The 447,138-nt window shown below is 40.6% G+C and overlaps 5 protein-coding genes, 5 long non-coding RNA genes, 1 other non-coding gene and 7 pseudogenes across 89 annotated transcripts, besides 19 other annotated features; 8 read left to right on the forward strand and 10 right to left on the reverse strand.

The window, feature by feature from the left end:
* Positions 1,698-2,353: an enhancer, noted in NCBI's record as "NANOG-H3K27ac-H3K4me1 hESC enhancer chr12:9060851-9061506 (GRCh37/hg19 assembly coordinates)". NCBI's record gives its function as "activates a minimal SCP1, AML or CMV promoter by ChIP-STARR-seq in naive H9 embryonic stem cells {active_cell/tissue: H9 hESC(naive)}" and the evidence as "EXISTENCE:reporter gene assay evidence [ECO:0000049][PMID:30033119]".
* Positions 5,085-5,637: an enhancer, noted in NCBI's record as "OCT4-NANOG-H3K27ac hESC enhancer chr12:9064238-9064790 (GRCh37/hg19 assembly coordinates)". NCBI's record gives its function as "activates a minimal SCP1, AML or CMV promoter by ChIP-STARR-seq in naive and primed H9 embryonic stem cells {active_cell/tissue: H9 hESC(naive and primed)}" and the evidence as "EXISTENCE:reporter gene assay evidence [ECO:0000049][PMID:30033119]".
* On the forward strand, positions 7,286-34,910 carry PHC1 (polyhomeotic homolog 1). Of its 25 annotated transcripts, none has more exons than NR_182209.1 (16): positions 7,286-7,393; positions 11,073-11,234; positions 13,199-13,309; positions 14,428-14,508; positions 15,044-15,193; positions 16,076-16,231; positions 23,878-24,370; positions 26,006-26,793; positions 27,308-27,455; positions 27,710-27,921; positions 28,567-28,681; positions 30,299-30,407; positions 30,619-30,769; positions 31,272-31,503; positions 32,748-34,460; positions 34,687-34,910. NR_182209.1 is itself a non-coding variant. In NM_001413744.1 (16 exons), exons 2-16 carry the CDS (start codon positions 11,121-11,123, stop codon positions 32,900-32,902), a joined length of 2,640 nt encoding a protein of 879 aa, NP_001400673.1. In that variant the 5' UTR covers positions 7,952-8,270; positions 11,073-11,120; the 3' UTR covers positions 32,903-34,910. The 25 variants fall into 25 exon arrangements, 24 of the variants coding, with proteins under 24 accessions (NP_001400667.1, NP_001400677.1, NP_001400680.1 ...); NM_001413744.1 differs by lacking the exon at positions 7,286-7,393 and adding an exon at positions 7,952-8,270 and having other exon boundaries at positions 26,006-26,274; positions 26,650-26,793; positions 32,748-34,910; NM_001413745.1 differs by lacking the exon at positions 7,286-7,393 and adding an exon at positions 7,952-8,270 and having other exon boundaries at positions 26,006-26,274; positions 26,698-26,793; positions 32,748-34,910.
* Positions 7,834-7,943: a silencer, noted in NCBI's record as "silent region_4218". NCBI's record gives its function as "represses an Ori minimal core promoter by ATAC-STARR-seq in GM12878 lymphoblastoid cells {active_cell/tissue: GM12878}" and the evidence as "EXISTENCE:reporter gene assay evidence [ECO:0000049][PMID:35858748]".
* Positions 7,994-8,043: a silencer, noted in NCBI's record as "silent region_4219". NCBI's record gives its function as "represses an Ori minimal core promoter by ATAC-STARR-seq in GM12878 lymphoblastoid cells {active_cell/tissue: GM12878}" and the evidence as "EXISTENCE:reporter gene assay evidence [ECO:0000049][PMID:35858748]".
* Positions 8,114-8,403: a silencer, noted in NCBI's record as "silent region_4220". NCBI's record gives its function as "represses an Ori minimal core promoter by ATAC-STARR-seq in GM12878 lymphoblastoid cells {active_cell/tissue: GM12878}" and the evidence as "EXISTENCE:reporter gene assay evidence [ECO:0000049][PMID:35858748]".
* Positions 33,804-43,088, reverse strand: M6PR (mannose-6-phosphate receptor, cation dependent). Of its 17 annotated transcripts, none has more exons than NM_001414323.1 (8): positions 42,931-43,088; positions 40,159-40,267; positions 39,672-39,830; positions 38,861-39,027; positions 37,244-37,353; positions 36,848-36,978; positions 35,859-35,985; positions 33,804-35,383 (listed from the first exon to the last, which is right to left on the reverse strand). In NM_001414323.1, exons 5-8 carry the CDS (start codon positions 37,340-37,342, stop codon positions 35,261-35,263), a joined length of 480 nt encoding a protein of 159 aa, NP_001401252.1. In that variant the 5' UTR covers positions 37,343-37,353; positions 38,861-39,027; positions 39,672-39,830; positions 40,159-40,267; positions 42,931-43,088; the 3' UTR covers positions 33,804-35,260. The 17 variants fall into 17 exon arrangements, 15 of the variants coding, with proteins under 15 accessions (NP_001401252.1, NP_001401249.1, NP_001401251.1 ...); NM_001414320.1 differs by having other exon boundaries at positions 39,672-39,848; NM_001414322.1 differs by lacking the exon at positions 40,159-40,267.
* Positions 42,352-43,257: an enhancer, noted in NCBI's record as "H3K27ac hESC enhancer chr12:9101505-9102410 (GRCh37/hg19 assembly coordinates)". NCBI's record gives its function as "activates a minimal SCP1, AML or CMV promoter by ChIP-STARR-seq in naive H9 embryonic stem cells {active_cell/tissue: H9 hESC(naive)}" and the evidence as "EXISTENCE:reporter gene assay evidence [ECO:0000049][PMID:30033119]".
* Positions 43,258-44,162: an enhancer, noted in NCBI's record as "H3K27ac hESC enhancer chr12:9102411-9103315 (GRCh37/hg19 assembly coordinates)". NCBI's record gives its function as "activates a minimal SCP1, AML or CMV promoter by ChIP-STARR-seq in naive H9 embryonic stem cells {active_cell/tissue: H9 hESC(naive)}" and the evidence as "EXISTENCE:reporter gene assay evidence [ECO:0000049][PMID:30033119]".
* Positions 43,468-43,682: a silencer, noted in NCBI's record as "fragment chr12:9102621-9102835 (GRCh37/hg19 assembly coordinates)". NCBI's record gives its function as "represses an EF-1alpha promoter that drives an FKBP-Casp9 reporter gene in an ReSE screen in K562 erythroleukemia cells {active_cell/tissue: K562}" and the evidence as "EXISTENCE:reporter gene assay evidence [ECO:0000049][PMID:32094911]".
* KLRG1 (killer cell lectin like receptor G1) lies at positions 43,487-309,013 on the forward strand. 13 transcript variants are annotated; one of them, XM_017018685.2, is made up of 7 exons: positions 82,989-83,160; positions 85,649-85,753; positions 88,562-88,731; positions 102,418-102,518; positions 102,869-102,968; positions 151,535-151,609; positions 308,719-309,013. In XM_017018685.2, the coding sequence occupies exons 1-6, from the start codon at positions 83,079-83,081 to the stop codon at positions 151,574-151,576; spliced, it is 600 nt and encodes a 199-aa protein (XP_016874174.1). In that variant the 5' UTR covers positions 82,989-83,078; the 3' UTR covers positions 151,577-151,609; positions 308,719-309,013. The 13 variants fall into 13 exon arrangements, 10 of the variants coding, with proteins under 10 accessions (XP_047284031.1, NP_001316031.1, NP_001316030.1 ...); XM_047428074.1 differs by lacking the exon at positions 308,719-309,013 and adding an exon at positions 287,498-288,711; XM_017018684.2 differs by lacking the exon at positions 308,719-309,013 and adding an exon at positions 228,529-229,942.
* Positions 43,661-43,790: an enhancer, noted in NCBI's record as "active region_5938". NCBI's record gives its function as "activates an Ori minimal core promoter by ATAC-STARR-seq in GM12878 lymphoblastoid cells {active_cell/tissue: GM12878}" and the evidence as "EXISTENCE:reporter gene assay evidence [ECO:0000049][PMID:35858748]".
* Positions 49,272-50,471: an enhancer, noted in NCBI's record as "MED14-independent group 3 enhancer chr12:9108425-9109624 (GRCh37/hg19 assembly coordinates)". NCBI's record gives its function as "activates an origin of replication core promoter dependent on BRD2, BRD4, P300/CBP and CDK7 cofactors, and independent of MED14, by STARR-seq in HCT116 cells {active_cell/tissue: HCT116}" and the evidence as "EXISTENCE:reporter gene assay evidence [ECO:0000049][PMID:35650434]".
* HNRNPA1P34 (heterogeneous nuclear ribonucleoprotein A1 pseudogene 34) lies at positions 120,975-122,532 on the reverse strand (annotated as a pseudogene).
* VDAC2P2 (VDAC2 pseudogene 2) lies at positions 129,767-130,966 on the forward strand (annotated as a pseudogene).
* LINC00612 (long intergenic non-protein coding RNA 612) lies at positions 149,032-158,513 on the reverse strand. The gene is made up of 3 exons (NR_034140.1): positions 157,711-158,513; positions 151,063-152,319; positions 149,032-149,181 (listed from the first exon to the last, which is right to left on the reverse strand). It is a non-coding gene; the product is annotated as a long intergenic non-protein coding RNA 612 (long non-coding RNA).
* Positions 157,849-157,898: a silencer, noted in NCBI's record as "silent region_4221". NCBI's record gives its function as "represses an Ori minimal core promoter by ATAC-STARR-seq in GM12878 lymphoblastoid cells {active_cell/tissue: GM12878}" and the evidence as "EXISTENCE:reporter gene assay evidence [ECO:0000049][PMID:35858748]".
* Positions 157,959-158,008: a silencer, noted in NCBI's record as "silent region_4222". NCBI's record gives its function as "represses an Ori minimal core promoter by ATAC-STARR-seq in GM12878 lymphoblastoid cells {active_cell/tissue: GM12878}" and the evidence as "EXISTENCE:reporter gene assay evidence [ECO:0000049][PMID:35858748]".
* Positions 158,620-161,498, forward strand: A2M-AS1 (A2M antisense RNA 1). 3 transcript variants are annotated; one of them, NR_026971.1, is made up of 3 exons: positions 158,620-158,671; positions 159,269-159,503; positions 159,599-161,498. It is a non-coding gene; the product is annotated as an A2M antisense RNA 1 (long non-coding RNA). The 3 variants fall into 3 exon arrangements; NR_137424.1 differs by having other exon boundaries at positions 159,251-161,498; NR_137425.1 differs by having other exon boundaries at positions 159,269-161,498.
* On the reverse strand, positions 161,151-209,672 carry A2M (alpha-2-macroglobulin). Of its 5 annotated transcripts, NM_001347423.2 has the most exons (37): positions 209,571-209,672; positions 209,207-209,309; positions 206,803-206,986; positions 205,820-205,979; positions 205,602-205,654; positions 203,757-203,777; positions 203,310-203,478; positions 202,764-202,848; positions 200,967-201,087; positions 199,934-200,048; positions 199,679-199,788; positions 197,682-197,843; positions 194,890-195,117; positions 194,587-194,650; positions 192,824-192,966; positions 192,050-192,199; positions 188,982-189,143; positions 188,416-188,527; positions 186,908-187,022; positions 184,644-184,872; positions 183,799-183,925; positions 183,345-183,466; positions 182,643-182,694; positions 173,537-173,620; positions 173,082-173,258; positions 172,687-172,774; positions 171,144-171,300; positions 170,789-170,863; positions 170,199-170,379; positions 168,003-168,226; positions 166,096-166,314; positions 165,802-165,929; positions 163,931-164,021; positions 163,188-163,256; positions 162,183-162,285; positions 161,626-161,667; positions 161,151-161,282 (listed from the first exon to the last, which is right to left on the reverse strand). In NM_001347423.2, exons 2-37 carry the CDS (start codon positions 209,290-209,292, stop codon positions 161,266-161,268), a joined length of 4,425 nt encoding a protein of 1,474 aa, NP_001334352.2. In that variant the 5' UTR covers positions 209,293-209,309; positions 209,571-209,672; the 3' UTR covers positions 161,151-161,265. The 5 variants fall into 5 exon arrangements, with proteins under 5 accessions (NP_001334352.2, NP_000005.3, NP_001334353.2 ...); NM_000014.6 differs by lacking the exon at positions 209,571-209,672 and having other exon boundaries at positions 209,207-209,362; NM_001347424.2 differs by lacking the exon at positions 209,571-209,672 and having other exon boundaries at positions 205,820-206,132; positions 209,207-209,362.
* Positions 211,573-211,652: an enhancer, noted in NCBI's record as "active region_5939". NCBI's record gives its function as "activates an Ori minimal core promoter by ATAC-STARR-seq in GM12878 lymphoblastoid cells {active_cell/tissue: GM12878}" and the evidence as "EXISTENCE:reporter gene assay evidence [ECO:0000049][PMID:35858748]".
* On the forward strand, positions 221,173-221,952 carry KRT17P8 (keratin 17 pseudogene 8; annotated as a pseudogene).
* Positions 228,205-229,340, forward strand: BTG1P1 (BTG anti-proliferation factor 1 pseudogene 1; annotated as a pseudogene).
* PZP (PZP alpha-2-macroglobulin like) lies at positions 229,915-301,838 on the reverse strand. 10 transcript variants are annotated; one of them, XM_017019763.2, is made up of 36 exons: positions 301,702-301,838; positions 297,211-297,394; positions 295,968-296,127; positions 295,762-295,814; positions 294,770-294,790; positions 294,335-294,503; positions 293,807-293,891; positions 290,455-290,566; positions 290,014-290,128; positions 289,773-289,882; positions 287,520-287,681; positions 285,955-286,182; positions 285,636-285,699; positions 275,418-275,560; positions 274,426-274,575; positions 262,873-263,034; positions 262,312-262,417; positions 259,495-259,645; positions 258,582-258,810; positions 257,576-257,702; positions 257,111-257,232; positions 256,040-256,091; positions 254,476-254,559; positions 253,757-253,933; positions 253,381-253,468; positions 251,863-252,019; positions 251,210-251,284; positions 250,618-250,798; positions 248,059-248,282; positions 246,568-246,786; positions 246,267-246,394; positions 245,663-245,753; positions 245,047-245,115; positions 244,087-244,189; positions 236,262-236,382; positions 229,915-234,375 (listed from the first exon to the last, which is right to left on the reverse strand). In XM_017019763.2, the coding sequence occupies exons 1-35, from the start codon at positions 301,782-301,784 to the stop codon at positions 236,264-236,266; spliced, it is 4,503 nt and encodes a 1,500-aa protein (XP_016875252.1). In that variant the 5' UTR covers positions 301,785-301,838; the 3' UTR covers positions 229,915-234,375; positions 236,262-236,263. The 10 variants fall into 10 exon arrangements, 9 of the variants coding, with proteins under 9 accessions (XP_016875252.1, XP_047285230.1, XP_047285232.1 ...); NM_002864.3 differs by lacking the exons at positions 229,915-234,375; positions 236,262-236,382 and adding exons at positions 242,283-242,437; positions 243,004-243,045; XM_017019764.2 differs by lacking the exons at positions 229,915-234,375; positions 236,262-236,382 and adding an exon at positions 242,283-243,045.
* TPT1P12 (TPT1 pseudogene 12) lies at positions 248,954-249,981 on the reverse strand (annotated as a pseudogene).
* Positions 263,544-264,055: an enhancer, noted in NCBI's record as "H3K27ac-H3K4me1 hESC enhancer chr12:9322697-9323208 (GRCh37/hg19 assembly coordinates)". NCBI's record gives its function as "activates a minimal SCP1, AML or CMV promoter by ChIP-STARR-seq in naive H9 embryonic stem cells {active_cell/tissue: H9 hESC(naive)}" and the evidence as "EXISTENCE:reporter gene assay evidence [ECO:0000049][PMID:30033119]".
* Positions 309,014-321,970: 12,957 nt separating the features above from the next.
* A2MP1 (alpha-2-macroglobulin pseudogene 1) lies at positions 321,971-367,791 on the reverse strand (annotated as a pseudogene). 2 transcript variants are annotated; one of them, NR_199634.1, is made up of 30 exons: positions 367,682-367,791; positions 367,114-367,134; positions 366,492-366,660; positions 365,012-365,096; positions 363,813-363,936; positions 361,442-361,556; positions 359,084-359,193; positions 357,149-357,307; positions 355,973-356,200; positions 354,689-354,752; positions 350,087-350,229; positions 347,048-347,197; positions 340,991-341,155; positions 338,838-338,927; positions 338,627-338,728; positions 336,066-336,207; positions 335,327-335,554; positions 334,697-334,823; positions 334,375-334,496; positions 334,106-334,157; positions 329,708-329,884; positions 327,578-327,755; positions 326,829-327,135; positions 325,805-326,023; positions 325,498-325,628; positions 325,049-325,139; positions 324,453-324,521; positions 323,696-323,798; positions 322,815-322,856; positions 321,971-322,141 (listed from the first exon to the last, which is right to left on the reverse strand). The product of NR_199634.1 is annotated as an alpha-2-macroglobulin pseudogene 1, transcript variant 2 (transcript). The 2 variants fall into 2 exon arrangements; NR_040112.1 differs by lacking the exons at positions 329,708-329,884; positions 334,106-334,157; positions 334,375-334,496; ... (16 more) ...; positions 367,114-367,134; positions 367,682-367,791 and having other exon boundaries at positions 321,976-322,141; positions 327,578-327,650.
* Positions 332,769-333,939, reverse strand: PTMAP4 (prothymosin alpha pseudogene 4; annotated as a pseudogene).
* MIR1244-3 (microRNA 1244-3) lies at positions 332,910-332,994 on the reverse strand. Its single transcript, NR_036263.1, has one exon. It is a non-coding gene; the product is annotated as a microRNA 1244-3 (primary transcript).
* LINC00987 (long intergenic non-protein coding RNA 987) lies at positions 333,516-356,344 on the forward strand. Of its 9 annotated transcripts, none has more exons than NR_137429.2 (7): positions 333,516-333,982; positions 334,561-334,902; positions 339,912-339,991; positions 341,024-341,120; positions 349,002-349,168; positions 351,366-351,434; positions 354,057-356,344. It is a non-coding gene; the product is annotated as a long intergenic non-protein coding RNA 987 (long non-coding RNA). The 9 variants fall into 9 exon arrangements; NR_137434.2 differs by having other exon boundaries at positions 349,002-349,135; NR_137430.2 differs by having other exon boundaries at positions 349,002-349,135; positions 351,369-351,434.
* Positions 333,850-335,049: an enhancer, noted in NCBI's record as "BRD4-independent group 4 enhancer chr12:9393003-9394202 (GRCh37/hg19 assembly coordinates)". NCBI's record gives its function as "activates an origin of replication core promoter dependent on BRD2, P300/CBP, MED14 and CDK7 cofactors, and independent of BRD4, by STARR-seq in HCT116 cells {active_cell/tissue: HCT116}" and the evidence as "EXISTENCE:reporter gene assay evidence [ECO:0000049][PMID:35650434]".
* Positions 338,468-338,517: a silencer, noted in NCBI's record as "silent region_4223". NCBI's record gives its function as "represses an Ori minimal core promoter by ATAC-STARR-seq in GM12878 lymphoblastoid cells {active_cell/tissue: GM12878}" and the evidence as "EXISTENCE:reporter gene assay evidence [ECO:0000049][PMID:35858748]".
* Positions 338,528-338,577: a silencer, noted in NCBI's record as "silent region_4224". NCBI's record gives its function as "represses an Ori minimal core promoter by ATAC-STARR-seq in GM12878 lymphoblastoid cells {active_cell/tissue: GM12878}" and the evidence as "EXISTENCE:reporter gene assay evidence [ECO:0000049][PMID:35858748]".
* Positions 376,698-377,546: an enhancer, noted in NCBI's record as "H3K27ac hESC enhancer chr12:9435851-9436699 (GRCh37/hg19 assembly coordinates)". NCBI's record gives its function as "activates a minimal SCP1, AML or CMV promoter by ChIP-STARR-seq in primed H9 embryonic stem cells {active_cell/tissue: H9 hESC(primed)}" and the evidence as "EXISTENCE:reporter gene assay evidence [ECO:0000049][PMID:30033119]".
* Positions 377,100-407,531, forward strand: LOC642846 (DEAD/H (Asp-Glu-Ala-Asp/His) box polypeptide 11-like). Its single transcript, NR_024374.1, has 22 exons — positions 377,100-377,339; positions 381,645-381,792; positions 387,105-387,353; positions 387,875-387,961; positions 388,260-388,417; positions 391,224-391,269; positions 391,864-391,971; positions 392,223-392,305; positions 392,703-392,911; positions 394,537-394,689; positions 395,671-395,717; positions 396,066-396,145; positions 397,418-397,462; positions 397,583-397,650; positions 399,162-399,200; positions 399,458-399,566; positions 399,680-399,811; positions 400,645-400,757; positions 403,316-403,463; positions 403,782-403,884; positions 404,584-404,733; positions 406,548-407,531. It is a non-coding gene; the product is annotated as a DEAD/H (Asp-Glu-Ala-Asp/His) box polypeptide 11-like (long non-coding RNA).
* Positions 382,924-383,775: an enhancer, noted in NCBI's record as "H3K27ac-H3K4me1 hESC enhancer chr12:9442077-9442928 (GRCh37/hg19 assembly coordinates)". NCBI's record gives its function as "activates a minimal SCP1, AML or CMV promoter by ChIP-STARR-seq in primed H9 embryonic stem cells {active_cell/tissue: H9 hESC(primed)}" and the evidence as "EXISTENCE:reporter gene assay evidence [ECO:0000049][PMID:30033119]".
* A 20,763-nt stretch (positions 407,532-428,294) lies between the features above and the next one.
* On the reverse strand, positions 428,295-440,251 carry LOC105369649 (uncharacterized). Of its 2 annotated transcripts, none has more exons than XR_007063205.1 (3): positions 440,167-440,251; positions 436,122-436,245; positions 428,295-428,379 (listed from the first exon to the last, which is right to left on the reverse strand). It is a non-coding gene; the product is annotated as an uncharacterized LOC105369649 (long non-coding RNA). The 2 variants fall into 2 exon arrangements; XR_002957400.2 differs by having other exon boundaries at positions 440,122-440,199.
* Positions 440,252-447,138: the final 6,887 nt, after the last annotated feature.

A 447,138-nucleotide genomic window follows, 5' to 3' on the forward strand; every position in this document is an offset into this window, starting at 1 on the left:
TTCACTATGTTGGTCAGTCTGGTCTCAAACTCCTGACCTCAAATGATCCGCCTGCCTTGGGCTCTTAAAGTGCTGGGATTACAGGCATGAGCCACTGTGCCCGGTCTGCAAGAGAAAATTCTAAGGAGGGTTTAATACTAGACCTCAGAACCTCTGCCAACAGCTTCCTCTTTGGAGAGTTTGAGGTCCGCAGAACCCACAGAGCATCCTCCTGTGGAATCCAATCTTAGAGTTCCAGACATCACTGGCCTTAGGTGGGTGCATCAAATGCAGGTTTTCCTTCCAAAGCATACTATGAGATTTATAAGAATAGCCAAGAACTGTAATGAGAACTGGATGCCGGGTGAGACTTTTGTTCCTTAGCCAGTAGAGTACGACCTGGGAAGAATTTAGCATATGAAAAGGAGGTTTAAGTTGCCTGAAATATGTGCAAGTTTGCTCTGAGCCGCACAGCAGGTAGAGATCATGGACCATGCGTGGAAAATATTTTTTTTAAAAAGTCCTTCCCACTTTGGGGCAGGGGTAATTATTCCCATTCGCTCCTCGGCCTTCAGGCAGTACCAGGGAGTGACCCCAGACAATTGCCCTCAATTTCAAGGAGCTACTAAGAAACAGCCACTGTAAGACTGAAAGAGAAGAAAAAAACATAAATAAAGACCCAGATTCCTTAAGTGATCTGGGCAGTGGCGGTTAGGCTTCTCCACATGGAAACCCCTTAGTTTCACTGGCCACGGCCAGAAACCTGCAGTTGCTTCCATGTTTAGGCACGGTCCACCAAGCATCCCAAGTTGGAAAGTCCCAAGGTCTGCTCCATGGATGGAGCAGGAAGGAAAGGGAAAATGAATCCCAAACTTTGGGCTTACTTCTCCCTCCTGGCTGGCTTGCCAAAATATGTTAATGGTGGAGGATATCTAAGTTCTTGGCATCTTGAACAAAGAATTGGACAAAATGCACAAACAAAGCAAGGAAGGAATGAAAGATTTTATTGAAAATGAAAGTACACTCCACAGTATGGGAAAGGGCCTGAGCAGAGGGACTCAGGCACTGTTACAGAGTTTTTCTGAGTTTAAATACCCTCTACTCAGGGTATGTCCTATGTAAATGAAGAGGATAAAGTTACAAAGTCATTTATGGCAAACGCCAGATGGAGAGGCTATTTCCTGTTTTAGCTTAAGTGTGAATTGGCCTTATGCTCCCTGCCTCCAGACCCTATTTTCCTGCCTCAGCACAATCTCAGCTCACTGTAACCATCTCCCAGGTTCAGGTGATTCTCCTGCCTCAGCCTCCCGAGTAACTGGGATCACAGGCATGAACAACCACGCCCAGCTAATTTTTGTATTTTTAGTAGAGATGGGGTTTCACCATGTTGGCCAGGTTGGTCTCGAACTCTTGACCTCAGGTGATCCACCCACCTTGGCCTCCCAAAATGCCAGGATTATAGGTGTGAGCCACTGCTCTGGCCTCTTTGGGTCTTACATTTTCCTTCTGAAGTCTCCCACGTACATGTAAATATATTAAATGCATTTATATCCTTTTTTCTTCTTAATCTGTTATTTTGTTTAGTATTATTATTATTTTGAGACGGGGTCTTGCTCTGTGCCCAGGCTGGAGTACAATGGCGCGATCTCAGCTCACTGCAACCTCCACCTCCGGGGCTAAAGTGATTCTCCTGCCTCAGCCTCCCAAGCAGCTGGGATTAGAGGTGCCTGCAACCATGCCCGGCTAATTTTTGTATTTTTACTAGAGATGGGGTTTCACCATGTTGGCCAGGCTGGTCTCGAACTCCTGATCTCGTGATCCACCCACCTCAGCCTCCCAAAGTGTTGTGACTACAGGCGTGAGCCACCGTGCCCGGCCTGTTTTTTTCTTTTCTGTGTGTGTGACGGAGTCTCACTGCCCAGGCTGGAGTGCAGTGACACAATCTAGGCTCGCTGCAACCTCTGCCTCCCTGGTTCAAGAGATTCTCCTGCTTCAGCCTCCCGAGTAGCTGGAACTACAGGCACGCGCCACCGCGCCCAGCTAATTTTTGTATTTTTAGTGGAGACAGGGTTTCACCATGTTGCCCAGGCTGGTCTTGAACTCCTGACCTCAGGTGATCCACCCGCCTCGGCTTCCCAATGTGCTGGGATTACAGACATGACCCACTGTGCCCGGCCTTAATCTATTTTATCATGATTCTGGTTCACTGCAACCGCCGCACCTCTTGGGTTCTCAGCCTCCCTAGTAGCTGGGATTAGCTAATTTGTCAGTTTAATTCTTAAACCAGCTGCAGAACCTAAGAGAGTAGAAGGAAGTTTTCCTCGCCTACACTAGGTTGTATGTTAGTTTTCTGTTGCCACTGGTAATGATTTGGGACACAACAATAAGCCACAAATTTAGTGGCTTAAAACAACACAAATGTATTATTTCACAGTTCTGTAGGTCAGAAGTCTGACATGTGGCGGTGGCTAACGCCTCCCAAATCCCAACACTTTGGGAGGCAGAGGAGGGCAGATCACCTGAGGTCAGGATTTTGAGACCAGTCTGACCAACATGGAGAAACCCCGTTTCTACTAAAAATACAAAATTAGCTGGGCCTGGTGGTGCATGCCTGTAATCCCAGCTACTCGGGCGACTGAGGCAGGAGAATCGCTTGAACCCGGGAGGCGGAGGTTGCGGTGAGCCGAGATCGTGCCATTGCACTCCAGCCTGGGCAACAAGAGGGAAACTCTGTCTCAAAAAAAAAAAAAAAAGAAAAGAAAGAAAAAGAAAAAGAAAAAAGGCCAGGCGTGGTGGCTCAGGCCTGCAATTGTAACACTTTGGGAGGCCAAGGCGGGCGGATTGTCTGAGCTCTGGAGGCTGAGGCAGGAGAATCTCTTGAACCTGGGAGGTGGAGGTTGCAGTGAGCCGAGATCGTGCCACTGCACTCCAGCCTGGGCAACAGAGTGAGACTCCGTCTCAAAAAAAAAAACAAAAAAACAAAAAAACAAAAACCCTGTCTCTACTAAAAATACAAAAATAGGCTGGGCGGGGCATGGTGGCAGGCGCCTGTAATCCCAGCTACTTGGGAAACTGAGGCATGAGAATTGCTTGAACCTGGGAGGTCAAGGCTGCAGTGAGCTAAGGTCACGCCACTGCACTCCAGCCTGGGTGACAGAGTGAGACTCAAAAAGAGTCTCAAAAAGAACATAATAAAAATTAAAATAAATAAATAAATAACATAAGAAAAAAAGAAAGAAGTCTGACATGCGTCTCACTGGGTGAAAATCAAGGTGTCAGCAGGGCTGTCTGTGTTCTTTTCTGGAAGCTCTGGGGAGGATCCATTTCCTTGCTTTTTCTGGCTTCTGAAGGCTTCCCACCTTACGTGGCTTGTGGCCCCCTTCCAGTGTCAAAGACAGAAATGACAGGTTAAATACTTCTCATGTCACATCACTGAACCTGTCTTTCCTGCCTCCCTCGTCCACTTTTAAGGACGCTTGTGATTACACTGGGTTGCCAAGGTAATCCATGATAATCTCCCTATTTTAAGGTCAACTGATTAACAACCTTAATTCCAATTGCAACTTTAATTTCTTTTTGCCATGGAGCATAACGTATTCACAGATTTCACAGATGGGGACATCCTTGGTGGGGGGGCATTGTTCTGCTTACCACAGTTTATCAGTAGACAAGAGAGAAAACAGCCAATTTAGGGAAATAATATATATATCTCTATTTTCTGCTGAGACATCTCCACAGTGTCTTTACAGACTGATAACTAGAGCTATTTCTCTAGTTAACAAAGGCAGAGTGGCCTTCCATTGCAGGTATTTACCATGGCAAATGCCAAGCTTCTTTGTGCAAATGTTTATGTGTGTGCTAAGCATTTTAAATAGATCTTTTGCATCACTCTATTTTCACACTGTGAAGGATATAATGTAGTTATGAGCTTTGAAGATGGACAGACCTGAATTTAAATTCTGACTCCATTACTTATTACACCTATGAACCTTGAGCAATTTACCTAATCTTCCAGAGCTTTAATTTCCTCATCTATAAATTAAGGATTAAAAACAGCTAGCAGAAAAGGTTATTGAGTTGAATGCAATAATGCATGTGAGGCCATGAGCAGAGGCTCTAAGTATATTTTGAATTGTTTTTCCCTTTAGATGTTTTCCCAGGTACCTGGTTCTCTGGGCCTAGGACACATAATCCCAGAGGGTATAAATCTAGTGCTTGGTCCCAACATGGTTTTGCTCCCTAAATACTGAAATAGTAGACAAGACGACACACCTGAAGCCCGAAAGAGGTAAATTTAGTATACAAGGAAGGGAATACTCTTTGTTATATAAAATAATAGTAAGTTCACTAAACTAATTAATGCATAAACTCAACTAAATTGTGAGTTAATAAGGTTGTGATGTAAACTGAATAAAACATAAAGAATGGTTTAGTTCTATTTGGTGATCACAAAAATATATTAGTTACTAAGGAAAATTAATAATAGCCTGTGCTATGTGTCAGGTCCCAATGTGAAGTGCTTTACAAACATCTCACTTATTTCCACCAACTACCAGGTGTTACCCCTGTTTTACTGAAAGCAAACCAAAGTTAAGGAAAGGTGCATAACTTGCCATCATTATAACTGTCAATACTGATGAAGAGTATGTTATCGTCAGTCTTATGCTCCTTAAGGATGTAGGGGTACTTCTATATCTTTTGCGGGCAATGATGGATGGAATATTGGGCTGAACCAATTAGTATGTTAATTTTAAACTTCTGCTTGAAGAAAGGATCTATGGTAGGTATTAGTAGCGAGAGATGAGAGGTATCCTTTATATCTTTTAATTTCATATTCTTTTCCTATGAGAGAAGGGCAAGAATCTAGGAAATTAATTCAGTTAACTAATATTTATTGGACATTTTCTATTTTCCAGGGATTACGAAATATCCCTCTTCTACATTTATCATTTAGACTTCAATTGTCTTCACTGAAAACTGAGGGGCTTAGTTTTAAAGTTCTTTTTTTTTCCTTTAAATATCTAAGAGCCTATAAATCCACTCAATCTTCATTTTCTCCCAACTAGACCTTAAAGTGGCATGCAGAATTATAGTGAGACACAGGTGGGCTGTGTATGGTGGTTCACAGCCACAGTTGGTGGTGGGGAGAGTAAAGGTTATGATTTCCTTTTTTCTCTACTTCTTCCTATCCATATTTGCATAAAAACATGGTCACACATTCTTACTTGATTACTTGTAGAAAGACACATTCCAAAGATACTAACACCTTTAGGGTAAAGGACATCTCTTCCTTCACAATTTATTGCAGAATGCTAGGTTTACAGGAGAAGCTTGAGGAATGCTTAAGCAATGTTCAGTTGATATGAAAAGTTCTATTAGCTTAACTTCTAGTCTATTTGCTTCAGTTGCTGCCAAACATCGACAGCCTTTCAAACCAGGATCCTTCCTTATTTAGAGAAGTTTGCAGGAGGGCTTCCATTTCCATACACCGGATTAAATGCTTTTCCTTCTCACCTGTTTAGGCTAATGGCCTTCAGTGTTATGCAGAGTAAAGACATTCTGTAGCCTCCATTCAGAAGAACCATTTTGTTTGAAAAAGAAAAGTCTAATTCAAGCAGAGTCATTAAATGAAAATGAGAAACTTTAGAAAAATTAAGAAAAAAAAGTTGAGTATTCTCTAGGGAACACAGATTGTTTTGCTGTTTAGACCGAGATAAGTTCTTCAATGCCTGCTCTCAAGCTGATTTAGTCTATGAAAATGATTTTCTTATGGATGGAGGCTTTCCTATAACTTTACTTTGCTGTTGATATATTTCTTTTTTATACTAAATCTTTTTTGGTGGGAACTGTTTAGACCTATGACCTTAGAACACTGGCCTGACTTGGAGAAAAATGAACTTGAAAAGAATCCTGTGATATATGGAGCACACACCTTTACATATAAAAATTAAACTACTGGCCCATAATCAGTATAGCTCGCCTCATGATAGATTATTCTCAGGCTAAATTTATAACAGGCACTCAACAAAAGTATTCATCGCTTATCCCCTAACATTATCTAGTAGCTATAGGAGCCGGTGACCTAGTAAATAAAAAAAAAAAATCTTTAGGGGTGGAATGTAACTATATGCAGTAGCGGTAATTCTGCTCCATTTGTAAGGAGGGTGAAATGCGATATGGTCATGTACCCTCTTGGTACACAAGTTCCATAGGCTATAGAAAAACAAGTCCATACCCTCTGATATCTGCATTCCTTATTCTTGTTATAGCTTACAAATCTTCTTTAGACACTTAACAGTGATAATTCTCCCAGGGAAACTAAGGAAGCACATGAGTCATGTTTCTTAACTTTAATGTTGTATAATCTGAAAATTATCTATAGATGCTTTTTTTTTCCATTGGTGCTAGAAAATTCCGCCTAGGCTCAATCGATATCCATTTCTAAACTTCTGCAAGAAAGCTTTAACTGCTTTGACATGCCAAAAATCCAGGTGTGAATTAAACAACGAATGCTTTACCTCGTTTTCACCACTAGTTCTACCAGTCAGAATCTTTTCAAATCATCCTCAGCCAGTGCCTGTCATCCACGGCCTGGTAACACACCCTTTCACCTCCTCATACCCCGTGTCTTCGCTTTTCCAGTCCTTTGGCTGCCCTCCGGTTTCTTCCCTCACATACCTGTCTGACTAGTTCCTAGAAGCCTGGCAGAAATTGTTCTCCGATTTTAATCTGGCTGCCACAAATGAAAGACCTTGGAGTCCAAATACTCCTCTCTCAAAGCAAAATCTAAATGGATATAATTTATAAGCAAAGATAACACTTCTGTTTTTTTCTCTATAAACAAACCATGCATGGGCTTTTAAAGGAGAAAAGGAAGAGTGGATTGACAGAGAAAATAACTGTTTAGGATAGAGGTTAGGAAAAGACTGAGAGCAAGAGAAAAGGCATCAATCCCAGTTGTTAATCCACGAGGCATCCCCCAGACCCTTCTGTAAAGGTTAATGAAGGCAGTAAGGCAGTTATCTTTGTTTCGTGCACTGATGCAATCCAAGCTTCCACGGTTTAGCACATAGTAGACGCTCTATAAATATTTATTGAATGTTGAACGATGAGAGAGTAATTAAAAACCGGTAAGTTGATATCATAAATACAACGACAACGGCTCCCCTATCAAATGTTTAGTGTTCCCAGAGACAGCCCCATTGTTCTACATCTCGTTATACTCTGGCCTTTTCCCGTTTTTGTCATTCGAACTCATATACATATTGAAATCGAAGCACACACAAATCCCTGAAATGACAAACTTAAATGCTATCCAAAGGAAGTTACATTAGGTTGCTGCTTTGAAAATGAAGTCAACTCCTAATGGGTTAGCTGTTTCTGCAGCATTCTTTCCCGCCTTCTTGGAGTTGAGGTGAGGGATTAAACAATCAACCTTCTCTCTCCTTTCTCTCATTCTCAAAGTTTTTCTCGCCTTTTCCTTCCTTTCCTTTGCTTCATTTCTTTTCCCAGTCTATCGTTTCTCTAGGGGTCGTTGCTTTGCTCTTTCTCCCTCTCTGTCTGTTGGTCCCTTTGATCCTTTCTTTCTACCCCTTATTCCCAGCAGCTCCAGAAAATACCTTCTTTCTCCCCGTCTCACGTCACTTCCCTCCCTTCTCCCATCTCCCTCTCCTCTCCGAGAGGTGCGTTCCCCACTAGAGGCCAGCACTTTCTTAGTTTCGTCCTTCCAACCGGCGAGCAGAACTCGGAGAGAAAGAAGGGGGTAAAAAAGAGGAGAAAGAGAGCAAGAGAGGAAAAAACCCCTGGGCCTGGAGCGCAGAGGCCCGGGAGCTGCGTCGCCATGGCAACGGGCGCCGGCAGGAAACGAGGGACGCGCGGGAGGGAGGGGGCGGAGGGCGCCGAGGGGAGGCGGAGGGACGGCGGGGGGGGGGTCCGGCTGCCCCGGAAGCACCTCCCCGCAGCCCCCTCCTCCAGCCCGGCCCGCAGCCCCTGGCCTGCGGCCCCCACCTTCTCGGCCGGGCAGGAAGTGACAGGCCCGGAGCGAGCCCCGGAGGCCTGGCTGAGCCGCGGCCGGGCCCGCACCCGGAGCGGCGGGAGGGGCGGGGAGCCGCGGTCGCGCCGGGCGCCTCCCACCCCGCCCTCGGCGCCCCCGCCCCTCCAGGAAGGGGAGGAGGCGAGGGGAGCCCGCCGCGGAGGCCGAGCGAGCCCCCAGCCCAGCCTGGCGACTGGGGACCCCGGCACATGAGGTGGACGCCCCCGGGGAAGACTTGGGTGCACAGCCAGGCGAGAAGGTAACCGGGCGACCGAGGGCCGGGGAGGGGCAGGACCTCTGGGGGCTTGGCTGCGCGGGGATGTATCCTCAGCCACCTCCATCTGTGTAACGCCCCAGGTACCTCCCCCAGTTGCTTTCCCTGCCTACCTCCGGCGCTGAGCTCTGCGGTCCTTCGGCTCTGCCTGTCCGAGTCTTCTGGCTATTCATTCTGCTGCGCTTCATGCTGTCTGTCCGTCACCCTAGCTGCCTCTGACTGCTCATTTTCTTATTCATTTTTCCTTCTCTGACTTTGGTCCTTCCAGCCGAGCATGCTGTCTAGTTATCTCCCTGCTTTCGTGGTCCGCTGGGTTCCTCAGCCTCCAGTTCCTTGACTTCTGCCTCTGCTCTCTGTATGCACATGTCCCAGCTCACTTGGGTCAGTTCATTCCCGGCGCACCACTGGATCCACCCCCTTCCCCCAGTGTATTTGATTTCTCTTTGAAACATCATTTTCATCAAGGTTCTATATAGAACGAGGACCCTTGGGCGTCTACTCCCTGTTCTCTTGATTATTACCGTGTCTTTGGCACAGTCTTCCCTGAACCACCCCCTTCTCCCGTCCCCCTTCCTATGTCCCATCCTTTCTGCATGATAAGAGTTTCGTGCTTAGGGATATTGACTTTCTCCAACTCTCGGCCCAATGCTAAGTCCACCTCAATGTCCCATTCTAACTCCCTTCGGTAGGTCTGTGCGCCTACCCAACCCCATGTATGCCCACATGCTACCTTTTAAGATGACCATGGCTTAGCTACTCTGGGGGCATCTGTGGATCAGCTTCTCACTGTCTTCCAGTTTAATTTGGAAAATTTTGATACCTGGTGCTGCCCAAACTGTTTGTTGTCTCCATTTTTTATATTTAATCTTGTAGTCATAATGTTGATCACAAATGAATACATTTATGTGCCCGGGATCCAGGAATCCTGGTTTTGGTGGCAGTTTCCCTTGATTTTATTGAGACTTTTAAGTTGGTCCCTTTACATTTTTATTTCTAGTTCACAATCCAAAAAAAATTATTAATCAGAATTCAGGTTTGGGAAGACGAGGGGTCATACGGTTTGTATTTTCACATGTGAATGTAGGAATTATGTTCTCTATACCTAGCAAAGGGGTCTCGTGTCTCTGAGTCCAGTGAACTAAATCCAGTAATCTATAAAACTGTGCCGTGCTGCCTCTAATCCTTACCCACTTTTTTTCTTCACATGCTGATAATGAGGATTCATGGGTCTGTATCTGTTTAGTGCTTTGATATTTTGGCAAAAGATGTGGGGAGAAGGTAGACTAGTTGAAGCTGATATGATTTTTCCTATGTACTTTTTGGGTAATATACATGTTTGCAGTGACATTTGCTAGTCCTAAATGAAACTAAAGACTGGGGGGGGATAATAGTGTGATTGGATGATACTGGGAATGAGATAATAAGAAATATCCTCAGCTTTATTGCCAAGGCCAAGCAGTTTGATACTTTGCTTGTTTGTTTGTTTTGGATGCAATCCCTAAGACCAGTCCATTCACCCTAATGAAACTGTTGACAACACTTAGCAGAAATTCTGGTTTGATGTTTATATTCTTAAGCCAGATAATATTTTGGTGACCTGATATTTCTAGTGGCCCAGTGCCTCAGAAGTAGAGAAAATAGTGTGTAGCTTAACAAAAGAGAAAAACAAAAAAAAAGAATGAGTAAAAACCTTATTGTCATTTAGTGCTGCTTTGGAAGAATATTTCTTCTTCTCATCTCCTGCCTCTTTGCTTGGTTCTTAGCAGTGTTTTCATATGTGTCTTTTTGCAAATGTAAGTGTAGTCCCCAGTGGGTAAATTCTGACATGTTAGTAGATTATAAAGTTGCATCTTACTTTCTTGAAGATTTTCATTGTGTGTATTTCTATGTTTCATACTCCGGAGTCATTTCTTAAAATGATATATTACATTCAGTATGAAGCCTCCTTTGCAGTGAGGAAACAGGTATAAGGAAGGAAAGCAACATGCCTGAGGTGTTATTAGTAGCCTGAGCTGGAACCAGGCAGCTATTTGGGCTATGTGGGCTGTAGGTGAGCTCTTCTGCTTCCTAGTTTTATGACCTTCCATGACCCACTGAATGTGTCTGTATCTTAAGGTCCTCCTCCATAAAATGAGGATAACTACTCACTATCATAGTGAATGACACTGCCTTAATTACAGTTTGGTTTGAAGAAGCATGTGTTAGTCCAAAGACTTGATACTTACTAGGGCAACTTCTTTAACCTCAGAAAACCTTATGTCTCAAATTGTAGAATGAGGATAACAGTGTTGACTTTACAGCACTACTATGAGAGAGATACAGCATAGGTGAAGTGCCTAGCCCAGTGAAAGGAGGCAACTAGTGGCTCTCCAGTATATGGTGACTCATTTGGATGATAACGATGCAGATGGAGACAAAAATGAGATAACCAAAACTTTTAAGTGGAAAGATTTTAAACTGTTAAAAAATGCTATGGGAATGTAAGGTAACTTTGGTATTGTAAGGTGCCATCTCACATTCTGGCCGTTTTATTTAATGACAGCCATGAGGGAATACGTAAAGGTTGTTTCTTTTGAGACTGCATAGCTTCAAAAGATGGTAGTATTGGGAAGACATGGTTGCAAGAGTGTATTGAAGATTTGGGAGTTTTAAGATGAGAAATCATGGCTTATGGAAGAGGAGGAAGATTCTTAGATACTTATGGATTTCCTGTGTTTTTGAATAATAACATGAGATAACAGCTTGGGATCAAGATATAAATTTTAACCTTTTACTGCTTCCCTCTAGGTCTTGAGTCAGACAGAGCACCAGCCTTGGGGACCCTGGACCACTATCATGGAGACTGAGAGCGAGCAGAACTCCAATTCCACCAATGGGAGTTCTAGCTCAGGGGGCAGCTCTCGGCCCCAGATAGCTCAAATGTCACTTTATGAACGACAAGCAGTGCAGGTGAGACTCAGCTCTGAGGGGCCATGGTCTGTGAGTCTTGGCTTGTGGTAGGCAGTGATGCTGGAAAATAATTGTACTCAGTTCTTTTTCAACAAACTGGGGAGAGTTGGGTTAGATGATGACTAAGCTGTCTTCCAGCTCTGAGAATCTTAGGAGTTTACAAATGTTTAGGCAAGCAAACAGTGAAATCTGGTCTTTCAAATAAGGATTTAAAAAACACATTCAGTCCATCTAGCTAGATTCTAACTAACCCTTTCTCATACTGGATTGCCAGGTTTTTAATCTTTGGCCATTCTTGTAAATCCCCTTGAGTAATAGAAGTATCATGGAACTCTTTAGAGATTTATTTTTAAACAAACAGCAAATTCCATGTTTTTATTAATTCTGTTAGGAAATGAGGTCTTTTAGCAAATATTTTGGTTACTAGAATAACTATACATATCATAAAAATAGTTCTAATTATTAAAGAATAAGAATACAGTAAAGTCCAGTTAGCACTAAAACCAAACTACTATTTTCATTTCATAAATCTGTATTAGCATACTGATATGTAAAAATGCCAATTAGTTGAATTCGTTGAAAATTTTACGTGAAGGAATCTTTAGAAGCCACTATTTATTTTTTCATTATTTCCAACCCATTAGGGCTGTATTACCTTTACTGTATACCTAAAATATACTTTTACATTTTCTTCTTTTTTTTTTGAGACAAGGTCTAGCTCTGTTGCCCTGGCTGGAGTGCAGTGGTGCGATCAGTGCTCACTGCAGCCTCAGACTCCCAGTTCTCCTATCTTATCCTCCTGACTAGCTGGGACTATAGGCACACTCCACCATGCCCAGCTTTTTTTCTTATTTTCTTTACATTAATCGGCATTTTGTTTATTTTCACCCGATCTAGTCTTTGCTATGGCATGTATTTCCAGCTCCCAATTGGAGAAACAAGTTTGTATAAATTGCACTGCTTTACTTTTCTTAACATCCTATGGAGAATAAACCATAGAATTACATTCACGCGTCACTTAATGACAGGAACGCGTTTTGAGAAATGTATTGTTGGACGATTTTGTAATTGCGTGACTGTCATAGAGCGCACTTACACACACCCAGATTATGTAGCCTACTCCGTACCTAGGTTATACAGTATAGGCTGTTACTCTGACCACTCCTGTGTATGTAGTCTGCCATTGACCAAACAGTGGATATGTGGTGCATGGCTGTAATTGTTTCTTCCGGTTTTTAAAGGACTATATAGACTTACTGAGGCAGAAGGATCTCTCTGTTTTTTTGAGATGGAGTTTCGCTCCTGTTGCCCAGGCTGCAGTGCAATGGCGCAATCTCATCTCACTGCAACCTCTGCCTCCCAGGTTCAAGCAATTCTCCTACCTCAGCCTCCCTAGTAGTTGGGATTACAGGCGCCCACCACCACGCCCAGCTAATTTTTTGTATTTTTAGTAGAGGCGGAGTTTCACCATGTTGGCCAGGCTGGTCTTGAACTCCCGACCTCAGGTGATCTGCCCTCCTAGGCCTCCCAAAGTGCTGGGATTACAGGCAGGAGCCACCACGCCTGGCTCAGAAAGATCTCTTGAGGCCAGGAGTTCAAGACCAGCCTGGGTAACATAGCAAGACCCCATCTCTAAAAATAAAAAAAATTAGCTGGACATGGTGGTGCATACCTATAGTCCTAGCTACTTGGGAGGTTGAGGCAGTCAGGAGGATTATTTGAGCCTAGGAGTTTGAGGTTACAGTAAACTATGATCACGCCACTGTGCTCCAGCCTGGTGATAGAGCAGGTTGACTTTGCTCTAAAAAAATGAAGGAAAATCAGCCGTTGACGATTTAGCCCAAACTCCCATCTCCTCTGGTTTCTGTCCTTCCCATGGCCCCCTTTCACACAAATACAGTGATTTACATAGAATAGGAGCTAGGAGTGGTCCATTCTAAATGTTTTATCCTCTCTTTTCCTAGGCTCTGCAAGCACTGCAGCGGCAGCCCAATGCAGCTCAGTATTTCCACCAGTTCATGCTCCAGCAGCAGCTCAGTAATGCCCAGCTGCATAGCCTGGCTGCCGTCCAGCAGGTGAGAGGTCAGCAGCCAGCTGGCCCGAGAGGGAGGGGACAGGCACTACAGGTGGGTAGGGGAGATTTTTTGGGCATATAGCATCCTATACTAAGCCAGGCTGCAGACAGCCTCCTCCGCCTCCTGTCCTTCTGTGGGAGGATGGATGCATCTTAGCTTCTGGGGTTGCAGTAAGAACCGTAAAATCACTTTTTAGGTATAGAGTGGCTGTGTTATAGACCTGCATTGTCTAATAACGTAGTCACTAGCCACATATCGCTATTGAGTGCTTGAAATGTGGCTAGTCTAAATGGAGACGTCCTATAAGATTTTAGAGTTAGACTACTTAGTACAAAAAAAGGTAAAATATCAGTAATTTAAAAATATTAATTACATGTGAAGTGATATTTTATATTGGGCTAAATAAAATAAATTATGAAAGTTAACTTTTCCTGTTTTACTTTTTAAAACTTTGCATAGTAGAAAATTATAAATGTGGTTCATATTATATTTATATTGGATACCTCTGGACTAGACTTTTACTGACTCATGATATGACCTGACCAAAAGATCTTTTTCTAGCTGGGCGTGGTGGCTTACGCCTGTAATGCCAGCACTTTGGGAGGCTGAGGCAGGTGGATCACTTGAGGTCAGGAGTTCAAGACCAGCCTGGCCTATATGGTGAAACTCATTCTTTACTAAAAATACAAAAATTAGCTGGGCGTGGTGGTGTGCACCTGTGATCCTAGCTACTCTGGAGGCTGAGGCAGGAGAATCGCTCAAACCTGGGAGGCGGAGGTTGCAGTGAGCGGAGATCATGCCACTGCACTCCAGCCTGGGTGAAAGAGCGAGACTCCTTCTCAAAAAAAATACCATCTTTTTCCACCTAAAAGAGAGTGGGAGCTGGAGGACAAGTTGCCTCTCTGCCCCAGGAGGGTTATGTGGGGCTAATTGGTTAGCATATGTGGTAATGTGAGGATCACTGGACTAGTGAATATACTTTTCTTTACCCTAAAGTGGAATCTCCCTGTTTATAATGTGAAATCTCTATGTTTTGTGCTTGTGATTTATTACTAGAAGACTGAGAGCTTTTTCCTTCACTGTCTTTGCTATTTCTTGTTTCCCTTCCCCTTTAATAGGCCACAATTGCTGCCAGTCGGCAGGCCAGCTCCCCAAACACCAGCACTACACAGCAGCAGACTACCACCACCCAGGCCTCGGTGAGTACGCCCTCTCCCACTGAGAGGCTTCTCTACCTGGGTCTTTGTCTCTGGGTTAAATTACTTTGTGCCGCTGATCTGAGAGTGTTTATTGAGCCGTCAGTGGATAGTTACTGCTTTTAAGTAGAGAATAGTAGTACAAGGGGAAAGTAACCAACATTAATCTATATTGGAGTCTCTAAAGAGGAAGTCTAAGGAAGAGAGGAAAGAAAATCCTGGGGAAGAAGAGGAGATAACAAAGAAGGGGACTAATCCCTGGACTCTTCAATGAGAAGTAAAATCTGTTCTGTTTCAATCTTTTGTCTTCTCAACTGTTAACACTAGTGGTTAGAGACTGTTGGTTTTTTTTCACTTTGGTAATACCCTAAAGTAGCCAGGATGACAGTTTTGGATATGAAGACATTATTTATTTCCCCCGGCTCCATGAAAGTGAAATACTCTGTTCTTGACTGTGTGACTCTGAATTTGTCAGTCACGTACCTTTCCTTTTACTTCTCCCAAATCCTTAGTCCTGGTTCCTTTCTGTACCACACAGATCAATCTGGCCACCACATCGGCCGCCCAGCTCATCAGCCGATCCCAGAGTGTGAGCTCTCCCAGTGCTACCACCTTGACCCAATCTGTGCTACTGGGGAACACCACCTCCCCACCCCTCAACCAGTCTCAGGCCCAGATGTATCTACGGGTAAGCCACAGATGCAGTCACCATTGCCCCAGAGGCATAATTGTCTGGCCCTGGCAAAGACTTGAGTGAAAGCTTTTTTTTGAGACAGAATCTCGCTATGTCACCCAGGCTGGAGTGCAGTGGCACAATAATGGCTCACTGCAGCCTCTGCCTCCCAGGTTCCAGCGATTCTCCTGCCTCAGCCTCCCAGGTAGCTGGGATTACAGGCATGCACCACTATACCTGGCTAATTTTTGTATTTTTAGTAGAGACGGGGTTTCACCATGTTGGCCAGGCTGGTCTGGAACTCCTGACCTCAGGTGATCCACCCGCCTCGGCCTCCCAAAGTGCTAGGATTACAGGCGTGAACCACCGCGCCCGGCCAAAAGCCATTTTTTTAAACCATGGTAACCCTGATGTTTTGAGAGAAGCTGGGACCTACTTCCCATACTTTACTTAACCTGGAAGTGATGTTCTGTGTTCACAGGTAGCCTATAGATTAAATTGAGATATTATGCTAGAAAATACTGGCTTAACATTTGACTAAATTAGTGTTAGATATAGTCGACCTTTAAACCTGTGGCTCAAGTATACAAATTCTGTGTTATCGCTCAGCCTACCTACTTTCTATATATAAGTACTTGTTCTAAAATCCTAATTTTCTCTATTTCTTTGACGTGTGACTCTTGGACATCAATCTGTAGTTTTCTATGCATTCTAGGTTTTCTTCTGGATGGTTCATTACATGTGGAGAATATGAGGCTCCTGGGTTGGTGTGGAAGAGGCAGGGCTCAGCTGTTTAATATCTTCTGTTTATTTTGTCTTGTGGTCCTTCCTTTCCATCTCTTCTGTCTCTTCTTTCCCTCTTGTCCTCTTTGCTCTTCCTCTTCCTCTCCTTGCCAGCCACAGCTGGGAAACCTATTGCAGGTAAACCGAACCCTGGGTCGGAATGTGCCTCTAGCCTCCCAACTCATCCTGATGCCTAATGGGGCGGTGGCTGCAGTCCAGCAGGAGGTGCCATCTGCTCAGTCTCCTGGAGTTCATGCAGATGCAGATCAGGTTAGTGGCGATGACTTTACCTGTGGGTGGGCACTGGGCAGGATGAAGGGAATGACCACGGACCTGGGTCCACCCTTCTGCCCCATTACACTTTTCAGAATTCTTACTTTTTGTGTTTTGTTTTTCCTTCCCTTAATCACCATAGAACTTGAATCCCATATAACCTTTGAGTTAATCTGAGTTAGAAAGACAAGGAGATTTGCCTGAAAATAGTCTTGTGGATCTGGGAAGTCTTATTTTCAAGATAGGGTAAATTTCCTCACCATCCTTCTAGTCCTCTGTGGGTTTGTTTTATTCGGAGAGTCTTAATTCTCTCATAGTACTGTCAGAAGAGAAGAGATTGTTGAGAGAATTCTTCTGTTAGTTAGATGTAAAGCTGACCTGGCTGAGTTACTGGAGGAATGTTTGGTTGCTTCTGTTTGTGAGTTACTCTAGTTCTCAACTTTCAGTCTTCTCTTCCTGTTCACTGTTTTTTCCCAGTAAAGGTCTTCCTCACCATTACTTCTCATGACTTATTCCCAAAATACATGTATTTTTGAGCCTGGAATTTTAGCTTCTTATAGATGGGACACAACCTAGGATCTTACGATAATTATTTCATCCTTTTAGTTTATTTATCAGTAAGCTGGTAAATGTTGAGTTCTTCCTTCATGTACTTTTGGCCCTCCCTGTTTATGGGTTTCATACCTGTAGGTTCTGCATCTCTGGCTTCCACATCTGCAGATACAACCAACTGCAGATTGAAAATATTTGGGAAAGGCCGGGCGCGGTGGCTCACGCCTGTAATCCCAGCACTTTGGGAGGCCGAGGCGGGTGGATCACGAGGTCAGGAGATCGAGACCATCCTGGCTAACATGGTGAAACCCCGTCTCTACTAAAAAAATACAAAAAATTAGCCAGGCGTGGTGGTGGGTGCTTGTAGTCCCAACTACCTGGGAGGCTGAGGCCCGAGAATGGCATGAACCCGGGAGGCGGAGCTTGCAGTAAGCCGAGATCATGCCACTGTGCCCCAGCCTGGGCGACAGAGCGAGACTCCGTCTCAAAAAAAAAAAAAAAAAGAAAATATTTGGGCAAAAAAACAATTAAAAATAACAATACAAGAACAAAAAATAATACAAAAATACAGCATCGTGTAACCATTTACATAGTACTTACATTGTATTAGATATTATAAGTAATAGAGGTGATTTAAAGTGTATGGGAAGATGTGCTATGTGCACAGATGATGTGCAAACACTGCTCTGTTTTATAAAAGGGACTTGAGTGTCTGCAGACTTTGATGTCCATGAGCCTGGAACTAATCCCCTGTGGATACCAAGGAACAATTGTATTAGAAATTTTGCAGGATTAAAAAATAAATGTGAGTCAGGTCTTCAAAGAGCTTAGACAATGAAAGTGCTAAATTAGGCTGGGCATGGTGGCTCACTCTTGTAATCTCAGCACTTTGGGAGGCTGAGGAGGGTGGATCACCTGAGGTCAGGAGTTCAAGACCAGCCTGACCAATATGGTGAAACCCTGTCTCTACTAAAAATACAAAAATTAGCCGGGCATGGTGGTGTGTGCCTGTAGTTCCACCTACAGGGAGGTTGAGACAGAAGAATTGCTTGAATCTGGGAGGTGGAGGTTGCAGTGAGCTGAGATCGTGCCACTACACTCCAGCCTGGGCGACAGAGTGAGACTCCGTCTCCAAAACAAAAAGAAAGTGCTAAACTAAATGGTGCTAACTTTGAGTGACACATGAGTTTGGAAAAGAATTGGTTACATTACTTTGCAATGCCTTATTGGGATACTTGAGCAGAGTCTTGGACGAGTGGATTTGATTTGGAGTGAGAAGAAAACTAGAGAGAGAACAGCAAGCGTAAGAGTATAGTCATATATTTAAATACGAGTATGTGTGGTAGGCGTTGGAGATGAGGGGATAAATAAAATAGAATCAACAGGCATGATGATAGAAGAGGTCATTGCTGGGGTAGAGCATATAAAGGAGGTTGTAGTTAACTTCATAGGTCACAGGGATCATTGCTAGCTATTGAACAGCAGATTAACAAGATGAGGAAAGTACTTAGGAAGAACTATAGGGAGAATAACTGTTCTAACAGTTCCTGGAGAAGAGAAGTTAGGGAACTTGCTAAGAAACTCTTGTGGTCATCTAGCTGTAAGGCAAGTCTTTGTTTTAGACTCTGGTGATAGCAATGGGAGCCACGAGTGAGGTTGGTTCCATTTCCATATCCAGTTCTTTGATTTATCCGCTCATTCATTCATCAGATATTTGAGTGTCAATATGTGGAGGAACAGAGGGCAGTAGTTAAAAATACGCATCTGATGGGTCAGATTCCAGCTCCACTACTTACTGTGTGACCCTGTGCAAATGATCTGACATCTTTCTGTTATCGTTTTTTTCATCTGTAAAATAGGTATTGTAATATACCTACCTCAGGATGTGTTGTGAGGACTAAGTGAGTTGCTGCGTTTGACTGCTTGAAGAATGCCTGGACGTAGTGAGTGTTTAGGAGAAACTACTGCTATTAATATATCAAACATTCCTTAGCGTTGGATGCCCAAGAAAGTCACGATCACTGCATTTGTGGAGCTCACAGACCATTGAAACACCAGACATTAAACTGATAGTCACCTGAATGGGGAAATAATTGAGAAAGTACCGAGTGTTCTGAGAATTTAGAAAGGGACCTAACTTAGCTTTGGCATGGGGTGTAAAAGTCAAGGAGGTGACATTTAACTTGGGGTGTGTAGAAGTTAGCCAGATAAGAATGTGGAAGGAGAGTGTTGGAGGCAGGAGAACAGTGTGTCCAAAGGTCCTGAGGAGGGCAGGAACTTGATTTGTTAGAGGAATTAAAAGTCTTGTATTCTTGGAGTTTGGCATAGTGGGGCTAGACGGGTAGGAGGAACCTTATCTTTCAGGGCTTTGGGGGCTGTGTTTAGGATTTTGGGCTTTTTATAAAAAGCAATTGGAAGCTATAGAAGGATTTTAAATATGGAAGTGTCATAGAGAGATTTGGATGTATTTTTGTTTTGTTTTGCTTTTTAAATACCATGTTGATTTCCTCTTTGGAGACTAAACGGATATGGTGTGAGTGTGACTGTAGGGAGAATAACTGTTCTAACAGTTTAAGGGACAGACGATGTTCATACTGGGGGTAGCAATGGAGATGGACAGAAATGCATAGATTTGAGGATAACTTAGAAGAATCATTGAAGAGGGTGAACTAATTTAGTAGATGGGGGAATTAAAGGAGATGCCAGATAGGAAATCTGTGGGGTGGCTGGTGGTGCTGTTTATGAGACGAAGAATGTAGGAGTGTATTTAGAGTGACGTTCAGTTTTGGACATGCAGACCTAATTAGAAGTGTTTGTGAGCCATCCATGAGGAGATACTGAGACTGCAGTTTTATTATGTGGTTCTTGAGCTCAGAGGAGAGGTCTGGGTTGGAGATAAACATTTGAGAGTAGTAGGCATATAGATGATAATTGAAGTCCCCCATCTACTAAATTAGTTTACTCTCCTCAGTCTTTAAAATTGCCTGGAGAGGCCGGGCACAGTGGCTCATGCCTATAATCCCAGCACTTTGGGAGGCCGAGGCGGGCGGATCACCTGAGATCAGGAGTTTGAGACCAACCTGGGCAGCGTAGTCAAACTCTGTCTCTACTAAACATACAAAAAAAATTAGCCGGGTGTGGTGGTGCATGCCCATAGCCCCAGTTAACTTGGGAGGCTGAGGAAGGAGAATCACTTGAACCTGGGAGGTGGAGGTTGCAGTGAGCCAAGATCGTGCCACTGCACTCCAGCCTGGTCAACAGAGGAGACTCCATCTTAAAAAAAAAGGCCAGCGCTGTGGCTCATGCCTGTAATCCCAGCACTTTGGGAGGCTGAGGCGGGTGGATCACCCGAGGTCAGGAGTTCGAGACCATCCAGCCTGATCAACATGGTGAAACCCCGTCTCTACTAAAAATAACAAACATTAGCTGGGCGTGGTGGCACATCCCTGTAATCCCAGTTACTTGGGAGGCTGAGGCAGGAGAATCACTTGAACCTGGGAGGCGGAGGTTGCAGTGAGCCGAGATCGCGCCGTTGTACTCCAGCCTGGGCAACGAGGGCGAAACTCCATCTTAAAAAAAAAAATGTTTGGGGAGATAGTACAGGTTGAGGAGAGGAACGTTTAATATGGGGCCCTGAGGTAGGATGAACCCCCACTTTGGAAAAGCAGTTCAAGGTCGACAGAGGGTCGTGGGCTGACAGAGGCGAATGGGAAAGAGCAGCAGATAGGAAAATCTGGACTGTAGTGTCACGAAGGCAAGGGAACCAAATGTTACAAGATGTGCATGTGTGCATGCGCGCATGCGTGGGCAGGGGGCATCTCTTTCTAATGTAGAGAGAGAAAGAAAGATGGTTTTATTAACAGGGAGGGAGAGTTGTTTCAGTTGTTTGGGGGGTGGTGAATCCAAAGTAGTATGAGTTTGAGGGGTGTGAATGGCTGGTGGGAATGAATACAGTGACTGTAAACAGCTATTAAGAGTTTAGCAGCACCAGGAAAGGAAGGTGGAACTGGGGAGGGGAATGTGCAGTTCCTACATGGTGATGAGGGAGCCAGTGGAGAAGAAGTGGAAGAGGAGGCAGTGGATATTATATGCTGCTTGAGATGGCAGGAGGAGGTGGAATATAGAGTGCAGAGAAGGACTGATTGCCTTTTGATAGGAAGAGGAGAGAAGGGGGAAATGATGGGTGTGTATGCAGATAAATGTATAGATTCGGTGGTGGAACTGATGAAGCAATGCTCATATAATGGTTTTTGTTTTCTCTGAAGAGGTGAAGAGTAGGAGGAGAAAGAGAAGGTAGTCTGAGGTATAGGGAGAGAGTGGGAAAGTTTGAAATAGCCATTATGGAAATGAAGCTGATTGGAAAAACTGTATATTAATAATTGCCAGATAATATTATGTGCTCTAGCACCCAATCCTGATGATTCTTGTCAATATCTCTCAAAAGCCATCAACTCTTTACTGCTCCTGCCTGAATTCAGGTTTTTATTATTTTAACCTGTACTGTACTAGTTTTCTTTCTTTCTTTCTTTCTTTCTTTCTTTCTTTCTTTCTTTCTTTCTTTCTTTCTTTCTTTTTTTTTTTTTTTGAGACAGAGTCTCTGTTGCTCAGGCTGGAGTGCTGTGGTGTGATCTCGGCTCACTGCAACTTCTGCCTTCTGGGTTCAAGCGATTCTTGTACCTCAGCCTCCTGAGTAGCTTGATTACAGGCGCGTGCCACTATGCCCAGCTAATGTTTTGTATTTTTAGTAGAAGACGGGGTTTCTCCATGTTGCTCCTGCTGGTCTGGAACTCCTGAGCTCAGGCAGTCTGCCCACCTTGGTCTCCCAAAGTGCTAGGATTATAGGCGTGAGCCACTGCACCGGCCTATTGTACTAGATTTCTACATGGTCTTCTTCACTTCAGTCTTAACCTACTTGTAGTTCTTTTCCACATTACTATCAGGAAACTTTTACTATGTTTTTTTAAATAAGAAAATATATGTTGTTACTACTAATTTTTTAATCGTACTTCTGGTACACAGAATTTGATAAAATTGTAATCCTTGGATCATGACACTCTCTCACTGTTGGTCTCGTCATAACCTGTTAAAATTTATTTACTCTGTAATTTTTAATAATGTAATAAGCAGTGTGCAGTTCCGTCTACTGCCTTCCATTACCCACAGTAACGAGCCTTCTGATTTCTAAGTCCATTCTTCCCTCGGGTCCTTTTTTATATGGTTTTATTGCATCTCTCTATGTTTCTAAAATGCCCTTTTTATTATAGAAAATTTTAAAGGTACACAAAAACAGAAAAAGTATGAATTCCTGTGTACTTACCATCCAGCTTCAACAATTATCGACACATGACCAATGCATTCAGGCCCTTCTCTGCCTGTGGAATATTTTGAAGCAAACCCCAGACACCATGTATATATTTTAATTGTATTGAAATGTGTAAGGTACTCGTGCTGTATGTACACTTTTGGAGAGTGCTTTCTTAATAACATTGTCACGATCCATTTGTTTTGTTGCAGTCATTGGAGTTTATTAATTGTAGTTTCTATATACTATTCCATTGTATGAATATACTATAGTTTATTCATCTTCTCTTCTGTAGATGGCCCTTTGAGTTGATTCCAGGTCGTGGTTGCTAATGAATAATGCCACCATGAACATTCCTACACATGCCTCCTGTGGTACATGGCAAGAGTTTGTCTTGTGGAATTCCTGGGTTAGAGGGTGTGTGAATGTTCAACTTTAGGATATGATAACAAATATTTTCTAAAATAGGAAGTGTATTGATTTATACTTCAATCAGAAATGTATAAATGTATAAGTGAATGTTTATTTTGATTAATAAGCTTTATTGGCTTCCTATAATCAGTTAAGCAGACATCATTCTTTCCCTTTATCCATATTTTGGAGTACTGACTATGTGCCGGAACTGTGAAGGTGCTAGCAATATAACAATGAATAAGACAGATAAACTTGCTGTTCCCAAACTAAAGTTCAGATTCCTTGTTTCAATACACCAGGCCCTTACTGGCCCAGCACCTTCCTACCTCCTTATCCACAGCCTGCCTTCCTTGCTTTATTTCTTTCCATTCCTTGTAACTCTCCCCAAACATAATGAAATATTTATAATTTCTAAAAATACAGTCTTTTTAGAAATTATACATTTTTTTTAATAATATTTTAAAATAATGTCTTTTTTTTTTTTTCTGGACAGGGTCTCACTCTGTTACCCAGGCTGGAGTGCAGTGGCGTGATCTCAGCTCACTGCAGTCTCTGCCTCCCAGGCTCAAGTGATCCTTTCACCTTGGCCTCCTGAGTAGCTGGGACTACAGGTGTTTGCCACCATACCTGGCTAATTTTCTGTATTTTTTTGTAGAGGCAGTGTTGCCCAGGCTGTTCTCGAACTCCTGAACTCAAGCAGTCTGTCCGTCTTGGCCTCCCAAAGTGTTGGGATTACAGGCATGAGTCATAGCGCCCAGCCTAAATAATAATCCTTTTTTGGTTCTGGCCTTGCAAATGCTGTTATCAATATCTTTAAACCCCCACCTTCACCATTACCTACTGAGTGTCACATCAGTATCACTTGTTTTAGGAAGCCCTTCCTTGATCTCCCTAGTCTTAGTTGATATTCCTTCTCTGTACTCCTATGGTACTGGGTGCATATCTATACATCTTATTATGTCATAAGTGATAATTTTCTTGTCTTCTGTAGTAGAAAGTAATCATTAAGAGCAGAGACTGTGTCTTTCCTCTGCATTTCCAGTATCCAGTGTAGTACCTGAAGCATAGTAGGTTTTTGGGAGGTGCTGAATGATTGAATGGCGAGGAAAGGGATAATTGAAGAGATATTTTGAAGGAATAAAAGACCACACTTGATGATAAACTTGCTAGTGAGTGAAGATGGCTGAAGAATCAGATACAGAGCCAGAGTTCCTCCTTAGGAGGTAGGAAGGCCTTAAAGTATATGGTAAAGGCAGAGATACGAGCTGAGGTATTCTGTGGAATACGACACAATAGCAGTCCTGGCTGCTTTTGAATCTTTAACCTTAATGCCTCCAGTCCTCCTTTTCTCAATCTGTTTTTTCGTATCTTTCAGGTTCAGAACTTGGCAGTAAGGAATCAACAGGCCTCAGCTCAAGGACCTCAGATGCAAGGCTCCACTCAGAAGGCCATTCCTCCAGGAGCCTCCCCTGTCTCTAGCCTCTCCCAGGCCTCTAGCCAGGCCCTAGCGGTGGCACAGGCTTCCTCTGGGGCCACAAACCAGTCCCTCAACCTTAGTCAAGCTGGTGGAGGCAGTGGGAATAGCATCCCAGGGTCCATGGGTCCAGGTGGAGGTGGGCAGGCACATGGTGGTTTGGGTCAGTTGCCTTCCTCAGGAATGGGTGGTGGGAGCTGTCCCAGAAAGGGTACAGGAGTGGTGCAGCCCTTGCCTGCAGCCCAAACAGTGACTGTGAGCCAGGGCAGCCAGACAGAGGCAGAAAGTGCAGCAGCCAAGAAGGCAGAAGCAGATGGGAGTGGCCAGCAGAATGTGGGCATGAACCTGACACGGACAGCCACACCTGCGCCCAGCCAGACACTTATTAGCTCAGGTAAATTGTCATTCCTCATGTCATTATTCTCTCAGAATTCATGTGAAATTTTCCTTTTTTTCTTTTTTTGCCTTTTTTTCTTTGCCTTTTTGTTTTTTCCCCGCTTCTGTTGGTCCTTGAATAGTGGAAGGAATGGGAATAATATCAGCCTTGAACATATTAGTTCAGGGTCAGGAGGACAAGTGACAGATACAGATTTTATCTGTTTCTACCAGGCAGTAGTCAGCTTACAAGTTCCCCTGTCCGCTTTCTTAGGCTGTGAGTTCTTCAGTTTTATCACTCTGTCTATTCATTCATCACATCTTACTGAATTGCTTACTGTTTTCTAGGAATTACTGGGGATACATTTTTGAAAAGTAGATTCCCTGTCTTCATGTAACTTAGCATTTACTATAAGGGATGAATTCTCACCTCACTGTTTAATGTGGTTACTTGATCCAGTGTATAGCAGATACAGTACAATGCCTTAGAGCACTTAAGACTAATGGAGAGGCGGGGTGCGGTGGCTCAGTCCTGTAATCCCAGCACTTTGGAAGGCCAAGGCAGGTGGATCACTTGAGGTCAGAGTTTGAGACTAGCCTGGCCATCATGGTGAAACCCCGTCTCTACTAAAAATACAAAAATTAGCCGGGCGTAGTGGTTTACACCTGTAGTCCCAGCTGCTCGGGAGGCTGAAGCAGGAGAGTAGCTTGAACCCGGTTGGCAGAGGTTGCAGTGAGCTGGGATCACACCACTGCACTCCAGCCTGGGTGACAGGGCAAGACTCTGATAGTTTATACTTGCTTTCAGACTGCGGGTAAGATGTAGTTAGATGTGTGTATCTTATTTGGTCATGTTGATTTTTGCCTTTTTTTGTTTCTAGTACCTTAGTTGTTGATGTATTTAGATAATTTACTCACAAAAAAATTAAGAGTTAGTTATTACTATACTTGGTATTTATATACTCTAGCAGTTCTATTTCTAAATTGCTTTATCATCACATGCTTTGATCTCTGGACAATCTGGTACAATATGGAGAAGTAGAGTTTGTCACTCCCAGTTTACAGTGGAGGAAACTGAGTTAGGTCAGAGCTGACAGGTGCTGACTCTCAAGACTCAGATGGTGGTCTAAGCTGATGATTTGTAAAATCCAAGTCATTTGTGGGAAGACGTTGACATCTTTAACTCTGTGGGTATCTCTTCTTTCAGTGAATATTAAGTGCTTCTGCAGTGTCAGGCCCTGGGCTGTGTTTTAGGGATGTGAAAATGAATAAAACATGGATTCAGCCTTTGAGAAACTCCAAGTCTAATGGAGGAGGGGCTAACCATTCTTCTTTGCTGAGTACAGAGTAAAAGAATACAATATTTAAGTATGGCAAAGATAAGAGACACAAGAAATTACTCAGGATCTGAAATGACTGAGCAAGGGAGTTCTTTCTCTGAGATCTTTAAGACTAGTAGTAGTTGGTAATGTCTGATTGAGTGGGAAGAGTATGGACGAAGTGATGTCCAAGTTTCATACTGACTAGATTTCTTTTCACCGCATAATTCCAAAACTAGGTTATACCTTGGAAAAATGAATTTACTTTTAATTTAGAATGATTATTATTCTCTGCTCTTTTTTCTCTCTGTTGTATTCTGGGATTGTTCCTATAGCCACCTACACACAGATCCAGCCCCATTCACTGATTCAGCAACAGCAACAGATCCACCTCCAGCAGAAACAGGTGGTGATCCAGCAGCAGATTGCCATCCACCACCAGCAGCAGTTCCAGCACCGGCAGTCCCAGCTCCTTCACACAGCTACACACCTCCAGTTGGCGCAGCAGCAGCAGCAGCAACAACAGCAACAGCAGCAACAGCAGCAGCCGCAAGCCACCACCCTCACTGCCCCTCAGCCACCACAGGTCCCACCTACTCAGCAGGTCCCACCTTCCCAGTCCCAGCAGCAAGCCCAAACCCTGGTCGTTCAGCCCATGCTTCAGTCTTCACCCTTGTCTCTTCCACCTGATGCAGCCCCTAAGCCACCAATTCCCATCCAATCCAAACCACCTGTAGCACCTATCAAGCCGCCTCAGTTAGGGGCCGCTAAGATGTCAGCTGCCCAGCAACCACCACCCCATATCCCTGTGCAAGTTGTAGGCACTCGACAGCCAGGTACAGCCCAGGCACAGGCTTTGGGGTTGGCACAGCTGGCAGCTGCTGTACCTACTTCCCGGGGGATGCCAGGTACAGTGCAGTCTGGTCAGGCCCATTTGGCCTCCTCGCCACCTTCATCCCAGGCTCCTGGTGCACTGCAGGAGTGCCCTCCCACATTGGCCCCTGGGATGACCCTTGCTCCTGTGCAGGGGACAGCACATGTGGTAAAGGGTGGGGCTACCACCTCCTCACCTGTTGTAGCCCAGGTCCCTGCTGCCTTCTATATGCAGTCTGTGCACTTGCCGGTGAGTGATGTCTGATGGTTTTGAGGGCACTATTATGCATGAGAGTGGACCTGGGCTAAGTGGAAATAGAGCTTAATTGAATAGGGGAATAAAGAGTTAAGAGGGTTAATATTGGTATTTATCTGCTTCTTCTGTAAGAGAGTGACACATTATATAATATCTGAACTTTATACTCCTAAATTTGTTGCTGATACTATTCTGGGTTTTTGGGTATGTAATAAGTTAGATCAAGATAGCCTTAACCAAATCAGTCTTTGAAAAAACAACAGTTCTTGGTTGGTCTACGTGAATACAGGGTCTCAAGACCTAGGTCAGGACTAAATCATGTTACATTTTCTTTTGTCCTGATGGAAAGTTACTAGGAATGACCAGGAATTTTAGTGTACCATGGGAAGTAGATAAATTGGGAAATCTGGAACTAAGAAAATTTTCTTTGAACATATGGTAATAATTGTGGTTCCTTATTATCCTTCATTTGTACATCTTTGTTTCTTTCCTATTCTTTACGGTATAGGGTAAACCCCAGACATTGGCTGTCAAACGCAAGGCTGACTCTGAGGAGGAGAGAGATGATGTCTCCACATTGGGTTCAATGCTTCCTGCCAAGGCATCTCCAGTAGCAGAAAGCCCAAAAGTCATGGACGAGAAGAGCAGTCTTGGAGGTGAGTAACTGACTTCTAATGCTGTTGGAGAGCACACAGAGTAGAGGAATGTTCTGAGTGAGCTAAAAGATAAAACTGGTTGAGTAGAAAATGGGCCAGAAGTTGGTGGACAAATGAATAGATCCAAAAACAGGGAATCCAGGTGAATTGTCAAGGGTGGACATAGATTATTATGGAAGATCATGCTGGCTCAACTAATAGATGGATCAATATGTCATCTCATGTCTGTTGCTTAATCTGTGTTTGTTTTCCAGAAAAAGCTGAATCAGTGGCTAATGTGAATGCTAATACTCCAAGCAGTGAACTAGTAGCCTTGACCCCCGCCCCTTCAGTACCGCCTCCTACACTAGCCATGGTGTCTAGACAAATGGGTGACTCAAAACCCCCACAGGCCATCGTGAAGCCCCAGATTCTCACCCACATCATTGAAGGCTTTGTTATCCAGGAAGGAGCAGAACCTTTCCCGGTGAGGGCAGGGCCATAAGGTGGGACTTTGAAGTGGGGACTTGGTCTGATTGTTGTCTTTTCAAACTCCAGTAAAAGTAAAAGGCACAGAACTATTTAATGAAAGAATGGTTCAATTACGCTATTTATTTAATTATAAAGAAGGAAAGGGAAAAGAGTGTGTGGACCATAAAATGAAAATGTTAGGAAGAGGAGAAAAAAAGGAAGAAAGTAACCTTTAAAACTGTAATGTTTAGTTAGATAAACTAGTTTGTTTTATAATGAATAAAATTATAGTAATGAAGTTAAGGAGCTTTCCTAGGGTTTGCAGAACCAGGACTAGAACTGAGGTGTCTTGACTCCTAGTGCATTCTCAGCACCATAGGAAGGAAGAGGACAAAATAGGGAGCCAGCGTAGGAACCTGTTCTCCAATGGCTTATCTGGAAAAAAAGCCAGTTACTATTTTTTTTTTCTCATTTCCAAACATTGTATAGAGACCAGTTACTACTCTTGATTACCGTATTGAAAGTGATTCTCTCTGAACCAGACTTGGTCATTAACTCAGAGATCCAAGCAGAGACATAATTGATGGGGAAATGTTGGGGAAAGCTATAGAGAAGCAGAAGGGGATCAGGCTAACTTAACTCTCAATGTTTTCTGGGACAGGTGGGTTGTTCTCAGTTACTGAAGGAGTCTGAGAAGCCACTACAGACTGGCCTTCCGACAGGGCTGACTGAGAATCAGTCAGGTGGCCCTTTGGGAGTGGACAGCCCATCTGCTGGTGAGCATTTATTTAGAGACTCATTTGGGGGAAGGAGACTCGTGGAGATGTGTTTGAGGACTCGGTGTAAAATAGTAGTTACCTATTTATTTAAAGTAGAAATGAGGCCTGGCACAGTGGCTCATGCCTGTAATCCCAGCACTTTGGGAGGCCAAGGCAGGCATATCACCTGAGGTCAGGAGTTTGAGACCAGTCTGGCCAACATAGTGAAACCCTGTCTCTACTACAAATACAAAAATTAGCCTGGTGTGGCAGCATGCGTCTATAGTCCCAGCTACTCGGGAGGCTGAGGCGGGAGAACCACTTGAACCTGGGAGGCGGAGGTTGCAGTGAAGTGAGCTGCACGCCACCGCACTCCAGCCTGGGCGACAGAGCGAGACTCTGTCTCAAAAAAAAGTAGGAATAAAATGAAGTCTGTCTACATATAGAAACCATATTATATATCAGAGTATGTAGAATCACGGAAAAGGAATTACATAAGGTGAGGGGAATTTATCCAGCTAAAGTAATCTTTTGAATTATTATTATTATTTTTTTTTGAGACGGAGTTTCGCTCTTGTTGCCCAGGCTGGAGTGCAATGGTGGGATCTTGGCTCACCGCAACCAGTGCCTCCTGGGTTCAAGCGATTCTCCTGCCTCAGCCTCCCGAGTAACTGGGATTACAGGCATGCGCCACCACGCCTGGCTAATTTTTGTATTTTTAGTAGAGACGGGGTTTCTGCATGTTGGTCAGGCTAGTAGTCGCCAACTCCCGACCTCAGGTGATCCGCCCGCCTTGGCCTCCCAAAGTGCTGGGATTACAGGCGTGAGCCACCACGCCTGGCCCTTGAATTATTCTTTACTCTATAGATGTATTTTTTGGCCGAGTGTGATGACTCTCACCTATAATTCCAGTACTTTGGGAGGCCAAGGCCGGTGGATTTCTTGAGCTCAGGAGTTTGAGACCAGCCTGAGCAACATAGTGAAACCTTGTCTCTACAAAAAAATATAAAAATTAACTGGGCATTGTGGCACATGCTTGTAGTCCCAGCTACTTGGGAGGCCAAAGTGGGAGGATCGCTTGAGCCCGGGAGGTGGAGGTTGCAGCGATCCAAGATAGCACCACGGCACTCCAGCCCGGGTGACAGAGTGAGACTGTCTCAAAAAAATTTTTTTTTCCAAAAGATGATCTAAAATAGGACATTTATATCTTTAATTTCCAGTTCTCCTTATTCTAGATTTTATAATCTATCTTAAGGACTCTTACTGATTTTCCCACTGCTTTTGGAAATCTTTGTGGTAGAAGGATCTTATATCTTTCTAGGCATTAGTAGTTCCTCTCTCCTCAGAAATTGAATCATATCTGAAATCTAAGAGTATGAATTAGGATAAAATTAGTAAGACATCTAAAATGGAGAGAGTTCGGCTTAAGGTTAGGAAGACGTCATAAAGTTCTCAAGGGACAAGTCTTCGTGATTTTAGGTTTTGAACTTTGCGTTTTAGGGATTCTCAACTAGGTTGTGTAGGTTTTTGGGGGTGAACCCTGAGAATAATTTTAGAATCCAGCTCTGAGCCTAATGATTGCCTGAGGGGCAGCAGAAACCCATGGTGACTGTCCAGCAATACCTTGTTTTTTAGAGTTAGATAAGAAGGCGAATCTCCTGAAGTGCGAGTACTGTGGGAAGTACGCCCCCGCAGAGCAGTTTCGTGGCTCTAAGAGGTTCTGCTCCATGACTTGCGCTAAGAGGTACTCTGGGCACCCTCCTCCTTGCCCTCAGCACTGGTATCTCCATCTAATGTTACACCCCTTCCCCAGGATCGTCTCATAGCTGATATTTTATGTCTCCCTCCTTGCTTTTATTCCCTTCCCCAAATCAGCTCATAAGCAGAAATTCACATTTAGAGCAGGGTGGTCTTCTGTGGCACTATTGACATCCTATATATGCCCTGTCCTGTAGGTACAATGTGAGCTGTAGCCATCAGTTCCGGCTGAAGAGGAAAAAAATGAAAGAGTTTCAAGAAGCCAACTATGCTCGCGTTCGCAGGCGTGGACCCCGCCGCAGCTCCTCTGACATTGCCCGTGCCAAGATTCAGGGCAAGTGCCACCGGGTGAGCTGCTTGTTGTAGAGCCAGATGCCTTTAAACTGGGTCTTTTTTTCTTTCCCTGCAGGGCAATTCATTTGCCCAGGTAAGAGGGTGTGAGATGAGAACTCTGGTTTCACATTGATTGCATTACTACAAATTCCAAGAGATCCTGACCCCCTTTGTCTCCGGACCTCTTACCCAACTACTGGTTCATGTTTCCATTAATCCTTACACTGTACTTGAGTACAATTGTTAATTGTACTCAATTGTACTCAATTTCTCTCAATTGTACTTGAGAGAAAATCTAGATCAATTGTTAGGTCATGGGGAGAATCAAGGAAGTGATACAGTTTCTATTTGAAAGACTTTGAGAGTAGATTTTGGGAATTTGCAAATAAAGTGCTGCTTATTTCACATATGATAAGATGAGTTTTTCTTCTACGCCCAACCCAGGGTGGTTTGGGAAGAAAGAGAGAGGAATAAACCTTTGACACTGACCTCATTGGTTTGCTCTTTTCCCCTATAGGGTCAAGAAGACTCTAGCCGGGGTTCAGATAATTCCAGTTATGATGAAGCACTCTCTCCAACATCTCCTGGGCCTTTATCAGTAAGAGCTGGGCATGGAGAACGTGACCTGGGGAATCCCAATACAGCTCCACCTACACCGGAATTACATGGCATCAACCCTGTGTTCCTGTCCAGTAATCCCAGCCGTTGGAGTGTAGAGGAGGTGTACGAGTTTATTGCTTCTCTCCAAGGTACTGACCCTCTCTTCAACAGAACCCAGGTTGTTTTCCTTAACATCATCCCACAGGGGCCTTGATAAGAGGGAAAGTAATTGACTTTTAAGCAGTAGGAGCTTGAATGCTAATATAGAGGCTCTACTCCTAATATTCAAGTTGACTTCCTAATTTTTTTCTGGGTTGACATTATCTTCTGTAATGTCAGCAATTTTACAGTGTTTGATTCTCATCTTATGATGTAGCTGCATTTCTCACTAAATTTTTGGATAAAATGTTTTTGTGTAATTAACTATGATACCTCCCATGGGGAAAAAATTTTTTTTTTCAGTGGAGCAGGGTATTAGAAACTAAGTGGCCATTGTTGCCCCACTCTTCAAAGAGGGCTTGTTTGCTAGTCTTCTTTTTTTTTTTTTTTAAACAGAGACAGGGATTCCCTATGTTGCCCAGGCTGGTCTTGGAGTCCTGGGCTCAAGAGATCCTTCTGCCTTGGCTTCCCAAAGTGCTGGGATTATAGGTGTGAGCCACTGCACTCAGCCTATATGCAATTTTGACAAAGAGTTTTTTTCGGAAATGAAAATCACCCTACCCTTCTTGCTATTTGTCTGAATTCTGGGCCCTTAAACAAAAATATCACAAAGAATCTTTTTGCCAGTATAAAAGAAAACATGCTTTTATTTCTGTTCTCTCCCTTTCCCCTGTCTCTAAGCTATTTGAATGAAGTTATTTCTGTGGTTGAACAATTTAGTTGCTTTTCCTTTCTTGGTCTTGGACTTTGGTTTTGTTGTTGTTGTTGTTTTGAGACAGAGTCTTACTCTGTTGCCCAGGCTGGAGTGCTGTGGCATGAATTTTGGCACACTGCAACCTCCGCATCCTGGGCTCAAATGATCCTCCTGCCTCAGCTTCCCGAGTAGCTGGGACTATAGGCATGCATCACCATGCCCAGCTGATTTTTGTATGTTTTGTAGAGTCAAGGTTTTGCCATGTTGCCCAGGATGGTCTTGAACTCCTGAGCTCAAGTGATCTGCCTGCCCTGGTCTCCTAAAATGCTGGGATTATAGGCGTGAGCCTCTGCACCTGGCCATTTTTTAAATACCAGTTGCTTTCTAATTTCATTTTGCTTTTAAAGCTTGCCATCTGACTTCATATTACTGAATTTAGGACAGGTACTTTGGAATTAATCATTGCTAGACCTCAGTTTCATTTAGCTTCCCTTCTCCTATCATCTGGCATTACCTACATGTTCTCACCATTTCTTCTAGGCTGCCAAGAGATTGCAGAGGAATTTCGCTCACAGGAGATTGATGGACAGGCCCTTTTATTACTTAAAGAAGAACATCTTATGAGTGCCATGAACATCAAGCTGGGCCCTGCCCTCAAGATCTGCGCCAAGATAAATGTCCTCAAGGAGACCTAAGGTGGCCCTCTTGCACAAACCAGCCTAAGGCAGACACTCTCCACTGTCCAGGTTATAACCTGGTACCAGCAGACTTTGCAGGGAAGAAAGAGTTGTTCCAATCATGTAACCTTCTGTAGGGGATTACTGAGACAGGGAAGAGAAGTGCAAGAATTGGTTGCTGGTGCTACATGGCGGCAGCTTTGACATTTTCTCTGGGTTCTACTTTATTTTTTAAAATCTTTACAGTTCTCACCATTTCACGTACCTTAATCCAATCTTTATAAAAGAGGCAGTCTAGAGAACTAGGACTGCTCAGCCTTATCCTGGAGTGGAGCATTTAGCCCAGGTCTTAATTCTCCAAGAGGAGGAATACATAGTATGGTAAGGCAAGGAACTGGGTGGAATGTCAGGTTGCCTGCCCAATGGGAGAGGTAGGGTTTTTCTAGCTTGTGTGACAGAAGTAGCAAAATCTGGTCCTCCCCCCTCCCAGTGTAGCTGTGGCTCAGAGTTTTTTCTTTTTGTTGTCACTTACTCCCTTGTGATTGAATTTTTTCTCCTGCATCCATGGCAGGATCCCCAGCCAGTATAGAGACTTGGTTGGCATCTTCTGCTGCAGGGACTAAAAGTATTTGACTGGGGCACATGTGGCTGTTGTCATTCTTTCTGCATCCCACTGTTCCCCTCCAATTTATGTTATTTTCTACCCTGTTTTTCAGTTCCATCTCTGCTCTGTCCTATAGCTTTATAAAACCAGAGTGTGTGGGGCTGAGGTCAGGAGTATAAGTACCTGCCTTAGGCACTATTCCTTATATAACAAAAATATTAAATATTTTTTTCCTCAGTAAAAGGATGAAAATTGGTTTCAGTTGTCTTACTCTATTCCAGTCTTTGCCCACTTTCACACAAATGACAAGGCCAATATGTTTTGTTTGTTTTTTAATCATTAAGAGTTTTTGTACAAAAGGTGATGGTTTTTTTTCTTCATTTTAAAACACCAGGGTGTGGGGGAGGGATGCAAACAAATAACAAAAAAGATGCTTTTGTAACATTATTTTCCCTGTTTAGAAAGAAAAAAATCACTCCAATAGTATTGAAAAGTCCAAAGATGAAATAGTTTCATTTTCTTTTCCTAAGGCTTATAAAAGGCCCCCTGCCTGTTGATTCCATCCCTCTTTTGTGTCCAGTGGAGCCATGTTACTCTTCAGTGGCCCAGGGGTTCACTATTAAAGAAAGATCAGTCCAGGTTTCTGGGCACATGGCCTAAACAGGAAGATGGAAGCATCAGAGGATTAAAAACCTTTCCCCACAGAAATGTGGGCAAGAAGACACTTCCCTGAGCCAGCAGAAGGGACAGGTGCAGCAGCATTCCACACCCAGCGCAGAGGACAGCAGAGCCCTCGATGTCCCACTTCTGCTTCCGTTCCCTTTCTAGAAGATTGAAAAAAAGGTCAAAACCACATGCCTGTGGAGAAAGTGCGACATGTTTAGAAATACTGGTAGGGAACCAGGAGTAAGAAAAGCTTTACCAGCTTTTACTACAAATGGATGAAAGACATCAGGATCCCACCACCGCAAGGTAAAGTGACTTCCCTTTTCTGGAACCCCTGTGGCACAGGAGTACCAATTTTCCTTTCCAACGAACTGGATTTCTGGATAGGCATTTTGGCTGTATGTGGACAGATAAGACCACAGTCCTTAGCCCAATCCCAGCTATACAGTCACCCCAATTTCCACAAATGATGTGATGGTACCGTATAATCCTGTAATTGGGAAATTTCACATTTTTCCTGTCCTAATCTCAGAGGTGGGAGAAGCAAGTCTAGAACATCTCCAGGCTCAGACTAAACGAGAGTACTTGGACTGCAACCAAGTAATCACTGCAAAGTAGTTCCAAGCAGCAAGAAATACCAGATTCTCATGGAGGCTACTATAGGGTACAGAATAACAACATGAAAGCAATCAACCCTGTATAAATAATGTTTCTTGGCATTTTTTTTTTAATTAAAGAAATCCAGTGTCTCAAAAACTTGTGAAAATGTGTTTAAAAAACAAACGGCCAGTGAGCCTGCTACACCATTTTGCCCATATGCCTATTGTAACTTCTGATGTCAAGAGACAATGCAAAAGCCTCTGTTTTCACAGGCCCTATTATATTAACTCTGACTTACAACTGTACCTCTCTAGAGAAAAAACAGAAAATAAGGAACAAAGGGAAGGCAGTTTTACTAGTGAGAAGATGCAAATCAAAAGCAAACTGGAAAGCAAGAGCAATAGTAAGGGTGAGATGAGGGACTGGAGTTGAGACTGCTTGAGAAATCTGGCTGTGTAGCTTTGGTTTGGGGGACTGAGGAAGAGGCTGGACATATAAAGTGCAATCTACATTGGTAATAAATGGTCATCCCTTTCTTCTGACTCCTCCCCCAGCTGGTCATCCCCCACACCACGATATGCTGCAGGCACATTTCGAGGTTTAGAACGGCAGACAAAGTCACAGCCATCCTGTAGGGGGAAAAAAAAGAAGGAAATAATTCGCAGCATCTAACTTTAGGATATGAGAAAGTGTACTTATGGTCTAGGAATGTGGCAAGAATTGGTTTTCTATAGGGATAATGAGAAAACCTAAAAGATCTGACAATCAGCCTAAATTCAATTTGGGGCAACAGGAGAAAAAGTTTCTTCTTATTAGGCCTCACCTTCTTCCCACCCAGGCCCTCTTAAAAGCTAAATCAGATTTAGAAGAGCCCATCTGGTCAACAGTGTTGCTCTTTCAGCAATGTCTTACCAAGGCCAGAAATGGATGCTGTGCCACTTACTACTCTGTACTAGGGCAACTGTCTTGTTTGCTGGGACTTTTGTGGTTTTAGCACTCAATGTCCTGTGTCCCAGGAACCCCCTCAGTGTGAACAAACGAGGATGGTTGGTCACCCAACCTTGTTTGCAGGCTACAAATTCAACCAGCTGCCCTGTTACTTACTGCTACCAGGTTGCCAAGATCCTGCCAGAAGGCTAAGTGGGGAAACTGCTCCATTCCTTTGGCTCCCACTACCAGTCGCTGGTATAGGAACCCCCCAACAACATAAACAGCAACCAGTGATGCAAACCTGTAGAGAGAGAAAGACATCTATACTTAAGAACTGGGAAATAGTAAAAACTCAGATAGGATAACCTCTGCATTTATTGTCAGCTGTTTCCTAAGATACATTCCCTGAAAAGGAAAAATGAGTAGTGATACTAAATGAAAAAGGGGGCTGGTAACTCTTAGAAAACCAGTTAGAGTGCTGTCAGTCCAAGAGAAGCAAAGGCCCAGACAAAATGTGACAGCGTGTGATTCTATGGCCAAGAATAATCACCATTAAGTATATGATTCCATTTCTCTAGAAGTTCTCATAATCTAATGAAATAATATAAAAATTGCCTAGTCCTGCAGTAGGGGAAAAAAGCACCTCCAAATGCAAATCTATACCGGCAACTAAACATTAAATCTCATTTTTCAAAAACTTGCAGTCAGAATTTTTTTTTTTTTTTTTTTTAGACGGAGTTTTGCCCTTGTTGCCCAGGCTGGAGTGCAGTGGTGCGACCTCAGCTCACTGCAACCTCCACCTCCCAGGTTCAAGTGATTCTACTGCCTCAGCCTCCCAAGTAGCTGGGATTACAGGCATGTGCCACTGTGCTGGCTAATTTTGTATTTTTAGTAGAGACGGAGTTTCATCATGTTGGTCAGGTTGGTCTCAAACTCCTGACCTTAGGTGATCCATCTGCCTTGGCTTCCCAAAGTGCTGGGATTACAGGCGTGAGCCCTGTGTCCTGGCAGAATTATTTTATAGCCAGAGGATTTAAAAAGTTATCCCCATCAATTACAGCATAATGTACACATACAATTTGTGCTTATGTACCACCATATAGTTACTGACCTTAAAAACAAAAGGAAGGAAGGTCTGTTCTGATAAAGGAAGGCATACTCACGTGACAAGTAAGATGGAACCCACACTGAGGTGGGAGATCTCTGGTGAACAGGCCAGGCTGCTATCCATCTCAAAGAGGTAGAAACAATCTTGGACTTTGCCACGCTCCTCAGACACAGGGTTAAAATTGTCCTGATGATGAGATGGCATAACACATTCAGGTGGTTAAGTGTTTTGACTCCTGTCCAACAAAATAAAAAACCCAAAAAACATCTGCTCCTTCCTGGTTCAGCAGCCTATTTTCCATGGAAGATGCGTGTCTGACACAGAGAGAAACTGAGCTCCTAGTTTTCTAATGTCCATCCCAACGTATCGTGTCCCCTCTGGATATTCTCCCCAACCTCAGGTCAGTCCTTTCAGTCTCCTCCCTCGGCTTATACAACACAGGGTGCCTCACCGCTAGGGTGTGTCGATTGCAGGAGATCATCACCACTGCACGACGCTGCTCCTTGCCACAGTGGTTGTCATATTCATCACCCCCTTTATAGATCAGCATGATCCAATTACCTGAGGAGGGACAAGGAAAATGGAGCTATGGGGTGGGGGAAAAGCAGAGGCAGATCTGGGTGGTATGGCAGAGTGGAATTGCGTAATTCATTGCAATTGGTTATAACTAAACAACCCTCATCAGTACGAACTTGGTATACCAGAAATGCCAAGCTAAACTTGTTTGCTTACAAAGACTTGTGTTCCCTTAAGACAAGAATCAGATATTCATTTAAGAATAATCTTAATTTTTAACATTAAAGGTAGGCAACTGACAATGCAAAACCAATTATGATCCATACCTTAACACTGATTCATTTTCTGAATACCTTCTAAAAGCAAAAAAAGAGGTTCCATACAATTGCTGAGCAGCAGGGGTAAGCCCATCTAAGATTTCAACTTAGCCCCAGATAAATTCAGAGTGGATATCTAAGATTGGAATGCATATCTCTTCTTTAGTATTTACTGTGTTCAGTTCTTTTGCAAAATATCATTTGATTCAGTAATTGTGAGGTGAATAAGGTAAAGATTCTGCTCCTAGTTTTGCATATGAGAAAACAAGGTCAAAAGGTGATACGACTTTCCAGTCACAGGATTAGGAAACAGGAGGAGAACCTGGTCACATGATCCCCAGCCCCAAACCCTTTTGTTACTTTTTTATTGTATTATTTACCAGGAGTAAATAGCTACCTTGTATAACTTATTTATCTGTATGGGAGGGAATTGGACCATAGGTGCTTACATGGTCCTCTCCAGCAATATGACTTTTAAGAAATATCACCACCATAGCACAAAAATCAGTGGGTAAAGTTTTGCAGACTGAGTAGTTTGCAAAAAAAAGTTTGAGCTCTTAAAATTTAACTGGTAAACTTTGATTAATTTGATGAAAAGTGGTGGTGGTGGTTGGTATTTGTAAGTCTAGTGTGAAACTCATTAAAAGTATTTGGGTGAATAAAAGGACTCTAGGCTACAGAATTCTGGCTAGAGTTGGCTGGGCGCGGTGGTTCATGCCTGTAATCCCAGCACCTTGGGAGGCCAAGGTGGGCAGATCACGAGGTCAAAGATCAAGACCATCATGGCCAACATTGTGAAACCCTGTCTCTGCTAAAAATACAAAAATTAGCTGGGCATGATGGCACACACCTGTAGTCCCAGCTACTCAGGAGGCTGAGGCTGGAGAATCGCTTGAACCCAAGAGGCTGAGGTTGCAGTGAGCCGAGATTGTGCCACTGCACTCCAGGCTGGGTGACAGAGAGAGACTCCGTCTCAAAACAAAACAAAACAATTCTGGCTAGAGTCTTCATTTTGCATAAGTTTTTCACTGATTTTAATGCACAACTGTCCTGAGCTGTGGCTTACAGAGGAGCTGTGGAATTAGGCATCCTGTGGTATATTACAGTCTCAGGTGTGCCGAACCACACGTATGATATGCTGAAGACACTAGAAACGGCCAAGACATACAGGATTGTCAGAGGGATTGACTTGGGATCAGTTAGTCAATCGATGGTAGGAAGGGGAGTTTTCTTACTTCCGTTGAAGATGTGAGTCTCGTTGAGTCTCCCTACCACTGTCTCCTTCCCATTACTTTTGTTGATTTGCACCAGGCCTGCCCCAGAAGTGTGGTTGCCAGCTTCCCGGCACACCCTGAAGATGTAGATGTATGTGTCTGAACCCTGGCCCACAGTGCTCTCAAAGCTGTAAAGAGAAGTGGGAAGAAAGAAGAGGAGAGTTACTAGCTATCAGCCTCAGGAATAACAGCATCCCTTTCCTTAATTAAAACAAAACAAACAACATGCTCGATTTATTTATTTGAGGTCATGGCTGAGTGAATATTTGTTTAATTTTAAGATATTCATAACCTTGACAGACCATCCTTATTGCTGATGATGAATTATTAAAACACACTTGAGCTATCTTGATAGCTCAATATTCTAGTTATTTTTAGAATGCCTGTTAGTAACCATGTTCCAATGAATAAGGGCCCATGTTCATCGGATAGTCTCGTTTCTTAGGGACCAACTTCAGATTTATATATCTGAAGGTTCCTGACACTTATAATGACATGTGTCGGCCTAAATATGTTTATCTGATATTTCTAAAGTCCTATTATATGTAGGTGTCAAATAATCCTTAAATTTCTACAAGCTGGTCTCTTGGATCCAGTCTTGGAAATAGCTACACTTCTGTGAAAGATGAGAAAACTGCACACAGCAACTAAAAACTGGGCTGAGAATTTGCTCTATGTCATAAAAGAGAGCACATTATGAAATAAAATCAGTAAGAAGAAAAGACTTTAACATAAATATTTTCTCAAGCTCTTTAAGGTTCTTCTCATTTACCTTTTATTAAACAGTGGTTTCAGCCTCTTCACTAGAGCCAACTCTTTCTCTGACTCTTTACCCTTTTCTCCTACCAAGTCGCAAGTTTTTTCTTCTGTCTGCCAGGATTCTCTCACTGCCACAGCCAGGAGTAGTAGTAGCAGTCCAGTCCTCCAGCAGCTGTAGAAAGGGAACATCCTTTGGGAGAGAGTGTGTGTTGGGGAGGGCAGGTAGGATCAGGAGAGAGAGGAAAGAGATAAAGCGTATGAATGTGTAATAAATCGATGGTATTTTAATTATCCAGAAAGTACAAGATTCTCTGGCATATGCAACACATAGTACATTTTAATATCTCTGTAACAAGAGCATCTGCAGCAGAAAATTCATTTATATGTAACTTGTAGTCTAATGTATAGGTGAGTCTTTCAGAACAAACTACAAAGTTGGGAAGAGGGAAATGAAAGAACTTAAAAAAGAATGATGACAGCTTGGGTGGAGCCATCCTTGCCTCTTTACTGTTTGATGGCTTGATGTAGTCTTCTGAAACCTCTTTGGCCTCTACAGGTCACAAATCTCAAGGGTTTCTAGACTTCCCATAAGTACAGTTGTCTTTTACACTACAAATCAATGACAACAAATTGGGGATCACCAAGCCACTTTACAATTGAGTAAATTCAATGCACCTGCTGCTTGTACTGCTCTAGGAATGAAAACACACAGACAGCTCTCTTTCCCAAACTTACTAGACTGGTGCAAAGGTCATTGTGGTTTTGGCAAAAAAACCCCACCAAAACCTAACATTTTCTTTTCTCTTATCCATCTTCATACCCAGGACAGACTGACTTACCCTTGCAAAACACTTTACTCTGGTATCTGTTAATGATCCCTCAGGCCATTGCTACTTGTTTATTCCAAGAGTATCACGGACAATTTCCTGATTTAACTCTTCTAAACTTTTCTCACTTACAAAAAACGCTGCAAGTCTGGACTTTGGTTTGAATATTCTTTAAAGTTCTCTAGTTCTTTTTCATGCGGGTCCACTTACTCCACCTCATTTTTAAAATATAAAACTTGAAACAGGCAGAATTTTCATGGGTACTAATGAGTTTGAAGATGGGAAAATGGAAGCTCCAACCTTGGCCGTGAATGCACTTTCCCCATTCCCCTAAACAACCTAACATCTGACCTTCCACTTCCCACACCCCACTAAAGCAAAAAATCCCGGGAAATTGTCTACCTGACTTCCTGTACCCCAAACATCAATTCTCTACTGTAATATTATGGTAGTTTCCATAGAATAATCATAGCTAACCAAGAGGTCCAAGGCCCTCATAACACATTTAATGCACTGAAACCACACAACAGCAGGAAACAACAGACTACTGCCTTGGGCCAGGTGCTGTTCAAAGCACTTAACATATATTAATTAACTAATTAATCCTCACAACCTTATGAGTAAATACAATTATTGTTGCTATTTTACCAGTAAGAAAACTGAGACACAGCTAGTGGAGTGAGCCAGAGAGTCTAGCTCCAGAGCTCATGGTCTGTGTTGAACAACTACATGTATATTTCCACTATGTGCATAACAATTTTTTGGAGATGAGAGTAGACAGCCAAAACTGTGGGTTTTTTTTTTTTTCTACTAAGAAGTGAAGGGGAAGTGATTCCTCACACAGTTGACTGAATAGGAGGTGAAATAAAGAACTCAGACCTCCAACTCCCACCTTCCCTAAGTTAACCCACTGCTCAACACACAACTTGACCAGCTGACTCACTAAAAAGAAATAGGAGACTCCTTCTTCTAGACTGACTTAGCCTGCCATTTTCCTTTCCAGTCTCTCAGGACCTAATTAAAAACTGACAGTTGATTTCTTTTCCTAAATTAGAACAAGGAATCTCACAAAATTAGGAAGGGATGAAAGGTTAAACACCTCAGCCATTAGCTGAGTTGAACTATCTTTCATTTGCTTATTATTCAAAAAGTTAGGATAATAAATTTATACTGTATTCTTCTTTCCTGCTTAAGGCTTGTCTTTAAATTTAAGCTGCTTCTCTTTAATTCAGTGGCATATGCGCTAAATGTTTTCCCTAGATTATGTTCATTCATCTTCACAACCCAGAAAATAGGTATAATTTTTCATACTTCACAGATGAGAAAACTGATGCTTTACAGAATTACTTGTTAAATTACTTGCTGTACATTACACAGATATTAAATGTGTGTGAAGTTACTGGGGCAATTTAGACGATTCGTGGCATAAAGATAACTGCTGGAAAACTTATAAACATAGGGGTGCAACAATCAGGAAGAGAATGAAATGGAAGGGCCCAGTAGCCCCCTTTTAATATGCTACAATTAGATTCTCAAGGTACAAGAGTTTGTCTATATACTTTGGAAATAAGGAGCAGGATTTTATGATCTTGAAAAATCTTTCAGTTTTCTTATTCTCTAACGACAGATCTATTTTATTTGGCAATGCTAAAAATTATCCTTTATTAGGGTGGCCAATGACTAAGCCAGCAACTGGGAAGCAGCTTACACCACTGGGCCTCTGTAGCACTCACTTCCCCATCTGTTAAGACAGCCATGGCCATTTACCAGTGGAATTTCTACTGTCTTCCCGCTGGCTCCTTTCTGATGTAGCAGTCCTTATCCCTTTTTCTCCAGCAGCCTACATGTTTAGAAAAGCAGCCTCAATTGGCTAAAAGGCCTAATGCTGAAAGAACTCAAGAGAGAAGGAGCCTCAGACAAGTAGCGGCTATGTCCCAAGAGCGGAAGCTCCCCACAACGAGGAACACAAGATAATCCGTCCATCAGCCATTCTTATCCACACCACAGTCGCATCCCCCTCAAAGCTCTCCCAGGGTGCCAGAAATTCTCGCTCTGTCTAGTGTCCCGACTTTCCAAGCGCTTGTAGCCATACCCTCTCCAAATGATGCCACTTGACCTCCCACCGTGATGCAGGCCAAAATTCCTCCTACAAATAAATCCACCAACACCTCCAACGGACTCCATACTTGGGGTATTTTCCTTTCCCTGCTTTCTAAATATCGTAAATCCCCTCTCTGGTCTTGGAAGTCCTTTCTCCCTCACACCTTTCGGAACTCCGTGACTCTCCGCTCTCATGCCTCCGCCTCCATTCTACCCTTAGGGCTCCTCAGCCAGATCTTTGGCTAGAACCATGGTCAAGGGAGAATGCGATTCCGGCTCCTGTCACAGACGCTTAAGTGTGAGCGCAACCCAGCCCGCCTCCTCCTCCACGCCCCTCACACTCACGTGTCGTGGGAAACTGGAGTAGCCAAAGCTCAGAATCCCCAGTGAATACCCTTCTGGGGATGGGAGACGGGGCCAGCTAGGGGCCGGCCGCAGACCCCGGTCCCAGAGCTAGTTTCAGAGGCCAGCGTTCCCCCTAGCGCCTCGCTGTGCCCCACTCTGGGAACCGGAAACAGGAAGCGCCAAGAGGCCGCTGGGCAACCGCTCCTCCCACCAGACCCCGCGGCATGTGACCATAGAACCATTTCGCCCCTTTCCCCTTCCCGGGCTCCCTGATAATCTTAAACTCTGATTGGCCAGTATTCTGGGACTTTAGCTCCGCCCTCGTTCCATCAGCTCCAATCACTATCGAGGTTGTCGTTTCGCCTTTTCTGGTTGCCTTTCTTTCAATGGGGTCCCAGAGTCCCGCTTCCAGGGCCTCTCGGCTCGCGCACCCCGGTCACGCGGGGTCACGCGCCTGACCGCTCCCGGGTAGGGTTCGAGTGAAGAGGGTGAGAGGGGCAGGTGGCGGAAGCGGAAGTTACGCAGGCAGCTCGCCCTCGGGCTCCGCGGGAGTTGTAGTTCTCACGCTAGGTCTCCTCCGGGCGCTTCCCTAGCCCGTTCGCCGCCTGAGAGGGACGCTGTTCCGCCGCGTGGAAGCTTCGAGTCTCGACTCCACTGTTGACCCCTAGACGAGAGTAGTGCAGCGACGGGGCCGTGATGTGCGTCCTGGCTTTCTTAACGACACCTCTCCTCTGTATTTCCTTTTTCCAGTTGAGTACCTTGGGGTGAATTATTATTGTTACTGTTATCTCTGTCGTTCCTTACTGCTTCGTGGTATTTTGCTTGATAAGCATGCTCTGCAACCACCTCTGTTCGCCAGAGGTTACTTCTGCAAAGTAGGAAGAAACGAGCAATACGATGGTAATCTTTGCGCCTTTGCTAAGATCTTTTGTAGGTTCCTTATGTCTTACTAGCCACTTGTTGAAGTCCTGCTCATTCTTAAACTCTGTTCAGATGTTATTTTTCCTGTAACTTCGTGCATTCACTCTCTTCAGAATTAACAATTTCTTCCTGTGGACCCTCGCTTGTGGCTTGTACCTGGCTTTAGCATGTTTTCATTCCGCTTCCACTCTTACGTTGCTTCTATGTGTGCCTCTCTGGCTCTATGCAGGTGCCTGGATTTTTGATTCTTACCCCTCTCATTAGAACTACTACAGTGTTTTGAGTCTAATAATAATAAAAGCTAACGGATGCATATCTCGGTGGTGCCCGGCACTTTTGTAAGTGCTTTAAACGATAGTTAATTCACTTGGTCTTCACACCAACCTTATGAGGAAGTATCTTATCCCAAGTTTACAGATGAGTAAATTAAAGCAGATAGAAGCTAAGTAACACCGTGGGTCCCAAGCTATTAAGTTATGGAGCCAGTATTTAAATAGTCTCCATAATCCATGCTCTCAAGCACTACGCTTTACCGACTGTATGCCATTCTGCATTTCTTTGTTTATTAGTAATACATTCAGTTCAGGCTAGGTAGTAATCATATCTGGGTTGGATGTTGCCCCAATAAAAAAAAAAATTAAATTTTTTTCTTCCTGAAAATGAAAGTAATTTGTGATCAGATAACACAGAAAACAACAAAACAAAAATCATACATAAACTCACCAGGAGGGTGTGTATTTCCTTCATGAATATATGTTGTTTCCTTTTTTCAAAAATGTATCAGTCCCACACTGTGGCTCATGCCCGTAATCCCAGCACTTTGGGATTCCGGGGCAGAAGGATCACTTGAGGTCAGGAATTCAAGACTAGCCTGGGCAACATAGTGAGACCCCTTCTTTCAAAAAAAAAAATCAGCTGGGCTTGGTGGTGCACACCTGTAGTCCCAGCTGCTTGGGAGCCTGAGGCTGGAAGATTGCTTGAGCCTGGGAGTTGGAGGCTGCAGTGAGCTATGGTCTTGCCACTACCCTCCAGCCTTGGTGATAGAGTGAGAACCTATCTCAAAAAGATATGTATGTATCAAATATTTTTCCATATCCTTGACTTTACAAATAAACTTTTTAATAGCATAATATTTAGTTCTATGCATTGCTACTTAACCAATGACATTAATGTTGAGCATTTAAGTTATTTCTACTGACTTATTTTTTATCAAGTAACTCAACACAGCTTTACTGAGCAATTACTATGTGCCAAAACCACAGAATATATAATATAGATCTTGGGGATACAGCAGAGAAAAAAGACAAAAATCCCTGTTACAATCCGTTCTAGAATTGATGTTCCTTTGTTGGTTAATTCAAGTTTTGATTTCAGAAATCTTACCTCTTGGTGACTGCCTAGAGTGGCATTGGGCTGGAGGGGAGGAACTGTTCATGTTGGAAATGGGGAATGGGCCAAAAATGCAATTGAGTAGGTTGATTAACTTGTCTGCTGTCAGAGTGGAAGCAGGGGTAGTTTCCCTTTCCGACCAGAGGCAAACAACCTGGGTCACTTCCTTGCTTCTCAGACCTCAGTGCCCTTTCTGGGTGCTTTCTGTGTTAGAATTCTCACCTCTGAGAACTGAGCTCAAGGTTCTTGCTGGGGCAAAAATTGAAATGAGCAGAATTTTTTTTTGTTTGTTTGTTTGCATTTCTGGCCTGCCTCCTTTCTTAGCCTCATTATTAACAAGCACACTCCCCACAATAAACCTACACCCACACTGCCTTCTCTCACACAAGGTAAATTGTTCACCTTGTTTAGAAAGCAGTTCTAGGATTGTTGGTCTGAAATCAAATGGGAAGGATGCCTCCTGTTCTGTATAATCATAAGAGAGGAAGGTAATTAACAGTCCTAGAACCTCAGCTTCCCAAGTAGCTGGGACCACAGGCGCAAGCCACCATGCCCAGCTAATCTTTGTATTTTTTGTAGAGACAGGGTCTCACATTTTTGCCCAGGCTTGTCTTGAACTCCTAAACTCAAATAATCTGCCTGCCTCAGCCTCCCAAAATGCTGGGATTACAGGTGTGAGCCACTGAGCCCGGCTCAGATGCTTTTCAAAATGATCATGTTTTCCATATTTCAAGGACTAAATATAGTTTTTGGTAACTTTCAATTTTAATATATTTATCATTTATAGAGAAGATGCAAGGATAATACAAAGAACTCTGGTACACATTTTACCTAAATTCATCTTTTTCCCCTCCATATACATTAGTTTATTTTGAACAGGTTGAGAGTAAACTTCCATTACCATTAAATATATCAGTGTGTATTTCCTAGAAACAAGGACATCCTCTCATCAAAATCAGGAACTACAGTATTAATACAATATTACCAAATCCATAGTCTGTATTCAAAATTTTATCACGTTTCAATAGATGCTATGTATAGTTACTTCCGATTTCCCAACAATCACAGGAGCCAAGCCAGAGTCACACATTGTAATTAGTTGTCATTGATCTTACTTGACTTTGAAATTTTGATAGGTACTGGCCACTTGTTTTGTAGAATGTCTTTCATTTTGGTTTTGTTTGATATATCTGATGTAGGATTTTTCTCGGTCACTTTGCCAACCAGGGACCCGTCCATAGCTAGTGACACCCCCCCCCCGCAAAACCCCCAGGCCTCACTTGACCTGCTGCCTGTGTTATAGTTTGTATCTGCATTCGGTGGTTCCTGAACTCTTGTCCCACATCCAAGAAGAATGAGGATATGCTGACAATTTGAAGGATGAGAAGGATGGAGAAGAATTTTATTGAGCGATGGAACAGCTCTCAGCGGAGAGGGGATGTGGTAGGTGGAGGTGGTCCCCCACCCCTGCAGTCAGGTGGTTTCTCACCCAATGTGGCTAGGTCTGGGCATTTATGGATTCAGAATGGAAAGTGTGTGCTGATTGGTTTGTGAGTATGCAAAAACAGTTAAAGTGAAGACACCACTCAAAGGTGGGCACGACAGTGTAGAAAACCAATTAGGAAAGGGTAGGTGTATATAAAATGGGTGAAAGGTGGGGATCAATCAAAGAAAAATGTGCCAAATGGGAAGACAGGTTTTTAATCCGGTCCATGGATTTGACTTGTAGCTTGGCTTTCAGGCTTTAAACTGTCTTCAGCTTGGAGATGGGGTTTCACTGGGGATCTGCCTAGGCATTTGTCTGCCTCCTGCGGCTATCATTTCCTCATGATTATATTTAAGTTTGCATTTTTTTTGGATAGAAATGCAAGGGAAGTGATACGTTTTTATATCAATCAGGGTCCATTCAGAAACAGATATCATATTGGCGATTTTAACAGGAAAAATTTAAAGAATTATTTTCTAGTAAAAGATGATCAGTTACTAAAAGAGGACTCTATGATACAGAAGAAGCAGCTACGAAAAGGAGCTGTTACTTCTAGGGCTGAAGAAGAGTTAATAAAGGAGTTACTTAAGTTAAAGGAAATGCTCCCTTCCCCACCTGCAAGATTAGAGATTCAGATCTCTGAGGGGAGGGTGTGTTTCCTACCACAGGAACATGCAGTCCACCCACTGATGAGGCCGAGAAGTTGCGGGAGGGTGTGGGCCTCTGTTGAGCAGCCAGTGGGAGCCTTTTAGTGGTGCCTCCTTTATCCTTTTGACATGTCCATATGATTTTTTGAGGAATTCTTTACTTTCAGGCACATAAGATGTTCCGATTTTATCTTGTAGCATTCAGCATGAATGGACCTGGAGGACATCATGCTGAGTGAAATAAGACACACACAGAAAGAAAAATATGATATGATATCGGTTGTATGTGGAGTCTTGAAAAAAATCACCATAGAAACAGTGTAGGAAGATGGTTACCAGGGGCGGGGTAGGGGAAATGGGAAGATGTAGGTCAAAAGGTACGAAGTTGCGGTTAGATTCTAATGTTCTAGTGTGTAACATAAGGACTATAGTTAATATTGTATTGTATACTGGTACTTTGCCAGGAGAGTAGATTTTAGGTACTCTTACCACCAAAAAAAAAATAACTACATGAGATGATGAATATGTTAATTTGCTTGACTGAAGTAATCACTTCACTATGTATATGTGTATCAATCAAAATATCTTGTATGCCTCAAATGTATATTTTTAAAAAGTTTTGTGGTTCTCTTACCCTTATCCTAGAATCAGTCATTTCACCAAGGGGTCTTGGTTCTTTTAGTGGAAAATGGTATTGAAAAACCAAGATGTGATTACGAGTTGTGTTTGTTGCTACTTGTGTGTCACTGCTTCAGTGTCAGCAGACAGAGCTAGGAAATTGTTTATTTCCAAGAGTGAACCAAGTTCCCATTATATTCATTGTATGTATACATTTATTCACATATAAGAAAACACAGGAAGTGATTTTTTAACTGATAAGCCATACGATGTGTGAAGCAAGCCTACTAGTAAGAGTTCCATATTTGTTTAAAGTTCTGGTTTCTCTTGTTAAGGCAAAATATATAAGTCATGAAATGTACAACTCTTTTTTTTCTTTTTTTTTTGAGGCGGAGTCTCGATCTCTTGCCCAGGCTGGAGTGCAATGGTGCGATCTTGGCTCACTGCAACCTCTGCCTTCTGGGTTCAAGCTATTCTTCTGCCTCAGCCTCCCGAGTAGCTGGAACTACAGGCGCCTGCCATCATGTCTGGCTAATTTTTATATTTTTAGTAGAGATGGGGTTTCACCATGTTGGCCAGGCTGGTCTCGAACTCCTGACCTTGTGCCGCCCACCTCGGCCTCCCAAAGTGCTGGGATTACAGGCGTGAGCCACTGCACCTGGCCGAAATATACAACTCTTAAGGATACAATTCAATTTATTTTGACAAATGCATCATAACTGTTATCTGTAATCAAAAAATTTAGAAGATTTTCATCATCCAAGAAAATTTCCTCATGCTCCTATCCAGTCATCTTCTCCTAGTCCTAGAGGCAACTATTGCTCTGATTTTTTTTTTTTTTTTTTTTTTTTTTTTTTTTTTTTTGAGATAGAGTCTCTATCACTCAGGCTGGAGTGCGATGGTGCAAACATGGCTCACTGCAGCTTCGACCTCCCAGGCTCAAATGATCCTCCCAGCTAGCCTGTGGAGTAGGTGGGACCACAGGAGTGTGCTACCATGCTAGGATAATTTTTTTTTATTTTTTGTAGAGATGAGGTTTCCTTATTTTCCCCGAGCTGGTCTTGAATTCCTGGGTTTGAGTAATCTTTCCACCTCAGCCTCCCGAAGTGCTGAGATTACAGGCATGAGCCATCAAGCCTGGTCTTTTGAATTTTTCTTTTTTTTAAATTATAGATTAATTTTGCCTATTTTAGAACTTAGTATAAATGGACAGATACTGATAGTGGTGGGAAGCAGACAAATTCCTAGGTAGATACGGGCGGGTCCCTGGTGAAAACCAACCTTCGAGTCAAAGACCGCCGGAAGCCTGAAAACTCACCTGCCAGTTCTGGGTAGAATCTAAGACCCAAGTGAGAACTCCCGCAATGCCTTTTAGCCAATCAAATGGTGCTTTTTCCAGGCTGCCTATGGACCAATCAGCACACACTCCCCCATTCTGAGCCCATAAAAACTCCCGGACTCAGCTACACAGTGGGACTACCACCTTTGGGTCCCCTCTCTGCTGGGAGCTGTTCTGTTGCTGAATAAACGTCCTCTCTGCCTTGGTTACTCTGCAATTGTCAGTGTAACCTCATTCTTCTTGGACGCAGGACAAGAACTCGGGACCTGCCGAACAGCGGGTGCAAAAGAACAGCAGGTGAAAGGCTGTAGCCCTCCTGCCCTCTCCTGGCACCAGGCGGCCACCCCACGTTATGGGAAGTGGTGGTGGCGCCAGGCCAGCCCAGGAGCCGTGGGCTGGTGGGACTGAACAAGTTGGGACATGCCCCCGTTCGGCAAAGCTTGTGGACAGCAGGAATGAATGAACTGTAACACAAACGAGCTGAGACTCTTCGGGGTGCAGACCTCGGGATTCCCCAAGCCAGAGCTGTAACATGCTGTAACACCCCCCACCGCATTTTTTTTTCTTTTTCTTTTGAGACAGAGTCTCACTCTATCACCCAGACTGGAGTGCAGTGGTGTGATCTTGGCTCACTGCAACTTACTGCCTCCCAGGTTCAAGTGATTCTCCTGCCTCAGCCTCCTGAGTAACTGAGATTACAGGTGCCTGCCACGACTTCCGGCTAATTTGTTGTATTTTTAGTAGAGATGGGGTTTCGCCACGTTGGCCCGGCTGGTCTCGAACTCCTGACCTCACGTAATTCTCCCACCTCAGGCTCCCAAAGTGTGGGGATTACCGGCATGAGCCACTGCACCTGACCTTTGAAGTTCCGCAGTTGCTGGTGTCTTTTGAGTTTTTTGGACGCCACTGCGTTCCCTTCGTTCATATGCCAGTGCCCAAGGCAGAAGCTGCTTGCAGTATACCTGATCCAGCCACAGCTTCACATGAAGCTGGTGCCTGGAGGTGATGCCCTGCTGTAGCAGCTAGCATACCTGGCTTGCCCTTGGTGGGTGTGAGATCTGGGCCAGTACCGCTAGCCAAGAGCCAAGCACAGCCTGCCAAGCCCAGTGGGTGGAGCCAGCCCAGTGGTCACGAGTGAATCTTGATCTTGAGCAGGGCCCCCCCGGCCGTGGAGGTCTCTGGCTGTGGAACACCACCAAAAAATCCTGTGTCAATAGCATGTTCCTTTTGCATTTGTTTGATTTCTTTCACTGTAATATCTGTGAACTTGTATGTATCAGTAGTAGGTTTTGTTTTGTGTTTTGGTGGGGTAGTATTACATTTTATGAATACAGTAGCCCTCCCTTCTCCTCAGGGGACATGTTCCAAGGCCCCTGCTGTAGACAGCATCTAACCCAGTTGCCTTCAATGAGAATATGTTTCTGTTCATATCTTCCACCCACAAATTTAATGCCTTTTCTGTCTTAACGAAGCACTTACCGTGGCCCATGGCAGTAACTTCTGCAGTTTGAGTTGCAACAGCAAAACTAGCACACATTCTTTTCCCTTCTTCACAATTTAACAGATAGAGGATTTATTCTTACCATAGATGTTAGCAACCTCGGAATACTTGTTTTGTTTTTTGTTTGTTTGTTTGTTTTGTTTTGTTTTTTTGTTTTTTGTTTTTTTTTAGTAAGTCAAGAACCTTCACCTTTTTATTTAAAGGAAGCACTTTACACTTCTCTTTGGCATGTCTGCATAGCCAGCATTACTACTCTTGCGCTTTGTGGCCATTATTAAGTAAAATAAGAGTTACTTGCACTGCAGTACTGTGGCAGTCAATCTGATAACTGAGAGGGACACTAACGGGCAGGGAGTGTCCCCAGCGTGTTTCCACTGGATGAAGGGGTGATTTATGTCCCAGGTGGGATGGAGCAGGACAGTGCAAGATTTTATCACAGTACTCAGAACAGCATGCAATGTAAAACTTATGAGTAGTTTATTTCTGGAATTTTTCATCTGATATTTTCAGACCTCGGTTGACTACTGGTAACTGAAATTGTAGAAAGCACACCTGCAGATAAGGGTGGGGAACTATCGTATTTCTCATCTTATTCATTCCCTTTTGATGGGCGTTTGGGTTCTATCTGTATTTTCTTCTAAGAAGCCTTATAGTTTTATGTTTATGTCTGTAATTTATTTTTAAATTTTTTTAGAGACAGGCTCTTGCTATAGTACCCAGGCTGGTCTCAAACTCCTGGCCTCAAGCTCTTCTCCCAACATGGCCTCCCAAAGTGTTGGGATTACAAGCATGAACCAGTGTGCCCGGTCTGTGATCTATTTTGAGTTAATTTTTGTGTATAGTTGAGGTAGCACTGAGGTTCCTTTTTTTCCCCATATGGATATATAATGACTTCCTATAACATTGTTTGACTATTTTTCCTCTCTTAATTGCGTCAGAGCTTTGTTGAGAATCAGTTGATTGTATAAATGTAGTTCTGTTTCTGGACTTAATTCTGTTTAGTTGATATCTTTATTATTAAGCTAATAACACACTCCTGATTCTTCTAGTTTTATATTAAGTCTTGAAGAAAGGTATTATAAGTCTTTCTTCTCTTTTCAAGATTGTTTTGGCTATTCTAGGTCCTTTGCATTTCCATATACACTTTAAAAGCAACCTGTCAATTTCTGTTAAAAAATCCTGCTGGGGCAAGGCATAGTGGCTCACGTGTGTAATCTCAGCACTTTGGGAGGCTGAGATGGGAGGATCACTTGGGCTCAGGATTTCAAACCAGCTTGGGCAACATGGTGAGACTCTGTCTCTACAAAAAAACCTAAGAATTAGCTGAGCGTGGTGGCTTGTGCCTATGGTCCCAGCTACTTGGGAGGCTAAAGTGGGAGGATCGCTTGAGCCCAGGAGGTCAAGGCTTCAGAGAGCCGTGGTTGCACCACTGCACTCCAGCCTGGACAACAGAGTGATACCCTGTATCAAAAAAAAAAAAAAATCCTGCTGGGGTTACAATTGGGGTTGATATGAATCTGTAGATAAATTTGGGGAAAATTGACATCTTAATGTTGAGTCTTATAATTCATGAATATGAAACCACCTTTGCAGAACTATAAGTAATGAGAGAAGTCTAATATGGTTGACTCCATCTTGCTTCCAACCTCTCAAGTTAAATTGTTTTTTTGTCCATTCTAATGTGGGGGCCAAGATAACTATAAGAGGAATTTAGTTTACAGTTAAAACCACATTCATAAAACAAAGTTAAAATTATGGTAGGGGCTTGAACTTTGCTGAAGAATAGACATAGTTGAACAATGACCCGCCATTACTTAGCTTGTTTTTGTTATATAAGTTGCTTACTGCCCCAGAGTCTTGTATCTGGGGTCGCAAGATTTAGAGCTTCTCCAACTTCTCCTGTAGGTAATATTACTATTGTAAAACCTGAAGAACTGGTCTTTGAGACATTTTTCAGATTTAGCATTTCAGGAGACCAAGAGATGCCACTTCGTCCTGAGACCGCTTCCCAGGAAATGACCTGGCTGTGTGAAAATGGTTTTAGACACCCCTGCAATTTCATCCCCAGCCAATCCGTTGTTTCAGTTCTCCAGCCCCCTGCCTGCCAAAGTAGTAGTTAAAAAACTCTAGCCTCTGAACTCTTGGGGGGATGAGTTTGAAAAGTGTCTGTCGTTCTCCTCACTTGGCTGGCCCTGCAATTATTAAACTCTTTGCTGCAACACCTGCTGTTCTCATTGTTTTTTTCAGGGCAGCAGGCAAGAAGAACCCCTCGGGCTATGACAAATAGGGTACAACTCTATTTATGTAGGCCTTAATTTTTTTCAGCAATGTTTTACAGTTTTCAGTGTAGAGGACTTACGTGTCTTTCGTTACATTTGTCCTGAAGTGCTTTATTTTTTGATGCTTTTATAACTGAAGTTATTGTGAAAAATTTATTTTGTGAATGTTTACTGGTAGTATGTAGAAACACAATTGGTTTTTGTATTTGTAACTGTATTCTGTTAGTTTGCCACTTATTTTGGCAGTTGCTTTTTAGATTTGTTAGGATTTTATATTTAGACAATGAATTTGTCTGCTAGTTTAATATCTATTTTCAGACTTCTGGATTCTGTTCATGATGGTATAACTGGGACTGGATTTATTCTTCTATCTTAAACAACTGGCAAACTGGGAAAATATATGGAACAATGGCTTCCTGATATTGGACAACAGGTAACACAAGACAGTGATTCCTGAGAGGAGGGGAATAAGTTAGGCGAGCCCCACAATTCCCCCTACTTAATGCATGGAGAGACTATCCAAGGTGCAGTGCAGGAAGGGGGAACCCAGACAGAGCCTGCCAGTTTCACTGAGCTTCAGAGGGAGAGAGTGTGGAGTTTGAGAAGACTAAGGCAAAGACTAAGATTTGTGGGTCAGAGTACCAGAGAAAAGAGAGATGCGCAAAGAGTGAGCTCTAGATAACTACAGAGGAATCCTCTCAAGCCTTTGGTTGAGTTCTGAGCTGAACCACTTCAAAGGAGTAGGCAGAACAACTCTTAGATCTCACACAGTGCTAGGAATAGTGTTTTCACCTGCCAGAGTGGAAAGATGTTCTTAATATATGGGATTTTCAGTAAAGTTCTGAGAAGACTTTTGACTCACTAGCGCATTCAAATTAGTTCTAGACTTACATAAAGCCCTGATAAAGCTTTAATATGGTGGGAAGCATGGATCCATGGATTGTTCACATTTTTGCATGTCTTTCAAGCAGAGGCCCTAACTGACCTTTTGTTCCAGACTATCTTTTCAAGAATATCTGAATAGTGAACAGCCTTAGAATACAGAAATAGTGTCTCCTTCTGGGGCCAAGGGCAGATTTGTTTATTGTCCAGTATAATAAAGGTCATGTATCCTTTTGGGACAAAATATAGTACTGCTTGTAGCACATTATAAAAATTCAGATTCCTTAAGCTCAAGGGAGATTCCCTAAGGTCTCCTCTCATTTGACCCACTCAATGTTTTCTGGTAGTTAGGTTATTTGAGGGGACGAGGTGTAGGAGATGGCAAAGAAGAGGAGAAAAAGAAAATTTCTACCCTGATTATCAAAGATACCAAGAATGTCATCTCCTTTAATCCCTGTACCAACTCAGCAAGTTAGGTTTCATTATTATTTCCATTTTACATAAGGAAACTGAGGTTCACAGACATTAAACTGCTCAAGCTGTGATGTAGACCCACTGGTTGCACAGCATCCATCTGGCCTTTTCCATATTGCTGCTTTGAGACTTGGGAGGCAAGAAAAACCAATGCAAACAGGAATCTCATGTTGCTTGCTACACTGTAAATAGTAATGTCCTTTGCCTTTGAGCCAGGAGTTTTGTGTCTTTAGCTAATATTTGTGAAACTTGGCAGGTTAATGTGTTTGCTCAGAAGTAGCATAAAATCTCTGATTCTTCACAGTTCTAGATAAAAAACAGGCCTCAAAAGGATCAAACTGATAACAGGTAACTGTGTTCCATAAAAAGAGATGGCAATTTTTATTTATTTATTTATTTATTTTTAGAGACACAGTTTTACTCTTGTTGCCCAGACTGGAGTGCAATGGTGCGATCTCAGCTCACTGCAACCTCCATCTCCCAGGTTCAAGTGATTCTCCTGCCTCAGCCTCCTGAGTAGCTGGGGTTACAGGCACCCACCACCATGCTCAGCTAATTTTTGTATTTTTTTTTTTTTAGTAGAGACAGAGTTTCACCATGTTGGCCAGCCTGGTCTTGAACTCTTGACCTCAGGTGATCTGTCTGCCTCGGCCTCCCAAACTGGGATTACAGGTGTGAGCTACTGCCCATGGCAGCGATTTTTAAAAGAACACAACAATATCTGGCACTCTGTAGCATACAATTCACAATGTCTGGCATCCAGGTAAAAATTGCCACACAAGCCAGGTGTGGTGGCTGTCGTCTGTAATCCCAGCGCATTGAGTGTCCAAAGTGGGAGGATCACATGAGGCCAAGAGTTTGAGACCAACCTGGATAACATAGGAAGACCTCATCTCTACAAAAAATTTAAAAATTAGCCAGGCATGGTGGTACGCACCTGTAGTCCCAGCTACACAGGAGGCTGAGGTGGGAGAATTGTTTAAGGCCAGGAGGTGGAGGTTATAGTGAGCTGTGATCCTGCCACTGCACTCCAGCCTATGCAACAGAGTGAGACCCCGTCTCTTGCCAGGCTTGCTAAGAAGGAGGTAAATGTGATCTATAACAAGGAGAAAAAAAATTAATAGAAAGAGACCCAGAAATCACAAAGCTGATAGAATTATCAGCAAGGATGATAAATCAGGTTTTATAAATACACTCCATATGTTCAGAGAATAGAGGAAAATTGAACATGGTGAAGAGAAAAATGGAAGATATTCAAATAATATCTTCTAGAAATGAGAAGTGTAATATCTGAAATGATAAGATGAATATATGATGGATGGGATCAACAATGATTAGAAACTGCTGAAGGAAAGATTAGCTGACTTGAAAACGTATTATCAGAAAATATCCAAAATAAATACATGGAGGCTAGGAGTGGTGGCTCACACCTGTAATCCCAGAACTTTGGGAGGCTGAGGTGAATGGATCATTTGAGCCCAGGAGTTCAAGATCAGCCTGGGCAACATGGCAAAACCCCATCTCTACCAAAAAAATACAAAAATTAGCTGGGCTTGGTGGTGAACACCTATAGTCCCAGCTACTCAGGGTGCTGAGGTGGGAGGATAGCTTGAGCCCAGGAGGTGGAGGTTGCAGTGAGCTGAGATCACACCACTGCACTCCAGCCTGGGTGACAGAGCCAGACCCTGTTTCCCAAAAAAAAAAAAAAAGAAAGAAAGAAAAAAAGTAAAGGAAACAAACAAAATAAACACAAAGGGAAAACAGAAGATACCTCCCCCAACCCTGAAAAGATCAGAGCTTCAGTGACCTGTGGTACTACGTCAGTCAATCTAACATGTATAATTAGGGTTTCAGAAAGAGGACAAATTTGGCCCAAATTTTTCCAAATGAGATAAAAACTAAAAACTCATAGATCAAAGATGCTCAGTAGATTTTAGGCAGAAGAAACATGAAAAATTATATATACTGAGCTACATTATTAAGCTGCTGAAAGTCAATGATAAAGAGAACATGTTAAAAGCAGCCAGAGAAAAAATATATAATGGCATAGTTTCTTTGCATCAGAAACTATGCAAGCTGGAAAAAGTTAAATATATTTAAAACACTGGGGTGAGTATGGAAAACCCTGTCAACCTAGAGTTCTATGCATTCAAAAATACCTTTCAGAAATGAAGGCAAACTCAATTTTTTTAACATGAACACATGCTGAGAGAATTCATTGCAAACAGGCCACTAAAAGATATATTAAAGGAATTTTTTCTGCATGAAGGAAAATAACACCAAGGGAAAAGTTAGTTTTATACAAGGTAATGTAGAACATTTAGAAATGTTGAACCAGCCTTGCATCCCAGAGATGAAGCCCACTTGATCATGGTGGATAAGCTTTTTGATGTGCTGCTGGATTCGGTTTGCCAGCATTTTATTGAGGATTTTCGCATCAATGTTCATCAAGGATATTGGTCTAAGATTCTCTTTTTTGGTTGTGTCTCTGCCAGGCTTTGGTATCAGGATGATGCTGGCCTCATAAAATGAGTTAGGGAGGATTCCCTCTTTTTCTGTTGATTGGAATAGTTTCAGAAGGAATGGTACCCAGCTCCTCTTTGTACCTCTGGTAGAATTCGGCTGTGAATCCATCTGGTCCTGGACTTTTTTTGGTTGGTAAGCTATTGATTATTGCCTCAATTTCAGAGCCTGTTATTGGTCTATTCAGAGATTCAACTTCTTCCTGGTTTAGTCTTGGGAGGATGTATGTGTTAAGGAATTTATCCATTTCTTCTAGATTTTCTAGTTTATTTGCATAGAGGTGTTTATAGTATTCTCTGATGGTAGTTTGTATTTCTGTGGGGTCAGTGGTGATATCCCCTTTATCATTTTTTATTGTGTCTATTTGATTCTTCTCTCATTTCTTCTTTATTAGTCTTGCTAGTGGTCTATCAATTTTGTTTATCTCTTCAAAAAACCAGCTCCTGGATTCATTAATTTTTTGAAGGGTTTTTTGTGTCTCTATCTCCTTCAGTTCTGCTCTGATCTTAGTTATTTCTTGCCTTCTGCTAGCTTTTGAATGTGTTTGCTCTTGCTCTTCTAGTTCTTTTAGTTGTGATGTTAGGGTGTCAATTTTAGATCTTTCCTGCTTTCTCTTGTGGGCATTTAGTGCTATAAATTTCCCTCTACACACTGCTTTGAATGTGTCCCAGAGATTCTGGTATGTCGTGTCTTTGTTCCTGTTGGTTTCAAAGAACATCTTTATTTCTGCCTTCATTTCATTATTTACCCAGTAGCCATTCAGGAGCAGATTGCTCAGCTTCTATGTAGTTGAGTGGTTTTGAGTGAGTTTCTTAATCCTGAGTTCTAGTTTGATTGCACTGTGGTCTGAGAGACAGTTTGTTATAATTTCTGTTCTTTTACATTTGCTGAGGAGTGCTTTACTTCCAACTATGTGGTCAGTTTTGGAGTAGGTGTGGTGTGGTGCTGAATAGAATGTTTATTCTGTTGATTTGGAGTGGAGAGTTCTGTAGATGTCTATTAGGTCCGCTTGGTGCAGAGCTGAGTTCAATTCCTGGGTATCCTTGTTAACTTTCTGTCTCGTTGATCTGTCTAATGTTGACAGTGGGGTGTTAAAGTCTCCCATTATTATTGTGTGGGAGTCTAAGTCTCTTTGTAGGTCACTAAGGACTTGCTTTATGAATCTGGGTGCTCCTGTATTGGGTGCATATATATTTAGGATAGTTAGCTCTTCTTGTTGAATTGATCCCTTTACCATTATGTAATGGCCTTCTTTGTCTCTTTTGATCTTTGTTGGTTTAAAGTCTGTTTTATCAGAGACTAGGATTGCAACCCCTGCCTTTTTTTGTTTTCCATTTGCTTGGTAGATCTTCCTCCATCCCTTTATTTTGAGCCTATGTGTGTCTCTGCACATGAGATGGGTTTCCGGAATACAGCACACTGATGGGTCTTGACTCTTTATCCACTTTGCCAGTCTGTGTCCCTGGGATGCAAGGCTGGTTCAACATACGCAAATCAATAAATGTAATCCAATATATAAACAGAACCAAAGACAAAAACCACATGATTATCTCAATAGATGCAGAAAAGGCCTTTGACAAAATTCAACAACACTTCATGCTAAAAACTCTCAATAAATTAGGTATTGATGGGATGTATCTCAAAATAATAAGAGCTATCTATGACAAACCCACAGCTGATATCATACTGAATGGGCAAAAACTGGAAGCATTCCCTTTGAAAATGGGCACAAGACAGGGATGCCCTCTCTCACCACTCCTATTCAACATAGTGTTGGAAGTTCTGGCCAGGGCAATCAGGCAAGAGAAGGAAATAAAGGGTATTCAATTAGGAAAAGAGGAAGTCAAATTGTCCCTGTTTGCAGATGACATGATTGTATACCTAGAAAACCCCATTGTCTCTGCCCAAAATCTCCTCAAGCTGATAAGCAACTTCAGCAAAGTCTCAGGATACAAAATCAATGTACAAAAATCACAAGCATTCTTATACACCAATAACAGACAAACAGAGAGCCAAATCATGAGTGAACTCCCATTCACAATTGCTTCAAAGAGAATAAAATACCTAGGAATCCAACTTACAAGGGATGTGAAGGACCTCTTCAAGGAGAACTACAAACCACTGCTCAATGAAATAAAAGAGGACACAAAGAAATGGAAGAACATTCCATGCTCATGGGTAGGAAGAATCAATATCGTGAAAATGGCCATACTGCCCAAGGTAATTTATAGATTCAATGCCATCCCCATCAAGCTAGCAATGACTTTCTTCACAGAATTGGAAAAAACTACTTTGAAATTCATATGGAACCAAAAAAGAGTCCACATTGCCAAGTCAATCCTAAGCCAAAAGAACAAAGCTGGAGGCATCACGCTACCTGAATTCAAACTGTACTACAAGGCTACAGTAACCAAAACAGCATGGTACTGGTACCAAAACAGAGATATAGACCAATGGAACAGAACAGAGCCCTCAGAGATAATGCCGCATATCTACAACTATCTGATCTTTGACAAACCTGAGAAAAACAAGCAATGGGGAAAGGATTCCCTATTTAATAAATGGTGCTGGGAAAACTGGCTAGCCATACATAGAAAGCTGAAACTGGATCACTTCCTTACACCTTATACAAAAATTAATTCAAGATGGATTAAAGACTTCAATGTTAGACCTAAAACCATAAAAACCCTAGGAGACAACCTAGGCAATACCATTCAGGACATAGGCATGGGCAAGGACTTCATGTCTAAAACACCAAAAGCAATGGCAACAAAAGCCAAAATTGACAAATGGGATCTAATTAAACTAAAGAGCTTCTGCACAGCAAAAGAAACTATCATCAGAGTGAACAGGCAACCTACAGAATGGGAGAAAATTTTCACAACCTACTCATCTGACAAAGGGCTAATATCCAGAATCTACAATGAACTCAAACAAATTTACAAGAAAAAAACAACCCCATCAAAAAGTGGGCAAAGGATATGAACAGACACTTCTCAAAAGAAGGCATTTATGCAGCCAAAAAACACATGAAAAAATGCTCATCGTCACTGGCCACCAGAGAAATGCAAATCAAAACCACAATGAGATACCATCTCACACCAGTTAGAATGGCAATCATTAAAAAGTCAGGAAACAACAGGTGCTGGAGAGGATGTGGAGAAATAGGAACACTTTTACACTGTTGGTGGGACTGTAAACTAGTTCAACCATTGTGGAAGTCAGTGTGGCCATTCCTCAGGGATCTAGAACTAGAAATACCATTTGACCCAGCCATCCCATTACTGGGTATATACCCAAAGGACTATAAATCATGCTGCTATAAAGACACATGCACACTTATGTTTATTGCGGCATTATTCACAATAGCAAAGACTTGGAACCAACCCAAATGTCCAACAATGATAGACTGGATTAAGAAAATGTGGCACATATACACCATGGAATACTATGCAGCCATAAAAAATGATGAGTTCATGTCCTTTGTAGGGACATGGATGAAGCTGGAAACCATCATTCTCAGCAAACTATTGCAAGGACAAAAAACCAAACACCGCATGTTCTCACTCATAGGTGGGACTTGAACTATGAGAACACATGGACACAGGAAGGGGAACATCACACACCGGGGACTGTTGTGGGGTGGGGGGAGGGGGGAGGGATAGCATTAGGAGATATACCTAATGCTAAATGACGATTTAATGGGTGCAGCACACCAACATGGCACATGTATACATATGTAACAAACCTGTAAGTTGTGCATATGTACCCTAAAACTTTATACTTTAAGTTTTATAATAATAAAATAAAATAAAATAAATGTTAAATATGTGTATAAGTGTAAAAGACACCTGTTTTAATTTTTAAAGATATCTCTAAAAAATTAATAACCAGGCTGGGCCAGGTGGCTGACACCTGTAATCCCAGCACTTTGGGAAGCTGAGGCAGGAGGATCCTTTGAGCCCAGGAGTTTGAGACCAGCTGTGGCAACATAGCGAGACTCCGTCTCTACAAAAAATTAAAAAATTAGCCAGGCGTGGTGGTGCATGCTTGCAGTCTCAGCTACTTGAAGGCTGAAATGGGAGATTTCTTGAGCCTAGGAGTTCAAGGCTCAATATATGAAACAATGGTTCCATGTATTTTCTGCACTGCAGCCTGGCCAACAGAGCTGGACCTTGTCTCAAAAAAAGAAATGAGGAAAAATAATAATTTATTTTGGAATTTATAACAATAGAAGTAAAATGTATGAAAACGGCCAGGGAAAGGGAGATGGGTATACTATTGTAAAGTTCACTTCATATACATGAAGTAGTATAGTATTATTTGAAAGCAGAATGTGACTAAAGATGTGCAATGGAGAACCTAGAGCAATCATAACAGAAAGAAAAGAAGGAAGGAAGGGAGAAAAGAAAGAAAGAAAAATTAAGGAAAGGGAAGGAAGGAGGAGGGAGGGAATAAATCAAGAAAGGGAAAGATAAATAATAAGCAATAATAAAGTAGAATCATGAAAGACATTCGGTTTAAAAAAGAAAATGAACAGAAAATAAATAGAACATACAGAAGATAAATGCAAAGTAGTAGATATAAACTCAAGTAAAATGATAATCACATTATCTAAATGGCCAAAATTCTCCAATTAAAACGGGTCGTCAGATTAGATTTTTAAAAAAGGTCCAAGTGTATGCTATCTAAAACAAAAAAAAAACCACACTGAAATAATAGAAAAATCTATACCATACAAAGAGAGTTGGAGTGCCTATCTTAATCAGACAAAGTAGATTTCAGAACAAGAAATATTACTAAGCCTTGCTCTAAAATAGAGTGACAATTTTATAAGGGATAAGGGGTGATAATTTTATAAGGATAAAAGGGTCAGATAATCAGGAGAACATGTGTTTGCACCTAATAACATAGCTTCAAAATACATAAAGCAAAATCTAAGAGAACTTGAGAGGAAAAGACAGGTCCATAATTATAGTTGGAGGTTTTAACACCCCCACCCCACGTAATTAACAGAAAATCTGTGGTGGTATAGGAGCCTTGAACAGCATATCAGTTAAACTGTTTAATTGACATTAATATAACATTTAGTCCAACAAATGAATAATGTACATTCTTTTCCAGTGCACACAGACTTTTACCAAGATAGCACATATTCTGGCCATAAAACAAGTTTTAATACATTTACAAGGACTGAAATCATGCAAAGTATATTTGACCAAAACAGAATTAAACTAGACATCATTAATAAAACAATACCTGGAAAATCCCCAAATATTTGAAAATTAACAGTTTTTCTATAACCCATGGGTCAAAGAAGAAATAATGAATTAAATTACCAATATTTTGAATTGAACAAAAATGAAAACATTATCATCATCAAGGGATGCAGCTAAAGCAGTGCTTACAGGGAAATTCATAGCATTAAAATTTTAGCATTATGCTAAAATTTATAGCATTATTATTTTTTATTTCCACAGAGTGAAGTTTATCCTCAACAAAGCTCTCCTCTCCCATCTCCAGCCTTGGACAGGGTAGGACAGGTAGGGGCTAAGATGTGGCTCCAGTGGTTGAGGGGCCTCTGAGAAACAAGTAAGGGCCCTGGGCTTCCAGGCAAAACCGTGTCTGGCTCCTCCAGCCAGGCTGAGTCTGCTGTGCCTCCCTGCCCAGGCCTTGGGAAAGAGGAGGGTGCAGTGGCTCCTGGCTAGTTCCAAAGTGGAGTGTGAAAATGGTGAGTTGTTTACATGCAGTGGCCAGTACAGCGTGGTACTCACACCTCTTTCTGGAAGTTGCCATTGGGTGGCTCTGTGGGCTCCCAGGCTGTTGCTCAGTGCAGTCAGCCGTTCTTGGGAGTTCTGGGGGAAGAGCCCAGTGTCATGGATTTGAGGGCATTCCAGCTCTGAGGTTGCAGGCTTCTCCTTGGCAGTGGGCTGGCTACCGTAGCAGGTGAAAGTGTGGAACTTCTGGTTGAGCTCTTTTATTTTAGTTAAAAAAAAAAGTCTCAAATCAATGATCTAAGCTTTCACATTGAGGAATGAGAGGAAGAGGAGGAAATTACACTTAAAGTAAGCAAAAGGAAGAATCTAATAAAGAGGCACAAGACATCAATGGAATAGAAAATAGAAAAACAACAGAGAAAATGAAGCCAAAATCTAGTTTTTTAAAGTGATCAATAAAATTGATAAAATGTTGACAAAATGACTAGAGGAAAGGCACACATTTCCAATATCAGGAATCAGGGAGGTAAAATCACTATAGATTCTAAGCCATGAAAAGCATACTAAGGGCTGGGCATGGTGGGGCTCATGCCTGTAATCTCAACACTTTGGGAGGCCAAGACAGGTGGATTGCTTGAGCCCAGGAGTTTGAGACCAGACTGGGCAACATGGTGAAACCCCATCTCTACAAAAAATACCAAAGTTAGCCAGGTATGGTGGTGCATGCCTGTGGTCTCAGCTACTCTGGAGGCTGAGGTGGGAGGATTGCCTAAGCCTGGGAGGTTGAGGCTGCAGTGAGCTGTGATTGTGCCATTCTCCACCAGTCTGGGCTACAGAGGGAGACCTTGTCTCAAAAAACAAAACAAAACAAAGCAAAACAACCACGATAATAAGTGGTCAGTAAAATCTGGCCTGTGTGCCTAATCTGGCTTGCCATTTCTTTTGTGAGTAAAGTTTTATTGGAACACACACACAACTATTTACATTGTATCTATGGCTGCTTTTGTACTATAGTGGCAGAAGTGAGTAGTTGTGGGAGACCACATTGCCAGAAAAGCCTGAAATATTTACTGTGTGGCTTCTTACAGAAAACGTTTGCTGATCCCTGACTTAGATGAAAAGAACAAATAAATTGACAGACACTAACTACCAAAGTCACTCAAGGAAACAGATAGCCTGTATATTCCCCTATCCACTGAAAAAATTGAATTTATGGTTAAAGTTTTCCCACAATGAAAGCTTTGGGCCCAGATGGCTTCACTGGTAAATTCCACTTCTTCCTTTTCATCTTTTATTTATTTACTTTTCGGCTTCACTGGTAAATTCCACTTCTTCCTTTTCATCTTTTATTTATTTACTTTTCTCTAGGATTTCAGTACAGTGTTTCATAGAGTTGCTGAAATAAGACATCCTTGCCTTGTTCTTAATCTTACTGAGATAACATTCAATATTTCACCTTAAGTGTGTTAGGTTAGTTGTAGGTTTTATGTAGAAGCCATTATCAAATTGAGAAAGTTTCCTTCTGTTCTTTTGCAGACCTTATTTATTCTGAATGGGTGTTGAATTTTTTTTCATGCTTCTTTCTGCTTCAGTTCACGTGATCTATATCTTTTTTCTTTTTCATTATGTTAATATGGCAAAGTACATTGATTGCTTTTAGAATGTTAAACCAACATTGTACATTTCTGGGATAAACTGTACTTTGTCATGATGATTTATTTTATATTTTTATAGATATTTTGTTAAAGATTTTCATGTCTATAATCTTGAAGGCGGAGCGTCTGTAATTTTCTTTTCTTGCAATTTTTTGTCAGGTTTGGTATCAGAGTCATAATGGCCTCCTAAACCAAATTGGGAGAGTGTACTTACATTTTCTACTTTTTGAAGGAGCATTGTTATTTATTTCTTAAAGTTTAATATAGTATGCTATTGAAGTCACCTGAGCACGAAGTTTTCTTTGTGGGTAAGTGTGTATTAACCAATTCTTTTTTTTTTAGTGGTAAAGAGCTATTCAAAAATTTATTTCTTTTTGTGTCAGTTTGTTAAATTCTGTTTTTTTTCCATAAATAATTTGTCTACTTAATCTAACTTGTTAAATTTATTGACATAAAGATATAACATTACCTTATTATACTTTTAATGTCTTTAAAATCTTTAGCAATATAGCCTCTCCATTCTTGATATTGGTAATTTGTGTTTTTTCTCTTTGTTATTTTAGTTTTTATTTATTTATTTTTTTTGAGACAGATTCTTGCTCTGTTGCCCAGGCTGGAGTGCAGCAGCTCACTGCAACCCCCCCACCACCCCGCCCACAACCCCCAGGTTCAAGCGATTCTCCTGCCTCAGCCTCCCAAGTAGCTGGGATTACAGGCGTGTGCTACCACACCTGGCTAATTTTTGTATTTTCAGTAGAGACGGGGTTTCACCATGTTGGCCAGGCTGGTCTTGAACTCCTGACCTCAAGTGATCCGCCTGCCTCGGCCTCCCAAAGTGCTGGGATTACAGGCCTGAGCCACCTGGGAGGCTGAAGTTGGAGGATTGCTTGAGGCCAGTAGTTTGAGACCAGCCTGGTTAACATAGTGAGACCTCTGTTTAAAAAGAAAAAAGTTTTGTATCAGCTATTTATATATTTTGGATATTAACCCCTTATCAGATATATGGTTTACAAATATTTTCTCCCATTCTATAGAATGTCTTTTCACTCTGTCGATTGTTTCCTTTGCAGTGCAGAAGCTTTTTAGTTTAATGAAATACCATTTGTCTATTTTTACTTTTGTTGTCTGTGCTTTTGGTGTTACATCCAAAAACTCATTGCCCAGGCCAATGTCAAGAAGATTTCCCCTCTGTTTTCCTAGAGTAGTTTTACAGTTTCAGGCCTTATGTTTAAGTCTTTAATCCATTTTTTCTTTTTTGAGACGGAGTCTCGCTCTGTCGCCCAGGCTAGAGTGCAGTGGCGCAATCTCAGCTCACTGCAAGCTCCACCTCCTGGGTTCACACCATTCTCCTGCCTCAGCCTCCCGAGTAGCTGGGACCACAGGCACCCGCCACCACTCCTGGCTAATTTTTTGTATTTTTAGTAGAGACGGGGTTGCACCGTGTTAGCCAGGATGGTCTCGATCTCCTAACCTCGTGATCCGCCCCTGCCTCGGCATCCCAAAGTGCTGGGATTACAGGCGTGAGCCACTGCACCCAGCCAGTCTTTAATCCATTTTAAGTTGAATTTTTATATGGTGTGAGTTAAGTCCAGTTTCATTCTTCTGCATGTAGATATCTGGTTTTCCCAACACCATTTATTGAAGAAACTATTCTTTGCCTTTTGTATGCTTTTAGCAACCTTGTCAAAGATCATTTAACTGTAAATACGTGGATTTGTTGTTGTGCTCCCTATTCTCATCCATTGGTTTATATGTCTGTTTTCATGGCAGTATTATACTATTTTGATTGCTGTAGCTTTCTGATATATCTTGAAATCAGGAAGTGTGATACTTCCAGCTTTTCTCTTCTTGCTCAAGATTACTTTGGCTATTTGGGGTCTTTTGTGATTCCATATAAATTTAAGGATTATTATTACTATTCTATAAAGAATGCCACTTGGGGCTGGGCACAGTGGCTCACACCTGTAATCCTAGCACTTTGGGAGGCCCAGGTGGGTGGATCACCTGAGGTCAGGAGTTCGAGACCAGCCTGGGCAACATGGTGAAATCCTATCTCTACTAAAAATAAAAAAGTTAGCCGGGCATGGTGGCGCACACCTGTAATCCCAGCTGGGCTGAGGGAGGCTGGGATTTGGGAGGCGGAGGCAGGAGAATTGCTAGAACCCAGGAGGCAGAGGTTTCAGTGAGCTGAGATCGTGCCATTGCACTCCAGCCTGGGTGACAGAGCGAGACTCCATCTCAAAAGAAAAAAAAAAAAAAAAAAAAAAAAAAGAATGCCATTGGGACTTTGATAAAGATTGCATTTAATCTGTAGATCACTTTGGGTGGGCTGTGGTTTGTATGTGTCCCCTCAAATTAATATGTTGAAACTTAATTGCCAATATGATAGTATTAAGATGTGGGACCTTTAGGAGGTGAATGTGGGAACTTTAGGAGGTGATTGGGTCATGAGGGCTTTGCCCTCATGAATGGAATTCATGACCTTATAAAAAGGCTGGAGGAAACCAGGTAGTCGCCTTTTGCCCTTCTGCCTTCTGCCCATATGAGAACAAGTGTTCATTCGCTCTGGTGGGCATAGCAACAAGGTGCCATCTTGGAACAGAGACTGGGCCTTCATCAGACATTGAACCTGTGCCTTGATCTTGGACTTCCAGAGAATATGACAAATAAAATTACCCAGTCTTAGGTATTTTGTTATAGAAGCACAAATGGACTAAGACATAGTATGGATATTTTAACAGTAATAATTCTTCCTATCCATGAACATGGGATATCTTTCCATTTATCTGTGTCTTATTTAATTTCCTTCATTAATGTTTTATAATTCTCAGTGTGTAAGTCTTTCAATTCAACTCTTTGGCTAAATAGAAATAAATTCTAAGTATTTTATTCTTTTTCTTGCTATTATAAATGGTATTAATTTAAAATTTTCCTTTTCAGATAGTTCATTGTGTATAGAAACATGAATGATTTTTGTATGTTGATTTTGTATTCTGCAACTTTACTAGTTCTAATACTTTTTTTGTTGAGTCTTTTAGTTTTCTATATATATAATCATGTCTACTGCAAATAGCTATAGTTTTACTTCTTTCTTTTTAATTTGGATGCCTTTATTTCATTTTCTTCTCTAATTGCTCTGGCTAGGATATCCAGCACTATGTTGAATGGAAATAGTGAGAATGACATCTTTTCCTTTAACCAGATCTTACAGGCAAAACTCTCAGTTTTTTGTTTTTTTGTTTGTTTGTTTGTTTTGTTTTTTTTTTTGAGATGGAGTCTCACTCTGTTGCCCAGGCTGGAGTGCAGTGGCGCGATCTCGGCTCACTGCAAGCTCCGCCTCCCGGGTTCATGCCATTCTTCTGCCTCAGCCTCCCGAGTAGCTGGGACTACAAGCGTCCACCACCACACCCGGCTAATTTTTTGTATTTTTAGTAGAGACGGGGTTTCACCGTGTTAGCCAGGATGGTCTCGATCTCCTGACCTTGTGATCCACCCACCTCGGCCTCCCAAAGTGCTGGGATTACAGGCGTGAGCCACTGCGCCCGGCTGTCTCAGTTTTTTCTGTATTGATTGGGATGTTAGCTGTGGGCTTCTTTATATGGTTTTTATTATATTGAGGTACATTCTCTCTATACCCATTTTTTGAGAATGTACATTATGAATGAATGTCAAATTTTGCTACATGCTTTTTCTGCATCTATTGAGATAATCAAAAGAGTTTTTTCATTATGTTAATGTGGTGTATTACATTCATTGATTTGCTAGTGTTGAATCATTCTTACAATCCAGGGATAAATTCCACTTGGTCATGGTGCATGAGCCTTTTAATGTGCTGTTGTTATTTGGTTTACGGGTATTTTATTGAGGATTTTACATCTGTTTTTATCAGGGACATTTGTCTGTAGTTTCCTTTTCTTGTGGTATCTTTGATATTGCTTGCCTCATAATAATTATGAGGAGGCATTACCTCTTCTTCTTCTTCTTCTTCTTTTTTTGAGACAGAGTCTTGCTCTGTCAGCCAGGCTGGGGTGCAGTGGTGTGATCTAGGCTCACTGCAACCTCTGCCTCCCAGATTCAAGCAATTCTCCTACCTCAGCCTCCAGAGTAGCTGCGATTACAGGCACCTGTCACCATGCCTGGCTAATTTTTTTTTGTATTTTTAGTAGAGATGGAGTTTCACCATGTTGGCCAGGCTGGCCTCAAACTCCTGACCTCAAGTGATCTGCCTGCCTCGGCCTCCCAAAGTGCTGGGATTACAGGTATGAGCCACCACACCCAGCCACATTTTCTATTTTTTGGAAGAGTTTAAGAAGATTACTATTAATTTTTCTTTAAATGTTTTGTAAAATTCATCCATGGAACCATCTAGTCCTGGGTTTTAATTTGTTGGGAGGTTTTTGAATACTGATTTATTCTCCTCATTTATTATTGATATTTTCAGGTTTTCTAGTTATTCTCAATTCAGTTTCAGTTGGCTTTATGTTTTTAGAAATGTATCCATTTCTTGTAGGTTATCCAATTTGTTGGCATATAATTATTCTTAAGTGCTCCTTATGACCCTTTCTATTTCTGAAGCATTCATTGTAATGCCTCTTCATTCATTTTTTATTTTATTTGTGTTTTCACTCTTTTTTTCTTCTTTCTTTTCTTTTCTTTTTCTTTTGAGACAGGGTCTTGTTCTGTTGCCTAGGCTGGAGTGCAGTGGTGCGGCCATGGCTCACTGCAGCCTTGACTTCCCAGGCTCAAGTAATTCTCCCATGCCAGCCTCCTGAGTAGCTGAGACTACAGGCATATACCATCACACTGGCTAATTTTTGTATTTCAGTAGAGACGAGGTTTTGCCATGTTGGCCACACTGGTCTTGAACTCCTGACCTCAGGTGATCCGCCCACCTTGGCCTCCTGAAGTGCTGGGATTACACGTGTGAGCCACTGGGCCCAGCTTTTTTTTTCTTAGACTAGCTAAGTGTTTGTTGATTTTTATCTTTTCAAAAAATAAACTCTTGGTTTTGTCAATTTTCTTCTATTGTTTTCTTTTCTTTATTTGATTTATTTTTGCTCTAATCTTTATTATTTCCTTCCTTTTGCTACCATTTGGCTTAATTTGTTTTTCTTTTTCTAGTTTTTTGAGGTGTGAAGTTAGATTGTTTATTCGAGATTTTCTTTTTGAATGTAGATGTTTATTGCTCTAAAGGTTCCTCTTAGTATTGCTTTTACTGCATCCCATAAGTTTTGGTATTTTGTGTTATCATTTTTGTTTGCAGATAGTTTTAAAATTTCCATGTGATTTCTTCTTTTACCCAGTGGTTGTTCAAGAATATATTTTTTAGTTTCTATGTAAATGTGGATCTTCTCATTTTATTAGTTATTGATTTTTATTTCATTCCATTGTAATTGAAAGAGATAGATATTTGGAATGATTTGTATCTTCTTATGTTTGTTACAACTTGTTTTGTGACCTGACATGTGATCTATCCTGGAGAATGTTCTCTGTGCTCTTGAAAAGAATATTTTTCTGTTGTTGGGTGAAAATTTCTGTATATATCTGTTGGGTCTATTTGGTCTATCATGTTGTTCCAATCAGCTGCTTTTTTAATTGATTTTTTGTCCATATGTTCTATTCATTACTGAAAGTGGGGGTAGTGAGGTCTACTAATTTATTGTATTGCTGTCAATTTCTCCCTTCAAATCTGTCAATATTTGTTTTATATATTAGATTCTCTGACACTGAGTGCATATGTATTTGTAATTGTTATGTATTCCTATTGAATTGACCTTTTTATCAATATAAAATTACCTTTTTTCTTTAGAGGATGTTTTTGACTCAAAGTTTACTTTTTTTTTTGAGACAGAGTTTTGCTCTTGTTGCCCAGGCTGGAGTGCAATGGCGTGCATTTTGGCTCGCTGCAACCTCCACCTTATGGGTTCAAGTGATTTTCCTGCCTCAGCCTCCTAAGTAGCTGGGATTGTAGACATGTACTACCACGCCTGGCTAATTTTTTGTATTTTTTTTAGTAGAAACGGGGTTTCACCATGTTGGTCAGGCTGGTCTTGAACGCCTGACCTCAGATGATCTACCCGCCTGGGCCTCCCAAAGTGCTGGGATTACAGGCAAGAGCCACTGCACCCATCCTCAAAGTTTACTTTTTTTCTCATGTAAGTATAGCCATTTCTGCTCTCTTTTGGTTACTTTTTGCATGGAATATCTTTTTCTATCCCTTCACTTCAGTCTATGTCTGTTCTTAAGTCTAAAGTGAGTTTCTTGTAGACATTGCATCACTAGCTACTGATTTTTTTTTTTTTTGAGACGGAGTCTGGCTCTGCCGCCCAGGCTGGAGTGCAGTGGCGTGATCTCGGCTCACTGCAAGCTCCGCCTCCTGGGTTCTGGCCATATTCCTGCCTCAGCCTCCTGATTAGCTGGGACTACAGGTGCCCACCACCATGCCTGGCTAATTTTTTTTTTTTTTTTTTTATTTGTAGTAGAGACAGGGTTTCACCATGTTAGCCAGGATGGTCTCGATCTCCTGACCTTGTGATCTGCCCGCCTTGGCCTCCCAAAGTGCTGGGATTACAGGCATGAGCCACCACACCTGGCCTAGATCTTGAGTTTTAAAATCTAATCAGCCTGTATGCCTTTTGATTGGGGATTTTATTTACATTTAAAGTAACTCTTGGTAAGTGAGGACTTACTATTGCCATTTTGTTGTTTTTTGTTTTATAGTTCTTTTGTTCTTCTCTTCCTCTCTTGCTGTCTTCCTTTTTTTTATTTGATGATTTTTATAGTGAATTGCTTTGATTCTTTTCTGTAACACTTAGTGGTTACTTTGAGTCTTGAATAAAATAACTTGTTGTTAAAATAATCTATTTTGAGTTGATAATTTAATTGCATACAAATCTGTACAGTGTTGCTTCCTCTGCCTGAATTTTGTGTTTCTGTATTGTTTCAATCTCATTCTTTTGAGACAGGGTCTCACTTTGTTGCCCAGGCTGGAGTGCAGTAGCCCCATCTCAGCTCACTGCAGCCTCTGCCTCCTGGGTTCAAGCGATTCTCCTGCCTCAGCCACCTGAGTAGCTGGGATTACAGGTGTGCACCACCATGCCTGGCTAATTTTTGCATTAAGAGTTTCATTCTTTTCATAGTGTGCATTGGTTAACAAATCTTTATTTTTTTTAACTTTTATGTTAGGATTAAAACTATATGTACCACTATTACAGTGTCATATGATTCTGTGTTTGTCTATATACCTTCACCAGGAGATTTAGGCTTTCACATTGCTAGTTAGCATACTTCACATTGCTGTTTAGCATGTTTCAACTTGAAGGACTTCCTTGAGCATCTCTTGTAAGGCAGGTCTAGTGGTGATAAACTCCCTCAAGTTTTGTTTATCCAGAAAAAAGTAATTTGTCCTTCATTAAAAATTTTTGAAAATGTTATAATTTTTACATTTTTAGTATAGATGAATTCTCACTATGTTGCCCAGATGTGGGATTCAAATAATCCTACTGCCTTGGTCTCCCAAAGTCCTGGAATTACAGACATGAACCACTGCACCTAGCCTGTCCTTCATTTTTAAACAATAATTTTTCTAGGTATATCTTGGTTGGCTGTTTTCTCTTTCAGTACTTTGAATATTTTATCCCTTTCTCTTGGTCTGTGAGGTTTAGGCTGAGAAACCTACTGATAGTCTTACATGTGACAGTCTTTCTTTTTCTTTTTCTTTCTTTTCTTTCTTTCTTTCTTTCTTTCTTTCTTTCTTTCTTTCTTTCTTTCTTTTTCTTTCTTTTCTCTCTCTCTCTTCTTTCTTTCTTTCTTTTTTTTTGGAGTCTCACTCTGTCACCCAGGCTGGAGTGCAGTGGCACATTCCTGCCTCACTGCAACCTCTGCCTCCTGGGCTCAAATGATCCTCCCACCTCAGCCTCCTGAGTACCTGGGGCTACAGGTATGTGCCACTGCACCAGGCTAATTTTTGTAGTTTTAGGAAAGACAGGGTTTCACCATGTTGACCAGGCTGGTCTTGAACTCCTGACCTCAAGTGATCCACCTGCTTCAGCCTCCCAAAGTGCTGGAATTACAGGTGTGAGCCACTTCACCTGGCCTGTCTTTTTTTTTTTTTTTTAGACATATCTTGCTCTGTCACCCAGACTGGAGTGCAATGGTGCAATGTCAGCTCACTGCAGCCTGTGCCTCCTGGATTCAAGCAATTCTCCTGCCTCAGCCTCCTGAGTAGCTGGGATTACAGATGCCCATCACCATGCCTGGTTAATTTTCTTTGTATTTTTAGTAGAGACAGTGTTTCACCATGTTGGCCAGGCTGGCCTTGAACTCCTGACCTCAGGTGATCCATCTGCCTCAGTCTCCCAAAATGCTGGGATTACAGGTGTGAGACACTGCACCTGGCCTGTCCTTCATTTTTAAAAGATAATTTTTCCAAGTATAGTATTCTTGGTTTAGCTGTTTTCTCTTTCAGTGCTTTGAATATATCATCCCATCCTCCTGGCATATAAGGTTTCTGCTGAGAAATCTACTGATAGTCTTATATGTGATGAGTCATTTTTATTGTGCTACTTTAAAAATTCTCTTTGTCTTACCTTTAACAATTTAATTATAATGTGTCTAGGTGTAGACTTCTTTATGTTTAACCTACTTGGAATCTTTTAGGATTCCTGAATCTGGATGTCTATGTTCTTCCCTCAATTTGGATAGTTTTCAATTATTACTTTGTTACATATGTTTTCTGCTTCTTTCTCTATTCTCCTTGTGGGACTTCTATAATGTGTATATTGGCTTGCACATTCATGTCTCCCAAATCCTGGAGGTTTTCTTTTTCATTCTTTTTTTTTCTCCTCTGACTGGATAATTTCAAATAACCTGTGTTTGAGGTTGCTGAATCTTTCTTCTTTTGATCAAGTCTGCTGTTGAAGCTCTGTATTGTATTTTTTATTTTACTCATGTATTCTTCAGCTCTATAATTTCTGCTTTTTTTGTTTTTGTTTTTTGTTTGAGTTGGAGTTTTGCTCTGTTGCCCAGGCTGGAGTGCAGTAGTGCGATCATGGCTCACTGCAACCTCTGCCTCCCAGGTTTAAGTGATTGTCCTGCCTCAGCCTCCCAAGTGGCTGGGATTACAGGGGCCTGCCACCATGCCTGGCTAATTTTTGTATTTTTAGTAGAGACAGGGTTTCACCATGTTAGCCAGGCTGGTCTCAAATTCCTTACCTCAGGTGATCTGCCCACCTCAGCCTCTCAAAGTGCTGGGATTACTGGGATTACTGGGATTACAGGTGTGAGTCACCATGCCTGGCCCTGTTTTTTTTGTTTTTTTGTTTTTTAATGATTTCTATCTCTCTGTTGAACTTCTAGTTTTGTTAATATATTGTTTCTGATATCACTGAGTTGTCAATCTATGTTATCTTTAGCTTACTGAGCCTCTTTAAAACACTTTAACTTTGAATTCTTTGTCGGGCAATTCATAGATCTCCATTTCTTTGGGTTTGGTTACTGGAAATCTATTGCGTTTTTTGGTGATGTCATATTTTCTTAATTTTTTATGTTCCTTATAGGCTTGCAGTGGTGTCAATGCGTTTGAAACAGCAGTCACCTCTTACTGCCTGCAAGGGTAGTGGCTGGGTGAGGTGCATGGTGCACTGGGTCAGCATGGGACTGGAGACTTGTGGGGCACATATGGGCACTAGTTCTAAAGGGTGTGTCATGGCATTGGGTCTGATAGGTGAGTGCACACATGCAATGCTGGGCTTGGGGTAAATAAGCAGCATTCATCCTGGTTCCAGAGGGTGTGGCTGAGGCTCTAGCTTTGGAGGGGGTGCAGCAGTGTGAGTTCTGGGCAGCTCCATCGGCTGGTGTCAGCATTCTTGAAGACTGTGGGGGTCCTTGGCAGTTAAGGCTGTGGGTATTTGTGGCAGTGGGGATGGCTGCTAGAGTCCTGAGTGGCACAGGTTGCATGGGTTTTCCTGCTCTCCTTTTCACCTTGTGAGGAAGTCACAGCTGATGGTATTCCTCTTGTCTTTGAGCTTTGCCAGCCTGGGGAATGGGGTTACACAGGTAAAATGCTTTCTACACTTTTCTGCATGACCATCCTCAGTTTTTCTGTTTCACTGAGTTGCAGCAGCTTTTTAATTGCACTCCAGAACTCTCCCAGAGCTATTTTCATCTGTGGATAATTGCTAAATTGTTGTTTTTGTGGATATATAAGGACTGGTACATCCTAGTCTGCTCTCTTGCTGTGTTAGTCCTCTTGCTCAATCTTATTAGAAGTTTATCAGTCTTAATCTTGTCAAAGAACCAAATTTTGGCTTTGTTAATTTTTCTAGTCTTTGTTTCATGATTTTATTAATTTTCCATTTTAAAATTCTGTCTTTTCTTCTACTTACATTGGTTTTAATTTACTCTTCTTTTTTTAACCCTCATAAATTATAAACTTGGATTATTTATTAATTTTTTTCTTTTCCATTCATTTAAAACTACAGTATTTGCTGTAAGACTGTTTTAGCTGTGTTCTATATATTTTTGTATTCTATTTTCATAATCATTTAATTTAAAATATTTTAACGTTTAAAATTATTTTTTTCTTTTACCCATGGGTTATTCTTCAAAGTGGGTATTTTAATTTCCGAATATTTAGGAATTATGTCGATTTTTTCTTGTTATTGATTTCACTGTGGTTATAAAATATATCTGTAAGATTTTAATATTTTGTAATGTATTATATTATGGCTGAGTATGTAATATATCTTTGCGAACATTTTATTTACACCTAAAAACGTGTATTCTTTAATTGGTGAATGTCATTTTGTTGGGTTAATTTAATTTGGTCAAGGTGGTTGATGGTGGTGTTGAGGTTTTTTATATTATTACTGAATTTTGTTTAATAGTTTTATCAGTTACTGAGAAAAGGTTTTTAAAATATCCAACTATGATTATTGATGTTTATTTTTCTTTAACTCAGCTTTTGCTTCTGTTCATATGTTTTGAAGCTCAAAATTAGGTGCATACTTATTTATAGTTGTTATATATGCTTGATGCAATCAGTAACTCATGTAATTATGAAATGTACCTCTTTATACTCACCTATTTTTGTCTTATATTAGTATGACCACTTGTGGAAGGCTGAATAATGTCTCTCCCCACCTCAAATATGTTAACACCCTAATCCCTTCAGCCTATAATTATGTTACCTTATATGACAGATACTTTGTAGATAGGATTAAGCTAATAATCTTGAGATGGAGAGATCATGCTGGTTTGTTCACGTGGGTTCAAGGTAATTATGAGAGTCCTTATAAGAGGGAAGCAGTAGAGTCAAAGTCAGAAAACAGAGTTGTAACAATAAAAGCAGAGGTTGGAATTATATACTTCAAAGGTGGCAGAAGAATCCACAAGCCAAGAAATTTGAAATTTGGCAAAACTGATTTCCTTCTGGAGGCTTTAGAGGAGAACATTTCCTTGACTTTCCCAGAAGGAAATCAGTTCTGCCAAAACCTTGATTTTGGACTTCTGACCTACAAAACTTTAAGAAAATAAATATATGTTATGTTAAGTCACTAAGTTTGTGTTAGGTTATGTGTTACAGCAGTGATAAGAAACTAACACACCACTCCAGGTGCTTACTGTAATGTGTATATTGGTTTGCACATTGTATATATTTGTATACCTTTCTTTTAATCTGTCATTATATTTAAAGTGCATATCTTACAGCCAGAACAGACAATATCTTTTTTTTTTTTTTTTTTGAGATGGAGTTTCATTCTTGTTGTCCAGGCTGGAGTGCAATGGTGCGATCTTGGCTCACTGCAACCTCCACCTTTTGGGTTCAAGCAATTCTCCTGCCTCAGCCTCCCAAACAGCTGGGATTACAGGCACCTGCCACCACGCCTGGCTATTTTTTGTATTTTTAGTAGAGATAGCGTTTCACCATGTTGGCCAGGCTGGCCTTGAACTCATGACCTCAGGTGATTTGCCCGCCTCAGCCTCCCAAAGTTCTGGGATTACAGGTGTGAGCCACCATGCCTAGCCAGAACAGACAATATCTTTTTGGTTCTTGCTTTTTCTTCTAGTCTTACAATTTGTGCCATTTATTTGGTGCAGCAGTCCATTTATGATGAATTCAATTATTGATAAGACTGGCTTTATCATTTTGCTGTTTTTTAAAATGATTTGCCTTATCTGTTTTACTTTCTGTTTTTTTTAAAGAAATTAAGATGGGAAAAGAAAATAAATATAATTCTTTATATGTACTTATATATTTACCATTTCTGTTGCTCTTCAATGTTTTCTGTATATCTATGTTTTTATCTAGTGATACTTATTTTCTAAGAACTTCTTTTAGCATTTCTTGTAGTGCTGGACTGCTCATGACAAATTTGCTATTTTCTCTGCTCTGAAAATATTTTTACTTCCTCTTCATTTCTATTGGATACTTTTTCTGGATATAGAATTCTGTATTGGCAGTCTTACCATTTTACCTTTTTTTTTTTTTTTTTTTTTTGAGACAGAGTTTCGCTCTTGTTGCCCAGGCTGGAGTGTAATGGTGCAATCTCAGCTCACTGCAACCTCGGCCTCCTGGGTTCAAGCGATTCTCCTGCTTCAGCCTCCAGAGTACCTGAGATTACAGGCGCCTGCCACCACACCTAGCTAATTTTTGTATTTTTAGTAGAGACGGGGTTTCACCATGTTGGCCAGGCTGGTCTCGAACTGGTGAGCTCAGGTGATCCATGTGCCTTGGTCTCCTAAAGTGGTGGGATTACAGCCGTGAACCGCCGTGCCTGGCCCATTTTACCATTTTAAAGATGACATCTCATTGCTTTTCTCCTTTTTTGTTTCTGTTGAGAATTTAGCTATCATTCATGTGTTGTTTCCCATTATTAATGTGTTATTTATTTTCCTCTGGCTGTTTTCAGTATTTTCTTTTTATCTTTGGTTTTTATTAGTTTTAGATTATGTTCTTAGGAGTGATTTTCCTTCTGTTTATCTTGATGCGGATTCAGTGAGTTTCTTATACCTGTAGGTTGTATCCCAAATTTGGGGAATATTTGATCATTACTTTTTCAAATTCCTTTCCGATTTCATTATATGTCCCCTTTATTTTGGGGGACTACAGTTTCACTTTTGTTATACTATTTGGCATTGTTCATAGGTCACTGAGGTTCTGTTCATTTTTTTCTCCCATTTTTTCCCTCTATTCTTCATATTGGATTATTTTTAGCAATCTGTCTTCATGTTTACTGACCTTTTTATCTGCCCTCTTCTATTTGCTATTAATCTCATTCAGCTATTATTATTATTATTATTGAGATGGAGTCTCGCTCTGTCACCTAGGCTGGAGTGCCGTAGTGCAATCTCAGTTCACTGCAACCTCTGCCTCCTGGGTTCAAGTGATTCTCCTGCCTCAGCCTCCTGAGCAGCTGGGACTATAGGCATGTGCCGCCAGGCCAGGCTAATGTTTTATATTTTTAGTAGAGACAGGGTTTCACCATGTTGGCCAGGCTAATATTTTATGTTTTTAGTAGAGACAGGGTTTCACCATGTTGGCCAGGCTGGTCTTGAACTCCTGACCTCAAATTATCCACCTGCCCCCGCCTCCCAAAATGCTGGATTACAGCTGTGAGCCACCGTGCCTGGCCCTCATTCAGTTATTTTTAAAAATTATGAATGCTGTTCTGTTCTGGAATAGTCACTTGATTCTTTTTGGTAGTTTCTACTTCTCTGAGATTCTTCAAATTTTTATTCATTATGACTATATTTTCTTCTAAGTCTTTGAACGTATTTATGCAGATATTAAAGTCCTTGTTTGCTAGTTCCAGCATCTATGTTACATAAGTTTCTTTTCTACTTACTGACTTTTCTTTGATCCATGGCCCATATATTCTTATTTCTTTGGATTCTAATAATATTTTATTGTATGCTAGATATTAAATGTGATGCATTATGGCTAATCTGTGTTATGTATCCTCTTTTTTGAAGAAAAGTTTTATTGGGGAATAATTTCAGATTTACAGAAATGTTTTTAAGATAGCACAGAACATTTCTTTATACCTTTCACCCCATTTCCCCTAATGTTAGCATCTTAAAAAATCATGGCACATTTCTCAAATGTAAGAAATGAATATTGCTACATTGTTTGAATTTTACCAGTTTTCCACTAATGCTCTTTTTGCTGTTCCAAGATCCAATCCAGGATACCACATTACATCTAGTTGTTATATTTATTGTTTTCCTCTGGTCTATGACAGTTTCTCAGTGTTTTTTTTTTTTCGTGAACTTGATATATTTTAAGAGTATTGGTCAGATATTTAGTAGAGTACCACTCAATTTAGAATTATCTGATTTTTTTTTTGCATGTTTACATTGGATGTGTAGGGGAAAACTTTCTTCAGCTGTGTTTTTCTTCTGCTTTCACACCAGCACTACCACAATTATCAACACAGAAGAAGACTTGTGTGACCAAATGTGGTAGGGGTGTTCCCCACATACCAATTAGCAGACACCAACTGGGTATCCTCTAATTCAATTCCGACATTATCTACCTGGAGATAGTGTTAGATCTTACATTTCAGGGATTCAATATGCAAGATCACCCCCTACACCCACAGACACCAGTCACAAGTCTGGGCCTCTGGAACATCTGACCAATAAGCTTCAAGTTGGGATTTCCACAACTTCCCCTTTGAGTTCAGTTAATTTGCTGGAGCAGCTCACAGAACTCAGGGAAACCCTTATGTTTATCAGTTTATTATAAAGTATATTACAAAAGATACAGATGAAGAGAACTGTAGGGCAGGGTATGGGGAAAGGGGTGTGGAGCTTCCATGCCCTCTCTGGGAAGGCTGCTCTCCAGGAATCTCCACAGGTTCAGTCATCTGGAAGCATTCTGACACAGTTCTCTTGGGTTTTTATGGAAGCTTCAGGACATCAGCATTCTTGCTGCTGACCCCCTCCCCTTGTCACCCCAGTAAAGGGCAGGACCCTCTCTGGGGAAGGTTTTAAGACCCACAATCAGAAAGGCAGGGGAAAATTAGAGTCCTGCCTTGAGGCAGATGAAAGGAGGGCAGAAGAAGGCCAGAGGCCTTCCCCTTGGGGCCTGACACACTCAACATTATAAGAAAGGACTGTAACAGGGACCATAGGAGTTAGGAGCCAGAAACTGTGGATGAAAACCAATATATACATATGTATAATACCACCCTGGGGTTATGGATTTTGGGGAACAAACCTTACTGGTTAGGTGCTTTTATCATTGCATCATATTAGGGGGTACATGATATCAACAAGACTCATCACTGGTGGTTCACGCAGTGAACCCTGTTCATGTGGTTGAGGTGGTATTTGCCAAGATTCTTTAATGAATAGTTACTATTTCCTTTTATCCATAGTGTACTCTTTGGAAGTGAGTCTCTTATCCCTGACTACCCTCAAAGGGAGGAGAGTTAAATTCCACATCCTGAATGGGGAGTATCTACATATATTATTTGGTATTTTCTGTAAGCAAGATTTGTCACTTCTCACCTATTTATTTATTTAAATCAGTATGGATTTATATAGTTTTTCCCCTTGTGTTATAATTCAACACTGTCATTTATTTTGTTGTTCATATTGTTCCATTGGGAGCTTTTCCAGGTTGGTTTCTGTGTCCTGATATGCTCCCATCTTTTTTTTTTTAACTTGCTTATTTTTTAACATTAAAAGACTGGAAGATCCTCCAAGCTTATTTTGTACTTTCCCTGTCCTGGCCCTAGAATTAGCCATTTCTTCAAAGAGCCCCTGATTCCTATGTTGCCTTCTGATGTGGTTTGGATCTGCATCCCCACCCAAATCTGACGTTGAATTGTAATCTCCAGTGTTGGAGATGGGGCCTGGTGGGAGGTGATTGGATCACGCGGATGGTTTTTCATGAATGGTTTAGTACCATACCCCTAGAGCTGTTCTCCTGATAGAGTTCCTCACAAGACCTGGTTGTTTAAAAGTGTGTAACACCTCCCCGCGTCTCTCTTGCTCCTGCTCTGGCCATGTAAGACATTTCCCTTTGCCTTCCACCATGACTAAGTTTCCTGAGGCCTGCCCAGAAGCAGATGCCACTATGCTTCCTGTACATCTTGCAGAACTGTGAGCCAATTAAACCTCTTTTCTTTATCAATTATTTGGCCTCAGGTATTTCTTTATAGCAGTGCAAGAATGGACTAATACACCTTCCTTTTTTTAAAAAATGATCTTAATTATTTTAAAGCATACAATTCAGTAGTGTTAAGTATTATTATGGACTGAATGTTTGTCTCCCCCAGATTCACATATTGAAGCCCTAATCCTCAGTGTGACTGTATTTGGAGATGGAGTGTTTAAGGAAGTAATTAAGGTTAAATCAGGTTACAAGGGTGGGGCCCTGATCTGATAGGATTAATGTTCTTGTAAGAAGAGAGACCAGAGCCCTCTCTCTTTCTTCCCTTGTGCACACACTGAGGAAAAGCCACTTGAGGATATAGTGAGAAGTCTGCAACCCACAGGGGAAGCACTCTCCAAACACCAACTCTGCTGGCATCTTGATCTTAGACTTTCAGTCTGTGGAATGATGAAAATATAAATAAATTTCTGTTGTTTAAGTCACCTAGTCTATGGTATTTTGTTGTGATAGTCCAAGCAAGTGAATACAAGAATATTCACATTGTTGTGTACCGTATCTCCAGAACTTAATCACACTGCAAAACTGAAACCCTGTACCCATTAAGCAACTTCCTTTTCTTTTTCCCTCCAAACTTCTTTCAGTAACCATTCTTCTTTCTTTGTCTATGGGTTTGACTACTTTAGATTCCTCATATAAGTGGAATCACACAGTATTTGTCATTTTGTGATCAGTTCATTTCACTTAGTATAATGTTTTCAAGGTTCATCAGTGTTATAAAGTATGACAGGATTTCCTTTCTAAGACTAATATTCCATTGTATGTGTAGACCACATTTTGTTTGTTTTGCCTTCATATTAAGGGCGTGAAAATTTGTTCTCAGAGGCAGCTAAACTATTGATGACTCTTTTTGGCAATGTTAAGTTTTGCTCTGTTTTTGGTTGGTGCTACTAAGCAATGCATCACCTCTGTCCTTTCTGTTCAGCTCTTGGCCCTGCAGGAACTATCTCAGCTTGGACTTGCAGAGTTTTGTCCTATGTCTGCGCAGCCTAGAACTTGGCCACAGACATACAGTGAATTCCTACAGTCTTAAGGGTGCCTCTCTCTTGTGAATTATCCTGCCCTGCAAATTCCAGCCATTTAAGCAGCTCAAAACTCCAATATCTGCCTCCTCATTTTAGTAAGACTGCTGTTCTGTTTAGGATTCATTTTTGTGCTCTGTACTAGAAAGTGGTCCTAGATAGAAAGCTAGGGTGATCATTGCACTCACCTTTGTATTCTCTCAAGGATCACAATGCTGCCTGTGTGTTCCTGAAAATAGCTGCCTTGTGTGTCTTGCCATGTGTTGTATTTTGATTGGAGAGTAAGTCTAATGCCATTCTGTCATGGCTGGAAGCAGAAATATATTTGTTTTTATTAATATAAAACAAATTAATATAAAGCACTCCCTGTTTCTCTTCTTTTATCCTTATGCAGTCTATCTTGATGATCTTATCCACTCTTAAGAGTTTCAATACTCTTTCTGTTTCCTTACTTTAACTTTTGTTTTTTTTAGACGGAGTTTCACTCTTGTTGCCCAGGCTAGATAGAGTACAATGGTGCAGTCTCGGCTCGCTGCAACCTCCGCCTCCCGGTTTCAAGCCATTCTCCTGCCTCAGCCTCCTGAGCAGCTGAGATTACAGCCCCCACCACCACACCCAGCTAATTTTTTTGTATTTTTAGTAGAGACGGGGTTTCACCATGTTGGCCAGGCTGGTCTTGAATTCCTGACCTCAGGTGATCCACCCTCCTTGGCCTCCCAAAGTGCTGGGATTACAGGCGTGAGCCACCACACCTGGCCTACTCTAACTTTTTATTAACTTTTCACCTACTAAAAACAAATTACTAAGATGTTAGAATGTATTTGTTTACTTTGCTCTTCTTTTTAGTTATCTTTGCATGAAGTATAATAATAAAAAAAATAAGACAACAAAGAGAAAAAATATAATGGAATTTCTGATACTGTGAAGGGTAAAGACCATCACACAATTTGGACAAGGTTTTGGGGAAGATGTGGTCATGTCATATTCACAAAATATATCTGGGTAATAGTCTATTTCTCCCGTGATTCCAGGCATATGCACCCAACAGTCCATTTCGTTATTGCTTATCACTGCCCAAAAGTTCCAAGAAATGATGAAGTCAGTCTCATTTGGCATACATCTACTTTTTCAGAAGGAAACAAAGCAGAGAAAAAATTCCGAGAGAAATTCATAGCTAGTAACCACTCTCACTTTTATTTTAGTTTCCATAACTGAAATTGCTGGACTTGAGAGCAATTTTTCCTTGCTCAACAGAATTAGGTGAGATGGGGAATCAATTTAATATATATTTAGTGAGCATCTACAGTGTCATGGGGCAAAAAAATAGCAACTTACAATATTAATTTCTATAGGCAGCCCCCAAATTTGAATCATTTCCTGAAAAATTACTTCTGCTTTTGTGAAGTTTCCTGCTAGCAGTTTAGAGATTGGGCTGTTTCCTCACTGATACATATCCCTTCACACTTCTATAATTTAACTCTCTCAACTGCATGTGAAAGATCTTAGCTGAAGATGACTGACAGTGTTATTTATTCCATGTTAGAGTTGCCTACGGCAACCCAAGCCCAGAATGACTATGGACCACAGCAAAAATGTGAGTTAACCAAGGTAGCATGGAAGACGATGCATAGCAACAGTAGGCTATGGATGAATGGGGAGTAGAATAAGTTTAAAGCAGAGGGTGCAGAAGAATTGAGGATAATTTGAGGAAATACTTTTGGTTCAGTTTAAAGTCCAGAGTTGGAATATGAAAAGTTGGTGTATGGTACAGGATCTGATCTTAGGTCTCAGGTAAACTCTTTTCTAACTGTTCACTTCTTTGATCGCATCTTAGAAACCCAACTTAGGGCATTGCCGTTATTCCTTCTTGCTCTTAGCTAAAGCGGGAACTTTGTTGGGAGAATTTTATCTCTTTAGTTATATTCGGAGTAACCTTGGACCAGCTGTTTAAATTCTAGGTATGGCTGTTTTTCTGACTATGGAATGAGGAGGACACCAATAGTTTTGCTGGTGGATACGAGTAAGATTTTTGTCAGGAAAGAAACTGATTTACATATCTAGTTTTGTTTTTTTTTTTTAACTTCACAGTGTTGCACTAGAATGGTGACAGGGAAGAAAAAGTATCAAGAAACTACAGATAATAGTCTCTGTGACTGAGGATTTGAAGGCAAAAGAGCCATTTTTACATAGAGCCCTGAGAGAATATTATCTGAGACAGACAGGTAATAGTGTAAATGCCAAAATTAATCCTTGATTTTGTATCGTAGGCAGTGAACTCCCACAAGGTGTATTCTTTAGGGTAGTTCCCTAAGCTTTCTCTCTTTTTACTACATAGTTTTACTATTATAATTTTTAATGTCTTTTGAGAGTGTTGCCTTAATTTGCTAAATCATTCTAGTATACTTGGGATATTTAGACCTATTTCTATTACCATAAATTATATAGCATTGGATATCTTTATTTGTGTAACCTTTTCCTATTTTTGAATTGTATCTATGTTAATTTCTAAGGAATAGAAATATTACGTTAGAAGTAATGCATATCTCAAAGTATATGTTCAAGGTCACACACACAACTGGTGATAAATTGGAACCTAGTTGGAACTATTTAGAGGCTTTCAATATATACTTAAAGTAAATTTTAAAAATTTACTTTACTTCTTGAATTGGCTTGTGGTTACACAAATTCAATTATGGTTTGATACCTTTTTAAAATTTAGCATAACATAAAAATGAACATTTGTGTATTTCATTAAATGTTCTCCTGTGATGCAAATGTATTTTTAAAAGTTTTTCTAGAAATCTTAATGCTTTTGGATTCATCAGTCCAAATATTTATTATGCAGAATTCTCTATTTATGAAGGCATCTCTCATTATGAATTTTTTTCTTTAAGAAGTTCAGAATACTCCATAGATACACACATATATAGAATAATTTATCTAAAATTTAATCAGAAAATTGAAGCCCAAATAGGCAAGTTTAATTTCCTAATTAAATGTTATTAAGCAAAGGAATCAAAATTAGAAGTTAAATATCATCTTACTTCACAGAGTTTTGCTCGTTACACGTAATTTCTACACTATTGCACTATGAGATACCTTTGATTTTAAAATAAAGATTTGCTGAAAATACTTCCATTTTTCAAATTTAAAATTTAGATTTCGGTTGTATGCAACACAGCTAACATGAAGTAGTGTCCTATTCTTAAACTTGGCATCAACTTAAACTTACTGCTCTTTTAATAACGACAGTTTACAAAGCACTTCTGAAATGTAGATTATTTTTATTTAAATTTTATGTATTTCAATTTCGAGTAGATAATATGTTTACATGGTTCAAAATTCAAAAGGTACAAAAGAAAATAGGGTAAAAAGTCTTTTTCCTATTTTGTCTCCAGTGACTGTTTTTTCCATTCCAGAGGCAAACAATGTTATCAGATTCTTGAGTGTGCTTGCAGAGATATTTGTATATCCTGTTCTGCAGAATGTTTCTTTGTCTTGACTATATATCTTACAAAATATTCCATATCAGTTAAAAAAAAAGCCAGTTTTTATTAGAAGCTATATATTCACTTTATGGATATATCAAAAATGTATTTGACTGGCCTTTTACTGATAGAATGTAGATTGTATTCAGTCTTCTCCTCCTACAAATATTGCTGCCACGAATAAATATGACATTTTGCACCCGCGAGTATCTGTAGGAAAAATTTCTTAAGGAGAAATTTCTAGGTCAAAGGGTACATGCCTTTGCCGTTTTGGTAGATATTGCCCAATTGTCCTCCAAAGAGGTACCAATTTGTATTCTCACCACCTAAGTATGAGACAGTGTAAGTCACAGTTTCAAAGGAAAAAAGCATTCTTTATCTTGATAAATATAGTAAGTTCTTTGATACAGGTGTTGGTGGTTACCTTAGACTTTAGAGCAAGTTCCTGACACATCTAGAAAAGGAATCTTTATGGCCTGGATCTCAGTTCCCACTAGGCCAAATTGCTTTAAGATGCGATATCCTTCCCTGACTTTCTCTTTTCTTTCAACCTGTCATCTGACTCAGGATTGTGCTTTGACTCTGTTGTTGCAGCTTCCTCTTCCAGGCCTTCTTGTTCTTGCCTTGTGGCAATAGCTTTGGGGCTTCTGACTGCAGTTCTTCTGAGTGTGCTGCTATACCAGTGGATCCTGTGCCAGGGTAAGTGCAAACTTAAACCAAAATTAATCTTTCATTTTATATTATAAAAGCAATATAACATAGCAGAAGCTTTGAAAAATCAAAAAATAATTCAAACAAAATAACTCTCCATCTGTATACAGCTATTTCCTGGGTATAGCCTTTGACCATGTGCACTTGTGTAAGCTTGTATTTTCTTTTTTCTTTTTGTTTTTTGAGACAGGGTCTCCCTCAATCAGCCAGGCTGTAGGTGATAGATTTGTGTGCTGCTATACCAGCGGATCCTGTGCCACTGTACAGTCACAGCTCACTGCAGCCTTGACCTCCTTAGGCTCAAGTGATCCACCTCAGCCTCTCGAGTAGCTGGGACCACAGGCACATACCACCATGCCTGGCTAATTTTTGTATTATTATTATTATTTTTTTTTTTTTGTAAAGACATTTCACCATGTTGCCCAGGCTGATCTCAAACTCCTGGGCTCAAGCCATTTGCCCTTCTTGGCCTCCCAAAGTGCTGGGATTATAGGTGTGAGCCACTGCACCTGACCATATTTTCTTAATAGAACTGCAGTCAAGTCCTCTTAAAATTTCTCCCACCTTTCTTTCTTTTAATGCAAGGCTGAGAATAGTTCTTATCGTAGTATGCTCATAATTTTGTATATTGCTTTTTAATTTTATGTTGCCAGAAACATTTCCTTACTGCCATATTTATTGGGATGATTGAATTATAATATTAATGATGTTTAACTTTTCACATAATAGATATATCATAATGTAATGAAACATTCTGAATTTTTTTTTTTTTTTTTTTTGCCATTCAGGTGCTTTCACATTTTCTAAAACTAATTTTTAAGTTTAGTTCTTCTAGGACCTTAAATCTGGTGATCTAGAGGACTCTCAGTTTGTTGTTTTACAGTCTAGAGTCCTAGCTTAGGTTTATATTTTTAGGGGATGATAGTGACCGATTACACAGAAGTGATTTATTAGGGTTCTTTTTTAAATTTTTTTAAAAATTTTGAGACAGAATCTCGCAATGTTGTTTGGGCTGGAGTGCAATGGCGTGATCTCGGCTCACTGCAACCTCTGCCTCCCAGGTTCAAGCGATTCTCATGCCTCAGCCTCCCGAGTAGCTGGGATTACAGGCACCTGCCACCACGCCCAGCTAATTTTTTGTATTTTTATTAGAGACGGGGTTTCACTATGTTGGCCAGGCTGGTCTCGAACTCCTGACCTTGTGATCTGCCCGCCTTGGCCTCCCCAAGTGCTGGGATTACAGGTGTGAGCCATTGCGCTCTGCCGATTTATTAGGATTCTAAGAGTTCAGCTCCAGGGCTTCTACCTCAGAGCCAAGTCCGACCTTTGACAAAAAGGAACTCCTAGGGAAGTTGGGAATTTCTAATCCAGGCTGAGTAATGTCACAGTTGTATGGAAAAAGCAAAATCTATAAGGTGCCAATTTAACAGCTTGATCTCCAGAACTTATATTGGTTGTATGCCAGTACTTCCTAGAGAACAATTATCTAATATTTATATGAAAAATACTACTTTCCCCACTTTGTAACTCCCAAATCTAGAGTAGATATATACTCTATTCTGCAATTATATATCTACACATGTGCTCATGGAGTATAATGGCTCATACTTGCTCACTGTAGAATTGTGCTTATGGCGAGTTTATGCACATATGTTTAAGTATTGAAACTGAAGTAGAAAAATCAATAGAATTTTGGAATCTTGGTTGGAATTACCTTGAAAGCATATTCAGTTCCCTTTCATCTTTGATTGTTTGTTTTTGAGACAGTGTCTTGCTCTGTCGCCCAGGCAGGAGTGCAGTGGTGTGATCTTGGCTCACTGCAACCTCTGCCTCCTGGGTTCAAGTGATTCTCATGCCTCAGCTCCTAAGTAGCTGGGATTACAGGCGGGTGCCACCATGCCCAGCTGATTTTTTTGTATTTTTAGTAGAGATGAGGTTTCACCATGTTGGCTAGACTGATCTTGAACTCCTGGCCTCATGTGAGCCACCTGCCTCGGCCTCCCAAAGTGCTGGGATTACAAGAGTGAGCCACCATGCCTGGTCAGTTCCCTTTCATCTTGACAGAACTATGAACCAACCATTTTAAAGGAATGTGGATCTTCCGTATTTAAAAGAGCTCGGTTAGGGCATTCTATCACTTTTCACTTTAGCACCTGTTATGCTTCTCTGCCAGAAAACCCTTTTGAAAAATATCAAAGTAAGTTCTTTTTGCTGAGGTATAAGGGTTTTTTTCCAGTTTTCAATGGTGAGGGACAGTTACATCTGTGATAATAAAAAAGCAAAACCTTTCATTCTAGTTAAGTTTGCTTTTCCTAATTTCTTTTTGGCATTTTCAGTTGGGCATTCTGAATGATTCTGCCTGATTTAAGCAATATACATTATGCAATTATGCAATATATACACAGAGCAAAGACAGTACACAGATGCATATCATATGAATTCACAGTTATCTGGTGTGTGTATATTACATGTGCACAGAGATCTCTAGCACAAGTCAAGTACTTGCTCCAGAGTTTTCAGGCAGATTGTTGTATGCTTTCTTCTTTGTTCCTTCAGTTATAGTCATATTCTTGTGTAGTGGAATATATACTTAGTAGATGATGGAGTTGGACATTATGAGGACATTATGAGGTATTCAAATTGACACCACGCATTGTTACACATTTCTCTAACCCTTAATCTGAAAAGTGGTGGAGCAGGGAAGACCCAGGGCTGCCATATTCCATTTTATCTCCCATTTCATTTCCAAGACTGAGTGGTCCATAAAGATGTGAACCAGGTCCTCTTCTCTCCTAGGCTCCAACTACTCCACTTGTGCCAGCTGTCCTAGCTGCCCAGACCGCTGGATGAAATATGGTAACCATTGTTATTATTTCTCAGTGGAGGAAAAGGACTGGAATTCTAGTCTGGAATTCTGCCTAGCCAGAGACTCACACCTCCTTGTGATAACGGACAATCAGGAAATGGTAAATGCAAACATTTAGAAAATGTAGGGTTTTTGTTTTGTTTTTGTTTTTGTTTTTAAACTGCTATTTAAATGTATCATGTATCCTCTTTTAAGGAACAGAAGGAATCTGTGATTTGGGGGGGATACTATATTCTTCCCCTTCCCTCTTCTTCTCTTTCCTCTTCTACTTCTGCCTTCTTCCCTCTCCCTCCCCACTCTTTACCCTTATGCTGTCTGACCCAACAAACCTCAGTTACAGCAACCCAGATGCTTGTATAGCATGTAAGTGTGTATGTGGGGCAAGGAGGCAGAAGGATGGTGAGTGTTTTGGAGAGGAATGAGACCTGAAATACAGGTCTAGTTAAAAGAAGTCTTAGGTCCGGAAACCTACAGGTCCAACAACAAGGCAGCAGATTCTTTTTTTTTTTTTTTTGACAGAGTCTCCCTCTGTCATCCAGGCTGGAGCACAGTGGTGTGATCTTGGCTCACTCCAACCTCCGCCTCCCAGGTTCAAGCGCTTCTCCTGCCTCAGCCTCCCAAGTAGCTGGAACTACAGGCGTGTGCCACCATGCCTGGCTAATTTTTTGTATTTTTAGTAGAGATGGGATTTCACCATGTTAGCCAGGATGGCCTTGATCTCCTGACCTTGTGATCTGCCCGCCTCGGCCTCCCAAAGTGCTGGGATTACAGGCATGAGCCACCGTGCCAGTCCTTATATAGTGGAACTTGGGAGGGAGGGAAAGATAGAGATCACGGGGACAGAGTGATTGTGGCAAGGGCTTAAATGCCTTCTTTTAAAAAGTTTTCCCTTAATTCACTGGAATCCAATAAGTTCCAGACTGCAATGTTGAGAAAGTTGGGATATAAGGAAGAAAACACGCGTGCACGTGCATGTGTGTGTGTGTGTGGTGGCCTCCACTTCCTTCAGGCCCCTCAGATCCTTCCTATCCACCCAGCAATCTCTTGGAAAAGAGCTTGCTATTGGTCCTAGACCATCTCAAGGCAATACAAGGAACTGACATCCTGAGGTTGCCTAGTATAAAAATCAATCAAATTCTAATTTGTCAACATAAATAACATCTATAAGGAAAACAAGAAATCTTAGTTTTGTGTTAGTGCTAATTTGATACTGATTTTTGTGTTTTGCTATTGTTTTCTGTTTTCTTTTATTGGGTAGGATCTAGTCACAGAGAACAATTTATTGAGAATTAAACTATATTAACTTACCTTGGGAAAAATCCAGAGGTTACTCTAAAGCAGTGGGGGAGAACATATAGTTCCTAAATTTTATAGCTACCTATATAACTACCTATATAAAGCATACAGATTCTTGTTTTCTGCCAAAGGAACACTTACTCCTTTGGAATTCCACATAGAATCTAAACTCTAAATCATTCCACATTTGTGACTAACTTTTTTTTTTAAAGCCTTCTCTAAGTGAGGTGGCAGAATGCATTGAGTTGTATTAATTAAACATGAGTTCTTAGTTTTATGGCCTCCAGCAATATAGCCTTGCTTTCTGGACCTTGTTGTAGCAACTCCTATTCTCATTCTGATATAGTGACTCTCAGGATTTGAGCTGACTAAAGTCAGTAGCAGAAGTGAGCCATGAACTTGAAACATTGAGGGCAAAACTGATAAACAGGAGTCGTGAGTCATAGCACAAGACACTGCCACAGAAAATTGTGGTGTAGCAGCTGCTATAAATTTCACAGTGTGATCATGAGAGGTGAGGAGGGAAAGGATGAAGGGCACAGAATATCTGGGAAAATGGCAATATTTCTGTTTCTCTGAGGAACCCAGAGGAAGGGCAGGATCATTAGAGGGATTTTGTCCTTCCTCTGCTTCCTGACATGCCCCCATTCCTTAGACTATTGTTGAGTAAAACCAGCAGAGTTACATTCACTGCATTTCCAAATTGAGTTTATTTTCTCCTAAGGCTCCTTGGGGCCAAGTCAGTGCTGGAGAGGGCGGAATGTCCCTGCTAGATGTCATAAGTTTTACTTTTAACATTCCTGTGGAATCTTACTTGATTCTCTGGTTTAATTCTTTTTCTTGCTCCGGCTTTTGTCAGATTCTGTAGAACCAAATTGATTTTACGTGCCCTGCTGCGTCTGTTGTTCTAGTGTTATTATTCTTTTGTTCTCAGGGCAAGATTTACATACTATTTTGAGGTATGTACAATGTTTCTAGTATCATACTGGGGTCTGAGCCACTACCAAAAAAGCAAGAAGTAAAAATAAAAAAGAGAGCTCTATGGATCTATTAAAACTGAAGTTTTTCAAACTGACATTCCATTGGTGGAGAGTGCTGCTAGAGAATTTTGTTGCTATATGTAGAATCTACAGGCCTATGGAAAATATCCCTCTTATGCTGTTAAACGGTCATCTTTCAGTGAGATGCTTACGTAGAGTTCACCTCCTATCTTAGATCACTTACGGCAAAGTGTACAATAATAACAGAGGCTACCATGGATTGAGCACTTGCTTTTTGCCAGATGTTTTATGTATAGTATTCTTTTTTTTTTTCTTTTTGAGATGGAGTTTTGCTCTTGTTGCCCAGGCTGAAGTGCAGTGGCACAATCTCGGCTCACTGCAACCTCTGCCTCCAGGGTTCCAGCAATTCTCCTGCCTTAGCCTCCCAAGTAACTGGGGTTACAGGCGCCTGCCTCCACGCCCGACCTTTATGTATAGTATTCTTAATCGTCACAGCAATTCTAAAAAGTAGAGTTCAACATCCCCATTTTGTTGGTGAATGAATAAAATTCAGAGGAATTGGCTGGGCATAGTGGCTCCTGCCTGTAATCCCAGCACTTTTGAGAGGCTGAGGTGGGTGGATCACTTGAGGTCAGGCGTTCGAGACCAGCCTGGCTAACATGGTGAAACCCCATCTCTGCTAAAAATACAAAAATTAGCTAGGCGTGCTGTTATGCACCTGTAATCCCAGCTTCTTGGGAGGCTAAGGCACCTGAATCGTTTGAACCCAGGAGGTGGAGGCTGCAGTGAGCTGAGACTGCACCACTGCACTCTAGCTTAGGCAGCAGAGTGAGACACTGTCTCAAAAAAAAAAATTCGGAGAATTAATGAGTGTAAGTCTAAGGCTACAAATCTGGCAGAGCCAAATTTTAAATTCTACTCCAGTGGGCATGGTGGCTCACACCTGTAATCCTAGCACTTTGCGAGGCCATGGCAGGTGGATTGCTTGAACCCAGAATTCAAGACCAGCCTGGGCAACATGGCAAGACCCTGCCTCTACAAAAAAATACAGAAATTAGCTGGGTGTGGTGGCGCACACCTGTGGTCCCAGCTACTCGGGAGGCTGAGGTGAGAGAATCCCCTGAACCCAGGAAGTAGAGGCTGCAGTTAGCCGTGATCACACCACTGCACTCCAGCCTGGGCAACAGAGCGAGACTCTGTCTCAAAAAAAAAAAAAAAAATCCACATCAACTCACCTTCAAAGTCACTTATAGAAATATCGTATTTGACAGCTTCCAGAATCCATTTTGCATATGTTCAACAAGACAACTTTTTCTACTAATTGTCTTCTGGTTTCTTTTCTATACATATTTAAAAATTTTTTTGAATTGACATACAGAATGTACATTGTATGACCGTGGATATTTAAATTTATTTATTGTGATGAGGTCTCACTATGTTGCCCAGGCTGGTCTTGAACTCCTGGGCTCAAGTGATCCTCTCGCCTTGGTCTCCCAAAGTGCTGGGATTATAGGCTTAAATATATTTAAAATAGTGAGATGCTTTCTTATTATCTCTTTTTTTTTTCTATCTGGGACTTCAAGATTATTCTTGATAGAGAAAATAAAATGGAAATTAAATTTCTCTGTTATTTTCTCATTTTTGTGTTAACATTATGGCATCAGCCCTTGCTTCTTCTTGCCCTATGAGTATATCTTTAGATGTTTGGATATATTCAAATTCTTGATTTTTCTTGCCATTTTTCCCCCACCAAGCTCAGTTCATCCTGGATGTTGTTAGCCTGGTTCCTTATAGTTATTGGTATGTTATTTTAAAGTATGCATTCGTTAGTGAGTTCCCAGTGAAACTGCTTTGATTTCTTTAAATCTATTCTGATGCTCCTTGCCCTATAATATCTCTCTTCCTCATTATCATAATTTGGAATTATATGATCCAACTTTACTCTTGCAACAACCTCTCATTCAACTTTACCTATCTTCCTGACCTTGGGATTCCCCGAGCTTTTGATGTCGGCTTCTCACATATTTAGGATTTACATCTAATAATATCCAAAGTTTCCTTCTTTGGGTGCAGCAATGCAAACACTATGGTAACATGGTCACTTTTCTGTATATTTTTAATCAGGTAATGAAAACAGCTTGGTTTCTTTCAGACAGTCATGAGTGTGCTTTTACTATATTTCTTACTAGCTATGCGAACTTCAACAACTTTCTTAACCTTTTTGACTCTCAGTTTCCTCATGTACAAAGTGAAGATAAAACTTTCTAGACTGTCCGGGCGTGGTGGCTCACGCCTGTAATCCCAGCACTTTGGGAGGCCGAGATGGGTGAATGATTTGAGGTCAGAAGTTCAAGACCTGGCCAACATAGTGAAACCCCATCTATACTAAAAATACAAAAATTAGCTGGGTGTGGTGGCACGTTTCTGTAATCCCAGCTACTCAGGAGGCTGAGGCAGGAGAATCACTTGAGCCCCGGAGGCAGAGGTCTCAGTGAGCCGAGATCAGGCCACTGCACTCCAGCCTGAGAGACAGAGTGATACTCTGTCTCAAAAACACAAAAAACTCAAAAAACAATATAAAGCCCAGAGCCAAAAATAACTTTTACTTTGCTCTTCTGTGTCCCAAGACATACAATTTCAGTAAAATATGCATCACAGAGTAAATTATGACTTGTTGAATTGAGTATATTGTTTATGAGGAAATCTGAGATGACATGTCAGAAGATTCAAAGAAATGGCTGGAAACACAGCATAGATGGTAGGGGAATTGCTTTACTCTGGAGGTCTTCACAGTCTGGTAATGTGCATCTTTTGTCACGCTTCTTTATAATCAGATTAAGCAGCTAGTGTCAACTGCATAACAAGGGATGGGCATGATAAGCTAGGATATTTCCACTATTTTTTAACTTAAAAAATTGTGGGAAAATATGCATAGCATAAAATGTACTATTTTAACCATTTTCAAGTGTACAATTGAGTGGCATTAAGTACATTCACATTGTTGTACAACCATCACTACCATCATCTCCAGAACTTTTTCATCATCCCCAGTTGAAGCTCTGTACCTCTTAAACAATAACTCCCCTCCCTCTAGCCCCTGGTAATCACTATTCTACTTACCATATCTATGTATTTGCCTATTCTGTCCTTTAGTGTCTCACTTATTCACTTAGAACACTGTTTTCAAGGTTCTTCCGTGTTGTAGCATGTATCAAAGTTATGGCTGAATAACATTCTATTATATGGATATACTACATTTTGTTTGTCCATTTATTCATCAGTGGATACCTGGGATGCTTCAACCTTTTGACTGTTGAGAGTAAGGCTGCTGTGAATTTGGATATCCATCTATTGACAGACACTGTTTCCACAAGCTTTTAAAAAGTGGAGCAAATGATGGTTTACGGAGCAGGGCTTACTGACTTTTAGCATTGTGTACTTACACAAAATTATAGGGAAAATTCTTATTGATATTAAGCTCTAGTAATTTGTAACCTGTCAGATTTTCCTTTGAAATTTCTTAACGTTATTTGCATGTTTTTAGATGATGGTAATTAATGTGTTCATATTATAGGATATCTGAAAAGTCTGGAAACAGGCTAAACTTATTTTTAAACAGTATGTTGGTTACATTTTCAAGTAATATGCTCTATATTTTTACTCAATCTTGAGACATGTTTTCAAGTGAAACATCTCTAAATTTAAAGCAATAGATATAATTATTTTTAGACCTTATGAGTACTCTGTATTGTAAATTTTTTTCAAATTAGTAATTACATCCTTTGCTTTAAATACTTCACCTGAAAAAGTGTCTGAAGAAAAACATATTAATGATATTATTTTAAAATATGAGACTGTAGGGTTCCCCAGTGCCTGGCTTTCTTTCTGTGTATTGGCTGAAAATCGCAGAGGGCCTTGACCGCTCTGTGACCCGCCCAGCTACAGGTTTTTCCCCTGCAGGCTCTACCCAAACCCCAGCCTTGAACATTTCCAGTCACTGATAAAGGTATCTAGGTTGCTGCTCAAAACACTGAAATAAACTAGCCCCAGCCCTAAGTCAGATTCCTTAAACCCTCATAAAATCTCCATCTCTGACCCCCTGGCCGTGGACATATGTAGGTCAAATGCTCCTTTTCTCTGGCTGTCCATCGTGAGTGTTGCTGCAGCCCTCTGTAACTTCCCCTAATAGATGCTTTGCACAGATCACCTTGACATTTAGTGCTTTATTCTATGGTATCCCAACCAACCCCATCTCATGATGATTTGGGGTCCTCCCTTGTGGGAATTCCCCTGTCGCTGCTTTTGGGATGATTTCAGCCATGGGTTTGGTGGGACAAAACAGAGATATACTGCCTAAAAATACATTTATCCTATGTTTTTAGGTGTTTTGGAACCCATTATTTTGTATTCTGCTTTTATCAAATAGCATTATTTCATTCTTGGTTTTTGCTAAGCATTAAATTATTCCAGGTAATAAAAAGTTGCAACCAGATTTTATTTTATTTTTTATTTAGTTTTAAATATTATTTTTATACGTCTTGCATCATTCCACTATTGCTTAAATCTTTTCATATTCTTAGATAAAATTCTCCTTGTTTTCAATTGTCATGAGCTGTGAGCATATTTATAGAAATCATTTTGCTTGCAGTTATTTATTTACATTATATTCCCTAAAATTAAGTTGGCTAATCAAAAGATAAGATTTTATAGTTTTGATGTATTATTAGTTTTTCTTAATATGGGTTGAAATAACTTACATACATTCTGTAAACCATTTTAATTTGGAAGTTTAAGGGGTATGCTTTGTGCCTTAATGATATTTTAATTTCAATTAAAAATACTACATACAGAAGTGTATGTGGAAGGTATAAATGTTGAACTAAAAAAGCAAAAAAGGAAAAGAAAAGAAAAAGTGCCCTTGATTTTATTTGTTTGGGTTTTATCTTCACTTTGCTTTTAGGGTTTGCATTTTTTCTAAAATATAAGCAAACATTACAAACTCTAAGTGACATAACACCTAAGTGTTCTAGCTCACACCCTCTCTGGGTGACAAGAGTTCTCAGTTACCACCTTTACCTATACTTTTGTTGTTGTTGTTGTTGTTGTTGTTTGAGACTCTCACCCAGGCTGGAGTGCAATGGCACAATCTCATCTCACTGCAACCTCCACCTCCTAGGCTCAAATGACCCTCCTGTCTCAGCCTCCTAAGTAGCTGGGACTACAGGCATGTGCCACCATGCCCAGCTAATTTTCATATTTTTTGTATTAATGGAGTTTTGCCATGTTGCCCAGGCTGGTCTCGAACTCCTGGGCTCAAGAGATTTTCCTGCCTTGGCCTCTCAAAGTGCTGGAAGTACAGATGTGAGCCACTGCACCAGACCGATTTGTACTTTCATGCTGCTTCTATATTCTCTCTCTTTCTAATACACACACACACACACACACACACACACACACACATTATCCATGAGTACATAGAATATAAGGTTATTGTACTATGGTTTTGAAGGCCTCTTCCAAGTGGGAAGATTTTCGAGTGAAAGTGCCATAATAAACATTTTCAATATCCAGCCTCACCAATGAGAAGTTGTAAGAGGACTGACTGATCAAGTGATTTAGAATTATATGGGTCTTGAGGGTAGTAAATGAGCACAGGATTGGGGTTTGTACGTGGGCATTACCTAATCCTAGCTCTGCAGATTCTAACTGAAATTTCTGAGCAAATCTTTATCAATTTCTGTGCTTCATTAGCTGCCGTTCCTCCTCTTGAAATGAAAGAAAAAGAAATGGACTGTTTTTCTCATTATCAGTGGAGAAATGGGGAATCACTCTTTTTTTCCTTTTGTTAATTTTATTTATTTTTTCAAATATTTAGCTTACAATTTTTGATTTGAATATACTCAAATTTTATATACTTTGAATGCAGTAACATTTATTTTTGAATCTTTTAGATCATGGCTATCATTCACACCAATTTTGTGAAAATATTAAAAAAAATCCATTCTTTTTTTCCTAATTTAAATAATTCTTTAAACAAGTTGGTTAAGAAATGCAAAAATTTTAAGCTATCTTGAAAATTACAGTGTCATTTCATCTGTCGTATACTTCATTCACTCTCCGGTCTACCTTCTTACCCCCAGCATGCACAGTTAAGTGCTCCACAGAGAGAAAGTAAAAAATACAGAGTTTGTGTTCAGAGGGTTTTTTTTTTCTTTTTCTTTTTTATTATTATTATACTTTAAGTTTTAGGGTACATGTTCACAATGTGCAGGTTAGTTACATATGTATACATGTGCCATGCTGGCGTGCTGCACCCATTAACTCGTTATTTAGCATTAGGTATATCTCCTAATGCTATCCCTCCCCCCTTCCCCCACCCCACAACTGTCCCCAGAGTGTGATGTTCCCCTTCCTGTGTCCATGTGTTCTCATTGTTCAATTCCCATCTATGAGTGAGAACATGCGGTGTTTGGTTTTTTGTCCTTGCGATAGTTTACTGAGAATGATGATTTCCAATTTCATCCATGTCCCTACAAAGGACATGAACTCATCATTTTTTATGGCTGCATAGTATTCCATGGTGTATATGTGCCACATTTTCTTAATCCAGTCTATCATTGTTGGACATTTGGGTTGGTTCCAAGTCTTTGCTATTGTGAATAGTGCCACAATAAACACACGTGTGCATGTGTCTTTATAGCAGCATGATTTATAGTCCTTTGGGAATATACCCAGTAATGGGATGGCAGGGTCAAATGGTATTTCTAGTTCTAGATCCCTGAGGAATGGCCACACTGACTTCCACAATGGTTGAACTAGTTTACAGTCCCACCAACAGTGTAAAAGTGTTCCTATTTCTCCACATCCTCTCCAGCACCTGTTGTTTCCTGACTTTTTAATGATTGCCATGTGTTCAGAGAGTTTTAACTTCTTGCAGCATAATACCTAATTGTGTGTTCTTTATTTCTATAGATACTTATTAAACATAATTTTTTAAAAAAGAGATGGGATCTTGCTCTGTTACCCAGGCTGGAGAGCAATGGCATGATCACAGCTCACTTTAGCCTCAAACTCCTGGGCTCAAGTGATCCTCCTCCCTGCCTCTGCCTCCCAAGTACATGTCACCAAGTACAAGCACATGCCACCATGCCTGGTTGGCTACATTTTTTACTTTTCGTAAAGATAGAGTGTTACTATGTTGTCCAGGCTGGTCCTGAACTCCTGGCCTCAAGTAATCCTCTCACCTTGGCCTCCCAAATTGCTGGTATTACAGGCAGGAGCCACTGTGCCTGGTCTGCATTTATTGAGTATAATTTTATATATTTTTCTAGGTGCTAGGGATATGGTAGTCAAGAGTTGTTGCTATTATAATGTTTACATTTTATTTATTATTTTTAAGGAAAATGATATTTTAAATTTAGTTTTGTTATTAACATTTTTTTAAATTGGCACATAATAATTATATATATAGGGTATTTATCCGAAGGAAATAAAATCAGTATGTTGAAGAGATATGTTCACTCTCATATGTATTGTAGCAATATTGACAATAGCCAAGATATGAAATCAACCAAAATGTTCAACAACAAATAAATGGATAAATGAAACTAACACAAGAACAGAAAACCAAACACCGCATGTTCTCACTTATAAGTAGGAGTTGAACAATGAGAACACATGGACACAGGGAGGGGAACATCACACACCGGGCCTGTCGGGGGGTGGGGGGCAAGGGGAGGGATAGCACTAAGAGAAATACCTAATGTAGGTGACTAGTTGATGGGTGCAGTAATCCACCATGGCACGTGTATACCTATGTAACAAAACTGCACATTCTGCACATGTGCCCCAGAACTTAAAGTATAATAATAAAAAATGAAATAAAGAAAATGTGTATGTATACACCATAGAATACTAATCAGCCATGGAAAATAAAGAAATCCTGTCATTCATAGCAGAATGGATGGAACTAGAGGACACTGTGTTAAGTGAAATAAACCAGGAACAGAAAGTTAAACACTGCATGTTCTCGCTTATGTGAAAACTAAAAAAAATGTTGACCTCAGAACAGACGATACAAGAAGCTGAGAATGGCTGGGGATGGGGAGGTTAGGGAGAGTTATGTTAAAGGATACAAAATTACAGCTAGATAGGCAGAATAAGTTCTAATGTTCTATAGCAATGGTCTCCAAGATGTTTAGCACCAGGCACCAGTTTCGTGGAAGACAATTTTTCCATGGACCGTTGCTGGGGGCTGGTTTCAGGATGAAACTGTTCCACCTCAGATCATCAGGCATTAGTTAGATTTTCTTAAGGAGCAGGCAACCTAGATCCCTCACATGTGCAGTTCACGATAGTGTTTGTACTCCTATGAGAATCCAATGCCACCGCTGATCTGCTGATCTGACAGGGGGCAGAACTCAGGCGGTAATGCTGGCCCGCCTAGCCGCTCACCTCCTGCTGTGCAGCCCAGTTCCTAATAGGCCACAGACCAGCACCTTGCATGGCCTGAGGGTTGGGGACCCTTGTTCTATAGCACTGCAGGGTAATCTATAGTTAACAACCATTTATTGTATATTTTCAAATAGCTAGAAGAGAGGATTTTGAATGTTCCCAACACAAAGAAATAGTAAATGTTTGAAGTGATAGGCTAATTATCCTGCTCTGATCATTACACATTGCATACATGTTACGTGTGCTTTCATTTTCTTCGGAAGAGACAGACTAAATAAATGAATATGGTGATATGTGCTTTAAAGAAAATGAAACAGTATGATATAATAGTAAATGTGAATACTATTTTAGATTGGTTAGTTAAGGAAGGCCTCTTTGGGGAGGGAACATTTGAGTTGATATCTAGACCTGATTGACAGCCATGTAGAAATCTCGGGTAAGATATTCCAGGCAGAGGGAAAAGCTATGCAAAGACCTTAAAGCAAGAATGACCTTGGCATGTTAAAGGAAAAGAAAGAAGGCTCATGTGGCTGGAACCTAGGAAGTGAGTAAATGGTTAGTAGGGGCTAGATTGTGTAGGACTGTGCGTACATAGTAAGGATTTTAGATTTTATTCTATGTGAAAAGTGAGACTACTGGAGAACATTAATCAGGGGCACAGAGTGATTAAAAGTTTAGCACTGGGAGAGAAAAGTTGGATGATTATTTGAAAAGGAGACTTGGATGAATTCTTTCACCCACATGACCTTGTCTTCTCATCTCTAAAGGTGAGGATAATAATAGTTGCCTACCTTCCAAGATTGTCAAGAATTTCATAACTGGAAAGAATCCTAGAAAATATCTAACCTAAATCCTCATAAAGAAGTTGACGCTCAGCCAGATTAAACCACCTGCTTATCTTCAGATAGGAGGACAGAGCTAGGAGGCTCCAGAATTTTGTTTCTGCTTTGTTTTCCTAAATGCCATACTGTATATTCAGTATTTCAAATGATACTGGGAATGAACGCAAAGGGATTTTGCAAACCTTAGAGTACAATACAAATGTAAGAGATAATTGTTTTCAGGATACTGGGCTCTGAGAGAACAAAGTTATCATAAGGAATAGATTATTTGGGAAGAAAAGCACTGATAAACAAGTTGTACTGATTTTTCAAATGCTTTGTCTAGGAGCCACCACAGTCATGTCCTGAATGGAAACAGGACTGAAACCCAGTGAAGAGAAAATAGAGGTTATTCTGACCATGAGAAATAGCACAAAAGACTCCTTTTCTCTCCTGTAGTGTCTCCACTAGAAGTGCAAAGAGGCTTTTTGCCTCTCTTTATTTTATTTTGTTTTTTTGAGACAGAGCCTCACTCCGTCACCCAGGCTGGAGTGCAGTGATGCCATCTCGGCTCACTGCAATCTCTGCCTCCTGGGTTCAAGCGATTCTCATGCCTCAGTCTCCCAAGTAGCTGGGATTACAGGTGCCCGCCACCATGCCTAATTTTTTATTTTTATTTTTGTTTTTAGTAGAGACAGGCTTTTTGTACCACATTCACCAGGCTGGTCTCAAACTTCTGACCTCAAGTGATCCACTAGCCTCGGCCTCCCTAAGTGCTGGGATCACAGGTGTGAGCCACTGTGCCTGGCCCTCCCTTAACTTTAGAAGAGCAACTCTTTATTTGTGCTGATGCAGGGTCCAAGTAGGCAAAGAGACAGTTAAGAGCAGAGCCCATAAATGTTTACTCTTCAGCAACCATCTTTCAGGAGTGGAATAAAAACAACATCAAAATGGGACATCTGGTGGTATCATAATCACCATAGGCAGTTGAAATTGTATTGCTTTCTTAGTAGTTTCTAGATAAAAAAGAATATTTTATTCCAAAGGTATTTAACCAATTAAGCTGTCATTAGAAAATATTGAAAGTGTAATTGTTAATTACACCAACACTAAATCCTACAACAAAATTACCTTGGATTATCTTTCTAACCTTTTATTTTAATCTATTTTAATCTTTAACATTTTATTTTATTTCATTTATAGAGGCAATTCTCTTTGGATATAAACTTCTTCATTTGAATGTCAGACTTTGCAGATCAAAGTCTTTTATCTCTGTTCTGTTGGGTAACGTGGCACACATAAGTGGTGTAGCCAATTTACCTTTACCTTAAACTTGTTCCCTTAAGAACTGTTTTTTTCTTGCCACATACAAGATTGATGAGGATGCGGAAAATGAGACCTCAGTGGGGAAAAAAACAAGAATATTGCTATAGGCTTAATCGTAATTTATATATTTAAGGATGATGGGAAAGATGACCACTTCTGCAGCAAATGTTTAGCTTCTTTCTTTTGAAATAATCTGAATACCTATCAGGTGCTCCCTTTAATTAAGGAGAAAATTGCAATGGAAGGTAGAGATGTAATATTATCTTATTTGCTACATTATAAGAATCCAGTTATTGACAGAAAGGTCAATTCTAGGATGCTGCTCCTCTCTACAGCTAACACATCTTTAGAATTAGATGTTAAATGAGAAATTAGTTATTTAGAGTGAATAATTGTCTTAGCTTGGGCTGCTCTAACAAAATACCATAGACTGGATCGCTTGAACAACAGATGTTTCTCTCTCTCAGTTCTGAAGGCTGGAAAATCCAACATCAAGGTTCTCTGGCTCCTGGTGAGGACCTACTTCTGGCTTGCACATGGCTGCCTTTTTGTTGTATCCTCACTTGGCAAAGAGAGTGCTTTGATCTCTTCCTCCTCTTATAAGGACACTAATTGCATCATGGAGGCCCCACCCTCATGGCCTCATCTACACCTAATTACTTGCTAAAGGCTTCACCAGCAGATTTCATCACATTAGGGGTTAGGGGTTCAACATATTGATTTTAGGACGCATTCAGTCCTTAAGAGTGGTGATGATGGAGGCTGTAAGGAATGCTAGTTTGTCTTTTAATTAATTACTTAACTTAGTATTAGGAATCCAATGTGGAAAGGAATAATTGTTTGACTGTGACACTAGGTCCCTTTTTTGGTTTTCAACCTCTCCCTTAGAGCCTGCTCCAAGTTTTCCTCAGTGAGGCCTTTTGCTGGATTGGTCTGAGGAACAATTCTGGCTGGAGGTGGGAAGATGGATCACCTCTAAACTTCTCAAGGTAAGGGGCTTCAAAGGAATGCAAAAAAAGAGAGAGAGGAAAAAGGAAAGCCAAATTATGATACTTGGGGAATAGATAAAGAAGAGCAGATGGAGAGGAGAGGAAAGAATGAAAAGGAGAGGAAATAGGGAACAAGGAAGGGAATGAACAATGGGTAAGGGCAAAAAAAAAAAAAAAAAGGATAACATTTTAAAGAGAGGCTGATGAACAATTTTAATTCTTCTGCTGTTTGGGGGAATTAGGGGCCTGAATAGGGAGACAGAATTTGCTTCATTTTTATCCCTTCATGCCTTTCAACTCCTTTTCTGTGCATGCGGCCTTAAGTGATTGACTTTTCTGATTTCTTACAGGATTTCTTCTAATAGCTTTGTGCAGACATGCGGTGCCATCAACAAAAATGGTCTTCAAGCCTCAAGCTGTGAAGTTCCTTTACACTGGGTGTGTAAGAAGGTCAGACTTTGATAGATGACCACTCTGTCCTGACCCTCAGATCTGTCATGTATCCCTAAAAGGAGGGAGCTGGCCACTGGCTGTTGGGAAAGCCATGAGTATATAGTTAGCAAATACTGAACTTTCTCAGATATGGCATTAGATGCAAGACAACCTCCTAGGGATTGATGCCTAACTGATGGATTCTCTTTGAGACTATTTAGATATTATGTGAGCAATTTAAAGACCAGATCTAAGCAAATTTTGAAATAGATGTTTGTTTTTTGTATTTCTCAGTATGGAAACTAATGCTGCCACTCTCATCCCCGTCCCAACCATCTCTGTCAAAAATATACCTTTTTCATATGATATTCTGAGCTAATCTGATAAAATCTATGCCAATATATACTATTGCTTGTGTACTAGAGAAGTACATTATTGCTGTACTCCTCTGTACATTACTGATCCCTGATGGTATATTTCTATCCTAACAGTGTCCCTTTGCAGATCAAGCTTTATTCTGAAGAATAAACCTAGCTGGCATGCTGGTGTGTACCTGTAGTCCTAGCTATTTGGGAAGCTGAGGTGGGAGGGTCGCTTGAGCCCAGGAGTTTGAGGCTGCAGTGAGCTATGATTGTGCCACTGTACTCCAGCCTGGGAGATAGAGCAAGACTCCATCTCTAAAAAAAAAAAAAAATGCTAATGTGAGAATATAAATTGTGGGAAATGAGTGAGGGCAAGGTGGTACTTCCTCCTTCTGAGCTCTTCACACGTAATGCAAAAACCCGGTCTTAACTGATTTTGTTTTTTTTCTGAGTATGCATATATGTGGTTGAATGAACCAATGTGTGATTGTATCTTTTCCATTATGTGACTGTTTGACCTGCATATTAATTTCAAGATAGCAGTCAATTCGATAAGGCATTTTCATAGAGGAAAGTTTACAGAAACAGTTTATGTGGTTGGATCACCAAATTATCTTAGGTACTAAGGCCTCAAAAATAAGAAAAACTTTATTATTTCTCCTCAGTAGAGTTTGGACATACATAAGGAGAGAAGGTACAGTGATGAAGGAGACCATAATTCTGTAGTGTTGATGATCCTGGATTATAATCTTTTTCTCTTTATCTTTCATAGTTTTTTTAAAAACATGGACTGTATCTTATCTACCACTATATCCCAAATACCTAAGATAGTGCTTACGTTCAGTGACTATTAAATAAATAAATGGATGAATTAAAAAGTAAGAATGAAAACTGTTCATTCTAGTTATTTCTGTTAGCCCATAAATTAGAGGAATTGAAGATGAGAAAAACAGTATATCCTAATCCTCCCTAACTCACCAATATGAGTCTTCAGTAGCTAACTCTACAAAGGCAAAGGGCCAGTTAATCTGGATACAATGCTCATAGAAGGAAGTCGTGGAAACAAGCTCCCATCCCCTAGTGATCTCTTCCCTTTGGTTCTGGTGCAGGAAGTATCCCTTAGTTATGAATATTTTGGTAGTGACTCTCAATTAAGGATGTAATGATAGCGATTCCATGTGGGCCATGGCTTGGCTACTACAGGGTGCACAATTTCATTTACTTATTGAAAGATAAGAAAAGGAGAACTACAGTCGGGTCTTAAATTCTCATCTGAGCAGGCAGGATGTGTGCAGACCTCCTCTGTGACTAGGGTTCAGGCCTTTTATAAGGATTCATCCACCTATTGTCAGAATTGGGTGTAGTTCTTCACTGCTTTGTCTCCCTTAAGGTTGTTACAAGAGAAGTAACAGTTTACTTCCTGGTTGCTTATTTATTCCTTAGACTTATTTATGAAGGGCTGGGGTCAGTTAGTAACTCAATTCTTGCACCTTACCTAGTGAAATAAAGTTTGGTAAAACTAGAAACTAACATTTTTTGATTAGCACTTACATTGCACAGTGGACTTCTTTGATGAACATTATACATTAAACATATCTGGGACATTCAGTGTTTGGAATAGGACATTTATTAAAGATAATAACAGAGCAGTCACAAAATTAAAATGAAGAAAATCCAGGAACACACAGGAGGAGGTGGAGCAAGAACAAGAAGCCTCCACTGATTTTTCCCCCGCAGGAATACAAATGGAACAATTATCCGCAAAAGAAAGCACCTTCATAAGAACCAAAAATCAGATGAGCAGTCACAGTACCTGGTTTTAACATCATATCAACAAAAGAGGCACTGACGAGGACAGGAGAGACAGTCTTGATTTGCCAATGCCACCCCTTCCCCATCTCCCAGCAGCACAGTGTGGTGTGGAGAGAGAGTCTGTGCTTTGGGGAGGAAGAGTGCTGTGATTATGGGACTTTGCAGTGGAACTCGGTGCAGCTCTGTCAAAGCAGATAGCGACATGGGACAGAAATCAGCCAGTGCCCACAGAGGGAGCATTTAGACCAGCCCTAGCCACAGGGGAATGGCCCATCCCAGTGGTCGGAACCTGAGTTTCTGCTAGTCCCACCACTGCGGCTAAAACACTCTGGGATCCTAAATAAACTTGAAAGGCAATCTAGGCTACAAGGACCACAGTTCCTGGGCAAGTCCTGGTGCTATGCTAGGCTCAGAGCCAGTGGACTTGGAGGGAATGTGACCTAGTGAAACACCAGCTGGGTGGCCAAGGGAGTGCTTGTGTAACCCCTCCTCCGACCCCAGGCAGTGGAGCTTGCAGCTCTGGGAGAGACTCCTTCCTTCCACCTGAGGAGAGGAGATGGAAGAGTAAAGAGGACTTTGTCCTGCAATTTGGATACAGCTCAGCTACAGAAGGATAGGGCACCACCACGCAGAGTCCTAAGGTCCCTATTCTGGGACCTAGTTTCTGGATGATATTTTAAGACCCACTCTGGACCAGAAAGGAATGTGCTGCCTTGAAAGGAAGGACCCAGTCCAGGCAGGATTCATCACCTGCTGACTAAAGAGCCCTTTGGCCCTGAATAATCAGCAGCAGTACCCAGGCAGTGTTTGCCATAGGTATTGGGTGAGATCCAGTGCCATGCGGCTTCCAGTGTGACCCAGCACATTGTTAGCTATGGTAGCCATGGGGAGAGACTTCTTCTGCTTGAGGAAATTAGAGGGAGTTTGGACATAGATAAGGAGAGATTTAACCCAAGACTAATGGGGACTCTGTCTTGCAGCTTAGGTATTAGCTTGGCTACAGTGGGGTAGAGCACCAAGTAAGCACCTGGGGTCCTTGATTCCAGGCTCCTGGACAGCATTTCTGGACCTGCCCTGAGTCAGAGGGGAGGGAGCCCATTGCCCTGAAGGTAGAGACCCAGGCCTGGCAGCATTCACCATAAGCTTACTGAAGAGTCCTTGGGCCTTGAGGGAACATTAGTGATAGCCAGGTAGTGGTTACCACAAGCCTTGGGCGAGACCCAGTGCTATGCTGGCTTCAGGTCTGACCTAGTGCACTCCAAGTTGTGGTGGCCACTAGGGTACTTGTGTCACTATTCCCCAAGCTCCAGATAGCTCAGTATGGAGAGAGAGACTCCATTTCTTTGGGGAAAAGTAACAGAAGATAACAAGAGGCTCTGCCTGGTAATCTAGTAAATTCTCCTGTATCATACCCAAGACCACCAAGGTGGTACTTCTATAAGTCTGCAAGAGTCACAGTGTTACTGGGTTTGTGGTGCTTCCTAATGCAGATATAGCTGCAGTGGCCAAAGACTTAGATCATAACACTCAATTCCCTTTGAATGCTTGGAGAGTTTTCCCAAGAAGGATGGGTACAAACAAACCCAGACTGCAAAGACTATAATAAAAACCTAACTCTTTAATGACCAGACACAAATAAACATCCACAAGCATCAAGACCATCGAGGAAAACATGACCTCACCAAATGAACTAAATAAGGCACCAATGACCAATGCCAGAATGCAGAGATATGACCATTCAGACAGAGAATGTGAAATAGCTGTTTAGAGGAAGCTCAATGAAATTCAAGGTAACTGTGTTAGTCCGTTTTCATCCTTCTGATAAAGACATACCTGAGACTGGGCAATTTACTAAAAAAAAAGAGGTTTAGTGGACTCACAGTTCCATGTGGCCGGAGAGGCCTCACAATTATGGTAGAAGGTGAAAGGCACATCTCACGTGGCAGCAGACAAGAGAAGAGAACTTGTGCAGGGAAACTCCCCTTCATAAGACCATCAGATCTCATGAGACTTATTCACTATAATGAGAATAGCATGGGAAAGACCCACCCCCATGATTCAATTACCTCCCACCAGGTACCTCCCACCAGGTCCCTCCCACAACATGTGGGAATTGTGGGAGCTATAATTCAAGATGAGATTTGGGTGGGGCATAGCCAAACCACATCAATAACATAGAGAAGGAATTCAGAATCCTATCAGAAAAACTTAACAAAGAGAACAAAAATTTAACAAAAATAAGTTTGAAAAATCAAGCAGAAATTCTAAAGCTGAAAAATTCAGTTGACTTACTGAAGAATGCATCAGAGTCTCTCAACAGCAGAACTGATCAGTTAGAAGAAGGAAGCTCAAAGACAGGTTGTTTGAAAATATACAGGCAGAGGAGACAACAGAAAAAAGAATAGAAAAGAATGAAGCATGCCTACAAGATGGAGAAAATAGCCTCAAAAGGCCAAATCTAATTGTTTTGACCTTAAAGAGGAGGTAGAGACAGAGACTGGGGTAGAAAGTTTATTCAAAGGGATAACAACAGGGAACTCTCCAAACCTAGAGAAGAATATCACTATTCAAGCACAAGAAGGTTATAGAACACCAAGTAGACTTAACTCAAATAAGACTACATTTAATAATTGAACTTCCAAAGGTCAAGGATAAAGAAAGGATCCTAAAAGCAGCAAGAAAAAAGAAACAAATAACATACAAAGGAGCTCCAATATGTCTGACAGCAGACTTCTCAGTGGAAACCTTACAGGTCAGGAGAGAGTGGCATGATATATTTAAAGTGCTGAAGGAAAAAAACTTTTACCCTAGAGTAATGTATCCAGTGAAAATATCCTTCAAACATGAGGGAGAAATAATGACTTTCCCAAACAAACAAAAGCAGAAGGATTTAGTCAACACTAGATCTGTTGTATAAGAAATGCTAAAGGGGGTTCTTCAATCTGAAAGAAAAGAACATAAGATGCAATAAGAAATCATCTGAAGGTACAAAACTCACTGGTAATAGTAAGTACACAGACAAACAGAATATTATAACACTGTAATTGTGGTGCATAAACTACTCATATCTTGAGTAGAAAGACTAAAAGATTAACCAAAAAAAAAAAACTACCACAACTTTTTAAGACATGGACAGTACAATAACATAAATAGAAACAACAAAAAGTTAAAAAGTGGTGGCATGAAGTTAAAGTGTAGAGTTTTTATTTGTTTTCTCTTTGCTTCTTTGTTTATTCAATCAGTGTTAAGTTGTCATCAGTTTAAAATAATGGGTTATAAGATATTATTTGCAAGCCTTATGGTAACCTCAAATAAAAAAACATACAACAGATACACAAAAAATAAAAAGCAAGAAATTAAAACATACCGCCAGAGGAAATCACCTTCACTAAGAGGAAAACAGGAAGGAAGGAAAGAAGGAAGAGAAGACCGCAAAACAGCAAGAAGACATATAACAAAATGGCAGGAGTATGTTTTATCAATAACAATATTGAATGTAAGTGAACTAAATTCTCCAATCAAAAGACAGAGTGGCTGAATGGATAAAAACACAAGACCCAACAATCTGTCACCTACAAGAAACACATTTCACTTATAAAAACACAAGTAGACTGAAAATAAAGGGAGGGAAAAAGATGTTCCATGCCAATGGAGACCAAAAAGAGCAGGACTGGCTCTATTTACATCAGACAAAATAGATTTCAAGACAAAAATTATAAAAAGAGACAAGGTCTCTTTGACCTTATGATAAAGATGTCAATTCAGCAAGAGGATATAATAATTAATTGTAAATAAATATGCACCTGACACTGGAGCACCCAGATATATAAAGCAAATATCAGAGCTAAAGAAAGAGATAGACCCCAATGCAATAATAGCTGAAGATTTCAACACCCCACTCTCAGCATTAGACATATCATCCAGACAGAACATCAACAAAGAAACATCAGACTTAATCTGTCCTATAGACCAAGTGGACCTAATAGATATTTACAGAACATTTTATCTAATGGCTGCAGAATATGCGTTCTTCTCCTCAGCATATGGATCATTCTCAAGGATAGATCATATGTTTGGTCACAAAACAAGTCTTTAAAAGTTCAAAAAAATTGAAATCATGTCAGTTATCTTCTCTGACTATAATGGAAAAAAACTAGAAGTCAGTAACAAGAGGAACTTTGAAAACTATATAAACACATGGAAATTAAACAGTATGTTACTGAATGACAGGTGAGCCAATGAAGAAATTAAGAAGGAAGTTAAAAAACTTCTGAAAATAAATGATAATGGAAACATAATACCAAAATCTATGGGATACAATGAAAGCAGTACTAACAGCAAAGTTTATACCTAAAACCACCTACATAAAAAAGTAAAAATGCCTCAAATATACAACTTAACAATGCGTCTTAAAGAACTAGAAAAGCAAGAGCAAATCAAACCCAAAATTAGTAGAAGAAAAGAAATAATAAAGATCAGAGGAGAAGTAAATGAAATTGACATGAAAAAAGATACAAAAGGTCAATGAAACCACAAGTTGGTTTTTTTGAAAAGATAAAATCAGCAAACCTTTAGCCATACTACGTAAGAAAAAAAAGAGAGACGATCCAAATGAGTAAAATCAGAGATAAAAAAAGGAGACATTACAACAAATACAGCAGAAATTCAAAGGATGATTAGAGGCTACTGCAAGCAACTATATGCCAATAAATTGAAAAACCTAGAAGAAATGGATAAATTCCTAGACAGATAAAACCTACCAAGATTGAACCGTGAAGAAATTCAAAACTTGAGCAGACCAATAACAGGTAATGAGGTTGAAGCTGTAACAAAATGTCTCCCAGGAAAATAAAGCCCAGGACCCAGTGGCTTCACTGCTGAAATTTCCCAAACATTTAGAGAATAACTAATACCAATCCTACTCAAATTATTATATTTTATTTTATTTTGAGACAGTGTCTTGCTTTGTTGCCCAGGCTGGAGTGCAGTGGCACGATCTCGGCCCACTACAACCTCTGCCTCCTGGGTTCAAGTGATTCCTCATGCCTCAGCCTCCTGTGTAGCTCAGATTACAGGTGTGCGTCACCACACCTGGCTAATTTTTTCATTTTTAGTAGAGATGGGGTTTCACTATGTTGGCCAGACTGGTCTTGAACTCTAGACTGCAAGTGATCCACCTGCCTCAGCCTCCCAAAGTGCTGGTATTACAGGCGTGAAACACTGTGCCCAGCCCTCAAACTATTTTAAAAAATAGAAAAGGAGGGAATGCTTCCACACTCATTCTATGAGGCCAGTATTACCCTGATACAAAACCAAAGACACACTTTAAAAAATTTCAAACAGGGAGGCCAAGGCGGGCAGATCGCAAGGTCAGGAGTTCAAGACCAGCCTGACCAACATGGCGAAACCTTGTCTCTACTAAAAATACAAAAATTAGCCAGGCGTGGTGGTGGGCATCTGTAATCCTAGCTACTCGGGAAGCTGAGACAGGAGAATCACTTGAACCTGGGAGGTGGAGGTTGCAGTGAGCCGAGATCATGCCATTGCACTCCAGCCAGGGCAACAAGAGTGAAACTCCATCTCAAAAAAAAAAAAAAAAAAAAAAAAAAGAAAAGAAAAAAAATCCCAAACAAACAAACCCAAATGTAAATATCCCTGATAGACATTGATGCAAAAATTTCCTACAAAATATTGGCAAACTGGGTTCAACAACACATTAAAAAGATCATTCATTATGACAAAATGGGATTTATCCCAGGGATGCAAGGATGGTTCAACATGCACATATCAATCAATGTGATACATCATATCAACAGAATGAAGAACAAAAACCATGTGATTATTTCAATTGATGCTGAAAATGCATTTGATAAAATTCAACATCCTTTCATGATAAAAACAGTAAAAAATTGGGTATACAAAGACATACCTCAACACAATAAAAGCCGTATATGAGACAGACCCACAGGTAGTATTATACGTAATGGGGAAAACCTGAAATTGTCTCCTCTAAGATCTGGAACATGACAAGGATGCCCATTTTCACCACCGTTATTCAATATAGTACTGGATGTCCTAGCTAGAGCAATCAGACAAGAGAAAGGAATGAAGGGCATTCACATTGGAAAGGAAGAAGTCAAATCATTCTTGTTTGTAGATGATGTGATATTGTATTTGCAAAAACCTAAAGAGTTCACAAAAAACTATTAAAACTGATTAACAAATTCAGTGAAGTTGCAGGATACAAAATCAGCCTACAAAAAATCAGTAGCATTTCTATATGCCAACAGTGAACAATCTGAAAAAGAAATCAAGAAAGTAATCCTATTTACAATAGCTACAAATAAAATAAAATTACTAAGAATTAACAAAAGAAGTGAAAACCATACAGTGAAAACTGTAAGACATTGATGCAAGAAATTGAAGCGAACACAAAAACAGTAGAAGGATATTCCATGTTTATGGATTGGAAAAATCAACACTATTAAAATGCCCATAGTACCTAAAGCATCAGATCAGATTTAATACAATTCCTATCAAAATACCAATGACATTCTTCACAGAAATAGAAAAAGTAATCCTAAAATTTATATGGAACCACAAACCCAGAATAGCCAAAGCCATCCTGAGCAAAAAAAACAAAAACAAAAACAAAAACAAAACTAGAGGAATCATATTACCTGATTTCAAATTATATTACAGAGCTATAGTAACTAGAACAGCATGGCACTGGCATTAAAAACAGATACATAGACCAATGGAACAGAATAGAGAACTCATAAGTAAATCCATACATTTACAGTGAACTCATTTTCAACAAAGGTGTGAAGAATAAACACTGGGGAAAGGACAGTTTCTTCAATAAATAGTGCTGAGAAAACTGGATATTCATATGCAGAAGAATGAAACTAGACCTTTCTGAGGCTGAGGTGGGAGATCATTTGAGCTCAGGAGTTTGAGACCAGCCTGGGCAACATAGCGAGACCTCATCTCTATTTAAAAAAAAAAAAAAGAAAGAAAGAAAGAAGGAAGGAAGGAAGGAAGGAAAGAAGGAAAGAAACTAGACCCTCCTCTCTCTTGATATACAAAAATTAAATAAAATTGGATTAACAACTTAAATAAAAGACTTCAAATTATGAAACTACTAAAAGAAAACATTGAGGAAACTCTCTAGGACATTGGTCTGAGCAAAGATTTCTTGAGTAATACCCCACAAGCACAGGCAACCAAAGCAAAAATGAATAAATAGGATAGCATCCAGTTAAAAACTTCTACCCAGCAAAGGAAACAAAGTGAAGAGATAACCTATGGAATGGGAGGAAACATTTGCAAACTATCCATCTGACAAGGGATTAATAACCAGAATATATAAGGAGCTCAAACAACTCAATAGGAAAAAAATCTAATAATACAATTTAAAAATGGGCAAAAGATCTGAATAGACATTTTTCAAAAGAAGACATTGAAATGGCAAACAGGTATATGAAAAGGTACTCAACATCACTGATCATCAGAGAAATCCAAGTCAAAACTACAATATTGTCTCATCCCAGTTAAAATGGATTTTATCCAAAAGATAGGCAATGACAAATGATGGTAAGGATGTGGAGAAAAGGGAACCCTCATACACTGTTGGTTGGAGTGTAAATTAATACAACCACTGTGGACAACAATATGTAGTTTCCTCAAAAAACTGAAAATAGAACTATCATATGATCCAGCAATACCACTGCTAAGTATATACACAAAAGAAATGAAATCAGTATATTAAAGAGATATCTGCACTCCCATGTTTATTGCAGCACTATTCACAATAGCCAAGATTTGTCAGCAATCTAAGTGTCAATGAATAGAAGAATGGATAAAGAAAAATGTGGTACATATACATGAGGGAGTACTACTCAGTCATAAAAAGAATGAGATCCTGGCTGGGCACGGTGGCCAGGATGATAGGATGAATATGTTCTCTTATATATCCGTACTCCCATCTTCCCCACCTCAGGAAATGGCTCTACCATCTACTCAGTTGTTTAAATATCAAACTGAAGAAATTTCTGATTTCTTCCTTTAAAAAGAAAATACAAATAGAGATGGGGGTCTCACTGTGTTGCCCAGGCTGGTCTGGAACTCCTGGGCTTACACAGTCCTCTTGCCTTCGTGTCCCAAAGTGCTGGGATTATAGGTGAAAGCCACCATGCCCGGCTCTTCCTTTTTTACTCACTGCATCAGAAAACTTTCTTGTCTCTGTTAACAAAGTGTATTCTAAATCTCACTCTTTTCCTCCATTCCCACTTTTCAACTCTTTCCAAGCTACTGTTGTTTTTCACCTAGGTTACTGTGACAGATTCTTAATCATTCTTTGTATACATATATATATATATACACACACACACACATACATACATATATAAAATTTTAGGGATGGGGTCTTGCTGTGTTGCCCAGGTCTTGAACTCCTGGGCTCAAGTGATCCTCCTGCCTTGGCCTCCTGAGTCTCTGGGATTATAGGCACGAACCACAATGCCTGGCACTTCTTCCTTTAAAAAATAACTTGATTAAGGTACAATTGACATACAATAAGTGGGATATATTTAAAGAGTAAAATTTGATAAGTTTTGATAGGTGTATATATCCATGAAATCACCACCACAATCAGCAGAGTGAATATATCAATTTCTCACAAAAGTTTCCACATGACTTTTCATAATTCCTCTCCCTTTCCTCCCTGTCCCCTCAACACTCATTACCCCCGGAATTCCCAATCTACTTTCTGTCACTATATATCAGACAGCATCTTCTAGAGTTTTACAGTACATAGAGTTTTATAGAATCATATAGTATGTACTTTTTTTTCTGGCTTCTTTCACTCAGCATAATTATTCTGAGATTCATCCATGTTGTTGTTTGCATCAATATTTTACTCTTTTTTATTGCTAATATTCTACTGTGTGGATTTACCGCAATTAATTTATCCATTTACTCTTTGATGGACGTTTAAGTTGTTTCCAGCTTTTGGCTATTAAAAATAAAGCTGTTATGAACATTTGGATACGAATCTTTGAATGGACATAGTCTTTCTTTTTTCTTGGCTAAATGCCTAGGAAGTGGCATGGCTGGATCATATGGTAGATGTATAGTTATGTATTAGTTGAAAACAAGGATGCCTTCTGAGAAATGCATCGTTAGGCAAATTCATCATCGTGGCAACATCATAGAATGTACTTACACAAACCTAGATGGAAGAGCCTACTACATACCTGGGCTATATGGGACAGCCTATTGCTCTTAGGCTGCAAACCTGCACAGCAAGTTACTGTACTAAATACTGTGGACAATTGTAACACAATGGCAAGTATTTATGTATTTAAACACATCCAAGCATAGAAAAAATACAGTAAAATACAGTATAAAAGATAAAAAATGGTACACCTGCATATGACACTTACCATGAATGGAGCTTGCAGATTACAGTATAAAAGATAAAAAACGGTACACCGGTATATGACACTTACCATGAATGGAACTTGCAGACTGGAAGTTGCCCTGAATGACCAATCGGTAAGTTAATGTAAAGGCCTAGGGCATTACTCCACATTACTATAGACTTTATAAATATTGTACGTTTAAGCTACAGTAAATGAAATAATGAAATAACCTTAGCTTACTGTAACTTGTTTACTTTATAAACTTTTACATTTACATTTTTAAAAACTTTTTTACTCTTTTTTTTTTTTTTTGAGACACAGTTTTGCTTTGTCACCTAGACTGGAGTGCAGTGGCATGATCTCAGCTCACTGTGACCTCCGCCTCCTGGGTTCAAGCGATTCTCACGCCTCAGCCTCCCGAGTAGCTGGGCCTACAGGCGCACGCCACCATACCCAGCTAATTTTTTTTTTTTACTCTTTTTGTGATACACTTAGCTTAAAATACAAACACATTGTGCAGTTGTACAAAATATTTTTCTTTATATCCTTATTCTATAAGCTTTTTTCTATTTTAAAACTATTTTTAATTTTTAAACTTTTTTTTAAAAAACAAGACATAAGCATGCACATTAGCCTCGGGCTACACAGGGTCAGGATCATCAGTATCACTGTCTTCCACCTCCACATCTTGTCCCACTGGAAGGCCTTCTTCGGAAGTAAGGCATGGAGCTGACACCTGCTATTATAACAATGCCTTCTTCTGCAACACCTCCTAAAGGACCTGCCTGAGGCTGTTTTACAGATAACTATTTTTTTTTCTTAATAAGTAGAAGGAATAGACTCTAAGATAATGATTAAAAATATAAGAAATAGCTGGGTGCCATGGCATGTGCCTGTAATCCTGGCTACTTGGGAGGCTGAGATGGAAGGATCCCTTGGGCCCAGGAGGTTGAGGCTGGCTGTTGAGTGATATGATTGTGCCTGTGAATAGCCACCACATTCCAGTCTGGGCAACATAGCCAGACCCCATCTCTAAAAAACCAAAAGTATACTAAATACATAAACAATAACAGTTGTTTATTATCATTATGAAGTATCATGTACTGTACATAATTGTATGTGCTATACTTTTACGTGACTGGCAGCACAGTGAGTTTGTTTGCACCTGCCTCACCACAAATACCTGAGTGTTTGTGCAGTGTCTTGAGCTACGACTTCATGGAATCACGAGGCAATAGAAATTTTTCAACTCCATTACAGTCTTATGGGAACACAGTGTATACATGGTTCTTTGTTGACAGAAACATTGTTATGTATATATGGTTCATTGTTATGTGTGCATGACTGTATATATTTGGTCTTCCTCCCATTTCCTGACATATAGCTTCTAAAATCCTTGGGATCTCCGGAGTGGTAAGAGTGTCTTATGTATGCTCATGAATGACTGGTGGCTGGAGGCTCCTAGATAGTTTTAGGATCGGGGGTGGTCACCAATAAGACCAAGGCATGATCAGAGGGCTGGGATTTTTAGCCCCACCCCTCAACTCCAGGGATGTTGAAGGTTGAGTTGATCAATGGCCATTAATGATGGCCAATGATGTAATCAATTATGCCTCTGTAATATATGCCTACGTGTGCCACTCCTCAACTCCAGGGATGTTGAAGGTTGAGTTGATCAATGGCCATCAATGATGGCCAATGATGTAATCAATTATGCCTATGTAATGAAGCTTCCATAAAAACCCAAAAGAACTTGTTCCAAGAGCTTCTGGACAGCTGAACAGGTGGTGGTTTCTTGCAGGTGGTGCACCTGTGTGGGGCCTGGAAAATCTGTGCCCCTTCTCACATGCCTTACCCCATGCATCTCTTCCATTTGGCCGTTCATCTGTATCTTTTGTAATATTCTTTAAAACAAATGAGTAAATGTTAAGTGTTTTCCTGAGTTCTGTGAGCCATCCAGCAAATTGGACCTGAGGAGGGTGTCAAGGATACCTAGATTTAGAGCCAGTCAGTCAGAAACTCAGGCCACATCCTGTGCTTGTGACTGGCATTGGAAGTGGGAGACAGTCTTGTCAGGCTGAGCCCTGACCTTTTGGGATCTGATGGTATCTCCAGGTAGATAGTATCGGAATTGAATTGAGTTAGAGGACACTTAGCTGCTGACCTCTGGAGAATTCACTGCAGAATCGATTGCTTGCTTGGCATGTGGGGAAAAATCCCTACACATTTGGTCACAAAAGCATTTTGTTGTGAGAGTATAGTATGGGAGAAACAGATTTTGGTGTTTTTTTTCCTATTCAATCTTTTGCATTATAGCTTATTCTTTTTGTATGTTGTTAAGGAAATCTTTGCCTAGTCCAAGGCCACAAAGGTTGCCTTAATGAATTCTTCTAGAAATTTTATAATTTTAGGTTTTACATTTAGGTCGGTAATGTATTTCTATTTAACTTTTTTTTCCTTTTTTTTTTTAAGAGATGGTCTTGCTCTATCACCCAGGCTGGAGTGCAGTGGCACCATCATAGTTCACTGTAGTCTTAAACTCCTGGGCTCAAAATCCTCTTGCCTCAGCCTCACAGCTAGCTGGAACCACAGGTGAATGCCACCATGCCTGGCCAATTAAAAAAAATTTTGTAGAGATGGGGTTTCACCCTGTTGCTCAGACTTGTCTTGATCTCCTGGCCTTAAGTGATCCTCTAGTCTTGGCCTCCTGGGCTGCTGGGATTACAGGCATGAGCCACAGTATCCAGCCTGTTTTTATATAACTTTTATACATGGTGTGAGATATAGGTTGAGGTTTTTTTTTTCTTATAAATGCCCAATTATTTTAGAACCATTTATTTAAATAAGTATCCTTTTTCCATTGAATTCTTTTGGCACCTATGTTGAAAATCAATTGATCGTGAACACATGGATTTTTTTTTTTTTTTTTTTTTTTTTTTTGAGCCAGAGTCTCTCTCTATTGCCCAGGCTGGAGTGCAGTGGGTGATCTCAGCTTACTGCAACCTCCTCCTCCCAGGTTCAAGTGATTCTCCTGCCTTATCCTCCTGAGTAGCTGGGATCACAGGTGTGCACCACCATGCCTGGCTAATTTTTGTATTTTTAATAGAGACAGGGGTCACTATGTTGGCCGGGCTAGTCTCAAACTCCTGACCTCAGGTGATCCGCCCACCTCAGCCTTCCAAGGTGCTGGGATTACAGGTGTGAGCCACCGTGCCTGGCCAACACATGGGTTTATTTCTGCATTCTCTTCTGTTCCTTTTTAAAATATATCTATCCTGTCACTTCTACCCCACTGTAATTTTATAGTAAGTCTATAAGTAAGAATATAGCGTAGTATAGTTCTCCAACTTTGTTTTTCTTTTTAAAAATTGTTTTATCTGTTCTTGGTCCTGAGGGTTTTACTACAGATTTTAGATAAATGTTCTTTTCATACATTTTGCGTATGTGTGAATATAATGGGGGAAATCACTGAGTTAATGGCAATATGCATTTTAAATTTTATAAGATAGCTTTAAATGGCCCCACCAATGTAAACTCTCCAGCGATGTATAAATTTGGGTGCCTATTTCTTTATACCCTCACAAGGCAGAGATAAGGTGAACCCCAGGCTCTTCATGATTATGATGACTTCACCCCTGGTTCCATTTTTGAAGGATAATGAGGGGTTTTTACCTAGAAGGAGGTCTTTCATATTCTTCACACTGGAACATCTACAATACACATCTTTCCCTTGCTAGTAATGCTCTCACAGGGCAAAGTTTTGGTGATAGTAAAGTCTTTATTTCTATATTAGCACTGAGAAGGGAAAGGAAGTAAAGAAGAGGGAAGAAAACTGGTGGCACAGAGGAAAGAGCATAAAAATGATGTGGTAAAAGCTAAAGAAGAAGTGGTTTTCAAGGGGGAGGGAGCACTTACTAGAACAAAATGCCAAAGAGTTGTAAAGTAACATAATGAGAGGAGAGTATTCAATGGAAATGGCAATATGAAGGTCATGTTTATCATTCTTCACTGGTGTGGTGGTGACAGGTGAAATTTCAGCAGGCTGATCATACAAGGTAAGGAAATGGAAACAATGAGTTTAGATGGTTTGAAGTCTGGTTAAGACAGGAAGGAAAGAGATAATATCTAAGTAGAGTCATATGTCGGGTCAATAGATCTTAAAATACAGATAGAAGACAGTAACACATTTTGTAACTTGAGGTAACAAAATTATGTTGAAAGGGAGAGATTAAAAATGCATGTGGGTGTGGCTGGGTACAGTGGTTCATGCCTGTAATCTCAGCACTTTGGGAGGCCGAGGCAGGCAGATCACTTGAGGCCAGGAGTTTGAGATCAGTCTGGCCAACATGGTGAAACCCCGTCTCTACTAAAAATACAAAAATTAGCTGAGCACGTTAGCACATGCCTGTAGTCCCAGCTACTCAGGAGAGTGAGGCACGAGAATCACTTGAACCCAGGAGGTGGAGTTTGCAGTGAGCCGAGATCGTGCGACTGCACTCCAGCCTGGATGACAGAGTGAGACTTCATCTCAAAAAAAACCCAAAAAATATGCATGTGAGAGAGGATGCTTTATAGACCAAGATTCTTGAGTCAGTGGATGAATATGAAGCTGACTGGACAACTGGAAGAAGTAACCTTGGGTAGAAAGAGTGCCCCTTCCCCATGGAAGAAGGAAAGATGGGTGAGGATTCTGATGGGTTTATTACAAGTGATAGGGAAGTAAACTGTTATTACCTGGTGAACTTCATTTTCTCAGTGAAATCAAAGACAAGGTCATATACTAAGAAGGAGAGAGGAAATAATAGGTTTGGGGGTCTATGGACAGCAGAATTTTTGAATAATCACAAAGGGGAAAGAGAGGCATCTGCCTAGAGACACGACATTGCTGGGCAGCCCTGCGAGCTTGGGTGAGGCAGGGGGCCGAACATTTTCAGTGATTTCAATCTGTACTATTGCACGGTTTTTGGCAGCAGCCTACATGGGATTTGTCATAATAACAGAGAAATCAAATAGCAAGAAGGATGGAGGGAGAGGATGTTACAGAATGGTTTCAGGGGAAGAGAAAAGGTGTCAGAAAAGAGAAGTAGCCAGAAGTAGGCAAGAAACCCAAATAATAGGGTCCCTGAAGTGAGGGACATGTATAGGAAAAGATTTGGGAATAATAGTGTAGGAGATGAAATAAAACACCACAGTGAACATTTTTGTACATGTATTCTGTTTTCTCATGTTTTGAAAGCATGAGCCAAAAACGTATGCCAAAACAAAAATGTTAATAGATACCACTGGATTACTTTCCAAAAAGACTGAAGCAGTTTTACTGCCACTGGCAACAGATGAGGGTACTAGTCCTAGGTCCTTCTCAGCTCCATGTGTTCTCAATGTTTTAAATTCTGGCTAATTATTATTATTACTATTTTTGTGGGGGAAGAAGGATGTTATAGCTTTGTCATCATTTGTGCTTTCCACACTATTAGTGGCTTTGAGCATCTTCTCAAGTAAGTTAGTTATTTGTATTTCCTCTGAGTTACATGTTTATATCCTTTGGCTATTCACTCTATCAGGGTTTTTTTCTTTTTTTCTTTTTTTGTCTTTTTTCTTATCAATATGTAGGCACTCTTTGAGGCACATGCCACCTGCTTATTTGTCAGTCATATGTGTTGCAAATATTTTATATTATTTGTTTTCTTAAAACATTATGGAGTGTTTTTTTCCTTCTATTCATACATTTTAAGTTTTAAAAAAATCGTGTGTGTGTCTGTGTATTTTAGAGACAGGTGCTCACTTTTTTGCCCAGGCTGGAGTACCGTGGTGTAATCATGGCTCACTGTAGCCTCGACCTCTTGTGCTCAAGTGATGCTCCTGCCTCAACCTCCTGAGTAGCTGGGACCACAGGTGTGCATCACTGTGGCTGGCTTTTTTTTTTTAATTGACAAATAAAAATTGTATATATTACAATGTACAACATGTTGTTTTGAAATATATATATACATTGTGGAATGGGTAAATAAGCTAATTAACATATGCATTACTTCACATATTTGTGTGTGTGAGGTGAGAACACTTAAAATCTATTTTCTTTTTCTTTTTTAAAAGAGACGTTTATTCAGCCTCACGATCAGACTATTCCATTTAGCAATCAACAGCATGGGTGCAAAAAAAAAAAAAGTCTACATTAAAACCCTTTGTTGGAATGCTTTATACTTTCCACAGAACAGAAACCAAAATAACCTGTTATACAATTAGTCACAAACACAGTCCTCAAGTTTTTTGCCCATGCACATGAGTATTTGCGTAAAACATGTCTTCTTTGTAGCAGCTAGGCCTTGCCACCACTGTGCTTGGCTGAGTTCACAAATCTGTTGCCTGTAGCTTCCCTGCCACTTCTCTGGCTCTCTTCTCCTGCTAAGCTTTGTTTCCTAATTAAAATCTTCTGCCACTGCCATAGCTGCTGCTGCTACTAGAACCACCATAGGCACCTTGGTTTCGTGGTTTGGCAAAGCATTGGCCTCCACCACCACAGGGGCCAGAGCTTCTGACTCCAAAGATTCTTCCCTTCATGGGTCCAAAATTTGAAAACTGATTGTTGTAATTGCCAAAATTCATTGTAGCTTCCACCACCTCCAAAATTGCTTCCATCATTACCAAATCCATTATAGCCATCCCCATTGCCACCATATCCACCACAACCACAGCTGCCACCAAAGCCACCATGACCATGAAGTTTTCTCCACTACCAAAGTTGTCACTCCCACCAAAACCACCTCCATGACCACTACCAAAGTTTCCAGAACCATTTCGACCTCTTTGGCTAGATGAAGCGCTAGCTCTCTCTTGCTTTGACAGTGCTTTCCTAACTTCACAGTTGTGGTCATTCACAGTATGGTATTTCTGAATGACAGTCTTATCCACGGAGTCATGGTTGTCAAAGGTTACAAAGGCAAAGTCCCTTTTCTTGCCACTGCCTTGGTCAGTCATGATTTCAATCACTTCAATTTTTCCAAACTGTTCAAAATTATCTGTTCTTCAGTGTCGTCGTCTTCTTCTTTTTTTTTTTTTTTTTCTGAGACAGAGTCTGGCTCTTGTCACCTAGGCTGGAATGCAATGGTGTGATCTCGGCTCACTGCAACCTCTGCTTCCCAGATTCAAGCGATTCTTCTGCTTCAGCCTCCCAAGTAGCTGGGATTACAGGCGTGTGCCACCAGGCCTGGCTAATTTTTGTGTTTTTATAGAGACAGGTTTCACCATGTTGGCCAGGCTGGTCTCAAACTTCTGACCTCAGGTGATCCACCTGCCTAGGCCTCCCAAAGTGCTGGGATTACAGGTGTGAGCCACCACGCCAGGCCTTTTTTTTTTTTGAGACTTAGTCTCACTCTGTCACCCAGACTGGAGTGCAGTGGCACGATCTCTGCTCACTGCAACCTCCGCCTCCCAGGTTCAAGTGATTCTGCTGCCTCAGCCTCCCAAGTAGCTGGGACTACAGGCACGCACCACCACGCCCTGCTAATTTTTGTATTTTTAGTAGAGACGGGATTTCACCATTTTGTCCAGGATGGTTTCGATCTCTTGACCTCGTGATCCACCCGCCTTGGCCCCCCAAAGTGCTGGGATTACAGGCCTGAGCCACCGCACCCGGCCTCAGTGTCTTCTTTAATGCCATCAACAAACATATTTTTCACAGTTAAGTGGGCACCTGGTCTTTGAGAATCTTCTCTTGAGAAAGCTCTCTTTGGTTCCACAAATCTTCCATCCACTTGTGTGGCCTTGCATTCGTGGCCGCATCCACCTCCTCCATAGTGGCATATGTGACAAACCCAAAGCCCCTGCAACCTTGGTGTTTGGGTCTCTCATTACGGCACAGTCCGTGAGCGTTCCCCATTGCTCACAATGGCTCTTCAGGCTCTCATTGGTTGTTTCAAAGCTCAACCATCCAATGAAGAGCTTCCTCCGCTGGTCAGGCTCTTTAGGAGACTCAGACTTAGACATGACGGCAGAAAGAAGAGAGATTTTAATGATGCTTCCTCGGTGGTGTCCAAGGGCAGAAAGGCAAAATCTATTTTCTTAGCAATTTTCAAGAATACAATACATTGTGTGTGTTTTTTAAAATTTTTTATTTATTTATTTATTTTTAGTTGGAGTTTCACTCTTGTTGCCCAGACTGGAGTGCAATGGTGCAAGCTCAGCTCACTGCAACCTCTGCCTCCTGGATTCAAGTGATTCTCCTGCTTCAGCCTCCCAAGTAGCTGGGATTACAGGCATGTGCCACCAGGCCTGGCTAATTTTTGTATTTTTAGTAGAGACAGGGTTTCACCATGTTGGCCAGGCTGGTCTCGAACTCCTAACCTCAAATGATCCATCTGCCTTGGCCTCCCAAAGTGCTGGGATCCACGGCCCCTGGCCTGAATACACTGTTATTAACTACAGTCACCTTGTTGCACACTAGACCTCTTGAACTTACTCCTCCTCTCCAACTGAAATTTTGTATATTTTGACAAGTATCTCCCCAATCCCCCCTCCTCATTTTAAGTTTAATAAAGTCAAAACTGTCATTTTTTCCCCCTTATTGTGGATTTTGGTATTCCACCTAGAATTGCCTGCTTGGGATTTTACTTGTATTTTCCCAAAATTTTTTTCTAATAAGTCTGTATTTTTAATTAATTAATTTATTTATTTGAGACAGTCTCACTCTGTTGCCCAGGCTGGAGCGCAATGGCATGATCTCGGCTCACTGCAACCTCTGCCTCCTGGGTACGAGCGATTCTCATGCCTCGGCCTCCCGAGTAGCTGGGATTACAGGCACAGGCCACCACACCCTAATTTTTGTATTTTTAGCAGAGACAGGGTTTCGCCATATTGGCCAGGCTGATCTTGAACTCCTGACCTAAGGTGATCCACCTGCCTTGGCCTCCCAAAGTGCTGAGATTACAGGTGTGAGCCACTGTGCCCGGCCCTCTCTTAAGCTGGCTTTAATTATTATTTGGTTTCACATTTTGATCTTTAATTAATTTTTGCAGTTGTGATAACTAACTTGGAAGAGAGAAGACAGACTGAGTTCTGGGCAAAGTCTTGGATCATTGAGAGGGAAGGAAAAGGTTTGAAGATGAAAGTGATGAGAACGGGTAGTGGATGGGGTGGGCAGGTGGCACGTGCCTCAAAGAAGCTATTTTTTGGGTATTGTTTTTATTGTGATAAAGTGTACATAATATAAAGTTTATCACTTTAACCATTTTCAAGTGTATAATTCAGTGACATTAATTATATTCACCATGTTGTGCAGCCATTATCACTATCCATTAAAGGAACCATTTTTTTTTTCTTTTTGACATGGAGTCTCGCACTGTTGCCCGGGCTTGAGTGCAATGGCAAGGTCTTGGCTCACTGCAATCTCTACCTCCCGGATTCACATGATTCTCCTGCCTCAGCCTCCCAAGTAGCTGAGATTACAGCAGCCCACCACCACACCTGGCTAATTTTTTGTATTTTTAGTAGAGACGGGGTTTCACTATGCTGGCCAGACTGGTCTCGAACTCCTAACCTTGTGATCTGCCCGCCTCGGCCTCCCAAAGTGCTGGGATTACAGGCGTGAGCCACTGTGCCCAGCCTAAAGGAACTATTTTTACATGATAAAAAACAATGGTATGGAGTCAGCAAGGAAAACCACAATAACACAAATGCTGACTTTCCTCTCTTCCACTACTTCTACTCTCCTTGCAACTTAGTAGCCTCATTTTGAGAGGACATAATTTTAAGAAACAGTTGGCTTGTAGTTAAGGCAAAGAGGAGTGGGGATGTTCTATGTAAAGGTTGATAAGATAGGGTAACCTGTTTTCAATGTAACAGGGATTGCAGTGAGCACACCAGATAGCATCTCCCGGCAGGGGGTAGTGAGAGAATGGTCAAATTGTGGAGGCCTAGCTTGCAATGGCATGAGACTGTGGGCAGAAATTAATTTTAACATTTTAGAATTAATTTTTGTTGGGGATTTCCCTGCAGGGCTGCTGCACGTGGTGAGGGCTCAACCCCTCAGGCACTCCTGTGAGGCCCCTGGTCACCCAGGGGCACCTTTAGGCTGGGAGGGGCAAAAGCCCTTTGTCTTCAGAGCTGAAAAACTCAGTCTCTCATTTAGCTTTGAAAACAACAGTTCAGTTCCTCAGAATCAAGATAAATTTTAGGAGAAAAAGCAATAGAGAATTCCCTTTAGAATGCATCTCTGAATTAGAATTAGGATCCTTAAACAACAATTTCCTAGGAGAAAACCAGCTCAGAATAAATCAAGGACTGTCAAACAAAGGGAGGTCTGGGGCTCAGGAGGACTTACCCGTTCCACCGGGGGAGAAGCTTGAACTCAGTGGGACTTCAACGGGCCGCTGCTGGTACCTTAGCTCTGGTTTCGGGCAACTCTTTCAGGGTCCTGAGTCTTCTCTGAGGCCTCATGTATTTGGGCACCAAAATATTGTCAACAAAAAGAGTCAAACTCTATAAAATATTTGAAGATTTATTCTGAGCTAAATATGAGTGACCATGGCCCACGACGCAGCCCTCAGGAGGTCCTGGGAACATGTGCCCAAGGTGGTCGGGGCACAGCTTAGTTTTATATATTTCAGGGAGTCATGACACATCAATCAAACACACTTAAGAAATGCATTGGTTTCGCTCAGAAAGGTGGGACAACTCAAAGCAAGGGCTTCCAGGCTAAAGGTAAATTTAAATCTTTTCTGGCTGACAATTGGTTGAGTTTGTCTGACCCGTATTAATTTCCTAGTGCTGCCCTGACAAAGTACCATAAACTTGGTGGCTAAAGCCAGCGGAAATGTATGGTCTGACAGTTCTGGAGGCCCAAAGTCAAAGTGTTGGCAGGGATGGTTCCTTCTGGGGGAGAATCTACTCAGTCCACTAATTTAAATACTAATCTCTAGTGGAAACACCTGAACAGACACACGCAGAAGTAATACTTAACCAGATATATGGATATTTCATGGCCCTGTTAAGCTGACACATAAAATTAATCATCACAGAAGCTCACCTATGATTAATTGATTTTTTTGAGGGTGCAAAAAGCTACTCAGTGATGAGTATAATAAAATATTAGAAAGAGTGTTTTTGGTTGACTCAGAATTTTGGCTAAAATCTAAAGCTGAGAACAATAGGTGTTAAGAAATCCTATATTCCAAAGAGAGTTCTTAGCTTACCCTACAGGACTTTCCAAACTGGTCTAAGGACAATTACCAACAGCCCATATCAGGAAAAGATAGAGACTGATTGAAACCACCTTTGCGAAATTATGACAGTAAGAGAAAACTGACATAGTTGACTCCATTTTGCTTCTAAGCTACAAGATGTCTTCGGTGATTCCTCAGTGTAGGCCAAACTAACTTCAGGAGGCACTTAATTTATACTTTAACCTTAGAGCAAAGATGATAATAGCCCTCTCCTAAAACTAAACCACCTCTGTAAAACTAATGAAAGGCCACAGGTTAGGATTAGGAATTATGAGAGGGGCCTGAATTCTGCTAAAATGTAGGCAAAGTGAAACGATAACCAGCCATTGTTCTGGAGGTCACAAGATTTGTAACTTCCCCAATTACTCCTGTAGATGACATCAACTGTTATAGAACCCAAGATTGGCCTTTTGAGATTTTTTTCAGACTGTTAACGTTTCTCATGACCAGCTGACTCGGGCCAGACCTGCAACTCATGAGTCAATCAGTCCTGTAGCCCTACCCAGAGGCCAATTCAGTGCATGAAGACTATTTTCCACACTCCTATGATTTTACCCCAATCAATCAATATTCCCCATTCTCTAGCCCTCTGACCACCAACTATCCTTTAAAACCCCCAAAACTTTGAGCCTTCAGGGAGACTGATTTGAGTGATATTTCTGGTTCTACTACATGAGTTAGCCTCCTGTCAATCAAACTCTTTCTTTACTGCTATGCCGTAGTCTCAGTGAATTGATTTTGCCTGTGCAGAGGGCAGGAAGAAACTGCCGGTGATTACATGATTGCAGAGACAAATTCCTTGAAAGAATTTGTGAATCAAAAGATTGCTGGGGTCTGGGTGTAGTGGCTTACATTTGTAACCACAGCACTTTGGGAGGCCAAGGAGGGAAGATCGCTTGAGCTTAGGAGTTCAAGACTGGCCTGGGGAACGTAGAAAGTCATCATCTCTAACAAAAATAAAAAAATAAAAGAATTAGCTGGGCAAGGTGGTTTATATCTGTAGTCCCAGCTACTAGGGAGGCTGAGGTGAGAGGATCACTTGAGCCTGGGTGATAGAGGCTACAATGGGCTACAATCATACCACTGCACTCCAGCTAGGGTGACAGAATGAGACTCTTTAAAAAAAAAAAAGGGGATTACTGGGGTATTTCCCCTCCCACCCTGATTCCAAGTGAGAGGGGAAACAAGAGGGCACTTTGGGGAAATTGGGCACTGCTTGCTGAAGGCAGACAGAGTCTTACTCCTTGGCTCTATGCTTGCTCAGCTATGGGAGCTTGTAAATTTGAGACAGCATGGAGAATAAAAAAGTGTTTGGAAGAACCTGACCTATGTCCCTTACTGAAGAGGACAAAGACACTTTTGTGTGACTATTGTTTAGAGAGGCCCAGTGGTGAGAAGTTAGCAGAAGTTGCTCCTGATGACAGGGTAAGGTGGGGTGGCTTCAAGGCTCAGCTTCACTATTTGGTGAGTGGGTATATGAGCTCCCCTCATCCCAGAAGTAGCAGATGTGGGTTTGCGTCCTCTACAAAGGGCTTTATCCAAGAGGACTCCCTATCGGTGGGAGATCCTACAAGAAAGAAGCCATGTTGGATGCTTCACTAGAAGTTGAGAGCTAAGGTAAAGTCACAGGAGGCCTCCCAGAGAGCATCTCACCTGTATCAGGGAATGATGCAGTGCAGAAATTCCTCAGGGATGTATCTCTGTGTAGGATCTCCTAAAAATCCATTGAAGAACCCCATGAGAGACAATTGGTATTTGTGTATTGTATCAGTCAGGTTTCAACCACAGAAGCAGAACCAGTAGAAGAGATACATACAGTCATGCACAGCATAATGATGTTTCGGTTAACAATAGATCACACATATGCCGTAATTATATCCATAAGATTATAGCGAAGCTGAAAAATTCCTAGTGACATCCTATCTCTAGGGACATCATAGCTGTCATAACATCACAGCACAACACATTACTCATTACTCACGTGTTCGTGGTGATGCTGGTGTAAATGAACCTACTTCACTGCCAGTCATGTAAAAACCATAGCACATACGGTTATGTATGATACATAATACCTGATGATAATATGTGCCTCTGTTATTGATTTATGTACTTAATATACCATACTTTTTTTTTTTCTTTTGAGATGGAGTTTCACTCTTGTCACCCAGGCTGGAGTGCAATGGTGTGATCTCGGCTCGCTGCAACCTCCGCCTCCCCGGTTCCAGCGATTCTTCCGCCACAGCCTCCCGAGTAGCTGGGATTTACAGGCATGCGCCACCATGCCCGGCTAATTTTTTGTATTTTTAGTAGAGACGGGTTTCATCATGTTGGCCAGGCTGGTCTCAAACTCCTGACCACAGATGATCCGCCCGCCTCGGCCTCCCAAAGTGTTGGGATTACAGGCGTGAGGCACCGTGCCTGGCCATTATACTTTTTACTGTTATTTTAGAGTACATTCTTTATACTTATCCATTAAAAAATTTGTTAATTGTAAAACGGTCTTGGGCAGGCCCTTCAGGAGGTTTTCCAGAACAAGGCATTGTTATCACAGGAGAGGACAGCTTCATGCGTGTTACTGCCCCTGAAGAACTCCCAGTGGGACAAGATAAGGAAGTAGAACAGTGATATTGATGATCCTGACCCTGTGTAGGCCTTGGCTAATGTATGTTTTTGTGTCTTAGTTTTTAACAAAGCTATTTAAAAAGTAAAAAAAAAATTAAATAGAAAAAAACTTATATAATAAGGATATAAAGAAAGAAAATATTTTTGTATAGCTGTACAATACATTTGTGTGGTAAGCTGTGCGTTCATACAAAAAAGTGTAGTTTGGAGATTTCTCGAAGAACTTAAGACAGAACTACCTTGGAACCAACCCAAATGTCCATCGATGATAGACTGGATAAAGAAAATGTGGCACATATACACCATGGAATACTATACAGCCATAAAAAAGGATGAGTTCATGTCCTTTGCAGGGACATGGATGAAGCTGGAAACCATCATTCTCAGCAAACCATCACAATAACAGAAAACCAAACACCACATGTTCTCACTCATAAGTGGGAGTCGAACAATGAGAACACATGGACACAGGGAGGGGAACATCACACACCAGGGCCTGTCAGGGGGTAGGGAGCTAGGGGGAGGGATAGCATTAGGAGAAATACCTAATGCAGGTGACGGGTTGATGGGTGCAGCAAACAACCATGGCACATGTATACCTATGTAACAAAACTGCACGTTCTGCACGTGTACTCCAGAACTTAAAGTAAAAAAAAAAAAAAAAGACAGAACTACCATTCAACTCAGCAATCTCATCACTGAGTATATACCCAAAGGAATATAAATTGTTCTACCAAAAAGGCACATGCACGTGCATGTTCCTTGCAGCACTATTCACAATGGCAGAGACATGGAATCAACCTAGATGCCCATCAACAGTGGACTGGATAAAGAAAATGTGGTACATCTACACCATGAAATACTACACAGCCATAAAAAATAAAATCATATTCTTTGCAGCAACATGGATGGAGCTGGAGGCCATTATCCTAAGTGAACCAATGTAGGAACAGACAACCAAATACCACATGTTCTCACTTATAAGTAGGAGGTAAACATTTAGTATGCAGGGAGGCAGAGTGGAACAAAAGACACTGAGGGCTACTTGAGAGTGGAGATTGGGAGAGAGTGAGGATGGAAAAACTGTCTATTGGGTACTGTGCTCATACCTGGGTAACGAAATCATTTGTACACCCAACCCAGTGACATGCAATTTACCCATGTAACAAACCTGCACATGTACCCACTGAACCTAAAATAAAAGTTAACACAAAAAGGAAAAAGTTTATTAAGTAAAAAAATTAGAAGAAGCTAAGGTTAATTTATTATTGAAGAAAGAGATTTCACTTCACGGCAGCTGTGGCCTGACTGTGAGGCGGCTGACCAGCCTCAGCTGAGAGTGGAGTGGTGGCCGTGGCCCTCCTTAGGAGATCACCATATCACCTCTTACTGTGGCCTTACCATGGCGACCTATGGGCAGACCTGCATGTGGCCAGTGTGGATTTCTTCATCATATGTTAACCTTGGCAAAGCTGCCAGAGATATTTTTAACAAAGGATTTGGTTTGGGGTTGGTAAAACTGGATGTGAGAACAAAGTCACGCAGTGCTGTGGGATTTTCAACATCTGGTTCATTTAATGCAGACACTGGAAAAGCTTTTGAAGTCTTGGAGACCAAATATAAACGGTGTGAGTATGGTGTGACTTTCCCAGAAAAATGAGACACTGTTAATACTCTGGGAACAGAAATCACAATTGGACCACCTTTGTCAAGGTTTGAAACTAATATTTGATACTACCTTCTTAGCAATCACAGGAAACAAAAGTGGTAAAATCAAGTCCTCTTGCAAGAGGGACTGCATAAACCTTGCTTGTGATGTTAATTTTGATTTTGCTGGACCTGCAATCTATGCTTCAGCTGTCTTTGGTTACGAGGGCTGGCTTGCTGGGTACCAGATGACCACTGACAGTGCCAAGTCAAAGCTGACAAGGAATAACTGTAGTGGGCTACCGGATGGGGGACTTCGAGCTTCACACTAATAACAATAATGGGGCAGAATTTGGAGGCTCAGTTTATCAGAGGGTATGTGACAATCTTGATACTTCAGTAAACCTTGCTCGGACATCAAGTGCCAACTGCACTCATTTTGTCTTGCCACTAAATATCAGTTGCATTTCACTGCTTCTATGTTTGCAAAAGTCAACAACTCTAGTTTAATTGGAGTGGAAGGAAAGAGACTTCATTTACACTCAGACTCTGAGCCTGCTGTGAAGCTTGCACTTTCTGCTCTGCTAGATAAAAAGTGCATTAATGGAGGAGGCCAAAGACTTGGGTTTGTCCTGGAGTTGGAGACTTAATCCAGCTGAAAGAAATGGCAATGGATATCAGAAGATTTGGCTTTAATATACTTTCATTGTGATCAGCAGGCTCTTCCCACAAAGAAGGTGATCAAAACAAAGGCTCTAAACAAGAGCTATATTTTAAATATTTAAACAGCTACTCGTTAGCTGGTTTCTAGTTGAATTGGTTATGTATCTAGTTACCAATATGCTGCAACCGTGCAGTCACCTACACATTATTTAAGTATATTTAACTGTTAAATGCACTACCCACCAATCATGAAATAAACTTTATGAAAAAAATTTTTTAAAATGAATTTACTATAGCTTGAGTATACAGTGTGTATAAAGTCTACAGTAATGTACAATAATGTCCTAGGCTTTCACATTCACTCACCACTCACTGACTCACCCAGAGCAACTTCCAGTCCTGCAAACCCCATTCGTGGTAAGAGCCCTATCGAGGTGTACCATTTTTAATGTTTTATACTGTTTTTTGATGGTACCTTTTCTATGTTTAGATACATTTAGATACACAAATATGTGCCATTTTGTTATAATTGCCTACAGTAACATGCAGTCCAGGTTTGTAGCCTAGGAGCAATTGGCTACACCATATAGGCCAGGTGTGTGGTAGGCTCTTCCATCTAGGTTTGTGTAAATACAATCTATGACCTTTGCACAAAAACAAAGTTGCTTAGGGTTACGTTTATCAGAACATATCCCTGTAATTCAGTGATACCTGTGTTAAAAGATGTACTGCAGTGGCTCATGCTTGTAATCCCAGTGCTTTGGGAGGCCAAGACAGGAGGATTGCTTGAGGCCAGGAGTTTGAGACCAGCCTGGGCAGCACAGTGGGAACCCCCAATCCTTACAAAAAATAAAAAATTGGCTGGGTGTGGTGGTGCTTGCCTATAGTCCTACCTATTCAGGAGGCTGAGGCTGGAGACTCGCTTGAGCTCAGGAGTTCAAGATGGCAATAAGCTGTGATTGTGCCACAGCACTCCAGCCTGGGCAACTGAGCAAGACCCTGCAAGGAATTGGCTCATGGCTAGGCAATTCCAAAATCCATAAGGCAGGCTGCCAGGAAGGGCAGGCTGGGACTCTCTAGCAGAAGCCAAAGCTGCTGAAGCTGCTGTCTATAGGTAGAAATTCATGTTTATCAGGGAAGCCTTAATTCCACTCTTAAGACCTTTCAACTGATATTGAATCAATTTCACCTAGATTATCTAGGATACTTTCCCTTACTTAAAATCAACTGGTTACGGACTTTAACGAAATCTACAAAATACCTTCAATAAATATCTAGATTAGTGTTGGATTGAGTAACAGGGGACTATTGCCTAGCAAAGTTGACACATGAAAAAACCATCCCAGGTAACTTCCACACAAAATCATGGCCAGAGAACAATAGTACCAGAGCAAGACTTTTCCCTCTTCTTTGAATTCCCCATCTTTGAGGCTGGAGGGCTGCATCACTCCCCCACTGCTGGTTTGTGAGAGCTGTATGTAGAGGAAAACAAAAATTAGCCGGGCGTGGTGGCAGGCACGTGTAATCCCAGCTACTCGGGAGGCTGAGACAGGAAAATCGCTTGATTCTCCACCCAGGAGGTGGAGGCTGCAGTGAGCAGAGATCGTGGGCTGCACTCCAGCCTGGGCAACAAAGTGAGACTCTGTCTCAAAAAAAAAAAAAAAATTGAAACAAAAAATGAATTGGTTATAAGAATAACATTTTGATTTAGATTGGATTAAACTTTCTCAGTCAAATGAGACTGTTAGAGTAGCTTAAATTTATTAGAAGAGCTAAATGATTTGTCTGATAAGTTGTCCAAGGGTATGGAGGCTCTGGTTGGAGAATAAAGCTCTTTCCTGATTGCAATATATGAATTCTGTTCATTCAATAAGTTGGTCATATGTATAAAGTAGACGATTGCTAAATATAACATTAGTTATCACCTTCAAAGCTTATCTCTTCGCCTCCGCGTCTATTCTCTTTGTCCTCTCTCATTTGTTGTTTTTGATGGCTACTCTATGCTTTTACTGAGAATAGAAGAATGAGAAAACCAGCTTAGATTGCGTATGTGAAATACTAGAAAGTGAGATTGTATTTTCCTTCTCTGATGACTTTACAAATAGAATGATTAAAAAGTATTTTTCTCTAATAATTTGTGTACACAGAAACTTAGGATTGACAAAACGATCTTATTTGTTCTTGACATATGTATAATTTTATGCTTTTTTAAAAAACTTTTTTTTCTGTTCATGGCCTTTTCCTCTGTTTCTTCTTCCTCATGACACCACTTTAACAACTGATGTCTTACTACACATTATTCTCATTATCTCATTATAGGATTTAACTGCCCTCTTTCGGTCAATGCCAGTAATTGCACCATTAATGACAGTTGCTAAAGCAGTCAGTCCAGTGACTTTTCAGAGGGTGCTGAGATTACAGATTCTCTTCCAGGATTCTTTGTTTGTTTAGTAGCCAATCAAGGGTAAAGTCTCTTCTATTCAATCACTAGAGGAAAAACCATTTTCTCACTACCTTGATTCTAGAAAAATTTGTGCATTCTTTTGATAATACTCAGACACAAATAGTTCTTTAGTGGCCATTCAATTATTCCCTTTGTTACTGTACATTTCCAAGATAGATTATTTGATTAGCAAAAATGCCTGCGCAATGCATTCAGGTTATTGCCAGGTATGGACACTACTAGAATGACAGTGAGTAAGAGAGAAAAAAGAAATGATACCTTTCAGTAAGAAGGAAAATGGAACTATCAATAATAGAAGGCTAATTAGTAAAGAAAAAGTCAAGAGAAGATAAGACTGAGAAAAACTTCAGATTCTTAATAAAAAGAAGGCACTCAATTATAGGAAAGTAAACTTTCTGAAAAGTAGGAGAGAAGTAGGATAGTGGTAAATTTGCTACCATTTTGAAATGGTCCATAATCATGAATATATAATTTCAGTATATGGCACAGACTCATTACAGAATCACACAGTGCTAAGTTCCTAGGCCTTGTCTGTCCTCGAACAATAGTATATAATTTAACTTCTCTCGCCTCATCTTGACAGATAAATACCATGCTATCCATTTTTCTGTTTAAGCGCCTTCTGTGTTGGGCTATCCAAGTCAGGAAATCTTTCCTTAGTATTCTGTAGGACCCATTAGGTTGAAATCAGGAGGTTTTTCACCATTTGATGGTTTGGATCTATAAGAAGGACACTTTCATATTGTTCAACCCAAATATTTATTGTCCTGTCATGAAATAGCAATGATATATTTGGAATGTCAGCTAGCTTTTCTGTCCAGTGCCTCCCTCCCATCTTCATCTCAGATATTAAATTTTACTAAAACTTACTTTTATTTAGAATGTAATTCTTCTGAATCACTTTCAGACTTTCTGTTTTTATATGTGGTTGTGTGGTCTGTGACATCACAGGACATTTTCTGAAAGGGTGCCTCACTATTGTCTCTGGGGTTGTTTTCCAAACTATTGAAAACTATTCTGCAGATCTTCATGCTCAAAATGTTTTGATCTTACAAGAACTTATCACTGAAAGATTTCAAACAACAACTAGAATTCAGATTCCTTTTTCAACTGCTTATTAAACGGTTCATTGATTGAAACATTGAGAGATTGTAGTTGTTCAATGGGAATGTCAATGGGAAGACAACTAAGTTTATGCATGAAGAGGGAAAGGCAAGTGAATCACGACCACTGCCCACCTGACAGCAGCTGTGCAAAATGCTGTGACAGACTGTTTCCAAAGATGCACATCACTGCGTATCTTCCAACAGACATGCCCTTTAAAAACAACTTTATTGCCAGGCGTGGTGGATCATACCTGTAATCTTAGCACTTTGGGAGGCTGAGGCGGGTGGATCACCTGAGGCCAGGAGTTCAAGACCAGCCTGGCCAACATGGTGAAACCCTGTCTCTACTAAAAATACACAATTAGCCAGGTGAGATGGCTCATGCCTGTAATCCCAGCTACTTGGGAGGCTGAGGCAGGAGAATCACTCGAACCTGGGAGGCAGAGGTTGCAGTAAGCTGAGATCGCGCCTCTGCAGTCCAGCCTGGCGAAAGCGTGAAACTCCATCTCAAAAACAAACAAACAAAAAAACAAAACAAAAAACTTGGTTGATATGTAATTGATGCACTATAAACTGCACCTGTTTGACATGCGTATTTTGATGAGCCACAGGATTTTTTGCCATGTGTCCTTGATACTGCTTCTCCAAGAATTTGAGTCTATTTTTACTATTCTTGAATCCAGTCCAGCCCTGTGACTCACTTGACCAGCAGAGTGCTGTGGAGCTGGTGTTGTGTGTCTTGGAGAGCTAGGTTATAGAAGCCTGGCAACTTCTACTGTCTCTTGGCACATTTGCACTTGGGACCCCTGACCTGCCTTGTAACAAGTGTATCTACTTGCTGGAGAGACCAGGTAGAGAGGACCTAAGTCTATTTGGAGAGTGAGAGGTCAAGTTATCCCAGCATCCTAATCAAATCTTCAGGTAATTCCAGCTCTAGCTATCATCTAACTGCTTGAGGTACCCCATGCGAGACCACTCACCTTACCCCAGTCAACCATAGAACCATGAGAAATAAGAAAATGATAATTACTTTAAACTGCTAAGTTTTGGAGTGGTTTGCGTGCAGCAATTTATCACCAAAACAGAGACTGGTACTATGAAAGGCTGATGATTTTACAAAAATCTAAAATATGTGGCATTGGTTTGGGGACCAGGTGATGAGAAGAATCTGGAAGGGACTCTAAGAAATTCTTTGTAAAGGCTGGAAGGACAAGGAACACATTTTTTATTGGGAGCTAGAAAAAAGGTCGCTTGTGTAATGTAGTGGCAAAAAGTTTAGCAATGCTTCAGCTTGTGATAAGGTGGCTAAGGAAGTATCTACCTAGGATGTTGAATATACCAGCTCGTTTCTTTTAGCTGCATGTGATAAGGTAAAGATGGAGATGAACTAAAGAAGTAACTGCTCAGTTTTCAACTAGAATCTAGAGGCAACACATTTCTTTGCCAGATTTTTTAGGATTGAAAACAAAACTGTTTCTCATCTCCATTCTCTTCCAGTAAAAGATTATTAAAGTAATAAATTACAACAGAGCAAAAGATCAAATTCAGGGCACTGCCACTAAAAGTATGGCCTCAGGGTCAAGATTTCAAGATTACAGCTGTAGACCTTTGTGTAGACCTCAGAAAGATTTAAAATAATGCCTCCTGAACCCTCTCAGCTAGGCAAAAAGTCTACTAAAAATCCCAAGGACGTGTTTCTTAGACCTTTTCTGTTAAAGGCTTCTTAGAAACTTAAGAGCATTGTTACCCAGCACTTTTCTTCTCAGTCAAAGGTAGAGAGGGACCTGTCTTATGATTTATCAGTGTGGCTTTTGTTTACTGGAATGGTTATAGATTGATAGAAAAGAAGTCCATACAGCTTTTAAAAGAATTCTGCTGCCTTGTACTGAAAGGGAGAGACAGTTGAAAATAAAAAAATAAAAAGAGGCCTCTGAGTCTTCAAACTTTTATAGTCAGGAAGCAGTTTGATATTGACCAGCAAATATGGGCAATGTCTTATAGAAAAGGAAAGATAACTTAAAAGGAAGATCTTAGAACCCAGAAAGCAGAGGGAAGAGGAATGGAGAAGCACTTTGATGATTGCAGGACTGGGCCCTCATGGAGGAATGGCGATGTGTTCCCAGCCAGAATTGCTATGATGAGTGATTGCTATGTGCTTCCTGTTCTCTCAATTTTTTTGAATAGGAATATTTATGCCCTTATCCTTTCTTTGTCTCACCATCTTTTTTGGGTTTGTGTGCATGGCAGATATCTTTTTTTTTTTTTTTTTGAGATGGAGTCTTGCTCTGTTGCCCAGGCTGGAGTGCAGTGGTGCACTCTTGGCTCACTGCAACTTCTGCCTCCCAGATTCAAGCAATTCTCCCTGCCTCAGCCTCCCAAGTAACTGGGATTACAGGTGCCCACCACCACGCCGGTTAATTTTTGTATTTTTTTAGTAGAGATGGGGTTTCACCATGTTGGCCAGGCTAGTCTTGAACTCCTGACCTCAGGTGATCCACTTGCCTTGGGCTCCCAAAGTGTTGGGATTACAGGCATAAGCCACCACATCCGGCTGATATCTTGTTTCTTAAGTTCAAATGTCTTCGGGTTGAGATATCTTGTCTCCTGTGCTCAAGGAGTAGTACCTAAGGAAGTTCACCCAAAGGACTCCATTCACATCTGATTTAGGTGATGAAATCTTAGACTTATGCTTAAGAAGATGAGGCTTTTGAGGAAGAGGCTAAGTGCATTTTGTATGTGGGAGAGAGATGAAATTTGTGGCCAAATGGCAGCTCATAACAATGTGTGTTTCCAAAGGTGGCCACAATAATATCTCCAACCACATGCTCTTTTGTAATGTGATCTTGCTACTCCTCCCTCAAGAGGTGAAATCTGTTTCACTCTTCTTGAATCCTAGCTGACCTTATGATGTACTTGACTAATCAAATGTAATGGAAGTAATACATGACTTCTGCGGCCAATTCAAAGAAATCTTGCAGCTTCTTCCTATAGTTTTTGAAGCTCTTGTTCTTGGGAGCTCTGAAATGCCATGTAACAAGCCAAGCTACTCTGTTGGAGAGACCATAAAATGAAGTCCTGAGACTACATGCAGGGAGAGAGAGAACAAGCAGTCTCTCAGAATCCCAGTGGAGTCTCCACGTGACTCCAATCCCAGCTGCCATCTGGCTGCAATTTCATGAGAGACTCTTGGCAAGACCATGAGAAAAATCATCCAGGTAAGCCATGTCAACCCATGAAACTGTGAAATATATGAAATTGTTGTTTTAAGCAAATTAGATTTTGGGGTGGTTTTTTATACAGTAACAGATAAATGAAGCAGATATTAATTTATTGTAATATGTGTCCCAATTTCAAGGATCTTAAAATGTAAACAAAGTACAACTTAGAATTGATGAAATAGAAAAAAAGAAACGCATGCAAATTATATGAATAGGTAATTTGTAGAAAAAGAAATCCCAATGGCTAGTATGAAGAGACGCTTTACTCCTCTAGTAATCAAAGAAGGAAAAGTTTAAACAATCAAAAAATAAGAATTTTTACTCAAAAAAAGTACAAACAGGCTTGGCGTGGTGGCTCACACCTGTAATTCCAACACTTTGGGAGGCCGAGACAGGTGGATCACTTGAGGTCAGGAGTTTGCCACCAGCCTGACCAACATGGTGAGAAACCCTGTCTCTACTAAAAATACAAAAATGAGCCAGGCGTGGTGGCGTGCACCTATAGTCCCAGCTACCTGGGAGGCTGAGGCAGGAGAACTGCTTGAACCCAGGAGGCAGAGGTTGCAGTGAGCCGAGATCACCCTATTGCACTCCAGCCTGGGCAACAGAGTGAGATTCCATTTCAAAAAACAAAAAAAAAACCCCAAACAATTAGAAACCTAGATAGTGGTAAATATTGGCAAGAACACAGGGGAAATGAGACCTCCTTGTATACTACTAGAGGGAGTATAGATTTGTGTAGCATTCTGGTTGAATAGTAAATTTAAGTTAGTATATATCATTTTATTCAACAATTCTTATCCTGGCTTTATAACCCAGAGTAATTATCACATAGGCTGATAAATTGACATGTATTAGGATATTCAGAGCATTGCTGTATACAGTAGAAGTATCATAAATATCTGTCACTAAAGGAGTGAATAAAATTTTGGTGGCTGCAAATTATTTTAGTGGAATACTATACAGAAGTTAGAAGCATGACACAAAACATGCAAATAGCAACACAGAAAGAGGCTGAAAAGTATTGAAGGACTTCTGGTTTCTGGCATGACTTATAAAGAGCTTGGAAGTCACCACTGCCACCCTCACAACAAGGAAAAAAAACTGAAATACTGAAAATCAACAACTTTTCTTAGATCCATCAAAGAATTGAGGTAACGGGCAAACCATCACTCAGAAAACTGAGAGAGAGAACCACAGTTTTGCGAGAGAAGATACCACAGCTGTCATCGGACCTGTGAGGCTTAGATCCTATTTAAGAAGTCTTTAGAGAAGCCCAAAGACAAAAATGACGACAGAGGAAATTTTAGCCTCTAATAAAGACACAGAGAGAGTAAACACAGCCGAACTCCTAGATAGATAAACATAAAACCTCATGATAACTTACTTCAGTTTCTTTTACCCAATATATAATAATCTAGATTTCTACAAAAAATTACACAGCACTTTAAAAGGCAAAAAACACATTTTGAAGAGGCCAAGCAAGTACAACAAGATGAAGATATGACAGTGATTTTGGAATTAACAGGCTGGAAATTTAAAATAATGATTATTATGCTAAGGGATCTAATAGAAAAAGTGGACAACATGCAAGAAGAGATGGGAAATATCAGCAGAGAGACTGAAACTCTAAGAAAGAGAAAGAAAGAAATGCTAGGAATAAAAGTACAGTATTCTATTATAAAGATACATGCACACATATGTTCATTACAGCACTATTCACAATAGCAAAGACATGGAATCAACCCAAATGTCCATCAGTGATAGACCAGATAAAGAAAATGTGGTACATATACACCATGGAATACTATGCAGCCATAAAAAGGGATGAGATCTTTGCAGGGACATGGATGGAGCTGAAAGCCATTATCCTCAGCAAACTAACACAGGAACACAAAATCAAACACCGCATATTCTCACTTATAAGTGGGAGCTGAAGAATGAGAACACGTGGACACGGAGGGGAACGACAGACACTGGGGCCTGTGGGGGGCAGGTGGGAGAGCATCAGGAAAAATAGCTAATGCATGCTGGGCTTAATACCTAGGTGATGGGTTGATAGGTGCAGCAAACCACCATGGCACACATTTACCTATGTAACATGGTCTGGACATGGCTGAGGAAAGAATCAGTGAGCTTGAAACTGAAAATTTCCCAAACTGAAAGCCAAAGAGAAGAAAGGCTGAGAATAAAGGAACAGAATATCCAAGAACTATGGGACAATTATGAAAAGTATAATATACACATAATGGGAATAGCAGAAGGAGAAGAAGATAAGGGAACAAAAGGAATACTTGAAGTAATAATGACTGAGAATTTTCCAAAATTACCAACAGACACCAAACTACAGATCCAGGAAGTTCAGAGAACACCACACAGGATACATACCAAGACATCTGCACCTAAGCATGTTATGATCAAACTGCAGAAAGTCAAAGACAAATAGAAAATCTAGAAAGAAGCTAGAGTGAGGGAAAGCCTTGCTTACAGAGAGCAAAGGATGAGAATTATAGCAGATGTCTCTTCAAAAACCATGCAAGCAAGAAGAGAGTGGAGTGAAATATTTAAAGCATTGAAAGAAAAAAGTCACCAACCTAGAATTGTATATTTAGGTAAATTATTCTTTAAAAATGAAAGAAATTAAAAACTCAGAAAAACAAAAATTGAGAGAAATTGTTGCCTTCCAAGAAATGTTAAAAGAAGCTCTTCATAGAAAAGGAAGATGATATAGGTCAGAAACTTGGATCTATGTAAAGAAAGGGAGAGCATTTAAAGTCTTTCATTTTCCTCATTCTTGTTCTTCATTTTTAAATTATTTTTATTTTTTTATGAGACGGAGTCTTACCTTGTCACCCAGGTTGGAGTGCAGTGGTACAATCACAGGTCATTGCAGCCTCAATTTCCTGGACTCAAGTGATCTTCCCACCTCAGCTTCCTGAGTAGCTGAAACTACAGGCACGTGCCACCATACTCAGCTAAATTTAAAATTCTTTATAGAGATAAACTCTTGCTATGTTGCCCAGACTGTCTCAAATCCCTAGCCTCAAGTGCTTTTCCTGCCTAGGCCTCCCAAAGCATTGGGATTACAGGCATGAGACACCACACCTGGCTTTATTTTTTATTCTTAATTGACCTAACAGATAACAGTTTGTTCAAAAGATTTGTAGCAACAAAATATTATTAGTAGCAATAAAACTTATAGACATGTGAAAGGTGTGACAGGAATGTTATAAGGGACGGGAGTGAGGTATTGGCTGTTCTCTCTTATAAGGTATGTGCACCACCTGTGACTCAGTGTAGTGTTATTTGAAAACAGACTTAGATTAGTTGTAAATGTATATTGCAAACTCTAGGCAAGCACTGAAAATGTTTTTTTGAAATAAGTATAATTGATATGCTAAGAGATGAGACAAAATGAAATAATATAAATTTCTCAGTTAAAATCTGAGAAGGCAAAGAACAAGGGAAATGAATAAAAAACAATTAAAATAAGGTAGAGATTAAATCTAAATATATGAATGATTAATTAGAATGTGAATAGTCTAAATACATCAATTTAAAAGACAGACTATTAGAGTGGATAAGAAAACAAGACTCAATTATATGTAGTCTACAAAAAACTCACTGTAAATATAAAGGATAGATTGAAAATAAAGGATGGAGAAAAATATGCCAAGTTAACACTAATAATAATAATAAGGCTGAAGTAGCTATATTAATTTCAGACAAATCACATCTTAGAGCAAGGAAAAAGGGGCCAATTCTCCAAGAAGTCATAACAATCCTGAGTTTTTGTATACTTAACAACAGCGGTCAAAATATGTGGAGGCAAAAACCGATAGAACTGCAAGGGAAAATATACAAGTCCACTATTATAGTTGGAGACTTCAATACCCATTTATCAGTAACTGACAGATCCAGCAGAAGGAAAACCAGTAAGCATATAGTTGAATTGAATAGCACAATCAATCAGTTGGTGCTAATTGATATTCACAGGATATTTCATCCAACAACAGTAGAATACACATTTTTCTCAAGCTCACATGGAACATTCTTAAAGATGGGTCATATCCTAGTTCCAAAACACAACTTAATAAACTTAAAAGAATAGAAATCAAACAAAGTATGTGCTCAGAAAACAATGGAAATAAATTAGAAGTCAATAACAGAAAGATAGCTAGAAAATTCCAGAATATGTGGAGATTAAATAACATACTTCTAAATGACATATAGGCCCAAGAAGTCTTACGAGAAATTTAAAAAATATGTTGAACTAAATAAAAATGAAAACAAGTAACTAAGAAACGCTTCCTAACCCATTCTATGAGAACAACATTACCCTAATACCAAAACTAGAGAAATACAAGATAAGAAAAGTACAGATTAATATCTCTACTGAACAAAAATCCAAAAATCCTCAACAAAATATTAGAAAACCAAACCCAACAATGTGTAAGAATAGTTATGTGCAATGAAGAGTGGGATTTATTCTAGATATGCATGGCTAGTTCAGCATTCAAAAATCATTTAATGTAATCCATCACATATAACAGGCTAAAGAAAAAAACTTTTGGTCATATGAGTAAATACAGAAAAAGCATTTGACAAATTCAACACTCATTCTGGATAAAAACTCTCCAAACTCAACTGTATATAGAACATCTACAAAAAATCTACAGCTAACGTTATAATTAATGGTGAGAGACTAGATACTTTCCCCTCAAATCCTGAACAAGACGGGGATGTCTACTCTTACTACTCCTAGTCATCATTGTCCTGGAATTCCTAGCTAATGAAATAAGAGAAGAAAATAAAATGAAAGGTATACAGACTGGTAAGGAAGAAATGAAACTGTTTTTGTTCACAGATTACATGATTGGCTAGGTAAAAAATCTTGAAGGAGTTGAACCTTTGGGGCAGGGTTACCTGGCTTTTGATTTTAAAAGAACAAACAAGAGAAAAACAGAATTTGAGAAGGAAGAAAGCCAATTAAGAGACAGAAGTTTATGCTGAGAGGGACTTTCCCCAGGCTAAAATGATTCTTTTAGTCTGGACAGAGAAAGGTCAGTGAGTCCCTTCAGAGCAGGGACCTACTCTAGTTTCTGGTACTCTCTGAGTAAGTATCAGGGCTTCAGAAGGAAGGTCTGCATGGAGCACTTGGAAGGTTGGGTTCCAGGCCCAGCTGCTTGTTCTTGGTCAAAGATTCCTATCCTCTGGGCCCACAATGTGGCCACAGAGTGGTGGATCTAGAATGGTCATGTGGACTACAGACAGATGCCGGTGGCGGAGTGGGTGCCATATCTTGATCCTGTATTTGGTCACCAGGTAGGAAGGACCCAAAATGTCTGAGATAAATTTCCTGTCAGTCCAATGGAGCTGGGGTTTAGAGTCATATTTTATTTACAAAAAATAAAGGGATGTGGTATTTCTTGTAGAATACATTGTTTCTAAGAAAATAAAACTTAAAGCAAAAATCAGCTATTTCCAGGGTTGTGAATGCAATTCTGCCCATAGATAAGGATGATTTGTGCTAGTACCTTATTTTATCTTCTCATTTCAGGTTTCTATGGTTATTTTACTCCTCTCTTCTCTGTTCCCATTGCCTAAGTTTATTTTTATTTTTATTTTTTACGAGATTTTTAATGAAGTAGCAGCACTCAACTTTTTTAACCTTTGCTGCCACCCTGTGGCTATCTTTTATTACTGTATATGAAAGGGGCATCTTGGAGCTTCTGCTAAGCCATCCAAACAGGAACAAGTAAGTGTAGGGGAAGCATATAAAAAACGTATTTGAAAATAATACTGCTCGGTATCTGGGGCATGAATCTGATATATGCTATACGTGTCTTATGTATCAGTATATGTCTTTCAGAATGCTATTAGTCTGTGTCTAACCTTATCATAGTACTCCCCCATTCCTCACTTCAAATCAAGATGCATAACTACGCTGGGAACACAGTAATTGTTGATCCTGACTTGCCACCTAGTGTCAATTATTGATTTTAATAAACTTCAGAAAAAAAATCTTCGTAGGAAGCTGAACCTGAAATCTACAGTAGACTTAATTATTAAAATAGAGCTCTTTGTAGACTTTCAGTTGGTCTAAAACGTGTCACATTGGTGCAAAGCATTTTGGCTCTCCCTAAGCGGTAAGAAATACAGTTTTAAGAAGTGGAATATCCTTATAGCCCATTTTTCAGGAAAATTTTCCATGAGAAATAAGGATGACTGTAATAATCTCCTTGCCACCTGTCTCTCTCACACTAGCTCTGCCACTTGTTATCATCCTAAACAAAATCTGATCTTGCCGCTGTGTTGTCTCTAAAAGATTTCATTAGCTTCCTATTAATGGCAGTGGCTGCTTGCTATCATGCCCCATGCAGCCAGTGGGAGCTTCGCCTCTTCTGAGTTGGGGTGGGGGCTCCCCAAGGTGCTGCTGCAGCCCTGCAAACCTCAGTCCTCCAAACCTCAGCTGCAGACCCAGGCTTCCTGCTCTATGAAGCAGGCAGGAGCCCCGTCCTCCTGGGTGGGGCTACAGCCGCCCAAATGCGCTTGTGGATATGAGCCTCCCTGTGCTCCCGGAGGGGGCCGGGAGTAGGCAGGATCTGCTCTTTTGGGTGCAGCTGCAGCTGCCCAATCCTCAGCTGCAGACCTGGGCCTCGCGCTCCACGGAGCAGGCAGGAGCCAGGGACACGTGGGAACCTCCCCCCTTTCAAGTTGGCGAGGTGGGAGCTCCCCTGGCGCAGGACCTGGGCATCTCTGCAGTGTGCACCCTCATGGGCCCAGGAAGGTCCCTCCCACACTCCTGTTCGCAAGCTCAGGGGTGTCTGCTTCCACTGCCTGGCCTCTCTCTGCTCCTGGCACTGGCTTGGATCTTGGAATGAGGACTTGGGAGCCATGAATGGTGGCAGGAGGCAGAGTCCTGGGAGGAAGGGGGCGGGCCCCCAGTAAGGCCCCACCTTCAGATCAGGAAGGGCCTGAAGGCTGGGGGCCAGGCTGCCAGTCCCACCAACTGGAGTGGGGACTTGTAGTGCCTCTTCCTGCCCACCCATGGTGCCCATGGACCAATCGGCACACACTTCCTCCCCTCCGAGGTCCATAAAAGCCCTGGGCTCAGCCAGAACAAGATAGGATGGAGAGAACGGAGAGAGGACTCAATGGGAAGACCAGCTGCAGAAAGGAACCACCCTCTCTGCTCAGAGCTTCAGAGACTTCCAGAGACGGGATTACCAGCTGCAGAGAGGAGTAACTCTTTCCAAGAGGCCAGCTGCAGAGAGGAGCAGCCCCCTCCAGGGCTTCCTCTCTGCTGACAGCAGATGTCAGGATGACCTGTCTACAGAGATGACACAATGGGAAGACCAGCTGCAGAGAGGAACTACCCTCTCTGCTGAGAGATTCAGAGACCTGCAGAGGCGAGCAACCCTTTCCAGGAGGCCAGCTGCGGAGAGGAGCAATCCTCTCCACGCTTCCTGTCTGTTGATGGCAGACGTCAGGACAACCTGTCTACAGAGAGCTAGCCACTGCAGGTCTCCTCTGAGCTGTTCTAACGCTTAGTATAGCTCATCTTTGTCTTGTTCACCCTTCACTTGTCTGCATACGGGAAAATCAACACCCCCAAAAATCCCCTAAGACCATTACTTATAAAATAACATGAAAACTTCTGTTAACACGCTTGATAAATGAGTCTCAACTGATTTCTCTAGCCTCACTTTTTATCACTGCCATCAACACTGTCCTGACTTTTCAACATTAAACCATGTCTAACTCTTTTAGCATAGGCCCCAATTGAGAACTGCTCTGTTTTCTGTCCTAAGCCTTACTTAGATCTTTTCATTGCAATTAGACAAAAATATCAGAGTATTAAGAGTCAGAGACCAATCAACAGGATGTTCTCTGTTCCTTCGTTTCCCACCAAATACAGCACTATGCACGAAGGTGGCATTCTCTATTGTGTCCATTTGTTGGGGAGCCCTGCAAATCTGGGCCCCAGCTGATGCAGCTCTCTTGTGATTGAGATTTACAACAGGAATCTCATGTGCCTTATATAAGAGCGTCTGCAGGCATGGCTGGATCCAATTCTGAGGATGGAGATTCTCTGACCCTTTTATTAAATACAGGATAGTGGATTATTCATAATCTTGGACTCCATTGTATTATCCAATTATAAGTCTATTGGCTCTTTCGAGGACACTGAGAGGCTCTTTTCTTTCTCTACTCTGGGAAGAAAGAAGGTAGGGCCACATAATCTTTAAATAAAGAGACTCTAAGCAAGAAGTTTTGTAGGTGTTACCTTTTCTCCTCCCTCAGCATAGTCTGACTTTGGGAAGGGCAAATTCAAATCGTGAGCAGCACTGGTCACAGTCTACCAGTGCCACATGCCTCACACAAGAAGCGGACAATCACGCCATGCTGATGCCAACAGGTCTCAGACATGAACTCACCCAAGGGTCTCACAGATGCCTTTCCTGTTTTCTTTGCCCCATTTTTCTTTTTTCTGCTTTGCTTTTACATACTTTCTCTTCTTTTGAACACATCTGTCCTTCTGCATTCAGCCTCCCACCATCATCTGATATCTCAAAAGAAGAGACAGCCGTCTCCTTCCTCACAGCTGAGTAGCACTGAGAAGTAGTTAAGGGTATGGACTCTGGAGCTGGAATGCTTAGGTTAAAATCTTGCCTCATTTTTCACTTGGAGCTTGGGAAAGTTTCTGAACTTCTCCAAACTTCTGTTTTTCATTTAAAAATGGGATTAATAATAGTATCTACATCATAATGTGATTGTGAGGATAAAATTACCTAATACCAGAAAAATGCTTAAAGCAGTGCCAGGCAGATGGTAGATACTCAGTATTGCCTTTTAAAAAATTAACCCTTCTATCTCTTTTGTGCTTCTACATTTTTTTAATCTCCTTAGAAAACTTGTTCCTGTACAGCAGGTCCTCCAATAAGATTGTTCCTGTTCAACCTCGTTTTGTTATAATGTTGATGAGACAATGGCCAGGGCCACCTGTCTGTGTGGAGTTTGCGTATTCTCCCCATGTCTGTGTGGGTTTCCTCTGGGCACTTCGGGTTCCTTGCAAATCCCAGAGATATGCACATTAGGTTCGTTGGCACATCTAAATGGTCCTAGTCTGAGTGTGAGTGTGGGTGTGAGTGTGCCTGCGACGGGGTGTCCTGTGCAGGGTTGTTCCCACCTTGGCCCTGAGCTACCAGGAAAGGCTGTGACCACCTGTGACCCTGAACTAGAATACACAGCTTGGAAAAAGAAACAAAGAATGAATACATAATTTCACAATAATTTGTGAAATTAATGGCTAAGAATGGGATCCATCAGATGTCTACCCTGTGAAGTAGATGATAATCATACAGATACATGGCAATAAATGATGCAGGATGAAAATGCTCGCGACCCCACCACATTTGTTCTCATTTGTTGTTGAACTGCATGCTGGTAGGAGGTGCTACTTCCTACCAAAACTTTGGTTTGTAAACATTTCTTCCTTGATTTAACCCATCACCACTAAGGAAACCATCCCTATAAACTTTATAAAATTAATCAGGGAAGAAGGGAGGGGGAGAAATGAAAATAAACCCAGCTTGCAGCACACTCAGCATTAAGCACTAGGTCAGCCTGTGCTCGGACCTGCTTCCTCCTAGTTGTTTGCTGCCTGTTGCCCTAGAATCACACAGACCCTAGATCGTAGTTCCCCTTAACTGCTCTACAGATAACAACTTGAACATTATAAAATGCAAAGTTTTCCATTTGAGATATCCTTTCAGGTGCTGCATACTAATGAAACTACTGACATCAACTGGTCTGAAGGACCCCATAGGAGCTGACTCACCAAAGAATGCAGTTTCCATGTCCTGATGAATTCATTCTCCTTACCCCAGCCAATCAATGGTCCCAATTCTCCAGCTCCTCACCCTCCATGATCCCCTTAAAAGCCCCAGCCCAGAACTCTTCAGGGAGGTGAATTTGAGGGTCCCCTCACATCTCCTCACTTGGTGCTCTGTGAACGTTAAACCCTTTCTCTGCTACAAACCCTGCTGTCTCAGTGTAACTGGTCTGTTATTGTGCACTGGTCATACGAATCTGTTGGTCATGTAACACTATGAATGCTGTCACTCAGTGATTCACCATAAATTGGGGAGTCGCCTTGTTTTTATTTATTTATCATGTTTATTTCAATGTTCAATATTAGAAATGTTTTGGGTCTTCATTTAGAAGTTTGGTGATGTTTCTGTGATCAGATATATGCTGTAGAAACAGCTCATTTTATTTTTAAAATTTAAATATAATTTTTATTACCAAGGTTATGTGCAAAATTTTAAAAAGGCAAATTTTCCTATGACTCTTTATGAAAAATAATAGTTCATGGACTTCTTTAATCTTTAATTTTTATGGATACATAATAGTTGCATGTATTTATAGGGTACATGTATTTTTATACAAGCATACAACGTGTAATGATCACTTATAATTGGGATATTCATCACATTAAACGTTTATTATTTATTTGTGTTAGGAGCTTTCCTAACACAATTCTACTATTCTAGTTATTTTTAAATGGAGAGTAAATTACTGTTTACTATAGTTGCTCTATTTTGCTACTGAACACTAGATCTTATTCCTTGGTTATATTGATTAGCCTAGGGTAAAATTGGTTTTGTTCTATGTCATGTCATTTAAAGTTGCAGTTTCTAAGAACCTATCAATGGTGTTAAGAGAGGATCTACTATACAGGTTGAGCATCTCTAATCCAAAAATCTGACATCCAAAGTGTTCCAAAATCTGAAACTTTTCAAGTGCTGAAGTGATGCTAGGAGGAAATACTCACTGGAACATTCTGGGTTTCCAGTTTTTGGATTAGGGATACTCAACTGGTAAGCATACTTCAAATATTTCAAATCTAAAAAATTCAAAATTCAAAACACTTCTGGTCCCAAGTATTTTGGATAAGGGATACGCCACCTGTACTTATTTATACTTCTCCAATAACACGTGATTCTGTCACACACATAAAACTGATATCCAGATGTTTTTCAACCCAAAGTCATACAAATGGTCAGTGGCAGATTTTGGACCAGAAGTTAAGCATTTCTAATTCCATGAAATTGTCGTAATATTATGACTCCCACCTAAACATAACTTATTAATTAATTGATTGATTGATAAATTTTCACCTTTCTGCAATACGGAGCTTCTATCTAGACAGGCCAGTCATTTTACCTGGTGCTAAAATAAACCATTTCTTCTGCTTTTGCAAAAAATGTTTCCACTCAGATATACTCTACACTCTTGTCACTAATCTTCAGTTTAGAAGTTTTTTCTTGGAGTGAAACTTTCCCAGATTGCCATTACATTGCTTTGCATATTCTGAGGTTCTGCAGTAGTGAGGCTGTTGTGAATTGTTCCTAAATTTATGCTAGGTGCTCTTACCTCAATTTGGATGCCATTATTTGTTTATTGCAAATACAGGGTACAATGAAAAGCAGTAAGTGCGCATGGAGTAAATTTGCATTAAATGAAGAAGGAATCAATTATAGAGTCTCTAGAAATACATATTTATTTGCCAACCTCATTCAGTATCTGTATTGCAGGGACAAAATATCCTTTTAAAAAGTCGTGGGTCTGGGGATTCCAGCCAAGTCTTGTTTATAGACACAAGCCTCAAACATTTTCTTGCTCTGTGCCTGTGGAGAGAAGAGGAAAGCGAACAGGATGACTTCGGGCTTGCCAAGGAGTGAATTTAATTCTAATTGGATATGGACAGCAGCAGGGCTTTGCTAAAGGAGACCAAACTGGTTATGGCTGAGAATGGAATCCATCAGATATCTACCCTAATCACAGGGTAATTTCATTTACACTCTTCTGATAAGAAAATCAGGAAACCTTCCAGGAAGTTAGTGTTCCTCTCCAAAGCTGTATAGTTCTGCGTTACCTTGCAGTATGATAAATCTGATATCAACTAATAAAAGATGTAGATGATTTTGTATTTAGGAGGACTGCTTTTGAGAGCAAAATGAAGGCTTGGGATATGTAGAGCAAACTGCCTATCGGCTGCAGGGGACACTGTATTCAGCAAATTTGCTTCATCTGAAACACACAATGGGAGAAAAGCTTGAGAATGGGAGCTTCAACGGGACAGGGCTATGTGGAGAGGCTTTGACCTATTTAAGGACTGCAAACCATACTGAATCAGGGCCTGCGTGATCACAAAAATGTCAGCTCACTGGGGAAATATATAGACATGGTCAAGGAATTTCCACTCTTGATACCATTAGTATAATCCGTTACTCTGGTGGAAAATCAAAGCCTGCTCATGCTACAGTGTTCAAGCAAAGTACTAGGGGGGATCACGCGGGTATGTGTTCTTTCAGTTCTTGTTCCATATTTGCTTCTTTTTTCTTGCATGATATTTCTTATATGTTTTCCTCATCTGAAAGACTTAGCATAATTCTCTCCATAAATCAGTATAATACCCACGATTTATATTCCAGCTGAAATTTTACTTGGGGGGTGTGTGTGTGTGTGTGTGTGTGTATTTTAGGGATGGGGTCTCACTCTTTCACTCACTGCAGCCTCAAACTCCTGGGTTCCAATGATCGTCCTGCCTCAGCCTCCTGAGTAGCTGGGACTACTACAGGTGTGTACCAGCATGCTGGCTGATTTTATTTTTCAATTTTTTGTAGAGATGGGCTCTCACTTAGTTGCCCAGGCTGGTCTCAAACTTCTAGCTTTAAGAGATCATTCTGCCATGGCCTCCCAAACTGCTGGGATTATAGGCATAAGCCACTGTGCCCAGCCTCTTCATTTGCTGTTTAAAGACCACTCAACGCTATAGTTCTCACCCCTCTCTTAGTTCCTACTATAATTATTTGTATAGTTCTTAGGCTCTTCTTTATTTCTTTGCATTGCTATATTATCTTTTTAAGATTTATGTATGCCTTTATTTATAAGCACTTCTACGTAAAACTCTTGGTACTTTGGATTATTTTGCACGACTGATAGGCTTACATATCAATATACATGTATATTACAGGTAGTTTTGGCAGTAGTTTTGTAGGCCAAGGAAGAAAAAATAAGTTATGGAGACAGATTAAACTGAAAACAAGATGTACAAGGGTTTACCACACTTTTATTGCTTTAAGAATTGAGGTTTGGCCTCCACTTCCACCCTTGTTGCTACTATCTCAAGTGAAATAACTCAGAAACAGGAGGTCAAATACTTCACATTCTCACTTATAAGTGGGAGCTAAATAATTTGTACACATGGACATAGAGAGTGGGATAACAGATACTGGAGACTCAGAAGGGTGGGAGGGTGACAGGGCAAGAGGGATGGGAAATCACTTAATGGGTACAATGTACTCTAATTGGGTGATGGCTACACTCAAAGCCCAGACTTCACCACTGTGCAATGTAGCCATGTAACAAAACCATACTTGTACCCCCTAAATCTATATAAAGTAAAAAAGAAAAAAACCCCAAACACATTGGCTTTTATTTTATTTTTCCATCAAAGACACCACACTGGAAAGAACTGAGTTTATCTAGGATTCTGTTTTGCTCACCTGTCTTATAGTAATCATAGGCTTTCACAAAAGCAGGTTTCAGCTTTCTTATGGGGTTGTCTTGCAGAAGAGTGAAAGAAAAGGTCAGTGTTCAATCCGTAACCCAAGAAAGGAAGGAGTAATAATGCGGAACCAGGGAGGCCTCATCTCTTTTTCCTTAGCATCAGTCTTCATCCTTTGAAAGATAATTTTTTAGTGGGCTAATAGGATTCATTCTCTAATTCATTGTGCTCCCTAATGGCTCACATAGGGAGCAGTTGGAGGGTGATGTGGATTTTAGAGTAGGAACCTCAGGAACTTGAGCAGAGGCTCCCAAAAGTAGATTAGAAGTTTATTAGTCTTTTAAACGATTAAAATAATACATATTCCTCCATAATATCCAACACATGGCTCTGCCTATAGTGAGAGATAGATTCTTTATACTGGCAAGCTGACTCTATCTATATTAATATTAATATTTCCAAATATTCAGGAAACAGGCGTACATCAGGGGCTGTTCTTTTGCTGCAAATGAAGTTGATGGAATTACACTGTGATACGACTGACTGTGAGTAATAGATCTAGACTGATAGCATATCTGTTTATCATCTGTATCTAATCTGTCATCTACCTTATTTATCTATTATCTATCTAGCTATCTCTCTATGTATAATTTATCTAACTTCTCTCATACATGTATGCTAAGGTAAGGTTGATTTAATCACTGACAACCCTTGGAAACACTTCCTATCCTTGATTACCAACTTTCAACATGGCTTCTGGATGATGAAGCTTATTTATGGAAAAGAATGTTTATCTGAAGTATACAGAAATATTCATATGCTCATTTTAATATAAACAAACATATATGTTTTAATATAAACATATAAATATTCATATGCTCATTGTAATATAAACAAACATATATGTTTTAATATAAACATATAAATATTCATATGCTCATTTTAATATAAACAAATCCATACCTACTGGCCTCCCCCAACCCTCTTGTCTGTGACACTCCAAATCCCAGGAAGCTTGCGATGAGGAATGAGGATGTAAAATATCTCACGTGAACAGAGAGGATGTGCTTTTCCAAATGGCCTTCCTAATGACTGCTCTTCTCGTACCACGTGCTTGCCTGGTGATGAGATCCCCTAGAAGGACTGTTCACCTGGGTCTGTCTAGCAAGGCTGGCAGGGGCCCCACCTGGTCCACAGAAATCAAGATATGGTTGTTGTGCACTTCTGTCCTGCTCACGTGGCTAGATCTTTCAAGCTAAGGAAAATAAGAGAAATCACCAGTGTTACTGAATAAAGAAAGCCTGTGGGGTACAAAGAGACAAATAGACTATGAGATTGAAGAAGTCTATACATAAACAAAGCTGGGGTTAAATTCATTTAAATGAGTTCGAAGACACTTGTCCAGTAAGATGAAAACATATACAGAGTATTATGAATACCACCACATTAGATACAAGATTGAATATTCATATGATTAAGTAACAGGCGTCTTTAGCATTTGTTTGAAGGTGAGGGAGAAGTGTCCTCACATTGGATAGCTAGTCATCTGAGATGATTTGCAAAGCCATCTGTCTCTACACTGCCATTCATCTCAGCTTTCTCTACATTTCACAGTACTTAAAGACTATGCCAATGATTTTGGTACTTAATTATATCTTGCCCTGAAATGTCATTTGACAGTTTTGGTTACCCATGTGTAATATTTTTATCTAGAATGTATCAGCACCTAGCACAATGCTAAATATATATTTGGTACTATATGAATTCAATTTCCTTAGATTATGACCAATGTTGCTTTGACATTATTAGGATACCATTGTTTTATTCTTACATTGGATTAAAAAAATCCAAACACCTAGCACCTATTTACCATTTTCACTGTGGGTTTCAATGGATAAAACCAGATATCAACTTGGATACATCCAAGATTAGACAGCTCCCTGTGTAACTATAGATATAAGAAAGAAAAATAAGCCTCAGTGTCTTTTGAATCTTGCTCTCAGTTAAGGTTCAACATAAGCCCTGACATCTTTATTTATTTTTGTTTTTATGTTTAATTTTATATATGCATGTATGTATGTTGAGACAGGTTCTTGCTCTGTCACCGAGGCTGGAGTGTGGTGACATGATCACTGATCACTGCAGCTTCCCAGGCTCCAGCTATCCTCCCACCTCAGCCTCCTGAGTAGCTGGGACCACAGGTGCATGCCACTATGCCCGGCTAATTTTTGTGTTTTTGGTAGAGATGAGGTTTTGCCATGTTTCCTGGGCTGGTCTTGAACCCCTGAACTCAAGCAATCCATCCGCCTTGGCCTCCCAAACCAAAGTGTTGGGGTTACAGGTGTGAGCCACTGTGCCCAGCCAGCCCTGGCATCTTTTTTTTTTTTTTTTTTTTTTTTTTGAGATGGAGTTTCGCTCTGTCGCCCAGGCTGGAGTGCAGTGGCGTGATCTCGGCTCACTGCAAGCTCCGCCTCCTGGGTTCAAGCCATTCTGCTGCCTCAGCCTCCCGAGTAGTTGGGACTACAGGTGCCCGCCACCACATCCGGCTAATTTTTTGTATTTTGTTTGTTTGTTTGTTTGTTTGTAGAGACGGGGCTTCATTGTGTTAGCCAGGATGGTCTCGATCTCCTGACCTCATGATCTGCCCACCTTGGCCTCCCAAAGTGCTGGGATTACAGGCGTGAGCCATCGCACCCGGCCCCAGCCCTGGCATCTTTAAGTAGCTTTGCTAACTATTCCTGTGTCCTTAGTGGTCTTTCAACTGCTGGGAATAAATAGCCTTTACTGTCAGTGTGAATGGTTCTGAAAACTAACTGCATGATAGAACCACCTACAGAGTTCATTAAAAACATAGATGCCTGTTAGCCCAACGTGGTGGTGGGCGCCTATAGTTCCAGCTCCTAGGGAGGCTGAGGCAGAAGAATTGCTTGAACCTGGGAGCAGAGGTTGCAGTGAGCTGAGATTGCGCCATTGCACTCCAGCCTGGGCAACAGAGTGAGACTCCATCTCAAAAAACAAAAAAACGAAAACAAAAAACAAAAAACGCAGATGTCTGAGCACATCCCCAAAAATAATTAATTAAATCTTTATTGATGAGACCTGGATATCTGCATTTTAAAATAAATTCTACAAAGGATGCTAACCAGATTTTAGAATTGCTGGTATATGTCGCTTCTTTATAACTTATATGTTTTGGATTAATGATGATCTTTTTCGTCACGTGAAGACTATCTTCACAATTAGACTATAAGATTTCTCTAGGTAAGAGACAGTATATTTATATTTCCTGTGGTTACTCGAATATGATTTTGCTTAATTAATATGTCTTGCTTTTGTGAAACACATTTAACTTGTCTACTGATGATGGATCAAATTGTGAATATTATTTCCTTTTTTCATCCGAGAAGCTAGGATTAAATTCCTTTAAATGAATTTGAAGAATTTTGTATTTATAACCAGAGTCATGGGTTGTATTCCAAGTAAAGCTTTTTTTATTTTTTATTTTTTTATGAGATAGGATCTCACTATGTTGCCCACACTGGTTTTGAATTCCTGGGCTTCATATGATCCTCCCATCTCAATCTCCTGAGTAGCTGCCAGATAAAGTTTTTGAAAAGTGTTGTTGAATTGGGAATCTTTTTTCTCTTAGAAAAATAGAATTAATTTTTTTTTAATAGAGATGGGGCCTTGCTATGTTTTCCAGATGTTTGCCAGGTTGGTCTTGCACTCCTGGCCTCAAGCAATCTTCCTACCTTGGCCTCCCAAAGTGCTAGGATTACAGGTGTCAGCCACCGCACCTGGCCATTGTGCCTGGCCAAAAAATATAATTTTAAAAAGACCAGAAAGACTTTTCTTTAGAGGTAAAGATGAATGAGCCTATGTTAAAGTGTCATTGAAAGAAATTATTAATGGTCAGTCGTGGTGACTCACCCCTGTAATTCCAGCACTTTGAGAGGCTTAAGTAGAAGGATCTCTTGAGCCCAGGAGTTTGAGACCAGCCTGGGCAGCATAGCGAGACCCTATCTCTACAAAAAATAAATAAATAAGATGAAAAAGAAGTTATTTATTCTTCGATCATGATGGCAGGCAATCAAAGAATCTTGGAGGCATACTAGTTAGAGCTTTTAACCCCACAGGTCTTCATTGTCCACATCGGTGATGACCATTTTTTTAGTAGACAAGGCAAGAACTTAATGAAGAGAATTACTTTACGTTTCTTGAATTTACTACTGAAGAGTTATAGGTAGCTAATAGCTAATATTTTCGTAGCTAGTGTTGGGACACGGAAACCAACCCCCCAAAATATGGTGCTTTGATGGGCTGAACTGTATAGTATATCTGATATATTTATATAGTGTATAAAAAATCACCTGACACAATAGATGGATAATATATCTGATATATTTATATATCGTATAAGAAATCACCTGACACAATAGATATGTAATATATCTGATATATTTATATATTGTATAAAAAATCACCTGACACAATAGATGGATAATATATCTGATATATTTATATATTGTATAAAAAATCACCTGACACAATAGATGGATAATATATCTGATATATTTATATATTGTATAAAAAATCACCTGACACAATAGATGGATAATGTATCTGATATATTTATATATTGTATAAAAAATCACCTGACACAATAGATGGATAATATATCTGATATATTTGTATATTGTATAAAAAATCACCTGACACAATAGATGGATAATATATCTGATATATTTATATATTGTATAAAAAATCACCTGACACAATAGATGGATAATGTATCTGATATATTTATATATTGTATAAAAAATCACCTGACACAATAGATGGATAATATATCTGATATATTTATATATTGTATAAAGAATCACCTGACACAATAGATGGATAATATATCTGATATGTTTATATCAGATATATTATACATTTATATATTATACATATACATTTATATATATACATAATAAATACATTGTATTATACATATATGTATATATTATACATATACATTTATATGTATAATATAGTTGACATATTTATATATTTATATCGGATATATTGTACATTTATAATATATTTATTATATTTTATATTATAGTATATTATCATTTATAATATATTGTTATATGTTATATGATATATATTTATAGCAGACATAGTAAATATCTATTGTGTTAGGTGATTTTTTATACAATATATAAATATATCAGATATATTATACATTTAAACAGTTAAACACCTAAACAGCCCAATTTTATGTGGATCAGTACTACTAACGGCTTAGGGTAAAATGACAGCTACAGCATAACTAGAATGTTAAAGTGGCATGTCTCAGACAACGTGGATGGACATAAAGTATTTGAGAGAATATTGCATAATAGAAAAAAACATTGTAAAGACTAAAATACTAAATAAGACCTTTTTTTCCCGAGCAATAATTTGCCCAGGCTGGTCTCAAACTCTTGGCCTCAAATGATCCTCCTGCCTTGGCCTCCTAAAGCATTGGGATTATAGGCATGAACCACTGCTCCTGGCCAGAATTCTTGATTAAACAATAGGGTCTAAATAAATTTAAACCCCTTTTATTCTTTTTATTCTTACAGGGTAGACTCAAATATTCTATTTCTTTCCAACTTTATATTCTTGTCATAACAACCCAGTATTCTCTGAGGCAAATGGATGCTTATGACCAACTGGCCTGAAATGGGGGAATATAGGGTTAGTGGTGAGTCACATATAAGAAAATGCAAGAGAATAGCAGTGTATCATATTTCAAAATAAAATACAAACTATACATAAAACTGACCCCAACAAGTATCCATTTCATTTCCTGTCGTGTATCTATATGCTTTCCTGGAAAGAATAAACTTCAGTTCACAAAATCAGATGTAGAAGATACATCACTTTTAAAAATTCTACGTAATTTTAATTCCAAGATTCCCATGCCACCAGGCTGGTGGGAAATCCAGTTTAAGTTGTAATTAGGCCTTTTCTCCAGTATTACATATGAATTTGAGTGTAATACCCCAAAACTTGAGAAGGCCATTGTATCTCCAGTCCACTGGGGCAATGAATAGCTTGAGCACCTGATCATTATAATGACCCAGATGTGTATCTTTTTCTTTTACTCTGCGGTGAGTTTTTCTAAGGGAGGAATCCTATTTTGTTTAATTTTGTATTATAGCATGGGATATTGTGCCTGGCAGATAGTAGGCAATCAGTTAGTATTTCAGGAATAAACACTCTTGGTCAGTGATACAGCTAATGATTTGCAACAAGCATATCCTTAAAGTACCTTTTCAGTAACGATTTCCATATGAACAAAGAAAAAAACTAGAACCAAGAGGTAAAATTATAATCCTGTTGTCTTGTTCCCATAGCCATACTCTGATTTCTTTTATGTTCTGTGCCCTGGCTTGATACTTAATTTGACAGCTAATTATAATGTTTATTAAGCTCTGAAATATACTTTCTCCTGGCCTTTTTGTCTGAAGTTGTTTGAGGTGTCACCATGGTTGGAAGTTAAGAGCATGGAAGCTAGACTTCTTGGTCTTGAATTCTAGCTTTGTCACTAACTTAGTAACTTTGGGCAAATTACATGTCTCTGCTTCAATTTCATTTGTTAAGGTAGTACCTATTTCACAAGGCTGATGGTGGCAGCAGTGGGGCGTCCAGAGCTGCCGCTGCCATCACGCCAGCTGCAGCAGGGAGGGGCGGGCAGCGGCGGCGGAGCAGCTGCGGGAGCCGCAGTGGCTGCTGTGGGACATCTGTGCCTCGCGTCCCCTGTGCCTTGAGACCCCAAAGCAGCCGACTGCGCCGCCACCATCCTCGCGTTGCCGGGTGGGGCGACGTGCTCCCCGGCCAGGAGCCTCCACCGCTCCGGACCCTGGCCCTATGTCGCCGCTCTCGCCCGCCGCCGCCGCGGAGTGGGAGTGGGGAGGAGGGGAACAGTCCTTGGAGCCGGCCCCGGGAGTACTCCCGGAGCCTGCCGCCCTGGAAGCCGCCACGATGGACCGGGCTGAGTCGCCCGCCGGAGGGGAAGCAGTGTAGTCGGGCACGGAGGGGCAGGCAGAGAGGGGCCCCAAGGCGGAGCTGGGTCCGGGGCGGAGCGGTGTTCGCACACAAAGCGCTGGGGCTGGACCCAGGGTTCGGGGCCAAGGCGAGAAGTGGGAGCGGGGCCCGCTTTGGGGACCCGGACAGCGGTGTGGCCACCGCGCACACCTCCGACAGCGCCGCATTCCTGGGCCTTGGGAGGAGGCTCTGAGTAGGGCCGCCTGGGGCGCGTCTTCAGGGTCCTCCCGGCACTGGGGTGACCGCCGAGCTAGACGCGCCTGAGGGCTGAGCCCCAGGGCTCGTGATCTGCTCCCGGAGGCGCCCCCCAGGCAGGGCCGTGAGCCGGGCGAGGGAGAGTCCTGGGCTGCCCCTGAGCCCCGGGGCCACGGGAAGAACTTGCAGCGACGTCATCCCTGCCCCGGACACAGTCCCGGGCCCAGGGAGGACCTGGAACATTCCCTTCCTCCCCCCCCCCCCCCCCGCCCCCGCCCATCAGCCCAGCCTGCAAGGAGGCGCCACCGGACCTGCACACTCAGGAGCAGGTGAGCCAGGGACAAGCAGGAGCCCCGCCCCTTCCGAACTGGTGGAGCAGGAGCTCCCAGGGTGCAGCTGCAGCCACCTTGCCGCGGCTGTGGACATTTTCTGTGCTCTCAGAGGCCCAGCAAAGTCCCCTGCCCACTGCAGGCTCCAGGGTGCCTACTCCGGCTGCCTGGCTTCTCTCCACTGTTAGCACCCACTCTGAACTCAGAGCAAGGTCGGGCCGAGCCTGGGTACTGTCACAGCCTGGCCGAGCGTGCACACGCTCAGGACAGTGCTGATACGCCAGCCCCCTGCCGTCTCGGCCCCCTTTGGAACTTGGGCACCAACAAGCGTGGGAGGGAGGCTGAGAGGGGTCTGAAGACAGCTGGACACTGACTTGCAGGCGCTCCTTGGCATGAACAGCCTGGGAGCAGGAGGCAGACAGGTTCCTGGGTGGAAGGGGATGGGTCCCCAGTGAAGTCCCACCCTCAAGCTGGTGAGGGCTTGAAGCCTGCAGACCAGAGAGGTAACTTGTGGTGCTGCTCCCTGGGCCCACTCATGGCTGCCCATGGACCAATCAGCATGCATTTCCTCCCTCTGAGGCTCATAAAATCCCCCAGACTCAGCTAGATTGGAAGAGAGGATGGGAAGACAATGGATGACCTACCTGTGGAGAGAAACTACCCATTCCAGAACCTCCTCTCTGCTGAAAGCTGAACACTCAATGGGAAGACCTGTTTGCAGAGAGGAGCCAGCCACTCCAGGGTCTCCGTTCTGCTAGAAGCTGAACACTCGTTGGGACACCCTTGCTGTGGAAAGGACATCCTTACTGTGGAAATGAGCTACTAACTGCAGGTCTCCTTCCTCTTCATCTTCCTTATCCTTCTGTTCCATTGCTCAGTAATGCTCCTCTTCATCTGTCTCATTCTCCACTTGTCTGCTTGATGCAGGAGCTGAGGAGCTGCACAGCAAGGTTAAAAGAGCTGTAACACAAACAGGGCTGCAACATGCCCCTTGCTCCCCACAGGGAGAGAAGAGCTCTGGCCCTCGGAGAAGCCCAGACCTGGGAGCTCCTTGAGCCCGGGCTGTGACTCCCTCTTTGGGGCCCTGGTTGGCGTCACTGCATTCGCCAGTGCCACTGTTGGAAGCTGCTTGTGATGCGCCTGGTCCAGGGGGAAGCTGTTTGTTGTGTGCCTGGTCCAGCCACCTCATGGAGAGCCTGTGCTGGCACCTGGAGCTGCCCAACCTGGGCAGCAGCTTGTGTGTGTGACTGCACAGTGGCCACGCTTGCTCACACACCCCTAGCACACCCCTCTGCTCCACCCGTCTCAATCTCCCTTGGATCCGGGATCCAGGTTGGTAGCAAGTGCGAGTGGGCAGAAGCAGCCCAGTGGGCCCAGAGCAAAACTCAGGCAAAGGTGCCACTAGACTGGCCAGGAAAGCGACACCCTAAAGATCCCATAATGCTGATATGTTAATTCTATTCTATAAGCACCACACAGAAGTGATAGCTTTTATTTCTTATTTTGTCTAGCCTGGAGACAGAGCTAAGGATTCCTTGAACTGCAAAGTCTTTTCCAGTTCTTAGTTTATACAATCCATACTCACCTTCTGCCTAACTAAGCATTGTCATTTTTGTGCCAAATGAAGAGTAGGACTCCTACGATTGTCCTCAGACTCTCTTGGCTCAATCCTCCTGCTTTAACCTTTCCTACTTCAAAAACTCCTGAAGTTTTGCTTCCCCTTCTATAGAATGGAAATATATGTCGCAATACTTACTGCAAAGAAAATTATATATTTTAAAAATAGACTAAAGAGATGTTGTGAGACATCAGACATCAATCAGATGTTGTGAGAACTGATTTCTGCATCAGAATATCTCCTTGACTTTACAGCTATCCTTTAATCCTGGCTCAAAGTTCCAGAAGAAAGATGATCCAATATAATACTCCTATTTGGACTTTGAGTCATACACATTCCTTCTTCTGAGAAAACGTGCTTCTGCATGAATCCTCCCTTCATTATTTTCAGCTCATCTATTATTGAATCTGAAACCCCAGGTTAACTGACTGATCACTCTCATCAGTGGCAGATTTTGGTGTAACATAGGACACATCACTCCCAATTCAGGTCAAGTCCCAATTATCTTGCCTCTCAATATGACATGTTCAATGTTGTATTTCATTCTACTTCATTTTAATGTAAAAAGTCTTTTCTGGTGAAGTCAGTCTTTTATTTTCTCATAAAAATTCACCCTTTGGGTTTTTCATAGGGTATTCCCATAACCAAACACACTTTACACTTTCCTAGTACATAACCCAATACTTTCTTCTTTCCCCACAGTCCTTACATGAAGCCTACTCAGACCGACATCACTGTATCATTTTTTTGTATTCTGAAGTCCTTCAGCACTTGATTCCTTTAAGTTTAATCTTGGTATTCTATTGGGAATCATATGGAAATGTACAATGATATTTATTGAATGAACAGGAAACAGGGAAAGACATTGACCAGAAAAAGTGTTTATTCATCAAGTCTTTAAAGATACAAAAACACGTGTCTTCTGTGGAGCTCTGAGAACAGGACTCCAGCAAAGCACTTTTCAGCCTTGTGGTCTTCAAGCATTTCCAAGATCTGTGACATTGGAAAGAAAAAAAATTAAGACAGATTTGGGTCTCCATGAGCAGAGAGTATTCTTTCCCTTAGTTCTGGGTAGCATAGTGCCCAAGGAAACCTAATCAGTACAGTGGGAAACCAAATCTATTCCAAATCATTACCCATAAGCAATCCTATGGACTCTCTGAGGTTTGACAGAGTCAGCGGCCCTCTCCAATAAATGTGTTTTTCTATAATAATGTGCAGTGTGAGTAATTTGATGTTTTTGACAAATATTTACCCAGCGTTTTATGAAGGAGAAGGTTTGGGGGGCAAGCTGAAGGAGCTCTGACTGCCTTTTGGAGGAGTGTGAGTGGCTTACCTTTGCTGCAAGGAGCATTGTACTCAGCAATTGCAAACTCATCTGAAAAAAAAAAAACCAACAAAAAACCAGAAATCATTACATGAAGTGAGAAAGAAAGCAAACATCTGTGGGATACAGGCCAAGGAAGGAGTTTGTTGTGGGAAGAACAGTATTGTACCAGAAACATAAGCATCATTCATCTGATGTGTTGCTTGCTACCTTATATTCTCCTTTCAAATATAGTGTTTTATATATTCTTTTATCCCAAACTCCTGAAGGACTCTTCAGATGTTCTACTTACTTAAATCTCATATTGTCATACAGTCCATTTATCTGATGAAAAGGGAACTAAATATCCCACAGGTGTTTTGTATTAGTAGTTGATAAATTTATAATGTAGGTTGTTTCTATAATGTATGTATAAGAGACAAAAAGAGGGGCATCAGACTTGATGGAGACAAAATGAAGTGATAATGTAATTACTTAATGTAATAAATAACCCCAACACATCTCCTAAACCTGAATTTCTGTGATCAGGAATTAAATATTTCTACGTGAAAATCACTCTCACTCACCCGTCTCGTAGTAATCATAGACTTTCACTATGGCTGGTTTCAGATCTCTTACTGGGACATCTTGCAGAACCGTGAAGAACAAGCTCAGTGTCTGATTTGACACCTGGAAAGCAAAAGTCAATTAAATGACCTTTCAGGAAGCTTTCTTCTCTCTTTGAATTAGTTTAAGTATTCACCTGTTTTTTGGGGGAAAAGCTTTATTATCCTACAGCACACTATAGGGTCCTTAATTAAATTGTGCAGAAATCTCTCAGAGGGGATGATAAATTCTCCAGATTATTTCTTAAATAACTAACATAACGCATATACCTCTGTCAATGCCAATACATAGCTCTGTTCATGGGGGTAAATGATATATACTTTTTATTGGATGACTAACTGTGTTCATTTTTTAATATCCAGAGATTTGGTATAGTTTGACTTCTCTGTCTTGCAGGAATACTTGCGTAGACTCAAAGAGGCATCTAAAAGGTTGATCTTCCCAGGCTTAAGTTTCATAAAATTTGTAAACTATAATTCCCATCAACTTATGCATGAACAAACTCTCCTACCACACATATCTATAAAATCAGATTGGTTTACTGGTGAACTGGTCTTATTATTTTATGGTTCAAGTCCTTGTGGAGACTGACAGTTTTTTTTCCCTTTCATATTGTTGTTGAGTATGTTGATAATTAACTAATAATTGACTAATCACAAGGGCTACTTCCTTATATTACTGGGTATCCAAAAAACTTGTCAACATAATAAACACATTTTGTGAAGATTTCTTGCTTATGGGATTTTAGGAATATTCATATCCCAAGATCATAATAAGCCATTTCTACCTGTAATCCCTGGTGAAATATAAATAAAGGAGAGAAGAACATTCTTTTAGAGTTAACATTAGAATTCTCAAATTTCTAGCATGGAAGTGATGTTTCTAAAATGCATTTACCTTCCCAGATGTTCCCTTAGAGGATTATTATCTACGTTTTTTTGCAAATAGACTGGAAGTTCTCTTACCTTATCAAGGTAAATCAAGACATGGTTGCTGCTGACTTCTGTCCGGCTCACATGGTTAGATCTTTCAAGCTGAAGAAAATTGAAATACCACAAATGTTAATAAATAGATGAAACCCCTGGGGGATCCAGAGAAAAAATCTTTGTATTGCCAAAATAACCCTGAGGGTAGAATTCTTCAAATGCTTTTTGTAAGGAAATATATAATGTAATACAATTAAAAATGAAAGGCATAAAGGGTTTACTATTAGTATAACACACGACTAATGTGTAAAGTTATTTATCTGAAGAAAAGACAGCTAAGTATCCTAAACTTGGTAGTTACTCATATTTCAAAGTTCAATTCAGTTTCTATTTCTTCATAAGGAGTTTTTTTCCTGTTTTGCTTGCTCTATTTTTCTTTTAACTTCTGTAATACTTATAGTTTATGCCAATCAGTCATTTTCATATTTTTCACTGGTTCGTGTTCATATCTTTTATCTTCTTAGCAAAATTCTAAGCTAAGAAGAAATTGAAAAGCAGGAACCTGCTGACAATCTTTTTCTTGTAGTCATGGGTCCTAGCACAGTGCTCTGCACATGGTCAGCATTCATACAAACACATGTGATTATATTTCTGAGCTGGAAAAAGGATAAGGCTTTGATAGAGATTGACTTTAATAGTATTTTGATATTAGTATTGTCTTATGCTGGGGATACATACATCATTAAATAAAATAGGGCAGTCTGGGGTTATGATAAACCTACCATTTTCACTGTTGGCTTCAGGGGAATGAAGCCAGAGACCATCTTCACATCAACGATCGCCATGTTGGAGGCAGAGCGGCTCCCTGTGTAACTGAGGATCCAGGGGAGGAAAGGATTAGGGTTTTCTGTGTTTTTAAATATTTTCTTCTTCTATGTCCATGTTAAGCATTCCACAGCTCTAAAAGGTACACGTAAGTCTTCCCAAATATCTTATCCCAGTGGTTTGTAAAAGTGGTGTGCGTAGAATTTTTAGGAAGCCTGTTAAAGCCACAGAGACCAGGCCCTACTCTAGACCTGATGAATCAGAATGTCTAGTGTATGGGGGCTGAGGATCTGCATTTTTTTTTTTTGATGGAGTTTTTCACTCTTCTTGCCCAGGCTGGAGTGCAATGGCATGATTTCGGCTCACCGCAACCTCCGCCTCCTGGGTTCAAGTGATTCTCCTGCCTCAGCCTCCCGAGTAGCTGGGATTACAGGCATGCACCACCACGTCCGACTAATTTTGTATTTTTAGTACAGACGGGGTTTCTCCATGTTGGTCAGGCTGGTCTTGAACTCCCGACCTAAGGTAATCTGCCCGCCTTGGCCTCCCAAAGTGCTGAGATTACAGGCGTGAGCCACCACGCCCGGCTGAGGATCTGCATTTTAAGAAAGCTCTACAAGTGATGCACAGGCTGTTTGTGACCTCTAATCTATGCCAGTTATTTTATTTATTTGTTTACTTTTATTTTCTTTCAGCTGACAAAATGATGTATATTATGAATAATAAATTTCAGTCTACATTATTTACAAAAACAACAATAATTTATAATGTTTACTTAAACACTGGCTTTCAACAAAACACTTAGAAACACCTAGCGTCTTGTCCCCGAGAGTTTGCATCCGAAATTTGGACTGCTTAATTTATTTTTTGGCATATATATACACCAAATTAAATGAAAAAAATATATATATATATACTTAACTTTTAGGTTCAGGCGTACACATGCAGGTTTGTTATATAGGTAAACTCGTGTCATGGGGGTTTGGTGTACAGATTACTTTATCACTTGGGTACTAAATTTTGCACTGAATTGTTGTTTTTTTCTGATCTTCTCCCTCCTCCCATCCTTAACCCTCAAGTAGGCTCTGGTGTCTGTTGTTCTCCTTTTTGTGTCCATATGTTCTCATCATTTAGCTCCCACTTACAAATGAGAACATGCAGTGTTTGGTTTTCCATTCCTGTGCTAGTTTGCCAAGGATAATGACCTCCATCTCCATCCATGTTCCTGCAAAGGTCATGATCTCATTCTTTTTGATGTGTGCCAGTTATTTGTTACATGTATTTTGTCCTAACTTTTTTCCTGAATAGTATCTCCAACCAAGTAATAATATGTTTGTGGAGAGAGAGTTTTTTATCAGATCTGCAGCTATTTAAATATTGATGCATATAAGTGTATCTTCCCCCCAAATTAATTATATCATATATAACCTGAGATTTATTATTGCCAGTAGGAATTCTAACTAAGGAGTCACTACTTCCTTCTATTCAAACTTTTCAATAATTCTTCATCTCTATCTTCAATAAAGCAAGAATAATATAGGATTTCATTACATAACAAGGAATTCAGGTCAGAGGCAATGGGTAATATTTACTTAGTTGTTATTGAGGGAAATTATTACCCTTTAAACAATGAGGTTGCACAATAGTAGATCCTGGATGGACAATGTAAACCCCATCATTGAGAAATTATATCAACTTAAGAGAATACATTGCATTTTTTGTGAATAGTGCAAATATCTACTGTTGCACTGCTTTACTTAAAGAGGAGTTCCCGAAAGAAGACTGGTGGTTATTCTTAGGATTAGGTGATAGAGTCAGAAGGTCTTACCTGACACTTAGGGAGATTTGGAAGCTGGTGTGGGCTTTGGGTTCATCACAAGTTTGAGGCAGAGTCTGCACTCCTAAAGCAAAGGGGAACTCTTCCTTTTCTGGGAGAATATTGTATTTCAAGGATGTCTATAGAACATCAAAGACAAAATCAGTTTTTTGCCCTTTCCCAGAATTCCTGTCCACGTCCCTAACCCTTTCTCTGATCTGTCCCATTGTTTTCTGAGTTAGGACTTCTCAGAGAGAACAGCTGCTGTCCTCATCTGTCCTGTCCTCACCTGCCCAAGAGTCTCACCTGGAGGTAGACACATCCTTCTCCTGTCACTTTCATGCTGTATTCCCCAGGCAGCTCTGGCAATGAGACCTGCTGCAGTAACAGGCGGTTGTTGTTGTCCACTTGGAATTTGCTGGAAAATGTCCCTGAAGACTGGATAGTCACCTGTGCAGCCTTCCCAGTCCTGGTAAATGTGGCTGCTCCATATTTGGACAGAGCATGGAGAGCCACCACTGTGTCCTGTTAGAGACAGATGAGTGAGAGAACCCATTGGGCATTATAAGGCTTTGAGGGCTGAGATATTTTTCAAAGACCCATGTGAGGGACTTTGATTTCCTACTTCCCTCACTACTTAAATATAGGAGCTGTAATTTCAAGATTGATTATAATCTTTAGATAGTTGAAGAACCATAACATTCACATATCTACCTTGGACTGTATGCCCTACATGTTTATTTTATTTATCAGAAAATTGATCCTTTTCTCTCTGTAAGTATATGTGGGACATGGAATGTGGAAAACATGTGAATGGCAATCAGTTATTGGCATCAGCTATTTGCTAACATGTCTTTCTTGACAACTATGCTCATATCTGCCACCACTCAAGCAAAGTTCAGTCTGGCTCTCTCCCATATTAAACTTTGCTCAGTTGCTGAGGTCAGTGTCCTGGAGAGAACCCAAGGTTCTTTGCAGCCATGAGCAGAGTCATGCTTCAGTTTCTCCAAAAGAAATAAAAGATGAGTATTATAATTATCTTCTGGATTTAATGACATTTTTATTTGGCTTTCCCTTTTTATTGGATGATTTCCTGTTCCCAGTGAATGTCTGCTGGTATGTATCCTCAACAACATTAAACCTGCTTGGCCTCCTTCAAATAATATGTTTCTAATAAATGAATGATAACCTTTAACAAAATTACTTAGTTTTTTTCATTCATATGATAAAAGATTAATACAATGGAAATAGGATGGAATGCCATTTTGTCACATTTTTTCCGTTTTAGGGTATATAAGCAAACATCCGAATTCTCTGAAGATAAAACTTTCTGCTGTGTACATATCAATGAATTGTTCAGATACATGGTTATATAGCTAGATTTAGGAGGTTGGATGAATAAAGACAGTTCTTTATGCTCCTGATGAATAAATGTTTGTGTATTAAGAGGTGAATAGGGGGCTGGACGCAGTGGCTCACACCTATAATCCTAGCACTTTGTGAGGCCAAGGCGGATGGATTGCCTGAGCTCAGGACTTCGAGATCAGCCTGGGCAACATGGCAAAACCTCGTCTCTACTAAAAATACAAAAATTAGCCAGGCATGATTGCACATGACTGTAATCCTAGATACTTGGGAGGCTGAGGCACTAGAATCGCTTGAACCTGGGAGATGGAGGTTGCAGTGAGCCGAGATTGCACCACTGCATTCCAGCCTAGGTGACAGAGCAAGACTCTGTCTTAAAAAAAAAAAAAAAAAAAAGGTGAATAGGGGAAGCACAAAATGTGTAGTTTTGAGAAAAGCCTATTAAAGGGGACCTAAGAATGGAGAGATTTGCGAGGAGAGGTTGTTGGATTTTGAGTAGAGTTCCTTTGAACAGTTTGAAAGAGACCCTAGAGCTTTCAGGAGAATGGCAGGAGACATCTCCTTCATTCTGCTGGTGCTCCACTGCTGCTTGAGGAAGGCAGTGTTGTTATGGGAAATAGGAGATGGATAATAACACAGCGATGGGGTGCCGGGATTCTGAGCATTTCCTTTTGGCCCTCTTTGACTTTGATTTGCTTTTATTTCCATTATCCTTGGATACTGAAAACTTTTCCTCATTTCAAGTTACTGTCATCTGTATTTTTTTCTTCTTGGATGTGTTTGTTTCTTTTTCATTCAAATCTTTTGCTACCTGAAGGTGAAATAAAAGGTTTTGGCAAATCACCAACCTGGGTGGAGGAGAAACCGCCCTGGGCATTCTGCTGCTTCGTGATCCACTTCACGATGTTGGTTGCAGAGGTCAGGTCCTCCGAGGTTGGGGCTGGCTGGGCCGTGAGATAAGCGAGGAGCACATAGGATGTCATCTCCACCTCAGCAGAGGGAGCCTGGGGTTCGTAAAAATGCCCCACTGGTGCCTTGGGTTTCTGAGGGCGCTCCCAATGGACAGAGTTGTCTTAAAGATGAGAAAAAGATATTTATAAGTGCCTACATATTTATATTTAATTCAAGGTGAAAGTACCCAAGCCAGTGCTGAAATGAGAATTGCATGCCCATTATAATCCCCTGTACTGTATGTAGATGCTTTTCCCTTCATGTAAATCTGAATTTGGTGTGTTTTAGCCCAGCTAAGGCAGATATTGATGCTGGAGTCAGAAGCCTATGCCTATCTATGTTTTCAAATCGTTGCTATAGTCGGGTTGGTGGGAGAAAGAAATGGCACAGCAGTTGTCTCATTGAGTCTGGCTATTTCCTATTTATGATGTTATATTAGACTATAGCTGGAGTTTGTTACATTTCCTATAAAGTGTGTCTTTATCAGTTTCTTGTGAGGATCACAGATCACATGAAATAGTAGAGTTTCTACTCATTAAATTGAAAAAAAAAATACAGTAATCCTTGAAATACCAAAGGCTGACATGGATGTGAAACAATGGGAACCAATATACACTGCTGTGGGAAGCCAACTGCTCTTTGGCAATATTCAGCAATGGGGAAGATGTGCTTAGCCCACTAATCAGTCATTATGCTTCTCAAAGCATAATTTGGAGAAACACAGATGCACAAGAAAACAGGCACATGAGTATTCATTGCAGCATTTTTTTTAATAGCAAAACATAAAAAAAATCCATGAGGAGAAACTCGATGTGTAAATTATGACTAATTTATAGACTGTAATATATTATGCAGCAGTGAAAATTAATGAGCTGACTCTGCACATACTTGTATAGGGGTCTTCATCAACATAGTGTTGAACTTAGAAAATAAAAAGCAGACAAACAAAAAACTAAGCTGCTGAAATATTCAAAAATGTTTCTCTTGTTTCTTGAATAAGAGAGAAATAAAAATCTTGTTTCTCTCAAGATGAAACACATGTGAAGATTCTAAATATTAGTTAGGGATACATATGCAGCAAAAATATAAGGAAATCCATGGAATTGTAACGACAAATTCAGGATAATGATTGCCTCTGGAGGTGGTAGTGATACACAAGGGATTTATTTTTCCCATGTCGGTAATTTTCTATTTCTTAATCTATGAGAGAGTTGTACAGTGTTTTCTAGTTATAGCTTATGCCCTTTTGTATATCTATTATAAAATATTTCTCAATACATTTTAAGAAGAATTAATGGCTGTCAAAGGAAAAAGGTAGACTGTTTTAATGGACATCTTGTGATTTGCATTTTATTTTCTATTTCTTCAACCGCTCATATAGACCATGGTATATGTAGAAGTACTGTGTGAATATGAGTAGATTGGTCAACATTATTGGTCTTATGAAATGGGCTTAAAATACCAGAATTCATTCAAGGAGTTACTTCCATGATTATTTTCTTATGTTTAAGGTTATATAATGTACCAGGTAAGGGTTGGGCATATATTGAGAACTGATATGTTAATTGTAATAACTAGTACTTTTATAGGATTTGCTATGTGACATGTACTCTACTAAGTGTTTTACGTGTACCAATTCATTTATTACAACAGCTCTGTGAGGTAAATACTATTATTATCCCCATTTTACTGATGAAGGAACTGAAACACAAGGAAGTTAATGACTTTCCCAAGCTCACATAGGTAGCACATTTTGGAGCTAGTCTCCAGAGAATGCTCTTCTTACCAGCATACTATAGAGATGGTCCCTGACTTACAATGGTCCCACTTAAGATTTTTTAGACTTTACAATGAGTTTGTCAGGATATAACCCCATCGTAATTGAGAAGCATCTGCACGGCCTCTTGTCTTCTGATTTCTGATTTGATTAAGAAATCCTAGATTTTATAAGATGCAATATGGACAAAATATATATGATATATAGAAAAGAAGAGAGGAGACAGGGATCACAGGAGGTAGGAGTGAGGGATTTTTGCCATGCAGTTCTTGATACAGAGGATGGGCCAGGAGAAGGATCTCAGGTGTGCTCTCACCTTTCTTCACAGCTTCCTCATTAAGTGACTTGAGTACTTCCTTCCTCTTGTCCTGGTTACCTGCCAGGGCAAAAGCATAGGCCAGCAGTGCTTTGGTATATACATGGCTGCCATGGTCCCCTTCTTGTGCTGTCTTCCAGGCTGACTCCAGGCAAAACAGGGCATTGCGGACAACAGGGTGCTGTGAAGGCAGAACAAGAAGGGAACTAAGCTATGTAAACAGGCATATTAGCATTCCCAGGCAAATACACGGATCACAGCACAGAAGTTTTTCAAACGCATTTTTCCAACGATTCCTCATTCTTATCAATAGATATAATATTATTTTTATCTGTTATTCTCACATTCAAAAGATACATCTTTAAGATTCTTTTTTGAGTGGTGGTGGTAAATAGCCTAGGGGAATTACTGGGAAAATTTAAACCTTTCTTAATGGGCTGACCAAATTCTCTGTAGATCTGGGAAGCACTGGCATTGCATAGAAAGAAAGCTGATGCTTTGCTTTTAATAGGATAGTATTTCAGACAGCAGGTCAGCAGTTTCATTGCATCCAGAACTCTCCTTCAGCAGAGGAATGGGGTGGTACCTACAGTGACTGTGAGAGGAATCTCCAGAAGGGCGATGGTGATATAGGCGGAGAGGGTCACTTCATCTTCTACTCCTCCCTGTGAATACGAGAGAGAGATCTGAATAATTCAACTTCTGAGAATGCTATTGATTAGTTCTTTCTATTCTGCTGTGTCATGGAATTCATCCTTACCCATATCCATCCCTATAGGGCAAAGTATCACAATCAACTTTTGTTCTATCCCCTCTTTTTTGGTGCCATCCAGGTTTTATTTTCCTCTGAGGCTTTCCCTTAGAATTTTTCACATTATCACTTCCTATCCTCATCCTTGCAGATATCATAATGGACAAATCAAAACTAGCTCCAGAATGATTCACCTTTATGGCATTGTTGAGCAGTGACCCAGAGCTCCTGAAACAGCCATTGTCCTTCTGCCTCTGGGAGAGCCATATGAGGGCTTGGGTAATGTGTGCTTCATCGATGAAGATGTAGGCTCGAGCTTGGGCAAAAGTCTTCAGAACAAAGGCTGTGAGCCTGACCAGGGAGGAAGCAATCATGATGTTTATGTTGTCAAAATGGTTTTATAACCACTTCACAGCAACAGGCTTCATATGATGTGAGTTAGCTAACAAAATTCTTGTGTACTTAGAGAGCTTATCTCCTTGATTAATCTTTAGTCTGCCTGATTAATCTGCTAGATGTAGTATTTCCTTGCTAACTCTCTCTTTGCCACAGGGAGTCTTAGTATATTTAATTTTATTTTAGTTCCGAGATACATGTGCAGAACGTGCAGGTTTGTTACATAAGTATACGTGTGCCATGGTGGTTTCTTGCACCTATTGACCCATCCGCTTAGTTCCCTCCCGTCACCCCACACCTCCCAACAGGCCCTGGTGTGTGTTGTTCCTGTCCCTGTGTCCGTGTGTTCTCATTGCTTAACTCCCACTTATGAGTGAGAAATGTGGTGTTTGGTTTTCTGTTCCTGTGTTAGTTTGCTGAGGCTGATGGCTTCCAGCTTCATCCATGTCCCTGCAAAGGACATGATTTCATTTCTTTTTATTGCTGCATAGTATTCCATGATGTATATGTACCACATTTTCTTTATCCAGTCTGTCATTGATGAGCATTTGGGTTAGTTCCATGACTTTGTTATTGTAAATAGTGCCGCGATAAACATACATGTGCATGTGTCATTATAGTAGAATGATTTATATTCCTTTGGGTATATACCCAGTAATGGGATTACTAGGTCAAATGGTATTTCTGGTTCTAGATCCTTGAAGAATCGCCATACTGTCTTCCACAATGGTTGAACAAATTTACATTCAAGTAATTTGAATGTACTTATTTTTGTTAGTTACTTGAGTAAGGCTTTAAATCTCTCTTATCTTTAGAGATTTCCTTCTGCAGATGACAGAATCTTCTCACATGCAGCTCTTACATGCAGTAAATTTTAATATTGCTTTACTTTAGGGATTTAAAAAAATGTTTTATATTACTGTTTCCTTCTCAATTGTTTCCTCTTATTAATGAATTCATTCCAAGTCAAGCTGAATGACTTAGAATGTGACAATATAAGCTGAAGTTAACATGGTTTATCTGGAAGTTATATATGTTCACTGGCAATATCATTTTAAAACTCATGGTTATGGTAGCTACTTTAGAAAGAATAGCCATTTCAGAAAGAAAACCTTGGTACATTATTAATAGGATCCATTTTGGAAACAAGCCTAACATAACATGTATTTGGATATCAGGTTTTCTTCTGATTACCTTGCTAATCTTGGTGGATTTATCTAGTATAACAAACCATCGGTCTGATAATACATATCTGATAGTGTTGCTGTGAATATAATTGAGGTAATACATGTAAAAGAGCTGGCACACAAAAAGAAGCTCAAAAAATTGTTCTTTCCTTACCAGGTGTTGCCCTGGTTCCTGCCATATCGCTCCCCAAAGGTGCTGTAGGAGCCATCATAGTGTTTGTAGTTCAACTGTCTCTGGTAACCTGGAAAGGAAGATTAACGAAACAGCACAATGGATTAATGTGCATGCTGAGGGTGGAGAAATTACTAAAAGTACCTTGGCTTCTCTTGTGACATTTCTTAAATTTTGTTGTCATAGATTAGGAGTTTCTGAGCCTTAAATATTTTATTGGAGGTTGGAGAGTGGATAGTTTCCTTGAAATTAACTATCATAGCAGCTATCATAGTGAGCTAAGCTAATGTATCATAATATTCATAAGTAACTGAAACCTACTGGGAAATCCAGTTGAAATAACATTCAAGTTTTCCCTTACTCAAGTAATCACTCACCAGTGTTGAGATAGCCAATGGCCTTGGACTTGATCTCTGGAGTAAGCTGCTGTGTTTCATTTAGATAATCCAGTACATAGATGTTAGGAGCAAAGAGGACCATATTCTGCTCTCCACAGCCATAGGGCATCTGGAGAAGATTTTGTGTGTTTTGCATGGCAGAGCCTAATATGTCTCCTAGAGAATGGGAGAGATGGGAAGTCATAAAGCTTGGAGATTATCATCTATCAAAGTCATTAAGCAGAAATAATTAGTTGAGCTTAGAAATTGAGAATTTTTAGGAAGGATGATTCTTCCAGGGATAGAAGTATGATTGAAAGCAATAAACAAGCCCAAAGAAGAAGAGAAGAAAGAAGTTAAAATTATAGTATTATTTTTAGTAAATATTTATGGGAAATAAAAATAGTATAATAGAAGCTGTTAATGCCCGGATCCACTAGGGGCTGGAGACTCACCCAAAACTGAGACAGAAGCTCGGGCAGATTCTTCTACCACATTTGGTGGCAGTTTCAGGGATAATTCTTCAGAAACCTCACCACCTAGAGAAATAAGCAAATCAGACATATGAAAATTATTTCTGCATTATATCTTTCTAAACAGCTCTATGACCCAGAAGCTAGGACTATGCCTTATACCTAAACTCCTCCTGAAAAGTTGTCCGCCTTTAATACAACAGTAATATATAAATATCTTAAAAATGGGCTACTGGTTTCCTGTGATTTTCAGAATTTCTTCTTCAATGATCTTTTCAGTAATTTATGTAGAATCGCATGCCAAATAAGACAACAAATTGTAAGAGCCTGGTGATGTTGTGATTCAGTTGCTGTCATCTGATGGCTGACACAAGACGGTTATCACAAGATGATCTATTTAGTTCCCACCACCAACTTCCTTACTCAACAGTTGTATGGAGAAAACACCAACAACAAAGCCCTATAAGTATACATAAGTAAAATTACCCACAAAAGGTCCTGAATTCTATAATAATGCTATGTTCTTTCTTCAAATTTCATATACAAAGATAGTATTTTTATGGAAAACCTAGAAAATTGAGGGTAAGGAAGTGAAGACGAACAGTATTTGATGCATTGAAAATAAAATAATTACTACTCATGAACATACATTTACTTCCATTTTAATCTTGGTAAATTATATGAAATGAAAATGAGAGAAGTATGGTATTTATTTTCATACTGAATCCCTTCCTCATAAAATTCATATTAAAATGTTTCTTAAAAAAAAGCCATAAGCATAGTTAAAGGACAAATGGCTAAGCAAAATAAAATGCTTGACTCACTGAAAATAAAATAACTGCTACTGATGAACATACATTTACTACAATTTTAGTATTGGTGAATTATATACAAATGAAAAATGTAGCAGTTATCTTCCCTTTCTCATAAAATTAATGTTAAAACTTTTGTAAAAAAACAGATGCCATAAACAAAGTTAAAAAAATGACCAAGTGAAAGAAAATATCTGCAACATATTCAACAGATAAAGAATTAGTGTCATACAACTGAGTCAGAAAAAAACTACTCAAAAGACAAATAGCCAAAGATTATAAAGGCAATTAATAAACATGCAAAAATAAGGTCATCCTTGTAATTAAGAAAATATAAATTAAAACAACAGCAAAATTTTTTTTTCTAAATTTTTGGCAAAAATTAAAATTAAAAACTTTGATGGTAACAGATGATGGCAAATATAACACTATGGAAATGTATCCTGGTGGAAGTATAAATGCATTTAGGTAATAAAGAGGAGGATTTTCGTTTTGTAGTTCAATTAAAATTCAGAATAAAGCAAGATGATGGACTAGAAAGTCTCAGGATCTTCCTCCCTCCACAGAAAGTCCAACTAGCTGCTATCCACAGATCAGAAAATCTATTTTGAAAACCCCAATACTTGGAAACAAGTCTAGGACACCTACATTGTTCATAGAACTGAGTGAAGACAAATTAGAAGAGTAGGAAGAATGGTCTCACTTTGACCATGTCATTGTTCCCACTCCTTTAGGTTAGCACAATGCCAGATAGAGAGGAGTTCCCTGGGGTCACAGTTTCTACAGCGGGGAAGAGAACCAGGGGTAGACATCAAGATTCTCAAGTATTCAAAGACACTTCTCAGGAAGCCCACTCTGGTCTCATTTCACCGGGAACACAGGAAGTAATGAGGTCAGGTAGAAACAAAGAAGGACAGAGCTCACAGTGACCAGCATGTGGATTTTGGTAGTGCTTCTGTGTTTCTGCCAGCTATGGCACCCATTCAGAGATACCAGCCAACTGCATAGCCCATCTGCAAAACTGAGCTGGTCACTTTCAGAAGCATGTTGGGAAGTTCAACCTAGCTTGAGTTTCCAGATGGCCAGTCTGTAAGCCCAGCTTCAGAGGTTATGCCAGTGACCCCACCCAGGTAGCAGACACCACCTCTGTGTATTTCATAGAAGTGTAGGGGTTAAATATGCTTGACCTGGGAGTCTAAAGGGTAGCTCAACTCAGCCAAAACCTCACTCCATGGCTCCATTCACAAGGGTGGGGTAGCAATCCTCTATTATGCACATCTAAGAAGTATAGTATTTATTTCTGCCCATCCCAAGCAACAACTCTACCTAACCTCACAGCCCGGATTGTGACCCTGCCTAACTTCAGGTCCCAAATAGCAGAATCATCCAGCCAGGCAACACATCTTGTGACTGGCCTGACCAGAGGCCATTGTAGTACCCAGCCAGCAGCTCCACCAGATAGCAGAGACAAAACAGTGATCTTGCCAGAGAGCAAGGCCCAACCAGTGGCCCTACCAAACATAAGAGCAAAGGCAGTGGCCCAGCCAACTAGGGAACCCATGAAAACTCTGCCTGCTCAAGGTTGTCACCAACTGATCTTTCCAGAATTATAGGCTAGACTAAATAGCAAACCTTTATCCCTGCCAAAGAATACCTATAAAAACCAGAAGAAGTGGCTTTCTCCTCAAATGCACAAATAATGCAAGGACACAGGATTATGAAGAATCAAGGAATGATGACACCTCCAAAAGAAACTGGCCAAGCTCAAAAAATTGACCTCATAGAAATAAAGATCTATGAAATCACTGACAAAGAATTCAGAATAATCCTCTTGAAGAAATTCAGTGGACTACAAGAATATATAAATACAAAATTAAATGAAATTTGCAAAACAATACACCAACAAACTGAGAAGTTTGACATAGAAACGATTGTGAATAGTGCCACAATAAACATATGTGTGCATGTGTCTTTATAGCAGCATGATTTATAATCCTTTGGGTATATACCCAGTAATGGGATGGCTGGGTCAAATGTATTTCTAGTTCTAGATCCCTGAGGAATCGCCACATTGACTTCCACAGTGGTTGAACTAGTTTATAGTCCCACCAACAGTGTAAAAGTGTTCCTATTTCTCCACATCCTCTCCAGCACCTGTTGTTTCCTGGGACATGGATGAAGCTGGAAACCATCATTCTCAGCAAACTATTGCAAGGACAGAAAAACAAACACCGCATGTTCTCACTCATAGGTGGGAATTGAACAATGAGAACACTTGGACACAGGAAGGGGAACATCACACACCGGGGCCTGTTGTGGGGTGAGGGGATGGGGGAGGGATAGCATTAGGAGATATAGCTAATGTAAATGACGAGTTAATGGGTGCAGCACACCAACATGGCACATGTATACATATGTAATAAACCTGCACATTGTGCACATGTACCCTAGAACTTAAAGTATAAAAAAAAAAGAAATAGAAACAATTATCTGCAACTTAGCTAATATTGTAAAATAAAAAATAAATAGAAACAATCAAAAAGAAACCAAATAGAAATCCTGGAAATAAAGAATACAATGACTAAAATTAAAAATTCAAAGTAAGCTCAACAGCAGACTTGATCAAGCAGAAGAATCAGTGAGCTCAAAGATAGAGTATTTGGAATTATCCAGGCAGAAGAGCAGAAAGACAAAAGAATGAAGAAAGCCTATGGAAATTATGGGACATCATCATGAAATCAAACCTTTGCATTAAAGAAAGTCCAGAAGAAGAAGAAAGAGACTATAAAGCACATTTAAAGCAATAATGAAAAAAAAGAGTATAGAATCAGAAAAAAAAAAAAGCAGTAAGGGCTGAAAACTTCCCTAATTAGGGGATAGATGCTAGCATCCAAGTACAGGAGGCACAGAGGTCTCCAGTGAAATTCAAATGAAAGAACTGCTCACTAAGACACAATAATTAAACTATCAAAAATCAAAGACAAAAAAAAATTCTGAAAAGCAGAAGGTGATAAAGAAACATATCACATACAAAGGAATTCCAATACAACTATCCATGGATTTTTAGCAGTAACCCGGCAGGCTGAGGGAGAGTGGAATAATATATTCAAAGTACTGAAGGAAAACAAAAATAAAAACAACATGGAATCAAGAATTCTTCATCCAGCAAAGCTGTCTTTCAGAAATGAGGGAGAAATAAAACATTCCCAGACAAACTAAAAGCTAAGGGAGTCGTCAACATTAGGCCTGCCTTCAGGAATTACTGAAGGGAGTTCTTTAAGCTGAAACAAAAGGCCCCTAATTAATAATACAAAAACACAAAAGCACAAAATTTAATGGTATAAGTAATATAGAGCCATATTCAAAATACTCTATGACTGTAATGATGGTATTTAAAGCAATTTTATCTCTAGTACAAGGGTTAAAAGACAAAATATTAATAACAAGCATAGCTAAAAATAAATTGTCAATAAATACACATTACAAAATATGTAAATTCTGACATCAACGACATAAAATGTGTGTGGGGGAGTGAAAGAATGCAAAGTTAAGTTGTTATCAGCTTGAAATTGACTGTAAACCCCATAGTAACAGCAAGGCAAAAATCTTTAATAGAAGCACAGAACAAAAATTTTAAAAGATTCAAATCATACCACTACAGAACATCAGACCACAAAGGAAGACAGCAAAAGAGGAACAAAGAAGCAAAACAACCAGAAAACAACAAAATGGTAGTACCAAGTCATTTTTAAATTAATAATTACCTTGAATGCAAATGGACTAAATTCCCCATTTAAAAGACATAAAGTGACTGAATGGATTTAAAAAAACAGGACCGAAACATATGCTAATTACAAGAGACTCACCTAATTTTTAAGGACACACATAGACTGAAAGTGAAGAGAAGGAAAAAGATGTTCTAGGTAAATGGGGACTAAAAGAGAGCAGGGGTAGCTATACTTATATTCAACAAAACAGACTTAAAGTCAAAAACTGTACAAAGAGACAAAGGAGAACATTATATAATGATAAAAGGGTCAATTCATCAAAAGGATATAACAATTGTAAATCTATACATATCCAACATTGGAGCACCTAAATATATAAAACAAATATTAAAGGTTGAAGGGAGAGATATGTTGCAATGCAGTAATATCAGGGAATTTCAACATCTCACTTTTAAAAATGGATAGATTATCCAGAAAGAAAATTAATAAGAAAACGTTGAACTTGACCAACACTTTAGATCAAATAGACCTAATGGATACATACAGAACATTTCATCTCAAGCACACAAGAAACATTCTCCAAGATAGATCATATTTTAGCCCACAAAACAAGTCTTAGCAAATTTAAGAAGACTGAAATCGTTTCATCGTATCAAGTATCTTTTCTGACCACAATACTATGAAAACTAGAAATGAGTAACAGGAGGAATTAGAAAAAATTCACAAATATATGAAAATTAAATGACATGCTCCTGAACAGCCAATGGGTCAATAAAGAAATTTAAAAGGAAATTCAAAAATATCTTAAGACAAATGAACATGGAAATGGAGCATAACAAAACATAGCATAAAGTAAAAGCAATTCTAAGAGGAAAGCTTATAACAATAAACACCAAAAAAGAAGAAAAATTTCCAATAAAGATACTAATGATATTCCTCAGAGAAGTAGGAAAAGAAGAACAAAGTAAGCTCAAAATTGGCAGAAGAAAGGAAAATAATAAAGATTAGAGCAGAAATAAATCAAATAGAGACTAGAAAAAGAATACAAAAGATCAATGAAACTGAATTGTTTTTTTAAAAAGACAGACAAAAACTTTTAGCTAGGTTAGCTAAGAAAAAAGAGGGAGGCCTTAAATATATAAAATCAGAAATGAAAGAGAAATTATGGCTGATACCACAGAAATACAAAGGATCATAAGAGACTATTATGCATAAGTATACACCAATAAATTGGATGATCTAGAAGAAATGAATGCATTCCTAGACATATACATACTACCAAGACTGAATCATGAAGAAATAGAAAATCTGAACTGACAAATAATGAGTAAAGAGATTGAATCAGTAATAAAAAGTTTTCCATTAAAGAAAAGCCTAATAACTGTTGGCTTCACTGCTAGGTTCTACTTATCATTTAAAAAGAATGAATACCAATCCTTCTCAAACTCTGCCAAAAGCTGGAAGAGGAAGGAATACTTTCAAGCTCATTTTATGAGGCAAGCATTACCCTGATACCAATGTCATAAAAAGACATTACAAAAAAGAATTACAGACCAATATTCTTGATGAATATAGATGCAAAAATCCTCAATAAAATACTAGCATAGCAGCTAAGCATGGTGGCATACACCTGTGGGTGGCTGAGGTGGTAGGATTGCTTGAACTCAGGAGTTCAAGTCCAGCCTGGGGAACACAGCAAAAGCTCATCACTTAAAAAACTAAACCAACCAACCAACCACACGAAATAAACTAGCAGACTAAATCCAACAATACAGTAAAAGGATCATCTACCTAGTCAAGTGGGATTTATCCCTGAGATGCAAAAATTGTTCAACATATGCATATCAATAAATGTGATACATTACATTTACAGAATGAAGGGTAAAAACCATACCATCATCTTGTTAGATGGAGAAAAAGTATTTGACAGAATTCAATGCTCTTTTATGATAAAACTCTCACCAAATTAGATATACAAGCAATGTTCCTCAACACAATAAAGGGCATGTATGATAAACCTATAGCTTACATATTTAACAGTGGAAAATTGAAAGACTTTCCTTTAAGATCTGGAACAAGACAAGGATACCCACTGCCACCATTTATTTTCAAAGTAGCACTGGAAGTAGCAGCAAGAGCAATCAAACATGAAAAAGAAATGAAAAATATCCAAATTGACAAGGAAGAAGTAAAATTTTCACTGTTGGTGATGACATTATCTTATATATTGGAAGCTCAAAAGACTTCACCAAAGGGCTGCAAGAACTTATAAATGAATGCAATAAAGTTGCAAGATACAAAATTAACACATAAAAATCAGTAGTATTTTCTGTTCACTAACAATGAATGATTGAGAAAGAAATAAAAACAATCCCATTTACAATAGCTATAAACAATATGTAGAAATAAATCTAATCAAGGAGGTGAAATGTACAGTGAAAATTATAAAACACTGATGAAAGAAATCAAAGAGAACACAAATAAATGAAAAAAAATACAATGTTCATGGATTGGAAGAATTAATACTGTTAAAATGTCCACACTACCCAAAGCAATCTACATATTGAATGTAATCCCTAACAAATTACTGATGTCTAGTTATGGAATCATAAGTGTCATCAACAGATGAACAGATAAAGAAAATTTGGTATATACACATAGAATTCCATTCCATTTTAAAAAACAAGAACATTCTGCTATTTATGGCAGCATGATTAAATCTGGAGGAGATTATGTTATGTGAAATAAGCCAGGTATAGGAAAACAAATATTGCATGTTCTCATTTGTATGTGGAAGCTAAAACATTCAAATTCACAGGAGCAGAGAGTAGAATGGTGGTTATGGAGGATGAAGCTGGAGTAAAAGGAAGGTGGTGTTCAAGGGACACAAAGTCTCAGACAGAAGGAATACATTTTTTTCTTTTTGGGATCTATTGCACAGCATGGTGAATATAGTTAATAATAGTGTATTTTATGTTTCAAACTTGCTTAGAGAATTTCAAATGTTCCCACCACAAAACATAAGTATTTCAGGTTAGCTTGATTTAATTATTTCACATTTTATTCATAAATCATAACATCACTTTGTATGCTGTATATATATACAATTATAAATGGTCAGTTTACAATGTAATTAAAGAACAACAACAACAACCAACCAAACAAAACTATGCATATCTATGCATATGCTCTCTGACTCAGGAATTTAACATTTTGGATCTACCCTAGCTGTACTTGCATATGTTCATTAAGAGGCTCTTATTATAATTAACTAACTAATTTTTTAAAGCTAGTGAATAGTTGAAAAAACCAATATAGGAAGACTAAAACACTAAGCAGAATTGTGATGTATTTATATTATAGGCTTAAAAGCAATTCCAAGGAAAGACCTAGATCTACAATTTAACATAGGTAAATCTCCAAGACAGGATGCTGAGTGAAAAACAAACAGTGATTTATAGAATGAAACTTATACAGTTTATTATATGTAAATCACACATCCACAAACATATACATCTACACACATTATTTCTAAAGATAAATGGATGGCAAAGTACTGAAAAATGTTCAGGGGGGTGACATTAACCTTTAATGTGATGTTCTGTTTTTTTTTTTAAAGAAGAATATATTTTTGTAAAATTAGGTAGGCACATTTGATTATGTTGGTAATTAAAATGAAATTTAGTAAAACTATTTGATGATTAGCCCTTACACTTAAGAGATACATCAAAATGAGTAACTCAGAAACGGAGAAGTCATGATAAAAGGATTGAATGATAGGTAATCAGTTCACTTAAATGTAGAAATAAGGCTAAATGACAAGGAAGTTATGTTTTTAGGGTACATTTTATGTGTTACATCTTGGCAACAGATGAATAGATAAAGTATTTAGTACGAAAAACATACTAAATTTGTAGGTAGTCAGAGAAAGGCAATGAACCTATGTATGATGTTGATTCAATGTTGGTTTGGGGTGAGAATGCATTGTGCTGATAAATTTCTTAGTGTATTAAATTTTTCCTGTAAGTTTCTTCAGTTCCTTCTCAAATGTTTGATAGGGCATTAGGTACGGGATAGGCATCAAACAGATATTAATATGACAATAATGGTAAAGGCCATGACAACTTTTCCTTTGGGAAATAGCAATCCCGTTATCAAATACTGTTGGCTATGTAAAACTCAGTGTTAGAATGCCCTAAATTCAGCCGTCCATAGTTTGCATTATTAATTATTTAAGGAAACATCCCTTTTGGTAATATTAATTTTGATTCTACCCACTTTCTACCTATGCCCATACCATACACTGGTCAGAAAGTCATTTGGTGTTTGCACAGGTGCTGCAAAAGATCAAGACTCAGAATGCAGGCCTAGGGATATTCTGATCAAATTACTTGGCCTTCCTAAGAACTATTTTCCACATTTGTCAAATGCATTGATGGTGCTTCAGGTCTTAGATCACAGAGAAAGTGTAGGAATAATATATAAATGTTCTTTGAACTTTAAATGTTAGACTTTAATGTTTTTTAAATTATGATGGTTGACTCTTACCTGATGGACAAAGTAGGGAGTTGAATGTTGTTTCCTTCTCTAGTCCTTCAGGCTTTAGGTAAAAGAAAGAAAAGCTAGTGAGAATGGACTGACCTTCAGAACATGTGTTTTAATGGAGGGACCACAGATATTTGGATAGTGAAGAGAAGGATTTGAACTGTATTATCTAAGAAAATTCTGTACATATAAGCAATATACGTAGGAGGTAGTTCGATGCATGAACAAATGAAGGAAAAATTAAGAAAGTAAATCAAAGGGAGGCTGTGCATGGTGGCTCACACCTATAATCCCAGCACTTTGGGAAGCTGAGGTGGGCAGATCACTTGAGGCCAGGAGTTCGAGACCAGCCTGGCCAACGTGGTGAAATCCTGTCTCTACTAAAAATACAAAAACTAGCTGGGCGTGGTGGTGCACACCTGTAATCCCAGCTACTCAGGAGGCTGAGGCACGAGAATTGCTTGAACCCAGGAGGCGGAGGTTGCAGTGAGCAGAGATCCTGCCACTGCACTCCAGCCTGGATGACAGAGCAAGACTCTGCCTCAAAAACAAAAACAAAAACCCCCAACAAAACAGAAAGTAAATCAAGAGAGAGATAGGACAGAGAGATACATGAGAATAATATTATAAAATATCCATATATTATTATATTACCCACATATATTATATATTATTGTGGACTATATATTATTTAGGTTTACTTACTTCAACCAACAGAGGCTTGATGACTGTGTCTTTCCTTCCGTGTTCAGGAACTGAAGGCACCTCAGTCCCACACAGCTCTTGAGACTCTAGTGCCTCTGCGCTCACAGTGAAATTCACATTTCCTGAAAAAAAAGGCCAGTAGAAATGAATAGCATCTTCCCCTTCCTCCATGCCTCCAAACTCAAGATTTAGAAATGTTCAATGCTCTGTAAACTTTTGTTTTATTAAAACACAGAAGCAGGAACGGAAACATGCAAATGAGAGGTGAATGATACTGAGAATTCAAGGTGGAGATGTTGAGGATATCCTTGTAGGCATCTTAGAATAAAAGGCAAAGGAAAAAAATCGCAGCATCTAGTGGTCTTTTCCTGAAGGAAGTAGCACTCAATATAAGGTTCCCACTGCCATATACAATCTTTGAGTAGAGAATTATCTCTAGCAGTTTTTTGCTCACCTAATGACTTTGGGGTTACTGCCCAGGACACAGTTTGCCGCCCGTTTGCACAGATGCAGTGAGGCGCTTGTTCCTTCTCCACTGGGACAGCTAGGAAGGCGGGAGAGGCTTCCAGCTGCACACTGACCTGAAACCACACATAAGAAAGGGAGTAGAGAGGGAAGGAGAACAGAGGGAGAATGGGTTTGAAGTAAAGCATCTTGAGGAATTGGTTAGATTTCAGGTTGCCTCACATTAAAGATGATATAAATGAAGATCAAGTACCTGAAATATATTTAAGTGGATCTTAATGTATCAGATTTACACAGGTAAATCTGAGTTATTTTGGAAGCAACCTGCTCTTTCACATGATGGGACCAGAGGAAGGGAAAGGTAATGATGGCATGCTGCTCTACCTCTTTGGTCTGGAACTTTGACCATTCCCCCGGATCTCCCGGCAGAGGATACAAGACTTATAAACAGTTATGGTTTCAGCAAAGGTAAGATGCTCACAAACGACTTTTAAAATTAGGTTTAATATAATGAATGAGCTACGAAAAGTTAAATATATGAGATCGTAGAGGTTGAAACCTTGTAGAATCTGTCATGAGAATAGAGTACTGACTTTTGTCACCCCTGTCAGAATTCTTCATACCACACAAATACTAACTTTGAAGGGTTATAAGGGCTAGAAACTTGCTTTATGGTGCAATTTGGTATTTGGAGATCTCAAAACCTGTAACTTTTACAATCATGAATATCTAGTAAGCATATTTTGCATACAAGAGTTTGCAGTATTCCTAGGAATGCAACTTTTAATTTACTTGATGGCTACCTTGTATTTAATTTAGGAAAGAGATCCTTACCCGGATGCATTTGGGAAGGTAGTTTAGGACCGTGGCCTTGAGTGTGAAGGCCTCTCCACGAATCACAGAGTAAGGCATTGTGAGCTCCACAAAGAAGGGCTGGAAGGCTCGGAGAGAGGCAGTGGAAGAGATACCAAGTCCAGCATCTTCAGACAGGCAGAAGGCCCCTGCCTTCCACTCGGTGATGGTGTCAGGGACTGTTACTCCTACCTCAGCCACACCTGCTGAGCTGGAGAGGAGTGTAAGTGAAGAACAGAAAGTAAGCAGTTAAATACATCCTTTCTAGGGAGAGAATCCCTAGGAATGATTCTACTGCCATGACTTAAAAACACTCAATAGAAATACCAATAATGGAGAGTATAATCAAGGATTGAGATGGGAATATAAGTCCTTTTCTTCCAACTGTTTTTAATTGTAGTATATCAGAATTGTAGCATAATCTTTTACAGACAATATAGTTATAAATTTAACATGCAGTTTGAGATTGTTCTTAAGTTCTCTTCTCTAAAATGCTATTTCACTGAGGGCTGCTTTATAATTTTAAATTCTACTACTATTGTGTATAGTGGGCCTGACTGAATCTGTATTTAACTCAGGATTGCTAACCAGTGAGGGATCTCTTACAGGCAATCTGTGCAGTCCTTGGTTGTATTAGGTCCTTATGCCCATTTTCTGGAAATCTTAGAATTAAATTTGCACAAAATTTTTTAGCTCTGATGCAATTAGATTAGTAAGACTTCTTAGCTGATGTATTTATGTTAAACATCTCCTGAAATTAGCAATGCGTTTGAAAGAAGTACTTCAGTACTGAAAAATTAGCTAACAGCTCCCAGTTTCTCCCTGGAAGGGCTTCGTCTACCCACTTTATCAGTTGCTGACTGAGTGTTGGGCTTCTAACTAGCCTGCACTGGGAAGCAGAAGGAGCAGGGAAACGACAGACTTACAGGAAGGCTGAAAAGCAGTAAGGGCACTTCCCATGCCTCCTTCCCCTGGCTCGCCCCACGGATAAAACCAGGTCTGAACATACCCCTGGGAATAATTTGTCTATGCATCAAGCACCCCAATGTTTACAGCTCGTACCTAAGGGTCTGGCTCCTAAATCACCTAGCTCCAGGAGTAGATGGAGCTCTGCAATCAGGAGTCTCCCTAGACCACAGTGAACACAGAGGTGGTTTTAAATAGGCCTTTGAGCAATGCCAGTGGCTACCCGCCCCCACCACCCCTTGGCTCAATACAGAGAGAACAGGCAAAATCTCCCATTTCTGGCTGTCTCCTAAGGGTTGGGCTTCTAAACAGCCTGCATCTGGGAGTGAAAGGGAGAAGTAAACAAGACTCCAGGAGCCTGAAAGGGAGTATATGGCCATTCCGGCTCTTTCTCTCCACCTGCCCCACTGGCTTGTTTCACGGATAAAACTCTGTTTCCAGTGTCTCTCTGGAAGGAATTTGTTCACTCCCCTTGGTGCAAATGTACATTGCCACAGCCATTATGGAAAACAGTATGGAGATACCTCAAAAATTTTAAAATGGAAACTACCATATGTCCCAGAAATCCCTCTTCTGGGTATACTCCCAAAGGAAATGAAATAAGCACCTTGTAGAGATATATGTGTTTTGGTGTTCATTACAGCATTATTCACAGTTGCCAAGATATAAAAACAACCTAAGTGTCTGGGTGAATGGATAAATAAATTGTGGCTATGCGTAATGGAATATTATTCAGCCTTAAGTGGAAGAAGATCCTGCCACTTGTGACAACATGGATGAACCTGGGGGAGATTATGCTAAGTGAAATAAGCCAGACACAGGACAAGTACTGCGTGATCTTACTTGTATGTGGATGCTAAAAGAAGTTGAATACATAGGAACAGAGAGTAGAAAGGTGGTTGGGGTTGCAGGGATGGGAAGAAGCAGGTCAAAGGGTACAAAGTTGAAGTTACGTAGGATGAATAAATTTAGAAATCTAAAGTACAGCATGAGGACTGCAGTTGATAATACTGTATTGGATACTGAAACTTGGCTAAGAGGATAGATTTTAGGTGTGCTTGCTATGCACACAAAAATAGGTAACAATGTGAGCTAATGGATGTGTTAATTTGCTTGACTGTAGTAATCATTTCACTATGTGTATGTGTATATATATATATCAAAACATCATGTTGTACATCATAAACATATAAAACAATAAAAACAGAAAAACTAGCAAAGAGTTGAAAATAGTCAGGGACCTCTATTGTTGCATATTGCATATGCAGGAAGTTACTTACTTTACCACCACCAAATCCCAGATCCATGTCTCAGGGAAGTACTTTCGTACGGTCTCCGTGTGAGGCTCTTCAACATGCACCAGGCGTGCATGGCCTCTTCCCATTACATCTGACTCTATGGTGAGTGAGGAAGAAGACATTACAATAAACATACAGATAAAGCTTATGAGAGAATGTAATAGTTGCCACCAAAAAAAAAAAACAAAAAACAAATCGTCTGATGAAATAGAGAGGAAGGAGGAGAGGGCGCTTGGGTCATCAAGGAAAGCTTCTTTGAGGAGGAAATATGTTGGTTGACTTAACAAGCCAGGAGAGGCCGGGCGCGGTGGCTCATGCCTGTAATCCCAGCACTTTGAGAGGCCGAGGCCGAGACGGCGCCACTGCACTCCAGCCTGGGCGACCTGAGCGACAGAGTGAGACTTCGTCTCAAACAAACAAACAAACAAACAAACAACAAAAAAAAACAAGAATAAGCTAGGAGTGAGCTGGGGGAGGAGGGTCATAAGCAGAGGCTATAGAGACTTTGGCAGACAGAGGCTTGGATTGTCTGTGGGGCACAAGGACTCTGTGGAGTCCTATGTGGCTGCTGCCGCTGTGCTAAGTGGAGAGTGTTATGACACAAGGCCGTGAAGAGGGGCAGGAATCCAAGTTTCCATTGGTGTGCTCCTCTGCAGGAGCAAGGAAAAACTGACACACATGTTATGACAGTGGCTTTGAGAAACAGTTTACAGGAGGGAAAAGTTTAATAATAATAAAGACTTTTTATTCTCTATCGTGTCAGAAGATTACAGTTAGTTTCCTTCACTCTATTCACCTTCTATTAAGGGTGTGCTGGTCAATATTTCACAACCAGCTCTCTGGAAAAAAAAATTGTGCATATATATATATATATATATATATATATATATATACCTATACATGCATAAATTTACTATATATCTTACTGATAAAGGATTATACAATATAATTTATAAATAATAAAATATGCGGTAGGCTTCATAGTGAATTCCATAGAGCCAACTGATTCTCCTTAAATGCTTTCCTTGATTTTTGACCCTCTTTTCTCTGTACTCAACTTATCCTCAATCATGATTTGACAATATGGGACTATAAATAAATGCTTGATTACTATTCAGTTCATCAAAGAAGTAGCTCATGTCATTGATGAATGTGTGTGGTTCCAACATAAATATTGGCTGATGTTTTGGGGAAGTTGAACAGCTTTTTTACCTGACTGATGGAGAATGTAGTGTTGTTGTGTGAACATTTCTATTTCTGTTTACACTAATCCTACGCTTGGAAACTTTCTCTTTCCTTTCAGCCTAACACATGTACCTCCATTTACTAGAATTTGAGTTTATATTACTATATGACCTTGAGCAATAACCTTAATATGTATGACTCACATGTCCTTTTTGTTTGTTAATTTTTGTCACATTGTATCTTTTAAAAAATTTAAAATTTGGTGAATATATTAGGCAATATATATTTATTAATTTTTTGTTTACCATAAAAACCTACACGTAGACCTTCAGGTCCATGCATTTCATACTGTTGAAGCTGTGGACACATTTTGGGTTTACGAATCTTTGAGTTGGTGAATGCCTTTAAGCCCATGTCCTGCAAAGAAAATTATCATCTAATCAGTAAATATATATTATAAAATATACATAGGTAGCTACTTCTTTTTATTGAATTTGACAAGCAATCCAGTTAACTTAAATTAAACTTTTAACATTCACATCTGTAGAAGGGATATTTATATACTTAAGGATGTAATTTTATTCTTTTCATTAAACTCTTTCAACAGTAATTATTTTGTATATGTGATTTTAATAAACATCACAGAGCAATTAATTCCTGTGAAAAAAGAAAACTTGAATAATACTCCAAAAAGTTCCAGCTTAGTTCAGCAGCTTTTCGCAGATCTGCTGCTATTAGTAGAGAAGCCACTTACCTCTTTATATCCCATTACCCTCAACTAGGACATGAAGGCATTCAAATACAGACTCTTTTCCATGTGTAATATTTTAAGAAGCTTAAGATCAGACCATCTGCAACATAAGGAGTTTACCTCTAGGAAGCTGTACATATCCTTTTCATTTGTACTTGATACTGGAGTATATGTGATTCCATTAATATAGACATTATGACGATTGATGCAGTCTTCATTGTCCTGGTCATTCAAAGGCCCAGGGAAGCCAGTGAGGTCCTTTTCTGGTAGCAGGTTGTAAACCTGTACAAATACGAAAGACAAAAAGGCAAACTTATTTGTGACTTTTTTTTTTTTTTTTTTTTTTTTTTTTGAGACGGAGTCTCGCTCTGTCGCCCAGGCCGGACCGCGGACTGCAGTGGCGCAATCTCGGCTCACTGCAAGCTCCGCTTCCCGGGTTCACGCCATTCTCCTGCCTCAGCCTCCCGAGTAGCTGGGACTACAGGCGCCCGCCACCGCGCCCGGCTAATTTTTTGTATTTTTAGTAGAGACGGGGTTTCACCTTGTTAGCCAGGATGGTCTCGATCTCCTGACCTCATGATCCACCCGCCTCGGCCTCCCAAAGTGCTGGGATTACAGGCGTGAGCCACCGCGCCCGGCCTTTGTGACATTTTTTAAGTTCAAGGAGAAAAGAACAGGAATAATGAACATCCGTCTTTCTTTGAGCGCTCTCATTGCTTTGATGATTTATAGAGGGTATGGATCATTTTCTTGACACAGTGTTTTCATTTTGAAGATGTTTAACAATTTTAGGAAAAACCAAACACTCCATCTAAGTACTCATCTAAGTACTAAGTACTACTTCGTTACACAGTTCAGAGGCCACCACTAGACTCAACACTGGAATGAAATAAAACTTTATTAATTGAAAAATCGAGGTCTGCTGTATTTGTGACATTGCACAAAGCTTTGAGATGATAGAAGGAAATGATAGTTTTGTGCTTATCTTGTGGTGAGCAACTGACTCAGTATATAGCAAAGTTAATGGGTGCATGTTCTAAACAGGCACACGAATAGGAATATCCTCTCTCCACAGGACACGATGGCATTTTCTTAGGTATTATTAGTGGAAACAAAATGCTCCAGATCTTCATATAATACATACAACTTTAACCGTAAAATTCTAGGCATGATGCTTTCAAGTCCATTTGAAGGTGAGAAGTAAGACAGACATAAAAATTGTGATAGTTACATTGCATTATATTCGTAGGAGTTTAAAACTGATTGACAAGAACAGATGAGCAAAGTGAGTGGTGTGATGAAATTAGACACTTTCTCAAAGTATCTTAACATTTCTCATTTCCTCTCCCTGCTTTTATTGTGGCATATTGCATAATTATTGTCTGTCTCATCTATGGGACAGACAATGTAAGTTCCATGAGACATACATTTTTATCTTTCCAGTAGCTCACTGCTTGATCTCTACTAGCACTTAGTATAATACCTAGAACACAGTGGGCATTAAATAAATGTGTTGAATGAATGACCTACACTAGTAGCAGCAAAGTGTTTCATTGGTAAGACACTAATCAAAGCTTGAGAAGAGTTGGTGTTTTAACTCAGGTCTACTACTAAATCCCTGAAAGCTTCTGCTTTATTATTAATAAATAGGACTGTCTGCCTTATCTACCCATCAGGGTTGTTATAATTTGAAAAATTCTTTGAGAATTATAAAATTATATTATAAAAGTATAAAACATGTATATTATTTTCCCACATATCCTCTTGAGATCCTACTGTTGAAATGTACTTGATGCTTCCTTTAGAAGTATTCTAATATTTTCAGTTAAAATCCCATTAGAAGGACAAACAAGTAAGAAACATTTTTTTATAAGTTTCTATTTCAGGAAAATAAAAATATAAATTTCTCTTTGTTAAATTATGGTAGTAGAAAAAGCTTCAGTAAGAGGTTATTACAATTGGTCTCATATTAAAAATTTGAAGATGTGAGCAAACTACTATTAGTACATGCTATTAACTAGTTTTTGTTGTTCCAATTCAGCATATCCTTTTGGTATTTCTTCTATTAGCTCCATATTTTCAAAGAGTTCAGTTATCAATGTCAATTATATAGTAGTTCAATTTCCCTAAGTTTTGTTCCTCAGAGATAATACATATGTTCCCTCAGAAATTATGTGTAGCTTGGGACAGCAATTATTTCAACTGATGTAATTCTTTTTTTTTTTTTTTTTTTGACACCAAGTCTTGCTCTATTGCCCAGGCTGGAGTGCAGTGGCACGATCTCGGCTCACTCAACCTCTGCCTCCTGGGTTCAAGTGATTCTCCTGCCTCAGCCTCCTGAGTAGCTGGGATGACAGGCGCCCGCCACCACGTCTGACTAATTTTTGTATTTTTAGTAGATACGGGGTTTCATTATATTGGCCAGACTGGTCTCAAACTCCTGATCTCAAGTTATCTGCCTGCCTTGGCCTCCCAGTGTTGGGATTACAGGCGTGAGCCACCAGGCCCAGCCATAATTCTTATAAAAACGGAAATCTGATATTTCATTTAGCCTGTATAGCCTCAGTGCAGGTATATGTATCACTTTTGTTAGGCTTTTTGAAATGTTGAAACTAGTTTGACAACTCCTATTACTGGTTGCATGGAGCTCTGGGATTTTAAGGACTTTGGGTACTGTATGGTCTTTTTACATTTTAAATATATAATTTTCGAACGGCTTCCCCGGTTGCTCAGTTAATCCTTTCTTTTATTTTGCATAACTGCACTTCTCATATAGCACTTTTCACAATCTGCTCTGTATTCTCTCCAGCCTTGCATATACGGATGTCCTGACACAATCAGAAGATTTGAATTTGTATTGCTATGTGCTCTTGAGCAAGAAGCTTAACGTGTCTGAATAACGAGTCCTTTTTTGGTTGTTAATTTTCATCACATTTTGTCCTTTTAAAAATTCTTTTATTTGATTCAATATATTGTATTTTGTTTATTTTTTTAACTGCAGAAGTGAGTAGTTATATATATATATATATATAATTCCTTACCAATGAAAGCCCACAAGAGAGCTCAAAGCAATTAATTCCTAGATAAATATAATTTTAATTGATCTTATCCTACTTATCCAGTCATTTTTCCTTGCTCTGAGCCCCTGGCACGGCCCTTCTTGATTCCTGAGGCTGCCAGGAACTCACCGAGGACGCCGAGAGCTCAGCATCAGGCTTCATGAGCAGCACGCTTTGGTCCACAGCACGGAGGGCGCAGACGGACTGAGGAGCCGCTGTGACTCGCAGGTGGGCGTGTGAGGCTGGGAGACTTTGTGATGGGCTGAAGCTCAAATCCACCTGTGAAATTGGAACAAAAGGTCAGAAAAGCAAATTTCCAGGTTTACCCATGCATTCACTCGCATTTGCAGAGTGTTCCTCATGTACAATGTATAACCACTCTGCTTGACTTCGTGGAGGGTTGGCATTGTGTCAATCCTGAAGCTTTTTGTTCCCTACACTTCTCTTTCATTCTCAAGAATCACTTGAGCCAGTAGAATTATTTCTAATTATTCTTATAAATTACTAGTCATGAAATGCCATTTTTATCTTTGATACACGGCAAGGTGCTCATTAATTGTGGTGGGACATGCATGGGTCTAGGTGCTCTTGCATTTTTCTTTTGGCTCCTTAGTAGTCTTAAAAACTTGCTTACATATTTCCCAACGTTTCATCATAGAAGAAGGGAATAACATACTCTGAACTGTGTAATTGGTAAGAGGCACTGCTAGGAGAAGTTTGAGAGTTTTGTATAAGGAATCAAGTGATTCTGCTTCTTAGTGTGACTCTGCCACTACCTTGCTGAATGTCTCTGGGGAATTTGTTTAACCCTTTTGGCCCTAATGTTCACATGTGTAAAACAAATGATAACAATAGTAACTTCTAGTTTTACATGTTGAAGATTTTATGATCTAAAACACACACCTTGTTGGCCAGACAATTTTCAACATCATATTTTGCAGAATCCCCAATCACGTCCCCGGTAGGTAAAACAGCATAGATGAGCAACCGAGCGACAGGAGCAATGTCTGACTTCACAGGGATTGAGATGGAAAAATGGCCCTTCACTGGGGCACAAAGAGAATGAGAGGAAGCCATCATAGGTTAATGACTATTTCCATTAGTAGATGTAACAGACATAATAAACAGTAGATGTAACAAATGGATGATTACCTCTAAGGACTCTAGCTTTAGAAAAAAACCCTATCAAAGCCCTCTCTCCTCTCATAAATCATATACTCTGTTGATTTTTCACCAGCTTTAAGCTTCAGCTCACCCACCTAATGTTCTGATGCTAGTTAAGGGTATGAAGACATCCAATTCACTACCATTTGATCTAGGCCTCATACTAGAAGAGGGAAATAGAACCTGAAGTTATGAGATGTAAGAGTAAGAGTTCAACACATTGTATTCATGCTACATGCTCTTTAACCTTCTATGAGCCAATATTTGGTTCTTTCTCCATAAGAGGAACACCATGCTCCTTCAGAAGTTATTTTTTGATGCCTATGTAGATTCTTTAGAGGTTGCATTAAGTTTCCTTCAGTCTGCTATGGTGCTTCTGTGTTGCTACAAGAACTAATGAGAGAGTAGATTACTGATACTTTTCTAGCAAGTTATCTTTTAGAGTCTACTAGACTAGGAGCAACCTTCAAAGGTTTATATTATGACATATTTGCTCATGGCAAGAGTCCGCTTCAGTCGGTAGAAGTACCCAATTTAATGCTTCATAAATCATAACTATCTTGAAAGGGAAAAAAGATATTTATAATAATATAAATGACATAAATGACTCAGCACAAGACCTGGTATATACAACATACCTTGAAATCGTACATTTTCTCCACCCCATTCTCTAACACAATTCTCATTTTGAGAAGAGGTTCAAGAATATTTATGGTTTAAAAATCTGGAATAAGCATAGATTATACACAACAATATTTTATGTATTTTATTTTTCCCCCTTTGTTCTTATTTATTTATTTATTTATTTATTTACTTTTATAGAGATGGGGTCTCACTATGTTGACCAGGCTGGTCTCAAACTCCTGACCTCAAGAGATCCTCCCATCCCGTTCTCCCAAAGTACTGGGATTACAGGCGTAAGCCATCATAGCTGGCCCACACCAATATTTTAAATAACGCAAAGAAAATAGGCTGAAAAAAAAGACAACACATATTTGATAAAGGGTGAGAAAAAAACCATTATTGTTTTCCCTCCCTCAACTTTCTTTTAATTAATATTAGATGGAAATGGTCTCTCGTTACTTGAAAGTATTCCTGATATTCCCAGCTCAGGAATGGAAAACCAAACATCATATCTTCTCACTCAGAAGTAGGAGCTAAGCTATTAGGAAGTGGCAGCTAAGCTATTAGGAAGTGGGAGCTAAGTTATGAGGATGCAAAGGCATAAGAATGATACAATGGACTTTGTGGATTCAGGGGGAAGGGTGGAAGGGGGTGAGGGATAAAAGACTGCAAATTGGGTACAATGTATACTGCTCGGGTGATGGGTGCACCAAAATCTCGGAAATCACTACCAAAGAATTTATTCATTCATGTGACCAAACACCACCTGTTCCCCCAAAAACCTATGGAAAAAAAGGGAAAGTATTCTGATACTTCCGTGGTGTAAGGCTGAATGGGTCAGAATGGGGCAGCAATGCAGAGATGATGGAAATACTCACTGTCTTCCTGCTTCACAAGCAGTCCATGAGTCCCAGTTCGGACAATGCCTCCCTTTGCCATTATCTGCAAAAAAGGAAATAAAAAGAAATTAAATGTGCCAGAGAGAACACGCTTCAGTCTCACTTCAATATACTTGTTTTATTGAGTCCCTGCCGGCAATAATTCACCTCAAGAGAAATCAAACTTTCAAAAGGAACATGGATAAGAAGTTGAAGTAATGACATCTAAAGAGCTTCATGATTACTTGCTCCACAGAGAGCTTTTGTCTACAGTGAAGTCAACGCAGTAACCTCCCTTCTCACCAGATAATAGAAGGAGAGCTTCTTCAGCCCCAGCAGGGTGCCTCCATTCAGAATATAATGTGCCTGGACTGTCTGAGTATGGCCACAGGGTAGTTCATGAGACATGGGCTCAAGGTGGACAAAGCTCTTGCTTGGGGAGAACACAAGATAAGCAGTGTGATGTGCCTCTTCGTGTTCTTCTGACACCCACTGGTAGCCGTAACAGGGACTACGATCCTTGTAATTGACCTAATGAATTAGAAAAATTATATTATTTTTAGATTATACGTCATAAAGATTAATGTTCTCACAAAACTACGTAAGTTTACTGTCCTACCTTAACTAGTAGCTAGAAATCTTTTGTTCCACAATGAAAAGTGGGAGAAGGACCCCTGATTTTGTTTCTCTGCTTCAAATGTAGGCATGCTTTGTGACTTTACACTGCAGAGCCTCCTGGGATTGAGATTTATATTTCTTAAGAGCATAAAAGGAGGCATCCTTTGCTCTGATTAGCTTGCTTGAAATTTCTTTGACTGCTTTACCTGTGCAATTAGAGACACTGGAGCTATGAAACTTCATTGAGGAGAGTAAATAATCTCTAGAAATGGAAGAACTGTGCTTTCAGAAAGCAGCTGCCTCTTTTAGGGTGGATTTTGAATGGGTATTATGAATAAATAAAATATTGTAACCTTAGGGGTCTGAGAAGACATTGGTAGAAAGCATTGGTTTAAGAGCTGAGCTGATGAATTAGCTGAAGTCTACCTCTTCTGGGCTATCTTAGGCTGATTGCTATTATTATTATTTTTTTGAGACAGGGTTTTGCTCTGGCGCCCATGCTGGAGTACAGTGGCACAATCTTGGCTCAGTGCAATCTCTGCCTCTGGGGCTCAAGTGATCCTCCCAGTCAGCCTCCTGAGTTGCTAGGACTACAGGTGCATGCCACCCCACCCAGCTAATTTTTTGTATATTTTGTAGAGACAGGGTTTCACCACGTTGCCTAGGCTCGTCTCGATCTCCTGGCCTCACGCAATCCACCCACCTCAGCCTCCCAAAGTGCTGGGATTACAGGCGTGAGCTACCGTGCCTGGCCTAGGCTGACTATTTTTAATGCTCCCTGCAATCTGGATTCTAATACCTCAGAGGCCCTATTTGGGTTATATTTCCAACTTTTCTTCCTGTAGAAGTTATTCCTTAGCTCCTTTCAGGCTTCCTCTACCTTCATCCCCAGCTCCCAATAGCACTAGTGAATCCTTGAGCAAAACATTTTGTTCATATCTTAATGTATATTTTGGTGACAACACATATATGATCACCCCAAACAGGGAACAGGTAGAAATAATAATTTCATTGTCAAGACTAGCACAGTGCTGGCACGTGGAAAGCATTCAAGACACTTTTTGAAATGAGTAAACATTCAAATTAGAGGGAGGTGCTTTTATGCCATCTATTAAAGCTAAATAAATAAAATGTATTATTTATTTCTCTATAACAAGGTAAAACTCTAAAGAGGCAGGCGTTTTCCATTACCATGATTATGTAATATATATTAAATATGTATTGTATATCCATGTATCTATAGACATGTCTACATCTCTCTTGATGAATAGAGGACTGCATGCTATACCGAATAACTTATATTGGTATGAACAGGTCATCTGGAGAAAATTAGAATAGCAAGACAAAATAAAGTAAGGTAATAATTTTTGGAGTATATATATTTAAAACTAAATGCTAATTATGTTAGAATTGGCTTTTATAGTAAAAGTATCTAACAGTTAAAGGGGGCTTACTAAGTGATTCAACATGTATGATTTCACTTAATCTTCACAACCACCCCAAGAGTCAGGTGTTAGTATTGCAATCATTTTACAGATAAGGAAATGAAGCACAGAGGTTTTAGTTAATTCCTTAAAATAGGGTTGAGCCAGTATTTTTAACCACTTTATCTGATTCAGATTCTGGAATTCACACTTTTCAAAAAAGTTATTATAAACACACACACACACACAACATAAAATTACCATCTTCATTATTCTTTAGTGTACAGTTTGGTAGTATTAAGTATATCTGTTGTGCAACAGATCTCCAGAACTTTTCATCTTGTAAAACTAAACCTGAATACCAATAAGAGGAATTCCCCATTTCTCTCTTTCCCTAGCCCTTGGCAACCACCATCCTGTTTTCTGTTTCTATGACTTTGACTACTTTAGAAACCCCATGTACGTGAATCATACAGTATTGGTCTTTTTGTGACTAGCTTATTTCACTTACCATAACGTCCTCAAGGATCATTCATGCTGTAGCATGTGACAGGATTTTCTTCCCTTCTCAGGCTGCATAATATTCTGTTGTATTTATATACCACATTTTGTTTACCTGTTCATCCCTTGATGGACATTTGGGTAGCCTCGATCTCTCAGCTATTGTGAATAGTGCGGCTATGAACACGGGTGTGCAAATAGCTCTTTGAGACCCCGTTTTCGATTCTTTTGAATATATGTCCAGAAGTAGGATTACTGGATCATTTGGTAATTCTATTTTTTAATTTTTTCAGGAACTACTATACTGTTTTTCATAGTGGCTCCGCCATTTTACGTTCCCAGCAACACTGCTAAAGTCTAACCCGCACTTTTAATCACAATATACTGCCTTCTTTTCATAAACTTTAAAAAAGTTAACCTTCAATCGGTTTCTAATTGCTAGTTTTTTTCTCTCCATAGAACTAGACACAGTTTGGAAATTTTCTCACCCTTAGGTTGCAACCTTGTTTCCAAGGCTACTTCATGTCATTGGTAATTTCTTTCCAAACTTACCCTAACAGTAAGAGAGGTACCCATAACATTGGTGGTGTTGATAGAGAACTGTACAAGGCCATGCTCATCCGTGGTAGCATTGGAGTAATAGTTTGCTTCATTTCCTCTGATGAATATGACTTTATTTGGTATAGGGACGCCTTTCCCATCTACTAGGCGCACCTGAAGATTAAAAGCTGTGGATTAGTTATATTGGTAATAACTAATAGGCACCAAACATATTCATTTATCACATTTTTTAGTGCCTCCTCTATGTTGAACATGGTTCCAGGCACTGAGGACACAGCAGTGAAAAAAAACGAAGTTTCTTCCATCACAGAGCTTACTGTCTAGTGAAAGAGATAGATGCTAAATAAATATATACATAACATACACTAATTTAGTAGTAATCAATCCTAAGAAGAAAAACAGAGCAGTGTGAAGGGATAGAGAGTGATAGGGATAATAACAAGAGTGACCTGAAAAATGTCTTCTAGATATTTTGGAAGTGCTGTGTATTATTATATATAACTCTTAGAGAGTCACAGAGCACTAGAGTAATATGATAATGAAATATTTTAATCTATTAATCTATTAACTAAATTTATTTGTGCCCCAAACACCTATTTTGGAGTGGACCATTAACTTCCTATAGATTAGTGTCTGAAGTCTCATAAGTGCACAAGTAAACAATTGCCAATACATTGTCCTGTGTGTTTCTCCAGTTGCCTTAGACATGGTCTCTGCTTCTCAACCTAGATCTTCAGCCTTTTGGAAGGTAGGCAGATTTTATGACACACTTCCCATGTGAAAAATATAAAATTGAAAAGAGGCACACAGTATTAAATAAGTTGCCAAATCTAATTTACTGCTAATATTGTATTGGCAGTTGAGTAGTCCAGTTCAGATTGTAAAGGTGGCAATTCTTTTTCAGTATAAGCTACAGTTGGTAGCAGGAAGAACAATAGGCTGACCCCCATCAGTACTCATAATTGATTTACAAAATCTAAGTTTGCCAGTGAAATGTTGGCTGCATGTACAAAGACAAGAATAGGCACATAATTCTGATTTTCTTCTAGCTAGAGAGTCTTATGACAAATAGGATATTTAACAGCAATAAAATGTACTTACAAAGTACACTATCTTTCTGAGAAATTTACAAATGAGCTACACTTTCATTTTAGGAAGTTGAATACATTTTGGTGTCATGACATAACCAAGCCTTCTAGAATGTACTCCACTTTGTTGAGTCTATGCCTCTTTTACACCCTTCATAGCTGAAATCCTGTAACATTTACATTAAGAAAATGATACACAGTAAATACACATTGAGGCACATGTAACTGTGATCTCAGACTTCTAGAGTCATAAAGATCCATTTGCACATCTGCTGACAACAGAAAAATTGTAAGAGAAGATTTTTTTGGTAGATAACATGAAAATTCATAATTCAAAAATCTGAGAACCTTAAATAGCAGTGTTTTACCCCATGTTCACTGTTTTAGAAATATACTTGTTATAGAAAAATAGTGTAAATATACTATCCATGAAATAAACATTATTGTAGAATCTTTAATACTTCAAAATAAAAATTAAAACCACCTACCCACCTGTTTCCATACAAAGTTAGTGTTAGCATCGTAATGAAACTGGTCAGCATGAATTTTGAGATTCTTGTGAGAAAATGTCATAAAAACCTGAGACTGCCTGGTAAACCATGAGAAGGAGATTGAGTGACTTGTACAATGCTGTTTCAAAAGAAGGGGGGAAAACTCTACTAATTTTAATAAGGCCTTAGGATAATTACATACATTTCATACACAAATTTACAGAAGAATAAATCTATTTTTATGTAGTTTTATACCTTTGGTTATACTAATCAAGCCTTGGTGATATTTTATACTTTTGGTTATATTAAATGATAACATTAACCAGGCATGGTTTTAGCACAAACCATAACTATTGTGCTAATTAGGTAACAGTACATGGGTTGATGAGTGAACTGGAAAATACTCCACCTGCCCAAAGAAGGGAATTCCCTGTCGAAAGTGTGAGTCCACTTTCACAAATGAGAGTTTGGTTATGGTTCTTGTGATTTCACTGGACTGCCTTCCAGTCAATTCCACCACTGAAAAAAGAGAAAAAAATCTGTTATTTTTGGGAAGAATGATGTCTCTAAAATTCTATCACCTCCCCCCAACTTACAATTCATTATTTGGCTAAGAAAATCAATGCCTGTTGTGTTTTCTCTTATACCCATGTAGTACACAAACCTGTTCCTTCTTCTTGGATCTGGGCCTCAGTGTGAAGTTTCATTTCATACTCCTTCCTCTTCAGCTGGAAGACCTTGGTTTTTACTTGCTGATAGAAGCAGCCATGGCTGTTTAGCTAAGAAGGGAGAAAATAAAATACAAAAATATAATGCATATTATACTAAATAGATCAGTGGTCAGATAACCGGTGTGATTTTTGTGGGGGGACAACATCATGTAGGCATTTTCTATGACGAGGACACAATAAATATTCTCTAGCAACTAAATATTAAATTTCACAACAATATCTCATGTATAATTGACAGATGTATTCCTTGGTATCTGAAATTCCCTAGATATATTGCGATAGAAATGTCTTAAAATTTGAGGAGTAATTTTTTTTGTACAAAGGATGCATAATATTTATACATATTTATGGGGTACACGAGATATTTTGTTACATGCAGAGAATGTGTAATGATCACATCGCGGGATTTAGGGTGCCTACCAACTCAAGTATGTATCATTTCTATGTGTTGGAAATAGTTCAAGTCCTGTCCACTTGCTATTTTGAAATACACAGTACATCTGCTCTTGACCATTAGAACTCCTCATCAAAGTCTGGTTCCTCCTCCATAATATTCAGCTGTGGCTGGGAAGCGGCCTTCTATATGGGGACTGTGTTTGTCAACTCTCTGGCATCTTGGTGGGGCCATGTGATAGGTTCTTGTTCACAGAGAGAGCAGAACTGATGGCCTGGCCAGCTAAGGCAATTAAGAGGTGTATGGTTTTTTCCTTCCTTTGTAGAAGTGAATGCCCATGGAGGCTTTAGATGGCTCAGTGTCTATCGTTCTGAAACACTCACAATGGGCAATTACGAGAAATAAATAATTCCCATTGTGCTAAGTTCATGATTTTTTTTGAAAAATTACAATAGCCAACATGGAATTCTCTTCTAGATTGTTCTCTTCCTGCGTCAGAAAAATGCTGCAACTCACTGCTTTTCAACAATGCCTTTATCGCTATTCTCTAGAAAAAATAGTGTTCAACCTACCTGTCCACTGAATTTCTCACAGAAAGCCTGTGAATCTTCACCGTGGCAGTCGGAAGCGTCACTATACTTTCTGCAAATGCTCACAGTCACATGTCCAGGGACAGGCTTCCCATATGTGTATCTGTCATGAGAACATTCCCAAAGGAATCAGAGCAGACACTGAACCTCCCCATTTTCTAGCTATTTATATCTCCCCTTTAGCTACAGTATATTCCCTGTCTGTACTTCCCTCTGCTCTCTGCTGGGCTCACACAATATTGAAGACAAGAGTCACTAATGGCTCTTATAGAAATCTCCATTGCAACATGCTGAAATTTACATTCTTCTTTTATCATTTCTTTTTTTTCCTCGTTTTTTTTTAGTTTTATCTTAAAAAAGTCTTTCTTATTATAAAACTTAAACCCGTTCTTAAAAGAGAAACAATACCAGCAAGACGAAACAAACAAAACAAAACAGAACAAAAAAAACCCAAACGCCCTCAAGTCTACCTAGGAATACAAACTATTAGTACGATAGTGTCTCTTCTTCCATCATCCTCTCCCCATGTGCAGCCATCTCTATATCGAGTTTCACTTGTTTATTTTATTTTATTTTATTTTATTTTATTTTATTTTATTTTTGAGATGGAGTCTCGCTCTGTCGCCCAGGCTGGAGTGCAGTGGTGCGATCTTGGCTCACTGCAACCTCCACCTCCTGGGTTCATGCCATTCTCCTGCCTCAGCTTCCCAAGTAGCTGGGACTACAGGCGCTGGCCACCATGCCTGGCTAATTTTTTGTATTTTTTAGTAGAGACGGGGTTTCACCATGTTAGCCAGGATGGTCTTGATCTCCTGACCTCGTGATCTGCCCACCTCAGCCTCCCAAAGTGCTGGGATTACAGGCGTGAGCCACCACGCCGGGCCTGTTTACTTTTTTACAAAAGTGGGATTGTGTCGTAAATATGTCATAGACAATTGCTGGGTTTCCAAGTGCATTTGTCTCCTTTCCTATTTGAGAATGTCCTCTGTATGTCTATTTGCAAGATCACACCAGTTATGAGGAACCAGGAACTTGGCCATCACTGTGAGACAGAACTGGAGCAGGGGCCTAGCTGAATAGTAGGTGTATTACATGTGTGATCTTTGGACAGGACTATACCTGCTCTTCCTGCTACTGCTACTGTGTGCCACCATGGATGGGAACATAAGATCCAGGAAACAAGACTTTTCAAGGTTGGAACAGACTGTCTTGAGAAATCACGTTCAGTCTCTTCGTAAAAATGTCAGTGCAGACAGGTATGTAGACCCGCCTTAGGTGGACTAGTGAGTTAGATGAGATTTCAGTTGTATGCCTATCTCTACAAATTCTGAATCTAAGTGATTTTTCCAGTAAGCATGCAAGGTCAGGTAAATGATCTGTTGATGATTGAATTTCCCCTATAGCCATGTGTTAATTATCTCCCTAATATACGTTTGGTTATTTTTGGTTAAGGCAGAACCAATACCCTTCAACACTATCCACCCTTCCCATTTTGTGTGTGTGTGTGTGTGCAGTTTTGTCACTTTCAGAATCAATCCTATTAGCATAACCTCTCTAGAAACAGTTTCTTACCTCATGATAGAATAATACTGATAAGAACGTGAAAGAAAATAAAAATAGAAAAGCAACAGGAGAATAACATTCTACAGATGAGGATGCTGTCAAAGCACTTAAAATTTTTGTGTTGCCACTGCTCCCGGAGAGAGTAGTTAAAATATCCCAAATGGTGAGTCTCTTTTAAATAATCCCCCACAAAAGATTTTTAAAAAATGAACTCACAGGCCACACACTGATACATTCATCTCTTCTTCCAAGATGGTGATTATCTTTGGCACTGTTACTTGTACTTCAAACTTGGGAAGAACTGTTGATTGGTGATAAAGAAGGTTGGTGATTGGTTTTCAACTTTGGGGGAATTCCTATTTTCAGGTTCCCTGTAACAGTTCCCTAATAATATTTTAGGGCTCTGAAAAGGTAGCTCTGCTCTCCAATCTATTCTTATCTATCCTCCTCTCAAATGAAGATTTCAGTTGAGGGACTATGAGAGATCACTGTGTGCTTAATTAATTATGGAAAACTCCATTAAAACAAGAATGTTTTAATTTTGGGGGTTGGTATTAAATATTGCTACAGAAAATAACGAAGCTATGTGAAGTCCTATTCACAGATCACTGATGTCCTCATTGGACTTAGGTGTAATTAATTCTACTCCAAGCCCAATGTCACCCATGGGAAATGGAAAGACTCCAAATGAACTTAAATTCCAGGACCTAAGAGTTTAAATATGAAGAAAAATAATGCTTGATGACTTTTCATGATCCATACCAAATTCCTCCACGGTGAAAGGGTGCTCTGTCCTTCCACCTGATTTCTTCTGTACCACCACCTTGTAGGAGCCCTGGAAGGGCTCTGATGAGAGGGGAAAAGAAAATTGCTTGAGGCCACCCTCTAACTGGAAACTCTGCCATTGTGCGATGCGATTTCCTTTGGGATCCTATATGAGTAAATTAATTATAACTTACAAAAGCACCTGGAGCATTGGAGCTAATAAAAGATATCTATGGAAACCCTAAGTTATCTACAAAAAGGTCAAATGGGGTAGTAGTAAAGGGTGAGTAGAGGAGATGAGTTATAGCCATCTAGCTCTATGGGAGTTTGAAGGCTTCTCCTTTAATGACAAGTTTCTGAGATATTGTAAAAACCTCTGAAATAAGAACATTTTCCCTATATGTATTGCTTTCCTTTTAATATGGAATGTTTCATGTTGCTTACCTGAATGTATACTAGTGGAATCTGAAAGACAAAAGAAAAAAGAAGTTTATAATTATTTTCAAATATTCTTAAATCTCATTTATAAGCAAAGCAGCTAGTATTTGCTAGCATAACAGGGTGAGTATAGTAAAAAATAATTTAATTGTACATTTAAAAATAACTAAAAGTATAATTGGATTTGTTCGTAACACAAAGAATAAATGTTTGAGGGGATGGGTACTCCATTTATTGATACAGGCATGCAATGCATGATAATAATCATTATCCATGATTGGATAATGATATGGATAATGATAATGATTATCATCCATAATCATTATCATGCACTGCATGCCTGTATCAAAATATCTCATGTAACCCATAAATATATATACCTGCTATGTTTCCACAAAAATTAAAAACAATAAAAAGTTTAAAAAATCTAAATTAGTTTCATATAGAATAATTCCCTCTATAGTGAAATACAGAAATATTCCAGATTAAATTTTATAGAACTTTTCATTAATCTATTTTAAGCAATTAATAAATAATGTTAAGAACTTACTAGGCCTTCAGCAACAAATATACATGTAAAGTGCCATTTACTAAAAATGGATTAACATGTCTTAAGTGCTTATAGCATCCTAGTGAAGATCAATCCTTTGCTATGCAATTTTACAGGTTGAGAAATAAACACTTATGTAACTATAAGTAAATATGTTCAGATGTAATCATTAAGATGGGTCATAGAATTCTTACGTAGTTCTAAGAATGAGGAGGAATGGACATATTTCATTAATAAATTTAGTTTAATAAATATTACTTTTAAAAATGAATAAACATTGATAAGAAGCTACTATGAATGTTTATTCATTTTTAAAAACTAATCTTTATTAAGTACCTTCTCATGCGCTGTGTATCATTCTAGGTATTGAGAATATAACCACGCACAAAAGAACAATAAACCATGTTTTAATGGAGCTTATGTTATAATAGAAATAGGCAGATTTTTAAAAATCAATACGTATAGAATGGTGGTAAGTGCAAATAGAAAAACAAAGCCAAGTTAGGCTGACAGAGTGATGGGTGTGGTGCCTCATTTTAGACAGAGGAGTGAAAGTAGAAGCTGGGAGACCACTTTGAAGGTTATTGTAATGATCTTATTTAGAGATGACATTGACTAGGACTAGCTTGCAGCAGTAGTTCAGATGATAAGAAATAGTCTGAATATATTTTAAGCCAACATGATTTTCCAGTGAAGTGGATGTGGGTATGAGAGAAAGAGAAACAAGAACTAGGCCATAATCTTTTGTCTTTGGAGCTAGAAGAGAAGAGTTGCCTCTTTTTGAGATAAGAAAATGTGAAGAAGTTAATTTGGGAGAGAAAAATGAAGACTTTGGGTTGATGTCTGCATTACAATAGAAAGAACTGTTTCTTATCACAGATACCAAGAGTTAGTCTTGAGGAACAAATTAATTACCCTGACTTTCCTTTATAGTGAAGATTTTGGTAGATGTGTATAGAAAAAATCTAAATCTTTAAAATGTTTTTTGAGCTTAGGTTCTTTGAGGATTTTTCTGTGTCTGCTATTGAATGTATCTTTCTAATTGTCCTAATTAAGAACCATCCGAAAAGTAAATTTAATTGTGTGACAACTGACTGAGTACCAGCACCAAGACAGAAAGAATTACCTACTTTCTTTACCTGGAATGATGTTTTAGATTAGGATCTTGTGCTGTTGTAATGCCAGAAGTTACTGTTAATGATACCAGATTCTTCCTCTCCCTGGTCTTCCCTCAGCACAAAAAACAGGTTCCCAGCCTGTTTATACAGACAATCATTTTATGTAGATAATAGAAAACTCACCAACTCATTCAGGGGGTGAAAGTTTTCATCCATGGAGACAACACGAAATTTCACTGAAACAGAAATATTTTTCATGAGCCCCCAAACCCAAAGTAGGCCTGTAGGCTGGTAAGACAAGCTATTAAGGAACCAAGATTATAGGAACTTTGCCTGGGGAACATCCAGGGGAAGAAGATCTTTCCTTTTTGAAGTTGTCCTGTCTGTAGGCTTCTTCATACCTGTCTGCCCTGGTTTGTAGATTGATTTGTCTGTCTGGACAAAGACCAGACTGTCCTCGTTCTTAACCATCACTGTGGTCCGCTTCTTAAATTCTTGGGTTGGTCCTTTCACTTGGACAGTGAGGAACATTACCTCCTCATTGGATGAAGACTTTGGGACCTGAAATACAGGACCGATCCTGAAACCCCATTCAGCACCCGCAGGTCTCCTCCCCTATTTGCTGTTGCACTCTTCCCTGGAGATCTTGCCCTTCTTACTTAACTTCACTCCCTTGTTCTCAGCAGGGAAAGTTGGCATGGACAGGAATCACTTCTGCCATTTTACAAATGGGGAGACAGGACACAAGGTGGAGGAAAATAAATCAGTAAGAGAGGTTGTAAGTGAGATTCACACCTTCATACAGCTCACAGAAACAGTCTTGATTCAATTATACGCTGAGCTTTACCAGGCTGATATTACATGCTAAAAGGGCATGGTCGAAGCATGTTTTACAGGCTATGGAAAAAAACCCCGTATTTTACTGACACTAGGCTGTAAGCATCTCACATGTGGACAACTCTGAAGAGATATTACACCTTTGCTCAGGGTAATTTCTACAATTTTTACTCTTAGAAGTAGTGTGGAGTGATGTGTTCCTGTCAGTCCACCACGGGTGGCTCATGTTGAGCCTTGGTCTAGTTTGCTTTATTAATATTTTTTCCATCTTAATTTTAAGAAGTCACATTTTCTTTTTTTTTTTTTCCTTTCTGGCTAATAGGGTTTCTATGTGATTATTAAGCTGACTTTTAGTTTGCCTGTAAATATTTGTCTCCCATGGCTGGAGAGTCATGCATTGCTCCTTAATTTCTATACTTAGTTTGCTACATTTGGATTCCTTCCTGCAGTTCTTACCAACCTCCCAAAGCCTCATCTGACAGAATACTAGATCCCTATGACCCTGACTAAAAGAACCAAGTATATTAAGTCAAACAGCCACACTCACAGCGAAGGCGACACAGTGGAGTACGTCATTCTCCGCCTCCAGGTCAGTGAAGAGGCTCCTGTTTCCCCTGACAGACTCCAAGGAAGCACTTACAGTCACTGTCTCATTCAGGTAGCTCAGAAGGACACAGCCCTTCTCAGTGGTCTCAGTGTGGAGCAGGGAGGGGACCAGAACCATATACTGCCTGGGAATGAGACGGTTCAGTTAGAGGAAAGTGAAGGAAGAGAGGCATTGCTATCAACAGCACTTTTTTCCATCATCATAATTATCATCATCAGTTCTACACCAAGAGAAGATGTACTGATGAGCATGAAATTTGGCCGTTGAAGGCCATGCATAAGAATTATTTCCCTTTTCCCTCACATGCCATGGCAGTGAACATTTTACTTGAGGTAGGTCTTAAACAGATTAAAACTTGTAGGCATGCTTCACTTTAAGGAACAATTTGTGAACATCTGAATTCAAATAAAAATATGTAGTTACATTTGTTCATGTTGTAAAATCTATTTTTACCTTCAAGTTGCTGTAAAAAGTAAGCAAGCTCTCAGTCATGCGGACATTACAAAAACTAATCAAATTATAGAATTTTCATTAAAATATATATACACACATACATACATACACACATTCAGCAGCCCTGTGAAAATTGTATGGTAAGCACTCGCTTCCACTCCACAGATATGGAATCTGAGCCTCAAAGAAAGTGAGCCATTACTTCACAGTCTCAGTTGTGGTAAGCAGCTAATAAGGTCTTAAGAGTGTTACCTAACCATGGATGTTTGCATTTTAAATATTTGCCTTTCAGCTCATGATTAGACAATGGCTCCATCCAAAAATGGTCCTCTGGTGATTGACTTTAGACCTTGGTAACTCATGTGCAGTACAGAAACTTTCTCAGTACCCTGACATGTAATTTAAGATCAACCCTGTAGTTTTTATACATTTTTGCTCACAGAACTCCTAAAATAATTTTTGGACTCTGTGCACTCCTTACATATTTTCAAGTAAACATATTTTTATCATGATTTTAAGTAATAGCAAAAGATATTATTTTTGATGATATTTTAAATTAATACTTAGATTACTTTTACAATTTTCTCATGAATAATAAACACTGTAGTATAAGATACCTACTATCACTATTTAAAAGTACATTAAAAAATTCTTTTAATGGTCTGATATTTAATATCTTTCTCTTCTTTTTTCCTTTTTGAATTTGAATTTCCATGCCAATTACCATACAGAAATTTATCCTAAATTTTTATATTTCAAAAAATGTTGTGAATTATTCTTACTTCTTTATTGTCAAGCATCTATACATATACGTATGTATACTTATGTTCACATATATACATATATGAATACATATACATAAATACATATATATGTAACATATGTGGGTAGGTAAATTTAACTTTAACTCCTCTTTTAAATAGAATGTAACCATAAATTTATAAATATTAAACATTTCCTTCTGACTGAGCTATGTTCAAAAATACTTGTATATAACTGATCAAAACAAAATAAATACAAAGTATGATTCATACATATTAGATATAAAATTAAAATACTTTTGAAGCACATCTTTAATGAGAATGATGAGCTGTTTTTTCCCCCAGTGAATTTATGCATCCATGGATTGCAAGAATTAAACAACATTAATTCTGTTACTATTTTTGTTTTGTGTAGCTATAAGTGCTAAGAAGAATGGCTCACATAAAAGTAAATAAATGGCAGGTAAAACAATTGCATCATTGTTACCACTTCTTGCAACTTCTGCATTACATGCCAAAAATCACCTAGTACTCTATTATCAAGAATCCCTTCTCATCACTCATCAGCTGGTATTTCCTTCAGTTCCTCCTTCAGTTGTGTTGAAACAAAGAATTCATCACCACCTCATCTGCAAAAGGATTTCTCTTCTGACATTAGAGTCCCTTGCTTTTTCAATATCAACACCAGTATTTCAAATTGTTCCTTTATTTGGCACTCTATAGATTTTTATACTCCAGGGCATTGTTCCATGTTTGGTTGTGGGAGAGAATTGTCTTTATTTTTATAAAATAGAAAATGGACCCTTGAGAAAGAGGAAATAAGAAAAGATAAATAGCATGGTCTCAAGTAGATCAATATGAATGTGAATATCTAAAATTTATTCTTTTAAAAAGCTAAAAATTTCTGACACCCCTTAGGAAGGCTTTGCATATTAGAGCTTCAGAGAGTTGGGGAAGAATGATTAAAAGTAAGCAAGTAATGAGTAAACTAGATTTGTAAAATCTGGAAGGAATCTTAGAGATAAGAAGATGACAGTATCATAGGAAAGAAAAAGGAATGATATAAAGAAAAATCTGCAATAAATGAAGGACTCTAGGTTCATGCTTCACGCTCTCTGTGTGGAACTCACGGTTTTCCAGAGACTGAGGCGTCTGTGGGCAGGAGGACCAAGAGGAGAAGAACCAGACTTGGATGAAGGAGTTTGTTCTTCCCCATGTTGCAGAAAGAAGGAGCTGGAGGAGAACAGACTGTATTGTACCCTACTCCCTACAATCCATCTGGTCCCAAACACTTCCCAAAGCAACTGGGCTTTATGCTGCTCTGTGTGCAAACAGGAAGTTCCACCCACACAAGATCTCTAAACAAAGTTGAGGTCTCTGAACATTCTCTGGAAAGGTCATTGATGGCCTATTTATAGTCAAGGTTAATTCCTGGCGGGCTAAATAGAATCCCTGGAGGGCTAAAACTACATTCCCATTCCCGTAAGAGCTCACTTTTACCGTACAGCAGCTAATAAGCTTTTCAACCTCTTCTCTCCCTCACTCCCCCACAACTCCTCACAACGCCTTTTATGGTGCTTCTCACATCTCTTGTATGAATAGCTGGCAAGGAAAACTACAATTTAAGCAACACTGGGCAGGCTCAAAATAGATATTTCACTACAAGTCAGTGTGGCTGCAAGTTCTCCATTAGATATGCCTAACCTAAATGTTTGAAGCCACATCAGAATTCAGTAGTCCTCTTTGAAAATGGCACGAATTAAACCAGTAGCTTTTTGACATTAGGGATATTACTGGGTTGCAGATGAAGAGCCAGGCCCTGGAAGAATGATCATAGAAAAGAGTTTCCTGTTTTAAGAAAGTGAAACAAAGAAACGTGAAGTAACAGGACTTCAAAAACAAATTTTGACCTATTGTGCCTAACAAACTTCCCAATTGCCTTTACCATCGACTACACAGACTTCCTTACTGCCTTCCAAATATGATACTCCTCTGCAAACTTTAAGTCATATAAATGATTTCATTAATCCATCCATCCACCCATGCATTTATTCATCCATCTATTCATGTAGCTATTCAGTTGCTTTGTAAGTATTTTTTGATCCTACTAGGGCTAGACATCATGCAAGATTCTAGAGATAGGGTGGTCAAATAAGTATGAAAACAGGCACTTAAAGATTTTACATTCTTGTTGGGGCAAAAACAGACAGAAAAACAACTACTGTATAAAATACAATATAACACCTACTGTATAAAATACAGTATAAAATACAATATAAAACTACTGTATAAAATACAGTAGCCAAACATATTATTGCAGAAGTTCAGGATGCTCTGGGAGCACATAAGAGAGCACATAACCCAGACCTGGAACCTTTTAAAAAAATTTTGAGGGAAAGCAAAATGTAAATTAAGCTCTGAAGTATGAGTAGTGGTTGTCTCGAAGAACAAAGAGATGAAAAGAGCTTTCTAAGCATAACGAATGACAGATGCAAAGGAGGGAGAAGAATCACGGCACATGCATGAAATGAAAACTATTTGGTATGGAGGAAATATTCCTTTCTGATACTTCAAATCAGAAAGGAATTTGTCAACAATATTAAGGTATTCAGAGGAGTACTCAGTGGATTGACTTCAGGTTTGTTTCCTGGAAAGCTTGCTCTTATTGAAATTTGAAAGGGCAGCTAGAAAGAGGTGATCCAGGATGCAGGAAGACCAGATGGGAGCTGGTGTAATAATATAGGTGAAAGCTGATGGCATTTTGAACTATGGAATTTGTGGTGGTATTGAAAAGAGCTTGCAGATTTATATCATATTTAAGAGGTAATTATAGTGCTCAGTGAATATATCAATGTGAGGAATAAAGGAAAATGTGTCTTTCCATTTTCCTGGCTCGTCACGGAGTGAATTGTGTTGCCTTTAGCTGGGTGAGTGAAACAGAAGAAACACAGATTGGTGGGAGCAGAAGGAGGACAGAAGGGCTGAGGGTTGGGAAGATGGAGTAAGTGCTTGTGGGATATTCACGTATTAATATTCACAGGAGTTTGACATTTGAATCTTGAGCTTACAGCAGTGTGGTCTACTAGAAATAGAATGTGATCGCCCTGTGTAATTTTAAATTTTAAATTTTCTAGTAACCACATAAAGAGAAACATTAAATTAATTTTAATAGTGTATTTTATTTAATCCAATATATCCAAAATATGATCATTTCAACATTTAGCCAATATAAAATTGTTAATGATATCTTAAAGACTTTTTTTTCATAATTTGTTTTCACAAGCTGGTGTGAATTTTATACTTACAACATAGATCAATTTAGGCTAGCCATACTTCAAGTGGCCAATATTAGACATAATATAGGTAATATTTTTCAGATTATGGTGTTAGCATCTAAGTGGGTTGTAACATCATGCCCTGTGAGTCATGACCAGGATTTTAAAAAATGAAAGAGAATATAATAAAAAATACAGTGTATCAGACAGAATAAGTGAGAATAGTGATTTGGGAAACATCTGTTTCATATACATGCAGCAGAGGCTGGTGGTTGTTTCCTGTTACCACTTCTCCAATTCTGCTTTAATAATAGAACTCCCGATCCTTTGCTGGGTGCAGACTGCCTAGTTGACTTCTATGTTTTTAACCCACTCCCTTGAAGCTGGGTATGGCATATGACTAAGTTCTGGTGACTGGAGGGCAAGTGGAAGTGATACATGCAACTTTCAGTTCATGACTTAAAAAAGGAAGGGTACAGTTCTGCGCTTCCCCTTTCTTCCTTGCCCAGGCTGGAATGTGGACATGCTGACTAGTGATAGGTACTGCTGTAGCTCATCAGATGGAAGCCATGTGTTAAGGAAGGCAGAACCACAAACCAGGCACAGCCTGAGCCCTTGAGTCATCAAAAGTCTACGCCAGTTGGGACCTTTATGTGACAGAGAAATGCATTCTCTTAGTTAAGCCATTGTATTTTGAGGTCTGTTACAGCATTAAAATCTATATCCTAACCTTATTTTTCTTTGTCACTATTTCTGTCTCAATCATCTGTATCCTTTACTCTAAGTGTCCTAGGTCACAATTGTGAAAATGTGATTACAGTGTCACAGTGGGAACTGCTTATTGAACATGTACAAAATCCCTTATTTTTGGTTAAAGTTAAAGCAGTCTGAATGCCACTAGCTTGATGAGATCTGCTGTACTTATAGAGACTATGGATTTATCAGTTTATTGGGCAAGCTGATGCCATGGAAATGGATGATAATACCCACGTAGAAGATGTTGATGAAAAGAGAAAAAGAGCCCAAGACAGAGTTACAGGGAATGCTCTTGTCTAGGCAATGGGCAGGAGCACCCAAGTGGAGCAAGAAGGGCCAATTAGAGAGGAAGAAACACAGGCAGGAGAGTGTGAGGTCTCTGAGTCCCACGGAAGGGACCGCTTTAGTAAGAGAATAGTCAATAGAAGATTGCTACTAGACCAGAATGATCATGACTTTATACCAAGGCATCAATGTTAATAGCACACAACATTTTAAAAAATTATTACAAATGATGGTATAATTTTATAATGTATTGATTCATAATGTAACATAATTTAAATGGTTTCTAAGACGCTAGAAATAAGTGAGCATTTACTTGGATTAATGACTTAAAATAGGAGGGATTAATGTTAATAGCATTCATTTGATGCCTCATGATAAATTACAAAGATGATCTGTAAAGGTTGTCATTGATAAATTCCTGGCTACCCATGTCAAGTGCCGCTGTGAAATCAAATAATTGATTGATTTTTTTTTTCTGCTGGGTTTAAGGACAAGGACATTGGGATTCAGCTGTTTCAGTGCCGGTGTGGGGCAGAAGCTTGCTGAGGGTGATGGGGAATGTGAGGAACTAGAGCCAGTTTGGCAGTTTGTCTGAAGGGGAGAAAAACAACAGAGCAGTACCTGACGGAGATGCCAGGGTGAAAGGAATATTTCTTTAGGTGGAAATAAACTTGAATAAGTTTGAATGAAATATTGCTTCTAAAAATGCTGAGTGGGAGGTACAAATGACAGGGGAGAAGTTGAGCTTTTTGGAGTGAGAAGGGATGATCCCAGAGGGAGGTCTCTGAAGGATGCATGCAGCAGATGTATTAAGAATGTGGGTGGAGGAATGATCCTTAATGGGAGAGATGCCGCATTCATTATAATCACAGATAAAAAGGAAAGTATTACTAAAATCGCCTTTCACCACGACAGAGCCTCCTATTCTTTAGGAGAGGGAAAACGAGCTTGAGAGAAAAAATAACTGGACCAGTTAGTTGCCAGGACACCTGAGCCCTACTTCTAACTTAGCTGTGTGGTCCTGGGTAACTCAGTTAACTGCTCTGAGCCTCAGCTTTCATGCCAATAGTGGGGCAATAATATCTGTGGTCTCACCTTAATGGGGTAGTTTCATACAAGATGCTAGGTGTAACACAGCTTTGACATTCTGATCCTTACTATACCAGTGTAAATTAATTTTTATAGTTTGAATGCTAATGGCTGAGGATGACATCTATTTCATCTCTGTTCTGGGTTTCGCTATAGGAACAGCATCCATCAGTGTTTCCAGGAAAAATCACCAATTGGGTTACCTGAGTAGCAAGTTCTTGACAGAAAAGGGAGCACACAATTTGAACCAGTTCTATACAGTTTTGAAGTATTTAGCAAATACTGCTAGAAAGCTGAGGTAAAGGGGTAGAGCGAAAAAAAGGAAGGGAAAAAGATAGTCCATGGAAAAGAAAGTAGAAGAGCAAAATACAGGAAAACACATAACAGTAAGAACAAACAAGGAATATTTGGGAAATGAGAGAAATTAGGATTAGGAGGTAGGTGGGCCTTAACAAAAATAAATAGAATCAAATTTTCTCCTTGTATTGCTATAGTGCTTCCCAGGAACTGAATATAACTTATTTAATTGTACCAATTGTACAGTTAGCGCACATTGTCCTTGAAAAGAGAACACTTAAGCTTCCCATAGTCCTGACAGTGACGATAATGACAATTTCATCTGGTTACATATTAACTAGTATCAAAAACAAGCTCAGTAGGTGGCATAACCATATTCACCCTATTAGAGGGTGTACTGGCTTTGTCTTTGACGAAGTATCTTGGGCAAAATCTGCAGTGAAGGAAATATATATCTACAGAGATGTACTCAGTGATCAAAGAGCAGAGTTTTTCTCATTTGTGCTATCCCACTAACGTGTGTGTGTGTGTGTGTGTGTGTGTGTGTGTATTTTTTTTTTTCAGAGACAGGGTCTTGCTCTGTTGCCCAGGCTGGAGTACAGTGGTTAGATCATAGCTCAGTGCAGCCTTGAACTCCTAGGCTCAACTGATCCTCCCATCTCAGCCTCCCAAATAGCTAAGACTACAGGTGCACTCCACCACGCCCCGCTAATTTTTTTCTTAAGCTTTTTATGGAGACAGGGTCCTACCATGTTGCTCAGGCTAGCCTCAAAGTCCTGGCCTCACGGGATCTTCCTATCTCGGCCCCGCAAAGTGTTAGGGTTACAGGCATGAACCATCATACCCGGACTTTCTGCTTTTTAATGAGAAAAAATATTTGAATATACAAAGATAAAAGCACATCCTCAGGTTGTTTTCATTCTAATATGCCTCCATCATTTCTCAAAATTATCAAAAAGCACTTTGGGAGACTGAGGCAGGTGGATCATGAGGTCAAGAGATTGAGACCATCCTGGCCAACATGGTGAAACCCCGTCTCTACTTAAACTACAAAAATTAGCTGGGTGTGGTGGCGTGCGCCTGTAGTCCCAGCTGCACGGGAGACTGATGCACGAGAATCGCTTAAACCCGGGAGGCAGAGGTTGCAGTGAGCCGAGATCACGCCACTGCACTCCAGCCTGGCAACAGAGCGAGCCTCTGTCTCGAAACAAACAAACAAAAAAACAAAAACAAAAAGAAAGAAAGAAAGCGTTTTATCTTTTTAATCAGGATACACTTGGTCCTTTAGGTTTCTAAAGAGGACTGATTTCCACACATAATCCATTTTATTAGATCCTATGTTTGCTACAGAGGAATTAGTGTTTGGACTAAAACAATTTACTACAAACAATAGAATTCAATGGCTGTCCTAACATATTTATACTTTGGGGCATGCCGAAGTATTTTTGTATAATGAATCTGTCCCCATTGTGAATTTGCTATGTATATACATTTCAAATTTATAGATACTATCTCATCAACTTTCTAAAATGCCAACTTACCTTCTCACTAGCAATGCTTATGTGTATATATTTTCCCAGCACTCATTTAAAATTTTACCAATCTGATGGGGAGGGGAGCATGATCTATTTTGTCTTTTCTTTTTCAAGTTCATGATTACTGGTGATGTTCAGCATCATTGTCACTTGTAGGAACCCTGTTGCTTATAATTTATCTTTGTTTAACTTTCTTTTTGTTTATACTGTATCTTTATTTTCTGATTAAGAAATCCTTCTGCATATGCATACTGAAATTGTAAAAATATTATCCTGCATTTTTTCCTACATTAAGTATTTGTGTTTAGATTTTAATCTTCATCTGCAGTTTATTTTGGAATAGGAAGCAAGGTGGGGGAAATGTTACAGGATTACTTTTCCTTTGATGAACAGAAAATAAGTGTATGCGTGTTTGTGTGTGGGTTTGCACAAGGTTGGTTCATGACCCTTAACCATAGGAGCCCCTTTGTTCACTGTAGTGCTCATGTTCGCTGTGGAACTTTCCAGTGTCAGAACTTTCATTTTAGAGAGTTCTACTTAGTTTGGGAGCAAACACTGGGGTTAAATTTTAAAAGTAGGAAAGATAAAGTTGTTTGCCAACTTTACTTAATTACTCAGATGATGCTGATGATAATGAGGCTAACAACAATAGCTACAACAGTAACAGGTAATGACAGCTAGCAATTACGTAGTACTTACTATATAAATGGGCTAAGACAAGTTCTAAGAGATTTAGATGTTCCAATTTTTGTTATGCTAAAAGATTATTTTGCTAATAGTTGAACTGTCGGTCCCTAAACCCACAATTTACAGTAATATTATAAAAATTTATTAAAAAGTAATTATGGAATATATTGTATAAGGTATTATTGAAAGTTCTCAAGTTTTAAATAGTGTAGCTTTCATAATTCATTTATTTTCAAAGCAAGTTATACATACGTACTCTCATTATTTAATTTAAAGTAATGCAGTATAATTTGAAGGTTAAATTACAAGTTATTTATAAAGAAAAGGGTATAAAAAGGCATGGTATTTAAGATGTAAGTATCAAACTGGTTTTTGACTTTGGCAGTAATTATAAATAACTATTTATTAATTAGACATCATAATGTAATTTTTTCCATGTAATTAAAGAAGTGGTATAGACTGCTAACATATTTTAACTTTTATTAGAAAATAAAACATGTTAATTTTTATTAGATAAAATAATTTGAATATATCTTGTTACTGGTACAAATATTTTAGGACATAATTTTATAAATGAATTTTAAGTGACCTTATTTAATCTTGTATATAGTAGTTCCCCTTATCCGAGGGGCATATGTTCCAAGATCCCCAGTGGACACCTGAAACCACAGATAGTACCTAACCCTATATATACTATGTTTTTTCCTATACATACATACTTAGGATGAAGTTTAATTTATAAATTAGGCTTAGTAAGAGATTAACAAAACTGATAATAGAAGAACAATTATAACAATATGCCAACATCACTACTCTTGAGCTTTGGGACCATTATTAAGTAAAATAAGGATTATTTGAACATAAGCCCTGCAGTATTGAGATAGCTACTAAGTGACTGGGGTGGGGGTTAGGGGGAATAACAGCAGCATATACAGCATGGATACGCTGGAGAAAGGAATGATTCATATCCCGGGTGTCAAGATTTTATCACACCACTCAGAATGGCACACAATTGAAAATTTATGAATCGTTTATTTCTGGAATTTTCCATTTAATATTTTTGGACCCTGGATGACCAAGGGTAACTGAAACCACAGAAAGTGAAGCTGCAGATAAGAGAGAACAAATATACTATCTTTCTTGCATAAAGCACATCAGCAATACTAATTGACTACATTTCTAGTTTCAGTTTCTTCCTTGTTTGTGAAGCAATTAGAGTATTTTCCTAGATCCTTTACATTATCCCTTAAACTTTATAGTAATTTCCTCTATGCCTAATTCAATGGCTTTTTTTTTTTCGCGGAAAATGCAAGATGAGCCTAGAATATCTTATCCTACCAAACAGAAAGGATGCTGCCAAAGACTATTAGGGTTATGTCGAAAGGACTCAGCTGCCGCCCTTAACCCATTTCCTATTTAGAAAAAAAAAGTGCAGCTCCCTGCCAGCATTCATTTAATTTTAGTAAACACATTCTTTGAGGCTGGAGCAAATCTGACTGATTTTCAATGTGAAAATAAAATATAAAAGCTGTTCTTGGAGTTATTTCTAAACAGAACTTGTCTCTAATCCTAGTGTAACAGACATGTATGTGATGTTACCTTAGGATCAGAGACAAGAGGATTCTCGGGGCAAACGGGAAATTCATTAAGATGTTTCCACTTGCCAAAGATGGGATACCATTGATGGTAGCCGCTGCTGCCATAATGTTGGCTGCAGTGGAGCCGGTGGGAGCTCCGTCCCTTCTGAGTTGGGGCCAGAGCTCCCCGGTGCCGCTGCAGCTGCCCAAACCGAGGCTGCAGACCGCGGCCTCCTGCTCTATGGAGCAGGTAGGAGCCCCGCCCAAACTGCGGCTGTGGATCTGAGCCTCCCTGTGCTCTTGGAAGGGGCTGGGAGCAGGCAAGATCTACACTCCCCGTGCGGCTGCAGCACCCCGACCAGTGGCTGCAGACCTGGGCCTACTGCTCCACTGAGCCAGAGAGAGCCCGGGACAAGCGGGAGACCTGCCCATTCCCAGTTGGCTGCGCGGGAGATTCCCTGGTGCAGCTGCGGCACCCTCACAGGTGCAGGTCCAGGCATCTCTGCAGCCTGCACCCTCGAGAGCCGGGAAGACCCTCCCCTTCTCTCGACCCTGCAGGCTCAGGGGTGTCTGCTCCCATTGCCTGGCCTTTCTCCTCTCCCAGAGCCTGCTCCAATCTTGGGGCTGAGCCCAGGGGCCATGAATGGCAGCGGGAGGCAGGCAGACTCCTGGGCAGAAGGGGGCAGGTCCCCTGTAAGGCCCCACCTTCAGGCCAGGGAGGACCTGAAGGTTGGGATCCCGGCAGTCAGTCCCTAGGACTTGTGGTGCCTCCTTTGGCCTGCCTATGGCTGCCCATGGATCAATCAGCAGGCATTTCCTCCACCCCATAAAAGCCTCGGGCTCAGGCAGAGCAAGAGAGAGGATGGAGGGACAGGAAGACCAGTTGCAGAGAGAAGCTGCCCTCTCTGCTAATAGCAGGAGACGATGGGACAACCAGCTGCACAGAGGAACTACCCTCTCTGCTGAGAGCTTCAGAGACCTGCAGAGACTTCGGGACTACAGTGCAGAGAGGAGCAAGGAGCACCCGCTCCAGGGCCTCCTCTCTGCTGAGAGCAGTAGATGTTGGGAAGACCTGCCTACGGAGAGGAGCTACCCACTGTGGGTCTCCTCTGAGCTGTTCTAAAATTTAGTAAAGCTCATCTTCATCTTGTCCTTCACTTGTCTGGGTACCTCATTCTTATTGTGCACCCTTCACTTGTTCGTGTACCTCATTCTTCCTGTCATTCTTCCTGGATGCAGGACAAGAGCTTGTCGCCAGCCGCAGAAGTTTCTGGCCAGAAAATCGACACCTCAAAGCACTAGGTAATACCTTGAGTTTAAGAAATACAGAAAATACAATCAACTTAAGCTCATTAAATATATTTAAATTCATGAGTTAATGATATATTTTTAATCCAATTGATCACATTATTTTCAATTGACGAAAAATTATGTAGACATTGTGTGCAACATGTCATTCTGAAATATTATACATTGCAGAATGGCTTCAATGGCATTTTTAACGTATTCCTCTCCATGGACTCTTTCCAAAGACTTTTAATCTAGGTTTTAGATAAAAACTGAGTTTTAAAATAGTGCGTGTATGTATATTTTTTGTTTGTTTGTTTGTTTGTTTTTTGAGATGGAATCTTGCTCTAACGCCCAGGCTGGAGTGCAGTGGCACAATCTTGGCTCACTGCAACCTCCACCTCCCGGGTTCAAATGATTCTCCTGCCTCAGCCTCCCAAGTAGCTGGGACAACAGGTGCTCACCACCATGCCTGGCTAATTTTTGTATTTTTAGTAGAGACGGGGTTTCACCATATTGGGCAGGCTGGTCTCAAACTCCTGAGCTTGTGATCCACCCACCTCGGCCTCCCAAAGTGCTGGGATTACAGGCGTGAGCCACTGTGCCTGGCCATGTTTATATTTTATAAGTTCGTGTACTTTATTCCTCAAATTTATAATTACAATAATGCAACTGGCATAACAGAATATACCACAATCATACAGGGTGAGCATATAACTCAACTGTTAGGAGCAAAAGTATGTAGAAATATTAGAGATTATTATTAATCACAGTATTTAATATTGTACTAGTTTCATTTTCTGAAGTGGAGAATGTTATTTCATCCGGTGAATCTCTTAAGACCTAGCATTTTTACTATAACTCATTTGAATGTTATATAAAATATATTCTCTTGAAACTTTATTTCAAAACAGTAACAACTTTAGATTTCATATTTAGGACACAATGTGTATGAAGCAACTTTTCAAGTGACACAGGACTTTTTGAGAGGAAAACTTGAGTTTGCTGTTTCTTCTGTGGCTCATTTTATAAACCAAGCGAGAGTCCTGGTAGAGGCTTAATTTTTTTCAGAAGAATGCCTAACTTACCTGCTGCCCATCTGATTTCTAAATATGGAACTTTCCGACATAGCAATTAAGAATACAGGGACTCCAGGTCTTTCAGTGGGCTGCTATCTAGCCCCCATCCAAAGCTTGACTAACAGAGGTGATGTGTATAAAATACCATACTGCTCCAAGCCTAGAAGTTTCTTTTAAGTATGGGTGCTCCCTCCCTGTTCTTGTCTCCACCATGGAATACAATGGACTGCAATCTGACTTTCAGCTGATCACTGCCTGAAACTTCTGTGCATAGTTCTCTGCCTGGGATTCTGCTCCCACCAGTGAGGACGCCTTAATTTTTTCTTTTACTCACCTGTCCATTTAGTCTGTATATCATCACGAGACAATGCTGAAGTGTATTAGACTTTGCTAAAAGGGTTAGAGTAATTAATTACAGAAAACATTATAACACAAGAGGGAAAATACAGAGCTATATGGTAAATATACCTTGTCCCGCGGTCTATGAGTAAAAGCTCTAGACACTACATTCTTTCTAGGCGGTCTGTCATGGACACACTCAGCTCCTAATCTCAGTTCCTTGTTCTCACCTTCTTCCTATCCCTTTATTAAAGCACCTCATTCTTCTCTTCTCTGCTATCTTTCCAACAAACTTTTGAGAATGTCTGTCCAGTCCTCCTAGGAATTGATTCATCTCTCCACAGCAGTACATTTTTGCCGTCTGGGTTGTTCTGTCTAGAATAATGCCAGGGAACGGCCTTTGGTAGGACACCCAGTGGTGGGCTTGGTTAGCTTTCTGAGGAATATGGACTGTGCTTTAAATTCTGTGGCAGTCCATGGTGAGTTTAGGAGCTTGAAGCCTGGTTCCCTCTTAAGTTCTCCTCACCAGTGGTTTTGGTGTTTTATCAGCCCTTTTTTGGGTCCCCTCATAGCACAAAACCCACTCATAGCACAAAAATTCTTATAATTGGTAATAATGCAATTAAAATTTCCGATTCCTCCTGCCGATTGCAGCTCCTTGAACCGTTCTCTGCCTCACCCTAACTTCCTGCAGCTTTCGCCAGTCATTGGCCACTTAGTCCTTTGGGGGCTGGGCAGCGGCTCCGTGCACTTTGGAGTCGGGGGCGCCTTCCTAGAGCCCAGCATCCACTGGGGCTCCGAAGCCGTAGCCTGTCTGTGTCCTCCACCCACTTTGTGCCCTCATCCTCCTCTGGGGCTATGGCAGCGGCGATGCCAGCGTCCTCTGCAGGTCCGACAGGCTGCTGACGGGCACCAAGATCACCACGCAGAACATCCACGACCACTTGGTTCCTACCTGGACAAGGTGCGGGCTCTGGAGGAGGCCGGGTGAGCTGAAGGTGAAGATCTGCGACTGGGCCCCGGGGCCCCGGCAATTACAGCCACTACTTCAAGACCATTGAAGACCTGCGGGACAAGATTCTTGGTGTCACCATTGAGAACTCCCGGATTGTCTTGCAGATTGACACCCGCCGCCTGGCTGCAGATCACTTCCGAACCAAGTCTGAGATGGAGCAGTCTCTGCGAAGGAGCTTGGAGGCAGACATCAAGGCCTGCGCAGGGCGCCCGATGAGCTGACCCCGGCCAGGGCTGACCTGAAGACGCACATCCAAGGCCTGCAGGAGGAGCTGGATCACCTGGAGAAGAACCACAACGAGGAAATCAGTGCTGCGGGTGGCCAGGTCAGTGTGGAGGTGGATTCTGCTCCAGGCATTGGTCTTGCCAAGATCCCGGGCAACACGTGAAGCCAGTATGCGGTCATAACTGAGCAGATGCCCAAGATGCTGAAGCCTGGTCACCAGCCAGACTGAGGATCTGAGCTGGGAGGTCGCTGGCCACACGGAGCAGCTCCAGATGCACAAGTCCGAGTCGCGGACCGGTGGCGTACCCTCCGGGGTCTTGAGATTGAGCTGCAGTCGCAGCTCAGCATGAAAACCGCATTGGAAGACCGTACTGCAGGAACGGAGGCCTGCGTTGAGGCCCAGCTGGTGCGGATCCAGGCTCTGAGCAGCGGTGCCGAAGTCCAGCTGGGCAATGTGTGTGCTGACTGCCAGAGGAGGCCTGAGCAGGAGATCACTGCCGACCGCATCCTGCTCGAGCGCCAGAAAGATCCTTACAGCAACCTGCCCACCTGCAAGGTCCGCTGAGTGGCAGGCTCCTGGGCTTCTGCTCTCCTTCAGAGGGAGGATCCTGGGTAGGGGATGGGAAGGGAGGGACCCTTACTCCTGGCTCTTCCCCTTACCTGCTAATAAAATTTTATGGCCCAAGGGGGTGGGGGGAAGAATGCAATTAACTTCCAAACCAGTTTTTCTTACACCAGTTTTCTCTGGCAGAAGCTGGAGTGGGGTGACTGGGTCTGCGGGTATTTCATACTCGCTGTTACATGTTTTTGAAATATGTGAAATCTGTTCTCTTTGCTATGTATTTAGGCTCTAACTATGATAAAACCAGACCACCAGAGTACTACACACCTGGACTATACTATCTTGACTTGTAATGGGGTTTCATGAAGTGGCTTGCTTTTGAATGTTACCAGCTAGCCATAACCTCTTTCTTTCTCTCTTTCTCTTTTTCTCTTTCTTCATCAAAAGATAGTTTCAAGAAATAACCATGTTTATTACTCAAAACCTACACAGGCACATCGGGCATATCCTAGGCACTTAATAACAATCGGTATTCATTAAATGAAGAACTATATTAAATTAATTTCTTAATTTGGTGCTAAATATAAATAAATTTTTATTGAAGGCATTCATTATCACTAGTTGATGATACATTTATTATTTCATTCAATACATATAAATTCTGTTGGTGACTACATAAGTACAAATAAATGGTCATTACTATTTGAGGAGAGAGATAGAGAAGAAAGTACCTTGTAATTTTTTAAATTTTTTCTAATCTTTCTCTGACTATAAAAAGTAATGTATACTTATTATAAAATATATAAGTATGAAGAAAATATAAAGTAATGTGTGAGCTACCCACCAAATTCATAAACTGAAAGTATTTTCAGTATTATTGTATATAATAATATATATGAAGATGCAGGTATGGGTTTTCCTTTTTCCCATTTTACCCATTTTTTTTTCCCGAGACGGAGTTTCACTCTGTCGCCCAGGCTAGAGTGCAGTGGCGCGTTCTGCTCACTGCAAACTCCGCCTCCCGGGTTCAGGAGTAGCTGGGACTACAGGCGCCCGCCACCACGCCCGGCTACTTTTTTTGTATTTTTAGTAGAGACGGGATTTCACCGTGTTAGCCAGGATGGTCTAGATCTCCTGACCTTGTGATCCACCCGCGTCGGCCTCCCAAAATGCTGGGATTACAGGCGTGAGCCACCGCGCCTGGTGAACCATTTTTAAATGTACAGTTTAGTAGTGTAAAGTATATACACATTGTTGTGAGACAGATTTTCCGAGCTTTTATATCTTGCAAATCTGAAACTCTATAACTACTAAACAACCTATTAAACACTTCCCCTTTCTCCTCTTCTCTGTCCCTGGTAACCAGCGTTCTTCTTTCTGTTTTTATGAATTGGCTTGGATACTTCATATAGGTGAAATAATACAGTATTTGTCATTTTGTGACTAGCTTATTTTACTTAGCAAAATTTCTTCAAAGTTCATCCATGTTGCAGCATGTATCAGAATTTCATTTCTTTTTAAGGCTGAATAATATTTGATTGTATGTATTCATTCTTCTATTGATGGACATTTGGCTCGCTTTTACTTCTTGGTTATTGGGACTAGTGCTATGACTGTGGTATATAAATATCTCTTCAAGACCATGTTTTCAATTCTTTTGGATATACACCCATAAGTAAAATTCCTGGATCATATGGTAGTTCTATTTGAATTTTTTGAGGAAACTTGACGGTGTTTTCCATAGCAGTTAAACCATTTTACAATCCCACCAACTGCGCACAAGGGTTTCAATTTGTCCCCATCCTTGCCAACACTTGTTACTTTCTGTTTTTTTTTTATAGCAGCCATCCTCACAGATGTGAAGTAGTATGTCATTGTGATTTTGATTTGCATTTCTCTGGTGATTAGTAATGTTGAGCACCTTTTCAATGTTTATTAGCCATTTGTATATATTCTTTAGAGAAATATCTATTCAAATATTTTGCACACTTTAAAATCTAGTTATTTGATTTTTTTTTCATTGTTTAGTTGTGGGAGTTCTTTATATATTGTGGATAATAACTTCTAAATATATTCTTTGTAAATTTTTTTTTCCCATTTTGTATGTTGCCCTTCACTCTTTTGATTGTGTCCTTTGATGCACAAATGTTTTCAAGTTTGATGTAGTCCCATTTATCTTTTTTTGCTTTTGTTACCTGTGCTTTTGGTGTCATATCTAAGAAGTCATTGACAAACCCCATGTCATGAGATTATCCTGTCTGTTTTCTTCTAGAAATTTCATAGTTTTAGGTCTTATGCTTATGTCTTTAATATATTATAAGTTAAATTTTGTAGATAGTGTAAAATAAAGGTTTAACTTTCATTTCCATTGTTCCCAACACCGTTTGTTGAGGAGACTATCATTTTCTCAATGAGTGGTCTTGGCACCCTTGTTGAAGATCATTTGACCATATACACACAGGCTTATTTCTCGGCTCTTTATTCTATTACGATGGTTTATTTGTCTGTCTTTATGCCAGTGCCACACTGCTTTGATCATTGTGTCTTTGTATATGCTTTGAAATCAGGAAGTGTGAGTCTAATACCTTTATTCTTCTTCCAAAGTTGTTTTGGCTATTTCAGATTCCTCGAGATTCCGTATGAATTTGGGGATGGATTTTCTTTTTAAAAGTGAGAGTTTACTATACATTTTGGTCTTCCATTATTTAAATTAAAATATATGTTGGGGACAGCTTTCCATGTTAGTATATCTCTATTAAGAGGTAATTTGAATAATTACATTTTATAATTTTATGTATATTATAATCAATCCCATAGTGATATTTAATCAGATTTTTGTTATTCTAGTTATCACTTCAATGAGCATCCTTGTTTTTGAGGTATAGTCTGTAAGGTAAGTTACTAGAGGTGAAAAAGTTAGATCAAAGGGTAAACACTAGGATGTAAATTCCACAAAGGATAAGATGTTGTTCATTGCTGTATTCCCAGTGCCTAGAACAGTACCTAGCACGCACTGTGTACAGGTGTTTGATAAATATTCAGTTAATGATGAAAGGGTACATACTATATATACGTTTATATATTTGTGTTTTATGTATGCTTATATAAATATCAATATAATTTATATACATATATAGTTTATATACATATATATACACATTTCTAAATTTCTAAGATATAACTCTTGAGTTGAATCTCACAAAAAATGAGAAGATATTTTCCAAGCAGACTGTGGCAGACACTGCTCATTGGCTAAACTACCCACAACATCCCTCTCTCTAGGCATCTTCAAACCAGAGTGACTATGGTGCTGTTTGGGCAATGAGATATAAGTAGAAAACTGCTGGGTAGGGCTTATGGGAAACATTTGCTTTCTTAAAAAGAAGAGTTGTAGTGGGCATACCCCTGAATGTCCTTCCTTGTTCTTACTTAATGGAAAATAGATGTGATATTTAATATTTCAATGACCATCTTGAGACAGCAAAGTAACAAGCAGGGGGATGAAGGTCTGCATGTTAAGGAAGTCTGAAAGATAAAATGGGCCTTGGTCCTCATCAGCATTATTGGGCAATTCTATCAACCTTGGAACACCAACCTATGGACTTTCCTATTTGTTTAAGCAGCTGCTAGTTGCTTTTCTGTTATTTATTGCCAGAGGGATTCCAGCTGATACAAAATATTTTCAAGATAGGTCAGTGTGATAAACGACATGGGTTGTGAAACAACATACAGTGTTAAGTCATCTGCAAGTACAGAAAGGAGGTCAACTTGACTGTGGCTTAGGGATTAGGCTAAAGAGAGAGAGAGTCAGAGCCCTGTGTGCCATGTGAAAGAATCTGGTTTCCATTCTGCAGGCAGTTGTGTAGATAATGAAGTGAGTTAGGCATGAGAGAAACATGATTACTCTGGCATGAATATGACACACACATTGGAGAAGGGCAATATAGTCAGCAGGAAGACCATTCAGGGGGCTAATTCAGTGTTCAGTTGGAAGAAAATGAGGGCCCAAAGTAAGATTACAACAGTGGGAAGAGTGAGAAAAAATATGGATTTCAAATGTACGTGATGTGACCTAATAACTACTTTAATATATATGGGCACATTGGAGAGAGAAGTTGTGTTACTGCAAATTATCACATCTGAAGCACCATTGAGGTAAAGGACACAATTTTCTAATAAAGTATTTAAAGAAAAAATTTCCACCTGATTAATGATTAGATGTATATCCAATTATGAAACACTACTGATCACAAAACACATCTTGATTTCAGAGATGTGAAAAGATGTGCCTCTTTGAATGAATGAAAACTGGTATAGCTAAACTAATATTTATAGATACTGTATGCCAGGCATTGTGATAGGCACCTTGCTTATTTCACTTAGTGAACTCAAAACTTTATGAAAAAGGTGTGGGTTTTTTTTTCATTTTAGAGATAAGTAAAGGATGATTGTAGATTTCCTACTAGGGCAAGTGCTGGGTTTGTTGCTAATAACAGATAGGGAAAGTAGACATATTGAATTTGAGGTTCTTTTGAGATATCCAGTGAAGCTATTCAAGTAGGGAGCTGGGCACAGAGTTCAGAAGTTAAAGAAAAAAGTGATTAATTGGGTTCAGTCAATATTTAAAGGCTGACAATGAGCCAAGCTCTTGAATTAGGTACTGGGGATGTGTGGCAAGTAAAGCAATCAAGTGGAGAGATGGATATTATTTAGTCAGTTCACAAGAATTTTAATGCATATTTTGTATCAGATACTGTTCTGTGGTTAACAAAAACCACATGTTCCTGCCATTGGGGATTATACATTCCTGTGGAAGAATACAGATCAAAGTATATAAACAAATAAATTAAATAAGGTAATTCCATATGATGATAAATGCTGTGAAAGAAAAAAATGTTTCTTTTCTTCCCTGAACATCCAGGGAGATCCAACATAGATTGTGCATTCAGTCAAGACCTCTCTTATGATATGGCATTTAAGCTGGGAATTTATCCTTGCAAAAAGGGAGAGGGCAAGTTATACAGCATTATAGGCAGAGGGAAGCATGTGCTAAACTCCCCAGACAGAAATAAAGTATTCAAGATTAGAGAGAGGGCCAATGTGCTGACACATCATCACCAAAGAGGGGAAAAGTATGAGGCAAGAGAATCACGGTGAAAATAGCAATCTGGGAGCTACCTATACACACTATTAAAAGTTGTAGAAATGAATGAAGAAAATGTAGAGTGCAAAGAACAAGCAGCATAGATCTAAATCTAGAAGAATCTCAACATTTAGAGATCTGATAAAGAAGAAGATATCCAGAAACTGGTCTGTGGAGGAGGGGCCTCAGAAGAAAAACAGAAAAGTGTTATTTTACAGAAATCAAAGGTAGAGATTGTCCTAGGAAGTATAGATTGTTGGGTTTAATGCTGCTGGCAAGAAGCCTGCTCTCAATATCAACCTTGGTAGAATTGGAAGGAAGTCTACAGAACTCTTCTTTCCCTGGTTAGACTTTGCCTGTCTTGGTCTCAATAACTATCATGGCAGAATTGCAGAATTGCACAAGGGACTACAGAACCCATGGTGTTGTGGAGAAGAATGCCACTTCCAATCTCTCCATCATTCCCCACCTCAAGTGCTTGACTCCGGTCTCAAGATGGAGGCTATAATCCAGACCTCTTCGTAAGAGAAAATCAAACTAATGCCTATACACCCATACATCTCTATTTACTTCGGTTGCTACAAGAAAAAGACACCAGGTGTCTTTTTTCTTTTAAAAATTTTATTTTATTGTGGTAAGAACATTTAACATGAGATCTCCCTTTTAACAAATTGTAAGTGTACAATATATTATTGTCGACTATAAGTACAACATTGTAGAGCAAATCTCCAGAGCTTATTTACCTTGCTTCACTGAAATTTTATGTCCATTGATTACAAACTCCCCGTTCCCTCTTCAGTTTAGCCCCTGATAACCACTGTTTTACTCTTTGATTCTATGAATTTGGCTGTTTTAGATAAATCATGTAAGTGGAATCATGCAGTATTTGTCTTTCTGTGACTTATTTCACTGAGCATAATGTCCTCAAGATTCATTAGTTTTGTCGTATACAGAATTTTCTTCTTTTTAAAGAAGTTCGCCCTTCGGTGCTGGAAAGGCAACTGTTGGGATCTTCAGAGGCTCTGCAGCCAGGGGTGGAGGCAGCTGGGGAGGTCCTAGCCATGTAACCAAACCGCCATCGCTCCTCTCTTCCTCTCTTCTGCCTCTTCCTGTCTAGAAAATAACTTTTTTACTCTAATGAAAGAAAAAAGTAGCTGTCTGCCCCTCACACCCTTTCTTCCTGTCAGCCCTCTGCTCTGTGAGGAAGCCCTGGGGGCTGCTCAGCTGCTGAGGCAGCGCAGCCGAGCCCCGGCGTTCCCGGGCCGCCCCACCTCTGCCTCCTTGCATCCCTTCTACCCCAGAGCCACCACCAGGGTAGGCGAGATGGCCGCCTCCATGTCCTTCGTCTCCAAGTTTCTCCACAGCAAAGGGCTCACGAACGGGCAACAGCTGCAGACCTTCAGCCACAGCCTGCAGGAACTGCTGACAGAACATTATAAACATCACTGATTCCCAGAAAAGCCATACAAAAGATCAAGTTATCTTTGTATTCGCATCAACCATGAAATGGATCCCCTGGACAGGCAGCACAGTGGATTGGACCGAGCAGTCAGGAGCTGTTCAAGCTTTTCCCAAGTGAACTCACACTCTGGGTTGGACTCACGCTCACCTCAACCTATGAGATGTCTGTCCTGCAGAATTGGAGAAGATGGCTCCATCTGTGTGCTGTATGAAAGCCCCACCAGCAGGGGGTAGCACTCAAAACAGCACCGACATACAAATGGTAGACAGCTGAATAAACTGTAAGGACGAATTTCTCTTGGGCAGAACCAGCCCTTCCAAAAACTACAGTATGATGACTGTATCAGGTTAAGATGGATCATCTTATAGTGCATGGATAAATTTGATTTTGGCTTTGGGTGGGCTCCTATTGGGGATGGATTATGGAATTTAAACCATGTCACAGCTGTGAAGATCCGGCACAAGATAGAGTGGTAAACATTTTTTTAAAAGTGACAGTGCCATAGTTTGTACAGTATCTTTCAATAATTTAATAGCCTATGAGTCCAAGTAAATGATCACTTTATTTGCTAGGGAGTGAAGTCCTAGAGTGATTTCAGCTTCTCCCAGACATACTTAAATTTTTACATCAATTCCTTTAAAGAAAATCCGTATGTCAAAGAACCTTTCTCTGTAGTAGATCTCGCAGAGGAATTTGAACTATCACACTTGAAAATTATTGTTTACCTTTTTGGCAGCTCAATAGGGGAGCTCAACGTTTTAAACATAGTAGTACTGGAAATTTTACGACAAGACTTTTACCTAGCAAATATTTCTAAATGTACATAAAGACAAGCTAGCAAACATGACCTGGGAAAATGGTCAGACTTTGTATTGTGTTTTTGACCTTGAAAGTAGCAAGTGACCAGAATCTGCCATGGCAACGGGTTTTTAAAAAGACCCTTAGAAAGACTGTTTCAACTGTGGTGTTGGCACCAGCCAGCTCTACGTACATTTGCTAGCTTGTAGTTTTCTAAGACTGAGTAAACTTCTATTTTAGAAATTGGAGGTCTGGTTTGTAACTTTCCTGGGTAAAAGTATTTTCATCTATTTTGTGAACTTTGTTAATCATCTTTTATTTGGTAAATTATGAATGGGTATACATTTGTACAGTTCGTGTATATTGATTGTGGCAAAGTTGTATTGATTTCTATATTTTGGATGAGAAATTTTTCTTCTGTAATAAATTGTTTCTTATCTTGGCATTTAAAAAAGGCAATATTCCATTGTGCATGTGTGTGTGCATATATGTGTGCATATATATATGCATGTATATATAATATGCATATACATATATACAAATATAGATGAATATATACACCATGTTTCCATAGCAGTTGCACCATTTTGCATTAACACCAACAGTATACAAAGATTCCAGTTTTCTCCACATCTTTGCCAACCACTTGTTGTCTTTTATTTGATAATAGGCATCCTGACATGTGTGAAGCGATATCTCATTGTGGTTTTGATTTGCATTTCCCTGATTAGTGGCATTGAGCATTTTTTCATATACCTATTGGCCATTTGTATGTTTTCTTTTGAAAGATGTCTACTCAGATCCTTGCCCATTTTAAAGTCATGTTATTAGTTTTTTTGCTGTTGAGTTGAGTTGTAGGAGTTGCTTATATGTTTTGGATAGCAACCCCTTGTCAGACACATGGTTTGCAAATATTTTCTACCATTCCATATGTTGTCTTTTCACTTTGTTGATTATTCCTTTGCTTTGCAAGAGCTTTCCAGTTTGACATAGTTCAACTTATTTGTTTTTGTTTTCGTTGTCTGTGATTTTGGTGTCATATCCAAGAAATCATTGCCAAGACCAAGATCATAAAGCATGTCTTTTATTTTTTCTTATATCAGTTTTACAGTTTCAGGCCTTACTTTTATGTCTTTAATCCACTTTGAGTTAATTCTTGTGTATGGTGTAAGATAAACATCAAATTTTATTGTTTTGCTTATGGATATACAGTTTTCTCCACACCATTTGTTGAAGGGACTATCCATTCCCCCTAGTGTATTCTTGGTACCCTTGTCAAAGACCAGTTGACCTTTTATGGGTGCATTTATTCCTGAGATCTCTATTCTGTCATTGATGTTTATCTGTCTTTATGCCAGCACCATACTGTTTTGATTACTGTGGTTTTGTACTAAATTTTGAAATTAGGAAGTGTGAGTCCTCCAGCTTTCTTCTTCTTTCTCAAGATTGATTTTGTTATTTGTGGTGTTTTCTCATTCCCTATAAATTTTAGGATTTCCTTTTCTATTTTTTTAAACAATACCAATGTGATTTTGACAGGGGTTGCATTGAATCTATAGATTGCTTTTGATATTATGGTTATTTTGACAATAGTAAATCTTCCAATCAATGAACATGGTATATATTTTTATTTAATTGTGTCTTAATTTCTTTCATCAATGTTTTTGTTTCCAGACACAGGTCTTTCACTTCCTTGGAAAAGTTTTTCCTTAAGTATTTAATTCTTTTTTGTGCTATTGTAAATGGGATTGTTGTCTTAATTTCCTTTTCAGAGTTTATTGCTAGTGTATAGAAATGCAACTGATTTTTGTAAGTTGATTTTGTAGCTTGCAATCTTACTGTATTTGTGTATTAGTTTTAACAGTTTTTTAAAATGGAGCCTTTGGGATTTTTAATACATAATATAATGGCATCAGCAAACAGGAAAAAGTTTATCTCTTCCTTTCTGATTTGGTAGGCTTTAATTTATTTTTCTTACCTAACTGTTCTGGCTAGGGCTTTGGTTCTATATTGAATAAAAGTGGCAAGAGTGGGCATCATTGCCTTGCTCCTGTTCTTAAAGGAAAAGCTTTCAACTTTTCACCGTTGAGTCTGATATTATCTATGGGCCTTTCATATATAGCCTGTATTATGTTGAGATACTCTCCTATTTATAGTTTCTTGAGAGTTTTTAACATGAAAGAATGTTGAATTTTGTCAAATGCTTTCTCTGCTTGTATTTATATAATTATGTGATTTTTTTTCCCTTTATTCTGTGAATGTGGTACAAATTTATACATACTGAACCATCCTTGCATCCTGGGAATAAATACTACTTGGTCATGATGTATGATCCCTTTAATGTGCTGTTGGATTCTATTTCCTAATATTTTTAAAATATTTTTTGCATCTATATTCATCAGAGATATTGGCCTGTCATTTTTTTTTTCTTGTAGTGTCCTTGTCTGGCTTTGGTAGCAGTGTGCTACTGGCCTTATAAAATGAGTTTGGAAGTGTTCTCTCACTTTTTGGAAGCATTTGAGACTGATTGGCACTTTTTTAAAAAAATGTGTATTAGAATCTACCTGTGAAGCTATCTGATCCTGGGTTTTTATTTGTTAGAAGGATTTTTGTTATTCATTAAATCTCCATACTAATGATAGGTCTGTTCAAACTTTCTTGATTTTTACTTTTGACATGTTTTGTGTATTTGGGAATTTACACAATTCTTCTAGGTTATTCGATTAGTTGACATATTTGTTCACTTATGATCATTTTTATTTCTAAAAGAGCAGTTATAATGTATCTTCTTTCATTTCTTTTTTTTTAGTCTAAATAAGGGTGTGTTAATTATTTTTTTCAAAAAACCCACTGAGCCTCTTTGATTTTTTTCTTTTCTTGTTTTATTTATTTCTTCTCTAATTTTTGTTATTTCTTTCTCTGCTAATTTTGAGCTTAGTTTGTTCTTTTTCTAGCCTCTTGAAGTATAAATTTGGGTTGATTATTTTAGATCTTTGTTCTTTGTTAATGTAGGTATTTATCACAGTAAACCTCCTTCTTAATAGTGCTTTTGCTGAATACCATAATTTTAGTGTTTTTTATTTTTGTTTTCATTTGTATTAAGGCACTTTAAATTCCTTCTTGATTCCTTCTTTCACTCAATGACTTTTCAAGAGTCTGTTGTTTAATATCTATGTATTTTTTATTTTTCCAGTCTTCCTTCTGTTATTGATTTATAGTTTAATTTTGTTGTGGCCAGAAAGACACTTGGTGTGATTTCAATCTTTCTAAATTTGTTATAACTTATTTTGTGACTTAATATGTGACTTATCCTGGGGAAGGATCTGAGTGCACATGAGAAGAGTATGTATTCAGCTGCTGTTTGGTGGAATATTCTGCATATGTCTGTTTGGTCCATTTGGTCTATTGTGTTATTCAAGTCTGCTGTTTTCTTATGGATACAGATTTCTGTCTGAATGATGTATCCATTATTGCAAATAGTATTGAAGTTTCCTACTATTATTTTATTGCTCCCTATTTCTCTTTTCTGTTTTTCCAATGTTTGCTTTATATATTTAGGTGTTCTACTGTTGGATGCATATATAATTGTAATTGTTATATATTCCTGTTGAATTGACCCTTTTATCATTATAAAATTTCCCTTTTGGTCTCTTGTAACAGTTTTTAACTCAGTCTATTTTATCTGATATAAGTGTAGCCACTCCTCCTGTAAGAGTTAAAGAAAGAGGAAAGAAACATGAAAAATGGCTCAACAGTGAAAGACAGGTTTATTTTGGAGAATAAACCTGAGAGGGGATTCTGACCAATTTTTGGTCAGGACCACTCTCTCTTACAGACTAAGAGTATTTAAGGGTTTTAGGGTAAGAGAGCTTATCACAGGCTTGGAATGTTTCTGTGTGGAGGAGAAGTTTATTGTGGGGTTGGAATGTCTCTGGTCAGAGGGGAGGTTATCTTGGGGCTGCATCTCTCTGGCCGGAGAGGAGGTTATCTTGGGATGGGCATGTCTCTGGCTGGGGAGGGGTTTATTTTCGTGTTGGAATGTTTCTGGTCAGAGATGTCATTTGTGGTTTATGGTCATGCTGACATTAGCCATTAGGCTGATGCCCTTTGGGGCAGTTTTTGGGTAGTTGTCTGTGAAATGGCCATGATCCTGTCAGTTAAAAATCTCTGGAAAAGATTAATTAGGCAGGGTAAGAACATTAGTCCTAGGCATAGTAGTAGGGGGGGGCCCAGGAATGGGATGACCCATGCTATGGTTTTTTTCCCAAATCAAGAATCCATTTGGTTGTTTTGGAATTCCCTTAGCTCTTTGGCCCTTTCTTTAAGTTATTTAGCAGTGTTTCTTACTCGGCCCAATTGGTTGAGATAGAAGCAACATTCCTTACCTAATGAGAGGCAGAGGCACATGTTTGGAAAGGGCCACGTGTTATTTTCTGCCAGTAACCGTTATTAAAAAATAAATCATGGTAGGAATGGTTTGCATTATTATACTTGGTTTAATTATTTGCATACAGTGCAGCAAGAATAATTATTTGTTACCTAGGCCTTTTAAACTGGCATTGATGGAATTTTGTTCCATAGAAGGAATCTGAGATAAGGCCTTTTAAAGCTGAGCCCAGTCATGGAATTGTACCATTAAATACCTATGAGTTGGGTGAATTCCTCTCCTCCTGAGGTTCCAAGATAACTTGGGGGTACTGGCCTGTCAGAAAGTGACATTCTTTACTTACCACAGGTCAGAAACCCTGTACAGGGACTGTGCACATAAAATATGAGGCCAGTTTCCCGAGAGTTTTATTGGCTCCATAAGTCAAGTTTGATTCCTTAAAGGACAGCACACCTCTCCAGTCAAAGCCTTGGTAAAATAACCAGTTTTTCAAATCATGTTCTGTTACAAAATAAAACAGATTCTTATTGCACTGATGGAAATAACTATATTGCCATAACTTAAATATACTCAAAAAGTAAAAAAGATTACTTCAGTCTCTAGGGGACCAAAAACAAGACAACAATTGTTTATGGATGACAAAAAGTTTTATAGTAGCCATAAAGTTACAATTGACAAGAATATCTGTTACCTTTGTGGCATGCAATATTTTAACATAACAATTATAATTATTACTGATAACGTACACTAAGATATATCAGAAATATAGGAGTCTCTTATAACTTTGGAACACATACCAATAACATATGTATGCAAATATAGCCCAAAGAAAGCCAAACACCATTTTATATTTGACAATGCTTCCTGTATGATTTTATACCAAATAAGCTAAACCTTTATATTAGTGTGCTACTAATGTTAAACTCAATTTTTAATAGAACCTTGTAGATACATTTACCCGATTTTAATGTTTGACCATAAGGTAAGATTTCTATAGACCCTTTTTAACCCTTTATAATTTTTGTTAAAGAGCAGGTTAGTGCTTTAAGAGAAACCAAACCCACTGTGCTTTTATTTTAATGTCAGTTTACAGAAAAACTGGATGATACTTCTTCAACTTTAGCCAATATATTTACACACAGAATTTCCTTTACAATTAACCTTCCAAAACTTGCTTAAACCTTCATTTTTATTTTATTCAACTTAAAACAATTCTTTAACCTTTTAATCTAGGTAAAAATCCACATTCTCATGCCTCCTTATAATCTTTTTACCAAAAGTATATGTAAACTGTTTTTTCAATAGTCTTAAATACATGTTACACTGTTAACTTTTAGCAACCTTTACTTTTGTTGGTAAGTTTGGGATTTTAATTATGTACTAGGTGGAGAGCCTAGGACCCAGACAGAAGTTCAGATAAGGTCCGACTTATTCCAGCATTTAACTCCATGTGTCCTAGGTCTTACCTAGCTGCAAAGCAGGCAAGTTGTACAGCTAAGAGTTATATGGCATTTTATAAAGCATTCAGGAGTCCTAATCACTTTTAAATTGTACAACATTTCTTGCATAAATTCCCTTTTATAAATTTTTTCATGACTTACATGGACAGTCTCTGACATGCCTCGACTTTGTTGTAAACATCCCTCTCTTTAAACAACTAGTTAATTTACTTCAGGACAGGAATTTACCATATATGATTCTTTTTTGTATAAATTCTCTTTTCTTTAATATCAAAGATGATAACAGTCCTTTCCCAAAGCAAACTTCCTTCATGTCTGTGCACTAGACTGCCTAAGGCCACAAAATTAGAAGTTAGGGTATTTCACTAAATAGTTCAAGATGAAGCTATCTTTATTAAACCAATATTAATGTTTCATTTATTAAAAAATTACACAAGCAAAGATTATTCTGTTTGGGCTGAGTTATAGTTTTGTAGTCTCTATGCCAAATTTTGACACCTAATAGTATTTGGCAGAGATAAGTATGAAATTGCTTGATTAATAAATGCAAACAAAAATGTATGCTGGCAACTCTTAAAACATTTCTAATTTTACTGTGCCAGTAAGTTTTAAAGATTAAAGTCACGTGAACTGAAAGGTCCCATAGCTTTTACTTTTCCTCTAAAAATATTTGATTTAAGCACTTATTTTTCTTAGGCCAGTCAATTAGAGCTTTTTAAATAGACATTGCACACCTAACACATATATAGCCACACAGACAACCAGAAGAAAATCCAGTAGTTATAAGATTTTTTTTCTAATTTTCCAATTGGATTATTGGCCTTTGGGTGAGGCCCTTTAAGAACAGGGCTAGGAAAATAATTTCCAGGGCCTAATAAACAAGTAAAGCTGAGAGACAAAGACAGATTTTGAGAGGTACTTATTTACCTCTAATTCCAGGGGTTCCACAACGAAAACAAAGGTTTTTCCCCAAATGGGATTTGTGGCAACTTTTCTGTTTTCCCAAGGAATCCCAGGCCACCAGAAGTCATTTTAGGGTCTTTAATACCTGCACCAAGAGTGGCAAGAAAGAATGGAGAAAAGTAATTCAGTTGACTGGGAAAAAACCTTTTCCAGGAAAACAAGATTTATGAAGAGAAAAACATAAAGGCCTTTGAATATACTCATAGCTTGGACATCGATTTTAGTTAAGCTGAGTGCTCTTTTTCATCAGGGGTGAGGGTTGAGGTTAGAATTATGTAAATAATATACCAAGTTAAATTAAAGGATTGGGTTATGTGCAGGAATTCCCTGTGATAATGAGAGGGATTTTCAGAGAAAGATCCAAGGTGCTGTTTAATCTGTGACAAATCAGACATGGAGAAAGGGACATGAACACAAGCAATACCTTCGACCCTAGCCACTTCCCAGAGTAGGAGAAAGGCAGAGGTGGTTTGACTGGTTGAAGCAGTTTTTGAATGAGTAACAGGTGGAGAAGGAGGAAGAGTGGAGTTTGGGGCTGAGGGTTCGGACAGGCAAGAAGTGGATCCAGGGGGATGAGGATAGAGAGGGCATTCATCTGTAGGGTCAAAAGGGGTTTCAGAGGAAGGGGTTTAGAAGGAAGGAATTTCAGAGGAAGGAGAAACCTGGGGAGGGTTTTATTAAGAAGGATTTCATGAGGGGTGCAAGCTTGACACAGGGAGGGTCAGGATCTTAGGTAGAAGAAAGCCTGAATATTCAGGCAAGAACCTCCTGCCATTTGCTGTTCCTGGTTATAAAGTTGTCAAGGTCCCTGAGAATTTGAAAAATCAAAGGTGCCATTTTCGGGCCATTAGCTGTCATTATCTAATTTGCACTGGGGCCCGGCCACGTTGCAATAAAAAGCCAAACACTTTGGCTTTATGCTTCCCATAAGCCAAGTTTGGCAAGGCTGTGAAGGAGACAGCTCAGTGGAGAGGACATAGGAATTTTGGATTGTTGAGCACCTATGTGGACTGGTAAGAAGAAGCCTAGGGTGTCTGTTTTTGTTGTAGGTGTCCCCAGACAAAAGACAGAGACCCAGAATCCTCTTTCTAAAGAGAACAATTAAGCTGAGAAGAAACTGGGTGTCCCCAAGATTTCTTCTAGCCTAGTCCCACTGGTCCTCTGAGGATCAGGATGGCATACCTGACTTTCCCGGGTACCATGAGAAAGTCAGGGGAAGGCAGATCTTACCAGTTGGCTGGATTAGTGTCCAATATTGGATGTTCCAGTTGGAATTGGCAAAGGGCCTCTTGAACCAGAGCCACATGAGGAAGAGAGAGAGAGAGAGAGAGACAGAGAGAGACAGAGAGAAAGGAAAGTGAGGATGAGGGAGGAGGAGGGGACAAGTGTTAGAGAGCAAAATACCCACTGTGGGTGGTCAGAAGTGGTCAGGTCTCAGGACTCTGAGAGCCCACTGGAGAGTAGCCCCAGCCTGAGCCTCACAGTTCCCTTCAGGTTAGTTGTCCTGCTCATGTAAATCACTTGAAAAGTGAAGTAAGAGGCAAGATGGGGTGGTTGGCCAGAGACTCTCAGGATCCAGTGGGATGAGCTGCCACTGCCCACTGCTTCCTGGGTTGCAAGAGAGCCTCTACCCACAACACCCGTCCTGGGTTTTGGCACCAAATGTAAGAGTTAAAGAAAGAGGAAAGAAACACGATTAGTGGCTCAACAGTCAAAGACAGGTTTATTTTGGAGAATAAACCTGAGAGGGGCTTCTGGCCAATTTTAGTCAGGACCACTCTCTCTTACAGACTAAGAGTATTTAAGGGTTTTAGGGTGAGAGAGCTTATCACAGGCTTGGAATGTTTCTGTGTGGAGGAGAAGTTTATTGTGGGGTTGGAATGTCTCTGGTCAGAGGGAAAGTTATCTTGGGGCTGACATCTCTCTGGCCGGAGGGGAGGTTATCTTGGGGCAGGCATATCTCTGGTCGGGGAGGGTTTATTTTCGTGTTGGAATGTTTCTGGTCAGAGATGTCATTTGTGGTTTATGGTCATGCTGACGTTAGCCATTAGGCCAATGCCCTTTGGGGCAGTTTTTGATTAAGGGGAACTTTAAAATGCCAGTGCTTGTCCAAGATGATGATACTCCTGCCCTGTCACCTACTCTCTTGTGATTACCATTTGCATGGGATATCTTTTTCATCCCTTCACTTTCAGCCTATGTGTGTTCTTAAATCTAAAGTAAGTACCTTGTATATAGAATATATTTGGGTCTGTTTTTTTAACTTTTCAGTCACTATATGTGTTTTCATTGGGAGGTTTACTCAATTTGCATTTAAAGTAATTGTTGATAGGGGAAGATTTATTTTTGCCATGTTAGTTGTTTTATGTTAGCCTTGTAATTATTTTGTCTGTCTTTTCCTCTCTTCCTGTCTTCCTTGTGTTTTATTGTTTTTTTGTGTACCAATATACTTTGATTTTTAAATCTCTGTCTTTTGTGTAACTTTTATAGACTTTTTGGGGTTACCTTGGAGTCTACACAAAATATCTTGTAGTTATAGCAGTCTGTTTTAAGCTGATAACAACTTCAGTTTAATCACATACAAAAACTTTGCCCTTTATCATCTGTCCCTACACACTTTATTTTTGTGAAAATTGATATCTATTTTATGTTTTAAAACATATTTTAGTTTGTTATTTTTAATACTTTTCTCTTTTAACTTTTAACTGGAAGTAAAAGTGACTTACTAGCATTACAGTAATACAGTATCATGTGTTTTTCTTTATATTTGCCTTTGCCAATCAGTTTCATACCTTCTCTTGATATTGTGTTGCTGTTTAGTGTCCTTTTCTTTCAGTTGAAAAACTCTCTTTAGCATTTCTGGTAAGACAAATCTAGAGGTGATGAACTCCCTCAGCTTTCGTTTGTCTGAGAAAGTCTTTATTACTCCTCCATTTTTGATGGACAGGTTTCCCAGGTATAGTATTCTTGGTTAGCAGGTTTGTATTATTTTACCACTGTGAATAATTTCACTGCCTTCTGGACTGCAAATTTCTGCTGAAAAACCAGCTGATCATCTTATCAGGCATCTTGTCTATCTTACAAGTCACTGTTCTCTTATTGCTTTGAAAATTCTCTTTTACTTTTGATAATTTAATGATTATGTATTTTTATGTGGATTTCATTGGGTTCATCTTACTTAGTTATTTTTGAACCTGGATTCCATTTCCTTTTTCAGGTTGAGAAGGTTTTAGTCATTATTTCTATGAATAAGTTTTTTCTTTCTTTCTCTTTCTATTCTCCTTTTCTGACTCTCATAATTTGTATAATGGTCAATTTGATGGTGCTACATAAGTTCCTTAGGTTTTCTACACTTTTTATTTCTTTGTCTTTTTTTCTCTTCTGACTGAACTACTTCCAATGACTGGTGTTCAAATTAACTGATCTTTTCTTCTGCTTTATCTAGTTTGCTATTGAACTCTTATAGTGAATTTTTAAGTTACTGTGTTCTTCAGCTCAATGATTTCTGCTTGGTACCTTTTGATACTTTTTGTGGTTTTGTTGAAATTCTCACTGCTCATACATTGTTCTTTTGACTTCAGTGAGCATCTTTATGAGAATTATTTTGAATTCTCCATAAAGTAAATCACATAATTCCATTTCATTAGTGTTAATTTCTAGAATGTATTTTGTTCCTCTTTAAAGGAATATCTTTGCCTAATTCTTCATTTTCTTTGACTCTCTGTGTTGTTGCCTCTGCATTAGACAAAGGAAGGCACCTCTCCCATTCTTCACAGACTAGTCTTGTATAGGAGAAGGTTCCTATCAATCAGCCTTGTTGGAGGTTGTGGGAGATTCTAACAATCCTTTCTCTTCTCAGGGAGAAGCAGGAAGCTGTGGTTCTTGTCTGCTTGTTTTGTGATGAGCTAGGGGAGTTATAGTGTTCACCACTTCAAATCAATGCTGTCTTTCTCCCCCAGGCAGCCAGTCTGTGCTGGACCCATCAGAACTACCTGACTGGCAAGATAGGTGCCAATTCTTTGGTCAGCCACAGAGAAGTTGGAGTATTGGATGCAAAGATCAACTCTTTTCCCAGGCGGAAGTTGAGAGCTGGGATTTAAAAAAATCCATTTACTGTCTGCTAGCAAGGGGAAGGATTAATGGCATCTAGAATTCCAAGCTGCCACCTCCTTTCTTCCAAGGTGGGGCTAGACTGTGCAGACTCATCTGAGCTCCCCGACTGGCAAGGCAGATGTCAGTTGTTTGGGTATCTACAGAAAAGTTAGGGCATTAGACACATGGATCAACTCTTTCTCTCCCTAAGGGAAAGCTGAGAGCAGGAAATTTTTTGTCCACACACTCTGCTGACCAGGGAGAAGGATCTATAGTGCCTACCAGTCCAACTTGCCATCTTCATTCTCCTTCAAGCAGCTAGACTGTGCTTGTCCTGTCAGAACTCTATCACTGGCAAGATAGAAACCAGTTCTCTGGGGAGAACCCTCAGAAAAGTTAAGATGTGTGAAGTAACCCCTTCTCTCCCCTAAGAGAAGCTGGGAGCTAGGGGGCCTCTTTCTAATTGTATTATGCTATGCTGGGAGTGTTCTGAATCTTCTTTTTTCTGTTTTTTAGCCTCTCATAAGCCGTAGCATGTCCTGAATCTTACTGGCTTCGGTGAGTCTGCTTTTGCATTTGTTTAGGATACAGGAGTCTTTCAATTAGCCTTTGAATTTCTCACAAAGGGAATTTGTCCATGATTGTTACTAAACTGGTGTTCATGTGTGGGACAGGGGGGAAGCCTGGGGGAAGACCAGGGTTTCCTACTCTGTCATCTTGCTGACTTCACTTCTCCACTCATGTATCTTTCATCAGCCAGTTTCTTACTGTGTTATGGCTCCACTCTGGTATATCCACCCACCATTCTTCTATGACTCCTTGAACCCTTCAAGCTAAGTCTTCTGGAACTCAGAACCTATTATTAGCAAAATATCTTATAGCCTTCTCCAAATGTTGCCTTTATGTATGAATTTGAAGCATGTCTTCCTATTGAGACCTTGACTTGTTTTATGTCTCCATTAAGAGGTGACCAGTTTTTTTTTTCTCCCACACTACATTTATCCCTGTTTCTGTAGATAGGATAATGTCATTCTTGCCTCTTCTCAAATACTTGATTTTTTTTCTCTCCATAAAAGGCATTAACTACTCTCATGCCATTTGATTTTACCATCTGCTATACCTTTGTTTATTTTTAAATGATGTTTAAAAATTACTTTAGAAATTATTTTAAGCAGAAAAAATTGTGTATATTTACCATGTACAACGTTTTGAAATATATATTCATTGTAGAATGGTTAAGTCAAGCTAATTAACATGTACATTACTTCATATAGTTGTCATATGGTTAAACTCTACTCCTTAGCATTTTTCAAGAATACAATATGGTTAACTGTAGCCACCATGTCTCTTTCTATTAAAATAATCTATAGGATGCAGGTTACTCCCCTTTTATTCTTTGAAGATTTTAACCCTTGAGTCACTGCATCCTCACCACTGTTACTTTTATCTTTAAACTTATTAATTTTATTATCCATGTTTGTAGATGGTTTATCTAAATCCTTCACTCTCATCTCTTTATTTTTTTAATCCATATAATAATCTTATCCTAAAATGCACTTTAATTATCAATTCTCTAGATATTAGTTTTTCCTATAACAGCACTTCTCCTCATCTCAAACATCTCTTCTGATGTCTCTTCTTCTAATCTTCTGACCCTTCCAGTCCAGTTATATTACCACGTTTATATTATCTATCATCCCCTTATGTTCTCACCTTCCACCTTTCTCAACTGAATTTTCATTCAATTTCTTTACCTGCAACCTCCACTCTGCTTTCCTACTAGAATGCTAACCTATTAGAATCCAACCTTTGCACCAAAATTAAACAGAAAGAATATAACTCATCATGTGAACATGTTATTAATGTCTGATGAATGAATGATGCAACAAGTGATAGTTTGACCAGAAGTACATATTTATTCAGCAAATATTTTTAGTGTCTATTTTATAGAGACAAATAACTCCATTCCTTCTAAGTAAATGTATAGGACAGAGAATCCACCAAAATATACAGCCTGTATGGTCCTCAAACATTTCCATGCTCTGTATCTATGGAGAAAAGAAAAACGTAAGGAGGTTGTATCATTTCCTGAGGAGCATTCAGTTGAGTGTGGGCAGCAGAGTGAGCTTATGCAGGGTCAGGAAACTTTGTGAAAGGCCAGATGGTAATTATTTTAGGTTTATATGCCATGTGGTCTGTCATGACTAATCAGCACACAAAGGCAGCCATAGCCAATGTTAATAATAAGTGTGGCCATGTGCCAATAAAGCTTCATTTACAAAATTAAGTGTAAGGCTAGATTTGGTTTTAGGTGTGTGATTAGTTGACCATTGTGTTGAAGGAAGCCCAATTAGCTGTGAAGTGAAATGTCGCTTTTAGAGATAGCTGTCCTACAAATAAACAAAGCTTATTGACTTTTCTGGGAGTGAATATCTGAAATTGGAGAGTCCGCTACAGAATAGGCATGCTACGCCACAGTTTTGTCTTGGTGTGAGGACATGCCATGTGGATTGTCTCAGATGTAGGAAAAGCCTTGTAGAGAATTTAAATTGCAGGGGCCCTTGGAGAGTGGGTTAATGCCATCTAGTACTGGTCATAAGTGGTGAACTCTTACCTGTGCTGCAGGGGGCGATATACTCAGCAACCACAGACTCATCTGAAAGATAACGTTGGGTGAAGGAAGAAACGAAAGATCTATGAACTAGGGACCATGCTAAATCTGTCTAGTCACTTTACTACTGGAGAAAAGCACGCCCTATCAGAATTGTCAAAACTTCATGTAAATAGACAAGAATTAAACAGGATCATTAACATATTTATATTCTCTTTCCCTGAGACTGGAGATGGGGACTGAAGCCTGTTCAGATGGCAGCTGTTCAAATTTTAAATTCTTGGGAAGATGATCATAATTGCACTAACCTGTAGTTCTCTCTTCCATGACCTCTCTGCTTCTATTCACTTTGTTCAGCTTGCTCCCTTAATTACTTTTCAAAGATTATTGTTCCAGCTTGAAACACTCCTCCTACTTCTATAGACCCCCAAAACTCCACTCATCCTCTAGGATCCAAATCAGATCTTTCTTCCTGTTTGTTCTTCCTGAGCACCAGCCTTCTGTGCTGTTTTTGCCTCTCAAACTTATTGCTTAGCTCACTAACACTCATTTGTCACTAATAGTCTTTCCTGTTATGTAATATTTTTATCTGTATTATGTTATCTATGTCTCTAAACTACTTGAAAGCAGTGACTATATATTATCATTCTTTTTAATTCTTAAGTTTCTGACTCAAGAAACACTAATTGATAAATTTGTTCAGTAAGTTTTTGTTTTGTTTTGTGTTGTTTTTTCTTTTTTTTGAGACGGAGTCTCGCACCGTCACCTGGGCTGGAGTGCAATGGCGTGATCTCAGCTCACTGCAACCTCTGCCTCCCAGGCTTACACGATTCTCCTGCCTCAGCCTCCATAGTAGCTGGGATTACAGGCACACACCACCACACCCAGCTAATTTTTTGTATTTTTAGTAGAGATGGGGTTTTGCTATGTTGGCCAGACTGTAGTAAGTCGTTTTTATAGTGTACATCTTGGAGGAAAGAAACAAAAGATTAATGTTGACTAAGTGGGCTAAGAAGAGGATCAACTGTCACAACAGGATCCATTTCTTGGCTCTGGTTAAGATTGTTTCATTTTTCTTTCACTCACCTGTCTCATAGTAATCATAGACTTTAACAATTGCTGGCTTCAAGTCTCCTACTGGGATGTCTTGCAGAACCATGAAGGAAAAACTTAGCGTCTGATTTGTCACCTGAAAGGAAAAGTGGGAGTAATCAAGAACCTAGAAAACCTCCTTCTTTCTCCCATGAGCAAAACATATTCTTATTGTTCTTTGACTCTTTTTCACCAGTGTCTTTAGGTGACCAGACATTTGTGGATGTCAAGATGGGTTTTAGAATGCATCCTTGGGAACTCTATTTACAGTCAACAAATTTTCACAGATTTTCTTCTAAACAACTGAGCCAACCCTATTCTTTTGTAGTCCCTTGTTATGAGATTAACTCTCTGGGCCCATGTGAATGTGTTCTAAGCTGGAGAAACATGGTTTCATACAATCTGTAATTAAAACAACGAAGTATTCTTTCTGTTTGGATACATAAAACATTTTCTTTGTTTTATGGTCATATTTGATAATATTCATAAAATCCTCATTTTATTTTATGGTGACATTTTAGAATGTTAACATTATCATTAGGCAACCACTGGGGTCATATTTATTCATTTTGTGGAGGTGGTCTTTAAAATAACAGGAATGCATGATAACCTTTAGTCCTATTGATTTATCACTTCAAGTTTAATATTTATTCATATCGTCAGGGAGTGGGGCCTTTAAAACAACAGGAATACATGGTACACCTTTTTTCTATTGATTTTGTACTTTAAATTTCATAGAAATATTCATATTCCAATTTTAACACAATTAAAAATAGAACAGAACACTACATGGAGTTCAAAGGTTTCCCCTCTTATTCTTCTTGGAATAGATAAACCTTTCTGGAAGGGCATTACTAATGATTGTTTTCCTCATGTTACCGACTATTCTAGTAAAGAGACTCACTTAGAAAGACGACCCATATGTAGTCTCAGCCAGGATGTCAGAGCCCTCACCTGTTCCACATAAATGAGGACATGGTTGTTGCTCACTTCTGTCCGGCTCACAGAGCTAGATCTTTCAAGCTGGAGAGAATTAGAAAACTTCAGTTAAAGTTAGAGAACAGATGTGAGAATGGTGTGAGATCTAGAGCAGATTGTAATAAGGGACAAATGGTCATTCTCTGAAGAGAAGAAAGCTAATTGTTTTCAGGTCAGGAGTTCCACAATTCTTCAATATCCAAGTAACACATTAGAGCCTCTGGCATCTTTGATAATTTTAGTTCACGTTGATTTTTTTTCCTTCCCAAATTTTTAGTGCATATCAGTCAGTTTGGGATTTAAACCATATCCTATCTTTCTTGGGTGGTTTTATTGTTTTGTGCCCATGTGCTTTAAATTCCTGACTAAACTATGAGTGGCCTAAGGATAGGTACTCCTTGTGCATTTCTCTGGTATCACATATGTCCCTTAGCTTACGGCCAACTAAATAGTTCATTTACTTCCTGGGTTTGGGAAAAATATTTTTTTGAGGCAGGATGATGTTGACATGGTTTTGATATTGGTATGGTCTTAGTTTGGGGATACAGAACATACTTTTGTATGAAGTCTATTAGGATTAAAATACACCTACCATTTTTACTGTTGGTTTCAGGGGAATAAAACCAGATACCATCTTTACATCAACAATCACCATATTGGAAGCAGGACGGTTTCCTGTGTAACTGTAGTGTCAAAGGAAAAAGAATTTAGGGTTTTATACGTGAAAGAAAGCCAAATTTCTGCTTTCAAGCATCACTTTAAGCCTGTCTGTCTTCAAGAAGTTGTCCCTAATATTCTACAAAGGTCTGTGTTCCCTGGACTTGTGCAACACTGACATTGGACACATGCATATACATCAGATCTACCACTTGCTAAAATTACAGATGTTTAAGCATCACCCCAAAACTATCAAATCAAAATCTTTGGTAGTGAATCTTGCTAATTGGCATTTTTAACATATCTATGGTTTTTGCACACCTCACTATACAGTTCATTTGTTATTTAGTATATATTACTTTTATATTTTTAGTAGAGAAAGGATCACGTCATAATGATAAAAGCCTAAATTCATTTATAGATATATCAATTCTAAATTATATTAATCTAATAACATAGCTTCCAAATGGACTATTAATTTCTGTTAATTCCAAGTTGCTTTTGGGCCAAAGATAGGTGATTAGGTTAGAACGTCTTACCTGATGGTCAGTGAGATCTGAAAGCTGGTGTGGGCTTTGTGTCCATCGCAAGTTTGGGGCACAGTCTGCACTTTTAAAGCAAATGGGGAGTCCTCTTTCTCTGGAAGAATATTGTATTTCATGGATGTCTGTGAAACAGCAAAGACACTATCAGTTTCTCTCTTTTTCTGGACCCCTCACTTCCTCATTACTTAACGTCTCCAGAGGTGCCTTTTACTTTCCCAGGAAGGAAGGAACAGAGTTTCCATTTCAATTGGCAAGTTTAAAGTTGACTCTCACCCATATAAGCTTGGAGCCCTACCTGAAGATACACACATCTTTCCCCAGTTACTGTTATGACATATTCTCCAGGGAGCTCTGGCAATGAGATCTGCTGCAGTAATAGGAGGTTGTTGTTGTCTACTTGGAAATTTGTAGAAAAGGTCTGTGAATCCTGAACGGTGACCTGTGCAGTTTTCTCAGTTCTGGTGAAAGTGGCTGCTCCATACCTGGACAGGGCATGGAGAGCCACCACTGTGTCCTGGAAGAGACGAGTGGACAACCGCCCCAAAGAGTAAATTTTTGGCATCTGGGATTTTCCCCCAAAGTCTGTGTTAGCCTACCATGAGGGAAGCTGGCTTTTTACCCCTAAGGTAGATCTTCACTAATTACCTTTCCTTTTTCTCTGCCTTTCAGACATTATCAAAATCATGCTGCAGTTTCTCCAAATGAAATAAAAGGCTAATAATGTTTATTAATGTCACTGTTTATTTTCATTGACAGTCCTTTTGGATATGTCCTTCAAAGAATAGGTCTAAAACTAAGAAGTTAAGACAAAAATAGTGACCATTTTTAAGTAGATGATTGACCAGTTAGATGGAAGAGTGATAAAAATTTACTGTACATGAAAATGGTATGAGACAAGTTGCACTTTCTTGAGTTTCTTTTTACCTTCATCTAGCTTGTTTTTATTTACCCCACCTAATCTCTCTGAAAAACAAAAGTTTCACTATGGAGATCCTAACTGTTGAAAGAAGACATGTAGGAGGGAAAAGCCAGACACTCTGGGTGTTTAATACAATCATTTATACTCTCGATAAAATACTTTTAGAATTATGCTAGAAAAATACATTTTCAAGAGCTTCAGCTTAAAAAAGATCAACTTAAAGAGAAAGTAAGAAGAGCACTCTCAGGGAAAGTAGAAAGGAATGAAGAAGCTGAGTTCCTTGGAGTAGTTGAAATGGAACTTCTCATTCCAAAAAGATCAAAGTGGATTCTACTTAGTCACTGTACTTTTAATCACACATTTTTTGGGGAATACATCTTAGAGGATTTCTTGTTAGATTCTGAAGATGTCTGGAACATTGGTTCCCAACTGGAGGAAATTTTTTCTTGTTTCAACTGGAAGTGACGTGCTACTGGCATCTAATGGGGAGAGGCCAGGGATACTATTGAATATTTTATAAGGCTGAGGATAGTTCCTTTTACAACGATGATGTGGCTCGAAATGTCAATAGTGTTGATGCTGAAAAACTCTGGTCTAGAATGTGTCCAATGACCATAGCGTGGCTTTAGAGGGTAAAGATGCTCGTTGTACGTCTCCATGTTGCTAATATATTAACATAGGGCTTAGTGAAAAGTGTTATGGGGGATGTCTTAAGTCTTTCCTTTAAATTCTCATGGTCCTCAAATATTCCTAAATACTTCTTCAATGATTTAATAATTGCCTTCTCTTTTCCATTAACTGTTCTACTTTTAAGCCTCCCAATTGCCAAGTGAACCTGGAGCAGAAGACTCTTTGGGAACCACTGACCTGGGTGGAGGAGAAACCACCTTGGGCGTTCTGCTGCTTCATGATCCACTTCACAATGTTAGTTGCAGAGGTCAGGTCCCCTGAGGTGGGGGCTGGCTGGGCCGTGAGATAAGCGAGGAGCACATAGGATGTCATCTCCACCTCAGCAGAGGGAGCCTGGGTTTGGTAAAGATGCCCCACTGGTGCCTTGGGTCTCTGAGGGCGCTCCCAATGGACGAGGTTGTCTTAAGGGTGAGAAAAAGGAGATAATTGTAACTCATCAATAAGTAATTATAACTGGTAGATAAGAGAATGCACATTCATAATACATGGAGCTGAAAATAATACAGGAGAAGCAAGGTCTTCTATGTCATAAACTCCTAAAACTCACTAACTCACACTTCTATGCTGAACTTGATTTAGTCCTGTGGTACGAAGGTAGGGTAGGTTGATGGAGGAAGAAGCATAGAGCATACTCACCAATCTCTCCAATGTTATTTTAGTTGGACTGATGAAAGAGAAAAGTGGTAGAGAGAGTTCTTTTATTGTTCGTGATATTTTCTGAGAATTGCAGTATAGACTAGAATATAAAACTTAACTATTGACCTCATGTGACTTTTGTGATGCTCTCTCTGGCAAATAGAGATAAAAATAGTTTGAAAATGTTATTGCATTTTCTGTTTGTTGTACCTCTTTTCTTTCTTTTTTTTTCTCTCCAACTGAATCAGTCCGTTTTTGTTGTTTTGTAACCTCTTCCAGAGTTAACTACTTCCATTGTAGGTGATGAAATGTATAAGGCACCACTTCAAATGTTGGCACTGCTATAAGCATGTTCTTTCCTGCTAATTCAACTCAGAATTAAAACTTTTGATTCTTGTTTTGTTTTTTGTTGTTGTTATTGTTGTTGTTGTTGTTGTTTTTGTACTCCATACTCAGAAATAGTTTCCACTGTAGAAGTTATCTCATGGCAGTTGTGTTCTTTCTAGTAGTGGTCTACAACCAGACTCTAGTTTCTCCAAGAACACTACAAGATAGATTGAGTTTAAATATGTACTAAACTAAATGACACTCTTTCAAATGAGTTTGAATGCATTTTGTTTTTAGACAACCTCTATGACATTTTTTCCTTAAAAACAATGCCTCTGCTCCAAATAAATCATGGTCAAAATAAATGAAGATCTCAAGATGACATCAGTTCTACTTGTCTAAGTCCTGGTGTTGTATGGATGACAAGCAGAAGCCAGTTATGACAGGTGATACATCCAAAGTAACTGCCAAATTTGTTAACATTTTTCCATTTCTAAACCATGGAAAATCATCTATGGAGTCACACCATCCTCATGGTAGTCCAGCAGAGGCAGCATGCCATATGGGTTCATGTTTTCACCAATAAAGAACTGGTAGTTTTTATTGCTTCTTGACCTTTTGGCTAAGATCAAATGAAGAACTGGTAGTTTCTGAGATTAGAAAGAGTGTGCTTGATTTGTTCTGCAGCTCCTGTTATAAAAGGTTTTACTGTTTCTGGTCTCTGTTCTTTAAGTTTGTCTTTGATTTTATGTCAGCTTTGATGTACTTCTTGTAGGCTTCTTTTGTGAAGTCAGTTCCTGCAAGTGATTGTTCATGACAATATCAACACCAATGATTACTCTGCTTCCAGTACCTTCGCTTTGGGAAACTTCAGTGAAGGCATCTCCACCAATAAGCGAGTCATCAATGTCACCCTTTGTCCTACTGACCATCTTCCCCTCCACCTCCAGGCACAGTCCTTCCTCCATCTCTGGATCTTGTAAATGTCAGAGAACATCTCAGCGTGGCTGATGAGATCCTGGTAGATAATTATGATGGTAGCTGAAAGGAGACTATAGCAGCACTAGCTTAGGAGAAGCCCAGAGCATGAAGTGAGCATGGTGCAGCCAGGACGGCATTGGGTGGGAATTTAGGGGGTATGGAAGAGCTGTTGTACCTCTTTTCATTCAAGTAAGTAGAGAGAAATCATGAGAAAATGAATCTATTTGTCTATTATATTGGTTTTAGCAAGTAGAAATAAAACTGCATTATTTATCTGCAGCATTATGTCTATTATGTTCTGCTCTGTGTAACATATGCAATCCCAGAGAAGACAGTTTTATAAGAGGTGCTCTGATCTCACAATGTATGACTTGGCTAAGGAATTACAGATGAAGCTTGTGGATTTCAGAAGGAATATATTTCTTCTTTTTGTAGAATCAGTGTAAATGGAAATGGAAATTTGGTACCATTTGCTGTTTGCTCTCACCTTTTTTTGCACAGTTTTTAAAAAAACTTTTATTATTTATCTATTTATTTATTTATTTTTTAAATGTTATTTTATTTTAAGTTCTGGGGTACATGTGCAGGATGTGCAGGTTTGTTACATAGGTGTGCCATGGTGGTTTGCTGCATGTATCAGCCCATCACCTGGTTATTAGGTCCCCCATGCATTAGCTATCTATCCTGATGCTCTCCCTCTCCGCACCTCCCAGACAGGCCCCAATGTGTGCTGTTCCCCTCCCTGTGTCTATGTGTTCTCATTGTTCAGCTCCCACTTATAAGTGCTCTCACCTTCTTTCACAGCTTCCTTATCAAGTGAGTTCAGTATTTCTCTATTCTGATTTTGCTTTCCCAGTAGGGAAAAAGCATAGGCCAGCAATGCCTTGGTGTAGACATGGCTCCCATGGGTCCCCTCCTTTGCTACATTCCAGGCTGACTCCAGGCAGAACAGGGCATTGCGAACAATAGGGTTCTGTAAAGGCAAAATGTGGTTGTGTCAAACTAGGGTGAATAGAGGGCAGAGCAAGCTGAGAGCTGGATATTGACAGTCAGATGTTATTAATAGATTTCAGACAGATAGGCAGACAGCTAGATATTCATCATATTTAAATAGAAAAATATTTCGATCTCTTCCCTTTATAGTTCAGTCTTAAAGAATAAGACTAGAGAACCTGTTTTTAGGATTGGTTTTGATACATAGTCTATGGGCATTACTGGGCAAGTGTAAATCTCTCTTAATGCATCAACCAAAGAGCTTATCAGTCTGAGAAATCCCTCATCATTGAACCAAAAGATACTTGAGACTCAACCCTTAGCAGGGTGGCATTCCAGACAGCAAATCTACAGTTTTCATGGTAGGGAATGGGATTGAGCTGGTACCTACAGTGACTGGGAGAGGAATTTCCAGAAGGGCAATAGTAACATAGGCGGAGAGGGTCGCTTCATCTTCTACACCTCCCTGTGAATACAACATTGATTTGATTAATTCCAGTGCCAAGTGTTAGTATATTCTCTTCTGTTGTTTGATGGAAACGCTCCTCAGTATCTGTTTCCATTCAAAGTATACCATTTCCTTCTCTCTCTCTCTCTCGACAGGTTCTTGCTCTGTAGCTCAGGCTGGAGTGCAGTAGCACTATCACACATGACAGCCTCAAGCTCCTAGGCTCAAGCAATTTTGCTGCCTCAGCTTGTCAAGTAGCTGCAACTACAGGCACAGGCCACCATGCCTGGCTAATTTTGTAAAATGTTTTTTGTAGAGACTGGGTCTTGCTATGTTGCCCAGGCTAGTCTTATACTCCTGGGCTCAAGTGATCCACCTGCCTTGGCCTCCCAAAGTGCTGTGATTCTACGTGTGATCCACTGCATCTGGCCCAATTTCTTCCTTCTCTGTAGAAAGTGTAATACTCTTTCCCTGATGCCATCCCACATCATCCAGGACTTCATCTTTGCAATTTCCTTGTGCCTCCTTCCTCCCTTCACCCCTGGGGGATGTTATGTTGATGTGTGTCAGGCTCAGAAGTTTGTGGAACAGTTCACCTTTATGGCATTGTTGAGCAGTGACCCAGAGCTCCTGAAACAGCCATTGTCCTTCTGCATCTGGGAGAGCCACGTGAGAGATTGGGTAATGTGTGCTTCATCAATGAAGATGTAGGATCGAGCCTGGGCGAAAGTCTTCAGTACAAAAGCTGTGAGCCTAGGGGGAGGAAAAATGCAGTGCTGAGGCTCTTTTCATTGAGCACTTTACTGCTCTGTTTTGTACACACAGGCTCCCCCATCACAGTGTGCACCCAAGAAAGTCAATCAGCTGTTACTGAGAGTTTGGAGACTTTTTCTTTTTAGCTTAGACATCTCTTTTTCTTTTTTCTTTTCTTTTCTTTTTTTTTTTTTTTTTGCTGCCACATGTTGTTCAATTCATTACCAGCTTGTCCTTGCTTCCTAAAGCATTTCTATGCCACTTCAGAGGTTCAGGTTCCTTCCAGTTTTCTTGGTTGGTTAACTAAGTCATTTGCTTTTACACTGTGGGCTCTATGAATTTATTTCCTTTCCTAGATTTCTTAGCTTACTTTCTGTAGTTTTAACTCTAATCAGCTAACTTCTAATGTTCTGCTTCAGTAAATATTTCCCTCCATCATCCTGCCCTTCCACTTTTTTCCCCTGTGTTTGCCTGTGTGGTAAAACTACAAAGAGAGAGAGAGAAAGGATATCATCTAGTAGAAGGTAGTAAGGTATGCTCTGCCAGTAATGGTTGTGGTTTTATTCTAGCATTTTTCTAACACCTCTTAGGGCTGAGCAACAATTTAAGGGGGCAAGTTACAAACCTATAATGTTCCCTTAGCAACATGAGAAGGAAGAGGGTCTGGGTATATTGGATTAAAAAAATCAACCTAAAAGTGTTCTCAATTTTGCCACTTATTAGATGTTTGCTCCTGACACATTTATTTATCCACACTGAATATGTTTTCTCCTCTGTAAAATGAAGCTAATAACTCTCACTTCCCAGGGTAGCTATAAGAATTAAATAAGGTAACATTATGGTTTAGAAATTGTTTCTCCACCAAAACTCATGTTAAAACTTAATCCCCAATGTGGTAGTATTGAGAGGTGGAGCCTTTAAGAGGTGATTGGCTCATGAGGGTTCTGCTCTCATGAATGGATGAATCTATTCCTAGATTAAAGGGCTATCATGACAGTTGGACTGGTGGCTTCATAAGAAGAGGAGGAGATGCTAGCCCAGTCTCTACAAAGTAAAACAAAGAAAAGAAAAGAAGAGAAGGAGAGACCCAAGTGAGCCCATTCAATCCTCTAGTCATATGATGCCCTGCATCACCGTGGGACTCCTCAGAGTCCACACCAGCAAGAAGACTCTCAACTAGATGCGGCCCCTAGACTTTTGACTTATCAGCCTTCATAGCTATAAGAAATAAATTTCTTTTCTTTATAAATTACCTAGTTTCAGGTATTCTGTTATAAGCAACAGAAAATGGACTAAGACAGGTAATCTATGTGCACGTTCTGAACTCATAGTTGAAACTCAGAATAGATTTTCTTTCTTACCAAGTGTTGCCCTGGTTCCTGCCATATCGTTCCCCAAAGGTGCTGTAGGAGCCATCTTGGTGTTTGTAGTTCAGCTGTCTCTGGTAACCTGAAATGGAAGGCTTCAGATTGTTCATGAAGCATTAAAGAAAGGCAGGCCATCCATATGTTTAGGCTCATGCATCCAGGCGCCATGGACATTTTATGACCTTCTGTGATCTGCCATAGTTTTGTGAATGTTATGGATAGATCAAACACAACATCCTATTAGAGTGTGGGAAGATTGTTGTTTTCATAAAAATTATCATCATGGGTTAATATTTGATGATATAACTGAAGCTTAATTGGGAAAAGTTTCATTAGAGTAACAAAGTAAATTTTTCTCTGTCTCACTTACCAGTGATGAGATAGCCAACGGCCTTGGCCTTGATCTCCTGCGTCAGCTGCTGGGTTTCATTCAGATAGTTCAAGACATAGATGTTAGGAGCAAATAGGACCATGTTCTGTTCTCCACAGCCATATGGCATCTGGAGGAGATTTTGTATATTTTGCATAGCAGAACCTAATATGTCACCTGGGGAATGTGAAAGATTAGATGTCAGAATAATTTCAGTTCATAAATAGCCAACATTATTAACAAAAATGGCCTTTATATTCAGAGTCTATCATTTAGGTAAGAGAAAAGTTATATACACAGAGTGTGACTTCCAGAATCCTAATAAGAATAGCAGCTATCGCCTGTAATCCCAGCACTTTGGGAGGCCGAGGCGGGCGGATCATGAGGTCAGGATATCGAGACCATCCTGGTGAACACGGTGAAACCCCGTCTCTACTAAAAATACAAAAAAATTAGCCGGGCGTGGTGGCGGGCGCCTGTAGTCCCAGCTACTCGGGAGGCTGAGGCAGGAGAATGGCGTGAACCCAGGAGGCGGAGCTTGCAGTGAGCCGAGATCACGTCACTGTACTCCAGCCTGGGCGACAGAGCGAGACTCCATCTCAAAAAAATAAAAAAGAATAGCAGCTATCAAGAACTTGATAATTCAAATACAAATACGTAGATAAGATGTACAGTGGCAACTCTTTTGGCCCAGGTTTACTAAATGGAAGGTGACTCACCCAGAACTGAGAAAGAAGCTCTGGCAGATTCTTTGACCACATTTGATGGGAGCTTCAAGGACAACTGCTCAGACACATTAGCACCTTTAGAAACAGACAGCCCATGTTAAAGGAGGACATCTATGATTACAATATAATTTAGTGATTATAATGTAGTGAGAGCTTCAGAGCCACACTCCCTGGATATGGTACTGGCCCTGCTTTGTGACCTTGGGTAAATTGTGATGATTTGAGGAAAAAACACATGTAAAACATTCAGAACAGTATCTGCAACATATTCAATTTCAACGAATGTGAGCAATTGTTATTATTGCAGTTATTTTATTATTAGAGTTAGCAGTAATATTATTATATCTCCTTGTGGAACTCTGGGTGCAAGGAATAAGAATTTGACTTAATGATGAGACTACCTTTGATAGTCTAATTGCTTTTGGCACTGTGTGACTTCCAGAGTCCTTCCTCTTCTCATTTAACTATATTTTTGCATGGCTGTGCTCAGTAGCTTTCTAAAAGAAGCCTAAGACTTAGTGGGGGAACTATCGCTCTCCACTTTTGTAGCAATATTAAGACTTATAACCATGATAATACAAGTTATTTTACTGCCTCCCTTACACTATATTTGAATGGATTCCCATGTTTATAAATAGATAACATGAATATACCTTAAATTAGTCCTTCTCAAATGACAAATACAGTGCTGTATACACTGTGGACATAGAACTAATAATGTGGCGGTTCTGTATAAAAGCTACAACTACTTCTTAATGATATGATGAACTTAAATGTAAATTATTTTCTACACGGAAAACACACATTTTTAGTGAGATGGGTAGGAAATGCTATATGTTTTGTCAGCAGCTGTTTTAGAGACTATCTCTTGGGATTCAAACTTATCATGACCCTGCTGTCTTTAGTTTTTGTTGTTGTTGTTGTTTGCTTGTTTGTTTTTTTAAGAGTCTCACTCTGTTGCCCAGGTTGGAGCGCAGTGGTGTGATTTCGGCTCACTGCAACCTCCCCCTGCCCGGCTCAAGCGATTCTCGTGCCCCAGCCCCCCATGTAGCTGGGACTACAGGCGCCCGCCACCAGGCCTGGCTAATTTTTGTTTTTTTCGTAGAGACAGGGTTTCACCATGTTGGCCAGGCTGTTCTCAAACCCCTGACCTCAAGTCATCCTCCCGCCTCAGCCTCCCAAAATGCTGGGATTACAAATGTGAGCCACCACACCCGGCTAACCCTGCTCTCTTTCTACCTCATCCTGGGACACTCTAAGCTTCTGCAGCTGGGCTTGTCAGTGAGCAGCCACTGGGCTATCCAGGTAAAAGGGCTACGTATGAACCAAGAAAGCCCAGGTATTAGTCCTGTCTGTACCACCTGAGTCACATTAACTTGCTCTCTTGGGCTCAATGTCTTCATCTGTAAAACATACATAAAGAAATATTTAGTATTATGCTGACTTTCATGGAACACTCTGAAAACTGGGAGATAAAATGAATGTGCATTGTAACTTGAGGTTTATACCCCTTTGTGGTTTTGATCTCACTATGATTATGAAGATGGACTCTTACCTGAGGCACAGGTCATAGAACTGAAAGTCTTTTCTTGCTCAATACCTTCAGCCTTGGATGAAAGGAAAGAAAAGGAGAAAAGATAGAAACATCCTGGTGACAAGAGAACCACATGGATTCCTTTCTTTGATGGGTAGGGTTTACACGAATGATGTTTACCATCCTACTCTTTTTTTCCCAACTTTTGTTTTAAGTTCAAGGGGACATGTGCAGGAGGTGCAGGTTTGTTACATAGGTAAATGTGTGCCATGGTGGTTTGCTGCACAGATCATCCCATCACCTAGGGATTAAGCCCAGCATCCACTAGCTATTCTTCCTGATGCTCTCCCTTCTGTCACTCCCACTCTCAGACAGGCCCCATATATGTTGCTCGCCTCCATGTGTCTATGTGTTTGCATCATTCAGCTCCCACTTATAAGTGAGAACATAACATCCTACTTGTTATTGAATTATTACAAATCCATAAAACATTGAAGAACCAGGGAGGGTGGTAGAGAGAAAATGGGAAGAGATAATAAGGGCAGTAAATCAAAGCTAATGGGTATGAGAGATATGTGAATCTTAGGAGAGAGGTGGAGATCAAGAAATTGCGCTCAATGTAATCCCAGCACTTTGGGAGGCCGAGAAGGGAGGATCACGAGGTCAGGAGATTGAGACCATCCTGGCTAACATGGTGAAACCCCGTCTCTACTAAAAATACAAAAAAAAAAAAAAAAAAATTAGCCAGGCGCCTGTAGTCCCAGCTACTCGGGAGGCTGAGGCAGGAGAATGGCATGAACCCGGGAGGCAGAGCTTTCAGTGAGCCGAGATCGCAACACTGCACTTCAGCCTGTGCAACAGAGCAAAACTCCGTCTCAAAAAAAAAAAAGGAAATTGCACTCAAATAATTTGTGAAAAAAAATTTACAATAGCTGGCAATGTTGTCTGCTGCAATGCTTTTAGGGCAGGAAATTCCATTAGTCTTACAGGATGTATTGTGTGAGCATGATATTAATGGTTCTTTGTTGTCTCAAGAGTGACCGCCCGGTGTTGCATTCTTACAGTTGTTAGGGACTCCCAAAAATATGTTACCTCCACCAACAGGGTTTTGATGACTGTGTCTTTTCTTTTAATCTCAGGGACCTCAACAACCTCATTTCCACAGAGTTCTAAGGACTGCATTGCCTCTGCACTCACTGAGAAGTTCACATTCCCTAAAACAAGGAATATTGAAAACATGAGTATCCACTTTGATAGTCCAATCACCTTTAAGGGCTGCACCTTAAACTTATAGTTGTCCAGAATAGAAAATAAGGCTAAAAAAAAAGAAACCCACAAGGTTAATGTATACTAAGTAGCCAATGTCCAAGATAGTGATTCTGGGGACTAGCTTGGGTGAGAACAGTGGGAGGAGGTCATAGTGGATAGAAATAGGAAAAAAAACTAACTTTATAGAATTATATCTATGGCAAATAAAAGAGAGAATATGATGAAAAAAGTACTCAGACAGCCACCGTCCTTGTTGATTGATAGGCCCTTTTGGGTACTGTCACTCACCCAGAGTTTTAGGAGTCACTGTCCAAGACAAGGTTTGTCTCTCATTTCCACAGATACAATAGGATTCTTCTCCCTTTGTATTTTGGGAAGCTAGGAAGGCTGGAGAGGCTTTCAGCTGCACACTGACCTATCACCCCATGTGAGGCAGAGACAGAAATGATCAGAATATGGAACGACACGAACACATAGAATTGGGGCCAAGTGTGAGATGCTGCAGTAAATTGGGATTTGTAAGAAAAATGTATGTCACATAGATTCATCCATGCTTTAAGAAGCATGGCAATGGCAATGATACAAATCAAGATTGGTTGTGTATTAGGAGGATTTGGCATTTGCCTTAGGGTAGCTTGTGGACGTGCAGGCTTGGCAGTGGCAGAGGAAAGGGAAAAGCAGTGATTGTATATTGCCCTAGGGAATACTATCTGCTGCTATGTAGATTTTCATAGTTTCTTCCTTCCTTTCTTCTCCTATTTCTTACAACATATATTACATGTCTAATCCATACAAGACATAAAACACTGGGAATGGTAGATGAGAGGCTCCCGATCTTGAGGATATTGTGTCACAAGAAAGATGATCTATATACAACCACTATTACATAATTTACAAAGAGATAAGTGCTATAAGATAAATTAAAATTATATATTTTGGAGATTTCAAGATGACGGGTTGGAGAATGACTCTCGTGGAACTGAGAAAGCTGAGTTGTGTGTCAGCTTCAAGAATGTTCCTGGCATATAACCTAACTTGCAGCAAAGAATTCTGCAAGCGCTAAGAAATAGAAAAGCAAGGTGTGGCTTAGAGAGCCGTGATTTAAGCACCCATAGCACATATATCATTGTATTATCTTTCTGATCATGTCCTGCTTTGCATAGCACTAATTATTCACAGTGCTAACACACAATCCCTTGAATTATCCTTAGTCTCAGGAACAGAATCAGTAGCTGACTGATCAAAGGAATCTTTTGTTCTACCCACCTTTCCTGTTCACCCTCATTTTCCTTACCCGGATGCATTTGGGAAGGTAGTTTAGGACCGTGGCCTTGAGTGTGAAGACCTCTCCACGAATCACAGAGTAAGGCATTGTGAGCTCCACAAAGAAGGGCTGGAAGGCTCGGAGAGAGGCAGTGGAAGAGATACCAAGTCCAGCATCTTCGGACAGGCAGAAGGCCCCTGCCTTCCACTCGGTGATGGTGTCAGGGACTGTTACTCCTACCTCAGCCACACCTGATGAGCTGGGGAGGAGGGCAAGTGAAGAACAGAAATAATGAATGTAAGCCACCTTTTCTCAAGTGAGAATTAATATGCATAAAGCTAACGTCAAGAACTGAATCCACTTAAGGGTATATGCGAGTGTGCATTCGTGTGAACACTAGATTATGTCCTGGGATCTGAGTTGGGAAAATGAAAGCCACTGAATGGTACCTCTCCCCCTTATCAACAAATGATCATATCCCACATGTCTGTACTTTGAATAAAAATATTTGAATTGCGATTCATTTTAGTCCTTAACTTCCCTTGCTATTGTATAATCCCATAAATAAGCATTTTTAAGAATCATGACCAACAATTAGACCACTGGATTAATGTAGCCTGATTTGTTTATGTGCCTGCTCCAGCCCTGATATTTACAGAAGGCTCCCTGAACGACATTAAGCAGTATATATAGAACTGAATATTTATAGTTCTCATGTCTACTATTTGACAGTATCAGAAATAATTATTTTAGAATTGCTCAGCACTGAGACAATTGTATTAATGAGCCTATGCAATTGCGCATTTTACTTAGGTCTATCCTAAAGAGGAAGAGGTTAAGATAATTATTCAGAACTTTTCAGGAAGATTGTCTTAGAATTGAAAATGTTGGAGGAACCACATTCCCTCCCCTCCAGCAAATGGAGGAAAGTAAAGTTACTTACTTCACTGCCACCAACTCCCAGATCCAAGTCTCAGGAAAATAGCTTCGCACCGTTTCAGGGACTGGCCCTGAACTTTGTTCATTATTTAAGGGTATCACATTATATGTGCCTAATTGAGGAACATATGGTCTCTCTACTACTCCTAGACCTGCTAAAGTAAGAGAAAATTGTCTAGTTAGGGAAAAACATTCATTAATTTCATGGTGCACATGTGAGACGTTAGAGAACAAAATTTTCAGTTTTCCTGCTCAGACTGTCCTAAAAGTCTTGTAGAAGTTGTAGAACTTGGGAAATACTTTGTGATCCCTCATTCCCTGAAAAGAGAGGAGTCTTTGTCAAAGGTGGAAATTCTATGTATCCTAGACATAGCATAATTTGATGTGAATGGAAGCTGGAAAAACGAGATCACTTGGAGACAGTTTTATGGGTTTTGTGGCGAAGGACCAATTTTGAAATTGAGACAGTATTGCTTCATTCTTAGAGAAACTGAGCAGGAATTGTAAAATGCTCTTTAGACATTGAGAGTGGTTGCTATACTAAAAATGAAATTACCAGTGGAGTGAACAGAATTTAATGATTTACATTAAATTACTTTTACATAAATTAAATTTACTTTAAATCACTGTATGGAACTTTGCAAAACTGTTGTTCTCTGGGAAATAAGATTAGAGCATTAGATTTTATTCCACTTATTTTTTGACATCTGAAATAAACAATTCAGTTGTCAAAAACAGATATTTCCATTTGGAATGGCTGTGTGGTTCAGACAAAGAAATCATTTACCAACGTGAGAGGGTGGAGAGCTAGACATGAAAGCAATTTTGTCCACGTTGTGCCTGAAATCATGCTTACTAATTGAATTTGATTTAAGATCTCCCTCCATGTATCCCATCTGATATTTCAGAAATACCTTGTGAAAGAATACTTACAAGGAAAAATATATTTCTAGCAATTTCACCCTAACAGTTTTCTCCACTGAAGAAAGCATCAGTAGTAATTTCTTTAGTGAATATCATACACCTTGCCCCATGTCCTTCCAAGTGGTAACAATTTCTATCTCTGACTCTGATTTCTCACTGTTTTGTCTTCTCTGTCTTCACTCTTATCTTAAATATTGAAATATCTAAAAGGATGATGCACCTAAATGAACTATTTTCCATTTTCTACTGGATATGTCAAGGGCCCTCCAACTCCTCCAGTTATTGCAGTTAACAAACCATGGCATTATGTGTTATTTCAACTCCATTTAGTGGACCATGGCTATATCCTTCCTACTCTTACTGTCAACTTGACTTTCCACGTGTCCTTTCATAGTCTCTGCATCAAAGCTTTGTGTATCAGACCCAAGACCCTGGTGGCATGGGCTCACAAGGGTATCTCCTGATCCATGGGTTGCAGAGATCCTTGGGAGAAATGTGATTTCCCAGGCGAGGTCGCACAATCACTCACCGCTTCCCTTGGCTGGGGGTGGGGGTTCCTTCCGTTGCCCTCCCCCACCTCCACCCCTGCTGCTTTTCATTGTTCTCTGTAGTCATGGAAATGGCTTCATGTTGTTGAAGTTCTTATCAAGAAATTTCACAAGATATTTCAGTTTTCTTAGCTCTTTTATTTCCTCATATACCTGATTCATTTATAGCTACTAATTTCAATCCCTGTTATGTATTCATCACACATTTTAGAAGCTCTTTTTTTCCTGAGTGTTATTATATGCCGTCAATTTTCCATCTTGAATTTAATAAATTCAAGAACATTTCCTTCCCCCCAAACCTCAATGGTTTAAACTTGAAGTTTGTTCTATGTAAATCTCATGGCTATTTTCCTTTCCCTTATTCTTTATTCTCGTTATTTATATAACATCTCAGTTACAAGACAAAATCATATTTACCATTTTTGAGAAATTGTTTGAAATTTGTGCTATCATTGAAGGTATACTTAAACAGTCCATGGCCCTTTAAAAGGTGTCATTTTCTTAATAATAAAGCTCATTTAAAGATGGATATTAATCTTAAATGCCAAGGAACATAGAAAATGCTATTTAAACAATCAAAGTTCTTAATTTGTGTTGGTGCATTATATTTAGTTATCTTATTGGGCGTTTTGCAAGGTCTTGAAGAGCCATTAGTCAAATTCCTTCAATTTATTAATGAAGGATTTGAGGCTTAGAGAGGAGATATGACACACCCACTTCACATATAGGATATCTGATTTCCAATCCGAGCATATAAATATTTGTGAGCAGATGGATGTCAGGGATATTTTGGAGAAAAAGGGAGTTGGATTCATGAGAGAGGGATGACAAATGGCTGGGTAGTGTTCAAGTGTAAGTAGACCTGGTGATGGGACAGATGTTTTAATAAGTTCAAGGGTGTTGAAAAAGGCTGCTGTATTTGAATAGTGGTTTTGGCCATGGATTATGAGATATTTCTGTGATGTTCACGTTGTTTCTTGTCACCAGTGAAGCCCTTTGTCCTTCTTTATGTTTTTTAAAATACAGCATCCCTATGAATGTCTTTCCTGTTTCCATAATCAGAATTACTCTTTCTTTCCATTGTCAGCATTTTCCCTCTCTTACAGTACATCAGAATCTTGTATTTTATCTGATTTTGTGCCCTGAAGTATCGGATGTATCTAAAAAAAAATCTCTGATCAGTTCTAGCTATCACCAGCTAAGTCACCTCAGCAAGAAACAATTAATTTGAATCTTGGTTTCTTTGTGTGTATAAAGTGGAAATAGGGCTACATTACCTCATTTTAGCATTTTGGGCATAGTAATATTGTTGGACATGAAATAAAATTAAAAGCAAATTGCTGTTTTACCTCCATAGTATCCTTGACCTACTGCTCCTGCAGACACGGAAGGGATGACTGAACACGACTTTGGTTTTCGGATTTTTGAGTTAGTGAACACCTTCAATCCCATCCCCTGGAAAAAAATAATTGTTCAATCTACTTGTAAGCTTGATTAGAATATATAAAACATATTATCCTTAGAGACTTCTCTATGTAATTCCAGTATCCTTATATTAATTCTATGGCGAAACACTTGACAGTAAATATAGAGTAGTGAAATTACTAAACTTATGGATTATTAAGATTTTATTCTTTATTCATTATTTTTTGGTTTGCAAATAAAAAAACCTAAATATAACTAAAAAGTATCCAGATGAATAGGCAGAGGTTAGATCTAGCCCTGACTCACATACTGAGCTTTTGTGTGATCCTCACAAGAGACTTTAACCTTTTTATTGGCTTCATTTTTGTCTGCTGAAAAATGGAGAGGCAAGGCTACATAATTACTAAGATTATGAATAGATACAGAGTTTTATTAACATTCAAAAACTCACAAGCCAGCATGTTAATAAGTAGTGAGAATTTTACCTTGAGGAAGCTATAAATATCTGCTTCATTACTTGATAAGGGAACATAGATGGCTCCATTATGAATGAAGAAAGGACGGGGACAGTGTCCTTGTTCTTCCTCCTGCTGGTCCACATTGTCAGGAAAATTGGTGAGATCCTTCACAGTTAGCAGATTATATACCTGTAGCAGTGGGGGGATCAAAGGCAGAACTGTTACTTACTTTTCTTTTGAAATAGAATGAACTGAGAGAAATAAAATAATTATCACCAATCTTTTCTTGAGTACGTTCATGTAGTTGGTACCTTAGAGATAGTTGAAGATTTTCCTTATATTTAACAGTGTTGTTTTGTTATAAAGAAATGAAACCTACTTGGGAAAATGCTTCCAAAGATTAACAAAATCTTAAGTTATGAAGGATTAATTAAAACTTCATTGTAGAGTCTAGAGGTAAAAATAGACCAAATATAGAAAGAAGACGTAACTTGCATCTGTGTTTAATTAATACATAATGCCCTGAGGAATTTAGCTACATATTATTATTGCCACCTGTTAAACATCTATGTCTACTCAGGCTTATTCTCAGACAGAAAATCGTATAGATGGCCCATTAGAAGCAGCTGCGGTCTGCAGCACTTACGGAGTGGAATGAAAAAGCTTATTAAATGCAGCACCTTCAACTGAAATACCCAGGTTCTCACATTGAGACTGACTAGGCAAGCAACTTGAGCCACAGAGAACAATGAAAAGCAGCAGGGGCGGAGGTGGGGGAGGGCAACGGAAGGAACCCCCACCCCCAGCCAAGGGAAGCGGTGAGTGATTGTGCGACCTCGCCTGGGAAATCACATTTCTCCCAAGGATCTCTGCAACCCATGGATCAGGAGATACCCTTGTGAGCCCATGCCACCAGGGTCTTGGGTCTGATACACAAAGCTATGTGGAGTCTTGGCAGAGCAGCTGCTCAGGCACACAGAAACCCTGGAGTTTTACATAATCCGGCCCTGGGATCCCTGGAAAGGCAGGAAATCTGTTTGTATATATCCCTAGGAAGGGGGCTAAATTCAGAGAGCCAAAGAGCATCATCCTGTGGACCCCACTTCCACAGCACCTCACAGGTTAAGACTCACTGTCTTGGAATCTCAGCCAGCCGACGGCAGTGGGTTGGAGTCCACCTGAGATGGACCTGAGTTCCTGCAGGGAGAGGTGGGTGCCATCTCTGTGGTTCTGAGGACTCAGCCACTCCAGCCTGAAGGCTTGGGGAATACAGATGGTCTGGATGAGGAACGGTCCCCCACGATGCAGCACAGCTGCCTTGCCAGATTGTGATCAGACTGCTTCTTTAAGTGGGACCCTGATCCATTCCTCCTCATCGAGTGGGACCTTTCTGTGGGGGCTTCAGGTACTCCAGCCAGGGTTCTAAAGACAGAGCTTTGATCTCTCCCTGGGACCGAGCTCCTGGGGGGCAGGGGTGTCTGCCATCTCTGCAGTTTGGTTGACTCTGCCACTCCAACCTGCTGGCTTTGGAGAATACAGGTGATCCAGGTGAGGAAGGATCCCACCCAATGCAGCCCACCTGCTCTACCAAAAAGCAGCCAGGCTGCTTCTTTGAGAAGGTCCCTGATCCCATTCCTCCTGACTGGGCGAGACCTCCCAATGAGGGTCTCCAGCCACCTCCAACAGTTGCATGTGGGCTGGCAACAAGTTAGTACCCCCACAGGATGGAGTTTCTAGAGGAAGGCACAGGCTGCCATCTTTGCTGTTTCATGGCCTTTGCTGGTGATACTTCCACGTACGGGAGAAACCAAAGCAACTGGGGTCTGGAGTGGACCCCCAGCAAACCTCAGCAGCCCTATGATAGAGTGGCTTGACTGCTAAAAGAAAAACAAACAAACAAACAGAAAACAACAGCATCAACAAAAAAGACCTAACACAAATCTAATTCAAAGGGCAGCAGCCTCAAGGATTAAAGGTAGATAAGTTCACAAAGATGAGAAAGAATTAATTCAAAAACAACGAAAACTCAAAATGCCAGAGTGTCTCTTCTCTTCCAGATGACTGTGACACCTCACCAGCAAGGGCACAGAACCGGGCTGAGGCTAAGAATTGACAGAAGTAGACTTCAGAAAGTGGATAACAATAAACTTTGCTGAGCTGTAACCCAATGAAAAGAAGCTGAGAATCATGATAAAACAATACAGGAGCTGGTAGCCAGAATAGCCAGTTTAGAGAGGAACATAACTGACCTGATGGAGCTGAAAACCGCATCTCAAGAACTTCACAATGCAATCACAAGTATCAGTAGCAGGATAGACCAAGAGGAGGAAAGAATCTCAGAGCCTGAAGATTATCTATCTGAAATAAGACAGGCAGACTAGAATAGAGAAGAAAGAATGAAAAGAAATGAACAAAACCTCTGAGAAATATGGGATTATGTAAAAAGACCAAACCTATGACTGATTGGGATCCTTGAAAGAGACAGGGAGAATGGAACCAAGTTGGAAAACATACTTCAGGATATCATCCAGGAGAACTTCCCCAACCTAGCAAGACAGGCCAACATTCAAATTCAGGAAATGCAGAGAAGGCCAGTAAGATACTCCACAAGAACATCAACCCAAAGACACAAAATCATCAGATTCTCCAATGCCAAAATGAAAGAAACCATGTTAAGGACACCTAGAGAGAAAGGCCAAGTCACCTACAAAAGGAAACATATCATACTAACAGTGGACCTCTCTGCCAAAACCATGGAAGCCAGAAGAAATTGGGGGCCAATATTCAACATTCTAAAAGAAAATAATTTCCAACCCAGAATTTTATACCTGGCCAAACTAAGCTTCAAAAGCAAAGGAGAAATAAGATTCTTTTCAAACAAGTGAATGGTTAGGAAATTTATCAACACAAGGCCTGCCTTGCAAGAGCTCCTGAAGAAAGCACTACGTTTGGAAAAGAAAGACCATTACCAGCCACTACAAAAACACACTGAAGTACACAGGCCAGAACACTATGAAGCAATCACATAAACAAGTCTGCAAAAAAGCATCATGATGACAGGATCTAATTCACCCATAAAAATACTAACCTTAAATGTAAATGGGCTAAATGCTCTAGTTAAAAGACACAGAATGGCAAGCTGAATAAAGAGCCAAGACCCATCATCAGTATGCTATCTTCAAGAGACTCATCTCACACGCAAGGACAGACACAGGCTCAAAATAAAGGGATGGAGGAAAATTTACCAAGCAAATGGAAAACAGAAAAAAGCAATCCTAGTTTCTGACAAAACAGACTTTAAACCAACAAAGATCAAACAAACAAAGAAGGGTAGTATATAATAGTAAAGGATTCAATTCAACCAGAAGAGCTAACTATCCTAAATATATATGCATCCAATACAGAAGCACCCAGATTCATAAAGCAAGTTCTTATATACCTACAAAGAGACTTAGACTCCCACACAATAATAGCGAGAGACTTTAACACACCACTGACAATATTAGACAGATGATTAAGACAGAAAATTAACAAAGATATTTAGGACCTGAACTCAACTCTGGATCAAGTGGACCTGATTGATATCTACAGAACTCTCCACCAAAATTCAACAGAATATACATTCTTCTCATTGCCACATGGCATTTACTCTAAAATTGGACACATAATTGGAAGTAAAACACTCCTCAGCAAATGCACAAGAACTGAAATCATAACAGTCTTTCAGACGACAGTGCAATCAACTTAGAACTCAAGATTAAGAAATTCACTCAAAACCACACAACTATATGGAAATTGAATAAACTGCTCCTGAATGACTCTTGGGTAAACAATGAAATTAAGGCAGAAATCAAGAAGTTATTTGAAACTAATGAGAACAAAGAGACAATGTACTGCAATCTCTGGGATGCAGCTAAAACAGTGTTAAGTGGGAAATTTATAGCACTAAGTGCCTGCATCTAAAAGCTAGAAAGATATCAAATCAACAACCTAACATCTCAACTAAAAGGACTGTAGAACCAAGAGCATACAAACCCCAAAGCTAGCAGAAGACAAGAAATAGCAAAGATCAAAGCTGAGCTGAAGGAGATAGAGACATGAAAAACCCTCTTAAAAAAACAATGAATCCAGGAGCTGGTTTTTTTGAAAAAAAGTTAATAAAATAGATAGACTGCTAGCTAGACTAATAAAGAAGAAAAAAAGAAAAGAATCAAGTAGACACAATCAGAAATGATAGGGGAATATCACCACTGACCTCACAGAAACGCAAACAACCATCCGCAAATACTATAAACACCTCTGTCTATATAAGCTAGAAAATCTAGAAGAAATGGATAAACTACTGGACACATACACCCTCCCAAGACTGAACCAGGAAGAAACTGAATATTTGAATAGACCAATAACGAGTTCTGAAATTGAGGCAGTAATAAATAATCTACCAACCAAAAAAAGCCCAGGACCAGATGGATGCACAGCTGAATTCTACCATAGGTACAAAGAAGAGCTGGTACCATTTCTACTAAAACTATTCCAAAAATTGAAAAGGAGGGACTCCTCGCTAACTCATTCTATGAGGCCACCATCATCTTGATACCAAAACCTGGCAGAGTCACAACAAAAAAAGAAAGCTTCAGGCGAATATCCCTGATGAACATCGATGCAAAAATCCTCAACAAAATACTTGCAAACCAAATCCAGCAGCACGTCAAAAAGCTTATCCACCACAACCAAGTAGGCTTCATCCCTGGGATGCAAGCTTGGCTCAACATACACAAATCAATAAGTGCGATTCATTACATAAACAGAACTAAAGACAAAAACCACATGGTTATCTCAATAGGTGCAGAAAAGGCCTTTGATAAAATTCAACATCCCTTTATGTTAAAAACTCTCAATAAACTAGGTATTGAAGGAACATACCTCATAAGAGCCATATATGACAAACACACAGCCAATATCATACTGAATGGGAAAAAGCTGGGAGCATTCCCCTTGAAAACTGGCACAAGACAGGGAAGCCCTCTCTCACCACTCCCATTCAACATAGTATTGGAATTTCTGGCCAGGGCAATCAGGCAAGAGAAATAAATAAAGTGTATTCGAATAGGAAGAGAGAAAGTCAAATTATCTTTATTTGATTTTATATCTAGAAAACCCCATTATCTCAGTCCAAAAGATTCTTAAGCTGATAAGCAACTTCAGCAAAATCTCAGGATACAAAATCAATGTGCAAAAATCACAGGCATTTCTATACACCAACAACAGGCAAGCAGAGATCCAAATCATGAATGAACTCCCATTCACAATTGCTACAGAAAGAATAAAATACCTAGGAATACAGCTAACAAGGGAAGTGAAGGACCTCTTCAAGGAGAACTACAAACCACTGCTCAAGGATATCATAGAGGACACAAACAAATGGAGAAACATTCCATCCTCACGCATAAGAAGAATCAGTGTAATGACAATGGCCATACTGCCCAAAGTATTTTATAGATTCAGTGCTATTCCCATTAAACTACCATTGACATTCTTCACAGAATTAGAAAAATCTATTTTAAAATTCATATGGAACCAAAAAAGAGCCTGAATTGCCAAGACAATTCTAAGCAAGAAGAACAAAGCTGGAGGCATCATGTTACCTGACTTCAAACTTTACTACAAGGTTACAGTAACCAAAACAGCATGGTACTGATAAAGAACAGACACATAGACCAATGGTACAGAATAGAGAACTCAGAGATAAAACCGCAAACCTACAACCATCTGATCTTTGACAAACTTGACAAAAACAAGCAATGGAGGAAAGGCCTCCCTATTTAGTAAATGGTGCTGGGAATGCTGGCTAGCCTTATGCAGAAAATTGAAACTGGACCCCTTCCTTTCACCATATACAAAAATTAACTCAAGATGAATTAAATACTTAAATGTGAAACCCAAAACTATAAAGACCCTTGAAGAAAATCTAGGCAATACCATTCAGGAGATAGGCGCAGGCAAAGATTTCATGATGAAAATGCCAAAAGCAACTGCAACAAAAGCAAAAATTGGCAAATGAGATATAATTAAATTAAAGAACTTCTGCACAGCAAAAGGAACTATCATTAGAGTGAACAGACAACTTTAAGAATGGGAGAAAATTTTCCCAATCTAACCACCTGAGAAAGGCCTAATATCCAGAGTCTACGAGGAACTTAAACAAATTTACAAGAAATAAAAACCCATTAAAAAGTGGGCAAAGGACATGAACAGACAATTCTCAAAAGAAAACATACATACAGCCAACAAACATATGAAGAAAAGCTCAACATCACTAATCATTAGAGAAATGCAAATCAAAACCACAATGAGATACCATCTCACACCAGTCAGAATGGCTGCTGTTAAAAAGTCAAAAAACAACAGATGCTGATGAGGTTGCAGAGAAAAAGGAATGCTTTTTTTACTGTTGTGGGGAGTGTAAATTAGTTCAACCACTGTGGAAGAAAGTGTGGTGATTCCTCAAAGACCCAGAGGCAAAAATACCATTTGACTCAGCAATTCCATTACTGGGTGTATAGCCATAGGAATATAAATTATTCTGTTATAAAGATACATGCTTGCATATATTCACTGCAGCACTATTCACGATAGCAAAGACATGGAATCAATCTAAATGCCCATCAATGATAGACTGGACAAAGAAAATGTGGTACATATACACAATGGAATACTATGCAGCCATAAAAAGGATGAGTTCATGTCCTTTGCAGAGACATGGATAGAGCTGAAAGCCATTATCCTCAGCAAGCTAACACAGGAACAGAAAACTAAACACTACATGTTCTCACTTATGAGTGGGAGCTGAATGATGAGAATACATGGGGGAACAACACTCACTCCGGCCTATTAGAAGGTAGGGTGTGGGGAGGGAGAGCATCAAGAAGAATAACTAATGGATGCTGGGCTTAATACCTAGGTGATGGGTTGATCTGTGCAGCAAATCACCATGGCACATGTTTACCTATGTAACAACCCTTCACATTCTGCACTTGTACCCCTGAAGTTAAAATAAAAGTTGAAGAAAGAAATAAATAAATAAAACGCAGTCCATATTCAAAATAAAAATAAAAGAACCACATAGGCACATAAATGAACTTATGCCATTATATTGGATAGACCAATGTCTATGCAGTGTACTTTTTATGGAAAATGGATGATTCAACAGATTCAAGAACCCACAGGGCAGGGCCAGAGGCCTGAATATTTATCCCTGGACAGATGTAAGATTGAGTCTTAATCAGAGAACTTCCATTTGCCAGGCTTGATCTCAGAGTAATTATGGACGAGTAACTCCTGAGTGCCTCTTGTTTCCCCTTTTTTGAACAGGAGTGTCAATAGTGATTATTCTATGCCAGTTCCACCATTGCATGTTAAGTGTGTGGGGCCAAATAACTTGAGTACACTTTAGTTCAATGTCTTTGTATCTAGAGGTATTGTACCTGAGGAATCACACCTGAGAGGCATTATCTGTACTTGGACCTGATTTAAATGATATTTAGCCTTTGAGCTGTTCCTATTTTACAATGAGAATCTCAGAGAGAGGATCGAGTATATTTTACATGTGAGAGCTCATGAATTGCTGGGGATCAGAGGTCAGGCTGTGGAGACAGCTTCCAGAATTGCCCACAATAATCTCTGCCTCCTGGTATTCATGCCCGAACATTGTTCGTCGCACAATGAATAGGGTTGACCTCTGTAGCCAATGGGATATTGTGGAAATGAGGGGACATGTCTTTCAGGCCTAGGTCATAAAAGATATTGCAAGTTTAGCACTCTTGGAACGCATTAGCTCTCTTGGATCACATGCTCTGGAGAAAATCAGTTGTCACATTGTGGGACACCAGCAGCCCTAGGACCTCTGTGTGGTGAGGAACTGAGGCCTCCTGCCAATAGCTCTCAAGAAACTTGTCTTGGAAGCAGATCTTCCAACCTCTGTCAAGCTGTCAGGTGGCTGCAGCTTTGGCCGCCATGTTAATCGCAACCAGGGCAGGTCACAAGCTAGACCCACCTAGCTAAGCTGCTCTGAATTCCTGACTCACAGAAATTGCATGTGATAATAAATGTTTATTGTTTTAAGCCACTAGGTTTTGAAGAAAATTGTTATGCAGCAGTAGATAGGTAACGCAAACACCCTTTCTACTTCTTTATTTACCTTTGTTTTTGAGTAGAATTAAATAGGTACATAAATGAACATGTATTATTTATATTGGGTGAACTAATGATTTCTATTATTATTCAAAGCGACCACGCTTAAACGTTTCTATAACTTTATCATCTGAAATCTTCAGTTATGTTCATAGTTTCTTCTCACTTCCACAACACTCAAAGTTTACCAAACCTTACTGAAGTGACTGTTAAATTTATGTGACTAAAAGGAATAAGACAGACATAAACTGTTGAAAGGTAGACTAAATTCCTGTACTACATGCTGAAATTAATAGCTTAGACTAGACTTCCATAAACAGAGAGTGTAAAAATATCAGGCATATTACCAAAGAAAGCACTCAGAGAGAAAGTTTTCTTGTTTTGGGTTAACTTCTTGTTGTTTCTTCTAACTAAAATACAGAAATATAGTCATTGTCTCTTGCCTAATAATTATTACGCTATGAGGAGATATTTTGACCTGTTAATAAAATACAAATCAAGATCAAGAAAAATTTTGATTATAGCAATCCCCCAATCTGCGGTTTTGGTTTCCAAGATTTCCATTATCTGTGGTCAACTGTGATCCAAACATATTAAATGGCAAATTCAGAAATAAACAATTCATACGTTTTAAATTGCTGCCATTTTGAGCAGCATGATGAAATCTCACACTTTCCTGCTTCATCTTGCTCGGGATATGAATCCTCTGTTTTTCTGGTGGATCCACACTGTAGCCACTCCCTGCCCCTTAGTCACCCAGAATCCTCAGTTACAAGATTGTCACAGTATCTCAGTGCTTGTGTTCAAGTCACCCTTATTTTACTTCATCATGGCCCCAATGCACCAGAGTATTGATGCTGGCAATTGGGAGGTGAAAGAGAAGCCGTAAAGTGCTTCCTTTAGGTGAAAAGGTGAAAGTTCCCCACTTGATAAGGAAAGAAAAAATAATGTATGCTGAGGTTGCCAAGATCTACGGTAAGAACGAATCTTCTATCTATCAAATGGTGAAGAAGGAAAAAGAAAATCATGCTTGTTTTGCTGTCACATCTCAAACTACAAAAATTATGGCTACAGCACGCGATAAGTGCTTTGTTAAGATGGAAAAGGCATTAAATTTGTGGGTGGAAGACAGGAACAGAAATGTGTTCCAGCTGATGGTCATTGGGTTCAGTGCTATCCACAGTTTCAGACACCCACTGAAGGTCTTGGGACACACCCCTGCAGATCAGGGGGCACTAGTGGATATGCTCCAACCTGAAGAATGTTAATTTTGATAATTAAAAATAGGACAGGGGTCTCAGATATAGTTATCTCACAGTTTAAAATTTTAATAGACATGAAGTAGAAACTAGAATAAACAAAAGAAAATTTCATATTACGAATTTACCAACCAACATTGAAAGGTAATAATACCTCCCAAACAGATAAGTTGATTGACCCTTTTAAATGGTGATTCATGAGGGAGTTAAAGCTATAAAATTTCTCATAACTTTTTATCAAAGATCAAATCATAACATTATTTTTTCTTGCATTATGTTAAAAAGTTCCAAACACGAGTAATCTAGTTTTAAATAGGTTAGACAAGTAGTTTCTGAACTTTTCCCTTCCTTCTGATAATTATTCTTCAAAAACCCCATATTAGATATCATTTTCTCCAAATGGCAATTATTAACCAATGTTCACCTTTTATTTTGCTGATCCACCTATATCCTTTTTTATTGCCTCTCTCTAAGGACAAGGACTGTGATATGTTTCCTTCTGTTTCCCCAGCTTTTACAATAGATCCAGCATGTAGTAAGCTTGAAATAATAATAATAAAATAAATAAATCATCACGACATGCCAAGTGTCACCCCCATGAATTAATATAACTATAGTCAAAAGCAGATAATTAAAATTTTAGTCTGTGAATCAACATTGCTAACAAAGGTGTAGTAGGTCATTTTTTAAAAGTAGAAAATAATTTGTAAATCACTTATTACCACTTTCACAGATCCCAACAACTCTACAGACATAAATAGTTCGATCTGTTAAAAGATACATGACTTCCCTTATGTTTGCAGGTATTAATTTTGTAGCAAGCTTACCTACTCCAGTGACCAAAAGTGATTCTATTTAGACAGGATCCAAACTAATACTTTGGCAACACATTAATTTACTCACTCTTTTAAACATGACTATCACGTAGGTGGGGAATCTTAACAAAATATAGCTTTCATTAAGATCACTGTAAGACATTAATAACTGAGGTTAAGATTTGATTCTTTACAGAAATAGAAGCTGTGTCATAGAAGGAATCAAAGTTGCAGGCAGATTCAGAATTTCAAAATCACATCTCAGCTTGTGCCACTTATCTTGAACAAATCTCTCAACTATTCTGAATCCACTTTTCTAATCTTAAAATGGGACTATTATTCTCCGGAATGTTGGGCAGATTAAGTGAGAAAACCTATATGAGACAGCTTGAGAAACTATCAAGTACTCGGCAAGTGGTACGTATTTTTACTGTTATATTTTACTCTCAATAGAGGCTTATTTATTTATTTATTTATTTTATTATACTTTAAGTTTTAGGGTACATGTGCACATTGTGCAGGTTAGTTACATATGTATACATGTGCCATGCTGGTGCGCAAGGTAATTTACAGATTCAATGCCATCCCCATCAAGCTACCAATGACTTTCTTCACAGAATTGGAAAAAACTACTTTAAAGTTCATATGGAACCAAAAAAGAGCCCGCATCGCCAAGGCAATCCTAAGCCAAAAGAACAAAGCTGGAGGCATCACACTACCTGACTTCAAACTATACTATAAGGCTACAGTAACCAAAAGAGCATGGTACTGGTACCAAAACAGAGATATAGATCAATGGAACAGAACAGAGCCCTCAGAAATAACTCTGCATATCTACAACTATCTGATCTTCGACAAACCTGAGAAAAACAAGCAATGGGGAAAGGATTCCCTATTTAATAAATGGTGCTGGGAAAACTGGCTAGCCATATGTAGAAAGCTGAAACTGGATCCCTTCCTTACACATTATACAAAAATCAATTCAAGATGGATTAAAGACTTAAATGTTAGACCTAAAACCATAAAAACCCTAGAAGAAAACCTAGGCATCACCATTCAGGACATAGGCATGGGTAAGGACTTCATGTCCAAAACACCAAAAGCAATGGCAACAAAAGACAAAATTGACAAATGGGATCTAATTAAACTAAAGAGCTTCTGCACAGCAAAAGAAACTACCATCAGAGTGAACAGGCAACCTACAAAATGGGAGAAAATTTTCGCAACCTACTCATCTGACAAAGGGCTAATAGAGGCTTCTTGATCTGAGCCTCTGGAATGGCCCTTCCTGGTCCCCAAGGCCACTGGAAACTCACTGAGGACACAGAGAGCTCAGCCTCAGGCTTCATGAGCAGCACACTTTGGTCCACAGCACGAAGGGCACAGAGGGACTGCGGAGCAGCTGCTACTTGCAGGTGGGCATGTGAGGCTGGGGGACTTTGTGCTGGGCTGAAGCTCAAATCCACCTGTGGGAAATGAAGGAAACGTCAACCAGTGTTTTCCCTACTTCTGTGATCTTGCAGTCACCTGCATTTCCTAAGCCACCCTTATATTCAGTTCATATGACTATGTTGGTAATGTCAGTCAGAAACCTATTTTTACAACTTTCCTTCACTTTAAAAATAGAAAATAATTTGTAAATCACTTATTACCACTTTCACAGATCCCAACAACTCTAGAGACATAAATAGTTAGATCTGTTAAAAGGTACATGACTTCCCTTATGTTTGCAAGTATTAATTTTATAACAAGCTTACCTACTCCAGTGATCAAAAGTGATTCTATTTAGACAGGATCCAAATTATCTAATGCTTTGGCGACACATTAATTTACTCACTCTTTTAAACATGACTATTACATAAGTGGGGAATCTTAACAAAATATAGCTTCTCGGTAGCTTAGTCTTGTCCTAAGGAGATAACTGAGGCAGAATAAGGATAGATACCTTGTTAGATTTTTAGATGGCCATCTTTATCTCTGACACATGATAAGGTAATTCTAGGTGTTTACACTTATTCTTCAGGTTTTGGGAACTTTTGAGTCTTAGCATTTTACATACTCACACAACTGAATCAGCAGAGAAGAGCATCATGAACACAAAACTGATTGTATTTTATTTGGTAGCAGCTTTGTGTAATTGAAAAAGTGCTGTACTAGATCCCTAGAAATTTGGGTCTGCCATAAACTTGTTGGGAACTGTTGGGCAACTCATTTTACTTTTCTGGACTTAGTTTTCTCTGGGGTAAAATAGATGGCACCTACAGTATCATTTATTTGTGTTCTTTTAATTTTATGTTAAATCGCTCACCTTGTTGGCTAGACAGTTTTCAATCTCAAATTTTTCAGAGTCTCCAACAACTTCTCCATCTGGTAAAATGGCAAAGATGAACATTCGTGCAATGGGGGCAACGTCTGACTCCACAGGGAAGGATAAGGCAAAACTGCCTTTCACTGGAACATGGAGAGAGTGAGACAAAATGGTCATAAGTGAGACAAAAAGGTCATAAAAATAGTGTCATAAGGACACTATTGCTTGGTCTTATCCACTTGAGAACTGCGTCCATTCATTCTAATGGCTTAGTCTCTCTATGTGCCATTAGTTATTTGGTGAAATTAGTAGGCCAATGTCTCCCTTCAGAACTTTAATTATAGCAGAAGTTAACAAAGTTCCTTTCACTCACATCTTTTTTATTTGATATTCCACTTAACTGTTGCCTAAATCAATTAAATATCAGTAGCTCCAAATTTTCTGCATATATATGTGACAACTATTTTATTTACATTTCAGACTAGAGGTGATTCTCAATTTAAATATAGAGCTATAATTTGTAAGATATAATAAGTTTATTTTGTCATATATGACTTTTAAAAAGCTCTGTATGTAAAAAAAAGTTCATACTAATTGAACTTCCTAAAAGAATATTTAATTCTTGGAGTTTTCATTGCAGTGTTAAACTCTTATAAGTACATTGGTATATTTCTACTGGAAGCATTAAATGGTACCAGATAACACTTCAGAAAATACTTTACATTTTAAAGCAGGGTGAAGGGCCACCAGGTAGCTACAAAAGGGCAACAACAAAAGTTCCATTTTCTGAATGGTCCACTGGGGACTTGAGTAGATGGCCCACATTTAGTTGAATAACGGTAATTATAAAACCACGAGAGACTTAATGACTGAAAAGTTTCTGAGATGCCTGTACATAAAGGACAGATACTCTCTGGTATTATTTCCATGTCTTCCTTTTCTCTACATCCCTCCTGTCCCAGATTCCCAGCTATATGGCTTTAAATTCCTGTGCTTCCAAGTTCTTTTCCAGTAACATATTCTTGGTGCAGTTAGACAATACATAGGATAACAGAGTCTCTCGACATTGTTGAAACTCAAAATAATGTAGGACAAGGACAATTAGAATTGTAGAAGAACTATAATTGATTTTATTTTTTTCTTAACCATATGTATTAAAAATTAAGTCTAATACCCTTAGGAATATTTTACAAAGTATAATATCAGGATGAACAAGGCTAGCTATCTAACACACAACATGAAGACTGTAGTTAATAAAATGGTACTATATTTTAGATTTTTGTCAAATGAGTGCATTTTAGCTGTTCTTGCCACACATACACAAATGAGTAAGTAGGTGAGATGATGGCCATGTTACTTTCCATCACTATAGTAGTCATTTTATTATCTATATGTGTCCCATAACGTTATGTTGTACACCTTAAATAAATGTAATTTTTTTTTGAGACAGGGTCTTGCTCTGTTGCCCAGGCTGAAATGCAGTGGTGCAATCATAGCTCACTGCAGCCTCGAATTTCTGGGCTCAAGTGATTGTACTGCCTCAGCCTCCCCAGTAGCTGGGACTATAGGTGCACAACACCACGTTTGGCTAATTTTTTATATATTTTTGTAGAGATAGGATCTTGCTATGTAGCCCAGGCTGGTCCCAAACTCCTCGGTTCAAGCAATCCTCCCAAAATGCTGCAATTACAGGCAGCAGCCAATGTGCCCGGCCAAAATTTACTTTTTTAAAATGATTATATTAAAGCCTGAGATTGGTGGCACTCAATTAAAAATTGTTATAACTCTACGTAGAATGTGGAATTTTTCCAACTTCATGCAAATTTGACTTTAGCTTAACATTACTTATTTTATATCACTATGTGTTTATACTGCAAAGCTCTTAAGTTTGGGAAGAAAGGAAGCTTAAAATATCCTTAAGGCAGTGTTATGCCATTCATATTTGTGTTCAGTTGGACAGATCAAGTTTTAGCTCAGACCTCAAAAAGGAAATAAGCTCCCCTTCTAAAAGGAAGGAAGCCCTTTTATCACTGTCTTGAGTTCAACAAGGAAAGTGGGGTAGATTGAAATGTCATAAAACCAGAAAAAAAATTATGGTGACTTTATGGCAAAGAATAGTGGTAGGAAATTAAAGCTTTTAATAATAAAATTTGCCAACACATGTGTGTGTGTGCACCCTGCCTTGCCACTGCTGGCAGCGTGAGTGTCCTCCATCACCCCTACTCCTACCACACAGCCACTGACATCAGAGCATTGGCAGGCACTAAGCTCGCCAACCCCACCCCTGCCAGCACCCTGCCCCTGCAATGGAGCTGCCAGTGCAAAACTAGGCACAAAACACACAAACCCACCCCTAGCCATGTACAGACACTGCCACCAGTATGAATGCACACAAAAGGTTCATACAGTCCTGCACCCACCAGTGCCCCACCCCCATGCTAACACCACCGTCAGTGCAAATGCATGCACAGTTGCTAGTGGGGATCCCCCAATCCCCTGAGTCATACTGCCATGATCATTGCTATGAATGCCTGCACAAAGGCCAGCAACCTGGCACCTGCTAGCACCCTGCCACAGCTGATGAGCGTGTACCCCACCACGCTGCCACTGCCATGCTGCTGGTACATGTGAATGAGGAGGGATCCCACTGCTACCATCCTGCAAAGTGCTTTGGCTGACATCACCCATGGAAGTGTTGTGACCAGTGGTCTGGGAGCACCTTGGTCCCTTCAGTGCAACATGTTCTTAACCTCAAGGAGCCAGAGAACAAAGCTGGAGCCAGATACCAGTTCCCCAGAGTTACAGCATGCAATCCAGGAGTCCTGAACTGAGCCTTGCTCCTCCCTGCCTCCACTGCCCCCAAATCTTCTGGTAACAAAGTCAGTTGACTGAACTCACCTTATACCACAATCAAACCTCCAAGGTCATCGAATAGGATAAAAGGAAAAAATCAAAACAACAGCAGTTTCTAAGAGTGAAGGAACATCAGCCCGCAAAGATGAGAAAGAACCAGCACAAGAACTCTGACAACTCAAAGAGCCAGAGCATCTTCTTTCCTCCAAACAATCACACCAGTTCTCCAGCAAGGGTTCTTAATAGGGCTGAGATGGCTGAAATGACAGAAATAGAATTCAGACTATGGATAGGAATGAAGGTCATTGAGATTCAGGAGAATGTTGAAACCTAATCTAAGGAAGCTAAGAATCACAATAAAATGATGCAGAAGCTGACAGACAAAATAGCCAGTATAGAAAAGAACATAACCAACCTGACAGAGCTGAACAACAGTCTACAAGAATTTCGTAATGCAATCACAAGTATTAACAGCAGAACAGACCAAGCTGAGGAAAGAATCTCAGAGCCACAAAATTGACTTTCTGCAATACAACAGTCAGACAAGAATAAAGAAAGAAGAATGAAAAGGAATAAACAAAACCTCTGAGAAATCTGGGATTATTTATGTAAAAAGACTGAATCTACAACTCCTTGATATCCTTGAAAGAGATGAGCATAATGAAAGCAACTTGGAAAACATATTTTAGGATATCATCCATGAGAACTTCCCCTCCTAGCTAGAGAGGCCAAATTCATATTCAGGAAATGAAGAGAACCCCAAAATATACTTCACAAGAAAGTCATCCCTAAGACACACAATCATCAGATTCACCAAGGTTGAAATGAATGAAAAAAAAAAAATGTTAAAGGTAGCTAGAGAGAAAGGACAAGTCACCTACAAAGGGAAGCCCATCAGACTAATGGTGGGCCTCTTAGCAGACACCCTACAAGCCATAAGAGATTTGGGGCCTATGTTCAACATTTCTTTTCTTTTCTTTTCTTTTCTTTTTTTTTTTCTTGACAGAGTCTCACTCTGTCACCAGGCTGGAGTGCAGTGGCATGATCTCGGCTCACTGCAACCCCCACCTCCCAGGTTCAAACAGTTCTCCTGCCTCAGCCTCCCGAGTAGCTGGGACTACAGGCGTGCACCATCACACCTGGCTAATTTTTGTATTTTTAGTAGAGATGGGGTTTCACCATGTTGGCCAGGATGGTCTCGATCTCCTGACTTCATGATCTGACCACCTTGACCCCCCAAAGTGCTGGGATTACAGGTATGAGCCACTGCACCTGGCCAACATTCTTAAAGAAAATAAATTCCAACCAAGAATTTCATATCTAGCCAAACTAAACTTCATAAGTGAAGGAGAAATAAGATGCTTCTCAGACAAGGAAATGCTGAGGGAATTTGTTACCACCAGATCCAACTTGCAAGAGCTCCAGAAAGAAGCACTGAATATAAAAAGGAAAGAATATTACGAGCCACTACATAACCACACTGAAGTACACAGACCAGTGACACTATAGAGCAGTTACACAAACAAGTTGACAAACAGCTAACAACATGATGGCAGATTCAAATTCACGCATCTCAATATTAACCTCTAATGTAAACAGACTAAATGCCCCAATTAAGAGGCACAGAGTGGCAAGCCAGATGAAGAAGCAAGACTCAGTGGTATGCCGTCTTTAAGAGACCCATCTCACATGCAATGACACTGATAGGCTCGAGATAAAGGAAAGGAGAAAAATCTGTCAAGCAAATGGAAAATAGAAAAAAGCAGGGGTTGCCACATGCCCATCAATGATAGACTGGATAAAGAAAATGTGGCACATATACACCATGGAATACTATGCAGCCATAAAAAAGGATGAGTTCATGTCCTTTCCAGGGACATGGATGAAGCTGGAAACTGTCATTCTCAGCAAACTAACACAAGAACAGAAAACCAAACACCACATGTTCTCACTCATAAGTGGAAGTTGAAAAATGAGAACACATGGACACAGGGAGGGGAACATCACACACTGGGGCCTGTCGGGGGTGGGGGGCTGGGGGAGGGATAGCATTAGGAGAAATACCTAATATAGATGACAGGCTGATGGGTGCAGCAAACCACCATGGCACATGTACACCTATGTAACAAACCTGCACGTTCTGCCCATGTATCCCAGAACTTAAAGTATAATTTAAAAAAAAAGAAAAAGAGAAAAGCAGGGGTTGCAATACTAATTTCAGACAAAACAGACTTTAAACCAAGAAAGGTCAAAAAAAAAAAAAAAAGACAAGAGAATTGCATAATGGTAAAGGGTTTAATTCAATGAGAAGACCTAACTAAACAAAATCTACATGCACCCAACACAGGAGCACCCAGATTCATAAAACAAGTGCTTAGAGACCTTCAAAGAGACTCAGACTCCCACACAATAATATTGAGAAACTTCAACACTCCACAGACAGTATTAGACAGATCATCAAGGCAGAAATTTAGGATCTGAACTCAGCACAGGACCCAAATGGATCTGATAGACATCTACAAAACTATCCACTACAAAACAACAACACATACATTCTTCTCAACTGCACACGGCACTACTCTAAAACCGATCACACAATCAGACATAAAACTATCCTCAGCAAATTTAGAAAAATGAAATCATACACTCCACACTCTCGGACTACCATGTGATTAAAATAGAATTCAATAAGAAGAAAATCACTCAAAACCATACAATTACATAGAAATTAAACAACCTGCTCCTGCATGACTTTTGGGTAAATAATGAAATTTTGGCAGAAATCAGGAAGTTCTTTGAAACCAGTAAGAACAAAGATACAACACACCAGAATTTCTGGGACACAGCTAAGGCGGTGTTAAGAGGGAAACTTATAGCACTAAACATCCACATCGAAAAGTTAGAAAGATCTCAACTTAACCTCACATCACAACTGAAAGAACTAGTGGGTCAGCTGTGCTGTGCAGGTGATCCATGCTACACCCTAATCACTACTTGCTCTTCGGAACCTGAAAGTTACAGCAACGGAAGCTTCAAGATGGAAAAAATGGCAGCCAGCCTCACCCTCTGTGAGCTCCGTCCCAGGGAAATGTAAAGTTGCTACCAGCCTGAAAACCCTGATGGGGGTGGGGTGGTGGTGGCTGCAGTCCCAGGTTGTGGGGTTGCCCCCATGAGGAGAAGTGGGACTCACATAAAAAATAGTCTGGCCAAACGTCCTTGATGAACATTGATGCAAAAATCCTCAACAAAATATTTGCAAACCAATATTCCTGATGAACATTGATGCGAAAATCCTCAATAAAATACTGGTAAACTGAATCCAGCAGCACATCAAAAAGCTTAGCTACCGCGATCAAGTAGACTTCATCCCTGGGATGCAAGGTTGGTTCAACATAGGCATATCAATAAATGTGATTCATTCATATAAACAGAACCAATGACAAAAATACGATTATCTTATCAGATGTAGAAAAGGATTTTAGTAAAATTCAACACCTCTTCATGTTAAAAACTCCCAATAAACTAGATATTGAAAGAACATACCTCAAAATAATAACAGCCATCTATGACAAACCCATGGCCAACATCATACTGAATGGGCAAAAGCTGGAAGCATTCTCCTTAAAAACTGGCACAAGACAAGGATGTCCTCTCTCACCACTCCTATTGAACACAGTATTGGAAGTCCTCACCAGAACAATCGGGCAAGACAAAGAAATAAAGGGCATCAGCATAGGAAGAGAGGAAGTCAAACTATCCCTGTTTGCAGACGACATGATTTTATATCTAGAAAACCCCATAGTGTTGGCCCCAAAGCTCCTTAAGCTGAAAAATGATGTTAGCAAAATTTCAGGATACAAAATCAATGTACAAAAATTACTAGCATTCCTATACACCAACAACAGTCAAGCCAAAAGCCAAATCAGGAATGCAAGCAATCCCATTCACAATTGTCACAGAAAGAATAAAATACCTAGAAATATAGCTAACCAGGGAGGTGAAAGATCTATACAATGAGAATTATAAAACACCGCTCAAAGAAATCAGAGATGACACAAACAAATGGAAAAATATTCCATGCTCATAGATAGGAAGAATCAGTATGAAAATGGTCATATTGCCCAAAGATCTCTACAATGAGAATTACAAAACACTGCTCAAAGAAATCAGAGATGATGCAAATGGAAAAAATATTCCATGCTCATAGATAGGAAGAATCAATATCATGAAAATGGTCATATTGCCCAAAGCAATTTATAGATTTAATGTTTTTCCTATAAAACTACCAACGACATCCTTCACAGACCTAGATAAAACTATTTAAAAATGTATATGGAACTAAAAAAAGAGCCCAAATAGCCAAGGCAATCCTAAGCAAAAAGAAGAAAGGAGGAGGCATCACACCACCCAACTTCAAACTATACTACAGGGCTACAGTTACCAAAACAGCATAGTACTTGTACAAAAACAGACACACAAATCAATGGGACAGAATGCAGAGACCATAAATAATGCTGCACACCCACAACCATCTGATCTTCAACAAAGCTAACAAACACAAGGAAAGGACTCCCTATTCAATAAATGGTGCTGAGATAACTGGCTAGCCATAGGCAGAAGATTGAAACTGGATCCCCGCCTTACACAATGCACAAAAATCAACTCAAGATTGGTTAAAGACTTAAATGTAAAACCAAAAAGTATACAAACTCTGGAAGACAACCTAGGCAATACCATTCTGGACACAGGAACTGCAAAGATTTCATGAAGAAGACACTAAAAACAATCTCAACAAATGCAAACATTGACAAATGGGATCTAATTAACCTAAAGAGCTTCTGCACAGCAAAAGAAACTATCAATAGAGTAAACAGACAACTTAGAGAATGAGAGAAAACTTTTGCAATCTATGCATCCAATAAAGGTCTAATATCTAGCATCTGTATAGAATTTAAACACATTTACAAGGAAAAAACAAACCACCACATTAAAAAGTGGGCAAAGGACAGGAATAAACACTTTTCAAAAGAAGATATACATGTGGCCAACAAGCCAATGAAAAAAAGCTCAATACTACTGAATATTAGAGAAATGCAACTCAAAACCACAATGAGATTATCATCTCACATCAGTCAGAATGGCTATTATTAAGAGTCAAAAAATAACAGATGTTGGCAAGGTTGTGGAGAAAAGGGAATGCTTATACACTCTTGGTGGGAATGTAAATTAGTTCAGCCATTATGGAAAGCAGTGTGGCGATTCCTCAAAGAGCTAAAAACAGAACTATCATTTGACCCAAGAATCCCAGTACTGGGTATATATCCAAAGGAATATAAATTGTTCTGTCATAAAGACACATGCACACATATGTTCATTGCAACCCTGTTGCAATGAACAGTAGCAAAGACATGGAATCAACCTAAATGCCCATCAGTGGAAGACTGAATAAAGAAAATGTGGTACATACACACCATGGAACTATGCAGCCATAAAAAAGAACGCCATCATGTCCTTTGCAGGAGCATACATGGAGCTAGAAGCTATCATTCTTAGCAAAATAATGTAGGAACAGAAAACCAAATATTCCATGTGCTCAGTTATAAGTGGGAGCTAAATGATGAGAACATAATGGATACAAAGAGGACAACACACAGTGGGGCCTATCTGAGGGTGGAGGGCGGGAGGAGGGAGAGCAGAAGACATTGAGGCCTATTGGAGGGTGGAGGGTAGGTGGAGAAAGAGGATCAGAAAAAATAATTATTGGGTAGTAGGCTTAGAACCTGGGTAACGAAATAATCTGTACAACAAACCCCATGACACGAGTTTACCTACATAACAAACCTGAACATGAACCCTTCAAACCTAAAATAAAAGTTTTAAACATAATAATAAATAATAAAATTTGAGAAGATTTCATTATTTAAAATCTCAATTCTGAAAATTAAATAGGCAAATAATTTAGGTAATAATAATTTGGACAGTATGAAGAATAGTGTGAAAAGAGAACAATATGAGGAAGCTCAACTTGGACAATTTGAAAAGTTTTAAAAAGTTGAATTTAGACAAATTGTGAATAAAATTTGTTCTTTTATCATAGAGGTGTAAGTGCTTTTGATAATTCTTTGGTGAAGAGTAAATCGGTAATTAATAACTATTAAAATATGTGGTTAAAATTGTTTTATGATGAAACAATTATGATTTAATTAGCTATATAGAGAAATTTTTTCCAATTGTTGACTCAGCTACTTTCAATAAAATTTTGTGGCATCTTCACAAAGTAAATGATTAAATAACTAGTCCTCATTTTACTATATAGAGATTTTCATACAGACTCTTCCTGTTATGAATAAAATTCAAATTGGAATATTATAAAAGAAAAAATCAAATAAATGTTTTAAAACCTTTGATTATTTCTGTGAATGTGATACATAGACCAGTATTAGAAGAAAATTATTCAACAAAAATTGAAGAACAATGTACACAGTGGGGTCCATTCTCCATATCTAACTACCTCTACACTAGTATTGGGAAAAAACTGATATTCAAAACTGGCAGCAGTTTTTAATGTTTAATTAAAATAATTATTAATTATTAGAGTACTGATTAATAATGCATAAATTTTAACTTTCTCAAAATTGTTTCAATTTTCAAAACTGAAAAATAAAAATTAAAAATTAATATTTAATTTTTCCAGCTTAGCAGGAAGAGAAACTACATAAATAGAAAATATTAGGCATGGAGCAAATCCTAATGGTTATTAAGTTTAGCTTAGGGGTGTGGTGGAAATTGGTAAAATGTTTCCCTTAGTTTAGGTTAATTACAAAAATGTTCACGGGTTCTCTTTTCAGTGGTTTAACCTCTAGATTATTTGACTTAGAATAGAAAACGATCTTGGTTCCCCAGGCCTCAATTTATTCTTGAAGTGAATCCAATTTCGTATATAAAGTACTCATGGCCTGGCACAAGAAAAAAAAATCTATCACCTTTCTTCCTTCCCATTTCCCATGATAATTACTTTTTTCTTCTCTGCAATGTTAATTTAATCAATGTACACTTTATTGGGGGTGGAGATAAATAGAAGGCAGCTTAGATTTTGAAAAGAGCTTTGTTTTGCTGTTAGAAGAAACAAACTAAAGTGAAAAACTAGTGTACCTTAGCAGAGTGACTGATACAGAGTAGACAATCACATTTATCTGTTGACTGTTGAATTTTAAAATGCCAAAGAGTCATAAGACGAGTATTTTCCTGCGTGTCCTCCTTATTGTGAAGGGATGATGGAAACGATTTCCCATTTATGAACTGTCACCGAGGGAAGGGTAAGGATGTGTTAGGGGAGCAAGGAGAGATGAATCTGAGGATACTCACTGTCTCCTGACTCCACAGGCAGAGTGTGGGTTCCAGATCTGACGATGACTCCCTTAGCCATGATCTGAAATGAAAAAACAGTGAAGGAAATTTCTTGAGCTGGACACAGTTCTCAGCCTTCTATTCCCCACATGACCCACTTTCAGTTGTCAAGTCTGTGCTGGAGAGAATCAACCTCAAGAAAACTCATGGAATGAAGGACGCACAACAAGAACACAAGGTGGCTGTGTGCAAGTAGTTTATTTTGACATTCCTGAGCCTATTGACCACTTTTGTCCTACTGATAAGCTGCAATTGTATTCCATGGCCTCATTCTTACCAGGTAATGGAAACTGAGCTCCGATAACTCTCCCATGGCCTGTCTATTCAGTGTATAGTGTGCCGTGATAGTCTCCGTGTGGCCACAGGGCAGGGTACCAGCCACAGGCTCCAGGTGAATGTAACTTCCACTTAAGGAGAAAACACGATTTGCAGTGTGCTGAGCACCCTGGTGGTCTTCTGCTACCCATGAATAGTGAAAACACAAGTTGGGATGCACAGTGAAAACCTGAGTAAACAGAAAAGCAAAGAAAGAATACTGTCTTGAAATTCTTCACCTTAGCTTCTCACCAAAATGAATAGTTACAACGGTGTCTTCCACTCTAAAATACACTATGCCTCTCCCTCATACTGGTCGACAGCCAAATAAATGAATTTTCAGTCTCCCAACATTCAAATATTAAAAGGAAATCATCCACAAATTTATCTCTTTTGCCCTGATTCTGCTAACTCATTACTACTTTGACATTTTCCTCCTGCCCCTCAGAACTAGAGGAAAAATGAGAATGATAAATAACTCAAACAAGTGGAAAAGGGATTTTTCAGATATTAGAATTACCTCATGAATTGGCTTAATTAAAATTAGGGTTTGTATTAATAAAACATTCTATTACCTTATGAGCTTCAAAATTGTTTTTAGTAATCCTTAGTAAATTAGCATTTATGCCTCTTATCATTATTGTGACTTCCAACCTTTAAGACCTATGTGATTTCTGAAACTTTAAGCCTTGCAGATAATGTTTTGCGCACAATTCTATTTCCCTTGTGGTAACTGCTCCTTAGCTTTTCTTCAAAGTGCACTTATTTTTTTCTAAATTTATTAGGCATATTTTGTGGACTCTTCTATTTGGTCTCATAATAAAGTTCCTATTTAAAAAAACCTTTTGCGCATAAACACATCATACTAATAATTTACAGATCTTTTAACTCCATGAAAATAGGAAATTTTAAAGTGTAGGGACACTATTTAGTCACCTTTTAAATCCTAGGGAGAGTGAGTGTCTATCACATAGAAAACATTAAACATCATTACATGTTTTTAAACTGAGTTAACACGTGAAACTGAGAAACAGAAATAATGTATATGTTATTTATTGACACTGAAATCCATAAATTATAGTCTTTTATCACTTCTTTGAGATAACAAGCATGAAAACTTTTTAGCTAGGGAAATCTTTTGATCATCGTCATTAGACAGTGTATATTAAGTGTGTGTGTGTGTGATCACTTTACAAAATTTCTAAGTGACCTGGAAAAAATAACATAAAACAAAGTACATGAATTACTGAAGCAGCTGATATTGTTCACGACCCAAATCAAATAAGATTTTTTTCATACTATATAAAATGTTACAGATAATGATAGTGAAATTATCAGGCACTTCTGCAGTGCCTTTTCTAATGCCTTTATTGTTTTTCATGAAATTCTATTATCCTCAAATTTGTAAACTCAAAGTTAGATATCTTCTTATTTCTTACTCTTAAATGCAATCTGTACATTTCTTCTGAATATATCACTGTTCCTAACATTTCCTTTGTCCTCAGAGATTTGTCTTTCTATACTTACCCGGACAAAAAGTTTATTAACCGAGATACTGGTAGTATTGATTGAAAACTGTGCAAGACCCTGCTCATTGGTGGTTGCATTGGAGTAATAATTGGCGTCATTCACAGAGATGAAGAAGAGTTTATTGGGGATGGGCACACCTTTTCCATCCACCAGAAGCACCTAAAGAAGAAAAGTACTTGATAGTTGATGTGAACAACACCCAGAGAGGACTGAACTCATGTGAACAAATGCTTTTGCTGCTATAACTAAAACAACAACCTCCCCCTCAAAAAAACCCCACCAAACCTTCATATTTACGACAAAATGTTTCCTTCCATTTGGATCCTCATGTCCTACATAGCTTATCTATGAAACTTTGTAGTATTTCCAGTAAAGTCAGGGAGTTTTTTTTTTTTTTTTTTTTGAGACGGAGTCTCGCTCTGTCGCCCAGGCTGGAGTGCAGTGGCGCGATCTCGGCTCACTGCAAGCTCTGCCTCCTGGACTCACGCCATTCTCCTGCCTCAGCCTCCCGAGTAGCTGGGACTACAGGCGCCCGCCACCCCGCCCAGCTAATTTTTTGTATTTTTAGTAGAGACGGGGTTTCACCATGTTAGCCAGGATGGTCTCGATCGCCTGACCTCGTGATCTGCCCGCCTCGGCCTCCGAAAGTGCTGGGATTACAGGCGTGAGCCACCGTGCCCGGCCAAAGTCAGGGAGATTTTTAATAACTACAACTTGCCACTTAATATGCACTTGGAATAAGAATAAAAGAAATGAATTTAAACTGGCTGTTTTTCCCTTTTCGCATAGACGGAGGCTAGAATGCTTGGCTGTGTTCTGAACTCTACTAGCTAAAAAAGTTACTTCTCTGCGCTTCAGTTTTCCACCTTCATTAAAAGGGGGATAATAGTTGTGCCTCCTTTATATGGTAGTATTGAAGATTAAATAATTATTTAAAAATACATTAGAGGAGTAGGGCGACTATAGTTTTCCAATAATCTGTTGTGATTTAAAAATAGCCAGAAGAGAATAATTTGAATTTTTAGCAAAAAAAGGACAAATATTTAAGGTGATGAATATCTCAATTATGCTGATTGGATCTTCAAAAATTATTTGAATGTATTAAATAATCACATGTACTCCCCAAAATTGATACTATGATGTATCAATTTTTAAAAAATTTAAAATAATAAAAATACATTAGAAGATATTTGGTGTACGATAATTATTCCATAAATGTTAGTTACTAACGTTATTATTATCTCCTGCAACAAACCAGCTAAGAAAATACACATGAGAATGTTTTCTTCCCTTCCTTTCCCTTCCCCTTCCCCTGGCCCTTCCCTTTCCCCTTCCCCTTTTTCCTTCTTTTCCTTTTCCTTCCCCTTTCCTTCTTTTCTTTTCTTTCACAACTGGTCTCTGTTGCCCAGGCTGGAGTGCAGTGGTGCCATTATAACTCACAGCAGCATCGAAGTTCTGGGCTCGAGGGATCCTCCCACCTCAGCTTCCCAAGCAGCTGGGACTACAGGTGCACGCCACCAGCCCACTGCTAATTTTTTTTTTTTTTTTTTTTTTTGCAGAGGTAGAGTCTTACTATGTTACTAGGGCCGATCTAGAACTCCTGGCCTCAGGCGATCCTCCCCCCTTGGCCTCCCAAAGTTCTGGGATTATAAGCATGAGCCACTATGCCTGGCCAAATGTCTCAATTTACTAATTATAAAACAGGTAAAATTAATTATCAATATGAATAAAATTAATATTTTATTGGCTTTATTATTGTTAAAATATATAAGTTAAACATATAAAAATATAATAATAATAACCATGAAATGCATGTTATTTTAATACCTATGCCTAAAATTAAAGACTTATTTATTTATGTCAGAAGAGATCAACAGATATAAAAAGAACACTGACAGCCATAAATGTTACAAACTCTGAAAATTCTGATGCTGCCCAGGTCATGATAGAAATATCATTTATTCTAAACTGCATGAAAGAAGAGGTTTGATATAACAACTAAGTCACATTACATTAAGTATCTTTATTAGCTACATATTAAAATATTATCTCTGATTCTCATAATAATTTAGTATGTGTCTGTTTGTTTCATCAGTGATATTTAGAAAGGAAAGTATTTCTCCTTGGTTTCATGGTTTTTGGTCATATTAATTAACTGATAACACTAACCAAGTGTGGGCTGCATCATTGTGTCCTGTGCTTAGGTGCAACTGGATACTTTGCTTACCTGTGCATTACAACATATCTTACCTGTGCAAAAAAGGGGATTCCTTGTCTAAAGTGTGAATCCACTTTCACGAATTTGAGTTTGGATACAATGTTTGTGATTTCACTGATCCTGTTTGCAGTGACTTCCAGGTCTGAAAAATATAAAGAGTCAGTACTTTTAGAAGTTACTTTAGTCATAAAATTTCTTTCTTACAAATGACCTTTATTTTGTTATGGAAAGTAAACTATTGTTTTATTTCCCATATTCGTTCATTACTCACACCTGTCCCCTCTTCTCTGATCCTGGCTTCCACTCTAAGCTTCATTTCAAAGCCCGTATTTGTAATCTGGAGCATTTTGGTGTGTACTTGTTGGGTGATGCAGCCATTGCTGTTAAGCTGAGAAAAATACCAAAACCAATAAATGTCAAACTGATTGAGATCAATAGTCACTGAATCTACTATTCTGTCTCTAATGACAAGAAAACTTTTTTTTTGCATTAAGTAAGTTAATTGACCTTCGAGAACTTAATACTCATATCTGCTTTGTAACCTCCAAAGTTAGTCGTCCAAATGAGAATCTTGTTGACTAAGAACAGAAATTCGTTTTTTGGTGGGGGATATTTTGCGACAAGCTTGTCCTGATGCCCTCTTTCTAGTTAGTAAAATGGAGTCTCACTGGTTGTAAACAGTGATAGCACTGAGGGAGAATACCGCCTACTAACCTGTTGACTGAATTCCTCACAGACCTCCTGCTTGTCACAATTAAGAACACGAGATAATTTTCTACACAGGCTCACAGTTGCAAGTCCTGGGACAGGCTTCCCATAAGTGTATCTGGTACATGAGAAATAAATCAGGAATTGAGAATGGCTGTTTGCATTTTCCACTACCACTCCTCCACAGAACTGTCCCTCTTTAGAGTTGCCTACACATCTTTATCATCTGGGTGCCCACCAAGTAGAAAGCTGTCTGGAAAATGTCTCCCTCAAAAATATTAGCCATTAAAACCTTTGAAACTTGACTGCACTGTACCACCACATTCTCTTTGGGATTGAATATATATATTTATATAAATATTTTTATATATTTAATATATAATATTATAATTATTATATTTTAATGTTTAATTAAAATAATTATTAATTATTGGAGTACTGCTTAATAATATATAATAATATAATATATAATAATATAATATATTATATATAAATATATTATGTATAATGTTGAAAATAATTATTAATTATTAGAGTACTGATTAATAATATATAATGTAATATATAATATATGACATAATATAATATATAAATATAATATATATTATATATTTATATATTATATTATATATTATATTATATAATATAATATAAAATTATTATATATATTATACAATACATAATATATATAATTATATATTATACAATACATAATATATATAATTATATATTATACAATACATAATATATATAATTATATATTATACAATACATAATATATATAATTATATATTATACAATACATAATATATATAATTATATATTATACAATATATAATATATAATATTAATTATATATAATATATAATATAAATATTAATAATATATAAATTATATATATTTATATTATATATTATATAAGTTATCTATATATTATATTTATATTACATATTTATATATTATATATTAATATATATTATATATATATTTAATCCCAAAGAGAATGTGGTGGTACAGTGCAGTCATATATATATGCAAACATATATATATATATGTTTTTCCTTTGGCCAGGTGCTTTGGCTCATGCCTGCAACCCCAACACTTTGGGAAGCCAAGAAGGATTGCTTGAGGCCAAAAGTTCCCAACTAGCATGGGTAACATAGCAGGACCCAATCTCTACAAGCTTTTTAAAAAGATTAGCTGGGTATGGTGACATGCACCTGTAGTCCTAGCTACTTAAGGAGGTTTAGGCAGGAGATTCACATAAGCCCAGGAGTTTGAGGCTACAGTGAGCTAAGATTGCTCCACTGCACTCCAGCCTGGGTGAGAGACTCTGTCTACTAAAAAAATGTTTCTTCCTTTTAACCTACTTATTTTCTATCATTCTTCTTTATTTTGTTTTAATAATATCAAAGCTTATTCTGTATACCAAGTGAGCAAATGTAGATGATGAATTGAATAAAAATAAGTACATAATAACTAAGCAAATCTAACACAAAATGCACAGACACACGCACACGTGCACTGACACACATGCACAGAGAAGAGAAGGGAGAGAGAGGGAGAAAAAGAAGCCTAGGAACACATGAGGCATGTAAATACAAAATAATTAGTGGGGTTATGTGTGTGTGCACATGTTATATTAGTCCTTTCTCTGATTAGATAATGGGTAACAGAATAATACACAATAATTTTGTTTTGGACATTGGTTTTCTTTCCTATTTGCAAATGGCTCTGAAATTACTTCAAATAAAAAGATAGAATCAAAGCAGCTTATTCTGAAGCCCTTCTCCAACATATAGATATCTGCACTACGGCACTATTAATTTGGACACATAACTCCTTGGCCATTGCTCTGAGGCTGAAATGAGGCAGAGATCTAGGCGTTTTGGTGTTTCTGGTATATAATATTTAGGCTGGCATATTCCTTTACCCTGCGTGCTCCCTCTGGGACTGTTTGTTTGTAGGCTATCAGTTTTGCTTCTTCAGGTTAAAAGGAACTGTAAGAGGTATCTGTAATCACAGAGGGCAACAGTGGAAAGGAACATCATAGGTAAGGTTCATGCCCTCTGTCTACTGCTTAAGAGATGGAGGCACAGAGAAGCAGCAGAATGCCTAGTGAAAACAGTAAGTTCTGATAGGGGAGGCACACTCATCACTGCCGATTCTGAGTCTAGTACCCTTCATAATCATGACATCAGTCACTGGATCATTTATATTATGTTTAAGTCACTTCTATAAAATCCTAATCATTGGCTTTTGCCCAGTAATTGTGACCTGTGATCTTTAGGTTTCTCTGTCACATTTTTAGTCCATCGTATCAGCGCATCCTCCTTCCTCAATGACAGGATTAGTATTTATGGTATACATATGAAGAAAAGGAGAAAGTGAAATTTCCTGGAGTGGAAATTTCTGGGGGAGAGATTATTTCAGGTTATTAAACAATTTGTTCTACCATTGCACTATTTCTGGTTATTGAACAATTGTTCTATCAAAAAGATCAATGTAAAACATTCAATGTATCCTCTTAAAATTGCCCAGAGGAAAGATTAGGCATAATTAATTCAATGTTCCATGAGAAAACAAACAGGCAGATTCTGCAAGCAAGACTTCTAGAGGCCAACTGATGATCTTCAGCGAAATGTCATTAAAAAAAGGAGGTTATAGACTTTTAAACCTCTAAGATATTTATAGATTCCTATGGCTTGCTTTAAAATATTAGAGCAAAAAAACTACTGTAGAGGAGGAAATGGGACAAAAAGAACCTGGCAAATTTTACAATTTTAAAAATAGGTGATAGGTACATGAAATTGTGTTTTACTTCTCTGTTAACTTTGGCACGTGATTGAAAATTTCCGTTGTAGAGAGTTTGGAAAAAGAAAAGGTACTTAGGAGTCATAATAACCAAAACCAATGTGCGAACACCCAGCTTTATGAGACCATTTTTAGGACAATTGAAGATACTTGACTGTAAACTTGCAATTAGTTTTGGAAAATTACTTCCAATTTTGTTAAGTGATCGTGTTGTCGCAGAAGTGGACAATGTCTCTGTATTTTAGAGGTACATACTACTGCATGTACAGAAAAATATCATGATCTTTGTGATTTATCCTAAGATGTTAAAGCAAAATATATGATGAAACAATACGGAAAGATGTTTATTGTTAAATCATAATTAAGTGTGTTTCTATTCTTTTATGTATTTGAAAATTTTAATAGTAAGTCGTTAAATAAAGAGAAGTCAAAGGAGTAATATTACAAAAGTGCTGAGGCAAAGTAAATTTATAATTTTGTACCTACATAATCCCTCAAAATTGAGGCAAAATATAAAATTTTAGATAAAAACAATGTAACTCACTCTCCACAGACTGTTATGTTCACTTTTTCATCCATGATACTGATTATCTTTGGCACCTGAACTTTGACCTCAAACTTGGGAAGCACTGTTAATAGAGATAATAGGAATAAGGAAGGTTGGTAAACATTTATTGGAAATACAAATAATTTCAGTATGTCTATAATTTTTCCCAAAATAACACTCTGAATGTTAGATTTACTTTCCAATGTATCAACTTTAAGATGGTAAGGTTTAACAATTCATGCAGAATCTAACTGACTTCTTGAGCACAGCGGGTCTCAGTGACGTTAACAAATGATGGTGGTTTCACTGAAACAAGAAGTTTCATACTTGGCAAAGCGTAATTTGCTACTGAAAATCAGCAAGCTCTTATGAGCTTCTGTGTTCACACCGTCCTAATGGTCTTAGAAGCAGTAAGTCTGACTCTACTGCAAGTTCAACATATCTACAGGAAATTCAAAGGATCTAAGTGAGCTCACACTCTAGGAACCAAAATGTTATGCCTTTTTCATCTTCCATAATCCATACCAAATTCCTCCACGGTGAAGGGGTGCTGTATCCTTCCACCTGATTCTGTCTGTACCACCACCCTGTAGGAGCCCTGAATGGGCTCTGATGAGAGGGGAAAGGACAACTGATTGATGCCAGCTTCTAGCTTGAGACTCTGCCATTGTGCAATTCGATTTCTTCTTGGGTTCTGAAGGGAAACAAGAAACATGGGCGGTAATCATTTAGTCACAATAGTCCTTGAGCAACTCAAATGATTTTGAAGGTGATAATTAGCATTGCCTCTGGAAAGACAAATACAGAAGGAAGAGAAAATACAATCAACCTGACAACTGGGAGTAGGAGGAATTCAGATCTGAAAATTTTTAAAGTAGTTCATCTGTCTAGAGTATTATCAGAACCTCCTACTCTCTAAAAGCACTAATTTCCTTATAAGATACTTTTTCTGATACTTACCTCAAGGTATATCAGTGGAATCTATATGATAAAAGGAAAGAAGAGATGTGATTAGAATTCCAGCAAAGGCTACAATTTCAGACTTGTGATCAAACAACAAACTGAGGAAGAATATTATCTGTAGCTAAATTCAACAAGAAACATAACAGAACTGGAAAAATCTCAGGGAAATTATTAAATAGTTCTAGGATGAGCATACACAATATATTCAATAATTATTATTATGTGTTGCCATTTCCCTGAAAATTATTATTGGTGAATGATATTATTGAATCTTTAAGTATTAATATTATTTGGATACTAAAATTCTCCTAGTGAATAATATGACTATACTGCTTACTTTCATAAGTTGGGAAATAGATATTAATAGAGTTATATGTCATTATGATTTAGACCTAACAGAAATAGAATTCCCAGAATCATTTGGTTGAAAGTAAACCAAGAATATTTCTTCTAATTTCAACATTGTCTATTTTCTACCTATTAAAAGCAGCTTTGTTCCTTTGCACTAATATTGAAGGTAAGTTGAAAAAAGGGAAATTCAATTAGCATAAAAAAGTCTTTGTGTATAATATATTTCTATACTATATGTATCGAATATATAATAAAATTATAATATGGTCTATTGTATATACCTATATATTCATAAAAGCATAATTCTGTGTTGCTTTTTTAATCATAAATTCCTTGAAAGTATGAATAGGAATAGTGCCTTTTTTCTATGCTTCTTTAATATTCTTAATGCAGTGTGTTCAGAGTAACAAATGCAGCTATTGCCAGACTGATTAAATACTGTTATAAGAGAAAGAACTTCCTCATCTCTTGTCCCTCAATTTTTGTTTTGTATAAGACTGCAAATCTGTGCTGAGGCTGGAGCCAAGTTCAAAAACAAGTGTCTTTCATCCTCTCGCTTTTCTTGTACCTTTCTACCTCACTCTGGGTGAGTATTCCCACTCTACCCACAACCCAAACCACAGATAGTGGATGCTTACCAGTTCATTTCGAGGGCGAAAATTTTCATCCACGGAGACAACACGGAATCTTACTGGAAAAGTAGTTCTCCGATAAGATTCAGACATGATAAAGCAGGTAATTTGGGTAATAAGACAGGAGGCTACGGGGCTAGGATAATGGAGACTTTGGCTGTTCAGGTGGCCCTTCTCAGTGTTGCCCCAAACAGTGGAATTTCCCTACTTACCTGTCTGTCCTGGTTTATACATGGGTTTGTCTGTCTGGACAAAGACCAGACTTTGGGTGTTCAGTACCAGAACTGTGTTCCTCTTCCTGAAATCTTGCGTAGGCCCCTTTATCTGGATGCTAAGGAATGCCACCTCTGAAGAGGCTGAGATCCTTGGGAGCTAAAAAGCAAAGGATTTTTTACTACTGAGGAACTGTGCAGTCTTCTCCCTCTGCATTCTTCAGTCATTGCTATTTCCTATCTCTCCTTCAGCTTCACCAAGGAGAAGGAAGGTGTGACTATTTCTTCAGACATAAGAGTGACGATATTAATGTGAGATGGAGGAATGGTATCAGTAAGAGTGGCCATCAATAGAACCCAGATCTCCATGGAGTTCACCTAGAGCTCTAGTTATTAAATTAGATGCCTTTTAACTGAGTATGTATATTCTGAAGCAATGGAGAGAAACATCTCTGAAAAAATATGGGAGAGCATAGGAGCTGAGTTTCCCAAGTTAGGCAACTTTAAAGAGGTACTAGGTGTTTGCTTAGGGTATCCTGCATGTGCAAAAAATTATGTTGCATGCAAAGTTTTTATCATGAAATTTTCATATGATCTATTTCTAGGAAATGTCCAGCCCGATCCTTAAAGAGACAGTTACAATCAAAACTAGAAAACTCCTCTAAGTCATGAAATTTTTGTGGGCAATAGGATTATTATTTAGGAATGAAATTTAGAAGAGTATTTCTTCCTTACTCTGGTAAAAAATGCTTTGTTCCTTAATAGTTGAAAACTCACTATTTTTAGTCCTTTCTGAAGTCCTAACTACATTCCTTTTTTTTTTTTTTTTTTTTTTGAGACGGAGTCTCGCTCTGTCGCCCAGGCTGGAGTGCAGTGGGGCGATCTCGGCTCACTGCAAACTTCGCCTCCCGGGTTCACGCCATTCTCCTGCCTCAGCCTCCCAGGTAGCTGGGACTACGGGCGCCTGCCACTACGCCCGGCTAATTTTTTGTATTTTTGGTAGAGACGGGGTTTCATCTTGTTAGCCAGGATGGTCTCGATCTCCTGACCTCGTGATCTGCCCGCCTTGGCTTCCCAAAGTGCTGGGATTACAGGCGTGAGCCACCGCACCTGGCCCCTGAAGTCCTAACTACATTCTTAAAGTCATACCTTGGGATCGCACACCAGAGCTCCATCACCATGACCTATAGAGCTCAATAAAATGTATCAAGCAGGGATAGCCAGCTGGCACCGTAGCACTCACAGTGAAGGAGACACAGTGGAATAAGTCCTTCTCCGCCACCAGGTCAGTGAAGAGGCTCCTGTTTTCCCTGCCAGACTCCAAGGAAGCACTTACAGTCACTGTCTCATTCAGGTGGCTCAGAAGGACACAGCCCTTCTTAGGGGCCTCAGTGTGGAGCAGGGAGGGGACCAGCACCATATACTGCCTGGGAAAGGAAGAAGTCTAAATTAGAGAAAAACTGATGATAGTAAGCGTTTTCATCCATAAATGTGTTTTCATAACAATATGTATTAATTGGTGCAATCAGTTTTATTCTAAAAGTCAATGGACTAAGTCAATGGAGGTTCTGTCACAGATCAGCACAAAAATTTTATCTTTTACTCATCAGCCATGCCTCAGCCACACAATCTGGAGCCATACAACACTGGAGATTGCTTTCCAAGATGTTACAATTTCACAGGCATTCCTTGCTGTAAAGAGCAGTCTGAGCTCTTTAAACTTTAACTTTGACCTTTAAAAAGAATCTGAATTCTTGAATATATATCCATAAAAGTGCACGCACACAAACACACACACATATATAAAAAATTGGGAGTGATTATTCATTGTAAAAAGGACTTACATTAAAATCTGTCTAGATAAACATCACTTTGGAATGAACACCGTGACTAGATTTACAGAAATTCAACTGAAAGAACTTCAGTAAGCATATATCATTACACAAAATAACACATGTCTATATTGCAAAATCATTTTCTTAATATCAGCAACACTGAAAAAAAGTATTTGCTGTTTCTCTTAGGCTCCTCAGATACAGCTCAGTCAAAGTCAATATTTTATCAACGAGTTTGAAAATTTTGTCAATTATTTACATGCACAACTCCCTGCTACACACACACTACACAAACACACACTGTATTTTATTATCATTTCCCTTTATGCTCAATTTCTTGAGGCAATTAACATTAATAATTTAATATTAGTATGTCCATGTTTATAAACATGTTTGTTTCGAATCACATGGGTGGATAGGTTATCTTTTCAATAAAAAAAAACAAACAGGTTCAGGCTGGGAGAAGTGGCTTATACCTAGTTCCCGGCACTTTGGGAGGCTGAGGCAGGAGAGTCACTTGAGGCCAGGAGTTTGAGAACAGCCTGCACAACATTGTGAGGTCCCCCATCTCTACAAAAATTAAAATAAAAAATTTAGCCAGGTGGCACATGGCTGTAGTAGCAGTTACTCAGGAGGCTGAGGCAAGAAGGATCACTTAAGCCCACGAGGTTGAGGCTACAGTGAGCTATGATTGCACCAGTGCTTTCAGAGTGACAGAGTGAGACCCTGTTTCAAAAAAAAACAAAACAAAGTTTATATGAGTACTAAAAGTCATATTATTTTGAAAAGTCTTTTCTTTTTTATTTAAATTGTTGAAAGTTTTCAGTTTTTCAGAGGCACAGGCAATTTTTTGTGTAAGCCTCACATTCTGGCCTTAGCTTTATTGATGAGTGTCCTTTGTCTCTAATGCCCCCCACTCCATATTTTCCTGTCACTTTCCAGAAGCCTCCAATTCAATATAATCTCTCCACACTCTGAAATCCCATGGGCTGAAAGAGAATGTGTTTTTGTTGTTGCTGTTTTTGAGCATCTGCCACATGACAAGAATTGTTAAGCTGTCTCTGTATTAAGCCATTTAATCTTCCCAGCAATGCTGTAAGGTACATGCATGATACTCTCCATGTTCATGGAAGCTAAAACATGAGATCCTCATCAGTCCCCAAAACTTGAATCCATAACAGATAGATAAAATCCCTGCCCCCATGCCAAATCAGTAAAATCAGTAAATTGTGACTAAAATGTAACTCTTCAAAGCTTTAATGATTCAGTGATTCATGATTCAATATCTGCAGGGTTAGGCCATTTATAGAGTAAATTTGCAAGTAAAAACTATTATTTTCTTATATTATTTTACTACCCTTACTTTCCATTGCCAACATAAACTCTTACTTTTTAAATTGTTTTCTGGACAGGCAATTTGACACAAGAAACCCAATATTGTTGCTTTACAAAATTAATAGGTGTGAGACTAGGAGGAGAGAATCCAAGGATAATTGAGTTGTGGAATGTGGAACTCAAATTTGGTCCCCTCATCCTCCATGTAGTCTGCTCCAGCACACCAGTCTTGCTACATGTGTTTTAAAGTGTTCCTGGGCAAAACTATATGCCATGAATCTCCAGGGCCACTCTGAAATCATCCAAGTTTCAGATGATTTTACTGTATGAGTAGTAAGGTTTTGTTCTCTAGCAGAGAAGCTGAGGGCAGTTCAGTAACTCACTGATAGTCATTCAGCTAGTCTCTTATGTCTTAATCTTTTTCTGGTATCTGGATGCTTCTGATCTCCTGATCACTGCTCTTTTAACAGCATAATAAATAATAAAAATGTATCATTTTTTACATCCCCATCAAAAAATTTTTCCTTTAGTTCTTTGATCTTAATAAGAAGGTATATATATATTTATAATTTATTTACTATTTTTATTCTTATAAATTATAAGCCTAAAAGATATCACGATTAAAAATTAATTCCACATATATTTGATATTCTAAAGAACTATTTTATATGAGTTCAGTTAATATTTTTTTAACAGATATTGAAATCAGAACAAATCCAGGTTGACAAACTTGCCCAAGATGTCATTGGTAGTGAGCTGCTAAAATGTTTTAATATATGTTTACTCAATCATGAATGTTTGCATTTTAAATATTTGCCTCTTTAGCAGGGACTAAATGTAGCAAATATTAAAGTGATAACTTTTAATTTTCTCTTTTTCATTTTATTCCCCTGAAACCTTCATCTTTCTGAAGCTTACTGCCCCAAGGCAGGGGAGAATGGCTATTGGTTCTCTTTTGTAGTCTCTCACATTTATCACATCAAGGGTTAATTCTGGAGGGATGAAGTTAAGTTTTCTCCTTATAAAGGGAGAAAACACCCCTTCTGCTTGTGACAACTAGGGCATGAGGCTTGTTGTTCTTTGTTCAGTGGCAGACACAACGTAAAAGGATGGTTTCAATGGCAGCATGGTCCAATGTAGTGTAGGAATGCATCCAGAACCACAAATTGCTTAATGTTTCTGACCCAATACACGCTACTCGCTTTATCCATTCAGTCTGCTCTCAGAAAGCAAAATAGCCTCCACATATTCCCATATGCTTTCTGGATGGAGAGCAGCTGGAAGTAGTAGAGCCCACTGCTGTAGATGAGGTAGAGGGATAGTGGGGGAGAAATGTACCCCTACCGGTTGCCAGGAAATTGTGCAAGGAAAAAGCCTGAGGAAAGCAGGAGACTTACTGGATTGAACTCCTTATTTCTGCTTTCTGCGCTTTGGCCTGAAGAAGGCTATTTGTGTTAGATGGATAAGGGTAACACACAGAGCAGAGGGACCCCTTATCCCTTTCCCGATTTGGGACTCTGAAGACTTCCCTGTATCAGTCTGGAATACAGGAGACACGATAGGCATCTAGAAGTGCAGTGTGGGTATGCAAGAGAGAGGTAGAAGTTTAACCTCTCCAGGACACCTCAGTGCCTATGTGCTATTATTGGACCCAAGAGTTCTCACCATTCTCTGGAAGAAATGTAAAGGCAGCTGGGTTAAGGCCAGGGACCTTAAATGGCCTGGACTGCAAAGGGGCAAGGTGACCCTGCATCACAGGCTGTGTTGAAACAATAGCCATAGTATTTGAGGCAGGATGCAAAGGTAGGAGTTCTATGGGATATGAAACAGCTGAAGTGAGACAGTCAGTTAGAGAGGACTGTTGGGTCCTGAACACACAAGAGAAACCAGATGGCTAAACTTCAACAGTGCATGCCAGCAAGTAAGGAGAAGTCAGACTGACAGTAGCCAAGAAGGACGGAGAACTTTGAGACCAAGGACTCTGACAGTTTTCTCTATTAGGAGTTAATGGAGACCACAGTTCTCTAGACACTATAGAGGAGAGGAACTGGGGAGAGGTGGAAAAGAAGTCTTACAATTATTGAGTTGTACCAACTTACAACTGGATAGGGTTAAAATTATTTTCCCTGCTTTGGTCCCCCACTGGGGGCTGTTGGTGAAGACTTGATACATGATTGAAAAATAAAGGAGCTATACTTTCTGTATATATATATATGGCCTACAATACATGTTAAGTTGCACTTCACTATATATTTCGAATATCTCTATATTCAGTGCCTTCCATCCAAAAGAACTGTTCTGTGAAGTTGGGATCTAGTGTTTTATTTAATCATGCTTCCTAGTGACTAATCGTATTTATGACTCTGATTGGCCCAGTGTAGAAAAAATGATTTCAAGAATAGAGGATAAATGAAAGACAAACAAGGGATTAACTGGAATAATTTCTTATATTTGGAAGGTATTGTAATGAGTGGAAAGGTGGCATTTACAAAGGAAGGCAAAGCGAAGACACAAGGGAGAGACTGAAACGCACTCTGGAGGAAGGGGTCTTGAGTGAGACTTACGGTTCTGTAGAGTTTGAGTCACTGGCAGAAAGCAGGATAAGAAGTAGCACAAGACATAAATGAAGAAGTCTGTCTTTCCGCATTGTGAGGGATAAATCTCAGGGTTGTGTCCAACTCTCTGCCCTCAGCCTCGCCCTGGAGACCAGCTGAGTTTACCAGGCTTTATGTGGCCACTATGTACAAACAAGCCCCACCCCAAGGCCTCTGAATAGAGTTCAGAATTGAGCACAGATTCCCTAAAAGGGTCATTACTCTCAGTGGTTGCCTCATTTTTCTCAAGGCTAAATTCTGATAGGTACTGAGGCATGTCTGGAAGATAAAATTTGTATTCCATTTAGAATGAGCTTTGACAGCAAACCTCCTGATAAGGAACCTTCAACCTACCTTTCTCCATCTCTTTCAAAATCCTTACAAGCAGGTGACAAAGGATGCTGACAAAGAATGTCAGGGACATGTTACCATGATAGTAGCTCATGCATTGCAGATTCATTTCTGGGACTGAGTGAGTTATAACTATAGACTTTAGGGTTTTTGGGTTTTCTTTTTTAGCAGTTGATTGAGTACATGGTCCTGGAAGAAAGTGATATAAAATAAGGATTTCAAGAGTAGAGGATCAATGAAAGATAAAAGAGATAAAAGATCAAAGAGATTTTAGAAAGGAGTTATCAAAGATCACACTTGTCTATTTCACAGCATTGACCTGATCAGATTCTTAGTTGATCCTATCTGTCCTTGTTACTGTCTGAGCACTCTAACGTTTGAGTCCCTTAAACCATGTCATTGACTTTATCTGAGATTTTTTTTTTGAGCCATACTGTGTGCTAAGTGCTATTCTGGTGATGAAAATACAATATTGAACAGGATATTCAGTATCCATGCTCTCATAGAACTTGTAGTACAATGATGATCACATATAAACCACCAGCAGATTTAATGCCATCCTTAGACTGCAGACATTGGTGTCTGTTTACATACTGTATTGCTTGAAACTTTTTAAATCAACTTTCTTTCTCTTTCTCCATATTTCAGCCTAATCATCCCTTCTTTGGAGAGCAAATTCCTGGCCACACTGCTGAAAGTGGATTCCTTCCTATTAGTTTTTATTTCACATCTTTGTTTCTTTTGTCACATTATCATAGAATGAAATAATTTCTTTTAAATTATGAAATGTTATATATATATATACTCACAAATATAGAGAGCAAGATAAAAGACACTCGTACCTTACATGCACCCAACTTTAATAAAATTAAACACTTGCCAAGTTTGTTTAAGGTCATTTCTTCTTAAGAAATGAAAGATGGCAATGGTAGTGCTCTTTTAAAATTTGTCTAGAAGCTTTTCCAGTTTTTACCAGATCCACCAACCCAAAAAAAGAAATAAATCAAGACAAATATGGTTGGAGTTTCCTTTGTAATTCTCTCCAATCTCATTTCCCTTCCAATGTTGTGGGATTAGGAAGTTGATATGTATTCTTCAAGATGTGTTTATGTTTTTAATCCATATTTATGTAAATAATATATAGCATAATTTTGTGTTTTGTATTTTATATGTATAAGTGGTATGCACATATTGTAAAATATGTCATCACTATTATGGTTTTAAGACTTATTAGCATTGATAATGAGGATAAAATTTATTAATTTTAATGACCATCTATACGACATTCTATTGTATGAATGTGGCCGAACCTGTTACTCTATTCCCCTAGTGCTGAATTTTGGATTCTTCATAGTTTTCAACATTACAAATAATACTGCTACAAATACGGTATGTCTACTTAAGCATATTTGCAAGACTTTCTCTAGGGTATATAGCAGAGATTGGGTTATAGGCTATATATGTATGTACATCTTGAAATCTATCAGATTGGTAAATTGCTCTTCAGAGTATTACATGGATTTGAATACCCATCTGCAACAGTGGATATTTTCAGTTTATTATATATTTACCATCGTTTTACTCTGCTAGGCATTTTACTTTTTATCAATCTGATGAGTGAAGCAGTATCTTGCCTTAATTTTCATTATTAATGACTTTACACATCTTTTCATATGTTTATGGACCATTTGAATTCTACCATCAGTTTGATATCTCAACACAATATGTAAAGGGTCTATCAGGAACATCTCCTTGCCCCAGTTTCATGAGCCTTGGACTCTAGACGCTGCAATTTTATTTACTAAAGGCTTTAAAATGTGCTTCTAAATCTCTCAGCCAAATATTCTGGAGCTGTTAAATACCCTAAGGGGAAAGTGCCCTTAAACACAGAATTGCCCCTTTGGGTTGCTATGTTGCTTCTGAACTTTGGATTCATAATTCTTCACAGTCTTTGCTTTTCAATACCTCCAGTGAATATATATATAACCAACCATTCCTAATTTAAGTGGGAAGTTTGGTCTCAATTACCTTGTATACCATTACTGGAAAGGAAAGTCTTAAGTGTGTATTTTTATTTTATATAAAGAGTATTGGAAAAAGACCTTGCCTGTTTCTTATTCTTTTTAGTTATTGCTAGTTTTAAAACATCCTCCCATGTTTATATGTTTATATGTATGTATTTTATTAATTGCATTTTATTACAGTATAGCCCTCTTTGGTGATCATCCAAGAGGTTTAATGTTTCCACTCTCCTAATGATAAAAACAGGATTGTCTCTATTGTCCTGCCATGAGGAAATAATGCTTTGATAAATATCTTTTTACATATACCCTTTGAGACAGGTAAATCCTCTTGCAAGACGCATACACAGGAGTGAGATTGTTGTATGAGAGGCATGTACTTAAGTGACTAAATAGTGACAAATAACTCTCCAGAATGGTTGCATCACACCACAATTCTACCAGTAGTGCATGAGGATTTTCGTATCCCCATATTGCCACCAATACTCTAGCTTTTACATTTTTCTTCCAGTATTCCTTTAAATAAGCTTTCTGCTCATTTCCCTCTTTTCTCCTTCTAGGACTCCCATAATATGTGTATTTGCATGCTTGATGGTATTCCATAGGTCCCTTATACTTTCTTCACTCTTCTTTAATTTTTTTTCTTTTTTCACCTTTAATTAACTATTTACATGACCTGTCTTCAAGTTACTAATTCTTTCTTTTGTGTGACTGTGTTTGCTGTTGAAGCTCTCCATTAAAATATTCAGTTCTGTTCTTATATAATTTTTGTGTGTTTTTTCTTAATGGTTTCTATTTCTTTATTAAACTTCTCATTTTGTTCATACATTGTTTTTCTAATTTTATTTAGTTGTCTATCTGTGTTTTCTTGCATCTTACTGAGCATCTTTAAGATGATTATTTTGAATTTTGGGGGGAAATTTGTAGATCTCCATTTGGGGTGGAGATTAGTTACTGGAACTTCATTGGTTTCCTTTGGTGGTATTATGTTTGCCTGGTTCATCATTATCTGTGTAACTTTGCATTGGTTTCTATGCATCTGAAGGAGCAAACACCTTTTCCCATCTTTATAGACTGGTTTTACAGGTAAAGATCCTCAGGATCCTCCTGTTGGGTTCCCAGGATTGACAAGATTGCTTCCAGAATTGTGGTCAACTGGAGGTAGAGCCAGGTCACATGGTTTTGCTGGGTCAACAGTGAGGTCTGTGGTTGGCAGGCCTGTTAACTGGGGCTCTAGTAGGCTTAGATTCTGTCTGTTCCCTGGGTAAATTGGACTGCCTCCTAGACCTTGGTCAGTAGGTCTGGCACTGGGATGAGGGTCTACTTTAGAGTCCACAGATTGTAGGCTAGTTACGAGATATGTGGATGAATGTGGCTTCCTCTGGGTCCTTAGGAGGGCTCCTACTGGGTCACTGGGTAGGTTCCTAGGCAGACAGTGCTGGTCCAGATTGCAGCTGAGAGAAAAGAGAACCAAGTAACAGGGCTGCCTCAGGGCCTACAGCTGAGACCCAGGTCTTCAGGCCTGCCTCTGGGTTCATGAATGGGCATGTGTCCCACTGGGTCCCTGAGTGGGCAGGCCTGCTCTCAAATCACAGATGAGAGGGCCTGGAGCCAGTATACAGTGCTGTTTTAAGATCCACAGTGGGACCAAGTTCAGCCTACCAGGGCACTTGTGAGCATTTCTCCCATTAGGTCCCTGTGAGGGCAAGACTGCTCTTAGACTGCATCATAGAGGAGCTGGTACCAGATTTCAAGGCCATTTTAGGATTCACTGTATAAGAAAGAAAGTAGCCAATCATCTTTTCTAGTTTTTTTATGTTAGTTATTTTCTTTCATTAAATGTTATAACTAATATGTATAGTTGAGGCCATGGTAGAAACAGTAGTGACAAAAAACATAACTGTCTATGCAAGATAATAGGACAAATGTTTTCCAAATGAGGAAAAGAGTAGTTTTGTCTTAAAATATCTGATTTTTCCAGAATGTGAAATGGGACAGTGAAAGAGAAAATCTGAATGAATGTGCAATAAAGTTTGCAGGAAAGGAAATTATTTCCTTCATTTATAACATTGAATCTGAAAAAAAAAACCAGTAAATTTTTTCCATAGTTGGCTATTTTTTACAATTTTTAAATGGACACAAATTCCCATTACATAACATTTATTACATTACAGTGTACAATTCAGTGGCTGTTAGTATGCTCATGGTGTTATGTAATTATTACCACTATGAAATTATGGAACATTTCCATCACCCCCAAAAGAAACTACATACATGTTAGTAGTCACTTCCTATTTTCAACAAGTAGAAATACTAATTCGTGCATTCTCTGCAAACACTAATCTACTTTATATTTTTATGAATTTACCTATTTGGACATTTCATATTAATAGAATCATAATATATGTGGCCTATGTTGTGTGGCTTCTTTCACATAGCGTGATGTTTTCAAAGTTCTTCCATGTTGTAGCATATATATAGTACTTCATTCCTTTACATGAGTGAACGATATTGAACAATATTCCAATGTATGGACATACCACATTTTGTTTATCCATTCCTCAGTTGATAGACATTTGAGTTATTCTCATTTATTAGCTATTGTGAATAATTCTGCTATAAATATTTGTATACAAGTGTTTGCATGAGCATATGATTTCATTTTTTGGGGGAATATATACAGGAGTGAATCTGTGGGTCATATGGTAGCTCAGTGTTTAACTTTTTGCAGAACTGCCAGACTATTTTTCACAGTGGCTGAAACATTTTAAATTCCCACCAGCAGTGTATGAACATCCCATTTTCTCCACATTTTTGGCAACATTTGTTATTCTGTCTATATTTAATTTTTAGAATGATAGCCATAGTGGATATAAAGAGGTATCTCTTTATGGTTTTAATTTGTATTTTCCTAGTGAATAATGATTTTGAGCATATTCTCATGTGCTTACTGACCATTTATGTATCATCTTTAGAGGAATGTCTGTTGAATTCCTTTGCCCATCTTTTAATTCAATTGTTTATCTTTTTATTGTTGAATTGTAAGAGTTCTTTACATATTTTGGATCTTTGATCTTTATCAGATATATAATTTGCAAATATTTACTCCTGTTCTGTGGGTTGTCTCTTCATGCATGATAGCGTCCTGAGACACATAGAAGTTTTTAGTTTTAATAAAATACAATTTAAAACATTTTTTGGTTCATTGTGCTTCTGATGTCATATTTAATAAATTATTGCCTAATCCAAGGTCCCAAGGATTTATACCTATGTCTCCTCCTAGGAGTTTTATTATTTTAGCTCTTACATTTGGGTTTGTAATCGATTTGAGTTAATTTTTTGTATATAATGTGTGTTAGGGGTCCAACTCCAATCTTTCTTTTGCATATGGGTATTTGTTTTTTTCATCATTTATGTTGAAAATATTATCCTTTCCCCATTAAATGTTCTTGGCACCCTTTTCAAAAATAAACTGACCAAAAATGTGTGGATTTATTTATGGACTCTCAATGTTCTTCCATTGATCTATATATCTATCCTTATGCTAGTACCATGCTGTCTTGAGATTGCTACAGCTTGTGTGGTAAGTTTCAAAATTAGAAAGTAGAAAAGCTCTTAGTTCTTTTTTTCCCTTCAACATTGTTGTGACTAATATGAATCTTTATAATATCCAAATGAATCTAAGAATCAGTCTGTCCTTTCTGTATAAAAGACGGTCGTAATTTTGATGGAATTGTGTTGAATCTGTACATCAATTTGGGGACTATCTTTGTTATCTTTATCCGATTAAGTCTTCCAACTCGTGAGCATGGAGGTATTTTAGAGTTCCTTACTCTGCCTTTTGTGCTAATGTCACCTTTGGCTTAATTTTAATTGGCTTATTAATTTAAAGGTTTATAAAAGATTACTGCCAAATATATTTATACAGAAATAATTTTACTTTCTTTTTTTTAAATGACATATTGTTTTTAGAGTGCTTAACAAAGGTTATGAGATTATTACTTACCTTTTGTTGCAATGCGTCCGTCCAGATAGCAGTTATTTGATGACTCACTAGAATATTTCTCTCTGCTTTGTGTTGACTTTACAGTTATGTTACCTTTTCTAATGCTAATTTTAAAATATTTGCTTGTCATTTTGATTACATAAGTGTAACTGAGTATTACTTCTTGGGCATATAATGCTATTTAATGGAGTAACCAGTGGCAACTCTTGCTTTTGCCTTCCAAAAATAGAATCTTAAAAAAAAATTTTTAAGTCAGTTTTAAAATCAGGTATTTGATTTTTTCCAACTGAGTTGTAGGGGTTCCTTATATATTTTGAAAGTTAACCCATTTAACCCATTATCAGATATATGATTTGAATTTTTTTCCCTCTCATTCCATAGATTTCCTATTCATTTTGTTAGTATTCCAATAGAAAATTTTGCCCTCCTCCATTCTTACATTATTGGTTATACTAATAAATTAATCTCATTATGAAGCAGATTGTTGCTTCTTTATGCTTGCTGAAGGCATCTGGAAAGAACCCTATTAGACACTGTGAACTTTGATATTTCAAACAATGGACCCTTGAATTGAATCCTCTGAGGTGTTATTCTTTTGTCAACTTTCAGACTGTACCAGTGGCTTGAGGCAGGATTTCCAAGACTCTTTTTAGTTCAGAAGCAAACATACTTCCTTAAAAAAGAATGCTTGACACAAGATCAAACAAAAGAAGAATTACTAGGACTGAAAAAAAACTGAGAAAAAAATTAAATTGTGATTACTTTTTTGGAATATGGTAGGCATTATTTTAATTACGTTTTTAATAAATACGAAAAAAGTCCTTTCTCTTTCTTTTTATACAATATGTAACTCTTAATTTAGAAGATTTTACATCTGTGGGTTGAATTAAACATTTTTAAATGATACCTGATTTTTGTGGACTCCATTAGAATTCAGAAAAAAAGAATACTTTTACTGAGTCTCCTTACTTTTCATGGCATGTAGTTATTTACATTATTTAATAAAAATCTGTTTTCCTTTTAACCTGTATATAATTGGATACATCGATACAGTTATATTAAAGTATACCTTGTGTGTTAGTATTTGAAAATACTCATTTAATCAGGCATGATAAGCCCATTATGAGAGGACTTCAGAAAGTCCTAGGTATCCTAAATATATATGTACCCAATACAGGAGCACCCAAATACATAAAGCAAGCTCTTACAGACCTATGAAGAGACATAGATTCCAACACAATAATAGCAGTAGACTTCAATAGAGCATTGACAGTATTAGATCACTGAGGCAGAAAACTAACAGAGATATTCAGGACCTGAACTTGACGCTTGACCAAATGGACCTAATAGACATCTACAGAACTCCCTACCCCAAAACAACAGAATATATATTCTTCTCATTGCCACATGGCAAATATTCTGAAACTGTCCACAAAATTGGATAAAAGAATCCTCAGCAAATCCAGAGAAGCCAAAATCATACTAAACACAGTCTCAGACCACAGTGCAATAAAAATAGAAATCAATACTAAGAAGATCCCTTAAATCCATACAATTACATGGAAAGTAAATAACATGCCCTGAATGGCTTTTGGGTAAACAATGAAATTAAAGCAGAAATCAAGAAATTCTTTGAAACGAATGAGAACAAAGATAGAAAATACCAGAATATCGGAGACACGTCTAAAGCAGTGTTAAGAGGGAAGTTTATAAGGCTAAACATTCACATCAAAAAGTTACAAGATCTCAAAGTAACAACCTAGCATCATATCTAGAGGAACTAGAGATATAAGAGTAAACCAACCCCAAAGCTAGCAGGAGAAATGAAATAACCAAAATCAGAATTTAAATGGAGGAAGTTAAGATGCAAAATAAATAAATAAATAAATACAAAAGATCAATGAATTGAGGAGTGGATTTTTGAAAGGATAGATAAGGTTGATAGAACACTAGATAGACTAATAAAGAAAAAAAGAGAGAAGATCCAAATAAGTACAATCAGAAATGAAAATGAGAATTTACCACCAACTCCACAGAAATGCAAAAGAACCTCAGATACTACTAAGGACACCTCTGTGCAAACAAACTAGAAAACCTATAAGAAATGGATAAATTCCTGAAAGCATTCAACCTCCCAAGACTGAACCAAGAAGAGACTGAATCCCTGAACAGAGCTATAATAATTTCTGATATTGAATCAGTAATAAAATGCCTACCAACCAGAAAAAGCCCAAGACCAGATTCACAGCCAAATTCTACCAGATACATAAAGAAGAGATGGTACCATTCCTATTGAAATTACTTCCAAAAGTTGAGGAGGAAGGACTCCTCCCTAAATCATTCTATGAGGCTAGCATTATCTTGATACCAAAACCTGACAGAGACAGAACAAAAAAAGAAAACTTTAGGCCAATACACTCAATGTACATAGATGCAAAAATCCTCAACAAAATATTAGCAAACCGAATCCAGCAGCACATCAAAAAGCTAATTCATTGTCAGATGTATAGATTGTGAAGATTTTCTCCCACTCCGTGGGTTGTCTGTTTACTCTGCTGACTGTTCTTTTTGCCATGTAAAAGTTCTTTAGTTTAATTAAGTCCCACCTATTTATCTTTGTTTTTATTGCATTTGCTTTTGAGTTTTTGGTCTTGAAATCCTTGCCTAAGCCAAAATCTAGAAGGGTTTTTCTGATGTTATCTTCTAGAATTTTTATGGTTTCAGGACTTAGATTTAAGTCCTTGATCCACCTTGAGTTGATTTTTGCATAAGGTGAGAGATGGGGATCCAGTTTCATTCTCGTACATATGGCTTGCCAATTATCCCAGCACTATTTGTTAAATAAAATGTCCTTTTCCCATTTTATATTTTTGTTTGCTTTGTCAAAGATCAGTTGGCTGTAAATAGTTGGGTTTATTTCTAGGTTCCCTATTCTGTTCCATTAGTCTATATGCCTATTTTTATATCAGTACCATGCTATTTTGGTGACTATGGCCTCATAGTTTAGTTTGAAATCAAGTAATGTGATGCCTCCATAGTTTTTTGTTTGTTTGTTTGTTTGTTTTTATTTGTTTGTTTTTTTAAGTCTTTCTTTGGCTATGCGGGATCCTTTTATGTTCCATATGAATTTTAGGATTTTTTTCTAGTTCTGTGAAGAATGATGATGATATTTTGATAACAACACAATTCGCAATTGCAAAATTTTGGAACCAGCCCAAATGCCCATCAATCAATGAGTGGATAAAGAAACTGTGGTATATATATGATAGAATGCTACTTAGCCATAAAAAGGAATGTATTAATGGCATTCACAGCAACCTGGATGGGACTGGAGACTATTATTCTAAGTGAAGTGACTCAGGAATGAAAAACCAAACATTATATGTTCTCGCTCATAAGTGAGAGCTAAGCTATGAGCATGCAAAGGCATAAAAATGATACAGTGGACTTTGGGGACTTGTGAGGAAAGGGTGGGAAATGGGTGAGGGATAAAAGACTACAAACTGGGTTCGGTGTATTCTGGTTGTGAGGCTGGAAAATAGGGTCTGGAGGCAGGGAACATAAGGCTGATTCACACTTCAGCTATAACAGGAAATATCCTCTCTATAAGGCGTAGGCCAAGTAAATGACTTTGTAACTTTACTTCATCTTCTTCATTTACATAGGGTGTACCCCAAGTAGAGGGTATTTAAACTCCCAAAAGTTCTGTAATGGAGCCTTTGTGTCCCTATGCTCAGTCCCGCTCTTACACCGTGGAATGTACTTTCATTTTCAATAAAACCCTTCATTCCTTCCTTGCTTTGTTAGTGAGTTTTGTCCAATTCTTTGTTCAAGACACCAAGAACCTTGGATACTCTCTACCGCTAACATTTGTGTGATGGGTGCACCAAAATCTACAAATCACCACTAAATAACTTACTCATGTAACTGAACACCACCTGTTCACCAAAATCCTATGGAAATAAAAATAAATAAATAAATGCATGCCAAAAAAAAGCTAATCCACCATTATCAAGTGGGCTTTATTCTTGGTTCAACATGCATAAATCAATAAATGTTATTTACCACACAAACAGAATGCCGAACTGAAAAACCACATGATCACCTCAATAGACGCAGAAAGGGCTTTCAATAAAAATCAAAATTCTTTCATGTTAAAAACCCACAAAATCTAGGCATTGAATGAACATACTTCAAAATAATAAAAACCATGTATTAAAAACACACAGCCAACATCATACTGAATGGGCAAAAGCTGGAAGCATTCCTCTTGAAAACTGGGATGAGACAAAGATGCCTTCTCTTACCACTCCTAATTCAACATAGTACTGGAATTCTTAGCCAGCACAATCAGGCAAGAGAAAGAAATAAAAGGCATCCAAATAGGAAGAGAGGAAGTTAAGCTCTCCCTGTTTGCGAATGATATGATTCTATATCTAGAAAACCTCATCATCTCTGCCGAAAAGCTCCTTGATCTGATAAACAACTGATACCCAAAGCAATCCTAAGCAAAAAGAACATAGCGGGAGACATCATAGTCCCCAATTTCAAACTATACTACAGGGCTACAGTAACCAAAACAGCGTGGTCCTGGTACAAAAACAGACTTCCAGACCAATGGAACAAAATGGAGAGCCCAGAAATAATGCCACACACCTACAACCATCTAATCTTTGACAACGTTGACAAAAGCAAGCAAGGGGGAAAGGACTCTATTCAATAAATGGTGCTGGAATAACTGGCTAGCCATACGCAGAAGATTGAACCTGGACCTCTTGCTTACACCATATGCAAAAATCAAATCAAGATGGATTAAAGACCTAAATGTAAAACCTAAAACTATAAAATCCTGGAAGATAACCTAGAAAATACCTTTCTGGCCATAGGCCCTTATAAAGATTTCATGATGGAGATGTTAAAAGCAATTGCAACAAAATCAAAAATTGACAAGTGGGACCTAATTAGACTAAGGAGCATCTGCACAGCAAAAGAAACTATCAACAGAGGAAACAGTCAACCTACAAAACAGAAAATATTTGCAAACTATGCATCTGACAAAGGTCTAATATCCAGCATCTATAAGGAACTTGCTTAAGAAATTAACAAGCAAGAAACAAAGAACACCATAAAAATGTGGGCAAAGGACAGGAACAGACACTTCTCAAAAGAAAACATTCATGTGGCCAATAAGCTTATGAAAAAATATTCGACATCACTAATCGTTAGAGAAATGCAAATCAAAACCACATTGAGATACTATCTCACACCAGTCAGAATGGCTATTAGATGGTGGCAATGTCATAGAGAAAAAGGAATGCTTATACACTGCTGGTGGGAATGTAATTTAGTTCACCTACTGTGGAGAGCAATTTGGTGATTTCTCAAAGATCTTAAAATGGAATTACCATCTGACCCAGAAATCCCATTATTGGGTATATACCCAAAGGAATATAAATCATTCTACCGTAAAGGCACATACATGCAGTTCATTGCAGCATTATTCACAATAGCTAAGCCATGGAATCAATCTAAATGCCCACCAATGGTAGACTGGATAAAGAAAACATGCCACATATACACTATGGAATACTACACAGCCGTAAGAAAGAATGAGATCACGTCCTTTGCAGCAAAATTGATGGAGCTGGAGACCATCATCCTAAGCAAACTAACACAGGGACAGAAAACCAAATACTGTATGTTCTCACTTATTAGTGGTAGCTACACATTGAGTACACGTGGACATAAGGAAGGAAACAACAGATGCCAGGGCCTACTTGCACGTGGAGAATGGAAGAGTGAGGATTGAAAAACTACCTATTGGGTACTATGCTTTTTACGTGGGTGATAAAATAATTATACACCAAGCCCCCATGACACACAATTTATCTATATAGCAAACCTGCACATGTACCCTTGAACCTAAAATACAAGTTAAAAAAGAACAATTTTTGGTGAGGGGAGACTCTGAAAAAAAGTATCAGAAACTCAAAAATAAGGTAAAATGATGGTAGTACATTCTTTCAATACTATTTTGGGGTAAGGGTCACTTAAGTATTATCTAGGGGAATATCCTTAGTTCATCTCATTATTTATCATAAAGATTCCAAACTTACTAAAGTTACTTTTTGACTTTTATCAAGTACCAGTATAAATCATTTCTGTCCAATGGAATAGAAACCTAAGATTTTTACCATATTGTAACATTAACCAGTTTTATACATAACATGTCATTCTTATCCTAACAGATTTTTTGTTTGTTTGTTTGTTTAATTGTATGCAAATATGTTAGTTTTTTAATATGCTCTTTGAATTGGTAATAACATCCTACTGGTTATTTCTTTGACATGTGTGTTGTTTTTACATTTGCCTAAGAATCATGGTTTTATCCTTTTCAAATTATGTTTTTACCAAAAATTTGTCAAAATAGACAGTTACCATAGTTGGCCAGGTGCGGTGGCTCACGCCTGTAATTCTAGCACTTTGGGAGGCCAAGGTGGGCAGATTGCCTGAGGTCAGGAGTTCAAGACCAGCCTGACCTCGTCTCTACTGAAAATATAAAACTAGCCGGGGGTGGTGATGTGTGCCTGTAATCCAGGTATTTGGGGTGCTGAGGCAGGAGAATCTCTTGAACCCGGGAGGCGGAGGTTGCAGTGAGCTGAGATCGCGCCGTTGCACTCCAGCCTGGGCAACAAGGGCAAAACTATGTCTCAAAAAAAAAAAAGAAAGAAAGAAAGAAAGAAAGAAAGAAAGTTACCACAGTTAATAATACTTACCTATGAGCCTCAGTATGAATTATAAAATATTTTATAGAAAAGTACTCTTTATACAATTTGACAAAGGCATTCTCTTTTATTTTCAATATTTTACTTTTTTATGCCTGCTACAAAGAAGCAATTTAAGTTTTCATTCAGCTGCTCTGTGATGTGGAAAGAGTATTTTTGGGCCAAGTGTTATTCAAGTGTACTGATGATGAAAGTCTTTTGTTAATATATGAACAGACTTTGAGTAATCAGAGATCGTTTACTGGAAATGACAAGTTTCATCTTGTCTGATTAAGTACACATTAAATCTTGGCACAGATTTTCTTAGGCAAAACTTTGCTCAACAATAATTTGAATCCACATAGAACCCTTGCCTTTAGTACCTTGAATATTCTTTGTTATTGCATTAATTCCCATTCCTAAATTTTACAAGATGTCTGAGACTATTAAGTAAAATGCATAAAGATATTTCTCATATTATTGCTGTTTAAGTGACTCCTTTACGTTTTAAAAATTCCTAAGAAAGGTCTTTTACAATACTTCTACTTTGCATTAAATAATAATCAAACCTCGCCTTGGGGGTGTGCCAGACAGATTAAAATGAATAAATCAACACTTCACCCAAACATTCATTCATAGACTTGCTTTTTTTTTTTTTTTTGAGACGGAGTCTCAATCTGTCACCCAGGCTGGAGTGCAGTGGCATGATCTCAGCTCACTGAAAGCTCTGCCTCCCGGGTTCACGCCATTCTCCTGCCTCAGCCTCCCGAGTAGCTGGGACTACAGGCGCCCGCCACCACGCCCGGCTAATTTTTTGTTGTATTTTTCGTAGAGATGGGGTTTCACCGTCTTAGCCAGGATGGTCTCCATATCCTGTCCTTGTGATCCGCCCGCCTCGGCCTCCCAAAGTGCTGGGATTACAGGCATGAGCCACCACGCCCGGCCAGATTTGCTTTTTTATTATAAATCATCTTTTAATTTTCCTTATTAACACAGAAATAAACAAGAAAATTCTTCCTGGAGAACTTTAAGAACACAAAGAGATGTGTCTTTTCTGAGATACGCTCTAAGCATGACAGAGGTCTAGAAATGGAAAGCTGAACCCCACGTCTCAGATTTTATTATTTATTATCTGGTTTTTTTTTTTGAAATAGAGATGAGGTCTCACTATGTTGCCCTGGTTGGACTCCAGCTCCTGGGCTTGAACAATCCTCCACCCTCAGCCTCTTGAGTAGCTGGAACTATAAGTGTAAGACCACTGCACTGGGCCAGATTTTAATATTTGTTTGCTTATTTTAAATTATATGAGATATTTTCTTGTCTTTTTTTTTTTTTTTTTGAGATGGAGTCTTACTTTGTTGCCAGGCTGGAGTGCAGTGATGTGATCTCGGCTCATTGCAACCTCCGCCTCCTGGGTTCAAGTGATTCTCCTGCCTCAGCCTCCTGAGTAGCTGGAAATACAGGTGTGCACCACCACACCCAGCTAATTTTCGTATTTTTAATAGAGACGAGGTTTCACCACATTGGTCAGGATGGTCTCGATCTCTTGACCTCATGGTCCACCTGCCTCGACATCCCAAAGTGCTGGGATTACAGGCATAAACCACCACGCCCAGCCAAGACATTTTCATTGTTAAGTTAAACTCTGTGGAAATATGTAAAACATGTATTCTTCCTCCACCCAACCATCTGGATCTGCTTAAAAGACAATTAAAAATTTGCTAAGTAAACTTGGCCAACGAATGAAAAGATACTATTTTAATTGGAGATTATAGTAGTTTTCTAGGACTGCCATAACAAAATACTGCAAAGTGGGCGGCTTAACACAACATACATTTATTCTCTGTTGGTTGTGGAGGCTCACAGTCCAAAATCAAGGTATTGGTAGGGTCATGATCCCACAGAACGCTCTAGGGAGAATCTGCCCCATGCCTTTCTCTTAGCTTCTGGTGTTGTGAGCAATCCTTAGTGTTCCTGTGTTTGCCCCCATCATCACACAGAGTTTTCCTTGTGGTCTGTCTGCATCACCTTTCCTCTGTACACGTATCATTTCTTCTTACAGGACACCAGTCCTACCGGATTAGGGACCCACACTACTCCAGTATGACTTTATCTTAACTTACATCTTAATTACAACTCCATGGACCCTATTTCCAAATAAAGCGACATTCGCAGGTACCAGGCGTTAGGACTTCAACATATCTTTTTTGGGGACACAAATCAAACTACAACAAAGATCATTTGTATTTACCTTTCTGATAATTGTTAACAGTTCCTTTTGCAAGATAGAGGCCATGATTTCCCATGTAGAGCTCACTGAATGTATAAAATGTACTTTCAAACAAGTTTTGCTCAAAGTCCCAATAAATAACCATTTTTTTCCTTCTCGTTTATTTGACTTTGGGAAAATATCAAAATCTTCTTCCTTAAAGTGTTTGTGAAACATTAAGCAACTCAAACCAGGTTCGAGTCAAAATGATTTTTCTAGCTCATGTTTCCTACTGGTGTGTGCTAACACCTTAGTGTTACTCCATTTCTCCTCTAATTCCCTACCTACAGGAATACGCTTACTCAGGCACTGACACACTTAATCACCCCTTTGTTTTAATGAGTGCCTACAACCTTCCCAGCACTGTGTTGGGTGAACAGGCTGCACAGACATGATTAAGATACAGGTTTGGCTTTCAAAGAGGTATGAGTATATGGATGAGAGGAAAATAAATCATTTTTTTCTTTTTTAAAATTATTATACTTTAAGTTCTAGGGTACATGTGCACAATGTGCAGGATTGTTACATATGTATACACGTGCCGTGTTGGTGTGCTGCACCCATTAACTCGTCATTTACATTAGGTATTTCTCTTAATGCTATCCCTCCCCCATCCCTCCACCCCGCGACAGGCCCCAGTGTGTGATGTTCCCCATCCAAGTGTTCTCATTGTTCAATTCCCACCTATGAGTGAGAACATGCGGTGTTTGCTTTTCTGTCCTTGTGATAGTTTTGCTCAGAATGATGGTTTCCCGCTTCATCCATGTTGCTACAAAGGACATGAACTCATCATTTTTTATGGCTGAATAGTATTCCATGGTGTATATGTGCCACATTTTCTTAATCCAGTCTATCATTGATGAACATTTGGGTTGGTTCCAAGTCTTTGCTATTGTGAATAGTGCCACAATAAGCATACATGTGCATGAGTCTTTCTAGCAGCATGATTTATAATCCTTTGGGTATATATCCAGTAATGGGATCGCTGAGTCAAATGGTATTTCTAGTTCTAGATCCTTGAGGAATCGCCACACTGTCTTCACAATGGTTGAACTAGTTTACAGTCCCACCAACAGTGTAAAAGCGTTCCTATTTCTCCACATCCTCTCCAGCACCTGTTGTTTCCTGACTTTTTAACGATCGCCATTCTAACTGGTGTGAGATGGTATCTGCTGTTTGGCACTATGCTTCTTGGACACACCAATGTATCTCAGGATTTACTTGTCTGTAAAGGATTTTATTTCTCCTTCACTTTTGAGGCTTAGTTTGGCTGGATATGAAATTCTGGGTTGAAAATTCTTTTCTTTAAGAATGTTGAATATTGGCCCCCACTGTCTTCTGGCTTTTAGGGTTTCTGCTGAGAGATCCACTGTTAGTCTGATGGGCTTCCCTTTGTGGGTAACTCAACCTTTTTCTCTGGCTGACCTTAGCATTTTTGCCTTCATTTCAACCTTGGCGAATCTGACAATTTTGTGTCTTGGTGTTGCTCTTCTTGAGGAGTATCTTTGTGGTGTTCTCTGTATTTCCTGTATTTGAATGTCGGCCTGCCTTGCTAGGTTGGGTAAGTTCTCCTGTATAATATCCTGAAGAGTATTTTCCAACTTGGTTCCATTCTCCCCATCACCTTCAGGTATACCAATCAAACGTAGATTTGGTCTTTTTACATAGTCCCATATTTCTTGGAGGCTTTGTTCATTTCTTTTTACTCTTTTTTCTCTAAACTTCTCTTCTTGCTTCATTTCATTCATTTGATCTTCAGTCACTGATACCCTTTCTTCCACTTGATCGAATCGGCTACTGAAGCTTGTGCATGCATCACGTAGTTCTCATGCCATGGTTTTCAGCTCCATCAGGTCATTTAAGATCTTCTCTACCCTGTTTAGTCTAGTTAGTCATTTATCTAATCTTTTTTCAAGGTTTTTAACTCCCTTGCGATGGGCTCAAACATCCTCCTTTAGCTTGGAGAAGTTTGTTACTACCAACTTGCTGAAGCCTACTTCTGTGAACTCATCAAAGTCACTCTCCATCCAGCTTTGTTCTGTTGCTGGTGAGGAGCTGTGATCTTTTGGAGGAGAAGGGGCGCTCTGGTTTTTAGAATTTTCAGCTTTTCTGCTCTGGTTTCTCCCCATCTTTGTGGGTTTATCTACCTTTGGTCTTTGATGATGGTGACCTACAGATGGAGTTTTTGTGTGGATGTCCTTTTTGTTGATGTTGATGCTATTCCATTCTGTTTGTTAGTTTTCCTTCTAACCATCAGTTTCCTGAGCTGCACGTCTATTGGAGTTTGCTGGAGGTCCACTCCAGACCCTGTTTGCCTGGGTATCATCAGCAGAGCCTGCAGAACAGCAAATATTGCTGTCCGATCCTTCCTCTGGAAGCTTCATCTCAGAGGGGCACCTGGCTGTTTGAGGTGTCAGTCAGCCCCTACTGGGAGGGTCTCCAAGTCAGGCTACACGGGGGTCAGGGACCCACATGAAGGGGTAGTGTGTCCATTCTCAGAGTTCAAACACCATGCTGGGAGAACCACTGCTCTCTTCAGAGCTGTCAGACAGGGATGTTTAAGTCTGCAGAAGTTTCTGCTGCCTTTTGTTCAGCTATGCCCTGCCCACAGAGGTGGAGTCTACAGAGGCAGGCACGCCTCCTTGAGCTGAGGTGGGCTCCACCCAGTTTGAGCTTCCTGGTCGCCACTGCTTTGTTTACCTACTCAAGCCTCAGCAATGGCGGATGCCCCTTCCCCAGCCAGGCTTGCTGCCTTGCCATTCAATCTCGGACTAGCAGTAAGCAAGGCTCTGTGGGTGTGGGACCCACTGAGCCAGGCATGGGATATAATCTCCTGGTATGCTGTTTGCTAAGACCTTTGGAAAAGTGCAGTGTTTCGGTGGCAGTGTCCTGATTTTCCCAGTACAGTCTGTCACAGCTTCCCTTGGCTAGGAAAGGGAAATCCTCGACCTGTTGTGCTTCCCGGGTGAGGCGATGCCCTGCCCTGCTTCGGCTCGCCCTCTGTGGGCTGCACCCACTGTCCAACTAGTCCCAGTGAGATGAACCAGGTACCTCAGTTGGAAATGCAGAAATCACCCGTCTTCTGATGACTATCCATAATGCAAATAGGAACTATTATCTTGCTTAAAACCTTTCAATGACATCCATCAACAAATGAGAAATATTGTTCTAGTTTTTCACTATCTTGTGAAAATCGTTTGCCTCCATGTATACGTTGTTTTATTTTTCAACTTATCCTACTATATATGTCTATGAAGCTAATCTTTAACTTGGTACTTCAGTCCAAAATTAGAAATTAAGTCAGAATTAGAATTTGCTTCATGTGAATTGAATAAATATAAAATGAGTCTGAATAGGGAAGATGAAATGCAAAAAATTGACACTTGTGCTTAAAACCTTTTATATATTCATAACCTTAAAACCTTTTATACATTTATATATTCAATGCAATTCCAAACAATACCTAGTTGACTATGGGGATAATGAACTTAAAAGATTCTAGAGTTTTAACTTGAACAAATAATGATCTTAGTAATTGTATTAGTCCATTCTTGCATTGCTATAAAGAAATACCTGAGATTGGGTGATTTATAAAGAAAGGAGGTTAGTTGGCTCACAGTTCCACAGGCTGTCCAAGAAGCATGATGCTGGCCTCTGCTAGGCTTCTGGGGAGGCCTCCAGAAACTTACAATCATGGCAGAAGGCTAAAAGGGAGCAAGGCTTCTAACGTGGTGGGAGCATGAGCAAGGTGTGGGGGAGGTGCTACACACTGTTAGATGACCAGAACTTGCTAGAACTCTATCATGAGAACACCACCAAGGGGATGGTGCTAACCCATTAATGAGGGATTCACCCCCATGACCTAATCACCCCCCACCAGACCCCACTTCCAATTCTGGGGATTACAATTCAACATGAGATTTGGTGAGGACACAAATCAGTGATGCAAAGAAAAAGTGAAAACAGAGAAATGAAAAGACATCAGCCACAGTAGTTTTTAAAACATTTTATTAAGCTACAGCAATTCAAATATTGTAATCCTTATGAAAGAATAGACCAGGTACTCAATGGACTAGAATAGACCATTCAGAAACAAGCCTTAGTATACGTGATAATTTGTGATAAAGGAGGCATGTTTTATTAGCAGGGAAAGATTGAGTTGGTCAATCAATATTAATAGGGCTATTAGAAAGCTACATGGAAAAAAAAGTTAATTTAGATACTTTCTTGCTCACCACCCAATAAACAAGAAAATAATTTGAGATGGAATTAAATGGAAAAATCTGCAGCAGGACTTTTGCTTCCACACATGCAGGATTTCATCACCACAAAAACTCTCTAATGCTACTCACTTACGGTCACACCCATCCCACTCCCGTACTCTCTGTAACCCCTAGTAACCACGAATTTGTTTTTCGTCTCTATAATTCTGTCATTTAAGGAATGTTGTATAAAAGAAATCATTCAGATTGTGACCTTTTGAGATTGGCTTTTTCCCCACACAGCCTAATGCTTCTGAGATCCACTTAAGTCGTTGTGTATGTCAGTCGTTTGTTCCTCTTCGTTGTCCAGCAGAACTATGTCGTATGGTTGCCAAACCATTCATCTACTGATGAACTTTTTGTTGTTTCCAATGTTTGGAAAAACTGTTTTCTTTTTCCTTTTTGTGGTTTAATTGACATTTTTAAAAATTCCGCTTTAATTCATCTATAGTGTTTTTGAGTGTACCTCTTTGTATAGCTTTTCTGTGATTTAATAAATGCTAGGGAGAATAGATTCATATTCAGAAAAGTGAATATGATATTGATAAAGAACAAAAGAAAAGATAGAGTTATAAATGCCATAAATTTATTCAACATACAAATTTTGTGTATTTCCAATGATCTTCCCTTCTTTCTCTCACTGTCCTCTCTATTGATGAGTCTGTTCTTCATTTCTGGAGAAGTTCACCCAATGAGGTCCGTAAGTTGCTGTTTTCAAGCATTTCTTTATTCAGATTCTAAGTAGTAAAAGAAAAGGGAGAAAGGGAAATTATGTGACCTACTTAAGAATAATTCTTTATATTTCAGTTATAAATACTTGAACTTAGTAACTTTTAATTATTTTTAATGATAGGGATGTTCTCCGTGTTTTCATATTTTAAAATGGAGAAGCAAAGGTTTCATGGCAAATTCTATGTCAAAGATGAACCCTGTCAATCAGCCTAAAGGAAGGTCTTATAGACCACACCTTTCATGCTGTGCTATATGGATAATTACAGTGACAAGTTTTTTGACTTTAGTATACACTTAGAAATATCCTAGAAAGGCTATAGGGGATGAATATATCACCACTGGGTATAGAATGGAAACTACATGTTAGATAATTTAGTTTTTACATATGGGAAATTCTTGGATTCATCTTCAAACAAGTCACCCCAGACACCAGTAATTGTATTTAACTTGCATTTTTTTCTGAGAAATTTTATAATACATTTGATATAGTTCAATTTATACATGGTACATCAGGGTTTTTTTAGGATATGGAAAGGGTACAGTCTTCTCAAGAAGCAGCCTTATGCAGAGAACTGAGATGCTTATTTATTTTGAAGTTGGGATTAGACTTTACTGTTTAACTGAGATGCTTATTTATTTTCTTTCAAGTGGCATTAGATTGAATCATTTATACTTTACCAGCACTGCAAGGGGCATTGTATTCTTCAAAGGTGAATTCATCTGAAACACAGAAATTATTGGAGAGAAAGAGTGAAGACATTCAGGCATAAGCACCCAAGATGTGAATTGTAAATAAACTATGTAAGCTAAGAAAGAAAGTAGACAGCATCGCTATAGAACCAATAAAAATGACTTCTCTATTAAGCTATTTGGGATTGGTGGGAGGAAACTAAGAGAAAATCTGGCTTGGGAACAGAATTGAAAGGCCGGGTACACGGGTGGCATGCCTAAGAATAGTTACAGTAGTTACAGGACTCCGTAGATAGTACCTTTTCACAGCTGTGTTTTTCTCATTGGAATTGCACCTTGCTCTCTGAACCTTTCCTTAATCAAAGAAGAACAGTTTTAGCACTACCATCATGCTACAATGGTGGTAATTTTCTAGCTCAAAGCCATGAGCAAATCAAAGTATTTCCTGATTATCACAAAGTTTCCCAAATTGTGTGAGACTATCCGAAGCACAAGTCAAAAACAGATCAAATTTTTCATGTCACACATCAGCACTGAGATGTGTTTTTTCAGTTATTGTACTCTTCTTATCTCTTTGGAGTAATTCAGCCCAGGACAAACAACTTTATAGGGAAATTTAGATAGAAGATAGAATGGACCCTCTTATTGCCTTATGGTCAATTTATAAGAATGACTCTAACACTTGTTTAGTGGGGGGACATGAGAGGTTAATATACAAGAACATGATTATCCAGTGCACACAAACTCACTTTTTCCCCCAGTGAAACACTGTGGAGTTTTGCTTTAGTTAAGGCAATCCTTTACTAGGTTAGTAGTCTTTTTTTTTTTTTTTTTTTTTCATTTCAAAGCTCAGCATGTCTGAATCTTACCTGTCTCATAATAATCATAGGCTTTTACTGTAGCTGGTTTTAAATTCTTTATTTGGATGTCTTGTTCCACAAAGAAGGAAAAATGCAGGGTTTGATGGGTTAGCTGGAGAGACAGGAAAACAATTGGAATCAAAGATTAGTTAATCTTTGATTAACTAGTTACTAGTTACTGGCCACTCTTCATAAGATATTATCAAACCCTGTAGTTATGCTATATATCTGTACCAGAACCTATGAAAAGAAAGGGGAATTCTGTGACCTGCATAACATACTCAATGACAGATAAAAGAAGGACAAAAGAGACATTTTGTAGACAGCCAAATGTAATGAATCAAGCCTGTTGACAGTCCAGGCTTCATTTCTTTTTTCCTTTTCTTTTCTCTTCTTTTTTTTTTTTTTTTTTGTGGGGGGGACCAAGTCTCGCTCTGTCGCCTAGGCTAGAGTGCAGTGGCACGATCTCGGCTCACTGCAACCTCTGCCTCCCAGGTTCAAGCGATTCTCCTGCCTCAGCCTCTCAAGTAGCTGGGATTACAGGCACCTGCCACCGCCCCCAGCTAATTTTTGTATTTTTAGTAAAGATGGGGTTCCACCATCTTGGCCAGGCTGGTCTCGAACTCCTGACCTCATGATCCACCTGCCTTGGCCTCCCAAAGTGCTGGGATTACAGGTGTGAGCCACTGTGCCCGGCCGGCTTCATTTCTTTTTATAGAACCTCTAGTTGTTATTCCAAATCTAGCAGAGTCACAGAAAGTCTTACCTTTTCAAAGTAGATTGGGACATGGTTGGTGCTCACTTCAGTCCTCTGAATCTGAGGCTGTTTCTGGAGCTGTTGACCAAGAGGATAAGCCAGAAATATGGAATGAGAAAACTTCATACTGGCAGTAGTTTTCAGGTATTTATGATATAAACAGCTTCTCAGGAGCATCCAAACTACTAATTTTGATTTCTTCAAGAATAATAATGAAAATAACAGTAGCAATATTTATTGAACTTTTATTCTCTATATATGCTATAAGTGTATGTGCAGATACATATATGTGATATATATATGCATGCACACACCCATATATCCTTTTCTCTTTTTATATATAGCTGGAAAATAATTCAATACCATTCCACATAACTAGGTGTCTTGGGGCCTGTTGGAACATTATTTATCATGTTTCTGACTTATACCCTATACTTGACACCATATAATCATGATACACACTATTAAAATGATAGAGACACCCTCTAGAGAAGCAATTTTGAGGGAGCACACCTCTTGAAAAGTGCATCAATAAAGTCAAATTGACACGATAAATGCCAGCATTTACCATGGCTTTGCTATTTTGTAAGGGATCTAGGGATTACCTTTTTAACTGATGCTCTCATAGGTATGAAGCCTGATACCATCTTCACATCAACAATGACCATGTTGGAACTGGGTCAGTCCCCAGTATAACTATAAAATCAAAGCATAAGAATAAGGAATTCAAACAAAATTTCTTGGAATTCATTCAAGACAAACTCTCTCTTTACCTTCTATTTCTAACACTAAGTTACTATGTCTACTGTATCTGTTTCTGTTATTATGGTTGTTTGGAAAACCCATCATTTTAAGCTCACACTCTTCAGATATTGTAATACCATATTATCAATGTTAAGTCTTTTTCAGAAAATTTTCTCATTAATAAACACTGCAAGAATTCCATATTCATTATGTGTGGCTTTGGACAGTGGAGTTTCTCCACATAAGAAAATCAATTTCTCCATATTCTATTCGGTTGGTGCAAAAGGTCTGGTCATGATCTAGGACTTACCTAATGTTGATGTGAATCTGGAACGTTCTGTGAGCATCCATTCCATCACAATTTGTGGGGAGAGTATTAACCTGCAGAGCAAAAGGTGTTTTCCCTTCTTTCTTGGGAAGGATGTTATATCTCAGGCATGTCTAAAACAAATGGAAAAAAAATCCTTAATTTTTACACTGAACTTGTCTCATAATCTGTTCCAGACGATTCATACCTTCCCTTAGCACACACTTCTTTTTCTTATTTTGAAATTCAAATATAACTCTTGAGACTTTCTCTCCCATTTGCAGCATCTCCTAAACCCCAGCAGTCTCACCTGGAGGTACACACATCCTGACCCTGACATGGTTGTGCTGTACTCCCCTGGAACCTCTGGCAACTGGACCTCCTGCAGCACTAGGCAGTTGCCATCATCAACTTGGAAGTCTTTAGAAAAGGTGTCTGAAGACTTGATGGTGACCAAAGCTGCTTTCTCACTTTTAGTGAAAGTTGCTGTTCCATATTTGGAGAGCGCTTGAAGAGCCACCACTGTGTCCTGAAAAAAAAAATGAGTAGAGAAATCACAGAAGAGGAAAGTAACAAACTCACACTGGATGTAAACCATAACAACACTATTCTTTTTTCAGAATTATTTAGTCATAAATGCAGTCCACTAACTCTATTTCAATTCAGTTCAATCTGGTTAGTAATGATAAACTATTCTAGATACTTTGAAGGTATATTTTTAAAAAGTTTCTTCATTCAGCTAGTTTAAATAGACATATGGAGATAAGACTTAGATATCTGACACAAGCCCAGGCTATTTCAATAATTTATAAATTTATGTAACAATATTTGTTATAAAAGGTCAGAGAAGAGAGAAGAAAATATGGGTTAGAATAGTAAGAGAAGACCGAAGAAGGTTATCTGAGAAATAAGATTATCTCTGAATAATGAGCAGGGTTTATGTAGACAGAAGAGAGGCATCGGGGGGGGGACCTGGGTGGGGAATGCTCTATATGAAGTCATGGAAACTGCGGTGAGCTAATTCCAGAAGAAGCAAAGGGATCTGCCTAATCAGATTGGTGCACTCATGTTTACTGGAGAGAGGAAATATTTTTGATAAAATATTAGATAATTTTAGGCTTTGAGTGAAAAAAAGATTTATTTTCTAAGGGAAGTAATCCCTTGAAAATATTGCTTTGTGAAGACAAACCTACCTGCATGGTTGGGGGGCCCCTAGGGAGTTAAGAGAGGAGAGAGTATAAAAAGGACAGAGCAGTAATCCATACATAAGATAGTAAGGCTGGAACTTGTCTGCTGATGGAGGGATGGAGAAAGTGTGAATTGGAAATACTAACCATTCCATTATTCAACTCCCAGATGGTTGTGTCTTCATATATGTGAATATATTTATGTTTCCTTCTAGAGTCTTCCCACAGACCTGAGTGGAGGAGAAGCCCCCTTGGGGATTTTGCTGCTTGGTAATCCACTTCACAATACGTGATGCCACAGACAGGTCCTCTGAAGATGGGGCAGGCTGGACAGTAAGATAGGCAAGGAGCACATAAGATGTCATCTCTACTTCCACAGAGGGAGCCCAGGGTTGAGAATAGAGGGTCTTAGCTTCGTGAAGTTTCCCAGGACGTTGCCAGTGGATCGAATCCTCTTTGACATAGAAAAGGGTAGAATTTTTAGCTTAAAGGATGATTTCAAAATCTAATCCATAAGTGATAATTATAATTACAGTTTACCTAATAAATTGACATTTCATTTTAATGAAGTGAAAGCATTAAACAAAGTGAAAGCATTAAATAGTCACTATCAAACAAATCTTTATCAAGAAAGTAAAGTTCCAGGGAATAACATTGAGCCTTTGTGTCTACTACATGTGTGTGTGTGATATTAGAAGGTGGGACTGTATAGAGTCTATACTGTGTGGATTAATAAAATGATCCATGTTATCCAGAGAATTCGGGTCTTAGATCAATGATAATTATTCTGTCATTAAATTAAGATAGCATGGTAAGCATGAGCTCGGTAGAGGTATTGTCCCTTCTTTTGGTCACTGGTGGTTGTCAGAAGTAAACTTTGCAGTAGCAGCTCTTACCTTCTTTCATAGCCTCTCTGTTTAATGATTCAAGCAACTCTCTTCGCTTGACTTTGTTTCCTGCTAGGGCAAAGGCATAGGCCAATAATGCTTTGGTATAGACAACACTTCCTTGGGCCTCTGAGGTGGAGCTCCAGGCCGTTTCAAGGCAGGATAGGGCACTGCAGACCACTGCGTGCTATGAAGAAGACGAAAGGCTATTGTAAAACAGCAGAACCAGGCAAATGAGCTATTCCCGGGCTAACTGCAGATTAAAAACCTTAATGTGCCTGTATAACCTCACAGTTCTGACCAGAGAGGAGTTTCCTCTGCTGCTTCCAAAAGGATCTGGTCCTTTACATTCCAGTGAAATGTACCAAAATTAAATACCATAAAAATCACAATTAATTTCCCTCAGGGATTCACCATATTATAATTTTATTCTTTACGTGTGTGAAGGAGGTACAGAGGATGTGCTTGAACATACAGTGGCAGGCAGAGGCATCTCCAGCAAAGCAATGGTGATGTAGGCAGAGAATGTCACCTCATCGTTCACCCCACCGTGTAAGGATCAGAGGCAGAGAGACTCAAACACTTCAACAGTCATGAGACAGCATCTGCTAACACTTCTTTTCTTTTTGACATCTTCACTAGAGTGTTTCTTGTCTTGTGCTAGATTGTTTCTTGTCTTGTGCTAGATTGTTGATTTTCTCCCCTTCCTCCTCTACCCTAAAATTCTTGAGTCTGTCCCAGATCACCTTCCCTCACTTTTTATAGTATGTTCGGCTTTGAGGTTTTTTTGAACACTATTTTCATTCAATAAAAAACTACTAAGGTATTGCTAGATTTCAGGAGATTTAGAGTCCACCATTCTTCCTGAAATCTATGTCGCTAAGACTGAAGGACTCAATTCAAACATCATTTCCTCCCACATATCACTATCTTCAGGGACCAGAAGAAAAACAGAGAAGGCATCACCTTAATGGCATTGTTCAGCAGTGATCCAGAGCCTTCGAAAAAACCATCTGCCTTTTGTCCCTGTGAAAGCCAGGTGAGGGCATCCCTGATGTGTGAGCTCTCCACAAAGATGTACGATTGGGCTTGAGCAAAGGACTTGAGCACAAATGCAGTGAGCCCGTCGAGCAAAACAGAAACACACACATGAGGACCACCTCACTTTCATAGCTCACTTTGTGCACTGCCTCCAGACATTGCTCTTCACAATTCAGTGGAGGAGATTACTGGGAGGTATTGATGGGGAAATAGTATTTAAGAGCTGAATATACTCTAGTCCAACAAACACCTCAATATCTTTTATTATATCTCAACTTTATTGGTTTCTCTGAGTTGATGCTTTTTAATTTTTTTGTTGTGAAACATTTGTTGGAGCCTCCAAGCCTCCCCACCATGAAAACTGCATTTCCAGAATGACTTGTCCTGACTTTACTGCATCACGGTCTCCTTCTGTCCTCGCCCTCCCCTCCTTCTTTAATGCACAGTGTGGGAGCTTCTTCCCCTGTCATTTTATAGAATGACATTTTCTGCTTTATATTTCCATTTAGAAGATCCTTATTTCACCATTTTCAGCTGTGTTATCACAGCAGGTAAGCTTTCAGAGATGAAACGGTGAGATTACCCAACAGGAATGATACATACAGCATATGCGTTATTTAAAGACTAACAATTTTCCACAAAAAACTCCAGATATTAGAGAGTAGCTGTTTCTAGAATCCTGAAATGTCATGGATCTACAGAGAGCATAGGGAAAAAATAATCTTGTTTCCCTGACTGCTACCATCATTGTCCCCAAAGGTGCTGTAGGAACCATCTCTGTGCTTATAATTCAATTGCCTTTGGTACCCTGAAGAGGAAGTGTTCATAGATTTATTGAAATGGCAAAGACATTGGAGGATTATTGAGCTTTTTTCTCAGTGCTATTAGGAATCATAGGGTAACTAATATTTAGTTAAAATTTCCCGCAACCCCCAATCACAGGCTTGATGATACTATTGAATTTTCTACTTGTATATTGGGACATTTTATTGAAAATCACGACAATGACTATCGAATCTTAATGAAACAGATGTTGATTTTCGTTCACCAAAAAATATTTAAGAGATTATGGCTCTTCTTTTTGAGGTAATCTCTCACCACTGATGAGGTAGCTAGTGGCTTTGGCCTTGATCTTCTCTGTCAGCTGTCGTGTCTCATTTAGATAGTTTAGAACATAAATGTTAGGGACAAAAAGGACCATATTCTGCTCTCCACAACCATAGGGCATCTGAAGAAGGTTCTGAAGGTTTTGCACTACAGAGCCTAGTATATCACCTGTGGAATAAAAGTTGTAAAGAAATCAGATATGGTTTGTATTAGGCTAGGAAAATAGATTATTAGCTAACTGAGAGGCCAAATAACCTATAGAGAAAAGGACAAGAAGACTAAAAAAGGTGAAAAAACAAGAAATAGGGAGGAAAACAAAAGGTGAGAAAATAGACGGTTTAAGGATGGAGAAAGGGGGGAAGAAACTGAATGGTAGGTGATCTATCTTTTCTCATGGGCCACATGTCTGGTAAAACTCAACCACAACCATTTTCAAACTGACTAGGAAGCATTACCACCTAGTAAATTGCTTGAAGATGAGGGCACTGAGAGGTGACCCTTTCTTTTTAGAATATATCAAGGCATAATATGTAGCACAACATCTATTCAAGCCCCTTTCCAACTGTAACATAGTGTAACCCTTAGTGCTTTCTCTCAATCCATTGCCTGTTGTCAGAAACTTCATTAATCGTGGATGGTGAGGCCCATGCACTAGAATTATACAGCCAGACAGCTGCTTCCCTTGGGCTGAAAGAATCACCTAAAACTGAATATGTTGCCCTTGGAGATCCTTCAACCACATTTGAAGGAACATTCAGTGACACCTTTTCAGGTACTCCAGTATCTAATGAAAGAAGAAAAACACACATATAAAGGAGGGGAAAGTGAGAGAAATGTTCTATTTTTGTTATGAATCATGTTTCTCTACATCATCTAGATCCAACCTTTTATTTTCCTTCGTCATTATATAACTTTTTTTTTTTTTTTTTTTTTGTGATAGAGTCTCCCTCTGTCACCCAGGCTGAAGAACAGTGGCGTGATCTCACTGCAACCTCTGCTTCCCAGGTTCAAATGATTCTTGTGCCTCAGCCACCTAAGTATCTGGGATTACAGGCATGCACCACCACACCTGGCTAATTTCTGTATTTTTTATAGAGACAGAGTTGGCCAGGCTGGTCTTGAACTTCTGATCTCAAGCGATTTGCCTGCCTCCATCTCCCCAACTGCTGAGATTACAGGTGTGAGTCACCATGCCTGGCTCAGTTATTACATAATTTCTTTGATACAATCCAAGTTTCCCTTAAAGCCATGATTCATCTCTCAGTGAAATTCATATTCATCATATACATTTGTGCTAAATTTCTATGGCTTTTCCTATGGGCATATACTTATGGTATGCTTATTTCCTTCTCTTCATGGTTTATATTAATTCCTGCTACTGTTAGTGCTTTTCAAGAATTACATTCATTCCATTCATTTGTATTCAGTGTATACTATGTACCAGGTTCTAAGTGCAATGATACCGAAAGTTTCAAAACAAATTTCCTGGCCTCCTGGAGATTTCATTTTTAGGGGAAGACTACGATAAAAAAGCAAGAGTATATTTAGTATACTAGATGTTGATAAGTGCTATAGAGAAAATTAAAGCAGGGCAAGTGTTTCTATGGTGAGCTAGTAAAACAAGGCAGGTCAGGAAGTGGGGAGGGGGCTCCCTATGGAAAAGCTCATTGATAAAAAGTCCTGTGTGAGCAGAGACTTTAAGTAAGTCAAGGAGCCAGATTTATCCAAACCTGGGGGAAGATACTTCCAGGAAAAAGGAACAAAAAGTAAAAGGACTCCAGAGACTGAAGCATGCTGGGTGTATTCCAATAGGAAGAAAGAGGTCAGTGTGGCCGGAACGGGTTAAGCGAAGGAGAGATTAGGAAGACGTGAAGTCATGGGGTAGCAAGGGTTTCTAAGTGGCATTAAAAACTTACGCTTTAACTTAGGGGGGATATGGGAGATTCCTGAAAGGGTTAGAGAAGAGGAGGGACACGATCTGACACATGTTTTAAAGGATCCCTCTCGCTGAAGGGGAACAAGAAGAGATGATCAGGAGACCAGTTAGAAAGCTATTGAGAGCCTGCAAGAGAAAGGACTAGAATAGTAGAGATGGAGAGAAGTGGGTAGATTCTGGATGCAATTTGAAGGTGGAATCGACTAGATTTGTGCATGGATTGGGTAGGGAAGATAGGGGAAAGAATGTAGTAAAGAACTCCAAAGTGTTTCTCCCTAGCAAATAGAAGAATGGATTTTTCATCATCTGAGATGAAGGAAATTGAGGGAGGAGCAGGTTTGTGAGGACGAGCAGATACTCAGTCTTAAACTTGCTGATTTTGATATGCCTATGAGACCTACAAGCCTGTAAGTGGAGAGTGGGCAGTTGAATACATGAGTTTGAGTTCAGGAAAAAGGTGTGGATCAAAGTTGTACAGTTTTGGACACAAGTACATAGTTGTTATTAAAGCCATTGACTAGATGATTTTATCAAGGGATCCTCGTATAGAGAAGAGAGATCTGCAGACTGAGCATTATCGTCAAGATGATTATAGGTGGCACAGAGTTGGGTTTTTAATGATAATTTAAATAAACTTAAAAAAGTGTTAGCTTTTCCCCTTCTCTTTCAATATAGTGGTAATTTTTGTATTGCTATATTAATGATATTGGTAAAATACTGGTTTTCTATACAAGTTAGTAACCTGGAGTTCCTCTTAAAATAACTTGTTTAAGTAAAAACATGAGTGCATTTAAACTGTCAATTGAACAGTAAATCATACTAGTGTCACACAGATATTTCAATATTTTGAACATGGTTTAGGAAGACATTTGAGAAACACAGAGGTATCAGAAAGAATCCTGTCCTGAGGTCAACAGCCTTAGACCTTATTATTAGGCAAGAGCTTTTAAGCTTTTAAGCAAGTCTTTTATTTCTCTATGCCCATTTCTTTATTCTTAAAATACAATAATAATAATTTATCCTAAAAAGTACTTTCTATTTATTTCCCTAAGAGGCTCATTCCAAGTGATTTTCATCAGAACAATGTTTTTCTTTTTTTTTTCTTTTTTTTTTTGCTAGAACAACTCAGCAAAATAAAATTCCTGTTTATTGTTGGACAACATTGTTTCACACATACATCAAACAGGCCAAAAAATAAAAATAAACAGCAACTTCATAGACAAAAAAGGAAAAAAAAGAAACCTTTTATCTTTGGCCTTTTTAACCATCTCATACAAACCAACTACTTATAGTACAGCTAAGTACATACACAAAAAAGTTACTGGAATGCTCGGAATAAGATGGTTTTTCTGTTGTCATTTTTGCATTTTTTACAAGTTTTTTTTTTCTCCTTTGAGATTATAATGAACATGGCCACACCACAAGTAAAGTGAGAAGTAGGACAGAGAACGCTCCGAAGGCTGGTTTGGTCATCCGAGATCATTAAAAATGGCCGACCCTAACAATATGTACAAAAATATAAAATGTAAATAAAAAATACAAGTTTCCTTTTTAAACTACTTTTAAGAAAAAAAAAAAGCAGGGCCTTGGAAGTTTTGGTTCTTTTTCCCTCCCCTGTTGCAAATTCTCATGGTTTGGGTTGGGTGGTGGAGAGCGCGTGTCATCTGCGGGTGGCACTGCCCACGGTGGGCGGGCGGGCCCCTCTACTCGAAGGTGACCACGTTTAGATTCTGAGACGGGAAGTGGAGGGTGAATAGGTCACGGCGGCCTTTTTTTTTTAGTTTAACTTTTCCTTTTTTGCCGTCTGGTCATCCTCGTCGGTCTTCTGCTTCTGGGTATCGACATCGTTATCCTCATCATCTTCAGCTGCCCGCTTGCCCGTAGCTGACTCAGCTCCCTCATCTTCATCTCCATCCTCTTCCTCACCATCACCTTCTTCCTCCCCACCTTCTTCCTCTTCTTCATCTACCTCGTTGTCAGCCTCCGGCTCCCCATTTTCCTCATTAGCATTCCCGTGAGCAGGGGCGTCTCTTCCATTTTCCGCCTCTTCCACAACTTCCTTCTTCTCCTTTAAGTCCTCGGTGGTGATTTCGGAGCTGGTGTCTACGGCTGCGTCTGACATGGTGGGGCACGCCGGTGACGCGATGCAGGGGATAAAAAAGAAAGCGACAGTTCAGGGACTCTGGCGATAAAGCTGCCGGAGTCCGCGGCGGCGGAGGCGGCTGCGGCGAGCAAGGAGGCTGACGACGCACAATGCAAAGACGGCTTTTCAGAGCAGCCAGTGGGGCAGGACAATGTTTTTCATCAAATGTCCTTAGATTTGGAGGAGGGTAAGAGTTGTTTTTTTTTTCTCTCTCTCTCTCAGAGAAAAGCATGCCCCCAAAAGACATTCCACAACTGCATACTCTGGCAAGTCACTTAACATGAAATTTTTCTCTATATATTACACTTACCTGATGCACAGGGCAGCGTGTTGAAAGTTTCCTCCTTTGCTATTCCTTCAGGCTTTATATTGACAAAAAAAAAAAAAAAAAGTAAAGCGATACTGAATGTATAAAAGAAAAATTAAACACTTGAAAGCAAAGGAGAAAATGGTGGTGAAAAATTGGATTGTAGATCTATCCACATTCTTGGGAATTAAATGTCACTGTGAGATGCATGTTAGATAATACTGTATGAAATAATAAGGGCTCTGAGACTCACAGAGAGTAGACTTACGTACCTCAACTAGTAAGGCCTTGACTACAGTGTCCTTCTGCGCAAGTGGTGGGACGTCAGTCAACTCATTGTCACACACTTCCTGAGAATGCATGGCTTCCGCAGTGGCTGTGAAATTCACCTTTCCTGGGGAATAAAGTTCTTAAGAGTTAAACGGTGATTCTATATTGAACAGTTTCTTCTTTTCCAGTTTCCCCAGTGTATCCAGTGGTTGTCTTCCTCTTGATTAATATTAAAGGAGGAGAAAAAGTGTGTATTGGGGTCAGTGCAGAAAACAAATCATCCAAGCACACGAAGTGGAATTTGCTAATAGCATTACTACTCACCCAGTGACTTCGGAGTCACAACCCAGGACACGGTTTTCCGCCCATTTCTACAGACACAGTGAGATTCTTCATTCTTCTCTGTTGGAACAGCCAGGAAAGCGGAAGAGACCTCCAGCTGCACAACGACCTGTCCCCCACACCCAACCACAAGTTTATGAAGGGATGCAGAACAGCATGAATACTGCAAAAGATGCTCTGTGCATCAGGTAAATGGACTGAGGGACAATGTCCATGAGTCCAGAGGCGCTGAGAAGCTGTGCAAATATGGTCAGCTCTATCAGACACTTTGTAGTTTAGGTGTTTGAAACAAGAAAATTGAAAAACTGACAGGAATTAGGATAAGTGTTTAGGATTTAGCCTTGTGCCAACAGAAGAAAGAGGTGTTTAGTGAAAAACATGAAACAATCAGGTGGACATAATGTCTGAATTTAGGAATACACAGATATAGGAGCCTGAATGAATATAACCTTACCACCTTGGGCCTGTCAGGTACCTTTTCTCTTAGTACCAGGTCTGCTCCAAAATTAGGATATATCATATGCAGTTCTGATTTCCTGGGTTACCTAGGAGACCTGGTAATGAATGGTGACTATCTTCTATTCTCATTCACTTCCAGAGAAGTGTCCTTACCCGAATGCAGGTGGACAAGCAGTTAAACACAGTGGCTTTGAGTGTGAAGGCTTCTCCTCGCACCACAGAATAAGGAAGGGTGAGTTCTAGGAAGAAAGGCTGGAAGGCTTGAAGAGACACGATAGGAGAGAGGCCAAACCCTGTGGTTCCAGACAAGCAGAATGCGCTGGCCTTCCACTCTGTGATGGTTTCAGGGACCTGGTCACCAGCTCACTTATACCTAATGAGCTAGTGAAGGAGCAGAGAAGAGGAGTATAAGCAAATCTTTTTTTTTTTTTTTTAACACAAAGCATGGCTGATCCTAGAACATGATAACTCAGTAACCTAGTGTGGTAAATGCTAAACTTGATCTAAGGGTTGGTGCTCCTGGTGAGGTTTAAAGTTTTTTTTCTCCCTACCTCCCTTACTCCCTCCTTCCCTCCCTCCCTTTATTTCTTCCTCTTTTCTTTCATTCTTTCCTTCCTTTTGTTCTTTCTTTCAATCTCCCTCCCCTCCCCTTCCCTTTCCTTTATTTAAGAGGGCTGGTAGCATCCTACTTTCTATTATCTTAGTTATCAATAGACTAAATTAGAAAAAAAATTAGCATTGTTTAATTATGAGATAAATGAACTATAAACCTAAATATTTACCAGAAAAGAGCAGAGCAGAACTAAAAGGATCAGGAATCCAGGATAACATCAGTCATACAGCAGGATTCAAACCCTCTCCTAAACTAAATTCCAGGCAACACACAACTTACTCAACTACCACCAAATCCCAGATCCAGGTCTCAGGGAAGTACTTCCGGACTATCTCTTTCACTTGCAATATCTGAGGTTCTTCTTCGATCATTGGGTACATTATTTCTACGGCTCCTGGGGGTACACCTCGCAGACCTGGTCCTGGAAGACAACACACAGGCCTCAGTGTGAACCTCATTTTTATCATCAATTTCTTATTGCTGCCTTATTTCTCAAATGGAATAAGGTCATACGCTCAGGGAATGTTTATTATTGGAACAATTTAACCTACCAGCTTGTTATTTTGTTCACTTTCCTATAAAAAGGCTAATCCTATTTTTTCTTCAAATAGAATCTAGAGCTAAATATATTTTTCTTTATAAATAAAAACAAATGACCTGTACATGTACCTCCTGAATCTAAAATAAAAGTTGATTAAAAAAAAACAAATGTAGCTCTCTCTAAGATGATTACTCAACTGGTGAAGGGAAGGATAAAGAGTAATTTAATACACCAAATATTGCTTTTACACTGAAATTGTGTTCACATGTCTTCTGTTTGCAGTGAGAATCAAACGAGGAATGGATATTAGCTAAGCAAGATGATTTCGGGAATGATTTTTTGTTTGTTTGTTTGTTTCGACATTGAATTAATATGGAGACATAAACAATAAGCAACAGGATTCAGTAAAGTATGTAGTATAGACAATAGGGAGTCAGGAATGAAAAGACAATCAACTTTAGTTAGGCCGGAAAAGACTTTACCAAAGCGGAACCTAAGATGATCATTCATGGATGGGAGGTGGAGGAGAATGGGGAGTTATTCCCAGGAAAGGACTGTGCAAATATATATACAAAGGTGGAAGGGTGCTTCACAGGGATAGTAAAAATTTACCCTCTAGAGTAGAATGGCTATTTTCAGGGTGTGTTTCCCATAATTAGGTAAACAGAAGGTATAATATATAATAAAACATAAGGCTAGGACAAATGAATAAGGTCTGTTAAGTGGGAGTTAGTTAGCTTGATAAAAAAGAAATTGATATTCCAGAAATCAGAAGATATACATATATATAAGATATATATAATCTTTACATATTGTTAACATTATCTTAAATATCTTTATTATAATATTATTCTATAATATATCTTCTGATCTCTGGGGCATCACTTTTTAAAGATAATTATATACGTGTGTAATTATAAATACATATATGATATATATATAAGATAATAGAGTTAGATGTGCTCTTTCAAAACCTTAAATGCAATAATCTTATGAATTCTGGAAGTATTGACTATGTTTGAGAAACAAGTGACATGAGAAAAGCAGTGTTTAAGAGTATGCAGGACAGATAGAGGTAAAGAAAAGCTGGAGGCAAGGAAGTTAAATTAGAATGGTTTTTCAGTAATCTAGTTATGAAATAATGACAGACAGATTAAAGTGCTGTAACTGAAAATGAGAAGGAAGAAAAGGATAAGCAACAAATACCAAAAGAAAAATTTGCATAGAATATTACAGAACATTTGGGGTCAAAGTGTAACGATGTACTCTGAGTTTTCAGGTTTTCTGAATCATACCTTTGTTTCCATTGATCTGTTTTCTCTTAGGTTGGAAAGAAAATACACACTTGGTGAAATGAAAGTCAATTAATCATGCTTTTCAGTTTCTTTTTTTTAAACAAACATGCCATTAAAGGAATCATGATTTTTTTTTTTTCATTTTATGGTCACAATACCTCAGTGAGTTTGGTGTTGTCATTCTGACTTCAGATTTAAAGAAACTGAGCCTCTAAAAGGTTAAGTGAGTCTGCAAATTTCCAAAGTCACATAGTCATAGCAGATAGGAGTGTGATGAAAAATTGTCCCTTTGTTCTTAAAACAGTGTTCTTTTTTCACTATACAGGATTTTTTTTTTTTTTCTGGTGAGGAAATATCCTTAATGACTCCTTTGTTTTCAATTAGAACATTACTCCTTGCCTTCCCAGGCAGTGAATCTGCTGTATTAAAATGTGTTTATTCTTTTTTTTTTTTTAACACTTTTTACTGCCATCCTCATTTTTTATTAAAAAGTAAATTTGGTAGACATTCAAGCATGCAGAGAAAAATTTCTCTAGGCCTGATGGCAGTAGAAAAGAATTTTGAGTTAGGCCTTTTGCAACATTTCCTGATTTCCAGGTATACTTGAAACACACAAAGAGACTATGCAGAGGTAGCGTATCTGCCAAAAGTTGCATTACTCTCTTTTGCTCAATATTACATAAATCCCTTCTCTTTCCATAAGAAGATATGACAGAGACAGTTAATATCCACATGAGCCTTCCCATTTCTCAGCCTCCTTTGCATTCAGGGCAGGAACATGGGCGGAAGTGATGTATACCATTCCCACTCCTGGCTTTAAGAGTCAAGTGCAACCTCCTTCCCCATGGGTATGACCTTGAAAGCCACGTTGGCGATGGCAGAGTCACCAGAGGAAAGCAGACTGGTTCTCTCTGACTCACTGTTTGGCACGGGGCTGTTCTGGAGAGTGTCTGAACTCACAAGTAGATTTTGTGTGAGCAAAAACCAAACCGTTAGGTGCTTACCCGCTGAGATGTGGGAGTTTGTTTGTTACTGCCATTGAATCTAATTCTGACTAATTCAGGTATTGACTCCATCATGGACAAGGAAGATCTAAAATGGCAAGACTATTAAAAGCAAAAACAAAAAGTTAGTTGATTTTGATGTCAAAGAGAAAATAATAATTGCTTAAAAATCCTCTATTTGAGGAAAAAGTATTATTTGGGGCTAACTTACCAAGAAGTTGCTGCAGTCTCAAGATCCAATACTTAGAAAAACAGGTTTTCATCTTAAACCAACCCAATAAAGCACCATTTTTCTTCTATTCTGTCAGACAAATAAATCACACCTTTACCTCCTATTATGCTGATACGCAATCCTCGTGGTAGACACAAAGTTGGCTTATGGATTTTTGAGTTGGTAAAAATATCTAATCCTATGGACTGAAAAAAATTGTTAAAGCATAGCGGCAATCCAATCTTGAGACTGTAAGTAGTTTCTTGAATTTGTATTGTACTTTCACTATTATGTTACATATAGTTCATACGCTCATCATGAAAATTACACAAAATGAGGAGAGCTATTTATAAATATGAAAACAGAGTCATAGACGGTCAAGTTCATTAAGCTATTGAGTGAATAGGAGTGGGAATTCAAACCCGTTTCTGATTCTTATTTCTAAATATTGTCTGGTATAATCTAATGCTCTTTAACTCTTTTTTGCATCCATAAAACTGAATATTTTAGACTTAGATGTTTTCTTCTCTTCTTTTTCCCCATGAAACAAATATCTATGTCTGTGTATGCATATAAACAGCTCTCCTTATGGCTTTATTACAAAGAGCATTTTTTTGCTTGTTTCTTGTCATTTTAAATTGAAGGTTTGCATATCGGAGGTTGTTCTTTACAATCTTAGTAAACTCTGTTTTGTTTATGTTTTACCAGAAGATATGGCTTTTCCTGAATATCTATGCTTAACTCGTTCCTGTGGTCCTTTCCTCTTTTTTCTCAGTTTCTTCTAGTCGTCTCAAATGTCTGCATCTAAAACCCACATTCAGATGCCCACGGTTGTCTACAGTCCACCTGTTTCCAGCTTCCCCCTTCTTCAATGTTAGTCACAGATAAATATTATTTGCTATTTTATCTCAGAGTATTTGGGAAACTGTGGGACTCTTGAACACAGTTGTCAGTGAGGGTTGTGTACGCAACAGAAAGAAATAAACCAGAAATAAATATTTAGAGATTAAACAGCTGGTTAATAAACCAAGAAGTATTCTTTTCATCCTTCTACCATCTGATTTGTGATTCCAGAACGTCCAGAAGAGAGAGATTTAAATTGCTTTCAGCTAAGCTGTAGACCTCTAGCAGATGAACGACATATTTTCCTGAAGGTATGATGAAAGTTTTTAGTGCTTTTTGATAGTGATAAGATTTAATTTCACGACCTGGATAATTCTGCTCAGTTATAGTTAATACTAAAGAATTACATTTTTAAGACATCTTAACATTTCTAATACAAGTTTTGTTAATCTTTTCTTAATGAAAGACAACTTCAAATTTTCCTGGAATTTTACTGCCCTGTGAGGACTGAAGTTTTGCATTTTATGTATTCAATCCTGTATTCATTCAACAAGTGTTTTCTTTGTTTGTTTGTTTGTTTTGTTTTGTTTTGTTGTTTTTCTTTGAGACAGAGTCTCGCTCTGTCACCCAGGCTGGAGAGCAGTGGCGCAATCTCGGCTCACTGCAAGCTCCGCCTCCGGGGTTCACGCCATTCTCCTGCCTCAGCCTCCCGAGTAGCTGGGACTACAGGCGCCCGCCACCACACCCGGCTAATTTTTTTTATATTTTTAGTAGAGACGGGGTTTCACCTTGTTAGCCAGAATGGTCTCGATCTCCTGATCTCGTGATCCACCCACCTCAGCCTCCCAAAGTGCTGGGATTACAGGCGTGAGCCACCGCGCCCCGCCTCATTCAACAAGTGTTTATGGTGCAAATGACTGAGATGATGGCCTCCAACAAGGTGCTCACCTTTCCAAGAGTGTCAGACACATTATGGAAAATATTTTGTTTTGGTTTTCTTACATATTGGAATCCCCAAGAGTCACTGAGAGGGGAATACGATGGTGGTAAGCAGCTTTGGGATCCATTTGGTTAAGGTTTGCAGCCTAAAAGTAAACCACTTTCTATTTAAGGTGGTAGAGAAGTTCATGTGTGAACATCTGTGTGTCCACAGAGTTATCTGTCTCTGAGATTTCAATATTTTTCTGTTAGTTATCATTTTGTTAGAGGGAGGGGAGAAAAGATCCTAGAGCTTAGAAGTCCATTGTTTCTCCATCTAAACAGACACGTAGAAATCAGTTTTTGTTATGTTTTTGGGGAAAAAAAATTACCGTGAAGATACTGTAAATGTCATCCCCCTCCAGGACTTGCTTCGGTGTGGAAGTGATTCCGCTGTGAGTTGTGTCTTTTGCGTTGTTGCACTCTTCATCATATTCATCCGCAGGACCTCCAGCTCTAAAGGTAAATGGACTCTTTACTGGTAGCAAGTTATAGACCTGCAACATGGAGAGAACAAAGGAAATCTCTTTCTTTTTAACAGATTTTAAAATGTGATAATGTCCCTTAGGAAATTTAAAAGATTATGGTGTTTATTTAACATGTGCATGCTTACATTATGAAAAGCAACACAGAGAATCATGGAGTAATATCAGAGGTCATGGATCCTAATTCTTTTGTTGTGCAAAAGAAAGTAATATATAGAGAGATGAAATGAATTGATCAAAATCTCAAAATTCATTTTGGTTGAGTAAAAATAAAACCGTCTCTATTTCCCACAAAAAAAAATGCCTACTTTTAAAAGAAAGTAGGAAATGTGGACAGCAGAGGCACATAATGAAAGAATAAAAGCCTCTCACAGCCCCCTCACCTAAAATAATCCCCATAAATACTTGATTCATTTCCTTTTTCCATTTCATATGACTAAGGCTGTACCAAGTTTTCTTTTTAGTCTACTGTATTAGGACCAAGTTTAGCTTAAGAAAAATCTAGGTGCAGGGACAACTGAGAAATAATTCAATTCCAGTTTGGTTTTGCCCAGAGCCAAGTTTAAGGCCATGTGCTCAGGGTTCAGGTGGCCTTACTATACAGTGTTCAGGCCATTAAACACACCTGCAGACCTTCTAATGTGGCTTCTGTCACTTGTCATCTGTGCTACTGTAATAACTTCGTAACTGTTCTTGTGCTTTCATTCTTGCTCCCATACTCTTAGCAGCAAATATGATCTTTTTAATAGATTCATCTCAATTGTCCACTCTTCTGTGTAAATTTCCTCATTGATTTACCATTGCATTTACTATCAACTCCAAACTCCACACCAAGTAAACAGAGCTCGCCATGATCTTCCGTTTTCCATCCTACCTGCAGCCTCTATCATCCTCCCCTCTCACTGCTACATATTAGGTGATGACCTTTTCCTTTTCAGTACACTCCAAATTCATTCTGACTCAAAACCTTTGGCATGCTGCTTCCATTTTTTGTAAGCTTGCTCTGGCCTCTCCACTATTCTCCAATGTAAACATTTCAAAATTGCTCAATTATTTCAAAAATTTATCAGCACCTTTATGCTTGATATCAATACTCCGTTTATTCTTTTCATAGTATTTATAAAAATCTGGAATTATTATATGTTTATATGTTTTTGTTGCTTGCTTGTTTGTTTGTATATCTCACAAGATTATAAATCAAAACTAGTAAAAGACCAAATCTGGATTGTCCATAATTAATAATCCTGGTCTCAAAACAATGTCCATCTTATAGTCAAGATGCAATAAATATTTCTTAAATAAATAAGTGAACCATGAAGCCAATAAAATATAGGGCTGTTCTGAAATTGCTTCATTGCAAGAGACATTTTTAAAGACAACATTGAATGGAAATTCTCTTTTGTCCACACTTAAAACCAGTGAGTGAGTGTCTGGATTTTAAGAAAGGCATAAAATTTTTGCATAATTTCTTGAAATTATATTAGTGGTGGGTTAGGAAGTGGATTTAAAAGAAAAGAAATGAGAATGGAATTCCTCCTTTAAAATGTATTGTTTTTATCGTCAATTTCTTATAGTTGCCTTATTTCTCAAGTGGAATAGGTTATATGCTCAGGGAATGTTTATTATTGGAACAATTTAACCTACCAGCTTGTTATTTTGTTCACTTTCCTGTAGAAAGGCTAACCCTATTTTTAATGTCTCCTGGTTGTGTTTTCTTCATTCATAATATTAAAGTAATAATACCCATCTCAAATAATTATTATTCATTTACTCACTCATTAAAAATGTGTTGATCATCTATTGTACATAAGATTCTGTGCTAGGCAAGATGATGGAGTCACGACCTATCAGTATGCTGTCTTCAAGAGATCCACCTCATGTGTAAAGACACACATAGGCTAAAAATAAAGGAATGGTGGAAAATTTACCAAGCAAATAGGAAACAAAAAAAAGAATAGGTCATAATCCTAGTTTCTAATAAAGCAAACTTTAAACCAACAAAGATGAAAAAAGACAAAGAAGGGCATTACATAATGGTAAAGGGTTCAACTCAACAAGAAGAGCTAACTACCTAAATATATATACAACCAATACAGGAGCACCCAGCTTCATAAAGCAAGTTCTTAGATAATTACAAAGAGACTTAGGCGCCCACACAATAATAGTGGGAGACTTTAACACTCCACTGACAATATTAAACAGATCATCAAGACAGAAAATTAACAAAGATATTCAGGACCTGAACTCAGCTCTGGATCAAGTGGGCCTGATAGATATCTACAGAACTCTCTGTCAAAAAAAAAAAAAAACCCAAAATATATATTCTTCTCATCACCACATTGCACTTACTCTAAAATTGATCACATAATTGGAAGTAAAACACTCCTCAACAAATGCAAAAGAACTGAAATAATAACAAAGAGTCTCTCAGACCACAGTGCAATCAAATTAGAACTCAAGATTAAAAACTCACTCAAAACCACACAATGACATGCAAATGGAATAACCTGCTCCTGAATGACTCCTGGGTAAATAATGAAATTAAGGTAGAAATCAAGAAGCTCTTTGAAACTAATAAGAACAAACAGACAACATAACAGAATCTCTGGGATGCAGCTGAAGCAGTGTGAAGAGGGAAATTTGTAACACTAAACACCCGCATCAAAAAGCTAGAAAGATCTCAAATCAGCAAACTAATATCACAAGTAAAGGAACAAGAGAACCAAGAGCAAACAAACCCCAAAGCTAGCAGAAGCCAAGAAATAACCAAAATCAGAGAAGAACTGAAGGAGGTGGAGACACAAAAACCCTTCAAAAAATAAATGAATCCACCATTGACCCCACAGAAATGCAAACAACCATTAGAGAATACTATAAACTCCTCTATGCACATAAACTAGAAAATCAAGAAGAAATGGATAAGTTCCTGGACTCATACACCCTCCCAAGACTGAACCAGGAAGAAGTTGAGTCTCTGAATAGACCAATAATGATTTCAGAAACTGAGGCATTAATAAATAGCCTACCAACCAAAATTCCAGGACTAGACAAATTTACAGATGAATGTTACCAGAGGTACAAAGAAGAGCTGATACCACTTCTAATGAAACTATTCTAAAAGATTGAAAAGGAGGGGCTCCTCCCTAACTCGTTTTATAAGGCCAGCATCATCCTGATACCAAAACCTGGCAAAGATACAACAAAAAAAGAAAACTTCAGGCCAACATCCGTGATGAACATCGAAGCAAAAATCCTCCATAAAATGCTGGCAAACCAAATCCAGCAGCACATCAAAAAACTTATCCACCACAATTATGTTGGCTTCATCCCTGAGATGCAAGGTTGGTTCAATGTATGCAAATCAAGAAATGCAATTCATCACATAAACAGAGCTAAAGACAAACCCACATGATTATCTCAATAGACTCAGAAAAAGCCTAGAATAAAATTCAACATCCCGTTGTGTTAAAACTCTCAATGAACTAGGTATTGAAGGAACACACCTCAAAATAATAAGAGCCCTTTATGACAAACCCACAGCCAATATCATACTGAATGGGCAAAAGCTGGAAGCATTCCCCTGGAAAACCTGCACAAGACCAGGATGCCCTCTCTCACCACTCTTATTCAACACAGAATTGGAAGTTCTGAGTAGGGCAATCAGGCAAACAAAATAAATAAAGGGTATTCAAATAGGAAGAGAGGAAGTCATATTATCTTTGTTGACAGATGACATGATCCTATATCTGGAAAACCCCATCATCTCAGCCCAAAAGCTTCTTAAGTTGATAAGCAACTTTAGCAAAGTCTCAGGATACAAATTCAAGGTGCAAAAATCACTAGCATTCCTATACACCAACAACAGACAAGCAGAGCCAAATCATGAAAGAACTCCCATTCACAATTGCTACAAAGAGAATAAAATACCTGAGAATACAGCTAACAAGGGAAGTGAAGAACTTCTTCAAGGAAAACTGCAAACCACTGTTCAAGAATTCATGAAGGACACAAACAAATGGAAAAACATCTCATGCTCACGAATAGGAAGAATCAATATTGTGAAACTGGCCATATTGCCCAAAGAAATTTATAGATTCAATGCTATTCCCATTAAACTACCATTGACAGCTTTCACAGAATTAGAAAAAACTATTTTAAAAATCATGTGGAACCAAAAGAGAGCCCAAATAGCTAAGACAATCCTAAGCAAAAAGAACATAGCTGGAGACATCATGCTACCTGACTTCAAACTTTACTACAAGGCTACAGTAACCAGAACAGCATGGTACTGGCGCAAGAACAGACACGTAGACCAATGCAACAGAATAGAGAACTCAGAAATAACACTACACATCTACAACCATCTCATCTTCAACAAACCTGACAAAAACAAGCAACGGGGAAAGGATTCCCTATTTAATAAATGATTCTGGGAGTGCTGGCTAGCCATATGCAGAAAATTGAAACTTGGACCCCTTTCTTACACCTTATACAAAAATTAACTCAAGATGGATTAAAGATGTAAATGTAAAACTTGAAACTATAAAAACCCTAGAAGAAAATCTAGGCAATACCATTTAGGGCATAGGCATGGGCAAAGATTTTGTGACAAAATCTCCAAAAGCAATTGCAACAACAACAAAAAATTGACACTTGGGACTTCATTAAACTAAAGGGCTTCTGCACAGAGTATCAGAGTGAATAGTCAACCTACAGAATGAGAGAAAATATTTGCAATCTATTCATTTGACAAAGATCAAACATCCAGTGTCTACAAGGAACTTAAACAAATTTACAAGAACAAAACAAACAACCCCCTTAAAAAGTGGGCAAAGGACATGAGCAGACACTTCTCAAAAGAAGATATTCATTCAGCCAACAAACTGATGAAAAAAAGCTCAATTTTACTGATCATTAGAGAAATGCAAATCAAAACCACAATGAGATACCATCTCACACCAGTCAGAATGGTGGTTATTAAAAAGGCAAGAAACAACAGATGCTGGCGAGGTTGGGGAGAAAAAGCACACTTTTACAAAGTTGGTGGGAGTGCAAATTAGTTCAACCATTGTGGAAAACAGTGTGGCGATTCCTCAAAGATCTAGAAGCAGAAATACCATTTGATCCAGCAATCTCATTACTGGGTATATACCCAAAGGAATAGAAATCATTCTATTATAAATGTTCATTGCAGCACTATTCACAATAGCAAGGACATGGAATCAACCTAAATGCCCATCAGTGATAGACTGGATAAAGAAAATGAGGTACATATACACCATGGAATACTATGCAGCCATAAAAAATGAGATCATGTTCTTTGCAGGGACATGGATGGAGCTGGCAGCCATTATCCTCAGCAAACTAACGCTGGAACGGAAAATCAAACACTGAATGTTCTCACTTATAAGTGGGAGCTGAATGCTAAAAACACATGAACACATGGTGGGGAACAACACACACTGGGGCCTGTTGGGGTGGGGGCAGGGGGAGAGAGAGCATCAGGAAGAATAGCTAAAGGATGCTGGGCTTAATACCTAGGTGATGGGTTGATCTGTGCAGCAAACCACCATGGCAAATGTTTACCTATGTAACAAACCTGTACATCTGGCACATGTACCCCAGAACTTAAAATAAAAGTTAAAAAAAAAAAAAGATTCTGTGCCAGGCATGGCACAGATTGTCTTGGTAAGCAAGATTGCTCCCTTAAGGAGAATATAACAGAGAATACAATGAGTTAAAATATGTAAAGTACTTTATGCAGTTTCTGCTTGTTGTGGAATTACACTATGCCTGTTACTCTGAAGAACTTGTTTTTTGCAAACATTTTTGGAACTTTTAACTTCCAAAAATGATCTTATCACGTGAGCATTTCATGATCTCCAAGGTTGGAACGTGACTCACAGATTTAGGTGAGAGCTCAGCTTCAGGCTTCATTAGCAGCACACTCTGGTCTACAGCACGGAGGGCACAAAGGGAGAGGGGGGTGGCTCTCACCTTCAGGCGGGTGTTTGAGGCTGGCAGGCTCTGAGCTGAGGAGAATCTCAAATTTACCTGTAAAGAGGATATGATTAAAGCAGCCATTTTATAATTATTACAGTAACCGGCCCTTCTTCTACTCCAGGCTAAGAGTAGCCTTTTCTATACTTCCTTTCTCTTTATTCATCTTACAGCAGGATTAAGAGATGAACAGCCTAGGAACTACCAATTCAGTGTCTCTGGAACAACCTGGAAATTTGATTCCAGTTAACTCAGGTTTTCCATTCCTTATATAAATGATGAAATATAAATTGACTTAATCATATAGAAATAAAATGCTGCATAGAATTGAAAACACACGTACAAGAAAGATGCATACCTTGCTATCACTGACCTATCTCTGTGCAGTGTTTATGTGAAGACTGTGTGCAGTTTGCACGGTGATGTGAAAATCACATTCCACCCCTGAGACCAGCCAACAGAAGTCTCCTCCAGTTGGCAGTCTCAGTCACCTGAAATTCTAAAGCAGTGTGGAACTGTTCATCATGATTGGAGATTTACTGGTCCATTTAAAAAAAATAAATATCTAATATACAGCCTAAGAGTTCATTGGTTCAGACAATTTAAAAAATGGTGAATAAAGAACAACAGGAAATTGTGCAGAATCTTCCCAAAGATTTGCTTCTACTTTGGCCAAAAAAATTAATTGGCAAGATAATCTATTAGTTCCTTCTGTTGATACCGACATTTCTTGAGTAGTATCTGAGTTATATAGTAGTAGCATCAGGTAACTTCCTTGATTCTTGGACTGAAAACTGATTTTTATTGGAATGAAATATCAGTATGTTTAGCTAAATAACATCTGACTTAGGTTGCTAAATTTCACTATGACAATCCAGCTTTATGGTCTACTGAATTTAATATAGCAGTTTGGAATCACTTATCATAAGACATATATGAAAAAAATCAATAATTATTTATCTTCAAGATGCAATAGTATTCATCTTTCTAACTCAATATACTATGAAAACATTGCTTATGGAGAATCTCTTTAAAATATATTTGCTTTTATTTTTAGAAAATTTAAGTTCATTAAAATATGTTAGTTACTGTCCATGTCAAAAGAACAGGTAATTTGGGATTATAATAAACTAAAAACACTATTAGCAAGAAGTGGACATGTTAGAAAATAGAAAATGTTTTACTGATATGAAAACCAAAACATAACTTTAAGGCATATTTCAAAGGAGTCTGTACCTCATATATTATATTAATTACTACCAATGTTATTCTTAATGAATAATTATATCTGGTTGAGTATAACAAATGATTCCAACTATTACATAATTTTTAATGTGTATGCCAAATCTGTTGTAAGTGAAGAAATAAGTATATGAAGTTTGAATAGAAAACTATTTTTCTCTGTCTCAGCAAAGATTGAAAAAAATTTAAATGTATCGTTTTGCAGGGATGCATGTCTGACTTGGGGTCTTTCCTCACATCCTCAGTGCACTATTTATTTGCTCATCATCCCACCAAGATGTCTAACTTTTAGGGTGCTTAATTTGTAATTTTAATAGATCTACTGTTTTTCTAATTTTTGTGGTAGTCAACTTTCTTCTGAATCTTCTTATGAATCTTTGTTCATATTATTTTTTACAGCTGATCTTCAATTCTGATCAATGATGATTTTAAAGGTATTTAACGTGAAGTGATTGAATATAATGTCCGTGGGCTTTTACTTCTATGGTGAAGTTTTATACTGTTGCACAGGGACTGTCATATGTTTTGCAAAATCAGAATTGTTTTTCAGACTGGATTCCAGGGAGAAAATTACTTTTCTGCCAATTCTGTTTTATAATGCTTCTCTCATTTCTAGGGTGTGAAGAGGATACTGACCCACCAGAAAGAGACCCCACTGCTAGAACGAATAAGATGTGCTGAAAGCCGGAGCATAACTTGGCCATTCCCAAGATTTAACAACAAACTAACTACCCATCATTAACAGTAAAGGTATTGAAGCATGAAGGAGTCTCTTCTCAGTGGGTATGAAACACACAGAAGTCCAAACAGAACAGACACTAAGCTTCTTGGACACACCATCCAGGTTTAATAGCACTCTTTAGTAAGGTGGAATTAAAGGTTTACATCAGAATACACTGTGTATTTTTCTTATTTCACTGTATATTTAAAACAAGACAACCTAAATATAGATCTCAGGGCAGAAATGTTCACTTGCTATAAACACATTTTGTTTTAATCTCCACAAAGCCCATGTTAAAAAAAAAATCCTTCCAGGTGTATTTGAAAACAGGCATCTGAAGTAGGCGGCTCTTATCTGATCGCTAATGTTATGATTATGCTGCTAGAGTAGTGAAAATCAGATAAACAGCACCAAGTTCTGTTGGAATAAAGCATACTTATATCTCAGTGAGCTTCACATGGCAGCTTTGTATTCCTTAAATAAAAAATATGCCATCTGAACCTATGTTAAATTTTTGTGCTATCATTATTTTTAAAGTGTCCAGGCTGTTTCTCATCTGTTCTGTATTATTAAGCTGAGTTTAAACTCATGACAACCTACTGCTGTCTGTAGTGGTACATGGAAGTGTGCCAGTGTATGATGGGGTAAAATTGGCACAGCCTTGTGAGGCATCATTTTTAATCAAAATATTAGTAACAAAACATTTTAAAATTAAAACTATTAAAGGCTTATAGGTGACTTGATTTTGAAATTCATATGAATTTTATAACAAAACAAGAGACTTTTAAAAAACTGTGTTTGTGGTTGCCTGTTTTGGATGTCAGCACTAGACCTCTCAGTATGACATCACCCCCTGCCTTTAGAAGTAGCTGGGAGGAATGTTTTAGGAGCACTGTATGCCTAATTTCCTAATTTCCTTCTTTTCCACACATCACAATGGGAGAAGAATAAAAGGACTAGTCTTAAACAAAACAACCCACCTTGTTGGCAAAACAGTTTTCAATCTCAAGCTTGTCAGTGTCTGCAACAATTTCTCCATTAGGTAAAACAGTGTAAACAAGCAGATGAGCACTAGGAGCAGAGTCTGATTCCACTCGAAAGGAGAAGGAAAACACCCCTTTCACTGGAGAATTTAAAAAGAAGAACAAGTTCAGAATAACACATTAGCAACAGAATTATCAATTTGATTTTTTAAAAAGGCATTTCCAACTATAGACTTTATTTACATTTGGATCACACTGAAGTAAGAAAAGACTTTATACCACTGTGCAGGTAGTAGTGTTCAATAAATATATGCTGAGCTAATGACATTTTCCCTTAAAGATATAGGTTTAATTGTTCATTTCCTCTGTTTAAGTAGGAAAAAGACATTTAATGCTTGTCTCTATTTCTAAATTGAAAAATATTATTGAGAAAGGAGTCAAGAGAGAAGAAAGAGAACTTCTAGACATGTTTGGTTATAATTCTTGTGTGTGTAAGGGCAATATAAACAATGCAACAGTCTTTTCCTTCAGGCCATTTATAATACAGCAGGGATACAGATACAAATCACATAAAAAGCCTTGTGAGCCTTTGATTTTTATAATAGAATTCTGTGTGTTCATCTCAGTGGTTGTCCTCTGTGTGAACTACATAGAGCTTATGTAACATTCCACTTGATTATTTTCATAAATGTTCTAAGTTTGATCTTTGTAGCATAAAATTATTCTTTAAAAATTGTACCCTTCCTGTATCTATAAAAGATTTGAGGGCAGCTTTCATGAAAATACAGAGAAACAGCAGAGTCAAAATAATTTGAAACAGTAAGACGAAAGCCAAATGAATGTGGAATTCTGAAGCAGGGTTAAACATAGGAGTTAATTTTATTAGGAAGCTGCAATGAAATGGTTATTACACTAGAGTACTTAAGTTTTTCACTGAGTTTCCGAAATGTCAAAGACAAAGTCAAAACAATCATTTACATAGCTGTCATTAAATAAAATGAAGTATATTTTTTCTTAAAGAGAGGGACACTTCTTCTTCCCATCCCACCACCTTAGGACCCAATCCATACAGGATTTAAACTCTACTGCAGAAACAAACTTTGAAGATACTGCTTTGTGAGGCAGTGACTTTTTCATATGTTATTAGAGACAACCTTACCTGCTCTAAAAAAATCAATACAATGTCCAATAACATAAAATCAGGGATTAAATGGAAATTTAGAGTCGATGTTTCATATTTGAATGAACGTATTCAAATTTTGTGCTTTATTTCAAGCAGAAAGAAAACAATCAGTAAGAGATTATATAGACCTAAGAGATGTTACAGACCGAAGAAGAACCTATGGTGAGTGGCGTTTTAGAGTGTGGGTACTGCATCCTTATCATGACCTTAGAAGCCTCTTTCTGGCTCAAAAAGACTGGGAGAAAGTCTATGAAAAAAAGGTTTTCATCTAGAAGTAGAGTTACAGGAAATTTATTAAGAGGCTAATCTGGAACTCAAAAAATTACAAACAAACATTAATATTTTGAAATCAAACTTAAATTCGTGATTAATTAAAAAGGTATCTTAGGCCGGGCACGGTGGCTCACGCCTGTAATCCCAGCACTTTGGGAGGCCGAGGCGGGCGGATCACGAAGTCAGGAGATGGAGACCATCCTGGCTGACACGGTGAAACCCCATCTCTACTAACAATACAAAAAATTAGCTGGGCGTGGTGGCGGGTGCCTGTGGTCCCAGGGACTTGGGAGGCAGAGGGAGGAGAATGGCGTGGACCCGGGAGGCGGAGCTTGCAGTGAGCCGAGATCGCGCCACTGCACTCCAGCCTGGGTGACAGAGCAAGACTCCGTCTCAAAATACATAAATAAATAAATAAATAAATAAATAAATAAATAAATAAAGATATTTATGATTCAAAGAAATAAAGAAGAAAAGTGTGATCTAAGATAGAGAAACTCTATTAACCCAGTTGACCTCAATGACGTTCAGAGAACACTCCACTTAATAGCAGCAGAATACACATTCTAACATTTATCAAGATAGACCATATTTTCTGAGCTATAAAATGTCTCCATAAATTTAAAAGAATTAAAGTCATACAATCATAATGTCATTAAATTAGAAATCAGTAACAGAAAGATCTCTAAAATATCTCCCATTTAGAAACTAAATAACACACTTCTGAATAACTCATGGTTCAAAGAAGAAATCAAAAAAGAAAGTAGAAAATATCTTGAACTGATTCAAAATGAAAGTTTCACATGTAAATATTAAACGATGCAACTAAAGCATTATTAACAGGAAAATGTGTAACAATAAACACTTGTATTAGTAAAGAAGAAAGGTCTCAATCAATGACCCCAACATCCTCATGAAGAAAGTATAAAAAGAAGACTAAATTAAAATCAATCTTTAATTGATAAAGATCAGTGGATACCAATGACATAAAAATAAAAAAAAAAACAAGAAAAATCAATTAAACCAAAAACCAGTTGTTTGAAATGATCAGTACAATTGAGAAACTTCTAGCCAAACTGATCAAAAGAAGACATAAATTATAAGTATCTTGAATGAAAGAGCTTCTATCACTATAGAAATTACAGATATTTTAAAACAATATTATGGACTATTTTATGTCAATAAATTAGACAGTTTAGAAAAATAGACAAGATTTTAAATGACATACACAACCAAAAAATTAACTAAAGTAGTAGCAAACTTACCTTGCACTTCATTAAAGAAAATAAATTTGTATTTAAAATCTTCTCACAAAGAAAATTCTATGTCCAGATCACTGGTAAATTCAACAAAATATTTAAGAAAAAGAAATACCAAATATTAATGAATTCAGATATTTAGGGAGGAGCTTTTACAGAAAAGTGTTAAAGCTTTTATAGAAAAGTGCTTCCTTCTTCCTGCTTATAACAAAACTGGAGAGGAGAAAAATAAATTGAATGAGGAAGTAGTCATCAAAAATGAACTAGGACTTGATAATTCGGAAATTTCTCAGCTTATCTAAATTGCAAAAATCGGTAAAATTAAGACATTCGCTGTCAGGAAATTGTGCTCTAGAAAAAAAGCTATGATGTGACTGGACAACTTTTTGCTAAAGACTTGATTTGCAGAAAAATTAAAATGTCAGAGTAATTTAGCCACAAAAAAAGGGCTCTTCGAAAAGATTAAGTGCATGACTCTTAGATACCCTTACCCATCACAACAAAAGCCAAAATTGGAGATAGAATTATCCATCAAATGTCAATGAAAAGGCTTTTTGTTTAACGGAATGAATCTCTGTGACACACAGGAGACCTACATGGTTCTTGAAAAGTTTATACTAATAGAAACATTGTCAGCTTCAACTAAAAGGGACAGAGAGAGTATAGAATAAAAGAAGAATATCAGACCTCTCAAATCATGCAAGCAGGAAACGAGATCTGATAAAACAATTCAGCTGCAAACACATCCTTCATGAAAAAGGGCAAATGATTTCATGAGTGGATCCTTGAGCCCAGACAATAGAGAAATGAATTAAAGAGGATTATTCCCAGGTGTTAAAACTATGCTGTTTTCCTAGCCAGATATCAGCACTTCTTGGGACTAAAGACTCTTTTTGCCCTAGGATGGATTATGTCCAGGACCTCAATAACACCTAATTTAGATGACTGAGATGATGAGATTTGGAACTTTTGAGCTAATGAGACTGTGAGCTTTTAATCTTATGTTAATGTTATGATGGATAGAGTGAATGCACTTTGCATGAGGGATGAATATGAATCTCTGGGGCCAATGGGAAGATTGTGGTAAATAGAATAATGGCCCCTGAAGATACTCAATTTCCAAAACTTCTGCATATGTTACTTTATATGGCAAAAGGGCCTTTGCAGAAATGATTAAATTAAGGATCTTGAGGTGTGAAGTTTATTCTGGATTATCCAAGTGGGCCCAATGTAATCACAAGGGTCTTTCTAGGAGGAAGACAGGAAGATGAGAGAGATTTGAAGATGGTATGTGGCTGAATTTGAAGATAGAGAAAGGAACCGCAAGCAAAGAATGCAAGAGGTCTCTAGAAGCTGGAAAAGGCAAGGAAAGAGTCTCCCCTCAAGCTCCAGCAGGAATGCAGTCCTGACACCTTGAGTTTAGCCTAGTGAGACTTCTGACCTCCAGAACTAGAAGATACAAGTGGTGTTTTAAGGCACTAAAACGAAGAACTAGAAGTATTGTTTTAAGCCCATAAATTTGTGATAATCTGTTACAGTAGTAATAGGCAATGCATACACAAGCACACAAAGTAAAATTTTTCTGTGGTTATTTTCCATATTTTTTCAGTTATTTTCTGCCTTTTGAAGACATTAAAGACATAAAATGAATATGTATTAGTTTAGGAATAAAATTTAAAATGTAGGAATGCTATAAAAGAAGAAAAAATTTTAACTGGGCTAAAGCAAACCCAGTATGTCATCCTATTACATCAGCTTCTTCATCTTTGGATGAAGAGGTTGGTGACTGTTTCTTCTAATGTGAGAATAGCTCCAAATTGCTAAATTGTTCAGAATTTGACAAGATGAAAGAGGAAAGAAAAAGGAAATCTTGAAAACATTTACTGTTTCCTTGTTCAATGGATAACACATGGATTCCTGATTGGGAGATTTTTCCTCTTGCTTTGATCTGAAGGCAGAAGGAAATATATTCATTATTGTTTAAAAGAATACATTTTAACCTAACTTTAAAACATTCATGATATATTTGTGAACCATAATCTTATTACCCCAACCTAGAAGTTATTTTGATCACTAAACTTCCTTTTCAATATCTTCATATATGTGTCTTTACATACTTTAAATAAAAAATATATAATTGTATAACGTTTTATTATTTTATTTAATATTTATCACTTCTAATAAATATATGTAAATATGTAAACAGAATTTATGTATTTTTTCAACAAACATTTCAAACATCTACCTTATGCAAAGCAATATATAGTGAAGGCAGATATAAAGTATAAATAAGTATTCTCTAATATTGCCTCTATTTTAAAAAAACTAAATGTATTGAGCATTCTCTATATGCCAGGAACTGAACTAAGTAATTTACTGTTAATTTACACTATAATTCCATGAAGTAGGTATTAATATTATCTCCAGGACTAAAGTGAGATGATTGACATTTCTCTTTCCAGATGAAATTAGGTAAGTTATCCAAGGTCATGTATCTAGGAAGCAATAAATCTAGGAAATTCAAATTTATTGTTAATTTTTCTATTTTTTTATGGAATTAAGAAAATGTTATTTATAGTTAATGCTCTTATACAGAATTCCCTATATTTAACTTTTTCTTCTTAAAATGACTTATTTGAGTAACTATGAGCCTTGGACATTTTCAATTTGGGGGCATTCGTGGGAATATTGGCCTCAAAAGTATCACTCCAATTTATAGTCTGCCTGTTAATATACCTTTTCCTTGCAATCACACCAGTCATGAGCTTTGTAAAATAATTAGAATTGAATATTTTTCCAGAAGATTGTTTATAAGTTTTATTTCCTTTTGAATGAGTTCATGGTTCTTAGCTTTTGCTTCTTTATCTACTGAGTTCTAAGAAAACATTTTCTCTTTGACTAAAAACATTTTATCCTAGGCTCTTTCCTCTCCTGCTCAATAAGTTGCCATTGGAACTCTGCAAGGAAAAATTCTAAAAGTTTCAGTGGTGAATAGAGCATAAATGAGAAATTAAAGCATTAATATTTGTTAGGAAGTAACTTCTCTTCTAGCACAAAAACAATACAAAATATATTATTGTTATCTTATAAATGGCATTACTTAGACAGGAACCCAGCAATTTTGGAGTCTACACAATCAGAAGGAGCTACAGTGGGTCTTATTCTTACCAAATAGTAGAAGGTTAATTCTTTTTCATCCCTGAGAATCTGTTTATTCAGAATGTAGTGTGCTTGAATCTCCTGGGTTTGTCCACAGGTCAAAGTACCAATAATAGGTTTGAGGTGAATATAACTCTTGCTTGGGGAAAAAAAATGCTTTGCAGTATGAGATGTTTGCGTATGAAATTCATCAAGCCACCAGTTATCAGAACAATTGTTACTCTCTTTGTATTTGACCTAATGGAAGAATAAATAAGCTGTTTTATATATAATATATATATGATTGCAAAAATATATAAAAATATGCATATTATATATGTTTGTATATATATACATAAAGCAATATAATAAAGCCATATAAGAAGGCTGCTTTCTTAAATATAGCAGAATCTGTAAACTGATTCCCCTCGAGATCATTTAAGCTTATGCTGTACTGATTTAGTAGATGTTATTCATTCACAAACAAGGTCAATTACTTTCTCTTAACACGCTATGGCTGCAAATTGCATAAGAACATTTGAATATTCAACACAAAACAAAATAGTAGTATGCCAAAGAAACCAAGCAAGATCTTACTTGTATTAGAATCATAAAAATATTCAATTTTTCAAAGGAATATCAAGATGATCTATTCAATGTCTCTTGAACCTAAATCATATTGTCAACAGAGTTTACCTACAAGTAAAAGATTTCTGGCAGACTTTTCTCTTTTTATAATTTAGGTCTCCATATTGCTTAATTTACATTTTACTCTTTTATTTTATTTTATTTTATTTTTTGAGATGGAGTCTTGCTCTGCCTCCCAGGCTGGAGTGCAGTGGCGCGATCTCGGCTCACTGCAAGCTCCACCTCCCGGGTTCATGCCATTCTCCTACCTCAGCCTCTGGAGTAGCTGGGACTACAGGCGCCCGCCACCACGCCCGGCTAATTTTTTTGTATTTTTAGTAGAGACGGGTTTCACCGCATTAGCCAGGATGGTCTCCATCTCCTGACCTCGTGATCCACCCACCTCGGCCTCCCAAAGTGCTTGGATTACAGGCATGAGCCACTGTGCCCGGCCTACATTTTACTCTTTATCACTTTTTTTTTAATTCCTAGAGTTCACATGCCTCTCAAATATCTTTAAATTATCTCTGGCCACAGTAATTTCTCTATTTTTGGTCCCAGATGCCCCTTTCCACTTACTGAAACTGTGAGAAAAGGTGATATGTAGTTGGTGGTGTCCATGGAAATGTTCACCAAACCATGCTCATCAGTAGTTGCACTGAAATAGTATCTAGTATTCACATGAACATCTACAGTTTTGTTGGTGATTGGCTGATGGTTTTCATTGACTAGAAGAACCTAGAGATATAAAAGTCATAGCTGGTTAAATTGTCATATGGCAATAACATCTTCCACTCCGTCACATTTACCGCCAGGTCACTCCCTGTCATTTACTGAAGATCTTAGAATCTGAAAACGAGACTTGTTTTCTGAGCTCTAAACTATGATTTTTCTTTTTAATACTTCTTTTTAAAAATTATTTTGAAAGCTAAATGGCAGTTTATTTTCCATTATTATTCTAAATTCACAAATCATAATTATATACATTTCCTGGGTACAATGTGATGTTTTGATATATGTATACAACGTGGAATGATTAAATATACTAACATATATATCACGTCACTTACCACTTTTTCAGATGAGACATTTATAATTTATTATTTTGAAATGTACAATATATTATTACTGACTATAATTATCCTGTTATGCAATACATCTCAAAATCTTGAATAGTTCTATTTGGATATCTCATGGGGACTCAAATTGAGAACATCCAAAAGTGGGATCATCACACTACCTTCCCAAACTTTCTCCACTTCCACTGTTCTCTCTTTCAGTATATGGGTCTTCCATCTATCAGGTAACTGACGCAGGAATACTGAGGAATTGGGTTTTTTTTAATGAGTCATTTTCTTTCACTGCTTATCTCAAACTCATTGTCAAGTGCTATCTCCTCTCCCCATCTCCCATCAAATATATATTGATTCTATCTGCTTCTCTCCAAATCTGCTGCTACCATTCTAGTTAAAATCACATTTTTTCCCATCTGGTTTCCAGTAGCTATTTAATCTTCTGCATTTCCTTGCTGCTTCATTCTTGTCTAAACCATTCTATACATCCTGAGCTAACCTGATCATGTTACTCTCTTTCTTAAAACCATTAGTCACTTCTCAATCCAAAATTCTTACCATATCTTAAAAGACCTTAATAACTGTTCTTGCTTGCCTGCAATTATTCAGTGAATTCGGTCATGTCTTTAACCTTAGCTGTCATCACACTGGCTGCTTTTTAGTTCTTTGCTCTTGAAAAACTGTTTCATACCCAGAGCCTTAGACATTCTCCCTTTTATCTTACATTTCTGACCATGTCATACTCACCTTTCAAGTCATCAGTTTTTCTCATGATCTTCTCTCTACCTGAAATGGCCATATGAAACTATATCTATATAGTTATTAATTTCTTGATAATTTAATATGAAATACTAGGATAAATGAAGAAAATGTAAAATTCAAGTATAAAATATCAAATATAAAATTCAAAATACAGCTTGAAGCATTTGCCCATGAACTGTTAATTCAAAGATTATTTACTACAAAATATAATTTAAAATACCTAGAAATCTTGCATCTCTTATATGAAAGAAAATGGATAGTTTACTAAATTATTGGCTCTAAAATGTATCAATATTGGTATCTATATGAAACTTTGAAATGGAAAACAACTTTAAAAACTACCAGTAATAAAAAATTCAATCATCTAGATGAAAGAATGTGTTTGAATTCTTCCTATAAAAATTATGTTACAAAATCATTGTTTATAAAGAGACAATCAAAGAGTATGCAGCTGAACTACACAAATGTATTACAGAGGTGTGTTAGGAAGTTAATAAAACATGCTTTGTTTTTCTGGATTTTGTGATTATATTTGCTTTTTAAATTATAATCTGCTGTACTTTTTTCCTATTTGAAATATTATTTTTTTAAATAAATTTTGATTTTGTGATTTAAAACTTCATTTTCTTAAAAACCTCATGCCCCAAATTGTGATTATGTTAAAAACATTTTTTTTTACCTGTCCATACCAGGGGAGTCCACTTCTGTAATGTGAATCTACTTTAGTAAATCTCAGTATCCTTAAGGTATCTGTGATTTCATATGATCCATGCCCAGTTAATTCCAATCCTGAAAAATAAATGAAGTTGAACCATTCTATGTATTAAAAACTCACCTCCTACTTCCTCCTCAGCCTCACTTCATCATAACAAAATACCATCCACATTCTCTTTTCTTTATTCTTGCCAGTTTCCCACATTTACAAGCTATTTGACCAGCAACTGGACATTAGCTTCACCTTCACATGAAACATTATTGGTATCCATCATCCCTCATTCCTCTGGTTTTCCACCTATGTTCTTTATTTTCTCAACTCCTCTGTGATCTTGCTCCATCTTTGTTTTTCCCTCTCTCACATCCCTGCTCTCCCTCCACAACTTTCTGTACATGGTTGGATTCTTCACAATCACACTGGCCCAAAATATGCTTGAATTTCTAATACAAACTTTATTTCCAGAAAGACCTGTCGTTTCCCTGCGTGAGCTATCCAAAGGATAGTGAACACCTGGTGCTTTTCCATTCAATGATGTGTACTCTGTATCTTGTTCTTATCAAAAACACAGTGCTATCAAATTCTTAAAAGATTCCCTACTTGCCCTCCATATCGAATTCTCATCTCAGACTTCATTGTACATGAACTCTCGGTAGTACTCCACACTAAGTACCACTGAAACTCTTCCTTCCAGGGGCTTCTAAAAAATTATCCTCGTTGTTTTTGCCCCAGCTCTCTGGCTTCTTATTTAATTATGCTGATTTATTTGTTACTGTCTATCTCCTAAATGCAGTTGTTTCTGTCCTTGGACGCCTCTTTGTCCTGTCTCTATCCTAAATTTAGCAGTGCTAAATGAGCTCACTTTCAGAGCATTTGCACTCACTATTTTTTTTTTTTTTTTTTTTTGGGACGGAGTCTCACTCTGTCGCCCAGGCTGGAGTGCAGTGGCGCGATCTCCGCTCACTGCAAGCTCCGCCTCCCGGGTTCACGCCATTCTCCTGCCTCAGCCTCCCGAGTAGCTGGGACTACAGGCGCCCGCCACCACGCCCGGCTAATTTTGTTGTATTTTTAGTAGAGACGGGGTTTCACCGTGTTTTGCCAGGATGGTCTCGATCTCCTGACCTCGTGATCCGTCCGCCTTGGCCTCCCAAAGTGCTGGGATTACAGGCGTGAGCCACCGCGCCCGGCCGCACTCACTCTTAAGAGGACATAGACACAACGAGAATGGATTTAGATTTACATTTCTGGTCCTAATTTAACTCTGGCTCTGTTTTAAAATTATCAGCTAAATACATCCACTTCCGTTTTGATATTCCAAGCTGTAGTTATCTTTAACATTGGCCTGGCGCGGTGGCTCACACCTGTAATCCCAGCACTTTGGAAGGCCAAGGCGGGCGGATCACTTGAGGTCGGGAGTTTGAGACCAGCCTGACCAACATGGAGAAACCCTGTCTCTACTAAAAGTACAAAATTAGCCGGGCGTGGTGGCGCATGCCTGTAATCCCAGCTACTCAGGAGGCTGAGGCAGGAGAATCACTTGAACCTGGGAGGTGGAGGTTGCAGTGAGCCGACATCGAGTTATTACACTCTAGCCTGGGCAAGGAGCGAAACTCCATCTCAAAAAAAAAAAATTATTTTTAACACATCTCATCATAACAGTTCTTTTTCATTGACTCATTATCTTGGTTAATGGTATTTCCATTTCCCAGGCCCCAAATTTGGAATCTTTGGGGTCACCTTTGACTAATCGTCTGACGTACCACATGGTAGCACATTTTTTCATCTAGCCTATCCTCTTCAGGTCTGCTAGACTTACCTTTTAAGAATATCAATTTATTTAGACGATTCTTCTCAAATATATTGAAAGATATCCAAGCTTTTCAGAATAAATTTAAACTCTTTAGTGTATGATTTACTTTTCTCCACAGCTTAGCACCAGCCTCCATTTTCAGATTCTTCTGAGATCATAGTTTTTGATGCTTATCACGTTTTCCCTTTCCATCATTAATCTTTCAAAGTATTACCTACCCTATATAAATCAGTTGAAATGCTATTTTAGCAATAAGGTTTTCTTTGGGCTCTAGAAGGTATACTAGAATTAATTACCTCTCTTCATACTCACTTGGCCCTTTTTTGTATTTCTTGCAGAAATTTTATTATGGCTATGTGCACACACACACTTAATTTCTATTTTTAGGTGCCTAATTCCTTGAGGGCAGGGACCGTGTTATTTTCATAATCTCCAGAAACTATAAAGTGTTTTACATGGAATGGAAGTTTGATAAATATGTATCACATTAATAAATATTTAAAAATAATACAAACCGGTTCCCTCCTCTTTGACCTTCGCTTTGACATGTATCGTCATGTCATACTCTTTTTGTCTCAGCTGAAATATTTTAGTGTTTACAAGTTGTGTGAAACATCCTTCAGTGTCTGCCTGAAGAGAAAGAAAGAGAATTCTCAGGTCTTCCAATTTGCTACTTAAAAAGTCAGCTGTCAATTTATGAGAATTTTTTTACTGGCCATAAAAATAAATGTAACAAATGTTCTGACCATTCTTTTGGTGCTTATCTTTTCCCAAGCCCAAGAATGACATAAAGTTTCTTCGTTCATCATTGATTTATTCATTATCAACCTTTGGCTTCTCCCCTCTCTTCTGAAAACTGATTCCATTTCTGCCATATTCAACTTTCTAGAGTTTCCAAACGTGCCATGGTATTTCATAATTCTATCTCTATGCATGTGTTGTTCCTCAAATGATAATTCTCTTTTTCCCATTCTTACCGTAGCCAACAGTTAGGCTCCTCAAAACTTAACTCAGACATAACATATTCTGAGAAGGCTTTCATTCCTATAAATATTGACTAAGGATTGCTATGTTTTGTTTTGTTTTTTTTTCTTTTTTTGAGTCAGAGTCTCACTCTGTCACCCAGGCTAGAGTGCAGTGGCCATGATCATGGCTCACTGCAGCCTCAACCTCCTGGGCTCAAGTGATCCTCCTACCTCAGCCTCCCGAGTGGTTGGGACGACAGGTATGTGCCACCACACCTGGCTGATATTTTATTTTTTATAGGGGCAGGGGTCTCACTATATTGCACAGGTTGGTCTCAAACTCCTGGGCTCAAGCGATTTTCTCACCTCAGCCTCTCAAAGTGCTGGGATTACAGGTGTAAGCCACTGCACCCAGCCAGGATTGTTATGTTCTTAACTGTATATTCTCAATATCTAGGATATTAATAGGAATATATACATTTATTAAATAGATGAATCCTCACCATAACCAAGTTTTCAAACTAAATGTTGGGGTACATGTTTTAATAAAGATTTGTTTTCATTTTAAATTTATTTATAAGAAAATCTTTATTGCATAATAAATTTAATCATATTAATTTATTTTTATATAGATGTATGTCATGACTCACTTGAAAACAGAAGTTAATACTAGTCTCCCTGATACATTACAGATTTGGGCAGCTAGATTCCTCTTATAGTATCTTGCTTGTCAGTGTCTGCCTTGGTGTTCATTATTATATTCGTTACTCTGGCCTCTCATTCATTTGCTCTCTGCAGCTTTGATAACTTTCTTTTCCATACCCTTGAGGTAAGAGGTGGGACTCAACTTTGGAAGCAGGTCTCAGACACCGGACCAAATTGAGAACTTACTAAAACAGGGATGCAGGGTGGCTGCTTTCCATTAGACGTGCCTACCAGTGTGCCATGTCAGTTTACCATTGCCGTGGCGACACCCGAAGTTAATGCCTCTTTCCATGGCAATGGCCTGACAACCCAGAAGTTACCACTTTTTCCTGGAAATTTCTGCATAATCTGCCTCTTAATTTCCATGTAACTAAAATGGGTGTAAATATGACTGCAGTACTCCCTTTGAGCTGCTACTATGGGCACACTGCTTATGGGGTAGCCCTGCTCTGCAAGGAACAGTACCTCTGCTGCTGCTGTACGCTGCTGCTTCAATAAACGTTGCTGTCTCTAACACCTCTGGCTTGCCCTTGAATTCTTTCCTGGGTGAAGAAAAGAACCCTCTTGGGCTAAAACCCCATTTGGGAGCTTACCTGCCCTGCGTCACCCTTACAGGGTCTGCTCATACTGCCACACCCTGGACTTTTTACATACTCTGCCTCTGGAATCAGTAATTTTTGCCTTTTATTTTTTAATACATCACATTCTACTTTCAGCTGTTCCCCTTAATTATTCTTATTCCACTTCTTCCTTGACGTGTTTTGGGCATCTAATCCATTGTCCTTGGAAGCCTTCCTTCCTTCAGCCTTATACTGGTTTAACATTCCTCCAGCGCAGTTTACTTTCCACGACATTCCATTTGATTCTCCCACTAGCCAAATTCTTAACACCTGCCACACACATTTTTCTGTTTTCTGTTTGATAAAAGACAACTCTGGATCCTTCCACATCCTTTTATGCCCTTATATCTGGCATTTGGATTGCCGTTGGAAGGACATTACCAAACTAACCAGATAAATACCACTAGATACCCACGAGCCCAACCCTCAAGTGAGCCCCCAACACTGCCAGACCATCTTACAATTTTCCCCCACTCCACCATTTTGCTTGATGGGTATTTCAAACACTATTCTCTGTTGTATTGTATTCACTATTGTAATCCATGAGAAGAGAAAACCTTGGTATTAGTGTCCTGAGGAGAGTGGTTTCCACATACCTGTTGATTGAATTCTTCACAGATACTTTGTGAATGTGTGTTGTGGCAGTCGGAACGGCATAGTGAATATCTTCTGCATACACTAAGTGTCACCAGACCAGGGACAGGCTCTCCATATGTGTACCTATAACAATAAGGTGGCCATGCGAAAAGCTACTTAATGGAAATAATACTGATGTTTCTTCAACTGACTTGATCCTTTCATACATCCACCTTAAGCTGTTGTATTACCTTCCATATTATTTCCATTTTATAAACCCTTCTTCTGAAAGGCCGTGTCTTAATTGTCCATAACTCTCAGAAAAAGTACTGGAAGAATCTTTTTGAAACAGCTCCAAATGGAAAATTACCAATTTAGTTTTTCTCAGATCTTTCTTCCCTCTTAGTTGCGGTTTTACTATAAGATGGTCCTATTTCCCTCTTTCTCTGCTGTCAGATTATCTAGGTCATGATTCCAGCTTTGACAACACCTCCTACATTGTCTTAGGGCAACATATTAAGACTATGTAGAGAGTGTATTTCTGAGTTCTCCTTGATTTATAGGTACTTTAAGAAAATAAATGTGAAGTTAGATGGAAAAGTAGTAGCTATAAAACAAAAATGTTGTATCATGACTCAGTTTGATTCTGCCTAATATGATAGAAGGAAATGACACAAAGCCATAACTAATTTGTTGTCTCTCAAAACGTGTTTTGTGGACCACCAGCATTGAAACGATCTGGGATACATGTTGACATGCAGATTTCTGAGACTTTCCTCAGATGTATGATTGGAATCTTTGGACATGGGGCCAGAGAATCTGCATTTGAAGTAAGCACACTCCCCACCCCATAGATTCTGTTGAACACTGACGTTTGAAACCTATTGCTTTAGCCCAAATGATGGGGCAGATAAGGTGTAGGGTCAGTTCCCCAAGCTTCTCCTTTTTATAGGATTACTTACAGAATAAAAATATTAGTACACACAAGCCAATTAGAACATTGTCTGGCCCATTTTAAATGTCCAGTAAATGATTTTATGATTAGCAGATGTGTGTCATCTGCTACTGTACCTGCTCCCTACTGTGAGCTTAGGCAAGCTACAAAGAGAGGTATTCCTCTCCTAATTAAAACACTTCCAACTTCAGTAACTGTTATTTACAATACCTCCCCTCAGATAGAGTACAGAAATAGAAATGAGATGAAAAAAATGCAACTCACAAGGCACAGGTTGTTATCACAAATTCTTCATCTAGAAAACCAATAACCTTGGGCATTTTTACTTGGACCTCAAATTTAGGCAAAACTGTTTTGATAAAAAAGAAAAAAAAAGGTGAGAGTGGGCCAGAGATCTTACAAGTATTGGTAGTAGATGCTATGACAGAACCTTTAACATGTGGTCACATGAAATGACTTCAGCTACAACAGGGAGCCCAGGGACAATACTGAGAAGGAGAAGCCATTCATTACCATGAGCAGTTTGTACTATGTTCACTTGGTTAACTTGATAATACATTCCCTAGACTCTCTTTCTCTGAATTTGTGCCAGATTTCCCAGATAGAGGGAAGGCAGCATGATTAGTCCCTGAAGATCATCACAGTTAGATGTGGTAAAGAGGGACCAATAGGTTTCAATGTATTCTTATTCTTTCCCTCCCTAGGCCCAGCTCTTCTTCCCAAATGCCAGCCCTGCTGACTAACAGAGGTCTGAGGCCCATCATCTGACACCTGGCTATAAGCCTACTAAAGTGGTAGCTATGCAGAGTGCAGAGGTAATAATCTTCCACAGATTCTTCTGTCAGCTCCTCTGCATGGTTGGTGCACTTGGGCAGCTGAGGGTCCCTCGCTTCCCAGACCTTTGCAAGCTCACATTTATACACCCCTAATCATGCTTCAGAACTGGCTAGTAATTTTCTCTCACCTGTCAACTCCTCCTGATGGCCTCTTACTTTTCTAGCTTCTCTCACAGTTTTGTAAGGTGTTATTCCTACAATATAATACTATTCTGTGATTTTGATGGCAGTTCTGACGAGTTTTGGGAACCATGTTTTGTGATAGGACTTCTCAGCCATGGCATAAAATATTTAATTTACATTACAAAATCCACATAACTGATAACTAATAAGATGGCTTCAATGTCTGACTTAGTAATCAACTATGGTTGAGTACTGACTAGATCAATTGTGTTAAAGTTTAGTTGACTACCATACTTAGTTGAACTATAGTTTAGTTGATTACTAAATTATATGGTTTAGGAATCATAGTTGATTAGAGTAGTATAGGTGTAGGTTATAGACAACCATAAAATAATCCCTGGAAATACTTTCAGTTATAAAATATAAAAAACATACATAGTGTATGTAGCTGACACAATGTATTGGTTAACAATTTATGTTTGAGTATCAATTCAAATCTTTCCTACCCCTTAATGACTCTGTGATTTTTTTAAGTTACTAACTTTTCCAGTACTGATATGCTCATTTGCAAAATGGGAATAATAATAGTATCTGTCCCAGAGGGGCATTGTGAGAATTAAATGAGGTAGTACATAAAAAGCACTTAGCAAATATATGGGTAAATTTAAAAGCTTGCTAATTTTCAACTATTGTATGCTAGACCTTTGATTCTTACCTATATGTAAAAATTATCTAATCTTAAATACTCTGACGTTATAAATGCCTTACACATAGAGCATTCTTACCATATTCATTCATCTCAAATGAGTGCTGTATTTTCTTCCCTGACTCTCTCTGCAGCATGATCTTGTGGGAACCCAGAATGGGCTCCACTGATAGCGGGAAAGAGAGTTGGTTGAGTCCCCCTTGCAATTTGAGACTTTGCCTTTGGAAAATTTGGTTCTTCCTGGGGTCCTATAGGTAAAAATATTATGAGTTCATAGAAACAATTGAAATATATACCTTTGAGTAGAAGGGCAGCTTTGCGGGTAAGAACGACATAGGCAGCTGTATCACAGATGGTTGGTAAATTGGCCCAAAGGTATTAGCAAAGTTTTATAGGAATTCCAACCTGAGATAAGGGCAATAAGTTTACTAGCTATGAGATATTACAGATAACATTTCGTACTGATGCCTCTTTTTGGTATTATGTATATTTATTTTGGTCAGAAATATTGGATGAGTCACTAAATTGCATCATCTCAAGAAATGTTCCTGCATTTACATGTTATCCACTTAGAATTTAAAGTGGACAGAAAAACAGTATTTGTTTAGCTTTGGTGAAATGGTGAGGGAAGGGAGAGAGGCAATTTAATGTAACTTGTAGAGAGTCCTCATTCCAGTTGTAATGTACAACATACCACTTACCTCAATATAAACCACCGGAAACTGAAAAGAAAAAAAGATAGTATGAGCACATGGTAGAATATAGAAGGAGAAAACCATGACACCAGCACTGACAGAGTATATGGGCCAGAGAAAGTAAGTCTCTATATTCCAAATGAGGAAATACCCCATTTGGTTCACAGCACTTTGTATGTTTAGTTTGGGACATACATCTTTCACGAAGTCATGACTTTCCTATTGTTAAATAACATACAATTGAGGAAACCTATTTAGATAAAAAGGTCCGAATAATAAGTTTATTATTATTTCACAGATTATATTTGTTTAAGAGGGAAATCAAATTCACACATTTATTCAATGAAAGTAACTGGAATCTTTAAGAGGACAGCTTCAACTGCATACTGAATTCATTTTAAGAATGCAGTTTATGGAGTGCCTTGATTCTGACATCCCTTATTCTTCTAGCAGAGATACCCTTATGAGATCTTCATGTGGTGGGCTTAAAATACCTCTTTAACTGGTCTCAAGTTTCCCAAAAGAATAGGCCTTCCTTTTTCCCTCAGCCATCACCCATCATTACGAGACTCACCATTTCATCCAAAGGGTGGAAATTGACATCCATAGAGACAACACGGAATTTCACTGAAACAGAGGTATTTTCCTGTGAAATCACCCCGTGGAGCCTGGGGTAGTAATAGCATGCCTGAATTCCCAGGATTGCAGAATAAAGTAATAAAGAAGCTCCTCCCCTCTCCCAAAGTTCCCCTTGCTCATTTGATTCCTCATACCTGTTTGTCCTGGTTTGTATATGGGTTTGTCTGTCTGGACAAAGACTAGGTTCTCTGCTGTAGTTATATATATTGATTTGCTCTTTGTGAAATGCAGAGTTGCCCCCTCTACCTCCACAGCAATGACCACCCAGGAAGATGGTAATTCTGGAATCTGTAAAACAGAAATGAGCTGAAGAATCTGCCCAGACTTACTTCTGAATTTCTCAGCCATTAGGAGTTTCTGTCTTCCTGGTTAGTCCCTGAGAATTAGTAAGGGACAAAGTCAAGGATAATGCTCCTTGTCTTAAAAGTAGATTATTATGATGTTGTAACATGACAGTAACATGATTGAAGGAGAAAATATTGCAATAAAATGAGCTAATTCTTCAAGCCAGTTATGACTGAAATGGGATGCTTGCATTTTCACAGCAAAATGGTGATATTAAAATAATTATTAAATTTTATTTTTCAAAGGTCAACAACATTATATATTATCTGGCCAGGCACGGTGGCTCATGCCTATAGTCCCAGCACTTCGGGAGGCCAAGGTGGGCAGATTGCTTGAGCCCAGGAGTTCAAGACCAGCCTGGGAACCATAGTGAGACCCCCACCTCTACAGAAAATCAAAAAATCATCCAGGCATGGTGGTGCCTATCTATAGTCCCAGTTACTCAGGAGGCTGAGGTGGGAGGATCACCTGAGCCTGGGAGGTCAAGGCTGCAGTGAGCCGTGATGGCACCACTGCACTCCAGCCTGGGTGCCAGAAAGAGACCCTGTCTCAAAAAAAATTTTATGTTATTATTTGTGGTAACTACATATGATTAAACAATTAATACCTTAAGTAGTAAAAGATTAAAAGGACAATACATCCACTATCAACCATTGGTGAGATCTTAGATAAGTTATTTGACTTTATAAATCTCAGTGTTTCTATCTGTAATGGTATGAATATTATTTACCTCAGAAGTTTAAGATCAGATTAAATCCTTTCTATAACTACTGTTAAATTTTATGCATGGCACTCTGTTTGTAAATATCATGTAAGCTGTGAGCATATTCAGTAGAACTTCCATTCTTAAAATCTAAATTGAGATTCACTCTGTACTTCTTATTTTTCTTTCATTATGCATTTTTTATTTTCAAAGGATTAGAACCAAAGGTATCAGCTAATGTGCTCTTTCTCTATCCAGCTCCCTTATTTCAAGGATCAGTACTGACCATGAAGGAACTGCAGTAGAAATAGTTCCTCTTCGTCACCAGGTCTGTGAGGAGGGATCTCTTCTGCATTTTGTACATCAGAGTTACTTTCAGTGCCACCATCTCATTCAGGTGATTAAGGATGACACAGGTCTTTTCAGGAACTCCAGTGTAGAGGTGTGATGGGACCAGCACTAGGTACTACCTGTGGAGGGGAGAAGTCCAGATTAACTATGGAGGGGTCAAAAAGACATCATTATTATGGCCATTTTCTAAATAATCTTTGCTTTTGTCACCAATCATAGAACAGAGACAGATTTTAGCAGGAGTGTATTCTCCAAAGGCCAACCCAAAAGATCTGAGGAACTGAGAAAACCAGAAGTTAAACCCCAGATATGCTTCTCTTCTGTTGTGAAGTACTCACCCACATAATATTAGCAAAGCTGTCAATAGCCATGGGTAAGCAATCCATGAGTTATTATATATTTTGGATAAAAATTTCATAATTTCAATATGCAAATCAATCAACAAATCATCATTGAAAGCATTAAGAACCTCTCTGCATGCGGTCTTGGGTTTTGCATGGATGATACTACAGATCTCTTTGTTCCAGGAAACTAGGAAAAATATAACATTTAATACATGGGGAGAAGCTGAATTGCTTTTCAGTATGACCTTGGGAGCAGGGCCTTTTCTTTCTTTAGCTCTTTTCTTTTCTTTTCTTTTCTTTTCTTTTCTTTTCTTTCTTTAGCTCTTTGGTGATGGAGACGAGGCAAGCTGAGCCAGGCTAATCACCAGACATATTGCCATATACACCCAGAGGAAAATACCACTCTCCTCTCACCAATTGCCTCTCACAAGCACCCAGACACACTACATCTGGGGATGCTGTACGTGTACACACTCTTCTCTCTCTTCCTGAGTGTCCCTGTCTACCCAGAAAACTTCTGTTTGCTTCATAACACATATCTCAAAAGTGACTTTCTCTGTGCAGAATTTGGTGAAGCCCTCTCTCTTACATCAGGCCTCATGAAGAGTGGTCATTCTTTGGAAGTATTCTGACAGAATCCTGCAATGCCTGCTTCTGTTTTTCTTCTATAGTTCATTCTCTGTGCACCATCTCTCTACTTTTCCATACTGTGAGGTGTTGAGGGCGGCGTCTGAATTTTGCTAATCTGTAGATTCCCAAGACCCAATGCCAGCTCCTAAAGGTGTGCCAAAGGATTGAGTGAACTGACACACAAATCCTGGCTTGTCTGTAGAGCATACATTCATCTTGGCAATCCCTTATTTGAGGAAAACACAGATACTGAGTCATTTCACAATTGTCACGACGTGCAATCCATTTTATGAATCAATAAAAAAATGTATCCCTTTTTGGGTAGGAATTCTATATTCTTTTTTGGTAAATGTTTCATAGATGTTGCTGCCTTATGTCTGTGACTTTCCTGAAATTGGAGGATGTCTCTTTCCACATGAGTAGTAATGACTTGCTGATACTTCCTGGCCCTTTTGACAGCAGAAAATTGTGTAGGGAATTAGGAAATACAGATCAAAGAGATAATAGAACGGGAAAAAAGGAGGACAATTTAATTTTCTGGAAATAATGCTTATGGTTCTGCAGCAGCTGCAGCATCACTGGGAAGGAGCAGGAAAAGCAGGATCAAGACTGGCGGGGGCAGTTGATTTCCCATCACGGTACAGAAAGGAAGAGGGCAGAATGGGAGCCTGAGCCCTCGATTCTTTTAACCCTGTTCTTGCTCCAACTCACTGGTTTTTATTTCATCTGATGGGCAGTGAAAGTAAACTGCCAATCATTTATTTTTGTAACATATTAACTACTTCCAGCATAAAAAAATCAATTCCAGATCATTTTCATGACCATATGTATTAATTTATCCACTTTCCCAAATTTTCTAAATTCCTGAAAAATAGTAGTTTGAGGCTACCACTAGCTCAGGTCATTAATCAGTTTTAAAACTATTTTCATGAAAACACAAAACAAATTACATGGTTTGATGAAATAAACCAATATTCTTGCAGTTTTAAAAAGAGGTATTAATGTAAATCCATATCCCAAATATGTTTTGGTAGTCTAGGGAGCACAACATACATTCTTCACCCAAGATTCATCCTAACTGGCTCTTCAGTGAAACAAGGAAGTGAAATCTGTCATAGAATTTTAAATAAGACAAGTTTGGGAGCAACCTCTCCATTGCTTGAAAGATTCACTTTTGATCTGTATAAGTATTCTTATATTTACTATTTTAAAAAGGGCAGTTCATTGGGTATAACAACATATGTAATATATAATTACTGTTTCTTAATTCATTCAACATCTAGAATATAAATTCAGTTAATTTATTTTATTCTCTAAGAAAATGATCTCTCTCTGATGAACATTCTTATTTAATTTTATCCTGAGTGATAGAAAATATTTTATCAACAGTGATGCATCATCCTATTTGCTTTCCAAAGGGGATTCAGATGTTAGAATTTATTTTTATGGAACACTGAAAATAAGAAAGGTCCCATTGTTAAATTAATAAAACTAGGGCCTTATAAAATTGAAGTCTGGATATTTTGAATAAAGAACTGATTTCAACTATAAAATAAGATGTGAAGAGAAATAGGCACTTCTGAGAACGGGGAATATTTTACTGTGTTCCTTTCTAAATTGGGGCTAGGCAGATCTTGACATACACTTTTCTATATGACCTGAAAGAGTGATGGAGAAGTAAAGATGATGTATGTGACAACCCTTGGTGGACTGCAAAACTGTAGATATGTAAGCTATTAAAATTCCAATGATGATAAACTATGGCTAAAAAAAATGCCAAGTCAAATGGAATAAACTGTAGTAATACATTGTGTTGGCCCTTGTAGTCGACAAATGCTTGCTTGGGTAATTGTAAAACTCTTCTGCTTTATTTTGGCTCCATTTGTATGCTCTCTTACTTCCACTCATCTTCCCAGCTCTTCCCACATCCCACCCTCACCCCTAGATTACCATAAACGTGCTTATTCTCTATCAGTTTAATATGGGATAAATTAACCTATAATAAGCAGTAAATGACTTTTAAGAGGTCTCTATATCACTTTTTCCAGGCATGATCATACTTTTTAGATACGTACCAAACCTGTATTTGACCAAATGCTGAATGACTAAACATAAAATCCTTTTTTGTACGTATGAAGCAAAAATTGTCATCACAGTTTGAACTTCTGGAATAGAAGAATAAATCTCAAGAATTATCAGAATTTTATCATTTTAATTTTTAATTAAAATATTTTAGTTGATACATTTGAAACATTTGACATTATAGGGTAAACACAATACTTTCTCAGCACTGTCAGCTAAGGCTTCTATACTCTTGGGATCTTCAAACATTTTCCTTGTATTCCTTAAAAGAATTTTATTAAACATGTAATATCTTACATACACTTGACATCTAAAGTGTCTACACTAAAATAAGTGTAGTATAATACTGATGTTTAAAAAATAAAATGTAATACCACTTTTTAAATGTATCCGATGAAATGTAGACACTGCAGTGATTTTTTTTGGCCACCACCGTTCCTGTAAAACACACATGAACACTTTTTTCACCAGCAGGAAATTTTATATCACTCTTGTTTCTTTTTGGTCTTATATTTTCATTCTACTTCCTCAGGTAATTTTATCCTGGAGTTGCATACTTCAATATATTTTATTGATCGCCCTATTATATGTTTCTGCAACTAAAGATCATCAAAGATTATTATAAAAATATTCTTGAGCCTGTAAAGTTCTAATTAGTAATAAATGTTTTCTAGGTTGCATTATCATTAAAATTATTATCAATATACTATTTATAAAATTATATATCTGCTATAATCTTAATAGATATTAAAAATGAGAACATTTTGTTCAAAAATAATTTTTTAGTGAAATAAATCATGTATTCCAGCTGGCTCCCTAAGATTGTGTATTCTTGGATGAATATTGCTTATTGCTGGATTAAAACAAGTTTCATCTATTCTCTATTTGTTCTACCCTGCTCTATTTCAATTCTAGAATATTGCTATTCTGTTTTCTATTGTATAGATGTAAGCACTAAGGAAACCTGTTCACATAAAGAGAGAAATAGAAATAGGGGACGTTCTATTATAACAATGTTATCTAATTATTTAGGCTTCCATGTTAAAAGCCAAAGGTCACATTATAACCATTAAAAATTACTTTTAATTATCTATCAGCTGATAAGTCCTCTGTAATTTTATTGAAAGCAAAGTGCTAAACCAGGTCAATTGCAACAGGATTTGGAAATCAGCCATTATGATCATTCTTATTCTCGGTTCCTAGAAAGTATTCAATAAAGGCTTAAAAGGACTTATAAACGGCCACCAATCATTACTTTCTTACTTAAAAACACAACTTTTACCAAATATACTCAGAAAGTTTGGAAATTTTGAAATATCATTTATTTTAATATACTTTGTCAATATAAAGCCTCATAAAAGGCTTTTATCTGATCAGAACCATAACCTGCACATTTAGCTCATTTCATTTAAAGGAAGTCTCCACCAGTAACCTGATTTGCAAAGCCAGTCCTTATTGTCAAAATAACCAGTCAAACTGGACTTATTTCTAACAGAAAAAAATGTTGCATTATTTTTAATTTCAATAAACTCACTAATATATATTCCCGGGATGACTCTCCCACTTTGCAATTCTAAGATGAAGAGTTGTGCTGAATATTTGTTACCTAGATGAAGTAAGACAACCCTACTTTGGTATTTCTTTCCATGCTTTCTGCTTTATTCTTATGGAACTCTCAGGGGGAATACAACATTGACAAGAGTTGGAAAAGGGAAGAGGGGAATTTTAAATGTGAATTGTAATCATTTCTGTCACCTCTACAATATGTATGAGTACTGAAAATTTCAGAACAGGCCAAAAGAATCAATTTCTAACATCATGTTTTTCTTATACCAGAAATTGTTTTAAGACAGATGGGTATATGATACCTACAATGGGCTTATGATGCCTTGATTAAGAGAGTTTGTGCAAAAGAGAATTTGTGCAAATATTAATATTTTGATTTATCTTTTTGTAAGAGACAAGCAAGGCGTTTTTCACTCCAAGATACATCTAAAATACATATTATAACTGAAAGAGAAAATGTATATTAAAATCAACTCATAAGTTATGCCTTGATTATATTACAGCATGATGACAGTGGTTTTATAACATTGCTTACAACAATCGTAAGATTATTGATCATTCATAATTTCAAGGATCCCAGAAATGACACTGACATAAACTGAGGGCAAAGCTGACTGTAACTAAAAGATTTTAGCCAAATGTCAAAGTCAAAGATAAATGTCATAGCGCCCTAACAAATAGTATATGTTTATCAAAAGCGATAAACCTGGAGATGTCATCACAACAACAAAAACTTTCATGAAAAAGACAAGACAAAGGTAAGTTACGACTGTAATTGTAGCATTAAATATAGGGACTAGAAGAGAAGAGATATATGTGAAAAAAGTTGACTTTGTAATTGAGAATAGTTTTGATACATTAATTGTATAACAGATTTTTCAAATGATCCAAAATAAAGCTACTTTTCAAAGGAACTCTACAAAAGACATTATTACCTTTGGACATATTTCTAAACCAACTTTATTTTCAAAGAGAAATGTGTTTACGAAGCATTGAGCAACTTTGGGTGGGTTGAGACCGAAAGTATCCTTGCCACTTGAGTATACATTGGGGGAGGCAGAGCTGGAATCATTGGCATATGTGGAATGAAATTAATGCATGTATTAGCACATAAGGGATGTGAATAGCAATACTTTTCATAAACAAAAAAAGCAGGATTATTGGTTGTAAAATTTATCTACCATGTTAATATGCTGAATAATCCTGTACGTTTTCTATCCTTGTGAATACTTGGGCTGGCAGAGAACAGGCTGGAAAAATCAGGAGATTACAGACTACGTTTCCATCCTTCAAGTATTTCCCTGCATGGATACTGAGACGTAGAACAAATGATAAAAAGAACATGATGAATGTGCTTTTTGTCTTATTAGAAAGACTCACACTTAATATGACACTATATTAATATTCAGAGATCAGGCCAGTGGGCTTGTCAACTGAGCTGTAATTCCACCAGCCTGCTTTAGTCAATACTGCAATGGCGCTTCCTTCTATACATATTATTAGAAACTGCCCTAGTGGAAAATAATCTTCTACCAGCCCAGTCTTGCTTTTTATATTAGAATTAAAATTTTTATTCATTAAAAACATTATTAGGAGAGTGAAAGGAAAAGTCACAGAGAAGAAAAAGATATTTTCTGTATATATAATTGACAAGTGCTTATACCCAGAATATATTGAAGACTTCCAGAAATAAATTAGAAAAAGACCTAGCACCTTACACAAAACATCCAAATAGCTAATAAATATATGAAAAGGTACTTGGTCTCCAGAGAAATGCAAATTAATACCACAATGAAATCTCTACATATCCTCCAAAATGGTTAAAGTTAAGATTCATAATGCCAAGTTTTAGTGAGGATGTGGAGCAACCGAATCTCTCATCCAATTGTGAAAATGAATCATCATTATCTACTAGAATTCATCATCCACAGAGCCTCTGTCCCAGCAATTTTTACCGCTACATAAATACCCAGGAGAGTGACAGCAAATGTGCAAAAAGTCACGTATAAGAACATTTGCGGTTGCATTATTTGTAATAGCTCTAAATTGAAAACAACTCAAATGTCCCACAACAGGATATGTAAATTGTGGCATATTCATACAATTAAAACTTTATAGTGTTTTTCAATGAAATAGAATAATGTTAACTGCATCAGTGTCAATGAATCCCATGAATATAGAACTGAGCAAAAGATTCCACATACACACACACAAACACGTATACACAAACACATTACAAATCATATAATTCTATTTACAGAAACACTGGTGTGTTCATTCTAAGTCATCCAGACTAGTCTTCTTTCTTGCTCTTAGTGAATCACCAATGGAAGTTTTGCTCAGGAGAATGAAATGTCCCATACTTGTACATGCAAACACTGGGATCCCCAGTTACCACAACCCCAACCTGATGGGTCTCCTACCTTCACCTCCTCAGCCATACTAAACTCCTTGCTTTTCTTTGGCAGTTGAGAATCTTTCTACTTGACTTGAAGCCTTCACACCTTTTATTATCTTCTGTTGTATTGTTCTTCTGTATATGTTCTGATAGCTAACTTCCTTACTGCCTTAAACCTTTGCTCATCTATCAGCTTCTCAATGAGGTCTACCCTGATCACAGCATTTAAAACTGCAAAGTCTAACCCCAATCTTATGATACTCTTGATCTCCCTTGCTGTGCCTTTTTAAAAATAACATTTGTCATTTTATGACATGTTATAAAATGAACTTACTTATATTTCTTGTTTATTGCCTGTCTCTCCTCTCTGGAATATAAGGCAGAGATGTCTTGTTTTTCACTGTTTCTTATTATTCAGAAGTATATCCACTAATAACAAGCATTCAATAATTATTTGTTGAATAAATAAATGAAAAGAATTATGTGCCCATGAGAAACAACACTTGCTTTTTCTTTCTTAAAAGTATATAAAAAGATGAATGGATAAATTGAATTGTATGCATATATTTAATATAGAATGAAGCAATAATATTTCAAGGAGAATGACTTAAGAATAACTTCAGATGATGTGAAGTCAGTCTTTGTACAAGCAATCACATAACAGAGTCAATTATATAGTTTTATCAGCAGATCACAGGGCCTTCTTTCTCTTTTGTTAGTGACATAGATGAATACACACACACACACACACACACACACACACACATATATTCTGTATAATCATTAAAAATGTCACTTAATGTAAGAAAGAATGCGGTTCTCATTTACATTCTTCTAGTTTATTATTATTTCTTGAGAAAATATTGCTGGGTTAATTATAAAATAGATTCTGGCTGTTGCGTGTTAGCGCGCGTCCCGGAGTGCGCATGCGCAGCGGCGGGGGTTGTTCCGGCAGCCTTTCACTGAGGCCACCCGCCAGTTTCAAATTCAGTGGCGTTTGCCCTGATTCCCGGGGCCTGGCTTTCAGCGTAGCAATTCTGCCGGCGAAGAAGGTGAGCGCAGTGCTGTGTGGCAGCAGAGGTCCTTAGGACGAGGAACAGCGGGACGAGGAAGGGCAGACTGGTGAAATCGCAAACTGGGCGTCTGTTCCGGCACCGGACCCCTGTTTGCAAAGGTGGGTGGCCCGTCCGGAGCGGAAAAACATTCCGGAAGTGGAGGGCCGGGCCAGCGTGATTGACAAGCGGGAACCCCTGTGTGGGGACGGGGCCGGCCTAGGAAGGTTGTGCCTGCGGTGGAACGGCGCGGTGCGCAGGAGTCGGCATTAACAGCAGCCGCGTGTCTGGGTCTTAGATTTGGCCTAGCTGTGTTGAGCTTTTCATGGATTATGTTACGTAGATAAGACACTGCAACAGTGAGTGAGCGCTTGTAACCCACCTGTCTCTTACAGAAACTGAGCCCCAGCGATACTAACTTTAGCAAGGATACAGCTGGGATCCTAAACTTGGCGATCAGAGCCCAGAGCCGATAAAGTTAGCTGCGTGAGTCTAGCTTCCCCCGGGGCGGGAATCGAGGCGGAGCAGGGTACAGTACGGAGGCCAGGGATGAGTGCAGTTGACCAGATTGTTGACGGAAGTGTCATAAAAGTGGACTTAAATGTTGATAAGCAGCTGGTTGGGTTCCACACAGGTTGCGAGCTCAGGATGCACGTTGGAGGGGACACAGGGCCAGAGCAAGGTGGGAATGCGGGTATTATGGGCCAGGCCATCCTCCAGCTGGTGGAGCACCGCAGCACTGCAGTGTGTGGCCCTGGCTTAACAGCAGTGCGGAAAAGCTTTTCTCTTGGGGCTGTGGTGCTTTCCAGGTGTGTGAAGTTAAAACATTTTAGGGCCATACGGTAGGTAGTACCTGCCACATAGTTGTCTTGGTCAGCCCCGGCTGCCGTGACAAAATACCATAAACTGGGTGGCTTAGACACAGAAATGTGTTTTCTCACAGTCCCAGAGGCTTGGGATGTCCAAGATCAATGTGGGGAGGACACAACTGAGCCCACAACAATAGTCTGTACTCGGTAATGAGTGATAATTGGGGACTGAAGAAAATGAACACGTTAAGAACTAATATGTTCCTGAAGTGCTTTCACAACTCTAACCTCGTTTTATGAGCGTGAGCTTTGCTGTCCTGGTGTGTGCCTTGGCACTGGGAGGTGATGGTTGTCCTCCACACAGCCAACCTGAAGAGGGCTGAACAAGTCGCTGCAAATGTTTTTAATAGGGCTTAGTGAATCCGTTATACTCAGATTTATCTAAACCTCTATGATTTAGCCTGTGCTGCTTCTGGAATAATGAGATCCATAATTACCACTGATGGGGAAGTGAAATAATACTTAACGTTTCTTCTGTATTGTTTAGTGTTGTCATTCTAGAGTTTGGTCACCAAATCTGTCTTTTTTATCCCACTTACCCTGGTGGGAGGAAAAGTGAGGAGATAGAAAGTTTCAGGTGGCTTGGGGGTCTGGCAGATGTGGTTCAAATCCTGAGTTCAAGCACTTGCTGAGTGACCTTGGGCAAGTCATATAAGTTTACTGAGTCTCAGTTTCTTTCTCTATAAAATAGAGCTTATAAAAATACCACACAGGGTTTTTGTGGGGTTATCTGAAAACGGTTTGAAACCATTAAAGAACTGGCCATTTAACTAATAGGTATTCAAGTCATGGGACCTCCGTTACCCAGCCTCGGAAGAGAAACCTTTACTTACAGCCCCGATGTCTGGCTGGCTCCTCATTCATTCATCAGATTTTTGTTGAATGCCTATGAGGTGTTGAAGCACCTAGTTCTGAGTCCTGGAGCCAGAGAAGAGCAAGACAGACAAGGTTCCTCTATTTATGGAATGTATATTCCAGTGAGGAAGAATAAATAGGTTCAGATGGTGCTAAGAGCTATGAATAAATTAAATACAGAGTAATGTGATTTTTAAAAAGTGACTTAGAGCAAGCTAGGGGGTGAGGAGTGGGGGTGGTGTTTGACCACTGTCCAGCGGCCAGACAGCCGGAGAGGCTTCTCTGAGGAGGTGAGCCAAAGCCTGGATATTGAGGAGGACTCCTTCTCCAGGCCAAGGGGAGCAGCAAGTGCAAGGCCCGAGCTGAGTAGATGAGGCTGGGAGCCAGACCAGTCTTAGGCTGACCAGTGCTCTGTCTTGAGAGGAGCTGCTGGTCAGCTTTTTGTCTTGGGATTCAGAACGAGGAGACATAAAGACTTTTTACTTGGCAGTGGGAGCTGAAGCTGAAAGGTCCAGGGGCTGATGAGGCCACGTGTAAGCGAAAGTTTGGGATAAGCAGAAACCGAGTGCGCTGAGGGAGTGAGATTGTGGCTGTATCCGGCGCCTGGCTGAGCAGGAGAGTGAACCCCGTGGGTGTGTGTTTGCTGGTGACGTTCCTGGAGCTGTCTTGAAGTCCGAGCTGCCTTGCAGCTCTAGTCTGCTTCTGTTTTTGGCTTTCCCAGATAGTTTCAATTCTTACTCTCAGTTTGTGAACCTCCCTTCAGTGAACCTCCCTTTACTTATGCTGGATATCTCTTGCGACTGGATGAGCTTCACTAAAGCACAGTCATTTGGATCTGGATTCGAATCCCTGGTTTTCCACTTTTTAGCTGTGAGTTTGAGCAATTATTTAATTTCTGTAAGCATCAGTATCCAGTAGCTGTATCCTTATAGTGTTGTACAGATTAAATGAGATAATAAAAGCAAAAGACCACTGTAGAGTGTTTAACACATAGGAGGTACTCAAAAATTTGTTAGGTACCTTTCCTCCCCTTTCCTTCATGTGTTAAAGCTTTTTCAGTACATACCCCTCTCTCAGGATTGAATTGTAAGTCATATTTTTTAATTACCCTTCTTGTAATAATTCCTCTACCTCTGTAGTCATGTTTTTCTTTTTTCATTTTTTCTTGTCCCCAGAATGTCTAACAAAACAGCCAAATATACCTCTGTAAAGACAGAGGGTAAAATAATGCTAGTTCTGTGAGTTCTCTCTTCTTGTGCAAATCCATAAACTGCCACCAATCTGTAGTCATTTTAATTGCCCCTAAACCGAAGAGCATCATGGCAACTACCTTTCCCCTCGTAGAGTGACACTATCACTAGTCTTACTGAGGCCAAAGTTATAAAGATGGGCTCTCGATCTACTAATATTAGTAAAATGGGTTTGGGACTTACTAACATTTGTGCTTAGAAGAGACAGACCTGGCAAAGAGCTTGGAGAAGTGAGTTCCAAAGAGAGAGGTGTGGGAACCAGGATGGAAGAGTCAGGCCTCCAGATAGCGTTTACTTCTCCTTTCTTCCTTGAATCACTGTCTCAGAGATAATTAGGTTCAGAAGAGGAGGAAAAAAAAGATGACGTCAACATGGAGCAGAGTTTTTCTTAGACCTTAGCCTAGCAAGGAAAGAGAAATGCCTGGTCTCAGTGCTGGGAAGCTGTTTCAGCCAGAGCCCCGTGGCTGTGAAGAGAGCTCTCCTGTCTGGAGCCAAACAGAAAGCTCATAGGTCTTGAGGCCAGAAAAGTTAGTAGGTGGCGGCTCTGGTCGGTGCTGGAAATGGAGGCCAGGATGAACTAAGAAGCAAACTAAAGATACTTGTAATATAAGGACGTGTAGGCTGGGTGCGGTGGCTCACGCCTGTAATCCCAGCACTTCGGGAGGCCAAGGCGGGCGGATCACGAGGTCAGGAGATCGAGACCATCCTGGCTAACACGGTGAAACCCCGTCTCTACCAAAAAAAAAAAAAAAAAAAAATTAGCCGGCCGTGGTGGCGGGCGCCTGTAGTCCCAGCTACTCGGGAGGCTGAGGCAGGAGAATGGTGTGAACCCGGGAGGCGAGCTTGCAGTGAGCCGAGATCGCGCCACTGCACTCCAGCCTGGGTGACAGAGTGAGACTCTGTCTGGGAAAAAAAAAAAAAAAAAAAAAAGATAAGGACGTGTATGTTAACTTGCGCTATCCAAACAAGCTGTGCTTATGGTCCTCTGCCTGTGCGTCATGATTTTCCAGGACTTCACAACGGGATAAAGTGAAGTAGCTTCGGCTTGTGAATGTGCATTGCAGAGACGTGGGAGAAGAAAGCTGCAAAAGTCATTATGAGCAACACCCTTGATCTTAGGGGTGCTGGTCTTTGAGAAGAGAGCTCTAAGCCTTTTGTAGAGGCATTAGAAAGGTATCGGCGCCACGGTGAAATGCAGGGGAGATTGGGTTTAGGGGCTTTCCTGGTCTGCATTCTGCTACAGCCGTTAAATGCCGCTAGATGGAGTGCGTGATTCTGGTATGGCCTCATGTGGACCTGCGAAGGATGGAGAGAACATGGTCTCTGCTTCCCAGAAAAAAAGGAGAAATTTGGTAACAAGTGTGGAGACTGCTCTTAAATAATGCTCCAGATTTCAAGCCACTTCTTCCTGGACCATGAGAGAGCTCCCTAATGTTGTATTTATTTTTCCTAGGTCCATGGCTAATGAAACACAGAAGGTTGGTGCCATCCATTTTCCTTTTCCCTTCACACCCTATTCCATCCAGGAAGACTTCATGGCAGAGCTGTACCGGGTTTTGGAGGCTGGCAAGATTGGGATATTTGAGAGTCCAACTGGCACTGTGAGTATGAACAGTGAGAGATACTGAAAAGGACAACTTAACGGCAGCTGTGCTAGCTTTTCCTGTTTGCCCATCCAGAGATTTTCATAGTTTGAAGTTGGGCAGAGTAGTCTCTCTCAGTTTATCTTTCTGAGTAATAGTCGCTTCCTCTATTAAAATCTTTTTTTTTTTTTTTTTTTTTTTTTTGAGACGGAGTCTCGCTGTGTCGCCCAGGCCGGAGTGCAGTGGGACGATCTCGGCTCACTGCAAGCTCCGCCTCCCGGGTTCACGTCATTCTCCTGCCTCAGCCTCCTGAGTTGCTGGGACTACGGGTGCCCGCCGCCACGCCCGGCTAATTTTTTGTAGTTTTAATAGAGACAGGGTTTCACCATGTTAGCCAGGATGATCTCAGTCTCCTGACCTCGTGATCCGCCCACTTCGGCCTCCCAAAGTGCTAGGATTACAGGCATGAGCCACCGTGCCTAAAGTCTTAAACATAGCTCTGTGGTCTGAGAAAAATTAGGCTGAAGTCATTGGTGCCTACCTATTACGGTAGATGAGATGGCTTTCTTACCAACTCTTTTCCCTCCGGTTCCCCATCCTTCAAATATAATTCTAAGTTTTAGTCTCTGCTGAGTGAACCAGTGCGTTATGATTATGTTTTGAACATAATTTTGTCTTGAACAATATGTCTTAATATTCTGTTTTCTCTAGTTAATAATTGCCCTTTTAAAGTTAGTTTAGTTTTTAATATACCTATGCCAGTTCCTCCCACATCATCCAGTGGCCTCTCAATATGATTTTCCATACAGATAACTCCTGTCTTAGTCGGCCAGGACTGCCATAGTAAAATACCATAGACTGGGTGACTTAACAGGAATTTATTTTCTCACCATTCTGGAGGCTGGAAAGTTGAAGATCCAGATTCTGGCAGGGTTCTGGTTCTGGGGAGGGGGTCTCTTCCTGGCTTGCAGATGGCTGCGTTCTTACTGTGGAGCAAGAAAAGAGGAGGAGGAGAAAAACAAATCTTTGGTGTCTCTTTCTCTTTTATGAGGACAAGGGCTGCTCCCTTATGGCTGCTCCTTTATGACCTCCTTTACCCTTGAAGGCCAGATCTGTAGTACAGTCACATGGCGGGGTTAGGATTTCAACATATGTTTGTTTGTTAAGATGGGCAGTCTCACTATGTGGCCCAGGCTGGTCTCGAACTCAAGCGATCTTCCCCTCTCAGCCTCCCAAGTACCTGGTGGCTGGCAAGATCCAAGATTACTGGTGCACACCACCATACACAGCTTCTTTTGTTTGGTTTTTGTTCTTTAAAAACTTTTTTTTAACATGCATTTTGGTGGGGATACAATTCAGTCCACAGCAGTGACCAATTCCATTTTTACCTTGGAGCCCTCCTGGAATCCTCCATCCTTTCCCTGTCATTTGAATTAGTTGCTCCTCAGACTGACTTGACAGATTTCAGCATGAGTGTTAGTGGGGACAGACGGCCGCACCCACACCACATCAGGGTATATGTCCGTTTGGAGGCTTTCCTCAAACGTCTGGCAGCCCTGGACTGCCTGTGTATGCTGAAGAAGAGGGCACAGAAAGGCTGAGTCTGCAGGGCAGGCTGGCTGTGGCTGCCAGGCTGGGCTCCTTTGTTGGGGGCCTCCAGTTGCCAGCACATCTGTGGGATTTTCCCTAGAGTCTTCGGTCTCTCCAGAGCAGGTGCCTCTGAGCTCTGGCCCAGCAGGTACAGACGCTGAAGCCCAATAGCCGGTCTTCCGGGAGGTGGTCTGGGGAAGGGGATCCAGGTGGAGAGTCCCCCTCAGTGCCTGCTTTCAGCCTGACCCTCCTCTCCCTCCCTCTTGCCTCCTCAATCTGCCAGTTGCCTCCAGGGCTCTCCTAGCTCAGCTTCCACTTAGAGCCCACTTCCTGTGTTCTGCAAGGAGCAGGAGCAGGGATTGCAACCTGGGAATCTAATTGTTCTTAAACAGAATTTCAACCCGTCCCTTTGTTTTCAGTGGCCTGCTGTGTTCCTACCACTTCCTGAGTCTTTCTGAGAATGAGTGGGGGAGATCTCTGGGGACACTTGGGCTTGAGTGTCTCTGCCGAATCACTTCCATGTCTCTGCCTTCTTTCCCTCTCTCCTAAAACATATTACTCCTTCCACTTTCTTTGTTTTTGTGGGTGTAAGCCTCCATATTACTTTGGTTAATTTTAGTGTGCTTTGGAACACAGATGAGTGCATGTTCATTCTGCCTTGTTTAATTTTAGAGACAGGGTGTCGCTCTGTTGCCCAGGGCCGAGTGCAGTGTTAAGATCATGGTTCACTGCAGCCTCGACCTTCTGGCATCAAGTGATCTTCCCACGTCAGCCTCCTGAGCAGCTGGGACTACAGGTGTGCGCCATCACACCTAACTAATTTTTTAATTTGTAGAAATGAGATCTCACTATGCTGCTCAGGCCGGTGGTCTTAAACCCCTAGGCTCAAGCAATCCTCCCTCCTTGGCCTCCCATAGTGCTGAGATGACAGGCGTGAGCCACTGTACCTGACCCCTTTTACCTTGTTTAGCCTGACAACCCATCTTCTCCCTCTCAGGTCTTTCCATCTCAGTCTTCTGCACTCCAGGCTTCTGCATCTTCCTCCTATGCTCAGCCTTTAATTGTCGATGTTTCTGGTTCTATAGCTTCATCTTCTTGTGTGCACTCTCTGTGAATGTACCCTGTGGCTTTATTACCTTTGACATTCTTCTGTCTTCTAAATCATCTCCTGAATAGAGTGTTTTCTCCTGTCCTGGGTGTCCCCCAGCCCATAGGAGCAGCCATGCTGTGGGACACCCTGAGTGGGGTCTGTGTTACCTGTTGTGCCTACCATGCCCTTCCCCGCCTTGGATGCACAGGTGCCCCACCTTAGCTGCCCGAGATGCTGTTTATCCTTGATAGTCACCTTTTAAGCCTTCTACAGGTCTATCAAGTTGAGTCACCATTACCACTTGGTGTGTGCTGTGCCTTGTGTAACACTGCAGTTCCGGGAGTCCTCCAACCTGGAATGCATGCTTTGCGGGGATCTATGATGCCCTCGAATTGTATGTTACATGTGAACCTGTGAGCATTTTCTAGGGGCTCTGCACCTTTGTGTTCTCAGCTCTGAGCCCCATGCTTGCTGCAACCAGCAGGTGTTCAGAGTGAATGAATTTGCTTATCTTGGCATAAATCATGTAACTGTTGATGATACCCCAGGAAGGTGAGCCTTTGGTTATAAATCCTTTTAACATTTTCCAGTCTAAAAGTTTTGTGGTCTTATTACAGGATGTAGAAAACAGTGGGCCTCAGTTATTCTTTTGCTGTTGTGCCGGAGTATACCACGGTTGTTTTTGAAAGATAACTTTGACCATACCCTTAGGAACTTCCTCAGCTCACTTTCAAATGGAGGGCACTGGCTTTCTAACCATTGTGTCTCCCAGCCCAGTGACAGCTGAAGCTGTCTGCTTCCGATATCACAGGCAGCACAGAAGAGCCGCCCTCCAGGTGCTGCTGGGAAATGCTGCCTGGAACCCTTTGCCATTTACTTTCTATCAAAAGCTGAGGGAAATGGTACATATGGGGCTTTCCTAAAAATATGGGATCCATCCATTTGTCAGCAATGTCATTCTATCCTATCCCAGGGCCTTTCAAGATTTTGGTGAAAACTAATAGATCCCATATTCCAGAATAATGCTATTAATAATTTTATTATTATTACTTAATGATAGCAAAAAGTTAGCTAACTCCAACCGCTCACTTGTTATTTGCCAGGTAATCCTCTGATCCAGAGGATTTGGCCTTTTGTGTGTGTTAATGTCCTGCTTGCACCAGCTGTATGAGGAAGGTGCCACTGTTGTCATTTCCATTTCTGCACTCGTGGAAACAAGCGTAGTGAGGCCAGCCTGAGCCACAGAGCTGCAGGTAGGGGAGGCAGCTGGAACCCTGGCGCCTGGCTGTGGAGTTTGAGGCTCTGACTCCTGCGCCGCGCTGCTGCCCCAACCCTAGTCATACGAGGTGTTTCACCCCGCCCTGGATACTCTGAGATCCCCTCTGGGTTCAGCAGGCTCAGAGAGCTGACTGCCTGGAGCAGAAGGCATGGGGTCCTCCAGAGACTCCCCTGAGCTGAGTTCCCCTGTGGACACCAGGGCCGCCTCCTTGTGGCGCTCCCTGAAGGGTCCTCTCTGGAAGAACTGTATTGGTTCCCTGGGGCTGCTAGAGGAAAGCTTCACAAACTGGGGCTTAAACAACAGAAACTGACATCCCACAGCGCTGGAGGCTGGAGTCCGAGATCAAGGTGTCAGCATGCTTGGTCCCTTCTGAGGGTCGCGAGGGAAAGATCTCTTCAGGCCCCTTTCCTTGGCTTATAGGGGCGTGTTCTCCTTGGGTATCATGACATCGCCTGCCTTCTGTGCATGTCTGCATCCACGTGTCCCCTTTCCAATAAGGATATTAGCCCTTTAGGCTGGGTCCCGTCCTAGTAGTCTCATCTTAACTAATTACATTTGTGACAGTCCTATTTCCAGATAAGGCCACATTCTGAGATGCTGGGGGTTAGGATTTCAACACAGGAATTTGGAGGAATACAATTCAATCAGGCTTATGGACAATTCTGGTCTTAAGTCAAGAGTAGTGTTCTCCAGTCTGTATGTGGAGGCGCACACCTATGGTCCCAGCCACTTGGGAGGCTGAGGCCAGAGAATTGTGTGAGCCCAGGAGGAGTTCCATACCAGCCTGGGCAACATAGCAAGACCTCCTCTCAAAAACAGACAAAAAAAGTGGTGTTCCAGAGTGATTAGTTTGCTTTAAAAAAAAAAAAAAACAAAAAAACAAAAAAAAAAAAACACAAACCGTAAACACTGGCACTCGTGACTGATCATCCTGTATCCACGCACGAGCTGCACGAAGGCCGCGCGGTCACTGTGGCTCCCCGTTGGCGAGTACCTGGGATTTCTTGCTCAGCAGTTTGGGGCCTTAATTCTTTTAGGGGACTTTTTGTCTAATGTCTCCCCTTCTTCTAATTATGTGCGATATTTACATAGAATCTGATAAACTGCTTCAAATTTGTTTTCAGAACAGTGAGCTGGATAATTAAAGAAGCTTTTTCCTGCTTCTTGGGCCCAGTTTCCATTTCTTCCTTTTTTCTGTTTTTCCTGGCTATTCTAGTGCTAGTTTCCTTCCTTTCCTTTCCTAGGCTGGCCTTAGAGCATCCTCTCCTATGTACAGCCAGACCTTCTTTCAAGCTTTTATTAAAATGGGGAAAGGTCATTTGGGAGGCTTTGTTGTTTTCCTGTTTCTAAAGATCATTTTTCTTCCTGCAGGGGAAGTCCTTAAGTCTTATTTGTGGGGCCCTCTCCTGGCTCCGTGACTTTGAACAGAAGAAGCGTGAAGAAGAGGCACGACTCCTTGAAACTGGAACTGGCCCCTTACATGATGAGAAAGATGAATCCCTGTGTCTGTCTTCCTCCTGCGAAGGGGCTGCAGGCACCCCGAGGCCTGCTGGAGAACCGGCCTGGGTTACTCAGTTTGTGCAGAAGAAAGAAGAGAGGGACCTGGTGGACCGACTGAAGGTGAGACCTGGGGTATCCGGAAGTGGGAGTGCTGGAGGAAACAGGGCTTCAGCGATTGTTGTGGGGCGATTCCGAGACTCAGGCAGTGCATGCTCCCCTGCCGTTGCTGTGCCTCTCAGCTCTTCCCTCAGCTCCTTGGGTCGATGGTGCTGCCGCTGTGCTGTCTCTTTTGAGCTGGAGGTCAGCAGGGCCTTCTCCACACAAGGAACTGTTGGTGCCCATTTATTACTCACCTGGGAAAGGACCTGATCGTTGCCATTGGCAGCATGGTTCAATGGCTGCAAATGGATCTGATGGAGAGCGTGTGGCTTTGGGAGGAGCGTGCCGCCTTCCACAGTGAGCAGCGAGGCTGGGACCTGCAGGGATGAGGTCCCGGGAGGGGATGCGGCAGCCCTTGAGTGCTGGTCGGGGAAGGAGAGCTGCCCGCAGTGAGGAGGCGCCGGGCTGAGTGGCCCAGACTCCTTAGGAGAGGCCTGGTTTTGGGCTTCCTGGTGATTTTCCTTCATGTCTGCCTCCTGTAGGTGGAGCAGGCCAGGAGGAAGCAGCGAGAAGAACGCCTGCAGCAGCTGCAGCACAGGGTGCAGCTCAAGTATGCAGCCAAGCGCCTGGTGAGCCTCATTTCTTGGGGGGCAGGATTATGTCCAGGCAGGGTCGCCCTGCTTGGAGGCTCATGGGTGCGTGGCCAGGGTCTTGGTCTCCCCTCCATGACCCTCACTGGCTATGTGCTCCCGTACAGAAGCTGGGCTGTGAGTGGTTGAGGCGTGGATCCTAGGAGTCGACCTCTCTCCAGCCAGGCAGCCAGGCCTATGTGAATGGGCGTGGTGTGCTTTGTCTCTGGCACGTGGGGAGGTGGGTACTGGTGCTGAGACTTCTTCCTCCCTCCCCACCTCCACTGCCCCTGTCCAGAGGCAGGAAGAAGAAGAAACAGAGAATCTCCTCCGCCTCAGCAGGGAGATGCTAGAGACAGGCCCGGAGGCCGAGCGGCTGGAGCAGCTGGAGTCTGGGGAGGAGGAGCTGGTCCTCGCCGAATACGAGAGTGATGAGGAGAAAAAGGTGGCGAGCGGGTGAGACAGAGGCGGTAGCACTACCCTGCCCCAGGCCAGGGGACACCCTTGAAGACAGCTCTTTCCCTCATGCCACAGATGCCATGAAGCACCTGGCAAGAGGCATGGTGGCCTCTGCCCTCTGCTCTAAGCCGGGTCCCTCCTAGGGTCCATGAGTGCCAGTGGCAGTGAGGACAGTCACCGGCCTGGCCTGTGTCCTCTCAGCTGTCCTCACAGCAGCTCAGGCAGGGCAGGAACATTTGTGTCTGCACCTTATACACAAGGAGGCTGCAGCCCCACAAGGAGAGACTCCTTGGCTGAGGCCACAAGCCTCGGCAGTGGAGAGCTGGGCTAGAACTCAGCCGGCCTGGCTCTACATCTCAGGCTCTGAGGCAGCTGACTGCACTGGGTAACCTTTGAGGTGCCAACCGTCAAGGCGTCCTTAGCCTGAGCTTTCCTTCTCCCATAAAGCCTCTGTTGGTCCAGACTCAAGGTTTCCACTTGATGAGCCATGAGCTGCTGGGTGACTTAGCCCTGAGCAGGCCACCCAGGCCATTTCGGGCCCACAGGATCCCTGGTGACAGCCCCGTTTCCATTCACACTGGAACCTCACCACCATCCCTGAGTGTCTGCTCTGAGTATGGCACTGTCCAGATGCTGTGGACGTAGAAGGGAAGAAGACATGGAGGGGACAGTTAATAGACATGAAAACAAATAGCACCTATGTGAAGTCAGCATGTTTGCCTACAAGGAAAACAAAATGGTGATGTGGATGGGGTGGGGGGCTGCACCTGATGATGAGTCCCGTGTGTCCTGTGACATCCTGGCCACCACATCTGTGGGAGGGTAACTGCAAGACCAGAGACCCTCCGTGGATATTCCTGAAGGTTCATCCCCGGCCTTCACGGTCTGTCTGCAGGGCGCCTTCTGACGCCACCTCCAGCCGCCATCCACCAGACGCCAGCTTCCCCGCTGCCCTGAACTTCCTCCAGCGCACCAGGCCTTCCTCTGTCCTGTCTGAGGATTTGCTCATGCAACGTGCTGTGGCCAAACACCCTGCCCTCCTCCCTTGGCAGATGTCTTCCTCTCCTTTAAGGCCTGGCTCAGGTGTCGTCTTGGTGGCTTCGGGTGTCAGCTGCTCTGTTTTGCTCACGCACCTGCTTGTGCTTCTGTTGTTGCCTCCTCTCCCTGGCTGGGCTCGAGCTGCTTCAGGGCAGGAACCACGTCTTTACAGTTTGATGTTCCCAGAGCTGACCCAGTGTTTGGCATAGGGGTGTGCTCAATAAAATCGAGTTGACATGAATGAGCAGATGCTGCCTCGTTGCAGTCTGGTAGTGTAATTCCAGGCTGCCCATGTGGACTTCGACTTCTGCCCCTGCCCAGGGCAGAGACCACCGTGTTGCTTTATGCCTCGCTGGTGAGAGGGGGTCATAAACAGTTTGTGCTCCATGAACCGTTCCTGCCCACCTCCAAGGTCGTGTTTCTGCTCCCTCTCTTCTCCCTTAGAGCCCATGGGGACAAGGCAGAGAACTTGAGTGGAGATGAAGGTGGTGAATATTAGAGGAACAAAGTGCTCCTTCAGGTCTGGGCAAGAGCCGTGGATCCTGTAGGTCAGCTTCCGGGGCTTCCCATGCCCTCACGTTTCAGGAGATAACGTGAGCCTCAGAGGACCTGAGTTCTGAATAGAAAATTTTTGCTCTTCATTTCTTCACACACCCAGCCTCTCAGTGAGCTCCTGCTGGCTTTGTCCAGCATGCGACATAAGATTGAATCCAAGCCTTTTAAGATAGAGCCGCCTGCTCTTTAGTGACCATGAAGCCAAGCCTGTAATAATTACTCTTCTGATAGCCCAAGACAATTGTATTCTGCTTTGTTAGAAAGGAATTTCGAGGTGAACAAAAATGTTTTCTTTTTATGTGATGTTGCCATAGGTGGCGTGTGCCTGTCAGATGGTTTTGTGTTTTCTGAGGAGCATAGACTAGTAGAGCTAGCTCAGCTTCAGGCCATGGGATGCAGGGCTGGCTTCCCTGCCAACGCCTGGCGCTGATGGATTCTTCCCGCATTGCTGGAAAGGGCAGACTGAGGCGCTGACAAAAGAAGAGTTGCAGCTGGTCATAAGTGACAGCATCCTCTGTTCACTCGATTGGTCAGTTGTAGCTTCATCCAGGAGATGGTCATGGGGTTCCTGCTGCATACCAAGCTCTAGGTGAGGCCACGGGGACTCAGCAGAAACAAGGCCGACCTGGGTCCTCCCTTGTGGACATGACAGTCTGGGGAGATAGACCGAGAGGAAGCAATTTTGAATGAGATGGGTGTGAAGGGGCCATGAATCTGTGTCAGAGCAGCCAGACCTACCAGGGAAGGTCAAAGAAGGCTTCCTGGAGGAGGTGATGTTTCTGCTGCTATCTCAGAGTTGACTGGGAGCTGGTGAGGGGAGACAACATTCCAGGCACAGAACATCCGAAGGCCCGAGATGATGAAGAGCAAATATCCCCCCTGGGGCCTCAGAGGGGTCCAGCTTGCTGGAGGGAGGGCAGAGAGGAGAGCAGCCTGCCATGAGTCCCGAGGCTTCCAACTCAAGACTTGGGTTTGGGGTGCTGAGCTCATGTCTCCTTTTTACATTTCCCTACCCACAGACCTGAGCGGCCACGGGAGGTTGGGGTTGGCATTTGCCTGGGGGAGTTTCTGAGCAAGCAGCACCTGCTACCTTGGTGGAACCCATTGCTGGGAATGGCCAGGGCTCAGCACCAGCGCTCAGCAGATGCTCAGTGCGTTTTGCTGAGTTTGCTGAGGGAAGACTGTTTTCTATTCTCTCTCACACACACAGAGTGGATGAGGATGAGGATGACCTGGAGGAAGAACACATAACTAAGGTAACACGAGTGTCCTCAGCTGGTGCTGTGCTGGGGGCTGTGGGCTGGGCTGTGTACCCTTGGGGAAGAGGCTGGAGTCACTCGGCTACTTCTCACCCTCCTCTCCACAAAGGAGGAGCTTCCAGCACTTGGACTCTGTTGCTTCTTGCACGCAACCCTGGTCCTGAGTTGCTCCCTTGGTCAGCTGCAGTGGACCCTGGAGTCCTCTCCTGGGGTCAGGGCCTGGGGAGTCCTCTCCTGGGGAGACCTTTCCTGGGAGCAGGGCCATGCTTGCCACCCCAGGGCATAGAGGAACAGCTGTTCTGGGCTGAAGTCTGGGTGTTTTCTGTCCCTGCTGGGTGGTGCTGGATATGACTCGTGGAAGGAGCTGCCTGTGGGGCATTCCCTTGAACTTCTGGAGCTGTGGGTGACTTGGGAATCCCTGGGTCCCTCGATAGATGCCTGACATGGGACATTGCTGTCCTGCCTCGGCTTTGTGCATTGGGAGCCACTCCCTTTCCCTCAGCCTCTCAGGCCCTGGCGTGCCTTGATGTTAGAGAATGCTGTGGGATGTTTTGGTTCCCTCTTTGAAGTGCCTTTCTTTCTCTCTGCTAGATTTATCACTGTAGTCGGACACACTCCCAGCTGGCCCAGTTTGTGCATGAGGTGAAGAAGAGCCCCTTTGGCAAGGATGTTCGGCTGGTCTCCCTCGGCTCCCGGCAGGTAAACAGTAGCCAGTATTTCCACCAGGGGCCATCCTGCTCCTTTCCCCACAACTTTGTCCTGCTCGTCCAGGCCTGGGAGACGCTGGGTCTGTGACAGGCTGAACCGTGTGAGGAGCAGCCCCCTCCCTGGCCTGGCCGGCCCATCACTGGAAGGCAAAGGAGAGGTGGCGGGGGCAGGTCCACGTGTGTTGGTAGGATGTCATTTAGCTGGCACCATCTCTTTGCCTCTTTCTTTCTCCTTTGTTGCAGAACCTTTGTGTAAATGAAGACGTGAGAAGCCTAGGTTCTGTGCAGCTTATCAACGACCGCTGCGTGGACATGCAGAGAAGCAGGCACGGTAGCCACCGGGACCATGGTGTAGCCGCAGGTGGTCTGGAGAGAGTGAGGCAGGGGTGGCAGTGACTGAAGACCATTCAGTGTCTTTCATAGAAAGAATGGCAGAGGAGACCCCAGTTCCTTCCTGAGTCCCCTCTCCTTGGGAAAAAGTGTTCCTACTCTCTGGGTGAGCGTCTGGTCCGAATCGTTGGCTTGGAGATGATTTTACGGGCTCTTTCTGGAGAACAAAAGTAAAACCTTAGTGTTCCGATGAGACACAGTAGGCAGTACTTGGGAGGGTCTTATAGACCCCACCCTGTGGAAGTGGGTCTCAACATTACACAACCCCCTCTCGGGCCCGTGGACAGTTGCTGTCTTCTCTGTTTTCTCTCTTTGTGCCTGTGCCACCCTCAGAGAAGAAGAAAGGAGCTGAGGAGGAGAAGCCAAAGAGGAGGAGGCAGGAGAAGCAGGCAGCCTGCCCCTTCTACAACCACGAGCAGATGGGCCTTCTCCGGGATGAGGCCCTGGCAGAGGTGAAGGACATGGAGCAGCTGCTGGCCCTTGGGAAGGAGGCCCGGGCCTGTCCCTATTACAGGAGCCGCCTTGCCATCCCTGCAGCCAAGGTGAGGGCCCTGCAGGGCCAGAAAGCCGCTCTTGGCTCTCACTGTGGTCTAGGCCATGAGGGGCGTCCTCATCACACTGTAGTTTGGGGGATGCCCCCCACCGTGGTCAGGTTGATGGCACCTTAACCCATTCTCTCCTGATGCGTGAGTTGGAGGAGGCGCGTGGGATCCCTTGGGGTCTCCAGGCAGCAGGGCCAGTTGGCATTACTGGGGATGGTATTTAGGAGCCAGGAAAGCCGGTGCATTCCTAGTGAAACCACAGGGAGAGGGGGGATGCCAGGAGCTGAGAAGAGTGTGCTGCATACATCTATTTACAAATGGCTTTCCAAGTGATGCTCCCAACTTCCATGCCTATGATGTGATGGAGGATGTCAGTGATAGAACCATTCAGTTTTCCAGTTTTTCCTTTTTGTAATATCAGTACTCTTAACTGGAAAGCTTTCCCTAACTTACACCTACCTGCAGCACGTGAGAATACTGTCTTCTCTGCCACAACTTCTCTTGATTTTTAAACAGAAGGAAGAACTGCTAATGTAGCAGATGAAAAGTAGTATCTCACTGTTACTTGGTGGGTGCAGTTTCACTATTTCCTTGCTACTTCTTTAACTTGAGTGACTTTGGAAACGGGATATCACTAGTGGAAAATTCTGTATAATCCAGAAAAAAATGTAAGGTTTTAAAAGATTCAGGGAACTAAGTAACCGTTTGCACAGCAGCTAAATGCTCACCAGCATACCTGCTGAGCTGTGTGGGCGCTGGCAGAGAAACTGAGGAAAGCTGCCAGGCCCCATGGTTTCCCAGGCCTTCCCTCCGGTCTGTTTGCCTTTAGAGCAAGATTAGTGCTATAGGCATTTATACACAAATACCATAATATGGCCCAAAATCTTTACGATTTTTGAATTTGTAAAGTACTTTGACCATATTTTGCTTTTATGTTAATAGTATTCCAGTGAAATTCCGTGCATGGGGACACTGGAGCCCAGAAAAGTTAAGTGACTCATATTTTCTCACCAAGCGTGGGTGATGGAGCCATTCAGTTTTCCGATATTTTATTTTTTATATGAGTATTCCTTTAACTGGAAACTTTCCTAACAACAAACACCTAAAGACCTGCAGAGTTGCTTTTATTTTTGTTACCCCAGCTCCACGCCTTAACCCTCACTTTGAAATAGGATGTATCAACCCTATTTTGCAGATGAGGAAAGCAAGGGTCAGAGAGGTTAGACAACTCTTCCAGAGTCACACAGCTGGGAAGTAGCAGCTCCAGGAGCAGAAGCTGGGGCCGCTTCCTGGTGCACCGATGGTCTTCAGGTGTTTTGTGGAAACTCGGGGGCCTCCGGGGCGACCTTGAGGACATGGACAAGGCTAAGCAGGGGTTCCCTTCACCCAGCCCTGCCCTTGGTTTACTCAGGAGTCAGACCAGCCCTAGTTTCCTGTGTTTCATGTATTGGCTTTTCATGTGAAACTCGAGGAGAGCTTGTCCGTTGTCAGAAGCTGTTTTTTGAACGTCTCTACACAGTCCAGGCAGGAAATAGAAGCACTCACATCAGGAGCTCAGTGTCAGGCAGGCAAGCCTCCTGCAGGGGAGCCCCGCCCTGCTCAGGTGGCCTCATCTCCCCTCCCAGCTGGTGGTGCTGCCCTATCAGATGCTGCTGCATGCGGCCACTCGGCAGGCCGCCGGCATCCGGCTGCAGGACCAGGTGGTGATCATCGACGAGGCGCACAACCTGATCGACACCATCACGGGCATGCACAGCGTGGAGGTCAGCGGCTCCCAGGTGCGTGGGCCTCCCCTCCCCAGGCCAGGGCCTGCCGTGAGGTAAAGGGACTTGGATGGTTCCTCCAGACACCCGGGCCAAGAATTCCTCCGGAGGTGGGGCTTGCTACAGGGTGCACGAGTCAAGGCGGTGACCTCATCGGAGGCTGACCATGGCTTTCCAGTGCATCCCAGAACTCTGGGGACCCCGCTATGACAGAGTGCCTCATTTCCCTGCACCTCACCTGCCCCCATGCTCCTGAGTCCCTCCAGCCCTGGATGCCAGCAGCCAGTTCTGCAAGCCAGGGAGATGGCATGTGTGAGGCAGAAGTCCCCTCAGGATTGGATTTTGTCATTACTGAAGTTGTCTGGAGGGGACTGAATTGAGGAATGCTCAAGATCAGTGCAGGCTCCTCCTGCTGCCCTATCATGCGCCATGCATGGCACCAGGTGTCTCTGGTCTTCACGCTGACTCTGCCATGGGGGTGGTGTTCCTGTTTTACATTGGAAACTTGGAGATTCAAAGATGGTCAAGCTCTGTCCTGAGGTCATGCAGCTCATGAGTGTGGAGCTGGGGTGTGCCCACTGGTTTCTGACTGTGAAACCCCCACGACATCCCACCAGCTCTACTGACCTGTGCCTGGGCTGAATTGAGGCTGGGATGTGATGGTGACCTTGAACCATCACTCTTTGTAGACTCCAGGTCTTTTCCCAACCCGGTGGAAACTAGCAGGCAGATTCCATACTTGAGGAATTCAGCCTCTTGCTTTTTCTCTGACCCACAGTGGACACTGGAGGAAACCTTCCCTTCCTTCCCTTTTCTCTTAGCTCCCACCAGCCTAAGGGCTGTGGAAACCAGTACCTTTTGTCTGCACCCAGCCCCCTCTCCTCCCTTTGGTGGCTTCCTGTGTGTCCAGGGCTAGCATCTTCTAGGTGAATCTAAGATGTCAGTACCTTAGCCCTCGGCTGCTTGCTCAGAGCCTGGTTTGTGTTCTTTCCCCAGCTCTGCCAGGCCCATTCCCAGCTGCTGCAGTACATGGAGCGATACGGGTGAGATGTGACTCTCTGAGGTAGTGGGACAGTCCCTTGGTGGCCCCCTGCATGGGCCTCTGAGAGGCAGCACTTTGGTTCCCACCTCTGGCCCGTGCTGTGGCGGGGTGGAGCTGCATGCCATTCATGTCCTAGGCACATGATGGTGTGTGCTGCACACAGACCTGGAAGGCTGGGGACTGACCGCTGGCTCTGAGGCCTGGGGCCGTGGCCAGCCTGCTCTCTGGGAAAGGATTTGTAGCTTGTGACCCAGTTTGAGAGGCACCGGGCAGCAAGGCTTCCACTGGGGTGGGCGGGGCGAGTCGCCATCAGGGCACCACCACTTAATGTCCGTTGGCTTCTTCTCAGGAAGCGTTTGAAGGCCAAGAACCTGATGTACCTGAAGCAGATCCTGTATTTGCTGGAGAAATTCGTGGCTGTGCTAGGGGGTGAGAGCCTCGCCCCCCGGCTAACCCCCGGCCTGCAAAACCCACCGGGCTGCTTTTTCCTTGGATGCCCATCAGGACGCCTCAGTTCTCTGTGTTTTTAAGAAGGGTCGGCCGGGTGTGGTGGCTCACACCTGTAATCCCAGCCCTTGGGAGGCCGAGGCAGGTGGTTCACCTGAGGTCAGGAGTTTTGAGACCAGCCTGGTCAACATGATGAAATCCCATCTCTACTAAAAATACAAAAAAATTAGCTGGGAGTGTTGCCGTGGCCTGTAGTCCCAGCTGCTCCAGAAGCTGAGACAAGAGAATTGCTTGCTCAAACCCGGGAGGCGGAGGTTGCAGTGAGCCGAGATTGTGCCACTGCAGTCCAGTCTGGGCGACAGAGTGAGAGTCAGTCTCAAAAAAAAAAAAAAGAACCAAAAAAAAAGAAGGGTCTTGGTCATTGATTTAGAAAATTCTTGTTCTTTGTAGCTTAGTTGAGTTGTCTGACTTGAGCTTTTTTTAGACCCATGGGTTCTTTGCCCATGTTCTGAGGACTTTTTATTTCAGGCGCTGCTCTGGGGGGATATTAAGGATACAGCATCACATGGACACACGGTGTTTCCGTGATAGGCATAGTTCTGTGGGTTGTTCGAAGCACTTGCATATGCGGTTTTGTGTGCCCTGTGAGAACGCAGTGCTGGTATTTGAATCCTTGTTGATAGACGCATAAACTAGAGCTCGGAGCAAGGGCTGCTCCCAGCACGGGAGCCTGGGATCTTCTGACTCCAGCTCCCACGCCTCTTTGCGTGACCCTGTCACGTCCCCTTCTTTTATGATGGGGCACCCCCTTGCTGGAAGGTGTCTGTGGAAGTGGAAGCTGCAGAAAGCCTGTGGGAGCTCCTGGCGGGAGCTGGTCTCGTGTTGCTGCTCTGAGCCGCCAGCTCTGCTTTGCCTCAGGCTCACCAGTGGCCTGGGCAGCTCCTCTGTGCTCCGGTGCCCTGCATACCTTGGTCTGGCTGCTGTGTCCCGGCCTCCTGGAGAAGGGGTGAAAAACATGAACTTACAGGGCTTTGGGTTCCACGTGCAAGCACGTGAGTCAGACGTGGGAGGCTCCTGGACCCACCTGCCCTCTAAGTGGGTCCGTTGCATGCTATAAACAGTGAAAAGCAAAACAAAGCCGTTCAAATACAGATGCTCTTCTTACTTGATGTGCAGTGTGGAGGGAGAGAAGATAGGGAAGGGTTGGGGGGCCTGAGAACCACCATTGTGACCTATTTCCATTCTCTTTTTTAGGGAACATTAAGCAAAATCCCAATACACAGAGTCTGTCACAGACAGGTAAGAGAGTTGCCCTCAGAGGGCCCAGAGCTGATCTGAGCCACTTCCGAGCTTAACCCTGGGACTGAAACCTGAGGCTTAGGGTGAAGCTCCCAAGGCCCTTCATGTGTTTGTTCTCAGGGACGGAGCTGAAGACCATCAACGACTTTCTCTTCCAGAGCCAGATCGACAACATCAACCTGTTCAAGGTAGAGGTTTCCACCTTGCCATGTTCCACATCCAGTTTCCTTCCTGTCACCACCTGTGGGTAGAGTACTATGTTAAGACTATAGAAGGAAGAAAAAGCAAAACAGACGTGTAATTACTTAACCCTTAACGCAACACGCCTGTGAGACAAAAGTCATCATCTTTTAGAGTGAAGGCCACAGGGATGAGGGATGGGTGAGAAAGGGACCTTTCTTGGTGCCCCATAGAACAGATAGAGACTCCAGGTCCTTGCTGTCTCACCCCATCTTCTGGCACAGTCTCCCTCAGGCTTATGGACAGGAATAGGACGTTGATTTGTTCTGTGCAACCCCTGTCACGTCTTCGCACTTGGGCCTTGGGTGTGGTTGCAGCCTCAGACCTCTGCTCGCTCCAGGTCTGTGTACCCAGCGCTCCCCAGATGAAACACGGCCACTGCCGCCTGAACCCCCAGCTCGTAACTCAAATCAGCAACAGTGACTGCCCCTGGGTACAGGGTTCTGCCTCTGTTCTAGGCGGCATGCCACGTGCTGTGCTCTGAGCTAGGATATCCTTTTGCCCCGGCAAGGAAAGCAAACAGGCCCATGGAGGTGACTTCAGGAGGGTGGCGAGCACAGGCTTCCCACAAGTGAGCCAATAGCAAGTGGCAGAGACAGCGTCCAAACCTGGCTGCACTGACTTGGGGCCCCACATTCTTCCCATCGTGCCTGCCTTTTTTTTCTTAAAACCAGCTTTTCCCCTGAATTACACATTTGGGTCACTGTCACTGCCACCATCCCTGCCAGACAGGCTGGATCCACGTCATCCTTGATGCCTTTCTCCCCTTGTCTCCCACATGCCTGTGACAGCCGCCAGGCCTGACAGCCTCAGACAGTCCTGCCGTCCCCGCGCTTCTCCCACAGCTGGGACATGGGTGCAGGCACTCCTTCTCTCGCCTTCCCTTTGCCCTCCTTGCTTTCCTTCTCCCTTCTTCCCATGGGTCTCGGGTCTCATCACCCACCATTGAGGGAATCCTCATCGAAGGACGTCGCTCTTTTTAGAAACCGGTTTAAAGCCTCCAAACTCCTCATCTCTGCATCCCAAGCTAAGATGTGGCACCAAACCACACACATTGGATGCACCGACTGAGTGGCACTGCCCCAGCCCCTGAGCAGGTCCCAGCCATCATCTCCTCTGTGGCTTTGCTCATAGAAGTTCCTTTGTTTTAACTCTCTGTCACCTGGAAGGAAAGCCAAGGGGACCTAGATTTTACTGGGCACTCTTAGACTTGGGAGAGACATTTGGAAAGAGGGTCTCCCCCCTGAGGAGGACACTGCGTTGTGGGCAGGGGCAGTAGAGGAGGGGGTGGCCTCGGAGAGGGGATGACAAGGTTGGTGGCAAGGAGGCTCCAGGTGCCTCAGAAGGTAGCACTGCGTTGTGCTGCCTGGGTGGTAGAAGTGGTGTTTTTTGTTTTGTGTTTAAGATTACAGCTTGCTCAGTTTGCACACATGCCTACAGCTGGGCTTGGTTTTTGCAGGTGCAGCGATACTGTGAGAAGAGCATGATCAGCAGAAAGGTAACTGCTCCCATCTTGTGGTCCTGAACAAGACCCAGCTGTGCCCCAACCCCCTGCCGTTGCCATGCTTTCCTCCCCTGCCCTCAGGGAACTCCAGAGTCCCCTTCGTCTCCACCCTCCTTGGTGCAGTGGGCCTTGCTGGGGTGGTGGGATGTGCGCTTCAGGTGTCTTGAGCCTGGCAGAGCCTCCGATCCACCCAGCCTCTCTCTCATGGCTGTTCCTCGTTCCTCTCCACTGCTCTCTCTCATCCCACCCAGCTCTTTGGCTTCACTGAACGGTACGGAGCAGTGTTCTCATCCCGGGAGCAGCCCAAACTGGCTGGGTTTCAGCAATTCCTGCAGAGCCTGCAGCCCAGGACGACTGAAGGTGAGGCAGGAGGGTGAGCAGGCAGAGCCGGCTGCAGGCATGGGCAAGGACTTCTGTTCCTCATGTGTGGACCTGACTAGAGGGAGGCCTCCTCCCCATTCTGCTCTGTGCAGCTCTTGCAGCCCCTGCAGACGAGAGTCAGGCCAGCGTCCCGCAACCAGCTTCCCCACTAATGCACATCGAAGGCTTCCTGGCAGCTCTCACTACGGCCAACCAGGACGGCAGGGTCATCCTGAGCCGCCAAGGTAATCAGGTGGTTCTTGGCCAGGTTCAGTTCCCAGGAAGGAGCCAAGCTGAGCCCGGGAGCCGCAGCATGAAAGGATTCTTTCCTTCCATCCTGGGAACTTCCTGGGTTAGGAGGAAGCAGTGCAGTGGGCACTGGCCTGCTGTGACCTGGGCAAGCAGTGGAGGTGGACGGGAGGAGATCGAGGGGCTGGGATGGAGGTCCTCTAGGGCAGGGGTCCTAGGGAAACTTGTATTGTGGGGTAGGTGGGCTTTGGTTTGGGTCATGATTTTGTCATCTATGAGCCTTGTGATTTGGACTATTTTCTTTCTCAACTTCAGTTTCCTCATATGAAAATGGAGAGGATAGGCCGGGCGCGGTGGCTCACGCCTGTAATCCCAGCACTTTGGGAGGCTGAGGGGGGCGGATCGTGAGGTCAGGAGATCGAGAACCATCCTGGCTAACACAGTGAAACCCCGTCTCTACTAAAAATACAAAAAATTAGCAGGGTGTGGTGGTGGGTGCCTGTAGTCCCAGCTACTCGGGAGGCTGAGGCAGGAAAATTGCTTGAACCCAGGAGGCGGAGGTTGCAGGGAGCCGAGATTGAGCCACTGCACTCCAGCCTGGGCAACAGATCGAGACTCCTCTCAAAAAAAAAAAAAAGAGAGAGATGGAGAGGACAGTATGGTCCACCTCTGTGGGCTGGTTGTCCTAGAGATTAAATGGTGTTTAATTTAAAGAGAAAGCACTAGCACTTGTGCCTCAGACCTGGACTCACCTGGGGGACCCCCTTTGCTGGGACGATAGAAGTGTCTGTTGGGCTTGCACTCACCTCCCACCGATCTGTTTTTCCAGGCAGCCTCAGTGAGAGCACCCTGAAGTTTTTGCTCCTGAATCCAGCTGTGCACTTTGCCCAAGTGGTGAAGGAATGCCGGGCAGTGGTCATTGCGGGGGGGACCATGCAGCCGGTAAGGACACCTTTCCCAGCCCCTCGTGCCCCAGGTGTTGGGATGAGATGGGGACTTGGGAGAGATGCATTATCAGTCCTGTTCTCTCCTGGGGCCCCAAGCCAGAAAGGGTCAGCTCGAGCAGGCCCAGTGGTGTCCACTGGGTGACACTGCTATTCTCTCACTGCTGTGCCTTTTAGGCTGCAGGAGCAGTGCAGACTCCTCTGCTGCTCCATTCTGTAGCCCCAGGATCACACTTCTCCCAGAGAAAGCTGTTCTGTGGTTTCAAACTCAAGGAAAAAAATCATGATTCCACTTTTAAAAGGTTCATTTTGATGTATATGAATATAATAGTCTTTGTAGGCATAATTTTTACTTATGTGCATAGCTATTTTAAAAACAAAAGTGCGGCTCCCTCCATGTGCTGTCACTGGAACTTGCTCTTTTCACTCAGCAGCCAGAGGGTCATAAACCCTGTCTCCTTGTCAGCAAGCATGCACGTATTTCAGTATCCCAGCTGTGCTGGATTCCAGTTACCCAGATATACAGCATTTCATGTACCTCCTTCTCTTTTGTTAGGTGTGCAAGCTATTTGTAGTTTTCTGTTTTGAGCATGACTGTGATGAATATAACCGCATTTCCGCACAGTGGTGACTCCTACCTAGCAAAGGGCCTCCTGGACAAAAAGCTGCTGGGAATCCTGAAGCAGTGCTTCCCAGCCCCAGCTGCCTTAGCTTTTGATTTTTATATTTTTGTATGGATAGATTCATAGTTTTATTCATTCGGCATATTAAAAGTTGTTTACAGTCATTATTGTTTCTGACGTTCACATGGTGAGAGCCCCTTCCTGCTAGCTCAGGTCCTCCCCGTGGCCCGGTCAGTCTCGCCTCCAGCACAGCAGAATGTCATGGGATCACCATGGGTGTCCTTGCCGCACACTGGATTGATTCATTTCTCCAAGCTGCTCTGGTTTCTTGTAATGGGGAATGACATTTAGAAGTCAAGCTGTGGGTGCTAGGGTGTTTGTCGTGCTCCTGGGGCATTTTGGTAGACAGATCTAGGAAATGTTTTCAGAGTGAATCCATACTGGTATTTCTTTCTTTCTTTCTTTTTTTTTTTTTTTTTGAGACACAGTCTCGCTCTGTCTCCCAGGCTGGAGCGCAGTGACCCGATCACGGCTCTCTGCAACCTCTGCCTCCGGGGTTCAAGCGATTCTCATGCCTCAACCTCCTGAGTAGCTGTGATTACAGGCATGTGCCACCACACCCAGCTAATTTTTGTATTTTAGTAGAGATAGGGTTTTACCATGTTGGCCAGGCTGGTCTTGAATTCAGTTGATCCGCCAGCCTTGGCATCCCAAAGAGCTGGGATTACAGGCATGAGCCACCACGCCTGGCCCATATTGGTGTTTCTAAGTAAAAATCAAAGGATTTGTTTACTTGACCTTTTATTGTACCTCTTTTTCTCTTAAGCCTGAACATGTGTGCTACATTAACATACTTATCTGCTCTATCCTATAATATACTTAAAAGTTTTGAAATCATAGTACCAATATTACTTCTAACAATAGATCTGATTGAAATTGCCTTTCCTCTTTGCCCTTAGAGTGTAACCCACTAAGGATGCCTGGTCACTAGGCTCTAAAGTCACGTGGAACCAGGCTTCTCTCCGTGTGCTTCTGTTGTCAGTTTCATAGATAGCTAGGCTGTTTTTGTTTCATTTTCTTTTCAATTTTAGAATTTGCTTTCTTCTTTTCTGACTTGTAGTTTTTAAATATGTAAATATTTGTATGGCTCAAAAGTCAAAGCAATATAAAAAGATCTATTCAGGAAAGCCTCACTCTCATCCCTTTCCAGCCCATTCCCCACCCCCATAGGGAATCCGTTTTACTAGCTTATCCTTTCAGTCTTTCTTTTTCCCCTAAATAAGCAAAAACGTGCCTTCTTTTTTCCCTTTCCTGTTTTATTTACACGGAAGGCATCTTAGTCAGTTGTCTGGCCATCGCTCCTCTAGTGGGCTGCGTGGTTCTCTGTTGGACAGATGTAGGAAGCTTATCCAACCAGTACCCTCTGGATAGGCAGGCGCATGATTACAGGGAAAGGTCCGGGGGCACATGCTGTTTGGTATTTGTGGGCTGTATCTTCTCACTGGACTCCTAAATATGGGATTCCTGGGTTAAAAAGTATAAATATGTTTAATTTGTTAACTACTGTGAAATTTCATGAGAATTGTACCATTCTGTATCCCACCAGTACTGTCTAGGAATGCCTGTTTCTCCAGAGTGGTTACTTTTGGATTTTTGCCAGTCTAGCAGGTGAAAGCCTGGAGATTGTTATTCAGTAGTTTGGGCTGGGGCCTGGCCACGTGTATTTTTGAAAATTTTCGCTGGTGATTTTGCTGCATGGCCAGGGTTGATAATGACTGTGCCAGATTTGCTGGATTTCCTTTGCTATTCCTGCACATAGTTTAAACGAGACTGCCAGCACTGGGTATCAGTCACCATTTTTCTTTTTGTTAGTTTGCCGTCAGCCTTTTCTTTGACCTCTTCTTTCAGTTTGTGTGTACTTGCTGTCTCTTAGGCCAGACTTCTCGCTTCCTTTCTGCTGGGCCTCTGAGGGGTCATGGGGCCATGACGCCGTGGCCTTGGTCTACAGGTGTCTGACTTCCGGCAGCAGCTGCTGGCCTGTGCTGGGGTGGAAGCTGAGCGCGTGGTGGAGTTTTCCTGTGGTGAGAAGCTGTGCCCAGGGTGGGGCAGGCTAGAGGTCAGGTTCTGGCCCCCGTTTTCTGTGGGTAATACCTCATACCGTGACCAGGCACAGAGGCGGAGGAGACCCCGGGATGGGAGCCTCACCCTTCGTGCGCTCGCCCAGGCTCTCCTGCTTTGCTCCCTGCTGCCTGCTGCCCAGTGTGACTGGCGATGGTGGGTGGGTGAGCGCTGTCAGTCGCTGTTCCTGTGCTGGATGATGGGGCAGGTAAATGCCCTCTCTGCAGTGTCTTACAGCACACCTGCATCTCCAGTTTTCGGCCCCTCCCTGATCTTACCAGGTCACGTGATCCCTCCAGACAACATCTGCCCCTTGTCATCTGCAGCGGGATCTCCAACCAGCCGCTGGAATTCACCTTCCAGAAAAGAGACCTGCCTCAGATGGTCAGTCCCAGCCAGCTCGCTGCACCACAGCCTGGCCTCAGGCAGCAAAGGGTTTTCTGGGGCAGGGACGCTCTGGCCCACCCTGAGTGTTTTCAGGTGTTGGGGAAATTGCACAGGGACACCCACTTAGAGCCACACAGAATGAGCGGCGTCGATCTAGATGCTTATGGAGGAAGGTCTGAGCTTCCCCGCCTCTCACACCTTAGGCTGCGAAATATGTATTCATAAAACCTCCAGGCATCTTCTGAGGACGCCTCACGCAGGAGAAAGCTGCTAGTTCCCTTTGGCTCTCTTGCCCTTTGGTTATATCTGCCCCTGCTGGGGGCAGGGATGTGGGGCTTGGGGGCATCTCCTGTGGTGTGCCTGGGGTGTGCAGCCCCTGATTGTCATTGTGGTGCCCATCAGGACCCTGGACAGAAGAAGGGAGGACTCAGTGCCAGGGCAATAGGGAGGCCCCCCAGGGACGCTAGTGCTGTGACATGTGTCAGAAAGGCGCAGTCAGCAGCAGCGGCTGGGTGTGTTTGGTGGGAGGTGGCACCTACCACCCCGTGGTTCCCACCCAGGGGAGCCAAGTCCTCTTCCTTGGCTGTAGTCCTGCCAAGGGTCTCTCCTCAGTTTTGAGTCTCAAGGTGAAGACGCGGTTTGTGGGTGGCTGAGGGGTTGCTCCATGGGGGCTCCCTCCCTCCCTTCCTTCCTTAGATGGACGAGGTGGGTCGCATCCTCTGTAACCTGTGCGGTGTGGTTTCTGGAGGGGTGGTCTGTTTCTTCTCCTCCTACGAGTACCTGCGCCAGGTCCATGCCCACTGGGAGAAGGGTGGCCTGCTGGGCCGTCTGGCTGCCAGGAAGAAGGTGAGTGGCCTGTCGGCAGCCTTGCCACTTGTGAGGACAGTGCCACTGAGTCCTCCTGGGAGCTCTTGTGCTCATCGGGTCGGGACAGGCTTCTGGCTCCTCATCCCCACTGCTCCCAGTCCCTGACTACAGAGGATTTCCCCAAAGTCCCTGGCTGTGAGGTTCTCCAGTCCGCTGGCCAGAAAACACAAGGCCACGAGCAGACCCGAGACCTGGCACCCTAAACCTGTCTCTGGGAAATGTCCTCTGTCTTTCTCAGATATTCCAGGAACCTAAGAGCGCACACCAGGTGGAGCAGGTGCTGCTGGCGTATTCCAGGTGCATCCAGGTGCGGGCGTCATGCTGAGCTTGGGTCTGAGACCATGTGGGGGTGGCAGCTGGAAACGTGGGTGTCATCCAAGTTTTGGCTCAGCAACTCAGCGTCTGGGTTTCTCCTACAGGCCTGTGGCCAGGAGAGAGGCCAGGTGACAGAGGCCCTGCTCCTCTCTGTGGTTGGAGGAAAGATGAGTGAAGGGATCAACTTCTCTGACAACCTAGGCCGGTAAGTAGTGGTTCTGCTCATCTCCTGGGTCGTGATACATGGCCGGCCCTCACTCCCAGCAGCTGGGCCCCTGCCTGCTGTCTGCTGCCATTAGAGCCCACAGCTGGGCTGCGACTGCTCAGACCAGCCAGCTGGAGGGAGGGGCTCAGCAGCTCTGGGTTTGGCCCTGAGAGAGTAGTTGGATTTTAGGCTGGCCATTGCTGTATCAGGACCCAATCAATTGGCCTAGACGGGATCTCTCAGCCTTACAAGCCCTCTCCAGGTGGTAGGTACAGAGTGGAGAGAGGCTGAGTTTTGATCACAGTCGGAGAGGGCTGACGGAAGGGGTAGAACGGAGCAGCTGGTGACATGGGTGATGACCCGGGAGTTCCTGACGTCCACCCACTGGGCTCTTGTCTCCCCCCCACGTGTGTGGTGATGGTGGGCATGCCCTTCCCCAACATCAGGTCTGCAGAGCTGCAGGAGAAGATGGCCTACTTGGATCAAACCCTCGTGAGTGACCCCAGTGTCACAGAGGGTGACAGAGTAGGCAGTGGGTGGGAGTGGCATCACCCCCAGGGCTGATACAGCCAGGCCTTCCCCACTGCGCTGGTGTCTCCTGCCCCCTCCGGAAGCTTGGATGCCCCTCCACACCCTCTTGATCTTCCCTGTGATGTCACCTGGACCCCTGCTGCTGGCATTGGCCACAAAGCCTCCTGGTCTGGCTCCAAAGCCTGGCAGGGTCTTTTCCCCGGGGGAGCTGCAGGCAGGGAACAGTCCTGATGGGTCATCCCCTTCACTCCCAGCCCAGAGCCCCCGGCCAGGCACCCCCAGGGAAGGCTCTGGTGGAGAACCTGTGCATGAAGGCCGTCAACCAGTCCATAGGTGAGCCTGGCTGCCTCCAGCTGGGTGGACAGATGGGGGCTGGAGAAGGGGAGAACAGGAAAGAGGGGTTGCCTGCCCTGTTTCCTATATAAGTCTGAGGAAGGGGAGGGGGTCGCCATGGGAATGTGCTGTAGGGGAGGCAGGTGTTGCTCGGAGCCCCAGCCTCTGTTCCTATGCAGGCAGGGCCATCAGGCACCAGAAGGATTTTGCCAGCATAGTGCTCCTGGACCAGCGATACGCCCGGCCCCCTGTCCTGGCCAAGCTGCCGGCCTGGATCCGAGCCAGTGTGGAGGTCAAAGCTACCTTTGGCCCCGCCATTGCTGCTGTGCAGAAGGTCAGTCCTACCTTTTTCTTTCTGAGAGCCTCCCAACCCCGAGATCACATTTCTCACTGCCTTCTGTCTGCCCAGTTTCACCGGGAGAAGTCGGCCTCTTCCTGATGGGCAACCACACCACCGCCCGGCGCCGTGCCCTTCCTTTGTCCTGCCCTCTGGAGACAGTGTTTGTCGTGGGCGTGGTCTGCAGGGATCCTGTTACAAAGGTGAAACCCAGGAGGAGAGTGTGGAGTCCAGAGCGCTGCCGGGACCCAGGCACAGGCGTTAGCTCCCGTAGGAGAAAATGCGGGAATCCTGAATGAACAGTGGGTCCTGGCTGTCCTTGGGGCGTTCCAGGGCAGCTCCCCTCCTGGAATAGAATCTTTCTTTCCATCCTGCATGGCTGAGAGCCAGGCTTCCTGCTTGGAGTCCGCAGGAGGCTGTGGCAGCAGTGGCATCCACTGTGGCATCTCCGTCCTGCCCACCTTAAGAGGCGAGATGGAGCAGGTCCATCTGCCTCTGCCCTTTCTAGCCAAGGTTATAGCTGCCCTGGACTGCTCACTCTCTGGTCTCAATTTAAAATGATCCCGTGGCCACAGGGCTCCTGCCCAGGGGCTTGTCACCTTCCCCTCCTCCTTCCTGAGTCACTCCTTCAGTAGAAGGCCCTGCTCTCTATCCTGCCCCACAGCCCTGCCTGGATTTGTATCCTTGGCTTCGTGCCAGTTCCTCCAAGTCTATGGCACCTCCCTCCCTCTCAACCACTTGAGCAAACTCCAAGACACCTTCTACCCCGACACCAGCAATTATGCCAAGGGCCATTAGGCTCTCAACATGACTATAGAGACCCCGTATCATCATGGAGACCTTTGTTCCTGTGGGAAAATAACCCTCCCACCTGCAACAGCTGCCCCTGCTGACTGCGCCTGTCTTCTCCCTCTGACCCCAGAGAAAGGGGCCGTGGTCAGCTGGGATCTTCTGCCACCATCAGGGACAAACCGGGGGCAGGAGGAAAGTCACTGATGCCCAGCTGTTTGCATCCTGCACAGCTACAGGTCCTTAATTAAAAGTGTACTGTTGGTTTCTGCTGAGTTTTTTATTGATATGTGCTGCTGTTTTCTCTGGAAGCCTCTTTAGGGAATCGAGGAGCGCACTGGTGCAGGGGCTGGGTGGAGCCATCCTCCGATGGAGCACAGGCAGATGGAAGCCCCCACCCCAGCTGCGTGGCCTGAAGCCAGCCTCCCGCTCCCCGAAGGTGGTCTCCACACAGAACTGGGACAGTTCCATCCCTGCCCCTTCCTCCAGGGCAGCAGGGCTGAGGATCCCATTCTGGCTGTGTCCACGTCCGGGCCATGGCTGGAGTCTGGGTTTAGGGGAGGAAGGCATGGCGGCGCCCGCTAGGATTTCCAGTTGTCCTCTTCTTCCTCTGCCTGTGGCTGCTGGGGGTTAGCAGACACGGTTTGTTGTCTGACATACGGGCTCTCTCCTCCCGGCCCCTCACCAGCCCCAGAGGTGAAAAGGCTGGAGGGCAAAGGCTGAGTGAGGGAGGTCTGTGGGGAGCACTGGTTTCCCCAGGCCCCAGAGACTTAAACACAGGAAGAAAAAGACAAGAGAGAATTAACGATGCCACAGCCCATGGCAGACAGCGGCCCTGCCTCCTACCCTTGCGTCTCAGGACCAGCTTGTTGAAGAGATCCCACATCAGTTCCCTGCCTTGGCTTACGGCTCTCACTGCAATAGGAAAGCCACGGAGTGGGGTGTGGGGTTCAGTCACATTGGACCCCCGGCTCCGTGTTCCTGTCCCCTGTAGTGTTTTTGTTATTAGACCCTTTTTCCTCCTTGGTTTAGGAATGGGGGCCCCAGGGCCACCCTTGTCCAGGCTCCCTCTACCGTAGAGGTGAGAATTCCAGGGCGCTACAGTTTGAAAACCACTATTTTATGAGCCAAGTAGAACAAGAAATGACAACTATTAAAAAGAAATAAGGGATTTCTGACCAGCTAACAACCCCACAGAAAATCTGCCAGGGATCCAGAAATGAGACTGAGGTGGCCTCAGAGAGTGGCTCCCTCCTGAAGGGGATGCTGCTGCTGTCATCCTGCCCGGCACCTTGGACTGCAGTGGGCGGGGCCTGGGGTGGGGATGAGGGTGCACTGACCAGCACCGCAGCAGCTTGGGGAGGTTGGGGTGCTGTTAACATGCCATCTTATAGGTCGGAAGTGGAAATGGGAGAAAGTGTGGGGTGCCTAGGGAAGGAGGTGACTGAGTAGGGAGCCTGGCTGCCATCCTAACACACAGCTCACTGGGCTTGAGAGACTTGAGCCTGGTGCCAGGGCAGTGGGTGATGCTGGGGCCCAGGCTGGCACCATACTTGAGGTCTGCCAGGCAGGTCAGGTAGGATGGCACATCGACCTTGGGGACTTGGCCCAGGTCTGGCGTGTAGAAGTAGTTCTCCGGGACACACGGGATTAGGTAGGGACATGTGAGAGGTGACAGGGACCTGCAGGAGCAGCTAGCGAGACCTCATGTGCACCCTGCACAGCTGTGGTGGCATAAGGGGTTCAATAGAGCCTCTCCTAGAGAGGAGCCTGGCAAGGCCCCCAGCCCCTGCCCCTGCCCCTGCCCCTCCCGCTCCCTGTCCACCTGCTGCTCCAGCTGCTCTCTCATTGATGGACAAGGGGCACTGAACAGTTTCTTCTCTGTCTCTGCCCCCAGCATCACATGGCTCTTTGTTACAGCACCAGCCAGTTGGTCCGGGAAGACAGACTTCTTGTATCTACAGGGGCAACGTGGAGGTCAGGCAAGCCAGCACCTGCTGTCCTGGGACCATGTTCCTGACCTACCTCTCCCATGTCATCAGGGACACTGCACTGAGGGGTCCCAGGCCACCGAGCCAAGCCACCCTGGTCACCTTCTGGCTCCCGCCTCTGTGCTGCACCTGAGTGTGATGCCCTGGGACCCCCATTAAGTCAGGCTGAGTCTTGCACCCACACCCTGCGACTCCATTTTCTGCTACAAAGGATCTCTCTGATGTTGACGAGCAGCATGGAGACTTGGGGGACCCCCCCAAGCGCCTCCTCCATGTCATCCTTGGGCTCCAGCTTGGCGCTCACACACACAGGAAAGGACTTCAGCTTCTCCTGGGAGGGCTGGGTGGCTGAGGGGTGGTGGATTTTGGAGTTGGACCAGCAGCTGGCCTAGAGGCTACTGGGGAGGAGGGAGCAGGGAGCACCCACTGCTGATCCAGATTCACTCCTTCCCTCGCCTCTGTCATGACCCCAAAGAAGCAGATCCTGAACCTGGGCTCTTGTCTTCACCTTTGTTCTCTTCCACTCTGGGGTAATTAAGAATGATTTGCTGGCCAGGCGCGGTGGCTCATGCCTGTAATCCCAGCACTTTGGGAGGCTGAGGCAGGTGGATCACAAGGTCAGGAGATCAACACCATCCTGGCTAACACGGTGAAACCCTGTCTCTACTAAAAATACAAAAAAATTAGCCGGTCGTGGTGGCGCGCATCTGTAGTCTCAGCTACTCGGGAGGCTGAGGCAGGAGGATGGCGTGAACCTGGGAGGCGGAGTTTGCAGTGAGTGGAGATTGCGCCACTGCACTCCAGCCTGGGCGACAGAGTGAGACTCCGTCTCAAAAAAGAAAAAAAGAATGATTTGCTAATTATGCAGGCAGCTGATCCAGTGCTGTGTAACCTTGGGGGCCACCAGATGCCAATCAGTAGAATGGGAGAGAAGGAAGGATGGAGGAAGTGAGGACAAGGGGCAAGGAGGAAGGTCTGTCCACCTGTCTCTTTTGTGCAGGAGGTGTCCAAGCAGGAGGAGCACGTCACATCCCCACTGAAAAAGCCCACAGAAAATGAAAAGCCCACATGCTTGTCCATTGCTGCAGGATGGGGGCAAGTGGAGGGGGAGAGGTGTCGGCGCTCCCACCTTACTCCCAGTCATGGCTGACTCCTCCCTTTCCTTCGTTCTTGTTCCTAATCTGTCACCATGTCCTGTCGTTTTCTTTGTCTCACCCAACCCTCTGTGCCTGCAAATCCCCTGACTGCAGCCTCATCCCTGTCACCTCCTGACTGTAGTTGGTGACAGAAGAGGAGGCTGCACCAGTGAAGGAGCAGGGACTCCAGGTCTGGCAACAACCAGGGATGGGGCCGGGTGGGGGTGACTTGGACCAGGAGAGGGGCCTGAGTCAGGCAGTCACATGCTTCATGCTGGGGTCCCCCAAGTGAGGCACAGCCCGGGGTCCCGGGAAGAAGACCAAGCCTCATTTCAGGTTGCTTGTGGCCAAAGACAGGACCTGTGTACCCAACAACCCCTGGGACTTTTGCAGGAAACAGCAAACACCATTCGCTCACTCGAGTTAGATAAACACTGAGCGAAAAGTCACTGGAGCCCAAGGACTGTGCGGGGTCAGTGCTGCCGATACAAGAACCGCAGCCCTCCAGCTCGGCTCCCTCAACGGCCTGCGCTGCAGCCACACTGGCCTCCTTTCAGGTCCTCCACCTCAGGGCTGTAGCTCATGTGCTTCCTTCTTTCTGGAATGTTTTTCCTGACCTACCCACTCACCGTGAGATTTTTACCACAAATGCTATTTCCTCACATCCGCCTTCCCTGACCCCTGAGACCAAGCTAGGTCCCCCATGATGGGCCTCGCAGCACCTCATCTCCCCTCCACAGAGGCGGTGATAACCCACAGAACCCAGGGCCACGATCCCTGGCTTTGAACCCTGGCTTTGCCACTCGGCCAGATCTCTTTCTGTGCCTCAGTTTCCTCATCTATAAAATGGATAACAGCAGCGCCTGCTCATAAAATGTGGCAAGGATTAAATGAGTTAACGCACTCAGATCAATGGTGGAGCAAGCTCCATGATACATGAAGATTAGTGATTACAAAATACTATAAATAGGCCTTATCACAACTGTAATTAAATAACTGATCATTAATTGGTTATTTAGGTCTGTCTCTCCTGCCAGAGTGTATACACCAGTTGGACAAGGACGCTGCCTTATTCATCACTGGATCTATAGTGATTTGCTCAGTGCCTTGCACACAGGCACTGTTGGGTAAATATTTTCTGGCTGCAGGAAAGAGTGAAGGACTAACCTCCCCAACCCCCCTCCCACCCCCGCCCCTTGCTACCTCGTGGGAGGAAGAGCATGAATTGGGAGAGCAGAGCCACCACAGGAAACCAGGAGGCTAGGTGGGGTGGAAGGGAGTGAGCTCTCCGGCTCTCAGGAGCGAAAGCTTCCAAGTTGGGCTCTCCCCTTGGCCCCTTCCACCCAGGAAAGACAGCTGGGTCCGCCAGGACCAAGAATCCCCAAAGGGGCTGCTCCCAGAGGTTGTGTTGCAGGGACTGGAGAGAGGACTTCCCAGTACAGGGGGTGGCCCTCTGATCAGGTGGGGGTGGGTGGCAGCAGAGCATTTGGTAGGAGGTCAGGAGCTCACAGGAGATGGGATTCTGCCGATGCCTGCTGAATGAATGAGGGAGGGAGACGGCAGGACCAGGGACTGGGGAATTGGTACTAAGGTGCTGGGTACCTGCCGGGCACTCTGTCCATACATGATCTCAGTTCAGCTCTCCACCTTGGAAACACAAGAAAGGAGCCGTGGCTGCAGAGAAAAACAGAGGCTGGAAACAGGGGTACATGGGCAGGGTGGTGGTGGTGAGAGAATTGCCTGAATCAGCTGCCAAATGGTGCCCAGGTTGGAAAAGCAAATGTGCACACATGGGTTCTTCCCACTCTAACCCTGAGGAATTAGAGGCCTGCTTCTGACACAGACTGGGCAGTGGCTAGTGACTCTAGGTATAGAGTATCCAGGCCCTGCTCACCCAGGCTAGAGCTTAGGGAGCCAGAAGGAAGGAGGTGCATGTTGGGGTGCAGGACAGGAGGGAAAAATACTCGAATTGCAAGGTGAGGGCACAGTCTATTTATATTGGGTTGAATTAACTCCTCCCCCTGATGCCACTAAAGCAGGAATCACACTGCAGATGGCACTGATTTGATTGGCAAGAGACATGCCAGGAAGAATATTAAGGGACCGGACCCCTATAATTAGGCCTAATCATAGCCTGTTGTTTGAAAAGGGCATGAAGGACATTCATCAGGCCTGGCACTGTGCCCTAGACCTGCTCTCCTGGGTAGTGGGACCCTCCGTGGCAACAGAGGTGTGGGTGGGCCTGGGTGAGTGTGGCAAGAAATGCCTCGGAGGCTCTATTTGGCCTTAAAGTGCTGTGTGACCTTGGATAAACTGCCCTCTCTGAATCTCTGGTCCTTTCCATTTCCCATTCTCCAGGCTGAGAACTGCACTGTGATATATGGTTATTCCCATAATAATAATGTGTGTATCATGCATAATGCACTGCACCTCTTCACCACGCTGGTGCCCACTCTTCTGCTCCCCCTGCCGGATTCCTCAGCCCCTTCTACCCTGATGGTTCTCTCCTTTCCTCCTCAGGCCAGCACTTCCCATGATCTGAGATGTCCGTCCTCCTTCCTCTTCAACTTTTTCTCCAGCAGTGAGTTCCTCCTCCTAACTGAGGCTTCCAGGAAGGATATCCTCTGCTTCTCAGACCTGAACCTGCCTTGAATACTCATGAGGACCCAGGAGCTACTCCTCACCTCCCACTTCTCTTCCCTCCTGTCAGATAACCAAGGCACGGCCAACTGATCTCCAACCATCTGAGGAACCCAACCGTGTGAGACCACCCACACCTTTCAAGAATGTTCCTCCCCTCCCCTTCTTTGTATTTATACTGATGCAAATTTGCTGGCCATCTTAACTCAGTCCTGTGCCTCAGTTCTCCCACCTGTAAGATCAGGAGGAGGATAAAGATGTAAGACTTTCTGCACACGTTTTAAGATGAATTCCTTGTTACCACATCTGAGGGTGTCTGTGTTTACTGTACTATCCACGTGAGAGGATTGTACAGACACGAATCTAAACAAGGAAGTAGCAAGTCCATTCAAGCATTAAGAGGCTGATTAGTGGTTTATTCATTCTGTCTGCAAGCATCTACTGATCATCTATTCAGTGCAGACCATTATCACAACAAAGGTGAATAAGACACTATGCAATAGCCAGGGAAACAGCCTCAAAAACAGTTAAACTCTAATCCAGCCATGAGTACAATGCTAAGGAGGGACAAATTCCCTTCTAGGGCTAGGGAAGTCAGGAAAAAACCTCTCAGCAGAATGTGTGCCTCTCTACCAGGCCCAGGGAGAAGGTGCAGAGACAGCATTCCAGGTGGGGAGCAGTGGCTCACACCTATAATCCTAGAAGTTTGGGGGGCCATGGTGGAAGAATCAAGACCAGCCTGGTCAACATAGACTCCTGTCTCTACCAACAAATATATATATTTTAAATTAGCTGGGTGTGGTGGTGCAGGTCTGTAGTCCCAGCTGCTAGGGAAGGATGAGGTGAGAGGATCATCTGAGCTCCAGGAGGTCAGTGGAGGCTGCAGTGAGCCATGATCATGTCACTGTACTCCAGCCTGGGCAACACAGTGAGACCCTGTCTCAGAAAAACAAAACAAAACGAAACGAGAGAGCATCCCAGGTAAAAGGAACAGCTTGAACAAAGGTACGTAGTGAAACGGCAAGTGGTCTTGAGTGGTGGGGACACAGTCATCCTTGAGGAAGTACCAGGAAAAAGAATGATAAAGAGAGGCCAGTTTGTGAAAAACACCCAAAACCAAGGCTAGGAGTCTGGTCTTGAACCAGGAATGAAATCCTTAGACCTGTGCTGTCCAGTGTGGTAGCCACCAGGTACATGCAGCCACTCAGCACTGGAAATGTGGCTAGTCTAAATTGAGATGTGCTGTCAGTGTAAATACACACCGAATTTCAGACTTAGGAAAAAAGAACATAGACTATCTCATTAAAATCTATATTGATTACATGCTAAAATGACCATAATTTGGATACATTGGAGTAAATGAAATATATTGCTAATTTCTTCTGTTTCTTTTTTTTTTCAACTGAGTCTTGCTCTGTTTCCCAGGCTGGAGTGCAGTGGCACAATCTTGGCTCACTGCAACCTCCACCTCTGGGGTTTGAGCAATTCTTCTGCCTCGCCTCCTGAGTAGCTGGGATTACAGGCACCTGCCACCATGCCCAGCTAATTTTTGTACTTTTAGTAGAGACGGGGTTTCACCATGTTGGCCAGGCTGGTCTCAAACTCCTGACCTCAGGTGATCTGCCCGCCTTGGCCTCCCAAGGTGCTGGGATTACAGGCATGAGCCACCACGCCCAGCCTCTCCTATTTCTTTCTATGTTAAAATCACATATGTGATTTCCATATTTTTCTTTTGTTTTCTTTTTGCCACACTCAGTGTCCTGTGATTCCAAAGAAATGAATCCCAGTTCTTTTCAGGCAGGAGCTATCCTAGAATGGATTCTGGCGTAAGCATCAAAATCATTCATAACATTATCATTTTATGGCCCCTTCGTTCTGTATCTGGTAGCTCTTAAACTATTATCATGAAGATAATCATTATTGTGCCTCTCTCAGCAGATGGTATTTCCTTATGCTACAATGGTACTACAAATATTAGCTCATAATACCCATGTATGTTAGAACCATTCTAACACCTTCTCAAGAACTATTCCATTTAACTCTTAATCACAGTGAATTTATTATTATCTCCTATGTTACATAAGGAAATGAAGTTGGAAAGACCACATGGCATTTTTTTTCAACATTGAAACCCTACTTGAGATCAAGCCCAAACTTGAACCTATGTTGTCTGACTATAGAACTTCTGTTATTTATCAGTATGTTTTATTATTTTTATACATTAAAATTGAAGATCTTGGAGTTTAAAAATTTTTTTAGTACTACCGATTGTAAGACCCCTTTTTATGATACTTTGTCTTTATGTAAACCTAAACTATACTTTTTATATATATATATATATATATATATATATATATAGACAGAAAAACAGAGAGTCTTACACTAACCACCCCCCCCCCGTGTGGTCAACATTTTTGTTACTTTAAGATACACCACCCCAATTAACTTCACAACAAACTTTGGAGTCATGTAATACTATCTATTTTTAGGAATGAGAAAATCCAGGCACAAAGGTTAATTGGCAATTATCTTTTGCAAAGTCTGTGGTGCTCATCTGAAAAGATGACGATCACTTCTTATTTAGTGGAAAGACAATAAATAGTTGATAAGTAATAGTCTTCCATCAGGGAGTTTTGTAATGAGAAACCCTGACTCCTCAGTTCCCCAGTGGATGACTGCAGTTCACTCTCGGTCTTTGCTATTGTGTTACCTGCTTATCCATTTTGTTACCTTTTAATGCATTACATAAATGCATAAATATTCTTTAATAATGGTGCTTTCCTCACATCTATGCCATCCGTGTTCATCAAGATCTTCTTTCAGTTTCTTTGACAACTAAAACTGTACATATGTATTGTGTATGGCGTAATATTTCTACTGCACAGCATTGCTTTACACAATGTGGTAAAAACTATGGACTCTCCCAGGAAAATGCACACACACCGTACCCCTGTCTCATAAGGCAGTTTATAGTTTCAAAGTGCATGGAGCCCGTCCTGCACACCATTCTCCCACACCCCGCTCCAGCGCCTCTCCCTGAGTTACAGACCTCACTGTGGGCCCCCGGGGAACCAGCGCAGAGGTTTAAGCGGTGTGGGGTCAACTCCAAGGGTCAGGAGTTGGCAACTGGTTGGTTCCCCATATAATTGATGCCCCCGACACAGCATCTCCCCGAACCAATAATAGAAGCTTCTGACTCCTTCGCCCACCCTTCTGACTTCTTCTTGCTTCTCCCATGGAAGCAGGTGTGGGAACCGCTGAGCGGAACACCCTCCCCCAGCGGGAAATCCGGGACACGCAGGAGCCTCAGTGAATCCGACCATTGTCTCATCTCACCAGGCAGGTGCCTCCTCCATCCTATGTGCGATCAACTTTATTACTACAATTATTAATATAAAGCTGTTGTAACCAAGTGGGTAATAGAGGAACGCCACACTTTGAGACTAATTCAGGAGTTCTTTATTAGCCAGCGATCGAGAGACGGCTAGCGCTCAAAATTCTCTCAGCCCTGAAGAAGGGGCTAGATTTTCTTTTATACTTTGGTTTAGAGAGGGGAAGGGGAGCCTAGCTATAGCAATCTTATAGAAGTAAAACAGGCAAAAAAAAGTTAGACAAATGGTTACAGGAAAACAAATGGTTCCAGGTGCAGGGGCTTTAAATCCATCACAAGGTGATGGGTGCAAGGGCTTTGGGTGCTATCTACTGGATACAAATGCAGGGGCTTAGGATACTATCACCCGAGCGAATTCCTGGGAACTGCGGACATAACTTGCCACAGGACCTTATCAGTTAATTGCACTCTGATGTGCTGGGAGTCAGCTTGCACAAGTTAAGTCCTTGAGGAATTGGGTGGGCAAGGAGCTGCAAGTGAAGGAGCCAAAATGGAGTTTGTCTGGCTCTCTCAGCTAAGGGAGACTCAATTCAGGTTAAAACAAGGTAGCATATCATATTCCCCACTTGTTACAAGAGGGTTATATTGGACTTTAAGATATATAAGTTTGACAGAAGCTATGTGTTGCTTTATAAAGTTAAGAAACCAGTTTTAACTTACGAGGTTTGAAGACTAAACAAGAGGAGGAGAAAGGGGTCCCGCCAATCCAGTAATTAGAGTAGTTAGTCATGGATTACAGTTAAACATGCTTTGGTACTAGGGGGTGTTATGAATTTGAGCAGGAATGCTGTCCACTTTCAGAGCCGTCAGTGTGGTGAGGATGACAGTATGAGGTCTTTTCCAGGCAGGAGTGAGTCCTTTTTTTTTTTCTTTTGGAACTTTTTAACATACACCAGGTCACCCGGCTGGAAAGAGTGGCAGAGCCCCGTCTGGTCAGGAACTGGGTTGGGATGAGCTCCCCGGACAAGCGGCTGGATGATGTCTTGTACCTGTTGGAGAGACTGCAGGTACTGTAATAAATTAGCTTGTGAGATTTCTGCTAAATGGGTATCCCTTAGCTTAGGCAAGATAGGCGGAGCCCTCCTATACATGATTTCAAAAGGTGAAAACCTAGCCCGGTAAGGAGTGCATCTCACTCTAAGAGGGGCTAAAGGAAGGAGTCTCACCTAATTTTCACCGGTCTCTAAGATCAATTTTGTAAGAGTATTTTTTAGGGTGTGGTTCATGCGTTCTACCTGCCCAGAGCTCTGGGATCGAGAGGCACAATGGAGCTTCCATTGAATGTTTAGTGCCTTACTGACTGACTGAGCTATGGACGAGGTGAAGGCCGGTCCATTATCAGACCCTATGGCAGCAGGCAGCCCATGTCGAGGGATGATTTCATTGAGTGAAAACCTAACTACCGTGGTGGCAGTCTGGCAGTCTCGTTCTTGGTGGCAAATGCCTCAGTCTATCCAGAAAAGGTGTCTAGTAGTACCAGAAGGTATTTGTACTCTGCCTGGTGTGGTTTTATTTCTGTAAAGCCAATTTCCTACCTTCTCCTGGCGAGCCTCCCCGGAGGCGGTGGCCTGAGCTGGGTTTAGGACCTTGCTTGGCGTTCACCTGGGCACAAGCTGCTTGGTTCGCTAAGTCCTGAAGGTGGGGGATCTTGAAACGGCTCCTTAGAAGCTGGGCCAGGTTTCCTCCTTCTAAATGGGTGGTAGAATGCAGACGACTGATTAAAGTTTCCCCGAGAGCTTGGGGTATGAAGATTCCGGAATCAGGAAGAATCCACCAATCTTCCTGATTTTTACTGGCCTGAAGATCCAAAGCCTATTTTTCCTCCTCTGGGGAGTATTCTGGGTGATCTGGTAAGTCAGGTTGCGGAAAGGACACTGCAGGCAGCAGAGTCAGAGGCGTGACTGGGAGTTGAGCTGCCTCCCAGGCTGCAGAGTCTGCTCTTTGGTTACCACAGGCAATGGCCATGTCTTCTTTTTGATGTCATTTGCAGTGAATTACAGCCAGCTGTTGAGGGAGCCAAACAGCTTCAAGCAGGGCCAAAATTTCTTCTTTGTTCTTGATAGCCTTTCCTGCTGAGATGAGTAGCCCATGCTCTTGGTAGATGGCTCCATGTACATGCACAGTAGCAAAAGCATACCTGCTGTCAGTGTGAATTTTAATACGTTCGTCGTTACCCTATCGGAGGGCCTGAGAGAGGGCAATCAACTCAGCCCTCTGTGCCGAGGTACCTGCTGGCAGTGCTTGGGCCCACAGTATATTCGTCTCCGTAGTGATGGCAGCACCAGCCTTTCGAACTCCCTGCTCAAGGAAGCTGCTACTGTCTGTAAACACAGTGGCATCCGCCTCCTTTAAAGGCACGTCTTGGAGATCAGGTCGGCCAGTTTCCGTAGTCTCTAACAGTTCTTGGCAGTCATGGACAGGTGTGGTAAGGTCTGGGTCAGGGAGCAAGGTAGCTGGATTTAAGCATCTTGTGGGAGAGAAAGTTAAATGAGGCTGATCTAACAGTAAACTGTGATACTGCAGGATGCGGGCATTTGACATCCATTTGCCAGAGGCACTTCATAGTAAAGTGTCTACAGCATGAGGACCTGTAAGGGTTAAATTTTGGCCCAGAGTCAGTTTATCAGCTTCCTGGACCAGGCTCGCTGTTGCTGCTACTGCTCACAGACAACTTGGCTACTTGGTGGAGGCCACAGGGTCTAGCCTCTTAAGACAAGTAGGCTACCGGACGTCACCATGGCCCTCCACTGTGGCGGTCACCGTGGGCTGCTGGGGGCCAAGAGAGAAGGAGCCCCGGTCTCGTCAGTCATCAGACTCCTCCGCTGCGGGGAGGGTGAGGACTTAATTTTTCTTTTCTGGTTTTTCCTCTGGCTTTAATGGGCATTCTTTTTTCCAGTGTCTAGTCTGCTTGCAATAAGCATGTTGGTTTTTCTCCAGGGGAGCCTGCTCGCCTTTCTTGCCTTTCTGGCGGGGACCTGGGGTTCCCTGGCCATTCCTCTGTGATGGGGGCCTTTCCTTCTTGGCTTCCTGGATGGCCGCCACTAAGATTTTCGCATGTCTTTTGGATGCCTTATCGGCGGCCTTTTCAGTTGCCTGAGCTGCCCGTTTTCGCTTTTCAAACTCTCGATTGTCAAAAACTTTCTGGGCTATCTCTAGAAGTTGGCTAATGTTCATTCCAGCAAATCCTTCCAGTTTTTGTAATTTTCTTTTAATATCAGGGCCTGCCTGAGCCACAAATGCCAAATTAATAGCACAGCTATTCTCGGGAGCCGCCGGGTCAAAAGGGGTGTAACTCCGGTAGGCCTCCTGGAGGCGTTCCAAAAACGCCCCCGGTGGCTCATCAGGTCCCTGGACAACTTCAAATGTCTTAGACAAATTTATGGGTTTTCGAGCAGCTCCTTTGATACCCGCAAGGAGATACTGGTGAAAATCATCTAAAGCTCTCTTCCTGCCTGAGGAGTTTGGATCCTAATTAGGCCGGGTAGAGGGAAAACCTCCTCTAGGAGGTTATGAGCTTCCTCCTCTGGTCTACCGTCTGATGTAAGGAAATATTTTCTGGCCTCTCTTCGGGTACGTTCCTTCTCTTCAGAGGTGGAAAGGGTTAAAAGGAGCTGTTGACAGTCCTCCCAGGTGGGCCGGTGAGTCCGGAGCATGGACTCCATCAGTGAGGTCAAGACCTGGGGCATTTCAGAAAAGGGGGGGTTATGAGTCTTCCAGTTGTACAGGTCAGAAGTAGAGAAGCGGACATAAACTAAGAATGGGCCTGAGTGCTTATCGCCCGGAGGGACTTGTGCCTCCTCAGCGGGAGGAGGGGGGCTACCTCCTCCTGCCGTGGCCGCGATCAGGAGGCAATAGGTGGAGAGCCCACAGGGGAGGTAGTGCAGGAGACAAGAGAACATTCTGAGGGAGCAGGAGGGTTATAAGGCGGTGGAACTGGGTGAAGGAAACTTTCCTCTTCCTCACAAGGAGGCAATACAGGAGGAGCCGAGCCGGCTGAGGGTCGAGGCGAAAGTGAGGTCTGGCTCAAAAGGACCTTGGAGGTAGAATTATGAATGGCGCATGAGCGGAGCCGTGGAGGAGGGCTCCGGACCAAACTCAGCCATTGATCAATGTAGGGAAACTGATCGGGGTGACCGGGAGTTCCAGCAACAACCCGCCACACAGTCTGAACAATTGCGAGGTTCAGTGACCCTTCTGGGGGCGGGGGTGCACCTGACTCTAAACTTTGGCCATTCTACTCCACAGAGTGTCCAGAGTTTGCCTTTTTTAAGGCGGAGCCTATAATCCTCTGAGAAGCCTAGAGAGAAATTTTGTAACATACATTGGAGAGGGCTCCAAGCTTTATGAGGCCAGGAAGAAGAGTTTCCTATTCTGGAGGCAGTTTAACAAGGTTTGAGCAGAGATATTAAACTTAGCATGGACAGAGAAATTCATGACCTAGGGGGGCTGTAGTATCAGAAGAACAGAAATAACATAACCAGAAGGAGTGGCAAAACAGCTATAACCAACACTTCCTGCCGCATAAGGTTTGTCTTCTTAAGCTTTGAGACTTAGGGAGAGGACACGTGGCAGGTCTGAGGCCCGTGGGACCTATGTGACTTCCCTCTCCCCTTTGACTTATAACCTAAATATCTTTGGTGTCTCCACGACTCAAAGGCAAAGAGTTCAGACTTGGCCCTTTCTTTTAAGGGTTTGAGGAGGGAGAGAAGAGCCAAGTCTTGGAGGCGCTGGACTTGCTGCGACACAGGAAAACGAGATGTGCAGGGCAAGGGATGGCGATGAGGAGGAAAGGGGCCACTTGGATCTTTCCTAAGGTAGGAGAGTAGTCACAGAGGATAAGAGTCCAGCTGGAGTGAAGCAGTACGGGGGTAGTCCTTCTATTTTAGGGTTGCCAGATAAAATACAGTATGCAAAATCAATGTGCATTGGAGAAAATAATTTATTATTAGAGAATACGTAATTTCTTTAGCATAAATATGTCTTGTGCCATTCTTAGTTTGGGACATACTTATGCTAAAAAATTATTTGTTCTTTATCTGGAATTCAGAATTAACTAGGCATTTTATATTTTTATTTGCTAACTCTGGCTACCTTATTCTCTTCTTAATATTCTTCAACTCTCCTAGCTTTGCCCTCCTTCCCTGCCCCCTCTTCTAGGGGAGTCGGATCGAGTTGTAAGGAGAACATGCCCTCCCCTCCTCTTCCCTTCCCTTCCCTCCCCTTCCCTTCCCTTCCTTCCTTTTCCCAGTTTCTATATACTGTATTAGTCACTAATCTAAGTGTTCTAGGTACAACAAACAAAACCACATCAAAATAATCCACAGCTCCCCACTGCTCTCAGAGGCCTACATGCTGGTGGGAGAGATGGCAATTAAACAAGATTAGTAAGTAGGGTAGAGAATATTAGAGAGGAAGATGTCCTGAGAAGAAGAAATAAATCAGGAAGAGGATATGAAGTGCTGGGGAGTGTTGAAATTTTAGATGGGGTGGGGCTTGACAAAGCCTCCCTGAGAAGGTGTCTTCCGAGGAAAGGCTTGCAAGGAAGGGAGGGTAGGTGTTTGGGGGAAGAGCATCTAGACAAAAAAAGACAAGTACAGTGCAAGGTTCTGGAGGCAGGCGCGCACTTGGCTGCTGTGTTTGAAAATGAGGGCGGTGCGGCTGCAGGGGAGAGGACGGGGGGTGGACAAGAACTATGGGGTGGCCAGGTCCTATGGGGCTGTGGGAAGGACCTTGAACTTTACTCTGAGGAGCATGGGAGCCATCGCAGAGTATTGAGCAGAAGAGTGGCATGACCTGGCTGGATTCTTTCATAGAGTCCTTCTGGCTGTGATATTACTCTCTATTAGACAGGCAAGCTCCTTGAGGGCAGGCATTGTGTCCTATTGACCTTTATTATAAGGACATAGCACATCTAGCCTGTAGAAGACTTCAATATGTTTTTTCAAATGAATGAAGAACGACTGAATGAATGCATGAATGAATGCTGTCTCCCGACAGCCAGATCCTGGCTCCTAAGGACTCCGGGAGTCTTCTCACTGTCGAAGGAAAACTCTGGTAGAGGATGCTGCCAGCAGCCAAGTCCCTGGGGCTCTTAGCTGCTGCTGTGGCAGCAACACACATCCAAACCCGTTTTCCTTCTTGCCACATAGCAGGCTGCTTAATGGATCACTGTCACCTGGAGGGAGAATTTCAGGGGAGACCCTGCCCTGGGCTATCTTCTGATTGATGATGTCATCGAGCGTTATTAACAAAATTATAGACAAAGGTGGGAGGAATGGAGGATTTATTAATGGATGGCCTCAAAATTTACAACTATAGATTGTATTTATCGGTTCAAGCCAAGAGGCCCTGTCTACATTTCACCTTGACAACATCTTTGGGTTGAACCTCATGCTTCTCCTTCCTTTACCACAGGTCATCATCTGTCTTCTCCATAGTTCATAGAACAAAAAACAACATGAAGTCCCGCAAGAGCTAGTATTTCTTGTGAGGATTTAATCCTCTGAATAACTATGAAATGGGAAGCATAATTAACTCCTTTTACAGATAATGAAACTGGAGCTTGGAGAGTTAGTACCGTGGCCAAGATCTCTGAGATAGGAAGTGGTGATACCCAGGACAGGAATCTAGATGCTACGATGCCAGAGTCTTGAACCAACCCCTATGCCTGCTGGCCTTGGGATTAACCAGAAAAATGAAAGTCCAGATCCAATTGCTTGAATTTGTTTTTTTAAAAAAACTTTTATTGTAGGCTCAGGGGTGGATGTGCAGGTTTATTTTATAGGTAAACTCATGTCACAGGGGTTTGATGTACAGACTATTTCATTACCCAGGTACTAAGCCTAGGACCAAATAGTTATTTTTTCTGCTCCTTTCCCTCCTCCCACCCTCCACCCTTTGCTAGGCCTCATTGTCTGTTGATCCCCTCTTCATGTCCATGTGTTCTCATCATTTAGCTCCCACTTATGAGAACATGCAGGATTTGGTTTTCTGTTCCTGTCTTAGTTTGCTAAGGATAATGGCCTCCAGCTCCACCCACGTTCCTGCAAAGCACATGATCTCATTCTTTTTCTATGGCTGCATAGTATTTCATGGTGTATTTGCACCACATTTTCTTTATCCAGTCTTCCATTTATGGGCATTTAGGTTGATTCTGTGAATTTGTGTGTTGAAGCATAGCATAGCATAGCATTTCGTATGCCTAAAAATATGGAAATAATAAGTGCGTGGCTCAATGAATTGTCCAAAGCAAGTGCACCCAGTAACCAGTACCCATAAGAAACAGAACATCGTCAGCCCTCTAGGAGTTCCCTCATGTTGTCATCTCAGGCCACTGCGCTGGAGAAGAGTCTCCAGTGATAACAAATATTCTCACTTCTGAAGTGAGAATTTTAATATTTTAATTTTAATATTAGTTTAAAATTTTATTAAATGAAATGGTACAGAATAAACTCTGTCAGGATAATTTATTATATTTGAAAGTCTCACGTGTATTTCTAAAGGCAGCTATAGTTCACTTTCAGTTCTGTATAGCTTTTATTATATGCGTCTATATATGCAATATCATATTTTAGGACTTTTGTATATATATATTTCATGTATTCTTTTTATTATTGATGTACATGCGAGTTGTTTCCAGTTTGGAAAAGTGCTAAATAATGATGTATTGTAGAAAAGAGAAAAATAGTCTAAGGAGAAACTAAATTAACTCACAGCTCCGCTATTGAGAATTTACCTCCCTTAACTGTCATAGTTCTGGCCATTTGTGGACGTTCTTTTGCGTGGTGAACAGATGCAGGCATTTCTAACGGATCTATACCTGAGTCAAATTGTGGGGCCATAGAATGTATATGTCCGTCTTTAGAAAATATTATCAAAGGGCTTTTGAGGGTGTTTGTAGCAGTTTACACACACAGCGGCATATGAGAGTCCCAGTCGCTCAGCCCCCTCAGCAACACTCGATGTTGTTTTTCAAATAAAATGTTATCCATTGCATAGTGGTATCACATTGTGGTTTTAATCTGCATCTCCCTGATGACGGAGAATGTGCAGCACCTTTCTCTACACCTGTTGGCTGTCTGGCCACTCTTTGGGAAATGTCCGGATTGTTTACCCATTCTCCCCAGTGTGTCGCCTTTCTTCTTAATTGATGGGAGTTAGTCCCACATCCTACATGTCAGGCTCTTGTCACAAAAATGGTAAATGTTTCTTCACACTCTGTTCTTGCCTTTTTATTTTGTTGAAGGCATCTTTTGATGAAGTTCTTAGTTTTAATAAAGTCCAAATGCATGTGCCTGTTCTCTGTGATGCTCCTGCCTGGGGCTGCAGTGCTAGTACTGGTCACCAGGGGGCAGCAGCCTCCCATGTCCCTGGTGCCCACGGAGCTTTGCTGGAGCAGGTGGAGCTCCGGGATAGCCTCCTGAGAAAGGCACCTCCTGTTAGTATCAATGATCCCCACATTATGAGGACAACGGAAGCAGGAAGGGGTTTAATCACTTTCTCCCCGTGCTGACTTATTCACTCAGCGACTCTGCCCTGAGCACTCACCTTGTGCCAGGTGGCCTGGTGGGCTCAGCATTGGTGCTGAAAATGGCAAAGGAGTCCCTCTCCACCCCAGGAGCCCAGTCTTAGGAGACCTGCACAGAACCACTAAAGCAAGTCCACATGAAAGAAAAGAGCAGGTGCTGTGATAAAAATACGGTAGGATGACGGGAGGGAGGGCCGGGGAGTCACTGTGTGGGGAGAATCCAAATGCCTCACTGAGGTGACATTTATGCCATGGCCAGAATGACAATGGGGGACCAACGCTGCCCAAGTCAGGGACAGCGGTGTCAGAAAGAAGCCACCCTGGGGCACAGCCTCACAGGTGGACCTGAGTTTGGCAGAGGAGGTTAGAAAGGGGACAGTGTGGCTGCAGGGAGGCTGGGGGGAGAGGAGCAGAGGGAGGGAGGAGTCGGGGGAAATGAGGGTAGAGATCTGCTTGTCTTTGACAACATTGTGCCTCCAAACTTCGCAACTTTAAGCAACAAATACTTAATATCTGACAATTTGTGTCCAGCAGAATCTGGGCACAGCTTAGCTGGATGCCTCTGCCTCACTGCCTCTCCTGAGGCTGGGACTGTGGTCTCAACTGAAACTGGACTGGGGAAGGATTAACTTCCAAGCTCACTCATGTGGGTATTGGCAGGACTCAGTGTGGACTGAGGGCGTAAATTCCTCCCCGTCTCTTGGCCTGGGCACTCCCTTGGCCTCTGCCATGTAAGCCTGTACATAGAGCACCTCATAACAGCAGAACTCGCTTCCCCAGTTTAAGGAATGCAATGGAGACTGAGAGAGACAGAGAGAGAGAGAGAGAGAGAGAGAGAGAAACAAGAGACTGAGAGATTGGGGGAGGAAAAACAGAAGAGAGTGAACAGCAGAAAAATGGCAGCTTTGGGGATAATAAAAGCATAACAGTTGCAATAGACTGAATATCTCCCCCCTCCAAAATTCATATGGCAAAATCCTAACCCCCAATGTAATGATATTAGGAGGTGGGAGGTAATGAGGTCCTGAGGGTGGAATTCTCATGATTGGGATTACTAGCTTTATAAAATAAACCTCAAAGAGCCAGGCAGGCCATTGATGCCAGGCACTCTCTTTGCAGAGCTCCATGCAGGAGATGGGTTCAACAACACCATCTCCTTGAACGAAGGGCAGGTGCAACATGCCATCAACCACGGCCAGTGCTGGGCTAGGGTGAGAGCAGGCACAGAGGGGTCTCCACAGACAGAGACTCAAGAAGTCCAGGGTGGCCCATGACTCAGACGCACAAATGGGGACTCCCTGGGCTCTGTCCTTCGGCTTTCCCACTTGAGTGACCCACAGTCCCCTCCCAAAGGAATCTGGCCTCCATTAGTACCCAGTGGCAACTTGTTTAGGTGGAAAGTCCCTGCTCATCTACTTTTAGGAAGATCAGAGGAAGTGCTTTTGTGTTGTTTTCACTTTACACAACGCTATGATTATCTTTGCATGTTGCTGCTGTTTTTATTGTTTTAACAACCTACCCCAGGTGTCTCCTGTAGCAGACAGCTCCACTGTCCTGCCAGACTGCCTCCAAACCTTACAAGCTGTCAGTCTTACTGGGGAGGTTCTTTTTTACAAAGGGTGGGGGTGTCACACAAAAAGAGCCTTCAGCTGCTCTATGCATCTGTCTGCAATATGTCACCTCAGAGACCTCACCCCCATAGCACCATCGGAGAGGAGCTGTGTCCTCATATGTCTTCATAACTTTCAATAAGGGAGGCCTCTCAATGCTGCCGGAGCCTCACATGATAAAATTCTATTTCGACATCAGCTATCTTGTAGCGGTATCTGATGCTTTTCAGAATAGGCCATGACAGTTTGTTAGCACTTCCATGATACAGTGCCACAGACTGAAGGGCTTTAACAACAGAAATGCAGTTTCTCACAATTCTGAAGGCTTGAAATTGGACATGGAGCTGTGGGCTGCATTGGTTTCTCTGAGGCCTCTCTGCATGGCTAGTTGATGGTCTCCAGCTCTCTCTGGGTCACAGGGCCTTCCCTGGTGCTTCACTGTGTCCTTACTGCCTCTCTTATAAGGACTTTAGTCATATTGCATTAGGGCCCGCCCTAATGAACGTAATCTGTGTCACCTCTTTATGGACCACATGTCCAAATACAGTTCCATTCTGAGGCACTGGTGTTAGACATGAACATGAACTTTGAAGAGTAGACAAAATTCATCCTGTAACATATACTAATGCCTTGCAGAAGACAGACTCCCAGGAAAGGAGTTACTTGGTGAGGAATATGCATACATGACATTTTCATGGCTTAGTCAGATGACTTTCCAAAAGGGCTGTTGTGGATACATTGCCACCAGCAGTCCTGAATGTAGCTGCTTCCCAGCATCCAGCCACCCCTGGGTGTCAAGTCTTCTAATATTTTGTCAATCCGGTGTCTGCGTGACAAATAAAATTCCATTGATCCTTTCATTTCCAGCTTCCCTGCTGATATGTGTGTGTCACCTTTCGGCTGTATAGTCCCCACTTGGATTTTCTCCTCCCTGAGTCATCGCTCAGATCCGTGGCACTGTGATGGGCTCTTTCTCCCACCCAATGAGTCTCCTGGCATTGGGCCCTTTGCCGGGTCTGCAATTGCGGTAGCTGTTTCTCAAGACTGCCTTTATGTTAAACAAAGAAGCAGTTATTGGCTTTAAGTCCAAAGGGTTCTTCTAGTTTTTTGCTGTGTCACTGTCTCTAAAACAGAGGAGGAAACAAGGCCTCCCCAGGTCCTTTTCCTCCGTGTCAGCGCAGACCAAGCCTCGGGGAGTTGAGAGGGAAAGTCACACAGTAGTTCCCGTGAGCAGTTTTGGAGCTGCCTTCTTACATCCAAAAGCCTGTGTTTGCTCATTTCTAAAATGAGGGTGTGTTTTTGAGGATTTGCTGGGATAATGCTCTTTATACAGTCTATGAATACAAGTCCCTGCGTGCTAGAAGAGAGGCCCCAGGCACGCTCAGTTATCTAGGAAGGTTCTGGTTGGTGTTCATTCACTAAACACACATATGTTAAGCATTTACTTTGTGCAGGCACTTTTATAGATGACTAGCATATTTTAACAAACAAAGCAGATGCCAACCCCTGGGCCTCAACTCCATTCTATCCAGGGAGTCAGATCCTCACTGGAGACATCGAAAGCAAGGCACGCCCACAGAGTGGGAGATGCAATGCCCTCCTGGCCTCCTCTAGGTATAAACACTTCCTCCCAGATTCTGAGCAGGATGACAGATCCCAGGACCAACTCTAAAGTGGGTGGACTCTGGGTCCAGAAGAAGGACTTCCTGGGACCCCAAAAGGATGAGGGGATTATACGGCCTGTGGCTGGGGAGAGACTGACGGAACTCTGGATCTCATACACCTCATAATTCCTCCAAGATGGCTGAGGTCTGGGGCTTCTGCAAGAGGAAAGAAGTCAAGGTGAGCTGAAGATGGGGCCTCACGTCCTTGTCAAAGGAGAGGGGAGTTGGAGTCAGAGCCGGCCCCCAAAAGACCCATGCCCAGCACAGTCACTTCCCAGCTCTGCTTGTCCTCCTCCTTCCCACATCCACCTTTCCCAACCCCAGCACCAGGGGGCCCAGACCTGAAGCAGTGACGAGCCACCTGCTCACACGCCTGCCTGGAGCCACAGTCCTGGTGCCCAGGTACACGAAGCTGTGTGCCCTGGGCCTACAGGAGGAGAATGTCAGTGGGTAGCTGAGATCCACAATTGTCTGTAAAGTCCTGCTCTATGACCAGGTCTGTCCCTGCCAGGACAGCACAAAGGGCTTGGACTGGGATGGGGCTGTCCTCTAGACAGGCAGCAGCACACAGGTGCTGTGGATGAGCCGTGCTGGAGGAAAGACCAGGCCTCTGACTCTGATGCCCACTTCCTGCCCCCAGCACCTTCTCTTTCATTTTGGCCACTTGGCCAGATCAATACTCTGTAGATTTCTCTCAGCCCCCAAGCTTTCCATCCTTCAAGCCTAAGGTGACCTACATGTAGGTCAAGTGGCCTGGATCAAAGCTGCCGCAGCATCTGCACATTTTTCTTGCCTGGATGAAGCCTCTGGAGCCCATCAGATAGAGGGAGAGGTAGAGGCAGATAGTGAGGTGGCTGCAGTCTGGAAGATTTTCTGAGGTGTGGGATTTTGGGGCTGGAATTCCCCTAAATTCAGTGAGTTCACTTTGGTGTTTGGAAAGACCAGTGCAAAGTGATCGATGATGGTAATCCTATCTCTTTTCCCAGCTCTGATCCATATCCAGAAGTAGGAGCATTTCCAGTGCTAGCTGTTGAGTTAGTGTCAGCATGGGATGAGAACCTTCCAGTTACAGTGCTGCAGTTAGAGCCACCTCCAGAGCCTTCTTGCCCTTGTCCTGGGACTGTGAGAATCAGTCCAGCAAGGAGATACCTGACATCATAGCATCTGCTGCAACCTCTCGCCTCAGCCCTGCAGCAGGAGGCTGAAGAGAAGCAGCAATTGGTGAGGCCCCTGTCCCCAAGCCCCGTGCTCCTCCAGATCCTGAACATAGGAGTTGTCACGGAGATGGAGAGCAGAGCATGCGACCCCAGCTCCTGGGCCTCTCTGAAAGGCTTCCCAGGGGACAGGCTTGACCCCGTGTGTCTGGGAACTGCCCCTTTTTCTCATACTTGGTGCAGGCTTTGCCTTGTTCATGGCAGGCTTCCTGACAGGAGGTGAAGGAGCAGGCAGGGTGGGACTCCAGCAGCTCCTCCTGCTCCCAGAGGCCACCTCTTTCTTCAGGGACTGAGGTCTGATTTCAGCTGAGCATCTGGGCTAGGGTCCTTAACGGGGGACCCCCCCCACAGTATTTCAATGTAAGTTCTTTCTATTTTCATAAGTGTCAGCTGGCTGAGAAATAAAGAGAGAGAGAAAGAGTAAAAAGAGAGGAATTTTACAGCTGGGCTGCTGGGGGTGACATCACGTATCGGTAGGACCATGATGCCCACCTGAGCCTCAAAGTCAGCAAGTTTTATTAAGGATTTCAGAAGGGGAGGGGCTGCAAGAACAGGGAGTAGGTACAAAGATCACGTGCTTCAAAGGGCAAAAAACAGAACTACTGATAAGGGTCCAACAAAGATCACAAGGCAAAGGGCAAAAGCAGAATTACTGATAAGGGTCTATGTTCAGTGGTGCACATATTGTCTTGATAAACATCTTAAACAACAGAAAACAGGGTTCGAGAGCAGAGAACCAGTCTGACCTCAAATTTACCAGGGCAGGGTTTTTCCCCACCCTAATAAGCCTGAGGGTACTTACAGGAGACCAGGGCGTATCTCAGTCCTTATCTCAACTGCATAGGACAGACATTCTCAGAACGGCCATTTATAGACCTCCCCCCAGGAATGAATTCCTTTCCCAGAGTATTAATATCAATATTCCTTGCTAGGAAAAGAATTTAGCAATATCTTCCCTACTTGCACGTCCATTTATAGGCTCTCTGCAAGAAGAAAAATATGGCTGTTTTTGCCCAACCCTGCAGGCAGTCAGACCTTATGGTTGTCTTCCCTTGTTCCCTAAAATTGCTGTTATTCTGTTCTTTTTCAAGGTGCACTGATTTCATATTGTTCAAACACACATGTTTTACAATCAATTTGTACAGTTAATACAATTGTCATAGTGGTCCTGAGGTGACGTACATCCTTCAGCTTATGAAGATAACACGATTAAGAGATTAAAGTAAGACAGGCATAAGAAATTATAAGAGTATTATTTGGGAACTGATAAATGTCCATGAAATCTTCACAATTTATGTTCCTCTGCCACAGCTCCAGCCGGTCCCTCTGTTCGGGGTCCCTGACTTCCTGCAACAGGTCCTCCAATATGCTGCCCAAAACAGGCTCTTTCTGGCTGTCAGGAGGGCGGAGGTATCTGGAGGGGGTGCAGCCTCCATAGGGTACAGGTCCCAAAGCCTCCAAGACTAGCAGCTGTGCCCTGGGGTCTCCATGCCTCCATCCTGCCCAAACACTTATTCATATTGATAAGATTTCAAATTTATATAATAACTTTCAAATAAAGAATTTGACTTTTTAATGAAAATTTCCATGTCTTCTTTACCCCTCTATATTGTCAGATAGCATTGCTGAGGCTATCCTGAAAATACCTCAGAGTTTCATCTTTTTGCTGTGGTTGTTTGTGTGATTAAATTACAATCATTATTGTAAATCTTTCAGGTATGGCTTTTAGAGGTCTTTGACCTATATTTGGCATTTTTTGACTCTTAGATTTATTGTGGAAGGAAGGCTCATATGGATTCATTTCTGAGTCAGATCTTACCACCTTTTGGCATCAAGAATTTAGCATCAGAGTTTCCAGAAATTATGTATGCCACTTGATATGTCAGATGTCTTAGCTAGTCTGGGCTACTAAAGCAGCATACCAAAGACTGGGTGGCTTATAAATAAGAGAAATGTATTTTTCACAGTTCTAGAGATGGTGAAGTTCAAGATCAAGTCTTCAGCAGATTCAGTGTCTGGTGAGGGCTGGCTTCCTGGTTCATGGACAGCCATCTTTTTACTGTGTTCTCACATAGCAGAAGGGATGAGGGAGCCCTCTGGAGACTTTTCTGTAGGGGCACTAATCCCATTCATGAGGTCTCTGGTTTCATAATCTAATCACCTCCTCCCAAGGTCTCACCTCCAAAGACCATCATATAAGGGACTGGATTTCAACATAAGAATTTGAGGGGGACAAAAGCATTTGGTCCATAGCATCAGGTAACTCTTGAGTCATGTGCACTCAAAATAATTCTGTAATCTTCTGTGAATATTCACTGGTCTCCTCTTGGTTAAAAAAAATTTTTTTTAATTGTAGGTCTTGATTCAGCTAGGTCCAAAGTTTAACTTCTACAGTTGCCTGCACAACTTGTCCACAGGACAAAAGGAACTTTAGAAGCAACTGGGCATTTGGAGTTTTAGGAAAGTTGTTGGGAGGATTTGGGGTCTGGACAAGGAGAAGTAGAGGGAGGAGAGGACAAAGGTAAAGCAGGAAAGAGATCAGAATGGAAAAGGGGAGGAAGGACCCCTGTATATAAGTGTCAGCTGGAGGACAAGGAAGGGGAGGGTTTCCTAAGAAGATGAGTTTAGTTTGTTGTTGCTTCAGTTTGCTGAGTTGCCCATTATGTTTGGTCAGATAAGTATTTTTTGGGACAATATTTTTTAAATTTTTTGGAGACAGGGCCTCACTCTGTCATGCAGGCTAGAGTGCAGTGGCACCATCATAGCTCACTGCAGCCTCCAACTCCTGGGTTCAAATGATCCTCCCACCTCAGCCTACTGATTAGCTAAGACTACAGATACATACAACTATGCTTTGCTAATTTATATATATATATATATATATATATATATATATATATATATATATTTTTTTTTTTTTTTTTTTTGGTAAGGACTGGATCTTCCTATGTTGTCCAGGCTGGACTAAAACTGACTTGAAGCGATTTTTGTGCCTTAGCTTCCCAAAATGCTGGCTGTCCAGGTATGAGCCACTGTACCTGGACTAATGAGAAGATTTTTTATTCCAAATGTCATTTGGAATCCTCTGCGTACCAACCAACAACTACTACTCACTGGGCCTGAGAAATCTTATTTCCTTTCTTGTTAAGGCACCTCTCAATTGAGGAATTTTGTTTAAATCAAATATACCCCAGAGTGGCCACGGGAGGCCAAATCTTGATCTAGTGATGCCGTTTAGAAAGATGGGCACGGGAATGAGCATTGAGAGGAAAGTACACACAAGGAGCAGGAGTTTTTCCTAGAAGTGCAAAGGACTTGGGCTTAGCCAGCCCCAGGGGAGCAGGGGCTGGATGCTTATGCACCTCGTGCCTGACAGCTGCTCACCTCTGAATGAAGACACAAACATTTGTGCCTCTGGCAGGTAGAAAAAAACACCATGCACTCTCTGGATCCCAATAAGAATGCACAGAAGGAAGGAGAAAGGAGAACCTAATCGAGTTTTATTGGTGACCCACAGCACAATGTGTCCAAACAGATGCCTGACCAGTGAGAACCCCAAAGTCACCACGTGACGCTGGCTCAGAAAACAGCCTTTTAAGGCCTATGACTATGTTCTACCCTCTGATTCTCCTTGTTATGACAACAATCTTTAATGGCACAACACACAACAGTATCATAAAGTCTAGTGAAGACAGAGTAGAAGCCCTGTTTACAATGCATGGTACCATTAGGGAAGATAAATCACCTTTTAACCAGCACTTTTGTATTTTGGCTCCAAGCAGCCAAAGAGGAGAGACAAGCATCCATCACCTCGTGCAAGCAACACCAAATGCCACACCAACCAACCAATCAGGGAGGCACGGACTGACTGCAGCAGGGGAGTGTGGCAAAGAAAACCCAAGGATGTTCGGATGAATCTGGGGACAGCCATGTGGTGGTAGAGAGCGGTGCGAAGTGTTGCAAAAGTTATGGAATGATGGCTTTTGTAGTTAGCTGTGCATTCTCAATTATATGGCACTTGAAATCTTGCTTCCAATCATTCCCCCAACCTTTCTATTTAGAGATAAAATCCTCAAAGACAGAAGCAATGTTTATTTCAGCTGTGTATTTTGGAAGTGGTTTGTGGAACCTAACACATATAAGTGATCACTAAGAGAATCAGCATTTAGAAATTCCTATTTGCACATGGTATTTCGTAGTAGCTCATGCTCTTCAGCTCTGATTCCTTTCTTCAAAAGCTTGCAATAAACCTGGACAAGAATTGTATGGTGGTATCGGCTGCCCTACTTTTAAATTCCCTTAAAAATGTATTAAAAGGTTGATTAGCCAGAATATGTAGGACTTAACCTATCCTGGGATCACAGCATTTCTGAAGCTAAGGTTCCTTAACTTCAAAAAAGCACCATAAAAGGATAAGAAAAGACAACAACTTGACATAACATATATTTTCTTATAATTGCAGTCTGATGTCTTGAACAGCTGTTGCCTGCCAAAATGGACAAAGAACCAAGAGCAGCTGCAGGCCACGCACCACCACTGGGATTGCTGTGACCTTCCTGCCTTGCCCCTGGGTCTTAAATCACCAAACTCTATGGCTCACACTGGGCTGACACTGCTGACCTTACAGCCTTGCAAATGATGTCATCACCATACGTTCTTCACTCATGACGTGGCATGGATTTGACCAAAGGCGTGATCATGTTTAAAATAAAAACCCTTTATGAGAGTTCCCTTGTGCAATGCTTCCAGTGTTTAGGCACTGCTGGGTCAATTTTCTCATTATTCACATAAGCTTGCATTTCTGCCTTAAGAACCCATTGTTTGAGTCACTTCTTATGGTCCTTATCACTTTTGATCTCGTGTTAGAGCAAAATGCACACTGCCATCCTCTCCACTAGTTTGTAAGCTCTTGAAGCAGGGCTGAGTCAGACTCATCCATAGATCCCCCGAAGTGCCTGGCACTCTCCAAGTGAATAGAGGCACTTAATAAACTTCAGTAGAATCAGATTTAATTTAATGGAAGTTGATTAAAATTCACTTTCTCCTTCTCCTCCTTCACTGCACAGGAAATTCAAGTCAGCATGAGCTGAAGAGCATCTTCAGCATCGAAACTAAGGAGGATTGTTTTTCAGCTTCTTGCTGTAGCTAGATGACATGATGGCATTTAGTGTTCCAGGCCTGCATTTGAAACCTCGACATTTACCTTAACAAGGTAGGTGACCCTGAGCAAATGTTTTCACATCAGTAAACCTCAGTTTCCCCATCTGTCAGCTTAACAATTGTACGGATTTTTAACAGGATAACATAGGTGTCAAGCATCCAGCATAGTCCCTGGATCACAATGAGCATATGATCTATCAAAGTTACCAACCACATCCTGCGGCTAGAATTAAGCTCCACTGTGGTATTACTTGAACCTAAACTTCACACTGTGAAATAGTACTGTATAAAGACCACATACCTAAATTGGAAACTCAAAGTTTAAAGAAAAAAAAGACTCTCACACTCCTTAATTGAGGGGAAGTTAAAGAATATTGACCATTACATTCAGTTGGTTATAAATTGGCAAGGATGTAGAGTGGTTTGTGTGTGTGTGTGTGTGTGTGTGTGTGTGTGTATGTGTGTAACAGGTGTATAGGCAGAGTGCACTTTTTTTTTTTTTGAGACAGAGTCTTGCTCTGGCACCCAGGCTGGAGCACAGTGGCATGATCTCGGCTCACTGCAACCTCCCCCTCCTGGGTTCAAGCGATTCTCATGCCCCGGCCTCCTGAGTAGCTGGGATTACAAATGTATGCCACCACGCCTGTGTAATTTTTGTTTTTTTGGTAGAGATGGGGTTTCACCATGTTGCCCAGGCTGGCCTCAAACTCCTGACCTCAAGTGATCCACCTGCCTCAGCCTCCCAAAGCGCTGGGATGACAAGTGTGAGCCACCACACCTGGCCAGGAGTACATTTTTAAAACAGAGGTTGGTCTACTAATGTGAATGTAGAAAACCCTGCAATATCGACAATGTGTTTAGGGGTTGTATGTGTAGTAAATGGTTTGCTTCACTCAATATCTAAAAGAACAAACTTTGTTTTTTAAATATTCCTTGATGGGTTTCACTCTTATTCATTTTAACTCAAACCTCCACTCCTTTACTCAAGCTTACCACCCGGCACCCTCGGTCTCAGCTGACACCTCTGCCATACATGTCATTAGGAAGCTTGAAGCCATCCCTAGCCTTACCCATCCCCAGTCTTTCTCTTGCTGCCCTGCATGTGGTGTTCCTCCTCTTTTCAAGACAAAGCTGCTCACCTGAATTTCCCTTCCTCAGCTCCTGCCACCTTCAAGACCACGCTCTGTCAGTTATCATCTCTCTCCTAAATTTTTAACTTCTCTCTTTTTCCTCTGCCAGATGCATAACCAAGTCTGTCAGATTAACCTATAAGCTCCTTTTCAACCCATTTCACCATCTGGTCATAGCCCAGTTTTAGCTTGCCCCATTGCTTTACTCAGGACATCCCCAAATCTGCTGTTCTCACCGCTCCCCTGACAAAAACTTTCATCTGAGATGAGTCTTTCTGTGTAGATGGAGCTATCACGTATTTTGTTATAACCTGACAGCATTGTGAACAGGGCCAGTTGCTTGGCAGGGCTAGAGAACACTCTTGTAGAAAGGGATAGATAGATGAGCACACACCTGCTGGCCCACGGGTGATCTGCTCTAGGGAGGTGGTGGTCATCTGATGCACTCCATTTGCAGTTCAGCCCATGTGTGGAGTCATCTTCTCCTGCCAACATTCCCAAGAGGGCTCACCACTCACCTTCAGAGTCAAGCAGTTGTGGATGGAAATTGACAGGAGTAAGTAAGCATTCCATCAATATTTGACAATCACTAGGCTAAGTGCCAGGTTTATAACAATGAATAGGACAGGTGGGATGTCTCCCATGCAGTTTACTGTTTGCCCACGAGCCTTTCCCCCATTTTCTACCTCCAGTGGCCTTGGTGCTCTGGGGCCTATTCTATGCCTCCACTGTCACTGGCTCTATGTGTTTGCTCTCTGCAGCTAGCCTTCCTGCTGTTGACAGTGTCCTCCCTTGTCATCACAGTTGATTGACCCAGAAGCTCTGACTGGAGCAGGGAGGGCTTGGAGGGTCAGAAAAAATACTATTAATTATAGAGAGGGTTAAATTGTTTGCTCAGTGTCATTCAGTCAGTACCAGAGATAAAAACTCCCCAAATCCCTCAGATTAGGTCAAATCCTGCCATAGGCACCTATAGTACCTTGCACCTCTTTTTTTTTTGTAACAATCATCACTCTTGTAGCTATTTGTTTAGTGCCTGTGTTCACCGGAGTCCAGGCTCTACTAGAGCTGGTATCACATCTATCCTTTTCACTGTGCATCTAGCACACTCTTGGTATAGATTGCTGGACAAAAATATTTGATTTTATTTTAGATTTTTAGGCACCTTGAAATTTTTAGTTAACTGTTTTTTAAAGCGGTTTCCTAAATCTGCAACCATTTCCCTTGCATAAAATGGGTTTTTGAGTCAGGAGATCAGGCACTACTGCAAAAAAGGGCCTAGGATCCAAGGCAGATTTAGGGAGAAGGAAATGTTCTAAACAAAAACAAAAACCAGTGGAGCCAGAGGTGTGGATAAGGTATACGATAAGCTGTGTGGACTCAGAGGTCCTGGGTGTGTAATAACACAAGATTTCCTCCCCACGGCACACAGCTGCTTGTGCTCAAGTCCTGCCAGTTGACAGAAAGCTCCCTTGTCTTGTGACTACTGCATTAGGCAGAAGGAGCAAAGAAAGGGCACAACGGACCACGGGCAAGGTAAGGAGGGAAAGACAGTTGCTTTGAAAAGTCACCAGCAGCCGAGGATCAAGGCCCTTTCAGACCTGGCCCTACATGTTGGGGAGGTACTTGAGAGCATCCTTTAGGAGGAGGCAGTAGGGGGCCAATGAGATTTTGAGGACAGAGCAGCTGCTCACACTAGAGAGGCCAGAAATCCTGAGGTTGGACAGAATTTGCTATTGTTTGGATGGTGCTTCTTGAATTTTTATTCTTTTTTCCCCTAGGGATATGGCTGCTGTATATTGTTAATGATCAGCTGGTTTGGTTTCTGAGTACTTTCAGGGTGCCAAGGCTTTGTATGGGTTCCTCAGTTGCAAATAGGTTCATGCAGTGACTTCCCCAGACACTGCTTCTTGTGATATAGTTTTGTTTGAGGTGTAATTTAGGCTGCAGTCTAGTAGATGGCATTTAAGAGTAAGAACTGGCAGGTAGGGGTGGGGACAGAGGCAATGGAGAAGTGTGTGTTTGGGATTTAAAGAACCTCAAGAAACTGTGATATTATGAAATATATATCTGGTCTTCATCTTGATTCCTGGCATAAAACTCCTATAATTCTTGGAATCCAAAATTTTAAATCTAAATTGCGACTGTAAGAAAATAACGTGGTGCTGCCTTGTGCTGCCTTTCATTCTAAATGGATTTTGGGTGACAAGGTTTAACAGAGTAGAATCACAGGAATGATTTTCTAATTTCTCAAAGTGAGATAGTTTTTATCTTGGACCCCCCAAACATTGAAGAACCCTTTCTTATGTGGATTTCTAAATAGTGTACAGCACAGTAGTAGGGTTTATTTCCTAAATGGTAAAACAAAATCACAGAGAATCTGAGTAACCTTGGATTTTCCTGCTTTAGCCACTTGGCAGAGACTAAGCTTTCTAAGCCAAGGAACCAGACAATCACAGCGTTATTGGGTAAACTGTAGCTGACCTTGTGTAAGCCTTCTCTGGGGTAACATATGACCATGATTTATAAGTTTCTCCCACTATCACCGACACATATTTTTCTGCTTTTTTGGTGTGTTTTCTGTTGTCCTCTTTACAAAAAAGCTAAAGGCTTTTTTTGAGAGACAGTACCAGGTATTTACTATGGCTGAATGCATCATACCTAACATCACTACATATGAGACATCTCTTCAAAACTAACAGGTGACAGAAAAGACAACCCAGTCAACTGTGATCAACTAGGAAGTGAAAAAATATGGAGCTCCATATTTTAATATGCACAACCTGAACAAAATTGTGAGAATATAGCACAGGCATGTGTGTTACAGATGCCATGATAATTCTCACACCAAATTGTAAAAAAAAAAAAAAAAAAAAAAAAAAGGCAAACCCTAAAGTGTTTAATGTGCCTCATATCTTTGCTACATCAAATTTTTGGATCAGAATTTATAAGATCTACCAGAAAAGTATCAAAAGATTATTCTCTTGCAGTGCAGGTTATCTACACACTCTATGTTCTGAATGTGTCCTTTTAAAAATGAAAAAATTCACACATTTTAACCTGAGGCAGGAAATAACAATTGTGAAGCCTCAAGCAAGCATTTCAGTTTAGTGGTGGTGAGTTTGAGGAAGAATCAGAGCCCCTGGTATTTCTCTCAGCAGGAAGTCTGAAGTCTGGGCCCAGAAGCAAAACTCAGTTGATGGAATTTTGTCTACATCAGGAAAAAATGAATTTGGGATGGACTAGTTCTCAGCTACATACAACCAAGAGTATTAAAATTATAATTCAATCAGAGAGACCATAACAGTTCATTCCTTTGGAAATCATACAATAAATATGACATCTTTTTTTAAAAAAATTTATTTTTGTTGAAATGGGAGTCTCACTATGCTACCCAGGCTGGCCTTAAACTCCTGGGCTTAAGTGATCTGCCTGCCTCGGCCTCCCAAAGTGCTGAGATTAAAGGCATGAGCCACCATGCCCAGCCTGACATTATATTTTCTAAACTAATATACAGCTAGAATATTATGCACTCTCTGAATAACAGAAAAAGAGGTTTTAATATAGGTAGATTTTTTAACTTTAATAATTTTAAAAACCAAAAAGTTTAAGGCTTTAAAGGAATAATAATCAAAACCTATAAAGTTACAAACAAAGTACATTTCTTAAATATCTACCACTCCAGTTCTTTGAATACTACAATTGGTTGCACACATTAAACTTGTGCGGCGATTAATGCTTTCCATGTCTTTTCCATCTGCTTACAGTTATGCCACAGACCTCTGGGCATAAGGACTAGCCAGGTCTGTCTAACACATACTTCGGTGTGACTTAACAAACTGGTTTCTACTACATTCAGCCTGAAGTGACAGTGCTTTTTAATGTTGGTTGCAGGCAGGGGACTGTTGCCCCCTCCCAAGCACTTCAGCTTCCTTGCACGGCCTCTCCTTGGCTTCTGTCTGTCCCTGCCAGCAGCATTTCATGGGACCCATCCTGACCCTCCAAGAAAGCAGAAAAGGGGGTTCCTGATGTAAAAAGTAAAGAACTATCATCTGAAGAAGGTGAGTCCTTTTAAACTGTGAGTCCTGGAGCCACGTTAAAATGAGAGCAATCACACCTTACTCCCTGCTTTGAGCTATGTGTTCATCTCTTAAAACTGCTTGCTATTGCCACAAGTAGCTATCAATTAATTTTAATTTGGGATAATTAGCATAGTGTCTTATCAGAACTATAGCCCATATTCTTTAGCTTAACAATGGATAGCCAATTGCTCATCAATTTTATTTCTGTAAACCAAAGAGAGTTCCTGATCAACAACTTTGTACCAGCCCACTCTCTCTGTCCCCCTTTTGTCTTTAAAAACCTGCTTGGAACAAAGGCTCTAGGAAGCTCACAGCCAAGGGTACTTGGGTCTGAGTCTTCCAGGCAGCTGTCCTCACTTTGGCTCAAGTAAACTCTTTAGATTGTACTCTGTGTCTCAGCTTCTTCCTTTCAGGTGGATACTGAGGGGAGTAAATGAATGGCTCCTGCTCTTTCTCTGTCTGAAGCTTGGACTATTCATGAGAGGACTTCCTACTCCAAGACATAAGGGAGTCTTGCTCAGAAGGAGGAGCTCCTGTCTGCTGAGGACACGGTTCCATCCAATGAGGTCAGCAGGGCTATCAGCAGCTTCCGTTAATTCCGTTGGGGCAGGCGCTTGGCAAGCGGCAGTTATTTGAGCTGAGGATGCTGGGATAGATTTTAACATGAGCAGTTGGCCCTTAGATCATGAGACCAGCTAAAGTGCCCAAGGAAATGGAACAGCAGGGAGAGGGGACATCACACACACCACCAAAACCTCTTGTTAGTCTCTGGCTTCCATATCCTTCCCCAAAACCTCAGCCCAACTCAGCCTCATTTTTCCATCTCTTCTCCCTTCCTCCATGGGAGAGCTTTCTGTTGGCACAGGAATAGCTGAGAAGTGGGAAAGATCAAGTGTAGTAAAAGCTGCCCCAGATAATCTACAGAAAACTTTGCTGGAATGAGGTTGTGCATCTCTGAACCTGAGCTAGATTTGTTGGGTCAGGGACCATATTTAACTGGCTCAAGAACTGACACAGGAGGTGTCTAATAAATACTTGTTGGATGAATAAACAGCTAAGTGAGTGCTTACAAAAGCAAAGCTCCAGTACCCTCAGGCCACACCTACTGGAAAAATATATGTCAGCCCCAGAAAATTGTGGGCAAGATGAGGCAAGTCCTGAGCAACACAGGAAACTGCCCTCCTCCTTTTCTGGCCCCGCTTCCACTGTGATGCTAAAGATCGCATCAAGGCTGGTCATCCAATCAGCAGGATGTAAGAGGGTCATTCTTCACTGTGGCCATTTAGAAGTTTCCTGGAAACCTGGCTTTCTCCTGACCATTGCCCCATGAGCATGGTGGTGACAAGCTTGGGCTCTGAAATCAGACAGCCCCAAGTTTGAAACCTCAATATTCTTACTTGCTAGCTATGAGACTTTGGGCAAATTCACCTCTCCAAATCTCAATTTCTCAATCTGTATAATGGGGATAATATTGGGTAATGCACTAAGCACCATGTCAGGAATGTAGTTAGTGTTCAATAAACGTTTATCTTTATTGCTGCGAAACCTCATTCTGCCATTCCCTTCTTTGTCTTCCTCTCCCAACCCCCCAGCTTCATCATGGCCTATGAACAGCCAAAGGGTAAAATGATCAGAAAACTGGACAGTTTTTGACAGTCTGTAAGTAACTACTGTGGCCTACTCAACTGCCTGGCCTTTTGAAAAGCACACTTAGAAGCTGGTGATGTCCATGGGACCACATACCGGGAAATGACAGAGGTGTATATTTACAAAGTAACTCTTGACCCAAAGTACCTCTTTAAAAGAAGACAAGCATGTTTTGCTCCCATGATATCTTATAGTGGCACCTAGATTGCTGAGGGCCTGTTGTCCAGTAAGTAATGTCACCTAGAGGGGGTATGATTGGTTTGGAGTCTGGGTCTGAGAACTGGGGTAAACCACTTCTTCATGTCGTAGTCCCCTTATACATAAAACAGAGGGATTGGACCAGATGGATCACTAAAGGTCCTTCCAGTGTTAAGACTTAAAGGGTAAATGGCTCTTTGATAAAGAGAGATCATAAAAAAGTAAGATCCACACAGCTTAACCTCCCAGGGGGCAATTAAGATGCTTTAATGTGAAGTGAATGACGACGTGGTAGAGTTTGATGTGAATGTAATAGCATAGGAAGGCCGGAGGGCATGGGGGCCTCTCAACCTCATTCTCTGTACTAGATGCGGCATCTGGAGCATCTCAAGAGGGGCTAAGAGATTCTGTCCTCACCCCAGCTCTGAAGATGCCTCCACCATGAGAAAGAGACAGGGAGCCCCTGACTCTCTCTGCTCCTTCACCGGTTACTCCCACGTTGGAAGGCAGGAGAGGAGCAAGGCCCCAGCATCTTCCATCACTGCTGCAGACACCAACCAACCCTCCTTCCTCCCCACCTCTGCTTCAACTCTCACCTGAGTCCCCGCCCCAAATAGCCCTCTGCTAGCCATTAGGTGTTAGCTGCACTTCACTTGCAAAAGGTTTTCCTCTGCCAATTTTTTTTTAAATTTAAAAGTAAACTTTAATATTGAAAATGCAAACTTGGGGAGGGCAGAAAGATCACACACAAGGCTGTCGCTTCACACTTGGAGGGTTGCACAGTGGCTGGGCAAAGGCGCTCCTCACTTCCCAGACAATGGGGTGGCCAGGCAGAGGTGCTCCTCACTTCCGAAACAGTGCCTTGGCCGGGCAGAGGCGCTGGTCACTTTCCGGATGGTGCGGCGGCCAGGGAGAGACGCTTCTCACTTCCCAGACGGTGGGGCGGCCAGGTAGAGGCGCTCTTCACTTCCCAGACGGTGGGGCGGCCAGGGAGAGACGCTTCTCACTTCCCAGACAGTGCGGCAGCCAGGTAGAGGCGCTCCTCACTTCCCAGACAGTGTAGTCCCTGGGCAGAGGGGCACCTCACTTCACAGATGGGGCAGCGACCGCAGAGGCACTCCTCACTTCCCAGACGGCGGGGGAGCCAGGCAGAGGAGCTCTTCACTTCCCAGACGGGGTGGCGGCCGGGCAGAGGCGCTCCTCACTTCCGAGACGGGGTGTCCTTCGCCAATTTTTATAAAAAATTTTGGCATAGTGCTTGCATAAATTTGCAGGTTGTATTCAAGACGCCTTGACTCCAATAACATAAGAGAAAACACAATGAGGGCACTTGCAGTCAAAGGAAGTTTTCAGGAGGGCACACTTGATTTGCTACACGGGGCTGGGAGAGGCACTGGGTATGTGAGGCTGGGATGCCCACGATCCAGGAATACAGAGCTTTTTCAACGTTGGCTTGAAGTCATGGCTAATAGGCAGAAAAAGGCTCCTCTCACCATGAGGGAAGACTCAGGAGGTGTGGAGGGGAATGGGGTCCATTTATTCCATCCAAGATGGGGCAAGGAAGGACAGGAGGAAGCCCAAGTGTGGAGCTGTTTCCTCCCAATAGTGAATATCTGGTAATTTACCCAGAAGTTCTGATTTTTCTTTTTAGTCAAACTAGGTTCTGATTTCCAAGATAAGGCGAAATCCAGAGCAGTTTGGGAAATGAAGGAATCTGACTGAACAATAAGAGTCAGAACCGTTGCCCTACCATAAGCAACACCTTAACAGAAACAAATTCCTTTGTCCGTTCATTCTATCCACAGACTATTTTCAGAGAAGAGAATGTCCCAGCTAGAAATGCAAGTGGACGAGTGCCAACCCGATGAGGCCAATGATTTGCGAGTGGAGACCTCTGAGGAACTTGGTAAAGAAAGCAGGGCTTTGGCCTTCGCCCGGGAGGCTTGGGACCCCTGACCACCCCCTGCCCCATCACCAATAAACAGACAGGAAGGAGGAATTCAGGGACAGCCTTCAGAAAGGAGTGGCTATCCACTGGCCACAGCGATGACTAAAGAGAGGTTCATGCCACAGCAGAACACAAACGGCGCCAAAGCTGTCTAAAGCAGACACTGAGTTTATTATTTGCTGAAGAAGGGGAGTGACCCATTTCATTAAGAAAGGTCAGAACAGCTCTCCAAACTGAAGGTAAACAGGACGGACACACTGTGGAAAAGAGGACATTTTGTTTAAAGGTCTGATTGGCTTAATTGTAAACTCTCTTGAGGGAGTGGCTGCTGTTCTGGTTGTGTGTCACAGAGACTTGAGAACAGCTCGCAGGAGATCCTGGATGATCTGACCTGTGGTGCACGGCCCTGGCAGCCTGGTGTCTGTGCCTCCTCTCGTTGAGATGAGATTTTTCTCTGGCACCCACTTGGGTTAAGAGTGAGAAGCCCTGGGGCCCATGGGCCTGCTGCATGACTCTGTACCCATCACCTGGCACATATGCAGACTTCCTGGTCACAGGGATGAGGAAACCACATGAAAAGCAGTTGGAGAAATTTGTTACCATGCAGCCATCCTATTTTCTAAACAGGAAAACTGAGTTGCAGAGAGCGAAGCCCCAGTAAGTTGGAGGATAGATGATTAAAATGCTGCTGAATAAGGGAGAAAAAGGCAAACTGGAAAGACCTAACCCCAAATTAGTCATGTCCAAATCCTGGTAGGAAGATTACAAGAGATTTTTATTTTCTCTCCTGTATGGATTTTCTATATTATTCTTTTCTGTTGGTATTCTGTATTCTCCAAATTTTTTTACTATGTGTGGCTTTGAAACCATATTTACAAAAATTTGAAGCATCAAAGATGAGCTCAAGGTCAAGGTCACTATTAAGTCAAAGGCATGCATAGATCAGGCACAGTGGCTCATACGTGTAATCCCAGCACTTTGGGAGGCTGAGGCAGGCAGATCACTGGAGGCCAAGAGTTTGAGGCCAGCTTGGGCAACAGAGAGAGACCCCATCTCTACTAAAAATTCAAAAAATTAGCTGGTCATGGTGGCATGCACCTGCAGTTCAGCTACTCAGGAGGCTGAGGCAGGAGGATTGCTTAAGCCCAGGAGTTTAAGGTTACAGTGAGCTATGATCCCTTCTCCGTACTCTAGCCTGGGTGACAGAGGGAGACCTTGTCTCTGTTTAAAAAACAAATCTGTGCTTAGCAAAGTCAGGATATTTTCCCAGAACAGGAGTTGAGAATTCAGAGCTGGTGGCTAAGTCTGGCAGCCCTATGCTGGCTAGAGCCTAGGGCTCCATCTCCAGCGTCCCAGTCCAATTACCCTCTTCCTTGTTAGCAATAAGCAATGCACTTCTTCAAGCTAGCATGCTGCTGTCTCCTCTATTCCAATTTCTTGTCCTCGCTGTTCACTGCCTTGTTACCTGGTGGCCCTGTCCAACATCAAGGACTCAACCTTTCCATTTCCTCCCAGGACCCTCGCTGAGTCCCCTTAGCCTCTTCACTTGCTTCTGCATGGCCCGTCCTGTCAGTTATTTCAGCAATCCCTCATCCCCTTGACCTCACCGCCTGCCCCTGGGGACAATCACAAGAGGACTCCATTTGACTCAGTCCAGCTGCCGCCTTCTCTGTCCTGCCTGAAGCAGCTGAGCGCTGTTGAGACCACACGGCCTCATGGATCTAGACGGGCATGAGCTCCCGGCCTCTGCTTCATCCTTGGTGCTGCCCGTAAGTCCTGTGGTCTCTGGCCAGCTTTATGTCCTACTCCCCCAATGGCTATAACAGACCTTCACCAGTCTCCTGAAGATTTCTTTCCTACTGACTCGCCCCTCCCCAGCCCTAGCTCACAATGAACTTACCCTCTGCTTCAAGGTAGAAGTAAATTTCCTTATGTGGGGGGAACGTTCAAAATTTCTAGCCTCCCTCTGCAGAGCCCCTCTCCCCGGCAGCCTCTCCTTCTACAGCTGTGGGAGGAGGCCTTACTTTTGAGTAAAGCTAATGCCTCCTCACAGCACTGAGTCCCCTCTCGTCCCCATTTCTCAGGGAGCTTATTCCATTTCTAGTCCTCTCGTATTTTAAATATGAAGCCAGAATACAGCCATGGAACTGCTTCTCCCTCAGAGCCTCCAGTAGAAACTCACCCTGCCAACACCTTGACTTTGCACTTCCAGCCTTCTCAACTGAGACAGAATACATTTCTATTGTTATAAGCCAGGGAGCCCTAGGAACCCAATACACCAACTTTCAAGGGCCTCATCCCACTGACGTCCAAGCAGGCCTAGATCTATGTATGTGTTGTCTCAGTTCTGAAAGCTCCCATGAGCCTGCAGAGAGACTGCAGGGTCTTCCTGAATCGTGCCTGAGGATGAGAGGGAGACTTAGAGGATTGCCCAGATATTGTTCCACCATTTTTCTAAACTCTGCTGGCCTCTCCCCCTCCCCCAAGAAGGCTTCCTGCTAAATTCTGCCCTGCAAGTTGGCCCTGCAGCATTCTCAAGTGCTGCCTGCCCCTGTGAACTTAAATGGATTGCGCTGTTCTTTGCACAAGAGCAAAAACATCTGCCTGGAGTGCAGCTTGTCCTAGTGGCTGGGACTTCCCTGATACACAGCTCTCCCCCATCTGCTGTGGAGTGGTCTCACTGACATCTGGGGAAGCAACTGGAAGAAGCTTCATCCCTATTTCCAAAGGTTCACAGTGACTGGCAGCTGGTGTTGAGACAGACCCGCCGCCTTCTGTAGGTGGACTTTGGTGCTGGCCTTGGTTGTCTTTTTATGGACATATTGTGAGGAGTGTGATTTTCGTCCTCCTGCCCCAGCAGTGTGGCAGTGCATTTTTTATTCTTTCAAGCAGGTTGTTTCATGGTGTTTCTTGGCATACGATGGGAACAGAATTAAAGATATGCCTCTTTTGGGGCGTGGCTTTGGCACCAAAGGCTTTCCGGAAGGAGCTGCTCAGACCAAGGGGGGCTCCCCTGCTAAAGATGGGAGGGAGGAGTCACCAGGAGTGGCCACCTTACCTATGGAATTGATTGTAGCCATCCTAAGGAAGGTCTATGGGCTCTTGAGGAAGGCAAAGGTCTTGTATAATAACTGACCCACAAGCTGTCTTTTGCCTGTCTTTTGCCAATAGCAGTGCCAAGCTGTCTCTGGCTATTGGGCAGCTGATGAGCACCGTCATGAAAAAGTGGGGCCGAGACGTGCTGCAAGTAGTGTGGCGCTGGGGCAGGAGCTCTGCCTGCAGAACAGGGGCCAGGCTCCCTCCTGGCTCTGTCACTCAGCAGGTGCAGGGCCTTGGCCAGTCCCCTGTCCTGTGTTAGTCATGATTCATTCACCTATCAAATGGAGGCTTGGCCTGAGTTTTCTCTGCAGTCCTACTGAGCTCCAGCTTTTTAAATTCTCACCTCCCTACTGCCTCCTCTGCTGTGGGCCAGTTTCTCAGCTACAATATCCATGTTCAAGGGTGTAGGCAGTGGAAGGCCTCATAGGCAGGGCACA

This window comes from Homo sapiens, chromosome 12 (assembly GCF_000001405.40).
Source record: "Homo sapiens chromosome 12, GRCh38.p14 Primary Assembly".
In the NCBI taxonomy this organism is placed as follows: domain Eukaryota; kingdom Metazoa; phylum Chordata; class Mammalia; order Primates; family Hominidae; genus Homo; species Homo sapiens.

Bases quoted from the DNA above. Each gene is read 5' to 3' on its own strand.
- KLRG1 (XM_017018685.2), top strand. From the start codon at position 83,079: ATGACTGACAGTGTTATTTATTCCATGTTAGAGTTGCCTACGGCAACC. The intron at 83,161-85,648 runs GTGAGTTAACCA...CTGTTGTTGCAG, and splicing joins CTATGGACCACAGCAAAAAT to CTTCCTCTTCCAGGCCTTCT. The intron at 102,969-151,534 runs GTCAGACTTTGA...CCAAATATTCAG, and splicing joins TACACTGGGTGTGTAAGAAG to GAAACAGGCGTACATCAGGG.
- PHC1 (XM_011520603.3), top strand. From the start codon at position 11,121: ATGGAGACTGAGAGCGAGCAGAACTCCAATTCCACCAATGGGAGTTCT. The intron at 27,922-28,566 runs GTGAGGGCAGGG...TTTCTGGGACAG, and splicing joins AAGGAGCAGAACCTTTCCCG to GTGGGTTGTTCTCAGTTACT. The intron at 30,408-30,618 runs GTACTCTGGGCA...CCTGTCCTGTAG, and splicing joins TCCATGACTTGCGCTAAGAG to GTACAATGTGAGCTGTAGCC.
- A2M (XM_006719056.4), bottom strand. From the start codon at position 209,292: ATGGGGAAGAACAAACTCCTTCATCCAAGTCTGGTTCTTCTCCTCTTG. The intron at 184,873-186,907 runs GTAAGTAACTTC...ACTCCTCTCCAG, and splicing joins TGGGATTTGGTGGTGGTAAA to CTCAGCAGGTGTGGCTGAGG. The intron at 170,380-170,788 runs GTAGGTACCACC...CTGCCTTCACAG, and splicing joins AGATTCCTCTCACAGTCACT to CACCCTGTTGTCCGCAATGC.
- PZP (XM_017019763.2), bottom strand. From the start codon at position 301,784: ATGCGGAAAGACAGACTTCTTCATTTATGTCTTGTGCTACTTCTTATC. The intron at 287,682-289,772 runs GTAAGATATGTT...TTTCTTCTTTAG, and splicing joins GAATCCCCTTTTTTGCACAG to GTGCTTCTGGTGGATGGAAA. The intron at 252,020-253,380 runs GTAAGAAAGAAA...TCCTCCCCCTAG, and splicing joins AGGAACCAGGGCAACACTTG to GCTCACAGCTTTTGTACTGA.
- M6PR (NM_002355.4), bottom strand. From the start codon at position 39,847: ATGTTCCCTTTCTACAGCTGCTGGAGGACTGGACTGCTACTACTACTC. The intron at 39,028-39,671 runs GTAAATGAGAAG...TTCTCTTTACAG, and splicing joins AAACCACTGTTTAATAAAAG to CTTTGAGAGCACTGTGGGCC. The intron at 35,384-35,858 runs GTAAGTAACAGG...TTCCCCCTACAG, and splicing joins ATCTTGGCAACCTGGTAGCA to GATGGCTGTGACTTTGTCTG.